This window comes from Phalacrocorax aristotelis, chromosome Z, assembly GCF_949628215.1.
Source record: "Phalacrocorax aristotelis chromosome Z, bGulAri2.1, whole genome shotgun sequence".
Lineage (NCBI taxonomy): Eukaryota > Metazoa > Chordata > Aves > Suliformes > Phalacrocoracidae > Phalacrocorax > Phalacrocorax aristotelis.
In genome coordinates, this window is record NC_134311.1 from 66,511,519 (window position 1) to 67,048,332 (window position 536,814).

Sequence of the window (536,814 nt, forward strand, 5' to 3'; positions counted from 1 at the left end):
GCGGAGGAGGCGTCCAACCTACCAACCAACCCACCGCCAAGGTCAGGGAGGTCATGGCCAAGCCTCAGGGCCACGCAGGGCAGCAAACGCCAGCCTGTGCCCCTAAGCGCCGTCCCAGCAGCAGGTGCCTTGTCAGCTACAGCCCCGTGGCCACGGCTGAGCTCTCGGGAGGGTTCTGCTGCCTCCACCCGACCCGGGGGGTACGGCGAGGGGGCGGAGCCGGCCGGATGCAGAGGTGCGTGTGGGCGGTTGCCGGGGGCCGCTCCCGGTCCCCTGTGTTGCCGAGGGCGGGGTCGCCCGCCCGAGCACGGCGGGCCGCGCTGCTGAGCGGGGACAGAGCGGCCCTGGCGGGGGCGGCCCCAGGGTCTCTCAGAGGACCGGGCGCTGCGCCGCAGGGAGGCGGCCGGGGGCAGCGGCGGGGCCCGGCGGGGCGGGGGGAGGCGGGGCGGGGCGGGGCGGGGCGGGGCGGGGCCGGGCCGGGGAGCGGGGCCGGGGCCGGGCGGGCTGGAGCGATCAGCGGCGGCGGGAGAGCGGCAGGGAAGGGGCAGGGGCAGGGCGGCGGCATGGCTTCGTCGCAAGGGAAGAACGAGCTGCGGTTCGCTGACTGGATGGCAGCTCTGCCCGGCAGCATCCACCGCACCCCGCTCACCAACCTGGCCATCCCGGGTAGGTGCTGCCGCCCGCGCTGCCCGCCGGCGGGGCTGCGCCGGGGAGCGGAGGAGAGCGGGGGGCTTGGCGCGTTCGGGCTCCTCAGGCCGCCGAGGGGGCAGCGCCCCCGGGCTGCGCCGCAGCCGCTCGCCTCCGAGATACCGCGCCCGGGGTCCCGCCGCCGCCGCCTCGGCGGAGCGCCCGGCGCAGGTGCGGGAGGGGGCCCGCAGGATGCGGTGCTGGCGGCCCCGGACTGCAGGGAACTTGGGGGCGGTGGCCGGCGGAACGCACAGGCTGGGTCAGTTACCTGCGCGGGGAAATACCGCGTTCCTAAGCCGCTTTACAGGCGTTCCGGTCCGTTGAGCGGACCCCACGTCCGGCCGAAGTGCCCTGGGTTGCCTGTTCCCCGGTAGCGCGGGGAAGAGCGCAGGGCCACCGGCTGCCGTCGCGGTGGGCAGAGCGCAACGCGGCGTCGTGCCTCGTCGCCTTCAGAAAACATTCGATCTCGACAGTAATTGGAGTAAGATGAGAAATGGCAGGTCGTGGTGCTCTGACTGTGAACTCTTTCTTTCCAGCGCTCTTTGCTTTATTTTTTTTGTAAGGTTTTAACTATAACTGTAGACACTTAATGCAAAATACATGTCAGAATCCAAACCAGTAATTGGTTAGGATGATTCCTGGTTTAGAGGGAGCACCTCGTTTTGCCAGACCTCTTCACCAGCATCCCGTCCCCTCTGAGATGTCCAACATGAATGAGGTGTCCGAGACGCTGAAACTGTAATTTCTCTTAAACTCTTTGAGAAATGTTCACCTCTTGTAAGTTTTGTATAGCAGCTGCTCATATTACAGCAATTTTTATAATGCTAGTCAAAGGTGTTTTTAAAAAACACTTTAAAAAACACTGTCTTAAAGGCAGTGTAATTGCAGCAGGTATTTGCTAGAATGTGTTTTCTATAGTTTTGTTTAAATACAGGTGTGCCCTTTTAAAATCATGTGTCTCAGTTTCTTACAGTTTACACAAGCCATGTCTGGTATTTTACATGCTACACTGGTTTTTGCTATTGGTTGCACAGATCCTGTATAAAACTGTGTCCCCCTGAGGCACAGGAATCCAGCATCTGTAACCATTATGTCAAATCATGTTGGAGTGGTAAAAGCTCTTGGTGTTAATAACTTTTCTTTAACCCACCAGCAGTGGAATATTCTTGCAAAATATTGTCTATGATGAGGAATGAGTCTGTCTGCCATTCATTGGGCCTTTACAGGTTAAGTGTATTGTTTTAGAGACTTTTTCTTGGTTTTGAGGAGGTCGTGATCAAACTTACTTGCTTCTAGATGCAAGAAATTGCATTCGATATGCATCACCTTTTCCCTGACTGAAGCATCATGAGGCTGCTATTGGTGCATTTATCTCACCAAGACCTCTCAGTCACTTTGTAATAGCCTCTCTGTAAATATAGGACAGTTTTTCAAGGTGGATGTCTTTCAGAGCTTTGGCGGTAATAATATAAGTTTTTACACTTTTTTTAACATGTTTAATTTTAAAAAAAAACAAAACCCAAACCCAACACAACAAAAATCCAAACCCCTGCTGTTGACTGTAAAGGCTAGTTAATCCCAGTACAGCAATTAAGCAGAGGGCAAGCTCTGCAGCTTGTAGATGCAGAGACTTACACTGGCAGAAGGGTTACATTGGCAGAAGGGTTTTGTTCGTGTAACAGCCATGCACACAAAAGCCTTGCTTTTTATGAAATCAGCTGCAAAACTTCTGTCACTTGAGTGGCATAGTGTTAAGACCTTTGAAATTTGCCCTTCTATTACTGTAAATTGACACAAACCTCACTTAGCTGCCTATCTCACTTTTGAAATGCCAGCTTTGGCAAATAGAGCCTTATGGGGAGGGGGGCAATATATTTCACATGGATTTGTCAATTAGGGAACCTGGCATGCAGGTTGTAGTTTAAATATTATCTTCTAGCGGAAGATTTATTATTTTATTCAACACACAATGTGGAAATATACAGTATTAGTACAAAGGCAAACATAGGATTGGCTTCATCCTTTAAGAAGAAATAACCTTTGAGACATTAATGTTTATTTGGAATTTTCCTCCCATATGACCACAACTGAACATTAATGCTATGCATGCGTATAGTTAATGCAAGCAATGTGTAAAATCCAAAACTTGGTATGTCAAATCTTCATAATTTTAACTTGTAAATTTTTAACATGTTAATTTTTTGTGCTTATGCAGTCACAAATTTATACTACTTATCACCACTTATGCTTCCGTAGTCTATTCTGGATTTTGTTAGTATTCCAGTAAATTCATTTACTCGTTTCATTCTTGGCAGTTCAAGTCAGGTACTTTTGTTTTCCTAAGACCGGGAATACAGTAGACGTGGCAGAGATCTCTAATATAACTTGTGCCGGCTTTGTCAATCAGAAACTTTTCCATTTGGATTTCTTCCAAATACGAGGATGGTGCGTTATACCATAATGTTTTCTTCTTTCATTGTGCTGTTGTCTTGCACTGCAAATGGCAGGTTTTTCTCAAGCGAAGGGTACCAGTAACAAATAATAGTATACACTATTTGGAAACAAAATAATCTCCTAGCTTCCAGAAAATACCATGCACATTTAATCGTCTATTGCTATGACAATCAGAACAATGAAAGGATATTTTAGGATTTCAGCCCAAGTGTCTGTAAACTGCCTCTTATGTTAAAAGATCTGCTTGGCTAAAGTCACAACAGTCAGGCTAAAAAAAAGGTGGAGGATTGTGGATTATTTTTATTGGTGGTGTTGCCTTTTGGTAGTTGGTAAAGTGTAGTTTTGTTCAATGCCCATGCCTCTTTGGCCAGGATAAGAGGGATTTTTTTCGTAGATAATATAAGTTTATAGAACTGAAATCTTTGTGCCCCCAAGTTGAGGCTAGAAGATGAGATATAGAGAGCCTATGTATTCTGCTGTATTAATGCCCTCTTCTTAATCCAGGTTGATATGAGCTATGTGCAGTGCAGTAAAATAGACATCAGTAGGCAGCATTTCCTTATGTATTGACCCACTTACTGATCAATTCACTTTCTTATTGACAACCTGTAAATATGTATCTAGTTTTATATCAGTCTGAGTTTTTGTACAAATAATGTGTGTAATACATGTTGCCTTTCCCCTGGTGCTAATGTTCCAAGCCTCTGACAAGTCTGTAAGTATGATTTCTGATGGAAGAAAGTATTTTCCTCCCCAAGTAACTAATCCCTTCACCAAAATTGATGCTAGCCTAAGAACTACCATATGAGCAATCCTGATGTGTGCTAGGGACATCTCTATCCTTCATATAGTGTAGATACAATCTTCTGAATGAATTTGAGACCCAAAATATCCCTTGAGTGCATAATTTTGAGGGTTGGGACTCTTCAGGCTTTTCTTTCATACTTACTTCGAGCAGATGAAACCTTTGGCCTCAGCATGTGCTCTTGTTGTGGGAGGATTCACCTGAGCAATGCAATTCTCAGTGAAAATTATTTTCACAATGATACCAGCTTGGCAGCTGTGTTTCTTTAATGTAGTTCCTTAAGAGGAATGCACAGGACCTGTCTGGCTTCTTTCATTTCTCAGATGGGATTTTTTTTTCGTATTTTGACCTATAAAGTTCTTTGTCAGCCTGAAAGCAATTACTAGGCACAGCAGAGCAAAAGCGGGCTCATTTTAAATAAGAAGCTGTTGACAGATGGAGTGTTTTTTTATGCTACCCATCTTTAGAAAGAGGCTCTGAGACTTGAAATTTGTATTTACCACTATTCTGCCATCATCGTGCTTTGAAAAGAAAGAGCAAGGCCTCATCGAGCATTCGTTTACAAAAAGGGAGGAGGTGTGTTAATGTCAAAGATGTATTACAAGATGGGGGATGCTTTGGGGAGATTTGGGAAAAGCATGCATGTTACTGTAGCTGGAATACTTTAGCCATTGTGTGAATGAGAGCACTGCTGAGGTAACATAACAGCTCAGTTTTAAATATTTTGAATTCCTGTCTTCCATTGTAATACTTTGCAAACATTTGAGTGGTTACTTCTTGGGCAGACACTTCTCATTCTCAGCCACATGGGAAATTCTTTCATCTTAAAAATTATTAGAAATACTTACTTGTTGGTTACAGAGATACACATCATTTTCACTGTTTAAATGTTATTGGGGAGTTTGTTAATTTTGAGCTTCAATAACCGATAAATTGGATGTTCTTAGAGTGAAGAGGGATTGTGTTTGGGAAGCTCTTGGGACCTGTTTCACCCTTGTCTGTCCACTAGCAGTCAAAAGAGTACCTCAGCTTTGCTTGCCAATTCTGTACAAAATTAGCTCTGTCTAGAACCATAAACTGATGATGTAGGTAAACTTATAAATAAATCTCTAATGCAGATTGCCTGTTAGCTTTTGATGTGCATGTAGGTATGTGGAAGAACTGTTTCTTCTTCCAGTGCACCCTGTACTCTATTTCAGTGTTCTTCTACTTGAAATAAGTATTTTATGCTTTTTCTGCTCAGAAAATGAGTGGAGATCTTAATGACTGATCTTCCTAACTCTTTTAGGATAGCTCTCTTCTTCCTTATTGATGGTCGTCTTTTTTATAACACTTTTATCCACAAAACCGTCTCTCATTGGCCCTGCACATGCTAATGTGTAATTTCCAACCCCTTCAGAAATATTTCTTTGTGAAACAGTTTCCTGTGGATTCACTGTTAATTTCCCCTGCCATTACCTGTTTCTAGCGTGCACAGAATGAATCTGTTTGGTTCCTCACACTGCCATAAAAATCAAACAGTACAAGCCCTTCAGTTACTTGCCCATCTGCTACAAGAAGTAATTTGAAAATGCTTTTGCTACGTTTCCCAACAGGAGCTATTTATTTAATCCAGCAATCTCTGTCCACTCTGTCTCCTGCGGCTTAGTTCCAGCAGAGCTGGCTTCCTCTCTGACCTGCCTTGCATCCTGCTGCCACGGCAGGTGCAGCAGAGGGAATGGCTTTATTGCCATCTGGAATTATTCCTCTCTTTCCACCTCACTGAATTTCTGTTTCATTTAATCTCTTGGCTGAAAACTTCTTAAATGTTCCGTATATCCAAACTGCCCATACCTTCTGACAATTTTTATCTTTGTGTTTGGTATGTGTTTTATGTTTGGTAACTTTCTACAGTTCTTACTATATTGCAACTTGTACTGTGTCTTTCATACAACATGATACTTGCTTTGAAGGTGCTCAGACACACTCAACTGTGCAAGTAATTAAAAATGCACGTGCAAAGTAGACAGAGTTATGCAGACTATAACTTTAAGTCCACTCAGAGGACTATGCAATCTCTCCTACACTCTGCACAGACATATTAATTAAAATTTTAGCTACCTAATTAGAAACTGATTGTATATTTTTAATAAATACTTCTTAGATTTACTAAACAGATTTGTGTGTAACAGTTCTGCTCTTCAAAGAGCTGACAGTTCCAGGGACAATAACCTGCGTGCCCATCTTGTCCTTTCTTTGAAGTACGTGCAAATTATTGGTACTTAATTTGTAAACAGATCTGTTTGTACAGTTCTTACAGTCAAGCCCATGGGACACTGCAAAGAATATAATTTGGAAGTAAATCACTCAAAATCTGAAACTTCAGGTTTTATTCTAAACTTCTGTAAAATTGAAGGTTTTTTGGTTTGACCTCCTATAGCACACCTTGGTTTAATATTTTGCATTATTTTTAACAGCTGTATGCTGTCAGCTAATAAATGTACAGAAATACTGAAATTCTGGGGTAAATCAGCGTAAACAAATGCAATGAAACACTTCCTTTCCTTTCTCAAGTAGCCTGTCAGAAATGGAAATCAGTAGTGATTTCCTCTGGGGTTCACCCAGCTACAAGAAGGGCTGGAAGGTGGATCCAGAGACCTTCAGGCCTGTCCGTCTGACCTTGGTGCTGGGGAAGCTTGTGGAGCAGATCCTCTTGAGTGCCATCACACAGCATGTACAGGACGACCAGGTGATCAGGGCCAGTCAGCACGGGTTTCGGAAAGGCAGGTCCTGCTTGACTAACCTCATCTCCTTCTATGACACAAGGTGACCCGCTTAGTGGATGATGGAGAGGTTGTGGATGTTGTCTACCTAGACATTAGTAAAGCCTTTGACACCGTTTCCCACAGCATTCTCCTGGAGAAACGGGCTGCTCATGGCTTGGACAGGTGTAGTCTCTGCTGGGTCAAAAACTGGCTGGATGGCTGAGCCCAGAGTGTTGTGGTGAATGGAGTTAACTCCACTTGGCAGGTGGTCACAAGTGGTGTTCCCCAGGTCTCAGATTTGGAACCAGTTCTGTTTAATATCTTTATCAACGATCTGCATGAGAAGATTGAGTGCACCCTCAGTAAGTTTGCAGGTGACACCACATTGGGCAGGAGTATTGATCTGCTAGAGGGTAGGAAGGCTCTGCAGAGGATCTGGACAGGCTGGATCAATGGGCTGAGGGCAGTTGTATGAGATTCAACAAGGCTCAGTGCTGGGTCCTTCACCTGGGTCACAACAACCCCATGCAATGCCACAGGCTTGGGGAGGAGTGGCTGGAGAGCTGCCCAGTGGAAAAGGACCTGGGGCTGTTGGTTTCCAATGGGCTGAACACGAGCCAGCAGTGTGCTCAAGCAGCCAAGAGGCCAATGGCACCTGGCTTGTATCAGGAATAGTGTGGCCAGCAGGAGCAGGGAGGTGATGGTGCCCCTGTACTTGGCACTGGTGAGGCCGCACCTCGAGTACATTGTGCAGTTTTGGGCCCATCACTACAAGAAAGACACTGAGGTGCTGGAGCGTGTCCAGAGAAGAGCAATGAAGCTGGTGAAGGGTCTAGAGCACAGGTGCTATGAGGAGCGGCTGAGGGGGCTGGTGTTGTTCAGTCTGGAGAAGAAGAGGCTGAGGGGAGACCTTATCGCTCTCTACAACAACCTGAAAGGAGGTTGTAGCGAGGTGGGTGTTGGTCTCTTCTCCCAAGGAGCAGCTGATAGGACAAGTGGAAGTGGCCTCAAGTTGTGCTGAGGGATGTTTAGCTGGGATATTAGGATTAATTTCTTTACTGAAGGAGTGGTCAAGTGCTGGAACAGGCTGCCCAGGGAGGTGGTGGAGTCTCCATCCCTGGAGGTATTTAAAAGATGTGTAGATGTGGTACTTAGGGATATGGTTTAGTGGTGGACATGGCAGTGTTAGGCTAATGGTTGGAGTTGGTGATCTTAAAGGTCTTTTCAAACCTTAAGGATTCTGTGATTCTGGAATTCAGTGATAAATAGTTTGTGCGCTCATTTTCATGTATTTATCCTTCTGATAGAAAACTGTACCAGTGCTGGACATATTTGCGCAGCCAGATCACTTGAGGTCATATTTCACATTTTTATAGTAAGGGTTCAGTTTCCTTATTGAATATAGATAGGTAGCAAAGAAATAATTTGTGCTAAGAAACAGTTGGTTAATCTGGAGTTCTGAAATAATTTAATGTTTTTTCTACCATTGGCTACATGGAAGAACAGCTAAACAACAAAATCGTATATTGCAGTTTATAATACCAATAGTAACCCCTCCTTAAATTGTCATCTGTCCAAAATGCTTGAGGTAAAGCTTAAGGTCTTTCTTGCCCTGTAGATTAGTGCCAGGTAGATGGGGACTAAATGTTGAAAAGTGCTGAGTGCTGCCAGCTCCCTTGGAAACTGAGGGTCCTTAGTCTTCTATGAGCTCAGGTCCAAGTATGCAAAGAGAATCTTCACCCTGTGACATTCCTACTGTAACAAAATGTCACAGACACTTGTTTTTCTTGAGGTGAAATGGTATATATTATTTCCTCTGTTTGGAAGTACAGATTTGGTCTTTTTCTGTCTGTTTTAAAACCATCTCAGTTTTCACCATGATATAATTTTAAAAAAATGTCTAGAATAATTTTCAAATGCTTTGCCATCTTTTAAAACATATCTGTTCATATTAAATGAAGTTAATCTTTGCTTCATCTGATATCTTACATGATTAGCTTGCATACCTCATTCTTAAATACTTCATCTTAGTGTTTCCACTATGAAATGAAATATTGCCGAATAGCTAGGAAAAGAGAAAGAGGGGAGGGAGAAAAAATGGATTTCATTAATTGTGGTTCCAGGCTTTGCTCCCTGCTGTGTGTGACACTTAGGATGTTTCAGATGATTGGAGATGTATGATGTGCTGCTGCTATGAAGTTGAAAACCTGTTCATGAAGTTATTTGCGTTATAGATTTGCTTGTGATTTTAAAAAGCCAGGATAAAGGGCACTGAACTAAGCTGGCCTTTAAATAAATTTTGTAGCTTTTTTTTTTTTACAAAAAAACCCCTGGTGAGATGAATATTATACTTTATGCTTTAACTTTTTGTGCTGCTGTCATCCACAATGTATTTGTGTTGGATAGAAGATTTTATTTTTAAATCTTATTAAACATTTGGCACCTATTTATACTTTGGCAGCCATGCAACTTGGTTTTATAACTATGAAAGGTTGCTAAACTGGGACTTGAGTGAGAGTAGGAAAAATGAGTTATGTGTAGTTCCATTCAATAAAACCATTGGCTTGGGGTTTGTTGTTTTTGCTAAATCTTTTTGTTAAATCTTTGTATCCTTCAAAGATACACGCTTGAAACTGGTCTAGCTGTTCACACCAAAGCCAAGTGACATGTTTGTACATCTTCTGAACCACTGTGTGACTGGAATTGTCTTCTGATGTTTCACTCGCATGCCTGCCATCCAGGTGGTAGAGAGGGCAGAAGAGAAATGGAGGAGTTTTAGTCATTTTCATTACCTGTGAAGGTGCTGTATGATCTTAAGAAAGCTGTTAGAAATCTCTGCCATGTTTTCTTCTTTGTAGGCTGGGGCTGCTAATTTCAAGAAGACCACGGATACTGAGGCTGTCCTTGTTCTTAGGAGGAGAGCCAGGTTAGGAAATGTGCTCCATGGGTTGTGGAATATTTCACTGACCCCTAGGCAGTGCTTTGGGAGAAAGGCTGTTTGTTTGTTTTACACTACAAACCTCATGCAAGCTTTTGGTGGAGGGCAGCTTTCCAGCCATGTGAACTCTACACAGAAGTTGCTTTGTCAGCAGGGATGATGTTTGAGTAGGTAAAGATTCTAGTTGCTAGCGCAGGAATCCCAATATGTTTGCTATTTTAGGATTAGTCTTATTTCTTTCTGTTGAAGCCTTTAAGTTTTGCAAGGTTGGTTGTTCTAATGGTGTAGATCGTGTTCACAAATACCATCTCAGAAGCCATGCAAGCCAGGGAGGTGGTCTTCCTTACATATCATGTCTGCAGATGCATATTACCATCATGTGATCCAAAAATGTGAGTCTTTTGCATTAGTTCCCTCAGATTTGAAGTATTTGCTTTGACATCTCAAAAGTGGCTTATGTGTGTATGATGGGCAGATCAGGAGATCAGTTTGATGCTACTGCAGAAGACATCTGCTTTTTCCATTGCTGGAAAGCGAGGAAGACTACATTCATGCTCTGTATTGCACTGCATTATGTATGAATCATTAGGCAGTGCATTGGGGTGTGCTGGGGCTGGATAAAGTTGGTTTTGAACAGAAATTCCCAGTTATCCTCAGCCACAGAAAGTTCTGGAAATTTTCCTGGAGGCAAAGATCTAACTTGGACATTGACTGGGAGATATTGAGGGTTTGTCTGCATTCATTTCTGTATCCTCACTGCACTAAAAAAAGTGCTTTTTAGGGGGTTGCATAATTGGATCCCAGAACCTCTTCTCAGTAGGTGCATGCTGGAATTAGCTGTGCTCACTGCCTGTGTGCAATTGTGCCTCAGAGTACACCACAGGGGTCAGCAGTGTATTTTTTTGGTCAACAAACTGCATGTTTAAATTCAGGACTACTTAGGCCATGGAGGTATAGGAATCCAAGTCTGGAATTTTCTGTTTCAGGCAGTGTTTGTGGGTTGGTCTGGGTTTTTATTAGTGCTCCAGCTTTTCCCCCAGTTGATCTCCAGGGCTGAAGGGGAGGCTTTTCCAGTGGCACAGAGATGCTCAGTTTTCGTGAACTTTAATCTTCAAAGTATTGCTCGGTTGGAGTTCTTGCTTACCTTGCTTCTGATGCAAAATTGACAGCCTTTACACTTCCCAGTAGGAGAGAGTGCTTCAGAAGAGTCCTGTCTGGGATGGGAAAGGGGAAGCACATGTATTATGACCTTCTAGTCATGCTTAAAGGCTTATCTAGTAGCGCAGGCTCTTGTTGCAAGAGGGAGCTGGAGTCACGCTGTTAGCCGAGTGTTATTTACTGCATGTGCCTAGTGAGTGTTTTGAGAAACATTTTATAAGTTGACAATAAATAAGGAGAAATCAAGCCAGCTTCAGTATTTTTTGGATGTAGCTGTCTTACAAGGGAGACAAGCCAAGGCACGCTGTGAAGGACGTGAACAGTGCATGTACATATGAACATTGTTGCTTCTAGAGTGCAAAAGGCAGGAACCGTTTTAGAAATCTCAGTATGGAATATGGAGGAAACTGGGATTTCTAAGATCACTTCTAATGAACTGGCTGTCAATGATGCAAGCTATTCTGTCTGGAAATGATGTGAGTATGAACCAATAAAACTAGACACTGACTTGTTTGAGAGCTCAGGATGATACAGTGATCATACCGAAGAGAAATGGTTTGCTTTTGTGCCATCACGTGTTTGGCTCTGGCACATGCTTCTGCTCAGCAGATGTCAGGAAAAGTCACTGAAAGGTTCACTGGTCTGGTCCACCTTCTGATTTTGATTCCTAGTTGTTTGTTAATGGATTTTCTACACCACAAAATTCTTAGAGTTTTCTTTGAGGCTGCATCCTTTAGAAAAACCGGAGTGATCTCTGCTATTGGAAAGTGACTTCAGTTTTGTAGGAGAGCCCTGTTGGTACAGGAACAAATGAACATTAACAAGGATTAAACTCAGTAAGGGTTACACAGTGTGGAGATGCAAGGGTGGAGATCTAAGGCCAGTATATCAAAGGTGCAGTTCATTTAGTGCCATAGCTCTGGCATCTTCTCTGGCCTGTGTCAGGGAAAGGGCTTAAGGATGAGGTGAGAATAAAGGGATATTCCCCCCTACACATACCTTTTTACTCTTCAGGTCTGTGAATTTCTTGAGCCAAAAGGTTGCATCTAAATTATTATGGTGTATAACTCCTGATCACAGAATCACAGAATGGCAGGGGTTGGAAGGGACCTCTGGAGATCATCTCGTACAACCCCCCTGCTTAAGCAGGCACACCCAGAGCAGGGGGCACAGGACTGTGTCCAGGCGGGTTTTGAGTGTCTGCAGGGAAGGAGACTCCACAGCCTCCCTGGGCAGCCTGTGCCACTGCTCTGGCACCCTCACAGGAAAGGAGGTTTTTTCTCATGTTTACGTGGAACTTCCTGTGTTCCAACTTGTGCCTGTTGCCCCTGGTCCTGTCGTTGGGCACCACTGGAAAGAGCCCAGTCCCATCATCCTGACACCCTCCCTTCAGATATTTATAGGTATTGATAAAATCACCGCTCAGTCTTCTCTTGTCCAGGCTGAACAAAGCCAAGTCTTTCAGCTGTTCCTCATAAGGGAGATGCTCCACTCCCCTGATCATCTTGGCAGCTCTCTGCTGGACTTGCTTGAGCAGTTCCCTGTCCATCTTAAACTGGGTGGCCCAGAACTGGACACAGCACTCCAAATGTGGTCTCGCTAGGGCAGAGTAGAGGGGAAGGATAACCTTCCCCAGCCTGCTGGCCACGCTCCTTTTAATGCAGCCCAGGATATTGTTGGCCGCCTTGGCCACAAGGGCACAGTGCTGGCTTTGTGGTCAACTTGTCCACCAGCACTCCCAGGTCATTCTCAGCAGGGCAGCTTTCTAGCAGGTCAACCCCCAACCTGCACCAGTGCATGGGGTTGTTCCTCCCCAGGTGCAGGACCTTGCACTTGCTCTTGTTGAATTTCAAGAGGTTCCCCTCGGCCCAGCTCTCCGGCCTGTCCAGGTCTCGCTGGACGGCATCACAGTCTTCTGGTGTATCAGGCACTCCTCCCAGCTTGGTATCATCAGCGAACTTGCTGAGGTTACACTCTATCCCATCATCCGGGTCATTGATGAATATGTTGAACAGGACTGGAACCAGCACAGATCCCCTGGGGAATGCCATTAGTTACACACCTCCAACCAGACTCTGCCCTGTTTATCACGATCCTCTGACCTCTGTTGTTCAGCCAGTTGTCTACCCATCTCAGTGTTGACTCATCCAACCCACACTTCCTTAGCTTGCCTATGAGGATGCTATGGGAGACAGGGTCGAATGCCTTACTGAAGTTGAGATAGACAATATCCACTGCTCTCCCTTCATCTACCCAGCCAGTCACGCCATTGTAGAAGGCTTTCAGTTTGGTCAAGCATGATGACTGATGAACTGCTTTTCCAGAGGCTTTCAAGGGAGAGCTGTGTCCTATAGTCTGTAAATGAGGCTGGAGCAGGAACTTCCCCTGTTCCCCTTTTCTGCTAGCGTGTGCAAGGTTTTACAGCCTTGGGGAGAGGGTACAAGGGGGTTTGTGATGCTGGGTCACTGATGAGAGAATGTGACTGGGACAAGAGACTACTGAGACAAGTTTGGGTCCCTGCTTCTGTGACTACTTAGGTTTTGGACACTGAATAGATACTGGATAGAGCAACAGAACCTGTGCTGAGGGCAGCAGATGCATCCTGAATGAACCCTTCCCAAGCAAGCATGGATGTTCGTCTTTGTGGTTTCCTGGAGCCTGTGAATTTTGCCTACTGCTGTGGAGGTGTAGGGGCATGTCTGGAGGATGTCCTTTTCATTCTTCCAATGCTCAGTAGTTTCCGGCTATTTACAATCCATGAAAATCAACATTTCTCTGCTCTGGAGGAAGCATATCTTTCTGAATCCCACATGTTTTGCAACCTACCCTAGAGGAACTAACATTTGTGGTGGCCTCTTTCCAGCCCAGCCTGCTTCTCAAGTAAGCCTTCAGGCAACAATAAGCCACCAGTGTAATATTCAGAACTGGATTTTATCTTTCTTTGGCATTGCTTTCCCAGATGTGCCAAGAGAGATAAGGTTTCTTAATCTTTAAACCACCTTTCTAGGCTGTGAATTAGCTTGAATATTATCAGAGAGAGGGGAGGTGAAGGTGTTTTGTTGTCATTTTAAGGTGTTAGTAATAGGTGTTTTTTTATTTTGAATGGTATTCAGAAGCGCCAATAAACAAACCTAATGCCTTGAAAGCAACTTCTCTGAGTCAAGTGAGCATCAATGCCCTTTACTTTCAAAATTGGTGATGTCTACAAGAGCATGCTATTCCTGGAACACAGAAGCCGGGAACATAAACACAATCTTTTTTATGTCACTGTTTCCTTCTGGTGTCATTTCAACTCTATCTTAAGCGTGGGATACAGGCCAGGAATACTTTGTTAGAGAATATATAAACCCAGCAGAAATATGGAGAAGTGTTCTTCTAACACGGAAATCACATTTAAAATTAAGTGGGAATAGGCCAGCAATCATGTCTCTCTTAGATAATAATTTGTGACCACGGTTTTAATCTAGGAGGCAAAGTAATGTGTTTTCAAAACTCCCACCAACTTATGGACAAACCAGGAAAGATCCAGGAGGGAGGGAAGGAAACACTATGCTTGAAGTAAGCTTTTTGCATGAGTTCAACCCAGCTCACAGTTAAGTTTGGGTGTGGTTTTTTTTGTTTGGTTTGCTTTTGGACAGTTGAGTAAAAGAATTCACCAACTGCCATGAGAAATTTTTACATTAGTCTTACCGGACCTGGTTTTCCACTGCCTTGTACCATGTGTAAATGCAGATCTGTATGAAGTGTCACTAAATCAGAGCAGTAACTCTGTATTTTTACTTTGAGCGCTATAAGGTATGGAACAGAGTCTGTCTTGGTTAGCTCTTGATGAATATATTGCTCTGAGCAGCTGAAGAAAGCCATGCTGATTACATGATGGGCTTAAATATGGCCCTCTAATGTACCCAATGCAACTTGTTTGTCAGAAAGTTGAGTGCCAGCTTATGTTGCTTCTAGTCTTTAAGTGAACCATTACTAAATAGCTGCATGAAAGAAAAAATAATCTGTCTTCAAAGTGAAAAAATCACAAGCTGTACAATTCAGCCTTATCCAAAAATTCTGTTGTCTTTGATTATGACCTAAATATAAATTAGGGAACAACTTGAGAAAAGCAGGATTTGGGATTTTACCTATTGCATTTTGAAGTCAACTGACATGTGCTTTGATGACTAATAATGCTAGATCAGGCCCTTAGTTTTTTATTGTAATGAGTTAAGGAACATGCAGATGAGGAGGAAATACCATATAATCTAATCTTTCTTGAGACAGTGGACTACTGAAATATCACTAAGTAATGTTTTGGTCTGCACTATAATGATGGTGGAGCCAGCTGGCCTGTCAAAGACTTGCTCTTTTTTTACTATAATATTTAGAAAATATATAAGGCTTTCAAATGTATTAACATTTATTTATAATAATATGTTTTAATATTTAGGCAGCAGTATTTCAAAAACAAGCTATCCTATTTTCAAGGTCTTAGCATATCTTTTAAGATGTTTGTATAATTGAAGTCTTGAGAACTCTTGGGACAAGTAAAGGTTGTTATTTCTCTTTTTGTCTCCCAGTTCAAACGTAGTGATCTGTTCCTGGAATTACTATGGACCTGAGATACACATTTGAGCCAAGAGACAAAACCCAAAAATTACAGCCTTCACTTGTCTGTTGTAACAGCCACAGACACTTTGAGATGTACCTGCTCTGGCATGGGCTTATCCACAGCCACAGATGCTTCAGGGTGTTCTGCTCCCACATGGACTTGTCCACAGGTCAAGTCCCTTTGACTCGAATTCACACTGGGGTTCCAGCCTGTCCAGTGCAGCAGTGATGCCCTGGCCATCTGCCAGACCAGGCTCATCACCATTGCTGTTATCAAAATGTTCCCAGGCACAGCACAGTAAGAGGATAAGTAGTACAGGCAGCAGTGACAGCAAAAAACAGCCACTAACGAGCACTGGACTCTAGTATAGAGTATGGCAAGCAAGCCCCATGGCAAGCCTGCCAATTAATAGCTGAACACCAATAACAGCTATAAATTCCATCCAACACTTTGCAATCAAACCTATCGTTATCTCATAGAATCACAGAATATCGTGAGTTGGAAGGGACGTGCAATGATCATCACGTACAACTCCTGTCCCTGCACAGGGCAACCCCAATTCACACCATGCCTCTGACGGTGTTGTCCAAATGCTTCTTGAATAGCATCAGGCTTGGCATTGTGACTGCCTCCCTGGACAGCCTGTTCCAATGCTCCACCACCCTCTGGGTGAAGAACCTTTTGCTAATATTGAACCTAAACCTCCCCTGGCACATCTTCCTGCCATTCCCTTGGTCCTATCATCAGTCACCAGAGAAAAGAGATCAGCTCCTTCCCCTCCTCCTCCCCTTGTGAAGAAGCTGCACCCCACGATGAGGTCTCCCCTCAGCCTCCTCTTCTCCAGGCTGAATAGACCAAGTGACTTTAGCCACTCCTTATACAGCTTCCCCTCCAAACCCTTCACCAACTTCGTGGATCTCCTCTGGACACTCTCTAGTAGCTTTATATCTTTACTGTGGCACCCAAAACTGCACCCAGTACCCAAGGTGAGCCACACCAGCACAGAGCAGAGCAGGACAATCACCTCGCTCGACCGGCTGCAATGCAGGGCTTGATGCACCCCAGGGCACGGCTGGCCCTCTCGGCTGCCAGGCCACACTGTTGGCTCATGTTCAATTTGCCATCGACCAGAACCCCCAGGTCCCTCTCTGCAGAGCTGCTCTCCAGCCTCTCCTTCCCCAGTCTGTCTGTACATTCAGGGTTGCTGGGCCCCAGGTGCAAAATCCAGCACGTGCCCTTGTTAAACTTCATATGGTTGGTGATTGCCCAGCTCTCTGATTTGCCTAGATCTCTCTGCAGGGCGTCTCTGTCCTTGAGAGTGTCAGCAGCTCCTCCCAATTTTGTGTCATCAGCAAAGTTAATTAGTATTCCTTTAAGTCCTGCATCCAAGCCATTTACAAAGAGTTTAAAGAGTACCGGCCCCAGGATGGATCCCTGCCGAATCCTGCTAGTGACTGGCTGCCAGCCCGATGTAACCCCATTTACTATGACCATCTGAGCCCAACCCGTCAGCCAATTGCTCACCCACTGCATTATGTGTTTACCCAGCTGTATGCTGGACATTTTGTCCAGGAGGATACTGTGAGAGACAGTATCAAAAGCTTTCCTGAAATCCAAAGATATTATACCGACTGGCTTCCCTTGGTCAGCTAGGTGGGTAGCCTTGTCATAGAACTAAATTAATTTTGTTAAGCAGGACTTTCCCCTTGTGAACCTGTGCTGGCTGGGACCAATGACTGTGTTGTCTTTCAGGTGTTTTTCAATAATTCCCAGAATAATCTTCTCCATACTTTTACCAGGCACAGAAGTGAGAGTGACAGGCCACACCTGGAGTACTGTGTACAGTTCTGGTCCCCGCTATAGAAAAAGGATGTGGACAGGCTGGAAGGGGTCCAGAGAAGGGCCACCAAGATGATCAAAGCACTGGGAAACCTGTCATATGAGGATGGGCTGGGAGAGCTGGGTTTGTTCAGCCTTGAGAAAAGGAGGCTCAGAGGGGATCTCATCACTGTGTACCAGTACTTAAGGGGTAGCTACAAAGAAGATGGAGAGTCCCGTTTTACACAGAGTCCCATGGAGAGGACAGGGGGAAATGGACACAAGTTGCTCTTGGGGAGATTCCGATTGGACACCAGAGGGAAATTTTTCACAGTGAGGACAGTCAACCATTGGAATAATCTCCCCAGGGAAGTGGTTGACTCGGCCACATTGGACACCTTCAAGATTCGTCTGGACAGGGTGCTGGGCCATCTTGTTTAGACTGTGCTCTTCCTAGAAAGGTTGGACTAGATGATCCCTGAGGTCCCTTCCAACCTGTGATTCTGTGATTCTGTGATTCTGTGATTCTGTGATTCTGTGATTCTGTGATTCTGTGATTCTGTGATTCTGTGATTCTGTGATTCTGTGATTCTGTGATTCTGTGATTCTGTGATTCTGTGATGTATTTTAAAAAGCCCTTTTTATTGTCATCACAGTACTGGCCAGCTTCAACTCCAGTTGAGCTTTGGCTGCACAAATTTCCTCCCTGCAGTGGTGAACACCGTCTCTGTAGTCTTCCCATGTTGCCTGACCTTGCTTCCACTGCTCATATATTTTCTTTTTTTGCCTTATTTCTAGAAGAATATCCCTGCTTAGCCAAGCCAGCCGCCTTCTTTGCCTGCTTGACTTCCTACATTTTGGAAATGCCTGCTCCTGTGCTCTTAGGAGGTGATACTTAAAAAGTGACCAGCACTTATGGACCCAGCACCTTCAAAAGCTTCTTCCCAGGGGACCTGACTGAGCAGTTTCCTGAGCAACCTGAAGTCTGCTCTCCTCCTACCCAGAGTTGAGGTCTTGCTGGCAGTTTTCTTCCTGTCACCATAGGTTTTAAACGTGACTGCTTCATGGTCGCTGTGGCCAAGGCAGCCACCAATCGCCACTTCACCCAGGAGGCCCTCTCTGTTAGTAAGCAGCAAATGAAGGAAGGCACCCTTTCTGGTCAGTTCCTTCAGTACTACCAAGAAGTTATCACCCAGACGGTTTAGTAGTCTTTGGCACCTGTTTGTCCCAGCTGTGTGCTACTCCCAGTTGACATCTGGCAAGTTGAAGTCCCCCGTAAGGACAAGGGCAGATGACTTAGAGGCATCCCTTAGTTCCTTAAAGAATAATTCATCAGTGTCATTATCCTGGCTGGGTGGTCTATAATAGACCCCCAGGACAACATCTGCTTTATTTTTCTGTGTCTTAGTCCTTACCCAGAAGCTCTGAACTGTGCCATCACCAACTGCCAGGTCCATGGATTCCAGCTCCCCCACTGCATTCAATGCCACTGCCCTGCCTCTCCCTCCTGAAGAGCCTGTAACCATCCATCATGGCCCACCAGTCACAGAACTCATCCCACCAGGTTTCACTTATGCTGGTGATGTCATATCTCTGGGACTGGGCCAAGGTTTCTAGATCCCCTTGCTTGTTCCTCATGCCACGTGCATTTGTGTAGAAACACTTCAACTGCAGTTCATTGTGCCCATAACCACGTGGAACAGTCTGAAGAATCTTACTAACGTGTGGCTTCTCTAAGTTTGGTGTGCCATCCCGTTGCTTGTCACTGACTAGCCTGGTATTGTCCCTTTCCCCTTTCCAATCTAGTTTAAAGCTCTATCAATCAGCCCTGCTAGGTCCTTCGGAAAAACCCTTTTCCCCTGCTTAGAAAGGTGTATCCCATCGGATGACAGCAGACCTGATGATGAATAGACCATCCCATGATGAAAAAAACCCCAAAGTTCCACCAGTGACACCAGCCTTGGAGCCATGTGTTGATCAGCTGGGTTTGCCCACTCCATTCAGTATTCTTCCCTGATACTGAAAGGATTGAAGAAAATACTACCTCAGCCCCACATTGGGTGCCAAAAAGGACTGTTATACTTTAACCCCAGACAGCAACTCAGCCCCACACAGCCACTCACTCACTCACTCCTCGCCAGTGGGACGGGGGAGAGAATCGGAAGAGTAGAAGTGAGAAAACTCATGGGTTGAGATAAAGACAGTTTAACAGGTAAAGCAAAAGCTGCGCACAGAAGCAAAGCAAAACAAGGAATACATTCACTGCTTCCCATGGGCAGGCAGGCGTTCAGCCATCTCCAGGAGAGCAGGGCTCCATCACGCGTAATGGTTACTTGAGAAGACAAATGCCATCACTCCAAAGAGCCCCCCCTTCCTCCTCCTTCCCCCAGGTTTATATACTGAGCATGATGTGATATGGTATGGAATGTCCCTTTGGTCAGTTGGGGTCAGCTGTCCCGGCTGTGTCCCCTCCCAGCTCCTTGTGCACCCCCAGCCGCTCGCTGGTGGGGTGGGGTGAGAGACAGAAAAGGCCTTGACTCTGTGTAAGCCCTGCCTAGCAGTAACTAAAACGTCCCTGAATTATCAACAGTGTTTCCATCACAAATCCAAAATGTAGTCCCATACTATCAACTATGAAGAAAATTAACTCTATATTAGCCAAAACCAGCACAACATAGAAAACATTCTCTAAGAAAGAGTTTTAAAATGTCATGGTGTAACTGAGGTTATATTTGTTTCATGACAGCAGTATTGGTCTGTTTTCCAAAGCTGTGGAACTCTAAGGCTCTTTATATCTCTGTTGAAGAGCTGCTTATGAAAGACCAATCCTCTTGCTTTGGTCTCTGATCTTGGCTGGATATTCATGTCATGTTACTAACTGTGGGATAGTTTGAAAACAAGTAGTTTAAATAATACTGAGGTGTGAGGGGAGAACAGAAGAGTAGCTGTCAGAAACACTGCGTGGATTTGTGTATTGCATTAAAGGTAAGGATTCATGGAGTGTTTGATGCCTGGAGTGGGCGCTGAGAAGAGCAGTAGAGGTGGAGATCCTTGAGACCAGACTGGGTGACTTTGATATTAGCCCCACTGAAGCATGCAGCAGACACATCTCTGTATCAGTGTGTAAAACCACTGATGATCGGTGGTATGGCTCATCTAGGTCAGGGCTTCTGGCTTTTGCTAATGCTTCCAGGGGGAGATGTCAGACCAGATTCAGCAAAGTGGACTTAGAGTCAAAGACACGTACTTAAAGCTTGTCTAAAAGAAATGGTCAGAGTATCAAAAGTGTGTGCATCGTTTAACCATCTCCATAGCCTCCGTACTAAACAGAAACTGTAAATGATTCATAGTCTGTATTACAATGGGATGTTTTCCACATTTCATGGACCAGAAAGCAAAATAGAGGAGGCTGATGCATAAGTAGGAAGTGAGCCTGAGTTCTATACGATGTTAATTTAGTGGCTTATCCTTTGAACCATGCTTTTTCCTAAACAGTAGTGTAATTTAGAATTTATGTATTTTGCTCTGACAGTGAATTACAGTGTTATATAATAGAGGACAAAGAGGGTATCCAAAGCTTCTTAAGTCAGCTGACACATGAGGTTTTGATGTCTTGTATGTGATACTTGTGTGGTTTGCACTTTGTGATGCCAGCAAGGAAAGGAAACATTTCCCACAGGAAAGCAACACAAGTTTATTAGTCATCAGAGGGTGTGATGGCATACCCTCTGGCTAGGTTGCATTGCCCACCTCTGAAGTGGTTTCTGAAGAGAAGGACTAGTCAGAAGTGAGACCAGATCATAAGCAATTGTGGCAGATCCCCATGGGTTAGAGCATGAGCTGCAGGGGATGAGGGTTTGTGTCCTCATTTGAAAAGCAAAGAAAGTGTTACAGCAGCTTCAGCTAAATGGGAGGTTTGCAAGGTCTGCAGCGGAAGGGCTGGCTGGTTGGCAACAAATTCTGAGTTACATTAAGGGTTGCACGTGCTGTCTGTTGGAGTTACATGCAAACAGTGCCTCACCATTGCACTGGATGTTTCCTGGTGCCATCCAGCAGCACTTCTTCACATTTCAGCAGGTGAACTATAGCCAGCTGTTTTTATCTGTGTCCTTCAGTCACCAATGCAAAGAACCAGAGTGTGGGATTTGTTTCCTGAAGAGAAGATAGTTGAGCAAGTTGCATATCACTATACTCTTTTAATATCTGCTAGTAAGTACTCAGAAGCCTCCTCTAGCACTGCTTGAAAAGTAGAAGGTGCCAGCAGTTTCATCCATTCAACCAAAGTCAAGCAAGAGAGAGAATATAGTAAATTAAAAGGGGAATAAATGCACTGAAGGCTGGAGGGATGAGGACAAGCCATTTAGGTTACTACACTAAATCCCTGCCTGCAGATTAGGGGGTGAGTGCTGCCACATTTAGCTCCACCTTTTTGCAAAGCATTGCTTCAGAAAGAATCTAGAGTGCAGTCCAGGAGTGGTTTCCTGACTGATTTCTAAAACTTGAGCAAAAGTGCAGGAAAAAGATTGCTCAGAAGGAAGGGGCACAGGTATTACGCGGCTATTGGCAAAATATGTGACATTTACAGTAACATAAAACACATCTTACTGCTAAATAAAAAGAGGTACCCAGGCATTTCACCAGCTGCTAAGTTCATTTGTGGGCTCTGAAAAGACTGCTTTACTTCAGTCATTCCTATGTATGTTCTGAAAACATGTATCACTGCATTATTGCTATCTATTAAATTTTGCCCTCAGGATCTCTGTTTGGAAAGAACCATTTGTATACCATTGCAGCAGTCTTTCTTTAAAAAATTGGAAAGTGACAGAATTTGCTGTCGAGAAGTTTAAGTAAAACAAATGATGAGCCATGCAGGAAAAAGTTTTCTGTGAGCTCCCAGCAGAATGGGGCTGTGTTCTGACGATTCGGCACTGAGATCAAGCTATTTTGCAGTATTGAAATACTCCATGAGTGCCAAGCTAGGATATTTAAAGTGAAAACTGTCGACAGAAGATTTTTTTTATAGCTGACAAATTTAGATCAGGATATGGAATTGCTGAGGGCATAAAATGGTTTTTGCCAGTAGGCCTGTGCCTGCTGTTACATGTTTCTTGTTGCTCTACTTGACAGTGAATTCATGTGACTTTAGAGAAATAACATTCATGTAATTTCTTTTTGGGGGAAGCTGGTGAATGACTTTGGCAAAACCACAGGTTAAAACTTGTTTGCTGTCATCCTCTTGTGTATGATACATGCTAAAAAAAAATAATCTTGGTAGTAGTGTTTGCATCCAACTACTCTGAATGGCTTTCAGGTGTAGACAGCACTGAATTCGTAAAATCGGGTTCTGGACAGGGTGTTTTTCACTGCTGCAATGTTTGGGTCCTGTTTAATTTAATGTTTTTCATGAATAATCTAGATGAGAGCAAGCTCATTATGGAAATATCTGAGTAATAACTATTGAAGGAAGCACATGAGGAAGACAGTAGCCCATATCGCACCACAGTGAAATGAACTTCATTTGGATAAAAATGAACTAATAGGCTGGGGCTGAACTGTAAAATTATTCAAAAGGCCATTGTTTTTTCAGAAGAGGGATTTGAAATGTGGTAATTCAGGAGGAGACCTGGAGGGTGGTGGTGACTGTGATTTTGACAGGTGAGGCAGCTGGGAAGAAATCACCAGCAGGCTTCAGCCACATGCTCAGAAGCATGATGTAGAGACAGCAGTCTGTTGTGGTTGCAAATGAGGCATGGTATTCATTGTTACTGGAAATGCAGACAGAAATGGAAACTGGACATTAAGTGACAAAGACCTTTGAGACAGTGTGTCAGTGATAGCATGAGGAGTAGTGAAGCACCTGGGAACAACTCTGAAGATCAGGCTGAGATCAGCAGGATGTGCAACAACAGGAAAATGTATCAACAGTGGATTCACTTCCTATGTGATTCAAAGAAAATAAATGAGGTATGATCTCTATGATCTCTTTGAGGTATGTTAAACATGGATTGGAAAGAGTGCCTCATTGTAAAACAGAAAGTTACCATGTTATCAGGTGGGTTCCCAGCCTGACCTCAGAAACCCTCTCTTCTATCCTTTACTGATCTTCAGCAAACCTAAGGTGAAATCTGGTATTTTTCAACCAGCCTCAGGTGTAGCAATGAGCAATAAATCACAATATTTTTTGCGTAAAAACCTGAGGGCTCCTGGGGGATCAAGCTTATGTAGTCTTCTTGAAGCTGCAGCTTGGCACATCTTCACTATCACCTGTAGCTATCTTCAAATCTCCCTTCTCTTCCAGCAGCTTTAGCTGGCAGGCCTCTTGGGGAGGTTGTGCTGCATGTGGATAAAGTCAGATGGCTTCCACTGAGCACCAGTCATCAGCTGTGCCATGGACTTTCTGCTGTGGGTAGGCAACACGTTTATTATGATAGTTTATTTATGAGGGAACCTTTCATGGAACACTTCTAGAAACTTCTTAAGGGATGAAAAATGTTCATCCATGCCTCACTGCTTTCTTTCAGCTGAGGTCACTTTCTGGCAAAAGTATTTAGGAGACGTAGCTTGGAGAGTAACAGTTAAGATGCTTTTATAGTTCTTCATCAGGGACAAGTCTGGAGGAGTACTGTGCATTCAGAGAGTTTGCTGCTAGTGAAAACCATGAGTGAGTTACTGGAACCATTGGTCTATAAAAATTGATGCTGCTAATGCCTTGGTAAGGTTGGTTTTGCCATGCTGTATAAAAAGCCTGTGCAAGCACTGGAAGAGTGAATTTTCTTATGTGACTTCACATGCTCTCTGAGCTCTTCTCTGCAGGGGGCATCTTAAATTCTGTCAAAATGCTGTGCTCATTTTCAGTGAAGTTTTGTGCTGAGTAGCTCTGGTAAAAAGACAAGATCTGTGACCTAGGAGCCTCTCTCTAGATGGTTGTGTGTGTGGCAGTGCCTAGCCAATTGCATTGCAGCCTGATAATTGTGCAGAAATGACTCCTCATCAAGAAGCAAATTTTGAATTCTTTTTGTCTTATGAATGAGTTTTTTTTATATGAACAGCCCTGCTGGTAGGACTGCTTACACCTTAAGAAACCTCTTACAAACCTGGGGGATGAGAACCGCAGTTGAGCCTTAACTAGTCATGGGTGTAATTCAGGTAAGAATTACCTTAATGCATTGCTGGAGTGAAGGCACATTCTGTCTTAGAAAAACTAAACCAAAGCAGAAGTGAGGAAATATATTGACAATTTTGTGCAACATTACTTTCTGAGTACAGTAATATTTCGAGGTTAGCTGTCCCTGAGCCATGGGAAACACTCAGCCAAACACTTTACCAGGGCAGTTCCCTGACAGCCATGCTGGCTGTAGCTTGCTTCCCATCAGTCTCAAGCTAGGCAGCCTGAACCATTATTTTTGGCTACCGCCTGTGCTGTCCTTACTGCTCTGCCAGCACTTCAGCCTTAACCACATGGAAGAACCTCTGCAAGATCCAGCCAGAGAGGAAATCTGGCCCTTCCATGTGTGGTTCAGGGATGCTAGTCATATCTTGTGTTGCAGAAATACTCCTGTAAGACAAAGGCAAACCAGAGGTTTGGTGATGTGGAAAAAATGAGTATTGTCTCCCATTCTGAAGCCTATCTTGTAAAAATATATACTTAAAAAGAAATCCTGTTAGTTTTAATTTACACAGTTCCTGAATGTGTGTGTTAAAATGCTGTGATGCCTAGCAGAGAGCCCACATGAGATCAAATTACCCTCCTCTCCTTCAGAGAGTGATGCTAATTTTCTGAGCTGTTCCTGCATCTGCAAAGGAAAGAGAGAACCAAGCCAAACCCCACACAATTACCACAGTATTTGTTACTCTGCTTATAGTGCCTGAACAGCCCTTCCATCCCTAATACAGTCCTTTTTTTGCCCTTCTAAAGACATTATGCCTTTCAAAGATTATTTGAGGTTCAGATATGTGGCAGTTTCATTTTGTATAAAAGTGTGTTTCTGACTCTGTTGTGCTCCATAATCACAGTTCTCTAGTTGCCTGAGAAGAGGGTGTTGCTGTGTAATATGTCAGAGTAGTTTTTCAAGAAGAGCAAATGGCTTATCGCAGCCAAAAGGACCAGAGGGAAGCTGGCAATATCAGGAGAAGAGGCTGAAATCTTTGCTGCTCTTGTGTATTTCAGTCTCAGTATCTTTGGAGGTCAGTTGATGATGATGCCCCATAAATTATTCCACGAACTGCCCTTTTAAAGCTTTTAATGACATGTTTTATTCTGACACTAGAAGTTACGAAATCCCGAGGAGACCATTTGCTACATCAAGACCATGACGATGGTTGGTGATAGAGACCCTGTGAGATTCATATTTTTGATGGAATGGTCTCTTCCTACAGAGTATGAAAATGTTTCTGAGTCTGATTAAAGAATATGAGCAATATTTTTTCAGGATGGCTCTTCAGTAGGAACATAACTATCACAGCATGCTCTGGGGGTAGTCAAGAAGTGAAATATAAATGTCATTTTTACTCCATATATATTCAGCTTGGAATTAAACTGTGCGTTTTTACCAGTGAGACTGCTAGCACAACTGCTAGATTGAGAAGTGAAATGTGTTAAAGCGAGATTAGAGTTCTTTCCAGAAAAAACACTCTATCTCAGCACAAAGTTTTGGGGTCGCTGTAGAGCCTATTGAATGGAATAATTCTGTGGCTCGAACTGACTTCTTATTCTGTGCTATGCAACAGTCTGGTATAAATAACCATTACCTATTGTTGCCTTACAGGTCTGTAAAGAGACCCTGATCTGAAATTCCCTAAAACTGTTGTCTATTTTCCAGTAAATTCCATATTGTCAGGAAAAGAACTTGGAAAGTAACAGATGCATTTTTCATCAGCCGTTGACAAAAGCCAACGAGAAAGGACTACTTTATTTGGGATGGAAAACAGGTATTTTCTCAAAAAAGAAAAAAATTTTCTTCAGTCATGAGCCAGTTTAAATGTATTAATTCAGTAACGGCAAGGTATATCAAACCCAAAGGATTTATTTCAAATCAAGATGTTATATTTAAAGTGCCATATAAATAGCTGTACTGTCATCTCCGTGTTGTTCTGCTTTCCAGCAGTGACCATATGCAGCTGTAAGGAAGAGCAAGAACAGGGGCAAGCAGATCTGCAACTTCCCTTGTACATTCTTGTATTTTCAAGCTACTAAAAATGGTAAAAGCTTTGCTTTTGTGTCACTGAAATACTTGTGCATCTTCTAAAGTTTTTGGTGTTGCTGGATGGAGAGATGCATGATTTTTCAAGACCATGAAAAATGTTCAGCTAGTTCTGTTCAGAAAGCCTCTAAGGTCAAAGTAGCTGCTTCTTCTGTGAGTTTTCCAGATCTTGAGGGGTTTCTAACTTTTGTCTGTGTCATTTTGTAAATAGAACATATCTGTAAAGGATTCATTTGCAGGGAACTGAACACCCCTTTACAGAATACTGTATGCTGCTGAAACTCCCTATATTAAGTTTCTATATTAAAGCTGTTTCAAAAATGAACAGATTTCAAGTTGAAACCTTCCCTTTCTGTGACATCTGTAATATAGATCATTAAAAAAACCCAACAAACCGCTTATGTTACATATTTCGATTTTTGGTGAGTGTGGACTTAGATCAGAAGTAGGGCTTGCAGGGTGGAAACTCTTGACAAAGAGCCAAGATGAGCTGCAAACACTCGAGAACTAAGTACGTTTCTGCCTCCAGTGTTTTAAATCCACATCTCTTGGGGAGCTGGCTGTTGTAGGCTGGTTTTGTTGAACAGCCTGTATTGAGTTCTAATATGATTTTGGTGTGAATCTGTAGATACTGTCTGCTACTTCCCTTGGGTGTTTCTGTTCTGTAAATTAACCATGTAAGATTGTTTTCCTCTAAAATAATACACTGCAGGCATTCTTGAACAATACAATATCTAAGTTTGGATTGATAGGTGATCAGACATAAAAAATAATGTTGTCTCTTACTCATTTAAGTAATAGAAAATATGTTATGAAATGGACGACATGTCCTGTTGGGTTAAGATCAATGGTCTAACAAAAATAATCCTTTTTCTATTACCTGCAAGACCTGAAAAGTGTGGTAGTCTTCCCACTTTGCAGAGGCTTCTGAGATCTCTGTCAGAAACCAAACCATTATCACTTCTTTTCATTAAAAAAACAAAAAGCCTGCAAGAGGCAGAGGCTATTCCTGACAAGGATATGAAAGAATATTTCAGTGCAACGCCAATTTCGCTGTCTGCTTCAGGAGGAATTTTGCCTGCATGGCTAAATGACTGGTTTACTTGTACACGCTCTGAAGCAGTGGGTCTTTTTTTCAGTCTTTTAGATGTAAAAGTTTGCTTTTTAGGAACCAGAAACAGGCAGTGATGTCTGAAAATACTCACTTAAACAATGTGCAGAGAATACATGAGCTGACACAATATTGCTCTCCAGATTGAACAAGGAGTGATAATTGTGGCACAGTTAATTAAGGGCATTTAATCATGGCTACAACAATTTCTTGTAACTAGATTTGTCTCTCAGTTTATTTCTTCCTTCATAGTCATTAGACTTACTTGACTTATACAACAGATAGTGCAATCCTGTTGAATTGTAGTATTTTTGCTTTCCTTACTCTTACTGTCTTGTGACATTATAAAATTTTTCATCTTCAATCTTTTAAAAAGGAAACCATTATTTTGTGGTATCGGAATTAGGTTGTTTCTTTGTTTTTTTCATCCTTTTTTGGCAGAAAAAAAATGTTTGGTAAGGGGATTTATTTGAATGTTATTTTCCCTTCAGCAGATTAAGAACTCAAATATGGACAGTTTGGAATTACTTTATAAATATAGACTGTCATGGGGTAGATTGGGGTAGACAGAGCAGGGTGTAGCAATGAAAAACATGTTTTCAGCTATAACTTGTGTTCAATTTTTCTGGCTAAAGTGTAATTCTTCCAGTATCAGAGTTGCTTGGGTACATCTTTGTTCTCAGGATGTTTTATAAAAGCTCAAATTATAAAAGCTTACTCATATCCTCAAAACAGAAAATGTCAGAATGTGAATAGGTTACAGTGTGGCTTTGATTCTGGTTCAGTAGCTTAAAAACATTTGAGATATAGTAGATTAAAAATACGAGAAGCTAACTCTTGAATGCAGTGACCCAATGAACTTTCCTGAATACTCACATACCTTTCCTATAAGAAGCAATTACGTGTGTGGAACTAATCTGAGAGAGTTTACTCATCACTACTCGGAGGAGAATAAATTGATGAATCAGATAAATAGGCTGCAAAATGCAGACAGTATTATTAGTCCCAGCCAAATTTACTGTTTCAAAGCAAACTGTGGACTAAGCTACATAATATGAAGAATATGCTTGGAATACGTGTAAGACTGGAAGTGTGAACAACTGAGCTACAACATAATGAAAAAAAAACCTACAAGCCACATTAAGGCAGTGAACCTTTTCAACAGGTGATCAGCAAAAAGTAAAGGTAATGTGCATGAAAACATTTTTAAATTTCTGTTTACAATATAAACATTGGACTCCCAAGAAGCAAATGGTACCTGTATATATTCTTCAGGCTTCCAGGTGCTTGATGTCAGGTGGCGATTTACAGAATGCAGATATTTTTCTGTAGTATTTAACATATTTAACAAATTTAACAAGGGCATACCTGCCAGTTTGGGATTATTGCTGGGGCTTGCTCAGGTAACGTGGATATATGAGTTTACTTTCATGGGAACTGGTAAAAGTTTAAACGTGGATTTTCAGATGCACCTGGAATTTGCAAAACTATGCTCTTGAGAAGTCAGAATTAGGTCAGTGCTGAGGTGCATGTATATGTTGCCCTAAGATGGCCCATCTGAATGTTAAGTAAATGTTTGTGGGCCCCCCTGAGGACCACAAGTTTTTTGTAGTTTCAAGACATTTTGAAAGTGGCCCTGTTATGTGATCATGTTTGTGACACTTGTCCCTTCCCTAATGCAGGACAGAGTATTGTCTGTCTCTGTCTGGGTATCCTGATTTCACCACATGTTCTTGAACTCCTGAAGGAGGCACTGAGTAAGATTAGGGTGTAACAAATGATCACAAGGATCCATCACAGCCTTTTAACGGTGGCTGTACATGTTGCAAAATAACTCTTTAGGCTCCTAGTTGAAGCAGTCCTGCACACTTTTTCATTCATATATATATGTATGTATGAAAAAAATAGATTTTTTTGAATTTGTGTGTGTGCATATGTGTGTGTGTATATATATATATATAAAATTAATCCGTTCATGGTTTTTTCCAACTGTTGAGCTAGGCTTTCACCTATAGTGATCTTCTCAATGATCCTCTGTGTACAGCTCTTCAGGGTAAAAAAGCACTATGACTTTTCTGCTCAACATTCATCGCTACTTAATTGGTACATTGGAGCTGGCAATAGTCAGTGTCCTTAGCTCTGTGTTGGACACCAGCTGTGCCACTGATTTGAGAGATGGTTGTTAAAAGTAGGTGAAAGACTACCTTCTCTTCATCAAATATTGTAACCAGCTAAACACCGGGCTTTGTAGCTACCTTATGTCCTCATAGCAGAGTGAAAGTAGTAGTATCACTCGTATCTGGATCTCAAGACTACCTGTTCATCTTTCCTCCAGAGAGATGCTTTAGTCACAGGGGTTTCTTTCTTAAATTCAGGAAGTTAGCTCTTTGAAACATATTGTTAAAAATGGACCCCCAAGGGCAGGTTGGTTCAACCTGTGTCTCTCCCTGCTGTGCACACTCAAAGGGATTGAAGATTAAAGAGTCTGGCTTTGCTCCATGCTGTACTTAGGCACAGGCCTCGCATGATGAAAAGAGTAGATAGGAGACATGTTATTTTAAATCTTGTTGAACTTGTACAATTACAACAATTACATGGAATCATAGCATCACAGAATAGTTTAGGTTGGGAGGGACATTTAAAGCTCATCTTCTACTGCAGTGCCCCCTGCAATGAGCATGGACATCTTCATGATCAAATAAAATGCTTGGTAGAGATGAGCACATTGTTTCTTTGGTGAGTCAGCTCCTTGATAGACCAACCCTCCAGGTAGGAGAGGTGCGGGTGTCCCTGGCAGTAGCTGTGTTACTCTTCCTGTGCTGGGAACAGGTATGCAAGCCTGATATAAACATGAGCAGGGATTTGAAAATGGATTTGCTCTCCATTCATGGTTGCCACCAGTAATGTTATGCAGATTTGTCTTTTTCTTCCTTTGCACTTTTTTTGTCTGTCCATCTCTTGTCCCTGTTTTAGACTGTACAACAACCAGGACAGAGGCTGCCCATGGCTTAGCACACCTAAGTCCTTCATAGGGGTAATTTTAGTAAGATCCTAAATTCTTTCAAAAAACCAAACAAGCTAAGACCAAACCAAACTAAAAATGAACCAGGGTAAAGGACCATGCTTCTTGTTGCGCTGGCTGCTGGACTTTTTGATGAGTGAGTGAGAGGGAGTAGAAGTCTCAAGAACTGAAAAATTATATTGGGCCAAATCCTGATTGTTTCCAAGTCTGCCTTTCTGAAGACAAGGCAAAACTTTTCCTCCCCAGGAAAGCAGATTATCCCTTCAGGAGATAAAGAGCTAGGTTTCACGTGATGCTAGAGTAATCACTTGGTTATCAATATAATAACTTGGACATGCATTACTCATTGCATTGATTCCAATACATATGTGTGTGTTTGTATATGTGTACATAAATTTTTCTGTGTTTGCTCATTCAGGTGACAGCTCCCTGTTGGAAGTTCATAAGGGATTAAATTATAATTTATTTTACAAGCTGCAGAAGGCATATGGGACAAATTGAGTGATGGATGAACAAGCTAGAAAAGAAAAACTTGTTTATAAAGTTCTTATGTCTTTGTAGGAAGCCCTCAAAAGCTGAACAATCCTTTCAGAGTAAACATTGCCACTGTCTTCTCCAGTTCTCTGTTCTTCACGTGTGGCGCTGTTGAACAGATGGGCACCCTGCACAGGGTGGAGTAGTGGCAGTTGAGCAGCAAAACTGTCTTGCTCTGACAGGAACCCATGTGGGAACTCTGAGACCATGCATAAGTTGTGTCTGCTCAGACACTTTATAGTAGTGATTGCTGTAGTGTTTGACAAAGAGAAAGGGTGTATTTGTCAAGGCAAATTATTTTTATTTACTAGATAGTTCATATCTTTGCCTCTTGTAAATTACAAATAAATATCTATCAATCAATTACAATATCTTGTAAATTGTAAAGTCCCCCAGAATAGTTAGGTTTAATTACCAGATCTTTGCAGAGACACTGTACTGTAGTGTTCAGACATCTTCCAGGTGTTTAAAAGATAAATGAGAATTATTTCCTTTCTCTCATTTTTTTTTTTTTCCCCAACACCTGTGCATGGTCTATCTAATTTGGCTGGAAAAAGCTGCTGGGGGGAAGCAAACTTAAAGAAGTGGGCATTATGTTCTCATGCAGGGTGACTTTAATTCCCTGGCTCCTCTGCATGGGAGAGCTGCAGCCCACCTCCCTGCTGCAGGGTGCTACTAGGCACTTGTAGCAGCCCCATGCTTTAATCTTACATGTCTGCAAGATTATGTTTAAGGTCAGTAACTTTGTCCTGGGGGCACGTTCCCTGTGAATAACTCGGTATTGATAGTTCCTGTTAGGTTACGAAACTATAGGATTTCAGGCCATGGGTCAAGTGCCATGTCCCTGCCTGGAAGCCATTTCCGTAGCTACAGCGAGCTTTTGGCGAAGCTCTGTCTGTGGGTGGACAGCAGCGTAGAGTGGGCTCCTCCAGGACTCTGTCCAGTAACAGTAACTTCACACAGGAGCTTCCCTGGAACACCTGTGTTTCACCTGTAGACTAAAGCATGGGTCATCTGAAGCAAAATAACAAATGCCTACATGCAAACCACCTCCAGGTTTCCTTGGCTGTGCTGAAAATCTCCTGCACTATATTATGACTCTGTTTCTATTTCTGTCCCCTTGTACAGCCTTGACTTCTGTTCTTGTCTGGTCTCTGCTGCTTAGATTATCTGCTTTATTGCATTGTCTCTTTCTGTCTTTTCTTTGAGTTTTTTTCATTTTCTATTTATGAGTTATGATTATCCATATCTTTCTCTCTACTCGTCTCTTCCCCTCCTCTGTGGCTGCTGCGTATTTGTGTTTGGTACAGTGGTTAGGAACTATTAGCAAGACAGTAATCTTTGGCCAGGAGTCATCATTGCCAAGGATCAGCAATTACTTTCTCTGGACAGACACAGAGATATTTCAGTTCCCTTCTTAAGAAATGAGGCATGGAGTAAAAGTTAAGAGCAATTCAGAGAGCTGCTACAGTGAGATTGGAATTTATAAGATGATGCGGTCAGGCTACCCACATTCACCCGGTGCCACAGTTCTAGTGTTGTTCTGGTGTTTGAAGGGCTTCAGAAATGGTGGTGGTTTTGGAGAGAGCCATCACCTCGCCGGGGTCTATATAATGAAAAATATGTACCAGGTCAGAAGTCTGCAAAGGATATATGGACCACATTTTCAAGCTGAAGTGGATGCTATCTCTGTAACTGCACATATTATCAGTTGGACTAAAGGACTTAATTCCACTCTGATGCTGCTTTTGAAGTGAAAGTTTTACATCCGTAGACCAAAGAAAATGGACATGGAAACCTTGTTTGCTAGGATTTATTAGAGGTAAGAACATTTTTCAAAGTGTGGAATACAGATATAGAATTAAACTTCTGGGGATGAAATGGGAGCTATCTTTGGAGGCTTTAGGCAAACTCCGTGTCCTTCTACTTTCTTCACTCTGTCATAGTCCTCAGCTTTGCTGTGATTGTTCTGCAGGATGCTGCTAGATACATGCTTAGGACGTTCTCTACTGAATGGAACTTAATAGGGCTTTGAAATATTGATGAATAAAATGTTAATTTTTAATTCTCCATCAATCTGAACTAATTGGTATTTGCTGTGCTTTTGTCCAAGAGGCTTTCTGACATTATATGCTCTAATGTGTCTGCTCATTTAAATAAGCATGGAGCTACAGGATTTTACTTTCCCGGAGGCCAAGGTGTTAGGTTTAATAGAAGAAAATGGTTTCGTGTGCTTCTATTTATAGCTATGCCAGTGGCCCAAATTCTGCTCTTGCCTATTCTTTGACTGTCATTACATACACTTCCATTGAGCTAATCCAGCCATAAGGTCTTCAAGAGCTCATGCCACAGATCATGGATTAATGAATCAGTATTGAGCCCACCTGAACAATGATATCCTGTAAGCACAGATATAAAACTTGTTAGTGTGCATTTATGCATTCCTCTCTTGTGCTGGATCACTGACCTGCTATGGCTTCAGTCTTGAATGCCTGCATTTGTGCTTGTGCTCGGAAGACCTAAGCCAGCTGGAGGCATGGTCATCTCACTTATCTCCTCGTTCATGTTTTGGCTGGCTGATGGTTTGACCTAATTAAAATTCATTAATTTCTATTTTGTCTGTGTTTGGAAATGCAGAATGATGGTCACAAATCCTGTTTTTTGTTAGTGGGATAGAACTTTAACAAAGTACCGTGGAAAAGAAATGTTAATCCCTGTTTTTCAACATCAAATGTTGTTTTGTTCGAAAAGGATGAAATACAACTAACATGTTACAGACTCTTCATGCTGCCAGGATAAAGGAGCTTAATAACACTACAAGAAGTAGTGGCAAAGAACTGAAGAAGATGGGGAAATGTTTCCTTCTGCCCCAGGAAAATACATAATTCAGTGACTGCCACTGTGATACGTGACTGACTGAGGCAAAACCCAACATAGTTGGTGCTCAGATTGCATTTCTCTTTGAGTGAACACTGACTGCATTTGCATAACCAACAGCCACTCACTGGGTATGGCCACAAGGAGAAGCTGCTAATGGTAGGTCACCAAAACACATGCTTCACTGGTGGTAGATCAGTTCTGTTTATGTATTTGCCATGGAAGCATTCATGTGAGGCCATCTCTGGCGGTCTGAGTTTAGCAACTCCACTGCCAGAGAAGATAAACTTGGACTCTTTTGCTCTTGCCTCCTTAATGTTTTTTGCCAGCAAAACTGGGGAGATGATTGCTGGTATGTGCACAGTAATAAAGCTTGTCAGACACAGCCAGCCAGAATTCTTCTGAATTCACATTTAATTTATTCACAGCACAGCATGCAGCAGAGCTGATGGCTGCAAGTTAATGTGCTGCACTTTAATGAGGTAACTGTTTGCCTCCCAGGTTTTGAGGTTTATACTAGTTTTATTTGTCAACCTGGCCAAAGCCAGAGCCATAAGGAATCGCAAATCTACACTGAAATATTTTATTTACTTAGCTGATGCTTTTGCCAGAAGAGAAATCAGTGAAGTAATTAAATAGTGCTGCTTCTATTTTGGAACAGGAATATTTTTTTTGGAGCCTGCAGTTTACAATATATCCTTGTCCGCGTTCTGGCTCATGAGTATTACCTAGATAAAAATATTCTATTCACAATTTCTCTGTACTTGTGGAATTAAATTTCCACCTGTCTCTGAAAATTGATCCCCTCATCTCCTTTTCTTTAGAGGTGTATATTACTAGGGAGGAAGGGCAGGGGAAGAAATGTAGGAACTCTATAATATCAAATGCAAATGCAGAAATTTCAGCGTGACAGAGAGCTGCAAAATCTCCTGTTAAACAACAGATTACATGGCTCCATTCAGGTTTTGAAAACGAGTTCATGCTAGTCGAGTTGCATTAAAATTCAGTTCTTTTAGCAGTGGCAGTTCCTCCTCATTAACTAATCACTGCATCCATAATGAAAAGAAGATGAACCCTAGTCAAGAGAAATGAGGTTATGATGCATCAGTAATGAGACCATTTCTGTCGTGTGGTGGGAACACACAGGGGTTGGGAGGCACCTGGGAGCATCACCCATGCAGATGATTGTTGAGTGCCAGCCCTTGTGGGTCTGCTGTCTGAGACAGACTCCTGCCCTGGCATGGGCAGAGAGGAGCACAGTGTGTGGACATGGTCTCTCTTACAGCAATCTTGCAGTCTGAACTGCTTAAAACAATATAAGAGTACTCCGAGAGGCTTGCACTGATTTATCTAAAGCCAGTTAAAATATAATTTTAAGACTCAGTTGTACTCATGCAGAAACATTATTTCTGCACACAAAAGAGTGCTTGGACAGGAGTCTTTGAGACGGAGGTAACATCTTTTGTAGGTGTTAACCTTTAATGTCTAAAACCTGTGACAGTGAAGGTCAGATTGACCTTTCATTTCTCATTGTACCTTTGCATTATGTTTTCTGTAAAGCCAAAGCCTGTTAGACCTGGCACCTTTTGCAGCAGGAATATAACCATGTTAAGAAACCATGGTTGTCGGTTTTATGCACCATTTGTGACACAAGCTATTGTCTGTTTGAATACAAATACATAAATAATTAATTATTAGGAAACAACAGATAGATTTATTGGAAAATGCTATAACAGGCTTCAGTTTAAATGTGCCTGATGTTACTTATAATTGCCTCTTCTTTTGTTTCTTTGCTGCTAACAGAAGGTTGGGGGGAGTGGAGAGGGATGGGGAGGGAGTGTACAGGAGGGGATGCACCATTGAACATAACTGATTTTGGGAACAGGGTCAACCAAATTTGTGTCCAGCCCCTTACTGAGACTTCAGAAAAAGACACAGAGGGGCTATATTTGGAAATATTAAACTGTGCTTGACAATCAAGTCCAGTGACGTAACCCATATAAAGTATAAGTCTGAGCGACCTTCTATGCATTTCTTCAGCCAAATTAAAAGAAGTGTTGATTTCCAGTGCCATGCAGGTAGAAAGAAGCACATAGACAAAATATCAGCACATTTGCCTAGTGTAATGCTTTTTATTTATAGGCATCTTTCCTTTCTCTTGGACCATGAGCTGCCTGTTAATGTGTATGTCTTTCCCAGATGCCAATAGCATATCAAAAGGAAAAGTCATGGATGTGTGCAGGGAGGGGTTGCAGAAGTGGCTTGGGGAGAGGGGGCTTTGCCTTTGAGCAAGTGCCACCACTATAGCAAGACAGTTCACACAGCTTCTTTCACATCTTAGTGAAGGTGCCTTAGATATTAGAGCAGTCTGAGATTAATAGTTATTTACTTGGCAGAAGAAAAGGTAAATTACTGCCACGGCTTGCCAAGTGCCATTTCCTGTATCATTAAGAGCTGGCAGCTGAGTTTGTTACCTGTTGATCAGAAGTTAATGGGATTAGCTTAATAAAGAAACATAGGTTTCACACAAAATTATTAGAAGTTTAAGAGATTTGGGTTTTTATTAGCCTCCTGCTGTTCAAAAAATAGTCTTTTAAGGGCTTCATTCCAAATCTGTGTCCCAGGGTGTCCAATCTGACGTTATTGTTATTTTTCGTGATGCTTTCATAGGGTTTCCAGGTCAATTTGTTGCTGGTGGTGGGTGTTTTCATCATGTTAATGAGATTTCTTTCTTTTTTTTCCTTGTTTTGTCTATTATCAAATTGTTTGGGCAGCGTTTTGGGGTTTGCTGTATAGCGCTTGGTTTTGTTTCAGGAACTTTTTTTTAGTGTTGGAGCACGTTTCTTGCTTCAATTATTTCCTGTGGAGTTGACTAGCTGATTGAGATATGATTTCTTGTTGTTTTAAATTCTCTACCTAGTTGTATATAGCAGTTAAAAATTAATAATACTTAGAGGTTTGGCGGTATAGGTCTTCTCGGTATGGTGTGTAAATTTGAGAACTAAATGGTAATGTGGCTTCATTTTTCTTCATTTTGGGCAATCTCCATTCAGACACCAAATTCAGTATCTTTCCATATTGTGGTAGCTTTCTTACAGCTGTGATAGTCCAAGAATATCGAGAGCCAGGCACATAGAAAAGATAATATCTTTTGAGGACTGGCAGCTATAATTGGAAAAAATTGGATAAACTTTTATGTATAGAAACCTTTCTCCAGGCCTGAAATGGAAGCAGCAGACTTCAAGCTAAGTACAAAAATACAGCCTGACACTAATCTAATGCTAGTGCCATCTAAGAATAAACACAGTCTGAGTAGCTCAATCTGTGAAACTTGAAAGTGTCACTGTCTGGATATCAAATGGAGTCCAGTCTGGGTCGTGCTGAGCATATCCCAAATGATAATTTCCCCCATGCTGTCAAGGACGGGCCATCTGGGTACTGTTCTCATGTCATGGCAAGAGAAATACCAAGATGACCAGTGTAATTTCAGTTTGTCCAACTAAAAGTGTTACAAGGTAATATGCTGTTTCTCCCTGTAGGATGTCCATCCTGTAGCTTACAGAGAACACTCAGCTAAGGTTTGTGGTGGTTCTCTTTGGGCTGCATGTGGCTACGTGCCTTCTTCTCTACACCGCTCACGTAGAGCAAACCGTAAAGAGAACAGTGCATTTCCCCATGGGTGCTTCTGCAGGATTTGTAACAGCAAGTTACACGTTCCTCTTGTCCTTGTCCTTGTCCACACCTACCTTCCCATCACATCAAACACAGGATGCTCACCCCTGGTTTCAGAGCCCAGCTTGCCTCAGCTCAGCTGGTGAGTCCTAGGAGCCATGGAGGGCTGGTTCTTGCCTGTGTTCCCGTAGTAACAGCCTCTCTCTTGAACCTATGTCAGCATTTCCCACAAGCACTATCACCTTTTCTCTTATGCTTTTTTCTGTATTTCTGTGGGGGAGAAACACTGTTTCAGAATGGGAGTATTATTCCAGTCTTTCCCTAAAATTGAGGTCTACTGTGATGTAAAAGCATGAAGCACATAGTAAGAAATTGATGAGCTGTGACCTTTTGATGCTGTAGTTATTATCCTAGTGTTTCTTTCAGCATTCCTCTCTGATTTCTATTGCTACTTCATGCATTTCTTTTAATCCATAGATAGCTAGATCCTTGCAGAGATGGCTGTCTGTGATGTGCCTCTGTAGAAGTTTCTCCAACTCATCTTGATCAGGGCAGCCATGCTTCCTGGTGAGGTCTTTGTCAAGCTATCCCAATACATACATTGCTGCTATAGTTGTGAGACAGAAGAGAAATGCAGATATCACTGAATATGGGAAAGTAGACTTAAAAATTAAAAAAAAAAACAAACCAGCAAAACAAACTGAACATTTCTGGTGCTCAGTTTGAAATATTTTGGGCCTGGATTTCCAGACTTTCGCCTCCCCCAGACTTGCAACCCCCACAACACCCCTCTGCTTATCCCTTACCCATACTCCTTCCCCTGGACCATTTGGCCTGATACCTGGAGTTACCGAGCACCTTCAGGTCCTTCTGATGTTCTCTTGTGTGTGTTTACAGCTTAGTTCCTAAATAGGGATTTAGCGCAAGGGCGCTTTAAGTTTATGCAGGGATTTAAGTTTAACAGGAATTATATACTGTTTGGGAACTGAGCTGTTCATCCATGAGACTGACTCATTTCTGGGCAGATATCATTGCTTGGGAAATGCTGTGGTAAGAAGTAAGACTTTCTACTCTTTTCCTCTCTGCCACCGAGAGGTTTTCAGAGTCATAGTTTTAGACTTTAAATTTCTAAATTCCATGTAGATGGACTTCAAACTCTTTTAACGTATGACTTTCAGCCTCTTGTGACCTAAATTGCCCATTAGTAATACAGGGATAATATTTCTGTCCCTTTAAAGATGCATTCATTAATAGTGGGGGTATGTATGCTAGGATTCATCTCACCTAATTTTAGCTGCCTGAAGTGATCCATTTGTCTTATTTAAAGAGCGGACAAAAAGAATCACCTCCACTGGTGCATTATCCTAACTTACATTAGACACCTATTTCTGGACAAGTTAAGTACGCACCAGAGGTCCCTTTCCTTCTCTTTTACCTCCACAGGAATTTAGATAACTAGTACCAGTTCAGATGAGAGGCTTAATTTTAAGTGGGGTGAGGTGGTCAGGGTGATAAACATGGACCAGCTAAGTGGTTGTTCATCTGTGTGATGAAAATAAATAGCCAATGCATTGCTGCTCCTACAAACAGCATGTGTTCAGCTGGGGGCGGTTTTACTGCTAGAATTTTGTAGAGATTTCCCACAATTTTTAATTTTTAATGCTGAGAATTCAAATCCACCTATACTGAGATCCTGGAAATCTTCTTTATGTCTAAATATCACTGTATAGTTGCAGGAGCAAAATCGTAAAACCATTTCTTTCCTTTGGCTTGGTTTCAAATAGGGTGACATCATTTTTATCAAACTGCTTCTATTAGCGCTTTAATTCAGCGAACAGAGATTGCTAAGTAAGGTTCCTTTTCCAGCCAAAACGTCAATCAGAACTGCATGCTCCAACAAAGTACTGTACAAATTAACATTTTAACATTGCTATTGTAGTAATTATTCTGAGCATCTTTCTTTTATGACATTCACAAGAAAAGGGATGATTTGTCGCTGAGTTTCCAGGCTCTTAATTTTCTCCCTGTGCAAGTGTGCTCTGCTGACATCTCTTTTCCCTCTGGCTGCGCAATGTTTCTTTGCTGCTCATACCCTGCTGGGAGCTCCCTGTCTTAGTGAGCTGCCACAATAGAGGGCAGGAAGGATCCAAACAGCCTTTGTGTATGTCAACAGGTGGTTTGAATGTTCAGAGGACCTGATGAATAGGCAAACATATGATCTGACTGCTAGGGAGACGATTTGATGGAAAACAAAAGGTCACATACCAGCAAAACTGTTAACTGGTGACATGCGGGTGGGGACTGCAGTTCTGCTCGCTGTTCATTTTCCTTCTACACTGAAGGGCAAATTCTGCCTCCATTGCAGCTTTTCCTGATGCACAGGATGAGCAAGCATTTTGGGTGATGTGCCTGTGCACAGACACTAAATAGAGCGTGCAGCAGATAGGGATGAATTTCAGCACAGATCGGTTGCCATATGTCTCCTATGCCTCTCTATGGACTGTTTGTGTGTGGCATCATACACAAACCCATGCCTGGCACCTGCATTCACACTTGTGTTGTTACCCTTGAACACTTCATTTACTGTCCAGAGTGCAATGCCCTTGCATGCCTCTTTGTTGCTGCTTGACTGGTGAATATCAATGAGTGCCATGAAATCTGCCTTTCTGTATGCAAATAATTGAACTATCTTGTTTCTGGAGTTCTTCAAAGGGGGCTCACTTGTGGAAGAAGGAAACAATGTTTAGTACGGATTTGTACCTCTGCCCAGAGAGAGGTATGTTAGTGAAATAAGGCAAAAGATGGAATATATCTTTTGCTTGGAGGTCAGGTGCAATTCTGGCATTATTATTTTTTTTATTGGTCAGCTAAGCACCTGGAGTGAGAAGTACCTGTGCTTGAAGTGCACTGCAACAAATAAAGAATCCATTGTATGGCCAGTCTCTGCTCCGACAAAATAGCTTGCAATTCAAAAGCTTTTCGTCTCAAGGTTTTGTGCTGATTATTCCTTTGGCTTTCATTCACCTGCACCAGGTTTGCTTTTTATTCTTACTACTTAAAGGAAATTATGGTTCACCTAGCAGATCCAGCAAATTCATAAAACTCTGCACTTGATAATGGGGCTGCATTAAACCTACCTGGAACACTGCTTGGAAATCAACTGGGGATGTTGAAGAACTGTATAGTAATGAGATCTGAACTTTAGTAACACCAACAGCTACATCACTATTATAAGGGGTAGAAATCTTTAATTTCTATTTTAAATTCCTGCCTCTTCAACAGCAATGATAACTGCATTTTGTAGTTAAGCACTGTCAGGCTTAAAACTGTCTATCTCACTTGGAAAAGCCTGGATATTACTCCCAGACAGACTCCTATGACTTATAGTTTCAAAGGTATTTGGGAACAGGAAGATAGAAGTAGATGCTCAGAGGGTTTTTCAAAAGGACTGAAGATTAGTTTGTGTACTGTTGAAATGTATTTTTTAAAAGAATACTAGTCTCTATAGCAAAGGAATGATTTCTTCCTTTTTTCTTTACAGTGTTCAATGAAGATAGTTTTTAATACTTTTGGCTATTAGTTTGCAAGTGGCTTTAAAAAAAACAGTGTACTTAATTGGAAGACAGGTATGTCATAATTCATGATGCAGAAAGAGATCTTTTTTGTTGCATTAGTGAATTCTGTAACATTAAAGGAACTGCATGTTGGTAAAATGCAAAACTGCTTCATAACAAGTGCACTGCAAATTTTCTAGACACTGATTATATGTGTGAATTAGAGCTAATTAAAGTGTGTCAGTAACATAATGTACAAAGTGGCTGATTGGCATTTGCGGGAACAGATTTAGAAGCTTCCTGCAAATTTTAATTTTTGATGAATATGTTTAGATTTCAAAATGTGGCCTCTGATAATAGGTATTTATTCTTTGTTGATATGTCAGTGTTGTTGCTAGAAACAGAAGATTATGGACAAGGTGTCCATCATAGGTGAGAAATAATTTGCCATGCAATTATTTTGATACTTCTTTCTTAAAATATGGAACATTTTCACCATATGCAAAGGTGAATGTTTTATGGTTGTAAATCACAGCACAAAACCGAACTTCTGCAAAAAAGGCCTCTTGTGTTGTATGTGGGATCTGTCTGATTCGTGATGATGCTAGCAGGGCAGGAGGGGAGGATGATGTCCTCCTCACGGAACCATCTGGAGAACCGTGTGCCTCGGAGGATGAAATACAGACTCCAGCTGCTGTCGTGTCTGTGTTTGGCTTGCTGAACCAGCAGTGGTACTGAGGGCCTGCCTGGCTGCCCGAGGTGCGCAGGTTTGTGGGATGGAGGCAGCAGTGCAGCAAGGTGGCTCTTCTGGGCGAGAGGGATATCCTTGTTGTACGTGACAGGCCTTAATGAGAATGTTGTTAAGCCATTGACTCAGTGTTTACTTGGACCTCAGCTGAAAGTTCAGCAATGCCTAGTTCCAATGCAGCACTTTTTACTAGGACAATTTTAATGGAGAGAATGTATTAATATCCTCCATTTTATAGAAATGACAACTGAGCAATGAAAAGATTTCCACCAAAGCTAAGCGCTGAATTTGTCTTCCATACCACACTCTGGGTCACAACTGTGTGTCAGAGGGGTGGGAGGTACCGGGAACTTTGGCTGCATTGCTCCACAGCTTCAGCATGTTCTGGCAGGAGGGCGGTTCTGTATCCACCAGAGTGGTTAATGTTGTGAAAAAGCCTTTTAAACAAAGTTAAATATGAAGATAAAGGTGTCTGTCCAACTTGGTCCTCTTTTAGATAATTGCAAGAGTCTTGCTGGATTGTCTTTTTTTTTTTTTTTCCCCCCAGTACAGCTACTCCTAAAAGAAGTAACAAGGATTTTATTTTTTGAAAGATCTGTTACTCAAAATTTGACAAATTCCTGAATTAATATATATATGTCTATAACTGGAAGAAAAGCAGAGAGAAAAAAAAGACACTGTCTGATAAAGACTCAGCTTTGACAGTCTCCTTGAAAAACGGCAATAATAGCCGTGTGGAACAGCTGCTATTGTGTTTGGCTGTGGAGTGGGACTGTCGAACCCAGACGCTGTCTGCCAGTGCCATTTTATTAAGGAATTACTTAATGGTTTGAAGCAAAGGCTTTCAGACAAACCACTCACATCCTCCCACAACTAGATCAGAAATGGGCTATCTTGAGCAAGTCCTTTCAAATGTCTTGAAATAATGAATATTTAGGATGGCATAGAGCTAGAGAGTGGAGGGGAAGGGGATGTTAAGGCAGTTTGGTCTGTGATATTCCTGCCTGAGGGCACTCTCTACCCAGAAGAAAAAGGTGATACAGAAGTTATTAGGGAATTCAAAGGAAGCATGAAAGAATTTGTGCTGGCATCATCATGGCACTCTAAGTGCCAGCTTTACTAATAGCATCACCTTTAACAGTATCACCGGCTATGGGATTACTGCAGATAATATTTCGACTTCCAAGCTGAGGAAGTGTTGCGTTAAAGCCAAAACACAGTCAGCCTAGGTGGACTGCAGTCACTGCCATGATGTTCAAAGAAAACATGGCTTTTTGGGGCACATTCAAGACTAAAAACATTCCATGTTCAGATGCTGTGAAAGATCCTTTAAATACATTTACTAATTTGTAAATTTTACTATATCAAAGTTAACTTTTAAACCAGGGGGATGAAAACAGCTGAAATGAGTTAGAGGGATGATAAGGGTAGTATCCAATTGCATGTTAGGAAATTACTCTGAAATGTTGTATTTAAGTAGTGTTAGTATGAAACAGCTAAACTAATTATTGTTTTGAAAGACATGAGCATATAAAGTGTAAATTAGATGTATCCCGAGCCTGGACAAAGTGTGGATCATCTGACTGTTCATTCATTTAATCAATAGTACTGCCTGTGCTTTTTCATTGACTTAATGCTAAATGGTAAACACTAACAGCCAGATCTGCAGCAGTCTGAATTGGCAAAATGGGTCATTAGAGCTATACGGATAAATACCAACTGGGAATCTGGTGTGGACTGCCGACTGGAAATTTAGGAAATGCAATACTGCTATTTTATAACTTGTTTCATTCATTTCTTATAGTCCTCTGTATTGTATAGTGTCTTATTTGATTTCTGAATTGAATCAAGCAGGGATACTCTTAGCAACAAGTAATAGAAGAACTGGATTGAAATTGGATTCCTAGGCACAGTGTGTTTGATGGGACTGCAGGTTGATCAGTGGTGCGGGGCTTTAAATTGCCTGTTAAGTGATGGTAGAAGAGACAAGTAAGAGGTAGGCAATAGTTTGAATCCTCTCTATTCTGTGTGTCTTTACTTGTCGCCAGTCTGTCTGCAAAATGAAATTACTAATCCCTTCATGTTCCTGGACCAGACCAGTTGTGCACCAGGTGATGTAGCTGAGAGTCATATTTCACAATTCTACACTTTTCCAGCAGTGGCTCTTGTAACTCTTACCTGCATTACAGTGTGTTGTTTTTTTTTAAATTTGATCTACCAGCCAAAATAACGTCCGAGTGAGTCCCATTTCCTGCCCATTGGCTGAGATTGAGACCTTTATTTAGGCTACTGATGTTTTACTGTGTTTTCTTTCCTGATCCTTCGTAATACCACTTGGTTTTCGAGGTCAAAAATGAAATGAGTCACAAAAATTCTTCAGAGTTATAATTAAAAGCACAAAAACTTTGAAGGGGGTATTACTAAACCTCATATTTTAGGGTTTAACCTTATACAGAAGGCAGGTTGTGATGGTGTCAGGAAGAAGGGGTAGCAGATTATCCCATACCTCTCTCTGTGACAATGGACCATCAGGTGGTGACAGACTCTGAGCTTGCCAGCACCCAGAGATGATTCATGATGCCTTGCAACTGACATCATACAAAAGCCATAACCATCTTCAACTGTCACATGGAAAGTCTTTAAGGGAGTTTATTTTCCTTGTTTCTGCAATTGGATGTAAAAAGACTATAATGAGCTAAGGAAGCTAAGGAGCTAGCTTCCTGAGCTAAGGAAGTGTGGGTTGGATGAGTGGACAGTGAGGTGGACAGAGAAGTGACTCAACAACAGACCTCAAAGGGTCATGATCAGTGGGGCAGAGTCTGGTTGGAGGCCCATAACTAGTGGCGTTCCCCAGGGGTCTGTGCTGGGTCCAGTCCTGTTCAACATATTCATCAATGACCTGGATGAAGGGACCAAGTGTAACCTCAGCAAGTTCGCTGATGATACCAAGCTGGGAGGAGTGCCTGATACACCGGAAGGCTGTGATGCCGTCCAGCGAGACCTGGACAGGCCGGAGAGCTGGGCCGAGGGGAACCTCTTGAAATTCAACAAGAGCAAGTGCAAGGTCCTGCACCCGGAGAGGAACAACCCCATGCACTGGTGCAGGTTGGGGGCTGAACTACTGGAAAGCGGCTCTGTTGAGAATGACCTGGTGGACAGCAAGCTGACCATGAGCCGTCAGTGTGCCCTTGTGGCCAAGGTGGCCAACAATATCCTGGACTGCATTAAAAGGAGCGTGGCCAGCAGGCTGGGGGAGGTTATCCTTCCCCTCTACTCTGCCCTAGTGAGACCACATTTGGAGTGCTGTGTCCAGTTCTGGGCCACCCAGTTTAAGACGGACAGGGAACTGCTCAAGCAAGTCCAGCAGAGAGCTGCCAAGATGATCAGGGGAGTGGAGTATCTCCCTTATGAGGAACAGCTGAAAGACTTGGCTTTGTTCAGCCTGGACAAGAGAAGGCTGAGCGGTGATTTTATCAATACCTATAAATATCTGAAGGGAGGGTGTCAGGATGATGGGACTGGGCTCTTTCCAGTGGTGCCCAACGACAAGACCAGGTGCAACAGGCACAAGTTGGAACACAGGAAGTTCCACGTAAACATGAGAAAAAACCTCCTTTCCTGTGAGGGTGCCAGAGCAGTGGCACAGGCTGCCCAGGGAGGCTGTGGAGTCCCTTCCCTAGAAATATTCAAACCCCGCCTGGACACATTCCTGTGCCCCCTGCTCTAGGTGTCCCTGCTCAAGCAGGGGGGTTGGATGAGATGATCTCCAGAGGTCCCTTCCAACCCCTGCCATTCTGTGATTCTGTGAAATACCGATTAAAAGGAGGAGACTGAGTCCTCCTAGAAAGGTTTTTTCCTCTGTAATACTTTCCCAGGAACTCATGTTGTAAAACAGTGGTTGTACATGGTAAAGAAGAGCTGTGCTGTATTTGCAGACCTCTGGGCTTGAAAGGGCTGGTGACGCCTTGGTGTGGTGCCTTGGTTGTAGTACCTTGTTCGAAGGGTTATATCTACAGCCAGCTGAATGAGCCTAAGCGCTTCCTCCTGGTGGCACTGCTCTGCTTGTCCGTTCTCTTGCACCCTGTTTAGTTACAAACTGACTGTGGGGGACACCCTGTGCTGGAGGGATACCCTATTTGTAGGAACATAGCTGGTGTCTTCCTGATCTTCAGGATTCAAGTGCTTAGGGCTGTTATTCCGTATTTTTGCAAGAAAAATATGCTTTGGAAAAGATGATATAGTGTTTTCACATCTTTGGGCTTGACAGAAAATATTTTATTATTTCTCTCTAGTGAACATGAAGTAAAACACGACAGTGTCTTTGCTTATAGTTGAGGACACCTTACATGAGAAAGACTTCTTCCAGAGCACCTGGTCTCAGGAGACATGTTTTGCATTCAGTGCAGTGGAGAAGAGAGTTATTTTGTTTGTAGCAGTTTGTCAAATGTGCCAGGCAATACACAGAAGTAGAATAATGTCCGTTGTGAAGATTTGACACAACCAAAGGATAAGGAAAGGTGCAGAGCAAGAGGAATGATCAAAATACAACATTTTACATGCTTTCCTCTTCTTACCCTTCCTTTGCAGCATTTTACGTCCTTCTGTTATCTCTCAGCCTTGGTGTAGTCAGTCAGCTAAGTTTATATGGACAGCTTATTAAAAGTGGTCTTTTAGGAGGGTTTTTATGTGGAAACCTTTGCGAGCTGACTCAGAATAGGGAATAATGTTTCTCCCACTTACTTTCCCAGCTTTCTCCCCTAGGAATCAGATTAACTCTTCAGGTTTGTCCCAGCTTTTCAAGCTCAGTGACTGAGAAAATGAGAAAGAATCTAGCCTAGATTTCTCACATGGTAATAGAAAACTCTGTCAATATTGTCTCTAGGACAGCCCATCCTGGAGTGCTGGTAAACTGACTGTCAGTGCACTCATTACAGTGCAGGAGGAGTGCTTATTCTCTGTGTTGCAGGTGTCCTTGCAGCAGAGTTTAAGCTTGTACAAACAATTGAAAAATCTTGCCTTCAAAGTTCTTGTGGAGATCTATTTCAGATTGCAGTGGCTTTCCTGCAGGGAACTTACAAGTAAGAGAAAACCTATTTTAAGGCATCATCCTTCCACTGACTTTGCAATGCAATTTCATTTTATCCAGTCACACCTACTGGTTTTCTTCTTCTTGACCTTCAAATAACTGGTAAAGATGCAGAAACTACATATGCTGTGCAAGTAATTTTTGTCAGCTACAAGATCACTAGAGCTGTTCAGTAGTGATGCTCAGATTTAATAGAAAATACTGCACTGTTGTTTAGTTGTGTTTGGGGTTTGTTTTTAATTAAAAAAAAAAGAAGGGAGAACACAATGAAATAAGAACTATGTTGAGGCTAATACATGTGTCAGTGCAGCCATGAGTTAGGAAAGGGTTATACTGTATATGCCAGAGAAAAAAAAATGTATATCAAAGAAGAGGGGAGAGGCAAGAGATGGGGGAAATGCAAAATCAGGTATCCAAAATGTTCTGTGTTGCAGAAAAAATGCAGTAAATGGCAAGAGAGAGATCGGTGTAATCAGAAGAAATTATTTCAATGGGAATTTCTCGTTACCAAGAGTGTTAAAGGCTGTTTTCCATGAAAAGAAATCAAATAAATAAAAGTACAAGAAGCAGAGGTTGTCTGATTTGATTCTGGTTTAGTGTGTGAACATCAAATTACTTGTGGCTATACATAATAAGTAAATGCTTTATGTTTGTGTGCATGGAGAGGAAGAGAGATGAACAGGTTGACAGCCTGTTCTCTTTTTATAAGCCCTCCTCAGTTGCATGCTGCCCTTCAAGGCTGTCCTGTCAATGGGAGCATTAGAGTTATGAGCAAAAATTATGATCTGAAGGCAGTCACTGTGGGGAGATGCCATTTCGCATGCTCAGCAGAGCTGCCCGGGGTCATCACAGCTTCTGGCTAGTTGCAAAGCTATTGGCTCACAATTCAAGTGTCACTGATTGCTCCAGGAGATATGGCTTGGATGCTGATGACATACTCAGCCAAACTGAGCTGGTCCTGTGATAAAATATGCCCCAAACTATTCCTGGCACATTCATTTTATGCTTAGAATCAGATATACCTCTGCTATTTTTTCCTCCTTGAAATGTTCACATTCTTGTGTGCTAGTCCCTGAATTAAGAAGAAAAATAGTTAATATACAGTACTTCTGAGACTAGCATTTAACTAAAATGTCAGATCTGATAGACATCTCTGATGCATCTGAACAAGCATCAGTGATCTTGCAGAGCAAAAAGAAAAAAATAGCATAGTAGATTTTTTTTGCAGTGTTCCTAAAAATGCAAAATTTGAAACAATCATCATTTGTGGAGTGCTGGTGATAGACAGTAGCTACAGTGATTAGATAGATAATTTGTCTTCAGATTATTTTTCTATAAAATACAAGGTTCTATGTGATGTTTATTAATGTGATATAAAATATACTCTTCAGTCTTCACATATGCAGTCAAATTCATGAATGAGAAGGCTATGGCAGTCTGCCACAGCATGATGTGCATCATGCAAGTCATAGTGTTGTGTCCAGTCTGCTGTGGAGGTTGTGAACTCTTGTTATCTTAAACCATATGTTTTGGGTGCTTGGTCAATCCTCATGTAAAGATTCTTTTAAAAAAATGGTAGTTACTCTTGCTGTATCAGAAATAAGGGTGGATTTACTGATTTTTATAACTCTGACTTGAAGTTCTTATTTCATGAATCCTGCTGGTTTTTAGTCTAATAGGTGAAGGGAGCCTCCTCCTGTTACAGAATTTGTGCTATGTGTCTGCTCACAAACCATTGTGAAATCATCTTTACAGTTTCACTTGACTGAACAAATAAAAATAACTTTTTAGTGGCTTACTGTAGGGCAGGTTTTAAAAGTTTTAAGGCTTTTTCACCTTTTAAAATTTTCAATGCAGTGCACAAACATCGAACAGGTTTTTTGGTTTCTTTTTTTGTATTTGGTGTACGTACAGGCAATATCACTGCCTTCCTCCTCCACCTTTTCTGTTGTGTACAGCCAAGAGTTGTAGATCACATTTGGAAAAAATAGCAGGGAAGGCACACCAACTGATTCTCTCAATCCTCAACATGATCATTTCCACTTCTACACCAATAGTGCAAAAGTGTTCCCCATGCTGTTTGCATTTAGATGTCTGCAGGAAATCTGGTGGCCTGACTTGTACTCAGCAGAGCAGGTGGGTATAGCTCTTGGGGCCATGGAGGTGGGAGAGGTTGTGAGCAGTAGAGCTGCCCAGAGCTTGCCCTGCTGCCACTCTGGCATTTGGCAAGGTCTCCGCCAAGCTGCTTAAATGTGAGAATTAGTATGCTGCACTCAGTGCTATGGCCTGATCTTGCAGCCCTTTTTCAGTGGTGTTAATCTTACATTTGTCTGATTAAAGACTTAGAACCTACTTTTGATGAAACCAATAATTCTCTCGATGGTGAGCTTTTAGAGTACAGTAATCTGGGGCTCTTGGAAAGCCCCTGCCATTCGTGTACTACTCCACGGTGCTGTCTTCTGTGTGCTGCCCGCATGAAGTCTGCAAGGAAATCTGTCTGGAGGTGGTTTGACTGGGAAGAGGTGGGAGGCTATCTGCACTTAGCAGTGTCTCGGAAAACATTATAGCACGTCCTCCTACGCAAATAATTACAGGACAGTAAGGAAGTTACCAAGTGAAAAGGGAAACATGCTCTCAGGAGGGCAGCATGTACTAATTTTCTGTTAAAGAATTTCTTTAGCAGAATTGGTCTTATGATGTCCATAGTTGTGAAAGTGCTCACACTGTTTGGAGAGCTAGAAATATAATTACAGCTTGTTTTTTCTTATTTCTTTACTTTTTGAGCAGAGTATTGAGAATCTGAAACATGGAATTAACTGATGTGGTGTTCTAAGAACAATAGGAGCTGGCCTTTGCGTTTGCAGGAGGGAGCTGTAAGAGGCTGGATATAGGTACTTTTATGTACACTAAATTTATTAATATGAATTGAATATTGCATAACCTAATCAGATTTTTAGCCAAGTTTGCTTTGCCATACTGTGATAATTGCCAGTTAGCTTGGGCCTTAAAGCCAAGTAGATCCTTTCCCACCTTCCAAAGTGTTTGACTTTAGAAGTGAGCTCCTTATAGGAAAGAAGCAGTGCTTAGCTGAGGTGCTGATCTTAGCTCAGTCTAGTGACCAGAAATACTTTGCCAGTGCAAGCACTGCCATAGTCCACAAGCTGTCTCTTAAAAAACCAACTTAAAATATTAACAGCTTCAGCCTAAGTCAAGAGTGGTTCGTCACAGCCGTGGAGGTTATAGGCAATGTCAACAGTCATAGGCTCCCCTTGGACGCAATTGTAGCCATGTTCAAAAGTACAAACCAAAATGATCCTCAAGAGTGTTTCATAGGTGATAAGGAGGTGCCAGAGGAACAAGAGTGAGGTGTTTTTTAAAATTCTTTCTTGTGTATGGAAATTTTATTTGTTTATAGGGAGAACAATGACCCTAAAGAGTCATGCTAGTCAGTCACTAGATACGGGATGCTGTCTGCAGGCTGATGGACTACCAGTTCTTCTTTATTCCTAGCTAAGAAGCTGATTCAGACAGGTCTTACTGAGCAGTCTTCAATGATTTGTAGTAATCTGTGCAAAAATTTTTTCTTTCTTTCCCTTCTCTTCGGACTCCTGAAAAGTGGGGTTGGACCAGATGACCTCCAGAGGTCTGTTCCAAACTGAACTATTTTCTTATTCTCTGAAGGATAAACTCTGTTCCGTATTACATTGATCAAAGAGCAGTTGCTGTGTGCTGGGTTTTGAATGTTTTCTACTTTGCCATGTACAGCTCTAGGCTTTTTTCATTGATCCAGTAGTTGGTGCGTCATTTGTAGTTGTGCTGTGACATTTGATGTAGATTAAGGTGCTTGAGCTGAGATGTTTTGGCTGAGAAATGCAGAGGTCCACCTAAGGCAGAAGTAGTATTAGAAGCAATGTCTGGCAGAGGTTGACAAAACATGACTTTGAAGTGTTTTTTAATACAAAGTAGTTCTGCTCACCCTTGCAAGCAAACCATGTTCGCATACTAATTACAACTTTGCCTGCAATAACAGACCTGATAAGGTAGCACAGCGCAGACTCCTGATGCCATGTCCCTAGGCACAGGACCAAGGTCTAAGTTAAAGTTATGTGCAATTCTGATGGCTGGTCCAGGAGTCACCTGGTGGCAGAGGGAAAATGCACCTTTGTCTCCTGCATGAGGAGGGTGGGGAATGAGGGGAGAGCTATGAGTTCCGGGAAGTAAGGGGGCAGGAAGGACGTAAACACTTCCTTTCCTTTCCCAAATTATCACTGTGCTGGTTTTGGCTGAGAAGGGGTTAATTCTCTTCACTGCAGTGCCTGTAGTAGCCAGTGACCTTTCCAGGTTTCCATGCTCTGCCGCGTGGGCAGGGGGCCGGGAGGGGCGGGGCCACGGCCGGGGCAGCTGACCCCGACTGGCCAATGGGATGTTCCTTCCATGCCATGTGACACCACGGCCAGCACATTAACGGGGGCAGTTGGTGCGCGGGGGGTGGTTGCGGCTCAGGACTGACGGCGTCGGGTCGGCGCGCGGTGAGCAGTTGCGTCACATGCGGTTTGTTTTGGTGGTTCATTCCCCCTCCCCCCCCACCAGGTTTCGCCCCTCTCATTGTTTTCCTTTCCATTGCATTTTTGTTGTTGTCATTTTATTTTCATTATTAAACTGTTCTTATCTCAAACCAGGAGCCCTTCTGATTCTCTCCCCCGTCCCACCGGTGGGGGCGTGAGCGAGCGGCTGTGTGGGGCTGAGCTGCCGGCTATACAAGCGGAGGAAGAGAAGAATTTGTTGGATGTGATAGGGATGGCACAGAGGATGGGGGCAGACTGGGGAGTGAATTTGTGACAGGGAAATCGTGATTGTGCCCTATTTGCAGCAGCATCTAAATTCTTGTGAAGTTAATAGTAATGTTACAAAGGTTGCTTTAACATCTTCATTCTCTGTCACTCCTGTTAACTTTTTTGCTTACATTCTCAAAGACGACCAGAATACATTTTCTCTTGTGTCACTGCCTGCCTTTTCTTGCTCCCAGATATTCGATGGCTTCAATTTAGCTGGTGTTAATGTAACTCCAAAGCAATTTGGATTTCTATTATTCTGAAAGAAACTAAAGCAAAATGGGGCTCTTTCCTGCAGACATTTGTGCACATAATTAAAATCATTCAAACAGTTAAGTGTGCTTAGAATTGGGCTCTGGATTTGTATTTTATTGGTAATCCCCCATTGAAAACCAAGGTTAATTCATCCCCATAGTTATAGATTGAAAACATTAAAATGCTTACTTAACAGGTTAAAACTGTTGACTTCGAAAGATTTAGCTGTCTGGATATAAAGTTGTAAAGCTGCATGACCTGGAAAAAAGATTTGATTTGAAAAGTGGGAATGATTTGTCTTCATGTTGCCTCACAGACATTTCAAGTTTGTTTAATGGGCTTATTTTAAAAAGTCTTCATTTTGGTTTATGTCTCTTTTTCAATAGAAAATTCAGAGCTTTATATAAGTAAAATGAAATAGCTCTTCTGATTTCACTGCTTCAGAGGGGGTGATTCAGTATGATTTGAGTTATGTATGGGTTAGCTCACGGCCTCCAAAATGCAGGCATATAAAATATTTTTTCTTATATTCTGATCAGAAAATTCTATTGAATAAAATGCAGATATTCTTATGTATTAAAATATTTCTCTCATGTAAAGAAAAGTCCAACTTTTTGTATTTAATGAAGATCCTGATTTCCATGCTGAGACTAAGTTACAAAAATGTGTGGTTGCTTGGCTGGCCAGGACTCTGGGATGAGCACCCACTGCTCTGCCTTTCCATTGAGAAGGTTTCCTGAGCCTTCAGAAAGCTAAAAAGTAGGCATGATCCTGCTGCTGCTGCAGGCCACCTTGCCTAAAACACTGGGCTAATTTAGGGGTAGTGCAGCAACTGCTCACAAGTAGGGAGTTGCAGAAATCCCATGCAACTGTTGGAGGTTGAGGTGGGGGAATAAGACTGTGGATGAGCTTCTTTGCTAGGTACCTGCACCCTTGGCTAACTGTGGTGGTTTTGCTGGTTGTGGCCATGGGGTTTTGGTGGGTGAGACCCGGGAGGTGGCTGTCTCAGTCTCTTCGGGCTTCTTAATTCAGACACAGGACAAAACAAAAGTTTTGAGGACTGCAGGGAGAAAGCTCTCTGGTCTCACTGCTGAGGGGCAGTTTCAGGTTTCTCAGTTCCTCTTTACCAGATGTAAGTTGACTCACATGGGGCTGTCTGTGCATCTTTCACTGGTTTACCTAGAAACAGCAGCATGGTGCTTGGAGCACCAGGCTGTTTCTCATAGGGTTTTGACAGAGTTTATGAGTCTAGAAAGAGATTTTATGGGTAGCAGAGAGTTGTCTGTACACATTACAACATAATTTGATGTGATCGGATGCATAGCCAGTGGGACTATGTATACAGGAATGGGTCATACATGTACTCTTGTTCTGGCTCTTACGGCTTGTTCACTACCTGAATTTTTGCATTTCCTGAGGTAGTGTCTACCTCTTTTCCAATTCCTTTGGATCACAGAGGCCAAGACCTGTGATCTTGGTTGGTGTCAGGGGTACACAACTGGTGATGAACAGTGGAAGAATAGCTGAGAAGTGAAGCAGTTACCTGCAGGCAAGCTGAGTCACTGCATAATCTATAACCTCCTTTTTTCCCAGTTGTTTTTGTTTTGCTCTCCTGGGTAATATTTTTACCAAAAAAAGTTTGTATCACCCAAACAGTTTAACTGCTAAAGGTAACTGGACTGGGAAGTCTGAATTGCATTGCTCTTGGTAAAACCTTTGACTTCCTGAGATGTGCTGTGGCTTCGGTGGAAAGAACAGTGCTCAGCCATGTTAAAAAGAAGGTAAAACACAATATTGCAGTGCACCAAATCTAGTAGTCATGATTAGGCTTTGCTATTCCTTGAAACAGCAGTGTGGCTAGAGATCATAGGGGATTTTTTCTTTGTTTGATTCATTGTTAGTGCCGAACGAGATGGTAGGAACAGATCAAATGAGGTTGGGAGAACATCTGCATTGGTCTCCTGTGTGCCAGATGTCATGGAATTTGTCCTAGCTGTTCTCCACAACATCCAAGAAAGGAGTTGTGATCTGGTGTCAGTCACTGTATAGCCCTCATTGACAAGGATGTTTTCAAAAAAGTGAGACTGCACAGTATGTGACATTTCAGCAATAGTCACCAAGGGATGTCATCTCCTAAATATAGGAAGGCAACAGCAGGTAATACTTTTAATGACACCCAAATTGTAGTACAAAAGTCCATTTCCAACAGTTGTTGGGTAACTCCTAGTGCAGAGACAGCAGGAGCTTGAGGTCTGTGGGAGAGGGGGAGGAGAGTAAAAGATGCCAAAAACTGTGAAACTTTGCTTTTATCTGTTTGTGGTTTTCCTGTGACATGTGGATCTTCAGGCTGAGATTGCTGCTGTAAGGAGCATGTTGGACTTTGCTGTTCAATTCAGTACCTCGATTTTTGGTGCTGTTTACCAAGAGGTTGTTAAGAGGATGGCCAGAGCCAACAGTGAGGGGAGGGCAAAGTGAAGTTTGGCTATACTTGCCTGCTTTACGAATGATATGTTAAAACTTAGCCACCAAAAATAGTAGCTTCACTGCGCCTCATTGTAAATCTCTGTGGGACTGAAGAAACTATTCTGAACTGAAACACACTCTGAGGGCCCTGAGGGCCTTTTTTCAGCACTGAGCCCAATTATTTTTTAAATGGGGGATTTAACTCTCCAGGGAAGCCATAAATATGTCCATAGCTGAGCTGTAGTGGGTTATATATTCCCAATTGTCCTATTAAGGGAATTCAGCAAAGAAAACAGGAGACTGTTCTCCCTAATAAAAATACTAGCAGCTGTTCTCTTGTAAAATAAGTGATACTGCACATTTTACTCTTGAGTATCTAAATAGTGTTTGGCCACATCTAAGTTCATGAAAATTTAATGTCTCAGTGGTTGAAACTGGCCACTTTTGGTTTTTGCATCATGGCTGGTGCAGACATTTTAAGTGTCTCTTGATAATTGCATCTAAGGTTGAGAGACAGGAAACTAATATCTTTTGTATCTTGGGAGAGGGGGGAATAAGACACAGAATAATTTACATTGTAAAGGAGCTCCAGACGTCATCTGGTCCACCCCCTGCTCAAAGGTGAGCTAACTTCAAGTTAGATGAGGCTGTCGAGCCAAGCATTGCGAATCAGGGATACAGAGTCCAGTCCTGCTGGGCTTCTGCTCCAGGGCTTAACTGGTCTTGCGGGGAAGTTGTTTTTATATTACCTCCAAGTGAACAAGTCTTTTTCTGCAGAGCTATTTTGTAGCCAGTTGGGCTGCAGCTGTGCTACTGAATGGTGTTGTCTGTTCTGGGTCCATCTTGCCTTTAATCAAGCTTCTCTGCTGTGCTGCAATTTCTCTGACCACCAACTTTCCCCTCCAGAGCATTAACCTCTTTCCCCAACTCTGTTTCACCTGCAAACTTGCTGGGGGTGCTCCCCATCACTTTGTCTGTGTCACTGATGAAGACATTAAACAGGACTGGCTTGTAATCAGCTGCGAGATAAGACTTTGAACCTTCAGCCACAACTTCTGAGCCTGATGGTCCACACAGTTTTTCACGTACGTTATAGTGCACTTGTCTAGTTGGTGTCTTCCCAGTTAGACTGCAAGTATATTAAGGGAGACTGTGTTAAAAGCCTTGCTGAAGTAAAAGGAATTTTTTCCCCCCCAAAGCCCATCAGTCCATCCTAGAAAACAATCAGGTTGGTCAGTCATGATTTGCTCCTGTAAAACCCATGGTAGCTGTTCCCAGTCACTTTTTCCCCATTCATAAGCTGGAAATGGTTTTCATGAGGACTTGCTCTGTGATATTCCTGGGACTGAAATGAATCTGACAGACTGTTGTTCACTGGATTGTCCTGTTTTCCTGTTTCGAACATAAGTGTAATTTTTGCCTCCTCCAGTCAACATGACCTGTCAAAGGTGAGAGAGGGCAGCCTTAGAGTGATCTTGGCCTAATGCCTTGTGCATGTTCACATGAATCCTGCCTTGTCCTGTGTACTTACATGTGTCTAATCTATATAAGTCCTTAACTCAGTCACCTTTTACTAATGAGAAGCAGTTCTAGAAAGAGAAGGTACTATGCAGAGAGACATGGGTGCTTGAGAGCAGACTTTGCCAGTGAAGACTAAGGCAAGAAAGATACAAAGTACTTCAGTAGTTTTCTTGTCCTCCATTATGAGCTTTCCTGCCCTGCTCAGCAGTGGGCCAGCATTCTCCTTGCTCCCTTTTGCTACTGATGTATCTGCAGGAGCTCTCTGTTGCTTTTCCCATGCCTTGCAGGTTTCCGATCCCTTGCAGAAATTCCAGCCAAGCTGTGGACTTCATAGCTCTTACCTTCCATTCCTGCTCTGTTCCTCCCAGGGAGCCTGTCCCTGCTTACACCTTCTGTACATGGCTTTTTAAGTTTGAGCTCTCTCAGAAGTTATCCATTCAGCCAAACTTGCCTCTTGCCTTACCTCCTTGCTTTCTTGCTCACTGGGGTGGATTGTTCATATGCTTTAGAAAGATTGTCTTTCAATTTCAGCCATTTCTTCTAAGTCCCTTGGCATTTAAGGTAATTCTCCCACAGACTACCACTTACCAATTTCCTAGACTGCTGCTCTGAAATCCAGGACCGTTATTCAGTTATATGCCTTCCTTACTTTCCTCACAATTTAAAATTTTTGTATCACCTCATAGTCACTCCGGCTAAGGCTGCTGTCTGCCTTCGTGTCCCTAGCCATTTCTTCCTTAATTCATACCACAACCAGCAGTGAGCCTCGTCTACTTAAAGGAGTGCCTGCAGAAAAAAAGTCTTTGATTCTCTCCAGATTGCCTGTGCCCTGCTGTTCTGCTCTTCCAGCTAATATTTCAAAGGTCCCCACAAAAACAGGCCTGTAAATGTGAGGCTTCTTCCAGATGCTTAAAGGAGGCCGTGCCCACTTAATTTTCTTGACTGTGCAGTCTGTACCATATGCATAGCACATTTACCCCTTGTTCGCCACCACCATGATCCTGATCCATGAAGCTTCATCATTGACTCCTTGGATCAGTGATATGTGTTGTTGAAATAGTGGAAAAACAATCTCCAATATTTTAAGAAAGTGCTAGACTCTTAGTAAACTCTTGAGAAAATACGTTTGCACACAAGAGGAGTATAAGCTTACTCTTCCTCCCTGTGTGACTTGGGATGAGTCATTTCACCTCTCTTTTGCTTCCCCATGTCTCAGACTGTGAAGTCTCTGTGGTAGACACTGTCCTATACAACAGGTCAGTGTGTCCCCTGCCCTACTAAAGATACCTGACATGAAACCACCGCTGTCTTCCAAAGATTGTGGGCAATATTTGCATTAGTATTTCTGAGTGTAGCCCACATCCTGTCTTCCTGGGAGCTGAGATTTGGTGATACAGAGAACCTGCAAGTCCACTTCCCAGTGGCAAAGTAAGATGGGAATGTCCCCATCCACCAAAGCAAAGTTGAAAGGAAACCTGGTTCCTAAAAACAAGTGTATGTTTGTATAGGATTATCTCATTACAGGAATATAGTGATTTGGGGCATAACAGTGGAAAAGATCATACTCTAATTTGCTCTGCCAAGTGTAAGGATTTTGAATTTCCCCAAGTTATATGAGTAAGCTGCATAGGACAACAGGGCAGGATGAAGGCAAAAGGCAATGCAAATGAGTGTATGATGAAAATAAATATTTAAATGACCTGTTCAAATTACTTATTCATGTGGAAAGACAAAACATTTGCCCTATTTTTCAGTCAGGAGGAATCTTCATATACTTTTGAATAGCTGAGAGCTGCTTTGTTGGATGTCAACAAAGTTAAGTCAAGCCTTATTTTCTTTTTTGTAGTATTCAATAGGGTCTCCTTGTTTGGGTTGCAAAACGTGGAGGTTCTCAGTGAACTGTGCACTTTTCTCTGTACCCTAATTGTAGGAATCCCCATTTTTAGGCTTGAATATGTGCACGAAGACCTTAATTAAGAAAAAATATTTTTTCTAAACTATGCTGCTTGTGATGCTCCGTCACTTGTAACTGTGGTGTCTCCCCTGCCTCCTACATGCTGTTCTCTGTGTTTTGCATCACCAATAGCTAAAAGCTACCTGCTGACAAGTTGTTCACCATAGTTTTCTGCTATGAGAACTGTGCTGCCTCTCTTGACTTAAGTAGTTTGACTTTAAGTAGTGTTTGGCATTCTGTTGCATATTGGCTGTGATGGTCAAGTTTAGCTACCTGTTCTGCAACTTCAGGCTGCCAGTGGCTGTAGATCAGACTATAAAGGACAAATGGTGTAATTAATCTTAATACTATTTTGAGCTCACAGCTGCGATCACTTAATCATGTTTATACATGTATTCTGTCATAAAATCCTACTGAAGTAAAAGGGACTTCAATGGACAAAGTGAGAGTTTGCAAGATCCATCCCTTGCTAATATCAGTAGCTATGCCTTGTTTTGAACAAGACTGGATCTATTTGATTTCTAGATTAGCACAGGTTACATTAAGCAGAATGTTTAATGTATCTCATTGATCTTCCCTGTAATACTGTTGAAACACAAGTCACTGCTCTAATAATTTGTTTTACCATTAGAATTCTGTATGCAGATCTGGTCCCCTGGGATATCAGCGTGTAACCAGATACTCTGATCTAATCAGATTCTGCAAGGAATATGCTATCGCTTCAACACTTAGCAGTAGAAAGCTTAGGAATGGAAAATTTATCTAATATTTAACGGTAAAGTGCAGCTCAGGGAGACAACAATGAAAAGGAGGCGTGTACAAAATTTTAAGACTTTTTTTCAGATTAAACAAAGCAAAATTCAAGCCAGAGTTTAATATGATTGGTCATGACTCCATTTATTGTTAAAGAAAATGTTATAGCTGTCACTTCAGTTTATAGGGTTTGTTCCAGTTCAGTTAAAATATCATTGCCATCAGAAATGACTGACTAGCAGGATTTCATTAATGTGATACTTATTTGACACAGCATGCATGCTTTGGAAAGTAATTTTGAAAGGCACCAACAGAAGCATCAGTAGCAGGCAAGTCTTGTGATCTGAACTCATTTTGCTGCTAGGATTTGGATCTCTGAGGGGCCTAGTGCTACAGTCCATTTCAGAAATAAAAGTCCTGCTGACCTTGAAGGAGTTTTGCAAGCGGTGTGATGTAGGCTGAGGAGTGGACCCAATACCATGGTGAGTCTGACCAGAAGCATCCCCTCCAGCTGGGGCAGTGGGAGTGCGGCTCTGCCTGCAGCCAGACACTATTTCTGTATAAACTGCTGGATTTCACCACCAGGTATTCAGAAGGCTAGTAGTAGACAATGGTGATGAGCGTCTCCTAGGATCTGCTCATCTCTCCATAAAGCAAGACAAAGTTCCTTCCAGAAGAATGATCATGTGTTTGCAGATGTCCTTAGCTTTATCAGCTACTTTCATGTAAATGTCTAAAAGTAGAGCAAAATAAGTTGTTGGTTTTTTGTTTTGTGGTTGCTTATTTTTTTAATGGAAATACTCTGAGACAGAGTGAGTTTTGCATAGCAAAGGGTCTTACATATTTGTATTCAACTTTAAGTCGTGGAAAAATGGTAACTTCTGTACATAGGCATGTTGAGTAGTATGTCTTGCTCTTGCAAGAGTATGCAATGGAGTTTCTGTATTTTATCAGTGGAATGCAATGCTACTGTTGTACTTATGTAGCAAAGGAAAGCAAAGAATTTCAGATGTAAATTTAAGAAGGAAAACAGCATTCAGTAACCTTGTTGATGACCAGATGAAACATGAAATAAAGGAAAGGTCACAAATGTTACATGTTCTTGACATTTTTCAACTCTTATTTTAGCTGGCTGTGAAGGTGTGTGCGGGATGTTGTTGGTTTGGTTTGGTTTTTTCCTTTGGTTCTGCAAACTAGATAGTGCATAATTCAGTGTGCAGGGCCAGACTCTCCTCATAGGCTCTAGGGATTTATTACATGACTAGCTTTGCTGGAGTGACACCAGGATTGCTTTCATGCCCACTAACGCCAGTGAGCTTAAAGATGTAAGAGCGAGATGGAGGAGAGAGAGGGAGTGCCCAAACAAGCAGTGAAACAGGCACTACCTTCTTTCAAGACCCTGGGAGTTGCTGGTGGAGTAAATGCTGCCAGACAAATGTGGGGTTTTTTGAGAAAAAGGGTGGGGGAGGAATCCTTTCATGAGTGTTGGTACAGGTCAGAAAATTGTGTTTATTAAGAATCACTAGTGACTTTTAATATATTAATACCATATTGATCATTTTCCTCTGTTGTGTTTCAGGGTCTCATGATTCATTTAGCTTCTACATCGATGAAGCCTCTCCTGTTGGGCCTGAACAGCCAGAGACGGTCCAGAATTTTGTGTCTGTTTTTGGGACTGTGGCTAAAAAGCTGATGAGGAAGTGGTTGGCTACACAGACCATGAATTTCACCAGCCAGCTGGGAGCAGGTATACGGTATTTTGATCTTAGAATTTCCACCAAGCCCAGAGACCCAGACAATGAACTCTACTTCGCTCATGGCTTATTCAGTGCCAAAGTCAAGGAGGGTCTGGAAGAGATCAATGCGTTTCTTGCTGACCACCCAAAAGAAGTGGTCTTCTTGGACTTCAATCACTTCTATGGAATGCAGAAATACCATCATGAAAAGCTTGTCCAAATGCTCAAAGACACATATGGAAACAAAATGTGTCCTGCTATATTTGCTCATGAAGTCAGCCTCCAGTACCTGTGGGAAAAGGAACACCAAGTGCTGGTATTCTACCACAGTCCAGTGGCTCTTGAAGTACCATTTCTTTGGCCAGGCCAGATGATGCCAGCTCCTTGGGCAAACACAACAGATCCGGAAAAACTGATTCAATTCCTCCAGGCATCAATCACTGAAAGAAGAAAGAAGGGCTCCTTTTTTATATCTCAAGTAGTGCTGACACCAAAGGCTAGTACAGTGGTGAAAGGGGTTGCTAGTGGTCTCAGAGAAACAATCACAGAAAGGTAAGTTTCTGGTGGGTAATGTGTGCTGAGTGTGCTGAATGTGTATGTTGGTAATGCTGCTTTTCTAATTCCTTTTAAAGAAACTCCAGCAGATGTGTTTTCTTCCATGCTACTGTGGGTTAGTCAGAACTTGGGCATAATCCTAAAACATTTAAAGAGAAACACATTGAAGGAGAAGCTTTTATATCTTGAAGAAAAATCTGTCACTAAAGCCTAATGAGGTTTTATAGGATTGGCTTAGCCTTTTTTTTTTCCCCTGAATGCAGGTTTTTCTGTTTGTTTTGGGTTTTCAAATTTTCAGATTTGGTTTCTTACCATGAGTACTGAACATCTTGCCTTAGATTTCCTTACTGGATGTGGACAAATCTGTCTAAATGTTCTAGGTAATTTAAGTTTTTATTTATGCATCAGGCTTCTGGTACTGGGTAAATAATTTTTTCATTTTGGCTTATGGGCAAAGCCTGACACTTCAGAATTTGCATCCTTAATTACCTTAAAAACACCTTAAAAATGTGTGCTTTTTCTCCCTGCGTACCATCAGATATTATATCAAAGATATCAGGACACCATTAGAGTGAACTTGCCTCCTAATGGGCCTTCATTTATCATACTGGAAAGAGACTGCAGACCATTGTAGAGGTTGCATACATGAAATACTGTGTTGACAGGCCATTAGTTGTTACATTACAAAAAAAGCCATCTGTGCAAGACATGCATTATTAATACTGTTCTGACTTTGATAAATCACAGCCAATTTTCAGCTTGGAGTCATGTATGTGTGACTACATTCCTGACAACTTGGTAAGAACCTGAAATTTAATGTCAAGACACAAAACCTTTTTCTTTTCCCCTTATAAAAGAAGGGTTGCAAAGTGTAAAAAATTTATAATGGGGATCAATGGCCTGCTAATGTTCTGCTCTCTGCATGGATGTGCCTGTGCCAGGAAGGTCTATTGGGAACACTGTCTCCTTCTATGAGGTGAATGATAGAGCACCTGTGACACTACACCATGCAAAGAAAACATGCCTCATTTTTGAGAAAGGTTGAACCATTTTTATGGCAGCTTTCCTAAGTTACTGTTAACTTTAAAACAAGGAGAAAACCTTTACCTGAAATGGTAAAACACTGACACAGAAGGTTTTATAAGCAGTGGAATATGATTCAGAAGTCCTTGTGGGACTGCACTTGCAGCTCTTGTGTATCTTCCACTTATGTTTTTACAGGCTCCATCAGACTGGGGATCTCCCTTTCTGGTGAGTCTGTACTGAAATACTACTTTGCTGATGGATTTTACTGTGAAACACTCACCTTGTTCAGGGATTTGTTTCCCTGGTAGACACCTTTCTGAGTGTTCTCTAGAACATGAAGTAGCACAATCAAGAAACTACCGAGTTATCCTAAAAATTTGCTGCATCAATAAAATAGCCAATAAAAGGCCTTTTCTTCATCTCTGGCTCATAATGTGCTTCCTTGAAGCTGTTTGGAGAAATAAAATGTTCAAATGCATTCTGGATATGGTTGGCTGAATGACTTGAGCCTTTGAACTCACAGTATGCCTTTCTCTACAGCAATTTTTGAGATTGTAACTAACTTCAAATGTCAGTAAATAATTGGGCTGGAATAGCTGGAAATGTTGTTTTTCCAAGTTGCAAATGAGATTTTCGCTTGAGCCACAACTGTGTAATCATGTCTGTTGCATGAATACTTTTTTTGTTCTTTGCACAACTCTCTTAACCATTGCAAAAGAAATGGACCTTTAAAATTTTCTCCAAAGCTGGTATTTTGTCTTCCAAGTGTGGCATCTCATTTTGAAATCCTACTACTTACAACAAAAATACACTGCAGGAAGACACAGGCTTGGAATGTGTATTATTTACACAGAAACTGAGCTTGTAGGTTGAGTTAACTGTTCTGAAAGTAAACATCAGGTATACTCAGAACCGCTGCTCACTTGATGATGATCCTGTTAAAAAATAGATGATCAATTAAAGGATGCAGCACATCGTTTAATTTACAGAATTCTCTTCAATCTTGCTGCATTAATGTTTCAGTAATTTAGAAGTATGTAATCCATACTAAAGGAGCTGGGGCATATGCGCTAGCTGCACTGTGTTTGCTTCTTTGAACCATCTCATAATTATTTGGAAAAAAGATTATTCTGTCCTTTTCAGAATAAATACACAGATCAAATCCTGTTATTGTGTCCAGGCAGATAACATATGTGCTTGTGTTGCCAGTTGCTGCATAGATTTATACATTTTATACTATTTTCTGCTTATTAATAAATACTGGTGAAGAGCTTTGCATTAAGAATCCAGTATCTTGCTTTTGGCAGCAGTTTTGTAACCATACTTGGGTGGAGTTTTTCCTTCATGTTGAATTTTGGAAGATATGAATGCAAATGTGGAATAAGGTTGAATTTTTCAAATAACTCTCAGGTTTTGTTCCTAAATTAAATATTATGTTTAAGAAATGTTCCTTTGGCATCTTCAGATAAAACCCTTAGTTGTCTCTTTTTTTTCTTCCCCCCATCTGTACAGTGGCCATTTTCATTTATATATTGACTTAATTCTGAAAATAGAGCAAGTTTAGAACCTGTTGGATCCAACAAAACTTATCAGGTTTTGATCTCTGAAGTTGTTTGTTGCTCAGGACATTATTTACGATTTGAAGAGCAACGGCCATGTGAGAGGGAGAACATGGTTTCTCTCAGTTGCAGCATCTGTAAAATGCTGCAACTGAGAGAGAAAAAAAGCCTGTATATATTTTACATATATATGTTATATATATACAGGTATTATATATAATATACATAAAAAATATATATTTTTATATATAAAAATAATAATTAAGATCTTAAGAAAACATTAAAAACCCAGGAAAACTTCAAGCAGACACTGTGCAACAATCCATGTTGCTTTCTGCTGCTTTGTAGGTCATGTTGTGAAAGAGCACAGTGAAGCATTCCTCCGCAGCCAACACAAGATGGTTGGTTTTGTAGCTCCCCATTGCAGCTGCTTATGGTGGTGAAGGTCTACATGTTCAAACCGCAGTAGAGCAGTCTCCTAAAACAATGCATTTCAGAAGAAGTGATGTTGTTTCTCATCCTGTTCCCTACCGTACAGATACCTAGAGAGATGGGAGACCCATGGTAACCTTGATTTAAAGAAAATAAAAACAAACAAGCAAAAAAAACCCCACCAAACACTTTCATGATCCTAAGACTGAATTAAGTAGAAGATAATGCTGATAATGCTGGCTCACAGGCTTTGCTGCTTTCATCACACTTAATACTCTGTAGGACAATAATTTGAAAGAAGGAGAAATTATGAAGTCATCAAGCTTTCTATCCTGCACAAATACAAGAGGGATAAGCTGTTGCTCATAAGCTCTTCCTAGGACCACAGCTCAGTGTTACAAAACTTTGTAACACAGCTTTCATCTTCATTACTTGAATGAGGAGAATTCAGAATTCTTGCATACGTGCACATTATGTTTTTTGGATTTGATGAAAAACCTTGAGGACTAGGAATATGTTTTCAAGCTTCACATTCTGTCATGCACAGTTTAGATGCCAAGAAATACTCTTTGATTAGCAAACGGTATGTACCAAATGAATTACGTTCCCTCTGCTTATTGAATTAACTTCACAGCAAGGCAGCTGCTTTCAGTACATCTGAAAGGCGGTTGTGAAACAACCTTTTGATGAGTGTAGATCTGTCCTTCATAATAATCTGATTTGTTTTCTGATTTGCAGTGAAATTACTAATTTTATCTCTGACAGTGGAGCAAGCATGATATTCTCTTTGTTGTCTCTGAGGTTGAATAATATAGAAGAAGAAGAATCCTTCAGAGGATGCAAAAATCCTGTGGTACTTTTAAAGCTTTTGAGAAACAGAAAATAAACACATACCCAGCTGATTGTCACTTGATTTCCAAATTAATCTCTAAGGATAATGTTCCCGGTAGCTCACATGTGACTAAATCCTTGCCCACCATGCTGAAGCTTCCCCCTTAGCAACCAAAGCAAATTAAAAAAAAATCCTGCACATGAGAATGAACCTTTGAAGTAGAGGCAAAGCATCCACACTATTAAGAAAAGGAGTGGTAAGTAGGCCACAGAGGCTGTGTAGAGAAAAGCCGACTCTGGATGCAGTCATAAACTAAGCAGGGTCAGATTTAGCTAGTGAATAGGTGGATATTATAGGAAAAATAATCCCTGGAGTTGCAAGAAGTGGAATTTTTGAGTCAGTTACTGAGGGTGCACTCCTTCTCCAAGCCATATCTCAGTCAGCTGTAGTTTTGAGTTTCTGTGTTGCTTGCAGTGTGTGATTTTATGATGGTTTTGATCCACAATTGCTTCTGACTGATGCCATTCTTAAACTATTTTATGTCAAAAAGAAAAACAACAACAGAAATGGCAGCTGGGTTTTGCTAATTGTCTGAGCATCCATCCTGCTTGTAACCTTGATGTCTGTCTCCATTATGGGCTGAAGAAGAGCAGGAGGCTTGGATGGGCTGGTTTGGGTTTAGGACTTGGAGACCCTGTAGCAGCACAGGCGGTGTGTGAGCTCTTTCACTGCTGAGGGGCAACTGTAGAGTCAGTCCCTCACTAATGTGTATGGTACAAGCATGCTTGTCCTTCACTGCGTTTGACTTTGGAGGTGGCTGTCCGTCTTCTTACTTTCTCTCTCTCTTTTTTTTTTTTTTTTTTTTTCCTAACACCCCAGAAGGCACAAACTGTCATTCTCGTATATTACTGGGGAATTTAGAAGTACTTTGGGCAATCCAGCCAAATCCTCAGTATTTCTGTTCTTCCTCAAACTATCCTTAATTACCTTCCTAGTCTTTCCTCACAAGAGGCAATCTCCGTGTTTGCACACAGAGCAGCATAGGGAGACCTTGGTTTCATCTGAAGCTTCTATCTGCCACATCAACAGGCCTGCACAGTAAAATCCCGAATGGGCTGTGTATGTTCAGGCTGATTTTGCTGGCAGGTGTTTTACTGGCATTTCATCATCAGAGCATCTGTCTGCACAAGGATTTTAGTACAGTGTTCCCTTGGTAAGTGCTGGGTGATTGTGTCTGATGGCTCTGGTCATGAACCTGGAAGAGCATTAAAATGCCACAAAATACAAGCGCACAGGATTTTTTAATAACTTTGTTAGGGAAAAGTATTTATCTACATACCTATTGGTAGCCTGCGGGATTTAGTCCAGAAAGAGAGTTGGCATGGTGATCACCAGCTCTGCAACCACCAGCTTAATGGCAGCTTGGCTTTGGGGTGTTGGTTTGGGGTAGTTGGCCTGGTGTTTTCATGTGGGGGGTGGAGTGTCTCACAGTCTTTGCTTCTATTTGGCCTGCTTTTAACTTTTATCATGTTATGTACCAAAATACCTGCTTGTATTTACAGTATATACTGTGACTATTTGTAAAGATGTTTTATGTGATCCCATCATCACACTCTGAGCACAGTCTGACCCTGCATACACAGAAAGCAGCGTTTTTCATCATGAAAAGGAAATGTTCATTCCCCCAGCCCTGCTGCTGTAAGCTGTCACTAATGTCTACTTGTCTCAAAGATTTCATGCTTCAATCTACACGGCTGCTATACTGAAATTGCATTAAGTCTGTTGGGTTTTCTTTGATCTTTCTGACATTACTTAAATCACTAAGGAAACTCTACAGCTAATAGATGCTAAGAAGTGCTGAACCTGGGAGAAATGCATTTGTTGGTGCTGGGCCTGGGTCTGCCTATCTGCTTTTACAAGGAAACAGTTCCTTGATGGGTTGGTGCCTCTCCTTTTCACCCATCAGGTGCAAAATGAGTGCAGATGTTTACAGAAACAAGCCTTTCCAGATTTATTCACAAGGTGGCTTTCAAGCTGATAATGACTTTCTGTAATACAAAGGCATTTAATACAAACTCAAGCAGACACAACCTCAGCAGGTATGACAGCATCCATGTTATGTTGTATTACTTCTTGCATGCTGCAAACCATTGCCCTCAGGACTATATGAGTAAGTAGATCTATAGGCACATCCCTGACATCTTTTAAGCAGAGAACTGGGCAGTTCTGGACTAACTAACGTGTATATGTTTGGAAGTTTGCATTTTTAATCTCTTGTGGCTGCTCCGTGGTCCTGGAGTGGTAGGATGTGGATAGAAATTGTCAGAAAAATCCTGTCAGCTCTTAAAACCCTATTGCATGTGCTGTATTATTCCTGATCAATTTGGGCAATTCTCAGCATCCTCCAAGGCCTTAGAGGGCTTTCAGTTGTATTCTAGAGAGAATGCATTCACACTGTCCCTAGAGAAGTCACCTGCATATCCCCAGTTTCTACAGTGGTGCTCTCTGCTTGGATGATAGGCTAAGGAAGCCTTAGCTACAGAAAGCCCCGGGATCCAGTGTCAGAAGGTACACCAAGCCTGCAATTAATTTGAAATGCTTCCTCATGCTTACAAACAAGTAGCCTTTGTGAACTGAATGAGCAGTTAGGCATCCAAGCTATAGCCAGAGTTGTGCTGGGAACCCTTGTGCCACATTCGTACAAAAAACCCCGGCTGGAACAGGGGGAGTGAAAAAAGCCTTGTAAATAGGGAAGGCAGCCAGACCAAAGGTCTTGGTGATGTACTGCCTTCTGTATGATGCAGAACTTGCAGAGGCTATAAAAATGCCCATGTTTTTCTACTGTTAAAACAGAGGTGATAAAGTTTGTTCCCTAGGAATTCAGTAATGTCTGTGGGATGAAATGCAATTCTTTCTTAGGCAGACAATGTAATTGTGAAAGATGCTGGTTTGATACAATATAAAGCTTATTTTTATTTCTTTTGTTCTTAAAGCCTGGAAATGTTTAACCTCATTTTATTGGCTTTTTCTTTACAACTTTACTCTTAGAGAAATGTTTCATAATTCCATTTTCCTCCAGGATTATTTTCTGGTGGGGGGGTGGGTGGCTAAGATACAAACTTCATGTAGGCAGAGATTATAATAAGAGTTTGCCTATAATTATAATGATAGCATTGCATGTATTTTCCCAGGATGTACAGTTGCTTCAATAGAGCACAGCCTATTATAGTAAAATGTCTTTCAGTATTTACCTCAGACACTAAGAAAAATAATAAAAGACGTCTTTAAGACACTGAATGATCATACAGTGGGATTTGACCTTTGGCAAGATTTTAGTATTGTAACTGTTGATCTGAGAGTTTTTGTAACTGAGAAACTGTCATCCAGAATGTATTATATCATAAAATATTGTTACAATATGAAGAAAACTGAGTGGTTAGAGTGGAGTGGGAGCCACAGGAAGATGCAGGCACTTTCCCACTGAAAACTTGTGGGTTTTGAGCTATAGCACAAGGAAGAACCTTACCATCATCTGTTTCATGGTGGGGTATTGAAACCTGCTTAACTTTATCTTTCAAACATCATGATGGTGCTCTCAGTTGTGCCAGCAAGAACTGTTGTGTAGTAAAGAAAGAATGAAATCAGATCATGAGTGATGGGCTCCTTAATTCTGCTGCTGGACAGCGAAGGGGGAGAGCAATGAACCTTTTTTCCCTTCTTGCTTGGATTTTTAAGTCAGAAACTGGCTTCTCTCCTTTTCCAGTGAGACCCATTCAAATTACAGCTCTGAGGCAATGCTGTAATCCAAATAATTCCTACAGGTATGGTAGTGTAGTGTGTTGCTGGAGTAAATGGGAAGGGATTATTTTAGCCAGTGCTTTTGCTGCCTTGTTTCACAAGGTATGAGTGGATTTTACAAAGAAACTTGCCTCCTTGTCAGCAGGCTTTTCTCAGAGCTAAGTTCATTATGGTTTGCCTGGGTTTTGCTGCTTACTAGAGGAAAGTGACAACAGTGTCACCGCTACATTCCCTGCTTTTGATTGAGGAAAATGCTGAAGCAGTGAGGACTCAACTCCTCAGTACCCTTCCCTGCTGTATCAACTGAGTCACTAGCTGTGTGGGGCTCGTGAGCACCGTCCCTGTGTCAGGAGGAGGATCTGCCTCCACTCAGGACTACTGTTGTCACATCCTTTCCTTAGCCGCCATTCATCATCTCTCTGCTCCTGTGGACACTCTTTGTACTTTGTTTTTGTTTCTTCATCTGGGCTGTTGCAAGCAGTCAACCCAGCAAGATTAATTTCTACTTGAGCTGCATGCGTGGTGATGGTTAGGATTTGGACAATTAAGATGAAATAATTAAATCTGAATCCGGAGTGTTGCCATCACCTTTGAAGTCACCACTGGGAGGAATTAGGAAAGGATGTTTTGTACCCAGAGATGCTGTTTCAGGGTGTCATTAGATGCTAGGTGGGTGGTCCTGAAGCACATGGGTGGAAGGTCATCAAGGTACTTGTGTGTTGTCTAAGACCAGCCAGATAAGCATGTGGCATGGCGAGTATCTGCACCCAGTTCGGTTTGTTAAGCATTCTTCTGCAGAAGGGAAAGGACAGGGCTCAGCCGAAGAGGAGTGAGTAAGGTGACTGCTGCAGCACTGGAAATGAGAGCTCTGCTCTCACCCTGCTCTCACACCAGGCACAGTTCATTTGAGCCTGTTGCTAGTCTCAGTGAGTGTTTGGCTGATAATGATCTGTCTCACCTAGTGGCATTTGCTGCTGGCTCCCTCTGTCAGACATCGTTTCAGTGCTATTACTGTCTGACTGTGCTAGAACAAAAGAGACATAGATCCAACTGAACAGTTTTCTCTTGGTGGAAAGCACCCTCCTTTGAACTCTGCAGTCTGAGGAACATTTGTGGAAGTAGTAATCCATACAATGAACATCTGGGATTTTTTTTCTTCTGATCTATTTCTCATGAGAGTTTTAGGTGGGCTGTTGCTTGAAAAAGATTTTCCAGCTCAGGCAGGACTTTCCTTTATTTTCTAGTAACTGGAAATGATGCATTGGATGGACTGACCACAAGACTCAGTTACTGTAATTCTCTCTCAATAACCTTCTGGGCTTCTCTCCTGCTTAGAGCCAGCATCGACCACGATGACTGTGCCACTCTTCTCAGGGTACATCTCTTCTGAGATGCAGACTCACATCTGCTTTTTTGCTTTTCTTTTTTTTGAGTGGTGTATTTTTCTCCAGGCCCATGCTTATGAACTCTTGTCACCTCTTAAATAACATGTCAACAGATATACAGTATACTAGCACGCTGAGTCATAAGGCTATACTGTCTAGCAGATGTCCCCCTGAGTCAGCACTGAGTGGAAGGGGGCAAGGTATCTCTGGCTGGTCTTTGACTCTGATGTGGGGCAGATGCTTACCAGATGCTGACCATGCTGACCACCATCAGCATCTGGTGTGAGAGGTCTGCAGGAGGAAGGGGACTGCAGCAGCTCTATGGTGAATATGCATCTTGGTCTGTATCCTACAAGAGGATCATGAGCCACCACAGGGGCACTCGTGCTTGGTGCAGAGCTGATGCGACAGGTCTGCATTTCTTTGTGCCAATAGAGTGGAGTGGTCCAGCATAACTCCATGTCACCCTGAAGGAGGAGTGTATGACTTCTCTTGGCAACCGCTCTTCCCACACCACTTGAGTGGGTGGACCTCAAGGCACGGACTGGGAGAGCAAAGTTCCTCCCACTGTAAGAGAAGATCAGGTTCGTCGTAACCACCTGAGGAAACTGAACATAGATAAGTCTCTGGGACCTGACGAGATGCATCCCAGAGTCCTGAGAGAAGTGGCTGCTGTAGTTGCCAAGCCACTCCATGATAAAATTCATGGCAGTCAGGTGAAGTCCCTGGGGACTGGAAAATAGAAATATTGCATCCAGTTTTACAAAGGGTGGAAAGGAGGACCCTGGGAGCTACCAATCTCTTGGCCTCCCCTCTGTGCCTGGGAAGATCATGGAACAGATCCTCCTAGAAGCTATGCTAAGGCACACAGAGCACAGGGAGGTGATCCGAGACAGCCAGCATAGCTTCACCAAGGGCAAGTCCTGCCTGACCAACCTAGTGGCCTTCTATGATGGAGTGACTACCTCAGTGGACAGGGGAAGAGCTACAGATGTCATCTCTCTGGACTTCTGTAAGGCCTTTGACATGGTCCCCCACAACATCCTTGTCTCTAAATTGGAGAGATATGGATCTGATGGGCGGACTGTTTGGTGGATGAGGAATTGGCTGGATAGTCTCATCCAGAGAGTAGTGGTCAGTGGTTCAATGTCCCGTGACAAGTGGTGTCCCTCAGGGGTCTGTACTAGGACCAGTAGTGTTTACATGCTGAGTGGTGCAGTTGACACACCTGAGGACCAGGATGCCACTCAGAAGGACCTGGACAAGCTCAAGAAGAGGGCCCATTTGAACTTCATGAGGTTCAACAAGGCCAAGTGCAAGTTCAAGTTCCTGCACATGTTTTGGGGCAACCCTTGGTATCAATACAGGCTGGGGGATGAAGGGATTGAAAGCAGCCCTGCAGAGAAGGACTTGGGGATGCTGGTGGATGAAAAGCTGGGTATGAGCCAACAATGTGTGCTCACAGCCCAGAAAGCCAACCATATCCTGGGCTGCATCAAAAAGAAGTATGGCGAGCAGGTTGAGGGGGGTGATTCTCCCTGTCCACTCCACTCTGGTGAGACCCCACCTGGAGTGCTGCATCCAGTTCTGGAGCCCTCAGCACAGGAAGAACATGGGCCTGTTGGAGCAGGTCCAGAGGAGGCCACAAAAAACATCTGAGGGCTGGAGCACCTCTGCTGTGAGGACAGGCTGAGAGAGTTGGGGCTGTTCAGCCTGGAGAAGAGAAGGCTGTGGGGAGACCTTATTGCGGCCTTTCATTACTTAATGGGGGACTATCAGAAAGACAGGGAGGGACTCTTTATCAGGGAGTGTAGTGACAGGACAAGGGGCAACAGTTTTAACTGAAAGAGGGTAGATGTAGATTAAAGGAAGAAATTCTTTACAATGAGGGTGGTAAAACAGTGGAAGAGGTTGCCCAGAGAGGTGGTCGATGCCCCATCCCTGGAAACATTCAAGGTGAGGCAGGACAGGGCTCTGAGCAACCTGATCTAGCTGAAGATGTCCCTGCTCACTGCAGGGGGGTTGGAATAAGTGACCTTTAAAGGTCCCTTCCAACCCAAACTATTTTGTGATTCTGTGGCCTCTTCGTTATGGCATGTCTCAACCAATTATCTATTCTGGCTTCTCTCCAGGAGGATTTTTGTTTATTGTTGATGCATCCTCTGTAATCCCTTGCTGTATTTTTACAAGCTATACAATGAATTTTTTAGTCTACCTTTTCCCTGATGGTCTGCGATGCAGTTTGTTTCATTTATGATACAGCAACCCCAGTTCATCAATGTGGAGTTCTCATTAAATAAAATATGAGATCAATTCAGAAGTTACCAGTATTACTGGAAACATGAGACTTCTCATAACATCTGCCTATTTTTGGTGCTGATCAGAACCAGTAAGACCTCTCCAAATCATCAAAACATTTTTTTTTTAAAGCTAGTTCGAGATCACATCACTGGTATATTGGTTAATATTTTATTTCCTTTTTTAGGAGTTTGGTCTACCGTTGTTAGTTCTTTTAGACATGGCAGCAAGTACATGTTTATGTAAATTGTTTCAACCCAATGATTACAAAACCATTTGTTCTTCTTCCCACTGCAGCAGCTTTTTATTGAAGACTGCAGTCTACTATTTTTTTTCCAGAAATGCATCTTTCAGTGTTTTTCTCCAGGGAGAAGTCTATTTTAGCAAAATAGTTCATGTCAAAACATTTCAACTTTGTACTTCTATTAATTCTGTCTTGTCTTCAGATTTATGTTACAGTGTTAATTGCAATATTTAATGCTGTTTCTATATTCACAACTTTTCATTTCTGTATTCAGAAATAGGTCTTGAACTTTATTTGAAGGGAAAGGCCAACATTTGTATTTGCTTTCTAATTTGAAACAAAGTCACATTTTGAAATGCTGGAGTTTCTCACAGAACAGCAGTTCTTGGTTTCAGGCCAGATCTGTTTAATACGACAGTGGGTGCATAGCACTGAAGTACCCAGCATTTACTTGCCCCTCGATATCACTGTTGATCAAGTGACAGTCTGCAGACAATATCATACTTTTTCTCTCATTCCTGATGTCCATTTTAATTTTGCATATGACTATTGGAAATTACAGTCTTATTCATTCACTATAGGGTGAATACAACTGGCCAAGCAAAATAGCAGTATTATTAACAATAATAATTCACTTGGTGTGCATCGTAGTATACACTGTAGAAGGGCACAGTTCTTCAGGGAGACACTATCATCTAGGGTATACTGTGGCACATCTCCAGGACTTTTACTTTTTTCCAGGAAAAATAAGTCAGAATCTGTTCTTAATTTTTCTCTGAGAAAGTTCAACCTCATTATTTCGGCCAAAAGTGAAATGGCCTGACTGCCTTTTTTAAAATTTAAAATTAAATAAGTCAAGGCAGACAGCATGATGGTATATGTAGTCTAGAGTTAGTGATTCAGGACTGCGCAATGTGGAAGAGTCTGACTCAGCTTTATGACTGATCTGAATTTTGCTGTCAGTCATGTTTTGTTGCCATTGATTGCATCATCTAGACATTTCAAGACTCTTGGCTACAAGGTTGAGTTAAAAGAGAAGACGACTATTAGCATTTGTTTACAAAATCTGCCAGTAAGGAATGTTAAAAAGGGTGGCTCAAAGGTCAGCAGAAATATCTACCGGAGTGAAACAAGCAGATTTTATTCCTTCTAGTGGATTCCCTTGCACAGTATAGTAAATAAATGGTACTGCTGTTACCTTAACGATGTGAGGCCCTTTTGAGTTGGTTAAAATAACTATTTATCCTGCTTATCTTCATGTTAAGTTCTGCTATGCTCAGTGTGGAGCTTGGAAGTTAGTTTTTTGTCCAGTGTTTGTATTGTCAGGATTCCTCTTGGAGCCTTCTTTGTGACTCCCGATATCACTGGGGAAGACGATTTATAAAAGCTGTAAGAAGTGGATACACTCAAGGAGAGACGAGAGCAATCTGTGTAACCTCCATAGCAGAATTGCTGAAGGACTAGCATAAACATTGCACACATTAAAGCAGACCTATGAAAACAGTGGTTTAGAGTGGAGAGCAGCAAACATAATACCCTTATCTAAAAATGGCAGGGGAATGGTCTGAGCCCTCACAAACTTTCAGGAGAAGGTGAGACTGAAGAGCTTAACTGGGAAAGAAGTGATAATTAAAGTTACAAAGGTTAATGGAAAATAGGATAAATGTTGATGATGTTTTGCCAGAGGTGGATGGTGTCAAATTATCTTAATTTGTTTTTGTAACTAAATCTGTGGAAATTTTACAGGAAAATTTTGGGATTTCAGTAACGCAGCTAGTAAAATATTATCAACCGAAATGGAATTTAGGAATAAGAAATGGAGTTGGGAACGGTTGGAAATACCAGACTGAAGAGGACATAATGGTAGCACCCCTTAAAGAGCCTGGTTGTCTTTAATATTTCCATGAAGGACCTTGGATTCAGCTGAGGGAGACTGCTAATGGAGTTTGCTGATAACACAAAGTAAGAGGCTATCATCATAACAGAGGAAAGCTGAGGGGTAACACACAACAGGAACTGGACACCTGCAGTATTTAGAAATGAGCTGGAATTCAGTGGTATAAAATGCAAGGTCACAACAATGGGAGCATGCTCTGGTAAGGTGGGATCTCAACAGGTGGGGAAGCCAGGCAAGGCAGATTCTGGAGTATCACCCATGGCTGGCTAAAGCTGAGCCCTCAGTGAAAAGCATCTGGGATAGAGAGCGGTATCCTCTTGATATGCATCGAGGCACTTCCAGCATGTGCAGAAAGGTGGTGATATTACTGCCCAAGGTGTGTGTAGGGTATCTTTTTGAATATCCTGTGCAATTCTGATCATCCATGTTCTGGGGAGTAGATTAAAATTGGCACAGATGCAGAGAGGGACTACTAACTAGGATAATCAGGGAATAAATTGCTGAAGACATTGAGAGCGCTTGTCTTGTTTACCCTAGCACAATGAAGCCTGAGAGGCTGTGTGATTACTGTCTATAAATATCACAGGGGAATAAATACCGGCGAGGGAAAAGAACAGTTTAGGCTAAAGGCCAGTGTTCTCACAAGAGCAACAGTTATGCACTGACTAAATAAATTTAGGCTGGAAGTGAGAGAAGAGCTCCCTGCCATCACAGCAGTGAAGTTTTCATCAGTCTTACAGCTGGAAAAGTGGGAGTGAGAAAGCTGACTCTTTTAAGATGAGCTCTATGAGCTTTTGAAAGAGGGACAGAGATCATTAGCAGATTCCTCCCAGGTCCCCTTCTAAGGCAGAACATCACAGCTGCTAACCCACCTTTTCAAAGGCAGCTGCGCATGGTCTTGTCCATACCACTTACTTTGTCACTGGAGATGGAAGGACAGGACTGCACAGCACAGCATTCCTCTTCTGCTAGCTTGCTTGCAGAAGCCCCGGGAGCAGTCTGGTCTTGAGGCATGTGAGAAGCCACTGCCTGGTGATGGGGAAGCAGGTGTTCTTGCAGTATTTATTGATAGCTCTACAGGTTGTTGAGGAATCAGAGAAGTCTTTGTTAGGTGGACAAATCTTCCTGACATGGGACCGCCTTGGCAAGAAAATAGCCCAGTGAGCATGTCTCCCCAAGTTGTAGCCAGGCAAACATTTCTCACTGTGAAAGAGCAGTGGATATACTGTAACATCTCCTGGGTACTGTATTTGGCATAATTATAATTGATATAATACAGGATTTATCATATGAATGCTTTGGGCTTGTTAACACTGGGTTGTGAGGAAAGCAAGTAGAAGGAATGAGGAGTAGCTCAAGGAAGGCTGCTTCTGGTAAATGATTCACAGCAATGCCCAGGATGCTATTTAGGAGGAGATTGCCTCTGGGATCCAGCTGGTTAACAAAGCTGGTTTAGCTGTGTGAGGCCAGAGCTAGAAGCCAGAAAATGTATAATGGGTAATAAGCAGCTGCTTAGTCTCCCTGTCTGGTGAGATGAAGAAGTTGTTGTGGAGGAACCAGTGGGTGTGTCATGACCCTAGGCCCCCACTGCCTGTGGTCTGGGTGCCGGGCTGGGGTGCTAGGTGGCAAAACCCTAGGTGGCAGTGACAACAGCATAATAAGGATCCTTGGTGCTGTGTATTTATTTGATACACACCTTGCAAGGGAAATTATAAAACTAACTTTGCACATGAAGGTTTGGTAGAGAAGGAGGTAGAGGAGGTTCAGTCCACTCAAAAAGGCAGTTGCTAACATAATCAAAGTAAATGACAACAGGAAGCAGAAGAGGTGGTGCTTCAGATAGAGGTACAGCAGGGAGGAAGTTTGATGCTAAACAGAAATTTGCTGAAAAAACAGATTTGTGGCCACCATTTATACTACTTGTGAAATTGAGTTAAACTTGATGCCTAATTGTATCTGAGAAAAATGTGTAGGAAAACATTTCATCATGATATTTTCTAACTTAATGTTTCAGAAATACTGAAGTGTTTTGACAGTTTCAAAACAACTTCATTATTTTAAAATGACACCTAATTTAAAATTATTTAAAGTTTAAAAGACCAAAAAGTAAGAAAAGAATGTTTAATTGGTTATATTGAACATTAACTAGACATTTAATTTTTTAATTAACTAAAAAACTATATGTTCCTATATAATTTTGTCCCCCATCGTCTCATTTCCTGACTTGTTTTAATCACATCGTTCAAATCAGAGCTGTAATTATGCCCAATTTCTGTTACCTGCATGTGAAGCCTGAAGCTCTTACTATATTCTCTGCTTCTTCTTGCTGTCCAGATAGCAGCAGTGATGAAAATTGACTATTTCCCTATACCTTTTTTTGAAGGCAATTATTTTTGTCTTAATTTTCCATTTAAACTTTGGGTGGACTGCTTTATTGTAATCTACTTGCTGATGTTTTAAAAATTAAGCAGATTTCCACCTTCTCTGAAGAATCAGAAATTGTTAAATTCCTGGGAATGCTGCAAGACCTATCTCTTTACTGCAGTTTTCTTTGATTTGAGTATGGTTATTTTCCTTGCATTTTTGAACATTACATTCAATATGGATTTTTCTATAGTATGATTGTCTGAATAATGTATTGTGGAACATACTGAGCAAGGTACTATGGCAAACAGCTGTATGCAGTTTCACTTACTTTGGTTGTGAGTTCTCTGCCACTGCAAGACTGACACTATATCTCCACTTGATGGAACAAAAAATTAGAACCACTGAGAGCTGTTTATCTGAAAGAAAATGGAAATTGCTTGGCTCTGTATTCAATAGCAAAGGATTCAAATACAGGTGAGATTTAGTTTAATTTCGAAGCACCTGCAGGAGGAAAACATTAATTTTGCAGGCTACACTATTAGACTAAAGAAAAAACCAAACCATTTTACCTATTTAATTAAGTAATTTATATTTATTGTAGTATCTATTTCAGTGGAAACTGCAATGATGTGTGAAATTCTGTTACAGGTCATGCAGTGGAGTAATGGTTCTGGCATCCAGAGGTTTCTTAAATAAAACCTGCATTCCACCTAGCTGCTGTGCTTTCCCTGATAGTGATACATACCTTTTTAGTAACTTTTCCTGCTACTTAAAAGTGAGGGTTTTTTCAATCAGTCTGATAATTCATCTGTGTCCCAAGGTTCTGAGAAGGGCGAAACACTGGTCAAAAATCACCTCTTCTTGTTCACTGTGATAGACCCTATTTCATTGTTCTCAGCATAAAATTTCAGAGTATTTTGTCCATGCACAATCTTTTTTATTATTATTCATTGCCTTTTAATGTCTCTTCTTTCTTACATTATTCAGATTTTGCATGCTCAAGAATGGGAGTTTTGTAACAAGATGCTGAGCCATCAGCAAGTGAAGCTGTGAACTGGTGAATAGCCAGGCAGCTCTGTACTTGGAGTCCCCTACCAAGTGCCCCAGCAGGATTGCTCTTTGAAAGGTCCCAGGTGACACATGGTAGCAAATCTTGGAGAAAATGAAGCCCTTGACTGAGTCTGGTGGAGGAAACCTTGGCTGTGAATAGTCTAGTACAGGCTACAACATACATCTATGACAAAGCAGTTCCTGCTCTGTAGTCAACTCTTAACACCTGATTTGAATGGTTTAATACAGTGATCCAAGTGTAATGAGTGTCTGAATTAATGATAACTCTTTAATAAAAGAACTAGAAGGTACAAGGGGAAAAGCCCCAAACCTGTATCTATTCCCTTGACTGGTGACAGATATTTTCTTATGTAAAAGAGAGGTTTTCTCTGTTTCACAGGCAGTGGAATAAGTTCCAGTACCCATTTCCATAGTCCACGTTTACTATAATTTCTTGAATTTCTTAGCCTTTTTTGAACAGTCAGATTTCAGTGGAACTGGGGCCATCACTGACTGTCTCAAGGAGGTAAACTATGCCATGTGCAGGCACCTGTGTAAATGAGTTTCAGGCTTATCTCTGGGCCGCAAAAGGTTGAAAGGAATGATGTTTGAACAGCACTTGGATCTCTCTGTTCCCCTCCATTTTCATAGCTTAAGAGTTGCACCACCATTAGGAAAATGGGAGATGTTTCTCCCCTATGTGATCTCCAAAGAGATAACTGGTTAGAAGAGTGGCTGATAAGCTCATCTAACTTCATCTGCTGGATCACTGATAAAAGCCAGCCTTTGAGCAGGCATCCTCATGGCAGGCAGTAGTTTTTCTGTTAATCTATGGACTATCATGTATTTGTCCATACTAGCGTAACTACATGTGTAACAAGATCTTCTTCAGTCATGACGTAAAAGCTAAATGCCTCACTTTGTGTGGTAGCAGTTCAAGCTTTTAGCTCTGGCATTGCCCACTTCAGTTCCCCACTACATTGACCAGGAGAGTAGCCAAAATACTGGAGTTGCCTCATTAATGAGATCTTTTGTACTACAGAGTCCACTGAGTCCTCTCGCAGCTGTCTGCATTCCTAATGCTATTAGTTAATGCCCTAGGTGCAATGGCTAAAAACACAGAATCAGGGAAGAATAGGATGTTGAACATTAATCACATCCAGAACCACCTTCTGCTGCTATTAAATATCCCATTGCATTTTTGTGCAAGCATAGAGGGGTAGGTTCAATAAAGTCAGCTGAAATGTTCTTTGAAGGCAGGGCAGAAAAGGCCCTTTTGAGCTTGTTTCTGCCTCCCTTTAAAAATGAGACCCGGAAAGCCAACAACTGTTCAATAGGAGAGCAAAGACTTCTGGCCTCTGGTGACTCTACAGAGTATAATACTGTCATCAATTACGTTAAAATATTCATCTGACCCCAGCACTGTAGTCTGTGTTTTGTCACATCAGACGGCTATTCATCTGACCCCAGCACAGTAGTCCGTATATACAGTTTCCAAAGTGTATAAAGCAATTGGAGATGATGGAATTATAGAGAAGCATTTCAGAAGAATAAATTCAGGACTGTTGGACATTCATGTAGGTAGTTCTTGCAACAAGACAGCTTGTGGGCAGTGTAATGTCCGTTCAGGGTCTGGGGAAAGGAGTTCCACTTGTGTGCCTTCAAGACTATTAATAATAAACTTTCCCCCAGTGTTCCCCAAATTTTCTGACTCTAGTCAGTCTGGCCTTGGTACTGCCAATTTTATGGCCACACTACTCTTGCCCTGTTCCTAGAGAGGATCTGAGTGGTAAGGAATCTAAGGAGTTCCTTCCCAGCCTGTTCATGCTAAGCTCATATAAATCCATGTGCTTCAGTTCATTTGTACCTCAGTTGGTCCATTCAATAATTTGGGAGGTCCTGTTATAAATCAAATCTCATCAATGAACTGGCCCATTTGGGACAGAGGGAGAGCAAATATGGTTGATTTGTTTCTGTTAATCCAGACCATTTCCATGTGCTGTTTTTTATTGTCCCTACAGTCCTATTAGTACAACTGAGAGAATGGTAAATTTTGATCAGGGAGCTGTAGCAAACAGCTGGCACATAAAAGAAGAGGACCTTTTAAACTAGTTTTGCCACAGAGAAAATTATGGTAGAATGATGTACTGTGGAATGGTACCTAAGGTTCATGTTCTACAGGGAAGCTTATTTACTGATGAGCAATAAATCTTTAGAGGAAGCAGAGTGAGGACATGATGAACACTGCTTGAGCAGCACACCTTAATGCCATTATTTTTGGTGGCATCTATTTGTGGGTTCTCCAGTTGAAGCTAATGTGGATGTATAAGGATATTTACATAGGGATGCTCTGAATACCGAAGAAGGTTGTGGCATCTCCATCAGTGGGGCTTGTAAGTGCTGATTAAATTGAACATTTACCGGGAGTGTTTGATCTTTGTGTAGTTGATCCTGCCCAGAATGGGCTGGATGAACTTGGAATGACTTTTCAAGGTTCTTTCCAGCCATGATTTTTATGATTCAGTAACACACGAGACATCCACTGTTCCCTCTAGAGCGACGAATTCTCGGCATCCCTGAAAGGCCAAAGTCAGCATGTGCTGAATTACAGCTCTGCAATTAATCAGTGTTCTTGCAAACGTGGGTAAAATTGGATAGAGGGGGGAAAAGTTAGAGAGTATAGGGATTCAGATTCAGGCTCGTGTGAGTACATCCTTCTGCAGAGGACTGCTCTTTTTCTTGAACGGTAATGCCTGTTTGCGAAAGTCTGCAAGGAGGCAGGGTGTATGCTTCACTGGAGAGGGAAGAAATGCCACATGTCACTTTGCTCTGAGCAAGTGGACCTGCTTCAGTTCTTGCTGGTGTTAGTGGTAATGGGCAGTTAATACTAGGCAGCATGGCACTCTGTAAATAAGACCACTTTCTCACTCTGGATTGGGTTGTACTGGCTCCCTGCACTCCAGAAGAAAACTCCTTCTCTGCGTTTAGTGATCAAACTCTCATTAAACAGTGAACAGCCCTTTTGTTTTATGTTTTTGAAGTTGGTTTTCCTCCTCCTTTCCAAGCTCTGCAGGGAGGAATGGCTCTTTCACCATGGGAGGTCCTGTCTTAGAGTGCTGCTGTTGTTAGTCTTCTGTCATGTTGTCAGGCTTTGATGACTCAGGCATTAAAAAAAAAAACCACCACCCCTCTTTCTGAACTAAAATAGCCCAAGAACAAATTTTTAAAGCAAATTTTAATGTAATTAGTTAGGTCATATTTTCTTTCTGAAAGCTCATAATGGGACTCACAGTTTTGCTGCTTGCACTGAAGCTATTTAAATGTTTAATTATTATTTTTGAAACAGAATTCAATACCACTGAAGTGCAATTGAGATCTTTGATAGATTAAAAAAAAAGAGACATCTTGAATATTCAATAGCTTTGAAAAGGGCTATGTGTGTTTTGTAGTTTAGGGCAGTGTTCCTCAGCTGAGTTCTTTAATGCATCAGAAGATGGTTCCTGAAAGAACTGAAAAAATTAAAATGAAATCTGTGCGCATTTCTGTTTATATGAGCAAGCAAACAGAACAGGGAAATAGAGGTAATAAAATAACTGTCAAAGCTGAGCCTAGATTTTACTGGATTGTAAATGAAAATCACTGTAGCAGTGCTATATGAGAAGGTACATGGCTCCTCAACAAAAAAAGGGCTGGAAACAGTGATGCAGGGCATGTCTGCGTGCATGATGCAAGCCATCCTGATACCCAAGCCATTGCCAAATTTTTGGTACCTCTGACTGACCTGGTGAGGTACCACCTAGAGATAAAAGCGTTGGTGTCAGAAGTAGTGTATCCACATTAAACATCTGCATGACACTATGTTGTCCAGGGTAGGGAGGTCCCTACTGTCCACATCTCCTCCACTCTCCCCCTTCTCATGCAGACTTTTTGGCGAGTCCAAGAGCCCCTACAGGAGGCTGCTGGGCAGCGTGAATGGGGGCTGGATCTGGCCCCTGGTGCGACAGCCTTGACCCAGGCAGTGGAACTGCAGCAGGATGAAAAGTGCCCCAGGTAGCGGAGCGAGAGGAGGAGATTCCTCTCTTTCTCCCCATGCAGGTTTTGCTGAAGAGTACACCTTCTCCCTTGCTCTAGGCTAAGGCAGGCAGCACTGTTCTCTGTGTGTGTGTGCGCGTGTGTGTGGCTCAACCTTACACAGTGGCCTTTGCAACCCTTAGAGGTTAGAAGTGATTCCTTCCAAGAACTGAGACTGTGGCCGCAAGGGCTGGACTGCACAGCTGCAGGACACGGCTGATTTCAGTAAGTTTAAGGGCTGACAGTATTCTGCATCTGGCAGCTTTTCCATCTACCTGGCTCTTCGTTTGTAGCATGTTGAAGTATGCATACCTCTTGTATGCGTACATTTAATTGTGGTGCTGAAACCTCACGACATATCTCCAAGGCCAGTAGGACTCCTGATCAACTCATACAGCTTTCGCTGCATCATTTACAGCAGAGGCAGCTGAGGCACAGGAGGGGTGAAAGACTTGAGGTTACCTTCAGGAGAGCTAGGGTCTGTCCTGCATGCATTTTCAATAGTGGCATTGCTGTCATTATTACCAGCTTGATACTGTTTTATTAGGAAAATTTGTTATACTAGCACAATGGAGCTGTGGATGTAGTTACAGTATGACTACATTGAGTGGTGTAACAGCAGAGTTTACTAACCTTGAGTGTCTTTTAAGTGTGGCACATACTCACATGGCTGGGCTGCCCTTGACCCTTGCAGGGTTGGGATCTGAACCATTGGTGCCAGAGCTTCACTGAGACCCTTAAGCACAGACATTAACATCTTCCATAGGAGAGCCAGGACCTGCCTAACACAGAGGCAGTGATGCTGTCAGGGTTTGCAAGCTGAGAGGCTTGCATATGCTCATGTGCAAAATCATTTCTTATCAACATTGCAAGAATATTCCCTAAGACTATAGCACCTACTGGGGTTCTGTGTGCACAGTCATGTAGGTGGCTGCCACGCAGCATGGTTTGTGTTCCTCTGACTAAAACCCTTAATGAGAACAATTACTAGTTTGAGGCATGCAGAGACTGAAAATTACAAGGACGGGTGAATGAGGTTTGTGCTGCTATCACAAAGGCACCGTGAGAAATGTTAAAGCAGGTTTATTCTAATAATTATTGAGAGCATGTAAGATATTTGTACCGAAACTGAGCGATGTGTGGTTTCTTGCAGTCATTGATGTAATCCACTTTCAAGATGGCCGTATGGGAATAAAATTATTTGTGTGGGTTTTTTCTATGAACTTCTATCATAAGCAGAGTTGCATAGCCTAGATCAATTCTTAAAGGTCAGCGGAATCTTTTGTTCAGGTATTCTTTCTTACAGGATTGTATTCATTGACTTTGCTATGCAAATAAGCTTCTTGTTGGATATTCTGATTCAATTCTTCACTTATCTTTGAATGCTCTCTAGTCTCTTGAACAAAAGATTTCTGTGACTTCATCTAACAATGTGTGTATCAGTAAAGGGTCATGCAACTGTCCCCTGTGTGAAGTATCAGTAAAATGTAAGTAACGCATTTAACTACCAAGCCTAACTGGAGATGAAATGGCAGGGCAAACTGAGTTTAAGATAGAACACTAATCAAAAAGAGGCATGACCATCTGTTAAAGACTGGCTTAATAAGAACACAGTAGGAAAAAGAAAATAGTATTTCAGTCTATATGGCTAAGTGTATAGACAGCAAAATCTATGGTCTGAAGACAGAATTGCATCAGAACCAGCTTCAGAACAAATAAAGGACACCAAAAGAAGTTACTTATGCCTCAAGGGGGAGTAGAATATCAAGGGTATCAACTTATACAGAAGGAATGAAGAAGAGAATCTGTGCCTGCCTACAATCAATCAGTTCACCTTTAAACCTGAAACTCTTTGAGCTTAAATGGAATTATATTAAAGACAAAGGCAACGTACTGCCATCCTAGACACTCGGTCTTGTGTCTTTGTCCAGGGTCCAGCAGGATCTCTTGCATGTGAACATGCAGTGGAGTTTTCAGTTTTTCTGAGCTGCCTTTTATCACCTTGGTGGTCCGTGCTGTTCTGCTGAGATCTGTTGTGGTTCTCATTGCTAACAGAGCTTGTCAAACAGTCCAGGCATTGGTGGATATTTAACACCTGACATGTGCCTGCTACAGTTCCACAGAGTGCAGCTTTTCAGGATTACATAAACTTAAATCTAAAGGTGCTTTTACATAGGAAAGTGTGTAAGCTCAGTTTTGTGAACTTGAGCGCATAGATATGTGTGCTGGTTTTAGCTAGGATAGAGTTAATTTCCTTCTGTTTTGGATTTGTGATGGAAATGTTGATGATTCAGGGATGTTTTAGTTACTGCTGAGCAGGGCTTACACAGAGTCAAGGCCTTTTCTGCCCCTCACCCCACCAGTGAGCAGCTGAGGGTGCACAAGGAGCTGGGAGGGGACACAGCTGGGACAGCTGACCCCAACTGACCAAAGAGACATTCCCTACCATATCACATCATGCTCAGTATATAAAGCTGGGGGAAGAAGAAGGAAGGGGGGGGCCGTTTGGAGTGATGGTGTTTGTCTTCCCATGTAACCATTACACGTGATGGAGCCGTGCTCTCCTGGAGATGGCTGAGCACCTGCCTGCCCATGGAAAGTAGTGAATGAATTCCTTGTTTTGCTTCGCTTCTGCACACAGCTTTTGCTTTACCTGTTAAACTGTCTTTATCTCAACCCATGAGTTCCCTCACTTTTACTCTTCTGATTCTCTCCCCCATCCCACTGACGGGAGTGAGCGAGCGGCTGCGTGGGGCTTCATTGCCAGCTGGGTTTAAACCGTGGCAATATGCTTCAGTCATACTGAATCAATGGGTGACATAAAATATGTTGCTGGGCTTAAACATGGGTTTATGGTGGATTTAAGCACTCTTTGCTAAAGGAGAGCCTTAGTGTTTTGCATTCTCCTGTAAAATCAAAGAGGGTGCTAATTATAACTGCTTGGGTTTTTCCTAAATTGCTTTAAAAAATTACTGGTTCTGCTGGCCACTGACAAGTATAATCTGTGTCTGCCAATAGTTCTGTTTTCTTTAGATCTGTTTTCCTAAAGCTTTTGGGAGCAGATTTAGGTTCAGCATGTTCAGCTTGATTTAAATTGCTGTCAGACCCACATTTTACATGTACCTTTCCTCTGTGAAAGAGGCTGTACAACATGCTAGCTGAGGGGGAATCACAGATTTATAGATTTTAGAGCCAAAGGGAGAACTCAATGTTCATCTAAACTGACTGCAGCCCTGCCCAGTCCATAGGTTCTTTTATTTAACTCAACAGCTTGAGGTTGACCGAGAGTGTATTTTTAGAATGACATCCAGGCTTGATTTAAAGATGCCAAGTGCTGCAGAGTTTTTCACAGTCGTTGGGACTTTGTTCCAACGGCCAATTACCCTTTCTCTGAACAATCTGTACCTTTTTTTTTCTTTTTTTTGAACTCGTTAACTTCTGTCTTCTGAAAGCTGCATGACTTTCTCAGCAGGACTGGGGAGCCCTTTATTTTTCCATAGATATTTATTGTGATCGTTAGCTTACATTTTCATGGTGTCAGAAAAATTTCTTTATACTCGCAAACCCAGTTAGGCAGGCATCTTTCACACCCCAGTATTCCCGTGCTAAAGTTCTGACATAATGAAAATGTGCCATCATAGAAAAGAGTTTATATGACTGTGATGCTTTTTATTTCAGTTACTAACCACTGGTTTGTGATAAAATATAATTCCTGGCTGAGATACTAATGCTGGGAAGGCAAGAGTATTCTGTATGTGCTGTGCTTATACTGTAGAAATCATGGTTGCTCCAGCATCCCCCAAAATACTATTTTCAGTATTTCCTTGAATGTGTCAAATATGCTTTGCAAATTGCTTGAGTTCTCTGTTACTCCTTTTTCCATAAACAATTCTCATGTTGTTATATGGCCAGATGATATTGAAAAGGTATCTGGTCTATGCCCATGCCCCTAGGCAAGACCAATAGTTACTGTGAGCCTGTATGACCTTCCTTTCATTTGTTTTTACTGAGAAGTTGAAATACAATCAAGATATTATTTCCACAGAGAACAAAAATTATAAAAAGAAGGGTTTTCAAAAACCCTGAGCAGTAACCTTTCTCATACCATTCCCTTAGAAATCAAGTAAGATCAATGGGAGTCACTGTTGTTAAAACCTGCCTCAATGCATTTGTCCTGCTGCTTTATGAGTAATTATTGTTCCTGTTTTCTCCTTAGGGCTCTTCCTGCAATGATGCAGTGGGTCCGAACTCAGAAACCAGGAGAAAGTGGTGTGAATATTATCACTGCAGATTTTGTAGAACTTGGTGATTTTATCAGCACAGTCATAAAGCTCAACTATGCCCTGGATGAAGGTGAAGATGACACTACTTGATAGTACTATAATATGTGTGTTGTTCCATTATTTAGAATTAAAAAAAAAAAAGATTGCATTTTAAAAGAATTTTATTGTAAAACACTGATCTTCCTGAGGTGTTTAGGGCTTTAGTGGGTGGGTGTAGGGGAAAAGTTTTAATCTATTATGATCATTTTTTACATTTGTGTTTCATGTCAAGAGCAAAACTGAACATGTTTACAGTATTTGATAAAAGAAGGCCATTTCCATGTTTTGTGTGAGGTACCAAATACGACTCATGTGTCTTCTATGGCTATGAACAGTGCCAAGAAATTTGCTGCTTTTGGAGCAATGGGGTGTATATTGTTGTCTGTCTGCTCACAGCAGGACTCCTGACGGTGTGAGCATTACACCAGGAGTCTAAGGACAGTATATCTGGCCTGAAAATTTTAAGCTGCTCCACTTCATCTCTAGGTGGTTTAACTGATCATATTTATCAGTGAGTTACAGGTTCAAATGCCTTTGCGAAGTAAATCCAAAGTCATGCCTCTGATACACACATAATCAGTGGACAGTAAATATGGTGTGTTATGTAGCCTGCAGAGAGCACAGACTAAATCCTGCCTGCTTTTCATTCTCAAAATGGGGTTTTCCAATGTCTCTGCCCCAGGTCAGATATGTGGTGCTGGCCGAACTCTGTACTAGGACTTGCTAGTGCATATTTTCCCTGGTTCTAACATGAACAAAGTTAGGCCAGCTTGGAGCACCACTTCCTCCCGGGGTTAAGCCTGATCCAATGCCCACTAAATTTAATAGGAAAATTTCCTGTGTTTGGCATGGATTGGGCATAGGATCAGGAAATTGTGTGTATTATAAAGTAGGCATGATTTTGTCCCATAGTGGAAACCTGCTTTCTGCAGGACTAAAACTGCACTTAAAAAATTGGTACAGTCTAAGATTCTCTTTAAGGCAGCTAAGAACACAACAATTCTCTGCTGGTTACAAAAAAATCAGTGCCAGTTTCATCAGTGAAAAATTGCTGTACTAAAGAGCGTAGTAGTTCAATTTCTAGCTAATAACAATACTCTGTAGTCCTTAAATTGTGGGGTATAATACTGCATATCACAAGGTTGGAAGTCTACTGAATGACACTGTTCCAGCAGCAGAACTGCTGGTCATCCTAAGTTTAAGGAAACATATATAAAACTCAAATATATGGAAAACTCAGTGAGTTATAAAATGAGAGCATTGCCACTGTATGACACCTAACTGGATACAATGCAATCAGTCATGTCTCCTGGACACATCAATGCACAGGCAAACAACTTATGAAAGCAAAACATTTCATTTGTGCAAAACAGTAGATGCTATAAGTCTTAACAGGAAAACGCTCTTTGAAATATTTCAGGGCTTTATGGGATAAGACTATGGTCAAGTTTCCACTGATGTTACTAGAACTTTTGGTTGAATGAGGAAAGAGAATGGCATCATATGGTTCTTTGCTATTTTCTATCAGATGATAGATCTGATCTACTCTGATTTACCATCAGAGTTTAGAAAAACAAAAATGGTCTTATCAAACAGGTGGGTTACAGTGGGTTAGAGAGGTTTGGATGTTGTTTTTAGTTTAGGAAGAAGTGGAATAAAATTAACACTTGCTGCCAATTTATACTGAGAGGGTGCCTTGGAAAAGTGTGTGTGTACACTAGAAAGAAACATTTAAGTGTATGTGTACTATAAAACCCCATTTATATGTGTACATTTGTATGTATATGATACAAAGACATCCATGCACACTTGCATAATGATATTCTGCTGTCTGGACAGGAGTATTATAATTTGGTTGAAAAAAACTGTGGAGGTGTTTTGAAGTTGTGATGCCTCCTTCAGTAGCAGTTTTTTCTGTATAGGTTAGGACTGTAAGGTTCATCCCCAGTGAAATCTGTGATCTAAGCCAGTTAGGTTTTTTACAGTGTTAAAACTTTACCTGAACTTCCCCCAAAATTTACCAAGAGCCACAGCCCATATTCACATTGAACAAAGGCCAGGACTCTAGTGCTTTCACCCACAGCTAAGCCAGATATGGGGTGGGTTGATGCACTTTGTTTCTAGTTTTCACAGGCTCTCCAAGAAAAATCCACGTAACAGACGCATAAAATTAAACATGAACATATGGTTTTTTTGAACCCACTGATGTGGGTGTCCCACATAGAAACATGAAAATGTTTGCTTATTTATTGGTGATGTGGTGTGAAATGCTCTTTTCATTTTTCCGTTTAACTGGATTTATTTGCTTTCAGATTCTACCCGCCATCCTTCAGCTACTTCACTGTAGCCAAATGAGTTAACCTATTCTTTTAATACAGTGAGTTAATACGAATCCTTGGGTGGAGCAAAAAATAAGTTTCTTTTTTTTTTTTTTCTGGGGGGGAGAGGGGCGGGGGCAGGTGGGTCTGATTGAAATTCTGTTGTATCTGAGAGCACCAACACCGCGTTCCTCGTGGGGACCCCAACTCAAACACATACCAACTCAAACATCAAGCTTTTCACTTATACAGAGTTACACTCAAAGCAAATGTTCTGCTGTATTTGAGAAAAGTGTGTGTGTGTGCGTGCACACCTGTATATATGAATAAATATAGAGCTATCCTGAGCTTGTTATCATTGTTATGAAATGTTTGCTTAGCATCAGTTTTACTCTAATTGTCATTTGGGTGCTGGAAAATAAAAGTAAAGCAAAAAAAAGCCCAACTTCTGACAAGTAAGATAATAGGCAAATCATACAGTGTCTCCATTAATATGGGGGGGGGAATCTTAGAAAAATGTTACATTTGGTCAGAAATTATGTTTTTACTTAGCTGTAGAACTCCTTTCTGTTGGAGAAAGACAACCTTTTATGTTCAGGACAGGTAAACAAACTTGCCTTACTTACAAACACAAAAAAATATGGGAGGGGGCATACTATCCACACTTTTCTGGCAATTTCATCTGTCAGTCCCCAAAACTGTAACTGTGACTGTCCTGATAAGGATAGAGATCTTGCCAGAAAAGAACAAGCCAGAAGGGATTATGCCGCAGAGCTGGACCATTCAAGAGCCCAGTTTTGCCACCCATATGGAGCTAAAACTCTCTTTGATTTCAACCAGAAATGTGCTTGTGGGGCTGGGTCAGATGAGTTGTCTGACCTGATTTCTTATGGAGGTTTCTGCACATGTATTATGAGGAACCTGGCATGGGAAATTAAATTACTGTAATCAGCCCATCAGAAGAAAAATACCTGTCTACACTATTGCTCGTCATAAGCATGTATTTACTCAAACTGTCATGTCATTCTCCACTAATTTTTTTTTTCTTCCTGTGCTCATTTTCCCCCTCGCTATGTTCATTGTATACACATCAAGAAGTATTGTTTTCTGATGTTTTCACGTGATTACTTGATTCTTTCTTTTCAGTCATACTTGAAAAATTGCGACTGCACTGCACAACACAGGCAGTCTCTCGGCTGGTATAGACCTGCCTGGCTCCATTTTTCAGTTTACACCAGCTGAGTTGTCTTTGTTTGGTACTGATCCAACCTCAGTGATTTGGACCAAATAGCAGCTGGTCCCAGGTCTGATTCCTGCCTTGTGTGGAGAGAGTAAGATCAGAATCAGACCACAGGAGCCTGGTTTTAAAATCAGCAGGTTATTTGCATTCACTTCCTGTTGGTTACATTACTGGTTTTGTAGGTCCTGCCATTTCAAGTCATTCTTTAAAACATACGTGTGTGTGTGCGTGTGTGTGTGTATATATATGTATATGCATAAGTGTGTGAGAGGGGATATATGACCCTGTATACTGGGCTAAGTCTTTCCGTCGTACTGATATAAATCTAGATGACTTCTACTGACTTCAAAGCAGTTACTGAAGTTTAACTTGGGATTAGAGGGAGCAGATAGTGTATAGTAAGTATATGCTGTGTTGCAAACAAAATTTAAAATTGCGGAGGTTAATTCTACAATATGAAAGAAGTGGAGTGCCCTGAAAACATAGCTCCAGTGCTGTTTGTCCTGAGTATAGTATATGGAGCACTAGGTATTAGCAGCTGAGTAGGCTATTTGGTGATTTCAGCAGTTCAGTTAACACCATTTTAAACTTCTAAACTCCTCTTCAGTGAAGTAAAAGCTAATAGTGTATATGATGTATTTGCCATATCTCAGTGGTAGCTTCTGTGTTACATACAGTCAGCATTGTTCTGAATTGTGTATGTTTACTCATTGATGAGGTTAAAATATGCTTTATAGTATGTGCAATGTATTGGTTATAAGTATGTGGGAGTTCAGTGATCTATTTAGTTTTTACCGTGCTGCTGTTTTGTAGGTATGTGTGTGTATGGGAGTATGGATTGTCTACAATGTACAAGGAAATCATAATTAATCCTAAAGGAAAAGGGCAGTTATGTAACCTGCCTTAATGCATTCGCATAATCTTGTTTGAATACCATGATTATCAGTTCTGATTTCAAACGTTAATGGGGATTGTCCATAGGGCTGAGTCCCTCACTTTTCGGCACTAAGGACTTAAACTTGAAGTTACTTGGAGCTCACTTACATGTTGGTAAATAAAGAGTAGGATGTTTGCCTGATCGACTACCTTGATTGTACAAGGTGGCTATGACATGGTTTCTGGTGTGATACAGATCAAATCACTTCTGTGCACACACAGCTTCTGCTGATGCCAGCAGGAATTGTGATCATGTATTTGAATGGCCTAAAATTAATCTTTGGGGATAAAATCATGATGGGAGGGTGGTGGTACCCTGGCTTTGGGGAAGTGCCTGGATGCTATGCAATACTGCTCATGTCCTGTGCTGGAACATAGCTGTAAATTCACAGGAAGAGCTTTGTACTCTACTCCAATCTAGATTGGACTGTAAAAATCCATATGTAAAAATGATAAATGTCAGAGGCTGAGCAGCCTGGCCTGGCCTGGCCTGCCCATGTACAGCATTCTGCTTTCAGGAGCCATGGCAGCTTTAATAAAAAAAGCTACAATAATTTCCCAGCGGCTGGCAGGACCTAGTGCTCTAGTTAGGAATCTCTACATTGCCCACAGGTATGACCCCTCTACCATTCCCACATCCAGGTCTAGCTCTTCCTTCATGGTTTCTGTGTGAGATGCCCCTCTGCCTGACACCAAGGGTAATTCTGAAAGACATACTGAGCACAGAGAGGGTCCATCTTGTGCCTGGCCAGTTGGACACTTGTAGGCAGAGCATGCCTGCCCTATGGTACATTCGGTGTGAGGTCAGCCTTAGTCAGACCAACCTGAACAGTGACTGAGGGAAGGCAGAAGTCTGATTTCAGATCCTCTTCTGTTATCTTTGTCTAGTTAAAATGCAGCATCTTACCACTCTTTTTTGCCTCTGCTCAGTTCCCCTTATCTCAACTTCTGCATATGCATCCCTTCAACTGCCAGCTGTGAGCAACACTGCTCAAAGTGAATGAGTTTGTCATCCTCAGTACACCATAGCAATCCACAGTTCTTATAAGAAACTAGGTACAGGGCTGAAAGAAGGCAGTGTCCCATATCTGATGTCCCGAATTGGTTTATCTCCACACTCCAAGTCACGTACACGTGTCCTCTTAGATGGTCCTTGCCTTGGCTGATGAGAATTCTGTTACAAACTTTCTCCCACCAAATTAAAAAGACTGGATGATATGCCAATGAGTGTCTCCTAAGATGGAGGTACACTTATGCTTTTCTTTCTGCAGTAAGATGACATGTACTAGTCTCTTCCCTCAGCTCTGGGTACTACAAAGGTCATTTTGATCGTGAGAGATTCCTTGAGTCGCTGAAATCAGTTTTGCTGTGAAGTTGGGATCCTTAAAGCAGAATCCTGGGTTTATGTGTAATTATGATTGAAAATAAAAATATGTGTTAAAAACATAATTTTAAAAGGAAAAAGAAGGAATATCTGGGCTTGCCAGGGCAGTTGTTAAGTTTTTGACTGCTTCAGCCATCTGTAGCTTTAGGATCATGTAGGTGATGATTAGGATGTTATTGCCACACTGCCTCCTGACACTGTTCAGGGTCTCTGTACAGAAGCCTTATTATTCCCAATGAGCATTACTGCATTTGAATGACTTTTCTGTTTTGGTGGGATTGTGTAACACTGAGGACATGGAGCTCCCTGTGTGTTGTGCCCACAAAGGTTCACAGAGCTGCACCTTCTCTTTTTAGGATCTATTCAATAGTACTTTAATAAATGTTGTGTAAAAAATGCCTACAGTTCTGTATAGCAAATGTGAATTTTTATGACAAGAATGTGTATTTAATGTAAAAAGAGAGTAATATAAAATCCAGTTTCTTTGTATCCAGTGAAACATCTAATAAAGCTCTGGTACCTGTATTCTTGTTTATGGCTTCATTGCTGCAGTCAAGACTTTACATGTAGGAGGCTTCTTAATCACAGTTTTGCGATATGGGGTGGCGTTGGATGTTAGACCCAGGCTGTGCTATTATGTACGTGGACTGCCCCGTGAGGGCAGTACCATTTCCATGAGGTTATAGTGGGACCCTTGAATACCACGGGATGCTGTGATGTGTTCATACTGCCAGCAGGTTTCTGGCTACCTCTTTCCCTAGCAGGGATTTCCAGACCCAGTTTTCCTCAAACACCAAAGCGTATGACCCAGCTCTGTAGCCTGCACGAGCCCATGCTGCTACTCTTGTCATGTAGCAAGAGCATGTAAGAAGGAGGGAGATGGAAAGCAGGGCCTAGACTTCCGAAATGTGTATCTGTCCCATTGCTCCCCTGGGCCCTCAGCCTTGCTGCTGGTAGCTCACATAGGCACAGTGAGGAGTGCCCACCACCGATGCAAACTTAGCTTGCCTGCAGAGCTGGTGGAGCAGACTAGCTGCTGCCTCAAGCCTGGCTCCAGGATGTGCCATCCAGCAGGTGAGTTCCCTCCATCATCTCCCTGGTGCCTTCCATGGAGTCTGGGGACCTGTTCCTCAGAGAGGGTTGCAGGCAAGCCCCACCAAGAGCTCTGTGCACCCAGAAACACAGCCAGCAAGGCTGATCTCTGCAGCACCCTGCAAAGGTGAAGTGTGGCGTGTTAGAAACTAAAGCCTTTCTGCATGGTGATGGCTTGGAGTTTAAGTTTCATATGACTTTTTCTTCCTAGTGAGGCCAGAAGTTATCTTCCAGGGCAGGCCTCTTTTGCTTACCTCTTCTACTAAGTCACAGGCAAACCCAGTGCAAGTGCTCCGCTCTGGCACTCTTCATGCCCTCTCACTTGGCCCAGTTTGAAGTCAATGAGCCAGGTGCAGGCTGCCAGGGTTACAGAAGAAGGTGCCATGAAAAATGAGCAATGCCAAGGAGGCCTCTCTGTCAGTGCTTCCCTGCAGAAACCCATGAATTAAATTTGCCTGCTGCTTAAAATGTCTCCCTTCCTATTCCTGTCCCATGGGTACTGTCTCACCAACGGGAGCATATGGATTGCTCAGTACACAGAATGAATTTTCTTCATTGTAAAAGTGGTTCTTCTCTCTCTCCAGTTTTTTGCTAGACTACTCCAATAAATGAATCAGCAGGCCTACTTTATCCTGCTGTTGCAATAGCTACTTTATTCCAAATATAGGTTGCCTCTGTCCTAACTGTTAATATAGTGGTCTGATGATACGTGAGAACACAGCCAGCTGAGGTGCTGATGCCTTTAAGAAAGCATGTGTAACACTAGGTGAGACAGGTATTCAGTAAATGGTTCTGATTCCAGAAAGTAACTGTATATTATATCACTGGATTTTGGGGGGGGTAAGGGCAGGGTAAGGGGAAGAAGTTTTACTCTTACATGCTTTTAATTTGATGAGAGTTCAACAACAATGAAATTATTCTCTCAGAAGGTCAATTTTAAGTAGATTTTATGGAAATAAGCAGTTTAGGAGCATAAACACAGTGTAAGTGATAAATAGGACTTCTACGTTTTTGGCCCAGTTTCTTGCTCCTTAGTGCCCTAGCTGCAGTTTCTGGTATTATTCATTTAATTTTGGTTTTGTTCTCCCAGAATCTGTGAAATTTCTGAGGAAAAAATAATTGAATTGTAAATTTATTGATTGAAATCAAAGTAACTTAAATAACTGGTCTTAATCAGGTTTAAATCTTCAAGTACAAAACAACAATTTCAATAATGAGTTTTAGACTTGCTTTCCTGTTTTTTCATCACAGTTTTTGTTGTCTAAAGACAAGTTAATCCTTACAGATCATCATTAAGACCTGATTTAGCAACTAAGTGGAACAGCACGTTAGACTTGGTATGTCTTTGCTAAACAGGAGTGTAAGCTATATACACGGATTAGCAAGCATCTGTTTTAACATACATTCATGTAGATTTTTATTTCGTCTTTTATTTTTTGAGGAAACAGCAAAAGGCATTTATGAAATTTTTTTAGGTTTTTTTCATGCTGCCTTCTGAAGATGATTAGAGCGAATTAACACATATAAAATCTGCCCTATGGCTAATAAAAAAAGTGTTGTAAATAAAATGGAGCTAAATATGTTGCATCCCAAAGAAAATGTCTATCAACACTGGAATTCATGGAAAGTCATTTACTAAATGGAAAAAGTTTGATCCATAATTAAAGATTTGAGTAGGATTTTTTAATATATATAATTATAAAATTCTCTTATATTTTTAAGACCAAAAGGCCCCAAGAACATGCATATACTTTTTTTTTTCATAGATGAGCAGAAAAGGGAAGTCTTCCTGGCTTTTAAGTCAATCTTTTTCAGCTTTGAAATAGCAAATTATTGAATTAAACTAAAGAGAGGAAAGCTTATTGATTTTGGCTGCAGAGATTCCACATGCCAAAGAAGTCAGTCACTTCAGGAAACTATTCCTCAGTGCTTAGAGCTGATGACCTCACCCATTTCAGCTTTTTACATTTGTCTGTGTTTCAGTGTGAAGAAAGTGGAAATTATTTTACAGTACTAAATAGTAAGTGTAAGCTTTAATTTGGACCAGTATTGACCAACAAAGCTTCTGTCTCTCCTTTAAAATGGTGGAAGGGATACCAGTTTTCATATGATCATTAATAACTAGCAAACCCGCCCAGAAATGAGGGCAGCTGGAATAACACCTGCAGCTCTCGGGAGAGAGCGAGATTTTCACTCTGTGCTGGTGGCGAGGAGCACCACAGTGGTGGCACAAACTGCAGAAGGAGATGATCGGCTGGAAGGGACTCAAACATGGGACTGAATTTCACAGGATGGCTCTGATGGGATGTCCTAGGGGGCTGGGGTGTGCAATTAGAAATGTATTTTTGGGAGAGTCAATGAGAAAGTGGGAAAATCTAAGAACAGGAGGGAACTTTGTTGTTTAAGTCCTTAAACAATGAGCTGCAGGCAGATAGGAGCACACAAGGCTTTGGGAGAGCCATTGCTCCCTCATAGCATTCAGATCAAAAGCAAGAGAGCTTTAAAAAATTTCTGGGCTTGATTTATGTGATGCACGCAGTTCTCGCTCATTAATGGCACACGATCTATGCAGATACATTCTGTTTTCTTGTTCCTGTGCAGTTTGCACAGGTGAGGAAGTGTCATCCTCATTAGCAAAACTATTGTCTGACCAAACCTCTTCCATTCCTCAAGTACCTGTCACATTTCTGAAACTCATAAACATCTTAAAATAAAGCTTGGACAATTTGCAAGGAAGAATTGGAGGGCATAGGCTGGGGTGTATTTTAGATATGTTGGGTGCCTCACTGTTGAAACAGGCAGAATAGACCTTATACTGGAGTACAAAAGCCTATTATTAGCCAAATGTCTAAGTCCTCTGGCTTTGCTTTTCTAGTAACTCGGAAAAAATGTGAAGCCCATCTCTCAGCTTGCATTCAAATCAAGGAGGACGATGCATTTTGTTACTGGGTGACACCTGAACGAATTCTTTATTCCTGAGCTTCCAAGCGCTGCCTGCCCTGGTGCAGATCTATCCCATAGACAAGGCACTCTGGGTGAGAGCACTGGCACCAGCCAGGGTTTAGCACTTTCATCTTCCTCTAGTGCTGTACTCGTCAACCTGGCAGTCGTCTGACCAGAGTCATCAAAGATCTTACAAAAGGTTTTTGAGGGTTGGTTTCTTGGTAGCAAATCACCGTTTATTTTCCTGCAGTAATGGGAAGATTTGTCCATGTTCATTAAAACACTTGACCCAAAATCTGAGCTAACTCCATTTCCACTGTGTCATGTATCTGCTACCCCATAAAATTCACCTCTGCCCTTCCTCTCATTACAGCATTAAAAAATAGAAAGCATGACAAATTGTCAGAAATAAAGCATACTGGATGTATTTTTACATGGTCAAACCTTGTAGCTCATATTGAGTCACTGCAAGCTCCAGAAGTGGCCAATACATTTTAATAATCCCATTGGCATTGGATTGTTTCAAGAATAACCGTCTGGAGTTGTATTTTAACAGAAATTAAATATGCAATTAGCAGTGAACACAGACAGTGAATGGCTGTAGCCTATTCTGTGAGCTATTGAGAAATATTTTTTTGTGTGTGTGTGTTTGTCATCTGTCTATCTTTCAATCCTCTAATGACTGTTAGCATCAGCACTGAAACAAACTGTAAATAATGGAGCAATAAAATTAATTTGCTTTGGCAGACAAAAAGCAAATCACACTGAGGATCACGAGGAAAGAAATAGGAGCAAACCAGAGCACATCATTATGTATTCATCTAAACAACGTCTGCATCTCGAGTACTGAGTGCAGTTTGGTTAGCCAGTCTTAAGGAGCATGTGACCAGTCTGAAAAAGACTCAAAGAAGGGCAACAAGGGTGAGCAAAGTTGTGGCTAACTTCCCTCTCAGGAAAGACTATGCCAGGACTCTTGAGACTGGAGAAGAGGCTAATACTAGCAGGTATGATAGATGGCTATGAAACTGTGAGTGGAATGGAAAGTGACTGCAACTGGTGGCCCACAAGCAGGAGGAGTCATCAGCTTATCTTGCTGGGGACATGTTCAGAGCAAAAAAAAGGAGGGGATTTCACCTGCTGTGTAATTACACTGGGGAGCTCCTTGCAGCTGGATGCTGGGGTGGGTGTTGAATGTTTTCATCAGCCCAAAAGGAGACTAGGCAAATTCATGAAAAATAAATTTACTGAAGGTTACTAAATACACAGACAGCGAGTAGTTGGGAGCTGGGAGGATGCTTAGGAGCTGTTGTTTCGCAACAGAAAGACAAATTACTACTTTTGATGGTAAATAAAGTGTAATCTTTCCCACAAATCAAAATCAAATAGCACTTGTCTAGTGATGAACAGGAAAAAAGTTAATTCATGTTATATGGATGTGAAGGTAAACTCTGCTTGGGTAGCTCACCCTTGAGCACCCCACTGATTTGTTATCATAGGGTCACAGAATAATTCAGGTTCATCTATTTCCCTACTTAATCTTTCCTAATACCCTTGTCTAGACAGGATTATCAGATGCTGAAAACATTATCTTGGAGGAAAAGGTGCTTCTATGCCTTTATTCATCTATTTGATGTACTGATTTTCTTAAGACTGCCTGGCTGTTCACCCAACCTGCATTTGTGTAACAGTATTTTTGTGGGCTAAAGATCTGTACATTAATTTATGGCAGAGTGGAGAGCCAGAAGTACTTTATTAGCTGTAGTCACAGCTTGTAACGGAGCCTAGTATCAAACTGACCTGAATGCCTTGTCTGCATAATCCAACTAACAAGTTATTGCATCTTCAATGCTCTGCATTCAATGACATAAAGACCACAATAGCCTTTTCCAGTTGAAAAGCAAGCTTCCACATGGAATACTTTAGGATAATTAAGTATGTAGTGATAAAAATAGACAATCATACCCATGATTCATGGACTTGCACAAAATAGCAATGCCCCGATCAATCAAACCTTTTAGAGACAAGTTTGTCATCTGCTTGAATTACTGCGTTACTAAAGTTCTAATATGGTCCGATCGGGTGCTTTCTATTGTAATTTGAAGATGATTACTCTGTACATCTGTTTGTGCAGACAATGTACTCTGCAGCAAAATCAGGTAATCTGTATTCTCCTTACTAGAACAGTTACCTGTACAAGCTAAACTTGGCTGAACATTTTGCATGTGTGCATAATCAGTCTGCATATAACAGGAAAGGGAGGGGGAACTTCTTTCAAAAAGCTGCCTGTAAAATCTGACAGCACTACCATAAGCACTGACTACATAGTCTGAACACTGACATTTTAGCTTGTGTATAGCAAAATCAAAGTTGAAAGTGAAGGAATGGTTGGGGCAATTAGCTGCCTCCTCTTTGAAATTCAGCAAGGCGAAGCTGGTGCATCACAAGTCTAGTGAAAATTATAGAATCACAGAATGGCAGGGGTTGGAAGGGACCTCTGGAGATCATCTCATACAACCCCCCTGCTTGAGCAGGCACACCCAGAGCAGGGGGCACAGGAATGTTTCCAGGCAGGTTTTGAGTGTCTGCAGGGAAGGAGACTCCACAGCCTCCCTGGGCAGCCTGTGCCACTGCTCTGGCACCCTCACAGGGAAGGAGTTTTTTTCTCATGTTTACGTGGAACTTCCTGTGTTCCGACTTGTGCCGGTTGCCCCGGTCCTGTCGTTGGGCACCACTGAAAAGAGCCTGGCCCCGACACCCGCCCTTCAGATATTTATAAGCACTGATGTGATTCCCCCCTCAGTCTTCTCTTGTCCAGGCTGAACAAAGCCAAGTCTCTCAGCTGTTCCTCATAAGGGAGATGCTCCACTCCCCTGATCATCTTGGCAGCTCTCCACTGGACTTGCTTGAGCAGTTCCCTGTCCGTCTTAAACTGGGTGGCCCAGAACTGGACACAGCACTCCAAATGTGGTCTCACTAGGGCAGAGTAGAGGGGGAGGATAACCTCCCCCAGCCTGCTGGCCACAACCCTTTTAATGCAGCCCAGGATATTGTTGGCCGCCTTGGCCACAAGGGCACAGTGCTGGCTTTATAGTCAACTTGTTGTCCACCAGCACTCCCAGGTCGTTCTCAGCAGGGCAGCTTTCTAGCAGGTCAACCCCTAGCCTGTACTGGTGCATGGGGTTGTTCCTCCCCAGGTGCAGGACCTTGCACTTGCTCTTGTTGAATTTCCTGAGGTTTCCCTCAGCCCAGCTCTCCAGCATGTCCAGGTCTCGTTGGATGGCAGCACAGCCTTCCAGCATATCAGCCACTCGTCCCAGCTTGGCATCATCAGCAAACCTGCTGAGGTTACACTCTAACCCATCACTCGGGTCACTGATGAATATGTTGAACAGGACTGGACCCAGCACAGACCCCTGGGGAGCACCGCTAGTGACAGGCCTCCATCCAGACTCTGCCCCATTGATCAGGACCCTCTGAGCTCTGTTGTTCAGCCAGTTCTCTGTCCACCTCACTGTCCACTCATCCAACCCACACTTCCTTAGCTTGCCTATGAGGATGCTATGGGAGACAGTGTCGAATGCCTTACTGAAGTCAAGACAGACAACATCCCCTGCTCCCCCTTCATCGACCCAGCCAGTCAAGCCATCATAGAAGGCTGTCAGGTTGGTCAAGCATGAACCAAGCATGAAAACTGTTGGAGACTGTTACATCACACACCACCGGCTAGTGGTGAAAGTATACTTGCTTTTTTAGTGAGGACCTAGGCTCCTTCCTTTTACTGCAGAATAGGAACATAGACCACCCACCCAGCCACTCTGGAGTACTTAAGATAAAATAAATTTAGGCTTTGGGTTTTGTTGGCAATAATTTATTAAGAGCTGGTGCCCTGGTCTAACCCAGCACTGTGTCCAGAGGAAAGCACATCAGGTGGGTTCTCAGCTTTCTAAGGGTTCAGCTAAATGGATCTGGTTTTATAAAATTCATCTGCAGTTTAGCCTGATGATCACAAAGTGGTGATTCAAAACTAGAAATAGGAGCAGATGCTGCTCCACCCTTCCTGGGGTCATGTAAGAGGAGATTGTTTGCTGGTGGAGGGAGCAAACATGGTTGCTGCTGCTGCTGCTCTCAAATGTTTGTCATCTTACTTCTGCTTTCTTTTTACTAAAGCCTGAGTCCTAAATTAGAGCTTGCTAAAAGGACTTGACAAAAAGACCACATAAATCAACAATCTATGATGAAGTTGCTTTTCAACTTTCATGGCTGCTCTTTCTGTACGCTGAAAGTGTCAGTTGTGCGAAGGCTGCAGTTAACAAGTAAGTGTAAAGTGTGTTAGTTTGCCTGTAATCATTACATTTTACACAGCAGAGCTCTGAGGAGCCTTCCCCCTGGTGTTCTCTTTGTGAAGCTAAGATTAGATTTTTGGATTAAACAAATACAAATTTTAGAGTAAAAAATGAGCTTAATTTTAAAGACTAAGATACTAATGTGGGAACTTTATATATATTACTAAATTAACTATCCAGTGAAACTCCTTCTCCTTTTTTTTTTTGTATTTTGCCCTTTTTCCAGACATTCAGAAAAAGCTATTGACCTTCCAGAAGAATTAAATAAATAGCTTGGAGAATTATGCTGACAATTTTGTAGTAACTTTAGTCCCATAGCATGGTGCAGAACAGAGAACTGGATTGGAATGTAGCACCTTTCATATCAAACCAAATCCTTGACTGGCTACTGTCGCAAGGAACTCTTTTTTTCTCTGTCTTGGACGTCATGGACAAAAACAGGAGAAAAACCAGCTACCATTAACCAGTAGTGTTTAATGCCAATGTCTTGCAGCTCCTATTACAGCCTTTGCTGCATCGATTGGATCAGGTGAGTGGAAAGAAGTAGTTCAGTAGAACCTTCATGGGAGAAAAATGTCAGTGGTAACTTTTGGTCTTGTGGGTCTTGTGGGACCCAGTGCATGCTCAGAAATAGTTTGCTAATAAATATAAATGGGATTTATTTACGGTCTGCACAAGTTCTCTCTTACTTCAAAGCAAGTGGTAAATATTGTAGTGTTAATGATCTGAATGCTATTTTGATGCACTGTGAATTTATAATAGTGAGTTGCAAGAACTTTGTCAATTTTTTTTTTTGAAAGGCCACATAAAGGAGCTGAGCCAAACTATGTTTACAAAGATTTGTCAGTAAATTTATATATTTTTATCCTCTAAAAAAAAAGAAGCAGTTATTCTGCCCTGTAAACATCATATGTGCATATGTGTGAGCACTTGCCTATGAGTATGCACTTAAAGGGGAGAGGGATGACCTCCTCCAAAGATGAATTGTCCTGTGGTTTGCCTATGGGTTTGCTTTTTTTCTTTTTGATGTTTGTTTCCTGAAACATACAGTTTTTCAACAGAAAATTCCTAATCTCTATCACGTTAGCCAAATATTTTGGTGGTGCGAGAGTCCTGGGCTCCAGCCCCAGGCACAGGTCCATGTGCCAGATGGCCTGCAGCTCTTCCATTCTCTTCTCCTGGGACTGTTTTATGTTGCATAGAGCACTTAGTTACCAACAGACATGCTGAAAATAGAATATCTTGATTCAAGTCTGTACTCCCCTAATAATTGGACAAAACAGAATGGAACAAAATGGTCTGGGGACCTTTGTGTTGCTATTTTTGTGATTATAAACAGGATGGGTAGCTTCAGAAGAGTAAAGAAGAGGAGACAAAACATACTTGTCTCCTGTTGTTTCTCATGCATCTTTTCTCAAATTCCTATACAAAACCTATGAGATGGATGGTTTAGAGCACATTGACCCTCCAAACAGAAAACACTTTTCCTTTCTGAGTGAAAACAGATGTTGATTCTCCCTATCTGTATTACATATACTTGTATATACGCAGCAGTTTTGGGGTCAGGTGCCATCTTTCAACATGGGGTTGCCTTGTGCTTGCCTCTTACAGCATTTCTGGTGTAAGGATGTGCCCAGGTTTTTATCTGTTGTGCCTGCTCTCAGTTTATTTTCTCCACTACCTCAGAGCTTGCCTGACATTTATAACTCTGCAAAGTGAGGGTAAGACATTGGTGCTCTAATTTGCTAGCACTTCATATTCGCTTGGCAAAAGCATAAAGCCGTGGGAATGGGAGCTTCTCTGCGGATTTTGCAGGCAGCTGGGGACAGCAGTGGTGAGAGGCTTTGGGTCTGGCACATGCCCAGCTGCCCATGGGTGAGCAGAAACAGCTTCCCCACCCACTGGGGAAGGCAACCTCTGTCACATCATATTGCAAAGGATTCCCTTTTAAACTACAATATAACTGCCAGTTTCTATACCTTCAAGCTGTTCTTAAATAACAGCATTTTCTTTGTCTCTCTGACTGTTGTAGCTAAGCTGTGTATTTGAAATCCAATTAATTGCATTTTTATTATTGCATTTCTTTGCTGTAGCTCAAAAGTTTGCCTTCAAAGGGGCCGCTGTCTCTTCTGAATGGGTAACACCTCCCTGACAGATCCTGGGAATGTCAGAATATAAGCATGGCTCCATAATAAGTCCAGGTGCCTCTATGGTGCAGTGGTGTGTCCAGATGGCAGATAGAATACTTTCTTTAAAACACTGTCTGCAAACTACACTAAGCCTGTTGCTTTCAAGGTGATGGACTATGCAATTCTGAGTGTATTTTTGTATTGATGAAAGAAGAAGAATTTTCAGGAAATTCAGGAGAGTCACCTTAATCTGAAATGAGCTCCTTCTTCAGACCAGACCTGGGGCTTGGATAAACCTGAGCCTTTAAGGAGACAGTTCTTGGTTACTATAAATCCATGTGGTCTTATTGCAGTTACTAAAGCAGCATATGTACCAGCTTACTGCCTGGCTCTTATCTAAGTTTATGTCTCATTTATGTTTAAACACAGTGAGTCCAGCCTCCTGGGAACCATCAGGGGTTCAAAATACTGCCACTCAGGCTGATCTGCAAGTCTCATGCAAAGAATGTTGCACTAGTATAGGAGGTTTTACAGGAATTTTGCAGTGCCTAATTGTGACCTAAGCTACCCCCAGGCACCTCAGCCGGTCCATCTGTTTTCAAACCCAAAAGTCTAGCATGGACTTTTCTTGGCAGGTAGGGGGACAACAGAGTTTTAGGACACTGTCCCCCCTTCCCCATACCCTCCCTGCTTGAAAATGTGCTTGTGAAACCTAAACACACTGAAGTTTGATAGGTTTAGAGGATCTGGGTTGCATCAGTCTGTGATAATTCCTTTCACAGTGTTGATCAAGGACCAAATCAGGAGAAAATAGGCACTGAAAAAAAAAAACAGTGAATGTGCAGCTGTGAGGCTACTGGGACAATTTACCTTAGTGCCACCAGCCAAACATTCAAATGTGTTTGTGTGGTACTTCGAACAATTCAAGACTTAAAAGAAGATGAGTGCTTTATGGCAGCTTAGCAACCTATGAAGGAGTCAAACACACATAATGGAAGATGTGCTTGTTTTGTCCTGAAGTCCATAACTGTTGCCCTGCAAGTGCTCACTGTATTATTTCCAGTGCCGGTCACTGTTAAGGGTGGCATGACTTGCTTTGTAAGTCTCTGCTGCTTGATTCAGCAGTGTTGTAATCTAAAAGTTATATTGTAATGGATTATAGAACACAGTAATTCCTACTGCAACACTGATCCATACAGTCTCAGCCTATGTTAGCTCTGGCCTTAGCGCTGAATACCAAGGCACAAAATGGCACTGTTTACCTCTCTTTACAAGGGGTGATGGTGGGGCAGCAAATCACTCACCTTAATGCAGATAACAAGGTTCTGCTGTGACTTAATTAGTACAGATCTAGTTTTTATGGTTATCTATGAGGACTTGAAAAAGATCAGTTATTACTCATGTTTGTACGTTCTCAAGTGAATAGAGCACTTAAGCTTCAAGTGATATTTAAAAAATTAAATCAGTATTTTAATAGCACCTCTTCAGCATTCTTGCCTTGTGTTAGGCAGAAAACAGTAAGCCTGGCTATAATGAATGTACATGAATGCACATATACACGAGGCAGTATTTGTATTAAGTAAGTCATGATTTCTCTTAGGAGAGCATTCAGTACAAGGTCCCTGTTGTACAGCGCCATTCTCTTGCTGCACCTGTAACTGAATTTGTCCTAGAAATCCACTGCATATAGTTTCGGTAGTATCTTCCTGTATTTAATTTAGTAATCCTAAAAACTGCCCCTCAATCACATAATCTTTAGTTTTATTCAGATTGTGAGGATTCTAGAAGTGGGAAGTCTTTATGCACAGGTGCTATGAGATATCAGCTGGATCATGTCTAACTAGATAGCACACACTCTGGGTAATTAATTTTTTTTTTTAGGCCATGGATCATTCTTTTCTTCCACTGTTCTTCCACAAGACCTTTACAATCATCAAAACAATAAAATCAAGTTCCTGTCAGCAAAGCTGAATCTCACCTCGCACATTTTGATGATCATCACAATGTGATGATACCAAAACCCTAATTTTTAAATTTATGTATCTTGTTCAAAAACAATTACAATTCCTTTGTGGGCTTAGTGAAACAGGACAAGGTCCCCTTTGCTATCATCTTCTTGTCCTAACTTCCAGCTCTAGTCACTGTACTAATCCCTCTGCTGCATACTCACCTTCTGTTACACTCATTGAGTCCTCCTGACTTTTCATCTAAAAGAAGCTTGTCACCTGATTTTCTCTTTTTTTTTTTCAATTAAAAAATGCTCTAGCCACTATGATCATAAAATATCAAAAGAATTTCATAATTAAGAGTCCTTTACTGTTCTTCCCAATGGTCTGCTTATGTCCTTGCTTTTAGGTTTTACTTTTCTAGTTTTTGTCTGAAGGAACAGCCTGTTTATACCTAGAGATGGAGCTAACCATGGCTGTAGCACTTTAATTGCACTGTCCTGTTTCTATGCAGCTTAAAAGAAACAGGTCACTGGCCATTTTCTCACCTCTGCAGAGCAGAATTAACACTGCAGTGTCAGCTGGACATTAATGACTTAAATTACCTTTAACGAAATGAAAGATATTTTGGGTGACCTTCTTGGTTGGGGTGAAAAGCAGGAAAAAGAAGGCAAAACTCTGATATATGTTGCTTAATTTGTTTCTACAGGTTCTCTTGGGCAAAATTACTGCAGTGGTGCGGTCAGCTTTTTTTCACAAGGCCTGCCATCAGTAGCAGTGCTGAAAACCCTTACATTATGAGTAACTTTACAGGGCAAAGGTGGTATTAAGCAAGTGTTCATGTAATGTACTGTGCGTCTGGCATTTACAATATGCTGATGCTGCACTAAGTGTCCAGCTCTTTCCAGGTTCTTTCACCAAGACTGACTTCAGATATTAAAATGAGAAATTGTACAATGAAAACCATGACCTTGGAATGTCCCTTTCATAGTCGTCAGAAGGCCTGCATGCCCCTCCGGTTGGCTGCGAAGCAGCTTGTGGTGCCTCAGAGGAGAGGGATATGATGGCAGTCTGGAGTAGACTGTGGAGGAGAAAACATAACCAGGGCAGCCTACAGTGCTGCCAAGCCTCTGTGCAAACAGGGTGGGTGAGTGGGTGTAGGGAGAGAGGGATGGATAGAACGGGGCCAGTGGAGGACAGGGCAGCAGGTCACTGCTGCACTGTAAACCAGACAAGCAAAGGCAAGTGTCACAGCTAAGGTTGTTATGTACCAGGAATGTATACAGAAGCTGGGAGACAGGGCTCTCCATGTCCAAGCACTGGTAACAGGAGGATTTAGTGCAGGAAGTGTGGGTGGCAAAGCAAGCCTCAATATGCCTGCTGTTAGCAATCTTGATGCCCCAGGGGCCCAAGTGTGGTGCATTAGGCATGAGACCTCTTTCCTATGGAGTTAAATCTCGGAGGGCAGTGTGTGCTTGCAATTTCACCAGCTTCCTCCATCAGCAGCCTTCTTGCCTCCTGCATCCTTGGGGCTCACATGCACAGAACAAAAATCTTCTGGGAGGTTCCTCACTTCCACACAGCACTGTCTTCTCTCTCCAGTGTGAGTTCATGCAACTGGCAGGGAGCAGAGAGGGGAGTCCAGGCTGTACTCGGCTGTGCTGCAACATGTGATGAGAAACAGAGCTGGTTGTCAGTGATGTCTTTATCCAAGAAAATTAGTTACTTGAAGATCATGTAGTGAATTTAGAGGTGAACAAGTCTTTTTTAGATAGGTGAATAAACCTGTGAGTCTAAAAATAGATGAGGGAAAGGGCAAGAAATGTGACCCAGCATAATCTATAGAAAAGAAGGCATGGGACAGGGTGTTGTAATTTCTAGTTCCTAGCCTTGTGTTTGGTTGTCTGGACTACTCTTCCCTCTACTGCCCCATCTTGAATTTCATTAATTTAATTACTTCAATGGGAACAGGAGCAACCTTAGGCTGGGATTGTTAAGGACAGTTGAGGAAGTCAGAGACTCACTCTTGGTTTCCAGAGTGATTTTGTTGTTTTAAAACCTATTGGAAAGCCAAGCTCTCAGTTACTTGTAAATAGTGGCTTAGGGAATTTGAGGTTCTTTTATTTGCCTCCTGCTTGTAAAGCAGGAGGTCAGAAGAATTATGTGGACCCTAGTAGAGCCATCAGTTCATTGTTGTATTTGTTGGCCATTGCACATAGCCATCAGATTCCTTGACAGTAAGTATGTACATATGATCTCTATAGTACATTTTAAAGACTATTAAAAAAAAGGTAAATCTAAGAGTTGTGTGACAGGTAGAATTACAACAATAAAATCACAGTATGACCTACTGGATCCACCTCTTGAATGTCTCAAAATGTGTTAGTACAGATAAGGCTGAAGATTATAAACTCAAAAATGACTGAGAACCTACCGACACCTTGGGCAACGAAAGGGACAGCCTGTGACTGCATGGACATCTACAGCAGGGAGCAAGGAAGAAGTCAGTTTTCCCTCTTCATCAATCTGACTCTCTGAGTTTCTGCCCATGCCTGCTACAGCGGACTTAGCAGCATGAGTAGATCATGCAGGCATAATAGAGATCCCCCTTTATTTTCCAGGATATGCAAGGATTTATAGTGCAGTGCAGGAGAGTAAGGCAGGCAGATGTGTCCAAGCTGTGAGTTAGGTCAGCCTGAGGGTCTCACCATGCACTCTGAAGGAGGTCAATGGGAAGGGTGAGAAGGACGGTGTCTGGCAGAATGACTGCCTGAGCCATATAACATAGCATATCATTTTTCTCCCATCTTTATACAGGTGTTCAAGGAGTCATGCATGCAGTTATCCTTGGATACTGTACGCACATCAAATTTGCACAGCCAGCTGCACTCTGCATGCAGGTCACATGCAGGTAAATGCACATGCAGCAAGTTTGGCATGCCACTCTCCTTCAGACACACAAATGTCAGCATAAGGCATGAGAATTAGAGACCCACAGGTGAAAAACTAACCATTAGCTTGCAAAGGAGTTTCCGTATCATCAGAATCCCCTGTGCCTTGTCTTACCATAAATGGATCATGAATAAAACATTCTGAGTCATGGAGATGATCACAGCTCCCATAATTGCAGGTGAGCAATGTAAAGATGGCACGGTAACACCACCAACTCCATCCCACTAAAGGACACGGGGAGTGACAGAGAAACAGTCATCTCGGCTCCATCAGAAGAGCCATCTCAGGAGCTTGTCTGCCTACGACGGAGGCACGTGTGCATCTGCAAAGCATGATTAGATAAATCTACAACCACAGCTCCTGGCTTTGCTACAGGGATGCTGGACAGGGAGCTCAGGTCCATCCCAAGGCATGGGTGGACTCTTATGCAACTCCTCCACTGACTTTTTGATTTAATCAGTAAATTCTGTGCAGCATTGGGCAGAATTGCCTCACCATGAAAACAGATACATGTAAATGTTTATTCACATTTGCAGAACTGTAACTAAAAAGGGGACAGAGCTGACTTTGAGACAAAATTCCTTTCAGGATTTGTGGATTGTGGAAAACTCTCATTGTGCCCATCCAGCAGGAACTGTGGTGTAACCTGCCATTTCTAAAGCCTTTCTATAGGGGTAGGGATGCTAATGGCAGAAGACAGGGCTGATGTTTAGTCCCAGAGAAAGGAAAAGAACGCAAAGCACCATTTCCAGATTTGCCCTTTTTCTGGGAACGCTTGTGTAGAAGGACCTGCTGCTTGCTCCTCTAGTTCTGTTGTGGGTGACCTGTAAAACAAGCACACAAATACATGTGCATCCATCTGTCATTCCAGCTGCAGCTCTGATTTGAAAGATGCAACTATATACTGGTTAAAGTTACTTTCTAAATCTGTCATGATTGGTAGTGTTTCATGTTTCTTGGAAGCAGCCTGTTTCAGGTCACAGCATGTAATTAAAGGCAATTAATGCAATTACTCACAACTGTGCTACTGATAATGCTCTGGATGCCATAAGGGCACTGTGCTTCCTGCTGGCCATCACGGGCTGTGCCTTTGTGTTGTCATTGTGGTTAAACCAAGGGGCGGAAAATGGGAGAAATGTACAATTTATTGTTTCTAACTCCCTTCACACTGCAAATTTCAAGTGTGTTAGGCAGACTTCAAACCCCTTTGTCTATTCTCTTTTCTCTTCACTGACTGATGGAGGCAAGGGTGAAGACTGCCGTGGAAAATGGTCATAGCTGAAATGTTATAAAGCACTTATATATAAAAATATATTTCACAGTAGTCTGTTCTACAATTAAACATGTAGTAAATGTGTCAATTTCCACTAATAAGTTTTATGGTTATGGAGTAACTATTCAAAGGGACTGTAATGTTAGGCAGTAAAATCTGAAAGACTCGAATTAGCTGTGGACTTCAAACTTTTCATTTGGAATCCAGCCCTGTCTTTCCCTTTTGTCTCAGCTGCTGCCAAGTAATTTACAGTTCAAGAAAGGCTAATGGAGCTATAAACAAAGCACAGATGCCTCTCACATTTCCTTTATTGGGCTGTGGTATGAAAACAGCCACTGCTTCTAGAGAAGGGCACATGCGTCATTACAGAAGTGTCTCAAGGCTCCTGGTTATCTGCAGAAAAGGTACACCATAAATCATCTTTCACCTTCATTGGGTTGGCTTAAGGGGCTGAAACGTACCTGAATTCACTCTCTGTCCTCTGGGTTTATTTTTGTAAAGTGAGCGTTGGCCTACTGGGATGATCATTAAACTCATTAAGTCGCTAAAGAAGGATGACTACTGTAAGCTTGGTTTTAAAAGATGTCTCAGATAGGTAGTGGGATATCTTTGATTCACCTCATGAGCCCGTCAATCACTGCATGCACGTTAAAGTTCAACATTTCCCACTCACACCAGCATGAAACAAAAATATCTCAGCTGAGTTGAATGGTGTTGAAACCATTTTATAGCAGTGCAGTTGCGACTGAGTTCATTAACATCAGGTCAGGGCTGCTCTGTGTTCTCCTATGCTTTTCCCAAAATGCAGGATCAGCAGTGCTGGAGCCTGGGTAAACAGCACTGTCCTGCTGAGGCTGATGTCTCTCAGCACTGCTGCCTCCAGGGCTAGGTCCTGCTGCTGCTGCTGCTGCTGCTGCTGCTGCTGCTGCTGGGGCAAGGGCACCGGGTTGCCTAGGCAAGCCAGAAGCTTCAGCAGGGAGGGCTGAGCCCATCTCCCGGCCTCTCACAGGAATGGTTGCAGGAAAGGGGAGTCCATGTCCTTGGAAAGATGCAGTAGGATCCATCCAATACTTCCTTTGGAGAAGGCTGACTGTTGGCAGATGTCAGTAACTGATGGTCAGCTTCACCGCAAGCGGGTGTGTTAGTACATACATGGATATTTCAGGACATGAGTCCAAATGAGCAAAGCTATGTTAGCCTGCACATGCACCTTGGAGTTCACTCCCTGATTCACTGGATCGGTTTGCTGGCTGTGGGACCTTGCAGGGCAAGCAGTCCTGTTCGGTACAGACAGTCTCTGTGCAAAGCTGAGGCTGAGATTCAGCTCTTTAGTAGTCAGCATTGACCTGCTGACTACTAATGAAAAGGCAAAGAGGGCTGGGTCATGCATGTACCAGACGGCCAGAGGAAAATCTTTCCAGAGTGACACTCTTCATGAGCCCTGATGTTAAGCATTTGCATCTCAGCTGGCAAGAACTGCGGGTTGCTTTTTAGGTCTGCTCAGAACTATAACTTGTCAAAGCATGGCAGAGTTGCAGCAGAGACCTTGGGACACCTCACAGCTCGAGGCCCTTTTCATATATCCCTGCCCCTCCAGCAAACTTCTGCTGTTCCACTGAGTGTGTGGCTTGCAAGGCATTTTGGAGAGCCAACCTTTAGATGGGTGGTATAACTATAAAGGGAGGTGAGAAACCAGGTCTCTAAGATATGATATTTAGGATATTTGTTCTGATACTAAAGGGGAAGGGGCTCCTACCTGCATAGGACATTATTTCTGTACTGCATTGTACAGCCCATACAATGCCAAGCAACCTTCAAGACTTTCACCCTCTGTATGGTTTCTCCTGTCCGGCTTTGCAGAGCATATTGAGCATAACTCAGGTATGTACTTACTGTTCTAAGTTCAATTTCGTCTCAGCTGCCCCACTTCTGCTCCCATCCCCATTGCCCTCTGATGCAGTGAAAAGCCAAAATCAGGACTCAATAGTCTGAACAACTATTAAGCAGGTATTCTTTATTGCAGCAGTGGACACACAGGGGATCACTCCTCCTAATGTTCATGCCCGCACAGTGTTAGTTGCATAATTTATACAAGCTCTTCATACATATTAATTATTTTCCAATAACTCATTATCATATGCAAATGTCCTTTGTGCAGCCCTGTTGGTGTCTCCCGGTGGTCATCAGGAGTCTCTGGATGAAGGACATACTCTTCCTCACTGTGTCCGCTAGTTAACTTCTGCTTTCACACAAACCCAGTTCTGAGATTATGTATATACTGTCCTTGAGGGATAGCCTGTTCTGGTTTAGCGTTTTGCTCTGCAATTCCTTGTCTTTATGGTTCTGTACATCTGCTTCTTCTAAGGTCAAATGTTGTCGTCGTAACTTTGTTTAGGCACTTCTTGTCTTGAAGCCTTTCTGACTCCCTCAAAGCAACAAGTTTTAGTCATAACAGTCCTAACTCTACCACCTCAAACACACAATGCGTGGGTGGACTAAGGAGTCCCCAGCTGGGAATTGGTGTCCCTGCCCAGCCCAGAAGCACTGCGGCACAGAAGCTGTCCCTCTGCACGTGGTCAGGAATTTCACTGTAAATGTCGTTGCAATGTACAAGTGAACAGGAGCTTTTCTACTGAATTCAGATACACCTTCTTTTGATATTTAGAGCACATTCACTACAGTGGTATGACTATTAGGAAGAACAAGATATGAAATAGCATGCCATTGGGGAAGGGGAGGGCCTTAATCCAACTGGAAATGGGCTACCATGGCAGGCTAGATGAATGTAATTTAGTTTCCCTACAATAACCGAAAGGGTTTTCGTAAGAGTGCTCAGTGGGCCATCATCCACTGCATCAGGTTTGTAAAGCTTTGCATCTTCTGTCTTTTGACAGCTATGTCATGTGCATGTTTGCTTAGAGAATTTCCTTGCAGTCATGGCTCTGGCTGTGGAGGAGAGCCCCTATGAGCAGTGACTATAGACTACTCACCATTCAAACCTCCTCTATTTTGTGAGAATTGGTGTAAAGTGTGCCAGGGCTGCTTTCCAAATAGATGGTACTGTCATGAGTGCAATCCTGGTTGTTGGCCAGGATGAAGACTAGGAAGAGCTGCAACTTGAGTAGCTCCTGAGTCACTGAATAATCAAAGATAATCCCGTCTTCTAGTGTTAGAAGCAGAAAGTGAGATGTGAAATTTTGCATTAATAATCAGTTTATTATATACATTAGTATGTAACCACAAAGCCATTTAGGAGTCAAGGTTGTGATGACTTGAGCCTTGCCTTCATTTCAATGTCCTGAGGCTCCTGAATGCCCCTGTGGAACCCAGCTGATGAGGCATACAGCTAAAACCAGAACGTCCAGAGAGTTTCATGGCACAGTCTGACACTCTCCTTAATGTCACACCGCTCTGCATAGATGTGACAGCAGTGCTGATGCTTTGTGTCCAACTCAGACAGAAAGGGAGGGGAGTAGGACATAAAATTGTGCTTCTGGCAAGAGGAAGAGGAATTGAAGATGTATGGGGTGAGCTGTTAACAACCATCTCTGGTCAGTCAGTTCTGCTGTGTAGACTGGGATTTGAGCTACAGGTCTGAATTTTCTCTGTCTGCCTCTGAGTCACTGCCAAACACTGTCAGGAACCTCTGATCCTGATTTGCCACAGAAAGAAAAAGCTGTTTGTTCTCTTGGCTCTGTAATGTACTTTAGATTTGACCCAGCAGGCCCATATCTGGTGGAGAAAGACTTTCGGTGCCTGGTATTTGTCTTTTTTTATCGTGGTAAAGTTACCAATAATACAGAAACTCAGAAAAAATATCCACGAGTTGCAGAGATGAATCAGCAGAGCTTTTGACTGGTATCAATTTACAGACCTTGCCTAGTGATCAAATAAATTTAAATCTCTTGCCCCATTACTCCTGAATCATCTAGTGTCTCAGTGGGCAGTGTTTAAAAAATTGCAATTTAAAATATTTATTGTGTCCATGTTAAATGCATTCTGTATTTTACAGTTGTAGTTTGATTTCAACACAGAAAAGCTCTAAAAAACTTTGGCTGTTGGTGCTCCCTAGTGGTGAAGTTTGTCTGCAGTAAAGCTGCAGGAATTTTGCTAATGGTTGTGCAATTCCATATCTTAATTGCTTTAAATTTAATTCCCTCAGAAAGCCCGTTTGGGGATATAAAGTCATTCACACACATCAGTGCTTGCAGGACTGCTCTTTCATGTAGCACAGGACCATTATGATGTGAAAAATGTACACAGCAGCAAAGAAAATCCTTTTTCCTTCCTAGGCTTTGTTCATTTCTGTTGTTAGCGTTAATGTGCTACATAAACTTTCCTAAATAAGATGAGATATGCCACTTCTGTTTCTTTTCTCATTCTGTATCAGACAGAAAGCCAGGCACCAACTCAGTCAGGAAGACACACACGAACACACACAGACACACAGAAGCATGGAGAATATTTCTGCTCTCAAACCCATCCCTCGGGGCCATTTCTAGCATCAAGTAGTGAAGTTCCCAGTAGGGTGGTCAATCCTGTGGTGGGCTCCATGGCTCTCTCCCCATGAATGTGCCAGGCTGGGGCCAAAGCATTGGCGAAAAGAACTCTGATGAACGCCAAACTGGCATCAACCCATGCCTCTCTCTTGGGCTGAACTTTACCAACTTGAGAAATATCTGAGAAAGGAGGAAATGCCACAGCCATGAGTCTATTCCTGCCTGCAAAATAGCTGTACGCAGCCAAGTGCCTCAGCTCCGTAGTGCAGCAGGAGCCAAGCATACCCATGTTGCTCCTGAGCAACAGCAGTTAAGCCAAAAAAAGTCTCTTCTGCCCTCATCCACTGCCAGCTGTAGTACAGGAATTACTCTGAGCCTGAGCTTAAAGCCTTCCAGACTGGATTTGCACTGGTAAATTCTCATTGTGCCAATCTCCTGCATAAAACCCCTAAAGCCTTTGGGGTTCCCCCGCACACGCTGGGATTTATGTCTACACAGGCAAATGAAGGAACAAAAGGAGAAGTTGGTACAATCTATATATCCAGGTCTGATATCCTTTAAATACTGGTATATAATATATACATATAAGCATATAGAACATCTATATATCTTTTAAATTACACCACTCTCATTCAAGCCCAGTGCAATAGTGTTGGCTCAGGTTCTTTTCTGTGAATGGCTGCTAAGGCTGTATTGCAGGGAAGGCAGTACCACGGCACCACATATGCAGAGGCAGTTGGGTGCTTCTGCCCCGGGAACCTGCCACTAATTCCAGTCCAGTAAAGGACAAGGCTGACTGTGACAGTTTAGATTCTGCTGAGAAAGCAAAATTGTCCCAGGACTTTGACAGGCCCCAGAGAAAACAGCAGAGTCAGAGCATCATCTCTTTTTGCACAGAGGCAGTAAGTCTGAGCAGGTAATGAGAGCGCTGGAACAGGAGTGATGATTAGGGATGTACCCAGTTCCCTTCACTCTTCCCTGTGGGGTGGCTTTCAGGTGCTGGTTTAATCAAACAAGGTGTTTTAACTAATGACTATCAAACTTTTTGATAGTAAATACCATTGTTTATCAGGGAACCTTATTGCTTCATATTGTTCCTTTTGAAGCTTTTTCTATCCTTTTTTCTTTCAGGCAGGATCTTATCTTCCTACCTTCAGCATTTTCAGCACCATGTTATCTCCTTCAGGAAGTTGAGACCTACCAGTAAACTGGCTGGGAGAAAATTGAAATCAGTCTGTGGAACCTGTAAAGGAAAACTTCAGCTCCTAGTGTTCACCTTACATATGCACATTACTACACCTTCCCTCCTGATGCAGGAAAGCCCAGTACCGCAGATGACTCCCACAGTTGCAAAGTGTATTTCCAGCAGCCTGGAACAGAGCCTTTTCCCCATGTAGTTTCCATGACTTGGGTCAGCTTTTGAGAGTTGGTTCCTGGGAGTTTCCAAAGCCCATAAGCGGGTGATGGGCATCCCAGCTCCCTGGCTGCAGACAGGGAGCAGTTTCCCTGGCAAATATCAGGGAGATCAGCTGTGGCACAAGCCGCTGTCCCTGAACTCTAGGTATGCTCACAGGTACTCACGGCACTGGCGTCTGGGTCAAGCATGGATAAAGCTGCAGACTTATTTGTTACATGAAATGACATGTGTTTTCTCCTGTCTTTTGACTAGAATACCTGTTCAACTCTGGGGTACAAATGCCTCACAGCTCTGTTGTTCTTCCTGAACATTCTGCCATCAGGAGAGGCTAGTGGGTTTCAGTTTTGGCTGTTCCAGTTGATTTCCCACTGCTTCGAAGCAAGAAGGGATGTCTCCTGGTGCATCTTTTAGGAGACAATTTTTTCTCAAGGTTCTTGCAGGTTTGTTTTAAGCCTTATTTGATTTGGATGCATGAAAAATAGAGCAATAACTGTACTGAGGAAATCCTGCTCTGTGATTTGTTCTTATCAAGTTTAATCACCTTGATTTAACTACTCATAGGGTTGTAGGAAGGGTACATGTATGATTTAGGTTTTTCTGGGCAAACCACAGATGAGATCTATTCAGCAGACATAACCATGGGGGAAAAAAATGCAAGGCAATGGTAAAATATGTCCATATTTTTCAAATTAATTTCAAGCATTTTTCAATTGAAAATTATTAGTTTTTCTTGAGGAGGAAAAAAAAAAAGAAAAAAAAACCTTCCCCTTTTAATAATGTCAGTCATCATAAATGCAAGCTTTCACATTTAAAAAAATAGGGTGAAGAAGATATTTTCTATGAAAAATGTCTTAAAGGCAATTTCCATCAAAGTTTTGACAAACATTTCAACTGCTTTCATAAAAACACTGATCAGAATATGTTTTACTGGTCACTAATGATGCCATCTCATTAGTACTTGTGAAGTGTTAACCAGGAATCAAAATAGTTAAATGAAATATGAAAGTTTAAAATAGTAGGCATGCTTTAGATGCAAATTCCTCACCATACAAGCAGCTTAAATAGTAGCTACATAACGCTAGCTTTTATTTATTCTGAAAAATGTTATAAGGTAAGGTCGCATTCACCTGGGCTAATACAAGATGTGGGCAAGCAGACTAATTCATGCTCCCTCCTTCCAGCTGTGTACCCAAATCACTAGCTAGCACCAGCTGCTTTCTGACCTCCTTCCTTCCCCATAAACCTTGAAGTGGTGGCTGCAGCAGCCTCCTTGCTCTAGTGCGGGAGGGACCCTGGTGCTCTGTGTTGCAGCTCATGCAATGGAGGATGTGTGACTCCTCTGAGATAGACCAGCTCAGTCCCTTCATTCAGATGCTGCTTCCTCCTTCCTTGGTGGCTGTTTCGGCAAGCAGGGTGTGGCATAAAGGGTGCCTGTCTTTCCATCCGTCCTCCACGAGGTGGCTGAGCGAATGCCTGCATGCAATGTTTCTGGTTGGTCCCCTGTCCTATCCTCTGCCGGTAAGGTGCCTTACAAGCATGGAAACTGGGATTTAGTTTCCCCAGAATTTTGTTTTTCCACGGTGTGGTAGATAAAAAACCCACTTTTAAGCGTTTCAGCCCCTGGCACAAGGGGTGCTTTTGCTACTTTGCGGGGAATGTGCCTGTGCTGTAGTTGTGCTCGGGTCAGAGCGTGTTGCTGGGTGTTAATAGGGATGAAATCCACTGTGGCCTCTAAAGGTGAAATGCCTTAATTTAATTTCCAGGTGATCTGTGGGATGAAGAAGTGACAAAACAGTAGCTTGAATGCATGGGGCAGGTACTGACCTGGGGTGTCCCTCCTTGGCTTCAACCTACCCATCACCATGGGGTGCAAGCAACAGGGCTGAGGCTCAGCAAACAAAGCTTGTACCAGGTCTTCCTGGTGATGCAAGAAGTGTATGTGCTTTTCAGAGCTAAGTACGCTGAACTGTGCCTGATCTGGAGCAGAGCCACCTGAGCACGTTTTCAGAAGCAGTAGCTGCTTTTGCTTGCTGCTGCCCCAGAGTGTCCTTGGTGCCAACCCTCGCCACAGTGAAGTTTTGAGTCCTGGGATAATACTAATGTACCAAATACTCCCAGCTTGTTAATTAAAGTCAAGGAGCTGCAAACCCTGTATAAGAGAGGGAATGCCTGACTGATTATTCAACAAAGCAGCCAGAGAGGGCAGCTGCAACACAACGCTTTCAAATCCTGCAGCATAAAATCTGAATATCTTAGCACAGTTCTTGGACAGAAATTGTTTTTCTCCACAGGTGTTGCTGTTTCAAAGCATCCTCTGTGCTGATATAAGCCCTCTTCTCAAAGCCTTTGCCCCTGCTCTTCAATCCCATATCTCCTTCAGATCGGTGGTGGCAGCCAGGGAGGAGGAAGCAGCATGGGTTTCCTGGTGAAGCAGAGCACAAGAGACGGGTGCCTGGCTGCAGGCAAAGCTGCCCGCCACTGCCATGCCATGCCAGAAGCAGTGCCACCCCGTCATCAGACAGCCCAGTGATGGACAGAGTAAATAAGATATTTTATGATTCACTCTTATTGCCACAGGATATGTCAAAGCAGCTCAGTACTGAAGCCATTCAGATGGCCTTTCGTGCTTAAAGGTGCCTTCGTTTTCTTTTTGTTTCAATATCCCTTCTCATGGGGGGCATATAGGGTGATAGAAGTCTAAAGAGGAGGAAAAATACTTCACTGAATTATTGAATTACATGCAAAGTATATATTCTGCCCAGTCCAGCCTGATACTAAATTTTAACCAGCCATGTAGGGACAAGAATTTTCTCTTATACTTTGTTTTCAGGAAGATTTTGAGGGGAAAAAAGGTCTAGTGAATAGTATCAGTTTATGCTCTTAAAAATCCAGACTTTGTCAGAGAGCAGACAGCTGAAGACGTGTCTGCAAGATCTGTGTGAGATGAGGGATGCAGTTCAGTAAACTCTTGCTGTTCATCATCCAAGGAACTGGAGGTAGGTGGTAACAGTCCACAGGTGTGAATTTTATGGGACAGGATAAATGATTTTTCCTGTCTAGGGGATCTGGGAAGCACTGGGGGATGTCACTGAAATTGAAGAGCTCTTTGACTTCTGTGTTGCTTACCCCCCAGAAATTGTTGTGGTGTTTGCCCCCTTCTTTCTGCTGTTTCTCTACAGTTCAAGAGTTTCTCCCTTGAGCAGAGCTTTGCGGTCAGAACACAGGCTGCTCTGAGAGCAAGGTCAGAGGTTGACTTGGGAGGATAACACGGTTTTTCTGAGTAGGAGGTTTTAGGTGTAGGATGAAATAGATGTGGTGTGACCTAGAGAAACCCAGCTAGAGACCCTACAATCTCAGGTAGAATACTCACTGGATTTCTCTGTTCCCCTTGAGATAACATTTCCCCATTCTTTGAAAAATGATCTTTTATAAACACATTGCAGCAGAGATGAAGGGGTGTTATGTTTGTTTTGCTGGAGAAATATTTCTTGTAGAAATAATGAAATTGAGGCCATGGATACGTGCATAGACACTCCCAAAGTCTGAGTGTTGTAAAATGGCATGCATCTATACACTGACCTCTCTGGGTTGCTCCCAGTTTGATTCCAGCGATAGTGCTTTGATCTTTGGGGAATGCTGTACCAGACCTTGAGACCAGACACTTGGTAAGGTTGTGAAAGCCTGCAGGACCACAGTCCAGAGGAAGAGCATCTTTTAGTGCTGATACTTTTCCATATGAAAATCGGTCCTAGAAGGCAACTTTGTTTGCATGAGCCATTGCTTGCTATATTGCTGACTAGATTGCTAAGTGTTTGTATCTCTAAGCAGACTTACTTGATTTCTCATACTTTTAAAAAGTCATGAGGAAACTTTGCGAGTAGCTGACTGTGAGGACAGAAATTGAACATGAAGTGATGTGTCAGCCCTAGCCTATTGCCCGCTGTTCAAATGCCCTAACACATCCTATGGTATAAGGGAAAGATGCGCATATGCAAGTGATCATCTCCAGCCAGGGCAGAAGAGATTGAGATTGCTCTGAGGATATCCTATAGGAAAAGCCTGCGAGAAGCTGAGGTATATATATGGAGAGCAGTCCTGCAGTGTCACAAGGTGTGCTGCCACACTTGGGAAAACCTCCTTTCTCTAGTCACTTTGGTTGCATGAGTACCAGCTTTGTTGTCCTGGTCCAGACCCTTCATGCCTCTAATCAGCTCGCTTGCTTGCAAATGAGCTGACAGCCTCCTGGGCCACATCAGCAGTTACATGCAACTTCGCCAAAATGTGAGTTAGCCCAAGCACTGCTTTTTGCTGCTGTGGCCTATCAGCTTCAGGAAACTGAGATAAGTTCACATGAACCCCCATCTAAGTATTCAATATTGATGTACTCATGCCATCCTCAAGACCTGACTTTGTTGTGAAGTCTACCAGTGCCAGTCTCCACCTAATATTTCAGTTAATGTTAACTGTGGTCCTTGTCTGCTGCCTTGTTGTCTGATTGTGAATGGTACAGACTGCTTGTAGATTCTGTGAAGCACCCTTTCCTTGTAATAATTTTAAAATTTATAAACATTTTTTAGTAAATCCTTATTTTAAGTAAAGTATTATTTTTATTTTTATTATTTATTAGTATTATTTACTTATTTTAAGTAAATCCTTTTTTAAGAAAAAGTGTAGAAGTAGTTTCTCAACTAGAATCTTTTAGTGATCTGAGTTACACTACTACAAACACTGAGTTGCAGCTCACAGCTGGGGTTTGTTTCTACAAGCCTGGGAGAAGCCAGGTATTCTGTGTTTGGGGTCCTACTGGGACTGGAGGAGCTGCCTGTAGTAAGCTAGTAAGCCTAGTGCTGAAGGTTAGGAGATGTCCTCTGAAAGGTAGAAGCCTGTATTTTTCACGTAACTTTACAAATCCCACCCAGCAGCAACCATAGAGCCAGAGTGATGGCTATTTTGATTTCTTTCCACAAGTTTACACAATGTAATAAGGACTTGGTGGAACATCAATTTGCTAATTGTGTCCTCAAGTTGTGTAACAACACTTCCTTGGCCAAACTCAAAACACTAAAAAAAAAAACTTGCAAAGGAAACTGGAAAATAATGCAGAGCTTCCTGCATAGCTTTGTTTTTCTTTTACAAGGATATATATGACCTTGGGTCCCAACAAATTGGGTTTTATTTTTTGAGGACTCAGACATCTTGACATGCTTCTGCCAGTCTGCTGGAGTGAAGGGGGATTCAATGCTGCATTGCTATCTGGGTGGGGGACACATCAGGTATTTGGGAGGTTTTGGGGTCTGTTCCAGACTTTATTTTTTTTTTAGGGCAAACTACTTCCTTGGTTTGTGCTTGTCATTGCTGTTCCTGTATGCATAGGTGTATTCTCTCACTTTCCATTTTAATTCCTGCCCTGGCACCTCAGTCTTGGGGTGGTTCCTGTGCTGCAGGGCAGAGGCACTCAACAGCTCATCTGCTGGCTGCACTTCCCCAGGGTTCATGTGTGCCCAGAGCTCACCACAGATGGCAAAAGGCAAAGAGCTGTAAATAACCTCAAATATATTTGGATTTTTGCTTTCTCCTGGAGCCCCGCTTTTGCAGAGAGGGTGCAGCAGCAAACAAGTATTTTGCCCGGGCCTGGACTCTGACTCTTGTTTCCTAGTGAAAGCAATAATGAATCTTGAGCATGTCCCATCTTACCAGATTCTCACACTCTTCAAACTGAGAGCAGAGAGATTGTGCAGCTCTATCAGGCAGCACAAGGAGACCTGCAGTGCATTGAGCCATTATAGCCTAATGCAAAGGTTTTTTTTATTCCTCTCAGCTCATTTTGGGCAGCTACATTTGTAAAGAGATGTTCCTCCACAATTCTCTGGAGCATGTCTCTCTGGGTGTGCTGGTGGAGAAGCCGTTTTGTTCTGACCATTTCTGCCACTGGACCAGATCTTCATTAACAGATAACCAAATCAAACAAAACCTCCAACCTTTCATTTAAGAGACTGCAGCAAACGACACCAAGGTTACACCAGTCTGCAAAGTTGACTGACTTTGCAGCTAACAGTCTTACAGTAAGTTAATAGGGAAGCTTTTCTGTTGGCTTCAATACATACAGGTTACAAGACACATGGGAAAGTATTCTGCATTTTTAAAATTTTCTTTAAAATGCTGAATTACTCTCTCATGTACTTGTATGTCTGTTGATATGCTTCTGGTATATTGACTAGTTGGAGTTCTGCTCACACATGAGAACAAACAGTGTTTTTCTATGTATGGTACAGTGAAGGAATGAACAAAGTAATTGAGGGAGTCCTGTAGGGCTTCATCTCTTTTCTAAGCCGGCACCACTGGTGCAAGAAGCCAGGAACTCAGGTAAGGAAAAAAAGCTATAATACCTGTCCACTTCTTGGTTCATTGGCAAGACTGCTGATTTCTCTGTCTTCAATTTTACCATATTTGGGGTTTGCTTATACTTAAATATCTCTAAATGTCTTGTTCATTGATGAATTATTGTGTAAAATGTGCTCTGAGTCCTCACTACAACAGCTGTGTGAAGACTTACTGCCTTTCTTTACTAAAGGTGGAAGCAATGTTCTGACTTGACGCAATTTCATTTTTCTCAGTGAGGTATAAAAACCATAATAGAATTTGTGGCTAAAAGCCTAAAATAGAAAACAATTGCATATTTCATGTCAAACTTTTCAAAATGAAATATTTTGGAGTATTGTTTTAAAATAAATACTTTGCTTTTAAAACTTCCTGTTGGATTTTGGGGGTTTTTTTTCAGGCAAAACAAAATTATAATCTTCTACTATAACAGCCTATGAAATTCAGTATTAATTCAATCTTATGATGAGGGGAAAAAATCTTTTGCATTTTTCAATGAACAAATAGTATGTCTGGAAAATGTTTTTCAGGTTTACTAGGCATTATTACTTCCTCAAGACTGCCTATAACCGTCTGCCTCATCAAATAAAGTTTGATTGATCACTGCAGTGAGAAATAGGCTAGTTGTTCTGTCTGCTGTTGGTAGAAAATTCAGATGAGCTTTCAATAGTAATGGTTTGCAGTTTAGACAGACTAGTCAAAACTAAGAAAAACAAAAAGCTGAGGGAAGGATTTGTTGCAGCAAAACACTTATGCAAAGGGGGTTTATAAGCATATGAAAATTAATTGGTTACAGGGTAATAGATGGGGCTGCATACTCTCAAGATCCTGTCTGTTGTTTTACAAGTTTTATGGGAAGAACTGTCTCATGCTTTTATTCTTATTCCTAGAAAATATTTTTGAGAACACTTCTAAGCATTGAAGAGCAATAATAGGTCTTTATTTGTGATATTCAAAATTATTTATAAGCAACTTCTTAAATAGAAATAATGCAGTCATTATTAGTACCCATGATTACATGAGTATGCACTACCTAATCACTACATGATTAGATAATAAGTGGCCAAAAAAGCCATTGTGACTTCTGGTCCTTGAAGTATTAAATAAATTATTGATAAATGTGTATCATGAATTATTGACCCTTTCTAGATACACTGCTTAGTAACTTTATATTGTGAAGCAGACTTATAGACTCTGCAAATTAGAAGAGAAGTCTCTTTAAGGATACAGCCAAAACCGTAAGTGATAGTTTCTTGAACTTTTGTTATCTGTCTGTGTGGAGTAGATGGACACCTTTGGTATGGACAAGACTATGTTAATGCACCTGATCCTGCTGAGCCTGGTGATTGGGAGCAGCCAGGGGTGCTACTGTGAACATTATCCATGGGGGTTGTGGTCTGCCTGTTCACAAACCTGCAATTACGGCACACAGACCAGGCACAGGTAGGAATAAACTATCTCACTCCTTCTATGTTTCTATTTAACCCCTGAGAAAATAAAACTTCTGGGCAGCGGGTCTGCATCTGAAGCTCCAGCTTCCTTAACATACTGAGAAAAATGGTCATATCCAAGTGTTTACCAGATGCATAGATTATGTTTTAATTGCGAGATTATTATTTACAAGATTATGTATACAGAGCATTACAGTGCCTCCAAACAAACCTATACCTGCCAACACACGGAGTGAGGAGAGAACAGCCAGGTCCTGCAATGGCCTTGCCAGTAGTGTCCATTGAGCAACCAGCCCTTGTGGGCACATGGGGCCGGCACTCAGTGACTTGCTCTGGGAGCTTTGCCCAGTGCAGAGCAACGCCACGGGAGGGGTGAGCTCCAGCATGGCAAGCCTAGAGAAAGTTCTTCCCTGTATGATTAATTTTGTTACAACAATTAAAGTCAAATAAAGATTCAGCAGCACCAGATTGGATGCAATTGAGTGGTGTACTCTAAATCTGTGAGAAATCCCCTTTTTTGCTCCTGGCTCTTTCTGTAGCTAGTCTCTGGGAAATTTGAAGTGACATGAATCAGAAAGAATTGCTCTTTAAACTTAAGGCATATTTTGGTTTTTCTTTAAATTAACATTCTGCAACAACATATTGTCACTAAAGTTTTTTTCATTGGGCTCAAATAATTTTCTTTATCAGCCTTTACCCAGAGTTAGAGAAAATCTGTAGTCTGTCTATGATTCCTTCCTAGCCTAACTTGTTCAATTTTTTTTAGGCAAATAAGAATGGATGAATATTATAGCCAAAACTTCTGTGACCAGATATGCACAAAGCAGGAATCTCGTGCATGTAATCAGCAAACATGTCCTATCAATTGTCAGCTTGGAGACTTTGGCCCTTGGTCAGAATGTGACCCATGCATTAAAAAACAAGTAGGTAGAAAAAGTATTATATGGGTTAAATGCAAAAATTATGCTTAAGAGAGCTCTTTGTTTCAGTCATTGAACTTCATGGCAAATGAGCCGCAAAATGTCTTTTTAAGTTAAAAGGAAAATTGGTTATGAATTATAACAGTAGAAGATGGAAAGAACAAGTTAAAATAAGAAGATCGAAACAGAAAGGGCTATTTAGTAGTGTAAATCCATTTATGAGAACTTGCTTCTAAAGTTCCATTGTCATTATTAAATATGAATTTTACACATAAAGGAATAATTAAGCTGGAGAGTTAGCATGTCTGTTTAAGCAGGAGAAAGTAAGGGAATCTTTAACTCATTCATAGCATTCTAATGACAAGAAAAATAACAAGCTCAAATCATCTGTTGAAAAAAGTTAACTGGGAAATCCTAACCAGCACTGGCTAGAATTGCTTAGGTTATATCTTATCCTGATAGTCAAGATCATTTTGAGATTGCTGTTAAGAAATCCAGAGTATCATTCCTCCAACCTTTATAGCCGACACAAAAAATAGGTGGATGTACTTAACATCTGTGGAACAAAGTCCCAGGATGGTGTGTTTTCCTCTTGGGCTTGTGTCTATTGACTGATGGTAAACTTAGGGGTGAGATGGTAGAGACGGAAGAGGTGACAAGTCAGGTTCAAGTGAATTTGACCTAAAGACACCAAACCCTGGCAAATGTAAGGTTGTAGGGAGTGGAAAAGAGCAGAGTGCAGATCATTTGGGGTAATTATGTGGCTGGTGAGCCTGGGCTTTGAGGCTGGTCATGATAGCCATTCTGAGTTTCTGTGCAGATGCAGCCTACCATTTTCTCTAAATGTCCTGCTCAGCTTCAGAAATCCATGCCTGAAAAGCAATCTTGAAAAACCTGTCAGATAAGTATATCTTTACATACATACATATAACTTTCTGATGCCTGTGCAGGATGAGGGGGACACGAAGAAGCTGTTCTAGGATTAAGTTGTGAACCACCCTGTGGGGTTCCCATCCTGCAACTGGGATGGAGAGTAGTGGGGAGGAACAGCAAGAGAGTGGGAGACAGCACACAAGCTGTAAGAGCTAAAAAGGGGCATTGCACTCAATTGAACTGACTTTTTTTTTTTTATCAATATCCTCTGAAATGGCTGAGTTTCTTACCTACATATCCATATATAGAAGCGTTGGTCATTTTTATTAACTTTAAGTATTGCTGCAACATATTTTCTGCTTCAAGCAAAAAGGTGCTTTTGTGGACTGTGATACATTTTTTCCTCCAAGCTATAAAGATCATTGATTGGGTATAAATGTAAACCACCATGAGAATGGAGGATGTCTTCCAAAGTAAGTGTGAAGACTAGTGTAAGCAAGCTCCCAGTGAGGGGGAGGGATGAAGAGGTGGAAGCTCACACAAATAATATAGTGAATCTTATGGATCCCACATGGAGTACAAGGAAGGGTTATCTTTATCTCAAAAGCTTTCAGGTGGTCTGGTGTTGCTCCTCACACTCTCGCTTCAGAGTACTTGATTACTGATTTTTACTAGACATCTTCCTGCATTGTTTGACTTCAAGGTCTGTCTACAGGGTGGGAAGTAGCAGAAGTCTGTGAGGAACTGTGCTTTTCCAGTAGGGAAAAAAATCTTAGAGAAGGAACTGTTCAGTCACATGCAGACAAGTCTCACCAGCAGTCCCTTGAAGTGGAACGGAAAGCTTATCTGAAATTATTTGTCTAGCAGCCTTCAGCTTTTTTATTCTGCATAGAGGGTACCAACTTGGGGAAAGAAAACCCAATGAGCTCCAGATTTTGCTCCCAGATCTTCTTTAGTAACAGACACTTTCAGGAAAACCATTTTTGTCCTCTCCAGTCATGCAGTGCTCCACAGACAAGATCCCCATGTATGGCAGCCAAGCCAGCTGTTTTGCAGATGGCTTGGAAACTATGCCACTTTTAGACTATTTCTATTTCAACAGAGACGATAAAGAACAGGAAAAGTTTCTGTAAGCCCATTCACACACCATTTCCTACGGTGCCTTTAAAATTGAAGATACAGGGACTGGACTTCTGATTCCTCCAGTGATGTAGCCCAGACTGTCACATGTTTAGTCGTGTGTGCTCTATCAGGGCTATTGCGGCTCTTGGATTTCAGTTCCCTGCCTGCCTTAGCTGGGATGATTGCACAGTAGTATATAAAGACAAAAATAACTGATTACTCCCTTCAGGGCCCTGGTTTTGATAAAGCTTCAGCAGCGCTGAGGGATGTGGCTCTGCCTGGGGGGGCTCTTAGCTACAAAAAAGGCTCACAAAAACAACCCTGGTTTTATTTCTTCTGCCTTTCAGTTTCGTGTCCGGACACTCCTGCGACCATCCCAGTTTGGGGGTCAGGACTGTATCGGGCCGCTGGTGGATTCCCGCCCATGTTTCCCAACTAAGCTCTGCAACATAGTGGAAGTTGAATGCAAGAATAAATTTCAGTGTGAAAGTGGTAATTATATTCTTCATTGCATAAATACTGCATTATTAGTCAAAAGGTTAGACATTGAGATGAAAAAGGTGCAGATGATCCAGAGCTTTTATATTCCATGCACAAGTGCCAGGGAAAAGGAGCAGGGAGAAAAGTCTACTTAAGGATTTCATATGTATTAGTACCAGCATATGTCTGCAGTTTTTCTATAACCAAAAGTTATTCAAGTGCAATCTCTAGCCTGGGATGTCAGTATGACTGTGGTAGCTAGACAGTAGTACTGTTCCAATAATATCTCTTGGCATAAATTTTTCATGTTAAAACTTTTTTCATTAAATTTGTAGGTATTTCTTGTTTGCTTCAATTTAGATATACCTGATACCTCAAAATAATTTTATCTACATTTCCTTTTGTTAAACCTTAAGTTAAGGCTTTGCAGCTTCAAAGCAAGGCAAAACTGGCAGAACTGAAACAACAATTTCTTACAGAGGTAATCTAGGCATTACACTGCCTCGCTGTTAATTCCTACAGCAAGTTCATGCCTTTAGTAGGGGAAAAGAAAGACTGCCCTTTTCTGCTTTCAGACATGGTGAATTTCTGCATAAAGTTTCTTGCTGCTGTTGTTTCTCTGGTGCAGGTCGCTGTATTGCAAAAAAATTGGAATGTAATGGAGAAAATGACTGTGGGGACAACTCTGATGAAAGAAATTGTGGAAGAAAAAAGTCTGTGTGTAACAGAAAGTATGAGAGCATTCCAGGTGTGCATTTAATAGGCAGTGGGTAAGCCAGCTTTGCTTATTTTTCATGAACTTGAGATTGTTATCTCACTAATTTAAATAAACAAGATAATCCACAATTAGCATGTGAGAGTGTCCCATTAAGACACATCAAATCAAAATTAACAAGAAATTATAAAAATGCAACCAAACCATCAGGCTAGGACTTGCCCACTGCACCTGCCAGTCCTGCTTTGCACTCCTGGTGCACTAGATAAAGATCTGTCAGGGAACACTGCTGCCTGAGTGACCCTTCCCACCTCACAGCAACCACATCATCGCGTACAGGCAAATTCCAGCTCAATGATGCCAAATGCTTCAGAAATTTTGAGGATGTTCCTCTCAAGATGTTTGTTTGTCTATGATACCACTCCCATGATACCAACCATCATCTCTTCCAGGCTACTAATTTAAGCAGTGCAAAACCTAAGCGTGGGATGCCTGTCCTAGGTAGTCTTGCATTTTTTAACTTAATTTTGAACTTAGTGCCTTATGGTAGAAATGGAGAACTGCTTGTTCATTTTCCTAGGCCATTTTTATGTGTTTCTCTGCTTAAGAATGGCTGTCACATGCTGACATTGGGATTATCTGGAGGGTTGGGCACTGCTGAAAAGTAGGAAACAGGATTACTACTCCAGCATTTTCCAGGTGAATTCAGTGTGAATGAGAAGTTCTTGTAGAAGAACTTCTTTCAAAGCAGTAACATAACTCAGATGCTCGTATTGTTTCATTCAAACCTGCAAAATCTTCAATGCAGCTATATACCACTAAATGCTTCAAGTCTATCTGTTCTTCTAGGCTTGCTTAATATTTGGAAATAATTTTTTGTTAGATTTCATATTCTGGCACGAGAGATACGAGGGGAAGTCCTTGGAAACTCATTCAATGGAGGACAATGCACAACAGTGAAGCGCAATGAGACAAGGAAAATGTATCGTGTTCCTGCGAACCTGGAGGCTGTCAGCTTTCAGGTATTTTCAAGCAGCAACTCCTAGCTGAAAAAATGTTGCCATAATCACAATCCAAGTTATGTGCTCAAGTCGTAGGCAGTAATGTGTGGTTTAGGATAAGATTTCTCAACCTGGTGAGGCCTGAACACGCTTCAGGTGATGTGTGGAAATGGGATAAACTGAGCAGTTGGGTGGCTCTACTCACAACTTTTAGATCTGTGTTTATTCAATGGTTCATATATCAAGGCCAACATGATTGATTTGGGCTTCTCTCCTGCTTTCTCATAGCTGTGGCCATGGCTTTGTTCTGACTTGGTATCAAAGGACTTTCTCCTAACCCTACCATAATCTGGCCAGAGGCTTGTTCAAATCCAAAGCTCATTTCAGCATCACTGCTGTATCCTTGCAGTACGAATAGCCGTCCTAACTCCAGCTGCTTTCTAGTCACCTGCAGCCTTGGGACACAGTTCCTCCCTGAGTTATTTCAGCCCCTCAGTCCTGCCTGTTCCCTGCCCAGCCCCTCTGAAGAGCAGCAAGGAGAGAAGGCAGATACCGAGTCTGAGAGGCAAGAGGACAAGAAGTCCACAATCTGGGGAAGAGTCTTGCAGGATAGGTCAAGGCCAAAATGAACGTGGCTTGTATCTTTTAAAAAATCTGGGGATCACTGATTTTTTTAGAACTGATATTTTAGACTTTTAGACACTGATATTTAGAAACTACTTTGAACAACAGAGGGCATAACATCTGGCTGTGTACGTACTGGCAGGCCCTGTCTGAAGCCAATAGATACTGCATTGGAAAGGAAGGAATGTAGGATGCGAAAAAAGCTCAACTAATAGATGAAATATGGACTGCTGATTTTTGACACAAGTGCTGTGAGTTTTTAGTATTACTTTAACAGGAGAAACTGAACAAAGGGCACCCTAATATGTTGCATGGAAACTGCAGTTGGATTGGCCATGACGTGTAGGTTTTGTTAAAAATGGTGAAAAATTACTGTGTGCAGAAATAATCAATAGAGAAAACCAAGTTTTGGTTTGCCCAGGTCTCTGTAAAGCTGTGTGGTTTGTTCAGTAACTGATGCTGAACTGTTTGCAGAACCCCTAAGGGTTTTGGATCTCACCTTTGAGAGTGTATCTGTATTTTTTAACATTTAGAGCAGCCTTTGGTATAGAAGGGTCACTCTAGATCAGGCTTTCTCTTTGGAACTCCAGTGTCTTTTCATGCAAAGGTATATGATTTCTTGGAGAATGGAAGTGGATTGGGGGAATGGACCACCTCACCTCCCAAGTTCCTTAGCAGCCCTATTAATTAAAAAAGTCTAGAGGATGGAAAAAGTTGAATCATTCAAACACCTGCAGACATTTGCCTGAATTTTGGGAAATGAGTTATTTCTGAACTGATGATAAAGTTGCCTTGGTGCTTTGCACAACAGCATCACCCAGGTTTACCAATTTGATCACACAAGGTTGATCCTGGTTCCTGTCCACCTACCCTTAGTCCATCAAGCATTATGGGTGCTAACGTTGCAAGTACACCCTAAGGCTTTCCTCTGAAAACCTGTTCATTCCTCTAGCTGGGAATTAAGAAGATAGGACAGAAAACCTCAAGCTCTTTGCCTTGTACAGTATAGAAGTCATGGGACTGGGACTTAGTCATAATGTGGACAGAGCATGAAGGTCTGACTGTCTTTGAAAAGTGTGTCGAAACACTTGTTGAAAATTATTCTGAAACTTCGGGGCATTGGGGTGGGGAATTTTAGAAGAAAGCATTACATGTCTTTTGTTTTTTCTCCTATAAATGCCTATTCATATTCCTCTCACTTGATAACATTTCTCAGTCTCATCTTTTCTGTTAAGTTTTTTAGATTACAGCCAAGTCTCAATCAGGCATGTTTCTTCCATTAAAAAATCATTGCTTAATAGGTTTCTGTTTCAGATTATTATATGGGCAAATGCATTTTGCTTTACTGAATCTCCAGGTAATAGACGAAGAGGATGATGTAACATCAGATTTCTATAATGATTTAACTCCCCTTAGTGATAGTGCACATGGAAGTAGTTCATCCACTCATAGTCTTCGAAGATCTTCTGGTATCCCATTTTTATTCTCAAGAAAGACAAGGGCTACAGTCACATCATCTTCCTCCTTCAGGAAAGCCATTGAAGCCTCATACAAAAAGGTAACGGAATATTGCCTTCAGTTTCTTCCTTTCATTAAATTTCTGTCTGTCTGTTCATTTCAGAACTGAGCTATCAAAGGCTACTTACCTTATCAAGGCATTGGCATTACATTTAAAAAAAAGAAACAAACCACACTAGAATTACACATTAAAATGTTCCTGTTCTGCTGCTACACGATGTTCCTGGTTGTAACATACCTTCAGTAATGCAACATGATTTTCTATTTTTAGTACTGAAGTCATTGGTATATTCCACTTTAAAAAGCATAGATGTGACATACATTTGAGGTTATCAGATCAGGTAAACCACCCCTTTCCCTGTCCTAATTATAGATTAAGAAGGCAGAATGCCATGTAGTATCAGTAGTAGACAACTCTAAAAAGAAATGAAGTGCACTCAAGAATGTGTTATATATATGTTTGTACTGGGAATTAATCTACATGAGGTTTTGATTTGGTAACAAACTTGTATATTGGAGTCTCGTGGCTGCCAAGATGCCTTTGGTTATAAAGATAATCTCAGAAATAACACATCCACATAAAAGTTTCTGAGGACAGAAAACCTGTTTCCCATAAAATTCTGCACTTTTAGTGCAGATTAATACTGTGGGGTATAAGACTATGTACTTTTATATTTTAACGGCAGTAAAGGATTTTTCTGTTGTTCGCAGTTCTGAATGGAAGAGGCCATAGGACTGGCTGAAACTAAGGCTTGTTGAAGTCCATGAGTTCTAATTAAGTTAGAATTAAACTTTTACAAAAATATCAGTCTTAATACTAAGATTTCCTATGACAGAAATTTACTGCAGGCCTTGTTAACTTGTCCTAATGGTTAAGTAACTTGCCAGCTTAAAGAGTACTTTACTTCTAGTTTAAAATCAGCTATATTAAAGTTCCAGGTACTGGAAACCTGTTGGCTCTCATTCCCATTTGGACAACTTTATACTATCCTGCTGTTCTTTTGTACTTCTCTTAGGTTTATTTTGGTGGAACTGTGGTTTCTTATTGGCTTAAACCCAAAACAAAACTACTTAAGGAAATGTTAATTTAAATGAAACTTTCATCAGGAAGGTTTTTTTGGATGTACATTGGTTTTCAACGTTGTTGTCATGAAAGTCCAGAAACCCACCTAAAATAGCAAATAACTTAGTCTGGTGTTGTCTAGAGCTGATGTGGCCTAAAATCCCTCAGTGGATCCATAGCAGGAGTTTTAATGTGGGTCTTCCTCACATTCTCTGCTGTATCGTATAAGAAGTCTCTCTTTTCATACCTATCTGTATAAATTTTGTGTTTGTAGATAGATGTGTACTTACATACATTTGAGACACCTATAAATAAATTTGCAATACTTTCTTAAATAATGAAAATAGAATTTTATTTTGATTACTTAAAAGAGGGGCAACTTACGTGGGCTTTGGGAGGTGAGATTCAGACCTATATATTAAACTGTGTGCAGAAGGGTTTCACACGATCATCACAGAGTCTCTAGAGGGCCCTAGCCACTTGAAAGGTCATGCATTTTTCCATATTGGAATGGAAGAAATATGGAAACTTGACATTTTTCAAGTTTATGTTTATTTACCAGAAACTTTTCTAGCTAAGCTAAGTGATCCTCTAGTATGTGATCTTGGTTTCTGATCCTTTAATCATAGAGTCATAGCATTATAGAATCATAGAACCAGAACACAGTTGGCATTGGAAGGTAACTTTAAAGGTCACCTAGTCCAACACCTCTGCAATGAGCAGGGACATCTTCAACTAGATCAGGTTGCTCAGAGCCCCGTCCTGCCTGACCTTGAATGTTTCCAGGGATGGGGCATCGACCACCTCTCTGGGCAGCCTGTTCCTGTGTTTCACCACCCCATTGTAAAGAATTTCTTCCTTATATCTAGTCTGAACCTACCCTCCTTTAGTTTATACCCATTACCACTTGTCCTATGGCATCAGGCCCTGCTAAAAAGTCTGTCCCCATCTTTCTTATGAGCCCCCTTTAAGTACTGAAAGGCCGCAATAAGGTCTCCCTGGAGCCTTCTCTTCTCCAGGCTGAACAGCCCCAACTCTTTCAGCCTGTCCTCACAGGAGAGGTGTTCAATCTGTCTGATCATATTTGTGGCCTCCTCTGGACCCACTCCAACAGCTCCATGTCCTTGTGATGAGGCCTCCAGAGCTGGACGCAGCACTGCAGGTGGGGTCTCACCAGAGTGGAGTGGACAGGGAGAATCACCCCCCTCAACCTGCTGGCCATACTTCTTTTTGATGCAGCCCAGGATATGGTTGGCTTTCTGGGCTGTGAGCACACATTGTTGGCTCATATCCAGCTTTTCATCCACCAGCATCCCCAAGTCCTTCTCTGCAGGGCTGCTTTCAATCCCTTCATCCCCCAGCCTGTATTGATACCAAGGGTTGCCCCAAAACATGTGCAGGAACTTGAACTTGCACTTGGCCTTGTTGAACCTCATGAAGTTCAAATGGGCCCTCTTCTTGAGCTTGTCCAGGTCCTTCTGAGTGGCATCCTGGTCCTCAGGTGTGTCAACTGCACCACTCAGCATGTAAACACTACTGGTCCTAGTACAGACCCCTGAGGGACACCACTTGTCACGGGACATTGAACCACTGACCACTACTCTCTGGATGAGACTATCCAGCCAATTCCTCATCCACCAAACAGTCCGCCCATCAGATCCATATCTCTCCAATTTAGAGACAAGGATGTTGTGGGGGACCATGTCAAAGGCCTTACAGAAGTCCAGAGAGATGACATCTGTAGCTCTTCCCCTGTCCACTGAGGTAGTCACTCCATCATAGAAGGCCACTAGGTTGGTCAGGCAGGACTTGCCCTTGGTCAAGCCATGCTGGCTGTCTCGGATCACCTCCCTGAGCTCTGTGTGCCTTAGCATAGCTTCTAGGAGGATCTGTTCCATGATCTTCCCAGGCACAGAGGGGAGGCCAAGAGATTGGTAGCCCCCAGGGTCCTCCTTTCCACCTTTTGTAAAACTGGATGCAATATTTCTATTTTCCAGTCCCCAGGGACTTCACCTGACTGCCATGAATTTTCAAATACCATGAAGAGTGGTTTGGCAACTACAGCAGCCACTTCTCTCAGGACTCTAGGATGGATCTTGTCAGGACTTCTGTATGTTCAGTTTCCTCAGGTGGCCTCAACGAACCTGATCTTCTTTTAAGTGGGCGGGACTTTGCTCCCCTGGTCTCTGCCTTGAGGTCCATCCACTCGAGAGATATGGGAAGAGATGTTGCCAGTGAAGACTGAGGCAAAAAAGTTATTGAGTATCTCAGCCTTCTCCTCAACCATTGTTACCAGTTTGCCAGTTGTGTTCATCAAGGGTGGGGAATCATTGGGGAGGACCTTCCTTTCTGGCTCACAGGCATAGAGAAGACCTTATTTTTATTCTTTGTGGCCCTTGTCAAGTTGAGTTCCAGCCATCCCTTGGCTTTCCTGACCCCATCCCTACAGAACCAGGCAACATCCCCATACTCTTCCCAGGATACCTGTCCCTGCTTCCACTGCCTGTGCATTTCCTTCTTGCCCTTCAGTTTGACAAGCTGGTCTTGGCTCATCCATGCCAGTCTTTTGCCTTCCTTCCCTGTTTTCTTATACCTGGGGATCAATAGCTCTTGCACTCTGTGGAAAGTGTCCTTAAAGGTCATCCTCATGACCTCCCTCTTCTGCTTGCATCATGGTAACGAGCAAGGGTGGGATTCAGCTTACATATCCATAGGCAACAACAGTTCCACATCTGCATCTCAGCTAATCACCCTCCTTCTGTATTGATGAAGAGAAACTCCTTGGGTTTCTACATAAATGTCTGTTATCTGAAAGGAGCCCTAGAAGGGCTGTAGAGGGAGCCCAGGTGAACACCTGTCATTCTCTACAGTAAATATAAGGAAACATTCTTAAAGTGAGGCTGGAATATTATGTAACACATTTAATTATAAACTACTGTACTAATTTTGCCCATCTGCTCCATGTCATTATTTTTATATACTACTTATTTGTCACTGAATTCCCATGCTACGATGTCAAAGGACTTCTGAAAGATTTGTATCAAAATGTGTGCCTATTCCCTTAGCTCATGGTACTAGTATTTCTGGCAGCAGTTAATTGAGTTAGACTGCTTGAATCACAATTCAAAAACTGAGACCTCAAACATAGGAAGCCACTTCCATCCCTGGGGATGTCAGGCAGGGACAGACATGATTTTGTGGTAAGTCTGCTTATGATATTTGGGATGAAAGATTACTTAATCAGCATGTTTGGATGAAAACCTGCATTGTTAGAAAATTTCCAGTTAAAACTACTGGTTTCAACATCAGTCTAACTCAGCTTGTGTTTGGCTGCTTTTTGTCAATGAAGTAGTTTGTATAACAAAACTGAACTTGAGTACTCACGCTTGATTTAGACCAGGCTGTCTTTGGAAATAATCATCCCTGATCTACTAATATTTTGTATTAATACCTGGTACTCATGGGTCAAGATTGCTACAGGCACAAGAGTTTACCACTATGATTAGACATGTGCCCAGAAATGCTGGCGACTTCAGAATCCAATTTCCTGGGATTGTTCTACAAGTGAGGGTTTCCAACATTGTGTGTGCCTCAGGGATTTAACATAGAAATCACTGGGTTTGACAACTGTAAGGTAAATTGCTAGTAATAAAGGCACTTACTTGCTAGTAGTAAAAGCTCTTAAGATACTTTTATTATCATAAAATGCAGATGTGAGATGCGTGTCAAGCAGAAATTAATATTTAGCATGCATATACATTCTAAAACCAGCTAAGGTTTTTAGAATCAATATTTGCTGAAGTGGCCTGCAATTTTGTGTGTCATAACTGAAATGTTAGCTGGCATAGCTGAAATTTGAGGATCAGAACCTGAATCACCTGAAAATCCTAAAAATTATGTTACCACAGGGTATTTTAGGAGCTGAATATAATCTAGGAATTGTTACATACCCTATTTCTTCTATTCTTATTCTCACTTCAGCAGACAGGTGACGATTCTTAGCTTATTTTCCAATGTCGAAATGAGAACACCAAAATGAGCAGTTCTGTGCAGAACTGAAAGCTGATGTCTAGCTCATGTGTTACATTGCTCAGTCCTGGATGGGAGAACTCCCTTTCTAGAGGTATCCTTGTGTCTTCTAAGCCAAATGACCTTGGAGACAGAAGTGGAATAGAGCCAACCTACCAGCAGCAAAATTCATCAGAACCCATGTATAAATCAGTAACCAATTGTTTTATAATCAGTCTTTCCTGTCTGCCAGTTGGTCATTTGCTCCAGTTTCCTGCCCCTCCTTCTGCTCTTGATGTCTTTGCTTTAGCCTTGTGCCATCAGTTCTGCTTGTCACTTGATAAATCTTTTCTTTCAGTATTTTCTATTCCTTTCCTTTCTATTTTGTTAAGCTCCCACATAAACAGCCTGTAGCATTGCAAAAATATATGGATTAGCTGTTTCAAAACCATCTGGCTTTTTCTAAATGTAAGAGATGTTTCCAGTTTTTGAACTTTCTCTTTTTTTTTTTGTCTCTCATTAACAGCCTGATACTTGAACTCCATGAGATCTTTATTCCTGTGGTCTAGTTTTAGTTTTAGCAGACTGACAAACTGTGAAACTTCGTAACAGTGAGTTAGTATCCAAAACACCAGATTAGCTGCAAATGACCCATGGGTGCTTATAAGCCGAAGCCTTTCCTCTGAAACTTTTTGTTGTCTTATCATTGCTGGTGTATTTATTATGGCAGCAATCCTTTTGCTTTCTGTTTGGTAGGTGCTTAGGGAGCACCTATTTTTGTTGGAATGCTACATACCCCCACAATGTAAAAGTATAATAAGCAGTGTCCTCAAGAGCTGCACAGGGCTCTTGGAAACGCTAGGGCTAGTTTGTTCATGGATAAAGCAGCATGATACACAGGATTAATTAGTTCTTGCAATGAATCTCAGGGCATACTCTTGGATCCTCTACTTTCTGCATTTAACTACCTATGAAGCTGTTAAGAGTCCCGTTTTCTTTTTTCTAGAATTCCAACTTTATTAGAGTCCATAAAGTCATTTCTGTTGCAAACTTCACAATGAAACAGTCAGATCTGCAGCTTTCAGACGTCTTTCTAAAAGCACTTAACCACCTGCCCCTGGAGTACAACTACGCTTTATACAGCAGAATATTTGATGACTTTGGCACTCATTACTACACCTCTGGGAAGATGGGTGGTTCCTATGACATTCTTTACCAGTACAGCTCTGAGGAATTGAAGAACTCGGGTATGTAATCTTTAACAAGAAAATATCATGATTTGTTTACCAGCTTTTCTTATCACTGTTTTTAGATCTTACACCACATAGAGAGTTCTCCAACAGCAAAAAATCCCTTAGACTTGCATAGACCCAGGAATTACTCACACTGCCTATATATAGAGCAAGGAGAAATTTTTGCTCTATGCTGTCATAATTTGAAAATTTCAAGAGGTTCCTTGCTTGGTAAATGTCATTGCGTTCAGGGAAACCTCTTAAGACCTTCAGATCAACACCAAGAAAAGGTGTTCCAGCATACTTCAGTGTGAGACTGATGTCTTAGAGGTATAAGTGGTACTTTTTGGGATACAGTCAATAAAGTTGTTGGTATTGATTAGAAATTACTCTAAAAATATTCCCATGACTGCCAGACTGTCAAAATGAAAAGATAATGCCACAGAAATAGAAATCTAAGGTTAAAAGCTGTGATCCTTAATGTCACTCCTGTAACTTGCATGGGTATGGGAGGGTGCCTGAAAGGCATGGTAAGCATGACTAAGTCCAATGCTTTCTTTGTACCTGGGGAAGCAAGTGCCTGCAGTAATGAAGTCTCCAGTGGTCAGTGAGGAGCAGGGAGACCTGCGATGGCTCACTTCGATGTGGGAGCCTGGTGCTGCCCTCTAACATGGTTATGGTGATGAAGCTGCTGCTCTCTGGTATTTCTAGGCCTGGCAGTGGATGAATCAATGGAGTGTGTCCGAACAGAAACAACAAGGCGTGTGTTCTTCAGAAAGAAAAAGAAAGTCAGTACCACATGCACCACAAACAGGATGACTCTGAAACATGAAGGTGACCGTGATGAGAACAGGGCCCAAGTACTGTTACTTACCCTGAGAGAGACAATTCCCCTCATCTAGGTGCCCCAGGTGACCTCCCAGCTTTTTTGAACTACAGATGCTCTTCCACCACTGTCAGAGGAGCCAGTGTTTCACTGTTTGTCTCTGAACATGGAAACATTCTCTTACTTGCTAAAGGAATTATGATTTCGGGGTGCTCTTCCTCTGCTCTGGAGCATCATCACTGGGTATCTGGTGGCACTGGCTCTTCCAGTCGGTCATGGATCTGATAAACCTGTGGCCCTGGGTCCAGGACCAGGCATGCTGTACTGGGAAATGGGCACAACCAGAAATGTTTGATCATGACTGAGTCCCTGATGTTCTTTAAGGGTTGCTCGGGGCTCATTGGGAGTGTTGGGCAGCAATAGCACATTCCCTGACCTTCCCCTCCCATTTTCCTCATGCCAAGCAGACATCTACATGCAGGATTTCCTGGCAATGCCAGATATGTGTCTCAGGAACTGCAGAAAGTTGATGTATTTTCTGCAAGAATGGCAAAAGTCATGTTCTTCATTACTAAAACTGGGGATTTCATTACCTCCACCATGTTTTTGTCCTCATTTTACAGGAAATTTCCATTACTCAGCTGTTTACAGCTGGGACTAAAGATCCTGCCTTGCAGTGTGTTCTTCTAGAGGAACCTGCTGAATCCCCTGCATCTTCCACAAGTGTCCTGTGTAGTTCTGAATATCTCCATGACTGAGCTCTCAAACACTTTCCTTTCAAAGACTATGATGGGCTGCTGTCACAGCAGGGATTGTTTTTCTTAGCTTAGACTTCATTCTTCCAAGGGTAGCTTCAAAAAATTATCTTATTATATTCTTTTACATCCTCTTACACTTTTTCTTAGAACTCTGTTGCTACGTTTTCTGTCTTTGGAGCCCTTTGTCTGACAATACTGTGATGAAATCCCCTTTCAGGTTCCATTTTGGAGTCAGCTGAACTGTCGGTCTCCCTGGTAAAAGGTGGCAGGTCAGAGTATGCAGCAGCTCTGGCCTGGGAGAAAAAGGGGGTTTTTCCAGGACACACAGTCTTCACAAACTGGCTGGAATCAATAAAGGACAATCCTGTGGTGATTGACTTTGAGGTAAGAGAAGAACAAGAAAACTTTGAGACAGTAAATTGTTCACCAGTTAGCAGGTCTTCGGAGAGCTCTGCAGGTATTTTGTCATTTACATTGGGATGAATGCGCATACATATGGTCATAACATAAACATATAAAACATTTATTAGAATTACTGGTTGTGCATGTGAGTTTATAAGCCACATCAGGTTTTCATTGCCCATAGACAGTTTGAGAAAGAGGGAGGAACACGAGTGAATTACTCAGGCACAAGCAGGAGCCCAGACGTGGGCAGGGGCTAGTTACTGTGCAGAAAAGAAGTGCATGGTGCTTTTTTTTTCCCTTGTCAGGCCTATGTTGCAAGGTATGGCACCTAGCTAAACTGAAATAAAACATTAGTCCCCTGGTATCTCTGTCCTGCACATTTAATACAACATATCCACGCTGTTGTGAGTGCACTGCACGCTGGCTCCCCTGCTGGCACAGCAGCCTCTCAGGACCAGTGGAAAAGCACTCAAGGCAAACACCAAAACCAGCCTGAATGCAGCATCCAGTGCTCTTTCTCCCGCTACAGCTGCTGAGCTCATGAAGGCAGCGTAGGGATGTTTCACATGGCAGAGACAGGGTGTAAGCTAGCCCCATGTCACCTGCGTTGTCCTGAATTTTTAGATGTGGTATCCCACTTGGTTCATTTTCCACTGGCTCACAGAGCCCTAAGTTGGGGAAATAAAAGCAGGAAAATATAGATGTATAACATTGTCGTGCTCCTTTAAAACATCTGTAACCTTCAATATGCCTGACTCCTGTGAGATATAGCTTCATATTTAGGCTCTAGTGCCTTTAAAATCCTGTAGCTACCCCAGCAGGACCCTGCTGTGTCACAGTAACTGCTTACAGAGTGTCTCTCTACCAGGTGTCGCCCATCGTGGATTTAGTGAAGAATGTGCCATGTGCCGTGACTAAACGTCGCAACCTGTGGCGAGCCCTGAGAGAATATGCAGGCAGGTTTGACCCTTGCCAGTGTGCACCGTGCCCCAACAATGGCAGGCCTGTGCTTTCTGGGACAGAGTGCCTCTGCCTGTGCCGGTCTGGCACCTATGGCAAAAACTGTGAGACACGAGCTCCGGGTTACAAATCAGGTATTTGGTGTAACATTATCATAATGTAAATATGGTCCTTCTGGTACCTATTTGTCGAAGATGCATCTGACATAACCTTCCCTTACTAAATCCATAGCACTCTTTACCACTTGGTAATGGTCAGAAAGTACAAGACTAAAGGTTGGGTGAAAAATAAAAAACAAACTGATTAGGCATGGCTCCAAAGATATGGTAAAAGATTTCTTAGCTACATAATTAATTAAAATAACAGGAAAAGAGCTGTTCAGCAATAAGGATGAAGTTGAGATCAAAGATAGTTGATGCAAAAATTAAGAATCTCATTCCTTAGTTTTCCATATAGCCTATTATGCTTAAGATTAAATGGCTAATGGAGATAAAAAATGTTGATTATGATGTGGAAGGAAAATTCAGTTGCTTAAGTAGAGGGAACATAACAACCATTCTGAAAAATTTAAAGAACAATTTCATGCAAACAGGTTTTTGAATGAAATTGGCACTAGTGCCATACCTATGGGAAACAGAAGAGACTTACAGTATTATATTTATTATTACACATATTTATATTCCAGGACCAAAGGACAGAAGAGAAAGTCACTTAGGCAGCTACAGGTCTCATCATCTGACCCTGATAAAGAAATATTTTGAAAGAAATGAAAAACTGAAGATATTCAGGTAGAGAGGAATGTAGAAAGTGTATTGCATGCAGAAAAGATTGGGTGTGTAAATAAAAATTTTATATATGCTTCATGGTAGCACACACAAAATACCACAGGGGTTAAGAAAAGATAGTAGCGTTTTAATTTAGCTCACATGAGATGTAGATTTGGGGTTTAGATATGTGCTAGAGCTCAGATTTACTTAATAATTCATTAAATAAAGAGCTATCTAAAAAGGTTGTCACCACTACGAAAACTCAGACAACAGCATATGCAATAGAAGTAGAAAATAAGATGCTTCTGGGTTTGAACGTTACTTGCAATCAAAACTAGAAAATATATTTTAGGTTTTCATGAAGCAGCTGGAATTTGGCTGACCACCTCTTTAGAAAACTCCACATTCTAGAGACAAACTATTTCCTTAACAGTAACAATTTTAAATCCTCTGAAAAAAATATTATGAATTTACCACCAGCCCTCTTGTATGTGGTCCTAAGAGAAATACTATGTATAGTACAGATCTACCAAAAGATAGGATTTTATTTCTTGCAGTTGCTGTAGATGGCCACTGGAGTTGCTGGTCTGAATGGAGTTCATGTGATGCTTCCTTCAAAACAAGAAGGACCCGGGAGTGTAATAACCCCTCCCCGATGAATGGCGGAAAGCCCTGTGAAGGTGAACGGGAAGAAGAGGAGGACTGTTACACCTCTGTTTTCACAAACAGGTAAGAATGTGGTAGATCAAAAATTCTCCATAGTCATGGAGCAGATCTAAGGAGCTCTCCAGAGTGGCTTTGTGACTACCAAGGAAAAACAGCAGACAACTCTCCTGTCTGAACTTCTGTAGTGAGGGCTGAGGGAAGGAAATGTCTAAAAATCTTCACAACTTGCTTCAAGTTTGGATTTATTAATTAGTTTTTCCTAGAAAATGGCTGATGAATTACATACTGAAGTATGCCTATAGACCTCTTACGCTGCTTTGCATGACTTCTTGTCCAAACACATGGAGAACTCATCTGCTTCCATTCATGAGAATTCGCAGTTTCTGGTTTTGTTAATATCACATCCTCTTCTCTTAGAGGATTAGGTCTGAACTCAGAGATAATTCCACTGAAACTACCTAGCTTTTCATATTCCTGCTTTGAGTCTGTCTGATGTATCCATTTTTCATGGTTTTAATTTAAAATCATAAACCCAACCCCAAACTGCCTCAGTTTCTTACATCTTCAAGACCTAGGCTTTGTACAGATTTGTTTTTCCACTGGAACCAAGAGCTGAAGCAGGATTTTCATTATCCCTGCTGTAATGACTACAGAGGAGATTCTGGAGTGGATAAGAGATGATTAAAAGCAATGGGCTACACAGTTCTTTGTTACTCATCTCAGTTGGACACCATGGGCCATAAAGTCCCATGCTTAGAGAGATGAGCCTCCTTTAACCATTGCCTGATTGCAACAGAATGGTTTTGACTATGTTATTGTAAACCCAACCAAATCACATGGACTCCTGAGATACTTCCTCCATCTGCTGTGGTTTGTCTCTTTTTCTTACTGTATAAAAATATTTCAGGAGTTACCTTGATAGAAATTGTGGCCCTGTATCTATCACTTTTTTAGTACTCTCACAATCTCTTTCCTACCAACACCTGCAATTTTTGATGTCTGCTATCTATTATTTAACAGAATACAGTTTTCTCACCACTGGGGGGGGGCGGAGGTGGGCAGAACACACTTGTAGCATCCCTGTCCAAAGCTTCTGACATTCTGCCATAGTTATTTGGTGACATGAATGCTTAAGATACACCCTTACCAGCAAGTTTTCACTTTTTAGAGGTGCTCCTTGTATCAATGATGATGAAGCCAGGAGAGAAGAGGATGTCTCGATTGATGAACCTCAGTCTGGATGCTCCAGGCCAGACCCACCAGAAAATGGATTTATCAGGGTGAGCATGAAAAATGAGTGATAGAGAAGAAAAGTGTAGTGGTTGAGAGCTGGGAAATTTTACAGCTGCTTTGCTACTTGTGCCTGATACACAGACTAGCTACTGTGCTAGTGAGCACGTTGCTGTGTATGTGGCATGCTGTGGGTCTCTAGTCTACCAAAGTCCATGAGCAACTGAAGCAAAGTCAAGGTACAATCCATTTCAAACAGTGGTACTTGAATCTTTGTTTAGTAACCATGACATCAGTTAGTGCAGCTGCACAAACGCATCATTATATAGGTCAGTGGATGACTCATATTTCAGAGTAGGAAAAGCAAGCATTCATTACATCAAACCATCAGGCTTTTATCATTGTTTCTTTTGACAATCTCCAGTCTTGTTACCGCTGATTTTGGGGAGATTTTTTGTTTCTCTTTTGTAGAACGAAAAGAACCAGTATGCTGTGGGGGAAGAAGTCGAAATTGCCTGTGTGAGTGGTCACGTCCTCAGTGGCTATCAATTCCTTCGATGTCTGCCAGATCAAAGCTGGACACAGCAACCTGTTGAATGTCAACGTAAGAAAGATAAAATTAATTTAGCCCAGCAACAAAACAGAAGTGGAAGAAAAAGACACAAAATCGATTTTAATACAGGTTATAACAAAATAATCTGTATTGGTATCTGAAGAGATAGCATTTTAAGAAGGTATTTCATATATTCTCTCTAGAGATGGCAAAAACCTACTGAGTCACTACACCATTCCTTTTTCGATTCAGAAGTGTTACTATTATGTGCTTTGTAAGGATGTTGTAATAGTCAATGCTTTAGAAAACCCTCAGATGGATGCTATGAGGTCCTTCTGTCTAGTTTTAAAAATCTTTAATGGAAGGACTCATATTTTGTTTCCAGCCTTGCATAGCTGTCTTTAAGTTGATGAGTTATGCTAAAGAAAGAATTCTTAGAGCGATTTGTTTACCACATTTTATATTAAATGTATGATGTGTCTCTAACTGCCACCACTGCCCCGGGCTGCCTTGAAAATCCCCACAATAAATCAATGCCTTGAGGTATTTATAGTCCAATTAAGAATTAAGGATTAGAACTGACCTGGAATTTCTAACAAGAGAGACTTCAGTTGTTTTCTAAAACTCAGTGTGATTTCATTGACTTAGTGATGATTTTAACAAAAAAAATTTACCTGAATATACTTAAGAGCTTTCTATTGCCATTGTTTTGATAATAGATTCATTTACAAAAGAAAAGTTAAAATATGCCATTAATACCATTCTTATCATTTTTAAACTGTAAAATTATATTACTTATGCTAGCATACATTAGAAACACATTGTAAGTATTTAGTTATTGATTGAAAAATATTTTTAAAGACTGTAACAGTCTGCTGAAAATTTCTAGACTTAATTATGTTAAATATTTATTAGTTTTGAATGTCAGTCGAATATTTGGTGTTATTGAGTGTCTTTATGGCTCTTCAGCTGAAACATTATGATTTGCTGTAAATACTTGCACACCATAAAAACAACAAGAATTATACTTTTTTCTTGTTTATTACAGCCTCGGTATGTCTCAGGCCAACAACATCTGCCGGTGTCACAATTTCCCCTTTTAAGCAACAGTACAACATTGGTGAAACCATGACACTGAGATGCCAAGCTGGGTTTGTAGTTACTGGTCAAACACAGTACACCTGTGGGAAAGACCTGTCCTGGATACCTCCTATTTTGAGATCTATTACATGTGAAAAAGGTTAGTATGCCTGCAGATACTCTACTGTTTCTATACTGCTGGTATTAACAGCATGGTTTATTTTAGCAAGCTAGAACTGGGAGGCGGATGACTGGTTTTAAGACATACAGCAACTGTTCATTAATTTTGGTTTTACTTTGTGCCTACCACAGTGCCATGTAATTTCAGCCCCAAAGTTCTGCATTAAGTTCAGAATATTTGGATGCAATGTACTGTACGCTTTAATGATGAAACTGAGATACCAAAACTGTTTTCTTAAAAACAAAACTAAACAATCCCCATCTGTATTAACAAGGGTTTATGAAAGCAGAATAGGAAAGTCCATTCTACTGAAACTTCAGCTTCTCTTCTTGTACAGGATTTTCCAGTGATTTTTGCAGACTGATGTGTACTTGTGGAATCCCAACCACAGCAGCTTTTGAAGAGAGAAATATGGGATAAATGGAAATAATTCCATTTTAGGAGTCTAAGATATCCCTGTTCACTTTGTTACTAGTTACAATAACTGTCACTCTTTTGTTTCAGATGTGCAAACTAAAGTTAGAGGTGTTTGCAATCCAGGACAAAAGCAGGTTGAATCTCAGTGTGTTTGTATGTCTCCGGAAGAAGATTGTGGGTAAGTTAAATACTTTAGTTAGAAAAAGAAAAGTTGAAGTTTCTCCACTGCTAGACTATGAGTCCATTGTGACAGAGAACAGAAAGAGTAACAAGAGGTAAAACAATGCAGGGCTACTCTCTGTTCAGATATTAGCCAGCTATGTCTCTGTATCCAAATTACAGCCCCACAGAACCCTAGAATCATAGAATGGTTTGGGTTGGAAGGGACCTTTAGAGGTCATCTAGTCCAATGCCCCTGCAGTGAGCAGGGACATATTCCACTAGATCAGGCTGCTCAGAGCCCCGTCCTGCCTGACCTTGAATGTTTCTAGGGATGGGGCATCGACCACCTCTCTGGGCAACCTGTTCCAGTGTTCAATGTTATTTGGTTAATATTAATTCAAATTCATTTATAGCCTATGAAATAAATGAACAATGACATTAACCAAACGGCACACCATGGTGCACCATTCTAATCTACATTACCACCTGCTACTAGAGATCCCAGCTCTTCCTTTTCTTTTCTTTATTCCTCCAATTACTGTATTTTCAGTATCGTTACCTTGCTATAATAGGCCATGCTCCTTGTGTTTGACATTAATATTTTTGAGATGAACATGCTGTAAAATACAACATATGTTTCAGTCTCTAGAGCATATAAAAATATGTAAGACTTGGATTTACTGTCTCTTTACACAATGTCACCTGCACAGACCACTGAGCCTTCAAGTGAATAGAAGGTTATCTTAGAGGATTTTTAGTAAATGACTGTCCAGGGTGGAGGTAGGGTGTGGGGCTCGAGAGAGGAAAGTTGAGCAGAGATTGAATATGAGCTGGGCAGTTGTAGGACTGAGATCAACACAATTCCACCACCTGGCTCCTGTGTCACCACAGACAAGTCCCTTGGCATGGGATTTATCTCATTCATGTCAATGCCCAAATAACCAAGGTATCTTCTCTCTCAAGAGTCCTTGGGTAGATAGAGAGCTTGTTCAGACAGTGACAGACATTGTCAAATGTACATAGACAAAATCCTCTGAAAACCAGAGAGGTTTTTTTGACTAAAGCTATAAGCTTAACTCAGGAGCATAAAAAAGGTGAGCTGTATTGCTCCCTCGCTTTGCAGAATGACTAAGCCCCACAAAATGACACTGCTTGGAAATGCCTGCACTTGCTGAGAATGCATCCAGTCAGGAATCAAGAGCAATACAGAAGGAAACTACAAGCATCATGGCTGGGTTTGCCTGCCATTGGTGCCAAACTAGCTGCTTCAGAGGCAGACTTGCACACACAGCTGCAGGGCTGCATTAACTCAGACAAACAACCCTAGGACCTGTGGAAATTTCACACACCTTGTGGAGGTAACAGCACCTCCTCTTTTCTTGTGCAGGCACATGTCCTTCACCTCCTATCTGTTGGACGGGACCAAAGCTTCCTTATCTCACAGTACTATGCTGTATCAGGTCCAGGTTCTGCAGTAGCTGGGACAGCCTTAGGTCTTTAGACAGATATCCAACCTGGCTATGGCTTTGCTGTGTTTCATTCAATGCTGGTGGAGTATTTAGAGCCATAGATTTTTCCACAGCTTGCTAAAATAATTTTTTCTTTCCTCGGGTCAGCCACTACACAGAAGACATCTGTGTGCTACATGCTGTTTCTGAACAGAATGTGACCAAGCCCAGCTGTCAGTATGCAGCTGAAATGTGCCTTGGAGAGCAGTCATTTCATTTCTTGCATGCTGGCCCTTGCCATGGTGATTCCAATCTAGACTGGGCTATTGAAAGAGCAAAGCTCTCTACAAATAGCTTGAAGAAAGTGCCCTGTGGCTATGACACCTGCTATGACTGGGAGGAATGTTCAGGTATGACTTCTGAATGGTGGGATTTATTCAGCCGTTTGGATCTAGAAATAAAATGTGCTGACCCCTTCACTGCTCCAAGAACAGGGATTACAGGCATTGTGGTCTATTTGAGCAATTTACAGTGGGAGGAGTGGGGAACTGTGGTCAGTCTCATGTTGCTGCAAGCAGATGAAACACTTACATATGTGCCTTTTCCCTTAGGCACAAGTGGTGTAGTTTCGCCACTTCCCATTAGGAACTTGGAGATTAAGCGAACTTTTTCGGGAGAATTAACATTTGATTCTCTAATCACAAGTATGTAGTTGGCAATGTTATTGCCCATTCTCTGTGAGGGAACTCACAGTAGGAAGTACTATAACCACTAGTTTGTACTTCAGGAGTTAATTTGTGCCACACCCTCTATAGCATATAATTAAATTATGAAATTAAATCATGATACTACTTAAAAAGCAAGACCGGGGCCATCAGGCTTAATGGGATTTTAACCGTAAAATTTGCAAATACCTATATGTGAAAGCTGTGTTTATTAAGAGCTTTAATGAACTAGCTAAGCTGGTGAAATCCCCAAGATTATTATTTTATACACTGTTGTGCAACTTGGCTATTTACTGTGTAATTCGGTGATAAGAGCAGTGTGTTTTCCCGTAAATGTCTGAGGTGCTGGCTGGCTCCTCACACATCAAGTGCTTGCCAGGAAAAGGCTGAGTGGCAGCCATATTCATTCCTTCACTTGATTCCAGAGACAAACATGATCCTTATCACACCTGGTCTACTTCTAATAAAGCAACAGCAGTGTGCAGCAATCCTAAAACCCCATTTTGAAGATTCAAGGTTTCCGCAGCACAAGATTTGAAGTAGGTGGCTGTAAAATTACTGCATGAGATGTTCCTTGTGGGGCTGAAGCAGAGGGCATGACCAGGTGTGCCCCTTGCAGGACATGCTGTGGTGGAGCGTCTAGGCACCTTGGGCTCCTGGCAAGGTGGTTATAGTTTAAAACAATATTGGTCTTATTTATTCCAGAGCCCCTAAGAAGCATAGATCTGCTCACACTGTGGAAGTGGCTTAAAGCTAGATCCTGTGCCAGCACCTCTGTTTTTCCTCTCAAAAGCCTACAGAGGAGCCTGTTCAGTGAGGAGAAATGAGAGCCAGAGGAGAAAAATACATTAAATAAAATAAGTTTTCATTGTGGTGCTCATGAGATTTGAATTGGACTTTCATCCTCACCATTTCCACAAAAGTCCACTTTCTCATAAGTATGCACAGGCATTTGGGAAATGGAAGTTTTGGTTTTCCTGAGAATGAGTGGTTGGTATCAACACAGGGGCAGAAGATACTGCATTACCATGGGAAAGCAGCTAACAAAGGAAAACACTTTTTTTTCATATGTTTTAAGAAAGAGAAGGCAGAAACTTAGTTTCTTGCCTAGGGAATTTCTGGGAAAGAATAAAAAGAGTCAGAATCTGATTAGATCAGAAATGGGTAATGAAATAACCGTCAGGACTGCACTTTACCACAGGCCAGCAGCAGGTAGCTTAGCATTCATAAAGGGACCTTTAATGAAATAGGAGCTGACACAATATGGACCTTAAGATTCCATTTCACAGCAACATTGTGTGCAGGGATAATTGGGAACAGAAAGTCAACTTAATATCTCTTTGTTTAGAAGAATGGTTGGGGAAAGCCAGTAGATAAAAATAGTTAGATACTTCATTTCTTTCTCTGTATGGGACACTGCTGCAAAAACTGGTATTTAAAGCTGCTTTTGTCTCTATTCCTAATATTATACATCTAGTGTATGTACTATGGGCATTTTGTAACTAATGTATCATGAACCTCCAATAGTGTTTTTGCCTGTTGGACTTTGAAATGTTGTCAAACTATAAAATATGGTTTTAGCCATGACATTTGCAGCTAAAATTCCAACATGTTCATTCCCAGAGACACAGACCCAGTGCTCCTGCTTGATGCCTTACCAGTGCCCCAGAGAAAGCCGCCTTTACTGCATCCGAATGGAGTCAACAGGGAGGAGGAGGACAGTCAGTCTTTGCACGCTGGCAGCCATGAAGTGTGCTGGCATCAAACTGGAGGTGCTGGAGCAGGGGAGCTGCCTGGCATAATTTGTCGGCTCTCCTGACAACCACCATGATCATCCCACCATCCACACACAGGATGAGCCAACCTGGGAAAACTTGGCTGGTTATCAAAGGACAAGTAGACCAAAAAACAAAGGATGAAAAAAAAAATAGAGCTTACTTAACAGATTTTTGGGAGAAGGGTAGCAGTGGGCTTTTTTTGGTCTGAAAATGACCTAGGTAGTGGGGTATAGGGACTGCACTCATTGCTAGTAACTCTGTGGATGTGCAGAGGGCAGGAGGGGAATGGATAGGAAAGGACAAATAAGAGCATTGCCCCTAGTCTGCCCTGGTGCTGGATGAGACTTTTTCTTTCCTCAGCCATTTGCTGGCTTGTCCCTATGGCTGTGACTGCTGTGCACCCTGGTTTTCTCACTGGCTGAGTACCTCCTGTATCATCCAGGCAGGCAGACTGGGCACTTCAGCATCATTGCATGTTCCCTCTGACACCTAACGGGATCACGAAGGAGGCTACCTGTACGGACACTCGTGGTACAAATTCAGCGAGCAAATATGCAATGATTGAGTGAAGTCTTCAAAACCATGTGATTCTTAATCAGAGTAACTGAAGGGAAGAACTGATTATGGTTTGCTGATTTTGAGCCTTAGACACTGTTGGGGAATTTTTACGGTACCGCTTGAGGTGAATTAAACACATTTGTGCTTAAATATAAAAGAAAAATTTAATGAACAATGGATTTGTCTAAGTCCTACTGCAATACGCTGTTCTGCATGGAGTCTGCAAAGACGCGTCACAAGCAGATTCACCTTGCACCAGCACCAATCCTGAGAGCAGACACATGGGGCGCCTCAGACCAGCCATGGGTCCATCCCCCAGCCCAGCTCTGCTGCCCAAAGGTGGCTCCTGAGCTTGGGCCCCTGGATGCTCCCATTCCAGGATGGGTACAAGAAAATGGTGACACTGTTTGTTATCATCATCAAGGGAAACTTCAGTCCCTTACAAGGAGTCATTCTTTCCCTGGCATTTCTGCTTCCAGCCAGTTTAACCTTTTCTTGTAGTTGAGCCTTCTTGCCCTCTGTGCCAGATCATTCCTTGGTCACAAATTACCACTGCTTAGTAGTTACAATTAGAATTTCCCCTTCAACGTTCACAATTTTACAAAACTGAGGGTTAGAAACCTTCTGTCCAAGAAGGGGAAAGTTGAAAATCACTTTTTTTTCACCAGCAGTCAGCAGAACAATGAAAATCAGGGGGAAAAAAGCACGAGAAGAGTCTATTGGTGAATAACCTGCCCTATGTACAAGCATCACACCACAACAGGGCACTGTCATTTGGGAGCTGGGAGAGGACTGGATGTGAAATGGTTATTTTCTGTCCAAGAAGATATCAGATGCCTGTATGTGGGATGCTGCCAAGCTCCCTAAATCAGCAGCTAGTCTCAACTGGAGGGAGCTCAAGGAAAAGAAGCAATTAATCCTGCTGCTAGATACAACAAAGCATGATGTTTTCTTGCTTAAAATGTGTAGTAAAAATTATTATAAAAAACTGAGATAGGTTTGCCTTTGCAGTTCTATAGCTCTTTCCTCCAACGGAAGTTATATACAAATATGCTTGTGATGGCCTAGGAGAGGGTTGCAAATTTGATTGTGGCCAGGTTGTTTTCTAGCGTTCTTATTTCTTCTTGCTGGTTGCATTCTGTAGGGGAATAATGACTCAGAATGGCTGCATATGCCTTCTGCACCCTCAAAAAGCAATGAAGATTTCTTGCTCCTGACCCTCTAACCTTAATACTAGCTTTTCATTACAGGACTCTGATTCCAGTGTGACTGTCTAGCAATGTTTCTGATAGGAGGAATTTTTTTTCCTGACACTTCTGATCATGATAAATCACCAGATCAAGTTCTTCGTGGTAAACAGAAGGCAGCCAAGAGCTCCCTGGCTGTCCCAGTTCCTCCAGCACCTCTAGTCTCAAGTGGTTATGGGCTGTGTGAGTGCTAAGACTTACATTTTTCTCTCTTGCTCATGGGGATAACTCCTGTATTTTCTGTTTTACAGTTGAGCATTATGGCACAGAATGGAGACATGATCTACCACTCACTAATATGGGGGTGGTTCAGCCATAAGCTGAATCCAGAGGAAAGCTTCAGCTTGCTGAAGATAGTGGGACTTTTGCTGTTGGCTTCAGTAGGGTCTTGACTGCACTCACAAGGACTTTGAGTTTGCTGCTGTGTTCTGTCGCAGGGGTCCTCAACCCTCATATCAAGCACTGCAGCTCTTAAATGTTTCCTGCAACTTATATCTTTTTCTTGGATGAGCTCTCCTCTTCTACTATGGTAACTTATATTAGGTAATGACAGAGTTTTCTTGTTTGCTGGTGGCAGGAAATGCCATCTCTCCTTTGCCATTGTAATCTCCAAGTAATGTTATGTGGCTTGATGGATCTTTGCCTTGGGTCATAAATTATAACTGGGGAAGATGAAGCAAACCTGAACTGAATCTGTCAGGGTAACCAGGGTCACTGAGACATTACTGATTCTCAAAGGACAGCTTTCTCGGTAATGCGGCTTTTCTACTGCACAGAAAAATCCATCTATTTGTTCTTAACGTCAGAGATGAGGCATTATCCAAAATGAATATAATGAGCCTTTCCACTGACGCAAAGGTCCATACAATATCCCAGCATATCTAATTTTTCACTAGCACAAGAGTATGTGAAGTGTATGTAGAATACACTTACCACAGTGAGACAGCTGAGGCACGATTCAATGGCTGGGCAATTAGCAGATGCTGTTATGGACTTCTGTATAAACAGTTATTGCAATTGTAATGTAGAATGCAAAATTTGACCACATGTAGAAGAGAACCAAGTACATAAATAGTTTCTGTTATAATGTTTATGCTACCTCAGAAAGCGGTAATCCAGAGTTTGCTTCAAGGGTCTGAAGTTAAGGCAGATATGCAGGTTTAAATATCAGCTGCCAAACTTTTGCCAATGAGCCACTGCTTAGTACAGCAATTGTCGTTTCCTGTTACAGCTATGAGAGGAAACACCTTATATGAAATGTTTGAGTCCTGATGTCTTTATTTCAGCTGCTATGTGAGAGGTAAACATCTTCTAATTTAAGAATTTGGTGCAAAATATGACTGTGACTATTAAATGTGAAGTTGCTAGATGCAGTGAGCATAGTAGAAGATGGGTACCAGAGCTGTTGCCTGTGTTACTTTCCCAGTGAGTGATAAACTGGAGGTGATCTTGGCCATTTTTTTCCCACAGGGTTCCTGCAGAGCTCGTGGCTGTCCAATGCACTCCTGGGCTTGCACTCCAGGGAGTGCAGGGATGCATCTCCAGCAGCAGCACAGTTAGTGGCATTCATGATAGTGCCAGCTCAAAATATTCAATTTATTCATTTCTCCTCACCCAGAGGTCCCTGAGCAGTAGGCTCTGGCTAGTTGTTCAGAAAAGGGAGGCTTCAGCTATGTCTGTTAGAGAACTGACTCAACTCTGCTGGTGGAGTGCTAGGGGATAAAGGTGCCTCAAATAACATTGTTTATAAGTTAAAACTTAACTAGATTTAATAAACCTTCTGCTCAGAGGTGTCAATTTTACAGTAAGGGGTCTTCCAACTGGCTCTGTGTGTGGGTAAGTGTGAAGATTTCTGATGCAGAGGGGTTTGGGTAAGCTGATCTTCCTTGCTTGGCTACTGGGAGTGAGATGCCCCTAAAGGTGTATGTCTGCATCCAAGCTAATCATCTTTGGCTGTCCTTTTAGTCAGTGGAGGAAAGAAACAGTCCCTTAGAGGACAGGATTTGTGTCTTCTTAAGGAGACGTCTAAAAACAGGCTGGGTGAGTCATACCCTAAAGGTGCCTGTCTTCCTCTGTTGACTGTGAAGGGAGCTGGGGGGGTGACTAGGCCAAATGCAAATATTCAGTCTATAGTTGTCTAAAACTGGATGAAATTAATCCCACCTCGTCTATTTTTTTAAATTAATCTGTATATATATTTAAAATTTATAAAAAATATATATATATATACTCCAAACATTTAATTTCCAGCATTGGATTTTTTGTCTTCCAGGTCAGTGCCATTTATATTGCCACTTTTCAGGCATAGCTGGCTCAAAGGACCAAAGCTGTTGTGGGGCTCAGCACTGTGATAACTCAAGGTTAAAGACTGTCTTTCAAAATGGTGTTAAGCACCAAATGAGGTGCCTGTGCTTCCTTCCCATTACACGTTCTGTGAACCAGAAACTGTCAAGCATTATTCTCGTGTGGGTCTAAGAGAAGAGCATGTCTGTATGAGACAAAGCCAGCCACTGGCAAACCAGGGACAAGATGACCTTAGTGCACTGTGCCCTGCTCCTTACCTGATGGGGTTTGGGGCCCAGTTGTTCCACAACCTGCAATAACGAAGCCCAGAGCAGAAGGGACTTGATTTTAGCATGTTCATTTTTAGATGAAGCCTGTTTGCCTTTTTTGCCTTTTTTTTTTTTTTTAATTATCCCTCCCTGGAGGCCCCTTACATCCTAAGTCGAGAGTCAAGGGTTCTTCAGACTGACACAAAGGAGCTTAAAGGAAGAAAAGAAACTACTGTAGAGAGATATGCTAAAATTCCTGCCCCCTCCTTTTTTTTCTTTTTGGAAGCTGCTACTTCCATAAATTCCATGGTAGCAGAGCCTTTCACCCAGTGTCGCCCTTAGGTGATTGAATCATTTACCTAGAGGACATACCTAGAGCTTAGAATGGATATTAGAAAAAATTTCTTCACTGAAAGAGTGGTCAGGCATTGGAACAGGTTGCCCAGAGAGGTGGTGGAGTCACCATCCCTGGAGGTATTTAAAAGATGTGTAGACGTGGCACTTCAGGGTATGGTTTAGGGGACATGGTAGTGTTGGGTTAACGCTTGGACTTGATGATCCTAGAGGTCTTTTCCAACCTTAATGATTCTGTGATTCTGTGATTCATAAGGTATCTCAAACCTCAGGGCCTGAGGGCACCTGCCACACTTATGTCCCAGACCAGCTTCCCATGGGCCACCTCCACCTTGCCCATGGCCCAGGACCCCATTGCAGCACCCCAAGGCCGTCATGCCCTGCTCTGCCTGGCACAGACCTTGTTGATTGGGATGCCTACCCATAGGCCAGTGTCCCTGCCTGTCTTGGCCTGTTCCCATCCCCAGGGAAGGTGCTCAGGGCTGGGACTGCCCAGCTCCTGCAGCACCCTGATGGGAATGTAAAGTGCACATTTAGCTGGCAGTCATAAACGTGTCAGCAAGTGCAAACTTCTAATGATATTTCCCATGTGTGAGGGACTTTCTCCCTCTATTGCTCTCTGCTGCTGAGTTCTTGCTAAAATAATAAAGTCTTCCTCTTTTATTAGATCCTTCTGCTAGCATACTGTAAACAGCGCAGCTAGTAGAAGAGCCTTAGTCTTCCCACGGTGACATCTACTTTTCAGACAAATCAACTACAAAAGCTATCACACACGAGTGATTGCAGGTAGCTGGGCATCAACTGGGAATTTCATGCCTCTGATGAAAAAGTAGGTCTTGTCAGATGCTGTCTTGGAGACTTCAGGCCCTGGTCAATGTGACCTGTTGTGTTAAAACCCGCTCATGGAGAAAATAAAGCTGATTTTCTGCTGTTCACTCAGCTCACTGGCTGTTTACTTGTGTCTCAGGAAGGCTTTCTGACACAGCACTGCAAGCAGCCAATCCATATCTTTAGATTACCAGTCCAGAGAGCGAGCTGCAATTAATAGCAGAGCAGAAATTACAAGATCTGGTCCTGGAAATCAGAAGCAATTGAAACTTACAGCAGAATGAACCATAACTGGTTGAAAACACTTGATTATTTTTTCCCTACTTTCCACAATTAACATTTGCAATGCACATGTAAGCAGGGTGATGCAGGTTATAGCACGCAGGTGGCATAGGTGCCATTGCCAGAGTTTTTCTCCAGAAATGAGTCACTGAATGTGCTGCCAGCCACTCTGGGGGCTGCAAGACTGAGGAAGGCCGTGACTGCTCTGAAATTCATTGATGCTCCCCCCAGGAGCCGTGATGATTGCTGCCTGCCACCTCCTGCTGTCTTTCAGGGGAGCTCAAGGGATAATTGTAATTTTGGACAAGGCAGGTTGGATCCCAATGCATCTGTATAACTATAGCTGAAGACTGTGGGCAACAATATGTGGGGAAGTCTGGTGTTTCCATTCCCTGAGATTTTTACTGCATGAGCTAAAAATAACCAGAAGCCCTGAAGCAGCTGTTCTAAAATGACCCATTAAAAGTGAACCATACTCACAGCCAGGGTGACATGATTTCAAACTTGAACATGTGCCAGGTAGTACTAGATTGAACTCCAGAAAAGTGGTGGTCTTCGTTCAGCAGGGCCATGCAGCAGGAAAAATATCTGTGCAAAAGAAATATATCCAAAGACTGCAACAGGAGCAGGGACAACCACCCACAACACACACTGGACAGGCTGCTGGATTCAACAAGCTTGCTTTAGAATTCAGGAGGCAGAAGTGAACTGGCCTTTTATAAAGTTTGGAGGCAAGGATTTTTTCTGGTTAATTTTAAGTTTTCCTCTTTTGATAGTGCCAACTCTGGAGACATCTGTGTCCTTGTCAAAATTGCAGAATAAAAGAGAATGAAGCCACACTGCCAGTATTTGGATGAAAATGTCTACATGACCATTAACTGCTATTTCTGAGTCCTGGTCCCTGTAATTGTGACATTGACATGAATTGGGCTATTGAAAAGTTAAAGTCTTCAGTGAGGACTGGAAGGAAACAGACCTGCAGGTATGACACCTGCTACCACTGATAAATGCAATAGGTATAACTTTCAAATGACTTGATTTAGGTCTCACTTTTCAAAACTAAATTTGATCATCCGTCCTTGGATTCACAAAAATTCTGTGACCGCTTGTTACAAAGCTTTATAGTGCATGCAGTGACTTGCTGATTTCATTTGCAGAGGTTAGAAAGGTAGAGATGAGTCTGGCAAGCAAGGACTTCTCTTATAAACTCATTTTGGGAGCTACTGTTATTAAAAGCGATCATCCAAGAAATAAAAACAATCTAGCAAATAAATAGCACTTTAGAGTTGGCCGTTAGTAATGGCCTGTTTTTCTGGAATTACTTCTGTTACTTTATAAAGCAATTGTGCTTAAGATTTCATTGCTTGTATAAGTTCTGGATATTTTGCAAGTGGAGCATTTTTAGTCCTGTGTCCCCAGAAGCAGCAGAATGGGGTCACCGTAACACTGTAGCTGTTTCTGTCCTCTGTCAAGCAGCCTGGTTGTGTTTGTGCTGCGTAAACAAAAGGCAACCAGGTCATGGTCTTCAGGAAAGGGCACATGCTTATCCTTCCTGTTGACTTATTTAATGTGGTTTTGGTCTGTGATAGCTAGTTCTTTTGGGCCCAATTCAATGACTCACATGGGCCAAGGACTGTTTCCAGCAAGACAACTGTTTTTGTGGCAGGGGGTTAGCCAGCTGGATCTGAACTGACCGATACCCCTTTGCCTCTGGGACTGTAAAACGAGGCCTGTCCAGTTTTATTTACTGTTATAAGCACTGGGTATTTGCTCTTTCCCAGGAATTCCTGGACTTGATTTACTTTATTCACATGCCCATATCTGTTTTGAAACTCTAGCATGCACTAGGGACAGACAACAGTCCAAAGGGTCAGTGTTCAGGGCCAGAGAAACGTCCAGTTTTTGAAGCATAAATGAAACTTGACAGAAGTGTTTCAGTCATCTGAGATCTCCAAATGGGGATGGGAAATTTTAAGAAACTAAGATCTTCTTCCCGTATTGTCCAAAACCTCAAGCCAAACTCTATATGTTCCTTCATGCTCTCTTAAGTTAAAGCCACATAGTATAACACAGGTATCAGATGGATGATAATCATCTCATATCCTTGGTTTAGTTCACTAGGGAATAATTTCTTAACATGTGAAATCCTGAGTTATTTTGTTAACATCTGTGAATACATGGTTGTTTTGTCTGTGAAATTCCTCTGAGAGTTACTGTGTCAACATTTGTGAGTGCAACGATTTTATTTACCATGTAACAGGGTGAGAACAAGCAGTGGGTTTTCCTGTAAATGTGAATTTTTTCTCCGCTGACACAATATGCAGAGCCCTGCCAAGAAAAACCTGGGTAGCAGCTGCATTCCTTACTGGCTTGATGGGTGCACTTGGGTGTGTGCAGGTATGTGTCTGCACACATGTACAAAAACATACATTTACTGGAGGGACTGAAAATGCTTTAGTACTGGCCAACACCACTACATGCTCCCATCACTGATAAAGTCATGGATGTTGCAGTCCCTGTTTAGGTTGCCCTAACTTGCATGTGTGAGCACGCAAAACAGAGAGACTCCTCCTGCCCCTGTAGGTACAAATTCAGTGTCAGGACTTCAGCTTACTTTTTAGCCATATGATACATGTCCTCTTTTTCTAAAATCAAGACTTGTAAATACCGAGAAACATCTTGAGTGCAGCAGCAAAACAGCATGAACAGTCAGTCCTTGCTGGATGCATTTGTGGCTGGCACTGCTGGCCCACCTCTGTATTTGTGCCACCTCTTCTCAACCTAAAAGCTGGCTGAAGTCTCAAAGCCCTGTCCTGTGCTCAAGTTAACCCATCCTGGTCTCCCCAGGGCTTATTAGCTTAGCCACTGTATTACCCTAGTGCAGCTACATGGTCCCCAGATCAGGCTATCTTGTGTGTAGACAGCTTAAAGAGCAGGGAGAGTAGATATGCATAGACTAAGGCTGTCTTTGGGACTTATGGGGATTTGACCTTCTTGGAAAGGCATTTTATTGGCGAGCTTTCATAAAATCTGTTAGAGGAAACAATGTAGAGAGAGAAAAAAAGAATACAACTCTGACTATTTTGTAGATAATGACCCCCAAATTTTCCCACTGAGAGTCACAATACCTCTTCCTCTTGCTTCAGCCAGCATTCCAAGGATTAGAAGCAGTCTGCATCTTGATGGGAGCTTCACACAGAAAGAAAATAGCCAGTATTTGTGTGCTGGGAGCAATGGTATGTACTGAAACAAAGATGGCAATTCTCTTTTGAGGGAGATATCAGCATGAACATGTCCTGGAAGATGATCCAAATAAATTCATTCTCACTTGAGAAATTCTAGCCTTGGGATCTTTTTCTATTTGGAGAGGATTTGCAGCAGCCTTTGTGTCTGGACTAATTGCACAAGTAGAATGCTATAACCTGCTTTATGCATGTGGCAGTACTTATATAGGTCTCCTCATCATAAGACTTGATCACCTGAGTAACAGTTCTCAAAATACAAGAACATTACTTCTGTTTGTTTATTGCCTTTAGATCAGTAAGGCCTGTATTATGAGCAAGTTCAGTTATCATCATACATTGTGTAATTATTCAGGAAGAAAATACAACAACTGTAAAAGTCTCAGTGCAATTGCTGTCAACAGTAAAATATAAAACCATGACTTTGCTTTACCAGAAGCTAGCGATCTAGTCTGGTTAAACTATCACTCTGCTCAAAAGCTCTATTTGCAGCTGTTTGTCTGCTTCGCTCTTGCTAAATTTTATTTTATATATTCACATTTAATACAGTTCTTAGAGGCTTGAATAAAATTAAAACCCATTTAGAGACGTGTTAAAGGGATTGATAGTTTTGTCTTGCCTGCTATGGGGTAGGACTCTGCCCACTGCCCCCTGACCACAAGAAATTAAAACAGGTGCCTGAGGAACATGTGCAAGAGAGCCGCACCTGGATGCTGAGCCCTGAGCACTTAACATGTCTCCTGAGTTTGGCCAGAAGATCTGGGGTGCCAGCACCATCCTCCTGCTGGTCAGAGACAACTCTTTTGTGTCTTGCAGTAGAGAAAGAAATTAATAGCATCCTGTCATACGCAGTAATGGCTCGGCTCTTACACACAGTGGTGGCTCATCACAGTGAGCAATGTGGCAGAGACACAGTGTGATGGGAATGGAGCTGATCTGTAATAACGTTATGAATAAGGTGATGCAATGGCTTTAGGTGGTGACAAGACCAGGGCAGGAATTTATTGATTAAGCTTCTACTGGGGCTAGAGAGAGAAGGAATAAAAAAGCGATGCAACAGCTCCCAGGTTGAAAGCAATTGGCAAAATCATCAGGTATAAAGATCTGTCCCCAAAGAAATTGCAAGCATGTTTCATCAGGTTATGAACGGGCAAGTGAGGGGAAACAAGTTAAGCCCCATGAGAAGAGGGATGGAATAGGGGGAACGTGCTTGATCAAAGCTGTCTAAAGAAGATGTCAACAGAACAGGAGAGAAAAGGGACTTCTCAGTGGTGGGAAATAATATACCTTGTAAATGTTATTTACACCAGTTTTCAAGTTATGTTTTCTTTTGAAACATTTTTATTTCAGTTAATGATCCTTTGCTTTAGGCAGGGCACTAAACTGCCAATCTGTTGTCACCCAGGACGTTCCTACCCTGGGCTGCAGATCAGGGAGTGCTTCAGGAACCACAGCTTCCTGCGCCATGTGTTTCACTCTGAAAGGTGGAGGATATCTACAGGTGCCACGGTGTGAGCTCAAGCAGCTCTAAGAAGCACAGCAGGGATATACAGTCCCCAGTGAAAAAGATATTTGCAAATAGTAGCTCATACCATTAGTCTACCATTATTAGTTTAACAACAGCAGGTTTGTGGACTTCACTTGCTCTCCTTCAGTTAGTCTCCAGATGCACATTGGTGCCAAATCTTTTCTGTGCAGGCACATTCCCATCTGGGAGGAAGTTGGGAAGCTTCGGCCATGTCACTGTATAGGAACAGAAAGTGTCTGCCACTCTCCAGGTGTTAATACGCTGCTCCCAGATCAGGAAAAGGTATACCATAAGAGCTTTATTTTTCGTGTTGTGCTAGCTACTTGTCAGTTCTGCTTGGAAATACTCCTGGTCTTGTGGTTAACCTGGAGCCACTACTGCTCTGTGCCAGTCCCTCTGTATCCTTCCTGCCTTTGCTCCTGCACCATCTCCTTCATTTTCCAGTTTTCCATTTTTCAGAAAGGGAGTTGTCACAAGGCCATTTGAGCAGGAGTCTATCTACCTGTGTTGCTCCTTCAATAGCATTTGAACCTGTTGTCTACCTTTTAACAACATGAAATGGAAGGTTAGATGCTCCAAAGGTGTTGATTCCTTAGTATCTTTCATGAAAATAGGCAGCTGGTAGAGGAAGATCTCTCCTGTGTCTTCCTTAAGGGAAAGGACACAGTGCAAACTTGTTCTTATTCACCAGAGAATCTATAAAAAAATGTAAATATCCAGAAAGCCAACTCTTGATAGTAATGCTGCACAGGGGACCACTTTTTTGCAATTAAGCGATGAAGGCTGAATTTCACTCCACATGCTGGTAGTGTTTACTAAATAGTGTTAACTACAAGGAATTTTTACAGTGTTACTATTTTATAAAGGTCCCTCCACTCTGTCCTTGTCCCTTCTAGTCTGCATCAGGCAAGCCTTTTTACTTTTTGTGATGATATCTTCCAAGTCATTGGCCTCAGATGATCCTGTGAGTATGGTTCGTCAGTATGGATAACAAGTTTACCTTACTTCAAGCTAGTTAAATTTCATCTGCCACAGCACCACTCAATTCCCAATAGGTTTCTGTTTCTCAGCAGCTTCTTATACAGTAATATTTTTTTTAGTCATGCAAGAATTTACCAGCTTGCTGTGAGCTTTCCCCTTCATTCTTTCTCCTTCTCCCTTCACACAGTATATGAAACTGTTGGTCCCTCTAAACAACCCTAGGAGTGTTTCATCTCATTGATAATAGGAGCAGATATTTAAGATAATGCAGGAACATTAACCTTAAGGTGCTTTCTCTTGGGACATGTATACATTGGAGGCCTCACTGGATCTGACATCATAGACTGGGAAATGTGACAACAAGGCATAGTGATGCTATCAGTAACTTAAAAGAGCCCAGTTCCTGTAAAAGTCTGGCACAGAAGTGTCCTGCAGCTCTCTATTTCTGCCCTTCATAGTTCAGCTGCCCAAAGCCCAGGACATCTAATATCAAATTCCTCCCAGGTATCCTAACACATGGTGATAGGGCAAATGCTCACCCAACGCTCAGGTAAAACAAAGAGGATTACCACTTTCTGCCAGCTAACTTTGCTAAGCTGCTTGACTGCATGGAACCATGGCCCCCTCTTTTTTCTTCTCATTTGACACTAATTCCTCTGACTTGCTTTCTCACCAGCTGAACAGACCGCGACCAAAACATCCTGCAGTTTCTTGTTAGTTTAACAACAGTATAGTGAAGAGGTGGACCATGGTGACGATGAATACTTTTGTTCTGAAAGAGACAAAGTGTGGCCGGCAGAGGTGAATGAATGAAAAATTGGATAGGTCATCCTCCCAGCCACTGGTCCCGAATGAACCTGTTTTTCAGTCATTAAATAGTCGTATTGCTTTGAAGAAAACTTCTGCCTACTCACTTTACTTCCTCCCTCCTAAGCAGCATTAGACAGTCAGCTGGCTGTTTTAAGAAAAAAAAAAGGCATCATGTCCTCAGGTTTTTGAGATGGATGATGGGAATGAAGTGCTGTCTGACCTGGACAAATACAAGATTGAAAACAGTATGTGGCAGAAGACAGGCAGGGAAAGGACTGTGGTGTCACAGCATAAAGGGGAGCAGACCCTTGCTGGACACCTGCAGGCAGGCGGCTGGGAGGGAAAGGGTCTATGAGGTGTCTACAGGGAGGGAGCTGGTTGGGCTGAGAAGTAGGAGGATAAAAGATGGAGTGAGTACTTAGAAAGAAAAAGGAGAGAAGAAGGATCCCTGCAAAGATTTAGAGTGGTCAAATAAACAGTGAGATGTAAGGGACTGCATCTGAAATGCAGCCTTCATTAATATTTTGTCTATCTTATCTCAGACTAATTTACTTATGGACACAGAGATCTATTTCTGCTGATGTATCAAGATGAGTATCAGGCAACCTACTGGCTTTTTGAACTGTTCCTTAAGCAGGAATTCTCAACATTTCTTGAGGCCCTGTGCTGGTTTCCTACATTTCCCTGTGTTTGAAGACATGAATCATCAAGTCACTGTTATTTTCTGAGCTATCTATCAGGAAATTTTCAGGTGATTTTCTCTTGCCTCCTGCTACCGAGCAGGCTCGTGGTCCAATCACACGTTGTGCCAGCTACCCCAATAAAAAAGTCTAGAAACTGCGGACAAGAGAGTTGGGAGTAACCACAGGGCAAACATCAGGCTGTTTTCCAAACATGCTACTTCTGAGCAAATAACTGACTAAATTAATTTGGCTTTTATTCTACTTGTTTTCATCTATAAGCTGTTTGTAAAAAATTACAATTAATTTAAAAAACAAAAAAGTGTCATTAAATTCCAGACCGCGTAAAGATCAGGAGATCATTTCAGGTGGTACAGTGGCAACCTTGCCCTCCAACATAGCTGTTCCCAGGAGAGGGAGTCTCCAAGGGAAAGCATACTACTGCTGTTCTGGCCTAATCCACATTTCTAGCACCACAGAAAACAAAGATTTTCCAGCTGAGGGTAGGGTTTATGTGAGGAAGCTACAGGTACAAACAAGAAACCAAGAGCGCTGTTTTATCTGGTAGGTATTTATTGATAGTAAAAAATAAAATCACTCGCTTAAAAAGTATATGGGCTTCCTGCTGATAGTACTGCATTCGCTTGATCACCCACTTGCTATCCAGCCCTTTGTCCTTATTTGCATCTGAGAATAGTCAGGAGGGATCAGACTGCCAGGACAGGTACCTGAATGGACTTGCAAGGTACACTGTATGTGTAAGAGACTTCTTTTATCTAGGAACACCCTTAGGAGATTGTCCAAAGATATCTTCAGGGGGATTGTATGCATAGCATCTCCACTTCTGTGCCCATATGCTTTCCCTAATAGCTGCCTTTGAGAACATTTTGCTGTAGTGGAAGGCCTTTATGTGCAACAGTTTGCAAGCAAACTGGTCTTGGCACAAACATAAATATGTGTGATAAATGCAACAGAGTTACCTTGCTTACAAATGAGGCTTATGATGATAGTTATGACAACATAAAATGGACATTTTTCATGAAGCAGTTGTGTGTACAAGAAGCTGCAAGCATAGGAAGTCTTCTAGTTACTTTGGGCTGACTTTACTATTAATGCATATTGCTTGAGTCTCAGTGGCAGGCTAAATGCTGTGCATGCTATTTGCTCAACTGAATAAGGTACAGTAGGAAGAAATTAATTTATTAGAAGAGGAGAATCATGCATCTTACTTTGTAAAGCCTATTCTTTTTTTCTGCACTCTAAATCTAATCAGTGCATGTATATGTTTGTGTGGCTTTAAGTAAAATGTATTTACAATGTTAGACACTGTCATCCATCTCTATAAATTTCACTTCAGCAACATTTTTTAATTCTGATGGAATTATGAAGTAAACTTTCCAGTGCTACGTCTGGGGCCTAAGCAAGAGCCCTGTCATGAGCAATAGTGGTGAGTACAGCTCTGCTTAATGAAGAGTCTCAGGCGTTGATTCAGAGCCAATCAGATCTGATGTGCACAGTCTCATCAGCTGTGGTGGACTTCACAGCAGAGCTTACATTTGGTGGAGCAAGGTTCGAAGTATGTCCTGCCCAAAAGTTGACACATTTTGATATATCCTATGGCAATAAGCAAAATGAACCATAACATATCTTATTTTCTCTGTACATTGCAGGGCCTTATGCTGACAAGGGTGACAGTCTCCCCCTGGCATCTGAGCCTCCCAGCCTCGCACTCAGTCATGGTCCGACGGGCAACAGAATCGCTCACTTCAGCACAGATCTGAATGCCTCCCTCCTCGCACAGCCCATCTTCATCACAAACACAGCTGTTGGATTGCACTAAGCAAAAGCACAGAGGGAAAACACTCAGGATGGCATTCGACTCAAAAAAAACCAGACTAAAATGTTTCCTGCAAAACTGTAGGACTGAGAGCAATTTTATTTTGGAGGGTGTTCAGTACAAGAAAGACATGGGCCTGCTGGAGCAGGTCCAGAGGAGGCCACAAAAATGATCCAAGGGATGGAGCCCCTCTGCTGTGAGGACAGGCTGAGAGAGTTGGGTTATTCAGCCTGGAGAAGAAAAAGGCTCCAGGGTGACCTTATTACAGCCTTTCAATATTTAAAAGGGGCTTATTTGAAAGATGAGGACAGACTGTTTAATAGGGCCTACAGCGATAGGACACCGGGTAATGGTTTTAAACTATAAGGGTAGATTCAGACTAGATATAAGGAAGAAATATTGTTTTACAATGAGGTTGGTGAAACACTGGAACAGGCTGCCCAAAGAGGTGGTCGATGCCCCATCCCTAGAAACATTCAAGGTCAGGCAGGACGGGGCTCTGAGCAGCCTGATCTAGTAGAATATGTCCCTGCTCACTGCAGGGGTGTTGGACTAGGTGGCCTCTAAAGGTCCCTTCCAACCCAAACCATTTTATGATACTATGATACTTTTCCTAACCAGAAGTAACATTAGCTGATATTCAGGTTCAGTGGAAAACCTAGAAGTGGAAATGAGTGGTGCACTGTTGGGGCTTCCTCCTCTTGGAGAGGGCTTGGGGCAAAACCTTGCTCAACGTGCCTGAGATATTGATCTCAAAGACTGCTCTGATGTTACTACTTGAACCAGTTTGTTTATCTACTGCTTCAGAGTCCAGATAACATGTAAGATGAGACGTCTGTACTTGGACAGTAACAACCTGATCATACAGACACAACTGGTATCTTTATTTACATACAGGCTGTTTCACTAAGATCAAAGGATCTACTCCTACAAATTAATGTGTGTAGTTGTATTAGTGACAACAGCTAAATAATCAGATAAAATTATGGTCCCATCTAAGATCTTATTTTTCATAACTGTGTCTTTGTTTTGGTTTTGTATGGGTTGGGGTTTTTTTTGCCTGTGTTTGTCTCTGCTGAAGCTCCAGCCAGTTTTGATTATCTTCTTGTGTTATTATTTCTGTCTGTTGAACTCTGTTACACAAAACAGACGAACCCCTATCAAGCAATCTTTTTTATTTTCAAAATATGACAATAACTGTGCCTCTATCTGGAGCACTTCTAAAAACCTAATTTACTTCTTTATTTTCCCATTTCTGCCAAACCTCCATTAAATGCAATGTAGTGTAGGACACTCAGGAAAATTAGATTAGGGAATTTGAAAACTTCCAGTGCAGACAGATTGCAAAAAAACTGGGACTATTTCCTCTGAGGGTAGAGATATTCACCTTTGATCATAATATGAGAAACTGGGGATAGGCAGTGAAGTACAAACAAAAGTAAGTGGCTTTCCTAAATAGTATAGAATAACACATTCCATTCCTTGCCACAAGATACTGGCGGGGAGACTGCTCAGGGTTACAGAATTTAGAACAGGTGGATACAGTGAAAAAAGAGCAGGACAAGGGTTTCACCCAAAAAATTCTAGCCGACCAACAGGGTAACCCACTTAACAGGGACTAGGAATAAGCTTTTGCTGTAGATAGTGCATTTTGTTATGCTATCCTGCAGGGTTTTCTTTTCCATGGTTGGAGCTTCCTGCCATGTTTGGACACCAAGCACTGGGCTGATGGTTTGAACCAGCTTAGCAGTGCCTGGTGCTTCTGGGAAGGTCTGGAGATACCATGCCAGGACAGACTTACAGCTAATGCATAACTGGGAATAAAGATTTCATTTTGATCGTATAAATAATTTTGCTTACAGTTGTGAAGAATCTCTTACCATTGCATTTTTCCCAGGAACGGCATGATCCACACGGTATTTCAGCTGCCTGAGGTATTTTGCAGTTTTCCGCATTAGTAAGAGAATATCTTCTGCCCATGCACTCCAAGGCATGCATCTTGCAAAGAGTTAAATGTGTGTTTCTCTTGGTTCTTTGATCTGTAGCACAGATGTCCAGGGAAGGACTGAAAACAAAAGCAGGCATAGCGCTATTTAAATATGTTTTGTCTTGGTACCTCTTAAAAAGAGCTGAAAGAGTGAAAAATATTCAGGGTCCAGTCCTAATTTCCCTGTTCATTGAAGTACTTCCCAAGACCACAGCAAGGGAATTCCAATTTCCGTGTTCATTGAAGTAAGTCCTAAGAGTGCAGCAAGGGAACTTCAGACATAGAGATGCGAATAATGCAAACTGCTTCCTTTTCCACGGGATGCTGCACCTCAGCAGAGCCAGGGTTTGTCCCCTCTGAAGGACAGCGATATTACTGTGTATTTGTCATTGACCTCAGTAGCAGTGAGAGCAAGACTTTAGTTAAGAGAGTTCAAATCTCAATTATTCTTCAATATATTACACATACATGCACCTAAATATATACACAGAGAATATTTAATATACCTATAATGATATATACAGACACGCACAAAGATGAAAATACTTTATAAGTATTTCTTAATTATAAGACATTATAATAAACACTTTCTTGTCCTTTAAAATCCCCAGCTTTTACTAAATAAAATGTTATGATCGAACATCAGAGACCAAAGATATTTCTGGAAATACGTATAGATCTTCACAGAAATTTTTATGAAAAACCTGCTTTATTTTTCCAGGGAATTTGATTCTTTATTTCTTGAAATACAGGTATTTTTCTAACACCCACAAAAATTAGCTTGTGAAAGGGGTAATAACAGTTCTTGGACAACCTTGAACTGTGTTTGCTTGCAGACAGTTTCAGGAAGTTTTTAATCACCTGCGTTTCATACTTTAAATGGAAGAGGGGAGGAAAAGCCTTTCCACTGTTTCTGGATTTCAATCTCAAACCCCAGGTTTCTCCACTGTTATCAATGCAATCAGTGACATCTGTGTGCAGTAACCAAAAAAGCACTCTATGGAGCAGCGCATGCTGGTGCTCTCCTGGATGCACTTTACAGCCACAGGTAAGGTGCTATGCAGAGTATGAAAGCATGCTCCCAGGGGACAGGGAGCTTTGAAATACAGCTCCAAGGGCTTATTTTCAGTACAGCTCCTCCTTTTGAGTTCACAGACACTCCCACAGAAACTTTCAGTGTCTAATGGGTCAGTTCTGAGGGTCAACATCAGCTAAACAGGTGTGTGGTGGGGAGAAAAGGCAGATGAAGAACAGGCAAATGGCCATAATGAACTTCACAAGGCTGCCTGAAGGGGAGGGTAACAGTCCCAGTGAAAGTGGATTGTCAGAGTAGGGAAGAGGAACTTGGAAGAGGGAAGGTCTAGTAATAAAGTCCTGATTCAAACCTTGCTCACTTTCTGGCTAAGTGTTAAGGTAATTTTTCCCCTTTTTTTTCCCTTTTGTAAAGTGAATGTGAGAAATTCAATACCTTTTACCTGAAAAAGAAGGCTTGGATAAACACAAGCTTTTACTAATGCACATATTGTAAGAAATGAAACAGCATATGTAAGTCAGCAAATACCTTCTCCCCCTTTCACCTACAATGAGAGGCAGACAACTTGACAACTTTTGGTGAGACTAAAAAGTGAAAAATTCAGCATGCTGTAAATTATTTTAACTTCTTAAAATTATATTCAACATCATAAGTTTTAATATAACACAGACCAAGAACGCTTAGGAATGACATTAATGCTACACAAATAAATTTGAAGGAAAAAAGAGTACTTAAAAATTACCAAAACTCATATTTCACTATGGAGATAATCTTTAGCTACTGGAGGCTGAGTTTTCATCTGTATTAACACACTAACTGTGCTCTGACCCCTTTCTTGCACTAAGGCCAATTCACACAGAATAGCTGGTATCCATACTGTTAAAACACTCTTTGCCCCCAAAAGATGGGGGACTGCATCAGACTGGAATGGTCCCTGACCCTAGTAACTCCTGTGATCTGTCTGGTAATTATTCAGGAGTCAGCCCTTGCCAGAGGTCTACCAGGAGCTGCTTTAGTGATTTAGCAGCTCTCGCGCCCAGTATTGTTCCCTTGCTCTAACTGATGAGGATAGATGTAGCCCTAGGCACCATGACATGAGGGACAAATTACCCTTCACCAGCCTGTTATGGGGTTCTTGTGCTGTTCTGGGAAGTCTCTGTTGCTAGTCTCTTGGAAACTGAAAGGATGCAGGATGGGTCTGAATCCATGGTGTCCCTGAATTCCGATGTGAACTCTTGTTCCCAGACCTCTTCTGAGCAGAGGCGGCTGCTGAAAGTCATTGCCACAGCAAAGCAAGCCAAGTTACTTCTGCTGTCTCAGGAAGGTCCAAGATACGCTTACATGCCTTACCCCTAAGCCTTAACAGGCTAGCAGATTAGTCTGCTTTGACAGCTGATGATTTATCCTTCTATTATTAGATGTGTTATTTCAAGTCAGAGTGAAAAGATGGCATCAGGTAACAGAAATGACTGTTATCTATCTTCCTCTCATTTTGAACATAATTAAAAAAAACAGAAACAGGCAAGTAGTAGATTAATTATAACTGAAGCCTCAATGCATAACTGAATGTAATTCCATTAACTTCCAAGGTTATTTTGACTCTGCTCAAGGCCGTCTCTAGCATTGTGGATTCCCCTCATCTCCTATGTAACCGACCTCAACACACCCATGAACCAGAGGAGGGGTTGTTGCCGTACTTTAATGAGAATTGAGACAAAAAGAGTAGCACCAGATTATTTAAATTATTTAGGCATTTAAGGATAGGAATAGGGTCTTAGCAGAGTTGTTACAAACATAGCACTTATCTTCGCATGCAAAACAATGGCCTCAGACCCTAGGGAATCTACAAAACCTGAATTAAGCTCACCAATTTTAATTTTGAGATGTTGAAAGTGTGCTGATTTTGGCTTTGAAGCAGTGGCATCATGCAGGGCACTCTTGAACTATGTGGCTGACGGAAATTACACATCCTCCACTGAGAATTTCTGCTACCTTGAAGTCATTGAGACGACTTCAAAATTTCTTCCTCCTACTACACAAGGATAAGACAAACTTGATCTGTTATCCTAGAGTTTCCAAACATCTCAGCTCCTGCTGTGGCATAAACCTCGACAGATTTCATATCCAGAGCTCAGATCCACTGTGATGACTTTACAGGAGACTTTATCCGGTCTATGCAAACTAGCCCAGATGTTGGAGTGCTGAGCTCTTCGGCACATCTGGCCATCAGTACCATGTGGCCTCAGATGTCTTCTTGCCTTGGTTCTGTTACCTCCACGTCTGAGAACTGAGAGAGCTACTAATATCCTTACATTTCTCCTGCATGACTTATTGCAGAATATAGGCTTAGTTCAAACAGGAAACAATAAACTCTGGTCTGCAAGTTATGAGGTCAGGAAAGGTGATGTGCCTGGTCTGTGCAAACTGCTGCGTAGGTGGGAGATTAGATTATCGTGTCTTTCATAACTCTCCAGTCTCTCAGCAAGGGAAAGAAATCTGCTTTATTTCACTAGCTTACTGCTTTGATGGTTTATGTCCCAAGGGCCTCTGTTCTAACTTTTCCTCGATCTAAATCTTCAAAATATCATTTTATCTTTTCCCATCTATTTCACAGATCAAGTGGAGCTGAAATTATGCCTTCACCTTCTGTCACCCAACCAAATTCCATCACTGCTAAAACCCACTGACAGCTTTGACAAGGCAGGTAAGTGATGAACAGGACATCGATTGAGCTGTAAAGCAAAGTACAATGCCTCCTCCTCATATGAGTAAAGCTTTCTCATCTCTCATGGACTGAAGACTTAAGAAATTTAATTGGTCTTGAATAGAGAAAGTCATTGCCAAATTCAGCCTGAACTTACCCACACTCATAGGGCATTTTGCACACACATTGTGACTGATGTACTTTCTCCCATGGCTGACATTTAGGGTCTGTCACTTCTGGTTTCACACTGGGCACTGAAGTGGAAGAACACAGACAGTGCTATTAAGGGTCAGAAAAACAAGGGCTATTAAAGGTCTACTCTGAAATTATCCTATCAGTTGAGCTTAAAAGGCACTGAACTATACCACCATGACATAAAGTCTCATCCTGCATGTTCATTAAAAGTATCTACTGCATGAAGGGAATCAACACTATTAAAAAAGTACGATACACTTTGCAAATTACTGTTCAGTAATTTATCTATGGGTCATGAGTCAGATGGAAGGAGACAAGGACTATATTCAAGCTTAAACATTCATCCCATTTCTGCAGCAGCTGTTTGTTTCTATTAAACTTAGTAGTGCTGAATCATAGATGACAACAGCTTTATCATTAGGTTTCAGAGTTACTGGCTTCACTATTGTCACTAGAAAAGCTACGGCTCCAAAGTCCTATGAAGAAATGTGAACCTGAGTATCTGTATACACTGATGGTAATGAAAACTACAAGTTCCAACATCAGTCCTCAGTCTGCACTAACTTTAAAAGTAAAAGCAATAGGGATTCTTGGAGAATTTTCATCATGTACATCCCATGTACTATCCTTTGAGCGCTGAGTTGTATTCCAAGCTTGAAAATGAAGCTTTTGCTAAACATTCCTCTGGAGATTTCTGTCGCAAGTAATGGCAAGACTTTCTGAGACAGCTTTATACTGATTTGTGTTTTAGATTGCATGTCTGCAGTTTTCTACTTTTACACGAAGCTTTAATATCCATGGACACTGTTGCCTTTTAAAAGAAAAAAAACCAACTCCTTTATGGATTAAGACTTGCTAAGCAAAATAGACAGGCAGAAATTACCAGAGAAGGAAAAAAAAAAGTGGGGGTTGCAGTGCTTTACAACACAGACAGCAAGCATAATGCTGTCTTCCTGCAGAGGGAAAATTTGTACCAAAAATCACTGCATTGACTCCATCCCTGGGATGTCGGTTGAATAGCTGACTGTTACTGACACTGTTGGTGACTAAATACTCTCACTCAAAGGTATGTGTGCCACTGTGTCTGTCTATACATATCTTCTTAATATTTACCCTTCTTATCTTGTATTCCTTGTGTTTTTTAGCTGTTGTTCTGTTATTCTAACCTATTTTTTGTCTCTTTTTTGTTTTTTAACTTTTCTTCTAGTGCAATGCTCCCATACAGCCAGGCACAATCTGTTTCTAAAGATGGAAGCATTTAAACTCTTTCTAATTATTGCTGGATTTTGAATATGTAATGTAACCAAAAAAAAGAAAATAGACAAAAATCAGTCACTAAGGCTAAGCCTAAGGAGTAACTGGCAACAGTACTTCAGCACTGGTACTTCGGCACTTCAGCAGCAGTGAGCTGTTTAGGTACAGCTATGTTATGCCTTCCGAAATCCTTACGCTTCCTGTGCATGTGGATATGACACAGCAACAGATGACTTACACTGGGAATCTCAGAGGACCACTGCCTTTTGAGGTCAAAGCCTGACTGCTACCTGCCTCTTCCCTCAAGTGAGGTAACCTCAGGCAGCAGTTGGCTGATAAGGAGAGGACAGATATGAAATGTAGGAGGTATGTCTAGTCTTCTACAGCAGTGGCTGCTGTCCCCAAGCAGGGGTCTCTCCAGGGGTATAAGAACATGTGGGACCTTGGGTGAAGATGTGACTGGCTTGAAGCAGCAAGCTGCTTGGATGCCTGTATGTCACCGATCAGCATCACAGGAATGCTCAAGAGAAAGCCTTGTCTGCCTTCCACAGCTGGAAAAGATTACTTTGACAGAGCTGCTGTATGCTATAGTAGCCCATTTCTATCTCTACCAGCGCCTGACAATATCAACCCAGAGCTTAAACAACTGTTACCATGTACTTGAAGCAGCGTTTTTCCATTTTTTTCCAGTTCCTTGAGATTTACTCTGTATCAGCAGTGGGACTGTCAGATGAGCAAAAGGAGTCATCCAGCCCTGTCCTTCTCAGCCATGAGAGGCTGTGGTGCACTGAACAGCTTCCAGATAGAAAAGCTGTATCCCTAAGGTACAGCTCACATGGTGGTGTCACACAACAGGGGAGGAAAGTGAAGTATACTTGGGTGGCAGAATAGGCTGCAAACATCCCAGACAATCATTTAAAATATTGTTAGCGACAAATCTTGATAGTAATAAGGGAGTGGGAAGCAAAAAGCTGTAAGGAAACCTCACTAGAAATGTCTTAAGGCATCTTGTTTGAACAGCCCACAGAAAACACACACTCACATTCTCTGTGCTTCCTGCTGATGATGTAAGCTTGGCTTCTCTATCACAGTATCAGCTATAGTTCTGTCTATATTGTACCTACGTAAGCCATAATCTGTCCAGGAAGGAAAATTCTGCATTGCACTTGGAGGACTGCAATGGCTTACCTGGTCTCTTGCACTGGATACTCTTCATGTCAGGAGACCACTTGAGACTGGGCTCACACAAAACAGACTGTGCCCCTTCTAAGTGCATGCCATGTGGACAAGACAGAGTTATTCTCTCACCAATCTCATACACAGGTTTCCATGGCTGTCCTTGCAAACCCCCTTCCAGAATAGGCAGGAGACAAGCAGTTTCTAAGGATTGAAGCATTTGAGATAGACAAAATAAATCAGTGGATTGCAGAAAGCAGTCACATATTTTATCTGCTCCTACATTCCTTAATAAATTGAATGGTAAGATTACCTGATTTTCCTGTAGAAACATCAATCTTGTTAGCACAGGATATTAACTCATCACACTAGCCAAATGTGCTATACCAAGGACAGAGTGACAATACCTTCTCCTACTCCCTGCAGGTTCAGCCCCTAGCTTGAAGAGGGCTTCTCTGTTCTTAGGACCCACGCTTCTGCTGAGGGTTGAAAGTAACATCCTAGTAGAGAGAGGTCATACATACAGGACCCTGGGACCCCATGTACTGACACACAAAGTGATGCATTTAAAGAGTGTGGGCAGTCAGTCCTGGTTGGAAGAAGGAAAGAATGGTGTTGAACTGCATGTCTGAAAATTCTCAAGTCTGTATGATCACACTCAATGTTGACTCACAAATAAAATGTGAAACCCTAATGGTTACTGACCAGGTTAGAGGAAAAGAGTGAAGTGGGGAGATTGTTCTAAATGTAAAGTGATCCTTGGGGTTGTGTTCTTATGACAAGGAGATTATTTGAGAACTTTGTGGTTGCCCAGTGGTGTTCACTGGATCTTTTCCTAAGTTGGCTTTAGACATAGACTCATTCCCATGGTTCTTGAATATAGCCACAAGACTGAATTAAGCAACTAAGTTTGTTTCCACACAAGTAATTCTTGGACTGGAATTTACTCTCGCTCACTTCCAGCCTTCCTTAAAACCAGACTTTATGGACATATTTCTTTTCAGTATTACAATATCTGGATTCAAAATAATAGTCGTTTTAGACCTCATTATGTCTGGGGAACTGGGAAATGCAGGTGTGTATTTTTCCCCGATTGTTGTTGGAAGGCAAATGTTCAGAGAAGTTTCACTGGAATTGAGGAATGGAGCTGTATTTCAGAACAAGAATCAGTTATACATACCCTTGCAGTATCTGTCTCCAACTTGCCACTGTAAATTACTGCCACACTTAGCAGCAGGATCACCAACAAGAGAATATCCATGTCTGCAAGCATAAACAATGCTTTTCCCAACAGGGTATGAGTTTTCAGCATTCTGAAAGAAAAGGAACAGATGACATTTTGGATGTACAATCTAAGAGCCACCGGTAGCGTTTAACTCCCTTTGATCCTGGGATGCAGTATCTGAGGACAGTGAGAAGTATTAATGCCACTGCAATGCACTGATGAGAGTGCCTGGAATACTGGGGACAATTTTGGTTATCAATAGTCAGTAAATGTGATCAAAATGGAGACGAAGCAGCAAATGAGTTGGTAGAATACAGAATATTTGGGCTATCTTAACTTAGCAAAGGGAGGGTTAGAGTTGAAGGTATCTTGTGAGAGGGGTCTGGCAGTGGTATATCAGTGATGGAATAGTGCTCTCCTCCCAGTGTATAAACTGATTGCTAATATGGCTGTTATCAAGCATTAGAGGGGGAACATAAGCTTTTGAACAGCCTTCTGGGGGGATCAGTGGAGAGTACATGGCTTTGCTAATTCTTAGGATGGCACATTATCAGCTTGCTAAAGGTTAATGTGATAAGGTCACTTAAAAGAGCTGGACTTGAAAACGCAGGTCTTCTCATTTTATATCCACTCTCTTTTAAGGAGAGATCTTTTGAAAAAGCAAGACTACGCCACAAATTGCCAGGTTTTACCTTTAGTTTGTGAAAGAGAAGTATTAGTATAGCAGACAACTATTGATTATCCCCCCAAAAAATCACTGGCAAAAGAGGCAGGACAAAATTTTTGATCTTGCCTCAGGTTGCAGCTGTAGAGAGACAACTAATGGATTTTGAACTAATCCTTTTATCTATTTATTGAGCAAAAAGACTCTAGACAGCCACATTACATGGAGAAGGCATAATCCATTCCTCCAAGAGAGGAATTTAGTTTCCCTTGTTAAATAGCCCCAAGTTATACCTCGCCAGATCATAGTCCAGGGAACAAGGAAGCACAATGGAGTTACTGAGTGTACTTGCTGGACTTGCTGGATGGCCTTGGACAGGTTACCTTCTGTGCTGTTTTCTCTCTAGTTTCCTGTGCTTTAACATGTAATTCTTGTGGTTCAGAAAATTTTTTAATATGTGTATAGGGTAAAGGACAAGTAGATTACTTTTCTTTACAGGTATCTTGGTCCAGAAAAGCAAAGCTTTCTTCTAGTTTCAGGGGTGGCACTCTTTTAGTTTTCTTTTTTTCTTTTGTAAGAAGTCTTGGCTAATGTCATGTAAGCTTTAGCCAGGGAGAATTGCTGAGAGACCTTCTCTACAGTAGCTCTGATACTAAGCTTACCAAGATACATACAAATTTGCAACTGAATATCTGTATTAACTGTAATAGAGACATTGCAGGCAGGGATAGGACAGATAACAGAGTAATACAAATAACTTACTTGAACAAATCCATTTTCCAAAACGGGAGGAGGTGAACAGAATTCTGTAGGAGTTATGGATAAATCAAAACAGTGTGGTTCAATCAAGCTATGAATCAAACAAAAGTACAATTTAGTTTGAATTCAGACTCACTTCCTTTCAAAATTCTACACTTCTCAGTGAAGCCCATTTTCAAGACTATTATGCATCCCATTTACATCACAATTATACTTAAATCAGGCACCGCCAGGCTATCTGAGAGAGTGCTAAATAGAATACTGTCAGGTTTACTGGCTTTTACCCCATTTTCTACTCTTAACTTGTGTCAGATTCGTGGCTTCTGAATTTCATTTTGTTTCAACTTAAATATGAAAGTTCAGTAAGTGATCGCCCTGAATCCAATAGCTTATGCACCTTTCTGAAATAAATATTTAAATCTTCCTATAGTCATGCTCCAAATGTTTTTTCTGCTTACCGAAAATGCTGCAACTCTTCATCTTCACACGGCCTGCTTTCATGCTGCTCTCCTATACAGGCCTTCCCACCACCCTGTGGGGAGGGGTTGTTGCAGGTTCGACTCCTTGACTTCTTTCCCCCTGAACAAGGACTCCAGGAAGTCCAGCAGCTCCACTGTCCATCAACAACACCTATGCAACATTTGGGGATGTTTGGCATTAAACAAATCTGTAGGTGGTTTAAAGGCACAGGCTGTTCAAAGCTAGCGATGGTCCAAACTGTGCTGTTACATAGAATTTCAGACTGCAATGATCTAATCTCTCACCTTTCCCAAACTTGTGTTTTACATAAGTATAATTCCACAGAGTCTATATGGTATCAGACCCTGAGAGAACATAAAAATATCTATCAGCTACAACTCATTATAAAATTAAAAAGCACAAATTTCTCAAGTTATTGATACTCATTCATTTAGTATATATACTTATTTAATGAAGGTTACATTTTGAGTGGTTAGAACTATCCACTGCATTTAACAACAATAATAAAAACAGTTCTTCATTAAGTACTGTTTGGACATGTTAGACAAAGAATCATGCTCAGCATGACCCTCCCCATGCTGTACATCTGCCACTGCACATCAGCCACTCATTCATGTTGTAGGTGCAATAAACAGACTCTGGAACAGAAGAACACACTTTGCCACATCTAAACTCTCACAAGTTTAAACAGTGCTGACCTGGCTGATCTTGCACGAGACTCCCCAGCTCACAAGCTGCTCCAAAGGTGTAAGGCTTGCAGTAACACACACACTGAGTTCCTTCCACGGCCGCCTTACCACCATTCTGGCAAGGCTGACATTTGCAGGGATCATTTTCAGCCATGTATTCTTCAATGGCTTGTTTTAGGTAATGCTTTTTGACTAAGGAGCAGGGCACTTCCTTTACCAGCTCATACAATGGTGTTAGCTACACACAGCAGAAAAATATTTATATTAAGTAATTATAATTGGGATATATTGGGATATAAGAGTTTATAAGCACATTTTGTCATGCAAAATAATTTGTAATGTATGCTCCTGCACATGGGAGCTGACAGATGCTCTAATTTGCTAGCTAGCTAGCTAAAAATCTTATGTTAGTATTTAATATTAGCCTTTTTCTGAAAAGTCAGCTCTGCTTAACAGCCTCCCTCAAAGCTAGTGGTAGATCAGGCATGTTTAAATGTATTTGAGCTATGAGATTACAGTCGAGATAAAAGTGTAGCACAGACTACCAATGTACAGTAACCTGAATTCTCACCCAGCTATTCCCAGACTAAAAAGCTGGACATTTAAACAACTCATTATGGTAGTTCATTGAGCAGTAATTGAAGGTAATGATAAGTTAAAACATTTTGCATTTCTATTGCCTATTTTATGATATTCTGTGCTTCTACATTTAATTGAAAACATCCTGACAGAAATCTTTGCATTTATACTGTTCTTCAGCATGTGGGCGGTTCCCAAAAGGGACTTAGACAAAGTAGCAATGAATATGGCCATACTCAACTTTGAAATGGCTGGTTTCCAGAATCTCCACTTATGCTAAACTTCTGGATACACAGAGAAGGAGGAGGGATAAAAAGAATACAGTGAAGCTGGCAAGCTGAGCAGAAGCCAAACAGACCTGCCAATATGAACTTCAAGGAAGGGGGTCTCTCAAATCTGGGCTTTCTCCTATGCTAGGGTGCCCCTCTATTTTTAAGCAGAACTGCACTACAGTCACAGTCACTGAAGGCTATTAAGATTGTAGGTATTGACCTGCCAGAGGACTTAGATTCATGATGCAATGGATCATGTTAGCTTCATGGCATTTTCTTACTGTGAACATTTCTTTTCTTCTTTATAAAGTAATCTGAAATCAAAATTATTGCAGACTATAGACTGATTAATCAACACTATAGTTTAATAATTTATCCCCTTGAGATGATCAGTCTGCTCAACTCTGCTTCAGGAAAATAGCCTTACCTTTTGTTTAATTACTCTGGGATAGTCTGTCACTGATGCAGCCCAAAAGGAGTATCTCTGACTGTTCCCAGCAGGATTATTCAGCTCTAGATAACTAAGGCCAGCAACAGCACCTGGGCTTCCACCTTCTATGTAGGGGTCTCCTTTAATCTTATTACCACTGCTTCCTGTAGATTCAGGATGGGAAATACAGAAAATACCAGCATTGCTATATTTACAAATGGAAACAGAAATAACACATGCAAAAGCTATGCTAACAAGTAGTGAAAGGACTCATTGGTGCAGATCAACCACCTGTGCCTGGATCAAGAGCTCCTACATTGATAATATACAAGAAGTATCTGGTTTTGCAGCTGTCTTGGCATCCCTCACTTAGGGCTTCTAAAAATGTACTAGTTACTGGAAAAGCATTAGCAGTGACTGATGAGTGTTGGAGAGCCTTTTAAACGACTTGGTGTCTGAGTTCAGCATGCTAAGACAGGATGCAACAAAGCTTTCAACACCTGTTCCTCATTTTGGCAGCTATTTAGAAGGACATGAAAGATGGATACATGACAACTGTACAAGTCACTGTTGAACATTTACCTGAAGAAGTCTGTAGCAGTTCATCCAGTTTGGAGCACTTTACTTTCTTCTTTTTCACAATGAATGCATTCCAGCCTGATGTGGTGCACTCATACATGTCTGTTATGCTCATACCTGCACATAATTGATCCATTAACAATACTGGACACAGAAAGTGTGTTGGATTCATTTCCAAGTTTCTCATGGACTTGAGATGTTATGAAGTATTATGCCTAAAGAAGGCAACTAACTAGCACATCCTGTGGGAAGGTCCATGCACTGCTAAATCCTATGGACGGAAGCTGAGAAACAGACTGCATACCTGGAAAAAGTCTGTTTCTTTCATCTCTTTTCTCAGCAGTCCTTAATTCTACAGTACTGCTCCACACTGACTACTATCATACATATCACTCTGGTGTTTGCTCTGCTTGTAATTTATTCTGCTTTACACAGTTTTACCCAACCTTCATCTCCAAGTACCTTTTAAGCTTTAACATTATTTGAGATTTAGTTAGGCACTAGAATTCAAGTTTAGCCTGATGACATCCTGATCCAACTATCAAATCTTTGATACCCAGAGCCCTGCAGGTCACAGATGTGGATCTAGAATTAAATGTTGCAGTTTGAGCACTTTTTCTAATCTTTCTTTTGCCTGTGAAGAGAATGTGGTGACTAGTAAAAGTCTCTTTCTTGAGTTTAGGTATTAGCTGGGACAACATGCAAAATTTCTATTCTTGTTTATTCATTTTGTTTCTTGAAAGAAGTACTCTAGTACTCTACCTTCTGCTTTTATTTTGTCGGTATCCATATAAAAAATAACTTTATAATGTCCCCCTAGAGATCCAGAGTGTAAGAAATGAGTCCCAAAATGTTCGATAAGTCTTCGGTAGATGTTGTACTCGTAGATGACTGGAAGGTTGGCCAGCTCCTTCCAGAAGGGCTCCGAAAGAGTGAGGAAGTCTGGGTGGTTGTTAATAAACTGAGCAACTTCCACGCTGTTCTCAACAACCATCAGCTGCTTACTCTGGGGGAAGGAAAAGACATCAGTCACGCTCCATGTCACTAGCCAGATGACATGCAAGTTATATTGGCTACTTATCAACAGCTTTACAGAGCTGTTAGATATGTCTAGCAACTCAGTGAATACAAAAAGAATACCCTGAACTTAGGAAATATCTTTTGGACCTTTATTTATAATTGCTGCAACACCTTTCTTTTCCTCCTGTGTACCTAGAAGTTAGCATAAGGACAAACAAGAAGGAAAATATCACTCTTAAAAGCTAACAGTGGTTTCCAACAACAGAAGCCTGGCAGTAGCAGGTTAACGAGCCTTATCTGAAAGCAAATCAGAGGCACTAGAGAGGCTGCTGAATTATAAAATCCTATATGCCTATACCTCAGCTTCTCAAAGTTGCTTTTGAACTTTGTTATGCTAAGTCACAAAAACTGTTATTGTTATTGTGGTAAAATGAACTTGTCCTCTGTCAGCTTGGGGGCCATAAAATGTATAAATTTGGTAATTGATTTTATTTGCTATAAGATAGAGGTTATACTTCATAATTGAGAGTTTCTCTCAAGTTATTTATATAATGGTCCTTTATAAATAAGTCAAAGGCATCAGCACGGTGACCTTCTGGCTGTTTAAGACACCAGATCTCTCTGTTAATGGAGTTCTACTAGTGGGAAATGTATTATAAAATAAGTTCACTTTAATCACAGATTTATTTCAATTTTTTCACTGCAAAATACGGCCAGAGGTAATAGAAAAAAAAGGGCAGTAAATTATTAGAATAAAATGCAAAAGATTAAGCAATTACAAGAAGCTAATGGTTTTTTCCTCAAGTAGGGAGGAAAACAACTAGTAAATAAATAAATTACTAATAGAGAGGTAAGATGGAGAAAGTAAAAACAGCGTCTAACCGTCCTTGTATGATAAGTAAACCAGTAATATCTTTGTCAAGGTTTCATGGGATTTTTTTCTGTCATGTATTTGTGCCAAAAATACCTGGATGAAATAAATATTTGCATCTCACAGTAAAAACACATTTAAAAAATGATGAAAATGTTAATGCAAAATAGTAAGCCACAGTGACAACTTATACATACCTTTTGACTGTGTTGCACAATTTTACTTTGTGAACAACTGTGTCCACCGTTTGATTTTTCATACCTCTCTGTGTGTTTCATATACGACCAACTGCTGTTGAAAAACTCGTAACTGAAATCATTCTGAATTTTAACCTAGAAGTTGAAAGATAGAATTCTGTATAAAGAGCTTCCTGAAGGATGTTAAAAATGGCAACTTACAGAGTAGAGCAAGTCCTTCCTGATGCAAAAATCCAATGTGTTTTTCAGGCTGAATCCATTTCAGATTTCATAAAAAGTACTGAACGCTATTGGAAAAGCATTACATATATATATATATTTATATTTGTATATTAAGTATTTATGTTATGAAGTAAAGTACATTAAGGATTGCATGGCATGCTTTTGATAAAGTGAGACAAACCATATCTCTGAGACAGTGACTTCAAACAAAGCATAGCTCTGGAAGATCTCCACAAGGCACCCCAAAGCCTTGTGCACATAACATTTCTTAGGGTGATTCAGGCCGCTACTTAGGCTAAGGGGACGGCTTTACATTCAGTCTAACTGTGAGAGAATTAGAAATCACATGAAGGAATTACAGTTCTTTAATTTTAGCATGATATACACCAGTTTGTATTTCAAAATAATAAGTGACTGCAGAGAAGGAACAGGTGTCATTCAGCTGCCTTTAGGGAAACCTACCTGCCAAGAGACTCTACAAGCTTTGCATCATCTCCCAGTTTTAATCATGACTCTAAATATAAAGCTGTGTTTAATGGGAACATACCTGGAAAGTATAAGCAAGAATGCTTTCACTCAGCCTGTAGTATTTTCTCCCATCACCACTGAAGACCTTTCTGCACTGTCCTCCAAAGCTTTTTGTATGAATGACTCTTCCCCTAGTCTCACCAGTAATGGCATCAAAGCTACAAGAAGAAAAACATGACAGATCATTAAGACAGAGAGGTAGCAAATTATTTTTCAGGAGGCAAAAACTACAGAGGTGTTATAACTGAATGCTGTATCTACAGATCATAACCTGATTTACCCAAGAAAAGGGGATGTCAACTGCTAGACTTCTACACCTCCAGAACTGCAGTGTGCATAGCATGTTACAATACGGAAAGCAAAATGTTGTTCTTGATTTGTCAACAAAAATGAACACACATCAATATCTCTTAACATTAAGACATTCATACCTATCACAACTGATTTTATTAGGTTTTATTTTTCCAGCAATTAATGCAACACAGAAAAAACAGCAACCATTCCAAACTGGTTTTTGTATTATATCTGAATTATGTCACATATCAAGTGATACAACTACACTAAAGAAACTTAAGATAATTCTTTTTCTAGGTTGCAGATGGGATGTATAAACAGAAATCCATATGGATCTACAGTACTAAATGCAACAGCAACGAATAAAAAGAGTGAGCATTCCTGGCTCGTTTTTTCTATGCTGATGATCATGTGTTATTAGTTTAAATTTCATTTTGTATCTTAAAAAATGTTTTCAATAGCAGGAATGAAAGATAAAAGCCTTTATTCTGTGCTTCAGATCAAAGAGCCTGTACATCGTGGCTGCACTGAGCCACTGGTGTGATGCAGGCTGTTGTACTGAACACTTTTGCATATGGGACATTTTACCATAGCCCCAGGAAGCCTATCTGTACAGCCAGAGCTTGTAAATACAACAAAAATGTAGATGCATCTGGCACAAGTACTACTGAGCATGGCACAGAACATTACCCTGTTCCTGTAAGTTCTGAATTCGGAGGTGTTTTATCAATATCACATACAGTCCTCTTCTCTCCACATCGATCTTCATCTGCACCATCTTCCTCACAATCCTGATCTCCATTACACACAAGAGATCTGCTAATGCACTGACCTAAATCAGAACAAAAATGCATGGGGAAAGGAAAAGTGTTTGTTTAAAAATAAATCACCTAAAATAAAAGCAAAAGTTCTACTTGTCTCCTACATTAATTAGCTTGTTCACTCCCACGATGAACAGCCTGTGCCTAAGAGGGCTTGTGAAACAACAGTAAATGTAGACAAAAAACAATAGTGTATAATACACTTGGGGGAACCACAGCCATTCAAGGCTTATGATATATTAATAGAACAGTTGACTTCTAGATTTATTTCCTGAGACTTCATCCTTTGACCCTATCACTTGTGATGAACTGTGATTATCTCTCTGGTAGCACCAAAATATGTTCATCATCTTCTTCTGTGATAAACGTTTACCTACTGAGATAATGTGATTTTTTTTTCTGAAGGTAAGGGAAGCTGCTTGGATACTAGCACTGCTTTAAGGAGCATTAGTTTACATGACCCAGGTGATTTCCAAAATGTTTGGATATAGTCTAGAACAGTTTTGGACAATCACATGTCAGTTTGCATTCTTTAATTACCTTCTCATAATTAAAAAAACCTGTATTCTGGGGCAAATTAGTATGGCAGAATGAGTTAGAGAGGCTCTCAGGGCTACAGAATATTATCTGCAAAGCTCTGCAACACTCCAGATGAAATTAAAAACATGTGTAGTCAAGGTTGGAATAAAGGAAGCAGTCTTCTAAACCAAATTTATCTGTAGGTCATGGGTTCTGCAGAGACATTGCTCATTACTGAAGTTCAAAGATAATAAGGTTACCTTCTTAAATTTATGACCAGAAAATGGTGAAAAGTATCTTGCATGGTACCTGAGAAACACCTGAACCGATCGCCACAGCCATCCTCTGTCGGGCATCCTCTTGTGGGGGTGCATGGTCTTGTTTCAAAGGCATCCCCAGAGCAGGGGTTACCCCCATACTGGCCATAAACTGCTACTGTCTGTCTCCGAATCTGAATGCAAATCAAAGGACATCTTAAAAAGTCCAAATGCAAAGCAGGAATAGTTTACTACTGTCAAGAGCATGCTACCTCTCTACTGCTGTAAGGATATGAGACATTCACTATTTTTTCTGAGAACAATCACTCTTAGTATTACCACAACATGGTAACAAACTCTTAGGTTAATAGAAAGACAACTATTTTATCTATAAGGTCTTTACACTGATGCATAAGCTTGGCTGGTTTGTTCAAAAATCTAATATGTAACTGAAACCAACAGAAAGCTGCCAATAAATTTCAGTGTTGTTTTACATTTTTAATAGGAACAATCATGCCTGATATGTATTTGCTAAAGTTCTTCAAAGTAAACAGTGTCATTAGGGAAGATGATAAAATCTAGCGTCAAGTTGGCTACTTTTTGCTTCTAAAAAGAGTAAGTACTGACTTATGGCATATCTTTAATTTTGACTAATCCCTCTCTAACTGATGCAACATCAAAGTAAATGAGAAGGAAAATCAAAAGCAAGTGTCTTGCACATCAGTAGAGCTGCACTGTAAAAATCATCAACTTCTTTTCATTGAGGATAATACTTTGCAACCACATTTTCTTTCCTTGAGATGTGTCTCCACTAATGAAAAATCAATGGAAATGGTATAAACCAGCATTAGTGGAAAAATGTCTTGGTTTACCAAAAGGTTCAGTTGAGGTTTTTGGAACTATTACCAAAATAAAAAGTGCACAGGTTATTTTACAACATGAATATCATAGCTTTGAAAGGGAACATACTGAGGACAGACTGGAGAATTTCCCTTCTGAGTTCTTTGTTCCACAACATTCTCTTTCTGCTGGGCTTTTGTCTGACACCTAATTTTGGGTTTTAAAGATACAGCAGCTTCTTAATTACTGGGGAAAAATCATATGCTTATGAAGTCATGAGTACAGAGAAGGTGTGTCCATCTATACCTGTTTTTGAGTACAGCCATCACACTCGGACCAAGGGCCAAAAGAATTCCAGCGGCAATGAACTGGAGAGGAAGGGCTGCTCCAGTAATATTTTTTGCATTAAAAAAAAAAAAAAGAGGAAAATCATCAAGGATTTCCATCCATAAGCATTAGGGCAAAGCTTTCCTAAACAGCAAAGCAGGCCTCCAATAACAATCAGGTGTATGATCAGGCTCCCTCTAAAACCACTTGGATTTGCTTTTCATGTGTAAGAATGAAATCAGTCCCAGCTGGGTTTTCTGGTCACTGAAAAGACGATACTAAATATATTCACCTAGCCTGAAGAACAGCAACAACTTTGTGCCACCATAATAAGACCAGCTTCACGCTGCAAAGCAGGGAGAGGCCAGACCACATCTGGAGATCTGCAGGCAGCTGCCAGGGGCTGTGTGTGCCATGGCATGCAGCAGACCTTTCCACAGCAGCTCTCAAACAGCCAGTTTGCCAGTGGGAGACATTGAGGGTGCTACCTGCCCCTGGGACTGGGGCTGGCTTCAGGTAAGGTGTGCTATTTTCCACAGCTATATACTGCTGTGGCTCACACCACTGCTGTGTGTTATTTTCCTAAAGGGTGGCTGGCTCCTCTGGGCAGAGGTAAGGGTCACCATAATGCCTCACTCTTTTCATCACTGATGGCAGTGGCAGCACTGACACCAAACAGTGTCTCCTCTCCCAGGAAATATATCTTAAGCCCTGTCCTATATCATGCACCAGAAGTTGACTGTTAAATTATACATGCTTATTCTTCAGCATGTAGTTTACTAAGGAAATGTTCACCTGGAAAAAGTGGAAAAGAAGCCTGAAACTTCCAGCAACAGAAAAATCCCCAGCACCTGAAAAAAGAGGAGCAAAAGGAAACTTATTTTGCTTTTCTGCTTTTTCCGTTAGCTAGTACAGTTGCTCTAACTTTCTGCAATCTTTACACAAGTCAGCTAAGGAAATAGAGAGCACCACTCTGATTTTCCTCAGTTTTGTTGTGCAAGCTGCTGTTTTTTGGTTTTCTTCTTTCTTGAATACTGCTCAATTACATTTTCAGCTAAGTATTTCTCCACATTAATTAAAATTTCATTGCACTTGCCATATTCATCAGTACAAATTAAGTAAGCAATTGTCTTACCTTCATATTAGATAAAATACTCAGATATCCAGCAATTACCAGAGAAAAGGCACTTCCACTCAATTCAGTAGCCAAAGGAGTCAGTCAGTCTGTCTGCTACTGTACATCTCTTCTCACTCTGTCTTGCTATTTTGCTTTTCTTTCTCTAAAAAGGCTGAATACTGCCAAGGATTTTTAATCTTAACCCATCTAGTCCTCTCTAGGGACACAGCCTGCCTTGGGAGCCACTCAATGTTTTTAAGATACATAAATCAAGTTGTGAAGAGTACTTACTGGAAGAAAAATCATCTTTTCCTTATCTCTCACAGTTTCTTTCCTCTGAACAAGACTTTTCAGAGACCTCAGGCCAGTCCTGGTGCCATATACACTACACCACAGCTGAGTCCTCAGTTTCAGTAGGAATAGCTGCTCTAGAATTAAGCTGATGTTAATAAGATTTAATTTTGATCACGAATCTTCAGTCTCCACTTCTGCGGTCATGCTGAGTTTTGTGTATTGGTTCTCACACTGAAAATCAGCTTACAGATGTGAATGCAAGTTTTGGCCAATTCTGGCATGGTCCTGTCTGTGAAAGACTGCCTGAGATCGTATACAGTACCTAGTTTCAGTGGCACTTCAACACCTGGCTTTTTGTGGGGATGCTCTTTCAGGAGTAAGAGCACTTTGTTTTCTATTTCCTTACCCTGCCATGCCCTCTTATTTTTTTGCTTTGACTTTTTTCACTTTCCAGAGCTGATCCATTCCAGCAAGAGAAGGAAAATACCACCGCTGGGGAAATTTACATTAATTTATCCAAGTGGAGCCTGGATGAAGCCCTCATGGGAAAGCAGCACCCTTATCTGAAAACTCTTCATATACTATATATCAGATACTACATCTATTTTGAACAGTTCAACACAGTCCTCAGAAAACTAAATGCTTCATGTCACAGCATCACTACACAGTGACTTTTAAACCCTGCACTCTGTTGGCATGGTCTGCTTTCCTTAAGAAGACACCTAGATCTTGGGTCACATTACTCCCTGCATGAGGGATGCCTATGTCTACTCCTTAGAAGTTAGCAACCCCAGAGCCAATTTAGCTAAGCCAGAGCATGTCTTTGGGACTTTTCAGGTTTAGTAACTATGAATCGCTTTGATAATGCAGTTCATAAGCTTTCAGCACTTCTGTACATATTTTATTTCTTTTCATTGAAATCCTCATGCTCCTATTAACTTTTATGACCAATTTGTGCAACATTGTCCATGGTCATTTGCTTATGAAAGAAATTATTAAAACCGAGTTAAGCCATTTAATAGCTGGCCCAGAATACGGGAACTCTAATGAATATTTTATCTCTCCAGACATATGTCTTGATCTCGCAGTTAGCCATTTTAATGGCTTAGATAGCAATTTCAGCTTCTGTAAGTACATCATTAGCTATAATAACCCTCAAGATATACTGTAATTTGCTAACAGACAAAGCATGCAAATAGACATAAAAGAAGACAAATACTGCTAGCAAAGAAGGTTTGTGTGGTGGTGGGGGCCTGCTCTTAATTAATGGGTAGTAAAATCATTCATAGTAATTGGTATCATATTCAAATTAGTCTATACTGATGGAATGTCCTCTTGTAAGAAGCATTTCAGCAGGACAAAGATGTTGCTTTGGCAGATGCTGTATAATAGTCCTTTAACACACATTTTCAAGCACCTCAGCCTGAAGACTTTATCTTCTTCCATTTGAAAGCAGGATCCTGCTTTTTTATTGATCCTGGCTTCAGCAGTCAGAAAAGCAAAGAGACTGAACCAACAAGGTGCAAAACAAAAGGAGGTTAGAGCTGGACTTGTGTCAGTCCTAGGACAGCAAGTCCACAAGTCCCATGGCACTTACTGCTTTGTAGTGGATGGATGTTCAGTCACCTCTACAATAGCGGGACTGTGAATGGTTGATTCTTCTTTCATTTCATAGGGTACTTAATTTTTTCTGCTTAGTATTTAGGCTCTGGACTATTTAGACAGTTTCCTACTTTTGTGTGTTAATGATACTTCAGACTATGTGCAGTTGCACAATAATCTACTTACACTGCAATTTTGTGATGAGGGACTATGCAGCACCTAGCACAGTCCCAGTCTGACTGATAGGAACTTCTTCAATAACAGAAATTATAATAAAAGGCCTGTTTGAGGTTGTTCCCCAGTTATTTGACCTGACTCCATGGTAGTGAGGTACAGACTGTAACTTACAGAGAAGATGGGGCTGATTTTCCCTTACTGTTAGTGAAATGACAACAATCTGCTAACCATTTTGCAGTTAAGAATATATGCTTTATCATAGCAACTTCAAGTTCTTGCTAAACATTTCTACTGGCTATTCAGAAATAAACTATCTTCAGGCTTAAAAATGTTATTTTAGTGGGTAAAAGAGGAGTAGTTTGAGAGACACAAAGGGTTAGCCATAAGTCAAGGCATTTCTTGTCTTGCACCAAATGATAATTCTAGCACAAGAATGATTAATGCAGTGCCTCACTTGCTGGGCTACTGATATCCTGCCTGGTCTAGAGACAGCATGAAATGGTATTGTCTGTATTCTACTTCACACTAAGGTCAGCCAGAATATAATTGTATCAGCGATATTTCCCTGTAGACTTCCAGCCTTTTATAGGATTGATGCTAAGGTTACTCAGTAGTTTACCAAGCTTTAAATAGTCTGGTGTCTTCGTTGTCCAAGTTTGTTATGTATTACGGCCCTAAAGACAGTCTGTGCTCTGCGACTGCTGCAAATGCCAAGGATTCAGTGACAACTGAGTGGAGAAAGAACATCTTGTCATCATGGTTTTAAATTGTGAAATTGACTTGGAGAGTTTTTGGATTTGTTTCTGTTTGCTAATGCCATATCACTGTTTTTTTAAAGCATTTTAATTGCCTGTTTTGCTTTTAATATATTTGTCATGTTCCAAGGATTAATGACAATACCTTGGGATGTGTCTCTATGAAATATATCAAATAGCATTAATGCTGTGCTAACTGTAATGCAAATGATTCCCTCTCAGGGGACCTCATAGCAGGATATTTCCTTAGATACTGGAATCCATATGCTGCAGAAACTACGCCAAACAAACAAGGGCTGTGAGAGTTCTGATTTGAGTGAACTGGGTTGGAAAAGAAGAGCTCATTTTATTATAATTCAAAATTCAGAGAGCTTTAGTAGTAAATAGGTAATAAATCAAACTTGTCTAGAGTATAGATGTTTCAGTCTGTGTGTACACAAAGGTCGTCACTGGACAAACAAATAATTACTGTTATTTAAAGTTACATTCTGATCTTAGGACACAAGACGTGGTGAACAAATTTAGCAGCTTGAAGCTGCCCAAAATGGTGAGTTACTATTCTGTTTTTTCCAAATCTTTCCCTGCTTTCACTTCCAATCCCTACCATGTGTTTCTCCTGCCCATGTGGTGCTGGCTTTGGCACACTTCCGTCCTCTCTGTGAGCAAGTTTAATTATTACAACCAGAGAAAATAAATCCAGAAAAAAAGTCTGGGTGTTTTTGTGCTGTTCTAATGAGTTAGATCATCTCCCAGGAAGGTCTGGTGGGCAAAAGACCCAGAGAGAGCATGAAAACATACAGCCATGAAGGAGAGAGAGGGGAAAAAAGAAGAAGGAAGTGCAAGAGGAGGGAGGGTAGCAATAGAGTCGTCTGCTTGCAGATGCAGCCAGCCACTGCATCTGCTCAAGTGCCAGTGAACCACCACCTTGCACAAACTCTTCTGGTTGCTGCTCATCCTGTACTAGCAGATATACACCACCCCACCACTCACTGCTTCACAGGACTCTCCTGGACAGGATGGTGGCAACCAAATTCACCATCTTATCTAGTGATCAGTTGCCCAGACAGGCCTGATTTAGGTGTTTGTTGAAGTTGAATATTTTTTTTCAATTCCAACATTACTGATACTTGCCTCCCTAAGACATCCCACTTTCAAGCTGAAAAAATGGTTAAGGTTCAGACCATCTGTCTTTGGAGATAATTGCAACTGAAGTACGCATAGTAAATATGAGTGAGATTTTCAATGGCCTTCATCAGCTGAGGGTTGGAAGCCGGTTTAGGTCCACCCTGAGTCCTCCTCAACCTGAAAAGCATACCCACAGAGCTCACAGGGGTCAGGGCTCCTGCACAAGCTCTTCTGAGACCTCACCTGCCAGCTGTGTGCAGAAGCAGGGGTGCTGTATCTACCACAGACCTACATGCTTTCACATGCCTGCCCAGCAACAGAGGGGCTCACTCATACATAAAATAGGTGAATTTCATGAACCAGAGAGCTGGTCTCATGATTTTAGCATTAAATAAGCTAACTCAGATAACATGAAACTGGCTAAAGTAGAAGTATTATTGCATTTGTGTTAATAGTGACAGAAAACCACACAGGGTATAAAGGGGTGTACCAGATCTTATTAGGATGTCTTTTAGAACTACAACATTTTTAGGACCATCTGAATTTACTAAAATTTTGTCAGCTTATTCAAGAAGTCAGTAATTAACCCTAACTGCTACTGTGAAACTTCCTGGAATGAGCTTTTGTAGACATCTTCCAGCGGGAAGCAAAGTTCAACAAATAAAGTAAGCTTTTGCAAACTTTCATAGAGACAATGGAGATGCAGACCATTGTGTAGACACAGAAATGGCATAGCCTAGACTTTTGCCCTCCCTGATTCTGGGCTGGCTACGCATACAACAACCCTCAGACTGCAATAAATGAAACCACATACCAGAAATAAGAAGGGGCTGATATAGTTGCAGACACTCACCTAAGCTCCAGAGAAATTTAAGTGTGCTCTACATTTGTTAATTCTTCTACAAGCTTATAAGCCCTTAGAATTGCTGTAATGTCCTTTTGCATGTTATTCTGGCTTCTGTCTGTGCTTGCAGTTAAGTTCACAGGAACAGCACTGAAGCACAGGGTCAAAGTTCTCCCTTAATATATGTTTGGGGTTTTCTTTTGTGTATGTGAATACATATCTCCTTCTGTGCCTGTATTAATGATGTACTTTGTTATTTCCGGAGAGAAAATTCTCATTTCTACCTGCATGCAATTACCAGTATGTACCAATTTGATTAGTATGGAAAAATTTGATTTGTAGTTGTGTAAATTGGAAATGTTTTTATCTGGTAGTGGAGACCATATCACTAAATACCTTTGAAAGAATCTTCATTTCTGTAGATGGCACTTGTTCTTAATTAGCCTGTAAACACATCCTGTTCTGTGATTATTTGTTTGAAAGACCATCATGAGAGTGATTAAAAGTACGGTGTTTCTATTATGGGCAGAGGTTCTGTAGAACAATTAACAGTTAGGAAAAAGTATTCAGCAAACAGCAAAGTCCAGACTTCTTAGAGCTAGCAAATGGCTTTCAGATTTTTATAAATTATCAAAAAAAGAACTAAATACTGATCATTCCAAGGAGAGAATGTAAAATGTAAGGCTCGTGATAGCAACAGATGAGGAAGCCTCCTGTTTCCTCCGTTGTGTAGGCTCATGGTAAGAAGTATGCACTTCTGCCCATTTATTGGTGATTATATATTGTGTCACCTGAGGCAGTAATGAAGTCAGTGCAGGGAAATACCACCGTGTAAAAAAAATGCATCAGCCATGAGAAAGGTATCTTGAGAAAGGTTGGTGGTCAGTTTTGACTGAAGTCAATAACAGACTTGTAAAATGGTTGAGAGACTCGGCAGAAGAAAGCCAGTTCCCAATATTATTGCTTCAAAGGTTACCACATTTTATGCTGCTGTTAATATACAGTAAGACAGAATACGTAGGCTTGGACTTCTGACAGTTTTGTGATCTTTCTACAGTGCAACATTCCCTTGGGTATTTTTCCCTTCTAAAGCAGCCACTGCTTAGGCTACATCTCTCCCTAACACATATTCAAGCACAACTGAAAAACATTTCTAATTCACAGCAATTAGTTAACAAGTACTAACTAACATGATAAACTAAATCGAAAACTGTAAGTACTGGCATATTCTCCAGCATCTGCATAAGGGCCGGTCAAGCTGAGTTTGCCCTGCTTCACCCAAAGGCAGCCTTTCAGAGGCAGAAAGGCTAAGCTGTAGTGCCAACCATAATCATGGGACATACTTAACTGGACATTTTAGAAAACCTGTCTGCATATCTGCTGCCCAGGCAGGCAGACCAGCAACAGCATCTCCCCATGCCTTGCTAGCTGGTGCACAGCCTTGCCCTCCAGAAGACTGGTTGTGCTTCACGTGCTAGTCCAATCTAGGTCTTGTGGCCACAGGATCATGACCTCCACATTGTGATCAATATGAAAAAGTTCAGAAAACTCAATCTCTTTTCTGTGTCTTCTTTGCATACATTAATAAGGCTGGGTACTGTTTTGTCCTCTATTTTTATTGAAGTGAAATAGTGTAAGAGGGAATTTATGCATGGGTGTTAGGGGAATTCCCTGATGGAGCCAGTATGCCTCAGTTCCAGTAAATGCAAAGCTGAAAATGCCTGATACAGGGAAAACATATTCCAAAATAAACAGAAGATAACATTTGTAACTGCAGAGCTGAGCTGACCTTTGTTAGCAAAGCATTTGTACTTACGGAAGATTCTCAGCTGGTGAAAATAATAAAATGCAACAGTGATTCTGGTGACAGAAGGTGAACTTATTTTACCTGGGGAAACAGGCTTTATCTTCAATAAATACAGAACTTGCATTCATCCACTTTGTTTCACTGCAAAGACTTTTTTTCTTACAGTTTGTGTCTCACATTGAATATTAAAGGCAAACCCCACAGTTCCATCCAGGGTAAAGAGTGTTATGCAAGCGATGGGTTTTTCTACTTTAAAGTGAGCTTATGTTTTTATTTGTAGAAAAAGGACAGAGTCACCACGGATAGCAGTCATTTGTGGTAGTCCCAGAGCAAGATAAATGTAAATTCTTCAGAATGCCTGAAGTGAAATGTGAGAAAAAGTAAATAAATAACAAATAATATTTTAGGCTTATTTCACTGGTTTTCAGATTAAACATGAGTGACCCAATTTTCTCTAATGTTTTCTTTTCTGACCTTCCACTTTACTGCAGACATGTATTTTTTCCCTGAATGTTAGATCTAAAGGGAAACTTGAAATATGTGAGAAATAAATACATATTTCTGAAATAAAATCAGACACCTTATATTTCCCTAGTGCACATTTTGTGCACAGCTTTTTATTTATTCACACACTTGGATAGTTCTAATTGCAACATACATGGAAAATGTGAAAATGTGCTGTAGCAGCGTGTTTGACACTGACAGGTGCCAAACCTGGATGGGTCTTGTAAAACTGAATCACCTGCTTACCTTTGGAGAGAGAAGGCACTATAAGGCATGCATGTGTGTTTCTACAGCTACCCAGTATTCCAGGAGGAGAATTTGGGAGTATAAAATAATGGACATTGTAAGTTATATTCAGACAATTGGCTTCCAGGTTAGCAAATTTCAGCCATAATGTCTGGGCTTAGATGTAGGCTGTGTCTAGCTATGAATCAGCCAAGTTTTTGATAATCATTTTAGTAGAAAAAAAAAAAAAGGAAAAAGGAAAAAAAACATTGTTAATACTGCTAAGCATGTACCATCAATGTGTATGTGCCTGCACAGACAGATACACAGCCCAAATGGTCACACGACTTCGCAAGCTTGAGGCTAGCCAATGAAATGAACTGAGATTTACTGCTTTGGTGCAACAATGCGCTACAACCCTGCAATGGTTCTAAGTATAAGCATTAAATAAACCTAGAGAAATGTTAAAATTCTGAATTATGCTGTTGCACTGTGTGACAGCTGTGCCCCAGGTTTCATAGAATCATAGAATTGTTAAGGTTGGAAAAGACCCTTAAGATCATCGAGTCCAACCACTAACCTATCACTGCCAAGTCCACCACAAAACCATATCCTCAAGCACCACATCTACACTTACTTTAAATACCTCCAGGGATGGAGACTCCACCACCTCCCTGGGCAGCCGGTTCCAATGCCTGACAACCCTTTCAGTGAAGAAGTTTTTCCTAATGTCCAACCTAAACTTCCCCTGGCACAGCTTAAGGCTATTTCCTCTCATTGTAGCTACCTCCGCTGTACAGATGTACACTGCCCATGTTCCCCTAGCTAGACGGAACAACAAAGATTTTAGTGAGGTTTCTGGTGGGGAAGGACCTAGGATCCACCCCAGCTATCCTAAGGTAAAGGCTAAAGACATCTGAGGAAATGAGTAGGGAGCTCTTGCTCCTGCTGTGTTTGAGATGGTAGTCATGCTTCAACCATGATCTACCCAGTATTAGTGCCACCCCTCTGCGCATTTGCCAGTGGCCTGAAGATTACTGTCTGGTCTCTCTGTCCAACACTAGGGAGTGGTAACAAAAAATTATTGCTCTTCTAATGTAACTTACCTGTATGAGCACTGCTCATAAGCACTGTAGAAAAGATATTATCTGATCATCAGTATGAACCTATTCATGCCATCAAAAATAGAAAAGATGACTGACTGAGAAGTTTTTAATTCAGTATTGAGAAAAACACTCATAGACTTTCTTTAGTGTGAGTTCCAATGATTGATTTTTATTATTAAACTCTGGCATTGATTTCTGTGTGCTACATGTGAGGCCATATTTTGTGCTGGTCTTTATGGAAAAGAAGAGCCCCAATGCACGGAAGAGTATGTAGCTGTGATAAAGGGGATCTTCCCTTCCCATTCAGTGCTGGCCATAGGAAGCAACAGTATCACATGTATTTTATACACATCGTATAAGCCCTGTTATCAAAGAGTTTTTACAATTTTTTGATCATTTGCTTTGTATTTTAACAAGCAATTTCCCTATTATTGATAGCTGTTTAATTTTCTTCTACCCATTTTCATCTTAAACAAACAGAGAGTCTTTTGTATTATACTCATTAGTTTCTTACCAGGATGCAGCAGCCATTTTCATAAGCACTGCTGTTTGCTTATATTTTCTGTTATTGTCATAAAGATTTAAGAACTGGACAGATACTATAGTTTTCAATCCATAAACCTAATTTACTGTTGCTGTTTAAAGAGTTTTTACCAAGTGATTTGGAAGAAAAGCTTTAGTTGAACTACACTGTCATCTTGTGGTCACCAACATTTCTGGTTCAAATTCACACATGAAAGTTTTCTGACTGAACAACTTGGATACTATACAAATAAACTTATGTTTCTTGTGGCTGCATGGTAACAGATATTCAGTGTAGTTTCTTCCCCAGCAATTCCAACTGAGTTGCCTAGCTCTGCAAATCAAGACAATATCCAGAAACAAAGGCATCCAAACTGACCCTCATGAAAATGATGCCCCTGAAATCCTCAGTTCTCCTGAAGTCTTCCTGGGACATTGTTACCTAGGTCAGAGTGATCAATATCACAGCACCACAGAATCACAGAATGGCAGGGGTTGGAAGGGACCTCTAGAGATCATCTCGTCCAACCCCCCTGCTGGAGCAGGCACACCCAGAGCAGGGGGCACAGGAACACGTCCAAGCGGGTTTTGAATGTCTCCAGGGAAGGAGACTCCACAGCCTCCCTGGGCAGCCTGTGCCACTGCTCTGGCACCCTCGCAGGAAAGGAGTTTTGTTTCATACTGAGGTGGAGCTTCCTGTGTTCCAACTTGTGCCCACTGCCCCTGGTCCTGTCGTTGGGCTCAGTGCTGGCTTTATGGTCAATCTGCTGCCCACCAGCACTCCCAGGTCATTCTCAACAGAGCCGCTTTCCAGTAGTTCAGCCCCCAACCTGTACTGGTGCATGAGGTTGTTCCTCCCCAGGTGCAGGACCTTGCACTTGCTCTTGTTGAATTTCAAGAGGTTCCCTTCGGCCCAGCTCTCCAGCCTGTCCAGGTCTCGCTAGATGGCATCACAGCCTTCTGGTGTATCAGCCACCCCTCCCAGCTTGGTATCATCAGCGAACTTGCTGAGGTTACACTTGGTCCCTTCATCCAGGTCATTGATGAATATGTTGAACAGGACTGGACCCAGCACAGAGCCCTGAGGAACACCACTAGTGACTGGCTTCCAGGATACCGAAAGGCACTCCTTTGATCTAAGAAATCACATTTAGAAATACAGACTTCAGCTTGTCTCCACCTCTGAAGATAATTGGTATCAAGCACTGACTAACTTCTAGCATATATGAAGCCTGAATCTTCACTATTCCTACCCCTTCAAGTCTTCCCTGCTTGTACAAAGGGCGCTAGGTATGTGCTCAAATAAGCGATGTCATATGATAACATCAAAGGGAAATTGCTTGGATGTGCATGTGCCACACATAAGTCCTTTCAACCATGTTCAAGTTTGGTAGAACCAGTACAACTACTCTATTTTTTGGAGCAAATCCCACCATGGTCACAGCAGGGACTGTTTGGCTATACTGCACCCTGGTGACAGTGTTATGCAGTAGCATGACATCAAACCTGTACAAAACAAACGCCACTGTGGTTATTTGGTGCTCATACCCACCTTCCTCTCCACTGCCCAGCCAGCCCTGGTTTTGGTCTCCCTGTCCCTCAGCTGGACTTATTTGTAAGGCTGCTCTGCTTTAGTTGTGGGAGGGACTGGAAATGGGTGATTCCCCTCCTCCGCAGCAAACTCCTAGGGATGAGCAAGGAAGTCAGGAAGGTCTATGGGCCTTGGGTGGGATCAGCTTGAGGCTGAGGGGCTTGTACACTTCAGAGGGATGGAAGAAAAAATGGTTGGGCATAGCCAGTGTTGCTTTTTGCTTCAGTTTTCAACCCCAGCCAGATGGGACAGGCTGTATGACATGGTGTTAGCAGTTACAGAAAGGCACTCGCCTCCACAGAATTCAGTAAACCCTGATCTAGATGCTTAATATGATCATGGTATTTGCTGGCACAACAGAGTTTCTCCCATCACTGGACCTGGCTGGACCATGAGTGCTGTGCGGAAGCTGTAATGGGACCCCAGCTGCAGTGAGAGACTGCTGTTTCCTACATCAAAAAGACAGTGCTGAAGTCCAGACGCATCACCTTCTAAATTTTGGACCACTTCCTACACCTCAGAGAAGAAGGGTGAATTAGCCAGTACTGAATTTAGGCTGGTGCCATTCAACAGCTGCCAGTACATGAGTCTGTGGGTTTTGAGCAGGCTGCAGTTCACTGTTGGCAGTGGCCTCTGTCCTCACCCATGACCTGTGCAGGGGCTAAGAGCTTCTGAGATGGTACTGGGTCAGCCACAGCTCTGCCCATTCTCTACCCTGAAAGTATCCACTGCTCCTGGATACCGAAGACAACTGCATGACGATATCAAAAATCTTTCTTTCTTAACAGGTTTGAAGACACGTAAGTGAACAAGATTATTTTTATCCCACAAAGGACAAGAATAATTCCTCTGGCAGCGTATCCTTGCAGACAGCCAAAGCAACATATTTCTTTTGGAGGCCGTTGCCATGGCATCTGTCCAATGTCTTCACAGCATCTTCCAGATTTCTGAGATCTAATGAGAAAGAAAGAGGAAAGGAGGCACTAGTTAAAAGACACACAGCAAGGTTGCTGGGAGAAATATGACTCCAGTCCAGCCTGTAGGATGCATTCATACTGTTTGACTTAATTGGGATTTTTTTTCTGTATGGCTTTTCATCCATAGAACACCAAGTTTTCTCTTTTGATTTTTGGCAAGGAAGAGAGAATTGCTATTAAGGTGCTTTCCTTAAGTCAGTCAGGGCAAAATTCATTTTACCTAACTTCAGCCACCTATGTGCCTAGCCTGAGGGGGCTGTCTAGGCTCCTGTTAGAATTAATGGAAGGAGAACGGTTCCTCCCAAGGATGATTTTTCCAGCCTGCTTTAGACACCTAATTTAAGATGGTATGATTTACCCTTTGGAACCATTTATCTCTCTCTTTTAACTATGGCGGGACATGAATGGACTAAATGCCTCGATTTTCAGGTGAGTTAAAATGAATATGAGCAAGACCTCTGCCTTAGGTATTATTTTGGTGATAGAAATTGCTAACCAAAATGAAGGACCTGAGTGAACAGCCTGGGCCACATCTTTGTGTGTTCCGGAAACAATGCAGCTGAAGTCAAAATGGATTTTTGCTCCATCCCTCAACCTTAGGAGAGGTCAAAAGCCTCCCAGCACATAAATTAGCTCCAAAGGAATTCAGTGAGAGGCCACGCTCAGGAAACAAGTGAGGATAAATTAACATTGGACAACTGTGCAAGGCTGTTTGTCCGGGTGTGAAAAATGCAGCAGTCAGACACAGCCTCACTGCTTTGGGGATTGTGCTGTGGGATGATCCCTTTTTCTTGACAAGCTCCATGTTACAGCGTTCAGTTGTCCACACGTTCATGGTGTGAGGGTTCCTCACAGTTTGCCAGCTTGTGGCAGGCCCAGACACCTGTACTTTGGAATAACTGCATTTTTAGGCAGTAAAGCAGAAGCAGAGGTGAGATCTAACCTGCCAGATAAAGCCACGCTTCTATCAAGAGGTGTTAGACATGGTTATAGAATTCTACAACCAAGGACAAATAAATTAGCTTTACCATCGATTTCTGACTTTGTTTGAGATGACAAGGTCTTGAACTGGTGATAAACACAATTTTCTTCAATTTCTCTCCGTACATGTTATTTCCCCAAAATTAACTCTTCTAAGACCAAATTGAATATAGATCGTGAATGTACTGAAGACGCGTGCTAGGCTGCCATGCGAGAATTTAAACGGCGCATCTGAATAAAAGCCATTTTATGCTAACGATTCCACTGCGACGCTTTGCTGCGCAGGCGGGCTGCCGCGGGGCGGGGGACCGGGGCCGGGGCGGGGCCGGGGCGGAGCGGAGCGGGGCCGCGCGGCCGTCCCGCCGCCGGAAGCGCTCGCCGGACCACAGCGGAAGTGGGGCGGGGCCTGGTCTCTTTGGTGGTGGTGGCTGAGGAAGATGGTGAGTGCTGGGGCGCGGGCGCAGGGTATGTGCCGCCATCCGCCGCCATCCGCAGCCGCGCCGGGGCGGCGGCCCTTGTTTGGGGTGCGCGGCCATCCCTGCGGCCTGCGGCGGCCCGGCTCGGCGGCAGGACCCTGGGGTGGGGGCGCGAGACGCCTCGACCGGAGCGGGGAGACCGCGGGGCCGCGCTGCCGCCCGGGCGCCTCGGGGGCCGGCGCGCTCCCCGAGGCTGAGGCAGCCGTGTGAATAATGTAGCGAGAGGGGGTTCGGTGGCCCAGACCTCTTGCGGTGAGTGCACGGCTGGTCTGCCTGAAGCAAATTAACTTTTTTCAGGAAAAATCAGTTTACTCTTCATCGATGATGAGTTTGAGGAAGATGAGGAGGGCGCCGGGGGTAGAGCGAAGCCACCGAGAGGCTATTTCAGCAAGGGCCGCAGCGGCCGGCGGGGGGGGGAATAGGAAATGGCGGCGGGAGGCCTAAGGAAATTATTTCTGAAAGTGGAGTATACCTGTGGGCGAAACTGAGTTGGTGTGCTAGTTCAGTGTGCCTCTGACGTGTTTATCGGACTTTGTGGACTTCTGCGTGCTTTTTGGGGGAGCTTATTCTTTTAGTTACGCGACTTGCAAGTGGTGGAGATATTTCCAACATGCTATGTCTTGAAATGGTTTTCAGACGAAGGGTACGTCGTCATTTGGTAAGCGACGAAATAAGACACACACCTTATGTCGTCGGTGTGGGTCCAAGGCATACCATCTGCAGAAATCCACCTGTGGGAAATGTGGTTACCCCGCTAAGCGTAAGAGAAAGTGTAAGTAACAAACTTTTAACTGACTCGAGTATAAAAACCTGTGTTTCTTTGTTTTCTTAGACTTTTTTTCCAACCAAGGAAGAACGCCGTCATCTTGCAGCATTCAGAGCTTTTTTTTAAAATTAATGCAGATTTAGGAAATGTGCAGTATTTCCACACAAATTAATTTATAATTACCTTTTTCTGTTAGATCGAATAATTACATTTGTATAGCACAATGTGCAACTTAATTTTAGTGCAGAGGAGTAACAGTAACTTCTGTGTTTTAGATAACTGGAGTGCAAAGGCTAAAAGACGCAACACCACTGGTACTGGTCGCATGAGGCACCTGAAAAAGGTCTACCGTCGATTCAGGTATAACACTTTATTACACACTAGTGTGCTGAGAAATCCTGCATAGCTATCACTTAGTTATAAAATTCACCACTCAAAAATAACATTTTTATTTCTTTAGTACACTTAATGTGGTATGGTCTTTCTTAAATATAGCATGAAAAAAAGATGCCTTATAATTGGCTGTATACTCCTTTGAGGATAAAAAAATGCTCACTGTTAATAGGGTGTATAACATCCTCTGATGTTTCTGTTAAGTGTGGATAGTACAGAACACAGAGGCTATTGTAATAAAATATCCACATTTAAAAAGATATGCTTTGTGTAGCATTGTCTCTTATTTGTGTGGCAACTAAATTGCTGGTTGCGCTGAAGTGTGGGTTTTTGTGAGAGATAAGTCTTGAAATGTGCTACAGTCCCCTTTTGCCCACAAAAAAAAGTTCAGGACTTGAATAACTTCAGTAGTTGCTCTCTTGGAGTTCAGTTAGGAGTAAGGAGCTATAATATCAGATTCTGAGTTACAGGTTTCTAAAACTTGTTACAGGGCTTTGAGTTGTACTTAGGAGGTAACAATGGGGATATTGTACTGTTAAACTCATTAAGAGTTTATTTTTTATGACCTCCATATTCTGAAATGGAGCTCTGTAGCTTCTGGCCTAATAGACAAGAAAGCTGGGTGAAAAATACCAAGTAATTCAAGAGCCTCATCATAAAAGTATAGACTGTTGGATTTAATAATGAAAATTAGGAGGCTTTTAAGTCCCAGACCTGGGTGTAGCTGAAGAAGCCATTCAACTCTGGTGAGCGCAATCTTTCCCAGCAACAGCCCAAAAATACCTTACAGTGTGCAGCTGTAGTCTGCTTTCTACTGACTGTTGCTGAAGTGGAGATGTCATATCCAAAAGAAAATTTGGGGCTGATTCTTGTCATGCCTGTCTTAATCTCTGGTTAGGGGCACAGAGGGTTTCTGTAAGAAATTGACTTGCACTTCACAAATGAAATTTAGCTGAGTTGCGTAGTTGGAACATAAAGGTGTGCTGAATGTGGTGCAGTCTTGTAGTGTTAACTCAGTCACTGCAGTCTTCCTTTTGAGAAAGTCAAATCTACTTGAGCAGAAGTAGAAGAGAGCAAAAACTGTACTGCTTATTCTGGACACTTGTTAACAAGATGTTTCTTACTAAAATTGTCTGGTCATGTGAACTCCATAGTGATTTGAGTGCATTACTGAGATAAGCTGAAAAAAGCCAGTGAACTTGGATCTAAAACATTACTTGTCAGAAGATAACCTGGAGCAGGAATCATCCTTTCAAAAAGTGGTAACAATATTTCTACTTGTAGGAATGGATTCCGTGAGGGAACCACTCCGAAGCCCAAGAGAGCAGCTGTTGCGGCCTCCAGTTCATCATAAAGACTCATCTGTTGGTTAAAATAAATGGTCTTATCTAGAAAATCTGTCACCTTTCATACATGTTTTACTTCAGTGAAATGCAGGATTTCTGAAAATACATACTTACACACACAATTTCCTGACAGTATGCATTGAAATGATTCATTAAAATCAATCCTTTGACTTTTCGTTTGATAGCACCTCTGCCTTGAAAAGGACCATTATTTCTGCACTGAACTTAAAGAGGCTTGTCTGTGTTCCTTAAAGAACTCGTCTGCAAGAGAAATGGATTATTGGCACTGTGGACTTGTCCTTCTTGCCTCTGAGTTTTGTTGTGCCTTAGCATGGAGAGTCAGGATTTATCTCAAAGGCAGTAACTTGCATGATGGCTCTATCTGTTGTTCTGGGAGGGAACAGTTAAAGAGGGATGTTCAGTCTTAGGCATTTTTCACTGCTTGGTGGTGCTGAAAGGCCTACAAAAGTATTGCTTATTTAGAGGGCCATTGCTGCTTGGGCAAAAAGAAACTCCCCATCCCAGAGCACACATACTGCCGGGCACAAAGGGACTGGATACCGTTATAGCTGAGATAGAAGTTTCCTGGAATGTTCTGGGGAGGTGGGTGTGGAAAGCTGATGCACAAAAAGATCTGAGTTAACTATGTTGAGCATCAACAATAAATGGTAGGGAGGATCATGCAGAAATATGTACCCCAAAGTGACTTAAAAATTACGGATTGGTGCCTGATGGATTTGGATCCTGTGTGTCGTGTTACTGGGCTGCTCAGCTGGCTTTCAAACCCAGCTTTAAGCGTGACCACAAGATGCTCTTATGAAAGTTTGGGGAATTGCAGTAATGACCGCAAGAATGTAGATGATCAGGTGCCTTGAAGAGAAAATACTAAGCAAAAAAATTCCGATGTGTTAAGCTTCTGAGACTGTCCTTACTGTGACTCCTTTGGTTTCATCATGAATTTCCAGAAGCAACATACTGCTTTGTCAGTACTGCAGGACCAGCAGTTAACTTACCAGCTTGTGCAAATCACTGAAGCAATTTTCAGCCAGGTTTGAAATGAGTGCAACTGGCTGCACTTCCTTATATTTTCAAATGAAGTGTAGTTAATGCTTTTGGATACTTCAGTGTCTCTACTTGATCTGTTTCTAAACAAGAAATTGTACCCTGCTGTTCTCTTAGCATGCACCAAATGCACTGCACTCATTCCACTTTCATCTGCTCCTGGGAGAGTCTGAAAGTAAGTGGTGGTAAAGCTGTTAAAAAATTTGGCACATACTACATGTCCATGTATTCCCAGGGCTCAGGAGTGCATCTGAAATGTGGTTTTGGTGACATACTGGGAAACAAATACAGGAAGAAGTAATCATAGATGTCTTTTTGTTGTTACTCTGAGAATAACTGCTAAAAGCACCTTGGAACAGGTCAGCAAGGTACTAAGGGCTGCTTGAGCAATGATACAGTTGGCAGTGGTACAGCAGGTATTCTGACTATGGCTGGGAATGAAAGGCTTTGGTTTGCAAAGTCTTGCATGATTTTTGTGTAGTGGCGTTCTGAGCAGCGTGTTAGTGACCTGCAAATGTGATGTAATACTGCAAAGGCAAGCGCTTAGCTGTTTGCTGCTGCTGCTGCTACCTGTTAGCTCCTCAGTCTGTGGTATGCTTGATTTTTTGCATCCTACAGACTGGTACATACAGCATGGTTAGGTGGTGTAGTCTGAATTATATCAGATATTACTACATTTCGTATTGTTTTGTGTTGCAAGTCACATAGATAAAAGTATCAGATAAAGGTTTCTCGAAGGTAGAGGTGTTCAGGTGACTGCGGTGGTGGAAGATTGATCAGCTTTGGTATGTCCAGCTCTAAAAATGCAACTGCATGCCAGAGTTTAAAAAAAAAAGGATCCTTGTCAGCTTCTTCAGTCTCAACCTTATAAGTGGGAATTCCACTTACTGCCATGAAGCAGTATTTCATCTGTGTTGGTTCATATTGAAAGGATGACAAGATCTAATAGCTGTTCAATGCATGACAAGTCATAGATATCAGGCAACTAACCAATCCCGCACTTAAAGATAATTTAGACTTCTAGTACTGCTGTGCATCTTGCGAAGACATGTAAGTAACAGTACCAGTTTAGATAGTTTGTGCGTTTGAATTGGCAAACCCAATGTCAGTGTGAGACGTTGACTCCACAGCAGGAACAGTTGGACAGGGTGGTTCACACTTCCTGACCCCCAGCTGTTCCACCATGCAGTGTGCTAGCATGAAGTGCTAATTTTACTTTACCTGTAAATTCAGATTACCTCCTGTGTTGCTGTATTGTGAGGGTAGTATGGAGACCAATCCAGTTACTTTTTCCCCAGTGACATAAGCAAACAATGCCACTAGATCACTGTGACCCCTGGAAAGGGGAGAGGTGGTCTTAACATGTCATGAGATGCTCTAAGAGGAAGATGTTGAGAGAAGAAGGGTGTTAGTCACTTTTCCTCATGGATTTACATGAAGAAGGTTCATCATTTGATTGATGACAATGCATTGAAGACCTCTCTTAAGTTGCACACAGCTGTAACTACTACACTAGATTCTTAAACTTCTCTGCTCTGTTAAAATTTTATTCAGAACCCTAAATGAGAACTTTTGAGGTCTTGGCTTTATGCTACAAACGTGGAGGCTTCTTTACTCAAAATATCAAATGACTTGATTAAGTGATGCTATTTGTCTTACTCAGAATGTGTATAAGCTCCCCCACCTCGTGGGGCAGTTGGCATTGGCTGCATCCGTAAAAACACATCTATAGATCAAGGTGGATTCCAACTTAAATAATCGTGGGCGTATTTCATGAGGCTAATGAACATGTTAAGGCACCAGTCCTCAATACAGATTGTGGGCAAGTTGGCAAAATTCTGCAATTTGTTCATAGAAACGAAGTCATATTTCTTGACTAATGGGGAGATACAAGTTCCAGTGCTTTTCAGAGAGCACTGCTTTTTTGGTGTTCTGACTTCCAGGGTGCCAGCAAACTGGGGGCTTTGCTTTCTGATAAGGTATTTCATATTTAGGTAATTGAGATCTTGTATTTATATATAGGGAAAAATGCTAGAGGACAAATGACAGGATTTTCTAATTGCAGTAAAGCTGGTATAAATAACGCATTTAATCCTAGGTTTTATTATGGTGAACTTACCTAATGGTATGCAAAATAATAATTAGCTGAACATAGTACCGATCTTTGCCTCTTTTACTGCTACTGTTAAACTGTGGCATGTAAAGGGACTGAAGCACAGTCATCATGGTGCAAGGTACAGTACGTTGCCTACTGCAACTGTTCCAAGTAATTGCTGTTGTAGTTACAGAATCACAGAATCACAGAATGGCAGGGGTTGGAAGGGACCTCTAGAGATCATCTCGTCCAACCCCCCTGCTGGAGCAGGCACACCCAGATCAGAGGGCACAGGAACACATCTAAGCGGGTTTTGAATGTCTCCAGGGAAGGGACTCCACAGCCTCCCTGGGCAGCCTGTTCCACTGCTCTGGCACCCTCGCAGGAAAGGAGTTTTGTTTCATATTGAGGTGGAGCTTCCTGTGTTCCAACTTGTGCCCACTGCCCCTGGTCCTGTCGTTGGGCACCACTGAAAAGGGCCTAGTCCCATCGTCCTGACACCCACCCTTTAGATATTTATAGGTATTGATGAAATCCCCCATCAGTCTTCTCCAGGCTGAACAAAGCCAAGTCTCTCAGCCTTTCCTCATAAGGGAGATGCTCCAGTCCCCTGATCATCTTGGCAGCTCTTTGCTGGACTTGCTCAAGCAGTTACACATCCTTCTTAAACTGGGGGGCCCAAAACTGGACACAGTACACACCAAATGTGGTCTCACTAGGACAGAGTAGAGGGGGAGGATAACCTCTCTCAATCTGCTGGCCACACTCCTTTTAAAGCAGCCCAGGATATTGTTGGCCTTCTTGGCCACAAGGGCACAGTGCTGGCTTTATGGTCAATCTGCTGCCCACCAGCACTCCCAGGTCATTCTCAACAGAGCCGCTTTCCAGTAGCTCAGCCCCCAAACTGTACTGGTGCATGAGGTTGTTCCTCCCCAGGTGCAGGACCTTGCACTTGCTCTTGTTGAATTTCAAGAGGTTCCCCTCGGCCCAGCTCTCCAGCCTGTCCAGGTCTCACTGGATGGCATCACAGCCTTCTGGTGTATCAGCCACTGCTCCCAATCTGGTCATTAGCAAACTTGCTCAGGTTACACTCTATCCCTTCATCCAGGTCATTGATGAATATGTTGAACAGGACTGGACCCAGCACAGAGCCCTGAGGAACACCACTAGTAACGGGCCTCGAACCAGACTCTGCCCCATTGATCATGACCCTCTGAGCTCTGTTGTTGAGCCAGTTCTCAATCCACCTCACTGTCTTCTCATCTAACCCAGACTTCCTAAGCTTACCTACGAGGATGCTGTGGGAGACAGTGTCAAAAGCCTTGCTGAAGTGGAGGTAAACAACATCCCCTGCCCTCCTTTCATTGACCCAGCCAGTCACACCATCACAGAAGGCTGTCAGGTTGGTCAAGCATGACCTCGACTTGGTGAATCCACGTTGACTATTTCTGATAACCTTGTTCTCTACATGCCTGGAGATGACCTCCAGGATGAAGTGCTCCATCACCTTTCCAGGGATGGAGGTGGGGCTGACTTGCAACAGATCCACAGCAGCTGGATGACAGCATCCTTCTCGAAGGGAAAAGTGCCAGCTGTAAGATCTCTAGAGAAATCTATGGCTTTAGGGTGGTGTTCAGTCACCACCAAGCCCCAGGAAACTGGGTATGGTCATCTTGGCCACTGGGAGGAATAGGTCAGGCTGAGATAAATCTCTCTACTCATTTCATGATCTGAAAGGGAAGACTTGATGGACCTAATTCAAATTGCAACTAAGTGAAATCCACCATGTTAAGCCTTGGGTAGTGTATAGTAAAGGTAATGTAAACTGAGAATCAGTTTCTTTCATCTATAAGATTTTTACCACTGGACTTCAAGAACGTGTGTAATTTTACAGTTTTTAGCACCCACTAACATAGGTGTTGTGGTTTGTCTGCTTTATCCAGAAGAGCCCATCAGGCAATATAAACATGAGCTGAGATAGTCAATTAAAAGTGCTTCTTTATGTATTCAGATAGGAAAACCTCAGTGAAACATTTAAATGATATTCAGGACAATGGGCCAAGCTATTTCTTGTGATTCTCTTGTACTTGGTGACAAATCTGGCCCAGTTTGAGTCAAGCAGTACAATGGTGAACTACTCTGTTCTCATACTTCTCACGGAAAGAGCTGTCAGATATTCAGCTGCTACTTAAAAGTACAAATTCCTTGTTGCTAACAGCTGTTTATTGGTTGCAATCACAAGTGCAACATTACCTGGGATTTCTGATATAGGGGGAGCAACGTGTATCATTCAGTTAAAGTGGTGCAAAAATATAGTTAAAATATGCATACAAGAATATAAGAAAACAAACAAATACAATAAAAGATGAAAATTGAGAAAATTATTTGAAGTCATAAAAGAAAATAAATTGAAGCCACAATATCAGATTAAAAAAAAATCTATTCTTTCCAACCTTCCTTTTTTTTGGTAGAACTTCGTTGACATATTCTTTAGATATCATTTTTGCGCTTGATTTGGGAGATGGAATAGAAAAATATGGTAGCATTTTGTGGTAATAAGGACAGATTTTATTTCCTACTTTTGCCTTCCTTTCCTATATGATAGCCTGTAGGTATCTTTACTTACGCGTCTCCATTTTCCATAGTGATCAAAGCAATAAAGCCCATCTAAAACTATGCATGTGCAATCTCACCATGTTATGAACTTCATCATCTTAATCCAAGTAAAGATCAGCAAGACACGCATGGGACAGCAGGCATAGCAAGTGGCACTCCATGTGTTCTTTCATTCTCACACCGCCTTACTTAGCTCTTGGCATTCTAAGTATGAAATAGTATGTCTGTGCAGATTGTACACCATTCAGAAAATAGTCCACTGAGATCTGATAGACATTTGTGTTACTACTTGCACAAATGACCCTGCATACACTGCTTCTCCAATGTTAGAGATTAGCCTTTCCACAAAACTGTATGATCTTATACCAAATTTATACATGTAGACACTTCAGATAAGCACAGAAATTCTTAAGATATTAGACAGCCTCTAACATGTAGCCAGTACCCCTTGCTAAGTACTCTTATAGATGTACTCCAGCTTTACCCTTGCTCTCTACTGGACTTAACCGAGCCAGTCTACAAGAGCCTCCAGGAAACCTAGAGCAAATCCTGACCAGTTGGAGGGGCTGGATCTTGCCGAGTATTAGATCACCTTGTTTTGTAAATACAAGAATTTCACAAGAAGATGAAGGGAGAAAAAGAAAAGGGGAAAAAAAAAAACCACAGCAAAACTCAAACCGGGTTCCCACCTGACTGCAATAATCTATTTTTCCAAAAGATCAATAACTGAGGAAAAAAATGTTAGCGGTCTCAGTTTGTATGTTGTTTTTACTAACAATAAGTGCTAACATGGGAAAAAGCTCATGCAGCCTTTTGCATGTCATATTTTTTATGCACTAGGGCCTATAAATATCTGACGTCTATTTAGATTTCAAAACGTAATTGATCATTAAAGTCCTATCATCCATTAGGTTCCCTTATAGGAACTGTTTCCAGCTATTTTACTGAATAGGTGTGTTCTTACTATATATTCCCCTTATATCTTAGAAACACTGGTAGACTCTTTCAGGCTTTTTGCTGGCTCAAGTAACTGCAGATGGTCCCAGCTATCACTTGGCTCAAACATACACTACTGAGCAGCATTAAATTCTGAAACTGAACCTTTGCTATTATTTACATGCTTGGCTTTGCATTTCTGTGTCTTCTGCCAACTCTTCTTGTTTCTCTCTTTTGTGGTTTCTTCTATGGCACCACTGAAAGTTTCTCAGATGTGAACCTGCTGAACAACTGTCAGGGACTAGAAACTTGTCTCAACGTTGTTGGCAGGCAAGTTTCACTGCTAAAGCCTGATCACTACGGCAGCTGAACGGAACAGTTTAATCACCAAGGTCGACCCAGCAGGAATGTGTGTCCCATTATCTCAGAGTACTCGTCCTCCGCGCATATGCCCGGGCCCAAGGCCAACTGGCAACATATGGGGCGGGCTCAAGAACTCCCTACTGGAAGCACAAAGCCAATTTATCCCCTACAAAGGAAAGGGAAGTAAGCGGAGCAAGAGGCCCCCATGGCTCAACCATGACCTCCTGGGTCTACTCAAATCCAAAAGGGAAGCACACCAGAGATGGAGAAGTGGAGGATTATCTGCCGAGAAGTACAAGGGCATTGCCAGAGAGTGCAGAGACACAGTCAGAAAAGCAAAAGCCCAATTTGAATTGAAACTGGCTGTAGACATAAAAAATAACAACAAAGGGTTCTTCAGACATGTCAACCATAAGGAGAAAAAGAAGGAAAACATAGGCCCACTGTTAAACAGAAAAGGAGAATCAGTCACCAATGATGCAGAAAAGGCAGAGGTCCTCAACACCTTCTTCACCTCTGTCTTTACCAGCACTGTTGGGTCCCAGGCTTTGGGAACAAAATTGCCAATTGAACCAAACACCAACCCACCATCAGTGAAGGAAGAGTTAGTATATGAATTACTACAGGAGCTTGACCCCAACAAATCAATAGGCCCTGACGCCATCCACCCGAGGGTGTTGAGAGAGCTGGCTGACACCATTGCAAGGCCACTCTCCATAATCTTCGAGAAGTCATGGAGAACGGGGGATGTCCCAGAGGACTGGAGGAAGGCAAATGTTACCCCTATCTACAAGAAGGGCTCGAGGGAGGATGCGGGTAACTATAGGCCCACCAGCCTTACTTCAATCCCTGGGGAAGTTATGGAACGAATCCTCCTGGGGGCCATCACAAGTCAAATGAAGCACGTGATTGGGAAAAGCCAACATGGCTTCACTAAAGGCAGATCGTGCTTGACAAACCTGGTGGCCTTCTATGACAAAGTAACTTGCCTGGTTGACATGGGGCAGGCACACATCCATATATCCACTGGTTAAAAAAGAGTACTTGTATGAGGACAATAATGGTGACTGTCCTCAAGTTCTTACCAAAGAAGTCCTCTTTACAGCAACTGAACTAGCAAAGTTGAAAAAGGACTTTGTGAGAACTCCGAGGGAATCAGAGACAGAATATGTGTGGAGAGTGTCTCTGTTAGGGAGGGTTGAATTTTGTTGTCAGAGAAAGAAGCAGAATGGAATTGGAGTCCAGGTGTGTTCCTAACTACAGGTAATTGCCGAGCCCCATGGTCACTAACCCAGAGGGCCGCATATTGGGCGGGGGGCTGAACCCTTTGGAGAGGGGAGATCCCCTTGCCATAACAGGTACAGTGGGTCAGTTAGTGGAAAGTGTGCAGAAGGCAGCCTGCTTCCAAATGATGTATGATCGGGAACTCAAGCCTAACCAGAGTTCCCTGATGATGATGCCTGATTCCCTGAAACCCATCGGGATCCAGTTACAGAGGAATATTCAAAACACCTTTGAAGGAGAAATATGGCTACTTTAGAAGGGACAACAACCCCCAGCCATCGGCAGTTAGGAAGGAAAGTGTGGACGTGGGGGGAGGTAGCACAGGAATTAATTAATTTTGGGAGAAAATATGGCCCTGTTGGTGGAACATTCCAAAAGAAAACCAAAAAACCGAAACTAGGGTCGTACGGTCTACAGAGCAAGTTAACGATTTGCAACTGCCAACAGGGATGGACCAAGGCTTGAAGCCACCCTGGGGCAATTATTCGGGAAAAGAGAAACCCCTAAACCAACAGGGGTTATGGCATTTAGGGATTCAGAAGGGCATTCCCTGAGACCTGATGGATGGACTCCCAAACCAAAAATTGGAAAAGCTTGTACAGAAATGATCAGGGAGGAAAGTTGCTCTTGGACTGGTTCTCAATGCCCCACCCCTGATAGATATCGAGGGGGAGCTGATTAGGGAAAAGACGGAAAACGAAAACCTCTGCTCCCTGAAGGGGGAAGGGGGAGGCAGAGGGTGGATGTTTCTAAGACAACTCACTTTGAATGTAAAGGGGGATTTATTAATCACGGTAGCTGTGGGACCGAGCAGAAGATAGGTATTTTCTTAATTGATACTGGGGCACAAATCACTGCATTGGTGCTGACCACAGCAGAACAGTGTGGGATCTCAATCCCATCTAGAAATCTAATTATCCTAAATGCTCTGGGGACAACCTATGGCTCTAGTGACACTACAGTTACCAGGAGAGGAAGCCCCCATTAATACCATGGTGGCCATAGGACCTTTTCAGACAAACCCTTTAGGCATAGATGTATTAAAGGGAAGGCAGTGGTGTGACATCCAGGGGAACTCATGGTCTTTCGGCATCCCCCAGATCAGGCAATTAGCTGAGACACCTTGGGCAGAGGTACACCTATTGCAAACAGCACCTGGCCTTCCCCCCCTCCAAGATTACTGATGTGAAACCTTATCCGTTGCCATTAGGGGCCAGAGAATGGATAGCCCCAGTGACTGAAGATCTCAAACAAAGTGCCTACCCACTCCCCGTACAATTCACCAGCCTGGCCAGTGCGCAAACCTAATGGAAAATGGCAGCTGACCATTGAATATCAGCGTTTGAATGCAAACACTGGTCCCCTGACTGTGGCTGTACCCAACATAGCTGAATTAATTGCAACCATTCAAGACAGGCCCACCCTAGCTTGGCAACCCTTTATGTGAAGGACATGTTCTTTACGTTTCCACTCCAGGAGTGTGATTGCGATCAATTTGCTTTCAGTTGGGGAGGACAACAATATACTTTCACCTGTTTGCCTCAGGGATATAAACACTCACCTACCCTAGCCCGTTATGCCCTAGCACAGGAACTGACAATAATCCCGGCAGAAAGAGAGGTTAAAGTCTACCAGTATATTGACAACAGACTAATAGGGGGACATACTATAGCTTTGGTAAAAACTGTGCAGGACTGAAATATTAACCATCTGGAAGGAATAGGCCTCCAAATACCAAAAGAAAAAACACAAACCCCTGGCAGTGAAGTTAAGATTTGGGGCATCTGGTGGAGAGGAGGGCCAGTTTGTATCCCTCAGGATACCCTCTCAGCATTGGATCAGGTAAAAACCTCAGAAAGTAAAAAAGAGTTGCAACACACCTTGGGACTATTGGTCTTTTGGAGAAAACTTATCCCAGACTTTGCAATAATTGCATGCCCCTTATATGATCTGTTGCGAAAGAGGGCGATTTGGGAATGGACTTCAGCCCACAACAAGGCATTGCAACTGCTAGTGTTTGAAGTAAGCACCCACCAAGTTTTGGGCCCTATCCACCCCACTGATGCGGTTCAGATTGAATGGGGGGGGTTTGGACACTCAGGATTGTCAATTTAGTTTTGGCAGAAGGGACCAGAAGTTCCTATCTGGCCAATTGGGTTCTATTCTAGAAGTTTTAAGGGTGCCGAAAAGCGATACGCCAGCTGGGAAGAGGGTTTGTTTGTAGTGAGCTTAGCTCTTAGAGAAGCGGAGTGAACCATCTGCCAACAACCTACAGTTTTAAGGGGACCCTTTAAGGTAATTAAGGCTGTGTTACCAGGGACCCCTTCCCCTGATGGGGTGGCCCAAAGGGATACTGTAAGGAAATGGTATGCTAAAATTGAACATTATTGCAATGTTTTTTCCACCACCGAAGGTGCCCCAAAGGTGTTATACAGGAAGAAGTGACAAACCTTCTGGAGGAGGATACCCCGCCTCCTTCCATTTGCCCCACCATTTTCAGACAAGCTGCAAAATGTGTGGTTCACAGATGCCTTTGCTAAGCGGAGAGTAAACAGTGGAAGTATCAAGCTGTGGCTATTAATGTGGATTCCAAGAAGGCAATAATAACCAAATGACAGGGCAGTGCCCAAGTGGGAGAGCTAGTGGCAGTACAGAATGTGTTCAACAGCAAGAGAAGAGCAGGAACTCCAGTGTGTATCTACACTGAGTCATTTGCAATATTCAAAGGGTGCACAGAATGGCTCCCTTTTTGGGAACAGAAAAACCGGGAGGTGAATCAGGTGCCAGTGTGGCAACAGGAGAGGTGGCAAGAGATCTTAGGTATTGCCAAGCATGGAGATTTTGCAATAGCATGCGTGCCCTGCCATCAGGAAGGGAGTACTCCAACAAGTGATTGGAATAATAGGGCAGACGAGTTGGCCAGAATTGCCCCTCTGCAAAAGGAGAATCAAACAGGAGAAAATTGGGATAGGTTCTTAGAATGGTTGCATATTAAATGTGGCTGTGCAGGATCTAATGATTGATACAAGGAGGCACAAGCCAGAGCCTGGCCTGTCACTTGGGAAGCTTGTAGGTCCTGTATTTCAGCTTGTGAACAATGCCGATGCCGGCTAGAGCGACACCCCATGGAAGAATTCCCACTCCATTTGAGAGATGAAGACTCTGGAAAGTCTGGCAAATTGATTATATTGGGCCTTTCCAAAAGTTGGAAGGGAAACAATATGTACTAGTAGGTGTGGAAGTCATTTCTGGCCTAGTCCAAGCCAAAGCATTTCCACGAGCAACTGGGGTAAATACAGTGTGGGCCTGAAAATTTGGTTTAGCTCCCTCCCAAAGCCTAGTTCTATTCAGTCAGACAATGGCAGTCATTTTACTGTCACTAGAGTACAGGAGTGGGCACAGGAAGAGGGAGTCAAATGGGTATTCCACACCTCGTATTACCCCCAAGCCAATGGGATAGTGGAGCGGACTAATGGGCTCTTAAAACAATTTCCGAAACCTCATAAGCCACACTGGGCGGAGTGTCTCTGGGATGCAGTTACCCGAGTCAGCAACCGCTGGGGGATAAATGGATGCCCCCGACTAAATGCCTTCTGTCCTAAACCCCCAGTTTTAATCCCCAAAACTCAAGCTCCTAACGTTCCCAGAGAACCAGCCTTTTTCCCTGGACAGCCAGTGTGGGTGGAGATGCCAACCATTGTGGCCATCCCCCTTGTACTCGTGGAACCCCTTGATAGGCAATGCCTGGAAGGCTAAAGATGCCTGGGGAAAGGAGTACAAAATTAACCCTCGCTGGATTGTTCCCTGATTTTAACCGTGCAGCCCAAGCCCAAGCAGGGAGAGTCGATACTTTGTTTCATTTCACAGGAGACCTCAGTGGGAACGAGACCGAAGGTGGCAAGATCAACATTTGATTTATGTAACCATCCATGTTTTTGTGATCTTTTTGGTAACGTTTGTAGGCTTAGGCTGGATTTGCAGAGCGAAATGTCAATTTTATTGTTCTGGTGTATTGTATGGACCGCGACCCCTGGATCAATCAGTTACCCCCTCAGAGACTTCGGGGATGAAGGGAATGATATGAAGAATTCTTTTATGCAATTGGCTGAACAAATAGCAGGTGTTTACAATCTCACAAAATGCTGGATATGTGGAGGGCCATTTGGTCTATCAAGTTGGCCCTGGGTAGCTATACATTTGCTACCAAAATGGTTGGTGTGTAGATACAATGAAGTCAAAGGGAACAAAACATGGGGAAGCTCACATGATTCACCATGGCACATAAAATTTCCCGAGAAAGGTAAATATTGCTTGGCTAGAACACAAAAGGATGGCCCCTTTGTAGGCAACAGCACGTGCGAGTGGACGTATCAGAATGTAAGCATAGCTGTTCAGGTGGGGGAAGAGCTACATAAAAAGGATGACTTCATATACACCTATGCCTGGGTGAATGACGAGGGATACACGAACGAATTTCCCATATTTTGGTCTCTTACACATAATGCAAGTCGAGGTGATGCTGTAGGCCATGATTGTATTTGGGACCAGGAAACAGGAGCTTACAACTGTAAATATTGTAATAGAATATGTTGGCCCCGTTGGAGGACAACATGGGAAAAACCTTGCTCAGACTCACCCTGCTGTGAAAACACCATAATGGAATCACTATATTGTTGTGGTGGAAGTGACCCATTTGGTTTAGAACCTACCCCTTATTTTGACCCTTGACCCCATGTGGAAAATTGGAGAGGACCCTTTGCTAATGGATCAGTGGCCCTTAAGGGACACTATTGGATATTTGGAAACCATGCGTATAAAGTGCTACCAGCAAACTGGTCAGGAATATGTTACATTGGGGTGATCCATCCCTTGTTTTTCTTACTCTCAGAAACAGGTGGAGACCATTTAGGTGTTCAAATATATGATGATTTGAAGTGGGAAAAACAATCCAGAATTATTGATACCTCCCTCACTGATCGAGTGGCCAGTCCTGGGGTGAAGACGTGTGGACCCCCCAATGTATCTTACCACATTACGGACCTGCAACGTGGAACCCCAATGAATGGGTTAGTGGTGCTCGAGAACCCATTTACAACCTGAATTGCATTGTCCGGCTCCAAGCTGTATCAGAAATTATCACCAATCAAACAGCTGAGGCCCTTGACCTATTGGCAGATCAGGCAACCCAAATGCGAACTGCAATTTACCAGCATTGCATGGTTCTCGACTACCTACTAGCCGAAGAAGGCGAGTCTGTGGGAAATGGAATGATTCTAATTCCTGTTTAAATATTGATGACAATGACAAGGTTGTAAAACAAATTACTGCTGGAATACAGCGATTAGCTCATGTTCCCATCCAAACCTGGGAAGGCTGGAATGCTGATACGCTCTCCTGGCTTCCAGGAGGTCCTTGGGTTAAACGAATCTTATTTTACCTAGTGTGTGGTCTAGCAATGTTACTGGTTTTGCCATGTGTCATCCCATGTTTCATTCAGTTAATCCAACATGTTGTCGCAAATACGCAGTTTGTACCCACTGTGTCACCTGATGGAGTTAAACAAATTAGAGCTGTACATCAGCCTGTGTCATCCACGGTCCAAATTGCATGAACTGTTTTGTCTCCCCAGTCTATTTTTTTATTATTGAAAACTGAACTGTTGTTAATGTTAGGCATTGGCCTTATTTAGAGTTGATACTATCGTAATGTTTTGGCCTTCATAGCTAAAATCTTTGTTATTGAGCTAATCTTTCTGCCTTTCTTTCTATTCTTTCTCTCATCACTGTCTCTGTATTCGCCACCAATGTTGAGTCTCGGGGTGGTGTCAGGGACTAGAAACTTGTCTCAACGTTGTTGGCAGGCAAGTTTCACTGCTAAAGCCTGATCACTACGGCAGCTGAACGGAACAGTTTAATCACCAAGGTTGACCCAGCAGGAATGTGCGCCCCATTATCTCAGAGTACTTGTCCTCCGCGCATACGCCTGGGCCCAAGGCCCAAGGCCGACTGGCAACATATGGGGGGGGCTCGGACCCTCCAGAACTTTCAAGCACCTTCTAGCGACAGTACTGGGCATGCGTCCCACCGCAGAGTGGGAGGCAGGGGTATGCAGAACAGTTACTGACTATGCAAAAGAGCAACCATATAAAAGGAGAAACCAGCAGAGATGACGGGGGGTGATTTCTGGAACATCTCCCTCTCCACCGGCTTCAAAGATGCATCGGATGCCTGGACCCCCGCCTGGACTGGACGGACTGCCGCAGATACGTGGTGGTAGCTATCACAACAGTCCCACTCTCTCCCCGCCTCTTGTTCCCTTTTTCACCTTTTTTTCCCTCTCTTTCTTTGTGTTTCTCTCCCGTATCTATTTTTGGCCAAAAAAAGTGACATGGCACTTGACTCCGTTTTGAGTCTTAATTCTGTTTCCGAGAATGTAAAAAGGAACCTAGTCACGGTAACACATTGGAGTTAATCAGAAGTGAAGCCCAGCCGCCCCCAACCTCCCAGAATTATCTGAGGTCGGTTGGAAAGCAAGGGGGTTTAACCTCTGCCAAACTGTTCAACCCAACAGTAGACCGTGACACCAACCTTTCACAGAGAACATTTTCAATAAAAAAATGTCCGGCCCTGATGCTGATCAGTGTTCTGCTGTGGGATATGGGAGGCAGAGCACTGGTGGATAAATTATGTCAGGATGTAAAAGTTGGTGAGTTTAAGTTAGTCAATGCCAAATACCTTTTAATGTTTGCATATTTAAAGCTAAGGACTAATTTTATTTTAGAACTGAAACAAAAGTTATTTAAAAGCCATGTTTGTTGAAGCTAATAGCTCTGAACTTTTTCCGGTTTCCCTTAAATATTGGGGATGCCATTTCCATTTTACCAAAACTGCATGAAATCACACGGATACGGATGGGTACAAAGCCTTACGCTTGCTTGTCTCCCCTTCATGCTCTTTCTGTACATATGCTAGGCTGTTAGGATCGATGGGTGTGGCAGTAGAAGACAGGAAGTTCTGCTACAGAGAAACTGCCTGATTTCTGTACTCTGTTATTCTCCTCCAATCAGAAGGACAAAAAAAAAAAATCATTGCAAAACAACAGGATTTGCAAGCCTAATGATGCTGAGCATGAATTGTGATTTGAATTAGAATTTCTTGGAAATACTTCTCTTTAGATGATGTCCAGAAAGGACTTAATTAACATATCTGAATTCAGAAGTCGGGAATTGAAAAATCTGGGTCCTTTACATGTTAATGCAAGCTTTCTGGGGAACACTAATAACTGCTTTTCCTGGATTATATATGATCTCTAACATTAATGTATTAGGTTTTATTAAAGCTTTTTACTGGTCAATTAGTGCAGGTGAAAACTTCTCACACTTTCTGCTCAAAGGTGATTCTCACGAAAATGTTTGAAATTAAAATTCTAAATTACTCAACAAATTACTTATTAGTTTTATTTTCTGTGTTTTGACTAGTTTACTATTTAAAGCGTTATTTCATGTCATGCAAATTTTAACAGGGTAAATATTATAAGTAGTCCCTAGAGTGCTGACCAGGCTGTTTTGGCACTGGCTGACCAAATTACTTGGTTTTATCAAATTTAAAAAAAATAAAGGTTGTTTTTATTTCCTATGAAACCCTTCAGAATTTTTCTTCCATAGTAATGACAAGTTTTAATTTTTAGTGATTAATGATGAGTTTTAATTTTTTACCCCATGAGGATAGCAGGATGCTTTAAAATAGAAAGGTTTTCCATGGACCAGATTTTCTATTTTCCAACTTTGTTAAATTAATGACTGTAACATAAGCCATACTGACTGCTCTCTGAATCAGATTTAGGACGGTTACAATAAAAAAAGCTTAACTTCCTGATGTCTGCACATTTAAAAATCATTGTACTCTTTCTGTAATGTATTTATGTATTTGAAAACACAATCAGGGGCTATGCATAGGGTAGGCAAGAGAAAGTATTTTAGTTTATATCATCCACTTAGTCTGCAGAACTGGGGAAAGGAGGTGAAGGGACGGGAGTTGCCTATAATCTTCCCCTTCAGTTGATGATCTCTCCACGCAAAACCACCCATCCAATTGTCACTCCTTCAGGTTCAGCTGTTTCTTTGAAGGAAGGGTTGGAAAGCGATTAAAAACTAATCCAGTTATAGTCAAAAATAGAAGAATATGGGTTTTTGTGTGTAGAAAATACACAATGCATGAATGGAAGGAAGGCCACTGGCCTAAATACAATGTGAATCACTGAGTTGGCAAGACAAAATGAGGGATAGGTTATCTGGTCAAGACAGTAGGAGTTAAGAGGGTCCTACTTCTGTTCTTGTTCCCATAATAGGGTCTGGATTTGGACCAGGGAAGAGGAAGGAATAAGGGAGAAGGGAACTAACAGATGTAATTTACAAGGTTGATTGGAAACAGAGCAACTTGAGAGGTCTGTTTTTTGAGGGTGGCTACTTTTTCTGTCATGGGATCCCAATCGGCATTTTTTCAGTAGAATTGGTCTTCTGGCAGCTTATGCTCAGGCTGCTGTTTGCTTGTGTCGGAGCCGGGGGGGGAGGTGGAAACATGGTTACACCAGCTTGTCTTGCATTAAACTGTCACCACTAACAGGGATGGTTTGGAACACAGTATGCTCCCTGTGCCTGGACACCACACCTCACGTGGCATGTCAGACTGGGTTTGCTGGCCATCAGACCCCTCAGCATGGCTGGCAGAGCCAAGAGTATCAGCAACAACTGCATCTGGGTTGGACCTCAGAACTGTGGTACACAACACACTGCACTAAAGGCCTATGGGCATCTTTTTTTATTTAGGATAGTTCACCTAAAGGACACTTCAGTTTAGTTATCAACATACCAATTAGTTGTCCTCCTTGACTATACACTTTATCACCCAGCTTTCAGTGTGTTCTGAGGCAGGATGTTCCCTCCTATCAGTCTCTCTGTTCTTCAAGGATATAGCTGTAAAACAACTGCCTCCCTATCCTTCGGCTCCCTTCTCTGGCCGCCAAACTCTGTTTTGCCGGGCTCACGTGGTTCATTATTATTGTTTAGCGGAAAATTCCGTTTTCCTCAGGATATCAGTATCTCTCCTGACCCCCGAGGCCCGCCGCCGCCACCACCACCGGCGGGATCAGGCCACCCTTCGCACGGCGCCAGCGCTGAGGGGAACGGCCGTCACCACCGCGGAGTTCCCTGCGCCCGCCTTCCCCGCCGCGCTCCCAGACCCGGGGGCATCCCCTCTGCTCCCGGGTGGGAGTGGATGTGAAAAGGGGCCCCCTCCCGGCCCCTCACCCCGCCCCGGAGCTGCATCCCCGAAGAGCCGCTGGGCAGATCCGATCACACCCCCCCCACCACCCCCCGCGAACAGCAATGGTTTGTCCCCAGGAAGGCGGGAAAGAGGTCAGCGTGGCGTCCACTTCCGCGTTTCGGTGCGGGCGGGCACAGTGTGGTTGCTCCTCCTCCTCTGGCCCTCGGGCCCAGCGCGGCGCCGTGCGCAGACTCAAGGCGTAGGTCAAGATGGCGGCGGCGGATAAACAGAAGCATGAGCATGGGCGGGTGAAGATCGGACACTACATCCTTGGCGACACGCTCGGCGTCGGCACCTTCGGCAAAGTCAAGGGTGAGCGGCGGGGAGCGGGGCGCGGGGCGCCCTTGCCCCGCCGGGCTGCGGGGAGCGGAGCGCGTTGCGCGGGCCGTTAGCAGCAGGCTGGGCCCCGGCGGCGGCGGCGGCTGCGGGCGGGGCCGCCGGCCCAGCCCGGGGGTGCGGGGCGCGCCCTCCCGCAGCGGGAGGTGGCAGCTGCGGGAGAACAGCTTTCGTTTCTCTATTTACGGAAATACCTACTGGAGGTGAATGATGCTGCATTTATTTAAAATAGCCTCGGATGTGTAATGAAAGCAGGAAGTCTTGAGCTGTCCGTTCATTGCACCAGGGCCACCACTTGATGCCTTTATAAGGAAGGCCAGATCTCCCCTACAAAGAGAGAGAAAAACTAGTTTAAAAGGATGAGTCTGGGGTTACTGGATTAACTGGCAACATAGCTGGCCCACAGATATGGAAAGACTTCATGCTAAATCTAGATGACCAGTCGTTATCAAAGTTTTTTTTCAGCTCAGACTTCAAAAAATTGTCTTAGTAGTGGTGCAGATGCAGTGCGGCAAATTTGAAGCCTGGTAGGAATAAAATAGAAGTTAAACTTTTCCTTGATGCTGTCTACCACAGGTGGAAAAACAGTGCTTTAGCTTATTCTGTTCCCGCTGTGTTGTTTGGGAGAATTGTTCAAATATTGAGGTGCACAAATTGGAAACACCCTTTCACAAACGATTCAGACTAGACTCAGGTTGTGTTCTTCATAAGGTTTTTTTATCGTTAACATTATGGATTACTCATGATTATAATCGGTAGAAGAACACAGCTTATCCTGTTGTGTCTCATGTGCTACCTGACTTTTAATGTTTTTTTCAGTGTAGATGTTGTATGTTCTCTGTTCTCTTTCAGCTATTGGTGTGTTCTGAAGAAATTACTAATGTATAGAAAATAAGAGCATACTTGTCTCTAAGAATATCTAGGAAAGCAGTGGAAAATATTTTGAAAGTAGAGCCCTTCGAGTCTCCTTTTTTTCAAGGCGGGATTATAAAGTGACACCCCCAGCCACCTGGGAGCAGTGATCCCCAGCTGGCAGCTGCAGTACCATTCCTTTCCTTGGGAGTTTAGCGCCTCCTTAAATAGGGAGGAAATGAGATGGGGCAGAGGACAGGCATCAGGTTCTCTTTCCTCATGGAGGGTCTGCCTGGTTTGAGGGGAGAAGTCAAAGATGGGGTGGGGGTAGGGGGGTGTCCCCCCCATCCCGCCCCTGCAGTGCACGGCACAAAACTGAGGTTGGTATACACATAAATGTTCTATACACTCTTAAATTTCAGAGAGCGCTGTTGCAGTACTGCTGCTGTTAACTGTGTTGGCAAAAAGATGTCTGGAGTTGAAACCTTGAAAGATGGTCTCTTTGTGGAACTACTGTTACAATTTTAATATATTATTGAATGTCACTCCTGTTAATATTTCATGAAATGCAGTTAGCTTGAAACACTTAATTGAAAAAAGAGTTGCCAGTTTTACTGTTGCTCTATTTCCATAATGCTGTTCTGTCTGCCTTATTTGATCAATGTTAGGTGTTCTTTTCGGCTGCTTTGTAACTATTGATTGTGTGAGGAGCACGCATGTGCATGTATTAACACATTTTTTTGTTAAGGATGGGGGAGAAATCACTTTGTTGTGCAAGGCAGCATTGTTCTGCATACTGAGTACCTTCTTTAAGTGACTTGGGAATTTACTGAGGATCTGGAAGCAAATGTTAGTGTTCATGGTCTAATGCTCTGTTCCATAGAAAAGATTTTTAAGTTTGTGGGGGTTTTTTTGTCCCTATGTGACATACTGTGTTAGTTTTGTCTTGCTTTAGCTGTACTTAATAAAGGATGTATTTTATCTACAATGCACTGGTTTTCCTCTGAGCATGCACTTTTCTTCATTTAATACCAGATCTGTGGTAATTTTCCTGTAATCCTCATAATTTTCCTTCTCTGGTGACTCTTACTCTTTCATCAATTGACAATAAAGTGAAAAACTATAACAAATGTGTTCACTTTTTAAAATTCAGTTAGGGTTTTCCCTAAGCTCACATGATGCAGGGTTCGGGCATATGGCTTATTGAAAGTGGATCTTTAATTTTAACAGTGGTGGTAGCCTGTAAAGGTTGAACTGGAAAACCAGTGCTTTACTTCGTAGTTGTTAAACGTCTCCTGCTGTCAGGGTAGCTGTCAGATGAATTAATCCTGTTGCTTACCCTTTAACCCTCACAGATAACTGTTACTGATGTGATGGTTTTTGAGTTTCAACTGTTCATCTGGCTGCACTAGCTTGAATTAACTGCTGGCTGGCTCAGTTCACTTGGCTGTGCCTCAGATGGACAGTCACGGAGGAGACGTCTCTTTAGAACCAATGTCTAGGCAAAGCTAAAATGCCACAGAAGTGGAAAGCTGTGAGTTAGAAGAAGGTACTGAATCTACGTCTATTATGTGATATACATTCTTACTTAAACTTTACCAGGATTCAGTGTAAAAGATCTGTCCCTATTTTTGTCACTTAAAATTTTTCTTTTTTTTTGTTTTTAAAAAAAGCCCACTACTGATGTTTCTTGCTGAAACCAAATGTAAACATTATTTCCAAAAATATTTGGAAATAAAAATTAGCTTTCATAAAAGGAAGAATGGTTAGGCTTCTAGTGATTTGTACTAAGAAACTGAGGGGTACTAATTAAGGTTGTAAATGTACAGTGATTGTTCCAGTCTGTAGAACTAGCTTAAAAACCCTGGTCTGTATGGACTGCAAAACTGATGTAAATAAATAGGTTGTCCTGGTCAAGGCAATAAAAGACCTGGAAATGGATGGTGAAGGTCATTTTACTATCTGATGTTGTGCAGCCATATGCCTTTGCACAAAATTAACTCACAGTGTGTTTTATGTTAGTGAAAACATTTGTTTAGCTCATACTTTTAAAGACTTCAGATTTTCCTCTGAACCTCAGCTCAAGGCAAGCAAAAAAAAGGCTTTTGCCATATCGCAGAAATGTTTCATTAAATACAACATACGCTTTTTCAGCTTTTTTCGTACAGATTTCATGGCTAGTACCTATATTCCATAAGAATGTTATATTTACTCCAGATGGCCTCGTAGTCAGCTTTCTCTTCCAATTGAAGACCTGCTGAACTGAGTTCAGAGACTGTTGCTCCTGCACTTCAATAGTTAAAAGAAGTCACTGCTACTTTGAGACTCTGTCACTGTGTTGGAAATCTTGGTGCTAGGCATAGCCATAGTGAAGCTTGAATGAAATGGTGTTATCAGAAAATAAAGAAAGACAGGGAAGTAATAGGACTGTAAAGTGAACTTTCTGCAGTGATTCTTTTGAAGGACTGATGGCTCATTGAGGGTTAGGGTGACTAACATATTTTGATTACTTCTAATTTGTGAGCCTTCCCTTAAATAGGTAAAACTTTTGTCAGGTAATACAAAGTAGCTTTCAGAAAGCTAACACTGGCTGCTTACTTTTCTACCTGATGTTACCGTCTGAGGTCTTGGTTTCCGTTCTGTCTTTATGCCGAATTCAAAAATAGTCAGCAGTCTGTTACCAGTTAGCGTCTGATATTTTACTGATGACAAATACCTTGAACAATATCCAAGAAAGCAGTTCTGTTTCACGAAGTAGATGGCTATCGTAAAGTCGTATCTTGGAAAGCTAGGTTTGTTATAATCTTAAATTGAATTAAAAAGGGTAGGCAAACATTGCTGAAGAAAATAGGGATTCAATTTGAAATGTCTTAAGCAAATGAACAGACTTTTGGGATACTTTTGCACCACCACAAAACCACAGTATGTTTTCACTACAACAACTTATTCAAAGTTGGCAAACAGCGTTGAAGAAGCAGAAAATCTTGTTTTCTCCCAGTCAGTGAATAAAATCAAGGCTTGAGACGTGCAGTCTTGAAGGTTGTGACAGCTAGAATTGGTTTCAGTCAACTGCTAATGTTACTGTTTAATTACACTGAATGGAAAATGTGTTGTGAAAAACTCTTATGTGCCTTGCATACTGAACATAAATTGTTATAGCTAATAAATTACTTGCTATTGTTTTTCAGAGTTCTAATGAAATTCCATTTTTCTTCTAAGGTAGACTGACAAATTGGAAATGAAACACATTGGCTGATAAATGAGACTTTATAACACAATGCATGTCAGAACTATATTTATGCACTAAGCTGTAGAATTGCTCGAATATATGTGCTACTTACTAAATTAAACACATTCTTAAATGTACTTTGTAAAAATAAAGGAAGATGCGAATTCATATGTCTGATTTTTTGTTAGTTTCTAAGAAACTGTTTCTTACTAACCAAAGTTAATGTTAAATTTTAATTGACTGATTAAAGATTTTTTTCAAATACTTCTGGCTTCAGTTCATGTTATTGGTAGGCAAAGACTTTGTGATTCAAGTGGAATAGTTGCTTTTCTAATGTTTTACACTAATGATTCATTACTCCTTAGGGTTTGAACATAGGTGATGTAATTTGTTAGGTTCCTTTAAAACTTCAATCACACTTGAACTGAAGAAGACGAAGGGGATGTAATTGCTTTAACTGTAGATGTGGTTGAAAGCAAATAATTCTCACAGGTGACAAGATTTTACAGTTGCAGTCACCCACCTCCCAAGCCTTTGTGGTCTGTCTAGAACTTGTGATGGATGTGGGCTTTGTCTTGCGTTCTTCAGTAGTGCGAATGTGCCTGTCCAGTGTTTTGGTTATTATGGCCGTTTTGAGGTAATGGCTCCTCTGAATGAGGGGATGTGGTTTTTTCACTTTACAGCAGACTCTTTCTGTATTCTCAGGTAAAAAAAGCATGTCACCACTGCATTGTGGTGGTTCAGGGTCTTGGATTATCCACTAGTTAGTTGCTTCCCTGCAGCATTTTAGACTAACTGCTTTATTTTACACGGTGGCTATCTTTTTATTTTAAGAATAATCACTCAGATGCTTATCATTATCTCTGTCTGCTAAGAATTTCTTTTCATTTGATGTTTAGCTCAATATAGAGGCAAAAGGCAGCAGGAGAGCCTTGCGTTGGGAATGAGACTTACAGTTTGATAGGTGTTTGCTAATTCTATCCAAATTGAATGCAGAAAGGCTTTTGTAGATCACTGCTGTTTATCACAGCTTTCCATGGATATATTTAAATGAAGCTTGAAGTGTAGGGATTAGCTCAATCCTCAAGTGAGGACAGGCACCCAGATCAGCGAGTAACGTGTTCAGCACAGGTCTGTCAGTGGTGTCCATCGAAGTGGACAAGGATGAACTATGTAGGTGTCCCTAGAATCTGGTTTATCTTCAAAAGGTAGGAATCAGGGTGGTGAATAAAAGTCATGTAGTTACAGTCACTGCATGCAGAAACCAATGCAGATAGTGAAGCCTTCTAGCAGAAGAGTTACTTACCTTCTATGGTTTATCTGTGATCCGGTGTTGGGTTTAAGAAAAATATTCTTAGCAACTTTTTATGGCTACTCCCAATAGCACCTGCAAAATTAAGGACTTTAAGGGGTAACTGTCTATAAAATATTTCATACTTTTGAGCTCCTCTGAAAGAAAAATTAAACTTTCCTAGAAGTAGGAAGGAAACTGAGGAATGTATGAGGTTGAATGTTTGCATTGCTTCTTTTAGTTACTATTTTATTTTGTGCATTTCCTGTGGCTTTTGACATTTATTTTATATAAGAAGGCTCTGGTGTTTACTGCACAGACTGTAAGGCATATACAGGGTCAAACTGATCCAAGGACAGATAAGTAAGTAATTTTCAAGTAAACTGCTCGGATACTCTTAGTGGCAATTCAGTGGTAATTGCTGAAACAGGATTCTTCAGGGAAGGATTGCAGTGACTTCTTTAGTAAGAGTGATCCTTGCAGATAAAGTAGAAGTGCTGCAGGCCAACTTGCCTGAGTGCATTAACAAGTGAGCCAAAAGCTTGGAGGGACTTACCTGGGGAGAGAAGATGGTCTCCCTAACCAGCAAGCATGGCAGTGTTTTGGAATATGCTTTGTTTGCAGTATGACTACATTATTGCACTCCTGAAAGACTTCTGAGGGTTAGGTTTAATGTTTTTCTTACATAGCCCATTCATCTTCTAGTGATAGAATTGTGGGAGAAACTGGAGTAGGGCACAAGAAATGACATGCCATCTGGTTTTCAACATCCCCAAATATAATGGGAATATATGGAATGCTAACAACTTTTATATCTTGGCTACAGTTGAAATGGGCAAATTAATGTCTTTACAGAGCAATTGAAAACCCTGACTAAATACTTCCTTGTTCCTTGCAGTTGGCAAACATGAGTTAACTGGGCATAAAGTTGCAGTGAAGATCCTGAATCGACAGAAGATTCGCAGCCTTGATGTTGTAGGAAAAATCCGCAGGGAGATTCAGAACCTCAAACTCTTCAGGCATCCTCATATAATCAAGCTGTAAGTTTTGCTTGCTATAATCAAACATATTTAAGCAGTAATCTTATTTTGCTGTCACTGATCTGAAACATGTTTAAAGAGCAGTACTACTAGCAGTATCTTGTCAGGAAAATAACCAATTTCTAAGTATGTAGCCATTTTCAGTGTCCTCTGTAATGTGTGTTTACAAAACTGATCTTTTCTGCAGGCTGGAGAGCTTCCATTAGATCTTGCTTACAAATTCTTTGGATAGTTATGATAGATACTTCTAGTATTATCCATCTCTGTTTTTAGCTGCTACTTCAGTTTTCTTTTTCTCATTATGTTTGATCTTTTCTCTGCTTAGAAGATGAGTTATTAGCAAGATTGTAAAGGGTGTTTCTATAGTAAGTTTATTGTCTTTTCATACTTGAGATATGCTTTTCGTGATGTGCTGGCAGTGATCTAAGGTTTTCCAATGCAGATGGTGCTCTGACATTTTTTTGAATTAAGGATATTCAGTGATAATGTGACTGTTTCAGAATCCTTCAATATAGCTGCCACTGCTTGTCTAAATGTGGTATTTACAGTGTGCCTGTTTACATCTGTTAGTTGATAAATACTTCAACAGTGGAGTTCACAGTATAATTAAATATGTCACAAAGGAGATCCCTCATGTCTGGTCTGAGGAAATAAATTATAAATGCCACTGACTTTTTTGCCTTTCATTTCCTGAAAAGTTAACTTGCAGCCCCAGAGCATGGGTGATTTTCACTGCCTTAATCATGGTGTTGGTGTTTTTTATTGGCAGTATTAAGACACTGCTGCCACTGACATGCCGTCCCTATACATTCCTTTTAATTTGGCAACAGCTCTTACACTGAAGCTGATTTGGATTATGTAAGATCAACTCACTAACATCTTCAGTGAGTTAGTTTTCAGAAGACTATTAAGCTGATTTGGCTGCAAAATTGCTAGTGCTGCCTGTTAGAGTTCATTAATGAGTCCAAAGGACGTACCTGTACTCGAAACAAAACACGAAGTGTCAGTGTACCAACTGAGATATGGGGGTGGAACAGGAATGTGTACTTGCAGTGTTGCTAAACTGTTAAGTCAGCTTAGCAGGTGTCAGATGATAGTTTCCTTCTCAGCGAATTGCGGGGAGAATTTTTTTCTCCTGCATGTGGAGAGAAAGGACAAGATGTAGGAGATGATGGAAAAATTGATGGATCCACAACTTTTCAGTTGATTAGCTTGTATTTCTAAAGCAGAAGGATTATAAGCCTGTGTATAAAAAGCATCTGAGATATGAGTGATGCTGTTGTGCAGGCAGACTTGCTAGTAACTTAGGATCATACTGCTTGGGCTACCAGGATTGGGGAACTGCTAGACAGCAGCTTAAGACATTTGGGATAAAGGGAAACAGATTTTTTCAGCTTAACGTTACAAATTAGACAGTGTCTAATTTGGAACATTTCTGTGCTTTACAAAATAATTAATATGCTGCTTTACCAGGATATACAATTGCAAGCCTGTTTCAATAAGATTTTCTTTCTATACCACTCCTTAAATAAAAACATTTGGAGCATCTCCTCTTGTTTTCCTGTGTAAAATTACTTCTTTTTGCATTCTGGTCCTCTATGCTGTGTGATTTGATAACCATGTTTATATTATAGGTGTGTGACTATTCCACAACCTCCTTTTCCATAACCAGAAAAAATGAGCTGACTATAGAGAAGCACGTCTGTAACTTTTGGAGTAGAAGGATTAAAATGCTATTTCTGTAGTAGTGTCTTAGCCGTGTCTTCAGAATGTTGTTGATATTTAAGTACATGAAGTACTTTCAACCAAGGTAGTAGAAAAATCAGTAAACGTGAAGCCTCTTGGACTGTAAGATTTTAGATAAACCTAATTTAGATCTTGTGTTGGTAACTGCCTCAGGAGGGCGTTGAGATTATTGAAATGTTACACTATAATACTAACCTGTTAAAGTAGATCCACATATATATGTGTGGACACACATTCACCTGGATAGTCTGAACCTGCTGCTGCCTATGTAGTTCAAGAATAACCTATCTCAGTAAGTGGAATCACCTCTGTTTTCTGCTTTGTCCTGCAATCAGCATTTTGAAGAACACTGCAGTTCTGTAATGTATGTGTGAATTCAGTTATTAATTACAACTTGGATATTTCCATGCTTAAGTGTAGTACCTTGAAACATTAATTTTTCATCCAGTTGCTGCCTGCTGTCTTCTCAATAGAATATCTGAATTTTGGCTGAAGTGTTACCAGTGTTCATTTTCTTGTTCCATTAAAAATTGATCACTTCTGACTATTGTAAGGGGAAAAAAATTAGACAACTTTTAGGTAAGGATATATAGTACAAAAGAAATATCTTAAATGGGGTGTTTGGCCATAAACTAGTTGTTTCAAAACTTCAGAGGTTTTTTTTTTTTTAAACTTAAGTGAAGTAGAATGATAAGAATGTAATAACCAGAGTGTCGATCAATCTTATACTAATGACAAATTTAAGTCTCTGTAAAAGATTATATTCATTATTATTATGAACAATTTTTTCTACTCTTGAATTATACTTTTTATTTATGGCAAGTCAGGGTTTTTTGCATATTAAGGTTGAAAAGTGTGTATTTTTGAGACACTAGCAAAGTCCTTTTGAATTCCTTCCTCACTATACCAAGCTGTCTGCGAGGCAGCACTGTAAATAGTTTCACAGAAATCATTTGGAGTAAGCTTAGTCATTTGCAAGTAGAAAGACTGATATTCCTGGTGGGGAATCCAAATTTCCTGCTAGTTTTGACAATGACAGCTTCACATAGTGTAAGGAGAGGAAATAGCTTCTGAAAAATATTGTCATTCCAGTAGCTGTAAATCAGCTGATAAACATTTTAAAGTATACTTCTGTCTGACTCTTTGCACACCTTTGGTTTTAACTGAATATAATTAGCTTCTTTTACTGAGTGTGTAGACTAACAGATACCTTCTCTTGTCAGGTACCAGGTCATCAGTACACCAACTGACATTTTCATGGTGATGGAATATGTTTCAGGAGGAGAACTGTTTGATTATATCTGTAAAAATGGAAGGGTAAGAAGTAGACCAACTCTACAAATCAACGACTTGCATTCTGTTATTGCTTTTGCAACATTCTTGTCACCTGACACTGAGGGGACAGACTGGTGGTTCTTGGGGATCTTCAGCAGAATGATATAATTAAAGCTTTATTTTCTTAACAGGGCATAATGATTAGTGTAGCACAGAACTTACGATTAGAGTGACACAGGATTTCTACAAGCAGAATCATTGTAGTACAAACTGTATGTGCTATAATACAGAATTTATAATACAACTTACCATTTCTAATGACCCAGACCTTCTGCAGACCGGGTCAAATCTTAATACATAGTTTGCTCTACCAATATAACAATCACAGTCTAGACTGGAAAATCAGATGGAAGAATACGAGTCATTCAGCCCTCAGAGGAAGCAGAGGATCGTCGAGGCGTCCCCAGCTGCTGGGGGGGGTGATGGGTCTCACTGTCCAGCAGTTCTGGTCCATGTTCCCCACTTCAGACTTGTAACTGCTTGATTTTCATGTACAGTACTCTGGGTGTGGTTACACTTCCTTGTTCTGTGAGGGAGTCGTCACCACCACCTGGCTAGCTGAGTGCCTGGGACCTTCAAGTCTAGTGAGAAAGGGGGTGACTGGTCTGGTACCCAGGAATCTTGAGGCTGGTACGGAGGGGAAGAAGAAATCTGTTGGGTTTGTCTGCTTGGTTCACAGGACCTTCAGTGCATGATAATGAGGGAAGGGGCACAAATATGTGACTCAGAGAATGGCCTCTTGCCTCATAAAATGGTTTTAGTTATGCTAACCACATTACCAGTGTTGGGAAGCAGGGGGTACTGGTCACACCGTTAAATGAAGGTTTGTGTTTATGTATTCAGCATTAAGTTGGCTGTTAACAATTAAAATATACTTTATGGCTACATCTTGTTCTGAAAGTAAAAATGTTTATATGTCAACATGTTTCAGATCTTTATGTATGACTTTGTCATAGCATTTTTCCTCTCAACTGATATGTTAATTTACAATTATTGGGTACAAACTGGGTGGATATGTATCCAGCTGGAGTAGCTGAAAACTATTTCTTCAGTATAATCCTTTATTGGAAAGCTACCATTGTGCCCTTATTACCCTCTTCTACTAGTAGAACAGTTTGTGTGAAAGCTCTGAAGTAACTTTTGACAAGCGATCAAATGATAGCCAGGATACTTTTAGTTAGTTGTTAGAACAAACTTGTGGCATGGATTAGGGCATGTTCATAGGGAATGCCCAGTTAAGCCTGCTGTTTGGGGCTAGTTGATAATAGCATAAATAGCAGCTAAAATTTATCACTCCTGTACTGTACGTCAGCTGCTTTTGTCAACTTAAGCTGTGCATGAATGTCAGAGTTCATTGATATTCCAGTTAGACAAAGTTAATGTTTGGGTGCTAATGTTTCTAGTTACTGAGTATGTAACATCTGCCTAACAAATTTCAAAAGGGTGAGAAATTTCAGTGACTTTCTGAGTTAGTGGTATGTTTTATTTTGGAGCTGTGGTACAAAGTGGTGTGAGCTATGAAGCCTTCTGCTACAAGTTCTGATACTGTGCTGTATAAAGTATCAAAACTATAAATGGTAACTTTAGGTCATGGGAGAACTTCCTTTAATTAATATAAATGAAACCCAAGTTATCTTCCACTGTCTTATAATTGTTTAAAACCTTTGTCTATCTTAGCTTGATGAGAAGGAAAGTAGGCGTCTGTTCCAGCAAATTCTTTCTGGTGTGGATTACTGTCACAGGCATATGGTAGTACATAGAGATCTGAAGCCTGAGAATGTGCTGCTTGATGCACACATGAATGCCAAGATAGCTGACTTTGGTAAGCATTGCTATTTTATATCTGATCGCATTTCTAGTGTTATTTAGATCCTGTTAATGCCTATGGGAAATATTTAATGTTTAAAATATTTTATGAAATGTGTATACTTGAATACTTGGTGGTGGGACACAGTACAAGAACCTGATGAGTATGAATGTAAAGCAAAATTATGTTCTTGCACATACGTAGAATTTGTTTTCCTCTCAAGCTTTCTTTTCAGGTATTTTCTGTGACTGGGTGAAATTGTGCACTGATTTGTTTCACTTTGCTTAATCATATTTTCTTCAAAGTGCTAACTAGACTTAGTTCCTGACCTTTCGCCTTCAAAATTCACTCCTATTGCCTGTTGTACCATCTGTAAAATGTAGGTGCTTAATTCTCTCAGAAGTACAACGTTCATCATGTTTAAGAACCACATTGCTATAGGAAAATACACAAGTCCTATTAAACTACTCTAAAGTCAGTTTAAAAACTCCAAAGATGTGATTGAAAAGTGTAATGAAAGCATAAAAGGTAAATTAAGAAGAGTTAATCTTGCAAGCTCCTGTGCTTTTTGCTGTATACCTGCCTAACTAATCAGAAAGCTTAATTGTTTATACCAGTTGTTAGTGACACAGCTGCTGAGAAGACTGGCAGCTAGTTCTTGGAGCTATCTGAATCAGGAAAAGTCACCATATAAGCATAGTAAGGTATCAATACTGCTATATCATCGCAATAAATCTCTTGTAGACATACCTGCCCTTGTAAAGCACTTTGATGTCTCTGGTGAAAGATGCTAGGTAATGCTGCATACTCTAAGAATATTTTAAAAGTGTAGTGTTCAAATATGTGGGCACTGGGATTTGTATTGATTTCTTTTGTGTAGAAAATGGTTTGGGTGAAATGGTATATGTGGTGAGGAAATGAACAGTACCTTATAAAAATATCGTACTGTAACTTAAGTATCAGCAAAGCTGTAGACAGAGCAGCATATATAGAATATGAAAGCTAGCCAAGCTGTACTTTTTCACCTCTGTGCCCGCCTCCCTCCCACCACCCCATAAAAGGGCAGAATTTCTTCTTGGAAACTGAGTTGTCTGGTTTATGGTAGTCTTGATCATGCAGCCTCTACTGAGGAAACTAGAAGGTATTTTCCACAGCTATTCTAGAAGTGGTAGTGCTTTACTGATATTAGACTATACCAGGGACTGGTGAATGAAGATGGCCTAGTTCTGAAGTACTCTTTAATTACTAAAAGAATATTGAAAATCAAACTACAGAACTGCAGAGATTCAGTAGCCAGCTGAGCAGTGTAGGTGTCTAAACTGTGATGAAGTCATATACTCCTCTGTTCCTTTACTCTGTATAACCTATTATAGAATTTTAGGCAATTCTGTGGTAGCATCTTCCACTTTGGCATTTACAAGTGAATATGGTTTTTAAGACTTTCTTGCTAATGACCAAAATGCTATCTTGCTATGCTGCTCCATCTTCCTTAGAGCAATTTTGTTCTGTCATGCCTGTGTCGTCCAAACTGGACTGTTTTTTGCCTTGGAATAAACATGTTCTCAAATATCTCTAGGTTGAGTGCAATAATGGATTGATGTTACTACAATTTCTGGTAAAGTAAATGGAGGATTATGTGGCATGCTTATGAAAATTTCAGTAATTCCAAACAATGTTACTTCTTGTCGGATATAAATTTGTTAATTTTCTAATTTGAATTACTAGGTGGTATATGCAGCGTGAAATAATTTTGCTCTCTGAATTTTTAATAGTTACTCTTTTACACTTTCAGGTCTATCAAATATGATGTCAGATGGAGAATTTTTAAGAACAAGCTGTGGTTCCCCTAACTATGCTGCACCAGAAGTAATTTCAGGAAGGTAGTTTCTTTTATGTTGCATGCATGTACTTCAGTCATTTTGCTGCTTGATTCCAAAGGCTACAAAACTACATCAGTTGGCAGGCTTGATGCTGAGAAACCATGGATCGAACTTTTAATTGTCTTGGTAATTTTTCTTGAGTATTTAAGGCTTCTGTGAACTAGCTTTGAATAGTTCCTGTAAGGTGGAGGTGATGTCAGATGCCCCAAATCCAGTGTGTATGGTGTGCCTGAATTGGTTTAAAAATCTCACAGCTCAGATCTTGGAAGTAGAGGTATGGATAGATTTACAGGCAGAGTCTGCTGTGAAGTTGAGTAGCGGTGAAGTATCTGCTGCAGAGTAGATACTCAGTCTGAAGGTAACTTTCCTTTTTTTTTGAACTTGATTGTCAAATCTGCTGCTTTCAGCTGCCCCCCTAATATTGCCGTTTTCTGACTGGAGGCCAAATATCTGTTTTATTCAGGCAGTAACACAGAATATGTGACAGGTTCTGCGATATGGACTTGTCTTAAACTTTTCAGCCTCCCAGATTTGGGGGATAGATGACTTCCCACAGATTCTGCTAAAACAGGGATAACAATATATAACATGGGCTTTCTTAGTAGTAGGTGCAAGTTTCTTTGTTTGCCATTGTCTTAGATTGGATTTGTGGATTATTGTTATACAACAGAGGGGAAAACTATGTACTTGTCCTGCCCCTTCAAATATGTAACAGGGCACACTAAAGTTCAAGGGCAGGCATGGCACAGAACTGAAATGGAACAGTACTTACAGATCAATTGTCCTGAGTTCATACACTTTTGATTACTGTCATACAATGTAAGAAAGGAAGAAAATCTGTTTAAATATACTAAACACAAATCACTAATGATTGACTCTTTCCCAGATTATATGCAGGTCCAGAAGTAGATATTTGGAGCAGTGGGGTTATTCTGTATGCTTTGTTATGTGGAACACTGCCATTTGATGATGATCACGTGCCAACCCTTTTTAAGAAGATATGTGATGGTATCTTTTATACCCCTCAGTACCTGAATCCTTCCGTAATTAGTCTTTTGAAGCACATGCTGCAAGTGGATCCAATGAAGAGGGCAACGATCAGAGACATTAGGTAAAACATTAGCTGCTGTCCGGTCACAGGATGCTGGAATGATAATGTCTGTGCAAATATGCAGAACAAAGAAATAGCTCATATAGCTTGTCCATGTTTTCTAAACTGAGAAGAAAAATTAAACTTCTGGTGGTTGGGCTTTAGCACTGATGGTTCTCATCTCCAGTGGCTAAATAATGAATATTGGAGGTCACAGTAAAAAAAAAATATACATTATCTATAGAAATTCAGAGAAACTCTGAATTCTGAAGTTTAAGACTGCTGTAGCAAAGCTGTTTACTTGCAGAATGGTTTGCAAAAACTATAATGAATTGACTTTGCTGGGCAAAATGTCTTTGCTGTTAAGATCCGCTATTCTGTATTGTAAATGTGTGAGGGAAAGTTACGGCTCTTTGATCACTACTACTTTTATTCATATTTCTTCAGACTCTGAAAGATCATCTCTTAAGACTGAATATTCCACATGCAAGATGGCACTTTCTAGCTTCAGAACCCTGGCATGAATTTGTATATGAGTGATAATTACTGCATCCAATATTGATTAAGTTAAAGCTTGTAGGTACAGATAGCCATCAAAGGCTCCAGCTTCCAAGAGGAGATTCTGGAGAAGGTGACTGCTTTGACAAGTGTGACAATTGGTAGCTGATAGAGCTGTGTTCTTCATGCAGCAGCTTAGTTAGGTTTTCCTGTTCCCTTCATAAGAAACTCTAAGGACAGAGCTCTGATGTACTGCCTGACTGGAAATGCTGCTGCTTTTAGGGTTGGAAGTTAGGAAGTTGGCAATGTTCATGTTCTTTCAGTGGAACAAAAAATGTGGCGCACTGTCTCTCTTTTGGCTGGGATAGAGTTTATTTTCTTCCTAGTAGCTTGTACAGTGCTGTGTTTTGGATTTAGTATAACGCTGATAGCACACTTACGTTTTAGCTGTTGCTAAGTAGTGCTTATGTTACCCTGAAAAGTGTGTGTGTTTGCCCGATGTGCAAAATGTCAAACTACGCACAGAGTGGAGGTATTTTATTTAATTAATTTTTGGACAAAGATGGGTGCTAGGTGGTAACCCCACAAAGCTAGCACACCACACCGAGAAACTACAAGGCATTTACACAGCTAAATGTGTCAGTCACAGCTAATATTCACACCTCCCAGCTAATAATTGGTTAATTTCCTTCTCGCTTCAACTTAAAGGTACAGCTCCCTTTAAATTTACCAATGCATGCTTAGAGAGTAAGGGGCTGATTTGGGGGTGGGTTCCTGGCCTATGGGTGTGATTTTTAGTATTATAATGAGGATAGTTCACCTAAAGGGCATTTTGTTTTAGTTCTTATCAACATCCCAATTAGTTGTTCTCCTTGACTATACACTTTTTCACCTGGTGGTCCTCAGCATCTTCTGAGGTGGATGTTTGCTTTGATGAGTCTCTCAGCTCACCTCAAGGATATAGTCATAAAACAAGTGCTTCCCTATCCATCAGTTTTCTTCTCTGGCTGTCAAATTCTGTTTTGCCAAGCTCGCATAGTTCATTGTTACGGCTTAGCGGAAAATTCCAAAAATTCCATTTTCTTCAGGATATCACTGTCAAGGAGAAGACAGGGTCTCTGGATCTGAAAACATACCAACAGACTCTGTGGCTAAGCCAGAGACCCAGCCTTTAACTGTATTGATCGCTCCTATAATTAAAAAGAAACAACTGAAGCAGAAGTCAGTTCATTTAGTGAGGGATGAAGAAGACTCTCTTAAGAGGGAGCAGGAGAGAGAATCAGAGAAGGCAGTCTATTCTGCAGCAGCGCAGTTGTAAGAATGGGAGGAGGGAGGGACTGAAATCTTAAATAAGGCAGAAGCCACCTGATCCCTATCCTTAAGTGAGCTGTGAGATATGCAAAAAGACTTAAGCTGTCAGCCAGGTGAGCAAATTCTCAGCTGGTTATTCTGATGCTGGGATATTGGGGCCAGTAGTCAGGAATTGGAGGGTAAGGAAGACTAGCAGCTGGGATCCTTTGCCAGGGATAAGGCCATTGACAAAGGGATCATGAAAATAGCAGGTCTTTAGTCTTTGGAGGCAATTCCTATCAAGTGTGAAGGACAGGTAGCCCTTCAAGGAAGATCTTGCAAATTCCCAAAGAAAATGGACAACCATTGAGGGAGGTATCCAATACCTGAGGGAATTAGCCATGGTGGAGGTGATTGGTAGCAACCTGGATGACAAACAGATATCCAAACACCTGGATGAAATCTGGTGCATGTGGTCCATGTGGTATAAGTCTGTACAGGGTTCACTGACATCATATGCCAACACCCTGGTCTGAATGACCTGGACAGACGTGGAGGTACCAACTGTGGATGGATTGGCCAGCCAACTCTGAGAATTAGAACAGAATCTGGTTTCTTCCATATAGGCCTGTGTCTCAGCTGTGGAGAAACTCACAAGTTTCTTTCTCGCTTTTACCCTTCCAGTTCTCTTTGCGGTCCCATTGGAGGGGGAGTGAGCGAGTGGCTGTGTGGTGCCTAGTTGCTGGCTGGCATTAAACCATGACATCCATACAACTGTTCTTAAATCTGTAGGAAGTATTTATGCTATAGGCAAGAATACTTTCAAAATTAGTGTCATGCTAATGACACTAACTAGCCCTTTGGCTAGTTAAGCAGCTTACTGTAGGCACACAGAACAGTTTTATGGTTTACATATGATCAGGCAATGTAGGTATTTGGTTCCTTCTGTAACTTTCCTTGCCCCTCTAACAAATACAGCCCATGGGTACAGTAGTAAAGAGGTACAGACTGACCCTTCCATAGCTTCCCCTCAACCCTTTTAAGTCTTAAAGAGACAGCTGGGGGTGAAAAAATGATAGGCAGCTTGTTTGAGGTGGGAACAATGTGACTCCAATATTCAAAAATCCTTGTCCAAACATCTACCAAAATTATTCACCATTCTTAATTTTGTTATGTATTGTTTGTACTTGGGTAGGGACAACTCAAGGTGGGTAGTATAAATTGAGTATAAATAAAGTTGAAAATATCTTGAAACTCACATAGTGGCAGTAAAAAAATATACCATTTATATAAAAAGCTGGTTGAGTTATACAAAGACATTTTTGAAGTTCAAGTAGTTGAAAAACTTACAGGAAAGTAGATTTTTTCTGTCTTCTGTAAAACATCTAGCCAAACCTTGTGAAGGTGGTGATTACTTTCCTTTATGTATGGTTTTATTGTCTGTTCTGCACAGAAGTGGACTTGGACTGGCAACTGTGGTTCTTTTTATACAGACTAAAAATAATGTTATTTTTTAAAGAATTTAGTATTAAATTAAATTAAAGTATGCTTTACATACATATACTCAGACTTCTTTTATTTTTAAATATAGGGAACATGAATGGTTTAAGCAGGACCTTCCAAAATACTTGTTTCCTGAAGACCCATCATATAGCTCTACCATGATTGATGATGAAGCCTTAAAAGAAGTGTGTGAGAAGTTTGAATGCACTGAAGAGGAAGTGCTAAGTTGTCTATACAGCCGAAATCATCAGGACCCTTTAGCTGTTGCTTATCACCTCATTATAGATAATAGAAGAATAATGAATGAGGCCAAGGACTTCTACTTGGCTACAAGCCCACCAGATTCTTTTCTTGATGATCACCATCTGTCTCGCCCTCATCCTGAAAGAGTGCCATTTTTAGTAGCCGAAGCTCCACGTCCTCGCCATACTCTTGATGAGCTGAATCCACAGAAATCAAAACACCAAGGTGTAAGAAGAGCTAAGTGGCATTTAGGAATACGGAGTCAGAGTCGACCAAATGATATCATGGCTGAAGTTTGTCGAGCAATTAAACAACTAGATTATGAATGGAAGGTAAAAGAATAAAGGATCTTTATAGCAGTCAACAGTAGATTTTTTTGTTTGTTTGTTTGAGCTGTGTAGTTACATAGCCTAGAACTCTGAAACTGTGTTCTCCTGCGCTGGAAAATAATCTCACGTGCCTGTGTGGACTGCTTGTGCTTGTTGTGCAGGAAGGGTTTTGGGGAAGGCTATTCATGCTGACAGGAAAATAAGCCTTGCTAACAAGTCTAACTTTTCTGTTGGGGCTGTAAGAATGTTATTCTGATGGCTTGGGGGGGGGGGGAAGCCAAACCCCAAAACCCCCTACAACTCCAACAGGTATAAGCCTGATAGCCTGAAATCACTTGATAGTACCAGTGAGTTGAAATGACAAAACCAATACACAGTGCTTTTCAAGCGGTTTTGGTAAATAACTCAAACCTCTTTTGTACTAGGTTGTAAATCCATACTATCTACGTGTTCGAAGGAAGAACCCAGTAACAAGCGCGTATTCCAAAATGAGTCTACAGTTGTATCAGGTGGACAGCAGGACATACTTACTGGACTTCCGTAGCATTGATGGTATGTGAAGACTTAACATAAGTTAATGGAGTTGTACGGGAAATAATTCTAAATGCAAACATGCCTTAATTTATTTTAGAAATAAAGTAAGTGTTGACCTTTATTAGCTTAAGCTGATCTAGTGTTTCTTTATTCCTTCCTGGTCTGGTGTTCCTGTGATCAGATGGTTAGCTGCTTCATCCCTTCAATAATAGCTCTTTAGCTATAACACTCCTGAACTGCTCCATTTTGTGTCTGTGCCTGCACTAGTACCACTAGTGCAAAAGGGGACAGGGCTGTGAGAGGTGAGATTTGGATCAACCTAAACTCCCAAATTTAAATATTAATTTAGATCTGAAATAAGCATGTGATTAACATTTCCTGGTAAAGATAAAGCTTGGCATGTAGGCATTTAAATTTGACTTGGATTGTACATTGCTGTGCTGGGTCTGGCTGAGATGGAGTTAATTTTCTTCACAGCAGCCTATATGGTGCTGTGTTTTGGATCTGTGACAACAACAGTGTTGATAACACACCAGTGTTCTGGCTGCTGCTGAGCAGTACTTGCATAGTATCTATTCTTTCTTTTTCCCACTCTCTCACCCAATGAGTAGGCCAGCGATGAGCAAGACGCTGGGAGGGGACACAACCTGGAGAGCTGAGCCAGATTGACCAAAGGGATATTTGATGCCATATAATGTCATGCTTAGCAAAGAAACTGAGGGAATGGGAGTCTGGGGAAGGTAACCTTGAGACTGGCTGGGCATCAACCTGCTTTGGAGAGGTGGTGAATTATTGCTTTTGCATCACTTTTTTTTTTTCCTGTTTTTCTTTCTTCCTCATATTAAACTATATTTTTTCTACCCGTGAGTGTTCTCACTTTTGCCCTTCCAATTTTCTTCCGCATTGTGCTGAGGTATAGCTGCCAGGCAGAGTCAACCCACCAATACTAGTAGTAGACAAAATTTGAGACAGTTGTAGTATGCTTGCAGTAACTGAAGTCTTAAAAGCAGTAGGTCTAACCTGTACAAAGATATATCTTAGAGAATGACAGTAACACAGCATACAAATCCAGCTGGATACCTTCCTGAAAATGAATTCCTGAAAACGAATGGAGGAGCTAACAGAGACTGCCCACATTGCTTGTTCATGGGCGTAGTAGCCTAAAGCAGAATTACCTACAGCCGGTGGTGTAGATGACATCCTTAGAAAAACATGTGGCATGGAAAAAGGGTTTACTGGAGTGGGGCTGGATCACAGTATAGGGTAGCTAAGGCTGTGTGTCATGATAGTTTAATCTGATCTGACTTGGCAGTGCAGTTCCTGCCTGGTTCCTTCCAACAATACAGGTGCTTACTCGGATCCAGTGGTACTTGACACAGGGGACTAATCACTTTCCTGTACTCACCTACTGCAGTACAAGACAAATGCCATCCCTGTTGGAGGGGACATGACTGCTCAGAGGCATGCAGCTGTGAGAGGGCAAACTGCAGCAGTCCTGCCTTCAACTATTGAGGAAATACAACCCAAGGGCATGGATTTGCCATCTCTCTTCCAGCGGGGAAGCTGATTTGACTTCTCTCTTTCCACCACAGCTAATTGTTCTCTGTTCCTCTTGCCAAACTGTAGTTTAAAGTAGTTTTGATGTGAAAATGCGGTCTTTTCTGTGTTCACTAATTTCTCCTGGAAATAACTTTTCTGGTGCCAGATGAGAGTAAAACTAATGTTCAGTATTTAAAGTAAGAACAGAGGTACTTCAGCAGAACATTAGTTATAAGATGAAAGTATTTCTTCCTCATACTGAAGGCAAACTTAAGCTGGTGCAGCCCAAATGTACGACATACTATGGGGGAAGAACTCTCAAAAGTGAAGGGTAGATTAATGTAGATGCTAGCAATTCATGTGTCAGTGACTTGTGTTTTTATTACAAGTTAAACAAAGTAAAAATAACGAACTCTAAAAACCAAAACAGAACAAAAATAAAGTAGATGCTAGCAAAAAGCATCTACAAAATGTTTGAACTGTTATTGGCTTAACCTTATGATGCTATCCTGCTTTTGTTTTAATTAACTGAAATTGAACCATTGGCCACTGAAATTAGTTCATGAAAAATATGGCAAGTGCTGGTCTAAACTAGGTGTAAACAGTCCTGGAGCACAGTTCACAGTACAGGAATAATTTGCATAAGGGCACTTGCTTCTGTGTTACTATATGTGTAAGCTTTTATTTTGTATCAAATATATTTGCAGAAGGTGTTTATGTATTAATGATTTTAAAAAACAAGATTTGGAAGTGTGAGAAAGGGAAGATGTTTGCTGTTCAATAACTGATTTGATACTGATACCTAATTTTCCTCATCTCTCCCCTTGGCCCCTAGATGAAATCACTGAAGTGAAGTCTGGGACTGCAACTCCACAGAGATCAGGTTCTGTGAGCAATTATAGGTCATGTCAAAAAGATTCAGATGCTGATGCGCAAGGAAAATCTGCAGATACATCCCTTACCTCCTCAATGAGCTCTTCGCTTGACTCTTCTACAGCTGATGTAACTCCAAGACCAGGGAGTCATACAATAGAATTTTTTGAGATGTGTGCAAATCTTATTAAAATACTTGCACAGTAAGTTTGAAGATGGGCTTATTTCTTTCATAGCAATAAGCATGCCTAAATCATAGTCAAATGCTTCCAATTATAATCAAGGTAAATTAGCGAAGGCGCTGAAAAAGCTAGTCACAGAATGCAATTTGCACAGGGATTTAAATGATTATGGGCAGTTCACATACATTATTTTGAAGCTGGAGTGAATTCTGATTGTCTGCTGTCTAATAGTGTAATACAGGTACAGGAAATCACATGCCTGCGGGGCAGTGTTTGTAACTTTTTACATTGGGTGCACATTAGGCTGCATGTAACACTTAGGTGGACCTTCTTGGGTTTTTTCACTGCTAATGCATACATCTGACGCATTCTAAGTAAATGTACACTTACTAGTTTGGTGACTTTGGTCAGAACTATCAACATCTAACAGTAATGTGTTAAAACTGATGTGTTTCTTACCCCTTATTTGACAGTAGATGATAAAGAATAGTTCAATGTGTTACAATGTACTACTTTTAACAACTGATAAATTTGATAAAATGCATGCAAATCCAAACAGTTGGAAATATATGTAGGTGCTCTGTAATGCACTAAGGGTGATGCTGCGGGCTGTGAGTAGAACAATTGAGTCCACAATAGTGGCGAGAGACTTAATGCTGAGAGGACATGGCACCCCGTGGGCTAAAACAAAACGTTGCTCTGTGAAGGAGAACTGTCAACAGGTTCCTGATCTGTTCAGATTTGCTAGCTCATGCCTTAGTGTGGTAGAAGCACAGCAGCTCCTGACTGCTACTGCAGGCTGAGAATGCTTTTCCTTAGAAATGTGCATATAGCTAAGAGCACAGCCTAAGGGCTGTTGTATGATATTGCAGATCTGAAGTTGACAGTTTCTTGAAATCTATGTTAATACTTCGAAACAGCTGTTATCACATGTTAACTTAGCATATTCTGTATAGGATTCACTTTGCAGTTGAAACTACACACATTTTGCTATTCAAATAATTGTGAAATTAAATAGTCCACTTTCAGTTGAGCATTGAAAACTGATCATGACAACTTTAGTGCTAATATTAAAAAGGTTTTCAACAGTAGATTGCAATTACAAGTAACGTAAATTTTTCTGCATTGATGGTTTTTTGCAGTGTTTCAGGAAGAAAACTGAACCCTACATTTTAAAAACACAGCTAGTACAAAAACGTTTAGTCTCTTGTAAATTGGATATAACTAGCCACAGTCCCACCTTCATCTGGCAGTAATAGATATAAACAGTAAACTATATCATAAAATGTTTAGTTTTGTATTCAAGAATTCATGTTCTCTTCAAAATAGACTTGAGGACCTACTCAGTTTCAAAGGTTGCTCTCCTGGGGAGAGACTGGAAATCAAGGCATTACTGTGAACAGTGAAACCTGGACTCTTAAAATGGATGGGGATACTTGCTAATAACTGAGATTTCATCCACGGAACTCTTGGCTACAGGTACAAGAACAGTTTAATCCAGGCCATCTGGCTTCAGTCCAGAAATTCGCCTGTTATGAACGTGCACAGAACCTGAAGAAATGTAAAGCTGCTTTAACCCCCAGAACTGCTTTAACTGCATTCTGAACTGGGCAATTGTGTGGTCTGTCTGGTATGTAGGTACAAGTTACAACTTCAGTTGTATATCCTCAAGTGTCACACATGGTCCCTGTAATGCAAGGTTGTATTACTGTAGCTCAAAGTGGAAGATTTGCCTTAAATAAAGGTTTGGTTTTAAACTGCTGAGATTGAGATGTCAACATGAGGGGACCAGCTGCAAATCCTACTTTTAAGTCCTGTTTTTAGTCTTGTAAGAATTCGTTTTGATGTACTGAATAAATCAGTGCGTTCATGTTTGTTACCCTTTTATTCTGAAATTGTTAAATATTGCACTTGTACAAATATAGCAAATGTACAGGTTTTTTAATTGCAGTAATTCCTCATCTGGAATTGGTGTGGGATCACTCTTGCATACGTTAAGCTAAATATTTAGAAATGGTATCTGCTCCTTGTAATGCTGACCACAAAAACAAGGTGTCAAGATGCAAGTAGCTTCTATTTTATATACCTGTTTTGGCCCTCTTGTGCATTAAGACAACCATGTTTTTTCCTTTGTCTTGGTATCTGGCAGAAGTGTACTGTATGCGTAGTTTTGAATGAAGTAAATTTTATTGGTATGATAAATCAATTTTGATGGCCAAAAGTTTTCTGATTGAACTGAGATTTTTATAAGGGGTGGGAGAGGGAGAAAGGGGAACTGACAACCTCGTAGAACCCAAACAGTTGTCTGTTTTGTGACTTTGCTAAGCTTTGTAGATCTTGCTGCTGAAACTGCTTTCTTCATGTGTTCCTGCGGATCTTGCAGACCTTTTTTTAGCATCGCACTAGTATCTGCTGCTTGGCTGTGAAACAAAACTTCACTAAGAAAGCTGCCAGGGTTGTAAGGAGGCAGCTTATGGAAATACACACATTGGTCAAGTATGTTTATGTTCCCAAGCTTACTCCACTTGGAGTACACTGAATTATCTTGCCTTTGTATTGCAAATTTTTCAAAAACATGGATGAACCTGACTGTCCATGGGCAATAGAACTCACTAGGTAATGGATAAAAATTCATCTTGGTGGTACAATATTAAAAAAGAAACTTTAATGTTTGTCTTGGTGTGTTTAATACAAAATTGGAAAAAAATTTTATTTTACCAGTTGATTACCAGTGTAAGATAGGAAGTCCTGTTCCTTAACAAAGATGTGCCTACATCCTGTGTTGATTTCTTTTGCAAAGCTGAATGGCAAAAATGCTTGTTTATAACTGTATAACTTTTTAAACTTTCAAAACTTAGATCTAAGTAAACATGAAATACTGAACCAAACCTGTGTGTGTGTTGTAGTGTTATGTATAAGTTCACAGACATGGATTGTTACAGTTGTTTTAAAAATGACAGCAATTACCGTTTTGGAGTACACAGCAACATGATGACAGCTTACTGCAGCAGTCCCAGTGAGGCAGGCTGGGCTGCCAACTGTGCTCGCCTGGCTCGACTGGCTGTTTTCCCTTGGATCATGTAAACCCTCTTGCTGCAGAAAGGACTTCTAGATGGAAGGAATGCTGAATTTTCAGTCTAAAAGTCTCCTGTTCCGCCCTGCGGTGGCTCGCCTTCTCGCCCATCTTCCACTCTGCTCTTCTCATGCATTGTGGGTGGTTCTTTTGCCTTGCCATTGCCCTTATAACTAGGGAGCAATTTTAAACCCTGTAGCCTGTCATATTTTTTCCAGAATCATAGAACGTGCCGGGTTGGAAGGGACCTGCAAGGATCACTGAATCCAACTCCTGCCCCTACACAGGACAACTCCAAATTCACACTGTATCTCCTGAGGGTGTTGTCCAAGTGGTTTTTGGAACACTGTCAGGCTTGGCGCCATGACTGCCTCCCTGGGGAGCCTGTTCCAGGGCTCCACCACCCTCTGGGGGAAGAACCTTTTCCTGATACCCAACCTAACCCTCCCCTGGCACATCCTCCTGCCATTCCCTCAGCTCCTGTCATCGGTGAGGAAGCTGCAGACTGCGATGAGGTCTGCCCTCAGCTACCTCCTCTCCAGGCTGAACAAACCAAGTCAGTTTATCTGTTTCTCATACAGCTTTCCCTCTAAACCCTTCACTAACTTCGTGGCCTTTTTCCTTCCTTTCAGGGGGAAAAACCCCGCCCTTTCAGCTTCGGTCATTTTTCCACGCAAGTGTTTCCTGGCCGGAGGCGCCCCCCGCGGGGAGGTGACAGCCCCACAGGAGCACTGGGGGCTGCTGGCGACACCCGGGCGCCATTCCCTTCCTTCCCCTGCCCCTCCGTGCTCCCGATCACTGCTGGCGGGCGGGGGCCGCAGCGCTACCGGGCGCCCTTGGGGATCACATTCCTCAGCCGCGCCTCCCGCCGCGCAGCGGGGAACCGGGCAGCCGCCCTCGCCCCCAGGGCGCCACGCCTGCGGCGCTCCCCGGCCGCGCCCGGACAGACGGAGCCCGGCGGGCTCAGGGACGCCGGATTCCACGGCCCTCGCACCCACCCGGCGGCGGGGCCCGCGGGCCGGGAGCTCTGCGGGGAGAACTACAGCTCCCAGCACGCTCCCGGGGCCGCCAGGGGCGGTGCTCGCTGCCGGGGCCCTTCCTTTTCTCTGCCGGCAGCTGCCGCCCGCGCTTCCGCTTCTTGCCGGAAGGCCGGGGTGAGGGGCGGAGCGGGCCTGCTGACCGGGGGGAAAGCGGCAGGTAACGGCTGGGACCAGTGCGGGATGCGGGGCTGGGCCGGGGCCTTCTCTGCGGGGAGGCTGGGGCGGCGCAGGACGCGGTCCCCCTCAGCCCTTCTGGCGGCTCGGCTCCTGCCGCCCCCCTGGCGTCCCGTAGGGAGCGGCTCCGCCGGGGGCGGGCGGCGGCCGAGGGCCGTTGGGGTCGTGCGGATCCTGGTGCTCTGGGCCAGTGGCCGTGCCCGCAGCGCGTCGCTCAGCGTGGACCGAGTCGTTTCCTTCCTGCTTTTGTCTGGTCTCTGGTGTGCTGGCTTTAGCGCTCTCTGGTGTGTCAGAACTCTCGGGGAACCGAACCACACACAAAAAACCACCACCCCCCCACCCCCCCTTTTTTTTTTCCCCCAGCTAGAGAATATCTTTCAGCTGGGCTGAAAGTTATAGTTGGCTGACTAACATCTGTGGTGAGGCCAATGGGTAGAACTTGTGTGGGGTAGTGGCAGTCTGTTATGTGTTATTGTTTTAGAATCGAGATGAGTGAGGTGTATTTTTTCTTTCATGTACTTGAAAGCTAAATTACCAAACTACTGAAAATACATTTTTATCTAGCTCTCCAAATGGCTTCTTTTGGGTGGAAGAAAAAGATTGGTGAGAAAGTTTCAAAAGCAACTTCTCAGCAGTTTGAAGCAGAAGCTGCGGATGACAAGGATCTGGCTAATGATGATGATGCTAACTGGGTGCATGCAACTAAGAGAAGAAAGGAAATTCTGTTAGAAGACTGTGTAAAGAAAAGCAAGGAGCTGAAGGATGAAGGTGCAAATTTGGCTGAAAATAGGAGGTACTGATTGTTAATCTTACTCTTTTTCATTGACTGAATAAGTGCTAAGTGACATTTTAATCCCCTCTCTAAAGATGAAGTAAGTTGCTGGCAGCTGCATTCACATTTCTCATATTTGAAAAAATGATCCTTTCTTTCATTCTGCCTTTCCTCGCTGGTACAAAGTAAGTTTGACTGTGTTGGCAGATGTGAAATCAAGTCTGTATTCAGTCTCGTTTTTGTGTGTTCACAAAACAAAAAAATGGTGGGAGGGAGATGAGAAACTGATTGGATCTGAAAGTTGAAAGGGTAAACAAGATACAATAGGATAAGTCACACTGTAAGTAATGCTTGTAAATGTGTATTTTCTCTTACTAAGATCAAGCTTATTTACATGGTGCTGTGCCTAGGCAAATACTGCAAAGCAGCTAAGGCACTATTAATCTGTCTAATGGTTTTGGAAAGTCAGGTTTAGGTAGCTGGCTCTGAACATCTTCTGATAGCAGTATGGAGCCTTGAGACTTCAGCAGTTTTGGAAGGATATTGCAAAAGAGGGTTAGGAAAGGGAAAGAGGGACTATCAGTTATGTATTAACTACATAATTTGGCTGGATATTCTCTGGAGGGGGAAAAACAGTTCCAAAAATAGTCACCTTAAAATCTTCAGACTGGACGCCTAAATCTGTATCCTGACTTTACTTGTATGAGCATCTCCACTTTATTCATTGTCCCAGATCTGAGTTAACATCATTTTCCTGGTAGAAATAATTCCATAATAAGTCCGTAAGCACTCCTGGTCTGTTCAACTTTTTGTCTTAAGAAATTTAATCCTAAAAGAGGGTTCCAAGGGCAATATGGATGAGGGAACAACTTAAAAGTTTAAAGCGGGGACATTTATGTATAATAATAAACACACTGTTTGTGAAGTCTGCTCTGGTTGAAAAAACAATAATTAAATGAAAAGCGTATTTGAGAAAAGGCTTATTTCCAAATATTTAAATACAGTTTCCTCTTTTTACTGTTCACTTGAATGGTGACACTGTTCAGGGGGCAGTGACTCACTTCTGTACATCTTTTTGTGTTCTAGAGTTCCATAATACCTGAAAAAAATTTTGAAGCCTTTTAAAGTTGACTTTCAATTTAAACCAAATTAAGCTAGAATGGTTATAAGCATGCTGCTATTGTGTTAATCAATACCTTTAATGCAGTAGCTGCATAAGTCAGTTACATTAATATTAATAGCTGAAAACACAGAATCCGCAAATTAAGAGTCTATTAACCTCTTTGTTTTTAATGCTGGAAATAAATCATACGGTGTTCTACAGAAAGGTAGGCCTATTCTGTCCTTTCATGATATAGAGATTGTGTTTTTAAGCTTGAGAAGACAATTATTTCTAAATGTTTTAATTCTCCATCTCGTAGTCACTAATATTTACTGTACTTTCATATATTGATTTTTATTTCTGTCTTCTGTTCTACCTTTGCCGTCCTTTTATTTCACTTTGGACATTGTAAATCTTCGTGGATTTTGGTGTTCCTTTTTAATTATTTGGTTTTGTGTATTATGTAAAGTGCAATATATCTCTTGAATGGCAGAGGATAAACTGTTGCATATGTGGTTAAGGCAGGGAGATACAGACTAATTCATGTTTGAGCAGCAGGTAATTTTCAGTGCTTTTCATATCTTAAATTGGTCTTAGAGATTAAGTTTTCCTTTGTCAGTTAGAAAACAATACAAAAGTTTAACCCATCTATAAGTAGCAACATAAGGGTTTTTTTTGTGTGAATTTACTGAGAACTATATCCATTAAGAAGTGCTATAAGAACTACTGAGAAACACTGAATGGTTTATAACAGGTATGAGGGACAATTAACAAGAAATTAAAATGCCGTTTTTGGGAGGCTTATCACAGTCTTTTGTGTAACACATCTGAGGTTTAACAGAAGTTCTAACTTGAAATTGTGGTTTCCATCAATAAGTCTAGCACACCCTGTACAGTTTGGGCAATTACGGTAGTGTGGTGCTGTGAGGGCACTTAACTTCCAGGCAGATCTTTCTCTTAAAAAAAAGATTTACATAGATTAGAGGCTAAACTTGCAGTGGGAGGTGTTTATTACTTAAACAGGTGGAATAATTGACATACCAGTAGAGGGAACTTGAGGAAGCAGGCTGAAAGGACTGTTTATTCTGTCTGGTGGAAACTGGTTGCTGTAATCGTGTTTCAGACTTACGTAGTGTATTTCTTGAATATACCTTTGTACAACATGAACAGACTCATATAAACAGTTAAGTACTTGATGTTGCTTTTTTCCTGAAATATCGAAGCATAAAAATAGTTAAAGACAGATTTGGGTTGGATTGCGTAACATTTAGGTAAAAGGATGGCATCTCTTCGACTGAAGAAATTCATAAGAAGACTGAGCAATAGAGGGTAAGTAAGGTGGTATCTTAGATGGTGTTACTTGTGGAGTGGAGAGAAAAAGGGGATCCTAAAAAAACCCAAACTTGCGAAGAAGCAAGGGGCTAAATCACAGAATCACAGAATGGCAGGGGTTGGAAGGAACCTCTGGAGATCATTTCATTGGACCCCCCTGCTTCAGCAGGGGGCACAGGACCATGTCCAGGCGGGTTTTGAATGTCTCCAGGGAAGGGACTCCACAGCCTCCGTGGGCAGCCTGTTCACTGCTCTGGCACCCATACAGAAAAGGAGTTTTTGCTCATATTGTGGTGGAACTTCCTGTGTTCCATCTTGTGCCCATTGCCCCTGGTCCAGTCATTGAGCACCAATGAAAAGGGTCTGGCCCCCTTGTCCTGACACCCTCCCTTTAGATATTTATAAGCATTGAAAAGATCCTTCAATCAGTCTTCTCTTCTCAAGGCTGAACAAAGCCAAGTCTCTCAGCCTTTCCTCATAAGGGAGATGCTCCAGTCCCCTGATCATCTTGGCAGCTCTTTGCTGGACTTGCTCAAGCAGTTACACATCCTTCTTAAACTGGGGGGCCCAAAACTGGACACAGTACACACCAAATGTGGTCTCACTAGGACAGAGTAGAGGGGGAGGATAACCTCTCTCAATCTGCTGGCCACACTCCTTTTAAAGCAGCCCAGGATATTGTTGGCCTTCTTGGCCACAAGGGCACAGTGCTGGCTTTATGGTCAATCTGCTGCCCACCAGCACTCCCAGGTCATTCTCAACAGAGCCGCTTTCCAGTAGCTCAGCCCCCAAACTGTACTGGTGCATGAGGTTGTTCCTCCCCAGGTGCAGGACCTTGCACTTGCTCTTGTTGAATTTCAAGAGGTTCCCCTCGGCCCAGCTTTCCAGCCTGTCCAGGTCTCGCTGGATGGCAGCACAACCTTTTAGTGTATCAGCCACCCCTCCCAGCTTGGTATCATCAGCGAACTTGCTGAGGTTACACTTGGTCCCTTCATCCAGGTCATTGATGTATATGTTGAACAGGACTGGACCCAGCACAGAGCCCTGAGGAACACCACTAGTAACGGGCCTCGAACCAGACTCTGCCCCATTGATCACGACCCTCTGAGCTCTGTTGTTGAGCCAGTTCTCAATCCACCTCACTGTCTTCTCATCTAACCCAGACTTCCTAAGCTTACCTACGAGGATGCTGTGGGAGACGGTGTCAAAAGCCTTGCTGAAGTGGAGGTAAACAACATCCCCTGCCCTCCTTTCGTTGACCCAGCCAGTCACACCATCACAGAAGGCTGTCAGGTTGGTCAAGCATGACCTCGCCTTGGTGAATCCACGTTGACTATTTCTGATAACCCTCTTGTTCTCTACATGCCTGGAGATGACCTCCAGGATGAACTGTTCCATCACCTTTCCAGGGATGGCGGTGAGGCTGCAAGGCCTGTAATTCCCCAGGTCCTCCTTCTTGCCCTTTTTGAAGATTGTAGTGACATTTGCTTTCTTCCTGTCCTTGGGCACCTCTCCTGTCCTCCATGACCTTTCAAAGATGATGGAGAGTGGCTTAGCAACAGCTTCCACCAGCTCCCTCAGCTTTTGTGGGTGCATCTCATCGGGGCCCATGAATTTGTGAGGATCCAGCTTGCCTAGGTGATCTCTGACCCAATCCTCCTTAACCAAGGGGAAGTCCTCCTTTGTCCAGATTTTTCCTCTCTTCTCTGGGGGCTGGGATGCCTGAGGGCCATCCTTAGCACTGAAGACCGAAGCAAAGAAGGCATTCGGTAACTCTGCTTTCTCTGCATCCTGTGTCAGCAGGGTACCCACCTCGTTCAGCAGCGGGCCCACAGTTTCTCCAGTCTTTCTTTTACTACTGATGTATTTGAAGACACCCTTCTTGTTATCCTTTCCCAGATTTAGTTCCTAGTGGGCCTTGGCCTTCCTTGTTGCATCTCTGCATACTCTGACAACGTTCCTGTATTTCTCCCAAGTGGTCAGTCCCTTTTTGCACATACTGTAAAACCACTTTCTTCCCTTTGTGTTTCTGTAGAAGCTCTTTGGTCATCCATGCAGATGTCCTGGCTCCTCTGTTTGACTTCTTCCTCACAGGAATGCACCGATCTTGAGCTTGGAGGAAGTGGTCCCTGAATACTGTCCAGCTCTCTTGGACCCACCTGCCTTCCAGAGCCCTAGCCCATGGGATTCCTCCAAGCAGGTTTTGGAGGAAAGAAAGAATTTAAAATATATAAAGGAAATAAAGGAAAGAATCAAATGTAGTTAAGTTCAACTTCTCCTCTTATTGAAGAGAAACTCCAAGGTAACGTGCATGGCAATAGTAATATGATAAAAGATGAATTTTATAAGCAGATCTGCTGTTATTTAGGTAGAATACTGTTTACTACTTTCATGACTGGTGTCATGTTTTAACCCCAGCCAGCAGCTAAGCACTGCACAGCCACTCACTCCCCCCACCCCAGGGGGATGGGGGAGAGAAGTGGAAGATCTAAAGGAAGAAAACTCATGTGTTGAGATAAAAGCATGATGATGATGATGATGATGATGATGTAATGAAAAGGAAAACAACGAGACAAAGAAGCACAAACCAGGAAAAAACAAAGTGATGCCATTGCTCACCACCTGCTAACTGACATCCTGCAGTCCCTGAGCATGATCGCTGCTTCTCCCTGGCCAATTCTCCACAGTTTATATCCTGATCATGGCACCATGGTATGGAATATCCCTTTGGCCAGTTTGGATCAGCTGTTCTGGCTGTGTCCCCTGCCCTCCCAGCTTCTTGTGCACCTGGCAGAATGTGTGTGTATAATATATGTGCATATATATATATATCTGTGTGCATGTATACACACACACAGATATCCTTCCCTTAGTCCATGGATTCTAAAATGTCAGTTGAGTTCACTTAGTCTGTGCCTTTGGGCTCTAACTGTCATAACAGTCCTTTAGGGCAGGAGAGGTGGTGTGTGGTTTTGGATTGTTGTGAGCTGAAGTCAGTCCTTGGTCTATCACTGCTGCACTTTGCTTGGTTTAATAAAAGTTAATTTTTTGATTCTTAGTCTGGTAGATTCCTACTGTGATACCATTGATATGGCATATAACAACCACAGAAGTGATGACATACAATATTATATAGCAATTAACATCATATCACCCAAAATCAAATGACCTTGAGGTATACACATTGCACTTCTCCATCCTCCTGCATCACCCACCAAGTGCACCCAGGCCCTCGACCAAAAGCAATCCCATGAATGGGTTTGCCTTTGCCCAGGGCAGGAATAACCCAGACTTTTTCCCAGCATATTTTTTATGTGCATTATAGGGACTTCATTCCCTTCCACAGTACGTAAGAACTCTGGTTGGGCAGGGCCAGCCAGCTTGATGGGCAGATCCCCTAGTGTTGGCTAACAAGGTGGCTTTTGCTAAATGTGTATCCCAGTGTTTAAATGTCCCACCCCCCATTGCTCTCAGTGTAGTCTTTAACAGTCCAATGTGTCATTTGATTTTCCTGGAGTCTGGTGCATGACGGGATGTGGTACACCCATGCAATGCCATGCTCTCTGGCCCAGGTGTCTATGAGGCTGTTTCAGAAGTGAGTCCCATTGCCTGACTCAATTCTCTCTGGGGTGCCGTGTCACCATAAGACTTGTTTTTCCAGGCTCAGGATGGTGTTCTGGGTGGTGGCATGGGGCACAGGATATGTTTCCAGCCATCCGGTGGTTGCTTCCACCATTGTGAGAACATGGTGCTTGCCTTGGCGGGTTTGTGGGAGTGTGATATAATCAATCTGCCAGGCCTCCCCATAATTGTATTTCAGCCATCACCCTCCATACCACAGAAGCTTTACCCGCTTCACTTCTTGATTGCAGCACATGTTTCACATTCACAGGTAACCTGTGCAATAGTGTCCATGGTCAAGTCCACCCCTTGATCACGAGCCCACCTGTATGTTGCATCTCTCCCTTGATGGCCTGAGGTGTCATGGGCCCACTGAGCTAGAAATAGTTCACTCTTATGTTGTCAGTCTAGATCCACCTGAGCCACTTCAATCTTGGCAGCCTGATCCACCTGCTGGTTGTTTTGATGGTCTTCAGTGGCCCGACTCTTGGGGACGTGAGCATCCACATGACGCACCTTTACAACCAGATTCTCTACCCGGGCAGCAATATCTTGCCACAATGTGGCAGCCCAGATGGGTTTGCCTCTGTGCTGCCAGTTGCTTTGCTTCCACTGCTGCAGCCAGCCCCACAGGGCATTTGCCACCACCCAGGAGTCAGTATAGAGATAGAGCACTGGCCACTTTTCCCATTCAGCAATGTCTAAGGCCAGCTGGATGGCCTTTACCTCTGCAAACTGGCTTGATTCACCTTCTCCTTCAGCAGTTCCTGCTACTTGTTGTGTAGGACTCCATAGAGCAGCCTTCCATCTCTGGTGCTTTCCCACAAGGCGACAGGACCCATCAGTGAGCAGGGCATATTGCTTCTCATTTTTTGTTATAGTTTGTTATACAGTGGGGCCTCTTCAGCATGTGTCACCTCCTCCTCCTCTACTGATATTCCAAAATCTTTGCCTGCTGGCCAGTCCATGGTCACTTCCAAGATTCCTGGGTGACTGGGGTTTCCTCCTTGAGCCCACTGGGTAATCAGTGCAACCCGTTTACTCCATGTAGCATCAGTTGCATGGTGTGTGGAGGGGACCTTTTTTATGAACATCCGGCCCAGCACCGGCAGTCGGGGTGCCAGGAGCAGCTGTGCTTCAGTACCAACCACTTCTGAAGCAGCTCGAACCCCTTCATATGCTGCCAATATCTCTTTTTCAGGTGGCGTACAGCAGGCCTCAGATCCTCTGTATCCCTGACTCCAAAACCCTTGGGGCTGACCTCAGGTCCCCCTGGTGCTTTCTGCCAGAGGCTCCAGGTAGGACCATTCTCCCTGGCTGTGGTGTAGAGCACATTTCTTATACCTCATCCTGCCTGGACTGGCCCGAAGGCTACTGCATGAACTCTCCTGTTTAATTTGTTCAAAGGCTTGTCGTTGCTAAGGGCGCCATTTGAAATCATTCTTGTTCTGGGCACTTACCATCGGACTGTCATTTGGAATATGCATTCTCCAAAAACCCACAACGCCTAAGAAAGCTTGTGGTGGACACATGGCTGTTATTTTGTTGATCACATCCATTGGGATCTGACAACATTCATCTTGCCATTTTATTCCTAGGAACTGGATCACCTGTGCAGGTCCCTTCACCTTATTTTGTTTTATGGCAAAACTGGCCTTCAGAAGTATTTGGATTATTTTCTTCCCTTTCTCAAAAACCTTTTCTGCTGTGTTGCCCCACAATGATGTCATCGATGTATTGAAGGTGTTCTGGAGCTTCTCCCTGTTCCAGTGCACTCTGAATCAGTCCATGACAAGCGTCAGGACCGTGTTTCCACCCCTGGGACAGTTGATTCCAGGTGTACTGGACGCCCCTCCAAGTGAAAGCGAACTGTGCCCTGCACTCTGCTGCCAGAGGGATTGAGAAGAATGCATTAGCGATATCAGTTGTGGCATACCACTTGGCTGCCTTTGACTCCAGTTCATATTGAAATTGTAGCATGTCTGGCACAGCAGCGCTCAACGGTGGAGTGACTTCGTTCAAGCCACGATAGTCTACTGTTAGCCTCCACCCTCCGTTAGATTTCCACACTGGCCATATGGGACTGTGAGAAGGTGAGCGAGCCTTGCTGATCACTCCTTGGCTCTCCAGTCAATGGATCAGCTCATGAATGGGAATCAGGGAGTTTCGGCTGATGTGATATTGCTGCCGGTGCACCGTTGCAGTAGCAGTTGGCCCTCGTTTTCTTTGACCCTCAGCAGCCCCACAACAGAAGCGTCCTTCGAGAGACTGGGCAAGGTAGACAGCTGTTTAATTTCCTCCGTCTCCAAGGCAGCTACACCAAAAGCCCACTTGTACCCTTTTGGGTCCTTGAAATACCCTCTCCAGAGGTAGCCTGTGCCAAGGATGCACGGAGCCTCTGGGCCAGTGACATAGGGCTGCCTTTCCACTCATTCCTGGTTAGGCTCACTTTGGCCTCCAATACAGCTAGCTGCTGGAATACCTGTCACTCCAGCAATACAGATGGATTCTGCCCCTATATAGTTTGATGGCATTAGGGTGCACTGTGCACTCGTGTCCACTAGAGCCTTATCCTCCTTGTGGGTCGGACATGCCAGGCCATTGGATCCACACAGTCAAGTAAACCTGGTTATCCCTTTCCTCCACCTGGCTGGAGGCAGGGCCCCTTTAGTCCTGATAGTAGTATTTGTTACTCCCTTGTAAATGCAAATGAAAAGTCTCTTTATTAAGCTCAGAAATAAATTCAGCGTTTCTACTCCTCTGTCTGGGGACCTGCTCACTGGAAACAGGAGCAGCAATTTTTTCCTGAGTGATTGTTTTTGCTTTCAACTCATGTACATGTGGCTCTAGGGTCGAGGTAGGTTTGCCATCCCACCTCATCGTGTCCTCTCTGTGGTCATGCAGGTAAAACCACAGGGTGCCCCGTGGTGTGTATCCGCTATATCCTCTCTCTCGAGCAAAGGGATGCTTACTTCTAATGCCTGAGATACTGGTCCATACAGGTGGGGAGCAGGACATATCTTCTTTGAGTTGCTGAACCTTCTGTGACAGTTTCTCCACAACTGAGATGAGGATGAAGAGATAGTTGCTTTGTAACCTGGAGTCTGTTAGCCACATCCCCTACTGTTGGCGCCTCTTCATCTTTCCAGGCTAGCACTGCCAACGAGTTTACATGTGATGGTGGTGTGCTCCGTACAAACTTCTGCCACATGGGTCGTGTGCACTGGGCTTCATCTGGATCTTTGGAGCCACAATCACTGCCCCCTGGCCAACTTTCCCAGTTAATATACTGAGCATGACGTCATATGGTACGGAATACCCCCTTGGCCAGTTTGGATCAGCTGTCCTGGCTGTGCCCCCTCCCCTCCTGGCTTCTTGTGCACCCGCCAGAGCATGGGAAGCTGGAAAGTTCTGAGTAGTGTAGGCACTACTTAGCAACAACTAAAACATCAGTGTGATATCAACATTATTCTCATACTGAATCTAAAACACAGCACTGTACTAGCTCCTAGAAAGAAAATTAATACTATCTCAGCCGAAACCAGGACACTTGGTTATTCCATTATCTTATTTTTCTGCTAAGGGTGATGGTGATGGTGTTATACCCCCACTATTGTTTTGTTAGTGTCCGTGTATGCAGTGAGTCTGCTTCTGTGGATGAGTGAGATCTGATTGACTTGTGCTTGTAAAGCAAGTCTCAGTGCTTCTTGAGGGAAAGGATTAATTAACTTCTTGGGGATCAGAATTTGTGAAGTCTGTGTTCATTGCCTGTTGGCAAACTCAGGAGTGGCATGGTTGAATTGTTTTGGAGGTGGCAGCCCTCTATAGGTTTTCAGCTTTTGTAGAAGCTGCTTGAGGATTGCTTGTACCTGTTGTAATGTGTGTGCATGAACGTCTTAAGCGGAGACTGAGACACAAACAGAAGAAAAACGGTGCTGAAGAGAACAGTTTCTGATCCATATTTTTGTCTTTTTGTGGGATGGGAAGAAAGATGGGGAGATTACTAGAAACAGGCATTGACCTGGGTTGATTATCCCAGTGGGTCCATTGTTGTGGAAGACATGTTTTAGGAAATTCTGACCTACAGATTTGATCAACAGGCAGTGTTGAAGATGACTTGTGAATGAGTGATCCTGCTCTCAGAACGGAAGGAAAAGATCTAGTTGAAGATGTCCCTGCTCACTGCAGGGGGGTTGGACTAGATGACCTCTAAAAGTCCCTTCCAGCCTAAACCATTCTATGATTCTATATGTGGAAGAAGTGTCACATTTGTGTGCTCTTCTGTTGTGTGGGAAGGAGCAATTAAACATGTACAAACACACACACAAAGTCTTTGGGAAACAGAATATTGTCTGTTGGTAGAGAGAATGGAGAATATTCCAGAGGAGAAATTTTTTTTTGCTTATATGAAACATATAATGCTGGCGGATTATCCAGCTTAAGACACCAGTATGGATGTGGCCACATACACTGGAATTTAAAAAAAAGCCACAAACAAAACAAAAAAACCCCAACACCAAAAATCATAGTCCACTTCAGGTTATTTGTGTTGATAGTCCTACGTTGTTTTAAATCCAGCAAAATCCAAAAGGATAAAAGTCCGTGTACTCAGCCTCAGTATTTTGAACACAGCAGTTTGCAATTATAGTGTACTTTGATAGTTAGGTAGTCTCTGACTGTGGACACAAGCTTAGGAATGGGTTTAGGTGAGATTAAACAGTGAAGTATAATGTACTCAAACATACAGCATGTAGACAGCAACAGCAAGGAGAAGAAAAAGCTTCTTTCACACTGGTATCTTCAATATAATTGAGTTGCCTATTCATACAGATGGCTTTGTAATCCCGCTATGCTGTTTTCAAACTACAAACACTTTTGTAGCTAGTCCAGTAGGTGGAGGTAGAGTTCTTCTCAATGTACCCTGAAGATGTGCAAAAAATGCTTATCTAATTGTAGAATAATTGTAGAATATCTTGAGTTGGAAGGGACCCATAAGGATCATCGAGTCCAACTCCCTGCTTCTCACAGGACTGTCTCAAGCTATACCCTATGACTAAGAGCCTTGTCCAGATGCTCCTTGAACTCTGTCAGGCTTGATACCAAGACCATTTCCCTGGGGAGCCTGTCCCAGGGACCAACCACCCTCTCAGTGAAAAACCTTTTCCTAATGCCTGATCTGAACTTCCCCTAACAAAGACTTCATTTTCTTTTTCAAATATACACTATTGGGTTTAAATTCATACTGATTTGCATTTAATTTTTCAGTTTTGCTAAGTAAAAGTTAATACTGCCCTTGCTTCTGATGATATTTATTATTCCATATTACACTAAAAAATCTCCATCTCTAAAGCTGGTACTGGTTTGGGAAGATCATGTTTTCAACTGGAACACTTTTATGTTTTGGCTGAGCTTATAGAGACTCACCTATGTTAAAATAAATAGTTGCATCACTTTGTCACTTCATGTCACACTGTCACTTGATATGTAAATTAGAGTGATTAATAAGTGTTTATTCTTTCCTTTAGCTTTTGCAGTAGCAAATTAAACAAGGATGTGTCAAAATGCAATGAGCAGACCAGATAATAGGTCAATTTTCATGAAACCGTTTACTTTTCTAGAGGAACTAGTCTTTGAGAATTACCTAATTTAATTTTCTGATGTATTTTTTTTTTAAATTGCTAAGTGCTACTTATTTCACATTTTAGCAGTTGAGACTTTTTTCCCCTGATGCTAATATGCCAGCATCACTTCAACATGTGTAGTTTGTGATTCCTTAGCTATATAAGCTGTAGCTGAGTTTGTCATTCTCACTAGACATTGTAAGGTGACACTGTCAGATGGTGAGGCACCCTTCTTTAAAAAGTGTATTTAGTGTAGTAGTAAATTGTTATTAAAAAAAACATTTAACAGATGGAGCAGAAGAGCAATACCTATATAAATAAAGTTGAAAGCCTTTCTGTCATGTTCTTATAACATTTGTATTTGTTCAATTCACCTGTGTCTTTTAGGTTTAGATTATGATAAGCACTTGATTACTAGTGAGTTACGAAAGCTCTAAAGTAATAAAATTGCTTTCAAATTATCTTGATAATTCATTCTGATGCAACTAACATAGCAAAGGGCAAAGATCATTGTGTTGAAATTGCCCTTTAATTGTCAGTCAGTAAAACTGATGTTACTTACATAATATAATGTTAGTAAAGAGGTTTCCCAGAAGATCCAACAGTTATCTTTGGCAGAAACATTTTAGCAGTTTAATAGGCTGAGTTACGTTATGGAGTAGCCTAGGAGAAGTAGGGTATGTTAGAGAGAAGAGAGGTCCAGGAGAGCCAGTTGCATTCTTTCAAGTTACCTCCTCTAAAATCAGTAATGGTTCATCCTGATGAGGAGGAAATCAAGAAAAGGTGATAGGAGTCCTGTATGGATATACAGGGAGCTCCTGACAAAATCCAAACATAAAATGGAAACGCAGAAGAGGAAGGAGGAAGGTAATGTGACCCAGGAAGACCATAGAGACCTTTTCTGAGTATGCAGGGATGGGATTAGGAAAGCCAAAGCCCACCTGGAGTTGAATCTGATGCGGGATGTGAAAGGCAACAAGAAGATCTTCTATAGGTGTATTGGCAGCAGAAAGAAGATGGGGGAAAATGGCGGTCCTCTGCTGAATGGGGTAGAGAATCTAGTGACAAAGGACGCAGAACAGGCCAAGCTACTTAGTGTTGTCTTTGCTTTGGTCTTTATTGATAAGACCTGCCTTCAGGGACCCCAGGCCCATGAGACCAGAGGGAAAGCCTGGCGCAAGGAAGATCTACCCTTGGTGGGAGAGGATCACACTATGAAATGTTTAGACAAACCTGACCTATACAAGTTCATGTGACGTTAATGGGGTGCATCCATGAGTGCTGAGGGAGCTGGTTGATGTCATTGCAAAGACACTGCATTTGAAAGACGTTGACAACTGAGGGTGGTTCCTGAGCTGCTAGAAAGCAAACATTACTTCTTATCTTCATGACCTGTAAGAAGGAGGATTCAGGGACTTACAGGCCCATCTACCTCAAATCTGTCCTGGGGAAGGTTGTGGAGCAAATAATTCTGGATACAGTTTTGAAGCACATGAAGTACAAGAAGGTTATTGGGAGTAGCTGGCATCAATTAGCAAAGGGGAAGTCATGCTTGGCCAACCTGATAGATGACAGATTGACCACAGGATGGTGTGGACTTTCCATCCTTGTTGATACTCTGAACCTGACTGGACAATAACCTGAGCAACCTGCTTTAGCTGACCATGCTTTGAGCAGGGTGTCTGTACTAGATGATCTCCAGAGGTTCATTTCAATCGTGGCCATTCTGTAATTATATCCAATTAAAATACAGGTGCATTTAGAATACATAAGGTAGTTCCTCAGACTTGAATTTGACCATACAGGTTGTTGGTATGGAACCTTTCTCAGTTGGTGGGAAACTTCCTTCTGTTTCTTTAATTTATTATTAATTTTGTTTCACTAGTCTATATATCTTGAGTGGAATGCTTTGGATACAGAGAGGGGTGCAAAAAAACAGGCAGCCTTGGCTCCATCGTCTTACCACCTCTGTCTGCTAACTGACCTTATTTAAAGCAAATATACATTTTAAAAGTTAGAAAATTAAAAGGATTGATTTGGTAGATAATCTGGGAGTCTACATATTTAGCTTTTATTTCTGGCTCCTGAATAGTCTAAAAGTTAAGCAGCTGATATATTGCATCGGGAATGTTGACTCTTCTGTAAGAGTGATCTGAAAGCCTTACATAGTTGGATTTTTGTAATTAAGTGTAGGGGAAATCACTGGAAAATGCTTATGATGGAACTAGGAGAATGTGGTAAATACTCACTCCTACTATTCCTTGTGGGCTGAAAATAACTGTTTGGTATCAATCTTGGATGTAAACTGCATGCCAGGTATAATTAGCTATTCCATGTAGTGCTTACCTCTTTCAGACTGAATGACCAATACCAGTGTTCTGCAAATAAAATGAAAATTTTTAATCTCAGTAGTTACTAGCTTTGATTAGGTTGAATGTTTTCTAAGGTCAGTCATGCAAAAATGCAGAGAAGATAGGTACGCTTACCACTGTAAGTAAAATTGTAGAGTAGGAATAGGGGCTTGATTAACATGGTCATGACTTCTAGTCAAAATACCTGATCACTTTTTGATGTTTTTCAGTGTTTAGCATTACTGTCTACTGTGTGTATATATATAACTTCCTTGCTGTTACCTTGCTTGAGAATGCCTTACAAATGATACACTCACTAAAACGAGACTTAAGGGTCTGTAAACTGTAACTCAAGTGCAGAACACGTGAGCTGAAACAAAAAAGACTCTGAACAAATATGGGACTTCTTCCCTCCATTTTTTGGGAAAAGCACATGTTGCAGTTTGTTTTGCAGGCCTCATAACCTTTCTACAGAATAAAAGAAGTAAAAAGGTACTGAGAGTGTTTTACAGTGTTTAACCCTCTTGTAAACTTCCGTGTCAAGTAACACGTTACTTTTTGTCTAGAAGTTATTTTTTATTGCTAGCTTTATTGTTTTTCCTCACCTACTGATAGAGTTGTTGCTTCACAGAATCATAGAATGGTTTACGTTGGAAGGGGCCTTTAGAGGTCACCTAGTCCGAACCCCCTGCAGTGAGCAGGGACATCTTTACTTAGATCAGGCCGCTCAGGGCCCCATCCTGCCTGACCTTGAATGTTTCTAGCAATGGGGCATCTACAGCCTCTCTGGGCAACCTGTTCCAGTGTCTCACCACTCTCATAGTAAAAAGTTTTTTCCTTATATCCAGTCTAAATCTACCCTCCTTTAATTTAAGACCATTGGCCCTTGTCCTGTCACAGCAGGCCTTGCTTAAGAGACTGTCCTCATCTTTCCTATAGTCCCCCTTTAAGTACTGAAAGGCCACAATAAGGTTTCCCTGCAGCCTTCCCCTGCAGCCTTCTCTTCTCCAGGCTGAACAGCCCCAACTCTCTCAGCCTGTCCTCACAGCAGAGGTGCTCCAGCCCTTGGATCATTTTTGTGGCCTCCTCTGGACCCGCTCCAACAGGCCCCTGTCCTTCCTGTGCTGAGGGCTCCAGAGCTGGACGCAGCACTGCAGGTGGGGTCTCACCAGAGCGGAGCAGAGGGGCAGAATCACCTGCTGGGTCATGCTTCTTTTGATGTAGCCCAGGATATGGTTGGCTTTCTGAGCTGCAAATGGACATTACCAGCTCATGTCCAGCTTTTCATCTACTAGTACCCAACTCCTTCTCTGCAGGGCTGCTCTCAATCCCATCATCCCCCAGCCTGCATTCACACCAGGGTTTGCCCCGACCCAGCTGCAGGATGTTGCACTTGGCCTTGTTGAACCTGATGAGGTTCTCACAGGCCCACTTCTTGAGCTTGCCCGGGTCTCTTTGAATGACATCCCGTCCTTCTGGCATGTCAACTGCACCACTCAGCTTGATGTCATTGGCAAACTTGCTGAGGGTAGACATGATCCACTGTCTATGTCACTGATGAAAATGTTAAAGAGCTCGGGTCCCAGTATGGACCCCTGGGGGACACCACTCATCACCAGTCTCCACCTGGACATTGAGCCATTGACCACTACTCTCTGGACGTGACTATCCAGCCAATTCCTCATCCACCAAACAGTCCGCCCATCAGATCCATGTGTCTCTAATTTAGAGACAAGGATGTTGTGGGGGACCATGTCAAAGGCCTTAGGGAAGTCCAGAGAGATGACATCTGTAGCTCTTCCCCTGTCCACTGATGTAGTCACTCCATCATAGAAGGCCACTAGGTCTCGGATCACCTCCCTGTGCTCTGTGTGCCTTAGCATAGCTTCTAGGAGGATCTGTTCCATGATCTTCCCAGGCACAGTGGGGAGGCTGACAGGTCAGTAGTTCCCAGGTCCTCCTTTCCACCCTTTGTAAAACTGGATGCAATATTTCTTATTTCCAGTCCCCAGGGACTTCACCTGACTGCCATGAATTTTCAAATACCATGAAGAGTGGTTTGGCAACTACAGCAGCCACTTCTCTCAGGACTCTGGGATGTATCTCGTCAGGTCCCATAGACTTGTGTATGTTCAGTTTCCTCAGGTGGGCATGAATCTGATCTTCCCTCACAGTGGGAGGTGCTTTATCTCCCTGGTCCCCATCTTGTGGTCCATTGACTCAGGAGGGGTGAGGAGAGAGGTTACCAGTGAAGACTGAGGTAAAAAAGTTGAGTACCTCAGCCTTCTTGTCTGTTGATACTAGGTTACCATTCTTGTTCATCAGAGCGGTACACTCTGATGTGAGTCCTCCAGTAGGAGGAGAGCCTGCGAGTGCAAACTCTCCTGGAGTTGGAAGAAGCCATCATCAGTAAGCTCCCCTTGATCAGGCGGCCTGTAGTAGTCACCCACCATGAGGTTCCCTTTGTTGCCTCGGTCTCTCTTACCCATAAGCTTTCAACCTGCTCACGGTTATTCTTCGGGGACAGCTCTTCACACTCTATTGTTTTATTGACGTAGAGTGCAGTAGAGTGCTTCCTAGTGATGCATCTAGTTGTCTTCTCTCATTGAGGAGGAAGTTCTTTGCAGAATGCTCATTTTAAATGGTTCCTTTTGTTTAAATTGCAATTTATAATTAATTTAGCTATTTTCCTTTTGTTCTGGCAAACATTATTTTCCAACAACTGGTTATTATTTGGCAAAGCAGGAGTGTAGTTTTGATATTGTTACTAACTTAGTAACTATTATTGTTACTAATTTAGTGCAGATTTTTCTAAGTGTGTGTGTGCAAGAATTGTAGATCAGTTAAACTGTGTACAGAGTTTGAATAATTTTGAGAGTATCTTTTTGTAAAGGTTATTGTTACTTGAGGATACTGAATTGTGACATTGTAGTATCCATCTGTATTTGAATTTTTGCATATTTATGTAGGTATGTATTTGTAAATAGAAGCAGAAAGGAATGTTCATGGAACAACTGTAGACTGTGGAATCATATACATATATAAAAAATATTTGTAATTTCCATAAGTAAAAAACCATAATTTAATTGACGTCTGTATAACTTTAGGCACTTAGTGGAGTCAGTCAAGACATGAATCTATATTTGCTCACAGTCTCCTCACAATGTAAGGAGAAAGAGGTTTCAATATAATTCAGCTCACTTAAGAACTTAAATTGCAAGTTGGACGTTCAGGTTGCTCACTGTTAACCTTATAGATACATTATACATGCACCAGGGCTGTTTTGTGGTGCTTTTGCCTTCTTGAACAGGGTGGCCGTGGACAAACCTGCCTGGGATTATTTCAGGATTTGTTTCAGGAGTTTGCTAAAGAAGTAGGATGCAGCAGTCTATTTTGTTACAAAGATCTTTGTTTCTATACGTATGTCAACTTGTTTTCTAGTACTCTAAATGGTTTCCTCCATATATTAGGCCATATCATGAAAGTTTCCTTAAACTGGAAAGGATCCTTGGCAGTAAAGGCTCAGAATAAAAACTCTTCAGGAACAGTGTCTTGTTCAGTCAGGTCTTTTGAAAGGTTGGTTCAAATAGCAGGTGGGGAAAATCAAGAGCAGGACTGCTAATTGTTTAAGAGTTGACTTCACAACATTATGTACTACCACAAGAAAGATCACTTGTAGGGTCTTGTACACTAACATGTGGTTATCAAATTAGTAAGAGTTTAATTTATTGTGGATCTTGACTTTCTCTACTGCTTTTTGTTTTGTTCATTTATTTACATGGGAGATGACTATTTAGTCATTTTGTAGACAATTGTTAGATTGTATCAGGGCCAAGGTAATTGAAAGCATGGGCTGGTATACATGCTACTTAGCTTTGGTTGTTTACGACTCAGGTATCTAGTCCAAGGTTGCAGTTCCAACCTTGTTAAGCCGATTTCAGTCAGGGTCAATGTGACCCAACTCTCCTGCCCTCTCATTTCCACCCCTTTGCAATGGTCTAATTTTTTTGTGTGTTTGTTTTGTTTTACTTTGGGGGGAGCCAACTCAGACTACCAGTTTGTCACTGGACTAGAGAAGAAGACTAGCTGCAAAATAGCCTTGTTCTGATTACTAGCTCTGATCTGGTTCACAAATGCTTTTGAGAAAATAGGCAGGAAAAGACAGCTGGAATAAGCGGCCAAATAGCAAGGGAAGTGGAGACAAGTTCTTTCATTTATGTGACATTCTTGTCTAGTGTTGCCTATGTGTTATTGTTACTGTATTGCATTTCTAATTTGAAATGGTTGTCGTTGTCTGTGAATGTGTTTTCACTCAGCAGGCCAGGCATTTCAGTTTTTACACTTTTTAGATGTTACTCTCCTTCAGAATGAGCCACTGGACCTTGAACAAATTACTCAGCTCGTAAGGGACTGTGCCAATGTGTTACATACAGAGCAGTTTTTTCTCTAATTTTAGCAGTGTGTATCTGAAGTACACTTTTTTATAGGGGCTAGGTACAGAAAGAGTCATAACACAACAAAACTGTTAACATATATTGCCAATTCCTTTGATAAACCATGTGACACATATGAAATACGTGATAGGTATTTTACGTTTTCCTTCCTGCAATTGTTTGGGTGACCAGCGTCCATTCCAACCTCAAGAGAAGAATCACAGTATTTATAATGTCATACTCAATTTTCTAATATGGTGTTGAAATACCATAAATCAAAGGTTTTAGACAAAGGACCATACCTCTCTACTTCTGGATGGTGCCTGGTACGCTAATACCATATAGTGACAGAGATAATGCATCCCTCCCCCTTTTCTTACTTTATGAAAAACAATCATAGAAATTTTGTTTTCATGAAGAACTGAAGCTTGCTATTTTGAAGCAAGTTCAAACGGATAATTTTACAGGCTGCCATTCTTAGTGTGTATTGGATGTGTGTTAATGCCAGTCTCTGGAGTTTTACCAGTTCTAGCAACTAAATGGCAAATCTTAAAAAATGTTTTTTGTTTTGTCTTTGACCTATCAGCTGGTAATAGAAATCTAATGTAGAAGACTGTGGCTTAAGCTTTTTGTCTTCTGCAAAAATTAAGAAATGACAGTTAAGATGAAATGCAGTTCATAGCTGCAGATTTTTTTTTTAAACTAGGCTCTTTGGATAAGAGGTGTTGGCAATGAATAATGGCTTGTATACAGCTGGCTCCACATTCCTGTTTTACTGTTAAAAATGGAAGACATCTGTTAAATATGTTAAATTGCATAAACTTACTGAAAGGAACTCTGCAGCCTGGGCTTCTCTATAGGAAGTTGTATTTGTCTGGAAGCTTTAATACAAGCTTTTTTCTTCCTGGCAATTGGCTCTTGTGATAATGATAAATCCACCTTCAGTGGATTTGGATGTTGATATAGATGTTTTTAATTGCCTGTAAACTAGCTTGTCAATGAAACTTTTCTGTTTGTCAGAAGGTTAACTTTCCTGGTAATGCTCCCACATATCTTATTTTCCTGGACATATTATTTGAAGTGTTGCATGCTTTAAAATAGAATTTTAGTTCAGTGAAGTATTTCAACTTTCAGTCTTCAAAGAGCGTTACTAATCTGAATTTGATCAACATTTATTGATACTTCAAAAAGGACTTAAAAAGAGGCTTAATAAAGAAGAGGTTGGTATAAAGCGTTCTGGGGGGTAGGATCACATGTTGGGATTTAAATAAAAGTTTTCCAATATAGAAAATAAATTTTGTTTTAGTCAGGCCTTGCTAGACCATCTTTCCTCACTGCCAAATTGAAAAGTCCGTTTGTAGAGCTCTCAGTATGAAGGTGGCAGGAAGCTATTTGCAAAAGGTGCCATTTTTTTACAATGCACTCAGTCTCATGACTATTACAACATTTGTCTTGTTTAGTAAAGTAAGGACTGTGAACTTCTCCAACATCGAAACGTATACTTGAGATATTAAAGTTTGGCTATCATGTGAAACCATTACAATATAGTGGTGTCATTAGTTCCTAAATAAAGCTCTATTTGTGTTCGTGTAGCCAAATGGAGAATTAAACTGGGGAGCTGCTAGGTGTTTTAAAACAAATGTTTGGACAGGTCATAACCTGGATTAGACTGTTGACTTGGTTTAAGAAGCAAAAGCTTTTATACTGGTGAAAAGCAGGGGTAAGAAAGTAGACTGAGATGAGGAGAGTGCAGAGTGACTTCTGAAAACTCACTTAGAATGACTCTACAACTTTATATTAAGACATTTGTATTTGCCTTTCAAAAACATGGCAGAATTCCAAACTTCTGTACTGTGGGTGGAACTGAATGAATGAGGTTTCAGAAATTATGTATTTTTGTTGCTGATTTCTTTTGAATTCAAAGTGAGAAAGGAATTCCAAACAATACTGGAAAGTGTTGTTGACATCCAGAATGAAAGAAATTAGTTCTAAAATTAGAATAATTAATATTAAAACACCCTAATTAATTTACAGAATAAATTACTGTCATAAAACCTGGGGAATTTTTATGTAAATTACTAGTATAAACAACTATTACATGGAGCATTGTGTAAGTATGGGAGGAATCTTTAACCTGACTTTTATTTCTGGGTAATTTATTGTTTTTGAACATTTTTGAACTGATTGTGAGGGTGCCCAAGTTATTTAGTTTTGGTCATCACATTTGGATAATAAATTGAGATTGACAGAGAGAAATTTTAAATATTGAGCAAACTAAAAAAAAGCCATGAAGGTGAGTATTTCTCAGTCTAAAGAAAATTCATTGATGCTCTTCGAGTTTGTGGATGGTAGCTTTTGTTAAATCCAGGAAGCAGGTTGTAGAGAGAGGCTTTTGCAAGTCAGACTTAATTATCTTTATCTAATCAGTGGAATCAACCTAATGTTTAATGAGAGAAGTTCTTAAGGAATATGCGTTAAGGGGCATACTTTTATAATTAATTGAGACATGGATCCTTTCTCCAGATACAATGCTGAAGCTTTGAAGCTTTGATTGCTTCCCTTTTTTTTTTTTTTTTTTTTTTGTCCAGAAGAAGGGGTCTTATACTTCACAGATGCATTACAGCTGTGTGCATTATTGCAGCAAACTAGAATCTGTTATTGTGTTTACTTTTCTGAAAGTGTGTTGTAAATCTGTGGGTAGTTTAATGGAAAGGGAGTCCTTCCAGAACTCAATATATTCTTTGTAGATGTTCCCTGCTAAGCAAAGCACAGGATTTGAGTCAAAAAATAAGAGGAAGAATTAATTTTAGAAGTTAGGATTCAGAAGCATAGGATACTGTGGACTAAATGACTTAAGTATTCCTATCCATTAATTAATGTAGATAAAACCATCTGAAATATTAATCTTCTCTGAATTTTTAATGTTCTATTTTGTATCTCATGCTGTGCTATGTGAAACATTGATGGAGATAGTTCCAGAAGTTTTTGCTGTTACTCTCTTTTGGTAGGCACTATTATGCGTTTGCAAAATCACACTGCCAACAAAAATCATCAATCTGAATCTTAACATTTCTTGTAAGGTTACTTATCAATAGAAACAACAGCATTGTAAGTGACTAACCAGCTCTGTCATGGAAATTGGAGCACAAACTTGACCTTGCCTCAGCTGTCCCTTTACAGAACATTTTTGCTTGGTGAGACTCAGGCTCACCACTCCTCGTCTCTGCAGTGGTGGTAGTGAGAGTTCCCACTCCTCTTGCCACTTTCATGTTTATGATTTGCATGTTAGTCGTCTTGGGATTTAGAAGTGTCTGATACATTCCTTGAGTTCTGGATGGTGACATCCAGTCTCTACATAATCTGTATATGTGTATATTATGTCCTTTTAGGGAGATCGTACTCTTCATTGCACATCTGTATTTCACTTATTTCAGGAGACTTAATGGTTTTTGCTGACTATTATTTGTACTGGTACTTTATAGTCTTTTTACATCAATACCTTCTAATCATTTAAGCTATGTGGGGAGGTTTATAGGGTACCTGCCTACATTACTTATTGGTACTTTCATGAAAAATGAATTCAAATTTCCCTTTAAGTCTCAAACTGCCATAGAGAATTACACATTTCCTCTGTCTTATCTCTTTCTCTCGGCTTTTCTATGTAAATTCTGTCATTGTTACTCTGTGATGTCGACATCAGCAAACATTTTAAGGAGGCCAGAAGTAATCGAGGGAAAGAAAATGAAGGGGAATTACATTATTTAGTACAGATAACAAGCGCATGTCAACTAGATGAAATGAACTGCTCAGGATAGAATGTGAGCAGACTATTGCTTTGTATGTATCATCTCTCCCAAAATGTTTTGCCCTGTTTATACCCTACCCTTGAGCATCATATTTTCGCAATAAGTCGTTTTGAGAAAGAGAGAAATGCTGGGATCTAAATCTAGGAATTTTTTTTGGTGCTTCTTTTTGGTGCTGTTGACAGCTTTTGACGTCTTGCCCTAGTTTCTGTGGTGGATTTCTGAGAACCGGTAGGATCATAACATGAGGTAAGAGGGGCAGGGCTGTTAGCCATCTGTTGACAAATAATTGAAAGGTTAAAAGGATTAAATGCCTACTCAACTAAGAAGAAAACAGATGGTACCCATCATTCTAACTCTGCTAGTATGTTTCTAAAGGCTATCTGAACAAATAATTCTCCGGACTGGAATATGACCTTAAAATTGCTTCAAATGCAGCATAACAGTTTTTCTTCTACATTTTTCTTCCTACTGCTTTCAGAGGAACTACTGCTGAAACTATTTTGAGGAACCAAATCTTTGTATGTAGAATTTCATTTCAGCAATAAAAATAGCTTACTTCTCTATGTATACTTAAGCTATTATAACTATTGCAATATCTGATAATTGGTTTATATTAATTTGAAGCCTTTGTTTAGGATACTAAATAGTGAATTGATTTTACTGAAATTATACAATTGCTTCTCTTTCAAGGCTTGTAAGGTTACTATGGTCTGTTCTTACTGCTTAAATAATAAAATGGCAGGTTGCTGTTCTTTTTTTTGAATTTCCATGTGCAAACTTCAGTTCTGCTTCTATTTGTCACTCTTTATTTTGGCCTCCTACAGAGCTCTCACCCATAAGATGAGAGTCATTACCTGATTTTAATTATGTTACATTGAATGGCAGGGCTGGGATTTAACAAAGTACTCCACATGTTGGTAGACGATTGCAAAGCAGTTTCTACACCCTGTAGAGGATTTCCTAGGTGTTTTCTTTTTTTTGCCAGTTGTCGTCTTATCTGACGCTAATGTTGAACATGAAAGCATTTGAAAATGGATTTTTTTGTTATATGTATCTAATTAGTATTTGTTCTTTTTAACGCTTTTAAATGAATGCAGTAGTTGTACTACATACTAAGTTCTGTCCGAGAATGTTTCTCAGTGTGGAAGGTCTTGACAATTTCTCTAATTGACTTACAGTATATGTGAATACAACTGTTATTTCCTCTGTATCAACAACTCTGTTGTTAGCACTGCCTTTTTAAATAGAAAAATGATTGTTCTACTATGTGTTTAAGACAAACAAGTATGTTATATAACTTGCAACTATAGATACTGGAGAGAAATGCAGGTAAAAAGTTTGCCTGTCTGTAAAGAAGGTCTCAAATATTGCTCACCGTCTGATGGATCTAGATCTTCTGCAGTGCATTTTTACACACCTCTTTATGTTCTGTTTTGTAATTACTTGACAGTTTCATGTTAGTAGAATACAGGTAGAAATAGCTTATTTCTTTTGACTCTTCCTTAAGGTCAAACATTTATCCATACTGTAGTTTTTAACTTTTACATGGTAAAAACCTGAATATTTCCACTGCAGTCTATATGATAATATTTCTATAGTTAATCAGGTATGCAGTCAGATACAGCAGGGTCTTGCAGATTTCATGACAAAACTAAACCAGCAAAACCACCACTTAACTGAAGGAAGCATAATAAACTCTTCCAGTTCTGTTCTTCCACTCTGAATAATACCCTGGTGTATAATTTAACAGCTTGTAGAGAGAACTTGTGCTATTAACCATTCTCACTTTAAAATTACACTATAAAATTCTCAATACTACCACAAATAATTAAAATTAGACTGAACTTTTCAAATAGAATTGGTTATTTTGACTCTTCTAAGCATTTTTGTAGGATCATTTGCAAAGATAAGGAAGTCTTTGTGATTAGCAGTGTATTTATTTGAGCTTCTGACAGTCTTCATGATGTAATCTTATTGCAGGTAAGTAAATTCCTCTGTCTTATATCAAATAAGTTTGATAGCAAGTCCATATTTTCAGGGAAAAATTATGAAGTAACACTGCCAAGTCCAGGGAGGTTCTGTAGCAAGGCCAGAACTAAAACTGTAGAGCACCCAGTTTCTAGAATTTTGCATGTAATTGGCATTTTAAACTGAGGTTTTGTTTAGTAGTATGCAACTTATTTGGGTTTTTCCTGAATATGAATATTTTTTTAAAAGAAAAATATGTACTTTGGTCATGCTTTAACCAGTACTTGTCAATCAACTGTATAATTCTATATTAGTCAGAGCTGAAGGAATTTTTTCATGTTTGAAGAGTAAACACAAGCATTTGCACATACTCACTTGCCAGAGCCCTCCTTGAGGACAAAGCCCTGAAATTGCACATACCGATAGTGCCAGTATACAAGGCACAGGAACAAAAGTGGTGGTGGTCATTCAGTTAGCCAGAGAATTGATTGGCAGCTGGAGGTGTTGCGTTTGTGTTGCAAATTTTCTTGTCTCCTTACAGATAAGTGCAGTAACTGAGTGGGGTGGACCATGAATCAGTGATTCACTGGGTTGTAAAGAAGGGTATAAAATAAGTCAAAGGCAGCAGGGCCCTCAGCTCACAATTCAATATAAAATGTATTTTTGAAAGACATCTTCTGGCAGACTGCCAAGTGTAGGCACTATTCACTCCCCATCATTATCTAGTACTCTACCGCATTAACTCCTCTGTCATTTGTCATAAAAATTATTCACTGCAGTATGTTCCATTCCTGGGTGTCAATAAAATAACTGTAAAGTAATAGTGAGTGATTTTTTATAAGATTACTTTTTCATACTGTATGTGAGGAATTTAAATGTTATTACGATATGAGAGAGAGTGTTGCTGTCAGAGACAGTACCAGAATCCTGATTTTATGGCTTTCACTTCTGGGTATTAGTTATGAGATCATTCTCCCATGTTGGTTTTCATGCCTTTTCTTTGACAAAGGTAGTTTCAAAACTCTTTATTTGCCTGTTAGATGCAATGTTAAAAAGTGTCCATATTTACACATGTGGCTGAAATAAAAATAGGAAAACATTGAGTGGAACTTACATTAAAAACTTGATTTTGTAGTTTAGCATGGTGATAGGTGGTAACTTCTTTTGGCATGCGGTGAAAGGGCATTTTCCATCTGTTCCTCTATGGGAGTTCTTAAGTGAGATAAGCGTCTGAAATATTTGTGTAGCTATTTAATTTTGTGCTATATTCAAATGATTTACTTGTATCAGAACCTTGTATTTTCTGTGTAGGAAAAGATTCTGCTGTATAAATCTGACTGATTTTCACTATATACACTACTAATGTCCAGTTATCAATGACCTGATATTGAGGGGTCTAATATGTGCAAGAATAGTACGTGCATGCTGTTTTAGCCCATGGTAAAAGCAGTATAGTTTACCTACTTGAAAGGCAGCCACAGCATGTTTGTTTGTGTTTTTCTCTCGTTCACTGTGGGGCAAGAACATGTATATGGTCACGTGCCAATGAAGAATTGTCATGTACCTCTTTACCTGTGGTCATCAGTGTGGCCATTCCTAGATCACTCTGTTAAATTAAAATGTTTTATTGGAAGTTTCAGTAGACAGTAAAGCAGTTGGTTTTAACTTTCTCCCTCCATAATCAGAAGTAACATATGGCACTTTATTTACCATAAAATAACTATGCTTTTGAGCTGCAGTAATGAAGATTCATCAGTAGAGTCAGAATTGTCTGCAATTAAAAAAAAATAAAAATTGTAGAGTTGCTAAGACTTCAAAAGAACATTTGTTATTATACTTCGTGTGTTCAAAGACCTACCAGTCTTGTGAAGGTTACCAGTGAGGTTAAACATGCTGTATGGCACTAACTATGGACAAGAATTTTCTGTGCGCTCTTAAGCAAACAATTTATTTTCACCTATTCTGCACACTGTTCTTCTCCAGGTGCTTCTCTAAAATCCCATACACATCCCTCCCCAGCCACACCAGAGGAAGTTTTTTTACTGTAAAAACCTAGCTGGGTTGCAGGACTCTGAAGTCGTTAAAGACAAAAAAAGCCATGTTACGTTCATTTTCCTGTATTATTTTTAGTTTTGTCCTGCACCTGTTCTTTGAATCTTTTCTCTCACAGTCTAGCCCTGCATCATCTCCCAGCTTCAAAAGAGAAGTCTCTTCCTGTAATCAACTTCTGCTTTGCTTTCCATTTCTTTTTCCTTTTTATGTACTCTATATAATTAATGACTAGTGTTCTTTTTCTCTAGCTTCCCCAAAGTCTGAATTTGACCCTACACTAGACTGAAATTGTTCTAGCTGGTGTTTCTGGTGGCCACAGACCATTCACATTCATCCTCTATGATACGAGTGTTTGACAATTAGCCATATTCTTTTTAAAATGTTGTTTTCCTCTTCCCTCCCTTAGCTCTGTCTGTATTTTATCTCACCCTCCTGTAACATCAGATAATAGGAGTGTCCCTCCAAGTCGCTACGAATTCCCAGGAGTTAGGTTGCCTCCTTCCTTCTCCTGACACTAGTCCTGTGATCTGGCTCTCTCCTGCAAGCCTGTCTCATTTTGACTGAATATGATACCATCTCATCTCTTCAGTATATCTTCAGATATTTTCAGTGTCACTGTGAGCATAGCCTTTCTCAGTCTGTTCCTGAAGCGTCAACTGTGGCAAGCCAGTTGAAGTAAAACTCCAGGACTCTATATCCTGCATGATCTGCAGTGACGGGTTTTAGCATTTTATATATATAATGTGTATATGTGTGTGTACATATATGTATATGTATGATTCAAAAACTGATCGCTGTGTAACTTGAACAGGGCTTAGTATTTTTTTTTACCCAGAAGCCTCCAATTAAGTATTTTTTATGGAAATATGAATTTGTTGTAGTGATTTTGTTTAAGAGTTCAAGAGATCCTGTTTTCCCAGAAGTGGTGTTGAAAAAGTGAAGTGTAAGCATGAGATGTTTGTTTCAAAAGTTCAGCAAGCTGTAGTAAAATGTGCCAAGTCTCTATAGCTCCCAGATGGTCAGTAGCACGTCTGAAGAGACAAGTTTTAGTACTTTAGCGGGTCTATGGGATTTCATGTGCTGTTAAATAAAAATTGGCAAGATCCACGAAATCTTCTACACTGAAGCCATCCCAGATTTATCCAGTTCTCAATAATTTATTCCTTTTTATGGCATTGCAATAAAGAAGAGAAAATTATAATAATTAAGTTCTGGTAATAATTGTGTAATTTTTTGGAGTGAGGTATACTACTTTACTGAAATCACTGTGGGTAGATTAAGTATGCTGTATCTCAACACTCTTAAATAGTAACTCAATGCTTCAAAATATGATAATCTTTTCTTAAAAATGCTTTATATTTCTGGAGTTTAGATGCTTAGTTACAATATATATACAGATTACGGTTTCTACATGTGCTGGAAATACTAATGTGATATTCTCTAAAATCAAGATGTGCCCATTAGCAATATTCTGTGACTTCCTTACTGCTCTATTAGATAAGTTTTTATAGTAATACCAGACATCTAAAAATTAATGGGTCTGTTTGTTGTAAGATTGTCTTTTGCTTAAAATTTGTTTTAACTTAGCCAAGAGATAATCATATTTCATCATAAAACATGTATCACTGAGATTGCTGATGCCTTAGTATCATATAAACCTGAGGAACCCTAGGAGATAATCTACTCCAGCTTCCGCTCAAAGCAAGGTCAACTAGAGCAAATTGCTCAGGACATTGTCCAGTTGGGTTTTGGAGATATGTTTAAACAGATGGAACTGTGTTTAAACAGAATTTCCTGTGCTTCAGTTTGTGTGTATTGCTTCTTGTACTGTCACTGGGCACGAATGAGAAGAATCTGGTTCCATCATCTTTACTCCCTCCCCCGTTAAAAATTGGGTATTTTTACACTTTAGTAAGATCCCCCCTTGAGCTCTCCCTTCTCCAGTCTGCATAGTCCTGTATCTCAGCCTCTCCTTGTATGACAGATCCTTCAATCCCTTAATCTTCTTTGTGGCCCCTTGCTGGACTCACTCCAGTATGTCCATGTGTCTGTCATACTGGAGCGAGTCCAGAATTGGACCAGCACTCCAGATGTGGTCTCACCAGAGCTGAGGTAGGTCTCTTCTGAAGAAGGTTTGTAGCATCACCGGTGGTTGGATCTGCAATTTTTGAGTCTCATTCTTGTTTCTGAGGTGGTGTTTTTGATACAAGTTATTTTAATATTTGAAGTACTAGGTTTCATATCCTTTTTTCTGAAGGGATACAAGATTCAAATGCATGTTACTGTGCATCAGCTGTGCCTTAGAATGTGTTCTGAACATGTGTGCTCACTTTCTGTACCAGGCTTATAGAATCATAGAATGGTTTACGTTGGAAAGGACGAACCTAGTCCAGCCCCCCTGCAGTGAGCAGGGACATCTTTACTTAGATCAGGCCGCTCAGGGTCCCATCCTGCCTGACCTTGAATGTTTCTAGCAATGGGGCATCTACCGCCTCTCTGGGCAACCTGTTCCAGTGTCTCACCACTCTCATAGTAAAAAGTTTTTTCCTTATATCCAGTCTAAATCTACCCTCCTTTAATTTAAGACCATTGGCCCTTGTCCTGTCACAGCAGGCCTTGCTTAAGAGACTGTCCTCATCTTTCCTATAGTCCCCCTTTAAGTACTGAAAGGCCACAATAAGGTTTCCCCGCAGCTTTCTCTTCTCCAGGCTGAACAGCCCCAACTCTCTCAGCCTGTCCTCACAGCAGAGGGGCTCCAGCCCTTGGATCATTTTTGTGGCCTCCTCTGGACCCGCTCCAACAGGCCCCTGTCCTTCCTGTGCTCAGGGCCCCAGAGCTGGACGCAGCACTGCAGGTGGGGTCTCACCAGAGTGGAGTGGATGGGGAGAATCACCTCCCTCGACCTGCTGGCCACGCTGCTTTTGATGTAGCCCAGGGTGTGGCTGACATTCTGGGCTGTGAGCGCACATTGTTGGCTCATGTTTGGCTTATGGGAGGAAGTTCAGGTGCACATCAGTGGAACAGCATTAAGCTAAAATTTGTTACTTCTCTTTTGTGAGCTATGCCATGGTAGTTTTTGCAGCTCAGCTGATGCATATGCACTTGCAGCCAGCTAGTCACTCAACTGTGTGTGTGTTTATTTACTTGTTGAGAAAAGAAATGGGATTAGCAAATGGAATGCTCATTAAATGTGTGTTAATTAAACCCAAAGCAGATATCATATTTATATTGAAGTTTTTATTTTCAAAATTACTTCTTCCTCCTTATAATGATGAAGGTCCTGTACAGTTCAGCTCAAAAAGATACTGAGAGACAGTAAAATTATCTATTTTTTGATGATTTCCTTTACAATGGTACCCGTCTGCTAGCTTACTTCTTATTTCAGCCAAGGTTTACGGTTTTCTTAAAAGATTTACTGGAACACTGACTTTACAACTGTATCTTATATTCCCAGGCTAGTTTTTCAGGAGGGCATTTGGTATTTAATACACTATATAATCTTTTCCTTCAAAAGAATGAGGTAGAAAATTCTTTGATTAAAAGACTGTCTTTATAGAAAGGATTTTTTTCTTAAGTTTGCAGTATTGGAGCAAGGAACGTGGCTCAGTTTCTTTTAATAAGAACAGCGTCTTTAGTTCTTCCTGGAACAACCTTGGACACATGTTTTTTCCTGAGAATTTGTAAAAGAATAGAAGAGCCATGTTTTATCAGACTTTCTTTTTAAGGAAATACATACACTGCAAAGATCAATGTTTCATAGCAGTGTGGATATGTTCACACTGTAAACTGGTAGTCAGCAATCAGTCTTTTCAGCAGGTGGTTCAGCATGTATCTGCAGACTGATTTTCCTTCTCCAGCCCTCTTCTGCTCTGTTGTCAGTCCTGCGAAGCGACTCCAGCATTCTGTTGTCAGTTCTCTTGGATCATGCTTTCTGAGACTCACAGATGGAGTTGAGTAACTTACAGTTCATACACAGAACACACATAGCATATCATTTCTGTGAATGGACAACCTCTTTTTTTTACCTTGCCCATCTTTATTCCATTGGAAGACTGTTGACAAATTGGCAGCAAAACCCAATAGGATTTGGGGGAATATTTGCCTACATTTGGTGCTCCCTTCAGAGGTGGCGTGTTCTTGCTATGACTTTTTGTCCCATTCAGATTGACACTTTGAGCAATGATGTCCCCTCCATAGAAGTAAAAATGGAAATTCTTGAAATGCAACTTTTATCTTAAATCTTTCTGTTTCCAGAATGCAAGTGTTGTTCTTTAGTTTCTGTTCACTGATGTTGTTACTGTGCTTGCTCTGTTTTCCAAAATAGTTTGTTTCTAAACTTCTTTGCTACACTCACAATATTGCACCTCACTGCGTGGCCAGGACGCTGCCTAACTGAGCTGAGGATTTACCTTAGTCATGTAGATTTTTATTGTGCTATGTCTGTGCTAGGTCTTGAACAAAACTATAATCTACTCAAAAAAGTAGTTCTTGCGAACTAAACGACAGCTTAAGGCTTCTGCTGACATATGTAGAAAATGTGGTGATGTTTCCTTTGGTGTTAACACCTGCCCATGGGGAATGAACTACAAGAAAAATGCACAGATAGTGGGTAAATGTTGAGGGAGTGTGAAAATATATTAAAACATCCTTTGATGTTTGAGTGCTAAACATACTTACCAGTGTCATTTACAAGCTAATAATACCTGAATCATAATGAGAGTTTGACTTCAGTTGCATTGCTTTTCTAATCTATTCTTCTACTCCCAATCGCTTCAGAACTTTCTGAAGTCTTCATGGGACTGCTCTGGAAAACATGGAGGCATAATACAAGCTGGAGGACTGAGAAATGGGGAAGAGAAAGAGAAGAAAGTATGGGGAGTAGGGAAAGATAAAAACTGTTTATTATGAAGTGTGTGTGAAAATTACTTCAGTTTTATCTACACTGTATTAAAATTGCAGTGTGTATCTATTATACACACTGTTCTCATACCTTTGCAGTGAAATGAATATAAATATAGGAGTTCCTATGCAGTTCTGTAACAAAGGTGGATTTTGAAACAGTTTCAGAGAATTTGTGGCGTGCCACAGACTCAATAATCTGAGGCCACCTTTAGGGCTGAAAGACTGCACCCCTGTAATTCCACTTTATTATTCTTCGATACAGTTCAAAACACCAGTAGGCATTTGTCCAAGTTTTACCTTTTTGTTCAAGACGAAAGACCTTTTTTGTTTTGTTTTGGTCAACTCTTCTGTTTTCTTCAGTTTTCCAGGGAAGGGCAACATATTATGAAGCTACTTTATACCGTCCTAAAGTTGAGTGATTTCAGGATAGCTGTTTACTATCAACTTCCTTCTAGTTACATACCAAAGGCACTCAGATGTCTTTGGTATCTTTTACTGCAGAAATGCAGTAGGGCAACTCCTATGTTTTAGCCTTTTTAGGCCTGAAAAGAAATTTTGAATACTGTAACAAGGCATGTTTTGTTCATATTATATTTCTTTATGCCTGACTAAGGATGATTTTGACAACGAGGGGAACTGGACTTAGTTCAAGGTTTCTAGTTTTAAGTCATTGCATTGCCATAGGTTTCTTACGTTGACTTGTAAATTCTCTTGAGGCCAATTGTACAATAGTATTTAGCATCCATTTGGTCAGAAGAACAAACAGCCAGTTCTGAAAGTGTTTGGCATGTCTTATGTGGAAGTGGTTAGAAGAATCATTAATACTAATGAGATGCCATGGCACTTTACTTAGGACCATGTCAGGATATAAATAGAAATATCTAATATCTTTAAATATAGTGAAACTAATATTGTTTTAACTACAGGTATCGAGAAGCTATTCACAAGTGGGATGAAGCACTTCAATTAACTCCAGATGATGCTACGCTTTATGAGATGAAATCGCAGGTAAAGCATGACAATTCTGTATTAGTTTAGAAATTAAAAAATAAAACATTGTGCGTATGAACAGACACTGTGCAACATTGTGTAGTTGTTGTATGCATAAACTACAGCACAGTTTAGGTTTTTCATCTTTCCCAACCCACCAGGGTATCTTTTAACAGGAATTAAAATAATACTGTTATCCCAGCCAATCACAATAAACAACATCTTTGTAAGACATGAATTAGGATGTTACAATGTGGAAGAAGCAACTGAAATACTTAAAAATTGTACTGGAAGGAGCAGGGAGAACCTTACTGTGATAGATTAGCAAATTTGACCATTAAAAATCTGCCTGCTCTTTCTAAAGAGTTGGCTTAATACTATGAACATTGAACAGGGGTACTGTATGCAAAAGATATGCTCCAGTCTGTTTTTATATTAAGTATTACATAGATGAATTAGTTTCGGAAAAGAACATTAAACAGAATATACTTATGATGTCAATTCACCTAAGCCATTATTTTAAAGCTGTTTTGAGGAAGATGGCTTGCAGCCATCAATACCTCACTAAAGTTACAAAATCAGCTTGTAATTTCAGTGCATCTTTGCATGGTTTAGGTGGCAAAAGTGCCAGGATCTATTATTTTGTTCAGATTGGGAAGCTTTTGTTTCCATCTGTATGCAAAGGTACAAACAACATATTTTTTTTCCGTATTAAATAAAAATGCTTGTCTGCAAAAATTATTTTAATTTGGATTGAGGATGAGAACAAGAAATGTATGGCTTCTTTCAACCAACTGGACAGATTAGAATGGCAAAAATTATTTTTAGGAAGGTAGTTACTCAAAATATGGATGAAAAATACGTTGTTTAAAATTAGGAGAAAGGAAAAGGTGAAGTAAAATCATGGTACTTCTGTGAATGTGTTATGTAGCTTCTAGGAAGCTTGCTATATTGTTCCGTTTTAAAATCTGTGTTGTTATTGTAATTCTTTTCTTGTATAGAAAACAAAACAACTTCCCCCCGAAAAAAACAACTCCCACAAAACAAAACCAACAAACCCTCAAAAAACCCCCAACAAAACCCAAGAAGCAAAGCTGGCTATTTTCCAAGGTGTGGTGACTGCTCTTTTTTTTTACTGGATGCTGTCACATCTCCTCTTCACAGTCACGTTTTCTGTGAGGTGAAGAAAGTTTGATTCTGCAAAATCATTAACTGGATAATCATAAACTCATTTCAATACAGTAATGCTGACAGAGGCTTTCATTTTATATAGCTGAAGAAGGTTTAGATCTTACTTGATTCTGCATCTGGTTTGAGAAATACTTTATGGCTTTAAAGGTTTTTCTTCCTGAATTATTTTGGGAGAAGTGTATTTTGGATTGCTTTGTCAACTTATCGTATGTATATAAGGGACCCAGATAGACTGTGATATGAAAATCTTGGGGAGGGGTGTATATGAAATGTTGATTTCTGACTTGGTTTGTTAATTTGAATGGTGTTGGTAATAAGATGCAGTAATTTTTGTTACTTTAAATAGTTGAATTTTTCTAGTGTATTTCTCTCATTCTATATCCTCTATCATGCTGAAAAGTGGGCATAAGTCCTCCCCACCTTCTTACCAAGCAATATTTGTAGTCAATTATGTCTTCATAACTTCTAAAACAGGAGGCACGTATCTTTTGGGGAAAAAAAAATTGTGCATGGTGCTCAAACCTTATGGAAATTCTGCAGTGGTAGTTTGCTTAACTTGGGCGCACACGGGATTGGCTCTATATGTTGTTTAGATAGCATATTAGCATTTACAGGTCTCCTGTATGATTTAGGTGCTTGACTACTACATACTTCTAGGGTTCTGTGATAAGAGAACATCTTAAACACGTAAATCTCCATTGAATACTTGCTTGTATTTGGATGCCTTTACATCAGTGCTAGCTTAAATGAAAGATCTGTCTAGCCTAGTATCCTGACAGCTTGTAACAGTGAATGGCCGGGGAAGAATCATACAAATGGTACAAGCATGTAGTAGTACTTCCTCCAAGATACTTTTCCCAGCACCCAGCAAGCTTTGGCCATGGGTCATCTCTGTGTTTAGAAGTGCTTGAAAGATTTTACTTCAACAAATTTGTCTCATTGCTTTCTGTTCTTGTGTAAACTTTTAGCATCTGCAGACCTATGTGCCAAGGAGTTCTGAATCTTGATTATGCACTATTGGAAGAGACAGAATGATACAATTCTGTTTTAATTAGCAGCTTTCCACATTGTTGTAAAGGGTGTTAACTTATATAGCTGTTCATTTGTGCATTTAATTTTTAAGTCTGCTAGTAACAAATTCTGTTAAGATGTGAAAAATGGCATCAGTCCTATAACTTTCTTTTTTTACTACAGTTTAAAGATTTAAATCTGCTTTGAATGAAACAGACCACCTAGTAAGATTTCTTCTAGGTTGGAAGGAGATGGTTCATGTGCTCTGATGCTGGCTCCTTAACACCATGTGTTTTTGAAGTAACATTTATTTTGCAATAAGAATTTATCTTTTTTGACTTAAAGAGAAGGGTGTCAAAAAGGACAGTTACGTTCTGTGGGACAAATTAGTGAATAGCTCTCTTGTAACAGTTCTTTATTATGGTCTTGTGGATGCAGGAATTAAGTTAGCTCTCCAAAAGTACTCTATTTAATTGAAATCGTGTCAAAATTAAATCTTTTCACAATGGAAATAACAGGAGAACAGGGAATTATGTTAGTTTACCAGGATCTGAACTATGATGCAGTGACTTTTGCGAATAGATGCTTACTACAACATCCTTCAATTGGTGCTCCAGCTGCAATACCTAATAGTGAGGGGTAGTTGCTTACTTTGCACCCTAGTCCCCATAATTGAGCTAAATGGCAAAGGTGAGTTGGAGGACTGAGGCATACAACTTTCCTGCTGATGAGGAGGAGCTGGGAAACTAGCTCTGTGATCCTGATTTGTCTTGTAAAATGTCTTTGCCAGTCTAATGAAACCACTGGAGAGTAATGGAAGCTGAAGGGATAAAGGAACCCAGGCCTCTTCCACCATGCCTTTGCTTCCTTTACTGAAGAGGAGAGCAGCGCTGGGCAGTTGCACTGTTTCTCTTTGATTTTATTTTCTGATATGGCATGACACTTCTGTTATACTGTGAGAGCACATGAAAAGTTTATGTTCAAAATATGCATTTATAAAATTATCTCGTGAATCATTTTAACAAACCTCAATGTTTAAATGGGTAGCATCTCTTTAGTACATGCAGATAATTATTACAGATGTTTTTTGCGGTATGACTTAGGCTTACTGGAAGTTCATTAGTATAAGGTGTAATACGATACCTTTCTACCTCTAAAGGCACTAATGTGAGCTGTAAAAATTCATTTTTGCCAAAATAGGAATATATAATTCATTCCAAAAATATTGTGGTTGATATTTAAATCGTACTGTCTTTGTTCTGACTCTGTTATTCCAACCCAGCATACCAGCACAAATACTGTAGCTATTATTGTGTAGCTAAATGAGAAAGTTTTCGTAGCTCCAGATTTGGAAGAACTGTAGACCAGCTTCAGCAAGGGCTTGACCAGCATTTGGCCTATTGAAATCTGCCTGTCTTGGTATGTGAGTCACATACTAGAGGAGGTGATTCACGTTGAGAATGACTTTGTGCAATATGCAGAGATTCTTTACGGTCATACTAATTTTCTTTCAGAGAGGAAAAGTATCCTAATGAAATAATTTCATTTGAGAATTAACATTGGATGAGTGTTTTGCATGGGCTCGAAATACCTGTGTATCCTGTTACATTTATTAAGATAATCTTATGTTGGGTTATATAGCAGCTTCCCAGTTTATTAGTATTTCCTTTCTCACAGCAAACTTAACATTTTAAATACTCTGTTTAATATGCAGCTCAGATAAATATGCTAATAACACAGTAGGAATCTGTAAATATTTATGGTAAGTTCTTAAAGATCTGTATTTTAACAGATGTAGGACAAGTGTCTTTCTGTATTTCTGAAGAGCGGAAATAGTGTTTAAAGTTCTCTATTATCAATGACACTTGCAGTAAGTGTGCTTCCAGAAAAACATATGGCAGTTGTGAAATTGCTCAACTGCTTCAAAAACCCATAAAAGTTGATGAGATTTTTTTCCATTGCTCTCAGCTACTCCTTGATCCATTTAAAAACAGATTATTATGGTGTGTGGAGAGGTTAGAGGTATACTTAAACTGTTCTTTGCATGTAAGATCTTTCAGTGTATATACTCATATTCCATTAACAGCCTAAACTGTTTTCCTGTTGCAAGAACAATGAGTTGCAAATAACTGTTTGTGCAAGAAGTTATTTTCGATATTTTTGTTTAAAAAAGGAAAATCTTTTTAAAAAAACCAAAACACCCAACAGCCTGGTGTTGATTCTAGTATTAGATAAGTAGTATTATAAATATATTCAGAGAGTGTATGAAGACTACCTATATCAATATAGTCATTAAGACTGCTTGAAATTCATTGTGGGCTAAGTTCTTAAACATTAACTGGATTTATTGCTGGTTTGAATTACAAAGATGGAGGAACAGGCTTTGAGAAATAGTTTGAATTTGGGTTTGAATGTTCATGTGCTAGACCACATGGGACTCTTTCTTGGGGGATGAGAGATATCAAAGGACTTATTACATTATTATGATATATATAACAAACTCTCTTGGGAATCATACAGTCTGCTATTTTACACCACTCCTGAGAATGTACCTGATTCATGTCGCTCATCTGGTGATACTTCCACCTAAGATCTCAGGTAACATTGTCAAACACACTGTGCAACTATGACAGGATTCCTAAAGCAAACAATACAATTGTTTATCGGTATTTTTAGAAACAAGTAAATACAAATGTAAACAATCAGTAAGGTTTATCTCCATTTAATAAGCTATTTGGATGTTTGTCATCAGCTGTCTGAGGATCTAGTTGCTCTACAAACCTGCATCCTCAATTTGCATTAACTGAACAGGACTGGGAATTCAAATGTATGTCTCTTTTTTTTTTTTTTTTTTTTTTTAAAATAGACTTTTTAAAGCCTATTTTTAAAAATAGGTTTAAATAAATTTTTTAAACGCATCATACTCATATTCAAATCATTCCACTTCCCCTCGTATAAAGGTTCTCTTAATCTTGTACTCAGTGAATAAATAATATCAACTTCCACCCATCCCTCTTCCTGCTTAAGAAATGATAAGGTTCCTAAGACATGACCAGACTCACAATCCCAAGTTTAGGTTATAACAAATTATTATTTTTATTTTTGTTTTTAACTGGGATGTAGTGAGAAGAGTTTGCCATCAAAACATCGATGTAAACTCCAGAAAGTTACATAGCAAAAAACATTGCAGTGTGGTGCAACAGTACTTGCTTTACAGCATGGATAAATGTAAACTACTTATGGGCAGGAAGATTTTTTTTCATCAGTGTTTTGAAATGGGTTTCTGGATGGAAGAAGGAATTGGGTCAGTTTCACTGGACTTGGAATGTATCTATATATAGTGATTCAGCTTCAAGCCAGTGAGCTCATCTAAAACCAGGACTTACTCAGATTCATAACACTTCCAAATACTGTGGGTAGGACAGGATGGGTCATTCTACTGCCTGGATTTTTAATACTTGGTCAGTCTTCCGGTGAGAGTTGCTATGTTTAATTGTTTTTTGTTTTTTGGGTTTTTTTTTTTTTGCCACTGAGTTCTTCCAGTTCCTCTAATCTGTCTCTTTTTATTTTTTTAAAAGCAAGATCTATTAAACTAAGTCATTGTAGTGATGTGGATATTCTTTGTTTTAATGCGGTGATAATGGTAAGTCTGTGTTAGAATAAAGTAAGTTCTGAAAATCCACCTACTGAACATCTTTATATGGCATTTCCCCCTAGTCATTTTTAATATATATGTGTATGAGAGTCTTGAGATTTTTTTCTGTTTTATAAGATTTTTTTCTAATTGATTCATTTTAAGAGTGTTTTCTAATAAATGTTAGCACTATAATTGCAAAATAAATATGCAATGAGATTACTTAACTGTGAAACTTGAGTGCCATTCTGCTAATGAAGTTTGTGAAAGAAAATTCATCTGAGAAATTAATTTGAAAGCAACAGGAAAGGAGTAGAATTTTAGTGTGTCAGCTCTTAAAAAGATGTTAATAAACAAACACACGCATCCTCATCTTTAGTTTAGGTGATTCTGGCAAAATAGCCCTTTTCTGTCATAGCTTGCTTCAAAATAGATTAAAGACCTATTTTGCTAGAGGATTGTCTCTTTTATGGAGGTTTTCCCCAGCATAATTTTGGTAAGTAAAAGCTTAATGTCTTCATACTCCAATTTGATGCTAAGACATTGAGGAAGAGAGGTTTAATTGGAGTTTTCAGTGATACATAGTTCCTCTGTGAAGCATCATGTTGTTTGCTTGTTGAAAAATACCCTAATGCAAATGAATTAGTTTCTCTAAAAAGTAAACATCTGTTTAAAAAACAAATATTACGTCTGAGTACTCTACCTTATTTTAATGGTTTGTGACCTTTTTAGAATAATGCTTGTTTATTCCTGTTTTTACTAGTAGTCTGAATGTTTTGCAGGAAGTAACTAGCAGAGGGTGACAATTATCTCTGCTGTCAAAAAAAAGCCCCACCAAAACCACATTGAAATCGGTGTAACTCTAACTTGCATCAAAAGAGATTGCATAGTCACTGATTAAGTAATGTAATTGTATGCAGGCTGATGATTGCTTGCAGTTTAGAGTCAATTGCACTGAAGTAGTCCATAAAAGATTAAGAGAGTATCAAGAGTTTGTTGTATTAAGTACAATAGAGCTCCCAACAAGAAACATTCCCCACACAGAGGACTTCACTTTACTCTTTGGAAAGGAAATCAGCAAAATCAAAGAACTGGCTTATTTTGGAGGGAGCCCATGAGGGTGTGTTCTGTTTATCCTATTTTCTACAGAACAACTATTTCAAAACAGTTACTGAAGTTGAATGTCTAAGTGTAAACAAACTTTAAGAATATAAATGACTGTGTCAATGAGATAAAATTTAGCAAAGGTAAGAGTAGTGGCAAGCATTCTGTTGAAGCTGGGTGTAGGGACTGCTACTGGCTTCCAGACTCATGTTTCAGTCACACATATGAATGAAAAGATAATAGTTTTCTGATGACCTCAAGTATTTCAAGCATATGGGCTGAAATGAAAGAAGACCTCGGGGTATCTTTGTGAAAAGCAGAAAAATAGATCATTATGCTGTTGCCTTGTTGGCGCAAAAAAAATAAGAGTAACTTATTCAGAAAGAGGTAAAAAAAGGAAACAGATAATATAGATTCTTAAAATGAGAGGAGTAAATCAAATTGTATACAGTAGAAAGTGGGAGCAAGACTTTGGAAAAGACATTCACTGAGTGTTTAATTTTTTATTAAGTCAAATGGACTTTGGTCCATTATGGTGTGATATGTAGGGATCAAGGAAACCAGCCACAAAGGGAACATAATGAAGACAATGGAAAGAGTTTTGCAGATATAACCTTCTGTTAAACAAGGCATAAATGTAGACTAAATTTATGTAAAGGAAAATTAAAAACTATCCTATCATTGTAATGACAGCACTACAGGTAATAGAAAGATGATTTGGGAAGAAGGCAAGAAGTTCAGTTCTAGGTATGTTTAAACTAGCGATGAGTTATGCAAGAAGATCTGAAATGCAATGAAAGTAGTATTTCAGAGTAGTTGCATCCTTGAAAATAAGCCTCACATCTTGTTGTATTGTCGTGCAGAATTTAGGATTATTATATTATTCAAGTAAGTATAAATACTGAGGTGTATATTGTATATGTTGTGCATGTGTTTTGTTGCACATGTGCATGAAATGCTATCTATGGAATTAGAAGTATGATTATGAGAATGAAACCACTCTAGGCTGTGTTATTGGGTGTTGCGTATATTTACAGCAACTTGCTGCTTGATGTGGCTGCATATTGAGCATGTGACAGGCACATTGTATGACAAAGGGGGCTACAGCACGCATGGTTACTGTCTGGCTTTGTCTTGGCCATGGTGGCCTGCCCCAGTAAAAGGACTGAGCACCTCTTGTCAGATCTGTGCAGAAGAAAGCTTTATGTTGTAGGTTTTTAAAATTTCTTTTTCATCATGACTTTCCAAATGTAGAATAACTGAATGTCTGCTGCTTCAGTTTTCAAGTAGCAGTGGTACCTAGCATGCAGAATATTTTATTAAAGTGATAATCATTTCCCAGGTAGAGTAACACAAGGCAGGGCTGCAGGCATTCAGGTCTGTCATTCATTGTATGTTCATTTTTATGATCTCTTCACCTGAAAACAAAAGTGTAGGAAAATATAATGACAGACAAGTATAGCTGAATCATTTTATTAATAACTGAAAAAAACACCTCTGCTGAACAAAATGCATATACATTCAAATTTGTATTTGTTTCAGTGTGCTTTGAGAAACTGATGCCGTAATTACTAGGAGCACAGTAATTATCACCATGATCTGGAAGAGTATTTTTAAAGCAGCTGTCTAAATTACTATACACAACAGTCATAAATAGATTAAAGTGAAATAATAGTCTTTTATTAGTGATATCACAATTCAGTAAACAAGGCAATAAAATTCATTAAAAACTACAAAATATTTCTTAAATGCTTAGGTAGATGTTTTGGAAGTATGTTGCAGTAGAAATTACTTGTAAGAAATACTGAATACCTGGGATACATAAAAATGTTCAGGTGAGCGTATACTTGGATTTGTCTTATGAGAACAAACACATCAAGAGATTAATGTAAAAGCTAGCTAATAGATGCAGAATCACTTAATCTTGGTAGGATGTGTACCTATCCACTAGTAAGTTTGATTCAATTCACAGATATGCTGCAGGTAAGAGAAACTGCACACAAAAATGCAGTTGAACTGAAGGTTTTGGAAAAACACATAGTATTCATTACAAACTTTTCTTGCAAAGCACAGTCATTGAGAACTGTTGAGGAAAAGAAGGAAAATGACATGACATACAGCTGTGGCTTGTTTTTTAAGAATTTTTAGGTACTCCTGAATTCCAGTGTACAGCCTATTAAATGGAATTAAAGAGAAGCCATAGGACTAGTCTTTAGAAGAATGTAGTCTTATTAAAACAGCAGGAGTATGAATCCAAAGGGTCTATTGGACGGTATGCTTCCTATGTGCTTTGGGTATAGGATTATTTTCTGTAGTAAAACTATTTTTTTGTTTTACTGTACTGACCCCAGTGCTGTGCAAGTACTTTATGTTAATTAAAGTAAATACTCCAGACTATTGCGTTTGAATCCTCCTCTAGTCCACACTTGTATTAATCTATTTAATATATCATAGAACAGTAAGGTTAAATAAATGCTTTTTGCACTTCAGCAGTAGTCCTAATATGTTCTAATATTATTCATCATGCTTGCGGGTCACTTGGGATGAAAGTGGTTGCCCACACATGAGTCTTACTCTTGTGGTTGACATTCTCATCATACTGTAGGAATGCAGTTGTCATATGTTTCTTATACTGGTATCTATCACCATAGCATGTGGGTGTCTGAAATAATGATCTCAGAGTGATGCAGGTCTTCAGGTAATGTGCCAATCTCATGGTGGTCTTGGAAAAATTCAGCAAGCTTTGAGCCATGTTATGTATCGTTAACTATGATTTATAGGCTTAGTTATGGAGATTCAATGCAAGGAGTAGAATATTATGGTAACGGGCTGACACTAACCTGTACTGCTGAGTAAAAGAGATTTCCACATCCGGAAACCACTTCTTTTTTTTTTTTTTAAATGTAGGTGACTTCATGTCTAAGTTAGGCTTTGGTATTGCAGAATACTTACTCTCCAAATACAACAGACGTTGTTAAGGGCTGTTTCCATGCTGAATTACAGGGATTGTTTCCATAATTATATCATGCGCACTGCAACTGTGGTTGGTAGATTCTAGTCTCCTATTAAAAAGAAAAAATACAACCCAGGAGTTTTTCAACAATGCTTGCTTATTTATTGTGTTTAATTCTCAATGTGTTTGTCCTCCAGTGTATTTTGTTACGCTTTTACAGACTGGGTTTTGTAGGGAGGAAGGCAGAGGGAGGGACGTTGTCAGAAGCAATTAACCTGCTTCTAATAGAGGTGCTTAAATCGTTCAGATGAATCATCCTCTAACACTCCTGTTTCTCTCCATGGGCTATGGAATGGGTCTGGGTGACTATCTGAGACTAAACAACAAACTTTTAAACTAGACAAAGCTAAGTGAGATGAACCTGTCCTCAGTTATTGAAAGAATGGTGGTTGCCTAGGTGATCCCAGAAATCTTAAATATGTTTTCAATTTTGCTTATTTTTATTCCTCTTATTTTTCTGTCATAGGTCCTGATGTCTTTACATGAAATGTTCCCAGCAGTTCATGCAGCAGAAATGGCTGTCCAGAGAAACCCACGTTCCTGGGATGCCTGGCAGACTTTGGGACGTGCCCAGCTTGGATTAGGAGAGATAGCACTGGTAGGAAAATGGACACTAATAATATGCTAAACTTGTAAACCACATCCTCTGAATTGTGTGCAAGGGAACGAAAGTACAGAAATACCAAGGTAGCTGAATATCCTTATGTAACCTGAAAGTAGGCAAGAAAAAACCTTGTTATTATTTATCTTCAGTATTCCCTCTACTTTGTTGTTTTTCACAAATGCTTCCTGTGTGGTTTTGTTGCTGGGCTTGTGGAAGACCTGCCTAGCTCAAATCCTTTTGTGTTATATACTATATTTATGTGGCGGCTTTATGCAATAGATTAATTATGTTGACATAACCGCACATACTACATTCTGGGTACTGTATTGCTACAGCACAGCTCTCCGTAGTTTGAAGATGAAGGTGCTGTGAAGTCCCAGATGATATTCAGGCTCAGTTTTATACATGCCTCCTAATAAAATTTTAGCATCTTGTTTTCCCCGTCTCCTACTCTCCCTCATCAGTTGCAGCAAATCATGTGTGCTCATTCATGCTTTCTGACCCCAAGGAGCCATTCTGGCTTCTTGACCCCAAATGGTGGCTGAAGTTGGTTCTTTTCTTAATAAGATAGCAAAAAGGCTGGGATGCTCTGCAGTAGCTGGAGTGTGTCTTTTCTCTAGCTGCAGCTGTATGCCATGGTGCTGTCTTGGCTACATGGTGTGATGCAAAGGGAGACTTTTCCACCATGTCGTATCATCCTCTGCCTACAGGGTATACACTTGTAAATAATGTAACATATACAGTGTAGTAGTTTTCTACTAGTTGGTGTGGAGACATAGTGAGTGACCTTTTTAATTCAGACACATTCACAAAAGTCCATTAGATAGATAATTAATCAGCAGCGCTCTGATAAAAAAAAAGACACTGGTTTTATTTTCTAATAGAAGTAGCTGTGTGCTGGTTTGATACAAATAATTTTGTCGTTAATGTTGAGTGTTTTTGCTAAGTTAATAATTACATTTTTTTTTGAGGGAGGCTCACAGATCATGCTCAGAGTTTCCTCTTAAAATGTAGTAAGGAGCAGTATTAAAAAACCAAACATATCTAAACCCCAGAAAACACCAAATGACAATAATAACATAGGACAAAGCTCTTTGTTGCAGATGTGTAGTGTGCTACCTTGTGTTGTTGCAATATCATAATACAAAATATTTAATATAAATCCATGTGTATCTGCAACTCATCACATAACTGGTGACATTCTGTGGCATTTTTGGTGTAGAAGGTAAGAGTAGATGGCCGGTCCTGTCTAGATCTACAATCTATAAATAATATTTTTTTCTTTTCCTTTTAAGTGCCTGAAATTGTCATTGTAAATTATGTCTGAGATTTTTAACTGCAGTAGTCTCAGGAAATTCAAGGGTTTATTTCCCATAAGAATCCTAGGTAACTGATGGTGGTTATTCTATAAAAAATGCTAGTTACTGTAATGTGAATTGTAGATATCGATATACCAATACTAGTTATACCACCAGGTCTGCTCACCAGATCCTATAAGCTTCATCTATGCTGGCAAGTCACATCACACCAATGAGTAGATCTCTTGAGTTAATAGTGTTGGGGACCCAGTATCCACATTATATTCATTTTGGTTTACTTCAGAGCAGCTCTGTTTGGAGCACTTCAGGTGCTCTTTTGGTGTACACTGTCAAGCTTAAACAGAAAGGAATCTAGATCATGTAGTCTGAGACTATTCCATGATACAAACCAAAGCATTCTAAGTGGGAACAATCAGAGATTTTCATCAAAGCACATTATTCATCTGAAAGAAAACGCTGCTATAGGTGCTGCTGTAACTGTGATATTGGCCTTACTGTCTGTGAAGAGAGGAAGGAGGAATTATCACCAGGTAGTTTGGCCTCCAAATGTCTGCCTGAGTAGGGAGCCCAGAGGTGGGTAAGCTCCTGTTGGTGTCTCCAGTGCTTTAGTAATGCATGTTTCTACTTTTTTTCCTTTCTATCTTTAAGGCATATTGAACTGCCTTCTGATGAATATGTTCTCAGGTACAAAGAAGAACTTGGGGTGTTATCCTAAGCTGCAGATAATGTTCACTATTTATTTTTGAACCAAGCAATTTTTAAGCAATCTTAAGAGGTTAAAACTGGAGGAGTCTTAAATGGTTAAATGATTTCATAGTTATTTAACCTGTGGAGGCTTCTTGACCAGGTGATCTAAGTCATAATTATCTTTTTCCCATTACCCTTTCACTATGATGATCTTCTAATGTTTCACTTCATTATATTTTTTTACAGAGAGAAGTCAATAAAGCATAAATGTCAGGACTTTTTAGTAATGTTTGAGATTTGGGAAATACAGCCCTTCTCAAGAGCAGCTTCTTCTGTTTCTTTGTTTCATTTCTCCCCCACCAATGTCTGTCTTCACTACCCGCTTCCTGCCAAATGGTGTCTTGTAAATATTTTTATTACTTGACAATGAATGATGCACTTTTTCTTAGGAAAAAACAATTGACTATATTTTAATGTCAAGCTACCAGGTCTAAAATACAGCTTCCAAACACATCTAGTTTAAATTATGAGCTGCATAATATATTGGTTTATTTCAAACAAAGAAAGGTTTGGTTTGGTCTTGTCAAATTTGTGACAGAAAGAGTGAGGTAAATTAGCCCCCTTTTTATTTAGCTTTTACAAAAGCTGTTTGCTCTTTTTTCTGAATTTACTAAACAGGGTAATTCAACAGTAATACTTAAATGTGAGCAGGCAGAACTTTATTTCTGTAAAGGCAGAAATTCCTTAAGTTCTACAAATCAATTTGCAAGAATACACCCGAGTAAACTTTGCAACGTGAACGTAGAAACTGTCAAAATGTAGTCACGCTTGCAGTATTTCTTTCATTTAATTGTAAATTATTGTTTTTACAAATTATATTTACTGTACTGGTGATGACAACTTAAGCAGTAACAATTTCACACTGATACCTTCATTAGAACAGTTCTTCCCAAGAGAGAGAGTGAGCCCCATACTTTTATCAAACAAGTAAACAAATGAAAAAAAGCAGCATTAAAAAAAAAAGATACTAACTGAAAGTGACTGAGGCTCCCACCTTGGAGAAATTAATGGGCAGCTGGCTCCAGGTGGCCGTGCTTGAGCTGGGGATGGGCCCAGGGGGCCTTGGGAGGTCCTGGCCAACCTCAGCCGTTCAGTAATTCTGTGACTTAAGCTTACACCATTGTGGGCTGGGGCCTCCATGTCAAATCTGGAGTACTGAATATTACAAAGTTCACTGGGCAGATGTGTAAATGTAAGCCAATTGTGCATGCTTTTTGTTTGATGTTTTGAAGGATGTGGTTTGCTGTATTGTTACAAAGTAGTTAGTGGTTTAGCAGTCTTTAAGTGTGGTACTACATTTTGTAAAAGGAATCAAACCGTGACAATATGAATCCTCAGATTAGCCCTTTTTTTTTCCTCTTGGAAGAAGTAGTTTTAGGTCTTTCACATAATGATGGAACTTACATACTAGTAAAGAGAGGAGTTACTGCATTTTATTGGACTCCAGCCAATTAACATAACTAATTCTGAATTTGAGAGAATTTTTCAAAATGTTAGTAATGTAAGTGTGTAGAAACAATAACATTTTTGTAATCAAAAGGAAAGTGATGGTTGGCTTTCCATTGAAAAACAATGAAGTCTGTGCTTCACATTGTGTTCCTATCAATTTGAAGGGATAAATAACTCAGATTTTATTTTTATAGATTTATATGAGATGAAAATATTTAATTACACTGCTGTGGTAATCTTCCTGCTAAGCACAACAAAATGTGTGGCTTATTTTATGATGGATGGAATATTTAACTTTATCATTATATTAATATAGTTGATATAGTTGATACTCTTCTATGTGCATAAATGAAAAAAAAAGGCAATGCAATTTTAAAAATTACTAGTCGTTTCATAATTTTGGCCTGGAATTTTGTGTATTCTGTTTACAGTTTTTGTGTCATACTTTAAGCGTTACTGCTTTTCATATCAGGATTTGATAAAAGATTTCTTTTGAAAATAAAACACGTGACAGGGCATATTTCTGTCCTGCCAGCTCCATCTTGAACTACACTCCTGCCACGTACACATTCTAGCACATAATATTTGGGAAGTATTAAGTTAGAGAGAATATAAAATGCTTTGTCATTTAAAGTGAGGTTCTGTTAAATATTCTTTACAGCAGCTTTAAACAGTCCTATCCGGTTGTAGGTAATACAGGTAATACCCAGTCATACTGGCTTCCCCAGAGGTCCTGTGTTAGTCCTGCACTCTCCAGCTACTACAATGTAAATTTTTTTTTTAATCACTGTGAGAAGTCAAATATATTTTGATAAGCCACTGAATGATTTTTTTTAATGCATGAAAATATCTTCTACTCAGTCAAGAAAGCAGAAGGGCAAGCAAGTCTCAAAGTTTAAATGCCCTTACCGCTGCATTTCTAGCAGAGGCACTCAGTTCCTGTGAGTGTTCTCCACTGACATAGCTGGCACTGTAATTAACAGTGTTAGCTAAAACAAATGCAGAGTGTATGACAAACTGGGATTGGGGAGAGAGTTGTTTTACCATTATTTTGAAGTTCCTGTAATAATTTTAGCAGTATAATTGGTATTAGAGAGGTAAATGTTTTCCATCCTCCTGGATTTTCCTTATTTACCAGTTAAGAGTACTTACAGGTATCTGCATGTCTTCACTGATGGACATCTTTTCAAATTGGCCAGATGGTGTCTGTCAGATGTAACTTAGAGGCCTAATACAAGCACTGGGGGTAGATGTCACTGTATAGTGACAATTACTAGGTCCATGTGTTATAAAAACACGTTATTAAAAGTGTACTTTGATGAAAACTGCCCTTCAGATTTAAAGACTCTGCAAAGCAGCAGGAGAGATTCTGCTTATGGGAGAAATGAAAGATTGTTTGCTACAAAATACCTTATGGTGAGATGCAATGTAAAGTATTTAAAAATACAAATTATTCAGATATTGTAATTCAGCAAGCAGTAACATCTTGCAGTATATTTTATAGTACTTTTCCCTACAGAAGCAAAAGCAGATATGTGAATACGAACTGATCTAAAATCCCATAGTCCTTACATCCAGGGTCTCTTAAGACCACAGCTGCAGGCTAAAAATACCAATTTTATCTAGTGCTACCATATTTTCCTATAATGCTGGACAGGCAGATGGAGAGGGAGATTTACATTTCCATCCGTGAGAGAATTAGAAGTAGCACTGTTATTTTCTTTTCCTCTGTCTTAATAGAAATTAATGGCTGTGGAAGTAGTGGCAACATAAAATTTTATGTGGATACAACTCTGTATTTTTCAGTATTACATTGCTGCTTTAAAAGCAATCACTCTGATCTTTTGCAGCACTTAAAATTCTTTATTGTTTTATTTTTATTATTATTATTTATTTATAAAAATGTCACACAAAATCTTTTTTCTAATAGATTTACAAAGATGATTGTTTCAGGCTCTATCAATGAATCATCAAGGCATCTTCTAAGCTTATTAAATGTTACCTTATATTTGATTACTGTGTTTAATATTTGATACGCATGAACTGAACTGTATATACAGGCTTTAGTTAGGGGGCCTCTTTCATGGAAAGCTTAAAAGCAGATGGTGTTTGTTTATATTTTGTTTTCAACAGAAATAATAAAAAAAAGAGCATTTAGTGTTTACTTGTAGCTCATCTACCCCTAGAAATTAAAAGCTTGCAAAGTTGAATAAAATGACACTGTTTTGCAAGAATTAAACTGCACTCCTCCTCCTGTTTAAAGTTCAGCATGCTCCTACACTTCAGAGCTGGCTGTGGACCAATAATAAAGTAATTTTTTTTCCTGGAACTGAAAGGCTGCCTATTACAACAGCAGTAATACTGATAGCATAATCAGCATTTCTTAAGACTGATTTATATCTCTTGTCTGCTGAGTTCACATCATACAGAGATTGTGTATTAATCTGTGCCAGCAGGAGGATGAATTGGCAGTTTCTGTCAATGCAGATGAAATGCTGTGATTTTTAAAAACTAATTTGCATGCTTTAAGTATCTATAAATGAGAACAAAATATGGAGTTCGATGGTTATTCATACATGTTTAAAGTCTTTATATGTAAGTTTCTAGAACTCTTCCCAACTATAACCAAATCCATATCATGACTGTTTTCCCACCCTGCAGGAAGGCTTCGGTACATCATCACAAAAGAGTATGGTCACCCAGGTGGCTATTTCCATAACTGACCATACAGTCATAAGTATGAAATATACACATGCCTTTGTGTGCATACATGAAGTCTGAGTAACTAAAGTCAGTCTTGACCTTTTCACTGTTAATGTAACTAAATTCCACATAATTGTAATTCTTGGTTTAGCATTTTTCCAGTATTGTAGCAATGTCTTGTTGCTGACCATCACATCTACTGGGTTACATGGTCACTTTTTTTAATATTTAACGATCTCTGTGTTGAGTACTTGTACGTGTAGATCTTCTCCCAGCTGAGCTGAAAGGAGAAACAATATCAACTATACTTAATTGTATCAATATTACATGGTTTATAAGATATAAATATAGATATTTATAGAATATAGATATAAAAAACTCTTAGATAAAGATCTAAGAGTTTCTTCTTGGAGCAGCTGTCCAAGTTGGGACTTTATTTGTCTGCCCTTGCCTGTTTAGTTAAGTGTGTTTGCAACCACAAACCTCTTACGGAAACTGCTTATCATGGGACTAGGATTACCGTAGTATCTGTAGATCTGTATGTGAAGTGACTACATGCTAATTTAAAGGCAGCAATATTAGAGATACTTAAAATCCCAGTCGTCCCTTTTCTGTATTTCTTTAAACCATATCTGTCTGGTTTTGCCTTCCCGCATATCTGATGATAGGAGAAAAGTAGTGTAAAAAACCATCAAAACAAAAGTTACTTTTGCTTTTACCTCTTTAATTACAACATTATTTATGACGTTTGAACTCTTATTTGTGCCCTTGTTGCCAGGTATGTGATTTGTTCATGCTTTCTTGGTACTTATAGACACTTGTATGCACAGTTGTTTGGGTGTAATGCTGCTGTTGAACTTAGAGCTCAGGGAGGATTGTTCCACTGAAGACAGGTTGGAGTAAAATCACTTTTGTCTTTGCTTGTGATGTACATCTCTTTTTCTGTTAATTTCTGTTATTAAATACGCAGGCTTTAGAGTTTCCAAACCTTGTTTCTTCCCTATTCTGTTTATAGGCAATCCGAAGTTTCCAGGTATCCTTACACACCTTTCCAATGAACCCTGAAGTATGGAAAGAGGACCTTTCCTGGGCAAGAAAACTACAGCAACAGCAAAAAGCAACAAAGACTGAGGCAGTCCAAGCACTGGCAAAAGAAAAAGAGCTTGCACAAGAATCAATCCCAGACTACGACTTTGAAAGTGATGAAATTGTGGCAGTCTGCGCTGCCATCGCAGAAAAGGAGAAAGCTCTTGCAGCAGCTAAAACGGTAGTGATTGTGTCTGCTTCAGGCACAGTAGAGACACTTACTGAGAAGGAAGATTGTCCTACAACTCTGGATGAAACCCTTTTCATCAGAGCCCGATAGGGCAGCCTTATGTTTTGCCAGTACTGTTTTTAAAAACTAGTGTTATTTATTGTATTGGGCTTGCTTTGTTTTTGTGTTTTAAGCAGTGGGAGAGCCTACAAAAGTTAAAGAATTGAAGTTATTTTCTTTGGTAAATTGAAAAAGCAATTACTTGAGTTGTTGTTCCATCCATATTTTTGGTGAAAGCCAAGAGCTGATTCTAAAAAATCTTATGAACAAATGTAATGTTAAAGTGCTTACCTACATTCTAATAACTGTTTTATCTTTCTGTATATCATAATTTTACAAGTGAATCCCTACATTTTCCCAGTAATTAATAAGCTTTTATTTAAACTCTAAAAGAGAAAGGGATTATAAAAAAAATCTATTTCAATCCTTATTCATTAACATTATTTATCTTCCAGTTAAAGTGTGAACTGTTCTCTGTTAACAGAAGTCTTTATTTTCATTAAGATTACTTTTTCTGTGAGGAAGTTTCATGTGAAGCAGAGATGTATTATTATTTTGCTTTTGTGTATGTGATAGATCTGGCATCTGGTTTGTAGTGAAATGAAACCAGTAGAAACCTTTATGTTGCTCTCATAGGTGAATAAGTTAAACACCTTCTGATTAGATGACAAGAAATGCTATACCGAATAAGCACATGAACGCTTAGTTACTAATAAATGTTTCACCAGAAAAAAGAACATTCAGCTGAGGCTGAAACTGGTCTTTCCTTGAGTGCTGTGCTACAGCTCAACGGTGGGAGTTGGAAATAGGTATGCCTGAAGTTTATTACGTTCAGTGTTTTCTTTCCTGGTGAGGCTAATCTGATAAAGGGAGACAATTTGTTTTCCTGCTTCTTAAGACCTGCCATTTAAAGTATGTTCTTAGTGAACCAGTTCTTGAGGGCAGCATTGCCCTAGTCTCCCTTTTTATCCTTTTTGGATTTTGGATGCTGTGGTGAGTATTCACATTGTATTAACTTAGAGGTGTAACGCAGGAGATTTGTTTAATGTTCATCTTTCTCTAGGGGAAGTTGGCCATTGGTTCTTCACATGGGCAGTTCAGAGAAAGTCAGGCTGTTTCTTCGACGTGCTCTGTGCTGACACTGCTGTCTTTTCATTGTCTTGGAGACATGGTAGAGATGGTCACCTCCTAACTGGACTGGAAAAAATGTCTGCTGAGGAACTCCCACAGAATTCAGGATTGGGAACACATCATTTCACTTGATTTTTATAATATTTTGCATTATAAAAACATTATAATAATAGTTTTGTAGACAAGTGAAACCTTTGGAAATCAGTCATCTTTGCATTTTTCATATTTGACTTCTGTTTTCAAAATAACATATTTTTAAAGGAAATAATGTTGCTTGAGAAGCATAGTGATTTTTGCAATAGAATGTGTATTGTAGAAGAAACTGTCTATCTCCAGTCATACTTTCAGTTGAATATCTTTATTTAAGAGGAGACTTACAGTCTTTGGAGATAGTAATGATCCCTTTCAAAAACTTGATTGCCATGTTGTACTTGCAAAAATCAATGAAAATTTAGTAAAATTCTTCCTGAATATATTTTTGTATATGTGTGAATTTTTAGATCTGTGCTTGCACACACACACAAAATTTACCCTTCTTAACATCTCCTGAGTATTCAAAATAGTTACAGTGACTAAAATATATTAAGAAATGTAAAACATCACCATGCTACATTTTTATTTGTTCATTCAAGACTGAATAGGCATTTGATTAAGATACAGTTTGATAGCTAGTTTATGTTGTCCCTGTTGAAGAATTTCATAATCTTGTTTTTCCTAACAACTTAAATAATACAATCTATTCAGCCATAGAAGGAGTTAGTATGAGAAGGATTTGGACAGATTTCTTCAACGAAGAGGCATTTTCTGGCTAGGAAATGAAATGTTGTAAGAAGCTGTAAGGTGTGTTTTCACTTTGAAGGAGCTTGGCTATAATCCAACACATCTTTTCTTTCTTTGTGCTTTATACTTCCGTCAGTGTTATGTATTTACTCATACAGGAAGGACTGCCTCCCTCTTTTCAAAAGTCTATCACAGAATCTGTTTCTACTGAAATGATTCACAAAATTCCTATTAACATCAGCAGTGCTGAACCAAACAAATGGAGGGGTGTGCACCTATGCCACCAGCCAGAACAGCCATGCTGGCTTTGAGGGGTGGTTGTTTCCATCACTGGTAGTAAATGTGTTTTCCTTCTGATTAGATGAGGTTACGAATTCTAGGTATTTTCAGGACCATAGTGTCTTGTAAAGCAGATACATTCTCTTGACACTGTTATTCTCAAACTGGGAAGCAAGTTCAAAAATTTATGATTTCAACATTGTTTTTTGTACAGTAGGCCATGTCTTGCATGTATGGGATTTTTCGGATCTGTTTGAATAAAATACTGACTTCTCTGCTGCTTAGTGATGCCTGTTTATTCTTTTGGTTGTAACAAGAATTAGGGTTACCATTGACCATTTTAGAATATTACTCATTTCATCACTTGGCTGCTTCTGTCTCTGGTGAACGTCAATGTGTTATAGTAAAAAAAAAAATCAAAAAACACATCTCAGGAGAAATGTTTAATAAAAGGTAGTGCCCAATGTTTTTAAACCTCTCAAGGGTATCCAAATGAGAGAGACCCAGAGGAGAAAGCCTTTGTTATCAGAAATAGGATACCTGTGAAGTACACTCCCACTTTGCCAGCAGGAATTTTTTATTTTTATTGTTCTTCTTCATGACTAATGTCAGTGGCTGCAGTAGCTTCCATGTGTTTGCCTGCCACAGGAATCATATATTAAAATGCTGAAGTGTTGCAACATCATTACAGAGGAAATCTCAACAATAGTAGGTTAGGTTGATTAATTTTGCTTAATTTAAAATGTATGGTTAAACATTTAAATATTTTTCCCTTTAATCCCTTTATATCCAGTGGAAAGAAATACACAGCCTCAGAGGGCCATTAATATACACTGTGTTAGATAAGTATCTTAGAATGAGTTGAATCAGCCTCCCAAGGTGCCTAATTATTCCCACCGACTACAAAGGAAGCTGAAGGTGACTGACTGGCAGACGACTTCAAATGCTGAAAAAAGGGTGGAATTAATCTGCCCTATAGATGGAGATAAGTATCTTTAAAAAACTAAACCTAGATTATACTCAGAGGGAATAAATCCTTTGTGACAGTACTAGAGGTTTAAAGAAAGTACGAATCAGATAACACATCAGTGACTCAAATTTGTTAATACTGTAAGAGACTGAATTTTAAAAGTAGTTAGAGGGGAAAAAATGAAATGTAACCGTTTCCGCCATGCTTCTAGTTCCTGAAAGTTGTCTTTGAATATCTGTTGGTGTTGGGGATCAAGATGAGAGAGGTAGCACTGGAAACTTATTGGCCATACAAGGTAAATACTCTCCAGATCCTAAAACCAAGGGGAAGGAGTTAAAAACTAACGTTAGGGGCAGGTGCTCTCTTAATTTATTTTGAGGTCATATAATAGCTGTAAAACTAAAATAAGCGTAGTTAGGACTGGGACACAGGAAAGCAGAAGCATGTGGGCTTGGTTTATTGGCAGGTTGCAGACACCATGTGTTTGTTGTAGGTCAGTATCATATTAAGATCATGTTCTGGAATGGAGTCCTTGGCCTGTGGTATCTCCAGATAGGGCTAGTTCAGAAGCAGGAGGAGCTGATGAGCCTGGATGATTGCTGGATCCTGCCAGATGTGATGGCCTGTTTTTGAGGGCTGATTTTCTAAGATCTGCAACTCTAGGAGCTCTGAAGGATGTCGAGGGTAAATGATCAAGGGGAAAGATCAGCAGTGGGCAATGAGTTGACTCTTTGGGTTCAGAAAGCAGGTGATTGAGACTTCAGTTGGTTTCCAGATCCAGTAAACCTGGCATGTCTAGAACAAGGTCTAGGAGTGGGAAGGTCTGGTGGTATTTAGTAGCTCTCTGTCTTAAGTAGATTTGCAGTTGTCTCTTGGAGCAGAACTAAAAACTTCGTAGAAAGATTCTTGGTCAGGATGTTGGCTGGTGCCTTTAGAAGACAGCAGATTACACTAATTTTGTTAGTGCTTTGACGTTGTGCCTATAGCACTGATTGGGGTTGAGCAGCAGTAGTGTTGTGGTCAGCAGGGATGTAAAAGCTTGATTTAAAACAGGATCCTACTGCCCACCCTTATAGTCCAAGCCCTCCGTCAGTACATTCAATGCTCTAAACCTGGGCCCAGTCATAATTATTGGTCAGAGATTCAAGTTAATCTACAGGTTTTCACAGAAACCACCGTGTCCTACAGATAGTAGCTGTCATCCTGCCTGTGGTGGGTAGATTCTCTAAACTGCAGCACAGGACAGGGGCTTCAATTGAGTTAGGGCTGGGGTTTGGGGCATGGTAATGGGTGGGAGGTCTAGCAGTACCCCTGAATGGGAAGAGTTCTGGGAAGTGGTCATCTGGGAGGTGTGGGCAGGACAGACTGCTGGAAGTGAGGGAGTGGGGCTGCCAGTCACAGGACTACCAGGACAGAGTCAGGGAGATACAATTTTGGTATGGAGAGTTTTTGAATGGCAAATTAGTGCATTTGCTGTGAACGCAGAGGACTGGGGAAGGTAGATGCAGCTGTGGAAGACAGGCTGTTTCGGGGGTATATAGATCGCTGAGGGCCGGGAGTGGAAGGGAGCTATTATGTGAGAAGGGAAGCCCTTTAGAACATATCAAAACTATTCATAATATCTAGCAGGGTAATAACTTTTTAACTTCCGCATGGCAAATTAATCTCTACAAACTTGTAGCTTTATTTTACAAGACTTGTTATGCTCAGGGAGGCTGAGGGAGATAATTCAGTAATGTGTTTGTGGTCAGCATGGAAGAGGGTGCCAAAGCTGAGTGGGACTGTCGGGCAGGTGAGGGAGACGTAATAGTCTGTCACCCTAAACAAAGGCACACCTGCCCAGTCCTTTTAGCCAGGCTACTTCTGAATGCCCATCTGTGTTTGCAACAAGGCAGTAGAGGTGCGCACTGCCATTGAGTTCTGGCAGGCAGTTCCAGTTTTGCTTAGGAGACTTCGTAATCTGTGGGCTGGTTGGGAATCCTTGAGTTCAGTACTGAGGGTGTTAGTGTTGATGATGTTGTGTGCTGTGAATCCAGTCCACTACTGACACGCCAGCAATGCTGTGGATAGGAGGAACACCTTAGGCTTATCGTATGTGTTTGCTAAGGGAAGCCAGAAGGTCAGGTACTTAAAATGGTCTATTTTTGCCTAAAGCTGTTCCAGACCACATGTGTTTCTCATCAGTAATGATAAGAAATAATAATTATAATTTTAATAGAATAATAAAGTAAAAAAAATTTTAAAAATAATAAGCCCTTGCTTATTCAAATACTTACTATACCCTGTAGATATTTAATTCTCTCATTGCATACAGTACCAGTAACACTGGTGTGCTGCTTTTGGCCAGCTACAAAGGTGTGGTCCAGTGTTGGTATAGGTGGTGTATCTGCAGGTGGCAGTCCCACCTTCCTGCTCCACAAGGTACTGCATCCTGTCTTGGGAAGTACGATGAGTGTATTCTTTTGTTGGTCACTACTAAGCAACAGACCATAAGACCACAGTTAGTGGCTTAACTGCAAAGAATTCAGGCAGATCTTTCTTTGTAGCTGTAGTAGGAACTTGAGTAATATTGTTCTTCAGCTTAACTTGTGGAAAAGTGGCTACTGCTGCAAATATTTGTGCAGAGATTTAACTTCAATTTCTACGTGTATCAAGGCAAATATGCTCAGCTGCTCCCCTGCTGAAGGAAAATAATGGAGCAGGCCTGAGTTTTAATTAAGTGTAGGGGTTTTTTTGTTTGCTTATTTGCATGAAGAATTTTCATGGCTCTATGTCAGTGCTCCTGGGGACATTTTTGAAGATGGCTGCCTTTTGCTGATGGTGATCGTTCTGTGGTGTTTTGGAAACTTATAGAAAAAATTATGTTTTGACAGCAGCTGCATGCAAAATGGTCCATGACAGGAGGCTTGTTAAGGTGAAGAGTTGGCACTGAATGGCAGACTCGTATAAACTGCTGAGATCAAGCAGAACATTTCCATTTAATTGTGATCTCCAAAATTACTTTGGTCAGTACAACTGCTTAAACATATCAACATAAGGCTCAAGATTACAATAAAGCATTTCACATGAAAACACTTTAAGCAGCATAACATGCTTAGCATTTGACAAAACATCCTCCAAATACCTATACAAAATTATTTTGATAAACAGTGTTTCTGGAACAAGATCTAACCCTTACAACATAAAACACAAAACTCTTTTTGTCAGTGGTTAACAGCTTGTTTTGGTGATGTGTTTGCCATTAAAACTCTAGGAACAAATGATTTTCAAGGGCTGCAAGACCAGGATATGTTTCTACCTAACCTATACTTTAAAATGAAGATTCTGCTTCCATGGTTTTGTACATTTATTTGATGGAGTATCAGATTACACATTCATAAAACTCTATTTACTATTTAAAGTAGAATGATAAATGTTATGAAAAAATACCTTTATTACATCAGTGATGCTTTAACAAAAGTGAATATTAAGAATATTAACCAGGGGTTGAAAGTTTTAGGCCCTGATATTGAAAGCATTTCTATATGTCCTTAACTTCATAGGTAAGGAGTCTCCCTGGCAGCAGAGGGACTACTCTGATGGGCGATGTTAAGTGTGTGCCTAAGTGTGTGCAGAATGTGGGCCAAAGTACTCGGAGAGGCGTGGATGTGTTATACAGAGAATCATTCTCAGCACATAAATAAAATCTGGCTTTTTAGTATGTACATACACTGAAAAGGAATATTCTTAACTGAAAGGATGTTTCTTTTTCTCTCATAAAGCGCACATATTCCCCTTTCACTCAGAAAGTGCTTATGTATTCTCAGCCAGAGAATTACCTCAGCTGTGAATCTAGCATGGACAACAAATCTAAACCAAGAATGTCTTATCAGCAGGAAATACTGGGGGGAGAGAAGGCTAGCGATCATTTCTATATACCTTGTATTAATAAAAAACCTTCTCACAGAGAAGAATAGACTTTTAAATATTTTCAATCCTGATATATATACAATGGTAAAAATTCACATTTTCATGCTTTAGTGAGACACTTTAAAATCCTGCCCCAGGCAGCTCTCAGAGTAGCTGTGTCCAGTTCCTAGCAGCTGCCTCACATTCAGCTCTAGTACCAGAGGCTTAAACTCTTGATAGCTGAGTAACCACGGGGAGAAAAAACACAGTTCTATTAGATTTGAAAAGGGAAAAAAAGAAAAAAGAAAGTGATGGGTCTTCCTATTTCCAGAGGCCCAGTAGCTCTCTTGTGGCCCAGACCAAGACAAGGCAGTTCATATTTCCAGTCCCATTAGACCTGCCTTGTAACACTTCTGATGGCAGGGCCCAAGTGCAGTGTCTGTTCCATGCAGTCCTCAGTAGTCTAAAAGAAATGTACCCATCACACGGCAAGAGAAAAATAGCCCTTTGGAGCATAGCTGATCCCCTCTCCCCTTGAATAGGCAGAAAACCTATCTATTGCACCAGTTTTTCCAATATATCAGGAAGTATCCCCAGGGTTGATGCCTTTCACGGCTATCTATATACACTTTTCTGATAAATTCAACGTCTCTGTGGGAAAGGTGACCTGGAGAGGGCTGCCCTTGGATGTAGAGCTAGCCCCGCCACCAGAGCTTTCATTCACCAGGAAGACGCTTTCAGAATCCTGCCCCTGTGAAGAGTCCGAGGTCTCTGAGCTACGCAGTGTCCTTACTGATGTGGTGTCAGACTGAGCCAGGCTGGCACTGGGGCCTGGAAGCAGCGCGCGACCCCCAGCACCGCTTTCACTTAACTCCGGAGGATAGAGCAGCGTTTGTGAGGTGCTGCTGATCTCCCTCAGCTCACGGGATATGAAGGAGGGTGACTGACTTGACATGGCAGAGGAGGTCCTGTGGCCATCCACACAGTTGAAATTGCTCCCCGAGTGCTGCCTCCGAGCCCCTCCAATGCGGCAGAAGAGGCACTTGATCTTCTTAATGGCTTTGCTGAGCACAGTCTTGCGCAGGAGGATGTAGACCCACGGGTCCAAAATGGGGTTCACAGAGGCAATGCGGATAGCTTGCAGGTCAGGGTTTTGCCTCACATCCCTCACTGATTCCGGCTGGTACAGCTGGTTCACAAAGACACGGACCTACCCGAGGAGATGGGGGAAGAGAAAGACAAAATTATACAATTATATCAAGAAATCAAAGTTTACATTTCAAAGCAGAGATCTAGAATCACTACTGTGAGCTACGACTAGAGAAGAGGCTGGCAAAGTCAGGCATCTCAGATTGGCAGCTGACAGTTTATTTTTGGAAATAGCAAAAAAATCAGAGCAATGAATCTGCTGTAAATTGGCTTTCTTTGTAGAGGTAGGAAAGGAATGGATCTTTCTCCTCCTTCCCCATATAATTAATCCTTGAACGTCCAACTTTTGGCTGTTTTTAAAAATTCCTTTTTCCTGATAGAACTCAGGAGCAAAGCTATAGACCTGTATCCTGCTTCCTTGGTATACCTTGAGTCTTATGCTACCTGCAAAGAGGTATCTGACTGAGAGACCTGGAAAATCAGTTCTTCTAGCAAAGGTCTAATAATTGTTTAGAAACAAACTGAAACACATATTATAATCCAAGTACACTAGACTCTGGCAACAGGACCAGAGCTATCAACTCCCAAGTTTAGAAATGCACTTTGCTGGTACCTGTCCTTACTGGAATTGTTTGTTAACCCCTCAACTCTTTGCTTGCTGCAGCATGGGTTGGGGGCGGGGGGGTGGGGGAGAAGGCCCCCCAGCTAGGAGATTCTTAATAGGTCAAGGTGAGGAGATGATTGCACCACTGGATTGAAGTGCTCTGCTCTCCTACATGACCAAGCATTTTGGTTCTACTTAGAAAAACATAAAAATAATGATGAAGTTGTCAAGAATTTAAGATGTTGAAGCTGCTGCAGGACATGGCTATTTAATTAGCAATTTTAGTTTATCACGCACAAAACTTAAGACTAAAGGATCCTGTCTTCTACACAGAAATGTCTTCTTCAGCTTCTTCCTTTGAATCCAAGAAAAAAACAAGTAACATCGTCCCTCTCCTGGTTTAGAAGCCACTTTCGTAAATGCTACTGTGAGTAAGGCACAGTCCAATTTCTTGATATCAATTGTTATCTTCCCAGTGTCACTAAGGAGGATGGCATCTTACCAGTTGGTTATGTTGATCAGTCTCAAATAGCTGTTCCTCCTTTTAGCAGACCTATGTAGTGTCCAATTATAGGAAGGCCTAGGAAATCCACTGAAAAGAACTGATAATGGAAGATGCAGTTTTCTTCAGATTCTTTAAGATAAGTCAAAATAAATCCCTTAATTATCTGACACAGTAGATATCTTGTAGCAAAATTATGAGGTTTTTAAATCTCAGATCCTTGACTCCTGAAATGAATCAAGTCTTGCCTAGCTAGGAGGTTACAGACAAGGGGGCAGACAAGCATTTGAATAAATGAGCCAAGCTAGAACAGCTCTTTTCAGCCATTTTTGTTAGAAGCTCTGCACGTGAAGCCACCCGAGTCTGGTGCAAAATTTCACAATTCTGTTTGGAGAAATTTTCCTGCAGCAGGGCAATGTGGTAGAATCCAGCTCGTCAGAATTCAGAGATTGAGTGTGCCCCAAAAGCTACCAATGAAGTATGTTTAAAATAACCCACAGTCCTTCTTCAGAAGTCCTATGCATATAGCCTCTCTCAAACCATCCGTCAAACTGATGATGGCGTACATTTTCTTTCTCAGTACTTTATGGGTAACAAAATCTGCCCACGGAATTCAAAATATGGGAAAACCCTAAAATTATTCAGCAATATAACGATCCAAGTTTTATTCTCAGTTACTTTCCTAATGATCTGTAACACTGAAGATGCCTTTTTGACAACTAACTTCTTGATCTTATTTTTCTGTTAAGCCAAACATGCCATTGAAGTACTTCAAAGAGTATTCCTATGCATATCGAACTTATTTTTATGGGTTTTTCTTTTATTAAGCCTTACTTGCTTTAAATTTTTTTTTCCACTATTTGTTGTATATTAGCCTCCTACCCGACATCCATCGCTACACGATTCATGGCCGAAAGGAGGCCAGAATTTTTCAGTACCTACAGTTTGGCTGGCATTCACTGACGGTTCCTTAAAAATTCCCTGAGTTAAACTCCCGCCCCATTCGCTGTCGGGGGCGCGCGGGGGGGCGCGGCTCCCGCCGGACGCGCCGGCACCTCTCCTCAGCGCACCGCTAGGTGGCGCGGGCGCCCCGCGGAGGCGCCACGGCCACGGCCACGGCCGCGGCGCCGCCACCTGCCCGGCCGGCCGCAACCCCACACGCGTCTCACAAAATCGTAGCAGACTGGACAGCGTTTTGCTCGTTCGGGAAGGGTGAAGCTCAGTAATACGCAACTCTGGAAACGAAGCAGAGACCGCGGCGCTGGGGGGCGGCCGCCCGCCCCAGGGGCAGCCGCCGGTTGACTTCGCAGGTGGGGAGAAGTGTTGTGACTCGGGGTATCACCTTGCGCAAGGAAAGCGTCTGTTACCGACACCGGTGCTGACCCTGAGACACTGCAGTCGGGATTTCTGAACCTGGAAGGCTGAAAAATAAGTTGACACCACGTAGCCTGGCATCGGCTAAAATCTGTTCTTGAAACACCTGTTTGACTATTTGTGTGAGGTTCTTTTCCCCTCCAAAATGATAAAAGGTCAAATGTATAATTATACAGAGGTCAAATATATAAATATACAAAGTTCAAATTTCCCCAGGGGATTTAACCTGTGCTTTAACAACGTTTCATTCCAAATGCTCCTTTTCTTTTTCTTTACTGGGATTTCCTTATGTGGGGGAATACACCCTGAAAGTGGGTAAATGCTGGTCTATGTACTTGGAACGGTTGATCAATGGACAGGTACCTGCCCCGAGAGCCAGGAGTTCAAAGGACAGCGCTGAGGGAGTGGACGCCTTCCAGCAGCTTATACAACTAAATGCAGTCGTCACCAGGGATATTAGAGGTGTGACAGGGAGGGGTATGTGCTGATAAATTAGTCGAGATCACAGAACCAGAAGGCATGCTCTGAAGACAGCTGAAGTACACAGTCCAACTTCAGAGGCCTGACTTTTTTTAAAAAAAAAACAAACTTGGAGCTATAGTTACACATCAGTGATTTAATAGTGTGATTGTTCTTTTGATAAGCAGCACATGATACTGCGGTACCTATTTCACCTTTCTCTGTCTACCTGGAAGACTTTATGGAAGACAAAAATGTCTTTAAGCACTGACTCTGTGGCTGAAAAGGACAATCACTAATGGCACAGTGCAGCTTGCTTTATGCAATCTCTGTATGCCTTATTTCCTTTCGACAGAAATGCGGCATGTTTAGGCTAAAGATTTATAAAATGGACCTATTTAGTAAAAACTACGGACTGTACAAAACTGTTTGTACTTTGCAGAAAGGTCTCATGTCTTTTATTTGAAGCTTCCCAGAATGTCAAATGCATTTATCAATTCAGACCTATTGCTGGGATTACATCTTAATGACAATAAAGTAAAAATAAATCTGTGTTGGGATGTCAGTCTTACAATTTCTTTACATACTGCTGAAACAGCATTTACTAATGTATCATCTACAAGAACACAAGAGATGCATCCTGTTTTGGCTACAAGTCTTCTGCTGCAGGAGGTAGCATGGTAAAGGATATTGCCTTGCATCTTCTAAGAAAGTGCTGAGGAAGTGGAATCTACTACTAAATTAGCTAATGTGATGCTTGAATTTGTGCAATTTGAAATCCTAATTAAAGAAAGAAGCAACCTAGAACAATTCAAATCTCAGAAGACTGAGGTTTTTGTTAGCTTTGTAGCTGTAGAATTCAGGCAATAGATCTTAAAAGAACTATCAGCTCGTTTGCAATTCTGCTAAGAAGCATGTAGCTCCAAGGTATGTTGAGTTTATGCTCAAGTGATAGGTAGGATCAGAGTCCTGTTTGCTCCTTTTCCTTTTTACTAATTGCAGGCGCAAATCATGATTTCTAATCCTATAAATTACTATATAGCGACCTGTATAGTTACAGTCACACCGGTAATTGTCTTCATAGCTTCCACCTGCCCTCAAAATCTCCCCACATACTGATAGGATAAATTTAAAACCGTACAGTAGTAAGCAGGAACAAGTTTTTCAGCTCTACAAGCCAATAACCTTTGCCCTTCAAGGGCTTGGTGTCTGCTTGGTATCTACTCCACCGCTCAAAAATCATGTCTGCCACCTTGCTGTTGCCTGGAGGCAGTCCCTGATACTTAAAGAGAAAAGTCAAAATCAACGAAGCCAAAAGAAAATCCAAACTTTTAAAGCAATTAAACATTAAGTTAGAAACTCCTCATTATTTCATGCAATCAACCAGAGGTACACCCTGAAACGCTATTTTATTTTCCACTTCACCGTAATTTAACCACCCTATTCAGTGGTCAGGATCAGAAAAAGATCACGCACTTAAAAATCTTAAGGGTATCTGACAGACTGCTGGAGTGAATTACAGATTTAAACAGCGTGTGCCTATTTACTCTTGAGTTTGTTTCATTTTTTTAAAGGCTGGATAATAATTTCTACTCTACTCTTGACAAAATTCCTCCTAATATAACTTATACCCTACTTTTAACTCCATCCAATTCTGTTTTATAAAAACTCACTCTATTTTAAAAGATGAGATAACAAGTCTGGAGTGCAGACAAGAGTCAGCACACTATGCATTATCCTTACTTAATTTTTAAACTATTGTCCGGTTCTTCATGTCTTTCACATCACTTTCTGCACAGTGAGAACACATCAGCTTATATCAAAAGTTTCCTTTCAGTAATGTTTTTTCCTCAACTTTCCTTTCCTTGATAAATTTGATCAGCCTTCAGTTCTGTCAAGTTAATTCAGCATTTTGCACAATCCCCATAATTTTATTATAGTACTTGTTGTCACTGTAAAATTCTGCTGTTTTTATGAATAAATCATTAGGACACTAAACAATCCTAGTTGTAAACTGAGTGCTGGAGCACCTCATTATTAAAAACTGCTGTTCTCTGTGACTCAGCTTGCTGTTCTTTAACTGCCTTTTAAATCAAGGCAAGCCTTTGCTTATTATTTCAGGGCTATTTAATGTTTTAAGATTTGAAAATTTTTTGTCAAATGCTAGTAAGTGTAGCCTGCTAAACTATTTTGTTATGTTGTAAAAGTGTTTATTCTAAAATGTTAGGTGTTTATATCTGTCTTTCAGAAGTTGCTTTGCTTTGACTTAAGTGATAGTTTATTCAGCTGAAATCACTAGTAGGAAGTCAGCTCATCAGAAAACTTTGGTCACAAAGCACCCTCTGAGCTTACTTTGTGTATCTGAATCATGCTGCCACCACCACTTTACCACTTGCATGTTCTTGCTGACTGCCAGGCTGTCCTGTTATAGATGAGCCTTTCGCTCAGTGAGGGCTCCCTAAAACTCCCAAGTCATGAAAATGTCTATATTACTGATTCACCTATTGCTGCTAGTGGGTCTTCCTAGGGATTTATACCATGAAGATGGCAATCCTCTGAGTTTATATCTGAATTCTTAACCTCAGCCTATATAAAACCAGAGGGCTTAATATGGCAGCGTACACTGCAGTACATCATGGCATAAAGAAGCATATACAGCTATAGCTTATTCCCGCAGGAGAAGGCAAATGACTTATAGAAGCTACTTAACAATGAAGAAATTTAACCACACTGGACACTGTGATGATATGTATATACGTGGTTGGGTTTTTTTTAGAAGAAAGCTTCCTTTTTCTCTTAGTCATCCATCTAAATGAAATTACAGTCTCTTACCTCATATTAGACATAGAGAAGACACGCTGCTTTAGCAAGGAAAAGCTAACTTATGTGAGCACTCCCAAGATAACACTGTGCCTTTATAAGCAGCAAAATCAAGGTCTGAGAGAGCTACACAACTTCATGACCTGCACCTTCACATACCTTCTGCTATATACCAGTTTTCCACTGGCTACTGTTTAATAAACCTTTTGCCCCACTTGGGTTCATTAATTTTAACTTTAATCAACAATCCAGTTCTCTTCCTAGTAACCCCTCCCTCTTAATTTCCCCCCCACTTTTTTTTTTTAATATTCTGTAAAAGACTGCCTAGCTCCAAATGGATATGAACAATTTCATTTTGCATTTTACGTTCAGCCTTCTCAGCCTTCCTCTAACTGCTCCTCCACTGGATAAGGTTTGGCTTTTTTCTGAAACTGCTTAAGTCCATCAGCTGATACCCTGTATCACATTACAATGCTGTCTTTATTCCCAGAATATATTTTCTGCATTTACCAGCGTTTCTTTTGAAAACACTATATTGCTCTTTTCTGAAGTAGCTGTTATAATTTGATTAATCTAGTATTAAGTACTGTCAACCCACAGTACTGTTGGGGCTTTTGCTACTCCATGCCCTGGTGCCTCCCAAGTGCAGCAAGCCGGCTTACCCCTGCAGCTTCTGGAGCTGGACTGCAGGGCAGGTTGTCTGCGGTTCCACCATCTAATGCGTGTGCACCTCCCCTGGACACCCTGTGTGCAGCTCAGACAGCACCTCTCGACTTTTCATATGTCAAGCAATGAACGCACAGCACCATGCTCAGTCACGCCATGGCGCAACACAAAGTGACAATGCTGAAGGACAGGAGAGTGCCTTCGGCGACAGCCGGGGTGCTGGTGCTCCAGCATAGCCACACTTCACTGGCTCCTGTTTATGTTAGCAATGAAGCAAAACTGTCTCAACCCTTGCAATTACAACTCCTCTGAAGCAGGGGAGTGGACTCACTGACCTCTCGCGTCCCGTTCACATGTACTTCTCTAAACTTCATTACTGTGGTATATGCAATTTTTTTTGCACCCCTGGCTGGCCAGCTATATTTCAGACACATTGTACCCCTCAGTGACAGAGGGATCACTCTACTGACAATAAACACACTTAAAACAATCCTTCTAAAAACACTTTCTGTCCAACAGCCACTCCTTGGCCCCCTACGCTATGTTTTAGAAGGTGACGAATAAGCCAAGCCAGCTATTTGTTTAAAGTCTCTGAGCCAGAAGAGAAGTTTGCCAAGTTTTATTATGGTGGGTGGCATGCAAGAACTGAGCCTTCAGCTGGTGGTTTTTTGTTTTGTTTTTTTTTTTTTTTTGTCTTCCTTGGAGATAAGGTGGAGGAAGTGAAATAAATGGATCCTGCATGTTCAATTCAATGACATTAATTGTATCAGCCATTTCAGAAAATTAGCAGATGGTTAGCGGTAATGTTGTCTGACATTTTGGTATGATCTTTAGGTTTATGTGGGCCATATTCCTCCAACTCTCATTTAACTGAGAATTACACCGACGGGTGGTTTCACTGACTTTACTCCTCCCCCAGTAGGAAGCTGGTGGAGGGATGTAAGAGTGTGAGATCTACCCCAGAGCAGTGGGTGAATCCCTCAGGAGGGGAAGCTTGGCTCAGGTACTGGGTGTGAAGCACTCTGTGTGTCCCTGGTGCCAAGTGAATAGAGCTCTCTCCTCCTTCCACACATAAAGGACCACTGTACCCTTCGGCAACAGCGTGCACATTTTAAAAACACAATAAACATCCAGAAATGCAGGCCAGACCCAAACCTCACTCATCACAAATTAATTTTGGAAGTGAACTTCAAAGTGCCTTTAGCTCTCAGTAAGATTTTTGCTGTGTGGATTCCAGTTAAACAGTGGAAAAAATATTGAGAATTTTTGGCGCTGTATTTTAACCAATCAAAGGAGGCCAGGACTTGGGATAAGCATGCTTCTTTTCTTGTAAATATAAATCAGTGCAACTTTCTCTCACCATGCATGTATGCTAACAGCCTTTAAGTTATAACAGTTTGCAGCACCAGCTAAATAGGAGTCTGTCCTACGGGCACAGACTAGGAGGAGAAAAGACTCAGCAGTGCAGGTGATGGAAAAGAAGAAGGGTTGCAAAACGTTACTCACCACCAGAGGAATGGAGCAGATGACCACCACCAGGGAAGTGGCAATGAGCAGAATAACCATCTGGATCTCTGCTCCGGCCATCCGACGGAAGCTCCGGCGTCTGCGAAAGTCAGATAAACGGCTGGAGGTGGCGTCTGTCCCCAAGGATGTGCGTCGCATGAACTGGCGGTGCATGCGAATGAGGGCCACGCACACCAGGATGTTGCAGATCACGGTGACCATGATTAGGAAGGAGCTGAAGCCAGCATACATGTAGGAATATGCCGCATGAGTGGCCTCCTTTGCTCGCCAGTCTATGAAACACCAAGTGTCAGGGTACTGCAAGGTAGATTTGCCAAGCCCCATGCTGGGGAGGGCACAGAACACCACATTGGAAGCGTAGATGGCAAAGAGCGTGAGCCCTGCCAGTTTCTTGTCTACATAATGGTTGTAGAAATAGGCATGGTTGATGGCCAGGTACCTCTCTATAGACATGGCACAGATAATACTGAGGCCGGAGAGTCCAAAGAAGAGGAGAATGAAGGAGCTGTACTCACATAGCGCTGGTCCTCCTGGCCAGCGGTTCTGCAGGTAAGTGGCGATAGTGACCGGACTCACCAGGCAGGTCCCCAGGAGGTCAGTGACTGCCAGCCCGCAGACCAGCGTGTAGAAAGTGGTCTCCTTCTGCTCCTTCCGGGACTTGCAGAGCACCACGATGGCTATGAGGTTGCCCACCACACCGAAGATGAACATGACGGTGGGGATGGTGGGGGGCTGCCCGCCCTCGGCCCCGCTGGCGGTCCCGTTGGCGGAGCCGTTCGCAGGTGGCATGGTGGTGGGGTCGAAGGACATGATGCCCGCGCTGCCGGTGGGGAGTCGAGCGAGGCGAGAGCGGGTCCAGAAGAGAAAGGCAGAGTAAGGGAGGGGAGAGGGTCGTCTGGTGTGGGAATAAACACTCAAACGAGGGAGAAGCGGGGGGAGAGGGGAATGCTGTATTTTAGATAAGAAAAAAAAAAGAAAAAAAGTCCTAAAAAGGAGCCGAAGCGCGGTGCTGTCCGGCAGCGACCGACTGCGGCCGGGGGAGCCGGGGCTGACTCTTCCTGCCGCTGCCCTCCCCGCGCAGACCGCAGCGCTCCGTCGCCCAGCCCGCGAGGGGATCGGGGCGGCCCGAGCGCTGAGCGCGGAGCCGAGCGGAGCCGCCTCACCGCCTCTCGCACCGGCGCCGGGGAGGGCTTAGCGCGGCGCTGGGGCGGCCCTGGGCAGGCGGCCGTCGGCTCCAGGTGCCCCCGGTGGCGGCGCGGAAAGGTGCCGTAGCGCGGTGCCCGCCGCTCATCCCCTCCCGCCGGCCGGCGGCGCGGTGCGGTGCGGCGCGATGCGGGGCACGGGCTACGTCTCACCCCCACCGACGCTCCCGCCGAGTTTCGCCGCGGAGGGCGGAGGCGGCGAGAGCAGCTCCCGCCGCTCCTCCCCGCCCTCGCGCCCCATTGGCCGCCGCGCGGAGGGCAGGTTGCGCGGGGCCGGGCGCGGACGCCTCCGCCCGGGGCTGCCCGCGGGGCGAGGCGGGGCGGGGCGAGGCGAGGCAGGGCGGGTGTGAGGGGACGGCGGGCAGCGGCCCCGCCGGGGCTGTGACGGCCGGCAGGGAGGGCTCCTCGCACCTTCCCCTGCCGGGCAGCGCCGCGGGATGGGCGCTCGGGGCAAGCCACCTTTACCGAGGAGGTGGCGCGGTGGAGCCGGGCCCGCCATGCTCCGACGCGGAGCGCTGGCAGGGTCTCCTGTTACCCCGGGGAAGGAAGGGGCTGGTGCCCCAGAGCCTCGCACCGGCCGCCGGCTCAGCGGTGGCAGCTGGTAGAGGCAGCGGCTGTGCCGTTTATCGCGAAGATAAGCGCCGGTGCAGCGAGGCGGTACCACAGGGCTCGGCGGCTGGCGGCGGCCGCGCTTGCATCAGGTGAGCATGCCTGGTGTCGCCGCTGCCAGGGAGATCTTCTGGTGCGTTGCCTGTGTCGGGCCTCTGTCAGTGAGGTTACCAAACACAGGAAGGGCGTGTGTATGTTCGAGGGAAGTGTTTATATGTTTAAGAACTTGTTTTGTCTTGACTGTGAGAAGATCACGTATGAATTGGAAATAGGGTTACGCTTGCTGGCAAAGCTTCAAGATTCTAGTTCTGTCTTCAGCCGGGCTGGTGGAGGGACGGCAATCACTTCTATGCGATGCCGGCCTGGCAGCTTTCACCCCAGTGGTGGTGGAGTCCCTAGTCCAGAAACGTCCACAAAACCCTACCACTGCAACAGATACACGCATGGGTCTTTCTCCTGGAGGGGAAAGTTATTAGTGGCCTGTGCTAATGCTGTTGGGTCAGAGATGAAGCTTCACGCCATCATACTGGATTGGACAGGTGGTGTAACATCCTTTCTCCTACACGATGTGACATCTGTTGCTACAAAGGACACAAAACCTGTGTCCTGAAGAGTGACATACATATCCTTACAAGAACCTCTTCTCTGACGTAAAGGGAAAATATATTGTAAACGTTTGATCTTTGTTCAGTCTTACTATTCCCCCCCTCTTTTTTTAAGCCTGTGGAAGTGATGCCCGTGGACTTAGTAGCATTTGATAAAGTAATGATAATGTCTTGCCATACTGACAGCAAAGGTACTGACAGAACAAAATACATTAGAGAACAAGTGTGTAATGTGGGAAAGAGAATGGGGTTTCAGTTTTCAATGCTGTATAAGCAGACATGAAGAAAAACGTGATTTTTTTTAATTTGATCAGCAATGTTGTTACCTAACTGCTTTGAAAACCAACATTCAGTTTTAGAAGAAATAGTTTTGAACTGATGCATACAGAGATAAATGATAGTAGTTGTGGTGGTCTGGTCTGCTCAGAGAAAATAAACAGAATTTTTTTTAATGTTTTCCTAGTATTAGCAGCTCTTTATCTTTTACAAAATTGGAAAATCATTCCGCCACAAGCAAAGAGCTACATGTGGGAGTAGAGATTGCTCAATTAGATTTGCTTAATTGTCAGAAGCAAATTATAAGCACTTCAAAATACTTTCAAAAGAAAGCACAGCACAAAGGTTGTTTTTTTCATATCTTTAAAAAGTTTTCTGGCTGTTCCAGGAAAGTTGACCCAGGTACAGACCAAGCTCTGAATTCAGCCGGTGTAATTGCACATGCTTTCTCAATAGTCCTTCTTTCCTACACTGAGAGTTTGATGCTCTGGTATTAGAGGCCATAGTGTGGGATTAAGTTAACACGGGTGCAGCAGTCATTACTAGTATGGGAAAAGAATTACCTTGCTTCCCTGAAGCGGTGCAAAGGTTTTTAATAACTAAGGGCAGAGGAAATGATCTGTGTTTCTTTGTTGTGGCCTTTTTTTACTTTTCACATCTGCAGATACAGTCTTACGAGGTATTGTCTTCAGAAGCCTTGACCTATAGCAGAGGGTGCTTGGGTCCTTTTGTAGGGTATATATATACGTGTGCATATGTGAAGGAGTGAACACTGCTTTTCGTTCTGTAATGTCTGTCTTATAATGAATACGTCTAAGGAACTAATTAAAAATGCAGGGAAGCTGGGAAAATCAATTAAGAAACAACACAAGTATAGTACTGAGTGCAAGGATATTAAGATCAGTTTTGTGAAGTAGTGTACTTTAATTAGAAAATATGATAGAAATCAGCCGCAGAATTGTGGGACAGGTTGCATGTGAGCTTACTGTATCTACCCATTGTGTAAAACTTTTAGGGTTATTAGGAAAAATCAGAAACTTTTAGGAGTTTCCCTTTGAACTAATGGTTCTGGTATCTAGGGCTCGCAGTCAAGATGAAAAGCATAATCACACAAAAGCCTTAATCTTCAAAGCAAAGAAGAGACCTAAAGTGGAACTGAAAAACTGAAGAAATTCCACTTGCAACATGAGTTGTCATGCTGTCACAGCAGCAATGTCACACATTTTAGCATTCAGTAACCACCAAAGAACTTCTGTTTGTATGGAAACCACTTAGGTGAGAAGTCAAAATATCACAAAGAAAAAAATGAAAGCTTTGGACTGATAATTATGTACGGAAAAAGCCCCAGTTGATTTAAAAAATACTCGATTAGAAAACATGGACCTGCAAATAATTAGCATAAGCTTTTACTTGGCTCATGAAAACTTTTTCTGATTTTAATAATGTTACAATTTTTAGAAGATTAATACTGAAATACATGCGCCAGCTGCTATAGCGTGATTAGTTGAGCTGTATAACTAACTGTGGTAATACTTCTAGCTTGGTGAAAGATCTAAATTAAAATACTTGACGGTTTTTTTTCCTCTTCCGTGGTGTGGTAAGAGGCTCGTATTTATTCAGTGTGTCTCAGCTGCCACGTGATATCCCTTACAAAGCTCCTTTAGGCAGCTGATATTTCTAAAACCATACCTGTGTTGCTCAGGGGCAGCTGGAATATAGAAAAATAAACTACGCAAAGGTGTCCCTGCTGTGGGTAACTGAGATTTTAAAACCAAAATGCCCATGTAGGCATGTGAATTGATGGGTGTTTTCTGGAGGTGCTTCTGTGAGCTCTGCTTCCAGAGAAGCCATGTATTCAGCAGTCAGTAAAACTGGATATACAGCCAATATTGAAAACTTTGGACTGCCCTTAACATGCTGCAGGTCTGAAAAACATTTTGCATGGTAAACTCCCATTAAATATCTGAAGTTCAGCAACATTCTTGACTTAACAGTTTGTCAACCTTTCTCCTTTGGTGGGAAATTTGCCTATAGAAAAACTTGTTGCTTTTTTGCTTAATTTTTATTCAGCTGTCATGCTTTTGACACATGAAGTTTTTCAGGAAAAACAACACCATTAGTCTAAACTCTGTCTGCATGCCAAAATAGAATCATTATTAATAAACAATGGAAATAGGCTGAACCAAATGTTACATAATAGTTTTTCTTTAATTAATCATTAGGAAAAAAAAAATACAAGGAGTTGAAAAAATGTTTGAAAGGAAGTGGGGAATTCTATGATGTAATTTGAATAGAAATAGCATTGTAAGTAGATAATTTTTTTAAAGTGTATAATATTTTCCTGCCCACATATTTTCATATAAAATCATCACAGATAGTAACACTATTAAATTTAATTTAGGAGTTCTGATTATTACTAGTATGACTAGCAATATTACTAGTACTCCTGGCACATTTCCATTGTACCTGATACAACATCTGGATGAATCGGGCATTTCCCTGGGTGGTGGTGGGAATTCTCTGGGGAGTGACAGCAGTCCCCTCCCATCCCCTGCTCTTCTCGCTGCGTGACTGTCTAGGAGGGAGCTGCAGCTGCCCCTGCCCAGGGATCTGGTGGTGCACTGGCATGCGAGGCACCTCTGCACTCCAGTAGTACACTATCGTGCCAAAAAACACAGCTCTATAATTTACTCCACTGTCATGTGTTCCGTATTAGTCAATCATGCTACCAAAGTTTGGGGTTTTTTTCCTGTTGAAACGATGCTGTTAATCTTTATAGTACACTGAATGACTTTTTCCTCTGTAACAACATTTGTCACTGCAGCGGTACGTAGTTCTATTTTAGCAGTTATGAAGTCTGCATTAACAGTTAAAATACTTTTAGGTTTGTTTTTTTTTTTCAACTCATTTCTTTGGAGCAGTATAGTTTAAATTAGCTTCCTTGGCAAGTTTGGCAGTTCTTACTTGCCTTTCAGAGGCCAACAACGTAAAAGGGAAGTTCATAGAAGAGTACTAATAACGAGCTGTCAATGTGTTTTCTTATTTTAGAGCCCTTAAAATTATTTCAGGTCTTATCGGATGAGTTACAAGCAGACAGCTAAGTCAGACCCTATGCAGAAAAAAACGTTATGAATTAAATTCCTCTTTGGCACAAACTGTGGCACCTCACTGAAGTAAACAAATACCTTTTTAGAATATTTGCTAGATTGGTTTTAAAGGGAACTTTAGAATATACTTTGTAAATATTAGCAACTGGAAATTTTTGTATTATTTTAGCTTTCTGCAGTTGGCTGCGTGTGGTGCTTCATTTTGTTGTGGCGAGGTAGGGTAATCGACGGCTGAGGTGGAAGCAGAAACAGTCGAGCATTGCACAGGAAGTAGTTATCTGGCAGGTCCCGTTTGAGCATAGCTGTTCTGCAGATTTTCCGTGAGAGATCTGAGGACTGAAGACTCTTTCCAGGGATCCTGACTGTAACTCTGTGGTGGCACCTGTGTGCCAGAAATTTTGACAAAGTGGCAGGCTTTCTTCTGTTCTTTTTCTTTTTTCTTGAGGTGTGATAACGGGACCTGGGTGTGTGTTAGACAGCCATATTCTGTAGCTTTGAAGAAAGAACTGAAGCTGTCCATTTCTGTTTGAAAGTTGAAACTTTTACCAAGTGTTGAAAGCTGTGTTCCAAAGACACCTGTGGTGAAATCAGTGGACCTGTGATTTTTGCAGCCAGATTAACAGTCATGGAAGTGGCTTAACTCATGATAAGGTTTTGTAGCATTCCTTTCTTTGTTGTCATACTTGGCTTTGGTTTTTTTCAACACCTTCTTGTAAAATAAAATGAAGTTGCTCTGGAAAATATACTATCACTGTACAAATTGTTTTCTCTCTTTCTATCCTGATGGAGCACTCCAACAAGATTGTCAGTAATTGAGGTGAAATTTTTCTTCTGTGAAGGTACCTGGACCATTTTTGGAGAGAGGGTAGAATCCTTTATGGTATATGCTGAGGCTGTATGCTACCTCTGCAGCATGAAGGCTGGCTTGGGCATGTGATCTGAGGCTAGATGTGAGTTACGATCAGCTGAAAGTTTAATGGAAGTTTCTTCTTGTACCATCCTGCCCACTACGGGGCTGGGCTTGAAAACATTTCCAGCTGTCAGGATGGATTTTAGTAGTGCAATGCAATGACTCTTTCATTGCCTGGTGGAAGGATTGTCCTAATAAACACTGAGGCTGGGCTCTCTAGGAAAGATTGTTCCTTTTTATAAATGCTTGCCATTGCAATTATTCAGAAAGTTTTTGTATACTATGTAACTACTGTATGTAATAAACTCTTGTAAGGAGTGAATTTAGCTCATTAAGCTTTGAATTCTGAAAGATTCTAGGACCAAGAAAAAGAATACAAACCAACAAGCTACTGGATACTATCTGTAAATCAGAATCTTGGTTCTTAGAAAAACCTACTTATTGGAAAAGGCTGATTTTGTGGGAATGATTCATGTATTAGGTGAGTCAGTTATCTTTCACTAAGAGGACACTGACAGCAAAATCAATAGAATAAACCCCAGCTTTAGTAAACCTGCAGCAAATGACAAGCTATATTTGCAGCTGAGTGCTTTTAAGAAGGCCTGCAAGAAGTTTTTAAGGAAATGTTTTCTTGCCTGTAAATTCTCTCTTATTCCAGCAGAGGGTAGTTTATCCTCTAGGAAGCTAGGTGTGTTGAAGGAATGACCAGGAAAGGTAACTTAATGATTCCCATTTCCTTTTATTTGAGAGAGGGCAATAAAAATTAACTTCAACAGACTGACCTTATCAGATTAACAAATGCTGAAACAGACTGTTAGGCTACGGTATGTTCTGAGGCTGGAACTGGAAAAGGCAGCCAAATTCAACAGTAGTCCCATTTCTGTCCTGCTACCAAGTGCTTCATTTGCCCTTTAAGAATTACTGCTGTTTGCTTATGCTGAGAACAGTTGTATTATAAGCCTGATGCTTAAGAAATTTGTCAAGTAGTAAAGTAGATACAACATGGAACATTTTTTGTGCTGAATGCATGGAATCACTCTAGTTGAAGAGTATTCAGCTTGTTTATAGTTGCTTAAAAACTCTTTAAGATCTGGACTGATGCAGCTGTGCCTGGTTTTAGCTCTACTCTGGGGCAAGGGTTTGTTAGCTGTGGTAGAGGGACACACACCACTTAAAGCCTGGTACAAAGCTGGGAGTTGTTCTGCTTGGGGTGATATCTATCACCCTTCTTTCTGCCGCTGTACCCACTGCTATATGTGGATTGTTGTGATAGTACGTGCCTGCTATACTGATAGTACGTGGAGATTAGGGGGATACTCTTTCTGAGTTCTCCTCTTCTCTGATATTTTATTTTAAATCAGCCATCAGGGTGCAGTCCTGCCAGTAAGCTTCTGTGGCTGTCAGTCCTGAAATGCTGCAGAAGCTCTTCTGGTGTGAGAGCATGAGGGAGTGCAGTGAGCACTGAATCTTTGAAAGTATAACTGAAGCGGTGTGCGGATCCACAGCTATTCCATTGCCCTGATTCAGTGAAGCCCTGTTACTCAGAATTTTTTTCCATTCAAAGCAGCTTTTCAGCTCCTCATGGATATTAGCCTTTTTACCTGATTTCTAGAAAGAGGGGTTTGGTCCACTGATTGTGGAAAGAAAAGGCAGGGTGTGCTCTGAGAGCCCCACAAGGAAAATTAAGCATGGGTCTGTTCTTCAGGCTGCTTTGGACCCCTGCAGATCTTGCAGCTGGCATGTGAAATTTGCAACACAGCCGTTGGTAAACCACCTAGCTGAATAGTAAATAACAACAGCAACTAATATTTATCATTTTATTCATCATAGTCAGAAGTGTAATATAATCAGTACTATGCTGCTTGTTTTAATTTTGAACATCTGTACCATTTGCTCTGGAAAAAAAAACAAACCAAAAACCAAACCAGTACTCATTTAAGAAACCTGTGAATATGGTTAGTGTCAATCATGCCCGTGCTTCCATGGCTAGTTTGATCTTGGCTTTATTATAATTTGGAATTTTCCCGGTGGTGTATGGGACTTCTCTTTTTTTTTTTTTTTTTTTTTTTAATATATGTCTGATTCAGGCCTGTAAGTCAAATCTAGCTGTATTTCTCTGTGTTACAGCCTTTTCCCCCCTCTTCAGTTCTGAATGTGCTTTCAGAAAGAACACATAATTTTCTTCTATTTATTGGAAAAAACCCTGAACTATATCAGGGATGAATAATGTATCTAAATTCTCTATTTTGGAGCAATACAGGTATAATGAATTACCTTGATTCCATTTTTAAACCCATATTTTACGTTATCAAAGGAATACAGAAGAGCTTTTGTATGGATCAGTAGATGATTTATGTCATGCTCTCCACTGATTATACTTGAAGCCTAGTCAGTTAATCCCTTAAGGCAGGCACTTTGGTTAGGTGTCTTACTAACGTGGGACAATCGCAGGCCTGAGTCCTGATCCAAGATTGCTGTTGTCTAAACACTAAATAGACAAAAGAAGGTGGAGGAACCCAGGACAGCTTTTCAAATGTCACACAAAGGGTTAGTGCCAGAATTGTTGCTTGCCCATCCCTTGCAATCTCGATTGACTCTGTTGCCTTCCAGAGTGGAAATAGCTTTGTCTGGAGGAGGCAGACTAATTTATAGTTGATTTAATATATTTAGTTTGAACTTTATACTGTTTCACTGGTAAGCAGTTTGCAAAGGACTAATGTCTGGTTAACTGAGACTGTAAGCTTGTCACAGATGGAGATGTATGTGTTAGCAATTAATATACTTTAAATAGGCATCAGTAAACTTTGAACACTGTGTTCCATAATAAACAGTTCACCATTTATTAAAGGTATGTATTAGCTTAGTAATATTTTTGAGCAGTTTATAAGTGAATCTTCATATGTACATCTGATATTTATATACCTTATCCATTATTGTAGCATCTGGCTGTGGTAGAGTAGCAGACTGGAACAAAAATGAACTCCACTCTTTTAAGAAATGTAGATAGATAATAGTTTTAAATAATTTACAGATTGAATTCCTGATGCTGTTTTCTTCACCAGCTGGACAGCTTCTCACTGTTGCAAAGGCATTTAGTGTGTTTGACATTAAGGGTGGGGGAATGTTTGTGTGATTATAAATGTTAGACTTGCAAACACGCCTTTTGATTGCAACAGCCTGAACTTCCACATGTCAACAGGAATCATAACTTTTCACAAGATAAACCTTGGTGTGTGTACCTTGGCATTGTTGCTGCTCTTTTCTATATAATTTCAGTATGTATATCACTAAATTGTAGCTGAATTTTACATGTGTGCACGCTTCAGATGAGACATTTAGATAATGTAAGTATTCTTGACTAAACATTCAGTTGCTACAGCTACTGTATGCAGCTGTAACCGTTTTGGTATTGTGATGAAAGCTCAAATGGCATTGAGTATGAGTAATTACCTGTGATCATACAGGCTTGTGATATCTTGTGCAGTGCTGCTGAGCCTAGTATTAAATTTAGAAAGGTTGTTGGTTGCTGAGGTCTGAAAATTTTCAAGGAACTCTGTGTAGTTCTTTCCTAGTTATGTGGCATGTGCTCTACAGTGTCTCTGCAGTGCTTCACAGGTTGTTTTATTGTTGTCTTTTTTATTTGGTTTCAGTTGGAAGAATTATTTAAGAACTTGACGATGGATTTAGGAAGGGGAGTGGCTGCAGTCCTTATCTAATCTGAAGAGGAAGAACGAAAGAAGACTGAAGCTGCCACCATGTCATATGAAGGATTGGAACTTTTGGACTGTTTGTTTTAGTATGGTAAATGAAAAGCTGTGTGCTTCCCATCCTTTCTTAGATAAACTGACTTTCACGTGCATGACGTGTGTTGTCTAATTCTGAAAATGGTCAGGCAGTTCTCAGAAAAATGATAGCTCAGGATGTATTAAGTTTTGTACCAAATATTTCTGTGCTGTGGCACACCCCCTGAGACATGCTGACAAGAAAGAAAAAGGAAAAAAATGCAAAGGAGCAGTGTTTCTTCTTGGATGATAATGGCCTATAGAAATCTCAAAGGTTTGTGTCATGTCATTTGTAATTTCTTCCTGCATGTTTATCTGTAATATGCTTGTTGCAGTAATACGCTTATTGCAATACTTCAACCACACCTACCTGAACAGGTGCAAGTATAGCATTGTTGTGGGACAGCCTCTCTGACATCTCAGATCTGGAGGGAATGTGTGTGATGTATCACTCAGTTTGTGGACATGTATGCCATGTGGAAAACATTCCTGCATAATGTCCAGATGCATATTAATTAGACAAGCAAGATACTCATGTGATGTAAATCAGATAGTTTCTTGGAAATGTACTGATTCATATCACAACTGAGAATCTAACCTGGTATCCCTAATTAGGGGAAATTACAATCTGTGTTACAAATAAGCTAAAATAATTTTATGTATGTTCAGGTAGAGAGATACACATAGAATGTTTTATTTTAATGATTAATGGTTAATCATGTTAATGTTAATAGTGTAATGAGAGAAGGGATATTATCTGTAAGGCTGTGGAAAGATGGTAGCTTTCAAGAAGAGAGCTGATGTGGCATACAAATTGTGGAAGGTTTGGCGATAAGACTGGAAATGATGGAAGGGAGGAACACAGCAGGAGCATGTGGGGAACACTTGTTTTGTAGGTGCCCTTCTTTTCCTCTGAACTTCACTGTTTTTTTATCCAAAATGTTTTCTTCAGCCCATTTCCTTGTGACTTTCCATTGAGTTACAGTAAGGGCTCTCAGTCTGGGCTGATTGCTTTTAAACAATATTGCCTAGTGTCCGTGCAGAATTGGACTGCCACCCAAGTCATCAACATATTTCCCGACTCTGGCAGTGACACCTTGCTTCTTGATCTATTCTTTAACTTGCTGGGCACCACACTTCAAAGGACAAGTTGCTGCAGCTTTGAGCTTTTGCAGTGCCTAGGTGCTTGGTGTTAGTGAATTAACATCATTAAAGTTAGCTGCTTAGGCAGCCCCTCTGAGAAGGAGAGTTACATGGCAAATCCCAACAAGCTGAATGGAAAGCTGCTTGGGAGAGATCTTGAAAAGAACATCAGATAGGGGAGTGCCTTAAGCAGTGTCATTGTCTGGGACTGGGATAACATAGTCTCCTTCAGCTCAAGATCCCTTTCCTATAGTTAGCTGTATAGCCTTTTTTGTTCAAAAACTTACTGTTCTGTTCCTTGCCTGCCACTCCCAATGCATGCTATGCACTAGCTCAGCAGTTAAAAGGCAGCAGGCTTGCATTTGGTTTCTTCCTCTGCCTGAGGGAGCTCTAATCAGCGTCTCTTATCTTCCAGGAAAGTGTCGTGGCTATAAAATACTCTGAGGTGTGATGGTTGCAGTGCCTCCTTTTGAAGGTGTTTTACTTTGCGTGGAATAATTAAATATTAATTGGGAGTGGAAAAGAAGATCAGTTTAGGGATTAGCTCACACATCTGGGAGTTGAGAGACATGGGTTTTAAGCCTTAGCTTCAGGGAATGCTTGTCATTAGTCTTGCTGTCTGTCTTCAGCCTGGTTTTCTGAGGATGTCCTTGATTAGGGTGTCACAGCTGAAGGAAGCAGAGGAATGTAGAGCTACCCATAGATATGAACAGAAGTGAAACTGATTGAAATTAAGATGGTATTACAGATGTCAGCTGTCTTGAGCAATAGCAGCTGAGTGTGCTGATATTCATGGTTAAGTAGCAGTGATGATGCTGAGTATCTAATTTTGGAACTTAAGCACCACATAAAGCATCTAAATCCTACCTGTAGTATACTTGTACAGATCTAACCATGAATGTCAATGCTGAAAATGTAAGGTATTTTTAAAGTCTCGTGTCATCTCTTGTGCTGCTATCACTGCTTTGATCCTTTTTGTGTTGTTTGTGTCTCTCAAATCTCTTTGTGTCTCCTATTTTCATGGCTTCCCATTTCCATATATGCTGGCACTTATTCTTGCAAAAATCAATCAGTTCCTTTTTGCTAGATTCCGTGTCTAAAATAGCTCCTTCAAACACGCTACATCATGTATCTGTTCAAAGCTGATTATCTTACCAATAGTTTATGTAGGTTGTTTTTAGCTTTCATCACTTCTTTATTGGAGTGCTTTTTGATACCTTATTAAACAACTTGACTAATGTATCACAGTGATAACATCAATGTTCTTTCTGCGCACTTTTTGTTTCCTATAGGAACTAATCAATCTATTTTATCTGAATTATTATTTTAGTTTTTGTTGATTATTTTACTGAATAGTCATTGGTAGTCACTTTTTGAGAGATTAATGGTTCATCTATTATCTTATACAAATGTATAAAGATTTACATAGTAGAAATTATATGTACCAGTCACATTTTTATCAGTGATCTGAACTCTTCCAACGTTTGGGAACTATGCAGATTATAGGACTTTTTTGTATTTCTTTAATAATTATTATGACCATCAAGAAAATAATACTTTTTTTCAGTTTTACTAGTGGTTCAGAAAGAACTGTGGTGATAACTGAGTTGTATTTTTGAGCTGTAATCTGATATGATTTTAGTCATAATGTACTAAGCATATAGTAGTAACTTCAATTTTAAAAGCTGCGGTGGGTGTTTTACTGCAAAACAATTTTAAAAAGTGCTAAAAAGCAGGATCCAAAATTAGTCAAGAAGTCTAAACTGGTTGTGGTAATTTGCTTTCACTGTCACAAGGCTTTGCTAATTAAAAATGTGCTTGGTGAGACTCTCCCGGTAGCTAAGAAAACCCCACATAAACCCAGAAATTTCTATAATAAAATATGCAACTTCTGGAAATGACTAGTATCTAGAAATTGTTAACACAAACACTGATGTTGTAGACATAAATTTTTAGAGTAGTGCCTATTCAGGAAACTTAAATGCCCGAGGTATCTGTAGTGAACAGGATTTTGAAAAAGTGTCTCTCTTATTGTGGGACCTTACTGGCAGTTCTAAGCATTGTGTTTTGTCTGGGGATAAGAAGAGAATGTGTTAGAGCAATACCTAATCTTTTATAATAAAACTATAAAATGCAGTCTAAAGCCCATTATAATACTAACCAGAAACCTGTTTAGATGTCTGAAGTATCACAGCGTGGCAGATTAATGGGTATTGTAGCGATTCGGAGGACTGCAGTATCTATTTTAGTAAGCCAGCATGAACTTTTCAAAATAATAGTTGCTTTATCTGAAGTACACACAGATATTCATATAAGTCCATTTAAAGAAAATGGATCATCATGACATTTCAAGAGCGCCAGTAGAGAAAGTTTTGACTATATGATTTCCCACTGATTTAAGAGTGTAATGCGTTTTCATTCAGCCCCAACATATATTATCTAGCCTTTTTGTCTGTGCAGAGGCAGAGTAAGAAGCACTTATTCTTTTAATATTTTTGTTAAATGTTTGCAGTTATTTAATATTTTCTCTGGACTGCATTAAGCCAACAATAGTAAGTATAATGTATTGTTTTCATTCAGACTGATATACTCAGTTACTGTACTCCAGGTGTTTAGCATTGCAATGATTTCTAGATCATAATTCAAAACTGAATTAACTGCTTCTACACTTTTTTACTCTTCAGCTCCCAAACTATTAAGTATTAATGAGAAAATATGATGCCCTTTGTGAACTTACTGATACAATGTGAAGTAGTTGTGGTGCTGGTCATAGGGGAAAAAGTATGCAGATATGCTTGGAATTGCCCAGTTACTAACTTCTCTCTAATTTCCCCCTAACAGGGAAGAGGTCAGAGACTTTTTGATAGCCAGCCAAATAAGTTACATCATAAATGTTTTAAAATGACAAATAAAACTCCATTAATTGTGACCTGTTTCTATGAAACTGTAGTGATGCACCAAAGTCAAAACAGATTGAAATCATGCTGTGCTTTTCCTTTCTGGTGTTTTCAGGATATTTATCTTAGCAGAATATTTGCTAACTGTGGCTGAATTGAAGGTATGTTGGAAACGTCATCAGCCATTGTCATGCTGAGATGTGTAGATGGGCGAAGAGTTACATTATTTCTTTGTCAGTTATTCCTTCACTGACAAACTGTATGCTAGGGATTTGAATTTTTTTCTTTTTTAATCTTAAAACTTTTCTGTGTTATCAATTTCTTTCTTCACTTCTGTTTTTTTCAAGCGCTTCAAATTCAGTTTGAACTGTCTGATTTGTTCAGTTGTATTTGTGTCTCTCTGAGACATGAACAGTGAATAAACCTAATATAAAGTAACGTATAAAATAATATTGGGTAACAATTACAAGCCCTGACTCAGAGTTTCTTGTTTCATTTTAAAGACTGGGTTTTTTTTTCACCCTTTCTGTTACGTTGGTTGTGTGTTCATTACCCCTGAAACTGCCTCTTTGGTTTATTCCTAGAAAAAATGTTGATGCAATTTGTATAAGGAACAGGGGAGTTAAAACTAATCCGGATCATGTCTCCTGTTTTCGTGTCACCAGCCTTAATACCATTTCTGAACTCCAGTGGGGCATGTGGTTTTGAGGAAGATTGCCGAGGGGCATAAAAGAAGAACTGCATCCTAAGTTTATGCTTCATTTCCGCCATGTACTTGAATTCAGCCTTCAGAAGTTTGTTTAGCAGAATGCTTAGCAGAGGCAAGAGAACTCTTGAGCACTAATGAGGTACAGAAAGATAAATACACTTCATAATAAATTCATGTTACTATCCACTCAGAACAAATTTTAAGGAGGCAAATGAAAATTAAATATTTATAAATAAAATGAACTGAATTGCAAAACAAATTTCAGTCCTTAAGAGGAAGGGGAAGCCTTCTGAAAGCTAAAATTGCAATTACAGTAACTGGAAGGCTCAAATATTGCACAAGAGATTTAGACTGACAGCAGATGAATAGTTTAGAGAAATGAACAACCGAGCAGCTCTATTTCCAGTAGACGTAATAGACTCAGCAGATTACTTGTGGAGATTATATCCTCAGGATTGCAGAGCTACTAAGGTGTGTATTTTTTTGCCAGTTCTAAGCCTTAATGAACTATGTTTTAAAAGCACACTGAAAGATGCTGCTGCTACTTTTTAAGAAGGGAGCTCAGCTCTTAGTAGAATTTGTCTTCTCAGTAGGAGTATATGATCTTACCCTGGCTCTTTGCTTTTCAACTTGCTCTGTTATTTGATCTTCATATTGTTCCTGAGCCTTTGCCATGATGGCTGGATGCTTTCTTTTTGCTAAAAATAACTTGCAGTTTAAGAAAAGTTTAACAAAGAATTTACTTGATGTCCTGCAAAATCTGAATTTCAGAAACTTTTGTCTAGTTGATTTACACTGATAACTTAAGCCTTTCAGCTTTAGATTGTTGAAAGGCAGACGTTTGTCTTCATAGAGATTAGATTGCAAAAAAAAAACCAACCAACAATGGAGATTTTCACCCAAATAATGACTCTACACAGATCATTACAGGTCTATACTTGTTGATCTATACTGTAAGGATCAATAGCTTTGCTATCTACTTTGTATGATATTCAGCTCAGGATAACCAGCTGAAGCAGTATCTGAGAGGAAGTTAATTGCTTCTTTTCAGTATGGCCTTTCAATGATGCAATGAAAGTAAGAGATGTATTTTGAAATATCTCCTCTGTTAGGTAGCCTCAGTTTTGCTTTCCAAGAATATTTCCCTGGTAAGTCCAGCATTTCCCTCTTTCTCTCTTGAGTCAGAGGACTACCCATGTCACCATTTCCTTGGTAGTTATAAAGTCCTCCCATGAGTTTCTCTGTCCTGTTGCTTCTGAGTAATGCCTTCTCTCTTGCTGGTGGTTTGTTTTGTGCTTTTGTGTGTGTGTGTCAGAGACTTCTGGAACACTGACTCCTCTTGGGTTTGCCTCACATTCCTGGCATCCCTGATGGTGTGGATCTCCATTCTCCTGGACACTGTAAACCAGTAAAAATACCTAGTGCTTTTAGTTTGTTTTTCCAGGTTTGCAAATTCAGCTCTGCTCCTATTGCCACACTGCTTGGTAATGTAAACATTTTGTATGTATATGTTGCTTATAGTAGCTTTTGTTTGAAAAACAATACTGCTGTGTTTTTTTTTTTAACAAAGTTAAGCCTTCCTGAATAGACTTGAACAGATCAAAAAGATGGATTGCTAAGATTTTTTTTTGTGCCATGAGTTAATTTCTTGCATTAAAACCATCAGACAGTCCCATCAGAACTGGAGAATGTACAGTTCTAAACACTCAGTAGCCATGTTTCTTGGATAAAGTATTTATTTTAAAACCCAGTATAGTTAGCAGATTAAGTATGCCACTTGTCTGTAATGTGCAATGCACAACATCCTGGAACAGCAGTGAAAGCAAACAAATTGACTAAGGTGGGATTGTCATTTTACTTGCATAATATTGAATGTATGTGCATAATATTGAACGTATATTGAACATATGTATATATACATACGTATACATATGTATATGTATATTGAACATATATTGAACGTATGTGCATAATATTGAATGTATATTGAACGTATGTGAGCAGGAGAGACAAGAGGGACCACGGATGGGTGTTACCATGTAAGCATGCAGGCTGTTTCAGGTGCTGTATAGTTTTGAGCATGTGAATTGGGACTAATTCAACTGAGAAAGAGCACAGCTATCTATAACAGCAATACAGCGACCTGGGAATAAAAACAGGTTTCAGATATATATATATATATATTTTAAAAGACAATACCAATACCTTATATGGCAGCTAGAGACTTCTTGGGCTGGAGAATGGACAGTGAGGGCAGAGGGCAGGGGCTGAAGTGTGCCTATAAAGGGTTTCAAGAACCTTTTGCCAGCATCAGACTTGGTGCACTCTGGTCTCATGGTCATCTAGTATGCTTGAAGGCCTAAATTTTGTACTTTTTCCTCTGGCAAAGCTACCTGTATATCCTTGGCATTAACAGACCTTAAGTTGTGTTTTTTCTGTATTTTTGCAGCCACCATCATACTGATTTACTCAGATGGACTGTGGATGTACAGTTCTTGGGGATTTCTTGATCTTTGTCTCTTTTCAAAGAGTGAGGAGACCAGGGAGCATATTGAGTCCATTTGGTAGCACCAGGAGTTAGTGTGGCACAAGCCCAGGAAGACGCATTCTGTAAGTGCTAGGACACAGAAGTAGTTTGGTCTTTGTGTTGTAGACTGGTGGGAATAGGTTTCAAAATGTGAGATATGTGCTGGAGAGGCATGAAGATAGCTCAGAATGCAGCTAAAACCATGTGAACAATGGGTTGTGCAGCAGTGAGCCACGTATCAGTTTATCAGATACATTCAGGTAAGGAAATGTATCCTGTGTATAACTTGGTTTGCACCAAGGCACACTGAAGACTTACAGGAAACCTGGAAGGTCTGATGCTGTCTTCTCAAGCTTTATAAACAGCCTGGGAAGTCTTAGAAAAATCGTAAGTGATACAGAAATTGTGGAAATTGAAAATTCTAAAATAAAGTTCTATTCTATGTATATATATGTATCCTCAGTCTTAAAAAAGCAAAGTCTACTATTTCACCTGAAATACAACAAATTTAGTCTATTTGAAAAAAAGATTTTTTTTTCCCTGGAGAAACTGTGTTATTAGGTAGCATTAAGTAGAAGAAATGACGTTTCAATTTTTTTTTTTTAAGGGAAGAGTTTAACTTTTAAGAAGTCTTACAGTACCTGGAATATCAAATCTCAAAAGATGTAGCATAGGAATTGCAAAAATGTATGTACCAGATTATTTTCAGTGCTTTCTACTATATAATATTTTTGTTTGTTCCAAAGGTATGAAGTTTTTTGCTAAAAATAATCCATGGAGATAATCTCATTGTGCTTAGAAACCCTGCAGGATCAGCTTTCAGGGTTTTCAAATTTATGACCTAATAATAATACAAAAAAATTAAAGTTCTAACAAAAAAAATCATGGAGCAGCTCAGCAGAGATTTAGAAATTCTGTACAGTAGTCATTAAGTGCCTTTTTTCTGCAGCTCTCAGGTTCCATAACTATCAATTCTGCAGAAGCAATCTAAACTCTTCTTAAACGATTACCCAGAAACTTTCTAAGGTGGAACTCAGTTCCACATGAAGAAGTTTATGATTTTTGTTTCTGAAATTTTAAAGATGGATCTAGCTGTCTGCACTAATGCAATAAAGGTAAGGACAAAAGCATCTTACATTTAGAGGCTCGCTTTGGTTTTTGCATCTTCACTGGAAAGAAGTTTTGTGCAAACAATTGAATGGTATGCAAGAGAAAAGCTTGCTCCATGGGCACCCTGGGAAAAATCTCGTAACCATGCTCTGCAGACTGTAGGGAAATTAGAGACATTTAAGCATGTTACATATGGTTTCACTAGTCATATAATGTTGTCTAGGTTGCTTCTGCAGCGGAGGAGTAGTCTGGAACCGCCTATTTTAAGCTACAGTTTTATCACTGTTTTAAATGAAACTGGGTTCAGGCTGCTTTTCTCTACGTACAGATTTCTTTCTGTAGGTGGTTGTTGACTTATATTGGGTTTTATGTTTCTGAAAGATTTTTGTCTGGGGTGCTTTCATCTGAATTTGGGGGTTAATTTTCACCTGAATCTGTTCCCTGATATTACTGAATGTGAACATACAAAGGCCTGTAGGAATGCTTAGCTGAGGAAGGATGGGGTTGTTCCTTTCAACAGCAGCCTGAGTTGAACAAACCCAGCTCTCCCAGCCTATCCTCATATGGCAGCTTCCCAGTCCTTTGATCATCTTGGTGGCCCTTCTCTGGACCCCTTCCAGCCTGTCCACATCCTTTTTGTATAGCAGGGACCAGAACTGTACACAGTACTCCAGGTGTGGCCTGACAAGCGCTGAGTAGAGTGGGATAATGACTTCTTTCTCTCTGCTGGTGATGCCCTTTTTGATGCAAACATTAAGTTAGTTCAGGTATCTGTAGCTCCTGTTTCTCCTCTAGTCTCTTTGTGTTTCTTATTGTTGTTTCCCTGCTGAATTTGGTTTAATTTTCCAGTTGGGTGTTTTCCCTAGCAGCTTTCAAAAATCTGCAAGATACAAGAAGAAGATAGAAGCAAAAGCTGTGGGTTTGTTTTCTGCAGTGTGTTTTTTCCAAGAAGAGTTTGCAAACATTAATCTTTTTTTCAGTGGAAAAAAATACTTTCTTGATCGTCGTAGGAAGGTGACAATGCCTCAGCCACTGTGAATAAAACAACATTATATGGTATTCTTTTACAAGAAAAACCTGTCTTTTTTTATACTGTAAGCACTATAAAGATATTAATCAGTAGTTGGGACTGAGTTTCAGCTTTAGCTTGTAAGCCTATTCCAAGGAAGTGAAAGGGAATAGACCGGAGGACTTTTCATATGGACGTGTCTTCTGCCCAGATGTTGTTTTAACATGGAAGTACACTCTGTGTATGCTTTGGCTCTTGTTTTCATTGGCTCATTCTGGAGAAACAAAATAAAGGAAAAAAGAGGCTTACAGAAGCATGCTTTTGACCTGAAGACAGCTACTATAGAGCTTCTAATTTTCGCCATACTAAAGAACAAAGAGGCAGACTTCACTGAAGCACTGTGTAATAAAATTAAATAATGGAAAATGAGTCTGTGAGGTTAAAATAATTGTAGCGATACAATACTGTAAGGACTACGCCAAGGCACAGAGGGACAATTTGTTCTTAGTTTTTGTTTCCACTGTCCTCTGTTATTAAACACACCTCACCAAAACATTATCTCAATATCAAAAGACAACATTCTTGATGTCTGTCCTACATGTGGTAATGCTGACTCAAATCTTTCTTGCCCAAACTCTTTGCAAACTTATACTAGCCCTGCAAAAATCACATGTTCAGGAACTTATCTACAAAAGCTGAATTCTTGTTCATCGTGTTCAATATCAGCTGGCATAAATTCTTTGGGCCAGTTTACCATTGCCATTTAGGCTGAATTGCTTCATGCATGTGAAGTGGCATTGATTCAAGGGAGACTAAAATGTGTGAGTGTTCTGTAGAAGAAAGAAGCAATTTTTCTAGCTGTTTCTTTGATAGCAGAAAATCTGTCTGCTTTATACTATGCCTTTTAAGAAGGTGAGTTCATTAAATCCCAGAGCTGTTACCATTTTGAGCCTTACAACATTTGTATGTATGACCACTGAAAAATAAGATAGTTGCTCCAGCAACTGAGGGTTTCATCTCAAGGTACAAAAACACTTAAAGTTAAGAGGATGTTTTCTGGCTGCATTGCACCTGTGTAGCTAGAACCACATTTTCAAAGTCTTTCATCTTTTATTTCAAAGTCTTTTATCTTTGTGTTTACCTGTGATGTGTTAGCAGCATTGTCTGTGTTATCTTTCTATTTCTGATGACAGGTAGAAAGACCTTTATAAAAAATTGTTTGAATACCTGGTTTTACTGAAGCCAACAGCAGCTACAGCTGTTAACTGTAGTGGGGCCAAGATTTCACATCAGCATCCTCTTGGAAGAGGATTCTCACTTAGAACACTTAGAAGGGTAGTTGTCATAGGTGACTCCCTCCTGAGGGGAGCAGAGGGGCTGATATGCTGACTGGACCCCACCCACAGGGAAGTCTGCTGCCTTCCTGGGGCCAGGGTAAGAGACATCACTAGGAAACTCCCTAGTCTGATAAGCTTCTTAGACTATTACACATTATTGGTTCTCCATGTCAGCTGAGAAGAGATAGGAAGAAGTCCAAAGGCTATCAGAAGGGATTTCAGAGCCTTGGGACGGGTGGTTGAAGGATCAGGTGCTCAAGTAGTATTTTCCCTGATTCTCTCAGTAGCAGGGAATAATCCTGAATGGAACAGGCAGGCCCAGCTGATCAACACATGGCTCCGAGGCTGGTGTCATGGGCAGAACTTTGGATTTTTTGATCATGGGATGGTCTGTTCAACACCAGGGCTAATGACATCTGATGGTATTCAGCTTTCTCAGAAAGGGAAAAGAGTTTTTGCTCAGGAGCTAGCAGGGCTGATTGACAGGGCTTTAAACTAGATTGGAAGGGGGAAAGGGGCAGTACTAAGATAGTCAGCCATGGGCAATAGGTGGACACGCCAAAGTTGGAGGAGCAACATGCTAGTGAGACTCTTCAGACTGCAAATGTGGCAATGTGTATAATGAACTGCCCTTGAAGTGTTTCTACACAAATGTGTGCAGCATGAGAAACAAGTAAGAGGAGCTAGAAGCCTTGGCTCAGTCCCAGAGATACATCGTTGACATAAGTGAAACCTGGTGGGATGAGTGCCATGACTGGTGTGCCATGATGGAGGGTTACAGACTCTTCAGGAGGCATGGGAGGTCTATGGGGATGCTGTTCACCACTCTGGGGAGGAAATATGTGCAGCCAAAGCTCAATTAGAGTTGAAACTGGCCAGTACCATGAAGGACAATAAGAAGGGCTTTTTTAAATACATGAATGGCAAAAGGCAGGCCAGAAATAACATTGGCCTATTGCTTGATAAGAATGGTCACCTCACAAGCAGGGACATAGATAAGACAGAGACATTTAATGCTTTCTTTGACTCTGTCTTCAACACTGATGAGAGAACTGTGACTGTGGGAGTGATAAATTCCCAATAAACCCCAAAGTTCTGCGGGACTTGCTGCTCCAGCTGGATCCCTATAAGTTGATGGGGCCTGATGAGATTGATCCGAGGGTACTTGAAGAGCTGGCTGATGTCATAGTGAGACCTCTCTCAGTGATTTTTCAGTGCTCCTGTGAATCTGGAGAGGTCCCGGTTGACTGGAAGCTGGCAAACATTGTCCCAGTCTTCAAGAAGGGCAACAGGGATGACCCTGGTAACTACAGGCCCATCAGTCTCACTTTTGTTCCAGGTAAAAGTATGGAGAAGATTATTCTGGGGGTTATTGAAAAACACCTGAAAGACAATACAGTCATTGGTTCCAGCCAGCACGGGTTCACAAGGGGAAAGTCCTGCTTGACAAACTTAATTTCCTTCTATGACAGGGTTACCCACCTAGATGACCAAGGGAAGCCAGTCAATATAATATTTTTGGATTCCAGGAAAGCTTTTGATACTGTCTCTCTCAGTATCCTCCTGGACAAAATGTCCAGCATACAGCTGGGTAAACACATAATGAAGTGGGTGAGCAATTGGCTGATGGGTCGGCCTCAAAGGGTCATAGTAAATGGGGTTACATCAGGCTGGTGGCCAGTCACTAGTGGGGTTCCACAGGGATCCATCTTAGGGCCAGTACTCTTTTAATGCCTTCATCAATGGCTTGGATGCAGGACCTGAAGGAATACTAATTAAGTTTGCTAGTGACACAAAATTGGGAGGAGCTGTTGACACTCTCAAGGGCAGAGAGGCCTTGTAGAGAGATCTAGGCAAATCAGAGAGCTGGGCAATCAGCAACCATATGAAGTTTAACAAGGGCACGTGCTGGATTTTGCACCTGTGGCCCAGCAACCCTGAATGTACAGACAGACTGGGGAAGGAGAGGCTGGAGAGCAGCTCTGCAGAGAGGGACCTGGGGGTTCTGGTCGATGGCAAGCTGAACGTGAGCCAACAGTGTGGCCTGGCAGCCAAGAGGGCCAGCCGTGCCCTGGGGTACATCAAGCCCTGCATTGCAGCCGGTCGAGGGAGGGGATTGTCCTGCCCTGCTCTGCGCTGGTGTGGCCTCACCTTGGGTACTGGGTGCAGTTTTGGGTGCCACAGTACATTGAAGATAAAAAGCTACTAGAGAGTGTCCAAAGGAGGGCCACGAAGTTGGGAAGGGTTTAGAGGAGAAACTCTATGCGCAGTGGCTAAAGTCACTTGGTTTGTTCAGCCTGGAGAAGAGGAGACTGAGGGGAGACCTCATTGCAGCCTGTAGCTTCCTCACAGGGGGAAGGGAAGGGGCAGGCACTGGTCTCTTCTGTCTGGTGACCGATGACAGGACCCAAGGGAATGGCAGGAAGATGTGTCAGGGGAGGTTTACGTTGGATATTAGGAAAAGGTTCTTCCCCCAGAGGGTGGTGGAGCACTGGGACAGGCTGCCCAGGGATGCAGTCACGGCACCAAGCCTGGCGATATTCAAGAAGCATTTGCCCTCAGAGACATGGTGTGAATTTGGGGTTGTCCTGTGCAGGGACAGGAGTTGGACTCAATGATGCTTGAAGATCCCTTCCAACTCAGGACATTCTGTCATTCTATGATTCTAACAAAACCATTGAAAATTGTTCTTCAGAATGAATTTTACTGGGGCTTAGCACAAAGGTTTAAGTGGAACATAACAGTTTAGTCAGGCTCTGGACCTGAGCATTCCAGAGATACATTTCATCCTCTTTAACCTGTATGGCAAGATTCTTGATGCATACTTCTCTTCTTTATAAACTATTCTAGCACATGACAAATGTGGAGAAGGCTGCATAGAAGAAACTATTTTTGTTGCTGTTTTAGAAATAAACTATTGACATTCACTTCCAGCTTAAATTATGTGATTAATTTCCTTGATTGCCTTTGATCGGGTCAATTATGATTAGGCCATTGGTCACTGATGTCCTATACTGGGTAAATGACATTTCTGGCTTTTACTTATTAGTGATCTTAGGGGTAAAGAAGCACACAAATCATTGGACTTGTTTATGTAAGAGGGCTGCTTTTTTTTTTTTTAATTTTTAATGTGCTATTTTAGGACAAAGTGGTATTACTGGATTACTGTTTCACTTGACAGCTGTGTTGCTTTAATTATGTCTTTTAATGGCTTGGACTGAGGATGAGTTAGATGAATGCAATAAAGGAGTTTATCTTAAGTAATATGAATGTATTTTGATGGTCCTACTTATTTGGACAACTGCTTTTTATTAGCATTGTTTCATTTGTGTTTCATTTTGGAGAACTACTATGGAAAGAAGATTGCCAAATAAAGCCGGAACAAGCATCAGGTATACAAAGTTTGCACTTGACTCAGACAAGTTTGCTGTTTGTTCCATTTTCCTTTTATAGCAAATGTTTCTTTTGAACAAAACAAATGACAGCCTGCATTTGTAGGCTTTGATTCAACAAACACAGCTGGTGTTTGCATCTTTGAAGTCAAACTTGAGTTGCTTAGTATCTTGAAGTTAGCACATGTGGTTTCTGCTAGGTTAAAGCCATAGAAATACATCTGAATTTCCCCTCCATCTCTTCCCCACCTTAATTTACACATATACATTTAGATCATACAATTTCTATAATTCTGCATTTTAGGAAGTGCACTACGGCCTTGGATCTTTGCTCTGGTCCCCTCACCCTCAGCAAGAACTCTGAGTCAGTCTTCCTGCAAATAGAGTTGAATTTGTTCATGCACTGAGGAAAATGTGATAATGGAAATGGAAAACAATGTATAGAGGCACCAGACTAATTTGAGAATAAGATTTTTTCATCCTTAGAAGTTGGAAAGAACAAAATAACATCAGAAGGTTTTTGGTTTTGTTTTTTTTTTTTTAATTAACGACTGGCAGAAAAGTGGACTAAGAACTTTTTATGTTTGTACAAATCTGTATTATAACGTAAGAAGAAGATTCCCTCCTGCTTAGGGAATGTACCTAAGACCTATGGATTGTTAAAGAACCATGGATTTTTCACCCAGAAGGTGGGTTGCTTTTGAATATCAGCACTTAACTTAGTGTTCCCAAAATAACAGAATCTCACACAGGAAATTAATTCCAAATATCTTTTACAATATGAAGATGCGTAGAGTCATCTTGGAGTGGGTAGATTTCCTGTGGCCTTTTACGTACTAACTGCAATAAAATAAGCACTTTTATTTTCTGTTTATGAAATTAAAGCTCATGCAGTTGTATTTCTGTGAGTAAAATTTAGTGTTATATGTAATAAAAAGTGCAGACCAAACTCAGTCATAGCATTCCCTATAGTGAACAGTACCATAATCTGTGGATAGTCCTGTTGTCATCAATGGGACTATTCAGTCTCAGGAAGTGTGGTGCAGATGAGCTTTGCAATAGTGGGATGGGTTGGAGTTTGTTCAAAGGGATTATTTTAACATTAATTTCTAGCAATGTCCCACACTGAGAGGTATGTTATGTAAATTACGATTTATTCTGTGCAGCTTTAAGTTGTGCTCACCTGTTCACGTCAGGAATTCTATGTGAACGTGTTGGCAATTTCGTCAGAGTTTATTCAGTAGCTGTATGTTCAGCCAGAGCCTTTACGTGCATAATACGATATTAATTCAAACAGCCTCAAAACTGAAACAGGTTTCTGCATGATCTTTCTCCCTTTTTCCTAGGTGAGCTCAGACCTACTTTCTCATGTAATGCGTCAAACTGATCCAGTGTTGTTGCATTGGAATACTTTAACTGGTGTGTTTAACTCCTGAATGTCAATATTAATCAGTCACCAACGTGAATCCATACAAGCTGTGTATGGAAGAGCAAGCTGTACAGTTCCTCTGAAATGGGATACTGTAATTTGGATATAGTTTTGGAACTGATATGTTCAAATCCTTTAGATTACCAGTGTTGTGACATACAAATTAACAATACTTGCTGTTTTCTTTTCAAGAAAGCAGTGGGACATCACTTGTAATCCAGGGTCAAATATTGTTACTACAGAAGTTGATGGTGAGGTTTGCATTGTTGTTCATGGAGCAGAATTAGACCCTGAACCATCAGAATGTGGTGGTTATTGCACTGACCAAATCTTTCACCTTTGCTGTCAACTTGGAACTTGTGCTACACAGACCTCCAGTAACTGAGTTGTCTGACGTTGCTTATGCCTCCCCTTGTTCAATTTACAGGGGACCCACTCATACAAAGCTTAAAGGAGGATTGGAACTAGAAATGAGATGTTCTCCTAGGCAGGGAGATCTGCCTCTTAAGCACCTACCCAGCTTTTTTAAATCTGATAATAATCTGGGTGGTTGAATATTTTCCAGCCTTTGCTATTCCAAAATTATACAAAAAATTGAGGACAATAATGTGGAGGGATGAAACAAGTGATATGTACTAAAATATGTAACAAGTATATATAGATAAATTAGGGGAATATAAACATTTGCAGAATCCTGAACAAGTAAATATTGTTCCTACTAAGTTTTATGGCAAATTTCCTGTTGACTGATTAGGGCCAGGAATTTACCTTCAAACAGAAGTTGAGGCTGAGGTGGGGAGAGAGGTTAATTGGCAGTAGCTGTACTTGTCAGCAGTGAAAGTGTAAATGGATTTTCTAATGCATACTATTATCTGGAATATATAGTATGCTGTGGTAGCATACTGTATGCCATGTGCCTCACCTTTTAATGTTACTCCCCCTCATTTTTAATGACTCGTTCTGTACATTAAGTGTGGAAACTATTCCAACAGTGAGACTGGCACATTCTTTACACAGCTGAATTGACACATCTGAAGCTGCCTCTGGCTACTGCTTGTAGACTGCCTTGCCTTTCTTTCATGGAGAATGTTTTTTGCCTAACTTTAGTCACGCAAATCCTGTAGTACGATGTTGTCATAAGTCCTTGCACAGTAGAAGGCGGCAGTCTGCCTCCTCGTCTATATATGGCTTTTATGTTGTTGCCGTGTACTGGCTCTGACGTCATATGAAAATCACATGCATTTTGTGTGAACTAAATGCGTCAGAGGGGAAGAAAAAGGTTTTCTGCAAGAGAGAAAAATATCTATCCACTTGGGACTTGTTTAATAACAGTAATGAAATATAATAATAGAAGATACTTATTTGATGTTCCCCCTTTTGTAAAGGAAAAACACCACCAAAATTAAAAAACCACACAGCTCAGGTGCCGATAGTCAAGGGCAGGGCTCCAGAAGCTCCTTTGTGCTAGCAAGCAGTACTAGGGCATCTGCTGGGCACCAGAACTGGGTCTTCTCTGCTGCTGCATTGCCGGAACAGCCACTGCTGTGCCCTGGCCCAGGCCAGCTGCCCCTCTCCCAGGCAATTCCTGGGCAGGATTTAGGAGTTGGCACGACCCAACATCCATTTCTAGGTTGTGCCTTCTCTGTTTTGCAGTCTAAGCACTTTAGTAGTAGAGACCTTATCAGTTCATCAACAGTTTCTGTGTCAGAAAATGGTCCTGGCCATGTTTACTTTTTATATATACATGTATATGCATGTGTAAACAAACAAACGAACAAACAGACACATACATAGCCAAGGAGTCTCAGTTCTATCAAGAGGAGATTTGCAAAGCTGCATACGCAATTAGCAATTTATTTTGAATATCAGTGGGATCTAAAAGTTCTCCTGTTAGTGTCCCTGAAAGCTGTTTTAGTCTCTAGATGCACACTTTGAAATATAAGTCAGTTTTCTAAGTGCCTTTGTGGAGCCTAAAATTACAGTCACTCTTAGAGTTGCGTTCTGGACTGAGTTCCTGTTTTCCCACCTGCTTATAACATGTTAACTCAGTTTTAAAGCTTTTAAGTGTGCCTTTTCTGAGGCCCGTGCCAGCACACCTTTGCTGTTGTGGAGATATATTGCATATGAAAAAAGCATAGTTTATTACGTTTTCACCTTTAAATAGCTTGGTTAGTGCTATGAGAGGCGTCGAATGAGCTTCCTTACCTAAGCTTGACCTTTGCCAGTTGCGTACTCACATCTTTGCCTCAGTGAAGCTACTTTTTCCCCATTTATCTAGATTTTATAGTTGTGTTCAGGGCATCCTTTTATCTTCCATGGTCAGCAACTTCAGTTTAGCATTCCTGTTATTCTTAAATTGAATTTTGATGAACAGATTTTGGTAATCTCTTATAAACTGCTTTTCACTGTTTCTTTCCAGTGGTCGTGTGGCATTCCTGAACAGCTTCTGACTTAGCTGTCTCCATTGCTGATGTACAATGCATGTTGCTCCTTCATCTCTCACAGATGCAGGGAAGGGGCCAGAGTAAGATTGGTTTTATGGTTGGATTAGTTCAGCAAGCTGCAGTCAACTCTGGTTGTTGCCAGGTAGCTGAGGAAGTACAAGAAATTGCTTGTAAGGCAGAGGGTGATCTGCCTCCTAGGTTTGGATTGCTCCTTATCCCTAATTAGTTTACTGTTCCATCCAATTTTTGTTAGCCCTCTGTAGTTCTTTAAGTATTTTTAATTGCTTCATAACATATAGAAAGAAAATGACTGAGTATAAGTATTTGGCATTTATGCTTTATACAGATTAATTATGTGTTAGATGTGAAGTATTTCCTTTTTTGTTTTTAAATTTGTAATGTTTTCATGTCAATTAATGACCTTGTTCTTGTGCCATGAGGCAGGGAGAAGGAAAACCTTTATTTGCTTTCTTCATACTTCATCATAGTGCACGTTAGTCATTGATGGTCTGTTCCTTTCAGAAACTGATTTTTTTTTTGATTCTTTGTGATTATTGTATATGAGGTTTCCAGCCCTTAGATCATTTGCATTGCTTTTCTCTGAATCCTGCCTAGTTCTGCAGTATCCTTTTTGAGACTGGGTAATCAGAAGCACATACAGCATTCCAGATGAGACTCCACCACTGATTTAATCATGGCATTACAATACTTTCTGTGTTATTCACCATCCTATTTCTTATCCTTCAAAACATCATGTCTGCTTTTTTACCACAGCTCAGCATTGAGCTGAGGTCTTTAATGAGTTTTCTACAGTGATACCAGACTATTTTCCCAAGTTCACACAGTTAATTTAGGATGACGAAAGTATGCTCTTCCTTTTTTCTTCTGTCCAATGTGGGTTATTTTGTATGTACTAACATCAAGTTTCATTTGCCATTTTGGTGATTACTTTGGTTTCTCTTGTAAACTTTGCACAGTCCTGTCTGGACTTGACCACCCTAAATAACTTTGAAACACCTGCAGCTTTTTCTTGCGTACTACTCAGCCTTTGTTCCAGTTTTGTTTCAGTTATACTTAGAAACAAACAGTTTTATCTTATAGTGATCAACTTAGTGTTTCGGTAAAGAAAACTGACCACTTATTACTGCTACTTTATTTTTGTGTCTTAGTCAATTTTGATTTATGGCAATACTTCACAGCTCACATATTTAATATACTGTTTCTCTGCTGACATTTTGAAAGGGACTTTGCTGAAGTCTGGTTTGTTTGGTTTTTTCTTTTTTGAGTTGAGGTGCCAGCCAGCTCAGGTGTTCTGCACTCTATCAATTTGTAACACAAGTAGTACTGGCTTCTCAGACTGTTGCTGAATAAATCTACTCTATTGTCACCCCTTTCTCATATTTTTAAATGGTGAAAAGAGGTCTTATGTTCTCGGAGTTTAGTAACCCAGTAAGTGACAGTCATAGGAGACAGGGCAAAGCATGGTTAATAATCTGTCATTCACATTGTTTAACCTATTTTTAAAGACTTCTGATAATGCATCTCCAGCCATTTGTCTTAGACCTTAAACTGTCCTTACTGTTACAAAGTTTTCCTGTACATTTGAAGGCTTTCCTGTTACCGAAACCTAATCACTGGTCCAGAAACTTGGAAACAGTGGCTCCTTTGCCTGTCCAACAAAGACATGGAGGACAGATTATTCCCTCTTTTTTTTGCATTATCAGAGTATCTGTAGTTTGTTTTTAGATTTCACCTTCACTCTTCCTTAAGGTAAACATTTTCAATATTTTTTCACAGAGCATGCTATCATCTAGGTTTATTTTTATTATTGTTCCATTCTGTACCATTTCCACTTCATACACAACTTCTGTAGAATGCAGTTCCACAGACTGGACACAGCTGACACTTATCCAATGCTGAGCAGAGCCAAAAGAGGTAGTCAGATAAAGCTTATCTCAGGACGGAAGTTTCAGGCATCAGAAAGCAAAACCATTGTGAGTGTGAAAGAGCAGGGAAGTCCCAAATCTGCTGGCTGTTCCACTTACACTTCCAGTATTGATATTTCCAGATACCTGTCATCAGCTGATGTCTTTGAAACTCAGTTTGTCTCCTGGGACTTTGCTGATCAGGAATGCAGGAATGAAAAGTGTTCTTGCTGGTAGAGATGGCATGAATAGCTTCAGCAAATTTGGCTTTGTTTACTTTTATTTGGCATTTTATATTATTATTTTGTTAAATGTCCCAGCTGCTGTTTTCATTGTAATAGTATTACTGCGATATCGTTCTACAGTGTTAAAGAATCTGTGAGAAGCCTTTGCTAACTGTGTTGTTTTTTTAAGAGTTTTCAAGCATGAGATTATGAAAAACTAAAAGTCTGTTTTTATTTTCTCAGTGGGAAGATCCTTTGTCTTCTTTCTATGGGAGATGATGAGGGTAAAGAAAAATCATGGGCCCATACCTTCGCTTCTGTAAATTATCACCTTATACTTTTTTCAACTTTCTCATAACTAGACTACAGTTATTGACACACCTGCTATATTTTTGTATAGGAATGCATGAAATACGTTAAAAATATAGCAATTACTTTACAGATCCCACATAATTTAAGTTTGCCTTTGACAAGAAGGGGGCAATTTGTGGTACAGAAAGCTGTTTTTATGTTGTACAGATTGGAAGGAAGGGGATTAGACTGAGATATATTTTTGGCTTTGTAATTTAAAATAAATCTCAGAATTTACAAAACCCTTGGAAATTCATCACGTTTATTTGAATCAGACAAGCTAGAACAGTCCTATAATTCAAGTGGGTGGTCTGCAAGTATGAATACTATGCTGTCTGTGGAGTACCTGGTGTTTTGACAAAGGAGGAATGGTACAGCAAAAGGGCAGAGTTTGTAGAGTGGTGTCAAAAGAGTGGAGCCCACAGGAAGAAGTTAAATGAATGAAGGAAAGAAAGAATACTACTGTGATCCTGAATGATGGGCCACTGTGTGGATTATTTAGCTGTCCAAAGGTGTTCTGAGCTCTGCAGATGAATTGCAGCCCTTGCCTGGCCAAAGTTGTCAACTGGCCCACACAGTAAGGATGAAACTAAAAGAATGAGGCTTTGCTGAACTTTCTCTGTTTCTTCTTGTCATGGTTTAACCCCAGCCAGCAACTCAGCCCCACACAGCTGCTCACTTACTCCCCCGCGGTGGGATGGGAGAGAGAATCAGAAGAGTAAAAGTGAGAAAGCTCGTGGGTTGAGATAAAGATAGTATAACAGGTAAAGCAAAAGCCGCATGCTTAAGCAAAGCAAACCAGGGAATTCATTCACTACTTCATGAAAAGGCCTTGAGTCTGTGTAAGCCCTGCTCAGCAATAACTAAAACTTCCCTGTATTATCAACACTGTTTCCAGCACAAATCCAGAACATTGCCCCATACTAGCTACCATGAAGAAAATTAACTCTACCCCAGCTAAAACCAGCACATTCCTACAGGTCATAATTATTTAAATTTTTGAAACTAAGCAGTGCCTTGCAGGTGAAAGAACAGTGCTGCTTTCTGCAAGAATTTTATATTTCCTCAAATATCCTTGCTTTTTATTTGCCTTTTGGGACACTATTGCACACTGAACAGCATTCTTAACTAAATGATCACTGGTGAATGACAGTTGACTGAGAACCAAAAAATGTTCAGATTAAGACATCTTTGGTTTGAATGGCACAGGCCTGCATTTTATTTGTTGCTCCCCGTTTTCCTAGCTTTGTAAAGATTCTCTGATACATCTCACAGCATTTAATCTTGATTATCTGCAACATTGTTGTGTCTTCTGCAGATTTTGCTATTGCGTTGCTCATTACTTTTCTTGACTGACTAATTTTCATATGGAAGATTGGACGTCCCACCTTCAACATACTAATATATTCTTTTCTATGTGATTTTCTTTCAGATTCTATCTGTACTGTGCCAGTGTTTTGTCAGCTGCTCAGCCTCCATGAAACTTCTTCCGATGACTTGTATAATGTTTTCTTAAATATTTACTCACAGAATTAGTATTTTGCTGCTATTCAGAACCTGACAAGGATTTAAGGAATGCCAGAGGTTAATTAGCCTAGGCTTTAAAGTTTCACCAATTGTTTTTCAGGCTTTGTTGCAGGGAGGGGGAGGAGGAAGTATCAGTGTTGAAGTCTTAGGTATGACAGCAATTCACACGAACATGCCCAACCTGAATTAAGTAGTCCTGATGGTGATAACCACATAACTGTGGTAGTGCAGAGCTGAGTATGAAATGCAATATATGTCTGGAAAACTATATAAACCTCAAATGACCAGCCAGCACGATGCAATTCCCTACCCCAGTTAGTGTTCTATCTATTTTCAAGCCAGCTAGTTTCTGCACATAAGCTGTAACCAGTCATTTAAATGCAGTCTAAAATACCATGAAATGTTTTAATATCACCATCAGAGTCACATAATATATAGCAATACGATCAAATTTATCTTCTTTTATTTTTAACTATGTAGTTATTTATGGGAAGTCTGTACTATGGTTCTACCATCTGTTCCATGGGCTTGTGGAGTATGCATAAACTTGGATAGGTAGCTGCTGATTTCCTGCATTTCAACTGTGACTGACATGGACATATCTCTGCTCACACCACTTGGACATGAAAAGTCTAAGAACTCTATTACACCCAAAGTATTCTTATTGTAGCATGGGTAATATAAGTTAGATGTCTTTTGCACACGCTACACAGTACATATTTGTTCATTATGATATGCTGTTTATAAGCCCATTGGCATTAACATGTACCATCTGTTTTGCTTCTTACATAGTCAGGTGATGTGGCTGTCCAAGAATCAGGGAATTATTTTACCTGCCAGCTTCATTGTTCTTGGTTTTCTCTGCCTAAGCCTCCACTCCCTTTTGTAAACATATCCTGCTAGTCTTGTTAATTGTAAAATTGTTTTTTATCAGGTCCTACTAAATATACGTGGATGCCTTTTCAAAGATAAAATTCTCCCACTTTTCACCAGTCTGAACATCTGTGAATTTTGGCTGTCTGTATTTATTTCTCACCCTTACAACAATATTTTCTGGAAAGAGACATTAATGCCTAAGGCACATGCTTATACAACACAGTACACATGTGGTTGCTATAATTAAGAAAGGAGGGTCCAGTGCATAGTGCACAAGTAAAGACGTTCAGAAGTAACTGCCCTGCACTGGATTTAATTTTGTGACCAAGCCTCAACTGCTAGCTTTTTGCATAGCTGTGAGATTTTAGTGGCTCTGTGCCAGCTTACAGTTGCTGAAGACGTGACCCAAAGTATTCAACACTTATTTTTCAGGAGATGACTGACTTACTGAGTCTGCTGGTCTCCCTCTTTTTTCCTTTCCTATAAGTTCCTTCCTAGTTCCTTTCAGCAACTAGCCTTGTCAGACTGTGATCTCAAAACTCACCCCTGTGTACTAAGAACCATCTGTAATTATGGCAGAAGACAGTGCTGGGCAAAGGTACTTTAAGCTACATCTAAAGTTGTTAGCTAGGATATATTAGTGTAGCAATGCCCATCATTACCAGCTTGGTATGAATTAGAACGTTGGCTTGAAGAGCACCATGCTAGTGCAGTACACTAATTCCAGTACTGGAGTTAGCTCATGTGGAGATACTTAATTTCTCCCTGCATAGCACTGCTTTGTCTCTATAAAAACACTTTTTGTACCTCTGCTAACCGTGCTTTTAATCGCTGGCTCAGTCTGTGCTTTTCAACCTTTATTACTATCTGTTTCTCCATCTTTCCTGGGAAAGATCATCCTTTCAAGTCACATGGATATGTGGAAGAGGGTTTATGCTGTCATGTGTAATATCTATTTCATTCTGTTTGGGCAAAATCCATTGAGCTGCTAGTATTTTTTAACCAACGTATTCCAAGATAGATCTTGCTGCAAATGCTTAAGATGAGGACGCTATAAAGTTCAAACCTTGCTTTTTTAGGCTTTTGTTGAGTACATCTCGCACAACATCAGTTCAACTCTTGGGCCTATTCCTTTTCTGTTGCGCTATTATGCTCATGTGTCATCAGTCTGAGTGGATAGGTTTTCTTTTGTTTTATTCTCTTTAAGCCAGATGCTCATATTTGTAAGACTAATTTGGAAATGTGAGACAGAATTTCTCTCTTAAACAAATGGGGCCATCTGCTCAGAAAGTGGAGTGACAAGGTCTGGGGCTGAGGATGAGCCAACAGTTCAGAAGTTTCTTCTGGGGCAGGAAGATTAGTCCTTCTTCCTTAGGGAAAAAAATCCTGATCTGCTCATTGATATCTGTGCTGTTGTGATGCTAGACTACTGGCCATGAGATGCTGATCAACAAATCCAAGTAACAGATAATGCAGATTACGTACTAATTACTACAGTAGTAACTGTGGACAATGTGGAAATAGGGTAGAGAACATATCTGAAGATGGACTTGTGAAACTGGGAGAAGCAGCCCATGTGGATGCTGTTCAGGTTTGCGAAGAACAGGGCAATTTCTGAAATACTGCAGTAATGCTACAACCTTCTGCAAGTGGGAGTGGCACCAGTGGTGAATGCAGAAGGGCATGAATGGGGGGAGTTTGTTGAACACTATTGACATGTGCCTGACCTTGTGTTTTTTAAGCCACTAAGCCCTTCTAGAGGGCTGGGGTATAGTAGCTTTACAGAGTGCCAAAGAGGATGGTAGTCCCACTTTTTGGCTCACAAGTCATCTTATTTTAATTTACATTACTGCCAGGTTCATATCTTCTCCTTGTTCCTGAGATGTAAGCTAGACATATTACTAGTATAAGCTGAATATTCAGTAGTAATACATGCTTCTGTAAAACTGATTTAAAATGAATGGGAGAAAAATGGCTGGAGCTTGCTGTCATATGCTTTATGCAAACAGTCTTTCTCCCAGAATGCTGATAGGCTTCTGATATATCCACTAGCTTTTCCTGAGCTTTACAGTGATTTTATTCTGCATGGGAAATAACAAGCCTATAGAGGAATTTAACTTCCCAGCTCATTCCTTAAGTAGGCACCACTCGTATTTAAATACATACATAAGTATCTGTTTGGATTCTGTAGTTAGGGTTTATCTTGCCAGGATCATTTCTGCTTGGTTCTAGCTGTACCGAAACAAGGAAAACCAGTGAGCTGATGCCATTTAAGTGGGTCAAGCCTAGTGTACAGTTTAGCTAGGTAAGTAGGTCTGATCTCCTGTGCATTTAATTGAAGGAAGTATAACTATTCTGAACACATGCCAAAAATATGAGGTGAAGTTGCTTAATTAAATTAATAAAAAGATTAGAAGATGTATAATGAGGTATAAAGCTCATGAGTACATACACCTACATAACTCCAGCATCCACCTACGTTAGAGTGTGTAGGAGGCTTCACAAATATGTTTATTATCTTTATCAGAACCTTTATCTTTATCAGATGGTTGTTTTCCATACTGAAAGCACTCTGAGATTTGAAGAGAGTATAGGTGGCCAAAGTCTAAAGAAACAGAGTGAACCTCCTTTTCTATCTACCAAGTTTTACATTAATTTATTTCTAAAGATTTCAGTAGCTGTGATTCTACCCAGGCCAGAGGCATATAAGCCTTTAAAATTTTCACAGTGGTGTGAAGTCCCACTTGAGCCAACCAATGAAGGTAGCTGGTTTGAACAGCAGTTGGCAATAACAAACTTCTGGATAAAGCATAAAAAGAAATACAATTGGAATCATCAGTCTCACAGGTTTTTCATGTCCTGATGTGCATTGCACAGCGGTATGAATTTATTGTTTTTTCCCTGACCTTCATTTCTCTCAATTTTTTCAAGACTTGCTGCTTCTGTCATATTTAAAATAAGGTTGTATTTATTTTGAGAAGGAAATAAAACTTCTGTGCTTGTAGTGTACTGGTTAGGGCTATGGGTGCTCTAAAATGAATGCCATTAGTTGTCTGTAGAGATAAGCATAGAAAAATATTGTAAGTTTTTTATTAAAATGTGGTGCATTTCTCCGTCCATATAATCACATTTGCTGGGAGTAAAAGCTAGTTTTACCATTTTCTCCACAAAGAACTACTTACATAAAAGAACTGGCTTTCTCCTAGTGAGCAGGGTTGCTCCTGTGCTTTACTGTGACATTTATAATACTGCATATTGGAAGGGCTCATCATTCAGGCTAAGCCCACTTATTAAACGAAAGATTGAATACATACATAATCTTTGTTCTATTTCTGCAAACATGTATTGCTATAGTACCACTTACACTGAATGTTGATTAATAGGCGAATATAATAGGATGTGGATTCCTGAATTAAGTATGACAGATTTCCAGTTTTGCATTAAGAAGCGCACAGGCGAGGTTTTCTGCTGTTGTGAAATGCTACTGAAATTGAAGGGTTTGGCAATCTACATACATTGACTTCCACAGATGATCAATATGGGAGCTCTTTATTTAGGCATCTGCTTTCCCAGAGGTTTGTAATACCACTGTTTCTGTTTTGGGGTAAATTCTAGACAAGCAGGATCATTTAAAATCAGATCATTATTTAGGGCTGATGATGACTTAGGCAAGCAAGTTAACTTTGTTTTGGCAAATAGATAGTCTCACTTTTAAGAATGCAGTTTGTTGTTCACAGAATCACAGAATCACACAGTGGGAGGGGTTGGAAGGGACCTCTGGAGATCATCTCATACAACCCCCCTTCTTGAGCAGGCACACCCAGAGCAGGGGGCACAGGACCACATCCAGGCAGGGTTTGAATGTCTCCAGGGAAGGAGACTCCACAACCTCTCTGGGCAGCCTGTGCCACTGCTCTGGCACCCTCACAGGAATGGAGTTTTTTCTCATGTTTAGCTGGAGCTTCCTGTGTTCTACCTTGTGCCCATTGCCCCTGGTCCTGTCGTTGGGCACCACTGAAAAGAGCCTAGTCCCATCATCCTGACACCCACCCTTTAGATATTTACAGGTACTGATGAAATCCCCCCTCAGTCTGCTCTTCTCGAGGCTGAGCAAACCCAGGCCTGTCAGCTTTTCCTCATAAGAAAGATGCACATCTTGGTATCTCTCCACTGGACTCTCTCCAGTAGTTCCCTGTCTTTCCTGAACTGGGGAGTCCAGGACTGGACACAGCACTCCAAATGTGGTCTCACTAGGGCAGAGCAGAGGGGGAGGATAACCTCCCCCAACCTGCTGGCTACACTCCTTTTAATGCAGCCCAGGATATTGTTGGCCTTCTTGGCCACAAGGGCACACTGATGGCTTATGGTCAACCTGCTGCCCACCAGCACTCCCAGGTCCTTCTCAACAGAGCCGCTTTCCAGCAGTTCAGCCCCCAGCCTGTACTGGTGCATGAGGTTGTTCCTCCCCAGGTGCAGGACCTGGCACTTGCCCTTGTTGAATTTCATCAGGTTTCCCTCGGCCCAGCTCTCCAGCCTGTCCAGGTCTCGCTGGATGGCAGCACAGCCTTCTGGTGTATCAGCCACCCCTCCCAGCTTGGTATCATGAGCGAACTTGCTGAGGGTACACTCTGTCCCTTCATCCAGGTCATTGATGAATATGTTGAACAGGACTGGACCCAGCACAGACCCCTGGGGAACACCGCTAGTGACGGGCCTCCGTCCAGAGCAGTGGCCTTCTCTGACTTCACTATTGTTCTAGTGAAATCAGCACAAGACCTCCCTCTGATTTTAACAGTAGAAATGTTCCATATTTATGAAATCTATTTCAAATCCTTGAAAAGTGAGAAAGCGCCCTCTGAGTTTTTCTTTGGAGTATTTGAGAACAGGCCAAAGTCAAAATATAACCAGAACATGCGTTTGTTAACAGCTCCAGCAGTTGAGATACTTCCTGTAGCATAAATTCATGGCTATCATAGTTTTTGTCATCAGAGTTTGCAGAGATATTAACCTGACAGTAAAAAATTTTACAGTGGTGTTTGTGAATGCTGCTTCTTGCATGTGAGGAAGTTCAGAAGTAAGTATTTCCATTAATAGTGCCAAACTTTATTTAACCAGGTAAGAAAAGTTGTGGAGTTTAAAAAATTATTTTTGTGGGTGAGCCACAACAGGCCATTGTAATTATGGCTGCTCTTATATTAATGTGGTACTATATGCAGTTCCTAGGTAGTGTTACTGCAGAAACCTAACTGGCTGAGGGAATACTTTGTTCATCTGTATGTGCAATCAACTTATTGTATATTAGCTGATGCACCAGGCTTTAACAGTGATTAGCGTTCAGTCTTATTAGACATACTTGGTTATTACCCTGTGGAAAGTAGGGAGGACTGCAGCGGCCTGTGTAGTAAAATGAAACACAAATCTGGAGGAAATGTGATTTGTCGATTCCACTGCTCAAGGGACTACTAGTGCATTCATATTTCATTGTTCACAAGCTTCTCAATTTCTGCTGAAGTCCTTTAGTTGGACAGGACTGAATTTTGTTAACAGGCAGTTTTTACTATAGTTCTTAAAATTACCAGGGAAATAATCACAAGAACTGTTGCCTAATCAGGAACTGCTGTGTTGTTATTTTTTTGTGAAAGTAGCAACTGGTTCTGTTGTTTTTTGCCGCTGCTGCGAACTCTCAGCTTCTACTGCAATTAAAATTTGTTTCTCACATACGGTATCACTTTTTAACAGATTTTATAACAAATTTCAGTATATTTTCTGCTGCTTAGCAATTTATGTCCTTAACAGCGTAAATCCATTTAGTTAAAATAGGAGTAATGATACACTACTAACTTGGAGTTACTTGGAGTTGGTATTGACTTAGTCAACAGGTGTATGATTTAGTCTTTAAAGGGTGATAGAAGCATTATAAACTTAAAGAAGATAAAAAATAATATCAGCTGAAATAATGTCAGCTCCTGTAATGTGGCAGCTCTTTTTTCACAACACTGGATATTGATAAGAAAATCTCTTTTGAAACTTTTAAGTGTATTAATCTAGTGCTTGTGAAGAACTGTTCTAAATCTTTTTGACAGGGCTCTGCAAAATGTACTATGTAAGTTTTTCTGCTTATGACATTATAATATCATGACATGATTCATGATGATGTCATGATATCATCATGACACTGGAAATATCCAGGTGCTAGTTTGTTGTGATAGGAGAACCGGTGCATCTGGAGGCTAAAAAATTTTAAGTGAATTTCTGTTTATGACCTCTGCAGCCTCAGGGTATAAGTGGTATCTAGAGAGATGTATAATTTAATATTTGTTAAGCAAATGCACAGGTAAACACCTTGCTTTAACCAAGTGGAGTCTCAGTAAACTTGCCTAGTGTGCTGTGAAGAAAATAGCACAAATAGGAAATTCTCAGAGTAAACTTAGTGAGATATTTATTCAGTAAAGCTTTTAAAAGATGTGGTATAGTGGTAATTTGAAAACTGTTAAAGAGCACTGTTCAATATTTGCTCGGAGTTTTGGTCTTTAGTTCTTGTGTGAGTCAGTTCAAGCAAACCTCTAAGTGACTACTTGCATGGACTTCACTGGGACTGCTCAGATGCTTTAAGTTATTCCTATGATAGTAAAATGATCCAGATGGAAATCTAAGCTTTAAGCTGTTAGCTGGGGCCTTAGGGCTCTAAGGCTAAGATGAGGCTTAGAAGCTCATGGTTGTTTATGAACATCATTCCATTGGCCTTAATGATAATGCATTATAGCTTGCCACCTGGGCCTAGCTTGTGTTTTGACCAAGCAATTAGATACCAAAGTTTCTAGATACTTGCACAGGACTCCATACAGCCTGGAAAAGAGAATCCTTCAGGAAATCTCCTGGACATTCAGAACACTTCAGTAACTCTCACTTTCCTATCCCACAGCCATAATCTTCACTTGCATTTTAAATTAGAAACAATCTAATACTTCCTCAATTATAGAGTGAAAAGAGATCCACTACAGTTGCATATTCTGTAGGTATTAGTAATATCTTATAGCAGGTCGGCCTTTATGCATCCTTTTCTATCTGTGACCCATACTTATTGTTTTCTTCATGTATTCCCCTTACTTCCCAGCACAAGGTCAGAGGTCCTAATGGAGTTAGGCTGCATCCTGCTTATCCATGCACCAAGTGTTCCTTATATAGCTGGGCCATCATCATTTCCCTACTGAAGTTGTATTCTGCCAGGCCTCTTGCAATAATGCGTTTGGTGTCCTTTTCCCAAGGACACTTTTAGGGCGGGGCTTCCACAAGGAAGAAGCGATCTGATAGTTAGGTATTTGGGGAATAAGTAAAAGCAGATTAGCTAGAGTGAGAAGCCAAGTGGGATGCCAATTTTGTGCCCTCCTGCCTTTAAAGTATTAGGAAAAGGCAATGCAATTTGAAATCATCTCAATTATGTATGCTTACCTTCAGGAAGGACTTTCCCTTTTGCTACATAAGGAGTGCTTTGAAAATCTGCATTGACAGTGTAGAGCGGATTTCAGGTTAAGAGCCAAGACAGTCAGTCTACACAGTGAGACACAATCCTATATGTATTTATTTTGATTAACTGAGTACTTACTAGCTTTATTTCAGTACTTCAGATCACAGGTCATGGTAACGTGATTGGACATCTGAAGTATTCTAGTCAAACTTTGTGCTCCAAGGAAGACTGAACTTTAGGTCAGCCATGGCTTTGCCTGGCCAAGTTCAAAAAACCTGCAGGGATGGAAATTCCACAACTTCTTTGGTTGCCTGCCCCAGTGCTGCTCTGCTGTCATACATAAAGGGCCTTTTTAGAGCAAGTAAAATTCACAGCTGTAGTTTAAGTACTAGCAAGTCCAAAAATATCTCTCAGAATAGAAAACAGGTACCATACATTCCTGAACACTTTAGTCTGGCATAAGCCAGTGGTAGTACTTAAGGAAGTCCTGTCCTCTGCCAATTCTCCTGTGTTCATTCTTGCTCAGCAAAAATTAATGGTGACTTTTCACTTGGATCAATTCTCCAGTCTGTGGTTCTGTTGATGTGCAAACGTGGGTGCTGTAATGAAGCTGAACAGGTGGCATGCGGCTTGAAAGAAGTAGGTGGCAGAAGGACCAGGTCAGTTTATATTGGGAGCAGTACCAAATTTTCCCAGTATAAAGAGCTTGTGGAATACTGAATGATAAAACAGTGAGAGCATGTGGTACAATGTGGCAATGGGAAAGCTTGCTGAGTGGTGGTTAACAGAGTTTTGTTGTCCATTTAAGGGCTAATTTTTGAAACTTTAAATCCCATTAAATAATCTTTGATTTACAACTGGCAATATCAAACTGCCATTTCTTATATAAGTTGAGTGGGGGTAAAAAACATGCATTTCAAAAGTGTAAAAGATTTTGGGTGCTGGAAGAAAAGGTGTTTAATTCCCCTGTTCTAACACCAGCATGTATTGCAAGTATGGGAATGTCAAAATAGTAAGACAAAATGCAGGGTTTGTCCTGCATTTTAAAAACAGCAGTACCACAACAGAAATCATTTATTCTGAAACTTCTTCACCATTTTTGTTCATCCAGTACAACTTTCTGAAAAGACCACATGCAGCTTAGTGTATAGGTCTCTGGAAAATTTTCATATCCTGTATGAGAGAATATTTTCCTCTGACTTTGGCCAATTAATTTATAAACAAGGAATACAAATTGTAATATGAAAAATGCCATTCCTTTGTGCATATTTCCTTATAATGGGTAGCTGTGTTCTTATCTTTGTTCATAAATTTATTATAATTCACAGCTCATCTGAATTCAGGAAACAATCTTCAGACTGAAAAAAATTATTAATCCTTTTCTAGGCATCATTCGATGCCTCAGAGAGAAAATGGAGTAAAGTGTTTTCAAGAGCATTTTAAAGAGTGCATGCATTACAAGCCAAAAACTAGGAGCTTCAGTGATGAGATAATCACTATTTTCATATTTACTTGTGGTGTAGCAGTCACTGTGCCCTTGCCTTTTGTTCCTGGAAGAAATTGCAACAATCTCCCACAATTCATCAAGGAGATGTGTATGTGATTTCCTTCTTGTGAAGGAACACAGTCTTTCTTACTGGCTGAGCAGCTGGATCTGTAGTGCTATCCCTGCTGCACTCTTTCTGCTTGTTAATATTCAAGATTAGAGACTCCAGTTTCTGTATTTGATTATCTTTAAGGATGTGATCCAACCCTCACTGAAGCCAAGGGAGAAATGTGACTGGCTGAAAGGGGTTTATTGCCGTAAATGAACTCCATGAATGCATGTGCTTCCAAGGATAAATCCTAGTTGAGAGTCCACTTCGAGGGTGGCATTCTGAAGGCCTTAATTTAAATACTTAGGAATGCAACTAAGTGGACTGCATACTTCAGATGAATGTGGAGAACATTTTTCTCGTTAAAATAAGATTATAATCCACCATATGATACGCAGCTTTTAATATTTAAAATAATAACAAACTGAGCATATCCTTCACTCTAAAGTAGTGTAGCTGTGTTAGCACAGTAGACTGTGTTAATCACTGAGGAAAATAAAAAAATACCAGGATACTAGAAGAGATCTTGGTAGTTTACGGTAATAGGTTGGCAATATTTAGGCTTTCAAGCTGTATAAAAGCAATTTCACAGTTAGTTATTTATCATTAGATTGAAAACTGTTTGACATCTGTGCATTGCAGAAGTTAGTGTTTGTGTTTGCTTACCACGGGCTTGATGTTCACCTAATGCTCTTCTCCCATGAGTATTTCTAATCAGACTGAAATGCTGCCAGAACAGCTGAGGCTGTATTAGTTCTAGACAGTATTATCTCCAGGAGCTGTGTGAGATTACATATCTCTTAATTTTAGCAAGTCAAAACCAGGCTTTTCAGAAGCATTATAGTTTTTTAGTAAAGGGGTATCACTGCATTTTTAAATTAACTCTTCATTAGGGAATAGGCATGCATGAAACTTGCACTACCTTCATTATCTTTATAGAATGTATTCTGTCATAATTTATGAACTCAAGTTTTATACTAAAACTAGTATAGCTGGGGAGTTTCCTAACAAAGGGATTGCCTCTGCATTAGTAGTTGGTGGAGAATGTCTTTAAATAGGCTCTTGTGAAAATACTGAAATGTAAAAATGCAATCCATGTGTAATAACAATGGTATGTAAAGATTAATACATTTTTTAAAATGTAAGTGCTTAAATTTATCTCCCTAGTATGTTCTTACATGGGCAATGTCTTATACAGATGGCACAGTTGACAAAAGTCCAAATTCAGTCCCAGCTCAGGAGAGAAACCTGACCTCGGTAAGAGTAGGACAAATGTCACTGACAAAAACTTAATGCATTAGCATCCTTAATGCATAAGCTGGACATAGGCAGAAAGGGCCATGCCTCTTTGAATTTTTTGTGCTTAGTTGCATCTCTTTAAGTGCCAGATGCAACAATGGCACTTCACTTACAATAGATTTATATGAGAACAGAAAGTAGTAGAAAGAAAATCCTTTTCTTTTTTTCTTGGCTTCATAACTTCAGAGAACTAACTACCTTAGAAGTTTGAACTGGTGGGAGTGCAGCATTGTAAGATGAGAGAAAGAGAGGGAGAAAGCCAAGCCACAAATAACTGCAATATTGTGATCCCTTAAGCCCTGCAGTTAAGAAAGGCAAAAAAAAATCTCCTTGCTGAGAATTCAGAGAGGGCAGAGGAAATAAAATGGGTGAACCGCAAGATGGAAAACTGGTTCCAGACTATGATGTTCTAGTGACGCAAGCTGAAAAAGGTGCTGCGGCACAACTGCACTCTCCTGAGACCCAGCAATAGTCATTTCTATAGGAAAAAACCGCATGAAGACAGTGAGTAAGGGAAATTTTAACACTAAAGTAGACTGGAAGAGACTGCAAATACAAACTGTTTTCAGAAAGCAATTCTGTGTCTGAGTGGAAAACAATGAGGCCTTATCCACAACTGAAATGACGATAGAGCACGTACTGGGCATTCTGCTAAACATCTGAAAAAGTAAAGGGAAAAGAAGTGGAGTGAAAAAGATTAGTAATCCTGTAAAAGGTAAAAAAGAGTGCTTAGGTGAAGTCAGAATGGTAGCAGGGGACGTTTAAGGAATAAGTTCACAATGGACATGGGTAAATGGAAGATAGGGGCTCTTTCTCTTAATGAAGAATGGGTCAATTCCTGGATCACGTCCTGGATCAATCAGCTATAGATCTATCAACACTGGTGTAAAAACAGAAGCCCCAGATCCTCTGCCAGCCTTTGTGAAGGATTAACCTCTACTAAGTGATTTGTAATTAATCCCAAGAAGTTAATTTTCTGTGTTTCTTCATCAAGAGACATGCCTTGTTTAAGTTAGATGGTCTGAATCACAGAGACTGACAAGAGATGTGGGAGCCATCTTTTTTCCATTTGCCTTTATAGAAGACATTTTCCATAAGTGTTGAATACAACTCTTGAATAGAATTATTGTAGGAGAAGGCTGGATGATAAGTCATCTCTGTCTGTAGATGGCAATAAGAAATTTACCATGTGGTTACTTTGCATTTTTTTTACCATGGTAACAGTGAGAGGTGGGGAATTGAAGAGTCTCTGTCAGTTTATTCTGAGTTTCTAACCTCAAATCCATATAAACAACATATTATTAAAACCTATATGCCTCCCTCTTTTGAAAGGCACTGCCGTGTAACTTCGTTTCTTGCTTTCTTGATTACCTGAGATTTTATTTTTGGTTCTGAAGGCTAGAACTCACAATAAAAAATTAAATTATTAAATTCTTTGTGCAGAATTACCTCCTTCCCTGAGATGGCAAACTTCCACAGAACTAGGTATGACTTGATTAAATATTTTTATACTTATATCGTATAATGCTTGAGTACTACTATTAAGTGTGTGTGATTTTCCATATTAATGAAAATATTAATGAAAATATTAATGAAAAATTAATGAAAAATGCGCAGACCTTTCTGCGCATGGCACCAAGGAATACTTCTGTGGTTAATACTTATCATTTGGAAAAATTCTTGGAACCAAGTTAGGATGCACACAAGGAACAAACTGAATCCTAAGTGAAACGAAGTGTTAAGAAGACTTAGTTCTAAAATGAGGGATAAATTAATTTGCCGCAGTGCTAATGAAACATAAATTTTAATGAACGTAGTTGATATTGATGATAAATTGTTCAAAACTAGGTAAAAACTTTCTGTAAAAAACCTTTAACTCCAGAAGCCTTTCTGTGTTTGAACAACAAGCAGGTACTCTTGCCTAAAACAATAGAGAGTTTTCTTTACAAGTGAATGAAGGACATAGTACTTTCAGTTTCATGTTGGTCCTAAGGCAGTGATATATTCCAAAATTTTTTACCTTTACAATTCTTCCATTTGAGCAAGCAATTTCCTCTCATCCTCCCAAATAACCTTGGGATGTTGTATCAAACTCCAAGTAGGGCTTTCCCTGATTCTGCAATTTTCTATACTCTTCAACCATTCCCAGTGTTGCTCCAGTAGAGAGGTAGTGTGCTCTCTGTCCCCAGATCAGGAAACAAACTGTGAAGACTGCACACACTGGAGAGTGGGGATTGGTATATGAGGGTCACTGGCATCTTGGTCTCAAAAAACCCCCTTATTATTCCTTCTTGATTGATACATTAACCTCAAGCAGGATGAACAGAACTGCAGCCTCTTTTTACATCTCAGTATGGAAATAAAACAATTTTTTCTGGTGTAATCTTCAGATTAAGAGAAGCCTTAGAAGACCATGGCTATATCACCATAAGGCTAAGTGTCAGATTTATCCCTTTTCCTTGGTACTGGACAGACCTAGGTCCAAAGCTTGGCCCATGCAAAGCTGGGGAGTTTTATCTACCAGCTATGGACAAATGATGTAAATGTCCCTGTACCCCTGCAGAGGAACTCTCCTATACTTCTTTTTCCCTTTCTGATCAGTTCATAACCTTTGGCATTCCTCCATGTAATCCCAGTCTCTCTATGGAAGAAATTGGAGTCTTCTATTTGGGGAGCCCATATGTATCAAGAAGAAGCAAGCTGATCATGCCAGATGAAAGATGAGTGCTGGTATCTTACCAAGAGCATTTCACATAGCAACATGTGACATACAAATTGGAATGATCAAAAACCATATCACAAGCTGGTGCCCATTCCCACATCATTCATGCACTTTTAAATTAGATATACTGCTTACAGGCTTGATCCTACAGTTTGATCCTTGGATGAGTGGACACACTTGATTCAGCAGTGAGCCTAAGTGCATGCTCAACTGGAAGACCGAAACTTTAACTCAATTTTTTTTGTGATATCCCAGTAAGTCATACTAGGACTATTTGTGCGTGTAACTACTTTGCTGAATTTGAGTACTCTAGATTCGAGGAGTTAAACTTAAATGTGTTTAACTAATGATACTGAAAACTGAAGTCTAGGTTGCAAGTACAGAAGGATCAAATCAATATATCCCAATAAGCAGGAAGAAAGAGAGGAATTGATTACAAGGGATTACTGGGAATTTTATGTATATAATTTGTTCCTTTTTTGGTTACCAGTTATATTTCAGATAAGTTATTGCTAGCTTTATCAACAGTGGGTTTTGTGTTATGAAAACCTGTCCTTAGGAATTGGATGGAGTATATATTAGAGGTTATTGATGTCATGCCAAGTGAAATAAACATTTTCCCTGTAAAATATATGTCTTATTCGGTATACAACTAAAGTGCTTAAAGCTAAACAAAGCTCATCTCATGTTTTTTCAGTATGTGATAGGAAAATGTTTTGTTTTAGTCAATTCTTACTAAATTAATTTAGTTAAATCAATAATTAACACACTATACAACGAAATGGAATCAATAATATTTTCATAATTTTAACTGTAATTAAGTTTTTATGTCAATGTTTTTACTCTGAGACATTTAATCTTGGTAAAGATACAAGAGGCCCATTTTTGAACCATTAATTTGCATTTTTCTCAGCTGAAATGAATGGAGAGGCAAATATTTGGCAGAAATCAATACCATGGAGAATTATGGGAAGTTTAAATTACTTGACATTGTATCTGTTTATCATTCTGTACCCTAGCAGCCAAAGACACCTTTATTATGCAAAACTCAAAAGGAGAAGATATGTGCTAGAATAAAATCTTAACTGAGATTCATTGCCATTGTAGCAGAGGGCACAGAGACTGAGAAAAAAGTAACCAGTAATTAATTTCAAAACCTAACAGACCAAATTGGTCTACACAGTAAATATGAGGAGTAGCTATTAAAATTATTCTTGGAGGAGGATAGGAAGGAAATCCTTTCATACCTAGTGCACAAGGAATCCAAATTCTTTGGGATTTACAAAGGAGGGCAGCCAAAGAGTTTCTGTGGAAAGTAAGCAAGGCCTGTATTAAATAAGTACTCACCTATGAGAATGAAACTTGTAGAACTGCATAGAAAGAATAATGTATAATTTTCATCTACATAAAGATGCTACATAAGTAGAAAAGCACTTAAGAGCAATTTAATTGAATGCAACAGAAAGATTCCTGCTGAACTCTGTATGCTTTCCATTAAATATAACACTCCTGAAGAAAAGTTTCCATTAGATGGTGTTCACTTACTTTTCCATAGATTTAGATAGCGTGACACACTATTGGCATAATAGAAATAATAATTGGGGAGCAGGGATTTCTAACTTGTTTAACCATAAAATTAATCTAATAAATATTGTAGTTAACCAACAGAGTTTCATTTTAATAGTTAACAACCTGAAAAGTATTTAATTATGAGTAGTCATCTGCAATTGTGATAAATGTTTTAATGACACATAAAACGTGTCAACACATGTTAAATAGCAGGCAGTTTATTTTAAATCCTCTTGTCTCATGGCTTTCAGGATGAAGTCACATATACAGATATTGTTATATTTTAGAGATGGTCTATGACTTTTTCTTGCCAGTACTTCAGATCTAAAGGTCTCTGCATCAACTCCTGTAAGAAACTTCACACACATATCAATTGTATACAACAGCCTCTTGGTATTAAGCAAACATATCCCTCTATGTTATAGAGTGCAGTATGAGTTATACTCATATATATACATGTGTATATATATATACATGTGTATATATATGTGTGTATATATATATGTATATATATGTGTGTATATATATATGTATATATATATGTATGTATATATGTGTGTATATATATATACACATATATACTCATATATGAAGCAGAGTTATAGGGGCAGTATGAGGATAGGAGGTTCTCACATAAGATGGAATTCAACAAGGTGGAGTGAATGCTGGTGAACTGAATTGACTGAAAATAGCTCTCTGATTACACGCTACACTTATTGCTTGAGTCCCAGTCATATGGATGTTACTTCATGTTACTCCCATAAAATTCTGGACAGAAATACACAGTTTTCTCTCCATCCATCCAAGTATGTAAATGCATAGCTGGTTATGTAAGTATTTGAAAAACTTCAAAAACATAAAAGTGAAATACTATCAGAGATGCTAACAGTGATAATAAATTAAATTCTTCAGTCAGTTCCTGAAGTAGTTTGAAAAGAGTATCTGGAATTTAAGAAGCTGTTCAATCTTGCAGAACTCAGACAAGCTTCATTGTCAAACACTTGGCACTGTATGTGATTTTTATGGCAGTCTTTATTTTGTTAGTAAATGAACTTATTACACAAGGTAAGAGAAACTTAAAGGAGAAAAGCAAACTCATTCTTCCAGAACTCTATGTTTATCATGCACTCTTTTTCATTCTTCCTTTTTCACTACACCTGCAGGAAACTTAAAATGATCTTGAACTTTTCTCTCCAGCGGTGATTCTCCTCAGAAATGAACCTTGCTACTGTGTTATTTAGGCTTGAATTTTATTTTGCATCACCTAACCTTTTTTTCACTATATTTTCGTCAAAAATAAATCAACAGAGAAGTTCCTTGGCTGAAGTTTAATTCCATATGTCTGACTGTCATCTTCTAGGTTTTTGGTAGCAGTTCACAAGAATTATTCCTCAAGAATTATTAAGTAATTCCTTCATAAGTCTGGTTTCTTGTAGTTCAGTTAATGTTTTAAATCACATTATAACTGCAGTTGCATAAAACAGCTTTAAATAGCCATTCTTAAATTTATGCATGTTTCCCTGGCCTGTGAGATTAAATGTTATGCTTTGTGTATGCTTATTTGTCAGATCCCTATAGTAAGTCAAAAAAAAGTATTTTCCCTTTCAGTATTTTAATGCTTTATTCAGAAACCAGTTTTGAAAGTCAAGTGCTCTCATTTCTATCTCCTAGGTCCTTGGGCATTGTCTGTCTTTATTTCTGCTTGGAAGTCTTGCATGTTACAGCGCCACTTACTGTGTTTCATTGGCTGAGAATGTAGAACATGTGGTTTTGGCTGGAATCATTCCTGAACTAGCTGAGACACTGTTGCATAAAGCTCCAGGGGTATTATTCTGCTGTATCATCCACTGACCTCAGAGGCAGAAGTACTGAACCAGTTCTGTACAAGTGGTATTGCATGTGTTATGGTTTTGCTTGGCTGGAAAACTCTATGGGCACATCACAATTTTGTCCTGGCAGAAAGGAACTGATTCAAAATCCACTGAAGTCAGTTTTAGGTTTTAGGACTCTGCTTTACTGACTAGTCAAGTACTAGGACATCCTCAGTATGAATTGGAATACCTAATAGTGCTCTAATTCCTGAGCTTTAGTAGGTATAAGAAGGGACAAAATTTAAGTCCGGCTGCCATGTGTTTTTGTACTGCCCATTCCATTTTTCCTCTTCTACCTACTTCATTTTTCCTTCATTTTCCTAATACAGATAAAGTAGAACTGAAATAAATATTACTGAATACTATTTTTCATATTATTTCTTACAGTAGGTTGTTTCCATCTATATCTGCTTGCTTTATTTGTCATGTTGATTTATGAATTCAAAATCCAATCACAGTATTTTTCCATATCTGTTGAAATTCTTTTATAGCCTCTGGTGGCACTCTGAAATACTTCTGAGTGCTGCATAGCTCCTTTTCAGTTATCTTGTGGTAAAATAGCATTTAGTAAATCAAGCTGTCTGCTTGAGAGATTTAAAGAAACACTTAATCTTATTTGCTACTTAATAAATCATGCTGAGGTAGATCTTGCACAGGTAATAATAATGAGAAAGCTTATTATTCATCTGTCCCATGATGGTCTGTCCTATCAATTAACAAAATTGTAGATAATACAATTACCTGTATACTCTTTAACGTTTACACTGTCCAAGTTTATGTGAACTTTACTTACAAATTTTGTCCTTGCCATTAGCCTAAAAACTGTACTGGAGTGTAGTGTGAATACGTGGTTGATATGAGCAGATTTGTGGTTGCACAAATGTGTATGAGTACATCAAAGTGCTAGGACTGTTCTCTAGAACTAGTTTACATGAAACAGCCCAGACAGTAACAATATAGGCAAGTGAATCCTTCCTGGAATTGTTCACTGGAGCTGTTTAATTTATGAGCATAGATGTTGACTGTGTGACCAAGCTCTTGTTTAACACCTGAATTCCACTCCGAGCTATTTAAAAATTCTTCCATTAGCAATGGATTCTGGCATTTGACCTAGTCCTATCAGCACTGGAGACTTACCAGAGAAGTAATTATTAACTTATGTTAAACAGGCAAGCTAAATCTCCCTAACAGCAACACAGAAAAGAAAGCAGTTTAAACTACAGAAGGTAGCTTTGGGTAAGCTCAAAAAGGCAACAAACAGGGAATCTGTCCCTGTTAGGGAAGGGTTTGAAGAAAGTATTTGAAGCAGTAATGATTTTCCCAGCCAAAGTCTGGGTCACAGAGTCAGCCAAAGAACAATGAATCAATACAATATATCACGTTCTGGACAACATAACTAAAGGAACTCTCACAAATGACGTCAATCAGGATTTTGACATTACAGTGATTTAAATCCCTATTCAGCATATGCTTAACTTTAAGTCTGTGAGTCAGTTAAGTGAATGAGATTAAAATTAGGCAGATTCTGCAGAAAATTGGTCAAAAGCACCATTTATTTTCCTATTAATTAATTCCATTTTAATTTCCTTCCTCACCCCCTTATTTAAAGTGCAAAAACTTTCCCGTTGATTGTGGCTAAGAGAAGTACATTTTTTCAATATAAAATTCCTGTCTTCCTACACCCTTATACACCACATATACACCCTTATGCTTATATAACATTTACAGAAGGTATATAACATACCTACATCAAGAGTATACGTGCATGTTGCATTTTTATTTATGATTATGAAATATAAAGCCCTTACATTTTCAAGCTGTGTTAAACAAGAATTTCTCTGTCCTGCCAGCTCTGTTCTCCATGAGGCTAGGAGGGTTGAGATTTAAAAAGGAACCACTGCTAAGAAGCAGTTGCTAATCTGGAACCAGGTGGCTTCAAACACACGTCTCCTACAGTGCAACCAGCACAAACTGTGCTAAATTTGTGTGGTCTTTGGCTAGTCTCTTTAATCACAGCTGGGATTTACTTTAGAGCCGGAAGGGCAGAAAGTCTGGCATAAGCAAAGTGTTGCTTGTGCCTCAGACTTCTCTGTGGACTCCCGCAGCCTGCAGAGACTTGACTCAGGTCCTGTTCAGAAGCTATAACTTCTTTGTCACTCCAGCAAATCAACTGTAAGGAAAAGTGACCTTGTGAAACTTAATTCTAACTAGATCCATACTACTAGTGTGGAGCAGTAGCTCTCATAATCCACTTGGAATATTTCTATTTTTATTTTTACTTTTGTTATTGATCCTGTTGAAGCTACTGTATCAGACTGAGATCTTTTGCTTTGTGTAGCAGGTACTCCTGCTGAGTGCTGTGTTTGAGTCATTGCTTCTTTGCTTGTCTCAGCTGGAAGACGTTCTCTGTGTATCTCACAATGACCCACTCAGCTGACTCATTTGATTCAATCTTTTGAAAAGGACAGTGTTGGTCTCTCAAGTTAGTAAATCAGACTGTGATGGGCTGAGGAATATACCCATTAGCTTTGTAAACAAATGCTGCTGGGCTTGGGTTTTTATTTGCTTTTAAAACCAGTTCTGTATCTTTAAATATGGGATGCACTGATTTATGTCCAATTATTGCCTATTAGGGATTGTCTGCAAATAACCTTGTGTGGCTGTGTCTAAAGCTGATCTTTCTGGTCATTGCTGGAGCAATGCCCAAGAAACAGGACAGGGGACAAATGAAAAGGGTTTGCTCACAGGAAGATGCAGAGAAACACAGCAAGATACAGGAAGGGAATTCTCAGCTGCATCAGGTGCCTCAAAACTCATGACTAGTTACCTCTGGAGATCCAGCTCCTGCTGGGAGTGTACAGCTGACTGAATTCTCACAGGAAGAGCCTAATAGCTATGTTTCGTATGTCACAGACAATTCCCACACTGCATAGCAATGTAGCTGTATACAGTAGTACAGAAAGATCATTTGTGTAGGCTTGTGAAGGAGTTCTAAGCAGCAGCAAGTTCTCAGCAGATAAGTTCTTTTTGTATAGTTGATCCATATATCTCTGGTTTTTAAAATAATTCACAGAATCACACAGAATCACAGAATCCCAGGTTGGAAGGGACCTCAGGGATCATCTAGTCCAACCTTTCTAGGAAGAGCACAGTCTAGACAAGATGGCCCAGCACCCTGTCCAGACAACTCTTAGAAGTGTCCAATGTGGCCGAGTCAACCACTTCCCTGGGGAGATTATTCCAATGGTTGCCTGTCCTCACTGTGAAAAATTTTCCTTTCTATTTTCCTTCCTATGGAAGCTGTTAAAATGAAGCTAAAACTCAAGGGGACTCCAACTTCCTTTATTATCCTTGAAATTGTCAGTAATTCAAAGAAAAACCCAAAGCATTCTGGAATGTTTTTTCCCCATGGATCTGGCAGTGTAACACTATTGCTGAAGCCCTCAGTCAGTTAAATGTCTGGAAGGCCATGTGGATATGACACATAATTAGGGCAGCCACTTCACTTTGTGTCTGATCCAAAAACCCAGTATGATTTGTGCATCTAGTATGGCAAGAATTAACATGACACATCTGAGGAAATGTGAGACCAACCTCACAGCTAATAAAACAGAAGATTGTTGATCAAACAAAAACATCTGCAAATGTTATTTTTCTTGTCTTTGATTAAGCATGACACAGATTAGGACTGAGAGGCTTGCAAGGTCTAGACAGTGCCAGCCCTTAAAAAGATGCTCAGCATGGGTAGGAGGACATAATTAGCTCCTTTCACCTGTTCATTTTTGCCCAAGGAAAGACCAGGCACCATATGCCACCTCCTTCGTTTCAGACTACAGTTCTTTAGAGCAGAAATGGATAAGGGTTCTGCAGGTGAAAGCTGTCCACCAGAGCACCAAGGGTGCACCTTTTCCTCATAAAGAAGCATTAAAGGTATGGTTTTACCTAGCTGAAAGCTCAAGGAGACACTTTGGAGAATGCTTCCTGCCCCACTCTTAGTCCTGGGGACCTCCTAACTCCAGGTTGTGACTATTAAGACTCAAACTTTGGCACATGTAAGGCAACAGAAAATCAGACTCTGAGCAATTGGAGTAAAAGGGATCTCTTCACTAAGTATAATTTTTTCCTTTATAGGAAGAGGAAGTAACAGATTTCTGCTATGTGCATGACAGAGAGGATCTGTACTGCACACCTGCTATTAAGTGGCTGTTGGAGAAAGGAGGTAGAATGCAGCATGCTGGGCTTCAAGGAAGCATGCTCTACTCTGGCTTCACTCTGGTGCTTTATGATAACAACTTCTTAAAAATAACTGTTAAAGCTGTTTGCCACAGGCTAGAAGTCATGCTTCTACAGATTGTGGGAGATGCTGTAACTTTTTATTTTGCTGAGAAAGACTTAAAACCACAGTTCTTGCCCCTCAGCATGATGTAATAACCTACCAGCACACCTGGGGCTGCTTTACAAACCATCAAAATAAAAATAAAGATTTAGTCATGTGTCACTTGGCTACAAAGGAAGAGTAATAATTTGGATTTTGAGCCCTTTCCCCAAGAATTTTTATGTATTTTGCATACAGTTATGGAAAACAAGTTGATAGGGACCTCAGGGAGAGAAATTATCTAGTGTCCCTGACAGAAATGTGTATACTCTATTTTCAAAAGTTGCCAGCAGCAAAAGCTTCAATATTTCCTTCTGCAATTTATTCCAACACTTAATTGTCCCCAGTGTTTCCCACTATCTAACCTGAATCTTTCTTTCAACAAATTATTTCTTGTTTTATCTGTTGCATCCATGGAAACATACTAAGCCCTTTCTTTTTGCAGCAAATTGGTATGTATTTAAAGGTTGTTCTCACCTGCGGCATGTGTTACACATTAAACAATCCTAATTCTGTCCTTTCTCATGCTTATTGTTTCTATAGCTCTAATAAAATTAACTCCTTTCTTCTGGGTCCTGTGAAGTTAGTCCATAGTTTTTTTGTAGGGCAGTTCTGAGGACTGAATGCACTATTCCATCAAGGGCCTGACTAGTGATCAGTAAAGCAGAAAGTAATACTTGTGGATAAACATTTAAGTTTGGTGTTTGTCTGTTTTTTTGCAGGAGCATTACTTGTTGACTCATATTCAGCTAGTGATTCACTATAATCTGTTCTTGGACAAAACACATAAACAAGGTTTATCCCTAAGGATAATCTTATATTAGACAGTCCTATATATTGAGTTTTTCACTTCAGGGCTTAGAAAGCTTCTGATTCATAGGAAATCTTGATGGTACTTAGTTTTGGAGTGAATGAAGAAAAAAGTTATCTCCATTGAGGTACAGGAGTCAAATGTCTGTAGCATTAGTTAGTCCTTGTATGCCACATCACCACAAGCATTATTTTTTCTTTATATAAGAGTGGTAATTTATCAAACTGGATGCAGCTCTGCCTGCTGAAAGCACGGTGCTAATGAAGGGGCTACGTTTGGAAGCTGTTCAGCTTTTTTCAGCCTTTCCTTTACCTGAAAGCCTGGGAAGGCAATGGGCTATGGAAAACATGGACATGTTTGTAGTCTAAACTTTAGGCATAGAGTTTCTGCAGAGCTCACTCTTTCCTTTCATTAAGCAAGAAAAATGCAGGCCTGGGACCTTCTACTTGCCACAGTGGCACATACTGAGGTTTCTAGTAATACAGTCTTGTGATTTGACAACAGCAAGCTGTATTGTGGCAAGACTGAGCTTGGAAAGCCCAGATGACAGTGGAGTGATGGGAGGCTGTGTATGGCTGTCATTCCTTGGTATGGCTGCTGTTGGTGCTCAGGCTCAGTAGTCACTCAGAGCTGGAAGTCTTAGATGTTGCAATGCTGGATGTTGCAGCACCTCACTCTCTAGGGGAACACACAGCTGTAGTTACACTGCACAATTGGATTTTAATGACTAATGAAAGAGGGAAAATAAGAGATCCTGTAAATCCTAGCATCTCAGTTGCCTGCTTCAGTAAAGGCTTATTAAATACTTGTTGCAACAGGGAGTGGAACTAAATTTTACTGGACCCATGAATATTTAATTCAATCTTAGAAGGTAGAAAAAAATCACAGGGATTAAGGGAGCTACACATAAGAACACCTTTACATCATCATGCTTAGAGCATTTATCTTGGCAGGGAAAATTGGTTCCCCTCAGGCACAGAAGGAAATTGAACCTGATTTGACTGCTCATGAGGTGAGCACTTTAGTCTGTGATAAAGCAGGAAATGCTGCCTTTACTTCCAGCTACACTTACTAAGGGTATGGATCCCCCAAAAATATTTATTAAATGTTTCTCAGTACTGAGACAAAAACATTTCAGTTGTGAAGGAGGTACCTACTCACCTAGTGTATGCTGTGTCCCAGCAGTGGCCACAAGTATAGGAGTAGAAGACAGAAAAGTATAAGAATGAGGTGGGTGCATTTGATACTATTTCTTACCATTCCGTTTTCCACCAAACATTTTCAGCTCGGGAATTTAATGAGCTATGTGTATTTCTATGTCATAACCTCCATTAGATTTCTATACATCTGCCTGGTGACTCTTAAATCCACTTGAACTTTCAGCATCCTAAACATCCTTTCTCAAGCGATTCCATTCTCAGTGTTTTGTGAGAAACCACAGGCTTTGTTTATTTTGAACCTAGTTCTTGCTAGATTAATTTTATACTAGTACTAGTCTGAACTTAGGCAGGTCTGTGTATGTGCAACAGCAGTCACCTATGGGACTTTTCTGGTAAAGGACCTAGGATTGGACCTCAGAGTCTGAAAATTCTCAGTTTGGGACTTAGAGAGCTCTCGTGACAACCAGATGGCTTAGTTGGCTAAATAATTCTGTGTATCTAGACCTCAGCCCTCAGTTAATGTTGAAGGTAACAGGGTAATCTACAGGTTTGCTGTTTGTATTACTCACAGTGAGACTTGCACAATTTCACCCTATGTAATTTAAATTGGGTCTGTTTCCTCCTTATGTCAACAGGTTGGGGAAGCTTGTAACATCTAGTAAATGCATAAAGGTAAATATATAGCAAATATAACAGGTTTCTAACAGTACTTGGCATGCAAGACAGATTTTCAAGGGTTCACCAGTAAATTAACAGCTGTCCTTTCACGAGAAGTCATTGTGAATGATCCTGAGAGCATTGTATGATTTAGCAGTGTAAACTGTAGACAAAGCTGAGCAAGTTTTGAAAATGTGCCCTTTCTAATTTTTACATTTGTTCCATGTTTTCCATCAGAGAATCTAGACTTAAGTATAAGAACTGAGTATTTGGGAACAATAACAATGATTGCTGCAAAAGTGTGTCCAAATTACCTGATTCCTCATGTAGAGTACTGAAGGCAATCAGAGCAGTTAAAAGGCACTCAGCTGTTTCGTCCTCTCTTTCTTTTCTCCCTTTCTTAGAGATCATACTAAATCTCATTACACCATTAGCTCCCCATTTGAAGCTTAAAAAACTACGTATTTAGAACTTCTACCTCCAGAGTTGGTGAGGGTTCAGAGCTGTATTGATCCTATGAGGAATGCCAGCAGAGCTTTGTGCTCATGGTGCCCGTGCACTTCAGTTCTCAGGTTCTATGAAGTGTCTCAGAATTTAGATTTCCCTTTTCAATCTCTCCAGAATTATGTAAGCTGAGGAAGCTTTGAAATAAATTTCTTATACACATACAGATTTTTCCAGATTCATGCTAACTTTACATTGAATGTTAGTCTTGCAGGATTTCTTCTTACTCCTTAAAAATGTGCCTTGTATTTTCCTCCTGGTGTAGAAATGTCTGCAATTGTATGTAATATTTATATGACAATAATATCAGGATAAATTCTGTGTTTAATTAGTAAGGTGTGAACCTAGACAAGCTTTAATACATTCACTAGAATACTCCTCTCTTTATAGAGGCAATAGAATTTTGTGCACCGATTAAAATTTTAATTGAATGTGTGAGAAGGAAAATCATTGCTAAATCACAGAGAAATTGCCAGCCATCATGACAATATTTTTATTAGATATTCTTCCAGCATGCAGACTTCACTGCTAGGCAATATCTGGGAAGATTCCTGCATGTAGCAAATTTGTTGTAACGGGTAAGTCAGAGGGCCTAGGTTAATTTGAGGGAAGTGTAAAAGAGTTATTAGACAAAGTAGGTAAATTGGGTGTCAGGACCAGTTGTTATTCTCCTGACAGCACTGAAGGAACTCTGTTGTGAAGTTGCAGAGGGGCTGTTCAAGACTATCACAAACAGCTGCAGCACCAGAGCAGGGTTACCCACGACAGGCCAGTGGGTCTGATTTCCATACCTGATTAAATGCTTGAGTCTGTAATAAAACATATGATCAGTGTGTGCATGAATGAACATGACCTACTGGGGAGCAGCCAGCATGGCTTTTGCAAAAAGAAGTCTTGTCTCACTGGCCTGCTGGAGCTCTCTGAGGGCATCTATAGGCACAAAGAAAAAGGGAGCCAGGGATGCAATTAGTTTAGATTTAAGCCATAGATTATTAATGAAGTCAAGTTGCCAGAAACCTGGATGAGACTTTCATGGAATGAGAGTTTGTTAAAGGCTAGAAAGCAAGGATTAGGTTAACCTTAATCTCTGCTTAAATCCTTGAGCCCTTATTATTTACCTTCATAGAATCATAAATGATAGGATGTCCTGAGTTGGAAGGGACTCGCAAGGATGATCAAGTCCAACTCCTGTCCCTGCATAGGACAACCCCAAATTCACACCATGTCTCTGAGGGCATTGTCCAAATGCGTTTTCAATATCATCAGGCTTGGCATCATGACTGCCTCCCTGGGGAGCCTGTTCCAGTGCTCCACCACCCTCTGGGGGAAGAACCTTTTCCTTATATCCAACGTAATCCTCGCCGGCACATCTTCCTGTTATTCCCACAGATCCTATCATTGGTCAAAGAGAGAAAAGACCAGCACCTGCTCCTCCTCCTCCCCTTGTGAAGAAGCTGTAAACTGTGATGACGTCTGCCTTCAGTCTCCTCTTCTCCAGGCTGAACAAAACAAGTGACTTCAACTGCTCCTTGTATGGTTTCTCCTCTAAACCCTTCACCAACTTTGTGGACCTCCTCTGGACTGGGGTGGTGAAACAGTGGAAGAGGTTGCCCAGAGAGGTGGTAGATGCCCCATCTCTGGAAACATTCAAGGTCAGGCAGAACAGGGCTTTGAGCAACCTGATCTAGTTGAAGGTGTCCCTGCTCATTACTGGGGAGGTGAACTAGATGACCTCTAAAAGTCCGTTCCAAACAAAACTATTCTATGGTTCTATCATTCTAAGAAGCCCATGGTCAGTAACAGCATGTGGACAACTTGGTCACAAACATTCTTAGATGTGTTTATTACTTAAAATAAACACATAAAATTATTAAAGCTTGATAAAATTATTAAAACATAAATACAAGTGTTTGGCCCTCCATTGTATAGCTAATAGGAGTAGTTGTGTTAAAAAAATTTTAAATAAAATATCCTGAGTTGAACCAACAGTGTAAAATGTTTTGTACATCTTAGTGCTTTTCCATGAGGTGTCCCATACTCCTGAGTATGGAGGATGGAGATGTGGTTTCGTGCTTTTATAAAGTCCAGCTACATTTCCCCAGAGTTTTCTATGCAGAGAACAAGTAATTTTCTATATTGTCTGTAATGTGTGTCTCATGTATGCAGGCCTGTAGGCAACATGTACAGAAAGCACTCTTTACGAAAGCCGTAAAAATTTTCTTCCAGTACTGGGTTAGCTTTCTGCAATAATTAATTGTATTGGGTCTGGCTGAGATGGAGTTAATTTTTCCCCATAGTAGCCCTCATAGTGCTGTGCTTTGTAGATGTAGCTAGAAAGATGTTGAGAACACGCCAGTGTTTTGGCTGCTGCTGAGCAGTCCTTGCACAGCAACAAGGCTGCCTTTCCATTTCCACCCCCCTCACCAGCAGGCTGGGCATGGGCAAGATCTGGGGAGGAGACAGAGCCATGACAGCTGACCCAAACTGACCAAAGGGATATTCAATACCACCTGAGATCTTCTCAGCCATAAAGCTTAGAGAAAGGAGGAGGAAGGTGTGGGGCATTTGTTATTTATAAAATTTCTCTTCCAGAGGAACCGCTATGTCTACTGAAGCCCTGCTTCCTGGGAGGTGGCTGGACATCACCTGCTGATGGGAAGCAGAAAATAAAATCTTTGTGTTCCTTTTGCTTCTGTATGTGGCTTTGGCTTTTATTAAGCTGCCTTTATCTTGACCCACAAAGGTTTTTTTATATTTTATTTTCTCCCTGCCCCCTGTCCTGCTGAGGAGGGGACTAACAGAGTAGCTTGATTGCACCTGGCATCCAGCCAAAGCCAACCCACCACATTAACACATTATTAATATTCAAATATTAATAATTGTAAATTATGCATTACCTTTTCCTGTACCAAGTTGCTTGGAACTCTTGGGCAGGGGCAATCAGGCCTTTTCCTATATCCCCACGATAAAACTAATTTAACTTGAAAATTTTCAAGGCAAATATATTAAGGCAGTGTTGTAGCAATTAAAAGCTTGTATGTGATACACAGACTTGAAGTTACCAGCTGATATAGTTTTACAGAATCACAGGTTGGAAAGGACCTCAGGGATCACCTAGTCCAACCTTTCTAGGAAGAGCACAGTCTAAACAAGATGGCCCAGCACCCTGTCCAGACAACTCTTGAAGGTGCCCAATGTGGCCGAGTCAACCACTTCCCTGGGGAGATTATTCCAATGGTTGCCTGTCCTCACTGTGAAAAATATTCCTCTGGTGTCCAATCGGAATCTCCCAAGAGCAACTTGTGTCCATTCCCCGTTGTCCTCTCCATGTGACTCCGTGTAAAAAGGGCATCTCCATCTTCTTTGTAGCTACCCCTTAAGTACTGGTACACGGTGATGAGATCCCCTCTAAGCCTCCTTTTCTCAAGGCTGAACAAACCCAGTTCTCCCAGACTATCCTATGGCCACCACAACTGTTTTTTTCTACCTGGTAACAGTTTTCAGTAAAAACAATCAGGCAATAACAGGAGCTTGTGCCTGTCAGTAGCTGAAGGCAGTCAGCTGTGTCTTGTACTCCATAGCTTTGCTGGGGCAAGGTTTTAAAGAGGCCCAAGTGTGATGGTTGGGGTCATTGGGCTTCCAGCTTATTTTGGTTTCTGGTGCAACAGCTGACTTTAATGATCAAGCTGTGTCAGCAGGATTTTGAGGAGTATTTTACAGTGATAAAAATGTCATACATTTAGCAAGAAATGTAAAGTGTTTTTTTTTTTTTTTACTGCAATTTATTGCAATGTAAGAAGTCCTCTGAGGCACTCATTATTAACATCCAGGTACTAGATTTTACCCACTCCAGGAACAGTACAAGTGTTTTGAATGTATTTAAACTTGAGGTTAAGGGAGTCAAGAACTGGGAGATTTTTTTCTCAAGTAAAGGAGTAGGAAAGTAATGAATACCATATCTCCTGGGTCTAGTCTCTTACCCTGTTTGTGCCTGGCTGAACCCTGTACCCATTCAACTGTTTATGGCAGAAAAGTTCAGATGTGCTGTCACTGAAATGCGAAGTTCTGATGAGAGCAGGAACATGCCCAAAGTCACACATAAGACTACATTTTTGCTTATACTAGAGCCCTTTTTCAGTACTTTACTCAAGTAATATGATTTATAACCATTTTAAGTCTCATTGACCTTATCAATGGGAGAATAAAGAAATCCAGTGAAGAATCTAGTCCCTTTGTTTCTTAGAATCCCTGTTGCTTCAGAGATATGTTTTGGGGACTTTATATATGAAGGAATAAGTTTGTAACAAAAGCTGAAAGAGTAATCTACTGGACCCAATTTATTCTTCTTTTTCCGTGTTGCTCTCAATGGTATTTCACTAGAGGGTAGTTTGTTTCATTATCACCTAAACCATGGTATCTTTCTAGGTATATAAACCCTGCCTTTGTGTTGAAATATCTCTTCTCCTAGCATTGAGTTGGAATCACATAAATATTGGCCAGAACAGAGAGGGGGTTCAAAGCCAGCCTGAAGTAACAAGCAGAGGTTACATCTATTGCCATTAATTAAATGTTTCCTTGATTGCTGTCTAGCTCTGTTGGTCAGCCAACACACAGAGCCAATGTTCATGGCATTAAACTCTTTTCAAAACACATTGCCTGTATGCAACATGCCTCTTGGGAATGGCCAGCACTAACTCTTGATCTGTGCTTGGCAGTTATTTGGCAGTGATGGATCATACTGAGTGACTGATCTCAGGGTTTCCCTAATGGTAGGTGGTTGAGTATTATTGCCCAGGATAGCCATAGGTAACTGTAACACTGAAGAATGGCAACAGAGGCCAGGTTGCATTTTTGTGCCAGCTGAAAAACGCCAAAGCCTGGGAATTTTCTAAACTAAATTAGAAACTTTAAACTAATAAACTTTAAACTAAAGTTAAAAATAAAACTGCAGAGAGCATCAAAGGGTTTAGATTCAGTATGAATCTTAATAGCTTCAAAATTACTCTTAATTTTAAAAGTGTTCACATGACTTCAAGTAAGAGTGTCTCATTCAGGTACTCTGCTTAAAGATGCAGTACTCAGGTACTCTGCAGTAAGAAGTTACTTCGCTCATTTCCCCTTTTAATTTTTTTCTCTGCTTCACAGAAACATCTTCTGTGTGACTTTTCCTACTTATCTGGCGTAATGTCCCCCAATTATTACAGAATCACAGAATGGCAGGGGTTGGAAGGGACCTCTGGAGATCATCTCATACAACCCCACTTCTTGAGCAGGCACACCCAGAGCAGGGGGCACAGGACCACATCCAGGCAGGGTTTGAATGTCTCCAGGGAAGGGACTCCACAGCCTCCCTGGGCAGCCTGTTCCACTGCTCTGGCACCCTCACAGGAATGGAGTTTTTTCTCATGTTTAGCTGGAACTTCCTGTGTTCCACCTTGTGCCCATTGCCCCTGGTCCTGTCGTTGGGCACCACTGAAAAGAGCCTAGTCCCATCATCCTGACACCTACCCTTTAGATATTTACAGGTACTGATGAAATCCCCCCTCAGTCTGCTCTTCTCGAGGCTGAGCAAACCCAGGCCTGTCAGCTTTTCCTCATAAGAAAGATGCACATCTTGGTATCTCTCCACTGGACTCTCTCCAGTAGTTCCCTGTCTTTCCCGAACTGGGGAGTCCAGGACTGGACACAGCACTCCAAATGTGGTCTCACTAGGGCAGAGTAGAGGGGGAGGATAACCTCTCTCAATCTGCTGGCCACGCTCCTTTTAATGCAGCCCAGGATATTGTTGGCCGCCTTGGCCACAAGGGCACACTGATGGCTTATGGTCAACCTGCTGCCCACCAGCACTCCCAGGTCCTTCTCAACAGAGCCGCTTTCCAGCAGTTCAGTCCCCAACCTGTACTGGTGCATGAGGTTGTTCCTCCCCAGGTGCAGGACCTGGCACTTGCCCTTGTTGAATTTCATCAGGTTTCCCTCGGCCCAGCTCTCCAGCCTGTCCAGGTCTCGCTGGATGGCAGCACAACCTTCTGGTGTATCAGCCATCCCTCCCAGCTTGGTATCATGAGCGAACTTGCTGAGGGTACACTCTGTCCCTTCATCCAGGTCATTGATGAATATGTTGACCAGGACTGGACCCAGCACAGACCCCTGGGGAACACCGCTAGTGACAGGCTCCAACTAGACTCTGCCCCATTGATCACGACCCTCTGAGCTCTGTTGGTAAGCCAGTTCTCAATCCACCTCACTGTCCTCTCATCTATCCCACACTGTCCTTAGCTTGTCCTTGAGGGTGTTATGGGAGACAGTGTCAAAAGCCTTGCTGAAGTGGAGGTAAACAACGTCCCCTGCCTTCCCTTCACCTACGCAGCCAGTCATGCCATCATAGAAGGCTGTCAGATTGGTCAAGCATGATCTTCCCTTGGTGAATCCATGTTGACTACTTCTGATAACCTTCTTGTCCTCTACATGCCTGGAGATGACCTCCAGAATGAACTGTTCCATCACCTTTCCAGGTGACGAGGGTGATGGAGGTGAGGCTGCCTGGCCTGTAGTTCCCCAGGTCCTCCTTCTTGCCCTTTTTGAAGACTGGAGTGACATTTGCTTTCCTCCTGTCCTCGGGCACCTCTCCTGTCCTCCATGACCTTTCAAAGATGATGGAGAGTAGCTTAGCAACAGCTTCCACCAGCTCCCTTGGCACTCATCGGTGCATCTCATCAGGGCCCATGGATTTGTGAGGATCCAGTTTGCCTAGGTGATCTCTGACCCAATCCTCCTCATCAAGGGGAAGTCCTCCTTTCTCCAGATTTTCTCTCTCCTCTCTGGGGGCTGGGATGCCTCAGGGCCAGCCTTAGCAGTGAAGACTGAAGCAAAGGAGGCATTCAGTAATTCTGCCTTCTCTGCATCCTGTGTCAGCAGGGTACCCACCTCGTTCAGCAGCGGGCCCACAGTTTCTCCAGTCTTTCTTTTACTACTGATGTATTTGAAGACACCCTTCTTGTTATCCTTTCCCAGATTTAGTTCCAAGTGGGCCTTGGCCTTCCTTGTTGCATCTCTGCATACTCTGACAACGTTCCTGTATTTCTCCCAAGTGGTCAGTCCCTTTTTGCACATACTGTAAAACCACTTTCTTCCCTTTGTGTTTCTGTAGAAGTTCTTTGGTCATCCATGCAGATGTCCTGGCTCCTGTGCTTGACTTCTTCCTCACAGGAATGCACTGATCTTGAGCTCAGAAGAAGTAGTACTTGATTACTGACTACCTTTCTTGGACCACCCTAGCTTCTAGAGCCCTAACTCATGGAATTCCTTGAAGAACATCTTTGAAAAGGCCAATGTTAGCTCTCTTGAAGTCCAGGGTTGTAATCCTACTTGTTGTCCTGCTTCTGGGAAACCATGTAGTTAAACTCATTTGAAGATACTGATAGAGATGACGTGGCACTTAATTTGAGCATTGCAAACAGTACAGTTGTAGCTCATAATTGCAATACTAATTACAAACATTGAAGTACGTCACTGTTAAGGATAGCAAGAACTCACAGACAGTAGTGGTCCTCCATATGTGAAACTCCTATTCTGATAGGAAGTAGGTCCATATGCATCTGTGCCCATGGGAAATGTACTGTTGTATGCACAAAAGACCATATGACTTGAAATCTGTAATCTTTGAAATTTCTGGGCTAGAAGCTACTAATGTATCCTAAGGGATGACCAAACCCTCTTCTCAATGAGTGTCTGCTAAAATTCTCCAATTATTTTTTTTTCCATACCACAATGCAATAATACTTCTGCAGAATATGTTTAGTGCTGCAGGTTATTTCACACATTAATAATTAACATCAAAAAATATCGTTCAAGAACAAATAATGAGAGATGATATTCCATGAAAAAGTACGTAATTCTTTTATTTTGTATGTAGAAATAAGGCACAGATTGTATTAAATGGACAAACAGAACCAAACCAATATTTGACAACAGATAAACAAACCCCCCAGAAGAAATGTAATTTTCTAGCAAAGGTGGCAGTAATTAACTGTATATTTTGGCACTAGCTCTCCTTTCTTAGCAACTCTAAGATGAGACATTCTGGATATTTTCTCGAATGATCTGAGTGCATTTCAGTTATTTGGAAGTTGATAACTCTATCAAAACATCACTGTGTTTACTCCAGCTTTCTTTAATGCAATTTCTTTAATCTTTTTGTTTTAGCTTTTAAGGCCTGACTTTGTTCCCACTGAAATCAGACCAAAAAAAACCAAAAAACAAAACCCCAAAACAAAGCATGTGATTTCATTTGGGCTATACAAAATGTTGCACAACAATATTTATTTTATATTTGGGGTTACAGAGAGGATAACCAATAGTAATGCTGGGCCCTGATCCTGTAAATCCTTATACATGTCCATAGGGCTACTGACATCAATGGCTTTACTCAAGTGTTTAAGGGTTGCTCATAATAACAAAAGTTTGTAGGATAAATTTCTAAATGACTATAAGCTGAATATTACAGAATCTACAGCTCTAGAGAATTTTCAAGCAACTTCTAGCATTAGTTATTTAAATTTTCTGCAGCTACTTCTCATATTGATTTTATACCACTCATAAAATTAAGAAATGCATTTAGAAACATTAAAACTTTTATTTCCTTTAAACAGAGTCCTATGTGGCTTATGTTGAAATTGCAGGAAAAGCGTTCATTGACCTAAACCTCTGAAGCAGTGTCTTCTGGTGTAGGGAAGCACACAAAAGTATGCTACACATTAAGCCATCAGTGACTTGCTCCAGACTACCCTCCCTTAATAAAAATAAAACTAAACAAAACCCAAAACTAAACCATGTTTAATGATTGAAAAACATGGTTTATCTGGGAGCTGAGCAATTCCTGCCAGATCTGGAGTTTGCAAAATCCTGCTACAGTTTATAATCTCACAAGATGCTCAGATTCCTCAAGGTGCTGTTACCCAGCTTAAGTAAGCATTTACTAATTAACTTTGAGATGGGTTTAGCACTTTTTGAAGGAGATTGGTTATGAAGGAAGGCTGATTTTTTATTAACTTTTTGTTTTATATAGATTACCTGTGTTTGTGGAAATTATTGATTTTTGTCTAGTAAAACTTCTGATGCTTATTTTAGTTGAGAATTCTTAAACTTAAAAAATGTCAAAATTGTCCTTGAAAATATTTTTTAAATGCATTTGTACTGGTTTTTGGAAAGGAAAATGGAAAGAACTGTTTTACATTATGGCACAATACAGTTTTGAATAAAAAAGGTATTTTGGAAATACTGTTGAATTTTAAAATTGGTGTTAAATAGAAAATAAAACCCCTTGTGTCATAAGAATAGAATTTAAAAGAAAGAGAGGACTGGTATGAATGATTCTATATTTTGCAATAATATTAATTTAAAGATGCTGTGGAAATCATGGTTTCTGGTAAGTAAAGCTCTTACAAAATGTCTCCATTCTGAGTTTGCATGGTTGAGAGGTGCTGTTTATCCATGTTGTTTATGGTTCATGCCAATTTGTCTTGTTCTCATCGAAGTATATGTCTGTTCCTTCTATGTCTTTTAAATCTTTTATAATACAACTCTCATTATTGCAGATTTCCAGAAATTTATGTGATTCTGCCTAGTTCTGCAAGTTAGTCAGTTAGCCTGTACATCTTTGTTTCCATCTTCAACTCTCATGTTTACTTTTTTATTTGAACTGTAGTCACTTAAAGTATAGCTTTAAAGTACAATTTGGAAGTATTTTACAAGTAGAGATTACGACCTTCATGTTAAGAATTCCATAACTCTGACAAAGAAAACATCTCATATGTAGCTATCCTTGCAGTGCTGGTAGTTGAAAGAAAACTTTCATTACTACAGCCTTTGACTCTGTTATTAGAGTAGCTTGCCAATCTTTGTTGCATGACAGAACAAAATCAAATCCATGTTGTATCTGTTGATTTAAGACTTTTATGAATTTTCATTAAAAAAAAAAGGAAATTTTTCTCAAGGAAAGAATGTTGTTAATCAGAAACATCAGGCATGACCAATCATTACCAGGAAAGGGTTTAGGTGGAACCACAGCGCAGTATTTTTTCACGTCAAGAAAAAAATTTTAAAAAAATAAAAAGCATGAAAAAAAACCCCTTCTGATTTTATTTTTCAATTGTCGATGTAATTTTGAATGTGGGGAAAATTCCATTGAAAACGTAAACATTTCAAGAATCCAGAAATAGGAGTACAGTTTACATGAAGCTGGTATGACATTGCTGTGTAACTTTGAATCTAACTGTCTGTTCCGGGCTTAGTTCAAAGCTTCTAATGCAGGTGACCAATAAACTTGAAAGCTGAGTTGAAGGAATTGTGAGAGAAGGAAGCGCTTTCAGGAAGGTGGGCAGAGAGGTTTTCCTGTTTGGAGAGCAGTTCACCTTCTGTGGAGTTCCTGCTCAGCTGGCTTTGATGTAAACCACTTTCTCTGTTTCTTGGAAGTACTGAATTAAATTGTAAACACTAAATTATGATGTTTAATGTACTTTATGTACTTTCTGTACAGATAATATACAAATGTAGTTTGTAATTTCATATAAGCAATATGTCATTTACTATTTGTTGACAGAAAGATAGAGAAATTAAATACAGCGTTTATGAAAACTAAGATTAAATGAGAAGTGTTACTCTTTCCTAGTTAATGCACCAGGCAAGGATTCTGGAGGTGTGGCTCTACTTGTAGGTCTTCCAGTAACTTGTATATGTTTGGCCAAGTCTTTTCATGCCTTCCCATCTCTTCTTTGCCTTATCTTTTGACACAGTCTTGAGAGCGTATGTACAAGGTAAAATGCTTTAACCTCGTCAGTGCTTTTGGATGCTGTTGTAACACACACGAACAGTGGTGGTACTTCGTTCCTGTCTGCAATCACTTCATCTTCTCTCACAAGTGTGTGTCTGGGTTCCAAATAGAAAAATAAATATGGTGCTAGTTTCTTTACTTATATTAATTAATTAAAGAATGAAATTTAATTTAAAAATAAATAGAAGACTGTTGATATATCTTTGTTCTAGCATCCCAAACAAGCTACTGAGGAATTATTTAACTGTCTGAAGAGAGCTTCAAAACTTCTTGCTTCTCAGCCTCAGAGACCTATAAATTTAGGATTGCCTCCTACTAAACCTATCTGGGAGCAAATGTGCCTAGTTCCTGTGGCAGTGTTTATAGCAGGCACGTATGTGGCGAAGCACATGAAGAAGCACTAGCATAAGCACTGAAGTTCTTATAGCTGATCTTCAGACTTTTGCAATCAACATCAAGGACCGCTGCTTAGTTTTAGACTATATTAAATGTACGTAGCACACTCAGCTTTAATATTGCTTCCTAAGGAAAAGGAAGTGGGTACTAGCTAATTGTGAAAGAGGAGAAGAGCTTGTGTATCCTTTGCTGCATGAAAAGGCAGTGCAAACTTTTGTTCTGGCAGACTACTGAACAGGTAGATTGCCTGTTACTCTGGGCCAGGAATTTGGGCAGAGAGCACATGGAGTTTACACTAGCCAGAATTCTGCTGTGATGACTTCATTCCGGGGACACGCCACTTCCCTGCAGCAGGATTTCAGGGAAGGACATCAAGCTAGCAGCAGCTTACTCTGCCTGTCCAAAGACTGTCAGATAATGAGGCCCTCTGGGAGATGTGTGACTATTCCCCTTTCCCATTTTCATGTTATCTCTTAGTACAAATGATGCCATTTGACAAATAAAAGACATCACTGATGACTCAGATCAAATAAATAAGATTACCAATTCAAAACGTACTATATTGTAGAAGGTAGGAAGAAATTATTATGTTGTTCAGGATCTTGGGGCACTTATCTCTTGGATTGCATTTCATTTGTCATGACAGCTTTTCAATGCCAGCTTAACCTTGCAGTCCTGCTGTGGGAGCTGGTATCCTGTAAATTTAGAGTGACTTAATGGAACAGGAGGCACAATGTGAGGTCTTTAATTTAAAAAAACACGTATGTTTCCTTTCCAGTTAAAGATTTGTTTCACAGATGTTTTGCCAATATTTGAATAAGAGTTTGCTACCAGCCTTCTTTTTTTCTCTTCCTGGCAAGTTTCCTTTAAGAAGTAGTGTACAATATGAAAAACGCACGTATTTGTGCAAAAGGAATTGGGGCCTGGAGAATGAGTTCAGTTTAAATGCAGAAGAAGAGAGAGAAAGACGGGGGGCATGCACTGATAAGGAAAGTGTCATTAAGTGGACTCACTAGAAAAGTATGTTTCAGAAGATGCAGTTTCCACACTATAAGCTTTTAAGTACAGCCTTGCTGACAATTCAAAGCATCTGGAAGTAGAAAGAACCTTTACAGCTCCTTGGCATTTGTGCAATAAAGTCCATTCCAAGAACAGCTGCTCTGAATGTGATAGTTATAGTTGTTGGAATAATTCCTGGGAAACAGGAATGGGTAACTATTCTTTGGAATAATCTACAGGTAAAAATGACCTTGCTCCAAACTCTTTACAGATACTGAGAAAGAATCTCAACAGGGTACATTGAAGCGTCTCCTTCTTGTTACGCACTGTTCTCATCCATTTTTTCTTGTGCATTCTGAGACAGAAAGCGTTAAGTAGAAGCAGAAGAATGCTTGGATAATTCTTGCGTTCATTACTAGTGGTGTAGTTTATTGGTATTAAAAGAGCAATCCAAATACAGGCCTCTGGTGTTCAGTAACACCTGACTTCAGGGTGCTCAGCGCCTCAGGTAGAATGTAGTGATATGTCTGTGCAGGAGCATCTAGGTGATTCATGGGGAGTGGAGGTGACACAGGGGAAGTTTCAGAATGGGCTAAAAATACTTCCACACCTTCGTCATGTTGAGGTGATTCCATTTTCCAGAAAAATGTTCTAACTGTTGTGAAAATGAAAGGGACACTCAACACGTTTCCCTTGGAATCTGGGCTTCATGCAGAGAACAAACACCTGAACCCAAGCCCATGCAAATATACAAGAAAAAAGACCCTTTTCATGGTTTAACCCCAGCTGGCAACTAAGCACCATGCAGCTGCTTATTCATTGCCCTGCCCCCGGTGGGATGGGGGAGAGAATCAGTAGAGTAAAAGTGACAAAGCTCGTGGGTTAGGATAAAAAGAGTTTAATAATTTAAAAAAAAAGAAAAAGGAAAATTAGAGAGAGAAAAATAAACCCCGAGAAACACAAGCGATGCAGATGATAACAATGCTCGCCACCAACTGACTGATACCCAATCTGTCCCTGAGCAGTGGCCCCCAACCAAACTTCCCCTTAGTTTTATTGCTGCGCATGACATCATATGGTATGCAATGTCCCTTTGGTCAGTTGGGGTCAGCTGTCCCAGCTGTGTCCCCTCCCAGCTCCTTGTGCACCCCCAGCCTACTTGTTGGTGGGGTGAGGAGCAGAAAAGGCCTTACCTCTGTGTAAGAACTGCTCAGCAATAGCTAAAACATCCTTGAAGTATCAACACTGTTTCCAGTACAAATGCAAAACGTTGCCCCGTACTAGCTACTGTGAAGAAAACCAACTCTACCCTAGCCAAAACCAGCACAACCCTCCATATTCAAGTCTTTAGAAGATAGGACACTCTGTGAGTAGATGACTGCCCTTCAGTTCCAAGTCTCCACTCATTCCACAGTGTCTTCCTATGGATAGGTGGGTTCCTGCACATTTTGCTGACTAGGTGGCTCTCTGCTCAATGAGCTTTCTAGTTTGAATCCACTCAGCAGCATTCAAGCAGGAGAGGCATGGTCAGCTCTATGCTGGCTGTTCAGGCAGCCTGAGGTAGTTATTTTTCTGAGTTAGGATGTACTTAGGAAAGGTTAAGAGTTAGGTGTCTGAAAATCAAACACAGTAGTAGTAAGTTCTTAAGTAAATTTACTTCTTAACAACATGCGTCTTCATGTTTTCCAAATCTGACCAAATGTGGAGTTTGAATTTGGAAGAGAGCCAGCGTCTGATGGTTGCTTTCCAGTGTTTGCTAAGAGGCTGGTTGTCTAAATGTTGTGTGCCGCTTTCCCACTTGTTTTTCCAGTACCTCTATTAAGCAGGGTCAGTACAGATGTACAAAGGCTGTAAGCCAGCCTACACAGTTATATTATCAGTCTCATTATTCAGTATTCATAAACGTTACATATTTTGGATTTCTTACAGAGCACTTGTGTGGTCACTGCAAAGACTTATACTGTCTTTTCAGCTGAAACAGAAGATTCATTACAATAATCTTAATAAAATCGTGTGTGTTGTATAGTTTGCACACATTGTCTTATGATATCAAGACTCGTATTTTTTGGCACATCTTGGTTTTGAATAATGAGATTTTAGAATCTCAGCTGTCATTTCATAAAAGGACACTTTTAGTGCTTATGACTGTGGAAACAAAAAAAAGGGGAGGAAAACCTGTTACTATCTCATTATCTTGGGATAATCACATAAGCTTTGAATTATCAGGTTCTGGCAATACTTACTGAAAGTAACTTATCACCAGACAAGGACAGGGAAGAATGATGTTTTGTGTGGTGTAATGAGATTCTCCTCTGATCACAGTGTTAGTTTGAACAAGGCATGATAAAGCTTTCAGGTTTGTAATACACAGCTGAAGTGCAATGAACAAAGCCTTCTACGGAGTGGCAGTGCAATAATATTGATAACTGTGTGATTTGCACTTATGGCAACCTGTTGGCTGTTCTCAGAGTATTCTGGTTAGCTAGACTGTGAAGCACGTTATTTGCCTTGTCTTGGTTTTTAGCAATTGCAGACATTTCTATTTTTCTGTATATTGTTAGATTCATGACAACTGGAGAGCTTCAAGCAGGGAACTAAATGGTGGGAGGAAAACAGGCAGTTATATTTCTTTCTTTTAACTTTGCTCTCATGCAGGTTCATATAGTTGATGAAGGAAAAAAATAGTGAGTTAGTAGAAGAGGATCCCATTTGAAAGAACCTTGTTTAGATTCCTATCAATAGAATCAGAAATTTTTTGTTTCTTTTTTTTTTTAATATGCAAAACCTAGCATTAATTGGACCATGGGCACTTGCCAAATCAGATCTTAATGAAAAGAGATACGACAGCTTTCTTTCACCGCAGCTGTAGGGCTGCTGGACTTCAGCTGACTCTTCTTGCAGACTCCACAGTCTGATTCTGTTGCTGGCTCTTGCTCTACCCCCTTTCCCCTTATCCATGCTTCCACCACCACCTCTTTTCCCTCTCCCATTGCATTTACCAAGCAGCTACTCTAAGAAATCTCAGCCAAATGCAGGATCTGGCCCAACATTTCAGCTGGTTGATGTATTTCAGCTATAGGGAAAATGGTATGTCAGAGCCTAAGAAACAAGGAAGTAGGCAACGGAGCTCAGTCTTTGAGCAAACCTTGTCAGCTTGACATACTGCCAGACTGTGTTTCTTAGGGGGTTGAATTTACTCTGTGAGCAAGACAGCAAAGCTGCTTAATATTTAAAGATACAGAGTATTTTCTTACAGTTTCACACTTAGGCATGCATATCACACTGTTTGCAGGTTTGCATGGTTTTGTTAGTTATTGAGACAGAAAGACAACCTAGGTTTAAATAATGATAGAAAGCTTGCACTTAGAGCTCAGGGAACCAATGACCTATTTTATTATTTATTAAGATGGCAAAATTAGACCTTTTCCAATATCCACAGTCATTTAAGGAAGTTTAAATAAATAAGTAAATCTCAGCTGCAACAACTGAAAAGTCACATAAAAACTGCTTCCACTGCTTTATTCACCTTTCCTTCCTGAACAGTGAGGAAATTAGGAGAAAATTGGTTTGTCCTGTATAACTCACACAGGTGAGTTGGGATTGTATAGAAAATGCATCTTGAATAGCAGCATCTTCAGTTGGTAAGATATCCTCATACAAGAAAACCAGAAAGATCAGAAAAAAAACCCCTAAAACCAGTATGTTAGTTAGGAAAATGTGTGTTTCCCTGGATAGAGATCAAAATGGAACCAGAGCTGATGATAGGTAATACTGGCAGGTAGGTTACTTTGCATACCTCATGATTACTAAAGATACTAATAGGCTGCTCAGGAAATAATATTTTGTTGATAATGTAGCAGTCCCTTTTCTTGTTTTTATACATTTAAAATGAGGTTATGTGGTTTTATTTATTGCTTTTTTGTATTAGTAGTTTTTATGTGTTGTTTTTATACTTTTAATGTTGGTGGTGTGAATGAACTGCAAGAGTTCAATGCTTATTTGCACAAATCTATAATTTTTTTACCTATGAAATTTCACAAAAAGAAAGTCTAAATTATTTCTAACATGTTCTAGAACTAACCAGCAAACAAAATTCGACACTGTATTCCACTGTCTTGCTTTTGATCCGGATCAAACTCAAGAAGAATAAAGGAATTTTCATTTGTTGTAACAATAACTGATGAGCCTGGTGGATTTGGATAAATTTGATCTGCTGATATATGGTCTCTAAAGGAATTATTCATTTAAAAAACCCCAATAACAGACAATACCCCCTCCCCAGCTTCTCAGCCTGTATTTTATATAATCAGAATCTGGAGTACAAATAAGCTTTTTATTAGATTAGATGTGCTTTTTTTTTAAGTATTAATCTCTTGATTTGTAATATATTTTCCATTAGTGTGTTGACTTCTATTGATAAGGAGTGTCAGAAGGCTAATTAAGTAAGCAAACAGTTCCATAATTAAAATGTTTTCATGATGCCAAAGTGCAGCAAAATAAAAAAACCCTCTCCACATTGAAGAAAATTAAGTGGTCTACAGTAAGACTGGAAAGTCCCTTTCTGAAACCACATTATTTCAGCTGTGATAGTCATCTTTGCTGAATAGTGTTTTTTCCCCCCCTTAAATATTTTAGCCTCCTGTGAAACCCTTTGGATGATATAAGATGAATATCAACTGCATGATTGATACGATGTGCCTATTCGAACTGGCAATTCAGGCATTTTTCTGAGAAGCAAGTATTTTAATATCTTTCCATGAAGAAGAAAGCTGAGAGCCCCAAATTTTCTTGACTCAAAATATCTATTTCAAAAAAATGCCTTAAGTTTTACTGTATTTTTAAAAATGATTTTACATCTTTCATCTTCCAGGCTATTACCTACTTGGGTTTCTGCCTAGGAGTAACGAATAAACCATAAATATTAATAATTCACTATTTAAAGTTACATGATGCTAAGAAATACATTTGTTAGCACTCTCATTGAAAAGGAATATTTGTCTTTTCCTCATGTCTTCTGCTCACACAAAGGAACATAAATCATGACACAATCCTCTGGCAAATATGCTCCTTAAAATATTAGCCTAAAAGCAACTATATATGTAAACTATTACAAGCTAATTTATTGTATTAAACTACCAGTTGAATATGAACCATTACAACAAAAGTACTCATTTAAATAAAATTGTTTTATAGCATTAGAAAACCCAAATAAATTAAATGGAATGAGTTAAAAGCATCAAGAAATCTTTCTATTTATCTTTTTAATAAATTGATACACTAATTTGTAGTTACTATGTAATGATCATGTTGAGAAACACGGCAATTTTGTGTAAGGTGACTATGACATAGATAATATCTGTATTTATTATAAGTAATACCTTGGCTGCTGTCAGATTTAAGGCCACTGAGAAGCTAACTTTATTTCATAATTAAATTACTTCTGCTGTATAATATATACCATAAGCGGCTTTGGACTGCCTTAAACACAAAGTATCTGTGGAACTCTGCCTTGAAGTAGGACTGTACAAATGTAATTTATCCTAGAGGTTACAAAGGCTGACATTGATTTGAAGATGTTACTTCTGTATACTAGATACCTTGTCACAGATGCTTGCTAGAAGAGGAGGTCTATGGCCAAAGATTGGATTTCAGAAGAGTGCAGATGCCTAAAATGAGAGATAGACAGACTGTAAGTCATGCATCCAAAAGTGGAAAAGCCCCTCAAAAGCCTTGTATAACAAGCTGGCTATCACTGCATAAGCCTTGCCATACTGGGTCATTCAGATAAGTTTTGAAACAAAAAGAGAATCCTTGAAGATTTGCCTTGTATATATCTGAGCCTACCTTCATCTGGTTCCTCTCTATGGCCTTCTGAAATAAACCCTGGAGAGCATCCCAAAATGGACGACACAGTCTGTTAATGGCAGTCTGGCCCTGCTCAACATACTTGGGCAGTACAGCTCAAAGAGCAGCAGTGAATTTAGCACAAGATAGAGAAATTCCAGTCACCTTCCTTCAACAAATTCTGACTGTAAAGGGAAAAACAGCTGACAAAAAGACAAAGACAAATAAAGCTGACACAAAGACGAGAATGTTTTCAGCCTGAAATTGAAAGTTTCAAAACAGAAACCAAAGGTTATAGTGGAAGTTGTTTCATTACAGCTTTAACTATTGACAGCACGATCAGCGTTCACTGCATTAAGAATCAACAGATTAGTTGCAGTACTATGATATAAAATTAACTCATTTTGCTGTAAAGACAGTATCTTACAAACCTGAAGAGACCAGATTCTTTCATCAGTATTTGATTACCTTTAGTTAGATGAAGATAAATGAACTGTAACAAGATATATTTGTAAAAACACATTTTCAAAACAGTCCAGTTTGCATCACTAGTTTTACTAAAATGCATGGAAATATTTATCTGTGTATGGACTACTCACAAGAGTGAGGACTTTGCTGGGTATTACTTTAAAAGTATTGGAACAAGAGGAGAATTAAGAGTTCATCTTTACCACCAGCAGGTTAGTAATCTAGTCCAAAATTGGTTGTTTAGGTTATCTCCATAGTCTGTGGCAGAAGAGGACAATTCATAGCTTTGTAAGATAGGTATCTAGGGTAGGTAGGATGTCTTGTTCTTGGGAACTCTCTCCCCTGATAACTAAGACAGTAGTATCCTGGATGTGTGCCTTTCACATGGCTAATATTTGGTGAGATGAGTCTGACCCACAGATGGGAAGACAGCCCTTTTGACATGCTACTTAGGACTGTAATAAAGTTTAGTTTATTCAGTTCACATGCATGTAAAACTTGAAGTTTAGTCATTAAAATTTAGTGTATTTGCCTATGTAATGTTTGTGTGTTTTTCATTCCATAATCACAAAATATTTTGGTACAAAAATAGTTATCTCTGCATGCAACCTTTTTCTAAAAATGCTGACCCTTTTCTTGTATAAAAGCCAGTAAACTTTGCCTAGATTTTCCCAGGCAACACTCTTTTGTGAAACTCGGTATGTTATGACGTGCCAATGTGATTCAGTAGAAGAACTTGTTCACAGAAACAGTCTTCTAATCCTGTTAGCTATTTAATTGCAGGTCTGGGAACAGCTTGCTTCTGCATATATTCAAATTTTAATTGTCTGCTGAGTACAGATCTCTGTATTATTTCTGAAATTCAGGAGCTGTATCATAATTGTACTTAGGCAGCCTACTGGAGTTCTAAGGTGAGTGCACCTGCATGGATGTAGATGATAATAGCATTTAGACTAATGCTATGCAACCGAAGTAGTGAGCAAGATAATAGACTCTCCAAACGCTTTGGAGAAACACAAGTCCATAGAACACCTTCCCAAATGACTTCCATGTATTTTTGTCTCCAGCTTCCAGGTCAGGACATTGAATCTGCATGTCTGATAATCCCTACTTCTGCCTTAGCCTAGGAATTTCTGCAGTCAGGCATTTCCTTCATCATGCATCTGAAATGCCACTCTTCTGAGTTCTTTCTGGGTAGGGAGTCCTCTCCCTCACCAGCACCTCTTCTGGCTCTTAGTAATTTTTTTGCCATAGGAACTATTCCCTTTTGTTTGTTGGATCTAGCTCTGGACTCTGATTTTAATCTTAAAACTTCATTTTCTCCCTGCATGTTTACACAAATGGACTTCTTCTAGGCAGAGTTGCCTTGAGGTGTCTCAGCCACGTGGGCACGACTGAACTTTGCCACACAAAGGATGGCAAGCCATGGCCAGGCTTCTCGCCCTTTTATCAGGGAGGGAATAAAGCCAAGACAGGGAGTGAGCAAAATCAGCTTTGGTTTTGCTACTCCTGCTGCTGCAGGTGCAGGCAAGAAAGAAAGGACCTTGCTTTCAGCAGAGGTCTCTGTGTTTCTCATCAAATCTAGATTTTATGTTGGTGGTGGCAGCAGGAGCAGCAATCTTGCCTTTCCAGTGCACTGTGAGTCTGTAACTTCTTTTCTACCCCTTGCAGAAAGCTGCTCTAGGTGACTGCCTTTGCCTTTGTCTGGAGTTGGTCCTGATCCTCTGTGTGAGAAATGCACTATGCATCTGATGCCCAAGTTCCCTTTCTTTTTGTAGACAAGTAACTACTTTATCCTGGGAGATTTAGCTTGCATAGCTGACACAAGGGAGGTCAGGGTTCTCCAATACAGTTACTACAGAACCTTGCCAAATAAACTTTCTTCATGGAAATCCCTCAGAAAACCTTGTTTATATTAAGCAAACAACTTTCAGGGGAGGAAAAAGAGAACAATCAGTTATTCATGCAACAACGTTGGTTTGGTTAGAGGAAATGTTCCTAAACTCTTACAATTGCTTTTGAAAGCTAGCCAGTGTGAAACATAGAAGTAACGTTAAGATAAATGCAATTTCAAGTAGCTAGCAAAGAAGGCGCTTACCAAGGACAAATGTCTCCAAGAGCTTCTGGTACCAATTAGGCAAAAGAAGGTGACTTTTCTCAGACAAGGAACTATGAACTAAAACTTTGTCATCATATTACAGGCACAATAAAAATGGAATCCACGATTTTTAGCCTACTTAGCAATTTTCAGAATAATTTTAACCTGAGGCATATTTAAGATTGTTCCTTCTGTCTGATTTCTTTTATCTGATGTGTCTTTACCTGTCCTTATCTAACATGATTGCTTTTAATTAAGGCAATCTGGATGTGGACTTGGCAGCTGTTGCAGTGGGGTAAATCACAATCAAGTTCTTGAGTGCAGAGCTGCAGAGGGGAAGGAGGCGTCACAGTGCTGATTTATAAATGATACATAACATTCTGCATTTCCATGTTACAGCTGGGTGTGTCTTCAGCTTCTCCTGATATAGCACATGGGCCCAGATTCACCCCATCTAAACTGAGGCACTTATCTGAGGCATCTTAACTAGGAGCTTACTTAATGTTGCCTTCATGTCTAATTGGGGAGAAGCAAGCACCTCCGGAAGGTAATTCAACCTACTTGGGATCTGACTGATCCCCTGCAGGTGCCCTTAGCTGACTCCTTTGGCTGTGCAGAGGATGGAGAGTGACTAGTGTGCCAGTTTATGTGCATTAGGTAGATGTCTACAGTTAGATGGGGAAATTTAGGCCACTATACTTTGCTGCAAGGTAGTATTCTAACCCTCAGTTAGGCTCTGAGGCTTTGCATGTATTGAATGGAGAAAGGTAGATACATAAAGATGAAATCCATGAGTCAGCGTTCTCTGCAGAGAATTGCCTCAGCCAAGGAGAGCAGTGTTCATCAAGGTCACATTGCTGTTAATAACTTACGTAGCATGACACCCACAGCTCTAAATCTTGGCATGTTACTTTGCCTGTATGCCTTGTTCGTATAAACCTGGACATTGCATACTGTTTCCTACTTCTAATAGGAGGACAGACAACTTCTTTAAGTTGATTTATCTTCTTCAAGTCCAGAAGAAAGATCTGTGTGTGACTCTGAATCCCAATTGGTGAAAACATGCCAGGCTTTCTGCCGTATGTGAAAGTTCAGACTGTTCTCCCAAGAAGTTTTTTATGTATTTGTCAGACATAGTAATTTGGTCAGTGTTTCTGAACACATTACCAACATACTACTCTAGGCTTGAGGAGTCGTACAGCAAATTAGGGCTATGTCCAAACAGCAATGTAAGTGTTGCAATGCTGAGGTTTGCAGTGCTAGGTGTTTAGGCACATAATCTCCACAGTGGAGTCCAAAGCTGAATGCAGCCTTTAGTTCCCTTTGCAATGCAAGAGGAGAAACAGGTTTCTTAAAGCCAGATTCATAACACAGCAGCCCATTAAGCAGAGACCCATGTGTATCATAAGTGGGAAAGTCTGAGGTCTGCAGTGCTACAGTCATTTGCTGTTGAATGTTAAAACAACAATAATACATATCCTAACAGTTCAGAGTCCAGTGAAGGATTAATTCTATTTCAGAAATGGAAGGAATATTGCCCCTGAGTCAGTCTGAGCACCCATGGCACTAGTGAGGCTCCTGGTTGAATGCACTCCCACCTTATTAACAGAGACTTTAATTCTGAGGTACTACTTAAGTACTTTAGTGGCAGGAGAAAGCCAAAGGGGCTCTTCTCAGAAAAATAATAAGCAAATGGGATGATGTTGGAAATAAGGCATGAGGAAACAGAAGCTCTGTTTGGTTTGTGTGTGAAGGTGCCATTTCAACGACTGTACAATTCCCACAGCAGTCTTTCAGTGCCAGGAAGAGTGAGTGGGCAGCAGTTTGGATGGGGGTGCTCACGCAAAGATCACAGGAGAAGTGCTGGCAGCAGTTCCCCTCCTTTGTTTAGGACTGTGACACAAAGTGGATGTGGTAGGATCAGTATTCAGGAGGGAGTATACAAATAATCCCTTGACTGAAAATAGTTCCACCAAGATGTTAGTCATCTGGGGTAGGACCCAAACCACAGCATACTGATTGAAGAAAGCTTGGGGCCTTGCCTAATCTAAAAAATATGAAGCAGGAATAAGAACCAAGCTCTGTCTGCTTTGCTGCTGTGCACTCTGTGTGCTGTAGGATATGTCTAGATTTGCTGTGGTGTATGTCTACATAGACAGTGTCACCTACAAATGGAAGAAAATGTTCTGTATTTATTGCACACATATATGGCCTACTGAGTTTCATCATGGCAAACAGAAGTGATTTTTCTAAGTATTTCTGTTATTTTACTTAACAATTTAGGTTTAAAAGTTAATCTGCCAAGGTCTGGGAGAAACTGCTATTGGCTAGAAATAGCAAAACAAATCCTGCACCTTTAGTTGGAGGTAGAATCACTTTCTACAATTCTTATGGGGGGAAAAAGCCAAACCTGTGGGAAACAAAAAATTCATTAAATCCCAAGCTTAAGAGTTTTTAAGGGTCTGCTTGACTCACAAGGATAACACAACTGTGGGTTGCTTTTCACATGGACTTTTTGCCTTGCTGCTGTCAGAGACCCAAACCTAGGCTTGAGTCCACACATGATACTCTTGGGCAAGTGATCTAACAACAAGCGTCTGTGCAAAGGCTGTGCAATGATTTCCCTTCTTCCTCAAATGAAATGTGACCTAGTTTTGCGTGCATGAATTTATACCCCACATGCCCAAACACAGAAACAGTTTTTGCTATGAGTTAAGCTTGGAATTTAAGTCCAGAAGAATAATCTCGCTGTGTCCCTGTGATAGGTACAAACCTGTATCCCCCAAAACAGGCAACAGAAAGCAACTATTCTGTATTGTGAAGCATAAACCAGGTTCAAAGTCCCTCTTTTCTGTCTTTAACTGGTCTAATGGACAAACGATAAACAAGGCATGACACGTAGTCTGATTTTGACATTATCCGTATTTGTTTTCCCTTAAGCAAACTGGGAAAATGCAGTTAGATGAAATCAACATATGCATCTGCTCAATGGATACTCATTTTGACAGCATTTATTAATGTGTTGCTGTCAAACTGGGAGACCATTTCAAATCAGTCGCAAGGTATCTCTTCTGGGCTGAAATAAATCCATCATTTCTGTTCTGAAGTGGGAATGTCCATTCTGCACAGACAAGTAAACAAGCAGACAAAAAGACACAAAATTAACTTCTTGGAGCCATCATCTGTGTTGTCTCTTTCAGCCAGTGTCAGTGCTGTCATGCATAGTTGCAAACTTCTCTTAACAACTTGATGACATCCTGAGTGTCTGCAGCATGTGACAACATCCACAAATCAATCCAAAGAAGAGTTCAATTACAAAAACATGGACACAAATTATAGGACCAATGCAAATATGAATAGTCTTGCTTTGATTTTTGAGATTTGTGCAAATCTGCTTGATATTTTGTTATAAAGCTTTTGTTTGGAACTTGAAGGGTAGTGCTCTGTCCTAGTAGTACAGGAAACAATTAATTTGATAATGGAGAGAGGTTGAATATTTGAAAGTAATTGCTTATTTAATTATTCTTAGGAAAAATGTCTTTTTTTCATAAAACAAAACAAAAAAAAGGTGTTGATTAAAAGATTTTTTTATTTTGAATATTTCAGAAATCTGTACCAGTCCCAAGGTTTGGAAACACACATTTTTAAATAGGAATTAAGAAGCATCAAGAGTGGGATTCTTGACTTGGCTTTCACTTTTATTTCAGTCTGGGGAAAGGTGATCTCAGCTGCTTCTTTGTCTTTCAGATATTTTCTAACTTTTATTGGTGTAAATGAGGTGTTAACCTTTTATGAGAAGCCCATATGGTTTTCAGTTCTGAAGGAATGACGTAGAAAATGCGGTATTTCACAATGGTTTTGACAGAATACTCCTGTTTCATAAATAGTGAACTACAGATTAAGTTAAGTGAACTGCATTGGGACCTGTTAAGTTGGTGGCTGACGTTGATTGCACTGAAACATATTTCAGCCTCCTGTTGCTTGTACTCTGCTCAGTGTGTTTTGTTGTGGTTTTTTTTTGGTTGGTTTGGTTTTTGTTTTGGTTTGGGTTTTTTTTTTTTAAAGAAGTAAACTTAAAATTGGGTTATATGACTGACAAATTCTGCCACACATAAGTTTAAAGATGTCTAAAAACATATTGTACATCATTGTAATGCTGTCAGACACTGGGCTATGACGTACTTTTTAAAAAACATTGGAATAAATCAGTATACTTCTTAAAAAGAGTTTATCAGTCAGTATAAAATATGGTTTAATCAGATTAGTGCAGCTTTCTTTTCTGGAAACATTTGTGTGATTTTAGCTTGCATCCATGTAAGCAATACTTCTAATGCTCCAAGAAGGTTGTTTTTATACTGAGGCAGCTCCATCACGTTTATCTCAGTGTGAATCATATTTTATTGCTGTTCAGCTGAAGGATACGTTTCAGTCATGTGGAGGTTGGAAAAAATTGCTGATGTCAGAAGGGACTTTGTTATATTTGCAGCACTGACTGAAAGGGATACTGGTAAATTTTCCATCAACTATCTGTGATTTAATCGAGATTGTTGTATTGCGGAAGCCAACTTGAAGTGGCTATTCAACAATATGATGGAAGCGAAATACTTATTTTATTAAAAAGTGTGTAACAAAGAATTATGTAGTTTAGGAATTCGGCAGAGAGTTATGGAGACTCTAAGTGGTATATCTGTAGCTTAGCATAACTGAATATCACTTATATCTGATGTCTACTCCAGTCTGTATGAAATAAGGTAGGTGTTCTTCAATCTTTGCAGCTATTAAATTCAGTAAGTGTTACTGAGCAGAGAAATGGATTGGTAGTGGGTGAAAAACCCTTTTCTATGAAATTAAGATGGTTTACATTACAAAAAGGAGAAGGTATTTATTACAAACATTTAAGCATAGCTAAGAGAAGTCTCATATTTGAACACTCAAAATAAACATGGCTAATTCTACTACCCACAAACACAGATCTCTTGTGGGTAATTAACATATCATCTAGTATAATTTCCAAGTATCTTTTATATAAATATCTTAACTCTGTCATGTAGGTCAGTCTTACAAATATTAGCTTTGTCTTAAAGTGAATCTGTTGGAAAATATTGTTTGTCTTTCTCAAATCAGGGTTTCTTTACACTGTTCGAAAAATCTATGAGGTATATTCAGTAGTTATGCCACATTGGTTTAGAATAAGTTTGATTTGGCAGACTGACCGAAGTATTATACCGTCAAAAAGATGCTCACATTAATAAGTCTGTAACACCAGCTAATAGATGCGGAGCTGTGCTTATGCAATATATAGGTAAATTAGATAAATCATGTATAAAAAGAAACTTCTACATAGCTCCATAAAGTGCAGATTTAGCATTAAAATCTACTTGCCCTATGCTGTCTTTATGCTTGGAATTTTATCGTTGTCAAATATATCATGCAAGACTTTTAAAATACATCAATGCATATCACTTAAGTAGAACAAGCTTGACCATAGCTGTTACCATTCCATTAGTCCTGAATTTATAATATATGTTTTCAAAGTTAATATATGATTTCAAAGATAATGTATCTGAGAGTAGAATCAGGCCTTGTGAGTGCATTTACCATATTATAAAATTCCTTGATTAAAATAAGGGTCGTACTGTCCCAGCCTTGTGTTTTGATTCACCAGAGAAAGTTATTTGATCTCAAGATATTTACCTTACCACTTTCCAAAACACAATACCGTATGAAAACAAGGGTTCACAAGTATAAGGTTGGTGCCTGAAGGAGCTCCTGTCTGTTTTGACTGTAAACACTCTGAGGATTGTATCTTAATATATGTTTTTATGTTAATATTGCATATTTATATTTATATTAATAGGTGGTGTGCTTTAGCCAGCAGAGTCATGAGTCAGTCCTTCCTGACCTCTGTTTGTTTCCAGTACACTGATTCTCTGTGAACAAAGTCTGCATGATTTTGCACTCTGTATTGATTAGGACTAGATGGGAGGCAAAAATAACCCAGGGCATTCAACTATGGAAAATATTATCCAAAAATTGTTTGGTTATTCTGGAAAAAGGAACCCTTTTAGAGAATGTCCCATTTCTGGAAAGTCTGAAAACATGTTTTTAACTTAAATTGGAATAAAACCTGCTTCAGGATATTTTAATCTCAAAGTTTTATGCAGTTCTGCTGCTGCTACATTGTGACTTTGCAAAGACTCAAACTCTGAAAGCAGGACTAAGACTGGACCAGTGCGATCAGAAAAGAAAATTCATATCTAAGTTCATCTTTGCTGTGCACATTAAAAAACCCACTGTTGTAACATATTTAGGCTTTCAAATAGCACATAGTAATGGCAATTATGAAAGAATATTCAGAACAATAACCACATCATCATTTTTTCCTGAAAGTGGTTTTGTTTGTGGGAGGCATAGGCAAGACAGATCATAACAGATAAAATGAATAACAGAGACAGGTATGACATTTTTTGAATGCTAGGAGAAGAGATAAGAGCAAGACTGAAACTTGCAAAATAAGCAATTTGGATAACAGAAGAAGGTTGTAGTGAAGCAAAGGTCTGTTCCTTCTTACTAGTTCCAAAAGACTCTCTCTTATAAGAAATTAATAATCTTGCAAATGCTTTTGTACAGATGCATTATTTACAGATGGGTGAAATTACAGTCTGAGACTTCACAGATATTAAAAAAAATGCCCTGGGAAACTTGCTTGAAAAGAATCATAGTTCTGTATATTGCATACACAGTGGTATAACACAAGTTCATTTAATGACTCAAACAGAAATATGAATGTTTTCAAAAACCAGGAAATTTGATGGAGTGGCCACCAAAAACTCAAGTGTTATTCTGCTTAGGGTCATCTAGTGCCTGGATAAATGCTTTCATATAGAATGAAAAAAGAATATTGTATTTTCATTGGTTTGAAATACCCATGAATTGTAATCCACTCTGCTGATCGTGAACAAGATCATGTGGACTTCTTATGAGGAAAATCTGGTTAAAAATTATTTTCATGCTCAGTTTTCTAGGAGTTTCTCTTAGTCTGTTCCTTACTTTGTGGGAGAGGCTGATATATGCTCTGCTGTGTATGTCCCAGGCTAAGAACAACACTTAAAGGCATGGGGCAACCTTGAGGAGATGCCATGGCTCTTTCTGTGTGCTTGGGTGAGGCTGTGGGTGTGTTTGTGCTTGTCTCTGTAGTGTAACAATACTGTCCTGAGTTTGTGAAATGTATTTATTTGGGAAAGAACTTTAAAAATCAGACTCCAGAGTGCTTCAAGTGAAATGCCAGTATTTGCTTGCTCAAGGAATCTTTTGCAGGCATATAAAAGAAAGTCAGTCTCCACTCTGGCTGTCAAATACTGAATACTATTTTAATTTTACTAATACATTTGGAATTTCATTCTCCTATTTCACAAATCTGCAAGATTGCTTGTTTTTGAAGTGCTTGCTCATAAAATGACAATTTTAAAGGTATTTTTGTTTTCCCTATATTCAGTTCCAATGTGACAAGAGATCAGTCAGAAGGTGCTCAGTAGGAGCAATAACAGCATCTTCAGATGAGAATAATAAGTAACACTTGGTCATACAGTGATCCTCATCCATGCAACGAGAAGTAGCTCACAATCTCTATTAGTGACAGAGAGAATATGTTTCTGTATGAAGGATAATATATCTGTGCAGCACAAGCTGTCCAGCACAGCTCAGTACAATATAAGATGTTATACAATTATCTAAATGACAGTGCTGTTAACACTGCCCAGTTTGCCTTCTAAGTTACCTGTTCTGCCAAGGACACACAGAGGCTGCTACATAAATTGAATCATAGCACTATGTGTCAACTTGTGACACCAAAATAGAAAGCAGACACTGCTCACACCCCATTTCCTGGAGTGTTTGCAATGAACTGTGCTTAGTTTCCGTTTATCTTGGGGTAACTCACCTAAGCGTTGCTGACCAACATCTATTTAGAGCTGTGCTGAATCCTGCCATACTCAGTAAGAGAAGGGTTTACAGAGTAGCAACAGTTCCTAAATTCTAAAATCTCTTGCTGCAATGGAAGGGTGTGTTGAAAGTTCAGGATGGAAACAGTGTTAGGAGTTCTATGAAAACCATATCAAGCGGCTGAAGTCCCTACTGCATTGTACAAGATGCAATAAAGTGAACTTTAATCTAGTCCTACTGCCTTAACACAACTGCCCTTTGTATCCTTTCTGCATACATATATTCTGGACATGGTGACTCCTTTTGCTTTTCTAGGTTCAGCACCATGACGTACTGTTTTGAGCAGAGCTTTCAAAATACACTTCAATAGTATGTATGCACGTCAATCCATGTCTTTCCCTGAAAGGCAATTTGAGAACATGGCACTGAGAATGATGATGGAAACCTTGTAGGAACCTTTAGAACCAGTCAACAGAAGAATTTGCTCTGTTGAATTTTCCCCCTGGCTGTGGACATGTGGATTTGCCAGATCTACCAGATGTTTATTTTGGCTTGAGCACATGAGAAGACCACCAGCCTCTACTTTGGTTACAGCTACCCTTGGCTGTTTCTGTCTTGCCCTCAATATGTTCCTTAGATTATGCATTTTAAGTGAGGAGGCAGGAAAGCTGTGTTTAGGGAAGCAATGTAGAGCTCAGAAACTCCCTTTAAACATTGCAGGTTTTGCAGAAGTCAGATTACAGCCATCTGTGTGTTTTACGCACTCTGTTTCCAGTGGGCTAGTCATTTTCCTAACTAGGACAAAGGCAAATGTAAAAATAGGATCTGAATTTATGACCTAGAAAACCAAGATGTTTAATAATGCAATCTTTGAAGCAACTGTATACGTGTCAACTGGGTCATATAAATTTGTGGTATGACAGCTCATACAAGGAAGTTATAAATAGATGGCAGGAGGAAGTAACATAAGAAGTGACAAATAGGAGGCAATGCAGACAGAAAGGTGACCTCTTGATTCTGTTCATCCCTTTAACATTTTGTAGCAAAAGACTTCCAAATCCCAGACCTCGATTTCATTAACGGAGAAAGTGCAGTGACCTTGTGATGTTCACATCTCTGCTTACATCAGATTCAGTTCAGCTATATGAAGCTCAGCAGGGGTATGGAGATTCCAACTCGTTGGTAGGAAGGTGGTTCAGTGAGTTTAATGAGAGCAGCCCTTCCCCATTCAGTGAAAATATAACCTTCAGCATGTGGGTGTATCAGTTCTGTGCTGACACTACATTTGCTGGGCTGGAGACAGGGAATGTGAGATGTGCTAAGATTCTGAATGTTCCTGATTCCTGCAAGTGGTTGGCAAATAAGAGAATTGAGGGTATGACCCTGTATCTTCTCTAATATTCAGGTATAGTTAGATCCATAGGGATGTTTATTGCTATACACATAAGGAAAAAGTTGGGCTTTTGACATGTATTCACGCTGTTTGTGATTCTGTGGAAGGGGCTGATTTTTAAAATAGGATAAATACACCAAAGAGTCTAGCTATTAAGTCATAAGATTTCTTCCTTAACTAATGGTGTTAAGTACTTTACAGCCAACAAATTCCTATTTGATTTCCAGCCTGAAAGATAAGCAGACTTTTACTTCTCCTTTCGTATGGAACTACCAACTTGTATTCCTGATAGTTTTGTCCCAGGAGTAGTTGCATGTTAGCAGTGACTACCAAGGCTTTTTTGACAAAGCATTCCAACATTCATTGGGTGCATTGGCATTCATTTGCGTAAAGGACACTCCATAATCTAAATATGGTTTTAATCAGCTTGTAAAACCACAAAAACCAGCAACATTATCTTCTGCCACAGCATTTTACAGTAGGTTTATGTAAGAGATCTTAGGTTTCATAAAAACAAGATGCTTAGCATTAGACAGAAAAGAATTAGGAGTTCCAGTTCCCTAAATTTCTGACATGTTATGTAAAAATTTAGATCTTCTATGAGACAATTTCTACACTTTTTTTTAGAGGTAGCATTGCAAATACTTTATTTCAGGATGGGCTATAAAGTAGAGGATAAAGCCCAGGTTTCTCATACTGGTTGTGTTCAAATGTGTTATCTTAAAATATGCTGAGTTATTCATAGTTCCACTTAATTTTTCTTTGGGGATGAAGCTCACCTTGGTGAAGTTAGCCAGCACAAAGGCAAGTATTACTTAGCTGTTGTTTGTGTGTGTGCATTTTATGTTGGCCTATTGCAGAGTTGACTTACCTCCCCATCCTAAGACTTTTCCTAACTTTTTACCACTGGCTTTCCTTGTTCAAAGTAATCTCTAATTCTCGTCATCTTGTTCTTCCAATATTTGAGGGGTTGCTTTTCTTGACTCACTTGAAGGCTTCATTTTGCACTTGGTCCAAAGCTCCGTGCAGCTCGGACCCTATCCCTACTGTGCAATGCAGCACGTTGCATGCATGCCTGCGTTAATGGAGCCCTGGAATCTGGAGGAGGCTGGCCATGTCAGCAGAGTGATGCCAAGCTCATTACCTGGGTGTGGTATCACACTGATGCTGCTATCCTGCTTCCAAGACACAAGCTGGTAACCTGGCATTCTGCTATGCCATGTAGACAGACCAGTTTGGTTATGCGCTAGCTCAGGATCTCTGCTTTGCACAGCCTTGCACAATGCAGACATGCTTTCTGATTCTGTTCAAAGGGCTCTGCCCATCCCTAGCTCTACACAGCCTTTATTGTCAAAATCACGCTGATGTTAACTTTTGCTAATTATCTGTTTGTTTGATTGAGTGCAAAAAGGTCTTTGCTGGGATACAAGGTTCACACATTTTCAGTGGAGCACAACACACCGAGGTGTTATAGACATTCAGCCCTCAGTGTTCCTGGCTTAGCCACGCCTAGTAAAAGCATTTTTATAACACAACTGCAAAAAGAGAGAACGTTACTAGATTATGCACCAAAGTGATTCATCTCAGGTGCAGAACTTTGTGCAAAAGCCAAGGCAATTGTTATGATATAATTTCTTACATGCAGAATTATTTACATGTTATTACACATCTTGTTACAGCTTTGGCAATTATCCTGGTTAGTTTGTCTGGGATGTTTGGTACAATGCAGCGCTGAGCAATGAGCTTTAACAACAACTTCTGTTTCGTATGAAACTTATTGCCCCTTAGATAAACAATCTGTGTTATTGTTTCCTGTATTAACAGAAAGAAGCAAGATGGGAAAGTCCATTTTCAGAAACAGCAAAAAAACCATCTTGATAGCTCCCGCAGCCTGAATCCTGTGAGCTGAAGCCCCTCAGCACCTCCTGGCATCCAACCCTTGCCCTTGCTTACTTTAAATACAATGAAACATGTCTGGTGGGACAGACTGGGTGGTATAGTTGTGGAGGTAAATCCACAGACTGCACAGATTTGCTCCTTTAGACTGCACAGTCATGTGTCTGAGTGATGTACTGTCTACTCTGATATATGAAGCAGGATGACCCTGGCCTTGTCTCTGTCGTTGTCTAGGTCAGCTGGAATCACAGAGGGAGGCAGAAAGGACTACAGTGGTACATGGAGGTTTTACAGTGGTACAGGGAGGGAAAATCACTTGAAACTGAAGAACTTAACCCACAGCTGGGACAGCGATGACAGTGAAGAACAGTTTGATGTCAGAGTTGTAGGGAACTGCTGGTTTCTCAGTGTGACTCAGTGATTTAAATCCACATGTTTTACTGACTTTGCTAATCCCAAGTAGCTCAGCTTTCTCCTCTTTGTCTTTATCCTGCTTTCATGTTGAGATTTTCCCTTCCCTCTTCTCCATCACACACTCACCACATAGCTAAATCAGCTCCAGAGAGCCCTGTGCTATAGAGTGGAGTATAGTTTAGAACTGACTTTAAAGATGTTCACTTGACCATTCTTCAAAATACCTGTTTACAGGAGCACAAGCTTAGACACAGGCTGATTTCCCTGCAAAGAAGGGGGAAAGCAATGAACAAGCTTATGGTGTGCTCTGCCAGTTTTCTTCAGGTATGTCACTCAAGTCTTTTAAACCCAGCACACCTAGCCCTACGACAGAACTTTTGAGCATAATGATTACAACTGATGAAATGGATGGCAGTCACACCTTATGTATAGCAAAAGACATTGCTAGGCATACCGTGTGTCTCCAAAGGTCATTCATGACCTATTCCTATGATGTAAGTCTAAAGGTGGAATAAAAAAGTCTTAAAGCTAGCCCCAGAGAAGTCTGACTGTGGTGTCCCACAAAGACAGTGGTCAGAGAGCAGTCATCAGCACAAGTCTGGGGAATTCCCCACCCAGAAGGCAAATGTTACAGCAGAAATAATGACTTTCACTTCTTAAAGCAGCATGCACATAAGGACAAGAACATGACTAGCTGGTGCGTGATCGTTTTACACAGACAGAGGGAAAAATTGGACCTCTCACTAAAGTGGACATTAATCTAGAGTGTTTTATTTATGTTTATTATTTCTTCCCAAATTATTTTCATGCTGCTAGATTGCCTCACCATTTTGAAAATGTGAGCAGATTTTTATTTTTTTTCTATGTATGGCAGTGTAGGAAAGGTGAAAATTAGCCCTTAGCTTAGCCCTCATGCCAGCTGTGAGCCTTGAGAGATGTTACAGTAATGCCAGAATTGACTTGGCAAGTGTGGACTCTACTTGTCACTGCATAAAACTGATAAAAACACAGTCATTGTTCCACAAACTTTAGGATATGAAAGAAACTATATTTTAAAACAAAAAAATGTGAGGGGGAAGGAATCAATATTTGAAAAGAAAAAAGTGTATTCAGACTTTAATGATGGTGTTGAATAATAGAAAGGAAAAGTCTTGCTATAAATACACTTGGCAATGTTCTTTTCACAGAATTTGGGATTGAGGTCTATTGAATTCAATGGAAAGACTCCATTTGACGTCCAAAAGCTCGAGATGATATATTGTCCTATTTGGACCAGTTCTATAGCCAGCGTTAATCAGCTTAACTCTTCTGGCTTTAACTGTGCTAAGTTCTTTTACTGCATCTGAGAATTTTGGGTTAGATCCAGTAAGAAATTGAGATACGCACAGGTTTGATGCCAAAGTAGCTAACTTCTTCAGCATCTGGCTCCCACAGTGATATACTAAATGGAGATGCACTTATGTACTCAAGATTCCTGCACAGTGTGTGGTAACAGCCAGGTGCCTGAGAATAGTATCCCCAAAACCCTTGAGGTGCCGAGAGCTAGTCAAAAGAAAGTGTTAAGCATGAGGACGTGCTCTGTGGGTGGGTGAGTGGGTGGGTGGGAGTGCTGCTGGATTGTAAATCTGGAGTTAATACTTCAGTTCTTCCCCAGTTTTTATTTTGGCATTGAAGCCTTTCACTGCACATTGTGCTTGGCTTGTTGCTTGTTATGCATCCACCATATAGAGCTTAAATGAATTGTAAATGTTTGGAGACCATATTTTATTTAAAAGAAAATCTCTGTTGATAGTGCAGCAATAATTAAGAATAGGGCACTTTGGAGAATTGAGTCCAGGCATTCTTGTAGGTAAATACTCTCTTTCTACTTGAGAGTCTCAGAATGAGGGAAAACTCTGCATGAAGATGTTAGCTGGTGACTCAGTCTTTTTTTTTTTTTAAATTTTTTTTTTATTAGTACTTGGTCTTCCGTGTTTTGCATTTGTAGTTGAAATTCCAGTTAAATGACAAATAGAAAGTACTCTGGGTGTGTGACACCATCTTCAACATTAGCCCATGCCCTACCTAGAACAGCATGTACACATGCAGACATGTGTATGTATACTGGCAGAAGTATGTCAATTGGGCATGATAGGTACCAGTGCTGTGTCTGGCTCAGGCCATTATTAACATTTAGTTGGTGATAAAATTTTTTTTTAATCTCCTGACAGAAGTATGGGATGACGTGGCATGTAGGAAGAACATCTAGCAGCATGGCAAACAAGCATATTGGGAATGCATACCAGAGCTGGATTCATGGAGTCACAGGGTAGCTGTTCTTAATTGTTTTGCTTTATAAGGTGATAGTGGGAAGGTTTACACATGAATCATGTAATGGTCTCATCTGCACTTATCTGTTGGCAGCCTCTCTGACGGCATCAAGGTTGCTATAGCAGAGGCCCTGCCTGAGAGAGGAGAGGATTCTTTGCCAATATGAAGCCTACAGTACAACCCCGTTCATGGACTTACAAGATGGCAGGAAAAGGATCCAGTCAAACAACTGCAGAGTATAGCCAAGTCTGCATCATTCTGAATCCAAACCAATTAGCTTTACTGGAAAAAGGGCTCTTTGGCAATACGGCAAAATCGCTTTCAGGCCTGTGGTGCCTTTTCTGCATGGAATAGCAGAAATGCAGGCTGCCTTGCAATGCCCTTGAGTTCTTTTTTATGCTGTATTCTTATCTATATGGCAAAATATTTTCTGATTGCACCTTAAATTTGGAGGCCTAAGATGTTCCAATGCTACTTCCTTCAGACATCCTGCAGTGGCCTTATGCAAAACATAATTTTGCAGTTAATCGGTGCTCCCTGAAATCTGGCTATAGTATCTCACCTCACCTGCAGAGTCATGTTAGATGGTGGTAACAATGTGTTCCCCCAGAGACTCCTGGGAACAGAATGTTTCAGAATTTACAATCAATTGGTGCAGCTGGGACATGTCATACCAAACCATTTTCAGTGGATCCGTTGTAATGTTACATAACTATCAGGGCAACAAACAACATAAGCATCAAGACTGCAGAAATAATGAACAAGATGTTAGGAGACCACCCCCTTCTGATGCTGACTGTAAACACCACCAGACTGAAAAAGCAGACATTTATAAGGAAGGCTATGCAGACTGCCTCCTGCCCCAGATGCCTTAGAAGGGTGATCCACAGACACTAGGCACTCACAGCTGCCAACTAAAACCTAAGTTCAGGAGTAATTTTACACTTCATCTTCCGTTTGAAACTATAGTGTTGAAACCAGAACTGGTTTCGAGGCCCTTGCATCTACTCAGAATCTTGAGCACAGAGGGTGTTTTATTTGTTTGTTGTTTTTTTTTTTTTGAAGGTTAGTGATATATGGTTTTTGCTCCAGTCACAAGGCTCTATACAAAACAGATTTTGGCACTTCCCTGTCTGGACCATTGATCATGACAACATTTAGAAAAGTATTAGACACCCAGTCCCAGGAATGAGAGTGCTTCTCACCATGCATTGGTACTTCATTTTGCTGCCTAGTGAGCTATAGTACTTCCAGCCAGTGCTGCCTGGGTGCTTTCTTGGAAGTGCATGCACAAGTGCTGTCTAAAGGAATATTTGGGCAGTTGTAGGTAGGTGCGATCTTGCCCATTCAGTGTGTAAGGCTTGATTGTAGATGAGATTACAGTGATCAAAATGCATAAGGTCTGGCTTCTAGCTTTCTGTGCCTAAGTGGGAAACACTGAGCTCAAAGGAGGGCACGCAGTCTCCCTTTGGCACAGGCAAGGAAAGGTAGTTGCAAAAGGTAGCAGACTACTGGTGGTTCATCCTGGTTTATCGCTGGACTGGAAAGTCATGCAGAAGGGCAGCTGCAGACTGCAGGCATTTCAGGGCCTGCAAGTTGATAGGATTATTGCCAGACTGTTACCACCTGCCTCCCCCACCATGAAATCACTGCATGCCTGCACAGTCCTTACCTGCCCTGTTTGGTATGGAATATTTCCACTGAGGGTTTTCTACAAGGACAATGGTGCACTACTACGTGTGTTACATGCACCAATTCATGCTGTTGTTTCAGATGAACAGGGGTTTTACTGGGACTGCAGTAGGGTGTAGGCATCTAAATTCCAACTCCGTCACATTAACATTTTGATCCTTGAGTTTTTTTACATACAGCTCCTGCAGTGTGCACATAAATCTCATTGGCATTATTTTCCATCACTAGCCCTTCCCAAGGTGTTGAAGGTTTACTGGAAGACCTTGGAGCATCATTCCCTAAATGCCTGAGCTGGAAGGCCCATATTAAAGCAAATACACAAAATCCTTCAGTTTGACCTTTGAAAACCAGAGTAACAGCTTCATTGCTTGAGGCTACAGGAAATAGTACTATGCAGGTTAGGAAGGAACGTGAATTAATGTTACGAGATAAATATAACTGCAAAGCAAACCAGTTCAGATAGTTTTCGTTCATTCACAGGCTCATTTGTAATTTCAGAGAATGTCTTGAAAGCAATAAAATAGAAATAGAATAGGAAAATACCCACCCAAACTATCACTCTGAGCTTTTGTTATTTTTCTTATTATGCAGGTATAAAATATCCTATAAAAATAAAAATTACAAATCAAAATATCACCCTGGTTATGCTTATCAAAAAAACTTCTTTAATTCCTCCCTTGGCAAACGCAGATTTCAGATATAATTTTTGTTTTCAAAACATTTCAGAACTCAAGGTGCTGGCTTTCTTGCCCATCCTCTGGCTTTCAGCCTTGAATTAGTTTACCCTAATGTCTATAACCAGAACAAAGTATTAATGAAATGCCCATGAACTCTCATATTCCTTGTTTGCTCCTGCACCACTCTTTTTCAGTCACCATAACTTTCTTCCTAGCTGCTCTGTGAAAATATACGCCTGAATTCTCTCATTTGCTAGGGCAGTTGACTTATGTGTGAAAGACTAGATTTTCAGTATGTCTCATAGTCATAATGAGACCCAAATTTTGGGGAAATCAAAGCACCCAGAGAGTGTCCAACCTTTTTGTAAAAAAGGAACAGAATTATTAGGGTGCTGCAGCCCTGACTGGGGCCAGAGGACAGGGGAAGATGCAAGCTCCTCTGAAGATATGGTCAAGACGGGACTTACCCACATTGCTGTGCTACAAATATGCGATTTGTGGTTGCTGAATAATGATGTCAACAAACAGTAAGGTTATGAAGCGATTCAGGCTGACTGATACTGTAAAAATCAAGGTGCCACAACTAGTTCTGCCATAGACACTCTCTGTAACTTTAGGCAAGTCACCTATGATCATGCTTTTGTGGACAGGTAGGAGTTATACACATATATGCATTTACAAATCCAAGAAGGGTATTTATCATTAAGTTTTAGGGCCTAAAAATATTTGGGTAGACTTTCCCCTTAACCTGCCATTGATAATCTCTCTTTTCTCCCTAGCTTTTGGCTATGTTATCTGGTTAGATTGACAAGTCCCAAGGTGGAACCTGTCCCTTATTTTCTCTTTGGATTGCCAATGAATGCCAAGGGATTTCATCTGATGCCTCTAGACTTTCTGGTAATATAAACTATACAAACGTAGTAGAGAGATACAAAGTGCCGAGGAAAAGGTGTAGGACTTTCTTACTGCAGGGATCTCTTTATAGTCTTTTTCATTCCTGTCTTTGAAGAAATGACTGCTTAGATTTTCAGAGATATGCAAATAGGACATTGTCAGTAGCAATATAAATTATATTTTATTGCTCGACATTTTCACTGGTATTTTATTGCTCTACCTTTTAAACAAAAGCAGCAATTCTCTCACAAGCTGCTGATAACGGACATCTATTTTCAGTAAATACACTACTTTCATATATGTCCCTTTCTTCAGAAAAGCTTTTAAACTTCTGTGGAAGCTTTCAGGTCTTAATCATTACTTGATAACCTGGGGTTTTCAGTTTGATTTACCTTTAGGGTGGCTTCAATGTTGGCAATGTGTACTCCCTGAAATGACAGAACTGCTCATTGTCAATCTGCAAAGGCTGTGCTGGCAGAACAGGGTAGTAGCAGAAAGACTTTTGGTGTGGCACCTCAGTAACCCTTAAGGAATTTAATGATATTCAAGATGGACAAGATAAGTCACCAGTGAAGTGTTGACAACCCTGAAATATATAGGGTTATGAAGTCAAGTCTAGAAAGCATAGACCCTGGAAAAGTTTTGTATGCTGAGAGAGCCAGGTGAGACAAAGAATTACATGCAATGTTTTTCTTTTTCTGTATTCTAGCATTTCGAAATGTCTCCTTGATGTAATTTTTGTAAACTGTGAAATTTGACTAAAAGATAGCTGCAAGGCATAACAAAAGTAATTAAGATTTTTTCAATTTTGATTTTTTTTTTAAATTATAGCTAATTGTTATGAAACAAAGAACAAGAGCAAGTTTTGCATGTAAGTGCTAGCAAGGTAAAATTATTGGCTTGTATGTCACAATCCTGTAAAAGTTTTTGAAGGACTTTTGGTGTTAGTCTATTTTAGGACTGAGGTTAGAGAAAGATTAACTAGCTAAACCTCAAATTAAGCCTAATATAGACACATTTTATTGCTATTTACCTTGACTTAGTAACAGGCAGGGTTTGCTGTCAATAATGACTGACCTCACAGTGACTTCATATTGTAATAAAACTTGTTTGTAGCAACTTGTAGGATTTCAGTAAAACTGCTTTTACAGCAGATGAGTATCCTGGCTTCTGCCAACTGCTGTGAAAGCTGACATACTGTGCTGCTGTCTCCTGCAGATTCCTCTAAAGTTTGACAAATGGGTTCTTACAGTTGCTGAGGGTAAAACAATAAACAAAATTTTCTGTACTGTTTTCATCACAAGTTGACCCTGAAGTAAGCTGACAGAAGATGATCTGTGGAACTTTCTGACGCTGATTCTGAGCTGCAAAATGTCAGAGCTTTAACTCTTATTCATAACACCTGAAACTCGATGAACCCTGCCAACTCTCGACTGTCCAACAACCCTTTTAAAGTATTCTGTAATTCCCAACATGTTGTTTTGTGATCACCGGGGAAGTTTTGTTATAAAATATGACTTTGCAATTTAAGTGTCCTTTGCTGACAGTTTATCTTTTGATTACATGAATAAATAAGTTAAATTAATTTTGAGGGTGTATCTAAAGATGTATATAGATAAATGTGTCCACATTTAACTCAAGAAATGTCTATAATTTAGATGTAGTTTTCTTTTGCTGATTCCTTTTCTAGGCTTTGATATGACAGCCCTCAGAACAGTTGTCATTTTAGGTATCCTAACAGAAATGTTTTGTATCAGAGCTAAATGCAGTGGGGGGCAGGAAAGTGCTATTCACTTTGATATTATTTATCTTCATGAGGGTCTTACAAGAAGCATGTGTAAAATGGTAGCTCTGACTCAAAAATTTAAGATAGGCACCTCTTTTAAAATGCTTTGCATGTGGCCTTGTTTAAAAAGGAAGATTTTGAACATGGTGTTCAATATTTACTTGAGGATGTCTGGCTGTTCATGTACTTCTTACATAGGTGCTGCTGCCTCAAGCCATTTACCAGAAATATGTGTAATACAAATGATGGAGAAAAAAATCTCTTTTCATTGACCCACCCTTTGAAGCAACATTTTTCTATAAAAATAACAACTGTACATTGGGAAAAATTAGTTTTGACTTGGCTTTCCCTCCTCTCCCAACAATTTGTGCCAAGTTGCTCCTCTAGTTGTCCAGAAATGCTGTAACCATTGAATTAATTTAAAATCCCTATTAATCTTATTGGGGGCAAAAAGGGATTTCTGATATTCTTATGTGAAGAGGTCTTCACGGAGTTATTGATTATAATCCAGAGTTTTACTTTTGTAGTGTGCTGAACTAATCTAGAAAAATAGTTAAAACCCAAGTGCTTGCATTTTTAACAGCAGCTTCGAAATTTTTTAAGTGGAAAACCTTGTTTCTTCTTCCTCCTCTGTGCATACTTCTCTTTTTGTGTGGCAAGAAGCTGTGAATCATCCTGGGTGTAGATTCCAATCACTTGTCTCTCCTCTGCTCATCTTAATATGGATGGCAAATAAGAGTCAATGTGGAGTATGTGCAGGGAAATGCAACCCACTCAGGAGAATCAAAATGAAAATTTACTCCTCTTCTGGCATCACTTTTCTGACCCTCAGGTTTCCCCAACTTTATCAGTATGATGATACGAAATGGCATTTAAAAAGTTCATTAAGATTTCCAAGTCCAAAGGCCTAGTTAACCATTACTCCACTAAGAAGAATAAAAACATGCATTGCAATAATGTACCACTGCCAGATAAAATGGCCGTGATAACAATTATTCTGAGATAAATGGAAAAGTTGTTTTTTCTTGAAGGCATTCAATTACAGATACACTAATGATGACAGCTGAGATCAAAGACTCCCTGGCATACATGGGCATGCTTATGTTTTATAACTTTAAACTTCAATATATCTTTCTACTAAATTCGTTTACAGCTTAGCCTTGTAAAAATCCCAGATTTCCTGGTTTAAGTGCGTTCATTTAAAGTGGGTTGCCCTTGATCCATCTGTTTGATGGGACTGTTGTGCTTTTGTCTTACTAGTAATAAAACCTCTGTGGGGAAAGTTGCATGCTGTTCTGGCAGTTGCAGGAAACACTATCACTAACTCCTGAACAATAGGTCTTTCTAAGGACTGCATAAATTGTTCTCTGTAGAGCAAGAGAGCTAATATTTCAGATGGTCATAAAGAGTGAATAAAAAGGGAAGGTTGGGGTTAGAGGGCAAAAAAGATAACTCAGATTTCTTTTCATCATGGCTGAGAAAAGATACACAAACTGTAGATCCAAATCATCCGTGTTTCCTTTAGAGCAAGTATGCCATTTTCTGAAGCGTGCCACCCTCTAGGGACCAGAGACCTCAGAGCACACCTCTGCCTCCTCCAGCCACTGGGAATTTGTCTGTGCAGCCAAAAGGCCTTGAATTGCAAAGCTAGCTTATTTCAACTAATAAGACATTAACACCAGTCACCATTTAGTGCAGACAAGAACAAGCCTTTGTTTAACAGCGTCCCAGCTGGAATAGTAACATTGGACTGGAATTGGCCCCAGCAGTGAAAGAATCCATGCCTTGCATGCAGACATCAGAAAAGTTTCTTGTGCGGCACAGCCTTCTGTGGCCCATTATTCTCAAAATATCTTCTGAAGTCTTTTAACAAGTCAAGACCTTTAGGACCAACATCCAAAAGTCATAGCAAAGCAATTTGGCAAAGGAGGAGACCAAGAAAGATAAGGGCCAAGCCACTGTTCCCAGTCCTGCAAGAGCAAAGCATTTGTTAGGTGAAGGTGCCCACAGAAGCCTAGGAAATGAGCAAGTCCACTTCTGCAGGATGATGTATCACTGCCTTCTCCTCTGCTGCCAGCTGGACTTGGAGGAATACCCCCTCCAGGTTTAGCACTGAGAATATGAAAAACACTCTATCTAGACATGTGAGAAACGTTCAAAATCTTTGCATTTTCTTTTCAATGAGAAGTGTTTTTCTGCTCTAGAAAATATGTCTTTCTGCCTGTGAGATATCACCTTCGCATCTCTTTCACCAGAATCTGAGCTATCCATCAGAAGTAAATAAATTTCTAACGTCCTTCTGAGTGATCTATGTAAAGGCTAAAGCATAGCAAGATATAAATAACTTGAAATACACATCCTTGACATAATTATTCTAAGATTACTCAGGTTTAGATATCTGTCCTTCTGCATGAACTTTTATCCTCACACTATGGACATCCTAGTAAAAATTTTCTTGACAGTGCTATTGTTTTCAGTGCATGATGACAATCACAGTCTTTAGAGCAACAATAATAACTGGTACCAACAGTAAAATTTCCACAAGACATTTGCAAGGAGACTTGTTGCCTTGCATTTTACTGTAAAACAACAGTGTGCTAAAACAATAGCAAAGATTGTAAAAAAAAAAATTTGCTTGGACCATGATTCTGCAAATTCCATATGTAAGGAGTGAGACATGGCATAATATAACTCAGTCTAGTGAGGAACACCTTTTCTAGATTCTTCTGTTGCATCTTGTTTCAAGACCAGCCTGCCTTGGAAAGCATCTATCCATGTAAAAATATCCTCTGGGAAGCCAAATTGCATTAAAACAATTTTTATTATCTTCTTGAGAACTTTTCTGAGTGAGATAATTGTTCAGCACATGGTGCTGTTTTTAGGTTGTGATGCATTGGAAAAAGACGAAGTTTGTTTTGAGAAAGCTAGAAAAGGATTTTTTTCTTCCTATGAGAAAACATATAAAACACAAACATAAAACAAACACATATATACAAAAAGATAAAAAGTCCACATTATTATTACCATTTCAAAACACATTTACTCTTTGCAAGTATTTGAGATGAGTTTATAAAATGTGATGGGCTGAGGTGAATTCCCTGAAGAATAAACCTCCCAACCCTGCATTAGCCAAGGAACTCTGAAGAAGGGCTTTCTAGTGCATCTCCACCCAGGAGGTTTGGAGAAATCCTACACTGTTTCTCCAGAGCTAATGGCACATTCAAGTTCTTTCTCCCATTAACTTATTACTGAAGACTTTACGGGCAAACTGGAAGGGAAGGAGACACATTGACTAGGAAGAGGGCGATAAAACCTCAGATTATAGGGCTTGACTGCAAAGAAGATGATACTAGAGCTGATTTTGACTCTATTCTACTCCTTTAAAAATAGTTCCTTTGGTGCTGAGATACTGATCAGCATGCTACAAATACCACAGAGAGTGCTGATACTGCTGACAGTGGTGGATCTAGGGACACCCACAGGTTTGCAACATGCCATACCAGTGACAGAGTTCTATGTGGAAACTTTGTCATTTTTTCCTCATGCCTCCCTTTTGGCTGTGGGTTTTTCCATAACAGTAAAAGATTCCAAAGGAAATAAGAACACAAGCAAATAAACAAATGGACTGCAGTTAGAAAAGGAAATGTTTATTCAAACACAAGAATAATGCCAGTTGTATAAGTCTGGATGCTTCTTGGATGTTGTTGTTTCTGAGGACATCCAAATGGGTAATGTTTACTAGCGATGAGAAGTATCCAAGAAGTTTTCAGTTTTATACCAATTCATTGATCTGTTCTCAATGTGCTATTGGCTTTTGCTGAAAATCTATTGGTCTGGAGGCTTGATCTATACATGGCTATTTGCATTCTAGTTTTTCAGATACAGAGAATATTTCAGTTACTTTTACTAGGAACCAATACAGCATGCATGCTTTATTTTCTGTATCTACTAGTACTTTTTAGTGCATAATAAATATAGCATATTACAGAACCATATAGGAAGAAAGAAAAAATTTATCTGCTTATTTTAAATACATATATGTACAGTGTGTGGCATTAAAAATGCAGTGTCATTATGGTAGGTGACTTGTATTTTGTATATGCAAAATTGCTCTGCTTTGAGTTAAATGTGCTGTAAGATACTTCTGTTTTGTACACTGGAAAGTAATCAACAGCAATTTAGTTTTCAGGGAATAACTAGAGATCAGCTTGGAAGAGAGCAACAGTTAAGGATATTTTTTTAAAGAAAAAATACTTGTTACTTTCCCTAGACTAATATTCCTCTCACCAATTTCTGTCACTTATGTTGGCTTAAGAAATCATGAGACTAATGCACACAGCCTGAGATTAATAATAAAAATAACAATGCTGATAATAATGACACATATCAGGACTTGAGAAATGTAACCACTAACAACACAAAGCTGAGGATAGGACTCTTTCTTTTTGAGTGTTCAGGGAGGACCACTCACCCCTTAATTTATGTACAGTAGTTTGAGGTTCAAAATTCAGCTCAGAACATGTATACAAGAATATTGTTCTTGCTGTTCACTGATTTAAGAGAATTCCACTTTCCCTTGCTTTGAGATGAGTTTACTGAAATTTTGTAATCATTTTGTCATTTTGTGTCTGAGTGTCCCCTATATTAATTTATCTTTTTTTTTCTTTTTTTCCCCAATTTTTTATCACAATTGAGTTGGAAACGTTTTGCTGGAAAAAACTTCTGTGTAATGTCCATGGTCTTATCTGATGGTGGGAAAGGTGAATGACCAGATTTTTCTGATCTGCAAAGCACTCCCAATGTGTTGTTTGAAATCCTGTAGCTGAAACCACCTGCTCTGGATGGGGCCAAAAAGGATTTCTGGTCTGGGCCTTCAGGCATTGCAGATCGCATCTGAACCATCAGGACACCTCCCCTCTGCCAAAGTCTTTTGAAACATTCAGTCTCATGTGGATGAAAAAAACCACTTTGCTATCTCTGCTATTCTTGCTAAGTAGAAAAGTAATGGGCTGAGTTGAAGGAAGATTGACACTGTTTAGCTCTCACCCCTTATACTTCATATTTATTCCCCTGTTTTTTCTTATCCGTAGAGAAGATGGATTAGCTTTTTTTTTTTTTTTTTTTTTAATATGAATCCCAGAATCCCAGGTTGGAAGGAACCCAGGGATCACCTAGTCCAACCTTTCTAGGAAGAGCACAGTCTAAACAAGATGGCCCAGCACCCTGTCCAGACGACTCTTGAAGGTGTCCAACGTGGCTGAGTCAACCACTTCCCTGGGGAGATTATTCCAATGGTTGCCTTTCCTCACTGTGAAAAATTTTCCCCTGGTGTCCAATCGGAATCTCCTCAAGAGCAACTTGTGTCCATTCCCCCTTGTCCTCTCCATGTGACTCCTTGTAAAAAGGGAGTCTCCATCTTCTTTGTAGCTACCCCGAATCCGAGTTCGTTTTAGGAATTAATTAAACGACAGCTGTCTTGACCAAGCACAAATTCTGTTTCAGGCCCACAGAAGATAATGAATCATAGTAGTTATTTTAGATAATGATAAACATTTCCAACACCCAGAAATAAAAAACAGTTATTTAAAACAAGTCATAAAATGTGACAACACCATTTTCAGACCGTTTTATTCTGCTGTCTTTTGTGAGTATGGCAATACAATGCAACATACTTTCAACATATAACATGGGAAGAATCCTGTTTCAATGTTAAAATGGAGAAAATGGATGTATTCATATGTTCTACTGCTTAGCCTAGTAAATCGTATTTGTGAAGCATGGCAGGAGAAGTCAATAGTGTAATTTATTTAACAATAATAATAAAACATCTAAACTTTTATATGTAAATTTTTGTCTAGAAGCACTTTAAGCAACGTGGCCAAAATTACATAGAGGATGTTTCATTTGGGTCCCTAAATCTATGTTTAGGCATCTGCTTCACTTTCAGCTACCAACAGCCAGCACTGTCTTCATAGCCCTGAAAAATCTCACTGAGAGGATGGGGTGGATTTATGTCAATTTTTGCACAGAAAATAATTTAAAACTACGGGATAAGGGAGTAATGCATTGAATCTAGAACTGGCAATGTGTTCTTGTTGATCCTGGTGTATATGCATCTGGGATGTTGGCTCACGCTAATCTAGAAAAAGGCATCAGAACGAAACACTCCCCACCTGACATGCTGGCCAACCCCAAACAGCAAGGATGTTAGCTCTGTGCTTCAACTTTTTTCTGTCTGTTCATGAGAATCTGTCCGTGGTTTTAAAGTAAAATGGATTGGTTTGTTTTGAGATTTTGCGTTCCTCTGAGTTTGGAATTTGGGAGTGGAATGAAGAAGTGCAAGAACAGCCAAATACCACATCAGTGTCTCATACTCTGAGATTGGATGCCCAGGGACATGCCTGTCAGTCAGGTTAACTCTTCCCCTCCCAGATATTCATGCCAGCACAGTGGCAGTGAGTGGCAAGATCCAGAAATCACCACCATTACTTATTGATGACTCAAAGAGCTGTAAACTCCTTGGATCCCTCAGGGAGCAGGGAAAGTGGGACTGAGCAAACCCAGGAAAAGGAAGAAGAATTACAAGTCCCATGAACTTGCACAGGAACCTGTCACACTGGTTGGGCCCATTGTAATACCAGAGGGCTAGTTTTTAACACTGAAACCAAGTTATTAAAAGGATGACAAAAGCTTTTAAGCTGTACTTAGGCCAACTCTTCATATTAGGAAACAACAGTCATTAGAAATAACAGCAGCTATATTTTTAAACAGTTCTGTGGAGTAGAGTCCCTCTATTACTATCTGAGGAATAATATTCAGATTTAGTTTATAACTAAATCATATATGCAGAATAAATTCCTCAGGCTCTCTGAGTGGAGGTGTGCATCGTAGGCTAGGTGGCGAGGTAGAAGAGGATATTCTGGCTGACAAATGTTGATGGTGAAGAACTGAAGTTAAGGTTAAAGTTTAGAGTAAAAGATTTTGTTTGTCTTGCAGCACAGAAAAGACATAGATGTGCCAGTTACTGTAGCTGAATATCCAGAAGAAGAAATCAATGTTCAAACTGGTGTAAAAATGTAATTTCTCCCCAGAGAATCCTTGCTTGGTCTGGTGAAGCATAGGGGCTGAGTGCCGTGATGCAGACTTTCATACCCCTTAGGAGAAAGAAGGGAAGAAGGGAAGATCCTGGAGCTGCAGGATTCATTGCTATGCTTTCGCACAATCCCTGCTCAGCTTGGGAACAGGGAGCAAAAGCCAGGATTCCCCACTCCATGGAGAAAGCACTGATTGCTGGACTGACTGCAAGGCTGCACATCCTCCTGCATGGTCTTTTCTACCTTATGAATTATTTTCTTTCTTTACAGAGGCACAACTTTGCAGTTAGGGAAAAGGCTTCTCCAATGTAGCAGGCTTACTAGTACATGCTAAACCCCTCTGAAATGTCTGCCTTTCCCCTGGTGTTCCACAAGCAGCATAATCACAAGTTATCATACCTCTGACCATAAGGGGGAGTTTCTAACTGGGCATGTGGCTGTGTTGCCTCATCGGAAAAGGGCTCCCTGCACATACACCCATTTTCCATGGCTACATTTGCATACAGATCTGACATAGTTAAGAAAGAACTGCAGTTTAGGTGAAAAAAATATCCTTCTTGTAAATAATCACTTCCATGGAAGCAAATGCATGGAGACAAGAAGGTCTCACAGTGTTGCCAGGTCCTTGCCATGCTGCTAAAGAACTGCACACTCCCACATATATATATTTTTCTTTTTTTTGAGGATCTAAAGCCAAAGGAAAAGGTAAAGTTTCTGCAAATCCTAAGAATTTTGATAAACTATGTCTGATTCCAAATACATCAGGTATAAATAGTATCTCCGCATAAAAACATTGCCTCTGTAGACGGACATAGTTGTAAGAACATGACCCTTCCTAAACTGCACATTTACACATTTTTGGGTGTAAAACAGGACTTAGAGTAGAAACAAGGGATGCTTAAAAATTACAGATTTTCCACGTCAGGACTTACAACAAAAGCAGGCCTTCACACTTACAAGGTATAGTAGAACTATGAGCAGTTCCATTCAACTTCTCCCAGATTTATCTATGTTAAAAAGCTTTAGAAGAAAGCTTAACTTCTTTTTGATGTGTTGACACTGCAGAAAGGCATGTGATCTTCTAAAACTGACAGTCCCTGCAAGTTTGTAGTAAATAACGATTTAATTTTTACTATTTTTAGCTGACGTAAAGTAACCCTTGTAATCAGTATTGAATGAAGTCAGTGGGAAAGATCAAATAAAAAGATTGCTGTGCAATCCACATGGCCTTTTGCTGGGATTGACGTCAGTGCTATCTGTCATTTGGAAATGTGCATTCAGTGTAGGCATGAGTTGATATCCCTTTGGCTACTGTTTAAGAGAGTTGGGAGTTGGACTTTACTCTTGTTTGTGATTGAGAGCTTGGATTTTGTTAAACTGAGAGGTCAATAGCGGACTACAGAAACTTCCAAAGACTGAATGAGAAAAGTCTTACTTCAAATTCATATGCTACCAGCATATTAAGGAAAAAAAAATCCCTTCAGCTGTCTGCTAATATGGCACATATAAATCTTCAGGCTTGTACATTTATAGTAGGATGCTGATTGTTAATATTCCAGAGGCACCATTAATTCACCTTTCTTGCACAACGCCTATATTCATTAAAATACACTATTATCAATTAGTAATGTACTAAGGAATTTGTTTTAGATAAAAGAATAAGTTAATGTTACCAGAGTAAAAGCAACAGTGCCTGAGAAATTAGATTTATGGTTCCTCACTAGACATCTGCATCAATACCTTTAGTCAAGCCATCAGCTGCTAATTACTAATGCCTTAATGTTCCCTTCCATGTATTGTCCTTTATGATTTATATTGTATTTTATGATTTAGGCTGTATTCTACCTACAGGATGGAGATACTGGATCTCTGCCTTTTTAACCATCCTCTCTGGAAAAGTGGGGATTGCAATATCAAACTTTTAGGCAGGGAGATGACAGCCACAATTACATTAGGAGGGGGTACTGCTCCCTGTGTCCTCACAGCACTCATGTGCAGTCTTCATCTCTTTGGCTTTGGAGTGGGAGCAGGGAAACAAGGCAGGGATGCATGGGGGCAGGTGGAAGAGGAGAGCACTGCATAGGGACAGGGACCTTGCTGAAGGCTTTGCAGAAGCCCAATCAGAGTGTTTCCAAACTGTTTCTATCTCTGGATTTTAACTTTCATTAGTGCTGCACCTTACCTATCCATTACACTGGAATAAATCTGCAATAACTCCACTGAAGTTATATTTTTGTAAATTATCTTTAAGAGACTGTGGTAGTAAAGCCAATACATTTGTTATAGGATTAGACTAATTCTGTTTATTATGGGTTCTGAATAGGCATAATGAAATACAAGCCTTAGGTACTTGTTCTGTGTGTTAAACTTTATGCACTCAAGTTTAATTTAAATGTGCCTAAAATGAAGGAAACATTTCACTGCTTTAATGAGAAAGGGTTTGCAGCTAAAATTTTTAATCTAAAGCTTATGATCTAAATCCCTGTAAATTAAGTGGCTTTGTTTCCAGAGTTACTGAGTACCAAAATATTCTCACTAACTTATGTGTCACTATAGAGTGTATATATCACTAATTTATGCTTATTATTTAAGTGTATACATATCTAATGCCCAAATTCAAACTATTAATCCCTTTTATAACAATTGCAAATGCGTTCATTGACTTCTGATGTGTTGATGTCATAAGATATATCTTGTGATTAAAGGAAAAAATACCAACACCCTGTAAACAGTAATGGGGCAAGAATATTGAAGACTAGGATATTTTTTTAATGATATTGGGGAAAAAAAGACTTTATTAACACTGCTCTGTAATACAGTTCATGAAGTTAGCTTGTTCTGGGGGTAGTCAAAACCAGTTTATTTATGGGGTTCGATTTGTTTCCGTTATGATGGTAACATTGCAGCTTCATTTTTGATGATAAAATTCTTTACAGTAGCAATGGCTTCTTAGGAAAAGAAGCAAAGTGAGGCGCAGGCAGTTCTTAGTGGAGACAGAATGTAGACCTGTGTAACTTTGCTTCATACCAGAAAGCTGTGTGGAAAATAACAGTGGGTTCCTAAGTAAGACACCAGTTTCAGTTGCAGCATGTTGCGTGCTGTGAAGGGAAGGCTTTCAGTCTAACCACTTCCTGTACTTTTATAGCATTAGCCTTGTCACATAGGCACTTCAGGAAGCTAGACTACAAGGGAATTTTCTTTTTTTTTTTTTAAATTTAAAAAATATATCATTACTCCACCCTGCTGAAATGCACGGAATTGCATTTTTTTTCAAGACCCAAAAGTTTGATCTGATCATCTCATGCAACTCTATCTTGCAAAATCATTTGCAGCGAGGGCTCATTTTGCCTGGATAGCTGTCAGTTTGCTTAGATGGTAAGCTTTTGGGGTCTTCCACTGCTTTCTTCCACTGTTTTTGTACACTGAAATGTGGTGTGGATCTAACAACTGTCTGGGAATCTGTTTAATTACTGCGAAGCAGAGATCTTTGAGAAGTTTCTGAAGATAAAACTTAACCAAATGAAGATGTCAAATATCGTAGCAGTTGGGAATTATGCAAAAGTAATAGAGATGTGTTGAGATTTTTGGTAAGATGCAAATATGTGTGTTACAATGGTACAGAATCACTGGGATATTTGAACAGCAAATAGTATTTGACTATCTAAATTTCTTGTGCAATTTGCATTTCTTGATTCTTTACACTGCTGAAATAGAAAAGCTTTTTGGTTCTTCTATGTCGAATGTTAAGGCAAGGAAAAAACTCCTCTTAATTACCAGAAACTTAAGGTGCTAGGCTAACACATAGAAGAAAGGTAGCTACAGGATGGCGAAAAAGCAGACAACTGGTAGTATTCACCTTCACAGATAACCTGAGCTCAAATTATGTCTCAGGTTGGATGGTTAGCAAATGATCAGCTAATACACTCTAATCAGCTAAGCTCTTACTGTGTCATAAAGTCGATGAGAGTCTCAGACATCTCCAGCGAGACCTAGAGGCTTGGTTTAGTTAAGCCTAATGACCTGGTGGTTGAATGTGTTCCTTTCCCTCAGTGGATCTTTCTCACCTTATTTATTGCATTTCTGTATGTTGTTACTCTCTCATTCTTCCTGCCCTATTTCTCCTCTTTGCCTCAGTCTCACAAGCTCAGTTCTGCAAATCCTTCTTGTGTTTCCAGCAATTTTCAGTTTGAGCATTTTCTGCTGTGGACACAGAATAAAAGCCCTCTCAGAAGAACATCAGAGCCAGGCAATGAAGGGCATTAAATATCCTTCTTTTCACAGTCTTACCTGCACTCTTCCAGTCTACCTCCTGCAAGGCAGTTGCAGTAGTTTCAGCCCCAAAGCAACTTCAGACAGCTCCTGCAACCCATGTCAGTCTGTCTTTCCCTCTAGAATTACAATGCCTCAGGCCCAGGATGAGCAAAATTCAGCTCTGGATCAGCAGCAGTTCTGGTAGGTCTCGGCTTGTGTAATAGAAGTGTGTGACAGAGGACCTGGAAAAGTGCTTCTTTTCCAGGAAGGCACAAGATAAATTTCAACTGTTTGTGGCCGAATTCTTCTTGATTGTCTCTTTGATGAGCATCTACCTGGTTTTATAGCTTTCTCTTTCTTCTAAAGCCTTTTTTGAAGTACCTCTAAAGGTCACTTAGTACTGTGGTATTTTACTTTACTTACTGGAAAAGTAAAAATATAATAATGTATAAAATGTTTCTAACATTGTGGTAAGAGCTCCATCATGGCTGATCTCTAAGGTGTGTGAGAGAGAACAATTTTTGTGCTTGCGTTTTTATTAAGCATTGCATTTGTAGGTAGCTTTTCCTGCCACTGTGGTTTAGTTAAACAGCACTCCCTGACAAAGTGCATCAGCTTTTGCGGTGTCAGTTGAAAAGGAAAAAATACTGAACAATGATGTTCAATTGATTTCATAAGCCAGACACGCATATCTCAATTAGATGCTGTTTTGAGGAATTGGAGGCTGTTGACTTCAGAGCTGTAGAATATGTTCTTGTTTTCTTTCTTTTGATGTACACTCCCAGCAAAAAACATAACAATGGTACCAGGGAAATATTATCTAAATATTACTACCACCATGCTCATAGTAGCTGTAGAAGGAGTTCATCCTATTCTCTCTTTCAGTGTCATCTGTGGTTTCCAAAGAGCAAGGAAATTAGATGATCAAAAGGCAGATGAAATTGTGCTCTTTGTCATTATGCCAGCAAAATAATCTATACAGTGTTGATGTGGATAGCCTGTCAAATAACATAAATGCAGAAAGGCTTTGTGGCATTATTGTGGACATGTATGGACACTTGCCCAACCTTTTAATCTTCAGATGTATCCACTCTGGATCTGAGAGGTTGCCGGATTTAAAAACATTTATTAACAGGTATTAGAGATCCACCCAAAATGTCACACTTCACAAGGTCAGGTAATCATGACACTTTACTGTAATACGAGAGCTTTGGTCATTCCTTATCCAAAAGAAGTAAGGGCCTAACCAGACATCCAGTCCTGGATGTCCCCATTGTACTGGGCAGTAACCTGGTTAATGCTTCTAAACATTGAACTTCAAAACATTCAAGGTATGTCTCGGCATCAGCTACTATGTCATGGCCAGGAAATTCTTGAATGAAGAAGAGTAGAGCAAAAGTGTCAAAAACTTAAGAAGAGATTTTTCATCACATTGCACTTCTTTTGTGCGGTTGGGCACAGCAGAGCTGGAAAGCAAGTTAGACTGGCTGTTGGGTTATTGGAGCAACCCACATGTGGGCAGACCTGGCACAATGACTCGCTGTCAAGCCTTAGGTGTAAAGTGTATAGCTGAGAGAAGTCTTAGTTGTCTGATAACCCCAGATACTGCCAGGCTCTCATGTAAACTAAAAAGAGCTAAGGTGGGAGTAATTATTGACTAAGGAGGGGTTGTTCAGCCTGGAGAAGAGAAGGCCCCAGGGAGACCTTACTGCAGCCTTCCAGTACTTAAAGGGGACTTACAAGAAAAATGGGGACAGACTTTTTAGCAGGGCCTGTTGCCATAGGACAAGTGGTAATGGTTTTAAAATGAAAAAGGGTAGATTTAGGCTAGATATAAGGAAGAAATCTTTTACAATGAGGGTACTGAAACAGTGGAAGAGGTTGCCTAGAGAGGTGGTAGGTGCCCCATCCCTGGAAACATTCAAGGTCAGGCAGGATGGGGCTCTGAGCCACCTGATCTACTTGAAGATGTCCCTGCTTATTGCAGAGGAATTGGACAAGGTGACCTTTAAAGGTCCCTTCCAACCCAAACTATTCTATGATTCTATGATTTTATGAATTATACTCTAGGGGCTGCTGCCTAGGCCTCTGATTTTTATTCTTGCAGAAATACCAAGTTTGCACGAATGTGCAGGAAAACAACAGGTAGACAGATGAACTTGTCTGCAATGATTCGTCTTTTTTCTCTTTGCCATCAGAGAAGAATTTGATTGCCAGCATAATTTGTCTCTTTAACTCATTTTAAGAGGTCATAAATGAAGTCATTGCCAAGGATACAGCCATTCTGGAGGAACCAGTGCCTGGATCCTTTTATCTATCTATTGAATGTGTGCTTCTGGAATAGCTGTCTGGGCCTTGCGCCAGGTCTGCCCATGCGTGGGTGTGTGAATGAGCAGGTTATTGCTTCAGTGGCTGGTGAGGACGAGCTGGGGTCTGCTTCCTACTGAGCTTAAAGATGTTCACCTTGAAGCACTCAGTTACTGGAAATTGCACACATACACATGCATGCACGCGCATACACAAACAAACACACCCAAAACCCTCTTTTTGTTAGCTTTCTATTTGAAAGGTTTATATATAGATGTGCTTTTTTATTATGTAAGGCATTTTTTTTGCAGGAAGTGTTAACCTTGTAGTATATAAGGGATTTCTTTTTCAGAAGGTGTTAACCCTGTATGAAAAGCACATGATGTCCCAGCGGTCTTATATCCACTGTACGATGCATTCCCTTATGTGCTATTCTGAATATAAGTAAATGAATAAGGCTGAAGCTGTTCTTTGTTTTAAAGAAGGATGTATAATGTAATAATGTATAATGTAATAGAGGATGTATAATGTAAACTAATCTTGAACCTAATGTCAACGGAAAGATTTGATTTGTATGATATGTTCACAAATCCTAGATACAGTCCCTAGGTGTATGACTAACAACATTCTTATTTTTAGGTACTATAGTAAACAATGAATGTCAGAAGTTTTTGCCTTGCTTTGTCCTTAGAGGTGTGTTTTCTGTAAATACATTCATAGAAGGGCAGAAGGACAAAAGTCCAAAGGATAAGAATCCAGCCCCAGGTGACAAAGCATCATGTGAAAAAGTTAGTGTATGTGCTGTTTAGCATGAAGAATAATATCCTGAAAGGATACTTTAAAAGGGTATAGTAAATCCTGTTATCTGTAGGCTACCTAGATTTCATGTTTACAAGTAGAAAAACACTCTTATCCTAATACCTTATCCTTATCCTAACACCGTACTCTGAACAACATTAGTTTCCACCAGGATCTGAAATTGTTAATCTTGTAAAAACCACCAGAAACAAACATCTCCTGTATAAATCAATTGTAACTGCAGTCTATGTCTGGTGGAAATGATTGGAATTTAGTCAGTGGTGCATGGAAGAAACATCTTTATCTTAGCATTTCCTATCCCGTCTCCTTTGTCTTACATAACATAGTGTCAGTGTACTAGTATGTAGATTACTGGAGGGAAGTGAAGAATAATCTTGTTGGTCACTATTCATTGGAACAGCTGTGGAAGAGTGGATCTGTTGAGCAACAAGATTGCCTTTCAACATATTCTCCAATTTCAACAATTAAAATGGATTCTATAAATCTAATTTTTTGAAATGGATATTGATGGATGGAGCCTTTGTAAAAATTAACCTAATGAGGCAGTTGGCTTTCCCTGCCTCTTGGTTCTTCTTTACAAAAATGATTCTTCTCAAGCAGACTCCCATTTGCTTCCCACGCATGTAGATACGTCAGTCCTTCACATCCGGTATGTATGCTTAATCAGGTCCCAGACAGAATTATTGTCTCGGTGATTTTTGGAAGGAGGGAAATGGAAATAAATGTACATTTTGAACAAAGATCTGAAATTTACCCTTACACTTCAAAATGGCAGCAGCTATTTTGAACAAAAAAAATAAACCCATGATTTGATTATACCCCATATTTTCTTGCAAAGAATTCCATGAAAATTTTTGTGGGATGAAAGCTGCTATCATACATCATGATAGGATACACTGCCTGGTGAGTAGAAGAAACAGATATTCACAGGTGAAGATGTTACATATGTATGAACTGATTTAGCTGTTCTGTGTTAAAGGTTATAATTATTTCAGTCCTATACTTTCCTTTAAAGTATCCTAACATTAGAAATCCTGTGCATAGGGTCAATTCCAGGGCAACCCATGCAGAGTTCATCTTAATTCTCATTGTCAAAAGGTTGTCTTGCAATGGATGCAGAACAGGTGCTGTCAGCTGAGTGTTTTACCCCAAGAACTTTATATATGTCTCCAAGGATGCTTTAAATTGTTCATGGGAGTTGTCCACCTCTCTGCTTTGACTACAGTGGGAGCTTCAGCAGCTGCCCAGACTAAATGATGGGTCTCCCTGGTGATGCTGAGCCAGGTAAGGTGCACCCGATTTTGAATGACCAGAACTGAACAGGAGTGACCACCTCTTACACAAACTGATGAGCAGGAAAATACTGAGGTGGAAGAGGGAGAGACAACTCCATGTGTTCGTGTGTGTGTAAAACAATGAGTTTTTAAACTTAATATACATTCCACTGGTGAAAAACATTAATCAAGATAATGTAGAAGAGGAAAGGGAAAAATTACATTTAACACTAGTCCTTTCAGCCGGGAAGCATAGTCTAAGGGACATTTTAAAAGCAGAAGGCTCCATGCAACTTGCCTGGTTTTTGTGGATCTCCTGTTGACTGCAGACAGAGTGCCACATGGTTGGGGGCTGGCTACAGAGAAGCTGAGGCAGAATTAATGTGCTAATTATAAAGGTCTGGTGTGTTTTTCCACTTCGATACATATTCTTCTTTGCAGTGTTTCTTACTATTTTGCCTATGGAATAAATTTTGTCATAATGATGTGGAAACAAAGTGGAATGTTTAGCAAATCAGAGCAAGTATACTGCATGAACCTGTAGCATTTTACGAACTTCAGGGCAAAGAGCATGTTCCAAAATAAGTTCAGAAAATTGGAAACAATAGGCTGCTAGGCAGCATAGACTAACAGTTAAAGGGAGAGTTTTCAGTATGATACTCTACGGGTACAAAAGTACCTTCTTTTCCCAGCCAACCTCCAGTTTCTGTTCTTTGCAGTAAGAAGCTGTCATGGCATGAAGAGTCACGCAGGTTCTGTGAAACTGTAATGGGACCCTATACGTAAAATAATGACTACATTTTCTAGAAAAAGATTCTTCTCTGGTGACCTTGCTTTTTTACAGCTGCTACCTCTGTACTCAAAAATTGAATTATTTGGAGAAGATTTTTGAAGAATGAACTCCCACTTTTACTCCCTTGGATTTGTTTATATAGTCACATTCAATAATTATGGGAGTAGTTGATGTTATTACCAAAACTTGCCCATTATTTTTATTTTAAAGATGAGGAATATCACAGGAGTTAAGGCCTGCATTTTCAAAGTTTAGCTATTCCTTTGTGATTTGTAGTAAGTCCCGCTTCATAAAAAAATGTCGTATTGAGTGTTTGAGTCTCTGCACTCAACTGATGACCCTTCTAACTTTCAAACCAGCTGAACATCCACAATGACTACTATATTTTCACAGCAGCTCAGTATCTCTAAAATTGTACTCGGAGTAGTTGCGTGACAGATATCCAAATATTAAATTTTTCCAAATCAGGATGCTTCTAAAATAAAGTGAGTCACTTGAAATCAGCCAATGGAATAAATCAGGTGTACTAGGCTTTTGTCTAGCCTAGTAGTAAACACACTGGCCTGTTTCTTCAGAAGTCCAGTACAGATTTCTGTTTGGCAGTACATGGAAATGGTGATTTTTCACTTGCCACTTAGCTAAGAGCAACTGGCAAAGTGTAAAAACATATTTCTCAATATTGGTTTAGAATACAGTGCCACATTATGAACTGAGTAATCATGTTTTATGCAGCTGCCTTGTTCAGCAAACATCCTGGAACTAATGAACCAAGCTTAATTTAGAAAATTTTTGTTCTACATATAGCTTCTTCTCCCAAACACATCTGCTCTGTATAATCAAGAAGCTTGGGCATTTTTTTGGTTCATTTTCATTATAGACAATGTACCTAGCTATCCCACTTGCACTTTCTGTTCTATGCTGTACAAAGCCAAACAAATCTGGGACAAAAATTAAAGTAAAATAAAGCTCACAGAGTTTTTAATGCAGTAGTGGTAAATTATATTTTCAAGACTCCCCTTAAGACAATTTGGATTTTTTTTTAATTCATTCTGTGCCTGCTTAAGGATTTTCTCACAAGTTCCTGGAGAGCCTTGAGAAGCAGTCAGATCACATGACAACAGGATTATAATCCAAACTGAACTTGAAAAAATGGAGATACAGTGATAAAGTTCAGGACACAAATCAAGTAGTACAATCAAGGAGTACAAATGCAAAACTTAGGTTTAAATAACCAATGGCACAAATAAACGATAAAGGCAGATATTAAGACTGCATTTCTTACATCTGGGGCTTGTGGTTGATCCCAAGCTAAACAAGAACATCATTACTATGTTACTGTGAAAAGGTAAGCACAAGACTGGGCTGCATAAAACAAGGCATGAGCTGTACTTATGCTCTACTCAGCATGGTGAATGCCTCAACTGGATTACTAGCTGTCACAGCTAAGGAAGATTTAGACTTACTGAAAGCATTATGAAGGACAGCAATAAGAATGATCAGAGCTGTACAAGGTACAACTGAATGAACTGAGGGGTTTAACTTGAGGAAGAGAAGATGGGGGTGGTGGGGAGAAAGAAGTGGGCAGAATGGCATCGCATACAAAAAGGTGATGGAAAGATGACCAACATAACCTTTCTCCCTCTTTCCATGTCTGTATTTCTGGCAGTTTCTGGTTATGGGATATTTAACTGTGAAATTGCCAGAGCATCCTTAGTGGCTGCCTGACTTGCCTTCTTTCTGACCCTTCTAACTGACAGTTGTCTCTGAAGAATATGATGTTTGGGCTGTATAAAAGTGCGGTTTTTTTCTGGCTGCATTAGAAATCACTGTGAGGCAGGTCAAAAGAATTAAAACCTTTCTTTAGTACAAAATGGAAATAGAAAAGCAGGACCATACATTTTTCTGTTTTAGAAGTAAGACATTAAATTTGTGTGCATTAAGGTTCTGTCATCATCAGCATGTCAGCTGCAGGGGGATAGCCTAAAATTACCATGCTCATACTTGCAGATACTAAAAGGAAAAAAACAGATCTGCTACCTCAGTTTTCTTCCTAAACGGGCCCAGAAATACTGCGTGACTTCAGCATGAGCAAGCACTGAGCCAAATTTGAACCAGGGATTTCAAGTGAAGATTTCTCGTGTTCCCATAATCTCTGAATTATTTACTATGTTCATGTCTAATTAGTGTAGATAAACATTAGTCTAGTCATCATGAATGAAGCAATGTAGAACTATCTGCAATATTTTGTGTTGTGAATGGTTTAATGTAAAATAATTATTTCAATGCCAATAATCAATAACCTTCAGTGTTCCATATTCATATAGATTAAAGGAAAGTGCATTTTCCAGCAGAAAATACTGCTGTGCAAAATCATGTGACACAGCTATAGGAATTCATGAGATCTTTTGGGGCAGTTGAAACACTGTCATCCACTGTTAACCTAACAGGGAGATGTGCTTCAGAGGAAGATGGGTTGCAGCAGCTTATGAGAGTGTATCCCATTTTCTAGGGGAATTCAGTTATTCATGCTGTGCTGCTGCGATTTCCACTTCCTACAACTACTTAGTCATTGACCAGGTTCAAACACACCTGACAGAGATGAGATTTAAAACCCCTGGTACCTGGCCTTGTATAGCCTGCAGAGCTGTCCTACCTGTGCAGAGACCACACATCCTGCTTGGCTCCAGGCTCACCATGTTACAGCCTGTGTCTTGCACCAGGAGTCAAAATGAATGTAAATATAGGCTATGGAGAAGAGGTGGAGTCAGGAAATTACTAAGCAACCCTGGGACACAAAACTGTGTGGAATCAGGTTTCACCTGTGCTGCTGCTGCTGCTCACGGAGCTGTGTGTTTTGCAGAGACCACTCAGTGTGCCACAAAGGTCACAGATAGCATTTCTGTGGCCAATTCTATCTTCCTTTCTGGAGGTTTTGTTTTGTATTCAAAACAAGAAAAGAGAAACAGATTTGTATAACAAATAGGCTGATGCACATCTGCGCTTCAGCTCGAAGGCTGAGCAACTATTTATTCTAACATTGTCTAGAGCCAAACAAATAAAACTAATTCTCCTTCCCATCCTGACGAAGCTCAGATCACTGAGCTTGGTCCCAGAGGGCTCCTGAGAAAGTCAGTGTCATCTTCCCCTGGGTCACAGAGGGTTCTTATCGATGGCATTGCGTGGTCCTGAGGCTGTCATAGCCCTTCCTGCCTCTGTCCTCCTCTGTGGGGGCAAAATAGCAGGTAGTCTATGCAGCAGCAGATCCATGCTCCCTGATTTCCCTCAGCTTGTCTGCTCCCCATCTATCTATAAATTCTCCAAGTCATTATTTTTCACATCTTTGACTGGTCATGGAGCTCTCTGGCATTGTTTAGAAAAGGACTGACTTTTTTAGGATCAATTGCTCAGATGTCAACATGCCCATCATGTTGAGAAGGCTGAGGAGCATGTGGAAGCTGTGGTGCTGCCAGTCCTCTGTAAAACTATGGGTAAGGGTGATCTTGTGGTTATGAAGACATGTAAATGGGGACAAGTGATTAAGATGATGGAGGCTGTATTCAGGTGTCCTTAGTCTCTGTGTTTCAGTGTTTCTGGCCATGTAGCTAAGGTAGTGGCACATCCCTACCTCTCACATCTTTAGTGAGGAGTAGTTCATTGGGCTAAGACAATGTGGCATGCAGACGAGTATTTCTAGATAAACCAAACATGTAGGAACATATATCCATTTAATTTTTATCTGCATTATTAGAGGTTGGGGTGATCTGAGCATCTCGCTGAGCTCACACTTGGGCCCTGATTTGGACTCCTATTGCACATACCGTGAGAAACAGATCAACTTTTATGGCACTTCCCTTCAGCAGGGTAAGAGTCTGAATGATGTCCCCTGGTAATGAATTGATCTGGTTTTAATTTGCTGTGAGCAAATCCCACATTTTTCTATGACTGATTTGCATCCTGCAGGGACTATTTCCCCTCCCATAACTATGTTGCAACTGGAATAATGCCTAGAACATTTATAATGCCTCTTTTTTTTTCTTCATGCTTTTTATAAACCGTCTGTGAACTGCCTTTCCTTTTCCAGTTTCACTGTCTATATTTCCAGGCCACCCAAAAGGACCCTTCCTCTTACTTAGGGCTATTCAGCTTCCTTTGAAACCTGGCAGTGAGCTAAGTTTGATTTTTTTCAAAAATATTTAATTTGTTTGTAAAGGAAATAAATCCACTGTTCTGAAAATCAGTTCAAAAACAGACTGTAATCATATTCAGTGGGACTGCTACCAGTGCAGAACTCAACTCAGCCTCTTCTATCTAGCTCAAATGCACTAACTTCAAGATAAAAGGCTTCCAAAGGCTTTACGTCAGCTTTAAGGTAGGGCAGGATTTGGCCCTCTATCTTATGTTTACTTTAGGTGGTCTCATATTGCTGCAGCTGAAGTTGGAGAACACCTCCGCCCTCAAGCATATGTTTAAGACACAGAAAGTTACCTTAAGCTGCAGCATGTTCAGTATTTAATTAGGTTTAAAATACCAGTCTTCAATGGGAGAAAATATGCTCAGTTGATGTTATGTCTTGTTATTGTGCACCTGTTACCACTACCTTCTGTTTCTGTCACTGCTAAGACTTGTACCATTATTTGATCAATAAGCTTGTGAAATACTGTGGCCAGACTCCTCAAGAAGATGTACAGATTGTACCCTTAATGACTATATACGTATAAAGTATTTGAAATGGGTGAAATAGTCTTGAAAAACCTCATAAATAGTCTTAAATAATACATAATGGAAAAGAAAGCATGAGATATTCTGTATGCTGAATAGGTTTTAACCAGTGCAACAGTTCTGGTGTTGAATTTATTTGAAAGATTGTCCTTTTCTAGACTTTGCTGTTGTAATGAGGCAGCATAAAGGGATATTAGAATACAATGTTCACGAAAGCAATAAAGGTAGTAGTTGTCAGCAACTCTGTTCCAAACAAAGAATCCAGTTTCACAATACGGCAAAAAGTCAGATGAGCAATAATACTGCTAGAATGATGGAAACAGTTGGAAAATACCGTAGGAATATTAACTGTAATCATGATATACTATTAGATTATTTTGTAAGCCTTTAATGTTAACTTTCCGTGATATCTGATTTTTCTTTTCTTGGTATGAATATATGAGGGAAATAAAGTTTAATCTGACATAAGTACTTACTAGAAGATTATTTTAAATGTTGAATTGGCTTGCCAAAATCTGTTAGCTTTGTGTTGGTTGTTTAAATAAAACAGAGAGACCTTGAGAAAATTAATGCTATATAGGTGTGTAATAGAATGAAGTATAACTGCAACTTGACTGGCAATATACATATTCACCTGTGAACCTAGTATCCACATGAGTAAATTCTCTCTCCGACACACACAAACACAGACGCAACAGATTTAACATCCTTGATATTTCCTCCAGCTGCATCTGCTCTGGCAGCTCTTGGATATCTCACAGTCTAACGTGCGCTTCATACCTGTAGACTATTGAAACCGTTTTGCAAATAATTGAATTCCTTTTCAAAAAAATCAGAAAAAAAATCTTATCTAATATAAAATATCAGGCATCTGAAATCTATAAGTTTGTACCAGCTCTCCAGTAACAAACTAATCTGAATGACAAATATAACAATAGTAAATAACAATTCAAATGCTAATCTCACGCTATGGTGAATCACTGCATAGATGGTTACGACATGCATCCTTTCTCTGAAGCTGCCTGATTTATCTACACATTGTTTCCCAAGTGCCTTGGATATGCATGGCTGGGAAGGATCTCAAGAGATCCACTGAAGACATCCTCTTGCTTGGAAGAGGATTGACTGTACTGAGACCGTATATAACAGCTGTATGTCTTAAAATCCTCCAGTGAAGGACTTTCTCCAACAACTATAGGTAGATTTTTCCAGTGCTAGACTCTTTACTGGTAAAAACTTTGCCTTGAAAGCATCATTTTTTTACAGAAGAAATGAAACTGAATTCTTTCCCTACCCCCAGTTAGCATGAAGAACAATGGAATGTCATCATCACGTTGTCAGGATTTCTTTTTACTCTTCACTTTGCTAACCTAACCAATCCAAGTACTTCAAGCTACTCATCTTACCCTGAGGAAAGTCCTTGGAAAGTGAACGAGATTTGCTGTCTTAGTCATTGTCCAGTTGCTGGCATGGTTGATGTTAAGCCTGAAGCTGTTTTTACAACACAAAGAAATTAAATGAGGAACAACTGATTTGCAGGACTACCTTGCAGAAATAGCTTCATCACACACTGACGTAGAACACGCACATATTTTAACAGCATGTGAGTGTCTATGTCTAGCTATTTCATCACAGTGAACTTTGGGGCCTTCAGATGGACTCCTTATATCCTGTTTCTTTCCACTTTACAGAAATTATAACAAGACTATCATGGGTGAATTTCATCAGTCCCATAAAACATTGTCTTGACCTTAAACAACTTAGTTTAATCAATGAAATGGAGTTCTTCAGTTATCTCAGAGCCTCAGTAGTCTGCAGGGTCCTCATCTTCCAGCATCTCATGAATGTCACAAGGAACCTCTATTTAATGACTTTACTGTGCTGTTTAAGAAGTTACTGTGAAGTTTCTCCCATTTTTGTGTAATTTCAATTATTAATATGTTTTTTGAAAAGTACCTGAAATAAAAGATTTCAGGAGATTTCAAGGTCTAACACTCATTATTTTCTTTCCAGCTAAAACCACACTTAGGAATAAAAATTCAGCCTGAAACAGTCAGTGGCATATAAGTCATGAAATATGCCATCTTAAAAGAAATTAAGATTATTTTTTTCTCCAGCTGATGTGGAGGAAAAACTCATATCAACTTCTATAGTATTGGTTTGGGGCTTTAGTGAGCATATAATTGTACCAGGTAACATGGGCCAACAGCCACATAAACCAATATTCCTTCTAGAAACACGCTTATTGCTGTATTTGAATTCAAGTCAGACTTTCCCTATTGCACCATGGAGTCCATGTGACCAGCTCTGCTTCTTGGCACAGGATGATACATGACTGGTCCTCCTTGCTGGAGAGCAGAAGCTTCATGGCCTGAGCACCAAGGAATAACGGGGCATGCGGAGAGGCCCCATGGCTTCCACAGGTGATCTGGGTTCCTCCAGTCCCTATCCCCCTGCAGTCTCACTTGAGTGTGAAAGCAGTGGGAAGGCTGGAGCATAAAACAGCAATGGGACCCCTTAAGTGCACTACTTTCATGTCCTTTTGCCATGTTCTTTCTTTCTCTCTAAGAACTTTGCACGTAGTCTGTTCCTTTCAAGTGGTTCATATAAATGCCAAACAAATCTGACCAAGTAGACTATATTTGAAAGGAAAAAGGGTTGTATTCACTTCAGGACATCCAAAAGCTACTATCAGCTAATACTAACATTAGTTCTGGATCAGCATGCTGTGTTGAAATGGCTTGTATCTGTGGGAGATTGGCTATGTATTGTCTGGTTTGTTAATCCTCAGGCATGTCTTTATCTAACAAAATATCTGATCTTCCTCTGCAGAAGAGACACTACAATTCCCTTAAATCAGGATTTCCAGTATTAAAAAGTGCTTTTATGATGTGTCTTCTGAAGTTGCAGTTGAAATAAGAAACTTGCACTTGGAGCCAAACAGCTACTAGAAATAGGCCAAATGTATTTAATTTGAAAGATGTAGCAAGTTTTAAGTTTTAATCTAAAGCTGTCACATGCACAAGACTCAGAAATCCCGCCCTCTCCAAATCAGGAAATTCAGACTTCAAGAATGACAGCTTCACATTGATTTCATTAACCTTTGAAAAATATATCCCCTTCTGAGTGTTATGTGTAACCACCACCTTCCTTTTAGCTCATAATTTATCAACACAGATATAATGAACATAAGTATAATGAACCTATTAGCTGATTTATCTCTGTAAATACTTTTACTGTGTGTAAACTCCATTATTTTTTCTCCTAAACATTGATTTCTATTTGTAAAGCATGAAATAAACTATTAGTTTTATTTATGTCAACCTCCATAATAGCATCTATGCCATGCTTGCCAAAAGCCCCATTAAAGACATATGTGTTTTGACTCAGTAGTTCCAGTGACAGAATGTGTACCAGTTCCCAGCAGCTGGAGTTAAACTGGTTTCAGTTTCAACTGAAAATTGAACTAAACAGACTGAGAGCTACTTGCAAAACGTGTTTTTGGTAGTCTATCTAGAGTTTTGCAAGTAAAGTTTCAAGCTTGAACTTAAAAATAACTCTCCCTAAGTCTTATTTCCAATCAGATAGCACCCACAGCTTGCTAATTTGTGCATAAAGGAGGACACATTATTCAAATGTGGTTTGTATCAGTGACTGTGCACTCACTTGATTCCCTCAGTAATATACAATAATTGCAAATGATGTTTATCTTGAAGCAACGCTATTCTTGGAACAGTGCATGATGTGATTCATGAATGGAAATGAGAAGAGAAGAGAGGAGCACTTGCTCTTTTTCCTAGTAGCAGTTTCACTACTTTATTTACCCACCCCAAGAGCATGGGGTTGTTTGACTGGATTTTTGAGCAAATGAAAACTCTGGCCTTGTATTTAACATCTGTGTTTTTCATTTAGAAAGTGATTTACTAAGCCAGCTGATAGAGGCTGCTAAGTAAAAATCATTTTAATTTCCACCAAAAATTTCAATGTGTCTAGTAGAATTCTTCAAAAGTGTAGGGGAACCTTTGGAAAGGTGAGATGAACAGGAATTTACGGTCAAAGAAAAGAGCTCACTATAGTGACTTCAGAGAGTTATAAGTAAGAATCAAAAGCACTGCTCTGCTCTGAGGGCAACCCTGGCAATATTACAGGGGTTAAAACCAAAATCCCAAATAAAGAATGTCTACCTCAGAAGATATGCCTCATTTTTTCCCCTCCAGACACTAAAATTTACGTTCTCACTATTACCTGTGGTATATGAATAATGGAATCATAGAATCATTAAGGTTGGAAAAGACCCTTAAGATCATTGAGTCCAACCGCTAACCTATCACTGCCAAGTCCACTGCTAAACCATATCCTCAAGCACCACATCTACCCTTCTTTTAAATACCTCCAGGGATGGAGACTCCACCACTTCCCTGGGCAGCCGGTTCCAATGCCTGACAACCCTTTCAGTGAAGAAGTTGATCCTAATATCCAACCTAAACTTCCCTTGGCGCAGCTTGAGGCCATTTCCTCTTGTCCTATTGCTTGTTACTAGGGAGAAGAGTCCAACCCCCGCCTCGCTACAACCTCCTTTCAGGTAGTTGTAGAGAGTGATAAGGTCTCCCCTCAGCCTCCTCTTCTCCAGGCTAAACAACACCAGCTCCCTCAGCCACTCCTCATAAGACCCTTCACCAGCTTCTTTGCCCTTCTCTGGACACGCTCCAGCACCTCAATATCCTTCTTGTACTGAGGGGCCCAAAACTGAACACAGGACTCGTGGTGCGGCCTCACCAGTGCCTGGTACAGGGGCACGATCACCTCCCTGCTCCTGCTGGCCACAATATTCCTGATACAAGCCAGGATGCCACTGGCCTTCTTGGCCGCCTGAGCACACTGCTGGCTTATGTTCAGCCGCCTGTCAACCAACACCCCCAAGTCCTTTTCCTCCAGGCAGCTCTCCAGCCACTCCTCCCCAAGCCTGTAGCATTACATGGGGTTGTTGTGACCCAAGCGCAGGACCCAGCACGTGGCCTTGTTGAATCTCATACCGTTGGCTCCGGCCCAATGATCCAGCCTGTCCAGGTCCCTCTGTAGGGCCTTCCTGCCCTCCAGCAGATCGACACTTCCACCCAGCTTGGTGTCATCTGCAAACTTGCTGAGGGTGCACTCAATCCCCTCATCCAGACCATCAATGAAGATATTGAACAGGACCAGCCCCAACACTGAGCCCCGGGGAACACCACTCATGACCAGCCAACAACTGGATTTGACTCATTCACCACCACTCTCTGGGCTTGGCCGTCCAGCCAGTTTTTAACCCAGCGCAGAGTGCACTTGTCCAAGCCGTGAGCAGCCAGCTTCTCCAGGAGAATGCTGTGGGAGACAGTGTCAAAGGCCTTACTGAAGTCCAAGTAGACAACATCCACAGCCTTCCTCTCATCCACTAAGCAGGTCACCTTATCATAGAAGGAGACCAGGTTAGTGAGGCAGGACCTCCCTTTCATAAACCCATGCTGGCTGAGCCCAATCCCCTGGTTGTCCCGCATGTGCTGTGTAATGGTATTCAAGACCATCTGCTCCATGACCTTTCCCAGCACTGAGGTCAGGCTGACAGGCCTGTAGTTCCCCAGATCCTCCTTCTGACCCTTCTTGTAGAGGGGCATCACATTTGTACAAATCCTAATAGAACTGCACAGGGCAAAGAGCTAGAAATGAGCATATTTTGCCCAGTTTATGTTTAGGGTCAACAAATTTGCAAAATTAATCAGGGAGAGGGAATTTAAAAAAGCTGATGCAGCCAAATCACAAAATATCTGCTAAAATGAAGTCATACAGTCTAAAATGCTCAACTAGTTTTCATCTTGAAAAATAATGTGATAAAGCAAATAAGCCAACACAGCAAATGACTGGAAATATTAGAAAAAGTTCACAAGAATTAGGAACTTACGTTACATTGAACCAAATAACAGTGGGATGTCTAGCTCCCTTAGCCTCGAGCTGTACCTTTTATTTCTAGTATTACACATAAGGATTGTTACCCTGTAAAGGTAAGTATGCATAAATGCTTTCATGCGGGAATTGCAGCTATTCATAAACCTGAGAGGATTACAGTTTTGACAAACAAATTTTCAAATTTTATTTTGAAAATAAAATTAGATGTTACAGAGAATACTTTGTGATCAGAGGAGTGTTTGTTCCTGGCTTTGTGCTTTGGAGGATAAGTAGTGGAGTTCAGGCTGGTTCTTGTTTTACCTGTACAGGTTCATCTATACAAATACCCTATTATCATTTTATTGTTTTTCAGAACACAGTGACACAATTTGAATTTACAAAGAGAAGAAAAAGAGTGTGCATGTAAACATCAATGAAAGTCTAGCTGAAGTTTGTTATTTGTAGCTTAATAAAAATTAAAATATTTATTTTTCTCGCACTTTTTCTTAAATCCTACGTGCCCACATCACACAAAGAGAATGTGTTGTGGAAATAAACCCTGTGGGTTACTGAGAAAGAGGATGTGCATTCTGCTCTCAGCTGCTTGGTGAAGTGGAAATGCTGAGAGAGCTGTTCCCTGTCATCCTCCATGGAAGAATGGCGTTGCAGCTACATGACCTGCATTGTGTCTTCCAAATGGCCAATAATAAAGATGGGATGCAGTCAGTAAGCACAGGGAACAATAAAAGAGATACCTTGTTGCTCCAGAGAATATTCTTGGCTTGCTTTATCTACTGCCTGAAACATTAAGAATGAAATACTGCTTCACCAAAAATTTTCTTCTTAAAGGTGGAGTTGAGTAAATTAAGCTTTTGTGAAAAAGATTTTTTCAGTTATCTTCTTCAGAAGAGTTAACTTTATTTTTTAAAATTTTTATTTTTCTGTTTGGTTGGTTTGGACAGTACGATGGTGAGTTGAGTGAAAACTGGGTACATCTTATAACCTGAGACACTGTTGTAAATGGATCGTTGTATGATGGCATCTTGATACAACATCCAGCCCAGGAAATTTCAAGATGAAGTGAGATTGTTCAACAGAATACCAGAGGGAACTATGTATTTCTAATAAAAATATTTTTCTTTAGAACAATTTTTCCAGGAAAAAAATACATGACAGTTGCAATTGAATTGCTGCTTTCTATAGATACTCTCCACTGTGTTTCAATTGTTATGACTAAGAGATGCCTCTGAAGCGGAAAATTAGCAGGCTTTGCTCAATTCAGACTTCTTTCTTCTTCTCATTTCTCCTCCAGAAACTAAGTACAAAATTGGACTTTTTAGGAAGTATCAGGTGCAAAAAAGCAAACATCCTCTGACTGAAAGTGCCAGCCATGGGCGTCCTGTTCTGAGAGCATTTCCAGTGCAACACTTTAAAAGAGGCTGATGAGCCCTGAACACAACTTAGGTCAGGAGAAGCCTTCCTAGATGCTAGCTGCTGGTATCAGCTAAAGAGCCAAGGTAGTAACCAGCATTGCTGAGGTACAAGCAAGCTCCTGCTGTGCTCCTGTGTCTGGTGCTGACCTCTTCAGCACCCACAGCCAGGTTGGTGGCAAAAAACATAAATGAATTTCCCATGTCCTCTAAGGGACAGATCAACTGCATTTGCTTCTTGGCTGTATCAGTGATAAGAGCTAATGACTGTGCTGACTGTAATTTCAGCTGCCTTTCACTGACCATGTTAGAGCTTCATGTGATTCAAGAGGAGCTTAGATACCCTCAGACATATCACCACATCTCAGAGGGAGAAGGCAAAGGGCAGGGCCAAGAGCAATTTCATCTTCTTGATGTTCAATTTTATCTGTGTATCCACCTGACCCCGAAGGCCACTTGAAACAATGTGGCTTCATTGAAGTTCTCTGTCCTGACCTAAAATCACATCATCTTTTTATTTTCCTCATAAACTTAAGGGAATTTCTCAGCAGTGTCTTCTGTGAAAGCAGCACAGTGTGGAGTAATGGAAAAATACAAACAAGTAACTTCTTACTTTTGTTGCCATCTCTGTCAGTGGCTGGCCTCAATTAAAATTTGTATCTTACACAAGAAAATCTATGATACAAAAGCAGCACTGCTAGGATTTTTAATATGAGCAAAACAATGTATTTTTTCTTTGTCTTATGCTTGGAAATGACTGAGTAATGTTGGCTAAATTTTCATGAAAATTTTTCACTGGTGGCAGATATGCAGATGAGGAAGTTTACTGCAGAAATTCTGTGCTTGGCAACATAATAAACAATGAAAAAAAGTGGTTTTTAAAGCCAACGTCAGGTGCTGTAGGCTTCCAGATATCATGGAGGCATCTTCTCCTGTAACAGAATAGTAAGAAAACAGTTATTTAAATCTGATAATGATGCAAAGGAAAAGATTTTTTTTCATACGTCCATTTTACAGAAGAGGATACCTGACCTGGGACTGGCACCTGGAGGGGCCACTTGCACCTGGAAGACGTTTGGTGTGGTTCATGAAAGTCCACAGAAGATGCAACCTAAATTTGTAAATCGGCTCTGAAATTTTACACCTGAATCATTATGTGTCCATCGCCTTGCCGTCAGCATGATGCACCTTTGCTGCATGGTATTTGCCCATTCAGTGCATGTCAGCAGATGGATTTTAGCTGATTTCCTAGAAGAAGCCATTGACAACAGGCCACAGTGACTGTCCGACACAGCTAAGATGTGACTCCTGCTGGAGTCAGAAGTCTGGAAGTGCCTTCTTTCCTGAGATAGGATGTGCCCTACAGCTAGAAGTCTCTGTGAACTATTCATTTGGCTTCCGAATAAAATTACTCCCCTAATTTTTCCAACTTCTACTTCCCAGTGAATGTTCTAGGAAAATAATTTCATCAGGGATACTTTCAAAACACAGATTTTTTAAAGAGACAAAAGGACTGAATGATGGTGCTAGATCAGCTAACGTTACTGAAATCACGCAACTCTTCTTGCGCTTACCAAGTCACTTATGGCAATAGGTATTACAGACCTATTACTGGTATTACTGGAAGGTAAGGAAAGAATGGTCCTCAAAATGCTAACACTCTGCTTCTGTATCTTTGCCGATCCTTACAGATATTAGCCTAATTTCCTAAAGGCTGTGTTGGTGATGATTCTACAGTGTGTGCAGGCTCTGTGTTCCAGTGCTTAGCTGTTTTTAGGACTAGACAGCATTTCTTTGTTTTTTATTTGAGTTTTCACAGCAATGAAAGCACAATACCTTTTTGTCCTGTTTGCTGAAGAGAAGCAGGACTGTTATCCTCTTCCTTTCTGGGAGTCTTTTCTGTCCCTGAAGGGTCGTATCTACCAGATCTCAGCCTTCTCTTCAATAGCCCAATCAACCCCATTTCCTCCAGCTTGTTCCAGCAACTCATGTTTTCTGGGCCTCTGAGTGCCTGACCGCTCTCCTCTGCACACAAAGCTAGTGCAGCACCCCAAACAGGGCATGGTGCTGGGGCCCTGCCAGTGCTAAGTAGAGCAGAAGGGTTGCTTCTCATCTGGTGGGCTATATTCCTCCAGCTGGGAGTTTGTATTTTCTTTGCAGTATCATGATGGTGACTCTTGTTCTGCCTGTGCTTCATAATGATCTTTAGATCCTTTTCTTCAGCACTGCTACCCAAGCTGGTTGTCCCTGTCCCCATGCTGTTGACACTTCTTGTCTGCACATGATATCCTGCACTTCTCTGGTTTGTCACAGCTGTTTTGATTTCTCATTGTCTGTTCCAACATGGTGGTGACAACTGTCAGTTTCTGTCACTGCACCTGTAATAAATCTGTTTGTTCTCCTGCTCAATCATCAGTAGGAATACTCAACAGGGTTGGACCTTGGACAACTGTCTGTTGCTCATCTTACTGTTATCTTCTTTAGGAATATATATAACAATCCAGTAACTGAAATTAAACTAGAATCTGCAATAGTTTCATTCCAACTTTTATAAAAGAGCCCAGTTTTGCCCTTTTTCAATGTTTTCGTCCAAGAATTTTCAGAGTTAATCACTTACTGGTTCTAAGATTGCTTTGGCCAGTTATTTGTTGCATCCTACTTTGTCAAGCTCACATGGTTTAAAAAAAACCAACATCTGTTGAAGGACATGATCTAGTGTCTAATTTGCTCTTAATGATTCTAGTCTGAAATATTACTCTTGTCACTGGTATTAGACAGATCTTTCTAGTGGATCTTTTTAGCGAATATTGAAGCAAAGAAGACATTAAGATCTTTGGCTTTCTCAGCATCATTTGACAATACCCTTCCCTTCTGCTGAATATCTGGCCAGTGCTCCCTTCAGTCTTCTTTCTGATGTTAGCTGCATCTCCTTTAGTGACTTGCCCTTTCTGGTTTTAACTATGCATGCGTAACTATATTTGTCCTTAACAATCTGTCTCAGTTTCCCCCTTCTGCACCTTTCCTTTCTTTGTTTGACCTTGGTGGAAGGTCCCTCTGCTCCTGCACCCTTCCTGCGTAATAAGGGCTTTAATTTTGCTCCCAGTTATTCAGAGGACTAATGACTCTTCATAACTTCTTTATCCCCTTACACTTGTTTCTCTAGCCTTAGTCCCTGGGCTTTTTAAACTTTGTTTTCTTGGATGCCATTGCTTTTCTTATGATATTACTGTTTCTTTTTCTCTCCCTGAAATTAGTATTTTAATATTTTTCACTCAATCTTGCCCTAGTTTGCTTTTACTGTGTCGTTCTTAATTGGTTCCTCCTCTGTTAGAATACAACCCAGAAGAGTCTCCCAGCCAGCCACTGCTTTTGCCATTTATGACAAAATGCTCACGTGTGGTCCAAGTACTCTTTGTATAGTTCATGTTTTACTGAATTTTTCTGACAAATGTCATTTTCAGATGCCTCATATTACATTTGACACCTGTATGAGAGTGTGGCAAAGAAGGTATCAGGGTTACAAGAGGGAACGTCTGTTATATTTGGCAGCCATGATATACAGTGGAAATTGGACTAATTTCTTATGAAGAGCGCCGCAAACTCAGGCAAATTGGCTGGAAGTATCAACACTCTTTAAGCAAATATTGCAGAATAATACTGGACAGAGTAATAAAAATTCCAAAATAATACACAGTCTGAACTGAGGGTGAATAGGGTCAAACACATTGCTCTTCATAACAATTCATTGTCAACACCTTTTAGAATGAACTTTGTGACCTCTGAAATACAGGACATAGGAAAAGGGAAACAAAGTGGTAATTTTGTACATTCATGAATTATGTCTGGGACACTTTCAAGGTGCCTAAAGACAGAGGGCCTGACCTTTCATATTCCAAAATCCAGCCTACAAACTTTCCACCATTCTTTTTATCCTAACTCACATTGGACAAGAAGATACTATCTGCTCAGAAAATTATTTTTAAGTGCTCCTTCCAGAGCAGCCTGGCTCACTTTTAGCAAGTGTCTTTAGTGGCATTCTCAGTTTAGGAGGCTATATTTGTATTTATTTATTTCCTTTCACTTTAATATAACAAAGGGCTGCAACTGTTTTTAAAAGTGACGAGACCTTAAGTTTGTAAGTGTTAAGAGTTTTCTTTTCATGGAATGAAGTACAAAAAAAAAAAAAGCTGTCTGACATTTCTTTTAAATTAAGACACATAAAACACAATATAAAACACTAGAAAAGTATTTGCTATAATCTCCTCAGTTACATTTAAATATTTATGCACATGCATCTGTTTAAGTAGAACGTGTCAGCAGCAGTTTTCCATAGCCAGTGCAGAAACACGGTAATTTTATAGGAAGTACATATGAAGAAAAAATAAGTTAATTTAAAAGGGATTTTCACATGTACATCATAGCAACCAGTAACACAATATTCCCATGTAACTCCTAAGAAACCTTTCCCGACTACAGCTAGCTGAGGCCACCACAATCTAATGTGGGGTTTTACCCACTATATTGTTCTCATGAGTTAGGAACTGTAATTTCAATTAAAGATAGGGACCTGAGAAAAAGCATGTTTCAGTGTTACTTTTATTTGATTATGATATTTTCAATATCTGGTATTTTGCTGGAAAAGCCCCAGGTCCTGGAAACAGCATTAAGAGGACTGTAAATAAGAATTTCATCATGTGGTATGATGCAAAAGAAAAAAAACACCAACCAAAAAAAACAAAAGACAAGTCACAAACAATGTTTTTTCATCATTTCCTGACTTTTTTTTCAGGGGAAGATGAAATCATGCTAATGAGTTTTGAATGCTTTGCTGAGACATCTCTTGTGATTGAGGGGACTTGACTTCAAGTTTTAAAGTCTTTTTCTTCAAGTTTGTTGAGGCCCCAAAATATCATTGTGTTTTACAACCCTAATTTCTAACCAAGTCATGGGATCACAGAGTAATTTAAGCTGGCAGGGACTTCTGGAGGTCTGTAATCCAACCATCTGCTCAAAACATGACCACCTTCCAAGTTAGCTGATGTTCTTCCAGGGCCTTGTCCAGGTGAATATTGAATATTGTCATGGATGGAGATTGCACAGCCTCCAGGGCAACCTGGTCATGCCTAGCCATCCTCACTGCAAAAATTGTTTCTGTTTGTGTTGTTGGAGGATGTGGCTATTGCCTTTTACCTTCCCTGTGTACTTCTAACATGAATTGGTCTCAGTCATCACTGTAACAACCTTTTAGGTAGCTGAAGACAACAGTGAGGTCCCTCCTTGGCCCTATCCTGTTTGTGCTAAGCAAACCCAGCTCCCATTGCCTGTCCTGGCATGGCATGGCTCCAGTGTAATGGCCCTTCACTGGAGCCACTATGGTTTCGCCATGTCTCTCTTGTACTGAAATAGGCAGTGCTGTAGGGAGGGCTACAAAGCTGAGCTGGTGGGATTGGTCACTTCTACCTATCTACCAGCTATGAACTTGCTAATACAGTCTTGTGTGCAGTTTTCCTTCAAGAGACGGCTTTGTAAGGGAGAGGAGGGTTACAGTGCAAAACTCAGATGAGGTTCTTTAAAACTTATGAAGCCTTTATTTGTATTTGGAATGAATATTCTGTTTGCAAAGCTATGTCTTCTCCATAGGCTCTAAGCAAAATCTAACATTCTTCATTTGATCTGACAAAAAAGGAAGAAGTCCCAAATAAGTTAAGTTTTATAGTTTCACTTCTGTGCTTATTTGTTTCCTGTGGTGGACTTTGACATGGAATATTCAGGTGGTCTCAATCTGCTGATTCAGCTGAATGAGCTGAAGAAGATGCCGGTTTTAGTACAGCTGTTCTTACAGAAAATACATAAAAAACAGCCCAGACTGAAACCACAGATGTCCCTGTTCACCTAAATCAGGAGTCAGTCACCCATGACATGTGAAAGATATTCAAAGCTTTTTATTGAATTGTAACCTCTCAGACACTGCAGATCTTGTCAACAGGTTCTGTTCATCTATCCTAATGCAGGTTCAGTCACGAGCACTGTAGTCTATGGGTGGCAAAACTGGATACATAGGCCAATCTGGAGATATATTCAAGAAAAGCAATATAAAAGTACCTGGACAAGATAAGATCAGCTGGTCCTTTAGATGTTGTCTGGATGTTTTAAGGGATGATGCAAGAGTTTTACATTGGAAATATGGAAATAAGGCTTACTGAAATCAGCATAATACTTCAGATGAAATTATTAATGTTATATCATTAACCATCCATTGAGCTGAATCAAAATTTATCCTTTCCTGTAGTTAGGTCTTCAAACATCATGTCTTTTTACATCTTCATTTCTTGGTGGCTCTTACTGTCAGAAGTACCAAAACATCAGCAGAAAGATATTTTCATGTATTTCTGATTTAGCCAAAGCAGAAAACACTGCCAACGCTGCAAGAGGTTCAGGTGTCTCATTAAATTTCCAGGTTGGCTGACCAAAGAGCTGAGATGATTATGCAATCTGAACCACTAAATAGAGTGTATTTATCACTCATCATTATTAACAAATCGTGCTCTCGTTAAACAATGATTGACTCATTTAGTTGACAAATCTAGAGATTTTAAATGGTGTTTGTTATGGCAGTTGCACCTCCATGGTTATGAAATTGTTTGTGACTTGCTTACCTTGAGTATTTATTGCTCATTACTTGATCTGGGTGATCTGTTGCTGGGCCTACACTGGTACAGTTTGGTCTTTTTGGGTGAATGACTGAAAGAGATTTCTGAACAGGAATTTGACTTCCAATATATGTTATCAGGTGAACAGAATTCCCTCTGAAAACTGATGAAAGTTCCTGAGTATATTAACACTTTAGTTGCAACCTTATAAATCACAGGCAAGTTAATGATTAGAGACCTTCCAGTTCTGATATTCCAGAAAGTCTGTGGAGGTTTTCGTTTTCTTGGTGCTTGCATTGGGTTTACATGGCAAGGTTCTAGTTGTGGGGAGGGCTGCAGGGATGGGGGGTCTCTGAGAAAAGACATGGGGCTGCAACCGTTTCAAACAAAGCCAATGCCAGCCAGCTCCAAGATGGGCCCACTGCTGGCCAAACCTGAGCCCATCAGTGATGTTGCTTGCACCTCTGTGATAACATATTTAAGAAAGGGTAAAAAAACACTGTGTAGCAGCTGTGTAAGAAAGGATTGAGAACATACAAGAGAAACAAGTAGGCAGACACCAAGATCAGTGAAAAAGGAGGGTACGATGTGCTCCTGGCACTGAACAGAGGTTCCCCTGCAGCTCCTGGGGAAGGCAATGGTGGCGCGAGTTGTCCCCCTGAAGCCAAGGAGGACCATGTCAGAGCAGATATCCATACTGCAGCCCATGGAGGATCCCACATTGGAGCAGGTGGATGAGGTGTGACATACTTATGTCAGGATTCTTAGCTATCTTTGTGCTTAACTTAACAGTTAATAAATAATCCACTATCAACTTCCCTTCATGGCCAGGGGATCTTTATAAGATATTCACAGCATTTCACATATTGTTCTTCATGCAGCCATCCAAGTAGGATTAATGCCTGTGGATCATTGCAGACTCTTATTAGTGATGGGATCTGCCAATAATCTATAACACTAAGATGATAATTTCCGGTCCCTGCACCCTTCAGGTTCTGCTCTGTGCCTACTGCAGGTTGGCCTGGTTTCACCCTAGTCGCCACTTCTGTCTCTGTCTCTGTTACAATCTAAGCAGTTCCTTCTTGGGGATGAGTCTTCTTGGAGGAAATAACTACAACCCATGGTACCAGAATCAGGTCTGCAACCTCATAGATCAGCCCACACAGCTCTGAAAGTGAGGCCCTGCTCAAGGAAACTGGTGATTAATGAAGCTGAGTCAATATTATCCAGAGGGAGGCAGCGGCTGATAAATTTGGAGTGTTCCTCACCACAATTACCAGTGGTGTGGCAACATCATGGGGATGTTCAGTATCTCAATCCACTCAGGACTGCTGCAGTACCTGAAGTGCAAGCACAAGAAGTCTAATAGGCTTTTACTCTATGTTGTCCCAATATCATGATGAAAGGAATACAAATAATAAAATATATATCCCTTGTCATTTATGGGTATAGGTTTTTTTATTATTATTATGGAAAGAACTGGCTAATGAAGCCAAATTATTGTGGGTTTTTTAGTGTCTTCATTACTCAATCATTTGCACTCCAGCTATCATTGTGAAATTGTATGGAGTTTGCAGATTACGTACTTAAGGGACCTTAAGCAAACTGGTGCCTTTCATAATGCCCCTCCTGCCAGCATTTAAAATGCAATGATTCATCTGATGGATCATTTAAATTTACTTAAATAAACAGAGACTTCCAGTAAAAAAATGGAAATGGAAATGGGAAAGCTCAAGCAACAGCCTAGAGTTTTCCAAAAAGGAAGAAAAATACATTTTTGTGTGTTTTCACCTGCAGGATAGGATCTCCTGGAAATATCAGGAGATCTAACAGCAGAAAAGTTACAGATCATGTCTTCCTCCTCAATTTCTCACAGGTAACTGTTACATAATCAAAAATTAGAGTAAAGATATGACTTAGAAGTGAACTTGCCTGGACAGTTGGCCACTATCTTTGCTATATGGAGGTGAAAGTTTTATTTTAAAATTCTGCCTTTTTTTTTTCTTTTTAAAATTTTAACACTAACTGTAAATGGCTGTTCCCTCATGCACTGAGTTAATAATTTTGAACACCAAAAGAACCATTAAATTGTGATTTATATTTTGCTGTCACATGTTAAAACCTCCAGATCACTTCAAACTTGAGCTTTGAGGTTTGGTGCTGCTCAAACAGCAGGACACAGACCTGCCATTCATCATCAGTGTCCTCCCGATTGTGCTGCAAATGGACACAAAAAGTGTCCAGGACTCATTCCTGAGCAAGAACATCTCCTTATCGCACCCTATCATGTGATAGTCCAATCAAGAAGTCAGCCCATGCTCTGCCAAACTGCCATCCAACATCAGAGTCGATGAATATACCTGATTTTGGTCCCACATATTTTGCTGATTCTGTTGGTACTTCAATTCATCCATGCCTAGTGTTAAACCTTTTGACAACTTCTAATCCACTCACGCAAAGCATGACCTAAGAATGCAAAGGCATGGACTATGAATCTTTCTCCCTCAGGTCTCTGACAATGCACAGCAGGTGCATTTGCATTACAGAGGGTGACCAGGGAAACCAGGACCTTGCTGCCTTTGCGGATTCCAAAGTTGCTGCCTGGCGATGTGCATGGACTGCTCTCTGGATGACGTTTATTGCTGGTGATCTCTGAGCATGAAAAGTAAATATCAGCTAACTTATATAATGAGAAGTGGAAGGTGTGTTTTATATAAATTCAGTCAAAAAGTCCTCAGAAATATTCTGTTGATTCTTTCAGTTCTTTCTGAAACAGTGACTGGTGAAGCTGAGGTTTAATATCACCCAGAGTGTGTCAGATGATAGATGCAAAAATGGACTGGCTCCATATGCAATACCTGCATTACTGTGCATTTTGCGCACTTGAAGATGGAAAGCCTGCTCAAGAACATACAGCATAACCACGTAGGCATTAACCAAGCCTTATCACATGTTGCTGCATTAGTTTTGAGTTACATTCTCGGGTACTTTGCTCTGTTCTCTGCAGTCAAGCAGAGTTTAGTCTTACTTAGGTAGCTGTGGAAAACCAAAAAAAGAATGTTTTTTTTTTTAGTCATATCAAGTGAGTATAGAGGGACAAATTATCAGCAAGGAAAGGACTAGCAAAGACAACTGGGCTGAGAGTTTGATCCAATACACCTAATAGAACTTTGATCCTGGGAAGTGGATAATGTTGATACTACTTAATGGGAGGAAATTAATAATTTAAATGATATTTTCTCCCAAAATAATGTGGTTCAATAAAGAAAAAAAGCATATTTTATTAAATCAACTGAATTATTTGGAAAGGAGTTAACTGAATAGTATATTATAGTTCTGTTTCAATTGATTAGATTTCAGAGTTTGTCAGGCTATGTTCCTATACAGTCTTTCACACAGCCCAGCCTGTGTTTTTTGATAATCACAAATGTCATTAATTCCTGGTTAGTGGAGTTTTAGCTATTGGTCTGTCTCCCCCCTCACCTATGGGAAGCGGCTGTGCAACTTAGTTGGGACTGTCATCTAGACATACACACAAGATACATTTTTCCAGCATAGGTCTGGGGTGGGATTGGTCCCACCGCTTCAGTGTGCCACCAGCAGTGCTTCTCTGCCCCTGTCCCACGGCATACTGAAGTCTCATAGATTCATCCCACACTGTATGTCCTCAGCTGCTGCAATGTGTATCCCCAGTACCAGCCCAACCAGCAGCTGTCAGAGAAATGTGCTGCCCTGCTTCCTCGAAATGAGGAGTGAGGTATGGAGGTGTGAGGCAACAGCTCCTTTTCTCTTCACACACTCATGTATAGCTGCCTCACCACAGTCTCCTTCATTTCCTGTCTTAAGATATATGTACAGCTGCCATGAGACAAGGTCTCACCTTGCTTTCTTTCCAGTTCTGAGAAAGGTGCAAGTTGAAAGGTTAAGCATGTGGAATATTTTAAAAGAAAATGTTTCAGAAAAGTTTGAACTGAATGTCCCATCTGGCCCTTCCAGGTAAATATTTCACAAGCCAACATAATGAAATGTGAAAAGCAGATGCCTCAAAGTTTTTAAAAATTGATATATTTGGACTTTGTGTTGTATGGGAAACTAAAAATCTGGGGATATTTTCATGGTTCAGGATGAAATGATTGCTTCCATTTTTCATCTATCAGCAGTTATATCTACTCTCAGTCTGCAAAAAAACCTATCATCCTCATGCCTCTTTCAAAGTGGAATGGGGCTCAGCAAGAAAAACAGTATTTATACACACTTTTATAAGGACAAGCAGGAATATCAATACTCAGTAGACTGCAGAGAGCAAATTACTAAGCTGAAAATATTATGGTATGGCAAACTAGACTTTATGATATTTTTCAGTTCTACATTGTAGTAGGGAAGGAAGACAAAAAGAAAAATTAAGACAAAAAAGGATACACAATTTAATTTAATGATGTGTCTCATTTATTTCAGTAGTGCAGTTGCATGTACAAAAGCACTTACATTTGTATTTTATCTTCAAAAGCAACATTTCAGCTGTCAAAGGCACACAGGTAGCTGTTAGGATTTTCTCAAAAAAGAATTCTCATGCAGTTTAAACGAATACAGAAGAAAATAAAAATAGACATAACTGTCTAAATTTTTGTATCTAACTATGAATCTTTTCAATGTAGTAAATAAATCCAATAAAACAGGATACAGATATTTCCTTGACTCCCAGAACTAAATGGAAGGAAGACATAAACAAAATGAAGAAAAAAGAGAAATGTAGGAATCACCTAGGGGACCAAAAAATATCATATATTCACAGACATAAAAAATAGAACAATGGATAATTTAAGTGTTCATTACAGTACAAACACCTCAAAATATTTGTAAAGGTGTTGTTCTTTCCATAGTTAAATCCATAAAAAATATAACACATGCACTTTGGGTGGAATTTGTCAAAACACATAAATACCTTAAGAAAGGGAACACAGCCTCCCATGAAAATGGGAAAATTGCTTTAAATTATACCGACAGTTTTAAAATTTTCTTCCCTTAAAGAGGAAAATCAAACTTAAATAAATTTTATATTGAACAGGAATTTTATGTTGACTCAGCTGTCCACTTCTTCCCATGACAGAGAAGGAGAGAAATCTTTTTGAGACTCCACCAGGAGTACATCTTTGTTTTGAAGCCATCACAAAAATAGGTGTCAATCAAGTTAAGCTAAAGAAAATGGTATTACACATACACATGCACACACAGACACATACACACACCCCAATCAATATCTTTTATGCCACAAATCAAAGAACTGTGGAGTTCTTTGCTTCAGAAGGTAAGTCTCAGTCCTCATGGCTGGATACATAAGAAGAGAGCGGTAAGTAGCCTAGTATAGCGTGTATATTAGTACTTCATTCTTAAAGGCTTAAGTACATGGCTGTTTCATAGGAACCTACAGTAGACTTTGCAATGGGATACATGTAATGTTAGAAAAAATGCCAGAGGTGGTATTGGTGTGGAAAAAGTAAGCAAGGAACATACATTTATCAGCATAGAGCTTAATGTTTTTTAACACCTATTGGCCTTTCTTGGATGCTGGGTGGCTTCACATTGAAAATTTATGATCATATGTCTTATAGATTTTTTAGGCCCATTGGTATCACCACCTTGCTAATGAATAACTAGTGATCAGATCAGGAACTGCAGTTGTGATAGTTCTTTATAGGAAGAGCATTCAAATAGCATATTTCCTTTAATAAAACAATAATTAAATCCAGTTGTTTTTCAATTTTTGAAAAAAGTATAGTTTCCAGAAACGTCAAGCAGACACCCATACTATATTCCAGAATATTAAACACTGTTTCTTAATTATGTCTAGAAACACAGTTTGTGGACTATTTCAAAAGTGGACTTGAAGGGGACTTAAAAAGTATAATTTTTTGCCAGTTTATGAACACTGAAGAATTTTCTATGTGATGGTTTAATTTGGAAATACAAGGATTGTTATGTCTTTTCCTACCTGACATTACTTTAGTATTTTAGACTAAATGAGTTCTTGTTCAGTTAGATCAGTTTAAACATGTTATATATTGAAGTGAGAGTCTATGGCCTTTTGAACCATTTTGACACTGAATTTTCTTGTCCCTTCTTTACCCTGTGAGAAACTCTGAAGAGTTTTTAGGAATTTTACTGTGACCTGTCATGCCTTAGTTGAAAAGGCAAAAATATCAGTCACTGTATTGGAGTGGTTAAACACTCAAAAACAAAGGATTGTGCACAGTCCAACCAAAAGTCAGGTTTCCTGTCAAATTGCTCAATTGTATTCTCTTTAGTCTACCATGACATCATCATTCAGCAGTTCCCCTGTCATCACACAGTCTTGGAAGAAAGACAAAACCTGAATTTATATTGCAAAAAACAAGCCGAGTAAAAGGAAGATTTGCGTTTGTTTGGGAAAAAAAAACAAAAACAAAAACAAAACAAACATGTTTCAGAACAGCTTTATGTGTTGCAGAGATACAAAAGGCTGTGCAGGTCCAATTCTTGTTTTTTTCTACCACTGGAGAATTCCAAGTGGCATGAATTTTTTCCTATACAGAGTGCCCTGTCTATGGAAGGAAAGCAATATATCACACATGGACAGAGATGCAGAGAAGTCAGCGAGCCTCTGTGTGGGTGTACAATACCTCACAGCCCAGAGGACCAAATTTTAGGGGCTGTTCAGGGACTATGTTGCAACAGGGCCAAAAGTCTGGGGATGAGGGTGTGCTGGAATCTTCCTGCCTTTGATCATTGCAGATTAGCAGTGGCTGCCAAGCCTGAACAAAGAGACAGAGCTGATCTAGGCCAAAGCCTTGCAGGCCAGCTGCAGAGACCAGAATTATAGGAATTAGAGGAATTTTCAATCTTTTTTTCTTTAAGCATAGGAACTAGGCAAATAAAACTAGCAGCTAATGTGACAGCAGATGGCCAGAGGAAAGAAGATGCAAATAAAAAGATTGGCCACAGAAGCTGGGCTACCGAGTTTCCTAATGGAAATTATCTAGGTGTGAAAGGTAAGAGATATTTCCCATAGAAGACAACACTTGAAAACTAGGAGTGTAGGCTAGAGGTGACAGTGAGTTTTGAATGGAGACTTGAAGATGTGTTGGAGGTCAAAAGGGAAAATTCCACACAGACAATAAGAATTACAACATCTGTTGATCTAAAGCACCTAAGAGCAACCCATCAAAGGGTCTTTTATATTTTAGTAAAATCAGAAAATTTTAGCCCTTTGCTTCTAGAAGGACTTTTTTATACAACACTTTTTACACCATCACTTTTTTGTATTCATGGTTTTCAGCCAAAATGTCTACACAATGAGTTTAAATACTTGGCTCTTGTGCCAGTATTGTCTTGTAACGTAAGTAGCCCTTTTCTCTGCTGGTTTCCCCCTTGTTAGAAATTTACACACAGTGAGCATAGTCTCAATGGTCATTCAGACTTTATTTTCCTGGATTAGTCAAGGCTTTCTGGTGTCCTCAGCTGAGAATTGAAGTCCTCTGACCACGTAAGTATCCAGTCTCTGTGTTTGGTCCATTTTGAATCTGTATTGAACATGGATGACTGGAGCACAAAATAAACAAATTATCATCAATATCTTGCACAGTAAGAAAAAAATTTATTCTCTCTGGATAAATCCTGGGAATGCTCTTGCCTTTTATTATGAATGCATTACTTTGAAATGTAATTGTTATCCTGTGGTCAACTCATATGTGGGTTTCTTCCTTCTTGAGATATTCCCAACTGATCACAAGCCTCTCTTATTTGGTCCTGTATTTTATTCCCAGGCCTTGCATGTCCCCAGAATAATAAATTTCCTCCCATCTGTTACTCAAGTACAGAATGTCATTTGTTCCTGTTCACTCTCCTACCTTTTAAGCCGAGTTTGTTAATGCAAATATTTAACAACCTCAGACTGAGCATGAGAAACTCCACTAGCATTCAGCCCAGTATCTTCACTTTGAGCTGTACCAGGTGTCATTTCCTCTTTAATATTCCCAGTCTCATATGTCTGCTGAAGAATACAGCATCCAGCTCCTTCCTCCTATCCTCCATGCTCCTGACTTCTACTGCCAAGTCAACTTTGCTCTAGCAACACTCTTGCCTTGCTTTGATTGCTTTACAAAATATCCCTGTTCTCCTGCCTTTCTTCTATCCAGAAGCTTCAGTCCACTCTCTCAGTTATTCTACCTTCTCCTGTGGCTTCATGCTACTTGATTGTGTTGGGTGGAAATCCTTTCCTGTCCTACTTTTTATGATCTCCATGTAATGGAGCCTCTGCTGTCTCCATCATCCAGCCTGCTCAGCTCTCTACCATACATGAAAAACCTGACATTTGTTTTTGAATGACTTTCAGTCCATCCATCACCCACTTCTCTCATCATGTTGACAGTTTCAAGGATGACAAATTATGATATGGCCCACTGGATGAACCCTATCTATCTGTGAACAGCTGCCTGTTCACAACCGTATCCTTCCCACTACCAGCAGACTGATGTTTCTCATCTGCTATGTTACTCTGGCCCATTTTCTTACCCAGCGAACTGTCCTCATCCCTTTATCTCATTTCAGGCATGTCCTTTTCCATTTGCAGAAATGTCATACTCAAAGTTATTTGTTGCTGAGCTGAAGTAATGCTGCTCTCATCTTATGAGCTTTTTTTATGTTCACACTCCTTCTCTCCACTCCTTTAGCCTGTTTTAGTATGGCTCTTCAGGCAGAAATCATGCCATACATTCTTGTTCCCTGCCAACCTGAAGTGTCTTTTCAAGAGCTTTGAAACACAGGATCTATGATTTTAGAAAATGCTGTGGATAGAAGGAAGTCTGTCCTCAGTACAGGGCTGTTTGCCTAGCACTTCTGACTCAGAGTCTAGCAGCTCTTGGAGAAAATTATCCTCTGTGACCAGGCTAGTAAAAAGGCAAAACATTTAACCACCTCTGCCCCAGTTCAGAAGCACTGGGCATAGAAGCAGCAACATTGTGCCACTGGCTTCTGAGATCCAGGAAACATGGACAGGAGAATCTGGGAGCAGATAGCCCTAACATCCCCGTGCAAGAGGGTATGTTGTCTGCACACATGTGCCAACTCTTGTATGTCGTCTACCCATTTGTTACTATAAAATGGACATAAAAATATATTCTCACAGACAAGTTCAGGACTGAAACCACATTTTATACTTTTGTTAAAAAAATTGTTTAAAAATGTGATCTTTATGGTTGTGTTTCCCTGTAGTTTTTTGATGTTTGATCTTAATGCTTTTTGCACTATGAAGAAATAGGATAAATCCTCCATCATAGTCACCACTCTTTTTTTTTGTTTTTCTCTTCTCCTCAGTAAATTGGTATTATGTGTATTTGTTATGAGTCAAGGGACTGCTTAGCAGCCCAGTGACTGCTAATGGTTTATCTTTGGTTTGTCCTTATGACTTCAGAAAAGCAGCATAGTCAGTCACATGGAACAATTACAGAAGTCTATAAACTCCAGGAAAGTCTTAAAGGCACGTTGTAAGTGAATGCCAATAAATCTCTAATTCTGTATTTTCAAAGGCTAGATCACTTTCTTTTCACAGCCCATTGTCATTACCATCTTTTTAAGAATTGTTCCACATTGGTAAGGACAGATACAAGTTCTGTGGGACTTGCAGTGTTGTTAGTGTTCAAAACAAGTCACCACCTGAGCAAAAGGCTTTTGATACAGTTCCCAACGGCCTCTTCCTGGAGAAATTAAAGCGTTATGGCCTAGACAAGTGGTCTGTGCAGTGGGTGGGCAATCGGCTCTCAGGCCGCACCCAAAGGGTGGTGGTAAATAGCTCCTTCTCAAACTGGCAACCTGTCACTAGTGGAGTCCCCCAGGGATCGATATTGGGCCCAATGTTATTCAATATCTTTATAAGTGATCTGGATAACGGCACCAAGTGTAGCCTGATGAAGTTTGCTGATGACACCAAGCTGAGTGGGGAAGTAGGCACTCCAGAAGGGAGAGCTGCTCTGCAGGGAGATCGGGACAGGCTGGAAGAGTGGGCCAACAAGAACCTTATGAAGTTCATCAAGGGCAAGTGCAAGGTCTTGCACCTGGGAAAACATAATCCAGGAATGCAGCACAGACTGGGATCTCCCTGGCTGGAGAGCAGCTCTGTGGAGAGGGACCTGGGGGTCCTGGTGGACAGAAAGCTCAACATGAGCGAACAGTGTGCTGCTGCAGCCAAGAAGGCCAACAGGGTGCTGGGTTGCATCAAAAAGGGCATCACCAGCAGGGAGAAAGAAGTCATCATCCCACTCTACTCAGCACTTGTCAGGCCACACCTGGAGTACTGTGTACAGTTCTGGTCCCTGCTCCACAAAAAGGATGTGGACAGGCTGGAAGGGGTCCAGAGAAGGGCCACCAAGATGATCAAAGCACTGGGAAACCTGTCACATGAGGATAGGCTGGGAGAGCTGGGTTTGTTCAGCCTTGAGAAAAGGAGGCTCAGAGGGGATCTCATCACCGTGTACCAGTACTTAAGGGGCAGCTACAAAGAAGATGGAGATGCCCTTTTTACACGGAGTCCCACGGAGAGGACAAGGGGGAATGGACACAAGTTTCTCTTGGGGAGATTCCAATTGGACACCAGAGGAATATTTTTCACAGTGAGGACAGGCAACCATTGGAATAATCTCCCCAGGGAAGTGGTTGACTCGGCCACATTGGGCACCTTCAAGATTTGTCTGGACAGGGTGCTGGGCCATCTTGTTTAGACTGTGCTCTTCCTAGAAAGGTTGGACTAGATGATCCCTGAGATCCCTCCCAAGCTGTGATTCTGTGATTCTGTGAAAAGCAGTCTGAAGAGGCTGAGGTCAGGCTGTCATTATGAGGGTGAACTACTTCATCACTACTTCTGTAAGTGAGAAAAATATGAATCCTAGTATTGTCTCCAGACTGAGACAGCAGTCTCAGTCATAACATCCCAGTGGCAAAATAAGAAACTTATGAATCTGTAAATACAAGCTTCTAAAGATCATGTGACTCAGAGCTGATGCAAAGATTCCTAATTTCCTGGGTGAATAGGCAGTTTGGTTTGAGCAGCATTCCTTCTGGATTCACTTAAAGCTTAAGGCTCTCCAAATAGAAATGCTACTGGGAGACAAATAATCTAGCTGTGTGCAGTAAAATACATGTGTAAGTTTACCTGTCAGAGAAGGACTGACTTTTTCATGCAATATGGTAGATGACTCCATTACCTTGAATAACTTTGCCCTGTTCTTCTTTCTCTGCCATGCTTTCATGCCTTGTGTCACTCTGGAGAATATGACTTTAAAATCCATCATGTATTAATGTAATTAAAACAAGGCATGATTACTCGAGGAATATCTACCTGAGGAATATCTACCTAAGGAATATCTATTAAGAGAAAGTGTCCTGTTTTCTCCCTTTATTAATATTTCACCTCTGTCTAGAGGTCTTGATGTTGAAACCATAAAAAATATCCAGACAGTTACAAATAATTCAAGATAGTGACTCAGCTGGCAAAGTTTCCAGAAGACCTGGACTGTGATATCCCCAGACAAGAATAATCAATCTAAACCAAATATTAAATAAAGCTATAATTATAAAAGGGACACCCTCCCCTCCAACTTTCATAATTATCTAGGTAAAATTTCTGACCAATTTGAGAGTCTAGATTTCTGGTTTTGAATGTGGTCAAGGCTGCTCATACCTTAAAAAAGGAGTTATGTACCTCATTCAGATAACTCAGCAAAATCTCTTAGGTCTGTACCTATCTCTTTAGACACCTAAATATCTTTGTAAATCTGTTCCTATATGTCTAAGTTGTTTTAAAAAGAAAATTGTTGGTTTCACAGAGTACCTAGGGGAAATTCACATAGAACTTGACTTGCCAGGCTGAAAAGTTGAATAGCAATAACAGACAAACACTAAAACACTTGTATTATTACCTGTATTCAGACACTCCTTTAAAAAAATTCAAACAAAAGGCTTTAGGAGGAAAAGCAAGTGGTATGTTCAAGTATAAACTGATGGGAAAGCAGGAACAAGTAGTTTTATCTTGAAGATAAAGACTGTTTTTCAAACAGAACAGACACCAGGGGCATTTAATGCTTTCTTCACCTTGGTCTTCAACACCAATGATGGGCTCTGGAATGCCCAGAGTGCTGGGCTAGAGAACCTTGACTGTGGGAATTATAAACTCCTAATCAATGCCAAGCTTGTGTGGGACTTGCTGCTCCAGCTGGATCCCTATAAGTCTATGGGGCCTGATGAGATTCATCCAAGGGTAATTAAAGAGCTGGCTGATGTCATAGTGAGACCTCTCTCAGTGATTTTTCAGTGCTCTTGTGAATCTGGAGAGGTCCCCGTTGACTGGAAGCTGGCAAGCATTTTTCCAATCTTCAAGAAGGGCAACAGGGATGATCCTGGTAACTACAGGCCCATCAGTCTCACTTTTGTTCCAGGTAAAAGTATGGAGAAGATTATTCTGGGGGTTATTGAAAAACACCTGAAAGTCAATACAGTCATTGGTTCCAGCCAGCACGGGTTCACAAGGAGAAAGTCCTGCTTAACAAACTTAATTTCCTTCTATGACAGGGTTACCCACCTAGATGACCAAGGGAAGCCAGTCAATATAATATTTTTGGATTCCAGGAAAGCTTTTGATACTGTCTCTCTCAGTATCCTCCTGGACAAAATGTCCAGCATACAGCTGGGTAAACACATAATGAAGTGGGTGAGCAATTGGCTGATGGGTCGGCCTCAAAGGGTCATAGTAAATGGGGTTACATCAGGCTGGTGGCCAGTCACTAGTGGGGTTCCACAGGGATCCATCTTAGGGCCAGTACTCTTTTAATGCCTTCATCAATGGCTTGGATGCAGGACCTGAAGGAATACTAATTAAGTTTGCTAGTGACACAAAATTGGGAGGAGCTGTTGACACTCTCAAGGGCAGAGAGGCCTTGTAGAGAGATCTAGGCAAATCAGAGAGCTGGGCAATCAGCAACCATATGAAGTTTAACAAGGGCACATGCTGGATTTTGCACCTGTGGCCCAGCAACCCTGAATGTACAGACAGACTGGGGAAGGAGAGGCTGGAGAGCAGCTCTGCAGAGAGGGACCTGGGGGTTCTGGTCGATGGCAAGCTGAACGTGAGCCAACAGTGTGGCCTGGCAGCCGAGAGGGCCAGCCGTGCCCTGGGGTGCATCAAGCCCTGCATTGCAGCCGGTCGAGGGAGGGGATTGTCCTGCCCTGCTCTGCGCTGGTGTGGCCTCACCTTGGGTACTGGGTGCAGTTTTGGGTGCCACAGCACATTGAAGATATAAAGCTACTAGAGAGTGTCCAGAGGAGGGCCACGATGTTGGTGAAGGGTTTAGAGGGGTAGCTGTATGAGAAGCAGGTAAAGTCACTTGATTTGTTCAGCCTGGAGAAGAGGAGACTGAGGGGAGACCTCATTGCAGCCTGTAGCTTCCTCACAGGGGGAAGGGAAGGGGCAGGCACTGGTCTCTTCTGTCTGGTGACCGATGACAGGACCTGAGGGAATGGCAGGAAGTTGTGTCAGGGGAGGTTTAGGTTGGATATTAGAAAAAGGTTCTTCCCCCAGAGGGTGGTGGAGCACTGGGACAGGCTGCCCAGGGATGCAGTCACGGCACCAAGCCTGGCAATATTCAAGAAGCATTTGCACAATGCCCTCAGAGACATGGTGTGAATTTAGAGTTGTCCTGTGCAGGGACAGGAGTTAGACTCAATGATGCTTGAAGATCCCTTCCAACTCAGGACATTCTATCATTCTATGATTCTATGACTCTGTCAATGCCTAGGCAACCCAATGAATTTAATTTCAACGTTACAGTTGAATATCTGCCATAGCTTATTCTTTTCAAAGTGCAACCTACATTCCTTAAATACATATCACATCTAGGTGAGACAGCCCATGCTGGAGAGACACCATGAGGAATTGCACAGACCCAGCACAGACCAGTTTTCCTAACAGGGGCAAACACATCTTCCACTTCTATCCGAGGAAAAGCTGAAGGGTTTAGTATTTGCAAAAGGGAACAAGATCTCATCCTTAACATGGTAGCTGAAAGTCTGGTCTGTGCAGGACATCACCTTTTTGTGAACAGTAAGGGCAATAGGGAGAACTTTACAAAAAGGCACAATAGATTAGTTTAAAATATAGGCTATATTTCTACAGCAATCTGTAAACTGCAGTTTTAAGATTGGAGCGCACTGCAAGAATAGCTATAGCTGCTATAAGAATTGTTCTACCAGGAAAGTTTACTGTCTTCACAAACTGGACAAAGGACAGAGCTGAGAAGGAGCTTGGGTATTTCCAGAGCGTCATGTGCATGGCACAGGGATCCCTGTGCCACCACTTTTCTTCAGCTAACCCACTTACTGGTGTCATTCAGGCCTTCATGCCTTATTGAAATTGAAATTATTTTTGTGACTGTGAACATCATTGGCAAAAAAGAAAAAAACCAAGAAATCTAAATGATGGAATTGCTAATACTGACCTCAATCCCATGTTGGGCAAAGTCCAAGTGAAGCAATTTTTGCTTGCGCTGTGATTTGCATCCTGAAATTACGCTATCTTTCTATCTTTCTCTCTTCTAGAGAAAATGATCATAAAGAACCTATCTGAAAGGCAAAAACAGTTATTCTTTCAGGGGCTCTGAAATTTGATTCAAGAGGAAACCTTTTGGCAGAGAATGTGTTTCTGTGAAAGATACACAGATGTGGCCATTTGGTAGGTCAGCATTTGTTGGACATTAGAAATGCACAGGACACCTGCTTTATGCCTTTTCTTTCTGACACCAGGAGTGATATGCTTGAACATAATGTGTGGAAATGGCATTTGGTGCTAAGGTCTTCAGCTCATGTTGGCTGTTACAGATGTAGGCATTCTCCCCCACTCTTGCCACTCATGTGTAAACAGGAGAAATTAAAAAATGTAACTGGCAAGAAGTTATAAAAAGAGTCAAGGAAAAGCAAACACAAAACAAAAGATGGCCTCTGTGAAATGTCCCAAAGGTCGCTGTTCTTAGCACAATGGAGGAAAGAAATCCTAGAGTTATTTTGTGTTTTTTTTTTTTTTAAATATTTGGCCTTCACTGCAAATTGATTCTAGACACATCTGCTCTTTGAACTGTGAAAAAATCTATTTTTAGTGTTTTAGAGGCCATTACTAGGCTATAGTCAAACACAGCCTATCAAGGTACTCCTAATTTCTTATCTTTGACAGCACTACAGAGTTCCTGCTCATCAGAAAATAAATGTCCTCTGTTTTCTTTTTATTGCTTCTTGGGTTAAGGACAAGTGTTGCAGCTTCTTCTTTAACAAAGCCCAAAACTTACACCCATATATAATTATTTTATTCATGCTAAATGATCATTTTAAGTTCTATTGAATGTTTTAAAATGGTCCAGGCATTATTTCCAGTTTGTGTTTGGGAAGCAGGCTGCCTTATGTGTTGATACGATGCAGACATAGACAGCGAGTGGTAGCTGGGGGGTTGCAGCCAGCAATGGGTACTTGGTGCTCTGTGGCTAAAGCCCTGTTCTCACTTCAGTAACAGATCTCAGACACGCTAGCATTGAACTTAGGGATCTGTTTAAAGGTTTTGGAGAAACAAAGCAGAACAAGTAATGGAAGTCCAGGGCAATATAATAAACCTTCACATCAACATAGCTACCCTGCTGCTGTATCTGGGGGCAGTCATTTAGAGCCAGTTCAGATATTTCCGCCCAGCTCCGTGTTGTGCCATGTGGGTGACTCAAGCTACCTCTGAAGCAAAGCTTCAGGATATGAGCGTCACCTAACCAGGATGATGAAAACTCCATCTCAGATGCTGGCAGTGCTGGGAAACAACCTCTGCTTCTCTTCATCAGTCAGGACAGGGCTGGCTGGAGGCCTCAGCCTGCAGAGGCTGATGGACATGTAATTTCCTTATTTTTAATTAAAGATATTTTAAGAGACTGTGGTAGTTGAATTTATACTTATGTAATCACTAGATTTAATTTATAAGAAAAACCTCTTTGTCAGGAAAAATCTAGCAGATAAAATAGCAACCAGAGGGCTTTTGAATGCAAGATATGGTGGGTCTGGATTAGAGTCTACAAACCAGAAATGATTGGGAGCTTTGTTTTTGTTTTGGAAAATATCCTTAGGAATTGTACAGGTTGTTGTGAAGACATGGGAATGCAGTCCACTGGGAAATAATGAGAGTCCCAAGATCTCTCCAGGTCTGTCTAGGGAAAAGGGCTTGCAAGTTCTTCTATTCAGTGCAAAAGGCAGCCAGAATGAGGGGAAGGATCATGGTGCTGGAAACTGCACCCAAACGACAAAGATTTTCCAGAGAGACCTGTCTTGGTGAGCTGTGTCTGAGCCAGAGAGAGAGAAGACAGATGGATGCATGCTTCATCTGTCAAGAGCTAGCCAATGTCCTGGGAATAAGACTGGGAAATCTTCAAGAAGCCAACAGTATCTCTCCAGGGCTTACCCAGATAAACCAAGCAAGCAGGGACTGGCCATGCTCCAATCAGTAGGTGTTACTGAGAATGGTAGCAACATTGTGCCCATGGTTTCCCATCCCTTTTCCATCCCACATTTATGGTGGGGTCTGGCTCAGACCTGGTGTAAGCTCAGACAAAGTCCTTCCTGGCCAGGTCTTAAGTCTGTTCACTGTATGAAATCAGCCCAGCTTTCAAATTCCTAGGCAGGAAATAAATTGAAAGCAGTCGCTTACGGTATTATGACAATTCTCCTTTTCTAATGAATGAAGGGAAATAATTCAGAATTATACCTGTGCTTGAGTACCAGAGGATATCAGCCAGAAAGCATCCTGTTTTCAAGTGCTGGAATGTAGCCTTCTGAAACCTAATGCGCAGCAAATGGCATCACCATGTGAAACTCCAGCAGTTAGCTCTTTGATGAATTCTTCGAACTTTAATTTGCTGTTGTGGGCTTTAAGAGAAAAATGAAATGAGTTAAAGCTATTTTCTTGGCTTCCTTCCAACTATGTTAACCTTTATGCTGAGTCATATATTGTTAATGTTTCTTTATCCAGAATGGCACCAAAGTAATGTTCTGTTCCCTGCTGCCACAGCAGAGTGCTTTCAAAGGCCAGATTTAAACTGTCTATTCCCAGGACAATTATCTGAGGAAGGTTTCAGTGGCAGTGAGGTGGCAGGGAGCTGATGCTGCTCTCCCTGCAACAGTCAGAGAGATTCCCATTCCCCACTTCCAAGCAAAGTCAGGCCTGATCCCATGTCAGGTCTCAGTGCTTAGAAAGTACCACCAGCCCCACAAAGCTTCTTGGCATACATTCTTGCTGTGCAGACAGACTTCAGCTGTTTGATGTTTAAGCTGTATTTTGTAGCATTTATTCAAATCCAAGCACATTTGTTTTTACCTACCCAGCTATTTATTCACTGAGAACACTACCTTTGAGCCTGCTGCATTTACCAAAATCCAAGATAGCCTTGCTTCTAGCACAAGCTTATAAGTTATCAAGGCTGATTTAAGAAAACCAGCTTAGATCTGTTTCTACTGCAAACCAAAGCACACAACAACATCAACAAATGTAACAAAATAAAGAAATCCCAAAGGGAAGTACTCCAGCAAATAATACTGATTTCTCCAGTGGGGAGCTCTTTACTCTGATACCCAGCATGATGTGTTCCTGGAAAGGTGCTGTTTCATAAAATGTAAGATATCCAGAATGTATAAGGTCACCTTGAAAAACAATGCACATTTTCCCCCAAAAATACTGAAAGTCAATTTATGCCTCTAACAAAATAAACCTTCTGTACAACCCCAATTGTTTCCATAAATTTTCTTGATTCTCTTTAGTTTCCAAATAGATCTACATGTCTACAGAAATACCTTTGCAACAAAATTGAAACCATAATCATAGAATTTTCTGGAAATGGAATTTAAGTTTGTGCAAAAATATTCATATCCATATATAAAGAAAAAAGCGAATGCATTAAGGTATTAAGACAGAAAGAAATGTATTTATATTGATCAACTTAATCACAAAAGAAGCTGAGGAATTAATCTAGATCTTGTATAAAATCTGTCTGAGTCATGAGACTCATAATGACTTCAGTGAGCATAACTCACACCACAAAAAGAAGGGATTTTTCAAAAATACCAGGGTGATACCAGAGTAATGCCTTCTACTCTTGCTTTCAGCAAAGTGGTAACATTGGAGCTCTGCTAGTGCAGGAAGACATACTGTACTACACAATAAATATGAATACCACTTCTTGAACACCCAGGTTTCCTTCAAAGATGCATCACCTCTTTAGATGGGAGATGTTGGGTATGGGGTAGGACAGCTGTTGGCTGGTGGCCCAGCGAGCATTTCAGCTTGCCACAGAGTCCCCCATCTGGTGCCAGCACACCAGGATGTGATAACCCAATGGCAGGTGTCCCAGCCTGCCACTTGTCATGGTGCAGATCTGGAACAACAACTGTAAATGCATAGTCATGATCTTTTTCAAATGCAAAGAGGTATTCAGACGCTGGGAGTCAATAGCATCCTGTATTTTCAAAGTAAAGAAGTGTTATTCCTTCCATACCAGGAGTGTGCAGAACATGCTTCTTTTTGGTGCTCACCTGAAATGGTTGCTTTAGTGCCAAGGAATAACGACCCTCCAAATACACAGCTCTGATTAAGCTTCACGTTAAGTTAATGTTAGAGCATGAAGCATAGTATCTGTGTGGCTTAATATAAGCTGCTTTTAGATACCAAATATTTCTTTCTGTCTTCTTTTTTTTTTTTTTTAACAGATTTCTTATTAAGCAGTGGGGGCAAAGCCCACAGGACGTGACTGGCATGTGCTGAGGAGCAAACCCTGCTCATTGCCATAGAAGGAAGGAGATGGAAAGAAAAAAACCCCAAAATAGGAGGCAGAAAAGCAGCATAAAAGAGAAGCAGGAAACAAAAAAACCAAAGGAGTAATGGAAAAAGGGATTGGCCAGCACCCCACATTCCCTTATCTTTGCAACAAGCAGTTCATAAACACATGTACGCACTTTACACGAACAAGGAGAGATCCGAAATAGAGATACAGTAAACAGTAAAAAGCCAACATCCCGCTCATGATGCTCTCAGGGACAGATGCCATAACAGCAGTTCCCAGTGACTTCAGGGGCATTTGCTTGCACACAGCTGATGTGGACTCAGGGCCCCTCGGTGTCTAAGGAGGAGAAATGTGGCAGGCAGAAAGGAAAGCGTCAGCTCTAACTTCTCCAACTATGCAGCAAACACATAAAAATGAAACCGTGCCAAGATCCCTAGAAACCCTCCCCCTTGCTCCCCCCATTCCTGCAATAGCCCACAGTATCACCCACACCCCCTCAGGCTGCCTTAGGGGCATGAGCCCCCAGAAACAGTCCTGCCTCCAAAACAAGCTGCTTTTGGCATGCACTTCAGCTGTTTTAAAGGGGAATGCTGTAATATGGCTACCACAGGAAAGGAATAATCACAGACCTGTCTAGTCTTTCAGGCATGACCTTACGAAGGGGACAGACCTTTGTTCTGTTGGGATGCTGGGACCAGTACCAGCATTTTTTCCCCTCCATTGCTCCTTACCAAGAACTAAGGCCACATCATGTGCTGCTCATCAAACTGTTCCTCACTTCAGTTCCCTTTTTGAAAGCTTAGCTCATCTTTTTTACTCTCTTACCAAATTGAAAGGTAAAATAAAGGCAACTGAAGGAAAAGTCAATACTAATGTCCCTCCTGTGCTAGCTACTTGTGTCTTGACTGATTATTTTATAACTTTCAGGGGGGTAAAAGCCCCTGAAAGCCAGGGTCAGTACTTGAGAAGATGCCTTAGTCTTTCTGGGAGCCTCTCACAGAGTGCAGATGCTTTGATGCTTTCAGTAACACTCTCACTCCTCACAGGTTTCTGCAGCGTCTTGATCATGTTTGGTGGGTCTTTCAGTGATAAATGATTCATATTGCTCTGAAGTGAAAGTAACTGGCCTTTCCTCTGCACAGATCCTGAAAACGTGCCAAAGAACCTCAGTGTTCCGCTTTACATAACTTGACTATATTTAGTATGTGCTATACTACAAACTGTAATACAGCCTGTGAATCTTGCCTTTTGTTCAAGAGAGGCAGTGATTGCAGACTATGGTCTCAATCATGCTTTCATATCTCCTGGTTGTCCAGCTTTATCTCTTTCTTCTAAACCTCCAGCACTGTGTCCTGCATAAGAGCAAGGTCACTGGTTCATGCACTGTGTGGCAATACAGGAGAAAACTCTAGTAAGATTTTTTTTTTTAAAGACCTATTTCATATAATAAGTGCTTTGGCAGACTTCTTCCCCACAGTTTTGTCCCTTTATTCGGAGGAGATAAGTGAGCGGTTAAAATGTGAATTAGTTTCTTCATTCAACTGGGTGAGGTTTTAAGGGCAATCACTACATGCTGGTTTACCACTTGCCGTTTTGTGGTCTTTCATATTAAAGAGCATTCATTTCTGAAAGATGAAGCAAAAAATGTGCTTGAAAAAATGAAAATTGGGGGATTTTTTACCACTATGCTTTTATTTTCAGTTATAGTATATTTATTGGTGAAAATTGAAGCATTTTGTGGGAATGTGTTCTGACTCCAATGGAACTTGGATGGAAAGCAGGCAGTTGTTCTGTTTATTTAAACATCTGAACTAGACTTATTTCATGCCATATTTTGGAAATCTTGGTGTGATCATGCTGATCCTAAGCACCACCAGGTTCTCTTGTCTTTACCTGTATCGTTTCAAAGCCCAGTCACCGCAAATTCACAACTTAGCATTTCAGCTGTCTTGTGGACCTGGTCTCAGAATTTGCAGGCTCTTGCACTGTAGTCTTTAGAAGCTTTGAACCTTTCAAAAAGATGGAAATGAAATATAATTGTGATTTCTGGAATCTGGGAATTTTCAAATGGCAGTTCAATGGAGATACTTTGTATGACTTTCAGTAGGACTGTTGCTGATGGAGTCTGAATTGTCCTTCCATGCTGGAAAGGCAAGTTCCAGTTGACCCTGATTAAAACTTCATACTACTTTGCAGATTCCCAGAACAAGCATGACCAAGGCCCATTCCCAGACCAAGGCCCATGGGTTATAATCCACTTTTTTCAACATTGGTCTCTGAGTTTGTTTTTTAACTGCTTCATTTAATAAGACCAGATTTTCAGAGAACAGTTGAAGGCTTAGGAGGATCCCTTATATCTACAGCAGCTTTGAACTGGTATATTCAATTAAAATGGCAAACTGAGGCACCTGTCTTCAAAAAGTCTGATCTTATGTAACTTTTTAGGTCACATATTAGGTATGAGCAAGAGAAGTCCTGGAAGGTTGGACCATATGGTGCAACAATTTCTGATCTGCTTTGCTGGTTTTTGTAGAAAGGAGGAAAGCTTGTAAAGTGCTTACCTCAGCACACTTTTGGGCATTTTACAGTTTTTACAGTTTGTACCTGGAATTTATGCAAGACCTTCCCAGAAATGGGTTCACAGAAACAGATTCCCAAAGTTGCATAGTTGCAAAACACCTTGAAAATAATTACTGTGACAATTTTAGGAGCTCTGCTAAGAAACTTAGCAGCATATTTCAGTGGCTGGCACTGTCTTCTGATGTATTGGATGTTCAAAACCTCAAAATTATGCTCACAGTGGGAAGCTGATCTCTACCAGTCACTCCCAGCATCTCTCTCTAAAGCATGGCCATTAAAAAGGCTGTGGCAGTTTCAGCACATCTGCGCTTACGATTTTAACACTAAAATCTCTCTATTATAATTTTGTCTGTAGTATCTGAAGAAATGCATGAATAGAAGCAGATGTCTTTTGGGAAAAAATATTAGCAGAAACTTAGGAACCAGTCCAGATTCTTCAGGAATCCATATTTTCTCCACTGATTTTGGAGGGTCCTGCTTTTTGCACAATTCTGTTAAAGGGAAATCATGATTGCTTTTGAACCAGAAAATGTTAATGTATTTGGAGCCAATGCAAAAATGGTGCTGCAGTCAGGAGACACATGCTTCTGTTTTAGAAAATGAGATCTTGTCAGCCTCTGGGAGAAGGCGGTGGCAGCTTGCTGCTGCCTGGGAGAGGGACAGCTTTGACCTGCCCAGCAGCCACCCTTCTGGGTGACTCAGGAATTTTGATGATGGGTTTGGAATCAAGCCATATTCATTCCTTGGCTGGTAGGAGAGCCTGCATGATCCATGAAACTACTGAAAATGGAGAAGATAAAATGGAAAAGACAAGGCCATTTAAAAGAGGCTACAAATAAAAGTGTTCCTGTAACGATCAAATAACTGTAAAGTGTCAGAAATTCCAGAAGTTGAGAGAAAGGCATTAAAGATGGCATTGCTCAAAGAAGAACGACATACGCTTTCCAAAATATTATTCACTTTCTTGGTGTGTGTGGAGCTAGGCATGCGTACTTCATCCCACTCTGTCTTGCCTCTCTCTTACTTTCCTGACTGTATGTAAAAAACATTAAAAAGTTATGAATTAATGGAAATTACAGGAGAATGAATTAAAGGAAAACTCCCTCTGTGGACTTCTATTACTACACACAACCACGCCATCTTAGTGAGACAAGACTTATTTTGATTTATAGTCTTCATCAAACTAATCATTTAAATGTAAGTGTTTGCAAATTAACGTTGAGCGTCTCTGTACAGGGGGCAGTGACTCACAAGGGAAACTCAATATTCTAAACAACCCTGTAACCAGTGAGAAAATAGAAGGGGAGAACACCACAGACTAAAGATTTACTATTAAATTGCTATTTTAGTCTATTTTTATGACTAAATTTGTCAGGAATATTAATTTATTTTTAACTATGCAGGTAGACTCCTTTCCACATATACATTATCAGCTTTGTCTTTCATTCCTTGTTTCAACTTCACAAATAAAGAGCTTTGTGCAAAACCCTAGTGATCTTTCCAGCTGTCTTTATTCACAATGATGAGGTGCTTTGAGAGATAAAATAAAAATCATTTTTTGTGCTAATCATAATGAAATGCAGATGTTTAATGTTCTCCATTTTTATCAGTGGCTGCATTTCAGAAACTTAGATCCACCAGCAGAGCTGTTAAAAGTATAACTGTATTCCCAAGGGCAGCCACTTCCAAGGGCATTTGGTCCAAAACAATGTTTGTTTCCACTATTTGCTCACAAGAAAGCACACAGTCAAAAGGCTGCTCATATTTGTGTTGTATGATCATTTGACCTTTCCCTCCCTCAGCTTAACTCAAGTATCTTTTTTAAATTAAAAACATTTTTGCCCCATGTTACTAATTCCAGATGCTGTGAATAAAACAATAACATAGCCCACCATGTTGCCATGCATTTACTGTAATACTTTCATTAGTTATGCCCTCCTAGATAACTAAATTATCAAGGGTTACTGAACCCCTCAAAAAATAGTAAGCTCTCTCTTTAAGGTCTTGAGAAGAGAATATTCGGCTTTAATTGACCTCAGTAAAAGTGGTTTAGTGCTTAGCTTAAAATCAAGATAAATAGCAGTCAAGTTAAATAAGAGTTAGGCATCTGATGCTATTCCTATAAATCTGATGAGCATTTTGCAATTGGCAGGAAGATGAATAGGACCAGATTGATCTGGTAAAGGACTTTCTTTTATAAATTGATGTTTAATAACAATTTGGTTTGTAAGAGGAAGGACTCGCAATCAAACTCCTGCACATCAGATGTGTCATGGCCATGTCCATTTGCGCGCTCCTTGTGTGTGGCAATGCACAGGAATTTATAAGAGCTTGGTGTGTTTTTCAGTGAGGCTGAGATAATTTGAATTACTTCACCTCCGCCTGGGGCAGGAAGCATCCACACGCACAGGAGCTTGCTAAAGCATGACAGTGAACACTGATTGCTGATGGCCATGTTTCTATGCATAGCCATAACTGGACCAAAGCTTGCCTATAGTCTAAGATTTTCTTCTGATTCAGACTATTGGAAAGAGAAGAAAGTATTTTCATAGGAGCCTGACCAGACCTGAACTATAAAATACCTTATGACCAGGCTACAGTGATCGCTTTGGTCAGGGCTGCAGTGTCCTCATATAACATAATTTCCTTTTCTCATGTAGAATTTTACTTTTGTACCAAAAAAAGTAACTTTTTGCCTGAAACAGCACTTATCTGACACATCAAAGCTCTGTCCAAGGCTTGATAAACCCATGACAGCCGTTAAGGTACAGCTTAATATGTGGCTGATGACATACAAGAAAACAACTGAGTTACCATCAAGATATCCCTGATCTCCGTACAGTCTTTCTGTGTGGAGATGGGCTGAGCAGGGGCATGTGTGTCCCTTGAACTCCTTAGCAAGTCCATGGAGCACTGTCTTGCCCCAGGCTTGCTGCTGGTGTGCTCTATGCAACAAGGTCCCCAGCTCCCTGGCTGTCGGCACTGTGTGCCTGCAGAGTCCCAGGAGCACGAAGGTACCTTGCTGCAGCTGCTGCCCCAATGGACACTGCACAATCACTGGGAACACTGGCGAGTGACACTGCCAGAAAAGCCGTGTCACTGCAGTCCCTGATAAATGTGAACCGCACACTCCCAGAACAAGAAGTGCAACTTTTAGAGCCACAAGCAGGACAAGTGTGCTACTTTCCACATAAGCAAGTAAGAGGCTTTCAGGTCATAGGACTGACTGATACACAGTGCCACAGTGTGTTAGCAAAGACAGCAGCTGATTAATCTTATAACAAATCTGTTACAGATAAAACACAAAACAAATCAATGATGTGACTTGTTACGTAAACCTGGGATTTTTCATGCTTGTTGTTGGCCTGCTGTTACCTGGTTACTGCCTGGTGAGAGAAACAGTCACAGGTGAGCATGATTTCAGCCAGCACCTTAATTCACTATGCATATAATAAATGTCATTCTTCATTTAGATTCTGGGAATTTGGTATTGTAACTGCAAGTTCACACTATTTTCCTATCACTCACGCCTAGATATGTATGATCGAATCCAAACAAGTATGCTGCTTTAGTGAGTTACTTGTCTTAAAAAGAAATCATTCCATAGCACACATCTGGTTGTGCTGTCTTTCTGCTTACATCTACCAAATGGAAGATTATGCAGCCTTACTCTGGAAAATGAGCCATGCATTGTTCCTTGATGTCCTTCTTTCTTGTCAGTGGCTAGAGTTGGGGAGCTACATCACGTACACAACAGGAGCTGTGAGTTTACTGTTGTTTAACTAATCAATAGCTTCATTTAGCTGTTGCCTAGAATTTGTTTCCTCTGTTGACTTTCCATATTTCCTTGTGCTTGTGGTCTTGTTAATCTTGCCAATATTAGGAATGGCTTGTACTAGAAAGGTTGGAAGCAAAAAAACCAAAAAGCCTACAGAAAGATAAATACCTCTGAAGGCATGTAGAAATCTTCAGATAATTTTCAGATTTCCAAAATGTAAGTCAAGATAAATCCATAGGAATTTTCCAGCATCAAATGGAACAAAAAGGACTCATGACATGCTTTTTATGGTAACAAGATATTTGTTCTGTATATTGCATTACTATCTCATACATGTTGGCCAAGTTTACTACACTATATGGTATTAGATGTATATTTTCATTAGATTATTTTTCTTCTCTCCCTTTTTTCTTCCTCATTTCACATTCTCTTTAAATTTAAGGCTACGTTTTCTCTCAGGTCAGCCAAGCCAGAAAAATTTAGTGTAGCTTTTAATCTGTCACTGGTAGACAAAACACCCTAAAATATGTATTACACAGTGGAGCTGTGTAAAGTGATCTCATATGCATGACATCAGTGTGCTTGGATTTTTCATTAAAATTCTGTTCACTAAGAACTACATCACTTCAGTTTTCTTCCTGGACCAAACTTTAGGGGAAAAAAAATTTGTATTGCAATTGAACAGAATTAGTAACTTTTCAGAATTCCCACTTCTAAAGACAGGCTGTGATCTGCACAAAATATTTTCTTTTTGCAAGACGGAAAGTGAGATGTCTTAAGAAGTGTTATAAAGGCTTGGTAATGCAAGCCCCAGAGTGCCTTAATACAGTTATAAAATGGATCTGTGTAGCTATAAAAAGAATAAGTAAAAAGGATAAAACCTCATTGAATAATTTCCAAGTCTGCATCACAATAAGCTTATGTCATTCCTTGTAGTTATGAAGCCATAATCAAAGAATAATGATTCACCACTAGGCCATCAGACTTCTTGAGTTCACAGGGCAGTTAGCAAAAGAGAAACAGATAAAGGAAAGTAGGAATTGCCCCGCAAGAAAAAAAATCCTCCTTCTTTTCTAGTGTTTTGGGTCATGGAGTATGTAGTGCATGATACTTCAAAAGTCTCACACTACACAGTTATACTTGTTAAAAAAATATAATTCTAAGCAATTTTGACTCTGGAAGTTTTATAGCTGAGTAAAACACTGGTCATTCTTATTTTTCAAAATGAATGCTACTTGCTTCACCAGAAAATGTTTTTTCTTTCAGAAAATATTGCTCATTTGAGAGCAGCTGGCTGGCATTGTGTGGCATGAAAGTTTATGACCTTTTCTGTTCTGTTCTGTTCAGCTTTTAGGGCATTGTTGCTATACCATCTCTTAATCTTCTCATCCTTTTTAGAATAAATACTGTCCCTGACAAATCTCCCTTGTGTATATTTCTTGTTATCTTTCAGGCCTTTCTCAAGACTTCCTGAGGCTTTTTTCTTTTCTTCAGGTGAACTCTTCCCACTTATTTCCAGTTAATGACCATTCCCACTCCATTCATGCAATCTGCTTGATTTATTTGAGGCACACACATGTTCCTGACACTGCATTATTGAAATCCTCTCACTGCCTGTTTAAGTGCAAATAACTCCTGTAATGCATTGAATACAGTTTTCTCTAGTTTTACAGAAGTCATACAGAGTTTGAAGTCCAGATTGAGATATTTGGTGCCAAAATCCTTCTCTAGACCTTAATCACAACAGGTTCAAGCTTTGAACTGAATTGAAAGCGATACTAGTGCAAAGATAGTCACAGAAAGGAAAATGTCTGAACATATTTGCATGAAATTTGGCTGCAAAATTACAGTGTTTGGCAAATGCTAGGTGCTCTCTGGGTGATTTATCTAGGAGTGAATTTTGGTTCCCCACATTCTGGATCTTCCTGTGCAGCTGACGGCTGAGCTGCACAATCTTGGGAGATCACCAGGGGAAGATGTGACTCCCCTGGGAGTGTCTCTCTGGGTTTGCTGGGAGTTGTGTGTAATGCAGCATTTCATACTAATGGTTGATTCCTTCTTGTGTTTCCAGCAAAATTCAGAGCCATGACAATTTAATGAAAACAATAACAAGTTTGTTTTACACAATTTGGTCAGTGCTGGCCTTTGAAGCACTTCCGTGTGTCAACAGTGAGAGAGTGTGGAGAGAGGGAACATTTTTTGACTTGCACAAGAGCACTTATGCTAACAAGGAGCGAGGGAACGAACTGAGAGGCATTTACAGAAACAGCAATAAAAAAACAACTTGTTATATTACAGATTACCAATTCCCACTCTGATTTACATGTCATCTATAGAATTTGCCACTTTTAATTATCTCCTAACAGGAAAGAGGAGTAAGGTGTTAATTCTTCAGGCTGTAGGTACTTAAGGCTTCACCAGCACCCTGGAGTAACATTCCTTCTCTTGTGCATCAATTCTCTGTGACACTATCTGCAGATCAGCAGTCTGTGTGTTTGGGGAAATTTTCTGCTTCCATTTACAGCACAGAATTTGCCTAATGAAAGTATATTTGGGAATAAAGAGAAGTATCTGGGCTGCACCTTTTCTTCAAAAGAAGCATTCACTAGAATAAGCCCTCCTGTGCCAACACCCTGCAAAAGCAAAACACCACTTTGAGAAGGGTTTGTCACCATGAACTACTAAGTGTGTTAAGAACAGGACTGGTATTGATGGTTACTGTTTAAAATACACTGTTAGTGGTTCTAAATGGATTCATCCAGCACGTGGAGAAGATAGAAACGAACAAAATCGTTGGCTAATTGAAAATAATATGATCCATTATTGACTTTCATTGGCTTTCCCAGGGGGCATTTCCTTCCAGTAAATACTCCCCACTAAATGAGATTTAGTGAATTTTGTCTGTGCTGACAAGCATTAGTAAATGATTTAAAAATCCAAATTTATTTGAAAAAAAAGTACTGGGGGTGGGTAAAGGAATGAAGTCCTCTGTCTGGAAGAGAACACATTTTGGCCCTGATTCTGCTGCCAAGGAAGACAATCTAGAGCAGGATCAAACCATGAAGGACTCTTAATTAAGGAAATGTATTCCTTACAGGAGGTTTCTAAAGTATTTTCAAGGTAGAAAAATCGTTGCAGTAATGGTTGTGGATAATTAGTATATAAAAAAAAAAGTGTTCCTTTTTGCCAAATGTCACATTTACTTCTGTATGGTAACATCATTGCTCTGCTTCACAACATGATTTATTAGTTACTTTTCTGGAATGTGACTTCTGCTGTTATGAGGAACTTCTGAACTATGAGTCTTCTTTCAGGGTACTAGACATCTTATATTATCAGTCACTTATGGAGAGGTAGAGGGAAGAATTTCAAGACGCTTCTTCCTTTTTAGTTAATGCTACTGATCCACATGACTGGCTTCATGGCCCCCCGACTGTGAATCCATTATCTGTTCCTTTAATGTTTCTAATAGTGTTATTCTCCTCAAAGAGGCCAATTAAAGCCTACAAAATAACTGGCTACAATTATTAAATTTTTCAGTCTCATGATCTGTTAACAAAAATGACAGCTGGCCATTGTAATTTTATTTTCCCTCTGAGAGAAACCATTATGCCAGGAACCAGGGCTGATGTTATTGTAAACCTTCCTGGGTGGGAGGTCATCTTTTTTTCTGCTTAATGCAGTGTCTGGCATGTGGAAGTCCCTTTGGTGGCTATGACTCTTAAATGCTGTCATTACACAAAGTCTAAATAATGATGGAAACTGTAAGTAAATGTAATGCTTTGTGGTAGGAAAGGTTGGGATGCTGCTGGTGTGGAAGGGAATTAATGTGATATGAATGGCCTCGAAATGGTCATGGGACTTATCTGCTGACTAGTCCTTTCTGACTGGGGGCACTGGAAGGAAGTTGGTGTAATGCATCAACTGGGACTGTGGCTCCAAATGCCTTAGGAGGAGGAAGTGAAATGCAAGGCACAAGGGACCAAAGTACCACTGACGTAGCTGTAGCTGTGCTGATAGTATACACTCAGAAGCACTTGTAGCCACCCACATATAAGATTTCTGGCATTTTTATAGTGGAATTTGTAAAGAAGAAGATGAAATTAATTTACTTATGTATGTATATTCTGTGGACATAAGAAAATATGATACATACATGTGCCCAAAATTTGCCGGTTGCCTTGAGAAACTGAATGCTATTACCTCAGTACTTCTAGTGTTAATAGCAGCAATATCTTTTAACCAATGTGGCAGCTATGAGCAGAAGATGAAAGGAAAATACATTAAGAAATCAAAAGTTGTCTGCAGGAGGTAGAATAATGAGTCAACCATATGGGAAATTAAGGTCATGAAATGCTTGTCTGCATCTTACTCAGGGAGTTGCCTGGAAGGTTAACAATGAAACATGAAACTATATGAAACTGGCTTGGTTTTACTGCATTACAACTCTGAAAATCACAGCAGATTTCTCAAAGCAGGCCACAAAAGGCCTGCAGGAAACCTGTGTGGTGCCGTGACTCTTTCAGCCAGCAGAGGCCAGAGCTGTAGGTCCAACAAATCAATGCAAACACAATGTGGCTCTGGTCGCCGGGGGCTGGCCATCATACAGCTGCATTTGCAGGGCCTGAGATGGGAGGTCCTGCTGATAGACCACAGTGCTATGTGCTCATATCCAAAGAAGTCATGAAACAGGATCCTGCAACTAGACAAAAATATAGAGTAATGAAATGCTTGCAGAAGTTTGGATGTGAGGCAATAAGACAACCTCAATAGTTTTTTTGTTCATTGGGTCCTACACCAGCATCTTCCAGTAACCTGCACCTGCTGGCTTCCAGTTTCTGGCATGGCTTTTTGGCAGACTCCGTTTCCCTTTCACTCATGAGGGATATTTGCCTTCTGCTGGGGGCAAAACTCTACCTTTGATGGGATACTGAAAAATGAAATAAAATATACCTCTTCTCTTCCATGGTCAGAACAATCCTTAAAAATTTACTTATCTTCTTAGCATGTCTCTTTGCGACACAAGTCTGTTGTCTTCTTCAAAAGCCCTTATTAGAACTCAACAAACTCTGATAAGGTGCAGAAGGTAGGGTTCATTTTTCATATACTGGACATTTCCAGCAAAGATACCTACCTTTAAATCTATTGTTTAGACTGTGTTCAGATGGAGATCAGGCAGTTCCTAGGAACCATTAATTTTATCCTAAAATAGGCAATCTGAAATAGGTCAAGTGAATCATGTGTTGGAAGCATTTATTTCTCTCAGTTGACTACAGAAGGTTACTCCCTTTCCAACCCAAGATATGTTTGCAAATGAAACCCACCTGTTCTCATTCTCTCTGGATGCATCTGTACTAGAACCATAGAGAAATCTAACCTGTTTCCATGCAAGCCACATTGATTTAAAATAGTATAGATATGATCTTGGGACTGTTATTTGAAGGCTTAGTAATCTCCCTAGCCTCCTCCACCCCTCCACTCCCCTCTCCCCCCCCCCCCCCCCCCATTTATTAGGTTGGGCACAGAAATGCACAAATTGGCTTTTTGCAGGTGTACTTAAACTGGGCTTTTGTACTACCCTGGGAAGGTTTACTAGCACAAGTTGGCAGTAACTTGAGAAATGACTGCCTAACACTTCACCTGTAAGACATAGACCTAAATAACCTCTTATTCCCTTCCTTGATTTTCCTTTCTCTGAAGACAGGTTAGCCAGAAAATATCCTAACAGCTTCTAATTCTCCTGAACTAGCTTTTCTGATCATGAGCAGCAGCCTTTTGCACTGAGCTCAGGGGTATGTCAAGGTCAGACTTTCAGCTTTTCACACGTCAGCTCTTTTTGCAACAAAGGACAGTTCTGAGTTTTCCTTGGCCATAGTTTTGTTACACTTCTTATTCTTAAGCAGATTTTTTGTCTGACTCTTTTCTTGTTAGAAGAATTAATTTCTTCATAAATAACAGGTAGAAAACCTGCTGGCAATGAATTCCTGAAGGCCCTGCTGAATGAGCCGTAGTCTGTTATGTGCAGACTTCCTGCAGATATGGGCTTTTTCTTCGGTTGGTCAGCTTATCCATTTCATTTTTCATCTGTGCGGGATGTGTGGGAAAAGAAAATCTTAGAGCTTCGTAGTTAGTTGCATTAGGTGTCCTAATAGTCTCTTGCCTAGGCTTGTCATAAGGCTAGTCATGTAAGGAAAAGATTTCAACTCTCCCATTATCTTCAACCACGTGCTTTCTGCACTGCTCAACCCCAAAACCTCATGATATACCTGGCCCAAGCAAATGGGTTCTTCTTCCCAGGCACATCCCAGGGAATAGCTTTAACCCTGGGGGGCTGCTGTGACCCTCCAATGCTTGCTGTTCTCCTGGGTAGAGAGCTCGGTAAACATGGGTATGGCATGTGGGACACAGACTAGACCTTCCCCCACCAGACTTTCCACACTGTGTGGGGTGAGCAGCATGTATGGTACCTCATTTAGATGTTTCACTTTTGAAAAGTGGTCCCTAAGATATGAGATATATTTTCTTTTCCTTACTGGATGACAGTATTGTTTATTTTATATCTTACTACGTTTAATATATTTTTATACTCTCTCACTGCCTTACTGTCAGTTATAAATGGAAAACTAATTTACTCATGTGAACACAGATGCACATGTGAATATCTTAAAATAGTTAATTCATGTGTAGATCAGTCACCTTCTGACTGGCAGCATCTGAGACTTGAGTTATCAGTGCTGTCACACTACTTTCTGCAGAAATTGAATGAACACTGAAGGTTCAAAACATTTAATTCCAACATTAAAGAAAGTCCCTCAAAGTCCCTCAGAACACCCCCTATTATTTGCTAATTTGAAAAAGATAATTTAATACACCTTAAAAATCTCCATCCTTTCTGAGTCTATAATGTCTTTAATGTGGCTCCAAGAAAAGTTCAGAACCTGATTCCCAGTACTGGCTCAGCATTTCTTGTTCTCCTGCAAACCACGTAAAGGAAATAAAAGTGTTTACAAATAGCACTCATCTCTTTCAACTCTTCATCTACTAACACTACCAAGAAGTAGCATTTCAGATTATGCACACGACTGCATTTCTCCTCTGCCATTAGAATACAAGCTTTCTGAAATAGCCGCTGACAGATACCCAGCTTTTATGCACAATGACCTTTCCTGTATGTATGAATTCCTATAACAGCTCATATAAAGAAGAAGAAAATAAGAAGAAAATGCATAATCACACTTCCCACTGGTAATCAAGTGATTAGAAATGCAAAAAAATTTTCAGTAACGGTTCATCTTGAGTACTGGTAAAGTTTTGGGTCAAGTATTCTGGGTTTTAGTATTTCTTCAACCGCAGAAGAACCTTAGTGCTATGGCGCTTCCCCGTCCTTCACGTTCCCTCTTTTTCAGAGGAAAATGATTATTAAGTGTACTTTGAATAAGTTTTTGGCTGTAAGTTTAGCCAAACTTCTCACACACTAAAGTTCTGCAGAATTTTGCCTTTGTTCACATGTACAGCTGCGAAGAAGGCTTTGACGGAATCATGAGATCATATAATATTTATAGACCAGAATGGCATCAAATGTAGGAAATTGCCCAGTTATTCCCTTTACTAAGTGCAAAACATTATATTTATTAGCCATTTAATTATTATTTCAGAAATAACTTAGTAATGATGAGGGGAGGACAATATTAGTTAATAATTAGGGAAATGAGAAACCTGTATTTATTCAAATAAGTCCAGACCTTCTGTTTCCTGGAAGACAAACATTAAGGAAATACGATTTCAGAAGGTACACTATCTTATTTTGGAAGTATGGGAACAAATTGTCCAACTGGGTATGGAAAAGATTTGGCATTTTACAAGGGCTATGTTATTCTGTTTATAGAAATTCTGCATCCTGAAATGCACAAGCATTTTGCCCATGATTCACTAGAGCACATGCTTATATTTTCACCTGTAAACATATTAAGTAACACACTGCAGACAATAAAACAAAGGGAATATAAAATGCGAGTGCACATTTCATTGAATTAGGACTCTTTCAGCAGTTAGTGAATACTATACATTTTCTCATAAAACTTACCAATGCATTACAATAATGCAACTTCAGTTCTTCAGAGTGCTTATAGTTAATACTTTATATGGAATATTTACTATTGTACTTTAAAATGCTTTTTTAAAACCATGCATTTTCAATTAAATGTTATTTACATTGTTTTGCTCTGTGACATTGTTTCGAATCTAGTGCAATTACTTTTTTGACTGATACTTGTACTTAATGCTCACAAGACACATTTCATTTCTCTTTAATCCCTGCTGGTCTAAAGTCCTCATTTTTTATCATCCTTGATTCTACAAAAGTCATGTGCATCACAGTTCCTAAATAAAGGATGACAAAAAAAAGAAATTTAAAGTTTTCTTGCTGATATAGTAATTGTTCAAATAGTATTATAAAAATGATGTTCCAGGTAACTAAATGTGTCACTTATCTTCAAGAAATTTTCTACAATACAGGTATGGAAGTGTGGTATAATTATCTGCAAATATAGATCAGAAAAATATACATAACCAAAACCATTCATTGTCAATCACAAGAAAAAGTCTAAGCAAAGCAGTCTCAAGAGCTTCATTATTTCTACACCGAATACAGAAACAGGAAATGAAGGGGATGGTTATATAAATGAGTGTCCTACTTTGGGCAGAATGAAATTCACATGATTAGGCCAAACATTATACAAATAGATCTACTGACTTCATAAATGGCATACAGACGTAATTAGGATTTCCCAATCCTTGTTTATTAAACTGTCCCCAAACCAAAACCCCAAATGGTGAGATGCAGTCTGGCAATTTGTATGTGCAGTTTACATGCATGTAGAAAAACTAATGTTAAATTTAGATTTTAATAGGGACTTTTTTAGAGATTCTAGGTGAATTCAAAGGTATTTTTTTAAACTTAAATGTTGTGATTTTATTTATGTGTAATTATGTCACCTATATATATGCTATAATCACGTTTTATAAACTTATTGCCACTGTGCTAAAACCTTTCTACACAAATAGAATGGTACATGAACCAAATTGTAATGAAACACTATAACTGCTGAACTATTTTCTTTTTTGAATGGTGTAATTTTTCTGAAAGCTCCAAAACTGTATTTTGGTAATCCAATCCACAGAGGGATTGCTCCCATCTATTAACTCCATAGAAAATGTCTATAAAGAAATGTATATTCAAAAGAGTAGTCAGATTTTCTGTCATGTTCAACTTGGGAACAAACAGTACAAAGTGCTTATTAGTTGGAACACAAGGATTTAATAAAAAAGTGGACTTGGCCAGTGGGCGGCAGTTCCAGTACATAACAAAATGTTGAAGTTTCAAAATTTGTTTTCATTCTGGGTTAGAATGAAAAAAGAAACCATGCAAGCATCTTGGAAAGGAATTCTGTTGAAACAATCCTTTTTAAATTGAAACGGTCTGTTTTCTTAATTTCTTTTTATTTTTCAATGAAAAAGAGCCTTGGCTGCTGTTGAAAACTGTAGTGACCCAGTGACACCTCTACAAAATGCAGGCCTTGGCAAAAACATTATAATTCAATAAAAATAAAATAAAAAGTAAAAGTATATGTCATCAAGTTTTCTAGTGACTTCTAAGACAAAGTAACCAGCAAAATCTCAGTGATTATGCTTATAAAATGGCAATTGTTAATTGTTATAGCACCTTGTGTTAGGACTTTAAATTAATGACCTAAAAATGATAAACTTAGAATCCTTTTCTACTTTAAGTGGACACATCCAGGTAGCACAAACATAGTTCATAATTTCCATTAAATTATTTGGCCAAAATATGAATGCTTTTTTCATCAACTTTTCCCACATAGGGATGATACTGCTCAAAGATAATGACAGCATTATGAGACGAAGCTTATTTTATGACTTTTTAGGACTGCTAAAGTGCTTATTCTTTCTAATAGATCAGAAGCCATTAACCATGCTAAGTTAGTCACTGAAATCTGCTCACCATTAGGTACACCCACTCAGCACCGTCCTGTAAAGAAGAAAGCTTTCGGCTAATATGTTCCAGTAGTTTGAATGCTCTTCATGGTGTCAAACAACTTTAGTCAGGCACCATATGTCATTTTTCATATTTCTCACCAATTGTAAGCTACAATCTGACGAGCATGGTGTCTGTATGTGTGGATTCAGCAGTAAGACCCACAATCTGGTATAGCCCTTGGTGGTGGCAGAGCCCCACGGTGTTTGCCATTCATGATGGCACTCAGGAGTCTCATGCCTGTGTCCAGGTGTCATCATGTAAACAGGAGGTCCATAGCACTGTACCAAAACTCTACCTGAACATCTCATGGTGAGGACATTTCTGTCCTCAGGTACACCTTGGTACCCCATGATCCAAGGAGACCTCGCTTTACAGGGGATCCAGGAAACCGGGGAGACTCCCTCCTAAGTTGGGAGTCTAAATTAGGTGCCTAAACCTAATCAGTGAGACTACCTCTCTTTGTAATTCCTAGCACTTGGTAAAAAAATTAAGGGTACATACTTCTTTTCCTGTACCTTTCCATTAGCAGCCATTGTTGGCCTCTGACTGAAACAGCAGAAAGTTAAGTAAACCCTTGGCTGACTCCATGCAACCATTCCTTCATGCTCTTTGCTGGTGGACACCTCCTTTGTTTTCAAACCAGCAGCACAGGATGTCAATACTCAATCTGCTCTGAGATCCGAGTAATTTATCATCTTGTCTCTGTGTGTATCTGCTACCAAATTCTTCAGAAGTGCAAGGCTCCCTGCCACCACAGAAATTTCTTCCTAGCCTTTCTAATCAGAGGTGGCCTTATACTCCCAAGTGTGGAACGTAACAACATCTTAAACTATTTTTTTGAATGAATCCTCTCAACTGAGGTTGATGGGGTTCACAATTTCTTTGAATCCCATTGTCCTTTTGACCTCAGTCACTGTACCAAAGGAAGATACCTGAAGAGGAATACAAGTTCCAGTGTGTTCACAGCTACAGTTCGCAGCCTCAGCAGCAGTTCTTTAGAGCGTTTTACAAGAGCCAGAAATTCAGAATAATTTTTTTTTCATCCTTTAGTTCAAAGACATTCAAGGAATCAAACCTCAGCTGTTCTTTCTAACCATATACTCTTGTGGGCTACTTTGAGCATTAATGTTTCCCTTTGAAACTGGGAGCCTTCATTGTCTGCATTTATGTAATTGGTAGCTGTGATTAGACTTCACATTTTTTTAACCCAACAATACTTTGAAATGGGCCTTCATCACTTATCAGACATATTTTAATGTGTTTAGTGGATGGCACAGTCCTTCCCAGGACTTAGCCCAAGAGTGGGGAGTGTAAGGTGGGTTCTTAGCAGTTCACTTTCAACATATATGTTGTAGGCGTTATTCTTGTATAAACACATGAAGTATTTGATTTTGTCTGTCCTACAGAATAAGAAGATAAAATTCCAACCTGTGTAGAGCTGAGGTGAGCAGCAGCCCACTGCAAGCTAACTGTCATAAGGCAAGAAGACATATCTGGGTGGCATCTGGCCAGTGGGAACATGTTTGAAAGAGAGATTGGAGTTGTTGATGCCCATATGAGCTACAAATTGCTTTTTGGTAAGAAAACCACTGAGCAGCATGGCATGAGGGTAATATACTCTTATCTGATTAAGTTATGCTTGTGGAAAGATGCTGGTACCTTGTGGAGGCTGGGCCCTAGGGAATTCCATCACCAGACTGGATTTAGACTAATTTCTGTATTTAGCTGTGACTGACAACACCAGTTAGCCATTTTTATCATGGCTGACATTGCTAGCAGTGTTCTATGTCATCATAAAAAGCATACAATCCATGCTTAGAGGTAACATCTCACTAAGAACCATCTCCCATATAATGAAAATGCTCAGGCCCAAGAAAGGTATTTAAGAGATAAATTGACAGGTTTACACAGCACTAGCTACCACCACTGAACCCAAAATATCAGTTCAGAATAAAGTATTTTAATGTTTACAGCTGTTACAGACAAACAGTATCAACTCTGTCATAAACTCAAATAAATTAGGAGCGTCATGGCTGTACTAACCCCTGTCAGGATTGAAAGCAGGCTAGTGCCAAGATGCTCCTTGAAAAATATTTGTAGAAGAGAGTCAACTGCCTGGTGTTAAAGGAGAGCTAGGGGAGGACCACAGAGGCCACGGCTTTTCCTGGAAAGAGGTGTAATCAGACCCTCTCCCTGCTTCATGCTGGAGCATATAGCAGGGAGGGTTGGTGGACTTACCTGAAACAGGAGGAAAAGAATCTTCAGGAATACATAGAATATAACATACTACAAGGTATTTCAGTATTCACTAACCAGCCTTTAAATGATAGTCTTCCAAATATCATGTGATTAAGTAATTTTTAATCTATTAAAATCTATTTAATCAGCCTTTTTAATAAACTTAAAAAACCCCATGCAGTAGTATCAGCTCAGTAAGAACCAGTAGTTCCTTCTTATCCACATGATGCTCCATTTAACTTCATTTCTGGTGGCTCTAAAGCAAGGCAGGAAAAAGAAGGTTTCAAATCAAAGGACTGACTGTATAACTGCAAATCATTCCCTCGTGTCTTTGTCTTCTGACTGTTTAATACTTTTGGGAAGGGGGACTCTGCTGGAGGATTAGTAGTGGTTGAGGATGACACAGGTTGGAGGCAGGACGTGGCACAGATCAGCATCTTTCTGGGTGGTGGCTGTCCCACTGTGCCAGTTGTGCACCCTGGCTCAGAGGGGTTATGGCTTCTGAATCACAAGGGGCTGGTGAGCAGTTTGACTATGGCATTCAAGCCAGGATTACACCACAAGACAAATGGGAGGTCTGGCACAGATGTTGCTGAGGAATCAAAACTCTTGGCAGTAGCAGAAGATGATTCCACCAGATCTGCTGAGGCAAACACATCTGTGTTACTCTGAGTATGAGCTGTCCTACAGCCCCCACAGCATCTGCTGACAGAGTGCAGGGCATGCTGGGGGGTGCTGTCAACAACACCAACAGCACCCCTCCTCCGGCATACATGGAGGGCAAAATTTGTCTTGGGTTCATGGCTATTAAGACATGGCTGGTAGGGACATGTCTTCCTTTTGGGTGTATTGGAATCATAAGCAGTAAGACCATGACAAGGGGGTAAATTGTGTTCAGGAGATACCTAAATATTATGCAGACTTTTAGAAACAAGATCATTATTTTGCCAATACCCATTCAGAATTTGTGGTGGTTTAAGCTCTGCCTACTTCAGTAGGTGACTAAGTGATGTCATAGGCTACTACCTACATATATTGTAAAAGACCTACAACATTATCAATGTTACAACATATAAGGTATAGGAATTACACATACATTCATAGATATGAACGTAAACAATATAGGAAATGTTTATACATGAAAAGAATGAAAAATTAAATTATAGAAGGTCTTGCATCCATTTCAAGTTCAGAGATGTCACACAGTGCTTGACATAGAGAAGACAGTAGCTATATACATGATTTTCATAGCTTAGTTTGTAATGATTTTGTAATCAGTGAACAAAAAGCTAATTATAATGATGTTAATAGGCACATAAATGTCTGTTTAAGACTGTGGTTATTGCAATCTTTTAGGCTTAATCCATGGTGATTGTGAATGGAATCTGCAATGTGGTTAGATCCTAATAAGGTTATGGATTCATGATCAATGGGGCACAGTCTGGATGGAGGCCTGTCACTAGTGGTGTTCCCCAGGGGTCTGTGCTGGGTCCACTCCTGTTCAATATATTCATCAATGACCTGGATGAAGGGACAGAGTGTAACCTCAGCAAGATTGCTGATGATATCAAGCTGGGAGGAGTGGCTGATACACCAGAAGGCTGTGATGCCATCCAGTGAGACCTGGACAGGCTGGAGAGCTGGGCCGAGGGGAAATTCACAAAGTTCAACAAGAGCAAGTGCCAGGTCTTGCACCTGGGGAGGAACAACCCCATGCACTGGTGCAGGTTGGGGGCTGAACTACTGGAAAGTGGTTCCACTGAGAAGGACCTGGGAATTCTGGTGGACAGCAAGCTGACCATGAGCCAGCACCGTGTCCTTGTGGCCAAGAAGGCCAATGGTGTCCTGGGGTGCATTAAAAAGAGTGCGGCCAGCAGGTTGAGGGAGGTTATCCTTCCTCTCTACTCTTCCCTAGTGAGGCCAGACTGGGAGTACTGTGTCCAGTTCTGGGCCCCCCAGTTTAAGAAGGATGTGGAACTGCTTGAGCAAGTCCAGCGGAGAGCTACCAAGATGATCAGGGGAGTGGAGCATCTCCCATATGAGGAAAGGCTGAGAGACTTGGCTTTGTTCAGCCTAGGGGAGAGAAGGTTGAGGGGGGATTTCATCAATACCTATAAATAGCTGAAGGGGGGGTGTCAGGATGATGGGACTGGACTCTTTTCAGTGGTGCCCAACGACAGGACAAGGGGCAATGGGCACAAGGTGGAACAAAGGAAGTTCCATCGCAATATGAGCAAAAACCCCTTTCCTGTGAGGGTGCCAGAGTATTGGAACAGGCTGCCCAGGGAGGTTGTGGTGTCCCTTCCCTGAAGACATTCAAAACCGCCTGGACGCATTCCTGTGCCCCTGCTCTGGGTGTGCCTGCTCAAGCAGGGGGGGTTGGACGAGATGATTTCCAGAGTTCCCTTCCAATCCCTACTATTCTGTGATTCTGTGTTTCTACTCTCCAGAGGAGAGAGCTAAGCTCTCTCAACCTCTGCCTAAAAGGGTTTCAACCCTTAATCATCTTAGTAGCCCTTTGCTGGACTTTCCCTGTTTTGTCCTTATCTGTTAGTATATACTGGGAAAAGCAAAGCTGGACAAGGTATTCCATGTGTGGCCTGAAGAATTTTATATGAAGGGTAATAATCAATTCCCTTGATCTGCTGGTTGGATCCTTGTTAATGCAGCCCGGTATGCAGCTGGTCTTCAATCCTCCAGCAGCACACTGCTGTCTCCTCCTTAACTTGCTGTTCATCAAGGTTCCCCAGATTCTTTTCTGCAAAGCTGCATTCTAGCCAGATGGCCCCCAGAGTGCACTGCTACATGGGGCTGTTGCATGCCAAGGATAGGACTTGGCGTTTGTTCTTGATGAACATAATAAGCTTCTGCTCTTTCATTTCTGCAGCCTATCAAGACCCCTCTGAAAGGCAGCCCTGTTCTCCTCTTTGTTAACCATGCCATGCATTTTGGTGTCCTCTACACCCTTGCCTGGGATGTATCCTGTCCCTAGTTCCAAGAGGTTCATAAAGATCTTAAAGAGTATCACACTCATATTAACCCCTAAGCAAGTTACCACTCGGACTTCAAACCACTGACTACTACACTTTGAGTCTTATGATTCCGACAGTTTTCTATCCACCTGGTAATCCACCCATCCAGTCTGTACCTCCCCAGTCTGGCTATACGGATATTACTGAAAAACAAGTCAAAAACCTTCCTTAACTCCAGTTAACTGACTGGAGTCCACTGCCCTCCCCTTGTCCACAGAATATTACTCAGGCATGATTTGTCTTTGGGAAGTCCATGCTGCCTGTTGCTGATCACCACTCTCACCTCAGTGAGAGCGGGCTTTGCATTAATTACATTAATGTCTAGATGTGGTGGGTTGATTTTGGCTAGCTGCCATGTGCCCATCAAAGCCATTCTATCAATCTCCTCCTCAGCTGGACAAGGGAGAGAAAATATAATGAAAGGCTCATGGGTTGAGAGAAGGACAGGGAGAGTTCATCGGTAATTACTGCCACAGGCAAAACAGACTTGACTTGGGGAAGTTAATTTAATTTATTACCAATCAGATCAGAGTAGGATAATAAGAAATAAAGACACATCTTAAAACACCTTACCCCCACTCCTCTCTTCTTCCCAGGCTCAAATTTACTAACCCAAATTCTCTGCCTCCTCCCGCCAGCAGTGCAGGGGGATGGGGAAATGGGACTTTCAGTCAGTTCATCACATGCCTCTGCCACTCCTTCCTTCCTCCTCAGGGGAGGACTCCTCACACTCTTCCCCTGCTCCAGCATGGGGTCCCTCCCACAGGAGACAGTCCTCCATCAACTTGTCTAACATGGGTCCTTCCCATGGACTACTGTTCTTCATGAAGTGCTCCAGCGTGTGTCCCTCCCATGGGGTACAGTCCTTCAGGAAGAACCTGCTCCAGCGTGGGTCCCCTGCCTCACCATGGTCTCCATGGGATGCAGGGGAATCTCTGCTCGGGTGCCTGGAGTACCTCCTCCCCCTTCTTCTTCACTGACCTAGGTGTCTGCAGAGTTGTTTCTCTCACATATTCTCACTACTCTCTCTGGCTGCTGTTGCACAGCAGTTCCTCCCCCACCCACCCCCGCCTTCTAAAACATGTTATCATAGAGGTGCTACCACTGTTGCTGATGGGCTTAGCTTTGGCCAGCAGCAGGTCCATCCTGGAGCCACCTGGCATTGGCTCTATTGGGCATGGAGGAAGCTTCTAGCAGCTTCTCCCAGAATTCACCCCTGTAACCTCCATGCTACCAAAACTTTGCCACCCAAACCCCATACACTAGAATTTGAGCTCTCCCTTGAAGGCTTCAGTTGAAGATTCCGCTGTGATTCTCCGTGATATTCCTCTGTCTCAGGCTCATCTAAGTAGGAATCAGGCCTTTTGTGTGAGAAAACTTCCAGGACACAATTGCACAGGCTGCTTTACCAGAGGGAGTTATGAGGTTCATGTGGCTTCTAGACATTTCTGACCAGAATGGGTTTATTTTGCTATGACGTAAACTAAGTTTGTAAGTTGAAGGGATATGAAAATTTGATCCATAAAGCCATTAGACACTTCTTGTAACACTGACAAAGTAAAAATGGATGAAGAAGCCCTGCCAGGATCAGTATAATTACCTATTCAGATTCACATATATGTAAATTTGCAAGCTGCAGAGCAAAGCTTGAAGACCTTTCTGAGGGAAACTTGAATGACCAATAGGACCTGAGCAGACTGAGGAAGCTCAGCTATGTTCTGTGTACAACGTGTTCTTCCAATGTAGGCCAGGCTGTGAACACATTATAGATATCAGTAGTGTAGAATTGGCTGCAAATCAAACCATTTCATCGCTTATTACCTTTAGTAAATCACTGAGATATGTGCTAAGTAAATCTGTTGCTAGCAGTAAAAGTTTTATGGGACAGAGGGAAGAAGGCTAATAGGACTAAATCTACCTTACTGCAACTACTCAGTATAAACTGCTATGCAGAGTGGTGGAGAAGCTGTGCAACTCCTTCCCTAATCAGCACCGAAATCTTTCCCAGACCTGTCTGGCATATAATTTTAGGCATCCCTCCTGCCTTTTGTCATGAAGAAAACAGATTATTTCTGATTATTTTTATTTCTTCATGTAGGTAATTTGTACTCATTGATAATTTTTCTCTCTCCCTTACCAATTAAACCTTACATTAAGAGCAGTAGTTCCCATATTTCATATCTTTCCATTGTCTCTCTCTATTTGAATCTCTCACCTCCCATGCACCATACTCTACAGTGGAATTCATGGAAAAATACGAATGTTTTGCAAGTGTGAAAGTTACAAGATTTGCTGAAGTTAACAGTGGAATGAAATAACAAATATATAACTGTTGATCTCCCACAACTTTACACCCTTTCATCCTTCCTCTAATTTTCTGGTCCATCTGTAGATGAAAAGTGAAAACGTTGGAAGAGGAGTCACTAATCTGTTTTGACATTTTGCTTTGCTATTGTATTTTGCCCCTTGGCAGGTAGAAGACTAGGCTTGTTGGGAAAAAAATGCTGCCATCCAACAAAAGCTGCACACAGAAAGCTGGCACATACCATTATTTTGATGCTAAGGAGCATGTTAATACAATTTTTTTTAATGTTTCTTGTTATTAGGGGAGAATTCAGTGTGACAGGACATGCAAATGTGCTGTATTTTGTCAGAATGGTATTTTTAGTTCAATATGTTTGCCATTACATATCACTATAAAACTCCATTTGATGATATGGTCTAACAAGGTCAGTTTAGAAGTGCCTGGATTTATTAAAATTATTTGTACTGCCAAACACTTTGCAGAAATATCTTATCTTTTGGTGGACTCAAGATATGTTTCATCCATGTTTTATATTGCCCGAAAGTCTGTGAATTCAGTACTGGATCCAATTAAGGATCTACAAATCCAAGACAGGACTTTGGTGTATGTTGGGGTTTAGGCAGGCAGCTAAACACCACACACCTGTTTGATCACTCCCCACCCTGCCCAGAGTGGGATGGGGGAGAGAATCGGGAAAAAAAAAATTAAATTTGTGGGTTGAGATAAAGACAATTTTAATAAGACAGAAAAGGAAGGGGTAATAATAATGATAATGATAAAAGAATATCCAAAATAAGTGATGCACAATGCAATTTCTCACCACCTGACAACTGATGCCCAGCAAGTTCCTGAGCAGTGGTCCCACCCCATGGCCAACTCCCCATAGTTTATATACTGAGCATGACATCATATGGTATGGATTATCCATTTAGACAGTTTGGGTCAGCTGTCCTGGCTGTGGCCCTCCCAGCTTCTTGCTGGCAGGGCATGAGAAGCTGAAAGGTCCTTGACTAGTGTAGGCACTGCTCAGCAACAACTAAAATATCAGTGTGTTGTCAACATTATTCTCATACTGAATCCAAAACACAGCACTGTACCAGCTACTAGGAAGAAAATTAACTCTATCCCAAACGAAACCAGGACAGTGTATCTGAAACATCTAAACAAAATACCAGTACCAGTCCCGCTCTGCTCTGTGGACATACAACCATCGCAGGACCTGAATTCACACAGTGCTTCCCTGTACATCTTGGCCCTTCCCAAAGCACTCCCTGTCCTGCTCTTGTGTTGTGCAGGACTTTCCCATGCTGGCCAGGCTTGTTTGTGCCTAAGCCTAAGAGGGATTCAAAAAACAGTATAAGGGCAATTTTCAAACCTCGCACAGGGGCTGTGTACCTGTACAGTGAGGGACAAAATGCACAAGCTCTGGGCTGGTAGTTGCAATACACAGCAGGAGGTGAGAAGAGTTTGGTGCTTCCCAAAGTAGCTCCTGTAACATCCCATGGTTACTGAATGCAGAGGAGATGGATGGGGAGGGATGGGGGTGGCTGTGCTGATCAGCTGGAGGTGAGAAGGATGGGTTTAAATGTCCCCAGACTAGGAAGGTAATTGGTTCAGGCTTCCCAGTTCCCCTGGTGCTGTAAGGACTCGGTTGTCATGCGAAGCAGAGGCTATTTCGGACTGTCTGCAAAGAAAAAGTATAGCACATCCCGTTTAGTTCTTTCAATGAAAAATATTAGCACCAGCCTTCACAAGAGCAGTCAGAGCTGCAGCCTCTGAGCAGCTGAATGTGCAGCCTCTGTGAAGTGTCTCAGGCTGAGGGCAGGATACGGCACTGGAAGTACCCCTTTGCTCAGCAGTTTATGTTGCCAGCCCTGGCAGAGCCCCACTCAGTGCACAAGGCTTTGCATCATGCTTCCAAGGCTTCCAGCTCTGTCCACACCCCGCAGCAGCCAGGCATCTCACATTGCTGCTGGATTTTGCCTTATGGTCAATGTACTTAAAAGCTACCCCAGCTATTTTAATTTTTTTTTATTTTGCTTAACTGGACAAAACCTTTATGACCTCTGAGAACCTAAATTGCTCCATCCAGTAAATTGCTGTTTGTGTGAGAATGTTAAGGGCTTTTAATTATAAATCAAAATTACCACATGTTAAGAGAGAGATGAGGAAGCTTTGATGATTTTTCTCAGTGTTTTATATGTAGGGATAATCCTGATTCAGCAGCTGGTGGTGTTGAGGACTCGTTTACATGAACTTCAATATATTAAATATCCATTCTTGTAGTTTTTCCAAAGATCATATGAACAACTCGAGAGGTTTGGCTGGTTGTTGTTCTTTCTTTTTCTTTTTTTAAGTTCATGTTTGCTCTTTGCCCACTGAAAGGCATGTCCATTTGTCTTGGGCATGTCCACACAGAGATACCAACAGCCTTGATTTAAACGCTAGTCAGTCCAAACCAGGTAAAAACTTAAGTAAAGACCTCCCTCATAGAGGACCAGGTGTTGTAGTTATATTACAGCATTACCCAACTTGATGATAGGGTTTTTTTAATATTGTGACCATGGGTATAATTGATGAGTAACAATTACTGCAGTTGGATGGCACTCCTTGCAGCATGAATTTTAAATATTAGAATATTAAACACTTTATGCTTCTGTTAAATTTTCCCTTGTAATTGTTTGGAACACACAAAGCATAAGACTGTTGTCCAAATGTACTTATAAATTTTCCAAACAGGAAGTGCTGTTGTGTTTTAAAAAATGAGTTAGGCATTGCAACTTTTAATTGATGTTACCCAAAACAGAGCTATGGCACTCAAAAAACTTCAAAGAATATCAAAAAGAGAAAGAGAGCATTGTCAGGTGCTTGGTATCACTGTTACCTTCGTTCCTGTATTTGGTGGTAAAACACTGTATATGGCTGCATATGGGCCATTGAATATGCACCCACCCCTAACTAATGCAGTGGCAGTTGGAATTGCCATTCTGTCAACAATAATAAAACTGGCAACAGGTCTTCCAGGTTTTGAGATGACTTACATATCACAGGATTATTTCTTAAGAATACACTTTTCCTCCAATTATTCTCTTGTTTCTGACCCATGACATCACAAGATTGGCTCTAGCTGCAGACAGACATGGTGATATTTACAGGTAAAACCCGTGCAAGTTGACAGCAAAGTGTTTTGTACAGAGACAGGGGCCAGGTGAAACAATAATGACTGGGCAACCTCTACCTTATGCTAATTTACTAATGAAGACAACCACAGCCTGAAAACCCAGTGATTCTTCTCCTGAGCACACAAAACAGTGTCATGATTACAGTTTGGGAAAGGTTTTATTTGGTTTGATCAGTGAAAATTATGATAGTCCTCCATGCACAGAAGTCAGGAGTGGTCCTGCTGTTCTCAGTCTCCTAGGCAGGGTAAATGAAAGGTGGGGAATGGATGATAAGGAAGATGTGTTCCAAGTCCACCCTCCTTATAGAAACCGGGAGGAAGGGCTGAGCCACTGACACAGATCCTGGATGGGACAGAACAATGGGAAAGGGGAACAAAGAGGGAGACAACCAGGTTGACTGACACACACACACACACAGGGTTCTGAACCCAGGAAAAATGTTAGGGTCTCTCAGTTTAAATTAGTAACAAATCGAGAGTGAGTGAAAGGAAGAAGGCATGATCCATTGTGGATGAAGCCATGTACTGACAGAGGTGCGGATGACTCAGCCAAGTACATGACTCAGGTGCTGGGAACTCTGACACTGACTCTTCACTGTGATCCTGGGCAAGTCCCAGCTTTTCTCTGGGTCATGTCCGACCTCTGAGTAAGCAGATCGTACTCCCACCACAGTCAGTGCAGTTGTATTTACATATGTCAGCCTCATTTTTCACAGAATGCTTCATTTTATACATCCGTAAATGTCTGTTTTATTTGAAGAGGTGCCAGAATACTAACTTCTGTAAAGAATTTCAAGCTGAAAATACCAAGTTGCTATGAGAACTACTTACAGGACTTTTAATCCTTGTTAAAATCACTAACCTGTTTTCAAATATACTGAGCATCCATCCCCTACTCCGAAGTGAAGTGCCTCAGGCACTCAACAGTTTTGTAAATCAGACCACACTTTCCTCTTCTGGGATGTTAACAGGTCATTAAACCCCACTGTGTAGTCTCAAATCAGCCAGCTGTTCTGCTGCAATTAGTTTCCTTGAACACTGAAGATAATTGTGTTTTGTTTTTTTTTTCTGACTTCTCTACCTTCTGATGATAAACCAAACCCACCAATTCTTTTTCCCCAAATAACACTTTTCTTTGTGGGGATTATTTCACTTACACACATTACTGTTGGGCCTCTGAATCTGTCTGGATGTCCAAGACAGCACTGATCCCAGCAGAAACCTAAATCTGTACATGGCAGAGCTCAACAGTGGGACTATATACTGAATTGAAGGGGAAGTGATAGTGTTGCTATCATTTCTCTGTCTCCTTCCCCAAGCCAACAGTTATTTGTGCCAGCCAGGGCTTTTTCGTGTAATGAATTCCCTTCTGTAACAGGGACCTAAGAGAGAAACAAAATTCTTGGTCTTTCCAGCTCTTTACCTATATCATATAGTTTCTGTAGCTTTTGGGTCTTAAATTTCATTGCCAATGTTGGGCATGATTCCTGGCACATGGCTATATCTGTTGTGTGCCTGTTCAGGTGGTTGTGGAGTTGCAAAGAGCTGGACTAGATGACATAGGCATCCTCCAATCTTCCACCCTAAGATCTGTAATTAGCTCAAATTAGATATTCTTTTTAAAGTGCCTGGTGCATGCTAACTAATACAAATAAGTCAATTCTTAGCTTTCTAAGCTTAACTGAACTAGATACAAACTTCTCAATCCAGGGCAAGATCCCACTGGCATCTGAACTCATCTGTGTTGCTTAAATAGGAGCAAATATTACCTTGAGAAAAGAGAGTCTAAGTCAAACAAAGAAACAAAACAAACAAACAAACAAAAAAACTCAAGCTGTAAAAAGTTTGTGTGCTTTTCACAGTTATCTGAACAGCAGAGCAAAATGACTGTGTTCCCAGAAACTAAGTTCACATAAGAACACCATCACAGATATGACTAAATGCTATCTCAGTGTGTGAACACTAAACAACTGTGATTCCCAAATTGACCATTGGGGAAAAAGAGTATCAGAAAGGAGGCAACTTGGCAAAATAAGAAAGCATATAAAACAGTGAACTGATAGGCTTGAGTCAATGAAACACTGAACACAGCTGACTACCATGCCCAAGGGACTAGCAGGAGTCTGGACAGATCTGGTGACTCATTCTGCGTATGTAGAGGGTCGACTTAGGTAGAGATTCAAGAATGTTAACGTTTCCCCATCTTTTTTAACATAAGGATCTGCTGTTTTTCCTTTCTGCTGCTGTCCTTTAGCACTGTATAAACCTCAAGTGCCAAATTCTAAGGACAATAGCAGTTTTTACCTCTGTAAAATTCTTCTCATCCAGTAAACTTCTCAATTTACATTGATATCAGTGTACACAATGTTATACACTAAAGTGCTGGACTTTCAATGAATTTGAGATATCACAGGATATCACAAGGTAAAAGAGCTACTGAAATTTTCATAACTCTAACTTTGAAACAAATGAGGCTTGCCTTCTTTCAAGGTTAATAAAAACCTGGAATGTAGTCCAGACAGTCTCACATTCGAATCCTTGTTTACAATGAATAAGCACTACTTCTTAGAAAGCTTCAAACAGAACAGTGTTTCTAAGATTCATAAGCTAATTAATTATTTTTTTGCAATCAGCACATGAAACTTACTGGTTTTATACAGATTAATCTGAAGTCAAGAAAGACTTGTAATTTTTGGTGGACTTTTGAATTGAAATTGCATTTTTTCAATAAGTTTCACATTCCCATCAATCAGAAAAGCAATTGGACTACTATGGAAAAAACATTATGTATACTTGAGAGTTCTTTGTGTGCATAATGTGGTGCTGCATGAAATGGCAATGGTAAATTTAATATATTTTTTCTTCTAAGACCACCATTAAGGAGAGCAGACTCTTTGCTCAGATTGTATGTAAACATGTTCAGGTGACATTTATCACTGCTTGCTTCCTGTTGATAATAATTTTGTTGTTGTGCAGAAAACATATATATTTTAACTTACATACCAAAAGTTGCCAGTTCCTCAGGGAGAGAGAAAATAGTGGGATTTTCTAAAGTACAGAAAGTTCTGCCCTAGCTGCCCCACTGCAGCCTGCAAAAGCCCACTGTCATGGCAGGGACAGAGAAGTAAGCCAATGCTGAATATGTTAAAAATCTCACCCAGCTTTGCACGTTTATGATTTTGACACATTGGCAGCATCCCTTCTGGTGATGGAAAGAGCGAAGAAGTTGCCAGTAGGTTACGTTTATTTGTGTAGATGTTTTAAGAGGGTAAGAAATCCTGCTGGTACATGGGAAAATTACTTGTTTTATTTCACCTCGTAATGTTATTCCCTAAAAGTAAACTGAAAGTTGTTTTTCTCTAGCAGGACATACTTCAGGACTTGTTTTTATTTTTTTTGCTGGCAATCATTGAAGATGCTTCTTCACATCTCTAGCTGCTCTGGGAGCAGTGCCTTTTACAAGTCTTTCTGTCCTCCAGATAATTAGCTTAGTGGCTCAAGTGTGAATTGGAAGAAACAAGAACAACAAACCAGCCAAACAAATTAAACCTTTAGAGCTCATCTCATGCAACTCTGACGGATTTCAGGTAGTTTGGGGGAATTGTTTGAGTACCACATTTTGAAGAACACTCAAGTAGTGAAGTTCCTGGAGTGAATGTATTAGTCTCAAATAGTCTATATGCATTTTCTTTTACTGTGTTTCATTCGAAAGAATTCAGAGAATTGGAAAGGTGACATATGGAGTCATGGCCTGCAGGTGGGAACATCTTGAATGCACATTGCCTTCTTCCCTGTCAAGACACTAAGGGCATTACAGAGCAGAGCCAGCCTGACAAAATCTGGGGCTGAGTAACAAGAGAAGGAGAGGGAATGCCACTTGTTTTAGGTGTGAAAGAAACCACACAGCCCTGAAAGAGGAGGTGGGCAGTCATAAAGCAAACTGCAGAAAGGTCTCCAGTAGATCTCACCTCTAAAGCCCTGTCCCCTCCCAGGAGCCCTTTTTTCCCCTTGAAGCCCCAGTCTGGACTGGAGTCAGCCCCTACCAAGGATTGTTTTCTGGCCTTTATCGTCTGTAGATGGGCAACATGTCCAGAGTGCCTTTGGAGAGTGGTCTCCATCCTGTCTGTCTCCTTGGATTGTACCCAGGATTTTCCTGGAGACAAATTGGCTTGGGACGAGGCCACCTCAGAAGTCATTGAAGTGATTTAACAGTATGGGGAATACAGCCCAGTGTTTCAGGTCCCTTTATGGACCTCTTTAATTTATTAGTATAGATACATTAGTATGCCATATAGATGGTACACAGCTGTCTCAGGTCTCTGTCAGAATAGTGGAAGGTATCCCACAACAGAGTTTTTGCATGGATAGAGCTCCAAAGTACCAATGCTTCCTTAGCTTGATTCATTTCTATATCAATACTAAAGTTCTGTAATTGGGATTTTAAAATTTAAAATTTAAAACTTTATTGGAGCTGTCCTATGCACTACACTGAGTGGCCTACTGCAATCTGGGTAATTCTGAAAGTTCACAAATTTAGGAAGTAGCTCTACTCTTCTTTTCTTTTGGAAAATGTTTGGTTTATTGCCAAGAGAACTGTTCTGAAAGTCATGGAATTCCTGAACATTGTGGCAACAAAAGAGGCAAATGGACAAAACACTTCTGCTTCCACTCAGCTGGCAATGGATCTGAGCAGAAATATGGGGGGAAAAAAAAAAGTGAAATCCCATGTGGAAAAAAAAATCATAGAGGTTGAAAAGAAGAGCCCCCATGCATTTACTGAATTGGTCAAATAACAACGGAACAGAGATGGAGAGTGGAAAAGATTTAATATTTCTTTGTTGAAACATTATTATTACTAAAGTCAGAGGCAAAATCAAGTAATTACTGAATAAAAAATTGCAGCTAGAAAGCAGTGAAAAATTCTTCACACTGAAAATGGGTTTAAATGCTCTCCAATATTTTAAAAAATGCAAACCCCATCAACCAATTTACATTCCACAAATTCCAAGGATGGGTAATGTCTTTTTTTCAGTGACAGTGAAATCTAATTTTAAGATCATTTATTTGTTTATGTTACATCAAGCATTGCTCCTTCAGCATAAGAGCTGTTCCTCTACAGCACATTTCTATAGAAATAGCTCAAAGCAGAAAAATGCAAAGATACTTGTCACAGGCTCTGTGTAAAATGGTGAAGGTTATACCAGCTGTTTGTGTACTTTGATTTTCTTCTTGTCTGGAAAAAGAAGAAAGTGAGAACTAAATTTTGACACTGCGTAAACTTTGAAGGTATGTTCTAATCTTGCAGTTCAGCTCCATGTTTCCTCTTAAGGCTGTATTGTGAAATTGCAGTCCAGCTTCAATTGCAGTCTCAAAGTAATTTTAATTCAGTTGTTTTGAAAAAGAATTAATTTGGGAAGTAGGGTGGGAGGGTAGAGTGGCTGCATTTTTTTAAGGAAACTTTTTAATGAAAATTGTAAATTTTCTTCTGGTATTCATTTTTAAACGTTTCCTGCCTTCTCTTTTGCCTTTTCTTGTCTTTATCTTCCCTTTTCCTACCTCCTTTCCTCTCATGAAAGTATAGAAGAGATGAAAAAAGGCCAATAAGAATTGGCAGAAGAATGAAAGGTGTCTGCTTGAAACAAACTGAACCTGTTGACTGAATATTTTCAGTGGATCACTGCAGAGTGTGTTTCAGTTCTGGTTCCTTGCACAGTGAAAATTTCAGCTTTGTAAAAGACCTGCATCGTTTTGTGAATGCCCGTAAGAAGTGCTGTTCTAGTGTGATCAGCTTTGGAAAATCAAATCACTTGTAGCGTAGCAGATCTTCCCCTTGCAATGGATATTCCTCTGCTGTCTTTTTTTTAATGTGGATTTTTTAAAACCTCTCTTTTCATGAGAGGAAATACATTTCAGTTTTCAAAAGAACAGGTAGTAGTCAGGCACATGCAACTGTTTGTTTTGTAACATCTCTTAAAGACCAGGCTCCTTCATGCCAGAGAACAGACTGTGAACTTCCTTGTTCTCATTCTTGATACTGAGCTTTTTTTGGCTCGAGTTTATGGTGGGGCTATGGATGGCCAATATTATACCATTTATGATGCCAGCAAGAGATGTCATTTATTTGTATGACGTTTTGTGTTATTTGGCTTGATAATTTATTAGTCAACTTACTGCAGGCTTCAGTATTACCTAAGTCCCATAAATTTTAATTGAGTGCCATTTCCTGTACACTTTCTCATGCATGTTTACAAAAGGAAGTTCCATCTTTTCATAAGTGCAGAAACATCCCTTGACCAGTTAAATATGACATAAAGCCACAGGTAAGCAGACTGCAGACTCAGAAATTACAGTTTCCTACTGTTTTCACCCTTATGTCCTTCCTTACTTTGGCTCTTCTCTTTTGCTTACTAGAAGATGAAAATGATCATATGGTAGATTAGGCAAACAAAAAAACGTATTACTTTACACCATGACTGTGACACTGAATTCAGTGGCAGTGGAATAAAACAGCAAAATGGAGGCACAGAAACCTGCAGTGATTTGCATGATGAAAACTGTGTAAAATCAGTATAAAATAGGTTTGATAAAGGATTTGTTAATGGCTACATGTTCTACCACATGTTTTTCTTTGAAAAAAACAGGAATTACCAAGGATGCCTTGGATTCTAAATGGAGCAAAACCTGACTGTGTTGTCACTTGAATATGTTTAGGTTTTCAAAGGTACCTGGGGTAGCAGTGAGATCAAGAGCCTGTCAGGTGAGCAGAGAGATTTTGTTTCACAAATGGAAATAAAGTATGTGCAAAAGAGGCAGTGTGAGGTGATTAGACAAGGCCAGATAAAAGTAACTGAGTCAGTGTGCCCACTATCCCTACTGTAAATTAACATCTAAAACAGGAAAAATCTTCTTCACATATTTTACATATCTGACAGACTTGTGACTCTGTCCTGCATCCAGCTAGCCAGGCAGCTTTACAGCTTCCTCCACTCCTGTTGTCACAGCTACATGGCTGTCCATTGTGCTGCTGCCAAATAAAACAAATCTAATTTATGCTCTTTGTGGTTAATGGAAATACCTTCTCTTGTTAGGGTTTCAGAAGGTCAGCTGTGCAGTGAGAGCGAGCAGTCCTCTTGACCCTGCCACCTCTGGTATGACCCTGGCTGCTTTTCCGCTGCCATTGTTATTCCTGATTTCTCAAAGGAGCAATAGGCAACTTGTAAAACTTCCTGTTGGCTTTGAGATTCCTGGGATGAGAAAAGGTGAAGGGCTGCAGAGGACTGCCAAGGATTTCCAGGTATCTCACTGGCAGCATAAAACTCTATTGATGGGCAATATACCTGTGGCTTACATAATGTATCAGCCCTTTTCCAGCTAACCATCCTCACGCCTGCTCACTTCAGGTCTGGAGGATGATCACTTTACAGTAACACGACATTCATTGACTCATTTTCATGCTACACTCAGGGAATTCCTCAATAAAACCATTTCATGGGCAGTGTTTGAATCTGCTATGAGTCCTTTGGGCTGGAAGTACACACATTGCTTAAAACTGACAAAAGTAGTATTGGAAGAAAAAAGTGAATAGGTAAAATTATTAGTTGTCATATTCCATTAGGCACAGTAGACTCATGTTTACAGTGATTCTCACCACTCATGTCTCTTAACCTGGCACAGTGCATGGGATCAAATGAAATTACGTGCTCAGTTTACAGGAGATTGGTGAAAGTGCTTCTACATGCTTCTGAGTTCTTTCAGCCAGAAAATAAATAAGATTTTACCTACTGAAGAACAAATATTTGATACCTTCTCTGATGTGTGGCAGCAAACTAAAGATTGATTGTTTTCAATGCATTTTTGAAACAAATATCTGTGATTTGGGGAAAAAACCCCAGCAGTCCAAAATGATCAAGTATGGATATCTTGTAAGATTTTGAAGATGTCCTAATCTCTCCTAATCTCTCCTAATCTCTCCTAATCTGTCCTAATCTTAGTGGTTACTTAATATTTATAGAGCTGTGAGTGAGCTGATCTTATGCTGGAAATAGTCCTGCTTAGAGCGGAAGGTTGGACTAAATGTTCTTCAGACCTCCCTGCCAACAAATATTTCTATGACTGTGATATTTTTGCTCTCCCAGAGCAGCTCAGAACCGTGCCTCACCATCACACACTGGTTTTGCCAGCTTTCCTGGCTGTGAAGAGGAAATCAAACATTTATTCCCCTACCCAACAGGGACATGGCAAGGAGGAGTATATTTACACAGTGGTATGAAAATGTAAACTAAGTGTCACAGGACTATTGCTGAGTAACAGCCTTTGCATTTTGGAGGGACTGTGTATAAGGAAAAGCATTTGTCCCTTCCTTGCCCTGTACAGGGCCTGAGATAAATAAGGTTGAACTATTTATTTGTTTGGGCAAAAAGTGGCTTGCAACCTGAGAAGTTGCTTGGGCACTTGTTTCCTGCTGTCGTAAGGCCAACCAGAAGATTATGTGAAATAAAGTGGAAGGGAGCCTATTGTGCCAGCTGAAATACAGGTCTGGGAGTGAAAAGAGATCTAATTTTAAAGTAAGGTCTTCCACACACCCCTTGTGGGTTTTGGGGAGCTCCTTCAGGCTGTCTTTCCACATGTGTTAGGAGCAGACCGTGGAACACAGGGATGTTGAAATAACACTGATAGTGCCATACGTATGCAAATATTACCCAAGACTACTTACAGCAAACAGAATTCAAGTGTTTCTATTCCCACAGGGCCTCCATCAGGAGGGGGTGCCCTGGTGAATTCAGGGGGACCCTAAAAGTCAGAGCCATGCTGCTCAGCTGCATTACCTTGCCACACTTGGCTAGCAATCTGACCCACGTAGCTTTTAAGGGTGGGCACAGACTAGAACTACACTGGAAGCCCAAGAGCAGGAATATGGTGCTGCAAAGTGTATTTCCAAGTTTTCTATTTTGAAACCTTGGACCTTGTTTAAAGAGCTCTGAGGACCTCAGAATCTGGCTTCCCCCATAATTTTTCGAAATAACTAACTAGGTCTTTGTACTAACATACACTGTTGTCCCATTTGTGTTATCATTGGCAGATGAATGTTTCCCCATGTTCACAAACCCAGATGAAGGATATGAGGCTTGGCTGTGCAGGAGACTTCTAGACAAGACAGTAGGATGAGCCAGGTGTTTTTCTGAAAGCAATTCTCAATGTCTCCAACAAGGAAATGAAATTAACATTCAGTGGAGGAAAGTTTAGAACTAGGTATGAGGAAACATTGTTCTAATAAATTCCAACCTTTAAACCCTTCTCAACTCTACTGTTTCCATTGATGGTTGTTTATTGCTTTTTAGACAAAAGGGCAAGCTCATGCCATAAAAAGGTTCCTGGAGCATTCTCAGCTATAAGCAAATTTCTCAGTCTACTTCTGTTCCAGTTGTCTTGTAAATTAAGATCAGCCACAAGGATGATTACTGCTCTGCACTAAGATTTTCTGAGGAAGTGTCTACATTTCTACCTGGATTGTTTTTTGCTAGAAGGGAAGAGCATCATCTACACTTACAGAATGGCTATAGCAATCTTTTCTTTCATTTCGCTCCCCTTACTCTCATTTATTTATATTGCAGCAGCACCCACAGGCCTTAACAGGGGAAGAAATCTCCATGGCACCAGACAGCGTACAAACACAAAGTAAGATACTGAAAAGCTTGCAATCAAATAAAGCAATATGATGGTGCCTTTTCTTTAGCTATAAGAGAAGACACTAAGGACCCAATTAGATTAAGATCATGCTTAGTCCAAATCTATGAGATTAAATTTGCAGTCTCTTCCTGACACTCTATCTCTTAGAGAGCACTTGCATTAAATAAAACATATTATGGATTATAAGACAATACCAACTATGTTAATTCAAGTGAAAAAAAAATCAATATGACAGCTAAACAAAACATTGTGTCTGTCTCTGCCCTTTGATAAATCCAGTTATTTGCTTAATCTTTTCTGGGTGTGAAGGATTTTTGTTCATGACAAGTTTTCCTCATGTAGATATTCTTTCAGAAAAATTAAAGTGAACTGGAATCAGCTGAAATGAGGTAGGCCTGTTCTTGGCTGTGATGATGCAGAAATCATTATGAATATTTTCAGAGTTATATGACTACTATTTCAGCTACATGTGCATCTGACCTGGTATCAACATCATGAAAGAAATCCTAATGTGCATTTTGAACATCTGTCATGACCAAAACAGGTTAATGGGATGCAGGATTAGCTGCTCAGATGTCTGTGAGGAAGGCTACACTCTATGCTGTAATTCACAATAAACTTGCCTTTAAAGAAATTAGGGATGCATGTTTTTTTGCACACTTAGCCTATTAGGCATGGCACTGTATAAATAAATATTTTTGGATATGGAGGAAAAGGAATTAGCTATTTTATGCCAGAGGTCCCAATAACAGGGAAAAACCCCTTCTGTGTAGGCCAAGTGAAAGATGTGCCATAAGGGCATTTTTATTATATGCATCCAGTAAAACTAAAATATACAGAAAGTTAAGTGTTAGCAAAACAGAAAATGCCCTGAAAAATCAGTTAAATATATTCCCAGTTACCAGTAAGGACTTTATAATTCGTGTTCATAAACATTCAAGCTATTATTAGGAAAATTAGGAAGAAAAAATTTAAGGGAGATCTAAAAAAGCATTCTGAACTTGATATGTGGCAGTTAATAAGACAAGAAAACTGTGTTATGGCAAAAAATCAGGAGAACCAAGAATGAACAAAACCAGCTTTTCCCTACTCCTTCGCAAATGAAACTTGAGGCTTTCAGTTTTCTGTTAAATTGCCAGAACTGGGAATAAGGGAATAACAGTATAAAATGTCTTTGCTTCATTTGTTGTTGAGTTTAATTAAGCTTTAGCTTTTAATTTATTGCTTACATATTTAGAGATGTGTACAACCCGTCATTTTCTTCAGAGGTGATGGAAAGCCAGCAGAGACACATCCTATGTGCCCCTGACCTTCCTCTGTTCCTATCTGCAGACTCAACAGCTGCCTGTCTGTGTCAGATCTTCAGCCACTTGTGCCACCCAAACTGCCACATGTGTGTGATAGTGGCAGCAGCAGAATGCCCACAGCTGTTACAGTAAGGAGAAGAAATACTTTGACAGCAACAATGTGGGAATATTGCCTAATGTTCCCACCTCTGTCAACAATGACACAACCTGTGTGAACAATTGCAAACCTATGAGCAGGGGACATTCTCATTTTGGGGGTGCAATTGGTCCTCATTGGGGACCTTCAAAATCTTCAGACAATTTGTCTTTGTTCCTGTGTAACACAGATATGATCACCTGCTCTGTCTGGATCCACACAAGGCTATGGGACCCAGTAGGATTCATCCCAGAGTACTAAAACAGCTGGCTGATGTCATCATGGAACCTCCATCCATTATTCTGCAACTGTCTTGGGAGTCTGGAGAGTCCTCAGCTGAGTGGAAGCTGGCAAATGTTGTTTCAGTTTTCAAGAAGGGTAAGGAGGAAGACCCTGGTAATTATAGGCCTGTCAGTCTCATGTCAGTGCCTGGTAAAATTATGGAGAAGGCTATTCTGGGAGTTATCAAAAAACACTTGAGAGACAATGCAGTCGTTGGTCATAGACAGGACAGATTCATGAGGGGAAAGGCCTGCTTAACCAACTTAATTTCCTTTTATGATAAGGTCACCCATCTAGGTGACCAAGGAAAGGCAGTCAATATAAATTTTTTTTATTTCAGAAGCTTTGGATACTGTCTTTTACAGTATCCTCTTGGACAAAATGTCCAGTACACAACTTAACATTTCCATAACACATTGGACGAGCAATTGGATAATGGGTTCTGCTGAAAGAGTTTTAATAAACAGAGTTACATCGTACTGGTGGCCAGTCACCAGTGGGGTTTCCCAGGGCTCAATTTTAGGGCCAGTGCTCTTTAATGTTTTTATAAATGATCTGGATGCAAGAATCAAGTAAGTTTGCTGATGACACTAAACTGGGAGAGATGTGGGCTCCCTTAAGAGTAGAGAGGCCTTACAGAGAGATCTGGATAAAAGGCTGAGTAATCACCAAACATGAAATTTAATAAGTGCTGATTCTCCACCTGAAATGGGGTAATCCTAGTTATACGTACACACTGGGGGATGAGAGGCTGGAGAGCCACCCTGCAGAAAGAGATCTGGGGCTTTGGGCTGGTGGCAAGTTGGGTACGAGTCAGTGCTGTGCCCTGGCAGCCGAAAGGTCCAGCCATGCCCTGGGGTGCATCGAGCACGGCACAGCTAGCCAGGCGAGGGGGTGACTGTCCCACTCTACACAGCACTGGTGTGGCCCCACCTCGAGCACTGTGTGCAGTTCTGGGCGCCTCAGTGTCAGGAGGGCATCAAACCATTCGAGTGTGCCCAGAGGAGGGTGACCAAGGTGGCGAAAGGCCGCGAGGGCAAGACTGAGGCAGAGCGGCTGAGGTCACTTGGCTTGTTCAGCTTGGAGGAGAGAAGGCGAGGGGTGCCCTCATCACAGCCTGCACCTTCCTCGGAGTGGCTGTTGTGGTTTAGCCGGCAACTCATCCCTATACAGCTGCTCATTTGCACTGGCAGGATGGAGGAGAGAATCAGAAGGGTAAAAGTGAGAAAGCTTCTGGATTGAGATAAGAACAGTTTAATAATTAAAATAAAACAATAATAACAACAACAACAATAATAACGCAATGAAAAGGAAAACAATGAGAGACAGGCAAAAGCCGGTGGGAATGAGGGGGAATGAACAACCAAAACAAACCGCACGTGACGCAACTGCTCACCGCGCACTGACCCGACGCCGTCAGTCCTGAGCTGCAACCACTCCCCGCGCACCAACTGCCCCCGTTAATGTGCTGGCCATGGTGTCACATGGCATGGAAGGAACATCCCATTGGCTAGTCGGGGTCAGCTGCCCCGGCCGTGGCCCCGCCCCTCCCGGCCTCCTGCCCACGCGGCAGAGCATGGAAAGCTGGAAAGGTCCCTGACCACCCTGCAGGCACTGCTTAGCAACACTGAGTCGCTACTTAACAGCAACTAAAGAATCAATGTGCCATGGGCACTTTACCAGCGGCAGTGAAGAGAATTAACTCTATCCCAGCCAAAACCAGCACAGTAGCAGAGAAGGGGAAGGTGCTGGTCTCCTCTCTCTGGGGACCAGTGACAGGACGTGAAGGAGGTGGAGTGAAGCTGCATCAGGGGAAGTTCAGGTTGGACATTAGGGAAAGGTTCTTCACTGAGAGGGTGGTTGGTCCCTGGAGCAGGGTCCCCAGGGAGGTGGCCAGGGCACCAAGCTGTCAGAGTTCAAGGAGTGTCTGCATGACACACTTAGTCATATGGATTACATTTAGGTAGTCTTGCGAGAAGCAGAGAGTTGGACTTAATGATCCTCGTGGGTCTTTTCCAACTCAAGATATTCTGAGAGTCTATGATTCATTTTGTTTGGGAGGTTTGCAGCCCAGTGCTGCCTGAAAGAGGTACTCAGGGGGCAGTGATGGGCACAAGGCAGATCAGAGGAGGAAAACCTTCCTTGACACCAAGACAACAGACCCCCTGCAGTTTCACTCTGAAAGATAGGGGGATGGCTGTCTTCGTCTCTGCCCTGTCCTGTCCTCTTCTCCTAAGCCTAGTGTCACCTGAGAGCGGGCTGCTTGCAGATGCTCCTGTGAGCACTTCAGCCAGCAAGAGGCAGGTGAGGCAGGTTGAGGGAGAAGCAGCCTATTGCAAAGAAGAGGACAGAGAAGGACTGATATGGTGGCAGTATCCTGATGGCCATGCTGGGGAAAGGAGGTACTGTGGTATCTCTGTCTTCCCCTAGGCATTAGCAGCAATATCTGGTGCCCTTGGGAATATCTGCCCCTGTGTTACCTTGGCCCCCACATGGTGCTCAGGGCAGATACCTCTTCTGTTCAAGGTTTTCTTTTTTAAAAAAAATTATTTGAACAATCAAGAGGTTGTTAACATCCTACATGTCTTAGTATAATGTCAAAGTGCCTGGCTGATTAATTGTTGTGGAAGAGTCAGCTCAAAGCTAATCAGTAGGTAACAAGGTATTTCATTAATTTGTAGGAGAATGTCACAGCAAGCTTTAATTAAACAGGAGGTCAATGAATACCTGCTAATACCCCCACTCCAATTTTTTTCAGTTTTCACCTGGAAACCTAATGTTCAGCTGACATAGGCAATCTAGGTCTAAAAAGCATACTGTGAATTGTGATGTGAGTCAGAAAATTATAGAAACTTCATGGATAGGGGGTATATTCATCAGGTATATATGTATATGTGGTGTGAATATACAAGCAACTGAACAATTATGCATAAGGTAGCATTAGATACTTTGTGTGTTGGGCATCCTGACCTAAGACCTATATGGAAACTAGAAGCCAAATCAAAACCAGAACACAAGCACCCCTGGTTTAGGTACAGAGTTCTTGATGTACAGTCTAAGGTCCCAGATTCAACACCTGGTGTTTACGGCAAGAATTAGTTGCCTCAGGACAGCAATACAAAAATCTTTGCATTGAGTAGGTAGCTGCCCAGAGCTGGCCAGCAGGAAAGGCTGAGGATGGGGCTGTGCTGGATCACATTACCTTTCCGGTGTTAAACACCAGCCTCTGGTATCTGAAGTGGCTATACAGTGCAAGATCTTACTCCCTGTGAGATGCAGACCAGAGCATTATCCTCTGAGGAAACACAGCTCTTCTTTGAAAGTGCTAAAGCAGGCCAGCAGCACAAACATCCATCTGTTCTATAACAGAAGGCTGCCTGGGTTATCCATCCTGTCAGTGGATCTAAAGGGTTCAAGCCTGCTCTCCTGCACCTGAGAAGGATGTTCTAGAGCAGTCTGTGAGGCTGATTTAGCCAGAGTATTTTCTATATACCTGTTGGTATGTGTGCTGCTGAGAAAACGGCTCAAGAGGCCTGGAAAGGACTATTCACAAGGAACCCAGGGATCCTCTGTGGGGACGTGCTAAATCCTACAGGTGCTTAAACTAACTCAGAAAATATTTTGGTTTTAAGCAGAGGGTACAAGTAGGTGCTGGTTCTGGTTTTTAGGTACCTCTTATGCAATACAGCTACTGACTTCTGCATGTAAAATGTGCATGTAAAAAGCAGCATACAGGGCTCCCCCTTCTCAGATGAACACCTCAGATGTCTGAATTACCCTTCTTTTGGCTTTTTCTTTCTGTGACCTAAAATCAGTAGATCTTACTTTACTGAGTATATTGCCCTCTGGAGACTCCATTCTCAGACACTGAATTGCCCATGTAATTGGCTCCATGAACCCAGTGTACTAGTCTGGAGTCCACCTGGGGAGTAGGGGAAACCATTCAGAACTGCTTGTGAAAGAAAATTTAAAATATTCATTTAGTTTTGGCTGAAGCTGCCAAATTTGAGACAAATTCACTAATAATTCTGCTGTACCCCAAATTGCACATTTTCATAACAAAAATGTCCTTTTGACCATGTTGTACTGTTTGTTTTTCCCTGGAAAACCCATGGAAATGAATAAGATTGGTTCTGAAGTATGGTGCTTACAGCCTAAAGCAGAACAAAACACCTACTGCAACTTATCCTTTAGAGGTTTTTGGAAGGGAGGGGAGATCAAATGGGAAGAAGGTGGTGAAGATCCTGTCAATCATTTGACATCTGATAGAAATATAGGTTAAATGTTAAGAATCAAGGGGCAAGGTTGTAACATTTATTTTACATGCTGACTTATGTCTTTTTGGTTAAAAAAGAGACATAACATAAATTGAAGAGATGTTTCTAGTTGTAATAGTGTATAGAAAACTGGACTAGTATCACCACTGTAGAGTGTATCTTCCCAATACACAACAATAGCTTCCAGCACAGGAATGCAAAAGAGGATAGCTTAGGAAGAGAAAAAAATATACACAAGTATCGTGAGATCTGAAGTACAAAAATCTTTTTAAGAGTCTTATAAGGGCAAAGATCAGGAGAATTTACTTAAGGTTATCCCGTGTGCAGTAAAGTGTCTCACTGTTACAGTTCACAATGTTGCATTATTTCTAAGAGCTGAAATTACAGAATCTGTGAGGAAAGCTGGAATAACTTGTAAGAGTTCCAGTGGAGCAAAGGCCAGCTGTCAGGAGGGGAGCATCTACCACAGCAGAGGCTGCTTGCAGGCTAAGAATGGCAGCAATAGGAACTGGTAACCCTGGCAAAGCATTCCAGGCTAAAATAAAAATTCAGGAAGATTACAACTATGGCTCTTAAATCTAGGTGATCAAATAAAATGCCACCAATTTTTGCTATATTCGAGGCTTTAAAAAAGGGGAAAATGATACTTTCTGATACAAAACTGATATCTCCTGATATATAAATTATGTATATCATATAGATATCTATATACAAGATATAAATATGGTAAGATGATAACTTTGACATAAAACCAAACTTACTTTTCCATACTCAGGTTTATTTGAAATTCAAAATGTGTCTGCTGAAATAGCAGTCATCCCTGAAGAAATCAGGTTTGAGTTTTGCCAGGAAGCTTGTATTCATTAGCGACATTACAGTGGAAGATTCAGCTCCATGTCTCTGCCTATTGGCATGTTTCAGTAAGTAAACTTTGATAGTAAAAACTAGTCCAGGTGCTAGGAAAATTTATTAAATGAATGAACACAAAATTACTCCATTTTAATGGTTGTGGTCATTTTCCCAGACTGCTCTACTGTAGCAATTCTTGTACATATGAATCATCTTGCTAGATGGGCACAAACTTAATTTAAAAATGCATTTTTAAAAGATGCAAGAGCATCCAGCTATTCAGAAAGCACTGTGAAGCAATGATAAAAACAACAGTGTCTGCCTACTACGAGATTCCTTACTACCACCTTCAGCTACTTTTACTATGAAAGTGCCAGAAATCTAAGCGGACACTCAAAGAGAGAAATCAACACTATAGAATTAAGTATGGTTCATGGACTATTCCCAGGCAAAGATTTTTAATCCCTTTCTACATATAGGACTTAGGGAAAGATAACTCTATGTGATCATGCTGTAACAAAAAAATAGGACTGACTCCACTGGAAAAATGGAGTAAGTTAAGGGAGAGTAAATATTTGCCCCTTGTATTTACTAGTCTTGAATCAGTTTCTCATATCAACTCTTAGCAACGGAGGAATAGGCAAATGCAAGTCTGCAAATACAACATACACACAGAGGGTTAGTTATAACTCACAGCATAAGTATTTTTTGTTTCTTTGCAATAGGTCTATAGTATCACTTTCCTGACAAAACCAGCAAGGACTTTGTAGAAGTGTTGATAAAGATAGAAAGGAAGAAAATGTGGTTATTCTGCATGCAAGGAGTAGGTTTCCAGAGGCTGAATATGCTGATGATAACTGAGAAACAATCTGACTACTTTTTTCTTTTTTTCCAGATTAATTAATTTGAAAATTAGTGCTTTTTAAATGACACAGGGACCTTTACCTTTACCTCACTGGTACAATTGTAAAAAACAGTTGTTGAGACCTAACGCATGTAGAGGTTGGGCATGTCCACCAGAGGATCTTCCTCTGGTGCACGAGCTGCAGGGCACCAGATGCACAGAGGTGTATCAGCTGGCACACCTCTTCTGCAAGAAAAGATACACCAGGTCCAAGGAGCAGTCAGGGGAAATTTGCCCAGAAGCTGTCTCTCTTGCCACCCTTGTAGAAAAGATGACAGAAATCCTTATCATCAAATAGTAACTCTTTCTGGGAAGTTCCCTCTTTCTTTACTATTTATACCCTTCCCTTGGTCTGGATAACACCAATCTGGCTTTGCAGCATTAACTCATATATTCTCCCAATGGAAAATCCATTATGAACCCCCAAGTTATTAAGCCATTTCTTCTCCAGCAATGGAACAATCCCTTCTATTATATTGCTAAAACCCCTGAAATCCTGTAACTACATTGTTAACTTTGAGGTACAGCAGCTGAATTTTACTGCTGCAACAGAAGTTTCAGGATAACAATTCCCAAGTCTTCCAAGAGGGATGCCTGTCTGGTGAAGTCACTTGAGAGCACCGCCAGAACAAAAAGTGAGAGTAGCTTGTGCAAATACGTCCTCACTTATGAAATATCACCTCTGCCCTTCAGACCCCAGTTCTGCTGCAGGTCACAGAGCTTCAGTGCCTGGCTGGAAGCACATCAGGAATCCCATCAGCTACAAAAACTTGCTTTAGTGTAAAAGTGAGGGCAACCTGCACATAGGAGAGTCAGAGATCTTTAGCTAGTATAAAGCATTCAACGACTCCATACTGAATTGCCTTCACTCAAAATCTGGCACATGGTTTTTGTAACTTTCAAGAAAGAATAATAGGGAACAAGGGCCAATGAAACTCAAAAAAAATTGTAGAGACATTGAATAATAATAATAATTGGGAAGGGACAAGTTGTAAAAGAGGAAAACTAAATCGTAGATATTTTGTCAGTGGTGACTCCCTTCCCGTCCCTGCCGTCTACTCCCCACACACAGGCTGAACACCCTCGTCTCTTCTTTCCCCAGGAGGGGGACAGATTTTGCAACATTCCCTGCGGTGATGAACCCTTATTGACACAGACAGTCCCACTAATGCCTCACAGATACACAGAAACTTTACACAATCAAGGAAACAGAAGAGGCAAATCAGCTGAGCTAACAAATGTTTGGGACCACTGCATTTGTTTGCTCTGAGTGTGTGTGTACTGCATTTGCCGACTCCCCATGTTCCCCTTGTTTCTGAAAGATTTTCTGAACAGAGGTTTAATGGCTCTCTGAACTCTGTATCTCCACAGGTGACTCCAAGTCTCCATAGGTAAACTGCCATCTGACACAACAGATGTGATGAGAGTCACCAGACAATCTGTAGAATATATGTTTCGGGGGATTTTGACCCAGAGACCTGACAAAACTCATCATGTCTTTCTGACAAACAAAAAAGTGCCCCTTTTTTCTTCTGATCCACACAGTCATGTAATGTAATGCAACCAAAGATGTACAGTGACCACAAGACCAGATTAACACTGTCACTTTGGTAAGGAATTTAAGGAAGACTTGCTAGTAAAAAACAAGCCCAAACCAAACAAAATCATCAAATCACCTCATGATTTTCTATTAGTTGGTAACTACTATTCATAAACAAGGAAACAAGAATATTAATTGAACAGCCTACTAACCTGCTAAACTACTAGAAATTTGAAGAAATACATTTGTAGCTGCAGACAATAACATTATTCACAAACATTTATTCTTTTAAAATTGAGTTAATTCTTTAACTAAGCATTAACTTTGTCATATAATGGTGTATATATTTGCTCCAGTTTCTGGACAACGCATTTTCCCAAGGGTGCCCTGTTTAAGAAGGGGTTGTGTAATAAATAGCTATGACTTTCCCAAATTTTTCTCAAGAATTTTAGTAGTTAAGTTTACTCAAAGTTTGCTGTCAGAAAGGTAATGCAAGGAAAAATCTTGTAGCCTAAGCCATTGGGTTTCCTAATAATTTAGTGAAGTGAAAGATTTTTTTTCTATGAAGGAAGTTGGAAACTCTCACATGCTCTTCCCAGATGTATAATAACTCTCTCTTGCCAGAAGGCCCTGGCAGTTCAGTTCATGAGAACCTACAGTAGATTTCCAGAGTTTTAAAGATTCAGTTTTCCCCAATAAACTCAACAAAGTCTTTCCCAAATTCTCTGAATTCTACAAATAAATAAAACTAATGTGCTAATCCCATCATCCCCAATCCCCCAAAGATTTTTGATATTTCCTGTATTTTACTGGACTGGAAATGTTGTCACAGCAGTTTCCAACAGAGTTTTCAACCACATCTATGCCCAGCTACAACGACAAAATATATGATTAGCAAAGAGATATTTTGTTCATTTTGGAAATTATTCATGCTGATACCTGTATTCCTCAAAATTCAAAATAGATTTGGTTCAGACTCACATAAAAGACTGGAATGAAATTTTGGAAAGCTCTTAGACAAAGCTGACCTCTATTTTGTCTCTTTGCACCTGAATACAAATAATAAAGGCCAGGGAAAGACTGATGTACTCAGCTCAGTGACATATGTGGCCTGCAGCTGGGACCACAGCACAAAGTGCAGGGGGACGTCCTCTCCTCTAGTCAGGGTGCTTCTCAGCATGGGAACTTGGCTCCTCAGGACACCATGGAGAGGACAATTTCTTCCTGAAATGCAGTGGCTTGGGAGTGTGAAGACATTTTTTTCAAAATCAGGATTCCGCTTCTTCTTGTTTCATGGATTTATCATTATCTGTCTAATATGGTTATGTCTTCAGCTCTGTAGCTGGAGATGCACTTGATGATACCCACAAAGTAGGTGGCTGGGATAGGAATTCTTTCCAGGGATTAAAAGCAACAACATGAAAATCCTTTATCCCAAAGTAAGCCATCCTAGCATTGATTTCTATCCTCTTCAAGTCAGAAATTTCCACAATATTTTTTAAAATAGTATTAAACTATTTTTATTACATCTGCAAATAACTATGTTTTTAAAGCTGCAGGATTCAATCTTTGTTTTCTCTGTTAGTGGTACAGAAGGTTTGTTTTTAATTTCTTTTCTGCATGTAGTACCTTATAGACGTGAATCACATCTCTCACCACTTGCCATGTAATTGGAAGGGGATATGGTACATCCTCATCCATCTTTGTCACAGGATGCTACCATAACTTGCATTACATAAATGCAAAAAAAAACCCATGACAGGGTCCAACACTGACAAGAACCAGTCTTTCTACATCAAAGACTTGATTCATAACTTTCAGATCCAAATAATTCCATTTCTTTTGCTCTAGTACATCCACTATAAAGAGGTAAAAGCAGTCCTTTAGGCTGACTGTAAATATCAGAAGCAACAGAAGAAACAATTTTTCAGCCTACTGTGGTGGTCACAAAAGGATGTGAATTATTCCATAGAAATTAAAAGAAAATATAGTAGCTGTCATCTCCAAAAAGCCTAAGCCTTAAGGGATTAGTCTTGCTGTCTTATACACCCAGTGTGCTTCTGTCTGGGGAACCAGTGACAGATGCATAGGTTGCATCTGTACAGTGATACCTGTGTCCAGCCTGGGTAATCATGGAGGCTTCCTTGAAAAGCTTCACTTAATTCAGGCTACATGTAGATCTCAGTTGCCCTCACAGCAAGAGATGTTGATTCTCTTTGTGGGTGAAGCCGTGGTCACTTCATTGTGCTGCAATGTTACTGAAAGGATAAATGGTACACACAGAAGTGATAAAATACTGCTGCAGTCCTTCTAGGAGAGTATGTCATCCCATACCTGCTCATTCTGACCACCCAAATCAGGCAGTTGTAGGCTCACAGCCAGCCTCATGCTCTTCTCCTTCTCTGACATTTTAAACCATCAACATTTTTCTCACTATGGTGCCTCCTCAAGGAGAAAGAGAGGTAACAAATGCTCCTCCCTGACCGCTGTCCAACATCCCTCCTGGGGGTATGGGCGATATGTTTCAGCTCCCATAGACCAAGACCAGAGCTAAGCTGGTTCTTCCCCACTGCAAAATGAAGGCCCTAAGGCTTTTATCTGTTACAAAATGTTAAAGACAGCGGGACTATTTTTTTTGTTTAATTGAGTCCTTTTAGGGTTTTAGAGCAAAAGTACTGACATGGGAGCGGTTTCCCAGCTCATGATCTCTGGTAGTCAGAGCTCCTGACCTGGCCTGGAGCAGACAGGTGCTCTCAGCAGCCACAGGGCTGCATATGCTGATTTATTGGGTCCTGGCCTCTAGGGTGGGGTTTAGCTTTAGACAAAAAAGGCCTAAAGGTTCAGGACTGCAACATATATTTGAATCTAAGGTTTTTATTTACTGTAGCTAAAGATATTCACAGTAATTTTTTTCATGCAGACTTCATATTGAAATCAGTGTTGCATTCTAAGCCTATACCAACAGAAAGATCTTTCCTATTTCCTGTACTTTTTGATTGGAACAAAACAGCTTTTGAAGCACATTTGGAGATGTAACCCTAGAATACATACATGTAATACTGTATCAGAAGACTGGTCCAAGTATCAGTGTTGACAATCTCTGATTCCCTTATATTTGGCCCTGTAAAATTCTGAAGAAAAGTGAGGGGTTTTTTTGTTTGGGGTCATTTCATGTCTTTTGCTTTAAACAATGACTAACCCAAGAAACTGCTGCAACAGGAAGCAGAAAACTTCAGGATGTGTCTTGTTATTCATTGTGATGCCTTACCATAAATAATTAACATATTTTAATGGCTTAAAAAGAATGCAAAAGCATCAGTTTTCATTCATCTATAATAAAAAAGGAGGAGGAGGAGTGAGCTGACAGGAGGATATAAGATAGTATGAATTAAAGTTAATAAGTAATGCCTACAGTGTTAGTCATCAGTTTTGCCTTGCACATCCCATATGCTGCACACTGCAATTTTTTATAACTATTTTGAAACGGACTTGTTTTGTGTGGAAAAAAACATGGATCATATTTGAGCAGATCTTCAGAAGAACTCACTTCAGATGGGAATGAAATAGAGGGAAATAAATCTGAACGTTATTTTCTCTCAGTTTCTTTTTCTATTTTTATTTAATGCGATATGATTCATAAATTTTTGAAGAGCTATGGCTCAGTAAATGTCATTTTCTTGGCTCTGGGGGAACTTCAACTTTGAGTGTTGACCAAAATAATATGTAGTCTCTCTGGAACAAGGAGGACAAGTGCTATGTATCTGAAGACCAGATTCTAGGTCTGTCAAAATAAATAACACAATCTCAGTTGTGTTCCAAGATTAAAAAGATCAAGCTGTTGGGGAAATCTAGGTCCAAATTTTAGCAGTGCTGCTATACTAGCAGATCTTTTCTGACTTTTCTTTAGCCCTTTACTTGCTGATAGAGCTCTAAGTTCAAGCAGTAACTTCTGTAAACTATAAAGGTGTGTTACATTACAAAAAATGCTTAAAGGGACTATGGCATTTTTCACTGATGTTTTAAAGTGTCCTCCTGTCTAAGACACAAAATTCTTTTCCTCTGACCTCAGTGATGTGCTGACATTACATGAGGGCAAACCTTCTTCCATGGCTTCATTCTCTTCCCTGGGCCATGCTCAAAAGGTGAGAAGCCACTTTGATGTGAACGAGGAGGGAGCTGTGAACTGTCTGCATTTTATCAAACCCTTTATGATATTTGGTGGGCTGTGCAATAAGCACTGAACAGTGGCAGCTGGAATTGAGAGGGTGGAGGCTGATGCAGTCTATTTCTAGAGTTTCATGGTGAACCACTCCACCTGCCTTTGGAGTTCAGTGAGACAACAGAGGAAGATGCAAAAAGATGCATTTGTTACCTTTTTTGTTGCCTTCTTGTGCTAACTTGTAAACCTCACCCCCTCCCAAGAGATACACAAGTGCTGTGGCATGGGACAAGCAGATTACTTGGGCAAAAGGCAGCTGGGCAGCCTTCCCAAATAGAAATTCTTGGTTTTCAGTGGAAATATTTTTGACTCAAAGTAGTCACTTTCCAAAATAACAGAGCACTGATGAAGATTTTCCCATACAACTATGGCTGCCTCACTAAGGCAAACAAATAAAAGCAGAGGAAGAGTAATAATGTTAGAGATATCAGCTATGATCCCATATATTCAAATATGATTTTACTTTTATGATCTTTTTTGGGATTCATTCTATAAGCAATGAGAGCAAGTAGCAATGGAAAAGACCTATTTTAAGTAACCTCATCTGGCTCCTTAAGACATGAAGTTGTGCCTACAAATGGGTGATTACTACAAAAATGTTTAAATTCATGCTTCCTGGGAACTATAGCTGATACCCTGATACCATTGAAAATGCTGGTACTTGCATTTTTTCTCTACAAAATTATTCTCAAACCAATTTTCCTGTCATACTTGTAGATGTGAATTTTAACAACTTCACCCTGAGAAGACATGGGATCTAGGGCCCTTCACTCCTTCCTACATGAATCCTTCAACTGCTAGAGTGTTCCCTTAACGAGGAGTAAAAAAGAAGGGGACTGCAAAAGCACTTCTCCTTTTGCAGGTATCATAAAACAAAAAAGAAGACAACTGCCCTCAGTAGATTTTGTAGGGAGCGTGATCTCATTGGTGCATCTTAGGTGCCGCCTGGTAAAGCTGCCCAAGTTTGGGCCTGCGGGGAGCTCTGCGGATAGGAGGCCCAGTTTGGGATGTGGCTGGGATTAGGTATAATGGCATAATAGTATAATGGTATAATGCCAGTCACCTCAGCCAGTCAAGACGCAGGACAGTTCCAGACATGCTCAGACGTGCTACAGATGCTGAGTGTGTTGGCTATAAAATCACAGGTTAGGGCTATGGTGCTTAAATTTTGCTGAAATGCCAGTTTAGAGCCGTGAAGTTTTCTGAAAGTGGTAGGGAAGGAGAAGGAAAGGAATATTTAACCCTGGTTTTTCATAGCCTTTTGTTAACCAAAGACTAGACTATCAAAATGTATTGGTTGCTTTGTATGGCTTTATAAAAATTACCAGTCAGATTGGTACATGCCTGCCAAATTCCTTATGAATAGGTGACGACATGACTTGATTTGGACAGCTTTGTGTTAAAGGAACGTGATTTTTCAAAACTAATTTCCTTATGATCTACTTATAGTATTTTACATATTTTTTCAGTCTAAAACTGCTTGTGAACACTTTAATCTTAATGTTTTTAAGCATCTATGGAGCAGTGCAGTACATATCTTTGTCTATTTTGGATCAAGATTTTAACAGCAGTGCTTTACACTCAGCGTCTGGGACCAGAGGCCATTTCCATCCACTCTTTTGCCTTTGGCAGTAGACAAATAAGTCAGTATTTCAGAAGAATGTGATCAGCTTCAGAGGTTGCTTTTGTTCAGTCATTAATGCCACAGGAGAAAACTTTTGTCCCTGGAAGCACAGAGACAGACAGTTTTAACTGGATTAAGGAGGATGTCATTAGTATTGATTAAGTGAACATTATTTTTTGAGTTGTCTGTTTAGTTTTTGTACAAGAGGACTTTAGATAAGAATGCACTTAGTGATATTGGACAACTGGTAAACAGAACCATCTTTTAGCCTTTTTAGCCTTTAACATCCATTTCATTATCCACTGCTGTCATAAGTAAATTAAATGATGCCTTCTACCCACTTCACCAGGAAGTTCCTGCAGTAGCTTTTATTCTTTTCAGAGACCACAGCTCAGAGTTTTGAGTGACACTAGCGGGTGATGCAGAGCAATTGCAGCCCCTTTACACAACTCTGTGATGACACCAGGTAAGCATTACCTTTATAGCCAGCATCAGTAATGCAACCTTTTCAGTAATGACAGTCTTTCTTCCAGCCCAGCCTTCTCACACAAGGCAGAAGAATGAGAACAATAAAAGGAGCCCTAAAATTCCACCTCTTACTAGAAGGATATGTTAGTGCAAGCTATATGGAAGGCTGCCATGAGCCACCCTTGCACTGAAGACCTTTCAAGCCAGGCAAAGGCTGTGTGCAGTGTATCCTGGGGCCAAGGCATGTCAGAGGTACAACCAATACACACAACACCACAGAAACCCTGCACTTTCTTGAAGCCTATAAGGCAATGTAAGCTGACAGTACGGTCACAGTTAGGAGCGAGAAAAGCTGTGTAAAGCATGTTAGCTATGCAAAATACATACAAAACCTTTCCAAAGAAGGACATTAGTGATATAACTAAGGAGACAACTAGGGGGGGGGAAAATACAAGACCTAAATGACTGAAGATAACATCTCACCTAAAAGAGGCTTGAATCAGGTCATCAGAAGGTATTACTTGGAAGTGATCATGGAAGCGAGTGGCACAGAATAGAGTAACATCAACCAAGAGGTTGATTTCATGGTGGCCGTACAAATGCCCTAAGTATGACCATGAAAGAGGGGTGAGATGCCTTGCAGCTGCTAAGGGGTAATAGCATAAGTAATAGCTGTGAAATAGAAGTTATGTTGGGCATTCGTAGATCAGCATATTATATACATTGGCTTTATTGGACTTGTATGTGCAAGGGAGTCCTGTTATAAGGGGCATCCCCTCACCTGACTGTCAGAAGCATGTAAGACTTTTATTTCTTCCAGGACCAAAACCATGATCAACAGGCATGCTGTATGATTAAAAGAAATTAGCTGAGAAGAATGGAAGAACAGGCAAGCTGAAGCTAATACATAACTGGCAGAGAGGTGCCATGAGAGTAGTGTGGGGGTTGCCCATCTCCTCTGTATCAGAGGTAGAAGTCCAAGGGAAGGGGAATTTATCCTAGGCTTGCAAGTAAATCATAATGTTAAGCTAAGACACAGATATATGGGCCTTTTGCTGTTTTTTGCTCTTCTTCTGGTTGATGGGAATTGTCAGGGTAAAAAAAATAATTCTGTTTAAAAAAGTTGTGAGTTATTTTAAGAAGTTGTTGGTCATGGGAACAGAGAGGAGAAGGATTTACAGGAGACTTACCTGGCCAGAGACACTCTCATGGTTAGTAATGAGGGATGGATGAAAATAAGAGGCTTTGGGGACCCCCTCAGAAGAAGAGAAAGAGCAGCTCAGTGCCCCAGCTCTGTGGCAGGCAGAGTGAGAAGTCAGCAGATCAAGTAGCTTGCTCAGTGGCATATAAGGACACTGCAAGTTTATGCTTATGAAGAGATACTAGAACAAAATTTCTAGTTCAGACCTGCTCCCAGATTGTGTATTCAAGCCTGAAGGCATTATTTACTTTAATTATATAAATTGTTTTGTAAAACAGAACATGAAAGGTGGTATACAAATGACTGACAGAACAGAGTGTGAATGACCATGTTTTTTTGATGGATTAAGAGAAAAGGAAAGTTTATGTTGGATAACACTTTGAGAAGAGCTATCCTTCAGTTTCAGGCAAATAAGGAAAGACGTTACTGCATCTTATTTAGGTACTCTTTTAAAAACCAGTCTCAAGTTTACAGACTTAATCCAGATTCCAGGAAAGTTAGCGGTATGATTCCTATCCTTATCCATGTGCTTAGGATAAGTTCCTAGGTCAGTGCTACAGAGTGTGGTGGAGAAATATACATTAGCATATCAAAGATTATTTTCAGACTGCATATTAATTTTGCCTAGTGAATTGTCCTGAACTCGGGAGAAGTGCTTTATCTCAGCAGAGTTTCTAAAAGTTCATTACAGAACATGGAGTTTTCTTTTAGCTGCTTTATTTTAATAAAAAATTTTTAAGGGGAGACCAGAAATGTCAAGACTATAATTCCCCAGATGCTCCTCTTCAATCATGTTATGTCATGTTCATATCAAGCTTGGAAGGTACACTGCTTACAATTTCAGGTTTGGAATTAGTGCATTCAAAGCCTTTATCTCCAGCACTTTTAAAAACAGAACCTTAAAGAGTGGAGGAGTTGATAAAAATAACCTTTTGGGCTGTCCCAAACCTCTCCCAAGAGGGGATGGTTTTAGGAAAGGTCTAGGTCCATATTCAGATGAACCATAAATTATATACGATATCTAATAGTTAGGGAGAAATGCAGAAAAATGTAACCTCTTGACCCTTCCTTCCCCAAACAGCTAAAGTTCTTAATAAAACATGAACAATTATAACTATTGGTAACTCCTCCTAGAACCTAAGTTTCTGAAGAAAATCCTATTACAGAACTTGCTTCTTCTGCATGAAAGAGAGTATATGACAATTTGAAATCAGGACTTGAGGGAACATATTCATTAGTGTTCAAGACAATTCTTGCTAGAGATAATCACACTTAGAGGTAGGAAAGACAGCTTAATTTTGAATGTGGATGCTGGCCCAAGAAATGGAGTAGCAAGTAATTATCAGCAGTAAAGTGCAAAGAAAGAATATATCCTCTTCCAACCTCTGGTTTTCATTCTGGGTTCATAAAAAAAGCATGGTGGGAGAGGAGTTGAGGGGGTGGAATGTAAATTTTCATGTAATACTGTTTTAAATCAAACTCAACCATGCAACAGAGATTAGACTTACAGCCAAGGCAAAACCTCAAGTTAGAATTAATATTACTTTTAATGACTGTTCTCAGATGTACATAAAAATCAAAGAGAAAATTCACAGCAGGCAGCTGAGGGTACAGGTTCTGGGATGACATCCCTGATACCTTGACCATGATGCTGGTAATTGACAACCTTCCACAGGCATGCCCAGACAAATGGGGAAAGATTTCCCTTGCGCTGGTGGCAGTAGCACAGCAGCTGCAATCTGAACTGTTGACATTCTGGAGGACGTTTCTCAGAGCACTTGAACTGGCAGCGTGTAGGCTGCCTTTTATGAACTACAGATCTTATTAATAGGGAGAGACTTGGCTTAATGCAGGAGTGATAGAGTTTCTTCAAACAAAACTAGCCATGCAACACATGCCAGATGCCAGACTATAAACATATATATTTGAACCAGATCATTTTATAGCTTAAAAATATGTTCTCCCCTTAACATTCTGCATTTTTTAATTCAGACATTGCAAAGGCTTCTCCCACTACATTTTTCGTCTGTACATTTACCTTACTTGTCTCTATATAATCCTGTATTCAACATCATCATTACTGTTACACTAGTCAAGTTGGCTGTATCTTTATTCTTAGCATCTTATGGAAGTATTTCCTTCTAATGAATCAAATTAACTACTTTTCAGATCAGCTCTGTCCTGCTTCTGTAACAAGTTACAGGTATAGTGCAGACAGTTGTTATATGATGCTTGCAAAAACCCAGATGCTTGATTTCTCAGTGAACTGACCCTTTCAAAATCACCACAAGCCAGCTCATTAACTGAACTGTTACATTTCTTGGAAGTACTACAGTGATACATCTCTTGGAGAAGTAGATTCTGTCAGCCTGCTGTCAATTCACTATTTCCCATATAGTTAAAGATATTTTAAGCATTCTTGGAAAGAAACTGTTGGGAAAAAAATATTTAATAAATGCTCATTCAACACAAATAAAGTGGAAAGCTACCAGTATGCATTTATTATTGTTTGGAATAACTTAACTTGCCAAAGGAGTTGGCAAAGAAATTGAGCAATATTTATCTTTTGGGAGTAATACATAATAAAGCCATTCCACATTTTTCATTGCTTGGCACTTTTTTTTTTTTTAATTGGAAATGCTCAGATGTAAACTTCTCATAACATTTAGTCCTAACTTCATATTACTTAGGCTGAGATGCAGGTTGATACTCCAAAAGATATAGCCAAATACAAACCTGATAAATGTTGATTTAAAATATCTTTTGAAGCTGGAAATCATGATTTGTATCTTTGTTGTTGACCCAAAATGATGACTATAAAGGTCTTTGGACTCAATGGTGGGAAGAAACTATCCCATTACTTTGCATATCTTTTTCTGTAGATTCCAGTGGACAAACTTTACATTTCTTTACCCATGATGTAAAGACACTGCTTTCAAGTATTAAAATACAAGGTGCATAGATACCAGGAATTTCTGAATACAACAACTTTACGCTAATCCTAAGAATGATCCATATTCATGTGGAAACCAGCACTTAAACCTTTCAGAAAAAATATCCTGGAGCCATTTTTAACTGATGAATAACAGCACATAGATTAGAAATCTCTTCAGAAAATAATCCAGTCAAAGAGGTCTAATTTGCAGGAGCAGGGATGGACACAAGCCACAGAGTGAAAGGAAGGAGTTAACTTCATGCCTCATGACTAATAATAAGCAACTCAAATCTAAATCCAAACATAGATTTTAAGTCCCGATTTTAGATATTCAAAGTAGAGATTTTTATTCAGGTACACTGATAATGTAAATAATGTTCCTGAATTATCTTACTTGATAGGCTTTGACTGGGAGACATTTATATTGTTCAGTCTGTTCTTATCTCCTTTCACTTGGCCACAGCTGGGGACCTGCAGCTGGATAGCCAGTGTGAGGGGACCAGTGTGCTGGAGGGAATGCACAGAGTAACATGTTGTATACAATACTGCACTGTCTGTGGGAAGCTCCAGTAGGTATTTTCAGTTTAGTACATTTAGTATTTAGACAATCTCAGAAAATTGCAATTATCTTACAAAATTTATTTTTAAGAAATTTAATATATTTTAACAGAAGTGAGCTCCTCTCAACTTCAAAAACACCTTAAATAACTGGGATCATTTGGCTTGCAAAATGAAGTTCAGCACATTCATCACAGCAGCAGATTAGGAAGGTAGTAAGGAAAGATTGTTACACTAGAAGGCACAGGACAGATTTTTACTGACTAGTTTGTTCAAAATTATCAACTAGCAGGATAAGCAATTAGTCATTAATTAGTTGCACAACAGGTTAATAAACCTAGCTGGGTATTAACAGATTAATAACAGGTTCGTAGTGTGCTCTGATCAAACCCCTGCAGCAAGGTGATATACCAAGTTAGTGTGCACACTCAACTCTGCTCCTCATTCTAGAAATAGCAATAAAAGAGAAAACATATCACATAGCAATAACATAGGCACCACAGCCTAAAAATACAGTGTGTATCTGTACCATGCCTGAGCACTCAGCTCACCACATTAGACTGGCTGCTTATATTCACACCTGCATGTGTTGACTAGGGCTACCAGCACCTGAGGCTGGCCATGCCAAATGTCAGTGGAGAAGGTTATTAAAGGAAATTAAAGGGATTCTACAGAATAAGGGAAAGCAGCCAAAGTGTTTTAGCTCTTCCAGTGATCAAAAGCTTAGAATTATTAAAGCATAAAAAGGGTAGCAAGCTTTTGTTTTTCATAGATTTCCAAGGAAAAACAGTTTTCACTGTCTGGTTTGATGCAGAAACTATTACAAATCTGTACAAAACATGCTGGTAATAATTTTTAATCTATGCAGGCTTATCTGCAGCACCTTTCAGGGGCTATTCATGCAAAATACACTGACACACCAACCTCCTTCCCTTCACAGAAGAAGGTTGTCCACTCCCAATCCCCAGCTTTCAAAGGAATGCCTTCACCCATCCACAGTTTACCACAAAGCCAGACTGGAACCATATACCTGGCATGACATAATTTATGGCAGCTTGAATCTAATTCTCCTAATCCACAATTCAGATTTCTTTAGGGGCTTTTATTTGTTTTGGAGAAGTAAAGAATGGAATAACATATCCTGACAAATATGTAAACTGCTCCAGTCTGCTGACTAGGGTAACATTTTTCCCAGTTCTTCCAAAAGGCAACAAATTAAAGTCCCAGAAATGGGATGAATTACTGTCCCTAAGCATACAGCAGCAATCTGATTTATCTAAAAATATATTGATCATCTGGCCCATTCATTGCCTTTCTCTCTGGCTGCCACTCCCAACAGAGAGAATACAAAAGTAAAAACTTTTTCCTCCCCAGTTGTCATGGTTTAATCCCAGCCGGCAACTCAGCCCCACACAGCCACTCACTCACTCCTCCCCAGTGGGGTGAGGGAGAGAATTGGAAGAGTAAAAGTGAGAAAACTCATGGGTTGAGACAAAGACAGTTTAATAGGTAAAGCAAAAGTCCCTCACACAAGCAAAGCAAAACAAGGAATTCATCCACTCCTTCCCATGGGCAGGCAGGTGTTCAGCCATCTCCAGGAGAGCAGGGCTCCATCACACATAGCGGTGACTTGGGAAGACAAATGCCATTACTCCAAACGTCCCCCCTCCTTCTTCTTCCCCCAGCTTTATATACTGAGCATGACGTGATATGGTGTGGAATCTCCCTTTGGTCAGCTGGGGTCGGCTGTCCTGGCTGTGTCCCCTCCCAGCTCCTTGTGCACCCCCAGCTGCTCACTGGTGGGGTGAGGGGCAGAAAAGGCTTTGACTCTTTATAAACACTGCTCAGCAGTAACTAAAATATCCCTGTGTTACCAACACTGTTTCCAGCACAAATCCAAAACATTGCCCCATACTAGCCACTGTGAAGAAAATTAGCTCTGTCCCAGCCAAAATCAGTGCATTAGTCCAGACAAAACCCTCTGAGGTTGCAGGGCTGCATGCTGATGCTCTGAATGCAGATGGAGGGACTTACAGTCAGAACATACTGACTATACTGGGAATGTAAATATGCTGCAGCACATGCACATCCTATTTGAGAAGTGTCTATCTAGAAATGAGGTAGATATAAAGGGGAAAATGCATACATATTTGTCTGGCTCCAAAAGTTTTGTTAGCACAGGGCTGAAAAAACCTTTTCCACTGCAAAATTGCTTACAAAGAAACATATTTTTTAAAATGTCAGATAATTTCTCCTTAACTGACTCTTTCAGGGGCTAATTTCAAGTCTTTTTTGCTGTATGGAAGGAGGAAGGGAAATGGAGGTTAGGGGATGCACCAGTTTGTCACTGGCAATGAGGCCCTGGTGGGATGCATCCCAGGTGTCCTGGGCCCAGCCCAGGCTCTGTCAAACAGGGCATCCCTGTACAGCCAACCATACACAAATTGTTTTATTTCAGTGTTGAGGGACTATACGTCTGAGTACCACAAGCACTGTTCCACTTCAGCCCATGACTTTTTCCATATAGTGAGAGCCCTGTGATGGGCAATTCCCATGCTTATGACTCTGCTCTGGCATGTACAACTGAAGGTGCCACCAGAGTCACCCAGTCTAGACTCCACAATTGCAGATAACCATGTTAAGTCAAGAATGTTCACTGACAATCTACCTCACTCAACTTCTGCAGACAGCAAGCCCCAAAATATCTGACATAATTTTACAGGGAATATATGGAATATTTCAACCCCTCCCCCAGACCTCAAAATTTGTATCAGTTCACAAAGGAAGTCCACAAAATCTGGGACCCCTGCAATAGTAGTGAAGAATTCCCAAATTAAACATGCCCTGATAAACCTGTTGTACAGACCTTATTCTATACAATAGGCAAAGAGGAAAAAAGTGGAAGCAAACCCCAGATTCGATAATCCTTGCCTTTTGGACCTGGGGAAAACTTAGGAATTAAGAACAAATCTGATAACTGTTCTAAGCAGGATAAGCAGAGAAAAGTGAGCCAGGTTGCGAGGTATCTCAGCAGCACCATTACAAACACAAACATATCCCTCCCACTACCTCCAGGTACAGCCCCAGTTTTCCTACATGTCTGAATGGGAGAATCACCTTCCTCCCTCTCTCCAGAGAAACATGTGAAGGGAATTTCTTCCAAAATCCAGATAGACAATCCCTGCCTATAGTGCTTTTGCACAAAGCTGCAAATGAGAGATGAAAATTTATGCCCCTACAAACTATATCAGAACAGTCTTAGGTGCCATCAGCTGGAAAAGACAAACAAACAACAAACCTCTTTATGCTGAGTCACTGATTTAACATCTTCCATTTGCAAATACTTCTGTGTTTTGGGTTAGTTTACAAGCATCAGCAGAAGTTTGCAAATAAACTCCCCAGTCATACTATCTGTACATATATGATGAGACCCAAATTTAAGAGACTAATTTATATAGATTTTATTTGGGTTTTTTTTTTTCTTTCAACTGATATCTAACTAAAGTACAGTTGCAAAGAACTTACTGCAGGTTAACCTAAATATGAATAATTCCTTGTTCCTGTTCTACAAGTCATTATACTTATTTATTTGTTACAAAGGACAACCTAAAATGTTCCTGAACATTTGCATTTTAGTTGTATGCTGTCTACAGTACAGCTATGGTGTTGAGATTTTTCTCCCTCTAATTCTGCATTGAAGTAGCTCTGGGGGTTATAATAGAAAAACAAGTGGCATCAAATTGGTCTATCAAAATCAATGTTCCAGATTAAAGTCAACTTTTCATGCCTCACATGTCATTTACAATTCTCTCCAAGAATGCACTGAAACTTCTATCTGTTTGGATGCTTTTTCAGTTTACTCTTAAAAAAACAATAACCAAATGAAACTTCACCCGGGAAACAAAACAAGCTGTCAATGAGTGCATATGAGCATGTGGTTGATTCTGCACTAAAGCAGCTGCTAACACAGAGTTAGAAAAGTACTTAATTTAATGCACAGTGTAAGAATCTTACATGAAGTTCAGCATGGCCCAGGTTAGAAGAGAGCTTTCATAATGTGAACTTTTTTTTTTCCCAAGTGAAGAATTCACACCCTCTCTAATGAAGGAGCAGGTCGGAGGGCTAATAAGCAGTCAACTGTGAAGAGTGGAAGAAGCAAGGGAAAAAGAAAGAACTGGGAAAAGGAATTCATACACATCTCTCTCCCTTCAGACAAGCCTACAGGAGAAAATGGTTGCACTTGATGTGTAAAACATTCTGGATATTTCTTTCTTCTGGAGGGCACAAAAAAGTCCTGGGCACAAGCAAGACCCTGAAGAGTGGCAGAACATTGGAAGCACTAAGCAGTCACATCAACCTTTGTCACCAACTGCTTTAGTTTCAGTGAAGTAAAAGTCCGCTTGTTTACTGCAATGAAGAAACAAATATGGAAAACCTGCATTACATTGTATTAATGACATATTTCTTGATTTAAATATAGCCTCCTGAAGTAATCCTGCTTTGGGAAAATCAAAACATTTCATTTTAAAACAGATTCCAGACCAGCTTCTGCAAAGGAATTCATGTGTGAGCAATACCATGGAAGAAAAAAGAAAAACAGGGCCAACTATGATTTTTATTTTAATATTTGCTTGTTTCTTTTAAAGCCTTACTCATTTTTTTTCATGATGCAAGTCTGGTCCAGCATGTTCCTGTCTCTTGATTACTTTGCAGGTACGTAGCAAGGGTGGACAGAAAATATAATTTTCTCTTGGGAAAGAACAAAAACACAGCTGGGAAAATATGTCCAGATAGAAAAACAAAACAAAACAAAACGAAACAAAACAAAACACACACAAAAAAACCCCCAAAACCACAAACCTACAACCCAAACAAAAAAAAACAACCCAAAAACCTACAACCAAAAATGGTGGCAGGAAGATTCTGAGAGAGTAAGAAATTAATTTATTGGCCTGCTTCCACATTATTTGACTCTGTACACAGCAAATAATCCAGGGTGTTTATGGGTAACTGAGCAACAGGAGATCAGACAGGGAAACCGGCCCTTCTGTTAGTTGGCGTGAATTGATGTGTAGATATTAATGTTCTCCAGAGTCTTTCAACAGAAAACAAGCCCATTAGAAAATATGTGACCCACTCTGCTACATAGTGAACAACTTTCTTTAGGAGCCTTGAAAACTAACCTAGATGAAAATCAGTTTATTAACTGGTAATAAGCAAAATTCATGGATCCACTCCAGTGTTTAAATGCAAGACCTGTTCAACTCTTGACCCCAGGCAGGGTTTCTTCCCTCAGAGATTATGCTCTCTGTCTGTATGTACACATGTGAGATGTTTGAGTATATAGCATAAGCTAAATTTCATGTGATTTTTAGAAGTTCACGTGCTTGTTAGAAGATATGTATGTATGTGTATACGTGTATGTACATACATACATATGTATGTATCTACATGTATATGGTATGTACATACCCATGTGTACATCATGTGGGTAACAATAGTTATATCACAGCAACATCCAGTGAAACCAAAACAATCCATCACCCAAGCAAAACAATAGGAAATGTTTAGAAGGTGATGATTTGACCACCCAGAGCAGACCAGGCTGCAGAGTATCCTAATGAAACTCCAAACAAATGGCCAGATCCTTGAAAAGCAAATCATATGGAGCAAAGTATGGACATCCTAGCAGACTTGGACACACCCTGAAGACATGATTCTCCTACTGCCCATCCCACAGGTTCTGTGTGGATCTCTATGCTGCATTACACCGTTTTCTGGTCTTTCCCCACACTGTAAGCTTCAATGTCCCAACCTCCAGCCTAGAATTAAGTAACCAAGGAAACTCTTCCTCATATAATGGATTAGGAAGTGGTTGACAGTCCCATTCTGGTCAATAGGCTTTAGTTAGTCACCTTCACAGGGTGTAGATAGCTGGGTCCACATTCTCCCACTGCCTGAGTGGATCTATGCTGATAACCTCATGACGACTTTATTTGCCCCGCTATTGTGGCAGAACTGTGGCAGAATTGGGTTCCTCCCACCTGTTCTGTTGAACTTGTTCCTTCTTCCATCTAGAAAACCAATTTGTATTGAGCCAAAATAAAAAAAGAATTACTATATCACGGTTGTAAAGGCATTCATGTAAAGAAAAAATGGTGGGATTTGAATCCATAGTAAGAGGAGAAATGAGCAGTAGCTTGCAGCCAGGTATCCCATACCCTGGAGATCTGGCTAGCTTTCCTGCAAGTAGATGGTCCCTCAGCATCAGAGGTCTTCAGCACCTAGGTCTCTGGACAGAAAGAGCATTTGGAAGAGGAATAAAATAGCATCTAAGCAGAAATCACTGAACAGCCCTGCTGTAAAGAATGGAGGTGAGGAGTTTGCAAACACCTGCCAACTACAAAGTATAGGAGAAGTGGAATTTGTCAGCACTCCCTGTCAGCCCCAGAGATCCTGCATGTAGTTTTGGCTGAGAGTGTGGGAGACTATCCACTGTCACTTCTAAGACTTTTTCAGAGGCAGACCTTTCCAGGATCCTGTTCTCCATGAGATAAACAAGTCATCAGCAGCTGTGAAGCTCCATATTGACTCCTGAGTGTATGATGGGTGGTACAAGTTGCTGCCTGGTTGTACACAATGCTCAACCTAGTCAAATTGTCTGTAACATACTGTATTATGTACTCATGAAAGGATCTAGGTAAGGCTGAGGGAAAAATCTGGATCTTTTCCAGCCCTCACATGGTTCTTGGTGCTTCCCAAAACCTGTAATATTTATACACTTTCAAAGTTTCATGGTTGCTGAATGGTATTTTCCAAATCTAGATTTTTTTCCCTGGGCACCACAGGGACAAGTGGATGTTAAAGCCTTTTGCGTAACCTACAAATACATGTTCATCAAATGCTGTCTTGTTCAGTCTGTAAGTACTTGCATAACCTGAAATGTTCCAGGCTAGGATCCATTACAAGTACCTGGATAAACAGAGCAGTCCTCTGGCTCTAACGAACCAGCAAACAACAACATTAGAGATTATGGAACTGCCCCGTTGGTGCCAACCACAGTGTTGGAGGTTCATGCCCAATCTTGTACTGCATTTAATGCATTGATGAATGATTGGTCACAAGGGAAAGAAGAAACATTATGCTGTCCTTCAGCTGACAAACACTAATGTAATGTTTCAGAAATAAGTGGTACACGCAGTAGGAACAATATATCCAACCAGATACACCGAAGCGTAAACCGTTCTTTCTCTTTGTCCCTGCCAGTTCAGCTCTTTCCTGGTACAGTCTCTTCCAAATGACTGAAACACTTTCTGTGCATGACAATACGCTGCATGTCTGCTGTAATTGGGATCATTGAGCCACTGAGCTGGAGCAGTCCTTCTCCTTATATCTTTCTGTTAGATTTTTGCCTATTTTTAAACCATTCACTCAGGAAAGATTTTGGTTCAGATTAACCCTAAAAGGTACTTTATACTTTATATCAGTGGGCTTGTAGGTAGAGACCCCCTTTAGAATGCCAAAGTGAAGCTCTCCTGATCTTGATGAGTCTCTTCAAACACAAGCATCAGTGCTTACAGACCTGCATGCAGCAGGGATTCTGCCATAAGGTTTCAGATGCCTGGGTAAATCTTCAGTTAGATTTGCCTAACTGCTAACACTGTGGAAAAGTTAATACCAGTAAATTAAGCAGAAAACCACAGGAGGTTCCCAGGCAGTGGAACTTATTACCCAGACAATTAAATAATTCTGGCACAGTTGTGGGAGAGGTAAAGGTTACCCTCTTAGATGATCCCCAGATACTGGTCAGTAGCTAATATAGAGTCTGACCCGATACACACACAGTTTGGATGTAGGTACCATGTGCTGGAGTTTAGTAATACAGACAGAGTCTATGCAGTTGGTATTGATGCTAGACAAAAGTCCTGGATGTGTTTAATTTATTCATTTAGATGAGAGAAACAAGGCACAAAGAATATATCTCTGTACTCTGCCTTATAAATTATTCTGTTCTCATCAAGTTCTTATGAGGCCCAGAGCTAACTGGCCATGTATACAGCCAGGAGGGACTGCCAATGCATTTGAGTACAGAATTAGAAAGCAAAACGACTTTGGTAAATTAGAGTAATATGTCCTGAGAAAATAAAATTGGATATAACAAACTTAACCCAAATATAAGACTTCCTTTGTCAAGGACAATCAACTGCACCAGGTCAAGGTGGAGTACAGTGATCTAGAGAACAGTTTAGAAGAAAAGGGTCTGGGCCTTACAAAAGATCATAAACAGACATAAATCAACAATGTCATGCTTCTGTGAAAAAGGCAAACAGTGTCTCGATGAACAGGAAGACTGTAAGACTGACAAAGTAATTTTACTTGGACGTGTTAAAACTCCACCTCAAATATCTTCTCTGTATTGGGGAAATCGAGGGAATTTCCTTCTTCCTCCTGTTTCCTCCCCCTTTCAATTAACTGTGGAGCAAGTGAAGAGAGTCCAGAGAAGAAAAAAGTCTAGAAAAAACAAACATAAATCTAGAGATATGACCTATGTGCAGAAATTAAAAATGTCAAGAGTATTCCATCTAGAATTGAGAACACCAGAGGACTAAGTTATAATAGTATTCAGATATAGAAAAAGCCAGCAGGATGGGAATAATCTATTTTCCACATTGACTTTGGATAGGATCAAGCACCACAAACCCCTTGCAGTGCTGAAGCGTGTTATCTATGGAGGTTGAGGATGTGCTGAGGAGAGGAGGGTGCCCGCATTATGAGCAGGTTGGACAGTAGCTGTAGGGAGCAGTATGAGCAAACTGGTTTGGGTTTGGAAGTGGTAACTTCTTGAGAGATCATGACTTAATTTCTGTTATTTCCATATGTACTTCCACCTCATTTGTGTATGCCTGGGATAATGCTAGAAATAACATCTGACACCCTGTAGTCCCACTTGGACCATCTCTCTACTCTGAGGTGATTTCTTAACAAAAATTTTTTGACACTTTCAGTTAGCTAATTCCTTGAACATTTAGTATTCACTTTTTCTGATACTGCATAGTGTGTGTTTCAAATCACACACATTACAAAACCTCTAGCATATAGTATCCCTTCAGTAACACCTCTGTTAGACATTTGGCTTCCCCAGATAGTGCAGTCAGGTCTACAGAAAAGATTCTTATTCTTTGATCATTCAGTAATCAAAAGTTTTTCTTCCTCATGGCAGTTTAAAACGTGTTCTCTGCACAGTGCTTAGAAAGTTGCCTATGTATAGCATGGCCCTAATCCGCCAGGGATATATCAACTGCCATTGACAGGTAAAAAGGTTTCAAATAGGGTGAGAACATCCTGAATACTGAAGCATAAGAATAGCAACAGCATGTTGGGCATTGTTGTAACCCTGTTATTTAACACAGTAAACCAAGACATTGTCATTCAAATACAGAGAATAATTCTTCACCCAGGATTTCTATTACATTTTCCCCAGAGGAGAGGTAAACCTGATGGGTTGTCCAGGCTCTTCACAGGTCTGGTTTCAATTTTAGTTTCATATAAGAGAATGGAAGGGACTGAGAATACAAGGTGGCGGGAGGGAAGGAGAGATGGAGGGAAAGGGAGAGAGGGAGGGAAGGAGTCAAGAGGGAGGGAGAGAGTTATATTATCTATAACTATATATCTATAAACATATACCTATAACTATATGTAACTATATATATATATATATATGACTACACATACATATGTATTTCATCAGAAATGGAGTCGTGAGCTGTCAGTTACAGACTGAGCTGCACAGACTTCAGCTGTTCCTCAGGAGGAAGCTCGTGTGCCCCTTGCTCTGAAATTTTTGTCAAGCACAGAACTGGTAAGTCGTGTGCTAGGGTCTTTGGAAACCACTGGGAAACAAGTGAACTCCAAATAACAACTTTTACTAACCGTACCACATTTGGTCATACTTGTTGCTATTCTGACTGACACTGACAGCTTCTAAAAATAAACTGTTAGTATATAAACCAATAAAGCTGCAGAGTGCTCATATACAGACTAGCTGGCAGATAGAGATCTGATGTGGATCAGTCTCTGGTGCAGGAAACTCATTGCATATCAGATACAGTGGCTCACTTTGCATTTCCTTGCATCTCACTGCCCACTTTATGGCTTTCATGAGAAATTACTGTCTTTTTTCAAGAGCACTTTGTGCTATTACAGTCTGTTCCAAGTAAACTTTTTGCACTGAGGAAAAGCAGAATGAGCGATTTACGCCAAAGCACTGGGGACTGATAGCAAGGCTCTCAGAGCCTGCTTCTTGATCACTTTCAGATATGCTGTGTGAGTTTGGCTAGATCACATAATCTGTGATATATGTAAAACAGGAATATTATTAAATCTTTTGCCCAAGTGGATTTGTGGGGATAAATTTATTAGCATGATGAAGTTCTAAGACACAACAGGACTCATAACATTATAAATATCTAAACAGAAATTTTGCAACAGAAGCTGTCCGATTCCCCATGCAAATCTATTCTTGTATGAACTAAAGGGCAGAACCATCTTTTATGTTGCCATAGAAACAATGGCCTTTTAAGTCAAGCAGCAACAAAGTTCAAAGTTTTTGCTAACTTCTATTTCTTCCTTTATTCTCTCCAACTTCTAGGTCAGCCGACAAGTTTATCCACCTTTCTTTGGACTTGCTTTCAGAAACTAATTCTAGTGAAAAGGCGGGAAGTATTTTGCACAAAACAAAAATGTTCCTTTGTTTAGTGTGCTGTTAATTAGGCTAAAATAACAGCCTTGGTGTTCAGTCAGAAAGGAACTATTCTCAACAAAACCCACAAATCTCTGAAAACAACATTTTTTGGTCAGCGTGCCTGATTCCAGTATTATCTGATCAAAAATTACAGATGCAGGAAACCACAGGAAAGCTTTTTAAGTCATCTATCTTTACTTTGCAAGTACTTTCAGTGTAAGAAAGAGAATTTTTACCGAGTCTCATCATCATCATATCACTGCTACTTTCTCTGATACCTTCTCCCAACAGAAGTCTCACTCACCACTTCCTTACACCTCCTTCAACATGTAAAGCAAAATGAGGGAGTATCAATCAATGGCTGAGGTATGCCTTTCTCAAAAGCAGCTTGACAACATTTAACAGTAGAAGAAGCTGGACTGATGTGAGGAATGCAACCCCAAGGTGGTTCCACTAAGCACTAAATGGGTCAAAGGGAGTTTTTGACAAAAGCCTAACAGGAACAGGATGGAGATTGCCAAGGTCACTTCATACAAGTCATTGCACAATCTACGTTGCACATGGTAGCTACTTCAAGTATACCCTTAATGTAATAGGAGAACATCAGACATCTGAGACTCTGATAAACAGATCTCACCACATCCTGATTTGTATCCAAACTCTAGAGTTAAGCTCTATTCATCGCTTTTTGCTGTGGTTCCTTTATATGGTTCTTGGAGGAAAAAAATGTTGTTCAACTGACCTGATATTTTGCAAGTCAAGCCCCCAAATTACAAGAAGTTGAGCAATGTTTTGGCACAGTTTTTGGCATTTTATTTCCTTCTTTCCTGCATTTATCTTAGGCCAAAGCAGACCTTCTCCATGATTTCCTTGTCTGCACAAACTACTGTTTTCTGAAGGAGTCTTCACCTTCTTTTAACCCTTCCTGAACTTTGCAGCTTGATTTTTGTTTATAGTCTCTCTTCTAGCCAATGCCTTTTTTTTTTTCCCCAATGATTTTCTGCTGCTTTTCTGGAGCTGTTTTTCCCCCCCCCTTTTTTTTTTTATTCTCAGTACCTGTCACAGCTCCTCCATTCCTCTAAAGGCTTTAGCATTTATTTTTTTTATTCTTTTTCCTGCTTAGAGTGTCTCCTAAGACAGACTGTTCTAATAAGAAGACAAGCAAGTGTGGAGAAGACACTCCTAACTAAAACCAGAAACAAGATTCCAATTTTTTCATGTAAATAGTCTGTGTTTCTGTGTAGTTCTGAGAGTGCAAGAGGTGATTTCCATATCCACCATCCTTTGAGAATTACATCAGTGAACAGCAATCTGAATTCCTCAGAAGTCCTGTGGGAGCAATGCTAATAGAGGCAGGAGTAAGAATATCAGTTATTCTTGTCCTGGCCAGTACAAGATAAAATGCTCTGGGGTGAATTCATGCCACGGAAAATGGAAGTCATTCAGTGACACCTGAGTATAAAGAACAGACCCACACACTGAGATCTCTTTTTCAGCATGTTTGGACAATGTGAATAATGGCCAATGTTGAAAATCAAACTTAAAAGAAAAGAACACACTCACTTTTCCAAAGTAGCTAATGAGCTCTCTTCCATTTCCAGAAGGAAAGGAGTAACATCTGACATGCTGTTTGAAATAGAGAGCAAGCTGAAAGGGTTGGTAACCAGGTTTGTAGAAACGAAGCAGATATCTTTGTTTGAGATTAATGTCAAACAAAGTGCCACACTTCTGTAAGAATCATTTGTATGTGCAGATATGCATGTCCACACACACACTTTGGAACATATCTATCTTCAGCTGGATATCAGGAGTCTGGGCAACACTGCTCAGAAACTTGCTGGTATTTTGATAGTCTGGCTTCATATCAAATATGCTTAACAAGAAGTTACTAGGCAGACTGCAATTGTTTTTTATTATATCAGGCAGACACATTGACTGCTAACGTTTAGTTTGGCAAGATCATAAATCTTAGAGGTTTGATATGTTCCTTATACTTACCTTTAACCAGATGATATATGCTGAAACATCTGTTCTGTAGACTGGAGGCAGTTTAAACTGCCATTATTTCTGCATCACAACAATGGTTTTTGGTATAATGTAAAAAATCTTGATTAATTATTTCTCTAGACAGCTATTTACCTGTGATAGATTACAGATGATACAACTATAATTCAGTCTATTTCTTCTTCTTCCAAGCCTTTGTGGTAAGTTTTAAAAACAAGACCATGACATGAGTAAACAATTCCAAGTGCTCTTATGTTATTTCGTTTAAAATTTTGACTTAATTTGACTATATGTGTTGTAAACATTCTTTCACCAGAAAATATGAATTTAAGTGTTTTCATTGTTTGTTGAATTTCCCATGGAAGCAACCCAAAATAGCGCTTGGAATAATCAGAAGTAGCAGTAAAATCAAAATCATGTGCTTTGACCTTATTGAAACAGTAAGTTTCAGCAATTTTTAAAAAAATACTTCTTCGAAACATTGCTATTTATACCCATTTGAATCAGGATGGAATTTCTTATTCCAAGATTTGGCTATTTGTTATCAGCCAGTACCCTACTAGCACCCTATAAATACTTATAAATCCCATATTTCAAAAGCCTGTAGTACACAGCAGCTTGGATGATATGATTCAGGGGGAGTTCCATGGCTGTTTTACCCTTGCATTTATCTTCCTGAAATACAGTGCATCCTATGCAAGGCCTTAAAAAATGTCACTAGGGATTTACACCAAATACAAATTTTTGATGGTACGTTCTGCACATCAATACCTCATGGCTAAGAGCTCCAAGACGCACAGTGTAACACACAGTGTACACCCTGAGGAATCAAAAAGGGAAGCACTGGTGGTGATGAGAATTGATAACAGTCCTCCTGGGTATTATACTACTAAGCCAGGGTTGGGCTAAATGGGAACAAAGGCATTTTAGCAGCCCTATTTACTTGTTTTTTTCCACAGCAAGGGGTATGTATTACATGATAGTCCCTGAGGAAGCACTGCCTCCTGATGCTTAAGGGTTTCCTAATACATAAAAATTGTATTTAATCTGCTTATAAGCCATAAACGGCCCCAGTGAGTATGCTCTGACAGTGCCTATATCTACTTGTATGCACACACACATATGTTCTGCCATGTGTGGAGTTGTAGAGTCTGAGTTATTAGGCAACAGGACTGAACAGCTACAGAAGAGCCCCAGGACTCATGAAAAGTCCTGATTTATGTCTGGAGTAGTGTTCAGCCATCAGGAGACTCCCCACAGAAAGTCTTTCTTACAAAAAACCATCAATACCCCTCTGTAAATCCACAGAGCTTGCTCTGTTTGCTGGAAGACAACAACTGCATGTTATTTGTCTCTGGGAGCTTCTCTTCACTTGTCATTAATATTTGTATATGGTATTTTAACCTACTACCTAGTAAACGAACTGAAAATCACAAACCACTTTACTGCAGGGCATTCTTTTCCCACAGTGGAGAGACAAGAAGGATAGTGTGCCTGAGAAGTCTCACTGATCATCCCACCAGGTGATAGTTATAATCTCTTAATACACTGGCACTCAACAGAAAACATGACTATTCTTTTAACCTAACCTCAGTTCTAACATGCAGTCTGACTGCCATGAAATATCCTTTCTAAAGCTCAGAGTCTGTCACGTAACAAAAGCAGTCTTTATCATCAATACCGGTTGTTCAAACATGTGCAGAGAGAAAAAAAGGAACATTCTCATAATGAGATATAAATTCGTAGAAGAAAAAGGTGATATAGTTTGCTGCTTGCTTTTTTTTTTATCTTTACCCCTGAATCTCGGTTCTGTCAGCTCTTTTCCTTGCCAAAGATTGGAAATAAGATACCAAGAGAAATTACCCAGCCTGCATAATGCATTAACTGATTACAGATCCTTTTCTTTTATACATATATATATATGTTTTTTATGCTTTGCTGCTATGCCTGCTTGGAGTCTGGGGAAAACCTTCAGCTGGAAAATTGCATATCTTTGCTTTTAGAGTGAAAGGCTACTTTTTTCCTTCTGCCTCTGCACCTTAGGAGAAGTATCTACACTGGCTAGAAGTATCACCGCATCATGCTTCCTCACCTTTTACTTTTTTCCAGAGTAACAGGTTGGTTGAAACAAGCACCAGCACAGAAGGCAATACTATCCAAAGTATAGAGTGTAAAGAAATGATCCTTAACAAGCCCACACAGAGCAAGCCTGGATTCTACTTATCCTTACAGCTTCAACATCCCTCAACAAACAACAAAAGAAAGAGCAAGAGGCCATGGTTACAAATGGCAGCATGGGAAATTCCAACCAGGTATAAGGAAAAAATATTTCACAGTAAAAGGGATTCAGCACTGGAACCAGCTTCCCACAGAAAGCTGCAGACACTCTATACCTTGAGATTTTCAAAACTAAACAGGGCCCTAAACAGACCCATATGACTGAAGTGGGCTCTGCTCTGAACAACAGGTTGGATTAGAGCCCTCCAGAGCCCTCCTTTCCCACCTGAATTACTCTTTGATCTATTATTTCAGAACAAATCTGTGCAGGTGAACAGAATGGATTGCAGAGCTAAAGCAAGGACTTAGTGAGAACAGGTATGCAAGAACAGGGCAGGTATGGTCAAGACATGACAACTGCTACTGTAGCATGAGAGGTAGTATTGCAAAAGAGACTTGGGACTGGAGAGAGTTTGGGGTGGGGGAAGGTGGATGGAGAAAAGAAGAAAGCAAATAGTCTTCCTACCACTTTGTCTAAATCTCCAGGGCAACAGACCCCAGCATGGGGAAAGCAAGATGAATGCCAATAGAGATCCACACCACTGCAGGAACCATCATGCATACTAATTACATGTATACACTAATTACATGTATAAAGCTAGCTCTATCTCAAGACCTCTAGAGCTTGGTGGTTTCTTGACAAAATTAAGCATGGAAGTGCAAACCACCAATCACAGAGAAAATATGGGAAGCATAGTAAGAGACCATCTCTCTACCTAATGCTCAGGATAAAGAATACATAAGCATACAGTATGTAGAAAAACCAGAGGACATATTTCAAGAAATAGTTCAAGCATGTGAGGATAACATCAAGCACAAGCTATTTAAAGGGCCAGTAGGAAATTTCTGTGATCAGTGTAATCATTTTTGGTAAGAAGAAAGTCAGAAGGGAAAGCTAACAACAGTGAACACAACAAAGGCCAGTGTATATTGTGCCTTCAGTAAGAAGACTGACAGGGTAAGAAAGCTGACACAATTAAGATGAGTGACTAAGGGTGAAAAAGTCAGCCTGGATCAGGAAAAGAAGATGCTGTTTATATGGGCTACATGCTTGAACTGGGGTGGGTGGGAGTGAAATCATCTCAGGGCACTCAGGGAACATTTTATGACTGGGTAAAGTTCCACACGACGGAAAAGAGCAAATGAATGTCCGGTTTTCAAAAATGGGATGGGAGCAGCTAGGAGACTGGTGACTGGTCAGTCTAACCTAAATTCTTTGTAAATGCTAAAATAAAAAAATCAACCCCTTATAAGTATCCCAAAGATAACACAGAAGTAAATAACAGCTAGTGCTGATCTGTCAAGAACAGCCAAGCAGACCTTATTTGTATCTATGACAAAATAACAGCTTTTTAGAAAAGGAGAAGTGTGCACCACACTAACTTGTAGCGGACCTCTTCTGTCCACACCACCTACATTAGTAAAAAGCTTAGATTCAATATTTGTTAGGCAAGGGGTGGTGTTATCTGGAAAGCCCAGAGCATAGTTATTGAGGACTTACTGTCACACTGTGTAGTTTTGGATGATGTAGGATTTGAAGAGTCTGCCTGGGATTTAATACCAGCCAGTGTTTCTGTTACTTTGAGAATCAGGATTCAAAATAAACATGTTTTCTGAAAAATGGATAGATGTGACTAAGTTAAAAAATACTATGCTTCAGTAGAAATAATTGGAAATTAATGGTAAGCTGCAGGTTTTTCAGCAAGACACTGGTTGTTAAAACTAATCATAAATTGTGCACAAAGCAGAAAACAAAAGCCCAGACTTACTGACATGTCCAAACAGAAGTTTCATATTTAAGGCAGAGGGAATAATCCTTTCACTTCATGGGCTGCAGGCAATTTCTCAGCTGTTTCCCAAGAGAAATGCAAATGAAGTGTAGAGAGTGTGGAGGAGAGCTACAAATGGGTCAGAGGTCTACAGAACATGACCCGTGAGGAAAGAACAGTATTTGTTTATCCTTAAAGAGAAGAAAGACTGTGGGGAGACATGATAACAGCCTTCAAATATGCAAAAGGCTGTTGCAAAAGGGGAGGTAATAATGTTTACTGTGCATAAAGCAAAAAATAATGGGCTTAAATTGCCAGCTAGTACATCTAAGTTAGACAGAAAGACACATTCTGTAACAGTGAAGAAACAGGTTATCTCAGGAGTTTGCCAAACTTCTCTGTCAACAACTGTAAGAATAGAGCCATGGGTGTTTTATGACTACATCAGGAATGGTTTAGAAATAGCTGATCCTGCCTAAGGACAGAAAGATGACCTCTTGAAATCTTCCTCAGCCCTCTCCTCACACCTTTGCTTTCTCTTACTCTATGAGAATCATACAAATAGTGATAAACATCTTGAACAGACACTTTGATTTGTTAAACAGATAATAATGAGAGGGAACAAAGGCAGGTGATTATTTGTCTGAAGCCTGAGTCTGTAAAAAAATGAAATGCAAAAGGCTTTACTTGCCTAAAATATTAGAATATCTTTCAGGAATTATCTCTTCTTGGGTGATCCCTCAATCTCTTGTAATTGTGAGATGAGTCATATGTCTGGGTATACCCTACATTTATGAGCAGCTGTCAGATTTTGTATAGCCAAGGATATGATCATTTATTCATGACACAGTTAACCCCCTTTATTGTATTGTCAGGTATCAGAAAAGAGATAATCATCTGGCCAGTTTGTCCTTGTACAAGTTGCTTCATTTCTCTGAGTGTCTTTTCACCCAACTTATCAGCAGGGATATTATGCTTAATGCCTCCAAAATTTGTGTCATCAGCTAAAAGATAGAAATATTGCTTTCACCTCTAAGAAGAAGAAATAAGACAGTTCTTAGAAGCGGTGTGGCCTTTGGTCTGAGGAAGTATTAAAACCCTAGTCACCTTCCTTCTACAGTAGAAAGTTACCCTGTAAACACTGTTGTTTTGTTTCAAAAGGGTAATTTTAAAAGTAAATACCTTCAGATTTACAGCTGAACACAGTGGGTAACAAACTATGTCTTTAATGAGTTCATTTAATAGGGGCTTCTCTACCATGGAAAAATACCCTGCATGTCTGTGTTGAACTATTAAAACTGTAATTTAAAATCAAATAACTGACTGCTTGCAGGGTTAT

General features: G+C 40.7%; 8 protein-coding genes, 1 long non-coding RNA gene and 1 other non-coding gene across 15 annotated transcripts; 7 read left to right on the forward strand and 3 right to left on the reverse strand.

Moving 5' to 3' along the window:
- Positions 1 to 517: 517 nt before the first annotated feature.
- Positions 518 to 86,495, forward strand: PLCXD3 (phosphatidylinositol specific phospholipase C X domain containing 3). Its single transcript, XM_075079055.1, has 3 exons — positions 518 to 666; positions 60,363 to 61,071; positions 86,250 to 86,495. The coding sequence occupies exons 1-3, from the start codon at positions 564 to 566 to the stop codon at positions 86,404 to 86,406; spliced, it is 969 nt and encodes a 322-aa protein (XP_074935156.1). The 5' UTR covers positions 518 to 563; the 3' UTR covers positions 86,407 to 86,495.
- Positions 86,496 to 120,795: 34,300 nt separating this feature from the next.
- Positions 120,796 to 148,889, forward strand: C6 (complement C6). Of its 3 annotated transcripts, none has more exons than XM_075080033.1 (19): positions 120,796 to 120,889; positions 121,100 to 121,190; positions 122,491 to 122,648; positions 123,423 to 123,579; positions 125,919 to 126,063; positions 126,680 to 126,821; positions 127,650 to 127,788; positions 129,749 to 129,949; positions 135,987 to 136,227; positions 136,924 to 137,046; positions 138,014 to 138,180; positions 139,070 to 139,295; positions 140,486 to 140,657; positions 141,763 to 141,874; positions 142,296 to 142,428; positions 143,426 to 143,617; positions 144,143 to 144,233; positions 145,834 to 146,075; positions 148,014 to 148,889. In XM_075080033.1, exons 3-19 carry the CDS (start codon positions 122,491 to 122,493, stop codon positions 148,190 to 148,192), a joined length of 2,820 nt encoding a protein of 939 aa, XP_074936134.1. In that variant the 5' UTR covers positions 120,796 to 120,889; positions 121,100 to 121,190; the 3' UTR covers positions 148,193 to 148,889. The 3 variants fall into 3 exon arrangements, with proteins under 3 accessions (XP_074936134.1, XP_074936135.1, XP_074936136.1); XM_075080034.1 differs by lacking the exon at positions 148,014 to 148,889 and adding an exon at positions 146,816 to 147,270; XM_075080035.1 differs by lacking the exon at positions 121,100 to 121,190 and having other exon boundaries at positions 120,822 to 120,889.
- A 12,890-nt stretch (positions 148,890 to 161,779) lies between these two features.
- On the reverse strand, positions 161,780 to 184,286 carry C7 (complement C7). Of its 2 annotated transcripts, none has more exons than XM_075080038.1 (18): positions 184,125 to 184,286; positions 183,785 to 183,840; positions 182,969 to 183,044; positions 181,875 to 182,016; positions 180,916 to 181,057; positions 179,951 to 180,089; positions 179,182 to 179,316; positions 177,856 to 178,099; positions 177,097 to 177,210; positions 176,512 to 176,678; positions 175,243 to 175,471; positions 174,523 to 174,694; positions 174,068 to 174,155; positions 172,597 to 172,729; positions 171,429 to 171,620; positions 168,949 to 169,045; positions 164,948 to 165,132; positions 161,780 to 163,066 (listed from the first exon to the last, which is right to left on the reverse strand). In XM_075080038.1, the coding sequence occupies exons 1-18, from the start codon at positions 184,128 to 184,130 to the stop codon at positions 162,879 to 162,881; spliced, it is 2,505 nt and encodes an 834-aa protein (XP_074936139.1). In that variant the 5' UTR covers positions 184,131 to 184,286; the 3' UTR covers positions 161,780 to 162,878. The 2 variants fall into 2 exon arrangements, with proteins under 2 accessions (XP_074936139.1, XP_074936138.1); XM_075080037.1 differs by having other exon boundaries at positions 182,969 to 183,047.
- Positions 184,287 to 197,722: 13,436 nt separating this feature from the next.
- On the forward strand, positions 197,723 to 199,784 carry RPL37 (ribosomal protein L37; the record flags this gene model as incomplete). Its single annotated transcript, XM_075078564.1, has 3 exons — positions 197,723 to 197,864; positions 198,134 to 198,218; positions 199,536 to 199,784. Coding segments are annotated over 3 exons (297 nt in total), but the record flags the coding sequence as incomplete, so codon positions are not given.
- LOC142050851 (small nucleolar RNA SNORD72) lies at positions 199,351 to 199,433 on the forward strand. The gene has a single exon (XR_012658161.1). It is a non-coding gene; the product is annotated as a small nucleolar RNA SNORD72 (small nucleolar RNA).
- A 17,660-nt stretch (positions 199,785 to 217,444) lies between the features above and the next one.
- PRKAA1 (protein kinase AMP-activated catalytic subunit alpha 1) lies at positions 217,445 to 241,758 on the forward strand. The gene is made up of 9 exons (XM_075078125.1): positions 217,445 to 217,585; positions 223,880 to 224,021; positions 226,991 to 227,084; positions 228,780 to 228,924; positions 230,702 to 230,789; positions 231,676 to 231,900; positions 235,259 to 235,745; positions 236,168 to 236,294; positions 238,651 to 241,758. The coding sequence occupies exons 1-9, from the start codon at positions 217,483 to 217,485 to the stop codon at positions 238,893 to 238,895; spliced, it is 1,656 nt and encodes a 551-aa protein (XP_074934226.1). The 5' UTR covers positions 217,445 to 217,482; the 3' UTR covers positions 238,896 to 241,758.
- Positions 241,759 to 242,653: 895 nt separating this feature from the next.
- On the forward strand, positions 242,654 to 459,914 carry TTC33 (tetratricopeptide repeat domain 33). Of its 2 annotated transcripts, XR_012657923.1 has the most exons (6): positions 242,654 to 243,140; positions 243,722 to 243,950; positions 276,044 to 276,125; positions 286,527 to 286,658; positions 293,898 to 295,303; positions 459,904 to 459,914. XR_012657923.1 is itself a non-coding variant. In XM_075078457.1 (5 exons), exons 2-5 carry the CDS (start codon positions 243,730 to 243,732, stop codon positions 294,246 to 294,248), a joined length of 786 nt encoding a protein of 261 aa, XP_074934558.1. In that variant the 5' UTR covers positions 242,654 to 243,140; positions 243,722 to 243,729; the 3' UTR covers positions 294,249 to 296,666. The 2 variants fall into 2 exon arrangements, 1 of the variants encoding a protein (XP_074934558.1); XM_075078457.1 differs by lacking the exon at positions 459,904 to 459,914 and having other exon boundaries at positions 293,898 to 296,666.
- On the reverse strand, positions 300,317 to 311,741 carry PTGER4 (prostaglandin E receptor 4). Its single transcript, XM_075078484.1, has 2 exons — positions 310,326 to 311,741; positions 300,317 to 302,455 (listed from the first exon to the last, which is right to left on the reverse strand). The coding sequence occupies exons 1-2, from the start codon at positions 311,154 to 311,156 to the stop codon at positions 301,865 to 301,867; spliced, it is 1,422 nt and encodes a 473-aa protein (XP_074934585.1). The 5' UTR covers positions 311,157 to 311,741; the 3' UTR covers positions 300,317 to 301,864.
- Positions 311,158 to 370,454, forward strand: LOC142050789 (uncharacterized). Its single transcript, XM_075079921.1, has 5 exons — positions 311,158 to 311,219; positions 311,542 to 312,249; positions 341,227 to 341,302; positions 342,767 to 342,833; positions 369,155 to 370,454. Exons 1-5 carry the CDS (start codon positions 311,158 to 311,160, stop codon positions 369,223 to 369,225), a joined length of 984 nt encoding a protein of 327 aa, XP_074936022.1. The 3' UTR covers positions 369,226 to 370,454.
- Positions 447,102 to 462,285, reverse strand: LOC142050114 (uncharacterized). 2 transcript variants are annotated; one of them, XR_012657924.1, is made up of 3 exons: positions 460,961 to 462,285; positions 459,459 to 459,619; positions 447,102 to 450,229 (listed from the first exon to the last, which is right to left on the reverse strand). It is a non-coding gene; the product is annotated as an uncharacterized LOC142050114 (long non-coding RNA). The 2 variants fall into 2 exon arrangements; XR_012657925.1 differs by lacking the exon at positions 447,102 to 450,229 and adding an exon at positions 457,186 to 457,294.
- Positions 462,286 to 536,814: the final 74,529 nt, after the last annotated feature.

Excerpts from the sequence above, each read along its gene's own strand:
- PLCXD3 (XM_075079055.1), top strand. The coding sequence starts at position 564 with ATGGCTTCGTCGCAAGGGAAGAACGAGCTGCGGTTCGCTGACTGGATG. Across the intron at positions 667-60,362 it reads CACCAACCTGGCCATCCCGG|GGTCTCATGATTCATTTAGC; the intron begins GTAGGTGCTGCC and ends GTTGTGTTTCAG. Across the intron at positions 61,072-86,249 it reads AGAGAAACAATCACAGAAAG|GGCTCTTCCTGCAATGATGC; the intron begins GTAAGTTTCTGG and ends TTTTCTCCTTAG.
- C6 (XM_075080033.1), top strand. The coding sequence starts at position 122,491 with ATGGACACCTTTGGTATGGACAAGACTATGTTAATGCACCTGATCCTG. Across the intron at positions 122,649-123,422 it reads GGCACACAGACCAGGCACAG|GCAAATAAGAATGGATGAAT; the intron begins GTAGGAATAAAC and ends AATTTTTTTTAG. Across the intron at positions 126,064-126,679 it reads TAAATTTCAGTGTGAAAGTG|GTCGCTGTATTGCAAAAAAA; the intron begins GTAATTATATTC and ends TCTCTGGTGCAG.
- C7 (XM_075080037.1), bottom strand. Across the intron at positions 175,472-176,511 it reads CCAGAGTAATTAAACAAAAG|CTAACACCATTGTATGAGCT; the intron begins GTAAGGCTATTT and ends TGCTGTGTGTAG. Across the intron at positions 171,621-172,596 it reads TGGAGACAGATACTGCAAGG|AAACTGCTTGTCTCCTGCCT; the intron begins GTATGTATAACT and ends TTCAATCCTTAG.
- PRKAA1 (XM_075078125.1), top strand. The coding sequence starts at position 217,483 with ATGGCGGCGGCGGATAAACAGAAGCATGAGCATGGGCGGGTGAAGATC. Across the intron at positions 217,586-223,879 it reads CACCTTCGGCAAAGTCAAGG|TTGGCAAACATGAGTTAACT; the intron begins GTGAGCGGCGGG and ends TGTTCCTTGCAG. Across the intron at positions 236,295-238,650 it reads GGACTTCCGTAGCATTGATG|ATGAAATCACTGAAGTGAAG; the intron begins GTATGTGAAGAC and ends CTTGGCCCCTAG.
- TTC33 (XM_075078457.1), top strand. The coding sequence starts at position 243,730 with ATGGCTTCTTTTGGGTGGAAGAAAAAGATTGGTGAGAAAGTTTCAAAA. Across the intron at positions 276,126-286,526 it reads TTTATGAGATGAAATCGCAG|GTCCTGATGTCTTTACATGA; the intron begins GTAAAGCATGAC and ends TTTCTGTCATAG. Across the intron at positions 286,659-293,897 it reads GATTAGGAGAGATAGCACTG|GCAATCCGAAGTTTCCAGGT; the intron begins GTAGGAAAATGG and ends TTCTGTTTATAG.
- PTGER4 (XM_075078484.1), bottom strand. The coding sequence starts at position 311,156 with ATGTCCTTCGACCCCACCACCATGCCACCTGCGAACGGCTCCGCCAAC. Across the intron at positions 302,456-310,325 it reads TCTGCTCCATTCCTCTGGTG|GTCCGTGTCTTTGTGAACCA; the intron begins GTGAGTAACGTT and ends CTCCTCGGGTAG.
- LOC142050789 (XM_075079921.1), top strand. The coding sequence starts at position 311,158 with ATGCCCGCGCTGCCGGTGGGGAGTCGAGCGAGGCGAGAGCGGGTCCAG. Across the intron at positions 311,220-311,541 it reads GTCCAGAAGAGAAAGGCAGA|CGCGGCGCTGGGGCGGCCCT; the intron begins GTAAGGGAGGGG and ends GGGAGGGCTTAG. Across the intron at positions 312,250-341,226 it reads GGCGGCCGCGCTTGCATCAG|TGGGAAGATCCTTTGTCTTC; the intron begins GTGAGCATGCCT and ends TTATTTTCTCAG.